Source organism: Serinus canaria (assembly GCF_022539315.1).
Source record: "Serinus canaria isolate serCan28SL12 chromosome 7 unlocalized genomic scaffold, serCan2020 HiC_scaffold_29, whole genome shotgun sequence".
NCBI lineage: Eukaryota > Metazoa > Chordata > Aves > Passeriformes > Fringillidae > Serinus > Serinus canaria.
In genome coordinates this window covers 3,506,939-4,080,289 of record NW_026108147.1, presented here as the reverse complement: position 1 = coordinate 4,080,289, position 573,351 = coordinate 3,506,939, and the positions used below count along the sequence as shown (strand labels likewise).

At 46.8% G+C, this 573,351-nt stretch overlaps 5 protein-coding genes across 12 annotated transcripts in view; 1 reads left to right on the top strand and 4 right to left on the bottom strand.

Moving 5' to 3' along the window:
* Positions 1 to 34,954: 34,954 nt before the first annotated feature.
* Positions 34,955 to 68,620, bottom strand: TRPM8 (transient receptor potential cation channel subfamily M member 8). Of its 2 annotated transcripts, none has more exons than XM_050987589.1 (24): positions 68,531 to 68,620; positions 67,379 to 67,452; positions 65,805 to 65,961; positions 62,242 to 62,419; positions 61,092 to 61,264; positions 59,388 to 59,562; positions 58,360 to 58,427; positions 54,902 to 55,099; positions 54,006 to 54,108; positions 52,932 to 53,050; positions 51,661 to 51,951; positions 51,239 to 51,328; positions 50,530 to 50,659; positions 49,391 to 49,536; positions 48,796 to 48,908; positions 47,954 to 48,170; positions 45,459 to 45,550; positions 44,594 to 44,732; positions 43,674 to 43,845; positions 42,655 to 42,832; positions 39,272 to 39,462; positions 37,456 to 37,555; positions 36,280 to 36,313; positions 34,955 to 35,005 (listed from the first exon to the last, which is right to left on the bottom strand). In XM_050987589.1, the coding sequence occupies exons 1-24, from the start codon at positions 68,618 to 68,620 to the stop codon at positions 34,955 to 34,957; spliced, it is 3,279 nt and encodes a 1,092-aa protein (XP_050843546.1). The 2 variants fall into 2 exon arrangements, with proteins under 2 accessions (XP_050843546.1, XP_050843547.1); XM_050987590.1 differs by having other exon boundaries at positions 51,239 to 51,331; positions 68,531 to 68,608.
* A 96,541-nt stretch (positions 68,621 to 165,161) lies between these two features.
* Positions 165,162 to 488,870, top strand: AGAP1 (ArfGAP with GTPase domain, ankyrin repeat and PH domain 1). Of its 7 annotated transcripts, none has more exons than XM_030231113.2 (19): positions 165,162 to 165,622; positions 267,265 to 267,323; positions 272,754 to 272,841; positions 287,514 to 287,599; positions 291,133 to 291,274; positions 295,505 to 295,639; positions 312,957 to 313,084; positions 319,336 to 319,491; positions 325,353 to 325,445; positions 368,956 to 369,060; positions 380,451 to 380,619; positions 393,525 to 393,686; positions 412,254 to 412,415; positions 435,067 to 435,144; positions 446,066 to 446,220; positions 448,268 to 448,358; positions 453,416 to 453,638; positions 485,851 to 486,106; positions 487,573 to 488,870. In XM_030231113.2, the coding sequence occupies exons 1-19, from the start codon at positions 165,460 to 165,462 to the stop codon at positions 487,774 to 487,776; spliced, it is 2,655 nt and encodes an 884-aa protein (XP_030086973.2). In that variant the 5' UTR covers positions 165,162 to 165,459; the 3' UTR covers positions 487,777 to 488,870. The 7 variants fall into 7 exon arrangements, with proteins under 7 accessions (XP_030086973.2, XP_050843545.1, XP_050843544.1 ...); XM_050987582.1 differs by lacking the exon at positions 165,162 to 165,622 and adding an exon at positions 233,528 to 235,036; XM_050987587.1 differs by lacking the exon at positions 435,067 to 435,144 and having other exon boundaries at positions 165,368 to 165,622.
* A 22,384-nt stretch (positions 488,871 to 511,254) lies between these two features.
* GBX2 (gastrulation brain homeobox 2) lies at positions 511,255 to 513,253 on the bottom strand. The gene is made up of 2 exons (XM_018911962.3): positions 512,758 to 513,253; positions 511,255 to 512,480 (listed from the first exon to the last, which is right to left on the bottom strand). The coding sequence occupies exons 1-2, from the start codon at positions 513,251 to 513,253 to the stop codon at positions 511,957 to 511,959; spliced, it is 1,020 nt and encodes a 339-aa protein (XP_018767507.3). The 3' UTR covers positions 511,255 to 511,956.
* A 9,394-nt stretch (positions 513,254 to 522,647) lies between these two features.
* ASB18 (ankyrin repeat and SOCS box containing 18) lies at positions 522,648 to 525,451 on the bottom strand. The gene is given in 5 exon segments (XM_050987542.1): positions 522,648 to 522,689; positions 522,791 to 522,898; positions 524,525 to 524,872; positions 524,875 to 524,974; positions 525,408 to 525,451. Coding segments are annotated over 5 exon segments (642 nt in total).
* Positions 525,452 to 545,511: 20,060 nt separating this feature from the next.
* The window catches only part of IQCA1 (IQ motif containing with AAA domain 1), a 145,644-nt gene continuing 117,804 nt past the window's right edge, over positions 545,512 to 573,351 (bottom strand). The window contains exons 13-20 of the mRNA XM_050987541.1: positions 569,745 to 569,806; positions 567,390 to 567,472; positions 564,458 to 564,565; positions 561,914 to 562,110; positions 556,421 to 556,507; positions 553,673 to 553,850; positions 550,455 to 550,693; positions 545,512 to 546,017 (exon numbers count right to left, since the gene is read on the bottom strand). Of these exons, the coding sequence (XP_050843498.1) occupies positions 545,895 to 546,017; positions 550,455 to 550,693; positions 553,673 to 553,850; positions 556,421 to 556,507; positions 561,914 to 562,110; positions 564,458 to 564,565; positions 567,390 to 567,472; positions 569,745 to 569,806 (1,077 nt within the window). The 3' untranslated portion in view covers positions 545,512 to 545,894. The remainder of the gene's footprint in view (positions 546,018 to 550,454; positions 550,694 to 553,672; positions 553,851 to 556,420; positions 556,508 to 561,913; positions 562,111 to 564,457; positions 564,566 to 567,389; positions 567,473 to 569,744; positions 569,807 to 573,351) is intronic.

Below are 573,351 nucleotides of genomic sequence, written 5' to 3'. Positions count from 1 at the left end.
CAGAAACAGACTCACTAAAAGAAGTAGTCTTTCAAAACCTCAGGGTGTTAGATATGGTAACAGCCAAGTGGGAGGAGTTTGTATTCTAATTAACAACAGTTGCTGCACTTATATAGATCAATCAGGGCAAATAGCAATGGATATTCTTGCCATTTGGCAACAGCCAAAAGTATTCCCTGAAGTAACCCAAGGCATGACATCTTGGCTATCTAATCTGAACTGTCCTGCACAACTTTTTGTAGAAATTTTAAGAATTGGAATTCCAATCTTAGGAACCTGCATGATGAGCTAATGTTTCATATGGTATTGTAAAAAAAACTGCCACCACATATAACGAATGGAAGCAAAATAAAATGAGATACAGGATCGAAGCAGGTAAACATTTTGAGACCACAACAAGACTATATTGCCAAAGAATTTGCAAAGGATAAAAGAAAGGGCGGACTTGATGCCCATGCAATGAGATAATGCTTGAGCTACAAAAAGCGTTTGCTGATGCTCTGAGCCCTTCCTAACGATCCTGTTGGGCTGGCTTAGACACCTGGGGCCAGGGATTCCTTCCAGCCTGGGACACTTTGGGTGGGCTGGGGGTGGGCCCAGGGCAGGTGGCAGTGTGTGCAAGGGCCTTTGTGACACAGTGCAGCACAGTCACCGTGTCATGGAACGGGACAGGGTGTCCTTTGTGACACGTGGTGACCTAGGAGCTGGCAGTGACCAGAGCAGGCCACAGTGCTCGGAGCAGGCGACGGGACAGGACAGGACAGAGCAGTGCCGTGAGGAGCCCCCACACAGCGCGCTCGTTCGTGTCCCACCCGGAGCTTTTCCAAGGCGTTGTTCCTACAGGTGACCTCGTGGAAAGACTGTGGGCCTTGGTGGCCTGTGGCCTTCCCGAGACTTCTCTTCTGCAGGTGCCCTTGAGGCCAGACTGAGGGACTTGGTGACTCAGAACTTTTCTGAGGCATCGCCCATCCTTCTGGCCTGTGCACTCGAGGCGACACCCTGGAACTTAGTGACCAAAACCATTTACGTGGTGTCTCCTGACCTTGTGGCAGGAGCCCTCGAGATCAAAGTGCAGGACTTGCTGTCCTGCAGTCTTCCTGAGGCTTGTCTGTCTCAGGTGCCTTCAAGGCATAACAAAAGGACTTACTGACTCAGAACTTTCAGAAGGCATCTCTCTTTAAGTTGCCCTCAAGGACAGACTCTGGCATGGCAGGCAGATTTCTCAGCCTGTTTAAAGTCTTCAAGAGGAAAAAAGAGAAAAGCCCTGGAGCTGCCCCAGGAAAGCAGCCTGAAGAGCCCAAGCACTTACAGCCACTGCAGGAGGGTGGGTGGCAGAGCTGGGCCACAGAACTGATGGTGGCAGCAAGCTTGTCCCCATCCCATCCCATCCCGTCCCGTCCCGTCCCGTCCCGTCCCGTCCCATCCCATCCCATCCTATACCATCCCATCCCTGGGGCCATGCCCATGGTCAGGATGGAAGAGGGGCCGGGCGGACACCCCGCAGTGGCCGTGCTCCATCCTCTGGGGCATCCCGGGGCTCTCCCTGCCTGGGGAGCGCAGGGCTGGCCTCTGTTCTCCAGCCCTTCCTGCAGCCTCTCAGCTCTGGCTGTCCTCGCTTTTTACCAGATCCAGCTCTGGACAAGACACAGGAGCAGGAACCCGGCCGTGGACGCTTCCGCAAAACCCTGAAGGTACCTGCAGCCATCCCCACCTGGGCTGGGCCTGCTGTCCCTGCTCAGCCAAGCACCACACTTGGAGCATGCCATGGAGCATCCCTTGCTTCCCTGTCCTTTTTTCTCCTGCAGATGTTCACGAAATTCCTGCACATTCAACATAGGAAGACCGGCACCACAGCAGCTGAGGGCCCAGCCCAGCCTGACTCAGGGCTGACCCTGTTCCAGGCAGAGCCTCAAGCCAGCCCGAAATCAACAGCTCACTCAGAAAACAATGCAATGAATTATCAAAGGTTGAAGGCTGTTCACATGGCAATGACTGAGAGCATGCCCATCAGAAACACTGACACCAGAATGACTCAGGGCATCACAAATACTGGCACCACACCCATGCCCACTGTGATTCAAGCTCCCACTATGGATGTTTTCAAGGAGAGTGCTGTTCCCTCTCAGCAGCAGGTAAGCAGCCTGGGGCCAGGCCTGGAGGACTCCCAGGATGGTGTGTCCCCTTTGAGCCATAATCACTGGGCCCCCTCAGCCTTTGAGGCCAGCACAGAGTGGAAGGAAGGGAAGCACTTCTTGGGGGAAGCTGGGGAACTTTCTGCCTTGGACAGTGCTCCAAGTCTCCTGCATGCATCCACCAGGTGCCAGCTATTGTTAGGAGCATTCACCAGAGTCTACTGTCCCAAGCCACCTTGGATGCCAGGCTGCAAAGTGACATTGTGCAGCTGGCTGAAGAACACCCTGCTGACGTGGTGCTGACCCTCCTGCGCTGTGCCCCAACGTGTGACAGGTACGGGGCCCACGTGCCTGGAGAGCTCAGGGCTCACCAGCCTTTAGGGCCCATGGCCCTGCACAGCCTGTCCAATGGGCTCTGCCAGACAGGCAGAGAGGTCCAAGACCCTCGGGCCCCTCTGTTTCCCGAGCCTGCTGCCAATGCTCCCTCCCTGGCCCTTAGGGCACCATGGCTCTGTCACCTGGGCCCCCACAGCTGCACAGGGCATGGTAATGTGACTGAGACACCCCTGACACAGAGCTCTGATCCCACAGAGCTGCTAAAATGATATGGAGAGCCATAGGATCATCAGGACCAGCAGTGGAGAAAGTGCTGGCAACACTGCTCTGCGTGATGCAGGATTGGCCACTGAGCAGAATGTTCACCTCCGATGGGGACAATCAGGATGTTTTTGCTCTGGCTGTGAGTTTCTGGGCCTCTGCTTGTCCCTCGGTCACGTTTCCAGCAGCTCTCCATCCACTCTATGCCTCAGTCTCTGGGCTGAAACCTGGGCTAGGGGAAGGCTCAGGGGGCACCAGGCCTGCTGCTCCTCCTGCATCTGCCCTTGGGCCCTGCCCCATGGACACCTCAGCTCTGAGCGCTGCCTTGGGCTGGTTCTTTTGCAGGCAACTCTGGTGATCTGGGTGATTGTCCAAGTGCCTGAGTGCAACGAGGCAATACTGCTTTATTCCTCCCGCCTGTTTGTGGCTCTGCTCTTCCATGTTGTCATCACCACACAGCAGATGCCACCAGTGGAAGCTAGTAACTTCTGGAAAGCATGCCGGGAGGAACACCATGTTCCCAGCAAGCCCAAAAGGTCCCAGTCCTCCTGTCCTTCCCATGCCCTTGTGGCCTGAGCCAGCGCTCCCAGTGTGACCTGGGCTTTGCTCTGCACACAGGTTTGCAGTGCAGGCCATGAAGGCTCTGCTCTGCCGACTGCGGTGTGACAATGAGGTGATGGCTATGGAGCGCAAGCGTGGCTGGGACACACTGCTGTGTGCTCAAACCCAGCACTATGCCGTGGGTCAGCTGGCCAGGTGAGAACCCCTTCGCCCCACTGGCCCAGCCATTTGTGCCCTGTGCCCCACACTGTCCTGTGCTCATGGGCCAGAGGGCCTTGTCACTGAGGGATGGCCAAGGAGACTGGAGAAGGCTGGGAGAGGAGGGTTCCCAGAGGGGGCCGCATTGCAGAGCACCCACATCCCCTCCAGGGATGCTGGAGAAAGACCAGACCTCTGTGAGTCAGTCCTGGGAGAGGTTCGCCCCTCCACCACAGGGTCTTGGTGCCTTTTTTCCCCTGCTAGGGAGATGCGCCGTGTATTGATCCCTCTGTGTTCTCGCATCGCACTCCACTTGCTCCGGCTGCTCAGCAGGGAAGAACCACAATGGGATCTGCCCTTCCTGGCATTCCTTGTGGAGGTGAGCCTGGTGGCCAGCACTGCCTGGCTGAGCTGCCTCCCAGCTCTCTGCCCTCTCACAGCCACAGATGCCAGGACGGTGCCCACGCTCTGTGCTGTGCTGCTGCCTGGGCCCGGCCCTGTGCGGTTCTGGGCTCCTGCCAGCCAGGTCCCCTGTCACTGCCCTGTGCCTTTCAGGTCCTCGAGTGCCTGGACTTGACTAAATGCAGTGGCAGCACCCTGAAGATCATGTCAAGGTACCTGCAGAGTGAATGCAGGCAGAGGCGTCGCCTGGCACTCAGAGGCCTCATGATGCTCAGCAAGGATCTCTTGATGGTGAGAAGGGGGCAGTGGCTGAAGCGGTGCTGTGGAATGCAGCCCCTTGGGCTGGCAGGGCTTCAGGAGCTGAGGCAGCTGCTCCCAGCTCTCCTGCCTCACGTGCCCAAGTGCTCTGGCTCAGGCCTTTGGCCTGCGGGCCCTGCAGCAGCAGGGTGAGCTTGCAGTGCCAGGGCGGTTTTGGCGGTGCAGCCGTCCATGGCTTCCCAGCACAGCCTTGTGTTCCACACAGGCCAGAAGAATGTGCTGTCTGTCTCCAAGCCTTCTGGAACTGTTGGATGATGCAGATGGAGAGGTGGTTGGAATGACGCTCTCTGTGTTCACAAATGTGCTCCTGCACAAAGACATCCTGGTATCCAGCACCACTGCCCCAAAGCTGGCTGAGGCACTCCTGCTGCTCTTTGACCATGTAAGGTTCTGCATTCTTAGCCACAGGCATCGGGTGCTTCCCCAACACTTGGTGCCCTGTGGATTTTTAGGCTTTTATCCAGGTGGGCCTGGAGTAGTTGATTAAAGTCTTTTTCTTTCCTCTAGGACAACAGCCATGTACAGGTGCTCTCCATTCAACTCTTCTGTAAGGTGATGGAATTGGTAGTGGATGAGGGAAAAGAGCTCCTGAAGACATTTGTGAATGACAGCCTGTACCCACTTTCAATCTACTGTCATGATGTGAACTGCCACGTGGCAGAGGTGAGGTTTTGTGTGATGCTGCTGGATCTCTGAGAGAGGGCTCAGCTGCCTCCTGCTCTGTAGCCTTGGAGGCTGCAGCCTCCTCCTGGCCTTGGCACAGGGATGTAGGTCCCGTGCCCTCGGCTGTTGGGCCATCTCTGGGTCTCTGCTGCTCTCCAGGCCTCTCGGGAAACACTGCATTGTGCGGCCGAGTTCCTGAAGAGGAGGCAGCTCGAACAGCTGCTGAGGAAGGAGCCGCCGTTGGAGGTTGATGAGTGCCTGGTAAGGAGGGCCTGGAAGCCCCAGGCTCAGCCTGGAGAAGCCCCTGAGGGCGGTGCTCAGTGTGCGGGGCTGGCAGCTGTTCCTCTGCCCGCTGCTGCACGCAGAGGCCCTGCGGGCTCTTCTCCAGGCTCCCGTGGGCCCGAGCCGGGTGCCGGCTCCCCGGGCAGCAGCCGGCCCTCTGCCCCTCCCCTCAGGAGCCCGGCCCCAGCGGCTGCTGGCCGCGCCTCAGGGCTGTGCGGGCAGGGGAGGCCGGGGCCGGGCGCAGGCAGCGTCCGGCCGAGGGGCTGAGCCCCCACCAACCCTTCCTTCCCCCCTGCTGCTCTCTCCAGCTGGCAGAAGACAGGAGCAGAGCGGCCAAGTGGCACTGCCCTACCTGCAGAGCCCACAGGAGCTCCTGCGAGAGGCGGCCAGCAGGTTCATGGGTGAGCCACGAGCCCGGGCTCCCTCCCCGGCCCGCCGCAGCTCGGCCCCAGCCCCGCCTGATGGCCCGGCAGCGCCAGCAGGGCCCGGCACTGTGGAGCCCGGCCTGGCCTCCGCGCCGCTGCCACCCTCTGGCAGCCGTGCCCTTGGGCGGCAGCGTACGGCCAGGGCTGGGCTGAGCCCTGCTGGGCCAGCGGGCCGTGTGGGCACAGCACCGGCAGCGCCACTGGCAGGGAACTGTGCCGCTGGGGCCAAGGTGAACTCTTTGTTCTCAGAGATGGCCGGCTTTCCCATCATGAAAAGGCAGCAGGAAGAGCTCCAGGCCCTCAGTGTGGGTGAGTGAGGGCAGTGGCCTGGCCGGGCAAGCTGCAATTCCTGCAGGAGCTGCCATCCCTGTCCTGGCTCCACTGTCTTCGCTCCCTGTGTTGATGAGTGGTGGCGTGGGCAGAGCACACAGAGATTTCAGGGACATGGGTGGAATTCGTGGCCAGCATCTTGCTACTGATCCTGTTGGCAACACCTCTCTCTTGGCCATGGCAAGAGTTGGGTGGGTGGCCCTGGCAGGACAGTCTCCTCAGGTCACTGCAGATCCAGGCTCTGACCATGGCTCTCTTGCTGTCTGTTTCAGGCCTTGAATCACCAAAGAACAATTTCAAACCATCCTGCTCTAACATTGAAACTCAAGCTGTTAGCCAGAAGAGCTGAAAAATAGGGCCCTTTTCTGGATCTGGTGAACCTGTGTCCCAAGAACAGCACCAGGAGACACTGAAGTGGACACTATCTGCCATTGCCACTGCAGCTTTAGGCACAGTTGAAGACTGGCACAGCTGAGCCTGTGGGAAGCTTGCATGGCTTCAGCCCTCCCTGCCTGTAGATAGCTCCCTCCCTCCAGCCCTCAGACACTGTCCATCTACTTTTTTCCTGCTGTTTTCCCTCGCTTTTGAAAGCTCCAACACACCAGCCCTCAGACCATGCCCCTTCCTGTGTTTTCCTTCCACTCTTCCTCTTGACAGCTCCATATCTCAACCCCTCAGACCCTGCCCATTCCCCTTTTCCCTCTCATATCACCCCGGTTTTTTGCCCTATATTAATAAAGAGTTTGGCTTCTTCATTGTGCCTGCATCTCTGTGGAGCTGAAGCAAATCCCAGGCCCTGGGACACACGGGCCCCTGCTGCCGTTCTCTTCCACGCCATGTTTTGTGCACAGACACAGAGGAACGAGGGCAGGTCAGGCTGGGAAGGTCCCTGTGCTGAAGGTGCAGTTGCACAGCACTGTGCAGTTCCAGATCTCGCTGAGCACACGGAAGGCCAGCAGTGGCACAAGGAGCCTGTGTGTCAGCACCAAAGTCCTGTCTAAGGCCCTGCCATATTTGGTCCCCTGTTGAGCACGTCAACCAGATAATGGAGAGCAGACAATGAAGGAAACCTTCTGGTTTAAGTGGTGGGAATTTGATCTTTATGAGAAACAATGGATTGGTCAATAAATGGGAAGTGAACCTGTGAAAGACGAACAATGCCCGATGGAGCTGTGGCTGGCATGGAGGCGGTATCACAGGTCCTTGCAGCCTCATCTCACACGCTGGCCAAGCGTGAGATGACGTTGAAAGTGGAAAACCTCCACTCCAGAGGAGGGGATGGCAGGCCTGGTTCTGGGGTGGATGGATGTAAAGAACAAAATGCACACCCTTTTGATGCCAGGGTTGCCCTGAATGTGGGTGGCCTGCCTGCCCGTCCCACTGGAGCACCATGCTGAGATACCCTGAGAGCAGCCCAGTGCTCCTTGCTCCTCTCTGCTGACACGTGAGCGTTTGTCTGGTTTTGGGATGGCCCTGGCTGTGTCAGGGGTGCCAGGTGGACACGAGGCAGCCGGTCCTGTCCCGCTGGGTCCCAGCAGTGCCTCGCAGCATCCCTGCATCCACATCAGCATGCTGACCAAGAGAGGCCCTGGAAGCCGAGGCAGCTGATTTTAAGTTTTGCAGGTGCCTACAGGTCAAGGCCAAGGGTGTTCCCTCCGGATACAGCAGTCCTGAGGGGCCTCTCTAATTCAAAGAAATACACATACAAATGCATTGTCCACCAAAAGCCCTTCTATTGAGCTGCTGGGAGTGCAGCTTCTCTAAAATGCTTCTCTGCCACGTGTAAATTTCCATGGGTTGATGTAGGAATTGTATCAAAAATAACATCCATCTTTACCCTGCTGAGGCAAGGGGTAGAAATACATTGCCTCCTGTACTTGAAGCTAATGTCCAGGCACTGGCCAGGAGAGGTCTTGATACCCTAAAGCAGCACTTCTTCCCCCTTGCTTCACTGTACAGGGCTGAATCTGTTATTGCCCTTATTTTTTCTGGTAGCCTATGGCTAAAGCTTTTTGTCAAGTCATTCTCATGTCAAGTTAGGCCAGACAGGTTTTCCTTAGACTCACTGTGCAAAGTGCTTATGTATGTCTGTGCTAAGTACCTGTTTACTTATGCGAATTGCTTGTGCTTATATCAAACAAAGGCCGTGTTTCATTGCAAAATGTGCCTGAGGTTGTGGCACCAGCCTCTTTCCTCTGGAATGTTCTACCTACCAGGGAGTGAAGAGGGAGCTGGAGAAGGAGCTTGCCAGGCTGCTGTGGATCCTTTTCCAGCAGTCCTGGTTGAGTGGAGAAGTCCGAGCTGAGCGCAGATGTGCCAATGGAACAGCCGTGCACGGGAAGGCTCGCTGGAAGGGATGATCCAGGAACCACAGGCCTGGTGGCCTGAGCTTGCTGCTGGGGAAGGCCTGGGAGCAGATCCTCCTGAGTGTCCCTGCACGGCCCGTGCAGGAAACCAGGGGGTCTGCTGGAGGGTGGGAAAGCTCTGCAGAGGGATGGGAACAGCTGGGGGTCCTGGCAGGGTGTTGAGGGCTTCTGGGCAAAAGTTTGGGGGGGGGTTGGTGTTGGGGAAGGAGTTATCTGGAGGGTGAGAGGTCTAGGCTGGAATTTAAATCAGTTGGAAGACAGCATCTGTGCTTTGGCACAGCTTTGGTTATGGAGGATAGAAAGAAATCTGTGACTTTTCCTCTTTGTGGTCCAGATTCTCCTGTAGGGAACCAGAGGGGGGAGGTGTACTTTATTGGCCTCCTACATATCTTCAGCAAGGGAAGCCCTTTTGCCATCTACACATTCGTTTGGGGTACTTTTGTAACAGTGAGTGGACTTTCATTCCTTTAGAGCTTTTATTCCTTAAGAGAATTAGGATAATATCATCCTTTCAGTGAAAACTGTTTGAAAATCAAAGAATGGCCTTCCTTTTGCCTCTGTGTAATGTTATGTTTTGTAAAGTGACACTCAGTTGATGACGTTAAGGCAAATTAATTGCTGCTGTGAGATGGGAAGCAAATGTCTAACACTCACGTTCTCAGGCCATCCCATTACTTTATGAAGTTTGGAAATTTTGGAACAATTTGAGTTGAGCAATGGGAGGTAAAGCTTTCCTGAAGTGAGGATTCTTTAATACCAGATACATCTCTGCCTTCCCAGTAAAGATGCTTTTGTGCTGAAGGAAATCACTTCAATGAGAAAAAAATTCCAGCATGGAGTAAGAGCTTCTGACGGAGACCAAGTGTTGCTGCAGGTGCTCCAGCCACCAGCCCCTGCAGGAAGGAGCACAGCCCCCAATGCATGTGGGCTTTGGCTCCCTCTGGCACAGAAGCCCCTCGGGGCACAGGTCTCTGGGGCAGGAGAAGAGCACCAGCGCTGCCAGGGCTCAGGGCGTGGCAGGTCTGCTTGGGCAGGGACTCTGCCACACCTGCTGATGTCAGCGATCCCCGGGCCCCAGGGCTCAGAGCAGCATTCGTGCCCAGGCCCACCCGTTCCTTGTGCGTGTCACACCCACGGGTTTAGGATGGCCACCAGCGGGACATGTCCCAAGGAGGCCGTGCCACCTTCCCTAGAAGGCCCCAGGGCTGGGTCTTTCCCAGCATGGCTGCGTCTGCAGCCCTGGGGGCTCCTTCTGCTGCCCTGAGCCTGCAGAGCAGGGCAGCGTTTGCTGATGCTCTGAGCCCTTCCTAAAGATCCTGTTGGGCTGGCTTAGACACCTGGGGCCAGGGATTCCTTCCAGCCTGGGCCGCTTTGGGTGGGCTGGGGGCGGGCCCAGGGCAGGTGGCAGTGTGTGCAAGGGCCTTTGTGACACAGTGCAGCACAGTCACCGTGTCATTGGACAGGACAGGGTGTCTTTTGTGACATGTGGTGACATAGGAGCTGGTGGTGACAAGAGCAGGCCACAGTGCTTTGAGCAGGCGACGGGACAGGACGGGACAGAGCGGTGCCGTGAGGAGCCCCCGCACAGCACGCTTGTTCGTGTCCCACCAAGAGCTTTTCCTTTTCCGGAGGCATTGTTCCTACAGTTGACCTGAAGGCCAGAGCACAGGACTTGCTGACCTGTGGTCTCCCTTAGGGCTTCTCTTCTGTAGGTGCCCTTGAAGGCAGCGAGTGGGACATGGTGTCCCAGAGCTTTTCTGAGGCATCCCTGCTGCTGGTGCCCTCAAGGCTACACCACAATCCGTGACAGGAGTCTCCTGTCCTTGTGGCAGGAGCCCTTGGGGTCGAGTGCAGGACTTGCAGTCCTGTAGCCTTCCTAAGGCTTCTTTCTTGAAGGTGCCTACCAGGCACAACTACAGGACTTGGTGAATTGGAGGTTTTCCAAGGCATCTCTCCTGCAAATAGCCACAAATCCCGTCAGAGACATAGAGCAGAGACCACCAAGAGTGCCCAAGATGGACTTGGTGGAGGAGGAGGAAGAAGGCCCTGTTGCTGCCCCAGCACAGGAGACTGAAGAGGTGGTGCTGTTCCAGCCACCAAAGGAGGGTGAGTGACAGAGCTTCGCTGCAGAACGGGTGCCTGCATCTGGCTTGACCCCATGCTATGCCATGCCATGCCATGCCATGCCATGCCATGCCATGCCATGCCATGCCATGCCATGCCATGCCATGCCATGCCATGCCATGCCATGCCATGGTATGCCATGCCATGCCATGCCATGCCATCCCCTGGGGACATGCCCACGGACAGGACAGAAGAGGGGCCGAGCAGACACCCCGCAGTGGCCATGCTCCATCCCCTGGGGCATCCCGGGGCTCTCCCTGCCTGGGGAGCGCAGGGCTGGGCCCTGTTCTCCGGCCTCTCCCACAGTCCCTAAGCTCTGGCTGTGCTCCCTCTTTGCCAGGTCCAGCCCTGGACAAGACACAAGAGCAGGAACCCGGCCGTGGACGCTTCTTCAGCACAGCGCAGGTACCTGCAGCCATCCCCACCTGGGCTGGGCCTGCTGTCCCTGCTCAGCTGAGCAGCATGCGTGGAGCAGTCCATGCAACATCCCTGGCTTCTTAGCCTTCTCCTACAATTTGTCTGCAAATTAATCAAGAGAACTCGGGAGGAAGAGACCTGGGCCATGGGCACTGTGATTAGAGCACACTCAGAGCTCTTCAAACATAAGACCAGTGCCACGCTGCTGAATTTGCTCATGGAGAGAGGTGGTTCCAGGCCAGAAAAATAAGCAGCCTGTGGCCAGGCTTTAATTCCCCCATGAGTCACCTGGCTTCCCATGCCACATCTGCTGGTCCCTGTGAGCCTTTGACCCTATGGCAGCGTGCTGAGAAGGAGAGCACTTCTCTGGGAATGCTGGGGAAATCGCTGCCTTGGGCAGCTTTCCAAGTATCCCCATGCCTTCTCCAGGTGCACTGCCTCACTGAGATGCCTCCCAGCTCTCTGCCCTTTCACAGCCACAGCTGCCAGGACGGTGCCCGTGCCATGTGCTGCTGCCTGGGCCCAGCCCTGTGCGGTTCCTGTGGGCTCCTGCCGGCCGGCTCCCCTTTCACTGCCCTGTGCCTTTCAGGTCCTCCAGTGCCTAGACTTGAGGGAATGCAGTGACAGTGTTCTGGAGATCATGTCGCAGAACCTGCAGAGCGAGCACAGGGCGAGGCGTTACTTGGCACTCAGAGGCCTCGTAGTGCTGGGCAAGAATCCCATGATGGTGAGAAGGGGGCTGTGCCTGAAGCCGTGCAGGCAGCGTGGGGCTGGGCAACGCAGTCGCTTGGCCTCGCCTGGGCTTCGGGCCCTGGGGCAGCTGCTCCCAGCTCTCCTGCCTCCCGCTTCAGCTGCCCGAGTGCTTTGGGACAGGCCTTTGGCCTCTGGGCCCTGCAGCAGCAGGGTGGTGTTTCACAAATTTGTGATCCACACACAGGCTGAAAAAATGTGGAGCCTGACTGAGAGTCTTGTGGAGCTCCTGGAGGAAAATGATAGCAACGTGATCAGGATGACCATTCTTCTACTCAGATATTTGTTCCTTGATAATGGTGCCCCCATACCCACCCCCATCGCCCTGCAGCTGGCTGAGGCGCTCCTACCACTCTTTGACTGCGTAAGGCTCTGTGCCCACAGCCACGGCCACTGGGTGCTGCCCGGACACTTGGTGCCCTCTGGAGATGCAGCCCTGTGCCCTGGGGGGCCTGAAGCAGCTGATTCTGAGGTGTTTTGTCCTTCCTTTCACACAGGATGACAGCCAGGTGCAGCTGAGCTCCATGTGTGTCTTTCAAGAGATGCTGGAGTTATTAACAGAAGAGGGAAGAAAGGCCCTGAAGTCCCACGTGCGCCAGAGCCTGCTTCCACTCTACTTCCACTGCCATGATGAGAATCAGCTTGTTGCTGAGGTGAGGACTTGTGGCCGGCTGCTGTCCCCCTGGGAGTGGGCTGCACTGCCTCCTGCCATGGTTACCTCTCAAGCTGCAGCTTCTTCAACGCTGTGGCACTGGGGTGTTCCTGTGCCCTGGGCTATCTGTGCATCTCTGGGATTATCTGTGCATCTCTGCTGCTCTCCAGGCCTCCCGGGAAACGTTGCATTCTTTGACCAGATTCCTGAAGAGGGGGGATATCGAACAAATGCTACAGGTGGATCAGACATGGAGGTTCGGCGAAGGCCTAGTAAGAGCAATCCTCAGCCTGGAGAAACCCCTGAGCGTGGTGCTCAGTGTGTGGGGCTGGCATCTGTGCCCCTGCCCGCTGCTGCACGCAGAGGCCGCACGGGCTCTTCTCCTGCGAGCTGGGTGCTCATGGAGCCTGGGCCCGGTAGGGCTGCGAAGCCGAGCAGCACCGCGGCTCCCTAGGTAGCAGCTGGCCCTATGCCCCCTGGAGCGCCTGGCCGGGGGCTGAGCCCGCACGAACCCTTCCTTCCCTCCTGCTGATCTCTCTTCCGCTGGCAGAGGACAAGAGCAGAGCGGCCGAGCACCTGTGCCGGGCCCTGCCCTACCTGCAGAGCCCACAGGAGCCCCTGCGAGAGGCGGCCATCAGGTTCATGGGTGAGCCACAAGCCCGGGTTCCCTCCCTGGCCCCGCCCTGCCTGCTGGCCCTTAACGCCAGCCGGGCGGTGTCGTGGAGCCCCGGCTGGGCTCGGCACCGCTGCCGCCCTCTGGCAGCCGTGCCCTTGTGTGGCACCGTTCTGCCAGGGCCGGGCTGAGCCCTGCCGGGCCAGCAGGCCGTGTGGGCACAGCGCCGCTGGCAGGGAGCTGTGCCTCTGGGGCCCTGACAGGCTCTGTGTTCTCAGGGATCGCCGGGGTGCTCCTGAGGGGGCAGCCAGGAGAGCTGCAGGTCATCTGTGAGGGTGAGTGATGGGAATGGAAAGACAACGGGCTCTGGAGGGCGGAGCTGCAAGCCCTGCACTGACTGTGGCGGCCTCTGCTCCCTGTGTTGACAGGGGTGGCGTGGGCAGAGCACACAGATATTTCAGGGCCACTTGTGCCATTTGTGGCCAGCAGGTTCAGGCTGATCCCCTTGGTCCCTGCTCCGTCCTGGCCATGGCAAGCACCAGCGGGGATGGCCCTGGCCAGGGGCTCTCCTGTGCTCCCCACAGATCTGGCATCTAACCTTGGCTTTGTTCCTCTCTCTTGCAGCCCTTGAGGAGATGGCATTTGACAGCAGTCCTGACATCAGAAAGCTGGCAATTGAAACTGGGTTTGTTCTCGGGGCCATACAGAGAGCTCCTTACTCCACATGGCGTAAACTGCGAGATCGATTCCGCAGTGCATGGAAGAAACGGCCACGTCCCTGCAGCACTGCCTTGCTGTGCTGCTGGACCTCTGTGGGGAGCTGATCTGGAAGGCTCTCTCTCCTGAGGCCATTTGAGCCAGCAGGGATTTTTATTTTTAACAAGATTTTTGTTTTCGTATTACCTTTTTTTTTTTTTTTGTACGTAAATAAAGAATATGTTATAATAGACAGACTCCCAGAATCTTTCTTTTCCTTCCAAGGATCAGCAGGGCTTAGGGAAGGAGGGTGAAAAGGGTGCCTGTGCTCAGCCAGCTGCCCGGGCATGAAGAGAAAATGGCAGGGAAAATGACGAAAATCCCCTTGGCCTTTGGTGGTTCTGCTGAAGCCTTGGTGCAGCTGAAAGAGCGGCCAGGCAGGGGCTGGAGCTGCAGGGATCTCAGGCATGAGAGCAGTGCCTGGAGATGGCCACAAGCCCTGTGCCAGGCAGGAAGCGCCATCCGTGTCCTCCTGCCCGTGTGCTGCTGGCTGTATTGCTGGGGGCTCCGAGGTGCCTCTGGCTGGGGCTGCTCTGGAGCTGCTGTGGGGCTGCAGCGCTGCTGCCAGGCAGCTCGGCCGGGCTGGGGGAGACCTTGAAGGGCTGGGGCACCGGGAAACCCTGAGCAATTGGGTGTCAGAGGCCATAAGCAGCCCCCTGGCAGCCTCCTTGTTCCTGACAGCCAGCTGCTCTGGCGCTTACTCAGTGGGCAGCTGGAGGGAACCCCTGGAATCAGGCGTGGAACCCTGGTCCTGGCCTTTCCTTTCAGAGCTGTGATGTTCAATGCTCCAGTTGCTGTCCTTCTGTCTGTGTCATAGCTGATGCAAGGAAGGTATTTCCTCCAGACCCAAAGAGTTGTGCCTGAAACGTCACAGGGCTACATCTCTTTTTGATTTTATTTTTGTTTTCCAGAGCCTGCTGATCATGTTCAAGGTTTTCTCCCTATCCCTAGGACACATTCTCCAGAAGTTCTGCTGTTACATCCTTTTTGCACTTAGTGAAAGCTACTTGCAATGTCCGGTCAATGAAAGCCCTGGGAAAACCTGAACTCCTGGGTGAAGCTGGGCAAAACTTTTCTCTCCCAGATCTGAATCCATTAAGTGCCAAGGACTGTCCCCCGTGTCATGCCTTGTCCCCCATAAGTGTGCTGATGCCATTCAAAGTGGTTGGCAAAGAAAACAACTTTGAACAGTTTTGTAATTGCTGCATTAGCATTCAATCTTTGACCTGAAGAATCACATGTCAACATTTCTGGCTGCTGGCGCTGCCATTTCTGGGATTCTTAAATAGCAAAGCTGTCATTTCCACCCTGGATTTCAGAGTCTCTGAACCATCACACAAAGGTGTAGTTTTGAACACTACAGAAAAAGTCCCTGGTGTTTAGCTGTACATTTACAATCGGCATATACTACTAATGATTACTTTAGGCAGGAGCAGCAAACCCAAGAATGAGCCAAAGAGGTGATTCCTGTGTTCTCAGGTGACCTGCTCAGCACAAAGTGGGAATTCAAGAATGGGTTCAGGAGCCTCAGGGCGCACAGGAGCCACAAAGACTTTGAGATGCTGCAATGGACCAGCCTGCTGCCTGTGCCTGGGCTGCACAGGGCTGAGCTCCATCTGGATGGTCTAACAAAGGCCGAATGTGCATACCATGGCCACTGGAGACTCCTATTCCAAGTCCTGTGAGCTACACAATTCAGCTGTAACCAGCTGCATTTTTCATGTTAGCTTGAAATCCAGGAGAGGAAAAGGCAAATGTGGAAGTGTTCTTCCACTTCTAGTGACAGCTGTGCCTGCACAGCACCTGTGCCCATGGCACGGTGGTGGGAACCAGATGATCTTTACGCTACTTTGCAATGAAAGTGTTCTGGAATTCTAGGATTTCCCAAGCTGAGAAGAAAACTTGAATTGTCTTCATGTTGTCATCTGCTGAGCAAATATGACATTATCAGACGAGGTAAGGGATTCTAATGTGCCCTTCCACTGCCACCATTCACACTGCACAATCCCTACTGCCACTGCAGGCCTTGGAATTGGGGAAAGTTCCTGGTCCAAGCATTATTAGACAGTGCAAAGAGAGCAAAACAAGCTCTGACAGAGCCAGAGGAGCTCTTCCTTGCTAAAGGAAACCACATATTTAAACTGAAAGAGCCTATATTTAGGTATGAGGCTCTTGCCAGCACCTTCCAGGACTCTCTGCTGCACACACAGCGCTTTTCTTGCCCGCTCCCAACAGACTTTGGAAAGCAGAGCACAACCTGGCTGACTCTGCCACCAGCACACCCCAAGCACAGGCAGAGGAAGCAGCAGCAGGGGCTGTTTTGCGGCCATGCCCACGAGACACTGGAAGGCTGCCCTCCCTCTGGTCTCCCTTGGTTGGCTTTCTGACAGGCTCTGAGCCTGGGGCTGCCATTCCTCACTTGTGGGGACCAGAAGCACAGCTGGGATCCTGGCACTGCCTGACAGCGCTCCGGGCCCCGGCACAGTCCCGTGTCCGAGTCTCGGGCACTGTGCTGCTGCTTCATTTGCCCTTAGGCACAGCCAAAGCTCCCTGCTAAGCCCAGATGGTCTCTGGTTCTGCCCTCTTTCTCATCCTGTGCAGGGATGGAGCACTGATGTGCTTTCAGGAAGCTATTCTTGAAAACTTGCAGCATTCCTTTGCCCTCCGTGGATGCCATGGAATCCCTGTCAGCTGGGTTCAGAGCATAGTCAGGTTGGCTCTTCCAAAGTCCAGGGTCTCCGGGGTGCTCAGAAAGATCTGGAACTGCACAGTGCTGTGGAACTGCACCTTCAGCACAGGGACCTTCCCAGCCTGACCTGCCCTTGTTCCTCTGTGTCTATGCACAAAACACAGCGTGGAACAGAACAGCAGTAGGGGCCTGTGTGTCCTAAGGCACCGGATTTGCTTCAGCTCCACAGAGATGCAAGCAAAGTGAAAAAGCCAAACTCTTTATTAATATAAGGCAAAGCAAAGGGATGTGCTTTCAGGGAAAAAAGGGGATTGGAAGGATCTGAGGGCTAGAGGGAAAGAGTTGTCAAAAGGGAGGGAGAGCGGAGGGAAAAAGAAGGGCTGGGAAGAGGCTGAGGGCTGGAGGGAAGGAGCTATCTATAAGCAGGGAAAAAAGGGGATTGGAAGGATCTGAGGGCTAGAGGGAAAGAGTTGTCAAAAGGGAGGGAGAGCGGAGGGAAAAAGAAGGGCTGGGCAGAGGCTGAGGGCTGGAGGGAAGGAGCTATCTATAAGCAGGGAGAGGGCTGAAGCCATGCAAGTTGGCCATAGGCGCAGGCGTGCCAATCATCAGGTGTGTCCTTTGGTCTCAAGGCAGTCTCATTATCCATGGCATTTGGAGGTCTTAAACAAACACTGGTTCTTCTGAGCCAGTTCTGCAGCTCTTTCACTGAATATCTGTTGAACAACTATCTTGGTCTGGGAAGGGCTGTCAACTCTCCTCAGGGCTTGAAGGGCTGGAAGAGAGAGGAACAGAGCCACAGTAAGAGCCTGGATCTGTGGGAATCCTAGGACACCTTCCTGCCAGGGGCCATCGAACCCAGCTCTTGCCACGGCCACAAGGAAGGGGGTGTCAGCGGGATCCGCTGGCCACGAATCTGCTCCCCTGCATCCCTGAAATCTGTGTTCTGCCCACACCACCCTTCATCGACACGAGGAGTGAAGACCGCCACAGCCGGGACACAAGGATTGCAGCTCCATGCCCAGGCATTGCAGCTCTCAAAGCCAGCCCCCGCTCAGCCCAGTGTCCTCACTCACCCTCACAGAGGACCTGGAGCTCTCCTGGCTGCCCCCTCAGGAGCACCCCGGCGATCCCTGAGAACACAGAGCCTGTCAGGGCCCCAGAGGCACAGCTCCCTGCCAGCGGCGCTGTGCCCACACGGCCCACTGGCCCGGCAGGGCTCAGCCCGGTCCTGGCCGCACGCTGCTGCCCAAGGGCACGGCTGCCAGAGGGCGGCAGCGGTGCCGAGCCCAGCCGGGGCTCCACGGCGCCGGGCCCGGCTGATGCTGCCGGGCCAGCAGGCAGGGATGGGGCCGGGGAGGGAGCCCGGGCTCGTGGCTCACCAATGAACCTGATGGCCGCCTCTCGCAGGGGCTCCTGTGGGCTCTGCAGGTAGGGCAGGGCCCGGCGCAGGTGCTCGGCCGCTCTGCTCCTGTCCTCTGCCAGCTGGAGAGAGCGCCAGGAGGGAAGGAAGGGTTGGCGCGGGCTCAGCCCCTCGGCCGGACGCTGCCTGTGCCCGGCCCCGGCCTCCCCTGCCCGCGCAGCCCTGAGGCGCGGCCAGCAGCCGCTGGGGCCGGGCTCCCGAGGGGAGGGGCAGAGGGCCGGCTGCTGCCCGGGGAGCCGCGGTGCCGCCCCGCCCCGCAGCCCCGCCGGGCCGGGGCTCCATGGGCACCCGGCTCGGGCCCACGGGAGCCTGGAGAAGAGCCCTCAGGGCCTCTGCGCGCAGCACCGGCAGGGGAACAGCTGCCAGCCTCGCACACTGAGCACCGTGCTCAGGAGCTTCTCCAGGCTGAAGCTGGGATTTGCAGGCCATCCATACCAGGACCTCAGAAAACGTCAACAGCTTCTCTGTTTCCACCAGCTGCTTGAGTTGCCTTCTCTTCAGGAACCCGGCCGCACAATGTAGCGTTTTCCGAGAGGCCTGGAGAGCAGCAGAGACGCGGAGATATCCCCACAGCCCAGGGCACAGGACCTCCGTCTCAGTGCTGCAGCCCTGGAGGTTGCCAGGGCAGGAGGCAGCCCGGCCCGCTCCCAGGGGAACAGCAGCAGCCCATGATTCCTCACCTCTGCCACGTGCTGATTCTCATCATGGCAGTGGAAGAGGAGTGGAGGTAGGCTCTGGCACACGATTGACTTTAGGGGTGTTTTTCCCTCATCTACTACCAAATCCATCACCTTGAAGAAGAGGTCAAGGGAGAGCAGCTGCACGTGGCTGTTGTCCTAGAGGAAAGGAAAAAAGCTCAGCACCAACTACTCCAGGCTCACATGAACAGTACAAATATCCACAGGGCACAAAGTTTCTGGGCAGCAACCAGTGCCTGAGACTGGGGATACAAAGCCTTACGTGGTCAAAGAGCGGCAGGAGTGCCTCAGCCAGCTTTGGGGCAGAGATGCTGGATACCAGGGCATCTTTGTTCTTGAGCAAATTAGTGAACACAGAGAGTGTCATTCTGACCACCTCTCCATCTGCATCACTGAGCAGCTCCAGAAGGCTTTGAAAAACGCTGCATGTACGCCTGGCCTGTGTGGAACACAAGGCTGTGCTGGGAAGCCATGGACAGCTGCACTGCCACCACCGCCCTGGCACTGCAAGCCCACCCTGCTGCTGCAGGGCCCGTGAGCCAAAGGCCTGTCCCAGAGCACTGGGGCATGTGAGGCAGGATGTTGGGAGCAAGTGCCTCAGCTCCTGAAGCCCTGCCAGCCCAAGGGGCTGCTTTTCCCAGTACAGCTTCAGCCACTGCCCCCTTCTCACCATTGAGGGAACCTTGCTGAGCACCATGAGGCCTCTGAGTGCAAGACGACGGTGCTCCTTGCACTCGTTCTGCAGGTGCCTTGACATGGTCTCCAGTATACTGTCAGCACCTTCACTCAAGTCCAGGCAATCGAGGACCTGAAAGGCACAGGGCAGTGACAGGGGACCCCGCCGGCCAGCAGCAGCCCGGAACCACACAGGCTGGGCCCAGGCAGCAGCACAGGGCTCGGGCACCGTCCTGGCAGCTGTGGCTGTGAGAGGGCAGAGAGCTGGGAGGCAGCTCAGCCAGGCAGTGCTGGCCACCAGGCTCACCTCCACAAGGAACGCCAGGGCGGGCAGATCCAAGTGTGGCTCCTCCCTGCTGAGAAGCCCAAGCAGGCGGAGAGCAATCCCAGAACACAAGGAGAGGGAGACACGGCGCATCTGCCTGGAAGGGCAAAAAAGGCACCAAGACCCTGAGGTGGAGGGGTAAACCTCTCCCAGGACTGACTCACAGAGGTCTGGTCTTTCTCCAGCATCCCTGGAGGGGATGTGAGTGCTATGGGAGGTCTCCCCTTCCGGATACCCCCTCTCCCAGCCTTTTCCACTCTGTACGGCTGTCCCTCTGGCCCATGACCACAGGGAATGTGTGGGCACAGGGCACAAATGCCAGGGCCAGTGGGGCGAAGGGGTCTCACCTGGCCAGCTGACCCACGGCATAGTGCTGGGTTTGAGCGCACAGCAGCGTGTCCCAGCCACGCTTGCGCTCCATAGCCATCACCTCATTGTCACACCGCAGTCGGCAGAGCAGAGCCTTCATGGCCTGCACTGCAAACCTGTGTGCAGAGCAAAGCCCAGGTCACACTGGGAGCGCTGGCACTGGCCACAAGGGCATGGGAAGGACAGGAGGACTGGGACCTGTTGGGCTTGCTGGGAAGGCGGTGTTCCTCCTGGCATGCTCTCCAGAAGTTATCAACTTCCTCTGGTGGCATCTGCTGTGTGGTGATGACAACATGGAAGAGCAGAGCCACAAACAGGCGGGAGGAATAAAGCAGTATTGCCTCATTGCACTCAGGCATGATAACCCAGATCACCAGAGTTGCCTGCAAAAGAAGCAGCCCAAGGCAGCGCTCAGTGCTGAGGTGTCCATGGGGCAGGGCCCAAGGACAGATGCAGGAGCAGCAGCAGGCCTGGTGCTCCCTGAACCGGCCCTTAGCCCAGGTTTCAGCCTAGAGACTGAGGCATAGAGTAGATGGAGAGCTGCTGGAAACGTGATTGAGGGACAAGCAGAGGCCCAGAAACTCACAGCCAGAGCAAAAATATCCTGATTTTCCCCATCAGAGGTGCATGTGCTGTGCAGTGGCCAATCCTCCATCACGCAGAGCAGTGTTGCCAGCACTTTCTCCACTGCTGGTCCTGATGATCCTATGGCTCTCCATATCATTTTAGCAGCTCTGTGGGATCAGAGCTCTGTGTCAGGGGTGTCTCAGTCACATTACCATGCCCTGTGCAGCTGTGGGGGCCCAGGTGACAGAGCCATGGTGCCCTAAGGTCCAGGGAGGGAGCATTGGCAGCAGGCTCGGGAAACAGAGGGGCCCGAGGGTCTTGGACCTCTCTGCCTGTCTGGCAGAGCCCATTGGACAGGCTGTGCAGGGCCATGGGCCCTAAAGGCTGGTGAGCCCTGAGCTCTCCAGGCACGTGGGCCCCGTACCTGTCACACGTTGGGGCACAGCGCAGGAGGGTCAGCACCACGTCAGCAGGGTGTTCTTCAGCCAGCCGCACAATGTCACTTTGCAGCCTGGCATCCAAGGTGACTTGGGACAGTAGACTCTGGTGAATGTTCCTAACAATAGCTGGCACCTGGTGGATGCATGCAGGAAACTTGGAGCACTGTCCAAGGCAGAAAGTTCCCCAGCTTCCCCCAAGAAGTGCTTCCCTTCCTTCCACTCTGTGCTGGCCTCAAAGGCTGAGGGGGCCCAGTGATTATGGCTCAAGGGGACACACCATCCTGGGAGTCCTCCAGCCCTGGCCCCAGGCTGCTTACCTGCTGCTGAGAGGGAACTGCACTCTCTTCAAAAGTATCCTTAGTGGGGTCTTGAATCACAGTGGGAGTGGGCATGGTGTCAGTATTTCTGATTCCCTGAGTCTCTCCAGTGTTGGCGGTTGTGATGGCTACGTCCTCAGTCACTGCCATGTCAGCCTTTGCCCTGTGATCACTGGCATTCATTGCAGTCTCAGAGTCTTCTGAGCACTCAGCCAAACCTGGTTTGGTGTCAGTTTTTGTGATGCTGTGAGTCTCTCCAGTGTTGGCCGCGTCCTCAGTCAGTGCCATGTCAGCTTTTGTCCTGTCCTCATTCATTGCAGCCTCAGAGTCTTCTGAGCACTCATCCAAATCTGGTTTGGTGTCAGTGTTTGTGATGCCCTGAGTCTCTCCATGGTCAGTGTATGTGATGGCCACATCCTCGGTCATTGATGTGAGAAGAGCCTTCACCCTGATTTCAGTCACTGAGGTGTGATAGTCTTGTGAGGGCTGAGCCGAGTCTGGGCTGACATCAGGATCTGCCTGGAGCTCGGTCAGACCCGAGTCAGGCTCGGCTGGGCCCTCAGCTGCCATGGTGCCGGTCTTCCTACGGCGAATGAGCAGGAACTTCCGGAAACTCTGCAGGGGAGCAAAGGACAGGGAAGGCAGGGTCACTGCATGGCATGCTCCATGCATGGCATGCTCCAAGCATGGTGCTCGGCTGAGCAGGGACAGCAGGCCCAGCCCAGGTGGGGATGGCTGCAGGTACCTTCAGGGTTTTGCGGAAGCGTCCACGGCCGGGTTCCTGCTCTTGTGTCTTGTCCCGGGCTGGATCTGGCAAAGAGCGAGGACAGCCAGAGCTGAGGGTCTGCAGTAGAGGCTGGAGAACAGAGGCCAGCCCTGTGCTCCCCAGGCAGGGAGAGCCCCGGGATGCCCCAGAGGATGGAGCATGGCCACTGCGGGGTGTCCGCCCAGCCCCTCTTCCAGCCTGACTGTGGGCATGGCCCCAGGGATGGGATGGTATGGCTTGGCATGGCATGGCATGGCATGGCATAGGAGGGATGGGGCTGAGCTTGCTGCCACCATCAGTTCTGTGGCCCAGCTCTGCCACTCACCCTCCTGCAGTGGCTGTAAGTGCTTGGGCTCTTCAGGCTGCTTTCCTGGGGCAGCTCCAGGGCTTTTCTCTTTTTTCCTCTTGAAGACTTTAAACAGGCTGAGAAATCTGCCTGCCATGCCAGAGTCTGTCCTTGAGGGCACCTTAAAGAGAGATGCCTTCTGAAAGTTCTGAGTCAGTAAGTCCTTTTGTTATGCCTTGAAGGCACCTGAGACAGAGAAGCCTCAGGAAGACTGCAGGACAGCAAGTCCTGCACTTTGATCTCGAGGGCTCCTGCCACAAGGTCAGGAGACACCACGTAAATGGTTTTGGTCACTAAGTTCCAGGGTGTCGCCTCGAGTGCACAGGCCAGAAGGATGGGCGATGCCTCAGAAAAGTTCTGAGTCACCAAGTCCCTCAGTCTGGCCTCGAGGGCACCTGCAGAAGAGAAGTCTCAGGAAGGCCACGAGCCACCAAGACCCACGGTCTTTCCACGAGGTCACCTGTAAGAACAACGCCTCGGAAAAGCTCCGGGTGGGACACGAATGAGCGTGCTGTGTGGGGGCTCCTCACGGCACTGCTCTGTTCTGTCCTGTCCCGTCGCCTGCTCCGAGCACTGTGGCCTGCTCTTGTCAGCGCCAGCTTATATGTCACCACGTGTCACAAAGGACACCCTGTCCTGTTCCATGACACGGTGACTGTGCTGCACTGTGTCACAAAGGCCCTTGCACACACTGCAACCTGCCCTGGGCCCGCCCCCAGCCCACCCAAAGCGGCCCAGGCTGGAAGGAATCCCTGACCCCAGGTGTCTAAGCCAGCCCAACAGGATCTTTAGGAAGGGCTCAGAGCATCAGCAAACGCTGCCCTGCTCTGCAGGCTCAGGGCAGCAGAAGGAGCCCCCAGGGCTGCAGATGCAGCCGTGCTGGGAAGACCCAGCCCTGGGGCCTTCTAGGCAAGGTGGCACGGCCTCCTTGGGACACGTCCCGACTGGTGGCCATCCTAAACCCGTGGGTGTGACACGCACAAGGAACGGGTGGGCCTGGGCACTAATGCTGCTCTGAGCCCTGGGGCCCGGGGATCGCTGACATCAGCAGGTGTGGCAGAGTCCCTGCCCAAGCAGACCTGCCACGCCCTGAGCCCTGGCAGCGCTGGTGCCCGTCTCCTGCCCCAGAGACCTGTGCCCCCGAGGGGCTTCTGTGCCAGAGGGAGCCAAAGCCCACATGCATTGGGGGCTGTGCTCCTTCCTGCAGGGGCTGGTGGCTGGAGCACCTGCAGCAACTGGTGGCAACACTTGGTCTCTGTCCATTGATGTTGCTCCTTCCTGGAATGACTTTTTCCATAGCAGGGATTAGCACCAGCACAAAAGCACCAATAGCTAGTGCATTTCACTGGACTGAAAACTCTAAAGTGACACAATCATGCCTCCATGGACTTTCTGTGGGTTTTTCATGTATTCTGGAATAAAAAACCAGTTGAGTTTAAAATTTAGTGCAGCATTGTGTGTCTGAGGCCAGCAGCTAATATCCAGGGCATTGGCAAAGTACAGAAAACAGGGAGAACTCTCAGAGGAGACAGAGAATGTGTTCTCTACTCTTCTCTGAGTATGGTGTGAGCACCCTAAAGGAGCAGCCCCTGCACATGCTGAAAGTAGACTTGCTGTTTTTGCGTTCTTTCCTGAGCCCGCTCTGGTGCTGTTTCTGCGGGGTCCAGAGCTGCCGGGGCAGCAGCGACTCCGCAGCCCTGCTGGAGGAGACATGGCCATCCTCCCCATGGTGGCAGCAGCTCTGCGGGCCCAGAGCTCTGGGTCAGGGGGTCACAGTGCCGTGGCCTGGGCAGCCACCAGGGCCTGGGCTGGCCGCCAGCCGTGCCTCTGCCCCTGCCCCTTATTGCCAGCACCCAGTGGCCGTGCCCGGGCAGCAGCCCCCTGCCCTCCCTGTCCCCAGCCAGCCCAGCCTGGGCACCTCCTGGATGTCCACACCCTCCTGCTGGGGTGGTGTCCCAGCCTCGAGGGCTTCTGCCAAAGGCCTGGGAGACGCTTTGGGAAAGTGCCAGAGTAGCCGGGTGCCAGGAACAAGGCAGCTGCCTGGGGCTGCTTGTGGCCTCTGACACCCAATTGCTCAGGGCTTCCCAGCACCCTGGCTCCTCAGGGGCCTCCTGTCCCCTCCCCTTGTAGCCTCCTGCCAACCACTCCCTCACACATCGCCCTTCTTCCTTCCCACTGCCTCGTCCCGTCAGGGCCTCCACAGCAGCTCATCCCTTCATGGCCCTGTCTCCTCAGGGTCTCCCCCAGCCTGGCCGAGCTGTCCGGCAGCAGGCGTGCAGTGCTGCAGGGAAAATGGCCAGAAGCCCCTTGGCTTTTGGTGGTTCCACTGAAGCCTTGGTGCAGCTGAAAGAGCGGCCGGGCAGGGGCCGGAGCTGCACGGATCTCAGGCATGAGAGCGGTGCCTGGAGATGGCCACAAGCCCTGTGCCAGGCAGGAAGCACCATCCGTGTCCTCCTGCCCATGTGCTGCTGGCTGTATTTCTGAGGGCTGCGAGGTGCCTCTGGATAGGGCTGCTCTAGAACTGCTGTGGGGCTGGGGCGCTTCTACAAGCACCCTTTTCCCTGCTTCCCCCATGCCCTACAGACCCTGGGCAGCAAAGAAAAGGTCCTGAGAATCTGCATATTGTAACACATTCTATATTTACGTAGGATGAAAAATGCAGGGGGAGGAAAAGAAAAAATTTAAAGAAAAAGAAAATCCCTGCTGGCTCAGAAAAGAGAGCCTCCCGGATCAGTTCTCTACAGAGCCCCAGCAGTGCAGCCAGCCGAGCCGTGATAGACGAGGCCGAGTCATCCATGCCCTGCGCAGCTGATCTTGCAGCCTCTGGAAGATGGAATATTGCCCACTCGCTGTTGCTTGGAGGACATGAAGTGTTTCAAATGCCAGCTCTGACACAGCACTGCTCATGTCCTCCGTCAGGCGTTCCAGGGCTGCAAGAGAGAGGAACAGAGCCACGGTTCAGATGCCGGATCTGTGGGGAGCTGAGGAGAGCTCCCTGCCAGGGCCATCCCGGCCGGCTCTTGCCATGGCCAGGAGGGAGGAGGGACCCAGGGGATCAGCCCGAAGCTGCTGATGGCACACGTGGCCCTGAAATCTCAGTATGCTCTGCCGATGGGAGCAGAGGCCTCCGCAGCCGGGGCATGGCTTGCAGCTCTCCCCGCACTGTCAGCCCCCGCGCTCAGCCCGCTGCCCTCACTCACCACTGCAGATCAGCTGGAGCTCTTGCTGCTGCCCCCTCAGGTGCCGCCCGCCGATCCCTGAGAACACAGAGCCTGTCAGGGCCCCAGCGGCACAGCTCCCTGCCAGCGGCGCTGTGCCCACACGGCCCACTGGCCCGGCAGGGCTCAGCCCGGTCCTGGCCGCACGCTGCCGCCCCAAGGGCACGGCTGCCAGAGGGCGGCAGCGGTGCCGAGGCCAGCCGGGGCTCCACGGCGCCGGGCCCGGCTGATGCTGCCGGGCCAGCAGGCAGGGATGGGGCCGGGGAGGGAGCCCGGGCTCGTGGCTCACCGATGAACCTGATGGCCGCCTCTCGCAGGGGCTCCTGTGGGCTCTGCAGGTAGGGCAGGGCCTGGAGCAGGTGCTCGGCCGCTCTGCTCCTGTCCTCTGCCAGCTGGAGAGAGCGCCAGGAGGGAAGGAAGGGTTGGCGCGGGCTCAGCCCCTCGGCCGGACGTTGCCTGCGCCCGGTCCCGGCCTCCCCTGCCCGCGCAGCCCTGAGGCGCGGCCAGCAGCCGCTGGGGCCGGGCTCCCGAGGGGAGGGGCAGAGGACCGGCTGCTGCCCGGGAGCCGCGGTGCCGCCCCGCCCCGCAGCCCCGCCGGGCCGGGGCTCCATGGGCACCCGGCTCGGGCCCACGGGAGCCTGGAGAAGAGCCCGCGCGGCCTCTGCGTGCAGCACCGGCAGGGGAACAGCTGCCAGCCCCGCACACTGAGCACCGTCCTCGGGGGCTTCTCCAGGCTGAGGCTGGGGATTCTCGGCTGTCCTTACCAGGCACTTGCCGAACCTCCATGTCTGATCCACCTGTAGCATTTGTTCGAGATCCCTCCTCTTCAGGAATCTGGCTGATGAATGCAGTGTTTCCCGGGAGGCCTGGAGAGCAGCAGAGATGCACAGATAGCCCAGGGCACAGGAACACCCCAGTGCCACAGCGTGGAGGAAGCTGCAGCCTGAGAGGTAACCAGGGCAGGAGGCAGCCCAGCCCACTCCCAGTGGGACAGCAGCCGGCCACAAGTCCTCACCTCAGCAACAAGCTGATTCTCATCATGGCAGTGGAAGTAGAGTGGAAGCAGGCTCTGGCGCACGTGGGACTTCAGGGCCTTTCTTCCCTCTTCTGTTAGTAAGTCCAGCATCTCTTGAAAGACACACATGGAGCTCAGCTGCACCTGGCTGTCATCCTGTGTGAAAGGAAGGACAAAACACCTCAGAATCAGCTGCTTCTTGCCCCCCAGGGCACAGGGCTGCATCTCCACAGAGCACCAAGTGTCCGGGCAGCACCCAGTGGCCGTGACTGTGGGCACAGAGCCTTACGCATTCAAAGAGTGGTAGGAGCGCCTCAGCCAGCTGCAGGGCGATGGGGGCGGGTATGGGGCCACCACTATCCAGGAGAGTGTATCTGAGTAGAAGAATGGTCATCCTGACCATGTCGCTATCATTTTCCTCCAGGAGATCCACAAGACTTTCATTCAGGCTCCACATTTTTTCAGCCTGTGTGTGGATCACAAGTTTTGAAACACCACCCTGCTGCTGCAGGGCCCAGAGGCCAAAGGCCTGTCCCAAAGCACTCGGGCAGCTGAAGCGGGAGGCAGGAGAGCTGGGAGCAGCTGCCCCAGGGCCCGAAGCCCAGGCGAGGCCAAGCGACTGCGTTGCCCAGCCCCACGCTGCCTGCACGGCTTCAGGCACAGCCCCCTTCTCACCATCATGGGATTCTTGCCCAGCACTACGAGGCCTCTGAGTGCCAAGTAACGCCTCGCCCTGTGCTCGCTCTGCAGGTTCTGCGACATGATCTCCAGAACACTGTCACTGCATTCCCTCAAGTCCAGGCACTGGAGGACCTGAAAGGCACAGGGCAGTGAAAGGGGAGCCGGCCAGCAGGAGCCCACAGGAACCGCACAGGGCTGGGCCCAGGCAGCAGCACAAGGCACGGGCACCGTCCTGGCAGCTGTGGCTGTAAGAGGGCAGAGAGCTGAGAGGCAGCTCAGCCAGGCAGTGCTGGCCTTGAGGCTCACCTCCACAAGGAACGCCAGGGCAGGAAAATCCCAATATGGCATCTCTTTGCCAAGGAGGCTGAGCATGTAGATTGCAATCCCAGAACAAAAGCGTAGAGATGAACGGCAAATTTCTCTGATGAGAGGAAAAAGGAAACAAGACCCTGAGCCAGTGGGGCCAAGCTCTCCCAGGAGTGACTCACACAGTTCTCATCTTTCTCCACCACCCTTCCAGCAAGGGGATCTGGGCCACTTGAGAGTTGGTTGCTCATGGGCATCCTTCTCTCCCTTCCGTTTCCAGTCTGCTTGGCTGTCCCTCAGTGACAGGGCCCTCTGGCCCATGACCACGGGGACTGTGCGGGGCACCTGGGCACAGAGCACAAATGTCAGAGGCAGTGGGGAGAAGGGGGTCTCACCTGGCCAGCAGAGCCACGGCAAAGTGGTGGGTGTCAACCGAGAGCAGCGTGTCCCAGGCACACCTGCGTTCCATTGCCAGCACCACATCCTCACACCGCAGAAGGCAGAGCAGGGACTTCAGGGTCCGCACCGCAAACCTGCGTGCAGAGCAAAGCCCAGCAGGTCACACTGGCAGCACTGGCTCCTTCGCAGGCCACGGGGCAGGGACAGGAGGACTGGGATGGAGCACCTGTTGGGGCTGGTGGCAAGGCCGTGCTCTTCCTGGCACTCCATCCAGAAGATATCGACCTCCTCTGGCACATGCAGGGTGCTGAAGAACACTTGGAAGAGCAGGTGCACAAAGAGCCGGGGGAAATACACCTTCAATATACGTGGGATACAGGGCTCCTGGAGGATCTTCCACATCACCACGGTGGCCTGCAAAAGACAAAGCCCCCCGAGACAGCGCTCAGTGCTGAGGTGTCCGTGGGGCAGGGCCCGAGCTTGGCAGGGAGAGGCCCCGAGAGACACAGGGGGAGCACGGGGCCTGGCGGGCCTGAAGCTGCCCCTGGGCCAGGTTTCAGGCCAGGGCCTGAGGCAGGGAGATGCAGTGGGGCAAGGAGGGTGGGAGAGCTGCTGGAGAGGCGGCCTTGGGGCCAGCAAAGGCCAGTTGCAGAAACTCACAGCCAGGGCAAAGACACCCGTTTCGTCCCCATCGGAGGTGCACGTGCTGTGCTCTGGCCAGCTGCCCAGCACGTCCAGGAGGATCAGCTGTGCCAGCTCCGCAGTCCTGGCTGAGCCCATGATGGCCTTCCACATGGCCATGGCAGCTCTGTGGGGTTAGAGCTCTGTCTCAGGGGGTCTCAGACACAGCACTGGGGGGAGCTGAGCTGGCTGCCAGTTCTGCCTCTGCTGATTGCCCCTCACCAGCAGCGCCCAGGCAGCCCAGCCCTGTGGGGACAGAGCCCTGAGGGGCAGGGAGGGAGCATGGCAGCAGGCTCAGGGGCTGACATGCCAGGGCTGAGAAAGGCAGCAGCCAGAGGGCCCTGGAAGTCTCTGCTGGTCAGACACCTGGGACAGGCTGTCCAGGGTGATGGGCTGGGGAGCCCTGAGCCCTCTGGGCAGGTGGGCCCCGTACCTGTCACAGGATGGGGCCACACGCAGGAGCGCCATGACTGCATCCTTTGGCTCTGCTTCGGTGAGATCCAGCAGGGGCTTGTCCAGCCTGTGCTCATCAGAATCATTGGCCAGGAGCCACTGGTGGATGTACCTCACCATGGCGGGCACCTGGAGAAGGCACAGGGAGATTTGGAAAGCTGCCAGAGGGAGCAATGTTCCCAGCTTCCCCAGAGAAGTGCTTCCCTTCCCACCACACTGCCTTGTGGCCTCAAAGGCTCCCAGGGACCAGCATGCGTGGCTTGGGAGGGCAAGCAATTCCTGGGAGGATCAAACCCTGCCCACAGGCTGCTTACTTGCTTTGGGCTGTAAAAATCTTCCTCCACCAGCATACACAGGAGGGCAGCACTGGTCTTGGTTTGGAAGATGGGCGAGAACGGTCTAAGCCCAGTGCCCATGGCCATGGTCTCCTCCTCCTGAATCCTCTTTATGAATTTGCAGACAAACTGTAGGAGAAGGGCAGGAAGCCAGGGATGTTGCATGCAGTGCTGCCCACAAGGTGCTCGGCTGAGCAGGGACAGCAGGCCCAGCCCAGCTGTGGGTGGCTGCAGGTACCTGTGCTGTGCTGCGGAAACGGCCATGGCTGGATTCCCGCTCTTGTGCGCACTCCAGGGCTGGATCTGGCAAAGAGCACAGCCAGAGCTGAGGGGCTGCGGGAGAGGCTGGAGAATAGAGGCCAGCCCTGCGCTCCCCAGGCAGGGAGAGCCCCGGGATGCCCCAGGGGATGGAGCACGGCCACTGTGGGATGTCTGCCCGGCCCCTCTTCTGTCCTGTCCGTAGGCATGTCCCCAGGAGGTGGCATGGCATGGCATGGCATGGCATGGCATGGCATGGCATGGCATGGCATGGCATGGCATGGCATGGCATGGCATGGCATGGCATGGCATGGCATGGCATGGCACGGCATGGGGACAAGTCAGGCACAGGCCCCAGTCCTGCGGCCCAGCTCTGCCACTCACCCTCCTGCGGTGGCTGGAACGGCACCACCTCTTCAGTCTCCTGTGCTGGGACAGCAACAGGGCCTTCTTCCTCCTCCTCCACCCAGGCCATCTTTGGCACTCTTGGTGGTCTCTGCTCCATGTTTCTTATGGGATTTGTCGGTGTTTGCAGGAGAGATGCCTTGGAAAACTCCAAGTCACCCAAACCTGCAGTTGTGCCTGAAAGGCACCTTCAAGAGAGAAGCCTCAGGAAGGCCACAGGACTGCAAGTCCTGCACTCGACCTCAAGGGCTCCTGCCACAAGGACAGGAGACTGCTGTCAATGACTGTGGTTTGGCCTTGAGGGCACCTGCAGAAAAGAAGCCTCAGGAAGACCACAGGTCAGCAAGTCCCGTGCTCTGGCCTCGAGGTCTGCTGCAGGAACAATGCCTCAGAAAATCTCCGGGTGGGACACGAACAAGCGTGCTGTGCGGGGGCTCCTCACGGCACTGCTCTGTCCCGTCCTGTCCCGTCGCCTGCTCAAAGCACTGTGGTGTGCTCTTGTCACCTCCAGCTTATATGTCACCACGTGTCACAAAGGACACCCTGTCTCGTTCCATGACACGGTGACTGTGCTGCACTGTGTCACAAAGGCCCTTGCACACACTGCAACCTGCCCTGGGGCCGCCCCCATCCCACCCAAAGCGGCCCAGGCTGGAAGGAATCCCTGACCCCAGGTGTCTAACCTATGTGAAGGTTCTGACACCAAACACTCGGTACTGGGTGGGAGCGGGTCAGGGCTCTTCGGCGCCGGGCCCGGCTGGAGCTGCTGGGCCAGCAGGCGGGGCTGGGGCCTTGCTGCAGTGGGCCGGGGAGGGAGCCCGGGCTCGTGGCTCACCGATGAACCTGATGGCCGCCTCTCGCAGGGGCTCCTGTGGGCTCTGCAGGTAGGGCAGGGCCCGGCGCAGGTGCTCGGCCGCTCTGCTCCTGTCCTCTGCCAGCTGGAGAGAGCAGCAGGGGGGAAGGAAGGGTTGGTGCGGGCTCAGCCCCTCGGCCGGACGCTGCCTGCACCCGGGCCCAGGCCTCCCCTGCCCGCACAGCCCTGAGGCGCGGCCAGCAGCCGCTGGGGCCGGGCTCCCGAGGGGAGGGGCAGAGGGCCGGCTGCTGCCCGGGGAGCGGCGGTCCCTCCCCGCCCCACAGCCCCGCCGGGCCGGGGCTCCATGGGCACCCGGCTCGGGCCCACGGGAGCCTGGAGAAGAGCCCGCGCGGCCTCTGGGAAGGGAGCGGCCTGTGGGGCACAGAGTGGCACCTCTGGGTGCAGCACTGGACCTGCACTGACTCCAGAATTCAGACCTTACAGAAAATGGCTTCACAGTTACATTCACACAACAGATCTCTAGAGCTTTGGGCAATCATATAGCAGCTTTTTTTTTCCACGTGGCAGAGTGGTAGAAATGCTGCAGCCTTCTTCGAAGCATCTCCTTCAGAAGCCGCTTGGAGTAAGGGCACAAGAGCAGCCATTTCAAGTCCATGGACACACACACACACACACACACCACTGATAGCTCGGCGGAGGAAAGACAGGGAGGGTCTTTTTATGATGTATTCCAGCAAAGGTTTATTGCATCCACCATGCCAAAGGGATCAGGGACAAAGACCTGGCCATGTGCTCTGCACAAGGTTTAGTAGGGGTCAGTGGGCAAATGGGGGCAGCACGAAGGGCAGTGCAGAGGGGATTGGCTTTCAGGGAAGGCAGGGTACCACAACCAATGAGGAAACAGGGAAAGGAGAAACTATGAAAATTTGGGACATATGGGGGAAGGAACGGGGTGGATGATAGTGTTGCAAGGCTCCATGGCAGAAGTCTTCTCTTTCAGCCTAGGTGGATACTCTGTAGTGTATTCTTCCAAGGCAAGGCCCTTGGGATTTCCCTGTAGGGTTTAAAGGGTTCCACAGGTTTTTTACAGGAAGGGAGTGAACAAAAAGCACAATTTTCAGATTCAAGGCAGACAAATGATATGGGAAAAATAATTTCCAGAAAGGAACCTTATCTCAAGAATTTATGATGCAAACTAACTGCCATGTGAATCAGTGAAAGCCTGGCTCCTTTACTTTTCAGCAGGAAGGATTTCCCCATGTAAACAGGTGCCACTGCTATTGTTAGTGCTGGATCCCCCAGGATGGTGTCATGCACAGCATACAGCACAGCTGGGTCATGAGATGCAGGGAGAGAAGAGCAGCGACCTCTCTGAATGTATCATAAGGATATAAAGCTAGCAGAGAGTATCCAAAGAGGGGCTTGAAGATGATGAGGGGACAGGAGGGGAAGCTGTATGAGGAACAGGTGAGGTCAATTGGTTTGTTCAGCTTGGGGAGGAGGAGGAGGAGAGAGAGGGAGATCTCATTATGGCTAGCAGCTTCCTCCTGAGGGACAGCTCCAATCTCTGCTCTCTGTGACAGGGACAGCACCTGAGGGAATGGCTGGAGCTGTGTCAGGGCAGGGTCAGGTGGGAGATCAGGAAAAGGTTCTTCCCCCAGAGGGTGCTGGGCACTGCCCATGCTCCCCAGGGAATGGGCACAGCCCCAGGCTGATAAAGCCCAAGGAACATTTGGATAACACTCTCAGGGATGCACAGGGTGGGGTTGTTGGGGTGTCTTGGCAGGGCCAGGGGTTGGACTCTGTGATCCTTGCCTCTGGTGAGTCTCTGATTTCATGATTCCTAGACATTGGGAAGGAAGATTGATACGTTGCTTTGCCATGTAAATAAATGCTATTTGCAGTGCTATTTGAGTGCACAGTTGGCTGTGCTCTCAGTTATACCGAACAAATGTGACAGAATTCAGCTGCTATTTTAGACAGAAAACACAAAGCGCCACCTCACCATATTGACCATTGCTCTATTTAAAGGTTCCAACAATCTCTTCTCCATTTCCGGATGCAAACATCAGCAAACACGTTGGAAAAGTCAAATGAGTTCCAACATTCCCAGGATACAAATTTTCACTAATTAAACCAAGCAAGGATTGCCCACAAAGCCTTTGGAAACACTTCCTAGATGAATTAATGTCTCTCCCATGCAGGGCTGTAATAGCTGGACTTCTGCAGTGCTGAAGGGTTTCAGGTAGAGTGGTAACAAGTCCACAATGTTCCTGTACAGTCTGAAATAGGGATGCAGGGTTGGACCAAAGGCTTTCCTCAGGGGGATGATGCCAAAATCCATTGCATTCTGGTACACCAGCATTCCAGACCCCAGCAGGTCTGACAGACAGCCCGTGCAAGGAACAAGCAAGATCCAGCTACTACAGGACGGAATGGAAGGGAGATGCATTCATTCAGACAAGCATGAAGGAAACCCGGGCACAGGTCCCTTTGAGTGAAATGGAAAAGCAAAGGGATTTTGGCAACAGTAGCAGAACTCTTGAAAATAGGAGTGCTTTGCCACAGCAGCTTACAAGGACTAATTGCTGCCACTGGAGATTAGGGCAGATGAGAAGAGTTTGGGTAATGCAGGAATCATGTCAGGAGATAAGCAGTCATCTCCTGTTTCCCCACAACCTTGCAACAAGCAGAAAGGGCTGTTTGATCAACAAAAATAAAAACAGCAAGAAAATCCTGCTGACTCCTGCTGAGACATTGATAGTCTGGTGCCTCCATTGTCATCTGCTTGGGGGTTACTGCCAGCTCCGAGCAATTATTCTTCATGAATTGGTACCTGTGTGAGCAACAAAAACAATTGGGGAGTAGAGCTCCCAGCCCACCTCAAGGCTTTGCTTTCATCCTCTCAACATCAGGTGACTGGATGCCTTGTCCAGGGGAGGGTGTCCCTGCCCATGGCAGAGGGTGGAACTGGAAGAGCTTTAAGGTCTCTTCCAACCCACACCATTCTGGGATTCTAGGATTCTTCTGAAAGCACTATCATCTGTAATGAGAGTCCCCTTCCCACAAGCTCCATCATAAACTGCTGTCCCTTGTCCCAGGCTGCCCCACTGTATCTAATTACAACCTGTTTTCCAGCCACACTGCAGCTCCCTTTGATCTGGGGGCTGGCCTAAATGGCCTCCAGAGTTCCACTATTCTACAGCCTGGTTTTTAGGCAACTTGGCATCCAGCACGTCCCAGAACCAGCCCAGGAACTGGTGATCCTTGTAGATTTTATTAGGTGGTGGCAAGTCATTCATGACTAAATGGAACTTAGGTCAAGTGAGTATTCAGTTCTCCCAGGAAAACGGTGAGCTGACTGGGGAATGTTTGGCACAGGTTTAAGTTCTCTTGGACAAAACCACTCTTGAACAAGGAGCTAGGCCCTAATGTCCAGGCTGATCAAGTTGTTCCAGATTACCCCATTCAAGTTACACTTCTTAACTTGCTGTCTCTAAAGATGAAAGTGTTTTCTGCATCCATCAGTGTTCTGTCTGCCTTTCACATCCCACCGTGGGATCCAAACCAATTCTTCCTTAAAACTGGAGGTGAAAGTACACAAGGCTGATGACCAGACACTCACCTGGACCAGAGGCTTTGGATCAGCTCCTCACACTGCAGCTTATTGTACAGGACACAGGAAGGCTACAGTGATCCAGCCTAATGCTGCCCCACTTTGACAGTGTTAAAATAAACCTTACTCCTGCCCTCACTTCTGTCTTTTCTATTTGGGTTGCCTGCTCTTCAGAGTTAAAAGGTACCAAGGGTAAAGGATCCAGCACAGCAGCCCTGCATTTTCTAGAGGCCCACCAACACAAAGACAACTAAAATAACCTTGGGTTAGTCACAGTTTTTCAAAGGCAAGTGAACAAAACAAGGTATTTTAAACAGTGCCAAAATTTGAAAGGAACCCCAGATAGAAAACTATATTTTTCAGAAAGAAAAACACAAATGAGGAAGAGAAATCAGGTTTCCTTTCTTTCCCAGTATCAGACAATATGAATACAAGCATCAACAATTAATAGTAGCTCTCCTTCCAAAGACACACCAATTGAACACCAGAAATGCTGGTAAACTTTTTCAAGGCAGAGAATGGATTTAAAGAGGGCTTACCCTGCTCCAGTAGCTGCTCTTGGATTTCAGCTGCACTCATTTAATTTTACTGGAAATCTCTTTCAGAAGGCCTTTCAAATCAGAGAGCTTTAAAAAAAAGAAGAAGGGGATTATTTTGGTGAAGTCCATCTAGCTGAAGGAAAGCAATGCTAATGAGAAATGGAAGTAACGAGTAATTGCCTATTCAAGTATTGCACCAAATGCAAGCGTGCTCCAGAGGACACCCCCAATGACAGTGTTCATCAGGGCAATTAATGCAGCCAGCCCTGATGCCTCTGTATTTCAGTGAGTTAACCAGCAGTTACCAGAAGAGAGAAGCAAGAAATGGGTATTTCTTTTCAGGAGAAAATTAGGGTTAGGAGGATCTCCTTTCAGTTTCAAGAGCAGCATCACTAGCCACAGACTCACCCATGACTTCCCTTTCAGTCTGGGAAGCAAGCTATCATTTTGTAGTCGAAATTATTTGACAGCAACCAAAATAGGTACTCTGAAGTATACGTGGCTCTTTTCACCTGTGAGCTTCTCAAAAGTATGTGCTTCATACCAAAGCCACTCCCCACTTCAGAGGCCCAATAGATAATTCAATCAAGCCTCAAAAAACACCCATTGTGAAGGTCTTTTTAGCATCACAGTCTTAAAAAGATTATTTGTATGGCAATTCTCATAATGTGCTCTCTGGTATATTGGTAGCTTTCTGTTGTTTAATTACCTCGTGCCAACAGGACCAGAAGCTAAACTTGACAGACACCTTTGGGAAGGGCACATGTCAGGTGTGTGACACCCCTTCTTCCCACTGGTGTTTCATGAGCTCAGTGTCGCAGTTTAAGGTGGAAATTGCTTCTATTTTATTCCATCCCACAAGGAATACTCAGAAACACTCCTCCAGTGCTAAGCAACTGTCTTTCTGTTTCATTTTCCTGCACAACATGAAGCTCTTGTGGCTTGTAAGGGACCTGACAGCTCATTGTGTTCCACCCCTGCTGTGGGCAGGGACACAGACTGCTCCAACCCCATCAAACCTGGCCTTGGGCACTTCCAGGGATCCAGGGGCAGCCACAGCTTCTCTGAGCACCTTGTGCCAGGGCCTGCCCACCCTCACAGCCAAGAATTTCTTCCCATTATCCCATCTAACCCTGCTCTATGTTTAAAACCATTCCCTCTTCTCCTAATCACTACACTCCCTACACATTCCTTTCCATGGAATCAAAACAGCATGGTAAAAAAGCCCAGATAAAATGAGGTCCTGGTGACAGTGACAAAGACTGCATACGACTCTGGGAGGCTCATTTTCCTTGCCATGGCACACACCCTGCTTTACCAGAGAGAATCACATTCCCCTGAGCAGTCTGGGACAGAAGTACCTTTGCATCCAGTTGTCTAAATCGATGCACCATCCTAGAAGCAGAAGGAGAACACAGAGCAAAGGGATCAGTCTGGATACCAAGGAAAACTTGGCTAATTACCACACCCCACCTCCCCCCAGGGCTCCATCCTCCCAGGAAGGCAGGGCTGCACATGACTGGCATCATTTTTAGTGCAAGTGAACTAACATGCAAATTACTAGGATGCTATTCTATTTTCCTTCTCAAAACACTTTTTCTTTCAGTACCAAGGAGATGGTTTTGGTATTTGGCTTCTTATCCAACGCTGCTGTCTCTGGGTAGTCTTAACCAAAACATTTATTTGTGGACAACAATGTTCATGCCCACAGATATGGAAGGGTCTGATTTTTCTTGCCCATTCCTATCAGCTCTCTCTGATTAAGGGAAATATTCAGGCTGCCAGAAGTTAGCAAATTTAAGCAATCATACAGAGTGGGTTTTGTTCTCTAGCTGTGCTCTGTTTTCTTGTTTTCTTTCTGTTTCTTTTTTCTCTTATACTATTACTCTGAAAACAGTGGGACAGATCCCAAAGAAAATGTTTCCAAGAGCTGGCAGTCAAAGAAACATCCAAGTCTAAGTGTCCAAGCTCCAAATACCACGATTCTAAAGATCATCTTCCCTACTCATGCTACAAAGTACACACCTCCATCTGGATTACTGCTGCAGGAATGACTGAGATTCCACATCTAATGGTAAACATTCTCTGCTAAATGTATACCCATAGAATTATCTGGGTTGGAAAACCCAACCAATTCCACCACCAACTCGTGTCCCCAAGTGCCACATGCACACAGCTTTTAAATCCCCAGCCCGAGGTGGGAGTGCCACCACTGCCTTGGGAAGTCTGCTCCAGGGCTGGACAACCCTTTCCATAAAGAACTTTTTCCTTATATCCAACCTAAACTAATGCTAGAGCAAGAGCCAGCTGTGGCACTGCTTCCCATGATGACATCTCAAAACACCATGGGAAAGCATTTTCTTGTCTTCAGCAGACAAAAAAAGCACCATGTCACTTTAGAAATAAAAAGCATCTTTATGCTGAGTTTGCTTACTTACTCATTAGTTTGTAAACATTTAGAGCTGCTGAAAACTTGCCTTCATTAGAAATGTTCAAGAGAAAATAAAGAGAATGAAGACAAAGATGGGCAGGCTTACTCTTCTGAGGAATCATTTGCTTTTGTATTGATTTTGACGAGATAATTTTCCTTCATGACAGCTTCCCATGCCAGGATTTCATTGTCCTCATTTCTTGAGCCTGGGAAATGTATTTGAAGAAAAAACACTTAATTTGTCTTTCCAAAGCCAGGGTGCAAAAAGGCTGGGGGTCAGTGTGTCAGTGTGTGCATTCTGAGGTTAATGATTCCCTTCCCCACAACCTGAGCACTCGCAGCCCCACTGCCCACCCCAACTCAGCTCTGACAGATGTGACACTACCACCTTGCACTGAATGCTCCTGGCAACAACAGTCACTTAAAAATACAAAATATGAGCAAAGATAAAACCTCAAACCAGCGAAACAAACACCCCCCCCCCAACCTTACAAGCTCCAAAAGTCTTTCTGAACTTCTTTGAGTCTTGGTTAACACAGGTGCCTCTGCTTCAACAAGTACAGGTCATTCTAGCAAGTTCCCATCTGGGTTTGAGCTTTCCATTTATTTCTACATAATCCCATACTGGCTCATTAAGAGTAACACTTCTAAGCACCACCATGTGTGATTTTTCATTGAACTGAAGCCCACTAGAATGATGAAGTATTGTCTTCTCTAAGAAGCATTTTGTGGTGGTGCTGTAAATTCAAGAATTAATACAGAGGAGCCCACTTTGAGGCATAAAAGCCCTCCAGGGGAATACTTCAGCATTTTATCCTGTTTCAGGAGGATAGCATAAACCATAGAGGTTTAAAGAAAACAATAAAATTAACTGAGAAAAAAGAAGCCCAGAGCTGGAGAATGGCTGAAGTTCTTTTCTTCCACCCAGTGCTTCTCTGAGCTCACACACCCCTCAACTGTTCTCCCACATTCCATCAAGCATTTAAGCACCCAAATCCCAACCATTTCCATAAGAGTTAAATGAGGAAGGCAGGATTTTACAACAGTCAATACATCAATGTGCTTCCTCCACACAGTTCTGAGTTCCTATCATCAGCAAAACCCCAATCATTTTCTGGCTCTAATTAACTCTCCCATTCTATCAGAGCTGCAACATCCACCTTGCATCATTTTAGCAGGAATTTCTGCCATCCAACAGCTTCCCCAGCAAGGAATCCACACAGCAATCTGGACAGTCAAAATGATTTAGTGCTAAGCAATTTTATACCCCAAAGCAGGCTCTTCCTCCTAACTGGCAACAAATCCAGTTTCTGCTGCAGGGCAACAGTCAGGTTGCTGATAGATGGGAACAAGCCTGTCAATTAACTCAACTTATGCTCTCTCAGCTGAGAAAACACTGCATTTGCTGGAGAGGCAGAGGGAAAGCTTGTTAAAACAATTCCTATCTGTGTCCTCTGACAGAGAAATTAAAGGAGAAACAGCTCAAGAACTGACTTGCCACATTTTTGAGGTGGTTTGCTCATTTGGCTTCATGGAAACTGTTTATTCTCTTTCAGTCACCCTAGCAAGCAAAATGAATTACAAAAAAGCCAAACCCACAACCTTGCAAAGCTGGGAAACAGCACAGGCAGCCCTAAAGAGTTAGGATTAATCTAAAGTCTTAATGATTTACACACACAAGAGAATCCTACATCGAAATGGCTTGGACAAGAGAGCACTGACTAATTCTCACTTGAAAACTTGAGTCTTACTGAAGAGATTTCCAGCAGCACAGTGGATTTACATGACAGAGGTCTACATGGCCCTTGGAAATTTCCCAGCACAGCAGAAAATGCCTGGAATAAGCACAGGATGCCATGGAGGAACTGCAGTGCACCTGCTGCAGAGGTGACTTTTGGGCAACAAGGAAAAATCCAACTCACAACAAATGGATGGCTCTTTGCTTTCCTTGTTACAGCAGCACTTGAAGCATTTCCTCAGCACCATGAGTATGTAGGCAAAGATGACAAAAGGGAAGGGGATGGTCAGGCGACTGCAGTATTCCTGCACCAGGAAAAAACGCTGGAACTTCCACACCTGGTCATTGTTCTCCTGCACTGACCCAACTGTGTAGCTGATGGGGAAGAGAGAACACACCCAGCATTAGTTATTCACCAAAAAGCTGCAGCAGAGCCAAGAACAGAGCATTCTTCCACTGTACCAGGGCATGGTTTTATAGTCACAGAATCCCAGAGTGGTTTCACTTGGGAGTGACTTTAAAGCTCATCCCAGTCCATCCCTGCCATGGCAGGGACACCTTCCACTGTCCCAGATTGCTCCAAGCCCCAGTGTCCAACCTGGCCTGGGACACTGCCAGGGGCAGCCACAGCTGCTCTGGGCACTGCCAGGGCCTGCCCACCTTCCCAGGGAACAATTCCTTCCCAATATCCCATCCAGTCCTGCCCTCTGGCAGTGGGAGCCATTCCCTCTGTCCTGTCCCTCCATCCCTTGTCCCCAGTCCCTCTCCAGCTCTCCTGGAGCCCCTTCAGGCCCTGCAAGGAGCTCTGAGCTCTCCCTGGAGCCTTCTCCTCTCCAGGTGAGCATCCCCAGCCTTCCCAGGCTGGCTCCAGAACAGAAGGGCTCCAGCCCTTGGAAAATTTCCTCTGGACTCATTCCAGCAGCTCCATGTCCTTCTGATGTTAGGGGCCCCAATCATTCATTTATTGACTAGGAGGTTATTTAGCTTGCTCTCCTTCTTAGTCACTAATTTGCAAATGGGTGGAACTAAGACAGTAGGGGAAAAAAAAGCCCTTGAATTTATAAATAAACTGGAAAAAATCTGAATAGGAAGAAAATGCTCGAGGTACTTTTACTACCTCAGCTCTAAGCAATCTTCTTCCAGCCTAGACACATGAGAACAGGATGCTTCTTCACAAGATATTGTGTCCTATTAACTGAGTAGATAACTCCTTTCTTAGGGAAAAAAGAAACCCAAACAAATCTAAAACTAGAACACTTACAAGAAATTTAACAGCTCCTGAGATTTGTAGTAGAGGTATTAAGGACACTCCAGGCATGGATCAAACCCATGGCACAAAGCACTGTATGAACCCAGCAAAGCAACAACCACAGCAGCAAGCTCAGGTTAATAAAACCACAGTGTCCTGGAGAGTGAGAATAACTCATTTACTCACTCTAGCAGCTCATAATAACTCATTTACACCTGGGCAGCAGCTCACGCTTGGTAAGGCCCTGACCCAGCCCCTAGGCTGCCTGACCTTTTAATGTGGCATTAAGGGACAGATGGATGCTCCCAAAATGCCTCTGCTGAGAGCCTACTGCACCTTTACATGAGATAAATGCAAACCTTCACCTGGTGGAGATTCTCTTTCTGCTTAAAATATAACTACAACTGGCAAAAACTAGGGGTTTTTTTACTGGCATAACAGCATAAACTCGAGTATTTACCATCAGGTGTTGTTAAAGTAAGTGTTCTAGCAAATATTGAAGGTTTTTAGGGTAGGGCTGGCTTGCTGCTACACTTCCCTTCATTGTTGAGAGGTACTTGCACCCTTTTCTAGGCAGCATGAGCATGCCTATCTGTCCCCAGGCACAGACATGCTCTACCCATCCTGGCTGCCTTGCCAAAAATAACATTTCTGACTGTCTTCAGAGTCCAGGTCAGCCTGGGGAGAAAAGGTCAGAGCAAAACCTGAATGTGAGGCATTCTCAACTTATCACACTCCAACATCTCATCTCAGGCCAGTGTCATTCAGCTGAGAGATCCTCTTGAGCAGCACCAGGAGTCCTGTCAACACTCTTGTTGCCAAAGCAACTTCCTGCCAAGGTACCATCAAAAGACAAAAATAAAACTGGAAAGGGTGGCCAGAGGTCTTGAGTACTCTTGTTATGTTGTGAGTATAAAGCAGAAAAGGAGCAGGGCTGGGAATGGGAACAGAGCCACAGCACCAATCCAGCTGCATTCCCAAGAGAGACACAAAGGCAACACACCCCCAAAGTCTGATATGAGGAACTTCCCAGGATTAAATCAACTCCATCTCACAGCTTGCAGTGGCTGCAACAACGATTTCTGGGAGAAGCTGAGGGGGATGTTCCCTGCCCTTGCTGGTCTAGAGGTGATGGCACTTCTCAAGACAAAGTCCTTTTGCATGTCCCAAGGGGATGTGGCCCACTGCCTGTGGTCTAAGTCAGAACAATAAATAGCAGGTCCATCAAAGCAGTGCCAGACCCATCCTCACCACACAGCAGCTCAGGTTAATCAGAGTGTCCTGAAGAGAATAAGGCATTTGCTCACTCTAGTATCACTGTCATATGTTCTGGAAAAATCCCTTCACCAGGATTTCTTCTCCTGGGAAGCTGAAAAGCCTCAGAGGAAAAGGAAAACTATATTATCTGATTGCTTCTCCTGTGTTTGCTGCTTTGGAATGTGGTTGGAGATTGTTTATCCAACAGGGGAATTGTTTTTACTTAATGACCAATCACAGTCCAGCTGTGTTGGGACTCTGGAAGCAGTCACAAGTTTTTAGTTAGTATCTTATTAAGCCTACTGTAACTATCCTTTCTCTATTCTTTAGTATAGTTTTAGTAAAGTATTCTTTAATATAATATAATACCATAAAATAATAAATTAGCCTTCTAAGAACATGGAGTCAGATTCACAATTCCTCCTTTGTCCTGGAGACCCCAAAAATACCACACTCTAGCAAGGTCACTTGGCAGCAGCTCACACTTGACAAGGCCCTGACCCAGCATCCCTCCCTGTGTGACCCACAGGGTTTCACACCACACCCACAGCTCAGAGGATGCTTGTTAGAATGTTGAAAGACACGAGACAGATGACAGACTTTAGACTTAATTAACATAAGAAATTTGAAAACAGACCTTTGAAAATTAGACTTAGACTGCAAGAAGATGAAATCAAACGGGTTTAACCAAAAAAGAAAATCCCATTAAACTCTGCAAGCAAGAGATGTTGTTACATGCATAAGGTTGTGTATGTGATTTTAACCTGATCATTGTAGTACACATTACTAGTCTCCCTGAAATAGTATAGAAGTGTTTCTATCCCACAATAAACCAGATTCTGATCACAGAGTCAGTCTCCCCATCTCTCTCCATCAGAAGCTCAGAGATGGAGGCCAAGGACAGGCAGCAATCCCTCCCCAGGACACTGCACCAGCTTCCCCCAGGCTGCAGTGACAGATGCAGAGGGAGGGGTGGCTTCCTGCAGTTTTCCAGCAGTGCACTCCTTTTCCCAGAGAAATGCCAGGGTGGGGATGCCCAGGAAGGCTCCTGGGGTACGCACCCGAACATGGCCACGAGCAGGTTGACCAGGAGGATGTTGGTGGAGAGCATGTAAATGCACACCAGGGGAATGGTGATCCACTCGGGGAAGCGGGGCTGGTTGTTGGCATCCAGCTCCACACACAGGGGCTTGGACTCGTTCCCAGAAAACGTGCAGTGGTCAAAGTTGTAGGTGGTACCTCAGAGAGAGAGGGGAGAGCAAACAGTGAGCTCCTGTTCTGCTGGGCTCTCCTGGACTGCCAGGCAAACTGTGCTCTATTTGCCATCTGTGTGGCAGATGTTGTCTTCTGTTAAGTGGGCAGTTTTCTTTATCTCTTCCACAACTGGGGAGACACCTGCTGATAACAGGCTATTGAATGTGCTGCATGGCTGATAAGAACTGCAGCATCCCAGAGATGTGAGATGCTCCACCCAGAGGGGAGAGCCAAGCATTCCTAATTAGATATAATGTGGAGATTCTGGAATACCAGCGGGGCTTTTCTCTGCTGGATTTCCCAGAGGAACAGCAGCTGCCTCTTCCACTAGATCTTAAGGGATCCTGCACCTTTCTACAGGATCCCTGCCCCAGCAGAACCACCCCTGACACTCCAGGAGGGCTGCAGCCACATCTCCAACTGGACTGCTACCACCACCCTGACCAACAGGGTGTCAGGTTGAGTTCTGACTCAGTGTTGTTTTAGTTTACTGCATTGTTTATATTTTTATTTTCTTCCCTATTAAAGAACTGTTATTTCCTGCTCCCATATTTTTTGCCTGAGAACCCCTTAATTTAAAATTTATAGCAATTCAGAAAAGGGGGGGGAGGGTTTACATTTTCCATTTCAGGGGAGGCTCCTGCCTTCCTCAGCAGACACCTGGCTTTCCAAACCAAGACATGGGCCCAGCCCCAGCTCCTGCCCTCATCCCTCCATCCCTGCTCCCCTTTAGACTTGGAGGCAAGGGGTCAGCACAGGGCTGGACAACCTTTAGGAGGAGAGAACCTTTGACCCAGCCAGGAGAGAGCCCCCAGAAGGTAACTACCATCAATGTCATCAGGGTACTGGCCAAACATGGCCAGGTAGGGCTCGTAGATGACCGAGCGGAAGATCCACTCCCAGCGGTGCTCGTTCTTCCTCAGGATGCCTTGTCTGGCCACACCAAAGGCCACCATCCACACAGCAAAGAGGAAGAGGAAGAAGAAGACATCTATCATCTGAAAAAGGACAACAGGCATCAGTCAGTGCCCCACTGCAGGTCTGTTGCAAGCCACACATGGGTGGCTTTTTGCTCCTCGTTTCACCAACACATGGTAATAACTGACCACTCCCATTCAGAGAACTTCAAAAATATTTATGCAATCTTCAAAGCAAGGCATGTTTTGGAATACAGGATATCCCCCTGGCATCAGACAGGCTCCACAAAAGCCAGAACCAGGTAAAAAGGACTGTGGATCTCCTCACCCCTGTGAGATGAAAGCTTCTGGAAATGCCACTCTGGATGGCTTCCAACCAGCATTTACAGCCCAGACACTCTGGCCAATGGTCTCATGAATTTCTAGCATTGTATAAGAGGATCCTCACGACCCTCTTCCTCAGGTACTCATGTGATGGATGCAGTGGAGGACCAAAATCCTCCTCCTGTACCCTCTATCATCACTGTCTTGTTTGGGGAATACTCATGGGAGCAACAGAAATATCACTGAAATGTTTGAGGTATGGAAGACAAAAGCTACCAGGAAGCAAATTTCCTCTTCTGTTCTTCAGCCTGATTCTTATTCTCTCCTGACACAGAAAAATGCCCCACTCTTAATTAGATCCCATTTAAATCTTAATTCATCCTGTTTAGCAGATTTAACTTGCTGCCATCATCAGAACGTGGTGATTTTGCTCTTAAGAGGGAAGGGAGAAAAAAAGTGTCACATCATTTACTTAGACTCTCTTGAATAGCTGCCAGAATCTTACCATCCTCTGCAGCATAATAATTTTGGGTCCTAGATTCCTGCTAACTGTGAAAATATGGATGAGCCTCAGGGTAAAAACTATGTAGTCCAAACAGAAAATTACTCTCCCGGAATACCAAGAGCTTTCATCAGAGTGAAGCCTGATGGAGACAGCAGAAGAAAACAAAGAGAAGCCTTGGGTGAATCATGCAGAAATCAGGTAAAACCACACTAAAACATTGAAATGGAGAGTGGAAGGTGAGTAATTGGAAAGCAGAGCACAGCTATCCAGGGCCCCATGGCCTCCCCCACTAATGACAGGTGACAGAGATGGTTAATGCACACTCTGTTTACACCCTTCCTTCCTGACATGCATCATATCCCTGCTCATTTTTTCTCTTTCCCTTAAAGCTATTAACAGCAAGGAAATTTGTACCTGGAGCTATTCCCACAGCCCTCTGAAACCACCACAGTGCAACAACTGCTCCACTGCCCTGAGGCAACAAGGACCAAGTTACAGCTGGCTGAACAATTGCTTTGGAAAATGTGTTTCCATCATTTCTTTGCCATGGTTTTTAACTGACCCCATCATGTAGAACAGCTACTGGGAGATAATGACATTGTTAGGCTGCTGTAGGGACAATCACAGTCCTCTTAAATATAACACAAGGCCCAGGTGGTCATACTAAATAGCCAATAACAGGAGCCACAGAAAATCCTAAAGATCCCCTGACTTTTTTTTTTTTTTGGTCAGTATTTGGGGCCTTCATAAAGAGAATTTCATGAACACACTGCTCCCCAAAATGTCATTACAGGTTGTAGTCAAAACCCACCTTAAGGGAGGGAAGCAAAGCTGTAACATGGACACAAGAGGAGGCACTACTCACCTGAACACAATCCCTGCTATGAAGTAGAAGATTGCAAGGGTATCCATAACATTCCACAGGTCTGAGAAATACTTGCTGCCATTCATGTACCACTGGGAAGGAAAAAGAACAGAAAGTAACCCCCACACAGCACAGTTTCCTTCCCCCATTGGCTTTTTGTCACACAATAGATAACACCAGAGTTCACTTTCCCCATAAAGAGGGGTTTAGTGCATCCAGCAATGCCACAAGTTACTGGCAAGCTGGTTTTTGGGTCTTGCTGTGACTCAGGAGGCACTGGGGGGGTCACAGTTTAGGGGTAGCTGATGCATCCTGACTTCTCTCCCTTCACAGAGCTCATTCACTAATCTGCCCCCAGCTACATGCACACACTTTGGAGCCAAGATGCAGATTTAATTTATTCTTTCCATTACAGAGCTCTGTATTTCTGAATTGCAAGTCTAGTGAGAATCCCTGCTCATTCCCAGACTGTCTGGCACAGCAGCCTGGATCCCAAGTCTGTGCAAGAACCAACCTCTGGAGTCAATTCAGAGGTGGCTCAAGAGGACAAGAAGCTTCACCAGGACAAACCTCTGCCAGGCCTGGAGAAATAAACTGCATCCCCAATCATAATGCTTTTGAATTTCAATTTTCACTGAAATAATCAAAGTTTTGGAGAATACTGCTCAGTGAATCTCTAACTGGCATATCCAAGGAAGGCAATCCTGCTCTTAGTGCTTCTATGGGAAATAAACAGAAATCAAAGGGAGTTTTCTCCTAGGTGCTGTCTCTGCCCAGTAGCTTCCTAAATCAAACAAAACATCTGGGACTGAGGGGCACTTCTCCAAATTCCAAGCAGTTCCTACTGCTGAGAGGTGAAGTGCACAGAGGTTCTGCCCAGATTTCTCCTCCACTGGAATAAACAGGGCTCTCCTTCACACCCCACCAGCCCACCCACTCACCTGGCTGGAGGCTACCTCCATGTGGCTAAGGAGACAGCAGGGAAAAGCCTCTCCAATTTCCCTAGGGCTCTAAACAGGACTGGGAGAGCTCCAGCTACTTACAAATCCCTGGGACCACCAGAAGTGAAAGCAGGGCTGAGCCAGTGCCTTGGAGCTCAGAGACTGCCCCAGACCAAGGGCTGATTTCTCTCCAGAACTGGTTATCTGACTGCAGCAGCTACATGGGACCCCAGGCAAGATGCTCTTACTTTGCCTTGGATGTGAAAACACAATCTGAGGTACCCCTCTCTTTTATTTCTTTAAATACAAAGGTCACAGACACAATTTTGATGCAGAGTTAGAGCAATGCACACATGGTCTGTCTCAGGGGAAGCCAGGGAGGAATTTCCCCAAGAAGTTTAGAGGACTGGGACACTGCTCTGCTTTTCTGCTCCATTCCTCCTCCTCAGGAAAACAGCTTTGCAGCCAGAACACTGCTGCAGATAGCTTGAAATCTTCAAATTTAGCTGCCTCCACTGCCAAATTGGTACAGTCTGACTGCCAGTTACTAAAGGGAATTGCAGCAGTTCTACCTGCTAAGTGCAGTAAGAAAAAGGGACATTGATAGGAAAAGAAGGTTTCTATCCCTAAGGTTTTCCCCAGGACTTTTGCTGGGTACACACAGGATGTGCAAGGACAGGTCCAGAGACACCAGAACCTAAATCAGCAGAAACAAACACTCCATTAGTGTTTTCATGGCAAAAAAAAAGTATTTTACTTTTCCCCCATTTTCTTAGCAAGTAAAGTTGCCACAAACAGGGTTCCACCTTGACTATTAAAAAGGGAAAACACCACAGTAACAGCAGCATCAGAAATGTCATCTGAGCTCAAGTAAAAAACGTTATTGCAGGGTGGGATGATCCAGCAGATCACCCACAAACACTCATGAGGTGACTCAGGCCTTACAGCAGTCAGAAAGCAGCACCAAACCCACACACCCACTGCTCTTCTGACTGCCCCAGCATCCCCCACTGCTCTGGCCACAGCCTGGCAGAGACCAGCTTGCCCAAAACCCACCAGATTCCATGTGAAGGGAGGAGCAGACACCAGCTAAGTGGCTGGCTATAAAGGCAGTCCCACATGCTGTTCCCACAGCTGGTCCCTGAGTCTACCCTGAACCACCAAAAACTGTACAGATGATTAAAAGCTAAATAGATAAAGGTATGCAGCTTACTGGTAAAATAAAAAATAGATGGGGGTGGAATGTAGGGAGAAGAGGCAGGAATGACTTAATCTAAAGCTTTGCACCAAGATAAATGTGGTAAATTTAACCCTTTATTACCAACTACCTTGGCAAGCCAGGCATTCCTGGGAAACATCTGCACTGGCAAGAGCTTATCCTCTTGGTGCACAGACACTGCAGGAATTAAACACCACAGAAAAAAACCCCTCCCTGAGCCCTGAGCAGCTCTGCTAGGAAATGGCTCCCCTGAGCACCTGCACTGCCTTGGAGGGGAAAAGCCACAAGGCTGTGGCTCTAACACTGAACTTTCTGGGGTTGCAAGAGCTGCCTACTTGTCTCACTTCATCACAAAGCAGAATGAAGACCAGCACGTAGAGGATGATCTCCAGGGCCGTGGGTTCCTTCTGGAAATCCATCAGCAACACGTAGGCAAAGAGCAACAGGAAAGCAATGTAGAAGATGACGTTCCAGGAGAAGACCACAAAGGGGGAGGTGAAGAAAGACACATAATATAAGAAGAGTTTCTTACTCTTCTCCACAGGCTTTTTCCTGAGGAATTAAAAGAGGGAAAAGGTCTCAAAGCATAGCTTTTAATGCCTGGAAACATCTGTGTTCCTAAAAGTGAAAGAGCAAAGGGTGCAAAGTCTAGCTCAGGATGTTACAAAGGGTGCAAAGTCTAGCTCAGGATGTTACTTCAGAGGTAAAGACATCCTGCATCCACTGCCCTCAGGCACTCCAGCAAACTGGGAAATCTTCCAGCTTGGATGGGGCTTGGAGACACCTGGGATAGTGGAAGGTGTCCCTGCTCATGACAGGGGACATTCCAGCCCAGGTCCCTTCCCACCCAAACCAGCCTGTGATTCTGTGATCTTAAATCCAAGATCAGAGTGAAACACAAACAGCCAAAAGCTCATTTGGCTCTTCAATACCTTTACCTAAGACTGACTGAACACTAGAACAGCTGCCCCAGTCTCCACCCTTGGAGATATCCAAAACTGGGCACAGTCCTGGGCAACCTGCCCCAACTGACCCTGATCTCATGGTGGAGATCATCCAGTCCACAGGGTTGGACTGGATGATCTCCACCCAGCCTGACTTGCCCCAAGATTCTACAATTAATTAACTTGCTTTCCCTCTGAAAATTTTTCCCACTAATGCAAAGTCAGTTGATTACCTGAATGAGATGAAACCACAGCCTATTAAAGGGAAAAAGAACAGGCACAGTATAATCTTCCAGTTCTTAGTGTCTCTTGAAATCTCTCCATACCACTGCTTGGAGAGGAAATTCTGCAGGGAAGAAGGAGGAAACACCCTCATTTGTGCTAACAGCAACAAAATAACCTAGGAATGCTATTTAGAACATTAGATTTGGTTAAAATAAACCCCAAACTTTGAGATTTCAATCAAAATACTAGAGATTTTCTATTGCAACAAAACAGAAAGGTGTTAGCATGCTGGCTCCTTAGGGCAGCCATGCTCCATCTCCGTGATGAGGAGTTAAAAATGAGGCTGAGCAGGACTTGACCTGATTGATAAAACACTTACAAACCACTGCATTACATGCAATGCTGGGCATCACATCCACACTGTGCAAGCCCAGAGCAGAAATCACTTCAGGCAGTTTCATTACCCAGCTCAATAGGATTTATAGCCCCAAGCCAAGATTTTTTTGCCCCTCCTGATTTACATTTGTGGGTAGAGGAGCCAACACCCCCTGTTAGAGCACAAGAGCTACAGTGACCTGCCCACCTTTCCCTCACTGCCATTACCTGCACACCTGGCTGGGCAATAAACTGCTGGTCTCTGGCCTCCACTGCCAGCTCCAGACAGTTGCTCCCTCCCCAGGCTTCACAGGAATAAGTCAGCAGCTGCTCAGCCAGTTCTTCATCGTTGCTGTAGCACTCAGTGAACAGCTCTGGAAGGAAGAAGCAGCTCCAACTTCAATTTCCCACCAACTTGGGTGCAAATATCTTTAGTGTTAATAGTTGTAGTATCAAAGCATGTAGACAAGAACCCTTTTCACATTTTCAGCACTGCAGAATGACTCTGCATCCCTTTACAACCCCACTCGTACATCTTCAACTTTTGATACAGAGTTTGAGCCTGGATGGAAAACTGTAACATTAAATCACACAGAGCATTTAGCTCTGCACTAAAAATTTGAGTTTTTCCTTAAATGACTCAGTAAATCTACTTGCTTCGTCCTCTTTTCTTAAATTCTGTTTGGCACTGATCTAAAGAATTATAGTCAGTCCAAAATTAACAGTAGGGTTGAAATAGTCAGAATCTGATGCTTTTTCACTGGGAAAGGCACTGTTCACTCCTTAGTGTCTTGCTAAATCATCAGGCCTGAGGGATGTAGATACCTCTAAAAAAGTCTGTTTAAGCAGTTTTTGCTTTGTGGAATAGGAGATACTCTCTGCAAACAAGCAAGATATTTCCAGCATAGCCTTGAGCTGGTCCTTATAAAGTCACAGAACCATCAATCTACTCTTTACCTGCAACTTGTTCTCACTCCCCAGAAGTACTCCCACAAACCTGAAGGGTGCTTTTTCCCAACCCTGAATGCTACCAGTGCTCATTAGGAAAGTTTCCCCTTTTCCATATTCTCCTTCCTGCTTGTGGGCACCCTTCTTGAGCCTTGCCAGTGGAGCTAAGTAGCTTTTCTTCCCCATGAAAGAAATTCTCCACCCCCAAAAAACCCACTTCACAACACCCCCCTTTTGAAGCCAAGCTCTTAAGGCAGGACACAAAATTTCTACTGGGAACAAATGGTGTGAAGGAATTTCCAAGCAGTAAAATCACATGTTGACATAAAAGAAAAATGTATTCAATGTGAGATATCTAATTCCCTGGTCTCTGACCCTTCCCACTACATTTCTAAAGGACTCACAGAGCAGGCACTTACCTACTGCTCTTGTCTCATACTCGTTAGCCAGTTCCTCTGACTCACCAGCAGCATTTATATCATTCTTCACCTTGGCCATGCTTTTCAGGAGCTTACTGGCCCCCAGGGCTGCCAAAGTGCAGCCTCTGGTCTGTGGAGAGAGAATAAAGTCATGCAAATCCCTCTGAGAAGGGAACATGATCATAGAACCCTGAGACCATGTTGATTTGGGTTGGAAAGGGCCTTAAAGACCATCTCATCCCAACCCCCTGCCACAGGCAGGGACACCTTCCACTACACCAGGTGGAATCCTTTAAAAATTATTCTCCATTTTGCATCTTCTCAGTTCCCAGTCCATGATCTGTTTGATTCTACAATAATTAAATTACAGTCTAATCCAAATTAGAAGCTGGATTTCAATCAAACACCTGGAATCAGAACCCATCCATGCTGTGGAATGGGTGGGAACTCTGCATCCCAGCTTAGGCACAGGTGACAACATACAGTGGATGTGGACTGCAGACTCACACACAGCCTTAGGAAATGAAAGTATCAAGGCCACACCCAGACACAACATGGGCAACATAAAACCCACTGAGAATCATCTAGCAATCATCTCTTGTGGTGTTGTGTTTGAAGCTGGATGTGGAGCCTTCAAAGGCCAAGAAACCAAAGACACAGAACGCCAGTGCACTGCCTGCAAAGAGAAATAAAGGAGAACTCAACTTACTTGCTCCCAAATGACTTTGGACAACTCCTTCTTGTTCTGAAGAACTGACCAAATAAACAGAGCTTGCAATGGGTGCCTTGTGATAGGGCACTCCTCCTGAAAGAGAGAGCAAGGACTCAGACCTAAGCTCACCAAATGTTTTCAACTGGAACAAATCTGAGCACAGACTCTCCTGGTTTTGTATTTTCTGTTTCACAGCCACCTCACCAAACGCTTCTCTCAGCTCTCTGCCACTTGTCCCACACTACTGTGAGTTAGGTTACATTTGCTATTTCTGTTAAAGCCTTCTATTTGACAAGGAACAATCAGCCTCCCTGCTTCTCCTGAAGCTGGTACTAAAGAATGTTTGTGAAAAAGGCACTTCCTGCTTTAACCACTGAGATAACCTCACTCAGAGCAGGATCCAACTGCCCATCACTCACTGAGAGCTGTATCTCCATCTCATCCTTGCTGCTCTTGTAATATCTTTTGAAACCTCGCCGGAAATCCTCCACCATCTTCCACACGAAGGTGAGGAGGGCATCATTGTAGGAGTTCTTGGCAATCTGCAGGTTCTTGAACACCAGGCTGCTGAAGTTGTTGGTGTAGAGCTCCCTCAGGACCTCTGTGGTCAGGAACTTGCGCAGATCCAAGCCGTTCTCCAGGAAGAGCCGGACAAACTTGGGCCTGTCTTTCACCAGGGCTGTGAACATCACATCCTGCAGGTCAGCAGACTAGGGAGAAATGGAAAAGCAAATGTTGGGGATCATGTGAGACATGTACACCTTATCTAAGGCCTGACACACGGTCCCTGTCACCTTTTCATCACCATCAGGTTTTTTTCTGTACACAGTTGCCTTGGCTGGATGGCCCAGAGCATTTCTGGCATGGGCAGATCACCTTTGCAACCACTGATGGTTCAATGGAATGATGGATTGTCACTACAGGACATGAAACAGCACAACACAGGCTCGCTGCTCTTTCCAAGGTAAAAAGGACTTTTTAATTTCTGACTCCAACATTTATAGATTTCCAAAAGTGACAGTGGATTGGAGGGTGACAGTGCCTCCAATGACACTGGACAAACCAACAGTCCATCAAATTTCTCCTCCTCCATAAAAGAATGCAAAACAGTAAGTTATTTTCAGAAAGTGTGTGAGAAGGTTTGTTACTAGAATGTAAACATCAGAAGGCTTAGAAAATCTTTAAAAATCAGGGTGACAATGGATCATTTTGGAATGATCCAAAACGATCATTTCTGGATATGGAATAGCCCGAGTTGGAAAGGACCTGCAAGGATCATCAAGTCTGACACCCCTGGCCCTGCAGACAGCCCAACAATCCCAGCCTGGGGCATTGTTCAAATGCTCCATGGGCTCTGGCAGCCTTGGGGCTCTGCCCATTCCCTGGGGGGTCTGGGCAGTGCCCAGCACCCTCTGGGGGAAGAATATCCAGCCTGATCTCCAGCCTGAGCCTCCCCTGACACAGCACCAGCAGCCCCCTGGGTCCTGCCCCTGTCCCAGCAGAGATGGGAGCTGTCCCTCGTGAGGACGCAGCAGCTTCCAAGGAGGTCTGACCTCCTCTTCTCCAGGCTGAATGGAATGTGTCAGTGCAGGAGCAGGAAGCACTCTGAACAAAGAGGTGCTGGGACAGGGTTCCTGCTGGGCTGTGTCCCTCCCCAGAGCTCCCTGCACTCCCTCAGAGGGGGCTGTACCTCCCAGTTTCGGTCGTTGGTGAAGATCTCGTCGCTGGCCAGGTCCAGCTGGTTCCACTCCAGCAGCAGCTTCAGCTGCCCATTCCAGTTGTCCCTGTCGTGCTCGTTGGTGCTGAAAGCTGCAGAGCAGGAACAACCTCTGGGTCAAGGCCAGGCATATTTATCATCTCTGCTTCTCACACTACTACTGCGTTTGCAGGTTTCCCAGTGAAGGCAGGAATGATGCATCCGACTCCACGTTCTCAGAAGGCTGATTTATTACTTTATTAACTATATTATATTAAAGAATGCTATACTGTACTAAAGAATACAGAAAGGACACTTACAGAAGGCTAAAAAGATAATAATGAAAACTCCTGACTCTCTCCAGAGCCCTGGCACAGCCTGGCCCTGGTTGGCCAAAGAGCCAAAACAACTCCCACAGAATGCAATGGAACAATCACCTGTGGGTGAACAATCTCCAAACACATTCCACATGGGCACAGCACAGCAGAAGCCTCAGAGATAAGAACTGCTTTCCTTTCTCTCTGAGGCTTCTCAGCTTCCCAGGAGAAAAACCCTGGGTGAAGGGATTTTATCAGAGACTGTGACTGTGGCACACTGCCAGGACATGACTCCTTCCAAAGGGCTTTCCCCAGACTCAGGCACATCTTCCCAGCTGGGGCTGGAGGTTCAGGGATGTTTTTGTGGTCCACGACAGGCTACAAAGGAGCTGCCAGGAGCACCTCATGACCAAGATCAGCACAACACTTCCTTCAGGCTCCTCATAGTCCTGCACCCTCTGCACAGGAGAGATCCTGCAGGATTCCCAGTGGGGCCCTGTCAGCATCCCCAGGGCTCTCCAAAATGCCTTCCCAATTACCTGGTTTGGACCTTTCCCACCCTGAGAGATCCCATACTGCTGCTGTAGCCTGCCCACACCCCTTCAGAGGAAGGCAGGCTCCACACTGTGGCAGGAGCTTAGCTCTAGAGAGATGGCTCTGCTCTAAGGAAACCCCTTCTAGAGAATAAACAACCATTCTTTTTCCATTTATTTTTAAATCCCCAAACAAAACCAGAAAAACAATTACTTGCCTTTGTACAGGGCAAAGGAAATGGCATTGCTCACAATTTCATCTCCAGCTTCTTCTATTTTGATCACTGTCAGTAAATGAGGGCTCTCAAGGACTTCTTTGATCTAAAAAAAAAAAAATAAATAAAATAAAAGTTGTTTTCAAAGCTATCAAGGCTGTTAAGTAGCAGATCTCCTATTAAAAAGAAATTTGCCACCACATCATAGCAAAGCTGCTTCTCATCAGTCCTGGGTTTTTACAAATTTAAACAAACCCAAATAGAAGTAGATAATGAGCTTGATTTTAAAGTCACCAAAGGACAACATTAATTATCCTCTGAACATACAGCAAATAACTGTGATTCCCCTATGCAGATCATCTTTAACAAGAAGATATAATCTCAGTAATTAGAAATGACTTAAAGTAGAAAGGATTGTGACAGCACAAGCTTCAACTTATGTCAAGCAGTTTGTTAGAGAACAGTCTCTGGCTCCTTGTGCTATGTCAAAACCAGATAATTTCTCCTGTAATGAAGCTTTGTAGAGTTCATTTCATTTTAGCACACAGAAGACAAATAATCTGGGCCATTTCTGATGCAGGAGGAGGTACACCCCAAAGCTGTGAGGAGTGAGGCCAGACAGGGAACACTGCCTTCAGCAGCTCCACACTCCACAGGGAGGAGATCCTTCTGGAACCTTCGTAGCTTTCCTGTGACCAGACACCTGCTGACTTGATCTCAGCCCCCCCAATGCCTTTGTTCCAATCCCTGTGGATGGAGAATTGTCCTTTTTTTTTAAATCTGCACAGATGTAACCTGGCCAGGAGCCCTGCACACCCACAGGCATCCCCAGACAGCAACCCCCTGCCTTGGAGGGCAGCAGCTGCTCCCTCCAGCCTCTCCCACAGCACCCAACTCACCCACTTGATCCAGCTCTCAGTCTCCTCTTCTGAGAGCCTGGAGATGGTGCGGGGCAGGAACCTGAGCAAGCTCTCCTTGACACAGGAGGAGGCCAGAGTGCCTTCAGCCTCCAGCAGGCTGGCAATGACATCAGCAATGCGCCCCGAGCCCTCCACCACCACACAGGGGATCTTGCTCTTGATGGCCACGTTGATGGACTGAGGGGACACAGGGAGAGGAGAGCACTTGAAGCATGGCTGCTACTGGAGCCTGCTGTGGAGTAAGGAAGCCTAGAGAATGACAGAAACCCACGGTCCACAGCAGGATTTTCATTATTATCCACTGATACATAACCAGTGACAACTCTTTAAAGCATCATCATCTACTGAGAGAGGCTGTGAAGAGCCCCAGAGAGACTGAGGGTCAGAAATCACCATCTGCCAAATTTTCACAGAGCCACAGAACAATTTGGGTTGGGAGGGACCTCAAAGCACATCTTGTTCCACTCCCTGCCATGGGCAGGAACACCTTCCCCTAGGCCAGGCTGCTCAGCTTTAGAGTGGATCAGCAGATCAGGACACTTGCCAAGTGGAAATGGCATTCAGGTCACACAGCAGTGCTGGCCAGCTGCAGTCACTGCTGCTTTATGGCACAGCATTGCTCAGCTGAGACCAAGGGCTCTGGATGTATTTGCTGGAGGCAGCAGCAGCAGTGTTTTACAGGGAGATCACTTCTGTAGCATCACAAGAACATCAAACTCTGATGTTACTGAAAGTCTCCAAGCAGCCACTTCCATGATTTCTCACACAGCAACATTGTACAAAGATTAACAGCAAGACAAAAAGCTGCTGAAATCATGCTGGAAGGACCATTAACCCTTCTGGTGCCAAGACCATGGGAGACACTGATTTAATTTGCATCACTACACTGAGAACAGAGTCACAGCATCAGCTGGCTGCCAGCTAATTGTACAAAGGGAGTCAATGCAAGTTATCACCAAGCACTGGAAAGACAGAACACCTTTAGTTAAGAGAGGTTCTTGAGAACAAAAAAAAACAACAACAACAACAAAAAAAATCAACTCAGTCATCAAAACCATGCACACATTCCTCCTGTCAACTGGAGAGCAGGTCTCTGACAAAGGCAAGGAGGCTTTTCTTATCAGCTAGATGAAAGGGGTTTTCTAAAGAAGGGTTCAGCTAAAGTGCATGTTTTACATCACAGGGAAATTTCAAACAGAAGCTTGGAGCAGTTTTACCTCTCCCTCGCTAATGCTGATTCTTGTCATCATGCACCAGGCACAGAAGCTGAGGAGGAGGAGGGAGCCTTTCCTGGCCAGCACTGCTGGGACCAAGGCATGGCAGGGACAGACATCCACAGCATGGACTCTGCTGAGTCATCTGGGCTGGTCACAGACTCAATTTACTCCTTGAAAAAGGCTTCACCTCAGAATATCTCAGTGCACTTCCAACACTGAGAAATAAAAACTCAGCATGACATAAACCAGCCTCAAGTTGCACCAGGAGAGTTTTAGGTTGGATATCACAGAAAATTCTTCACTGAAAGGGTTGTCAAGGCTGCTTAAGGAAATCACCATCCCTGAAGTGTCCAAAAAATGTGTGGATATAGCACCTGAGAACATGGTTTGGTGGTGAACATGATAATGGTGCTAGACAGACCATGGGATCTTAGAGGTCTTTTCGAACCCCAGTGTTATCATGATTCTATGAAATAGCCAAGAGAGTGACATGAACCCTGAACTGAGCCATCATCCAGGTACTTCCCAGAGGAAACTCTTGCCAGGAGTTATGCATTTGATTTAACAAGGCTTTTACTCATTCTGGTTAGGCAGCTACTTAGTCTGTGTTATGTATCACTGCTGAACAGTGGGTTTGATGTTTCTCCAAAAAATGTGAAATCATAAGTCTGCACAGCTACAGCACCTGGCAGTCAGGCAGCTCCTTCAGTGATGGCCAAATCCTTTCTCAAACATCAGCAATTTGGAGCTAAAAAGAAATGGACATATTCAACACAACCCTTTGAGCACAGCTTTCCTCTGAAACCTGACTGGATGCTTCACTTCATCCCAGGACCTCTGATTAACACTGCATCTGCTTTTATCTACAACTGAGCAAAGACAAGATTCAGCATGTGAATGGAACCAAACTCCCAGGAAACATACAGGGAGGCTAGGATAACAATCTGGAATTTCACACACGGATTCAGACAAACTGATGAAGACCAGAAACAAAGTGGCAGCAGAGATCATGCTCTGAAATCACATTGTTTATCCTCCTGACAAGCCAAGTTTGATCAACTTTGACAGTAACAGCACAGCTCTGGTGAGAACAGGAAGTACCAAGATAACACCTACAAAAACAAAATCACAAACATAATGCTGCTTCAATTTATTTTTGCTGCATCCTACTCTCTTGCAACATCCAGCCCCTTTCCCAGCTTTTTGTACAGGCTAAACCAGCTCTGCCTGCAGTTGGTCAGAGCTTGTCCTCCCTGTTCCTGTTCCCTTCCCACACAGCCTGACTCCACATCCCCTCACTCTGAACACTCTGGGTCAGGTCCCTTTGCCCCCTCAGGCCACTCACCCTCACTCTGGCAAGGTGAATGGGCAAGAACCAACCCTGGGTTTGAACCCTGAGAGAGACTTAGGAGGGATCTCCCTTTCCCCCTCCCCTCAGTCACTCAGACATTCTGTTCCAAAGAACTCCTTTGCTCTGTTCAGCCTCCTCCTGTCTCTCATCTGTTTGAAGGTGATGCCTGCTCCTTCTCCATGTCTAACCCTTCCAGAGGGTCCTTCTCCATGTCAGCCTGGAAGGGTCAGAGTCAGCAGAGCCCTCCTGCCCTGCTCAGCTGCCAGGACTTATACCAGGTCTAGATCTAACCTAGACTTCAAATGTGGCCTTTGAGTACTTTAAGGGACTTATAAGAAACAGGGAGAGAAATGTTTTACATGGGTAGATAGTGATAGGACAAGAGGGTATGGTTTTAAACTACAAGGGGAGAAATTTATATTTACATTAGGAGGAAATGATTGACTGTGAGGGTGCTGAGGCCCTGGCACAGGGTGCCCAGAGAAGCTGTGGCTGCTCCTGGATCCCTGGCAGTGCCCAAGGCTGGGCTGGATGGGGACTGGAGCAAGCTGGGATAGTGGAAGGTGCCCTTGCCCATGGCAGGGGGTGGAACTGAGTGGTCTTTAATGTCCCTTCACATTCTGTGGTGTGGAACAGCTGAACTGTCCCAGCCAATCCTTTTCCAGGATGTCAGCCCGAGGCAGAAACTTTGCAGAGAGTTTTAAACTTCATAAGCTTGAATTGCAAACAAAGTCCTTCTGTAGCAAGTTCGAGACAAGCTTCTGTAAACAACAGCACTTCATCAATTTCTTTTTGGAGCAATCAGTCTTCAACATCAGAGCAATGCCCCTATTGTTATTCCTGGAAATAAATATAAGAAATCAACTCACTTTTAAAGTTTCCTTCCCACCACCTTGAGCAAAGCACACAATTGGGATCTTCCCACCATAATTAGACTCTGTGAAATATGAAAAAAGAGAAAAGAAGGAAAAAGATTAAATCAATGAATGCAGTTTGAACAACTTATTTTTCCTGAGTACCATGAGAGAATTTGTAAGCCATTCATGCAAATACTAGTTTGCTGTTGATTTTGCCAGTTACTAACAGCTGTTTTTTAACAAAAACTCAGTTTTGCCTAATATTCAGACACCTTTCTCCAACAGAAGCTTTTCCCTTCTAAAAAGCCTAATTCTTGCTATCTCTGAAGGCCTTAAAATGGAATTTTATTGTATTTATCTGCTCCTTTCACTCAGAGAGTCAAAGGACCAGAAAAATACAATAAAATTTTGAGTCTCAGAGAAAGGTTCTTATCACAATCTCAAGATACAGAACCTCTGAGTTCACATTTCTGTCATAAAAGAAAGGTAAGAATTCTGTAACTGTAGGAGCTAGTGTTTGAGAGACATTCCAAAAAAAAAAAAAAAAACCTAACCCAAAACAACCAAACCAAACACTCCCAAAAGCTTTTTAATAATTTCCTGCTCAGGCCTTTGATTTCTCTTTTTTTTTTTTTTTTTTTTTTTTGTCTGGTAAAGAAGTGGGCTACAGAGAAATTTTTCAGCAGCAGGTTACAGGCAGCTCAATCACCCTAATAAATAAATATTTTGGGAAAAGCCTAACTTCAGCTCCTGTGTAATTGTGCTCCATCTACCTGGAATTCAGTGCCAGGTGGGATGGATCTAGAAGGGCCAGCTTTTAGGAGGAAGGGAGGGAAGGGCTGTGTGGCTGAAATGAAGCATTTGCTGTGACACACAGGACACACAGAAGGGAAGATGAGGGAAGGTGCTGCTCCTGAAAGAGCTGCAGATGCCTTGCAGTTCACACACAGGTGCCTACTTCCTTATTCCAGGAAAATCACTGTGGCTCAGCCCCAAAGCATGCACAGCCAGGAGGAGCAGGAGGAGGAGGAGGAGGATACCTGGGATAACCCTCTCTGAAATGTACTTCTCCAGCTGGGTCCTCACTTTGGCCTCTGTGGTGGGGTGCCCGTGGGTGCCATTGTCAACCAGCAGGAGATGGGTGTGGTTGTTGTCCAGGCAGTACAGGGGGTCTCTCTTCAGGTCATCCATGATGTAGTGGGCCAGGTAGCTCCCCTGGGGGCACACACAGTGTTTGACATAGAAATTCAAGGACATGCCCACCTTATTTATGTGGTGGGACAATTTTTTAGAGGTGCTCTCTGATGTTTGGTGGACAGGAGGCAAGGGGGGCTACCCCAAAGCTTCTGACAGGAAGGATGGCAGTGTCAGTGAGGACACAGTGTCCAGCTACAACAGGGAAGGTGGAGGTTGGATATTAGGAAGAAATTTTTCACCAAAAGAATAATAAAGTACTGGAATGCTCTTCCCAGGGAGGCAGTAGAATCACCATCTCTGGACGTGTTTAAAAAGCCACTGGCCATGGCCCTTGGTGCTATAGTCTAGCTGAGGTGTCAGGGCACAGGCTGGACTCGATGATCTTAGAGGTCTCTTCCAACCCCATCATTCTGGGATTCTGTAATGAAGATCCTAAACAGCAGCAGCAGCAGCAGGTGCCTACCATGTGCCTTAGCTCATGGGAGCCCCTGCTGTGGGGAAGTGCATGGGATTTCAGAGCTAGAGTTTCCATGGGAGTGGGTTATTCCCTAAAGTAATGCCAGACTCAGAGTTAGAGCAGCTGAGCTCCCACACAGACATGCCAAAATCTGGCACAGCTGAAATCCTCCTCACCAGGCCTGATGTGTGGGACTAACTTGGGCATGAGAACATTTTACTTTGCTCCTGTTCTGGGAAGAACTGCTGACCTTTTGAGGCTGAGCCTCCTCTTTCTTTCCCCATTGACCCATCCATGCAGAACTTGAGGATGTGGTGTCACTGTGAATGTGGTGGCAGCACTGGGCTGACTGCTGGACTCTACCTTAGAAGTCCCAGTTTGTCAAAACTTAATTTTAAGGTCATTAATAACCCCATTGTAAGAGCCTAAATGAGGGATGTGGGACTCCAGGCAGCTCTCCAAAATGCAGTTTATTGTATCCAAGGTGTCACAGCAGCCCAGGGCCGTGGGTGACAGAGCTGTGCCCACAGCTGTCAGCTCCAGCTGCAGGCAGGCCTGGAGACCCTTTGCTTTTGGTTACAATGCATTATTTACTTTTCTTTGCTGAGCATCTTAATAGCTAAGGTATAGATAGGCTATAGATAATAGAGTAGAACCAATCATAACTCCTCTAATTACCATATTCATGGCACTGCTCTCCAGTCACTCACAGTCAGTACATCACAGTTTCAGCTAGAAGTTGTTTTTCAGTTTTCTTGCAGTGGAAAATTCTGAGAGCTTTTTTCTGCTTGCCACATTTGCTGCCTTGTTTGCCTGTGTTCTCTTCCTGCTTGATAAAAACATCTTCTTGTTTGGGGTGGGTTTATCCTTTGCTCTAAGCCATAAAACCCCTTCTAACTCACACACCCTTTGCTCCTTGGTTATCCAGTCAGGCTGGCTCAGCAATTCTTTCCTTCTCTATCAAAACTTGCTTCCAGCTCTCTTCCTTCCTCAGATTCTACATGTAAAAATCTTTCTGCCAAGCACACACATCTGTGAGACTTCCTTGTACACCTTTGATCCTTCCCAGCAGCCCATGCCCACTCCTTACGTCGCTGTCGGCCGTGCGGATCAGCGATTCCCGGTTGGAGATCATGCCCCAGGCGGCGATGCCGATGGCCACCACGTTCTCCTCGGAGCTGCGGCTGATGGTGTTGTCCCTGACCACCTCCCCAATGTACTTCATCAGCCCGTAGTGCGTGCCCCCGGTGAAAATCCAGGCTCCTGGAACGACAGCCGCTCACCTGGGGGAGCACAGCCAAACACCCACCCTCCCAGGGCATCAAAGACAGAACCCAAACTCCTTTTGTGACCTTGGGGCTGGTTCTTCAGCTAAGCACAAAAGAGATGCTACACTACTCACCTTATGTTATCACAGGCACCCCTGAGTCCACTGCCCTAAATCCCACTCCTCTTACTTCCACACCATTAATGCCACACATGTCCCAAGTCAGACAAACTTTGAGGAATTTAGGGATTTTAGAGGAGCTGAGGTTTTAGTTAGAGATAAGCTTTATTGGAGCTAATCAAAATAAACGGGTAGGCCTTGATGAAGTTAAGAGTTAGTTAACTAATAATTGATTGTGTATCACCATAATGTTTAGTTAGCTGGGTTCCTAATGAAGACTATAGAAACTGATAAATGGCTTTTAGGAACATAAGACAATTGTGGGCCTCCTCTGTTCTGAGACCAATTGAAGGCAGGGAATGGGAGTTCTACCAAGGGTTCATTTGTCATATTTGCATTGAAAAGGTAGAAAGGTCACAATGAGGAAGACTTCATTTGCTTCCTCATTTTGGGACCCCTCCCCATGAAAGGGACCACCGACCCATTTCGAGGAACAAACTGCGCATGCTTAATGGATCTTGAACTAATTACCATACCAAAGTTATGAATGTGCATTTGTATTTTGGGTATTCAATACTTGAATAGATAAAAGGACTCTGTAATCCCCTGTAAATTACAGTGTGTATTTGGGAGTTATCCCACAATAAACACACACTTTCTAACTTTAAGCTGCTGGAGAGTCTGTGCCCGTCACAGTTGGATATCAGTACTAGATCAATATCCTTAATTTTAATAAATCACAAGTGCAGCAGCCAAATGAACACTCTGTTCCCCCACAGACCCTTGGAGCTGCTGCCCCTGCAGCCCTGCTGTGCAGCAGTGAAGTGGCAGAGGCCCAGCAGCAGGTGCTCACCCTTGGACTGGGCGATGTAGATCAGCCTGCTGAAGATCTTGCGCATGCGGGGCTTGAGCGCGAAGTTCTTGGCGCCGCCGGTGACGGAGATGACGAGGTTGGGGGTCTTCAGGTGCCAGTGCTGGGTCATGAGGTCGTAGAGGGTCTCCGAGTCTGTGTCACATGACAGGCGGATGTACTTGGGGAGAGAGAACAGGAGAACAAACACAGCAAGAGATAAACTGAGGTGGCTGGGAACAACCCAGGGATTGCATTGCTTCTCTGCTGCTCAGCCTCCTTCCAACAGCCAGGAGATGAAAGGCAAGGTGATGATGAAATCCTTGTTTCTTCCCCTGAAGCACCTTTATCCTTCCCAGCCATCAAACTCAGCCTCCTCTAGAGAAGGCAAGAGCAGTTGTGGCATTCACAGTCTCTGATAAAATCCCTTCACCCAGGGTTGTTCTCCTGGGAAGCTGAGAAGCCTCAGAGAAAAAGAAAACAATTCTTATCTCATTTGCTTCTCCTGTGCTGTGCTCATGTGGTATGTGTTTGGAGATTGTTCACCCACAGGTGATTGTTCCATTGCATTCTGTGGGAGTTGTTTTGGCTCTTTGGCCAACCAGGGCCAGGCTGTGTCAGGGCTCTGGAGAGAGTCAGGAGTTTCATCATTATCATTTTAGCATTTTAGTAAGTGTCCTTTCTGTATTCTTTAATATGGCACGACATTCTTTAATATAATACAGTATGATAAAGTAATAAATTAGCCTTCTGAGAGCATGGAGTCAGATTCATCATTCCTGCCTTCATTGGGCAGGAATGGGCATTTCCCAGCAAACACAATAAGCAGTGACCTTGGGCTTCAGAGGAACTCCACAAGGATGAACCCACCACCACTACAGCACCTAACTCCAGTGGTGCTATTTAAAGCTTGGATAATGAATCACAGGCAGCATTGCTGCAATTGAACTAATAATGATGACAGTTGCCTTTTGATTACACTATTCAAATAAATTCCAGGCTCTGTGTGAGAGGTGTCCCTATCACAACACTTACCCACTCCAGTGCTTCAAGTACAAGACGAAACAAATAGATCAAGTTTGTAGTAGAGCTTGAATGCTCTACAGAGATGCCAAAAAGCACCTAAGAGAGATAATCTGGCTTCAGGTGGACTTAACACATCTCCATTTATGTAAAAGCCTCTCTGGCCTTGTCTTGCTTTGCTATTCAAAAGCCCCTTCACAGTTTCATCACTTTTGGAAGACATTCATGGCTGCACAAGCCAAATCAGGAGAGGAAAAGGAGGAGCTTGGACCTGAACCATAGAGGATTTAATATTGATTGCCCAGTACTTGCAGAGAGCAAAATTAAAGGATTACTTTGAGAAGGAAATATCTTCACCTAAGAGACACTGGACTTGAATAAAAATATTCATGTGCTCCAAGACAGGTTCTCAGAAGGAGTTAAAGCATCACAGAGGATGCTGAGCAGGCTCCAGCAGCTACACAGGAGAGCTAAGGGACTCCCACAGCTTCTGCCCTAAGAAGCCTCAGTCTGATGAAGCTTTGGGTGTTTTTCTGGAGAGGATCCCCTACAGGAGAGGGGGGAGCTACCAGGGAAATGCCCTGGGGCCAGCCCTGCCCACAGCAAACGTGTCAGCTCCAGTGCAGCCGGTGAACTCCCGGGCTCAGCATCTCTCTCCTCCGAAGTGCAAGGATGCCATCTCGTGGAACTGCTGCATGCTGCTCCCAGACCAGGGCTGGGATTCGGGAAGCCTCTCTGGGGTTTGGGCTCCCAGAACAGTAAATGCAGTGACTGAGATGCTCGTGGATGTTACAGGGTCTGAGCAGCAGAGCAGAAATGAAGAGCTCAAAAGCTGGACTTAGAGAGGGTGAGATTTTATAGAATTCCAGAGTGGTTTGGGCTGGAAGGGAGCTTAAAGCTTCAGTCTCATCCCTGCCATGGGCATCTTCCACTGTCCCAGGCTGCTCCAAGCCCCATCCAGCCTGGCCTTGAACACTTCCAGGGAGTCAGGGGCAGCCACAGCTTCTCTGGGCACCCTGTGCCAGGGCCTCATTGCCCTCACAGTGAGGAATTCCTTCCCAATATTCCATCTATCCCTGCCCTCTGGCAGTGGGAGCCATTCCCTGCGTTCTATCCCTCCATCCCTTGTCCCAAGTCACTCTCCAGCTCTCCTGGAGCCCCTTCAGGCCCTGGAAGGGCTCTGAGGTCTCCCTGGATCCTTCTCTTCTCCAGGCTGAAGCACCCCCAGCTCTCCCTGCCTGTCCTCAAACCTCTTTATGGGTTTGTTCACATCCCATTTCTGCTCAGAACTTTTTAGGGCTCATGTGTCCTAAAAAGCACAATGCAAGGTATAAAATTTCCCATCCCTCTGATAATTGACAGCAATTCTCAGGTCACCCTGAGTTTGATATCCTCCCTACTGTGCATCAACAGAAAATATCTGGCAATCTTCAGGAGCAGCAGGTGCCTTGCTGTGCAGGGAATTAGAACAGGGAATTAAGATGTGACTCCAGCCAACATTCCAAGGGGATGGACAAGGAGACCTACGTGCAGTGTTTGAACAAAGAATGCTCTGAAATGTGCACAGTGGCCTTGAGAGTCCCCATGAAACAACTGAGGGTGCATGATTTGAGGGTTCTTTCCTTAGGTTGTACCTTCCCCACTTCCAACTGATTCCCAGAGTTGGAAGTGGGGAAGGTACAACCTAAGGAAAGAACATTTAACCTTTGAAAGGTCTGAAATATTGCAACAGAGCAAAGCACTTTTTGTTCCAGCACAGTCACACTGCAGCTTACAACAAAGCAGAACAAAGCTAAAACCTGCACATCAAAAAATACGTGAAGTACATGGATCTGCTTAAGCCTGATTTGACACTCTCAGTCTCATTTCCCCCACAATTTCTGCTACTTTGCATAAAACAAAACCAAATTCATTGATGTAGCAGGCTCTGATTTTGCTCATTTATTTTGATTGTCCCAAGCTACCTGCACTGGTGTTAAATATCAGCCACTTAGAGGCAGCAGATGAGCTCAGCCACATGTGACTCCTCACAAGCATCAGTATAAATCACAGAAACAGCAACAGCAGCTATTTTCTTCTTCCCACACCTCCACTGTCCACACTCAGAGCAAAGACACAAGGAAAGAAAAAAACAACAAATAGAATAAAACTTTTGAAGTTCCACAGACATCTTACATCTCTCCAGAACTCTCCATCCTAGAAAAATTCAATATTCAATTGTTTATAGGCCTGAGCAAGCTGGACCATGAGGATATAAAATAATTCAGGGATTATTTTATATCCAGTCACTCTCATTCACCCATTCTCCTGCCATGCCTGGAAAGAGAAAATCTCTTTTCACTCCCATGACCAGCCTAACCAAGAGGTAACACAGAAGGAATTATCCTTTGGCACCTATTTTCAGGGCTTGAAAAACAAGCTTGTGTCCCTTGTAGTTTATCTCCTGCCATCAGAATAAAATCCATTTCACCTTCCTTGCTTTTGAGGAGCTCCCACTGGTACTCCCCAAGGGCCTAATGAATATCCTTCATATTTCCACTTACCTTTCCTCTTTTTCCCAAGTTTTCAAACTGAATGTCCCCGAAGGCATCAGTAGGAAGCTCCTTGGTGTGCTTCTTGTAGTTCCATTTCTCAGTGGTGTTAACCTGGGTGCCCTCTATGTGCTGATTCTCAGGGTATCCACATTTACATAAGTTACCCCTGAAAGAAGAGGGAAGAGACATCCCTGAGGAATCCTGAGCACAGAGAAGTGAGCTCTGCCAGCAAGGAAAGCAGCAGGTGGAGCTACAGAACCAGTTGTGTGTGGGACTCTACTGGGATTTAGCACCTGACCCTGCTTCCTCCCCCCAAACCTGCTTCTGCCCAGCACTAGGAAATGGAACACAGCTCAGGAACCAGGCTGTGCTGAGGGCTTTCTTCCCCTTTTTGTGCTCTTAAATACACAGGATGAGCTCGCTGCATCTCCTCTCCCAGGTGACAAGGACAAGAGGAAAAAGCCTCAAGTTGTGCCAGGGGAGGTTCAGATTGGGTATCAGGAAAAAAAAAAATGCATGGAAAGGGCTGTCAGGCATTGGTACAGGCTGCCCAGGGTTATGGTGGAGCCACCATCCCTAGAAATATTCCAAAATCCTGTGGATGTGGCACTTGAGGACATGCTCGAGTGGTGGTGCTGGGCTGGCTTGATTTTAAAGGTCCTCTGCACAGCCCATGTTCCTGCTTCCTCAGAAGACATGGAGAAAGGGGAATTGTCTCCTTTAGAAAGGTTCCTTTTACTCTGCTGTACCTTGAAAATGAAACCTGCTTACCTTAAAAATATCTAGACAAAAATAACCCAGCAAGTTCTGCAGTCCTCTCCCAGAGGGCTTGCAGGAAGAGAAGCTGATGAGAACCAGCTCCTCCATCCATTGTTGGTGCCTTGCCAGACATCCCATTTTTGGTGGCAGAGGAGGACCCTGAGTGAGACTTTCTGAAATGAGACTAATTTCCCTCCCTCTCTGAGGCATTTTTCCTCCCAGCTTCAGAGAAGAGTGGTGTCAGAGAGCCCTCAGAGCTCAATATTAGGATTTCTGCAGCTGTATTAGTTTCATCACTTTTCTCCTGAGGCAAAAAGAACAGCCCAAAACCACAAAGCAACATTATGGTGCTCAAACCAGCACTGCACTGGTACCTGTGCCTGAAAATGGAGCAAGTTTAATACCCTGTCTTAAGAGAACATCAGCCTGAGCAAAATCTAGTGCCTGGGTAAGGTTTGTGCATGAAATCTGTGATTTGGGTTTAAAAGGAAAATTTAAATTATGCAAACCTCTGATGCACACACCTTGTCATACACCAATAATAGTGCTGCATCCTTCAAGCATCCTATTGCCCCAGTTATGCTTCAAATAGGAAATTTGATATTAAACCCTGTGACAGAGCTGCTGGAAGATGAGATCCCTAGTTTTGCATCAAGTTACTTGTGGAGTAACTCAGACAAGGAAACTGAGGTGAGATTGCACTGCTAGATCCAGGCTCTGAACAAAAAACCCCAAAACTTTCCTCCCTGCCTTTGCAGACAGAAATACCCTCATGTACCAGCCCCCCATTCTTGAAGAACAAGAGAAAAGTATCTCTTCCTTACATGGACTTGGTGTCTTTTGTAAAAAAGACACATTCTCTCTTCTTAAAGTTTTCCTGGATGAAGTTGGCCAAATCCTGGAAGAGAAATTTTAGAAGTTTATTTCTGATAACTCACAAAACAGAAGAGACCTCAGTAACAGCACGGTCAGTGTGAACACAAGACACTGCTTAAAACACTATGGCAAACATTCTTCCCAATGGTAAAAAAAATAAAGATAAAACAGGGAAGACTGGAATGTTCTTTAGGGTAGGGGCTGTTCTAATTCAACAGACAGACCCGAGCAGGAGTCCAGAAGAACTTCAAGTCCTCCTTTATATGGGAGCTCAGTGGAATGAGAAGTCTCTCCAGCTTGTTTAACCATTAACTCTGCTATTAACCTTGAAACTCCCTGGAGAAGCTTTCCCACTTGGGGGATGCAAATCCATCCCTCATCTGCCTCTGGCAGCTAAGAAAGCAAAGAGAAATTCTCACGTGCTGATGAAGTGATGGGGGTTTTTTGTTTGCTTTTAAGTACAGCAGGGCAAGATCTCACCTGGGACACAAAGGGAAGACAGGCAGCCACAGTTTAGTTTACACAACACTTTTGTTTAGTTTGTCACAACACTTGTGGTTAAACAGCAGGTAAAGAAGTTATTCCAAGCAGAAAAAACCATTATATCCAAAACAAGGAAAATGGAAGGGAACGCATTGAACCAGTAAAAGTCACAACCAGCAAGACCAAAAACATAAAAGGAGGGGGAAGCACTCTCTGAAGTCCTAAGAATCGGCCATTAAGGCCTTCTGCAAACCCACCAGGAGCAGGGAATCTGCCACACACTGGCTGGGATCAGCAATCTTTCAGGCATGGAAGGATTTTAACAGAACCATCTGTTGGCTGCCTTGGCCAGAGAGCTGGGGTGGTTTTTCCACAGACAAATTTGTCTCTTGCTGCAACGTGGGAAAGGGTTTAAAAGCAGAAGTGATGGAGAAAGCACCATAAAGAGCTAGAGGGCTCAAAAGGAAGGCAACACACCCTTAGGGTTTGAAGGTCCCCGGTTTGGAAAGTGTCTCCCCAAAGGGGAAAGTGACAAATCCATCACATCCTGCTCCTGACCCGAGGGAATTCACCACCGTGAGCCCCTCCCAAGGCACCAGCATGCACCAGGTACTCACAGCATCGCTGCAAGCCACGTCTATGCTGCGGGACATGCTGGAGTAGAGGAGCCTGGAACTCTCAAAATTGCCATTTCTTCGGTGTCTCATGCTGCCCATGGAAACCTGGAAAAGCACGGTAGGGGGAGATGGAGGAGAACCAGACAACAGCAAGGGCACTTTGTGTCCTAGCAAGGCAAGGAAGAGGTTATGTGAATCCAGCAAAAAGAATTAGGAAGGAGATTATTCATAAAGTGTGAAACAAATAGAAAATATTTTTTCTAAATTTTTGTTTCACACCATAAAGAGACTTTCTTTTATCTTTCCCATCTCCAAAATAACTCCAGGTCAACATCTTTTGAGAAAGGAACATACCTTAAGTGCCATCCCCTTCAGTTCATTCCCATATTTTAACTCTTTTGTCCCTGATAAGCAAGCTCAGGCTTATATATATATGAACAGTCCTTAATCCAATGTATTTGCAAATTAAAGGGGATATTAAGAAGAAACCCTTCAGGCACAGAGGAAAAACTGCAATGTTAAATCAGTTGGCACAGCAGGGGAGCTCAGAGGAGCAGCACCCACTACTGATCCCACTCCTGGAACAAGGACAGTCAACATGCAAACCAAAGAGCAAGTGGATTTAAAGGATATTGGATCCAAAATTTAGGAAGTGACCTGTAGAAGCAAACACATTTCAATTGCCCTCCAAAGCAGATCCCAGTGTTGAAGTCACTGTCTTTAAAGGAGCATCACTGCACTTGCAGCAAAGCACAGAATAAAATCATCTTTATTCTAATACAAATATTTCAATTCCCTTTGTGCTGCTCTGTGAATAATATTGGAAAAGGCCTTTTCCTGAAAGAAAAAGGCTGCCAGCCAGTGAACGTGGGGAGCTCAGAGCCTACTTGTGCTTCCAGCACTGTTTTCCCTCCTGCCTGCATGCTCTGGGTTTGCCTCTGGGGTAACACTGCCACTGCATGGCACACACAGCACCTCTCCCAGGCACAGCCTCGCTGAAGCATCACCCTGTAAATACAGAACTCCTGAGAGCCAAGAACCAGCAAGTGTGAAAACTTCCTTGGGGCACTCAACACAGAAGGAATGGCACAGGCAGTGGGAAGCTGCAGCTTCAGTAAACAGAATTGATGGGATGTGATGTGAGCAAGCCCCCAAAGCAGTAAGAAAAGGCAGCTTTCCACAAAGACACACATATTTATGTGCCACAGTTATTTTAAAAATCCTTTGAAAAACACTTTGTGTTGAGGGGGAGCACGAGTGACTCAGTGTTGTTCACTGTGCATGGCAGAAACCCTCAGCTACTTCCCCCAAATTCTGCAGCATGCCTGGGGATCTGTGCCACTTTGTCACTGATAAGTGATGGAAGAGCACAGGAAAAAATGCCCTCTTCCCCCCTCCCAACTCCTGCACAGAACAGGAATGATTTCAACCCAAGAAATGGAAAAAAAAAAAAGGCTGGAAAGTGAATGGCTGGAAGGCTGGGAAAGGAGGGAACAGAATTAAATCCAGCTGGTGGCCAGTCACCAGTGGGATTCCCCATGTTAGGAAAATTAACCCATAAACACCAGAGGTTTACGTCCAAAAAGGAGACAGAGGAGTCCTGTAATTTATCAAAATAAAGGGAGAGGCCATGGGGCATTCCCCTGGGGTCTCTCCAATTTTTGGAGGATACTGCCTCCTTTTTATCCCAATTCCCAGCCTCATTTCCCTTTTCTCTTTCCCCATTTCTGAGGTACTTGAGAGGTTCAGACTTCCCAAAACACCTGATACCAGAGATTCCCCTCTAATGTACAACCCTCCCTTTAATTGTTAATTCTTACAGTATTATGGGGTTTTTCTTCCCCATTGTTTCTTTCATCTTTCGATGTCTAATTTTGTTTATCAGCAAACCTAAAGTTTATTTGTAAAAGCAAATATCTTTTCCCATTCATCAATCAGTGGAATCCTTCCTGTTGTTTCTTTTCTCTCCCAGTGCTGGTTTCATCTCCCAGCAGACCCACAGCTGGTTTGGAAAGACAAATTACAAACCTGCTGTTCCTCTCACCCAGGGCTCAGTACTGTGCCCAGCTCTGTTTAGTGTTTTTATCTTTATCAGGGACCTGGCTGAGGGGATGGAGGGCACCCCCAGGAAGCTGCAGACACAGAGCTGGTGGGATGTGGATCTGCTGGGGGCAGGAAGGCTCTGCAGAGGGATCCACGGGCCCAGGGTCAGCGAGGCCAAGGGCTCCTTGTGACCCCATGGGACACTGCAGGCTCAGGGAAGAGCAGCTGGGAAGCTGGAAAAGGCCCTGGCAGTGTTGGTGACAGGGCTGGACACGAGGCTGATGGCCCCCAGGCTGTGCCAGCCCTGGTGTGACAGCCCCAGGGCAGGATTGTCCCCAGGGCAGGGATTGTCCCCAGGGCTGGCCCTGCTGAGGGGCCGTGTCCAGCCCTGGGCACTCCCAGCCAGAGGGACTGGAGAGTGTCCAAGGCAGGGAATGGAGCCCCAGGAGGGGCTGAGGGAGCTGGGAAGGGGCTCAGGAGGGGCCCTTGTGGCTCTGCACAGCTCCTGCCAGGAGGGGACAGCCAGGGGGTCGGGCTGTGCTCCAGGGAACAGGGACAGGAGGAGAGGGAACGGCCTCAGGGTGGGCCAGGGCAGGCTCAGGGTGGGTATTGGGATGAATTTAATCCCTGAAAGGGTCAGCAAGCAGCAGAACCAGTGGAAGAATCACCTTCCACAGAGCCCCATCACAGCAATTTGGGATTCTCAGCTCAGAGGAACAATAACTACTGCTAAAAATAGGTTACAAACTGTTGTAAAACAGTTGATAGTTTTTAAGCATGTACTGTTGGTTTAGTTATTATATTGTAAAAGGGGTTAAAAGGGTAGTTATAAGAAATAGGGTACTCAAGGGGCCATAACACCCCTCAGTAAAGTGCAGCAAGGGAAACGAGCCAGCCTGGACAGAACTGTGATGGGCCAAGCAAGGCCTAAAACCTTCATGCAAATGAAGGATCCAGAAACAAACTGACCCAAAGGGACAAAAAACAGGATCAAAAGGGGCTTCTGACCCACTGAATTTGTGCCACTCCTCCTGGACCATCAGGGACATCGCTGCTGAAGAAGACCCAGCCCCATCCTTGATGGGAAGGCTCCTGCTCAGCCCAGGCCCCCTTGCTTTAGGCCTTTTCTTATTTTAATAAATGCTGAAATCACTTTTAGCACCAGGAGTCTGGTCCTGTTTTTAACAGCCACCACCCCTTTACTCTGAGCTCCTTTGTTGTGTGATCTCTTCATCCATGATCCAAAAGTGACCGAGGGGGGAAACCCGACTGGCAGAGAATAAGGGACCCAAACCTGACCCAAAGCTGCTCAGCAGCAGTAATTGATAATGTGGAATGTTTATTCCAAAAATGTTATCTCTGACAGGGCAGGCTTGTCAAATAGGATAGTAAGGCAAAAGGGGAAGCTGTACACAAAATACAGAGGGGCTCAGGGCTGGCACACAGCACAGAGACATGAAAAAACACCTTGACAGCCACAGGCATCCAGCAACTCCATGGAACTGCCACTTGGCTTAAGGACACAGGCAACTCTGCACTGGGAGATGTATTTTCTAATAACCCAGAAAGCCATTCTTAATATTTCATATGATTAATGTTCAGTGTAGAGATGGTTTTAAATCTGTAATTCAAGATAAAAGCTCCACAGAGGAAAATAACATTTAGGTCTGGATCTACGCAACTTATTTATTGACAGCTTTACTTTCATTGTTGATTTGCTTAATAAAATTTAACACCAGAAAAGTGACTATGGACATAACTGCACAGCAAGGAGATTAAAAGGAAACAAGGGCATTAAATTATTAATTCCAAACACTACAGGATTTCAAGTTTCCCTTGCTGCTTTCGATAATAATTTATAAGAACGAACAAACAAACTGAAGAAAGTTAGTGAGAGTGCAAAGAGCCCCCCTGAAAACCTGGTATTTAATTTTAAATTCTGAAAAGCCTCATTGATAGCACAGTGTTTAGCTGATACCAGTGAGTGATGCTCATTAACTCTGTGTTGGAGATAACACAGCAATTACACGTTTTTAAATATGCGACACAGCTGCAGTCCATGGAAACAGGCAAACTATTCTTTTGCTAACACATTTCCAACCCATTAAATTAAATATATAAGATACTCAATGCATTGAAGCATAACTTTCTTAAAGCAACATATATTGAGAACAATAAGCATTGGATAAACTCCAAAATAATCCTCTTAAGTGTAAGACTATAACTTCCATGGTAATTCAAGGAGCACATCCAAGGAAATCTTCAGCCTGAGGTGACTTTAAAAAAGAGAAAAAATAGACAAAAAAATCTCTGGTTCTAAGAGACAAATTAAGAGGCTTTTAGAAACTTGCTTGCAATTAAAAAAGCAGGATCAGCTCCATTCCCAGGAAGCTCCCAGATACACTTAGCCACTATTTGCATTAAAAATTCCCAAAATTGGCTTGATGTGAAACCTCTCCAGCAGCAGAGGATGCTGCCCAACTTCAGCTACACCTGCTCACACAACTTCAGCAAATTCAGAGTTTATTCACCTAAGGACAGACAGCCCAACATTTAATCAGCAGCACAGACTTACCACAGTGTCCAGGACGTGCCCCAGGACTCCTTCTGCAATCATGGCTCCGAGAGGATGCTCTGAAATACTCGGGCAGACAAAGCCCCACCTTTATCTGTGTCATGCCTTCCTTTTAAGGGAGGGAGGGATGGTGGCCAGGAGCAGCAGAGTTCTTCACCAGTTCCTAATGAAGCTTTAATTGCAGCAGGGTGCAGGGATGGCAGCTGCAGGTTATTTGTGACAGAGATGTTTGCTGTCCCACCTGCTGCTGCCCAGGGGCTGCAGGAACAGATAACACCACAGCTCCTTTGCACCAGTAAAAAGCCAGGAGTAGAAGAAAACTCTTGTGGGAATAAATAATTAGATTTTAATGTAGCAGATGATAATGAAGCAGCTGTAAAATCAACACCTATTAATCTAATTTACTACAGGGTTGTTGAAGAGCTGTTGAGTGCAATAGAGGGTTTTAGAAGGGTTTTTACTCAACAAAAGTCAGACTCAGTTCCTTAAGTTTTTGACACTCAGCATGGAGTAATCTGGTTTTCTCCTGCCTTTGACTTAAAGCTTTTCACTCAGGTAAAAGCAATTTCTATTGCTGTGATATTCAGTGACTCCATGGAGAGATGGATTGCTCCCAGGCCACCTTCCTTGCAGAAAGCAGTGCTACCCCATTTGCTGCTGGAGAACCTTCTGCTGCCTTTTCATCACCCAGTTTGGAGCAGTTTAGGCCAGGCTGGATGGGGCTTGCAGCAACCTGGTCTAGTGAAAGGGTCCTGCCCATGGAAGGAGGTGGAAAATTTGAGCTTTGAGGTCCCTTCAAACCTAAATAATTTCAGGATTTTAAGTTTCACAGTCATCTTTCCTTCTGTGATGGAAGGTAGGTTTATTTGTCTTAAATCTCACATTACCTTGGCATGTGCACATCTTCATGTGCATGAATTATCACTTAGGGGCTTCACCCCACATGGCAGCATCTAACAGCCCCCTAAAACCTGTGTGTTGAGAAAGACAGAACACATCCAGTGATCCACTGCTCCTAAGGAACACAAAGGAAACAGATTTCAAGGACTTGCAGCTAAACCTGAGGAGGAGATAAATAGTTCCTGTGCATTTTTTGGCACCCTGTTCCCCTAAAGCAGAGTTTTCATGGACAGCAGCACCATGGTCACACAGCAACATTCCTGAAGTACTGAACACAGATCTGTGGTTCATACCTGCAGAGAGTCTCTTAATCACTGCCCTGTGAAACTTGCCTGGCTGGCAACTCTCAAGAAAAATAACAGCTTAGTTCATAAATGGAGAGCTCTGTTATTCCTTTAAAAATGTTAATGCACAGTCGAGGAACAAACCCTTCTGCCTGGTCCTCTTGGGCAGAGCAAAGCTGGAAAGGAGAGTTTGGGGCCACTTTACTGTTCTCAAGTATGAAATTTGGTATCCCAAACATAAATCAAAAATGCTCTCTGAAAGTTTTTAGAGTAAAGATAATCAGTATTTCCCAAAGACAAGATCACCTCTGTGGGCAATAATTCACACTTCCCAGCATTCCTGCATTCTTGTTTTGAGAATCCACATACAGGTATTCCAAATCTACAGGAATATGTTAATATTTACTGCATTCCAGCAAAATCAGAGCTGACTCCAGCAGAGATTTCAGTGAGAATTTGCCAAACTGCACAGCATGTCCTGTCTCTCCCAATTCACACAAGTTTTGTAACTCTGGGTTTGGATCAGACAGAGCTATTTGTGAACAACCAAAGGTGTTGTTATGGATCCTGGCCAAAAAGCTCTGTGTCTTTCTGGTGAACAAGGAGAAGCTTTCATCCTCAGGATCAGAATCCTTGTCCTCTATGCTGGAATCAAAATGCAGCAAGCACTTGTATTATTGAGAAGTGGGAATTCACACAGATACAAAAATATTTTCCATTGTATTGAGAGCAGTGAAGAGGCTGTGGAGAAAAAAGCTTCTTCTGCCTCTGAATAAGCCTTGTGATTGTTTAAAATGAAGTATAAAGGCAGAGAGCAGCTTTAAGGAAAATGGTGCCTAAAGAGCTGCAGGGATTTGAGCCCTGCGGCCCCCACTGTGCACAAAACCAGGTACAATGGGATTTAATTCAGTGCCTGGCAGGAAATCACTTTCTCTCCCAGAACCTGTGAAAGCTTGAGAGGGGCTTTTTGTGGGTGAAGGCAGAATTGACTGTGAAATCAAGTGACATCACAGAATCCCAGAATGGTTTGGGTAGAAAGGGACCTAAGAGCCCATCCCATTTCACCCCTGCCATGGGCAGGGACACCTTCCACTAACCCAGGTTGCCCAAGCCCCCTGGGACACTTGCAGGGATCCAGGGGCAGCCACAGCTTCTCTGGGCACCCTGTGCCAGGGCCTCAGCACCCTCACAGGGAAGAATTTCTTGCAATCATCTCATCTAAATCTCTCTTCTCTCATTTTAAAACCACTTCCCCTTGTCCTATCACTATATCCCTGTGTGATATACATTAGCCCTCCAGTAGAGTTTATTTTGATGGGGGGGGGGGGGGGGGCTTGTGTGTCTTTTTAAAATTAAGTTAGTCTCAGTTCACCACACCAAGTAACATTTTTAATGCCAGGGAGACCATCACTGGCTGACAGCACTGAGATCACCATTGCTGGCCATGAAATCCCTTTGTAGGAGCAAGGGTTTTTTGGCAAAGCTTTGAGCACACCTTGTAACAACCTGGGCTAGTGGAAGGTGGCCCTGCCCATGGCAGAGGGTGGAAGAGATGGGCTATAAGGTCCCTTCCAACCCACACCATCCTGTGATTCTATAATTATTATCCCACTGCTGCAAGGCAATGTCTTACTGGAGGAATGTATGTGGGGTTTCAAAGCTTAGGCTCCACAGAATCCAATAGTTAAAAGTATGATGGCTCAAAAAGGGAAAAAAAACTAATACTTACTCTGTGGAGTGCTAATCATGACCATTCCCTCATCTCAGCTCTCCCCATGGACTGCCAGAGAGAACAAAATGTCAAACACTGTCGTAGAACAGCCAGGGTACTTACTAATTACAGCAGCTCAAACAAAGCTTTACATGGAGATTCACAAAGAACATTTCTATCCCCAAAATCCCTCTGGATTTCTCTTGCAAGCTGTTAACACTGCTCCTGTTTCTGAGCAGGAAACTGGCACTGATGCAGCTGCACACAGAATTTCATTTGCTGTGCATGACCTGCCTTCTGCACCCCTTTATTGCTTGAACAAAAATCCACTTCTCCCCTTTTTATCCAAGCTGCAGAAGCCCACCTTGAACAGGGATAATGGCTGCTGTGTGGCTCCTCCCTCTCTTCATGTTGGGATTTCGGATTCATAGCCTAAATGGGAACTGTAAGATAACATTTGAGCACTCCTCATCCCCTGAAGCATCTGGAACATAACGAGCATGAGCACAACAAACCTGAGGAGAAATACAGAGAATTATCTGCCATAATTATACAGGCAATTAATTTGTTGTCCTAACTTTGGGTTATATGGAGGCACAGTAGAATGAGGAGCCACAGAAGGTTTTCTTCAGTGCAAGAAAGGTCAATGAAACTCCTCAAACTAGACCAGAGTCCTACCCAAAGCAGAGGTGGGATAACTCCTGTTACACACAGATTTGGCAACAAAAGCACAGGAGGAAGAGCTTTTACAGTGACTTCTGTGAGCCAGGGAGAAGTTTGAGGAGAGGATCCATGTTTGATAAGGGGATCCATGTTTGATAAGAGGATCCATGTTTGATAAGGGGATCCATGTTTGATAAGGGGATCCATGTTTGATAAGAGGATCCATGTTTGATAAGAGGATCCATGTTTGATAAGGGGCTCCATGTTTGATAGGAGGATCCATGTTTGATAAGAGGATCCATGTTTGATAAGGGGATCCATGTTTGATAAGGGATCCATGTTTGATAAGGGGATCCATGTTTGATAAGGAGGATCCATGTTTGATAAGGGATCCATGTTTGATAAGGGGATCCATGTTTGATAAGGGGATCCATGTTTGATAAGAGGATCCATGTTTGATAAGAAGATCCATGTTTGATAAGGGGATCCATGTTTGATAAGGAGGATCCATGTTTGATAAGGGGATCCATGTTTGATAAGAGGATCCATGTTTGATAGGAGGATCCATGTTTGATAAGGGGATCCATGTTTGATAGGAGGATCCATGTTTGATAAGGGGATGCATGTTTTATAAGAGGATCCATGTTTGATAAGGGCATCCATGTTTGATAAGGGGATCCATGTTTGATAAGAGGATCCATGTTTGATAAGGAGGATCCATGTTTGATAAGAGGATCCATGTTTGATAAGGGGATCCATGTTTGATAAGAGGATCCATGTTTGATAGGAGGATCCATGTTTGATAGGAGGATCCATGTTTGATAAGGGGATCCATGTTTGATAGGAGGATCCATGTTTACCCCTGAAAAAATTTCCTACCAAGGTCACTGACACAGAAACCAAGAAAGAAAGAAGAATAAATAAGAGAATAAATAAGAGAAACTTGCAGCTGCCTATTCCAATAAGCACTTTGTCTCTTCTAACTAATGAGTAACCTTATGAGCTTTATAAGAATGTATAGGAAGGATGCATACTAAAATAAAAGAGGGGTCTGAAGCCTTCTGAAAATGGAGTGTGTTGTTTTGTATTGTCTCAACTACAACAAGCACAGACATCACAACTTCTGTGGGGTTTGGGTCTTTAAAAATCTTGGCAAAGCCTACAGAGCACTTTTGTGTGGTGACAGCTGCTCAGGTTCTGTGTGCAGGCAACACTTCCTGGTTCCTCCTTTCTGCTGCATTCCGGAAGGAAGGTGCACTGCTGGGCACAAACCAAGTTTCAGAGATCCCAGCTCCAGTGACTCTTGCTCCTTTTGAATGGCAGATATTGTGGAATGGCATATTTCCATCTGGCTGCTCAAGCCACAGGGATTTTAAATTTAATTATTAATTACTGAAAGCAGTTTTTAGCCATTTACCTAAGGATGTAGCAGAGCATTCCATCAAGCCTGCAATGACACACTGAAGGACACACCAGAGAGAAAAGAGAACACATGCTGGTGCAAAATGGCAATATTTTGGCAATTAGTCATGTTGGAACTGTTCAAAAAGGGATTTTTAATGGAATTTAAATCTATTAGAAGCACTTCTGACTAGTCTAAGTGTCAAACTAGTGTAGCTAAAAGACAAAAGTCTCCTGGAAAATTTAAGTATGACCCTGCAGAGATAAGACCTAATGCTGTGCAATGTTGGAAATGGGGATACAACAGAGCAGAGAGCTGTGGTCCTGCCCTCCCTCATCACCCATCCTGCTGTCCACAAGCATTTAAAACCCTTTTTCACAATTTACATTCCTAAATGCAGACACTTGTATTTCCTTTCAGTGTGAGAGTGCATTGCATTTGAAGAACAATGAAATCATTCCGATGTGCGTGTCAGCCCAGAAAGCTCTGAAAGTGCATTTTGGTGTGAAATATTAATAGGTAGGAACAGAACACTGGCAGATTCTTTCTGTAAAAGCCCTAAAAATAAGGGGAAAAAAAATAAACCCACCAGAAAGAATTATGTAATTTTCAGCTTATCAGTGTTGAGTGACTAGAAATTGTGTACCTCGGGCTTTTATGCACTTTATTTGATGGAAATGTTCTGAGAAAGTGTTCATCAAGCTTTAAAAATGAGGAGAGGTGAGGAGAGGAGATGAATGCTTGAGATGAGCTAAAAAAGCACCCAAAACCCAAAGAAAAAGCAATAAGGAGGCTCTAACCAACACAGTAGTCAACTGGAGACTCATTTCCACCAGTCTCAATGCAGTGGGCTCACATCTTAGCTACAGCTCCATGGATTTCTTAGAATTTAGCCAGGATTGAAATAAAAATCTGCATTAATCCACAATATTCCAATTGATGACAATCACAGGGAAGTCTCAGCAACAAAAACTTTAAGAACTAAAAAACCTTCAAATTAAAAGCAATAAATAAATGAAATTCTTCTTACTCTTGCATCAAAACTTCATGAAAACCACCTTCTTGAAAAGGAAGGACACATTTCAATAATCAAGAATACTTGAATATGGCTAGACTATTTAAGGAAAATACCAAGTTCATTAAGTTTTCAAGGCTCATGGTAATATTGTTGCAAGATTTGGAGTATTATCCTTAGTAATAACTGCTGTCACTCACTGTTGTAAAGTTCAGAATTCAACCAAACTATATAATCTTTCTGTTTTGAGAGTTTATGCATAATTTCCTGTGCCTATTTTGCGTGCACTGAGATCACATGCAGAAATCAAAGTCATACAGAAGCACAAAGACAAGTGATAACACCAAAGAAAAAGCTCTCAAATGTTCATTTAATCCACAGAAACTGCTCCAATGAAGAAGTACATCTGTTTCCACAGAGCCATATGACTAAAACACGCTGTCAGATTCATCTAATATTCAGTGAAAATTAACATATGCTTGGGACTATTTCAGTCTCCATTCTCTGGGAGCTGGGTGTAACATGCAAACCTTGCACATCCCCTCCAATCTCCCACCACTGTGTGGCTAATGGTGTGTGTCAGCAGCAGGCAGTAGATTATCCCACCCCAAAAAGCTACACTTAATCAGATATCCAAAGACACCTTGGGTAAAATGCCTTTAATCCATGGAAATCAGAGTTTTCAGAGTAAGTGGGAAGGTACCTCTAGAGGTCCAAATAAGTCAGAACTAAATTACACGTGGCTCAAGAGCTCAAGGAACAGAAATCCCACAGTCTCTCCAGAGTCTTTTCTAGTGCTTGAATGTGGCATTCACATTCTCTGATAAAATCCCTTCACCCAGGGTTGTTCTCCTGGGAAGCTGAGAAGCCTCAGAGAAAAAGAAAACAATTCTTATCTAATTTGCTTCTCCTGTGCTGTGCTCATGTGGAATGTGTTTGGAGATTGTTCACCCACAGGTGATTGTTCCATTGCATTCTGTGGGAGTTGTTTTGGCTCTTTGGCCAACCAGGGCCAGGCTGTGCCAGGGCTCTGGAGAGAGTCACCAGTTTTCATTGTTATCTTTTAGCATTCAGTAAGTGTCCTTTCTATATTCTTTAGTTAGTTTAGTACAATATTCTTTAATATAATATAGTTAATAAAGTAATAAATGAGTCTTCTGAGAAGATGGAGTCAGATTCATCATTCCTGCCTACGTCGAGACATTCCCAACAAATACAATACTTGAACATCCTCAGGGGGATTTTTTTTCTACTACAAGAAAATCCCAGAATGGTTTAGGTTGGAAAGGACCTCAAAGTTGATCTCATTCCAAGCCCCTGCCCTGAGCAGGGACACCTTTCACTCTCATGTTTCTTTCTTCTTTCTCTGCCTGGCTTAGGGTAGGATTGAAAGCTCTCCAGATGCTATTTTGTGTTTGGACTCTTTGTGTTTATTAATTCTTATCTATGTTACAGTCTTACAAATTGTGAGTTCCACAAACTAGCAAGCTACAAAATGTCCCAGTATCTCTCTCTACAAGGTCTTTTAAGGAAAAAGTGTCCAATTAAGAAATGACACCTAAATTATTTTCACTTTTAACCCAATAACCAATCACCCATGTCCCACAATGGGCACTTTTAATCCAATTAAATAAATCACCCAAACCCATGGAGAAGAAGGTGGAGACGAAGAAGAAGGTGAAGAAAAAGGACCAGCCTCCACCCTAAAACCTCCATCTTAGCTTTATCTATATTACTGTATTCTAAACTGTGATATTACACACATTTATTCAAACTCCACACCCACAATCCCAGTTCTGTCACTCAATTTTGGAAGCCTTCTCCATGCCCTCAGGTCAAATGCAGTGTTCTTTTGAGGGTCTGTGCCTGTCAGCACAGAAAGTCTAAAATTCTCAGCATCCAGGGTTCCAACATTGCTCTATCCCAGGATGCTCTCCTACTTATTCCTTTGCTCCAGCTTGTGTCCAGTGCCCCATTCCTGCACCCCTCAGGCACTCCTGGATCCATTTTCTCTCCACATTCCCACATCAGGAAGTTGTAGATACAATGAAGATCCCACAGCATGTTTCCATCTCACGCTCTCCTTGGGCATTGGGGTTGGAACTAGATGATATTTAAGGTACTTTCCAACCAGGAAGATTCCAGGACATTTTATTCACCCAGGACAGGATTTACTTGGGAGGGCACCAAAAATATGCAGTCAGGCATTAGCAAACCTCTAGCTAGGCTATGGAAAAACCCTTCAGCTTCCAGGAATATGCTGCCTGTTCCCAATCCCTGACCAGGCTGAGAGATAACCCATACAAGTCCTGTTGGTTTCTGTTTTCCTGCTGCCACAGAAGAAATAGGGACAGAAATTGTGAATCACCAATCCCATGGAGATAGTACTAAGACAGTGCCAGGAGAAATGTTCAGCTGGAAAATGTAGCTGGAAATCGAGTGAGCTGTGACATTCACCCCAGATCACTCTGAATAAGTTGCTTTCTAAAAACAACAAAGGAATGGGAGGCCAAGGACACCTTGGAGTTTTGAAATGAAAAAGCTGGAATCAGTTGAACTTGCTGAAATACGAAGCAATGAAAAACAGTGTCAGAGAATTCAGAGATGAAAACAAGACAAGAACCCTTGCCAAATTCACAGGCAAAAACTAAAACAGCCACACTCCAGGTTTGAGGTAGGAAACCCCAGCTGAATCATCCATTTTGAGTGGTCTTCACACAGAAGACCCCACTCCTTGAAGGCTCTAGAATGTTTTGCATTGCTTAATAATTTGTCCTCAGCACAGCTGCTGCTGGAAAATCAGTTTGAGAAAAGTAGGAGCATGGGAGGAAATTGCTTCCAAGAAATTTAGCTCAGGTCACAGTCAGGAAGAACTGGCTGTGCCCCCTCCACCCCAAGATGGGAATGTGCAGGAAAAGTTTTGAGCTCAAGAGTCTTTAAAAAGGAAGCACTAAAGGTAACAGACTTAGCAGCTCTGACAAGAATTTCAGCACACAGGGAGAGGCAAGGAGGAAGAGATAGAGTCAATGGAAAAAAATCCCCTGGAGGCTGAGGTCAGACTGATTAAGATGCTGTTTCAGTCAATATCCGCTGAAAACCATAGCTGAAAGCAAACAAACACTAAATATACTTTTTCAGAGTCTTACAAGGAAAAGACTCTCATGGAAAATGTATGAAGAAGCTTCCAAGTAATTATAGATTGGCAAAGTTGTATTTCTTTCCCTGACCATTATTTTAATTAATTATTAATCAGCTGCTGCTGTCAGGCCTGTGTGCTTAAAAACACCGAGCGGTGTGTTCTTTATAAGGGGTAGTTTATCAACTTGATTTTATGTCCATCACACAGCATTAAAATGAAAGATAAGTGATTTAGAGTAAACCATGAATTTGATCCACTCACTTACACATTTCATTGCTTTTCCAAGCCCACACAGAGCTTGGTGTCTGGGGAGGCTTTGATTGACTTTGAGGGTAAGAACAGCACGAGCCCAAGGTCAGGCACAAAGGGGAAGTGCATGACTTGTCTGGAGTTCAACTTCTGGAGAGTTTCTGCTTCTGGAAGACCCCCCAGATTTCACATGCAGCAGTGGAGGACACAGAGCATCACTTTCACCCAACCAGAGTCTCCCTGGAGTCACAGCCAGCTGCACAAAGGGCACCACAAACACCTGTCTCACTCTCCCTGCCTAGACAGGTACCATTGACTCATCAATGTCTCCAGAACCCTTTAGTCCTGCTTCTAGAATATCCAGTTCTGTAAGGCTTGGGCTTTTCCCACTGAAAGTCTCTCATGTTTTGATCCTCTGCTTGCCTTTTTTCCAGTATTCTCAGCACAAGAGCAATGCAAAGCATTCACTCATTCTGTGCCCAAAACATTTTGTTCACAAGGGTGGAGACCACTCAAAATCCCAGGAGCAGAAGTTTCCTCCTGAGGACAGCAAGGATGTTTGAGTGTACTTTATTTATTCTGTGCTGTAGCTGTCCTGGCTGGATCAGCTCACTGTGCTGACACCAGCCTTAGTCCCAGCTGGAAGCACAGCCTGGAAAAAGCAGTGGGAAAAATTATCAGGTGGAAAATGTGACCAAGATGGGGGCTGAAATAAAAGCAAATATCTTCATCTCCACAGTAGTCACATCAATTGATGAGGGCAGGTGAGAGCGTGAGAATATTTACTCCAGCAAGGTTATCTCACTTGGGACTCTGTCAGCTGAGAATTCCAAGGGAAAAAGGGAGAAACCACAAAGAAATGTAGTCACAGACCTGACAGACCACCATGGAGACACTGACCAGGAACAGACCCTGCCAGTCCTGCTGGTGGATGGGCTGCTCAGACACCTCAGGCACCACTTCCAGCAAGATCAGCATGAGGCAGGAATGCTAGGTGTCCTTAAAAACCAGCTACTGGGGGAGACTGATGGGAATGAGGAGCCTTGGAAAGTGGTGGAGAGGAACAGGCTATAAATAAACCCTCCAAAAGATGAACTACCAGGATTAACCACCCTATTTGCAATACCAAGGGTCAAGGCCTTTAGGCTTGGCCTTGGTTGGCCTGAGGGTGGACTTTGCCTAGAGAGAAATAAGATTTAAAGTTACCTTCCAGGATGTCAAACCCCACAGCAAGCTTGTGAACTCAAAAATGCTTTAAAATGTAGATAAGGCAAGGCTGAAGCTGTCTGAGCTTTTTAAGGCAGAGAGAGATTTTAAACAGGGGTTTGCTAAGGTTAAAAAAGCCTTCTAAGTCATTCAAGTCCAACCATCAACTCAGCACCAAATGGTGTCTTTAAGCACCAAGACTGCATTGTTTTGAACACTTCTAGGGATGGTGACTCCAACACTTCCCTGGGCAACCTGTTCCAATGCCTGACCAACCTTTCAGGAAGAAATCTTTTCTAATATCCAACCTGAACCTTCCCTGGGGCAACCTGAGGGCATTTTCACTGGTCCTGCTGCTTGTTACCTGGGAGAGGAGAGACATTTACCAGCTCTAGAGTAATTTTAGACAGCTATTTCTGAATCAGAGCAATGCTAACACAATGGGCCTTTCTTTACAATTGCAAATCTTTCAAAGATGGCCAAATTTTCCAAGGTTTCACTTGTGTTTCTCTGCAGACATCTGAAGCCAAATCTCCTCTTTACTGTTTCACTGCACTTACCACCAAACACCCCAGGTCTGGGATTTTCTCACCCTCACTAGACAAATTTTGCACATCCACTTCTATGTTGATTAGAGTTTGAGGACCCCAAAGAGGCTGTGGAATCTTTAGTTTATGGCAAGAGCTGTGTGCTGTGAAGACTTTAATGAAAATATTGGGGATTATGGGTTCTTTGGGAAAGCCTAGACCTGACAGCCATTGCAGACACATCCTACAGCAAGCAGAGCTTTGCAGCCACTCTCTGCAAAACGCTGAATTAAGGACAAAACATCCTGATCTATTGCAGGAAGTCCTGCCCAGTCTCAAAAAGAGCCTCCAGAGGAGTGAAGAACCACCCAGCTGCAGCAGTGAGTGTCTGTCACCTCTCCATGTGCTCCATTCATCCCCCTGCTTGCTGCTGATGCTCTGGGCTCCACAGGGAATGGGATAATTGTGCCAGTTCCTTCTTCCTCCCCGTTGGAGAGTGGAAGGTGCAGTGGATGTTGAGGTGAAGTCAAACCTGCCCCTGAACCAAAGTCTTGCACCAAAGTCTTGGAGAGAGCAACAACAGCAGTAACTCTCCAAAGATTTGCAAAGTCTGCAAGTTATTGGCACTGGGAACCTTCTTTGGTCTCAGGCTCTCACCAGGACACACACCCCACAAAGACATGGCCCTGAACTTGATGAATAACTGCAATTATTGCTAATTAACAGGCCTTTAAGAGTCAGAAGGAGGAAGGCTGTGAGTACACTGACAGAGGAGGACCAGAGACATTCCAGCCAGAGCTGTGGAAGGAAATGAGAAGGGTATGGAATACTGTTAAAATATGAAAAGGATATTAAAGCCAGCTTCAATTACCTAGACTATAATTGCATATACCATCTGCTAGCAATTTTTTGCATCTCAAAAAGGAGTCTCAATCGAGTCAGCACCATTCAGCTTTTCACACACTGCAAGTGGCAGTATTAGAAAGATCCATTCTGAGCCTCCCCATCATCCCCACCTCTTCAGCTTCCCCAGCCTCCCAGATGGCTGAAACCACAAAAGTAAAGAATGTCTTTGAAACCGCCGCTCCCTGATTTAGGAGGGAACACATTCTTGATCAAATGAAAAAAAAAAAAAGAATGAGAACATTTATGATTTCCAGCTTCTCTGAAGCTGCAGAGAAAGGTTTTCACTCTGACAACTTGTATTACTGGCCTGGAATCTGCAGGCAGCAACATTTAAGAAGTAATTGGAAACTGAAAGAGTACTTTTGGGGGAAGTGTCTCAAATGTCAGACAGATCTATTAAGACAGCTCTTGACAGACTAATCTTTAAGCCTTTCTTTTTTAGTGTGAGATTTGTATCGATTTTTAAAATAGCAATCCCATTACTACACATTAACAGCATGGATAAACATCTCTCCGAGTATTTAGGATTACAGCAGGACAAAGGGAGAATGTGAGGGCAGTAATTTTCCATCACACAGTAGGTGAGTTTAACGCTGTATCTACAAATCAAGTCCACCTCTAAAGCAAATTTTCAGCACAGCAGGAACTCTGATGACCCTTTTTGTTACCCAAATCCACGCTGTACTCTGCCACTCTGCTCCCTTCCCAGCAGTCAGCTGAACATCTGAACATCCTGTTACTCACCTTACTGCCTTCCCACTGCCAGAGCTGGAAATTCCCTTTCGAATGTGTCCCATGGTCACAATTTCAGGAATGACAGAGGAAAACCAGTAGCAAGTGTACCTGTGCATGAGAGTCAGTTAGCAGGAATGCAGGAGATGGACTCCATCTCAGAGGTCTTTTCCAACCTAAGTGATTCTGTGAAAAGAAGCATCCCAACAGAAAAGGAGAGGCAGGCAGCTCCCTTGACAGCAGTCTGGATTTCCAGGGCCAGAAAGATCAGACAGGACCCTCCCCGAGCCCAAAGGCTGCTCATGGGCTTGTCCATGATCAGACCTGTAAGACTGACCAGACTCCCAGCATCACCAGTCACAGCCAAAATAAATAAATAAACAAATGCTATTGCAGTAAATGCTGCTGTTCTCTGTCCCAGAGAGTCCTTGAGCTCAGCAGGCTGGTGCATGCATCAGCCTCAGAGTAGATCACAAAATCCCAGAATGGTTTGGGTTGGAATGGTTCTTAAAGCTCATCTCATCCCAATCCCTTCCACCAAGGTCAAGGACAGCTTCCATTATCCCAGGGTGCTCAAAGCCCCATCCAGCCTGGCCTTGGACACTGCCAGGGATCCAGGGGCAACCACACTTCTCTGGGCACCCTGTGCCAGGGCCTGCCCACCCTCTCAGGGAAGAATTCCTTCCCAATATCCCATCCATCCCTGCCCTCTGGCAGTGGGAAGCCATTCCCCTGTCCCGTCACTCCAACCCCTTGTAAAAAGTCTCTCTCCATCTTTCCTGCAGGTTCCCTTCAGGCCCTGGAAGGGTCAGTTTTGTTACCCTGGAGCCTTCTCCTCTCCAAGCTGAACAATCCCAATTCTCTCAGCCTTTCCTTTTGTCTCCACCAGTTGCCAGAGTTTTGTAACAATAACTGACCTGATTCACTGCTGATTCCAGGTACAGAACAAACTACTGTCATTTCAAGATTTCTCTCAAAATCCAGTGTTTATGCCACTCATTCACTTTCCCCTAAACACACACACAGATTCAAGGAGCTCATTTTCAAATAATGCTTCGCAACCATGATTTGGATGATTTTAAAGCTCACCTTGCAGATTTACAGGTGCTCCTGGCTGTCAGGACACTGGACAACACAAGGATTGCTCAGAGGGGCACAGCAGTAAAGACTGGAGCCCAAAAATGCCCAGCTGTGTAAAACCTGTGACAATGTGGCTGAACCTGGGTCAGGTCAGTGGCCAGACCATTGGATGTGGAAGAATTAAGTCAGAAATCCACGGTGGGGCTGCCACCATGTTCTCTGGTTTAAGAATTGGATTATTCCAAAACATTCAGAGAGATTTTAAATGAGAAAAAATAGATGTTTTCAAAGTGTGGTCTGCAAGTGCTACCTGATCAATGAGGAGGCAGGGAAAATGGGAATAGAGTTAGCAGGGAAGTCTCTCTCCTGGCCTGCAGAGGAGGGTACCCCCTCTCCAACCCCAGCATTCCTAGGGATAACAGATTCCACATGCTGAGTCAGATAACAGGTCTGATAACAGATTCTTCAGCATTCTGAGTTCCTCCAAAATGTCTTGGAGTGTTGGAGGCCTAGCTGGGTGCTTTTAAAGCCACTGGACTTCACTCCTGAAGCCTTCCTGGCCCATGGAAGGAAGCTCCAAGTAAGCCTGCCCATCTCTTTTCCAAGTGCTGTTCCCTCTGTTCCACCTCAGACAACCTCTGCTCATGCCCTGCAATTGCTTTTTCCAAGTCCCCTCTTAGAGAACTGGAAGAGAGCCACAAGAATAGACCTGACTGCTGCTCCAGCTTCTTTTGGGTGGCAAATAGCCTTGAATGGCAGTGGGGAAGGCTTCTCACAGGGGCACAGCTCCAGACCCTCCCAGCTGGTTCCTGCATACTTCAGCAACCAGTGCTAGTGGTGGACTGTGGTATTCACATTCTCTGAACAGAGAGAGACATAATTCTCTCTCCCAGGATTTTTCCTGGAGAAGGCAGTGAGAAACCTCAGAGAAAGAAGAAGGAAAACAATTCTTATCTCTACTTGCTGCTCCTGCTCTTTGGCACACGTGGAATGTGTAATGGAGATTGTTTACTGAAAGTGATTTTGTTAATTGGACTCTGCTGATGGTTTTTTGGACTGATTGACCAGTTGGGCCAAAGCTGTGTCCTGGCTGTCTGGAAAGGGTCATGGGTTTTTCTTTAGTATAGTTTTAGTGTTAGTATTTAGTATTTAATATAGTTTTAGTATTTAGCATTTCTTTAGTATATTTTAGTATAGTTTTTGTGTTATTATTTAGTATTTAATATAGTTTTAGTATTTAGCATTTCTTTAGTATAGTTTTAGTATTAGTATTTAATATAGTTTTAGTATTTAGCATTTCTTTAGTATAATTTTAGTATTAGTGTCATAGCAGTAATATAATGTAATATAGTATAGCTTAAGGCATTTGTTCAGCCTTTGAATCATGGAGTCAGAGCATGTTCCTCCTGTGTTGAGGGCACCTAGCATCAATAGTGGACTTTGGACCACCTCCACCTGGTGCTGGATCACCTCAGAGCCAGCACAGCTGACCAAAGGGATAGCCCACACCATGCAGCACCATGCTCAGCCCAGAAAAAGAAAATCTTTGGGGTCTTTATTGAGTTCCCCATTCTGCTGAGGGGGGCAGGGAATGAGGGTGGAGCTTGTGGGGTTGTGTCACAAGAGAGCATTGCTGGGTTCCCAGGTGTCCCACTCTCTCTGAACATGTCACCCAGCATCTCAGATCTCAGGTGTTACCTGGCTGATTGCAAGGGGCAGAGCCATGACCTTCTTCAGACTCTCAAGTGCAGAAATGTACTGAGAGAGCTCAGGAATTTCAGCTAATCTTTCCATTAGGGCCCCGCTACACAAACTCCCAAAACTGAGGGTCAGAGGAGAATCAGTTTGCTTTCTGAGTGGATTCTGTGCCCTTAGAGCTACAGACCATAATGGGAAAAAACAAAAAAAGCCCTCAAACAGGCCAAGTACTTGAAAGGTGATAAACCCCACACCATTAAAGCAAGAGATTTAAAGGCAGGTACATATTCTACCTGATCTGATTCTGCTGTGAAATACCCAAGGCTGTTACAGAAGTTCACATTAGTTCTTCTAGCTCTATCAAGAAAGAATGTTTGCATGGGCTTTACTAAGAAGAGGGGAAAGTTCAGAGAATAAAATAAAAGAGAAAAAGGAAGAACATTCCACAGTTTGCACAATTGTTCTTACAGAGCCAGTGGAGTGGGACAGCAGAGCAACACCCAGGAAACCTCTTGTAGTGCAAGCTCACTGCCAGCCTGAGCCCAGGGCTGCTGCCTTTTAGAAAGCTGCTCTTGCATCCATTATTTGGGCTGTGCTGCACCTCTCCCTGGCCTGGAAGGAGGAACACAGAAGGGAAAAGGGAGCTGTTCCATTCCAGGCCATACCCATTAAAAGCCTGAGCTTCTTCCTCCAAAATATTTCTAGCAGAATACATTGAATATCCTGCAGGTGTAGCAAGGTTTGAGCACAACACTTCTTTTACCTGCCCCTCACCTCTCTACTCTGCTGTATTTCCAAATTCTGACAGCCAGGCCGAGTTCTGCTCTGTCTGCTGAAGAACCCCACACCTGTACAGTACAGTGCAACAGTGGGATATGCCAGACAGAGAAACCACCAAGGGGAAATAAAATGTATAAACAGCTTCTGGAAGGAGCAGCTGGGTGTCTAAATGAGACTTGGGGAAGATGGAACAGAGAGAGGTGAGCTGGAACAGGGATCAGTCTTGATCAGGGAAAGCTTTCCTTGAAGCTATTTCCCAACAGAGCAGCACTAAGGAAAGCAAGTTGCAGTTTGTCCCTGCTGCTCCCACACAAACTGCTTTTGTGACCAAAAGCCAAACCTGTTTTTAAACATCAGTACTAAAAACCCACACAATTCTTTCAGCCTCCAACTATAGTGAAGAAGAAGGTTTCAGTGTCCTTTTTAAAAGCAAGAATCACATTTTTAAATATAATTTTGACTGCCAAGATCCAGTCTCCTTTCTGCCACTAGATGTCCCACAAGTAAGGGGAGAATCCAGATGGGAGCACTATAGCTAATTGCAATTTGGATTTATTTTCATTTGAGCTGCTTTAAACTCTTAATGTGTTATTCAACTCAGTGGAAGCTTTCTCAAACGTGTAAATACAACAAAAGACTCTTGCTGGATTGATATATTCATTTAACAGTAATTTGATAGTATAATATTAGATGTTAATCCCATATTCAGGTTGTTTCTATGCTTTAGTTCTCTAACTTTTACATATAATGCAATTCTAGCAGGGAAGAATTATAGTGAAGCTATTACCAAATGGGAACAGTTTTTGTTGATGTTTATTTCAGCATTAAAATAAACATCAGAGCAAGAACTGTGAAGTATCACTGGAAAAGGAGAATATGCTGTGTCCCATCAGCCAGGTAATTAATGAAAATCAATATAATCAATCCCCTGGGTACCTTAGCAGCACCTACTGTGCTGCTGGACTTTGTGTCACTGTTCAGCACCCTCTGGCCATTTGGCCACTTTTCATTTTGCCCCACTGGCCACTTCCTTGAGCTGCCCTTTGTCAGCCCCTCTGTCAGGATGGTGTAGGAGACAGCACCAAAGGCTTCAGGAAAGCTGAGGCAGGCACTGGTCCTCCTTCATCACCACTGAGTAAGTGCATCATGGAAAGCTGCCACACAATTAAACACAATTAATTCTGCCTGCAGTGAAGGTGTTTTCCTTAGTGGGGAGTGGCAATATCCCTAGCCATGCAAGAATCTCACCCCTGCCTGGATATAATATCCCAGGGGCTTCTGTGTGTTTTCCAGGAGGGAAACAGGCAAGAAAAGATAGAAAATAACTCCAGAGACAGCAGAAAACTCAACCCCTGAAGCTTGACTTTCATAAGGCAACAGGATTTCATCCCACAGCTGGCACAGCCCTGTGTGCAACAGAGATTTTCTGCTACAAGGGGTGGATCATTTCAGCCCAGTGTGGACACCAAACATTTGACAGCCACATAAATAAACCCTATTTTTATTTCACAGAACAGTTTCCTGATTTCCTGCCACCACTCATGCCTCAGCACACAAAACCCCTAAGCAAACCAAGAAAGGAGATATTTTATTCATGAGTACAAAGCCCAGCTGAGTTCTGAGAAACCTGAGGAGTCCCCTCTGCAGGCATGGAGCTGTGCAGTGCATCACATGGAAAGTGTCACAAGTCCCAGCAGAACAAACTTGGCAGAAGATGCACAGGGAATGGCCAGTGAGTGAGAAGAGGCTTCTGTCATCCATTGCCAGGCTGGAATTTGGCCCCAGCTCTATTTTGGGTATTCTAGCTGCTTAATCCAACAACAAGAAGTGACCAGCTAAGGCTTGGGTGAGAAGGAAGCCAAGGAAGTGACTTTGGCCCAGGACTCAGCTGACAGATGCCAACTTACACAATACAATTCCCTTGGTAAACCTGGATTTATTTCTGCAGCACTTCTCTTCAGCCATTGCAAATAAACAACTCAACAGCATCTCCAGCTCAGGAACTTTGCCCTCAAGACTGTCAGAACACAGCTAAGCTCAGACCTACCTCCTGCCTCATTAAATTGGGCTGCTGACCTATGTAAGCCACAGAAAATCTGCTCTTGAATTTGTCCTTGCTGGTGCTGGGAACTCTGCTTGATTGTGCGAAGTCAGAAGCATGGATTCAATGTTTACCTGTGAAACATTCCCCATTCTCACAAGTGTGAGGAACAGCAAATGTTCCAACAGTATCAGCACACGGAGAATTCACTGAAGATGGAGCTGGAGGCAGCAGGCTGGCTGAGTGCAGAGCCACAAGAACCAGCACCCTGATGGCACCAACAGTCCCTAACTGCCCTGAGCAGCCTCTGCCTGCACTCCTGTAGATGCCTTAAGGAGCTGGAACAGAGGCTGGATGGGGTTAAGAGGAATAAAGGGGATTTTTATTGAAGTGCCTTCCAATGCCACACACTGGCAGTACTGTGGCTCTGCCCAGATGGCTCCAAGATGGAAGCAAAAGAGGGCTTGGTTGTGAGAGCTCACATTTTTATAAGTTTTAGTCCTTTTGCATATAGGGCCCAACTGCCCAATTAACAGCTTCAAATGATGAAGTTTCATCCTCCTTGCTTGTTTGCCTGCCTTCCTCTTCTCACATTGTTTATGCTTTGGGCCTGAAGTTTGAAGAGCTTGTCCTTGAGTGTCCAGCTAGAATAGGATTGTTTTGTCTTTAGCACCCTGTGAAAAGATCCTAGTGACACTTAATAGAAAGCTAAAAGCTGCACACCAAAAGAGAACAGAAAAACTTAAGGTGTCACTGTCCAGAGGGTGCTGTTCAGCTCCATGCCTGGCAGCCAGTCCTGCCCTGAGCTGGAAGGCAGGTGACCCCTTGGAGCCATCTGCAGCCTTGCCTACAGCCCCAATTCCTGCTGCTCCTGTCTGGAGCCCTGGCTGGATCCTGCTCCCTCCTCTCACTCGGGCTGGGGCTTTCCACAGACCCTTTCAGCAGCTCCCAGCTCTGCTGCTGCATCCCCAGGGCCTGAGGAGAAGGTTTCAAATGGCAAAGCCCAGCCCTGGCTGTGATTCTGGTGCTGTTGGAGGCCTTTGTTGCTGTCCCAGTGGATGGATTGCAGGGGACACTGGCAGCTGTACTGACCAGCCTGAAGTGCTCACAGGTTTCACAGACAGTTCACAGCCACACCACCACTGGAGACAGCCTTCAAGGAAGTTAGGCTTCCAAAGGACAGGAAAGAGGTTTCACTTGGCTCTCAAAACTAGGAAGCCCCTGTTAAGCTCTTCTGAGCCCCTCAAATTTTAATTTTATTGTACAATCCCTCTAGCCGCTTTTGGTTTCCCCCTGCCTCCTTTTCCTGATCCTCCTGGCTCTTAGTGAGCCACAACATTCCTCTCACTGGGATGCAGCTGGATGCAGGATTTGGCCCCATTTTCCCCACACACACCCCTGCCAGCTCCCCGAGGCACAGGTGAGGGCAGCAGCTTCCTGCTGAGATGCAAACCTGTTCACTGCCCAGCACCCAGACACTCCTGTGCAGGTGTCACCACCCTGCAAACACCCTGGCTCATGGTCTCAAGGGTCACTTGGTATTTGCTGTCCCAAAGCCAATGGAACTGGGGCAGCTGGACACAAACCCAGCTCTGGGAACACCCTGTGGATCCAAATTCCCCCTGGGACCATGTAAGAGCAAGGGACAGGGGACAGGCCAACATCTGGAGCTCCAACATCAGGCTGCAGGACAGCTCCTTGGTGTCACTGTCATATTTTCTGAAAAATGCCTTCGCCAGGATTTCTTCTCCTGGGAAGATGAGAAACCTCAGAGAAAAACCAATATTATCTCATTTGCTTCTCCCTGCTTTGCTGCTTTGGAATGTGGCTGGAGATTGTTTACCAACTGGTCAATGTTTGATTGGTTTCATGTGAATTGTTTTTAATTAATGACCAATCACCATCAGCTGTGTCAGACTGAGGAGTCAGTCACAGGTTTTTCATCATCATTCTTGCTAAGCCTTCTGATGTATCCTTCTCTTTCTTTAGTATAGTTTCAGTATAGCATTCTTTAATATAATATCATAAAATAATAAATCAGCCTTCTGAGAACATGGAGTCAGATTCTCATCTCTTCACCTCGTCCTGGGGACCTCACAAACTCAACACCTTGGGAACTGGATTTGTCTGAATTGCACATGGGATTGTCTGTAAGCACTAGATCAATGCCTTGCAGACAGAATAAACCCAATGCTTTGGTAATAAGGAGGTTGAGCACATATTTCAGTCTCTTGCCTAGATATATGCCACCTCTGCAAGCTGAAAGGAGAAGCAGGCAATGAATATTTTGACAAATATTCTGAAGGTTGCACCAACACAAGCTGATGGAACACACAAATAGGGAAAACCCCACATACTTTGCATTATTACTTTCTTGTGAATTAGCCCAAGAGGCCCACAGATTGCTAGCTGAACTTTTTTGGAATAGTGTTACTTAATTTAAGTGCTCTAGTCCCAGTTCTGGTTTACATATATTTAACTCTCCCTTCCCACACAAACTTTGTATTTTGACAAATAACTGATTTCCTCAATAGATTATTCTCCATTTAAAGGTAGCACTGTTGGGGCGGGTCACTGCTTTGGCAATCTTTAAGCTTTAACCCATTTAACCCACCAGCCTCAACCTTATTTTCCTGATCTGGCTGCAGGTGGAGCTGTCTGGATGCATGAGCTGACCGGCCTGGGAAAGCAGATGGCATTTTCCTTCCCCAGCTGATACAAAGGCATTCCCAGAGCAATTCAAACCCTTCCACACTGCCATCCTCTGGCAAAATTCACATACAATATTAATGACAGTTATTTCTGTCCTGTAGCAATTTCAGTCCTAGAAGAAGAGCAGGAATCTTTTCCTAGTTCTTAAGAATCTTTACTGGAAAAGATCCAGTAAGTCTGATCAAAATTGAAAGTAGAGGGGTGTTTCTCCCCCATCCAAGTGCATCTTTCTTGTATTACTTCTGTAAAGATGAATATATAGTTATCCACAAAGGTAGCACACTATAGAAGGGTATCTAAGGACAATATTATCAGAATGAATGTTTTTCAAGCTCAGAAGCTACAGGAAAAAAAGAAAAAGATCAAAGCAGACTTAATAGAGAAAGTTTGCTGTTGGAATGTTTGCCTAGTCAGGTGCTGGATCCTGTCTGGGGGGTGTCCAGCACAAGAATGGCAAAACTCAGCCAGGGCCTGCTGAATTTGCACTCGACTTTGGCACTGGCATGGTAAAAGGACCTGGACTCAAACAAGATCCTGGCCCTGCTGGCTGAATTTCCCACCCCTAAATCAGGCTGCCAGCAGGAAAACTACCAGGTGGCAAACAAGGAAAGCAATTCCTCAATCACAGACAACAAGGCACCAGAGTTTTGTGTCAATCCAGCTACAGCAAACATTCTTGAACTCTTCCAGAGATGGGGTAGGCACAGCTTCTCTGGGCAACCTGTGCCAGGGCCTTCCCACCCTCAGAGTCAACAATTTCTTCATAATACAAATCTAAATCTGATGTAGATATCTCTGCAGAGCTCTCATGTTAAGAATTCCCACTTTCTGTAATGAAGATGAATTTATCCCAGGACTGTGTCCAGGCAATTCTCTCTGCTATGGACCTCAGCCATGAAATAAAAACAGAGCCTACAACAGCAAAAAACATAAAACTGACCAGTGCCATGACTGTGTGCAGTGAGAATTGTAAAAGTGGCTCCCTTAAATAACCCTTGACAGAAAGCAGCAAGCACTCACTGAGACCTCACCTAGAATTCAAAGCTGCAGCAGCTGCTGGGCTGGAAGGAGCACACAGAAGGTACCAGCCCAGGTGTTACAGAACAACAGGGCATGAACTGGAGAGGATGTGCTCCAAAAGGCTCCTGCAGAAGTGTTGAGCAGTGCTTGCTTTCTCCTTAACTCCGGGCTCTGAGTGCCAGAATTCAGGAGCAGGCTGTTGGCACTCCCCTCCTGCAGTAAGCTGCAGGAACAGGCTGACAAGGAGCCACCCCAGGAGCCTGGAACAGGTGTTGAAGCCATGAGATGGACAGCTGACAACACCAGAGTCACACTGACAGCAGTGTCACCCAGCTCTGTGCAGGCCTGGAGCAGCAGCAGCAATTCACCTTCCCCCTGGGAGAGAACAGAACTGTTCCACCAAACCTCAGTGCAGACCCTGGGGATTCCCCTGGCTCCCACCTGCAAACACAGCTCTAACCCTGGGATGCCTGCACTGGAGAGAGCTTGGGAACCACTCAGGGAAGCACAGACCCTCACACTTTCTGTGCACAGCATCCACTTGCACACTGAGCTGCAATCAAGAGCTGAGACCTTAATTTGGCATTTCAGACTGCTGCATTTGCTTTGGTAGTTTTCCTATTACTGTTGTGAATAGTGTCTGGGCTCCTACATAATTAACAGCAGCATAATGCCTATGAAGTGCTTCTAATTTGCTAGGCTGCCTTTTCATGCAAGTGAAAAAAATTTAAGCAGACATTAGCAAGCAAGAGGCAGAACCCCACACATGCTGCTGGTGGATGAATCTCGAGTTCCTGCCTTGAGCAAAATCCTGAGATGATGAAACTATCCATCAAAAAAAATCTAAAAAGTAAAAACCAACAGACAGCAGGTGATTCCTCTGCACTGAAAGGGGCAGTCCATCCTCCTGTGGTGTGAGACCATGACTGTGGTCCAGCCTCCAGTTTTGAGACTGAGATACAGAGATGTGCCATTTCCTACAGAGTGACCTACAGACACATGTCCTGTTGTTTTCTGCCCCACACAGGTCTCTCTGCATCTGTCCAGTGTCTAACACTGATCCAGGCACTGTAGCAAATCCTGTTTTCCCAAATTAAAGAAAAAAACCTAACAGATTCAACCTCCCAGCCCTGGGGCAGTTCTCTCCCCAGGGCTCCCAAAATCTCCCATGAGACAATCTCTTCTTACTCTCCTTCCTCCTAAACCCCTTTAAGAAGCCATTCCCTTTTATCGGAATCCTTTCTATCTTTGCTCTTTTTTTTTTTTTTTTGGACCATCTCTTCACCCTTCTCCCACCCCTCTCCTTTTTTTAACTGCCAGAAAAAGAAGTTCTCACAGAGTGCAGCTGCATTTAACTAAGGATTTGGAATTCTGCAAGATGCCCTGGGTTGCTGTGGACAGCATACCAACCAAGCCTTTAAAAAAGCCAGAGGAAGAACCACACACAGCCCCTACATCTCAAGTAATTCCCACGTCCCTGTCAATGCAGCTGATGTTTGGTGCTGCAGTGATTTTCCCTCAGCCTAGGAATGGGAAGCAGGCACGGCTGGGTGTTTATCTTTTGGCAAGTGCTCCTTCCCTTCAGTATCCAACAAGCCTCTTTTTAACTTCCCTGATAACAAGTACATTGTTTACAGCAAACATTCTCACAGAAGAATGTAGCTTGCACCCCAGGTCAGGCTCAGGGAGATGTTTATTAGCACAGCTGGAGGGATGTGCAGCAGGTAACTCTGCCTCTTTTTCTCCAGTACCAAAGAAGCAATATGGAAGTGTGTGGATTTTTAGATGCAAGGTTTAATGTCCTGTCACAGACATATTTTCTGAAAAATCCTTTTGCTAGGATTTTTCTCTTGAGAAGCTGAGAAGCCTCAGAATGAAATGTAAACAGTGATTATCTACTGCTGTAGAACGTGGCAGGTGCATCTTTGGTTGGTCTCATGAAGTTGTTTTTAATTAATGACCAATCACAAGTCCAGCTGTATCAAGACTCTAAACAATCACAAGATTTTATTATCATTCCTTTCCTTTCTAGCTTTCTGATGTCTCCTGTCTCTTTCTTTAGTATAGTTTTTACATATAATTTTCTTTTAATATAATATCATAAAATAATAAATCAGCCTTCTGAAACATGGAGTCAAGATTCTCATCTCTTCCCTCATCCTGAGGACCCTGCAAAGACCACCACAATGTCCCTATGAAAATAGGTTTTACCTGCACACCCCCCCTTCCTCCTATTTTCCATTAGCTCCCACTGCTAAGCACAACATCCTAGAATCCCAGAATGGTTTGGGTTGGAAGGGACTTTAAAGCTCCTCTCATCCCACCCCCTGCTGTGGGCAGGGACACCTTTCACCATCCCAGGGTGCTCCAAGCTCTGTCCAACCTGGCCTGGAACACTTCCAGGGATGGGGCAGCCACAGCTCCTCTGAGCACCCTGATGTAATCCTCATGCAGCATGGACTGTCCCTTTGGTGGGTACAGGGCAGGTGTCCTGGTTGGGCCCTCTCCCTGCTCCTCACTGAACCCCAGCACAGCTCAGCAACAGCCAGAACACCCCAGTCTTACCAACACTGCACCAGTCACAAATCCAACCCATCAGACAGGCTGCTGTGAGGAAAACTGACTCCATCCCATCCATACTAGAACAGCAAGACAGACATCATTACCATCATTCCCTTCCTGTTAATTCCTCTAAAGAAACACAGTCTGTTCCCACCATTATGTTTAGATTTAATCCCTGAGCTTTCCAAATGAATGTTGGTACGACAATCCGAATAAATTCCAGTTCAGAATAAATTTTTTTTAAAAAAATCACTAATAATTTTTAGCACATATTTTTCAAGCTTGTTGCCCTGCAGCAGGGATTCCCCTGCATGGCAGTGCTTTTGTGCTGCCCCTTGGGGAATGAGACTGCTCCTAAAGAACTGAGCAGCAGCAGGGACCAGCAACCCCTTCCTCACCTGGGGGAGGTTGGTAACCAGAACAGAATGAGCATTTAGTGCCCTGAGCAGGGAATGAGACTGCTCCCAAAGACCTGAGCAGCAGCAGGGACCGCAAACCCTTCCTCACCTGGGGGAGGTTGGTAACCAGAACAGAATGAGCATTTAGTGCCCTGAGCAGCCCCACCTGGGACCTCCACCCACAGAGCAGGATCTCCACTCCAACCAGGACTGTCACCATCATATTTTCTGAAAAATCCTCTTTGCCCAGGATTTCTTCTCCTCAGAGAAAAAGGAAAACAATATAATCTCATTTGCTTCTCCTGTGTTTTGCTGCTTTGGAATGTGGTCTGGAGATTGTTTATGCTACACAGAGGTTCAGGTCATTGTTTCATTGGTTTCATGTGAATTGTTTTAACTTAATGACCATTAACTGTCCAGCTGTGTTGGACTCTGAGGAGAGAGTCATGAGCTTTTCATCATCTTTTAGCCTTCTGTCTGTATCCTTTCTCTATTCTTTAGTATAGTTTAATATTGCAATTTTTAATATAATATCATAAAATAATAAATTAGCCTTCTAAGAAGATGGAGTCAGGTTCATCCTTCCTCCCTTTGTCTGGGAGACCCTGAAAATACCACACCAGGACAGTCCTGGCCTGAGTTAGGACAAAGGAGTGTCCCAGGAGTGTCCCAGGAGTGCAGCACACCTGCATGAACCTCTTGGACTCACAGTGAGTCTCCACCTCCAGCCCTCTGGTGCAGCAAGCCAGCTAAATCCCTGGAGCAGTGCTCCTGGTGGCTGGGATCAGCTGCCAGCCTAGCAGGGTTTCCCTCCCTGTCTTCCCATCCTGGCAATGCAAGGGCTGTGCCAGGAATGCCCCCAACAGGTTCAGCACCAAGCTTCTCAAACTTTGGCAGCAGGCAACAAAGGAAGGGCTTTCACATTTTTGTGTGATTCCTCTTGTGGCCCAAGGCTGAGCCTGTTGAAAACAATGGCTAAACTCTAACAGAGGCAGAAGGCTTGAAGGGAATGAGACATAAAAATGAAAACAAGGTTCCTAACTCCAGTCTCGAAGATTTAGTGCATAATTGCTTTAAATATTTCAAATAGAGTTTAATCCTGGATTACTGATCCTTGATAATGTTCATCATTACGCTGCATTTTGATTACCAGTCAATTAAAAATATTTATTTAATACTTTGTGGCTGCTGAGCTTCTCTTAAATTTAGTTTTGATTTTAATGTAAAGATAATCCTCCATCCCCCTGATGATCTTAGAGGTCTCTTCCAACCTCATTATTTTGTGATTCTGTGATATCTAAATAAGACACCTTAGTAAAAAGTTACCTAAAAGTGGTTTTGACAAAATCTAAATATACAGAAATATATCATTTTTTCACCTATCTTTCAGGGCCCTGAAGGCCCAATTGGCCCCAGAGGAGTAAGAGGGATACAGGTAAAAGAAAAAAAAATAAAAACAAACTATGAAAACAACACTACCTGGTTCCCTGGGATTCAAAGATCTGAAATAACATCATACAAAGGCTGTGCACATTTGAAGCAAGGCCACTGCTCAGCACTCACTCATTCCTGGGAAGAGGATGGAAAAGACAAACAGCATGTGACAGATATTTCTCAATCACCTCACACATTGCTGGGATGGTGCTGGGATACTGCAGCAGCAACACAGCCCAGGAATGCAGGAAACAAGCATTCTTCATTTCCTTTCCAAGGAATGCTTGCTGCAGAAGAGACATCAGGATCTCCAGCACTGCTCTGTGTCCCTGCAGCAGAACCTCACACCAAGCAGAGCAATGTGAAAAACGCCAATCACTTGTTTTTTTAAATTTTAAAAGTTTAATGATAATAAAAGGGTTATAAAAATAGCAATATAATTAGAGTAATAATAATTTGGACAATTAGGATTTAGGAGAACATGAGACAATAAAAACGAAGAGTTAAGGACAGTCTGGGTACCTTTTCTGGGCAAAATAAGCCCCAAAAAGGACCCACATTAACTGAGGATTAACCCTTAAAAGCCACAGCCTGTTGCACATTCATACACCTCATCCATGATGCATCAATTCCATTCACACACAGGATTCTGTCTGGGCAGTGTCAGCTTCTGCCTCTGAATCCTCTTCAGGGCTGAGTGAGGTGGGAAGAAGTTCATTTCTTCTGATAATGGAACAATAAATTCTTTTTCTCTGAAAGATTTAAGTGCCCTGTGGCTGCTATCTGGTACAAGTACCTCATTCCTCTCTTTTAAAATGTATCTTATATAGCACAGTTTCAATTTAGACATTATGTTATAACCTAAAACTCTATTGAACACACTACTTAGGAAAATTAACACAGCATCACTTTCTAACACAACACATATCATATTCATTTGAATATTTGCCAAAAGCCAACCATACAATAGGCATTTTTCACAAGCAATTACAGCGAGCCCCCCAAAGTGAGAACGCATCTTCAGCCGCTGCACCCATCACCCACCGTGCATGACACCAAACAGGCAGGTAATTAATTAGGGCACAATCTTGGAGGTGGCAGGGAAAACAAGCCTGTCCCCTGCCAAGCTCACAGGCTCCATCAGCCAAACCCTCCCGAACTCTCAATTACGGTTTCAGAGCGCTGAGGGCACAGGTCTGGCTGCTCCCCCCAGGCTGGGAAGCGCTGGCATACCTTTCTTCACCATTAAGTGGCTACATTTGCAAACAAATCCCGGGCAGAGCTCCGGCGCCTGCTGTTTGATGGCTTTCACTGCATCAGGAGGATGGACCGGAGGGAATTAGAGCCCTGGTTTAACAAAGCCCAGCTCCAAAGCAGCTGACACGGGGCTGTCAGCACGCTCGGCAGCTTTCCGAGGGAGGGAAAGAAGTTATTCCTGCATTCTGCAGCCTCCTGCGGACAGGCTTGAGTGAGGCTGGAGATAACAAGAGGATTACAGCTCAAGGGAAGCTGGCACCCCAGCTAGGGAGCAGCCTGACCCTTCCAGCCATGCTGCATCCCAGCCCAGCATCCCTGGTGGATCTGTGTCCATGATCTTGTGCCTGTAGAATCCCAGAATGGTTTGAGTTGGATGGGACTTTAAAGCTCATCTTGTTCCACCCCCTGCCATGGGCAGGGACACCTTCCACTATCTCAGGTTGCTCCAGGCCCCATCCAACCTGCCTTGGACACTTCCAGGGATCCAGGGGCAGCCACAGCTGCTCTGGGCACCCTGTGCCAGGGCCTCCCACCCTCTCAGGGAACATTTCCTTCCAAACTGTGGAAACGCAGAGCATTGGGAATATTTCTGTGTCTGCTCTGGGGTGCCCTGAGCTCCAGGGGAGCACTGACTTTGACCCTCATCCATGGAGAAAGTTTCCTAGAGCTCAAGACAGACTGGAATCCACCAAAGTGTGAAATAGATTATAGAGAGCAGTGTGGGTGTATCACTGGGTGAGAAATTGAGGGTTTGGGGTTTTTAATATCTTGTGGATGGAAGCAAGTTGGTTGACACAGGGTGTTGTCCTGGGTTTCTTCTTCATCTTCTTCTTCCTCCTTCTCCATGGGTTTGGGTGGCATTTTGTAATTGGGCGGAAAAGTCCACACTGCAACTCTGTGGGATCAGTTATTGGGTTTAAAGGGAAAATAATCCAGGTGTCCGCTCTTAATTGGATGGTTTAACTTTAAAAGCCCTTGTAACGAGATTGCTGGCCATTTTGTGCCTTGCTAATGAAAAGCTGCCGAACTCACAGTAGTGAGGCTGTTTTACTGATAAGAAATAACAAACACCTGAGTCTGAACATGAATTACTGCCTCAAGTGCCTTCAATCCAGACCCAGAGAAACCAACAACTGCTATCCCCACACCTAACATCTGATCTAACTCTGCCCTCTGTCACTTTAAAACCATCGTCTCTTGTGCTGTCACTATCTGCCCACCTCCTGTGAAAACATTAAAAGTTGAAACCTCCTGTTTACATTCCAAGCTTGCAAAGTAGATGATGCTTTCAAGCCCAGATCTGGTGCCTTTGTGCATCTGTAGAAATGAGAATTTAAAACCTGTACTGTTCTGCCATCCAGAGCAGGACTCAGCAGCTCAGAAATCCAAGCCCCTCCAGGTACTACAGATGTGCTCTTTCATTTTCTGCTAATTGACTTTGTGCTCACTTCCCACTACCTGACAGCTCACTGGCAACCCAGAAGGGCCCATGACTCTGGAGTATTTGAGACCATCAAGCTTCCAGTGTCATCTGCCCCACCAAAGCTGAGAGGCAGAGGACATTCCCAGCCGAACAGGGGTCTCAGTCTGGAAAGAAGAGCTGTGTCTCTCTCTCTTAGGCTGTAACAGAGCCGAGCACATTCTGAGCAGTTGTTTGCTCACACACCATCCCATCCTAGAGCCAGCTTAAATTCCTTGTCCAGATCAGTCTGTGCTTGTTCTTTCTTTGTTTACTTCACAGTTGCCATTGTTTGTTTTCCTTCCCCTGGTCCCTGCTGTTTCAGCCAGTCTTTTCAGGGCTTTTGGTAAATGCTGTCACAGAATTCTTGAATCACTGAGGCTGAAAAGGAGCCCCAAGATTGTCAAGTCCATGCCTTGAGGAGCAGCAAGTCATCACCTGTGCCAAGGTGTTTACTGCTTGAGTTCAGAAGCACTGCCAGAAGCCACTCTACCAAGTCCTTCACTTGACAAAGATGTTTTCTTCTCCTCTGAGATCAGCCGGAGTTTTCTGATCCAGAACATAACACCCACCTAGAAGGAGTCTTTACTTTCCAAGTACCAAATCCTGAATCAGCCCTGAAGGAGAGCCAGCCCTTTTATGTCTCCACCTGCCCTGCCTCCAGCGTGCCCTTGTAACACCAGAGCAGATTCTCCGAGGCCTCCTTAGCTTCCCTTACCCTCTGCCTTCCTTGGAAATCCAATTCCATTTTTCTTTGCATATCCCAGTGTTATTATAGGACACAAAATAACTCAGGCTCGCTGCTCTTTCCAAGGTAAAAAGGACTTTTTAATTTCTGACTCCAACATTTATAGATTTCCAAAAGTGACAGTGGATTGGAGGGTGACAGTGCCACCTCTCCAATGACACTGGACAAACCAACAGTCCATCAAATTTCTCCTCCTCCATAAAAGAATGCAAATCAATGAGTTATTTACAAAAAGTGTGAGAAAATTCATTACTAGAATGTAAACATCAGAAGGCTTAGAAAATCTTTAAAAAATCAGGGTGACATCCCAGGAACCCCAAATGAAACCCACAACAAATCTGTATGAGCAGCTCTCTGGATTTCTTCCTGTTCTTTGTTTTATTCTCAGGCTTTTGGAGGACATGCCCACAGATGTGCCACCAGGTGCACACCACTGCCCAAACAGCTTATCCAGCTGGGGCTCCCTTCTCACAGCTCCCCAAGAGCTGAAGAGCAAAAACATTTCATATTCCTTCCACCACAGCACTCACTGCTCTAATGCTAAGCTTTTACATTTGATAAGAGATGGGAATCCTCCTCAAATGCAGGGCAGGGAGCTCCCCAGCACTTCAGCTGTGAGCTCAAAAAGCAGCTTACCTGGAGGAGCAAGAGGCAGAGCCTGAACTGGAGGCAAATTCTCATTTTTTCATTGTCATGGCCACTAAAACCCAGTGCCCCAGCTCCTCCAGAATGCCACTGGCTCGAGTTACTCCATCAAAAGCAGTTATTTGTGCTTAGGCACCCTACTAGAGAGTGCCAAAACACACAAAGATTTGGTAGAGGTGTTATGTCCACATGCTCTGGCAGAAGTGAGGAGTTAAACTCAATTTATTTTTCTACAGGACACGAGACTAAGACTGACAGTTCATTCCTTCTTACAGAAAAGGGATCCAGCTTAAATCCTAGGACCTGAATTAATCAACAGAGGCTGCAAGAGATCCAGCTATTGCCTGTGCTGAAGCACAAAGTGCATTGGGAATGATCACTGCTAAGCACAGGATAGCCAGGCAGTGCTAAACAGGGCTTGGGTTCCCCTTTTTCCCTTCTCTTTCTACCTTTTTGTTTTCCTTTAGCCACACATCAAAGTCCCAGTGGCCACTCTCCTCCTTAGCTGCAGGCTAAGGGATTGAGACCAGTGCATGCCAGGGAAAGGCCTTCATGTCTAAGAGGAGATAAAAAGTCTCTTCTCTCTGGTTTGGGCACAGCACTAGTCAGAGCTCACTCTCCCCACCTCCTTTATCACCCATGAGTGCATGTAGAACAAATGTCCACTTTGGTCACCATTATTTATGAGAGTTTGGGCCCATAAAAGTCAAAAAAGAGGATTTATGCCTGCCTGAGTGAAGAGGTTAAGTGATACAGTACTGAGCCCTGCTCAAAATACATCTGACACAGGGCTTAAAGTATTTTAGTCCTGAACTTCAAATCTGAGCTGTGCCAGTGCTGTCCAAATCCTCCTAAGCCAGTTGGAGGTCAGTCTCTACATTTAGGAGTGGGTTGGGAAGGGTTCACAAAATAGTGGGTGCAAGTTCAATGAAACAACAGATATGGACTTAAAATATATATATATAAATAAAAAGGAAAAGCACAAGATCAGATAATTACATCCCAACAGGGAGACCTGATAGAGTTTAATACTGTTTGTGCTGTTGAAAAGTGAGAGCTTCATCCTTTTTTGTTGATCTGATGATTCTGATTTAAAATCCACTTAATGAATACAATTGATGAGACTGCTGGGCAGACTGGATGTGGTTTGGTCAATACTTGCAAGTTATATTTAAATAAAGTGCTCACATCCAGTTCTACAAACAGCTTGTTGGAGCCAGTTTGGGGTCATGCCTGTTAGCACACTGTCAGCCACAGAAACTTATTTAATATTTAAACAAAAATCCTAAGAGCTGGCAGATTGGCTGGGGTGCAGTGCAATGGAGCAGCTTCTCTTGCTGGATTCATCTGCTCATGGACACTTGTCACCAGCTGTGTCACCTGCTCAGAGCCAAAGCAATCACACCCCTGAGGTGGCTCTGCTTCAGGAGGGCTCTCCTCAAATCCCTGACCTGGTCCAGCACCACAGGCTGGGAGAGCTGGAGGAGTGGGGAATGGAAGGTTCTGGGGAGAGCTCAGAGCCCCTTCCAGGGCTTAGAGGGGCTCCAGGGGAGCTGGAGGGGACTGGGGACAAGGGATGGAGGGACAGGACACAGGGAATGGCTCCCACTGCCAGGGGGCAGAGATGGATGGGAGATTGGGAAGGAATTGTTCCCCCAGAGCAGCTGTGGCTGCCCCTGGATCCCTGGCAGTGCCCAAGGCCAGGCTGGACAGAGCTTGGAGCACCCTGGGATAATGGAAGGTGCCCTTGCCCATGGCAGGGAGTGGAACAAGATGAGCTTTAAGGTTCTTTCCAACCCAAACCATTCTGGGATTCTGTATGCACAGCATGCAGTTACTGGACTATGTGATGAAAGTGCAGCTACTTTTGCTGACAAATCCTGCACATCAGCTCATAAATTCTGCCTATTTCTTATTTTTCTAAATCTCTTGTCTAGATATATAGCTTAAGGGTAATGCTTTTTGTGGGAGAGATGAGCTCAAAAGAAATCCATTCATTCTCAGTTAAAGAAAAAATATTTCCATAATTCTAATTGAGCTGCATTAACCTCAAATTTTAAACTGCTTCAGATCACTGTTCTTCCACAGGCATCTCATTGACACAGTTATCACTAGACTTCTCCATAGGATCACAGAATCACAGAATGGTTTGCATTGGAAGGGATCTTACAAACCATTAGTTCCAACCCCTGCACAGGAGGGACACCTTCCCCTTTTGTTTCCTGCCAGCCTGGAAAAATCCCTGCTTAGTTAAATTATACTGGTAATGTTTCCCCAAAAGGTTTTAACTAATTATTTTCAAGGGCAAGAGGAAACAAATAACAAAACTACTCTATTTTAGTGTCAAACACACACAACTCCTGCTTCAAAACCAACTCACCTCCAGGGAGCAAAGCCCTGGGAATGGAACAAGACCTAGTTTTCAAATTCACTCCATCAGCAGCTTGTGTTCTGAGCTCATAAAACAGAAACCGTTTTGGAGCAAAATAGATACTCCAGCTCTTTTTTAATGTTTCAATGATTTCTGAGTAACACTTGCAGACTCATCACCCGGGTGCCACATGAATTGCAAATGACAGGAGGAAGGTGAGGGGGAAGGAATATAAATCCCAACTGTTCCAAAGGTGTTCAGCCTCAATTCCCATTGAAGGCTCATAAAAATCTTTTGCTTCAGCTGCACGTGACCTATTTGGCATATTTTGATATTTGGGAGCAGAATGGAGGTTTAAATTGAACACCAACACCTGAAAGAACACTGCAGGAACTTTTAGATATTAAGCAGATCCAACTGCATCAGTCCCATGTGGAAGGCAGCCAGGAATGATTTCCCAAGGTCAGGAAGGTGCAATCCTGCAGCTGCATACTATTACACTGATATAAACTACTGCAACATGCCATTTAGAGGAGCAGAAGTAAAAGAAAGCTCTGTTGTAGTGGGTTTACACCAATATTATTTACAGAGGAAGTGGAAGGTTTATTCTAATAACCTGTGTAAGAGAATTTGGGAAAGCTTGATCCTTGCAGTGGAGGCAGGAGGTGGAATCAACCAGCAGGATGCAAAGATCTGAATGAGCAGGACTGCAAAGCCAGCAGCTGCTCCTTGCTTGCTCCTCTCCTCTTTATTTTTCTTCCCAGGGCAGAAGATGGAGCTGGCACTGGAAAGAGAAGATGCTGAGTGCCAGCAAGGAGCACTCCAGGCTGGAGCCTTGCTGAAGGACAGCTGATCAGAGCAGACAGGTCCCTGCAGTCACTCCAGCATTCCCAAGCCCCTCTGAAGGCACTGCTGGGCACAGCACAGCACTTACTACAGCAAAGGTCTTGTGGGAGGGCTGCTGTGAAATGAGGCCTTCAGTGCTTGGGGAGAACAGACAAACGATTGTTTGGGAAAAGCTATCTGCCCCCCTCTTCCCACCAGCTTCATCCCCGGGTGGAATCTCCCTTTTTCCATCAGCTTGAGCCCGCCCTTAAGAGTCTGGACACTGCAGCTGAATGGATCATCTCCTGTTAAATAGGTGCTGGATCTTGCCACCCCTACACAAACTGACATAATCACAGCACAAAAAGCAGTCAGGAGAGCCTGTGACCATCCCACCACTGGCAGAACATCCTGTCCACAAAGAGATGAATAGGGAAGAGATGATCCTTTCCCAGATTAAAGGACATAGAACTCCAGGTGCAGGGGGCTCCAGCCGGCTCAAAGTGCTCTTCACCTGAAAAATGCCGCTTTAAAGTCACTTCTGGCAATGGCTGTAATTAATTGTTGCCAATACAACCCCGGAGAGTGTAAATGAGCCCTCTTAGCAGCATTTCACACTTCACATTTCTAGCTTAGCAACAGGACTAGAAGAGGAGTGAAAAATTGGAGATTATTGGTTTATTTTCAGGTATTGGGGAAGAGGCTCATGTGTCCAGGTTGTTACTAAGGAGAAAACAGAAAGGCAATAAACCTTTTCCTCATAGTTTCTGAATGGGAAGCGGGGGCAAAAATTTAGTTCCAGTTTGTTTCTATGCTGCTCTATTTTTAATTAGCAATAAATTAAACTTCCCCAAGCCGAGTCTGTTTTGCCCATGACTGATTGGTGAAGGATCTCCTTGCCCTTATCTGAACCGACAAGATTTTTTCACCTCGTTTTCTCCCCTGCCCTGCTGCAAAGGTTCATCCCTGCCAGATGAAAAGGAAGCTCTAGCAGATCAGATTTCAGCAATCAGATATTTTGCTTGATGATCAGCTTGGAGAAAACTGGCTGGTACATTGGCTTAGCAGGGAAGAGGGCAGAGCTCCTACATCTGTAAGGGATTAACCTGCTCATCCTCAGAGGGCAGCACATTGCACAAGAGAAGAGTTTGGCTCAGTATGAAAAAGCAGCTGCTCCCCCAGCCTTGGGGGAGTCCTTGGCTGTTTTGGCAGCTCAGCATCCTATAAAGCTGAGTTCATGTCTCCTGCAAGCCTGGTACCAGAGATGCTGGGTGAGCAAACTGCAGGGGCTGTGCTGTGCCAGTGACAACAGACCTGCTGTGCCTGTGTGTGGTGGGGCAGAATCCCACAGACCTGGAAACACACAAGCTTAGAAGGAAAAAAAAGTTATAAAAGGATAAAATTACTCAAGCACTGCTGTCATTTCCAGGGTGGAAGGGAAGATGTAAAACAATGAGTAACCAGCCTGACAAGGGTAAGGTGTGGACTTTTTCTTCACTCAGGTCACCAAATGTGATGGTGTTCACAGGGGTCCCAGGAGGAGGGAGGAGATGAGAATCTTGACTCCATGTTTCAGAAGGCTGATTTATTATTTTATGATATATATAATATTAAAAGAAAATGATATATTAAAACTTACTAAAAGAATAGAGGAAAGGATTTCATCAGAAGGCTGGCAAGGAATAGAAAGGAATGGAATGATAATAAAATCTTGTGACTGACCAGAGAGTCTGAGACAGCTGGACTGGGATTGGCCATTAATTAAAAACAACCACATGAGACCAATCAAAAATGCACCTGTTGCATCCCACAGCAGCAGATAAGAATTGTTTACATTTTGTTCCTGAGACCTCTCAGCTTCTCAGGAGAAAAGATCCTAAGGAAAGGATTTGTCATAAAATATGTCTGTGACAGTAAGGAGCAGGAAAAGAGTGACCATTGTTATCATCTACCTCCAAACATGGCTCTGTGCAGCCACCAGGACACTGAAATGGGACTTGCATGGCATCATCTGCCTGCTGCCTGAGCTGGGACTAAAAACTTGTCTAGGCTGCTCTTGCAGGTCTGCAGCAAACCCAAGCTCAGCAGAGCCACTGTGCAGCGTGTCAGAGCAATTCTGTGTGCTCCTGATGAGCTCTTTGTCCTCTTCACAGCCAGTTTCACCCTTTGTGCAGAGCAGTGAGCCAGAGCCCGCAGACAAATTTAATTCAGGATAAAAACGTGTTTGCCAGCATGGTTTAGTCATACTTCACTGCCTCATGCTTGCTTCCATTGCAAACAGGCAGATGCACTTGAGTTCTGTCCAGTCACTTTGGTTCTGCTAAATTTGGGAATATAACACAGGAGTAGCATTTGTGCATTGGCACAAAACTGAAGATTTATTTTTCCTGATACAGCTTTCATTTGCACAATATGTGCCACAAATCCAGGATGAAAATGGTAATTCCAGGAACTACAGCATGGTCAGAAAGCCTTTCCCAGGCAACTTACAGTCACCCACCATAAAGCACTCACTGTCCAAGGTCTTGTCAAGAGAGTGCTTCTCCCCTTGGCAGTTTATTTCACCAGCCAGGAATCTCTGGGACTGATTTCTTCTGCTACCATCAGGGCAGCAAGGGTTTCACTGCTGCTTCAGGGACCAGCATTTAAACATAGCCCACATAGCCCCCTTTTGTTGTCCCTTCAACACAGCCCAAAACTTCTGAAAATGCCTTAAAAAGAAAGGCAGATCCTGTGATAGACCAGAAGTTCTGTCACAAAGCACATTGCAGCAGGGGGCTCACAGAGTAAGTTATGAAGAAACATCCTGCAGCAAAAAAAAAAAAAAAAAACACCACAAGCACATTTAAATTGTGATTGAAGGTTGATGATACACTAATTAGTGTGCTCCCAAATTTCCACCTGCTACTGGATGCTGCAGTGCTCAGCACACTCAGCCATCAGTAACTTCACCACATCAGCTCTGTGCTCAGGTTTCAGTGCTGCAACCCCTCATGGAATCTTCTGGAGTCAGGGATTCAAAACCTTTTCTGTCATCTCTTTGGGGTCATGACCTGCTGATGGCAGTAGTTAATACAAGGGTAGCATCACAGAATCATGGAATGGTTTGGGGTGGAAAGGACCTTCAAGACCATCTTGTCCCACCCATGACATGGCAGGGACACCTTCCACTCTCCCAGGCTGCTCCAAGCCCCATCCAGTCTGGTCCTAGACACCTCAGGGATCCAGGGACAGCCACAGCTGCTCTGGGCACCCTGTGCCAGGGCCTGCCCACCCTCCCAGGGATGATTTTTTCCAAATATCACATCTAAATCAACTCTTTCAGCTTAAAGCCATTCCCCCTTGTCCTCTCATTATGCCCAGTTTATTTCTGCACTAGCAAATTTTGCAAGCATGGTGAGGACCATCAAATACCTCACCACAAGCAAGTGCTGTAATTCCCATGGTATTGACAGGATGATGAGTAGCATTATTAGAGGAGACCTTCAACACTGGGAAATTAAAACACTGCATGGCTGTGAGAGACTCCTGTCATTAAAGGGCTGTGTGGAGAACATCTATGACACTTTAAAAAAATGCTTACATGCCATAAATCACTGCCCCTCAATAATACATGCACTTACATTCATAACAGCATAATTACATGACAATTACCATACAGCAGTAATTAAAGGGAAACCCTGTGTGCCATCCAAGGGAGCTTCTTCGAAACAGACTAAATATACAAGGAAAATATAATTAAGCAACAGAAGGTGAGCTGTTTCCTGATGATAATTACATTACTGGCTGGATTTTCAATTAGGTCACATCTAAAACATCAGACTTGTTCAGGGTTTTGATGTCCATAGGAATCCTGCTGCACAAGAGCCCAGGTGGTCGTGGACTTACCTACCAATCTCATTTGTTAAAAGCTTTACTGGCAAGTAGGTTTTGCCCCTTGGCAGACTTTTGGGCAGCTGCCTAATTTCTATAATGGCCTAACACAGACTTCAGCCAAAAGCAGGAGTCATTCTGTATTACTGAAGGAAACATTCAGCCCAGGAGAGTTGAACAATAAATGCAGGGTTTTTTAGCTGAGGCAAGACCTTGCAGAGGTGAGAAGCAGCTTCATTTCTATGCATTTTGGTAAAGCTCTGACAAATAAAAGAGCTTGAGGAATAAGCCAGATGGGAGGGGAAGGCTAGGAAAGAATGTGCAGTGCTCACAGAGGGGTTTACACCCAGCTCAGGCTGGGAGGATCTGCTGCTGGGGACACAAGAGCAGCCCGGGAAGCACAGCTGAGCTCTCCAACACTGGCATCAGAGGCACTGAAGAATTTAAGGACTTCATTTGACACAACTCATTTAAATGTCTCAGACTCCCAGCAGCAGCCTAGAGGTGGGGGAATGCAATAATGAACCCGGGTGCTCAGGTCATTTCCATTACAGAAGCATTTCAGCCTCTTTGGAGAAGCTGCAGCAACTGGTGAATTTCAAAGCTGAGCCTACAGACATATGCTCCATGGCTCGAGAGGGCTGGCTGCTATTTTTGTATGTGCTTTCCTGGGAAAAGCCAGCATTTCACAAACAAGTTCAGCTAGAGGAATCATTGTATATTCATTCCTCGCTCCCTCAAAGGATCCAACTTCCAGGATCCTCCCCAAGAGCAGCTCCAGCAAAGCACAGATGGATGACTCTGGGTTTACCCTTCCTAGGTTGTCTGAGGCAGAGAGTTACTGAACATAAGTTTTTCTCATCATGATCATCATTTAATAGGTCACAGATGGCACAGAACATTATGGCATCCTGACTTTTGTGCCCATTCATGCTGTTGTTTGTTCAAAAAAATTAATCTCAAAGGCTGCCAACCCCTGTCTTGCTCAGAATCACCTTTTTACCTTCTCACCATCTGCTCTGAGCCCTCGAGGGTGAGTCAGTGAGTCCAGCCTGAGCTGCAACTCACTGGGTTGCATCAAATTTGAAACCATCCAGCACAAAATGTACCTCATTGCTACTGATCCCTGCAGGACAGGCAGCACTTCCCTGCCCAGGCCAGCAGTACCAGGACCACTGCAAAGAGAAAATGTTTTGGAGGTTTGTACCCACAGCCTGAGTCCAGCTACCACGCAGCCCCATCCATCAAAATCCTTCTTTAAAATCAGCCAGGCCTGATGATGGATAACATCCAAATCCACACTTACCTGGTCCACTGTCTCCTGAAACCTCAGCAGAGCAGACAAACTGAATTATTCCCTATTTCTCATCTGGCACCCCTTTGCTAGCATGGATACTTTGCCTTAAAAAAAATCCACCTCATTTATTTTGAGCCTATTTTGGGCCTTTGCAACTTGAAGAGTCACTTCATATTCTCCTCTGGCCTCCAATACTTTTTTTTCCATGCCAGTTAGGCCAAAAGGAGACTTTTTTTTTCAGCTAAAGAAACAGAAAATGGGATGAAAATAGGAGATCACAGTCCAGATTTCAGCACTGAACATGACATACATGGCCTTTTCTGTACAAAAAGCCCAAAATCTGATTATGTAGATTATTCTCTCACGTCACACTTTGATACTCTTATGCAGTTCAAGGCTTCTAATGTGTCTTTCAGAGAGAAGGGCTTGCATGAGGCCCTCAACAGAGAGCCAGGAAGGAGGGGAAAAAAAAGTGGATTTATCCTGTCATTCAGCCAGCCACCAGAGCCCCAGCAGGAAGGTGGGGGAGCCTGGCACTCTGCCACCAGAGAAAACCCAAGGAAAGCTGCTCTCTTTTGAGCCAGCCATATGGAGATGAAGCCTTGAGCTGCAGCATGGTGAAAGCTGCTCCTTCAGAGTAGATCTGCTACTCACAGGCAAGAAGGGAGTGGGGTGTGTGGGCTCATTGAGGAATCAGGATAAACAGCAAGCTCCTCTGGAAACAGAGCTGGTGATCCAGAAGGGGGAAATGTAAAGCTGCAGATAAAGCATGCAGCAGCTTCAGCTCCCTTGGAGCGTGCAGAGCTCACCAAGGTGAGGGGCAGGGACACACCTGAAGGGTGGGGTCATCCAGAGGGACCTGGGCAAGCTCCAGCACTGGGTCCATGGGAAGCCCACCAGGTTTAACAGGACCAAGTGCTGGTGCTGCACTTGTGTTGCAGTAAGGGAGAAAAATTATAAAGAAAGGCCTCATAAAATCAAGGCTGCTCTCCCAAATTCAATGGCTGGCCTTGTCAAGCTGGCCCTTTGCAAGTTCCCATGTGAAGGCAGTCCTGGTGTGAGCAGGTCATTAGCATAGCAATCTATTCCTGGGTGAAAAACAACCAGCCCCTGTATGAACTGCCTTTACACCCTTAAAAAATGAAAACTATCTCTCACAAACAGCTTTTCCTGCATGTACACACCAGTTTGGGTTTGATTGGTTTGAGTGACCAATCAATACAGAATAACAACTTGTTACTAAAGAAAGTAATTGGCAAGAAAGTTGCTGCCCAATTGGAGTCACACATGAGGTCTGTAAAGCTGTATAAAAACCAGTTCTGTGAATAAAGAAAGAGCTTTTTTCCACCATGAAGCAAATGGAGGCCTGTGTGATTTATTCCCATACACTTGGGTCCAGGTAAGGCCCAGAATTAGGATTAATCCAGGCTGGGATGGAGCAGCCCTGGGAGAAGGACTTGGGGGTGCTGGTGGGTGAGAGCTGGACCTGCCCCAGCCCTGAACCCCCCAGTGGGGGGGGCAGGGGAGGGGGATTCTGCCCCTCTGCCCCTGTGCTCAGGTGAGACCCCACCTGCAGAGCTGCCCCAGCCCTGGGGAACAACAGCAGACGGTGTGGAACTGCTGGAGTGAGTCCAGGGATGATCAGAGGTCTGGAGCACCTCTGCTATGGGGAAAGGCTGGGAGAATTGGGATAGCTCAGCCTGGAAAAGGCTTTGGGTAACCTAATTGTGGCCTTCCACTAGCCAAAGGGAGCCTACAAGAAAGATTTAGCATTTTATTGGCTGGCAGAATGAAGCTCAGAGTCACATTAAATTCTGAAAATCTCTGGAAGAAAAGTTTTGTGTCTTTTCTAGTGAGTGACATTAAATTCTGAAAATCTTTGGAGGAAAGTTTTCTGTCTTTTCTAGTGAGTCACTGGTCTGTTCCCACTGCCAAAGGAAAGAAAGGAAAGCAAAGCACTGCTGTTACCCAGGACTACCTAAATAGCTGTGGGTTTGGTAACCAAGGGGAGGTACAGCTGCACTGGAGGGGCTGCACTACAGCCCAGTCCCAGTGGCCACCCTGTTTGCACAAGCACTCAGCCCAACCCTGCTGCCAGCCCCATAAATCTCAGATAAAAGAGATGTCTCTGTGGTGAGATGCTGGCTGAGGCACAGGGCCCCACACTGAGGGTCTGCTTCAAGCACCATGGAAAAGCTGAGCCAGCCACTTCTGTGCTCCACCTTCTGCTTCAAAGGGAGCAAGAAATACTCCCTCACTGAGAGGTGAGAGCCATTAGCAGCTGCAGGGATAATTGCACCTGCAGTGGTCTGGCAAAATGGGACTGCAGAGTAGATATTGCATACCCTAGAAGATATAAACAAAGTTTTACCCCAGTTTTGTTTCATTCTGTACATACTTTCCACTCCCTCCAAGCCTTCAAAACTGCAGTCAAGTCATTTTTAGCAGATCAAAGAGACCTAAGCCTGATAGTTTTTCTGAGTACATTTAAAAACTGATTTATTTACCAAAAGCTGCCTAAAATATGTGGAGTTCAACTTGAACATGTTAGACTTGGCTAAAAGCCATCCTGTCCTCTACTGAAGGCAGGAGTGCTATAGAAAGTAAATACCATCCTATTGTCTCCAGGTTTCTGCTAATCCCTTAGGAAAAAAATAGGTAAATTAAAAAAATTGTATTTGACAGTCAAAAAATTGTATTTAACAGACTTTCATGCCATGAAATACAGTAACACTTGAGCTGCACTAAGGATTAAAACATGTATTGCCAGGGACAGCTTAGAGCACACTTACACAACCAAAATAAGAATACAATGAAATGAGAGTATCATGCCTGCAGGATTCTCACAAGCCTGTTTAGTATTCTTTTCTTCCTTCTGCATGACACCAAAGACATTTCCAAGTGGCTTTCAGCTATCACAACCCCTTGTTTATTAAAGGCTCGTGTTTGAAGCAGAATTTGGCCCTGATTTCACTCACTTCCTCTTTGTACCCCTCACCTTTTCCCTTGGATTGTTACTCCATGTGAAAAATGCCCACTTTATGATTGGCTTTTTGCAAATATTAAAATGAATATGATATGTGTTATGTTAGAAAGTGATGCTGTATTAATTTGCTTAGGTAGTTAAATAGAGTTTTAGGTTATAACATAATGTCTAAATAGAAACCATGCTATGTAGGATACTCTTTTTAAGAGAGGAATGAGGTACTTGTACCAGATAGCAGCCACAGGACATCTCAATCTTTCAGAAAAAGAGAATTTGTTGCTCCATTATCAGAAGAAACAAACTTCTTCCTGCCTCATTCAGCCCTGAAGACGCCGTCAGGATTCAGAGGCAGGAGCTGACACTGCCCAGCCAGAATCCTGTGTGTGAATGGAATTGATGCATCATGGATGAGGTGTATGAATATGCAACAGGCTGTGGCTTTTAAGGGTTAATCCTCTGTTAAGGTGGGTCCTTTTTGGGCTTATTTTGCCCAGAAAAGGCACCCAGACTGTCCTTAACTCTTTGTTTTTATTGTCTCGTATTGTCCTAAATCCTAATTGTCCAAATTTTTATTATTATATACCTATTATATATCTATGTACAGATATACTATATAGATATTTAATACATATAATTATATTACTATAAAATTATGGTAATAAAATTTAAAAATTTAAATTTTTTTAAAATTTTAAAAATTATGTAAAATTTATGGTAATATAAAATTATGGTAATATAATTATATGTAATATATGTATTAATGTCTATATAATATATAGATATGTAATATCTATATATTATATAAAGAGATATATAACCATTTTATTTCTATTTTTATAACCATTTTATTACTATTAAATAGTAATAAAATGGTTATAAACTGCTAAAATTCTAAAAACAAATGACTGGCGTTTTTCACACTCCAGGAAGAAACAGGAGGCTCATCCTTGCCTTTCCTCTGAGCGTGCTCACTCTTTAAACTCCTTGGTCCTCCCCTCCACTCAGCCCTTGCTCCGCAGAGCTCAGCCAGCAGTGCCTTTGCTGCTGCCTTCTCATCTTCCCACGCTGCGGGCTGCTATTGCATTTCCCCGGCTGGCTCCACCTCTCCTCTTCCCACTCTCTTTCCTCTTTAGATTCACTTCAAGGCCAGCTTCCCTTCCTTGCTGCTGGGCTCACACAGCTGGGAGTGTGGTAAAGCAGGGGGAGGGGAGCAGAGCAGGGAGCTTTTATTCAGCAACGCTTCCTTAACCAAGCAGCTGCTTTGAAGCCCCAAGGTCCAATTTCAACTGCTGAAGTTGCCAGTAATAAAAAACAGCTAAATATAACAGTGCTTTCAAAAGGCAGGTTTGAGATGGGGGACTGGTAAAGCTCTCCAGCTGAAACACAACCGAATCTGGAAATACACAGCTTAGGTGTCATAGCCAGTAAACACCTGCTGGAGTGAATATTTGGGCTCTCAGAATGGCTTGGGTTGGAAAGGACCTTAGAGCTGATCTCATTCCATGGGCAGGAACATCTTCCACTGTTCCAGGGTGCTCCAAGCCCTGTCAAACCTGGAACACTCCCAGGGATCCAGGGGCAGCCACAGCTTCTCTGGGCACCCTGTGCCAAGGCCTGCCCACCCTCACAGGGAAGAATTCTGTTGCATCCATGATAGCAGCTAAATAGAAATTAAGGCCTTGAGGAAGGCAAATTTACATCAGTGCTGTGGAGACCTGGCAAAGGAAGCAGGAACCAAGAGCCTTGACAAACAAAACTGCCATTCTCTGCATTAAAAAAAAAAAAAAAAGTTCCATTCTCTGCATAAAAAAATAAATTATCTTGGTAGTCTGTTTGCATGTGTAAAACTTGCCCAGAGCAAAGTCTCTAAGGTGCTGGTAAGAAAGCTGTTAAGGGATAGGATGAGTGGCACAGAAAATCACACCAAAGACCAGATTCTGCTCTGCAAAGTTTGACTGCCATATCTGAAGCATCTACAAAATCACACCTCCAGGTCACTAGAGCCAAAATAACCAACTGAGGGGAAAAAAACCCAACCCCAAACAGGAATAACAAGTCTAAAAATAGCAATGTTTAAGTTTACATTTTTGGACAATAGTACTTTCCACCCATTCATTTAGCCAGAACAAATTCTCACCCTTTCCAGTGTCTGAATCTGCAATTCCTCCTGGCCATTTATTCCTGTAGAACTCCTCTTCCCCTGCTGCCCTTTCCCTAGTTATTTCCTCATAAAACAAATGCATTTTGCCTCACTAGAACCCATCACTGCAGTGCACACCACTCACAAAATCTATATTCAGCAGTTTCCACTTTCTCCCTCTCCCTGTATTTTTCTGATACAAGAAGTCTTTGCATGAAAATATTCTTAAACCATATCGCAGCTGCATTGGAAATAATACTTTTTATACAACTGGTTTGGGGTTTTTTTTTTGTTGTTGTTGTTATTCCTAATGATTACCATGGTTGTAAATTAAAGGCACAATTCCATTCCTTTTCTGAGGAGCCTGAAGGATGGGGAGGGAGGTGATCCTGCCTCTCCACCCAATGCTAGGGAAGCTACACCTGGAGGAGGGCTGTTAAATGTGTGCTCCCTCTGTACAAGACATGGATTTACAGGAGAAAATCCAGCAAAGGCCCAAAAGAGGATGAAGGGACTGGAGCATCTTTCATGTGAGGACAGTTTGAGAGAGCAGGAGCTGCTCAGCCTGGAGAAAAGGCTCAGGGATGATCATATCAGTGATGTGAGGGGAAGGAATGAGGCAAAAACAAACAAGAAATTCCATCTGAGCAAAAGAAAACCCTTTTTGACCTTGAGGCTGGTGACACACTGGGACAGCAGAGAGGTTGTGGAATCTTCAGCTGTGGGGATGTTCAGATCCCAGCTGGACAGTCCTGGACAGGCTGCTCTCAGTGACCCCACTGCAGCTGCAGGTTTGGGCTGGGTGATCCCTTCCAGCCCAAACAACACAAGTTCAGGGTGAGAATATCTGAGAGATTAGCTAAAACCTGTCACCATGATATTTCCTGAAAAATCCTTTTTGCCCAGGATTTTCTCCTGGGAAGCTGAGAAGCCTCGGAGAGGAATGAAAATAATAATTATCTGATTGCTTCTCCTGTGTTTTTTGCTTTGGAATGGGGCTTGGACATTGTTTACCAGCAGGTGAATGTTTGATTGGTTCCATGTTAATTGTTATTAATTAATGGCCAATCATGGTCCAGCTGTGTCAAGGCTCTGAGGAGTCACAAGTTTTTATTATTCTTTTATTTTCTAGCCTTCTGATGTATTCTTTCTCTTTCTTTAGTATAGTTTTAGTATAACATTCTTTTAATATAATATAATAAAATAATAAATCAGCCTTCTGAGAACATGGAGTCAGATTCTTATCTCTCACCTTGTCCTGGGGACCCTCACAAACACCACAAAAACCCAGATAGTGACACTGCCCCACCAGTTCCAGCCATGGCTGTGAGGCAGGACCAGGGCTGGAATCCAGTTCATGCAGGAAACAGTCCTGCAGCCTCCTTCATTCCCTGTCCAGCTGGCAAGCTTCACCCAAACCCTCACCCAAGCCCTTTCTGGGACTTGTGGAAATGCCAATACCATGGAGTTTATCTTCTCCTCACTGGAGGGGAATGTTGATTATCTGCAGCTTTTGATGTGCATTTCTCAGAGCTCAGCTACATCCCTCCCCAAAGAAATGGATAAGTCAGCTTGCCTTGAGCAGCATCTGGATCAGCTTTGGACATGTGTGTGTGTGTGGGCAACAGAGATGATGTTGCACTCTGGCTCAGTTCATAAAAAACGTGATTAAATGTCCACAAAAGATGCTGGCCACTTCCACACCCTTGGTTGAAGAGTGAAGATTTTATGCATCTGCAGGACAAATCCTTTTTCACCCCATTTGTTTCCCAAAGCTGCCTGTGGCTGGCTCAGCTCTCCAGCTCAGCAATGATGGATCCATGCCAGATGCCACAGCAAGTTCAGCACCTGACTTAACTGCAGCTTCCTTGATGCAGGGATCTAGTTTTATTTCTTTCTAGACTTCCAGGGAGTCTAGTTTTATTTCATGAGTCTTATCTTAGATGTCCTGCCCAATAGCTTTGACCACAGCTGCATTCTGACACAAGTCACTGCACACCTTGAGTCAGGAGAGCTCACTGAGCTCCTTTTTTAAAGCTGAACAGAGACAGCACAAAAATATCCCCTTTTACTCAGAGTTGAAATGAAGGCCTTTGTATGCAGTCACAAAGTGCACTCGACTGACTCACAGTTGAAAGAAGAAATAAAACCAATTTGGTTTTAAATCACACTTTAAACCCACTTTTCCCCTAGGAAAGGTTTAAGAACAAAAATTGGACTAATAATACCTCAGGAAACCTCAAGGTAAACAAAAACCTAATTGTGAGGAAGAGAACAAAAGTGGGGTTTGCTGCTGCCAGATGCCTCCTTTCCTAGTGTGTGACTCAGCCAAAGGCCTGACAACACTAAACTGCCAACAAAGACAACTCCTCTTCACAATTACATAAACACCATCAATCCAAATCATTAATTCCACCCAGAAGATCACACTGAGGTCTGTAAAGCATTGGAACAGGCTGCCCAGGACAGGGATGGAGTAACCATCCCTGGAAGTGCTCAGAAACCATGTGGATGTGGCCCTTGAGGACATGGGTTAGTGGTGAACATGGTGCTGGGTTGATGGCTGGACTTGGGTGAGCTGAAAGGTCTTTTCCAGCCTTCAGAAATCTGTGATTCCGTGGCCATCAGGTGGAGCAGAGGAACCTGCACAGAAGTGCTCATGCTTCTCATCTCCTCACGAGCTTCAGTTCACCTGTCAGGAGCCCACAAGCTCAGCTCGAAGCCCTTGAAGATGTGATGGAATAAAAACACATCCCTTTCCAGGCAGAGGGTGATGGATGGCTTTGGAGCAGCCCCAGCCACAGGCTTGGCTTCATGCAAAGCTTCTGCAGCAAACCCTGGCAAGAGGCAAAGTAAGGGGAGCTCTATTACAGCAAATCACAGAATCCCAGCCTGGGCTGGGTTGAAAAGGATCTTAAAGCTCATCTCATTGCACCCCCTGCCATGGGCAGGGACACCTTCCCCTAGACCAGTTTGCTCCAAGCCCTGTCCAATCTTGAACACCTGAAGGGATGGGGAGCCCCCAACTTTCTGGGCAACAGCAGAATGGCTGAAGTGCCCAGGGAATGCCCCAAGAAGGATGTGTTAACCAGCAAGGACCCAGTTAAACCTCGAGGCACAGACTCCCACTCAAATACTTTGGAGCTCCAACAGTCCCCTTAGGGACAGGGCAATGTCACCTTGCTGGGGAAGGCTGGAAGGGCCACCTTTCCTCACACTGTGAGCAGCAGCCACTCTTAAAGCCTTGATATGCTGCTGAGTCTAGAAATAGGAGAGTCAGCTTGTCTTCTGTTCTGCCCATTTCTGTGCAGAGCTTGAAAGATTTATTCTGTGCAATAATGAGCGCAACCACAGCCCTTACTTCTTTCTTGGCAGCTTTATTAAAACATTGCATTGCTTGATTAGGTTAAACCATTTCATGTCAAGATTTACACCAACCCTAAAATAAGTAATTTTGTTATGTATGACTTTTTCTTTACTAAGCTTAAGGGAAATGCTCCCTAACCTCTAAACAAACCTGCAGTTCAGAGCTGAGTGCTCACAGCCTCTAAAAAACAGAAGCTTGGCACCTCCAAGAGATGGCTCTATCTAGAGGTTTGGAAAAGCCATTCATAACAGATTTACTTCTGAAAAGATTATCTGACAAACACTGACAGCTTCTCAGCTTGGCTGTCCCACTGAGCCCTGCTCTACTCCTTCCTGCCCACCTCCACGACAGGCAGCAGGAAGAGCAGGACAATCCCACAGCCCCACTCTGCATTCTTGCCTCAAAAGTATCCCAGCCACAGAAATCCAAATCCAACCAAGTGTTTGCCTTCAGCATGATCATGGAATTCTTGGCTAGACAAACTTGAGCCTAGCTCCTGAGGCAAGTGCTGATGGGACATTCCAGGTGCCCAGAAGTCAAGCATTGCCAGCTGGCACTTGGCTCTTCTCTGCATCAAAGGGACCAGCAAAGTGAAACACTGATGGCCAAAGCAAAAACAACTTGTTATTGTTACTTGTTGGATGATTGCACTGCCAGTCCCTTGAGTTCCCTTGTGATTATTTTACAAGCTATAACACCCAGGCAGCAATAATTCTCCTAAAACAAACAGAGAGGCCTAGACTCAGCATGAGGAAATGACTTGTTTTCTTAGGCAGTTTTTAAAGGTACAGTCCACCTCCTGCAGGGATCTTTTCTCCAACCCCCTCACTGTGCACAGCTCCCTGCAGTTCTGAAGCTCAAGCTGTACTTGTGGATATCTCTGCTCAAGATGTTTCAGGATACTTTACACTGGCAAGACTTTGCTCCTGCCACAAACAAGGAAACAAAGCTTTGAAGTTACAGTTGAAAGGCACAGTTTGAGGACACACCTAAAGCTTTACTGAGCAAAGAACCTTCCAATAAGGAAAGGAAAAACCACAAATATTAGTTAGTGATTAACTTATTCAGGAGACAAAGGAACCTTGTTTGTGTGTGGAGTATCTTACAGAGCAAGAAACATAATGAGATTGTGTTGGTCCATTCTCACTGCAGAATTCCGGCAGAATTCACACAAATGAGGCTGAAGCACTTCTCACCATCGTTTCTAAGTTGCAAAGCAATGGATAATTATTTAATTTACTTTCAGAAGAAGGAAGTCCACCGTGACACCTATATCCAACTCTTTCCCTCAGTACACTGATTAAATAGCTGCAACTTGTTTGCATCAGGTGTTTTATCATTTCAGCAATGCCATACTCACAGCACACAGAGAGGTGGAACAGCTGGAGGATCACAGGAGAAGGAAATCACAGCTCCTGGTGGCCAATTTCCTCAGGTTCCAACGCTGCAGGAGATGCCTCTCCCAGGAGTGCATTCCTGAGGAAAGCAGGCAAAAACAAACCACAGACTTCAATAAAACAGCCTAAAACCCCTACAAGGCATTGTGTAATCTTACAGCACTCAGGCTTAGAGCAGGATGTGTACCTGCCTTCCTGCCTGCACATTTAGGGCAGAATCAGAAGCACTGAAACATCTCCTGTCAGGGTCAGTGGCTCATGACAAAACCCTGCAGCACAGAGAACCACAGGGAGCCTGGCATAGGACCAAGGGAGCCTCCAGCAGCATCCTCATCCTAGGGCAGCAGGCACACCAAGCCCACCCTGGGAGCCTTGTGGAGCACAGGAGGCAAGGCAAGCCTCTGGGAAACCAGATCTAGGTTGAGGACTTGCAGCTTCTCTCTTTTTCTTCTTCTCCCTACCCAAATTATAGCCCCACACTGCATTTCAGCCTCATTTATAGCCTTGTGAGGAATGAGCACAGCTGGGGCAGAGCCTGTGCCCTCACAGCTGCCTTCACCCAAACAGCTGCACCTGAAGGAGCTCTCCAGCAGCACAAAGAGCCATCACATCACCATGGCTCCTGCAGGGAAGTGCTGAGAGATAAGGGGAGATTGATAAACAGAGAACCCACCACAGCCATGGCAAGGGGGGCTATGGCAACTTTGGGTGGGTTATTTTGTTTGAGCCTCTACCCCACAGCTGGAGAACAGCCTGGCAGCAGTCCAGGGCCTGAGGAAATGGCTGGAGCTGGGTCAGGGGATGTTTAGGTTGGATTTTAGAGAAAGGTTCTTCTCCCAGAGGGTGCTGAGCGCTGCTCAGGTTCCCCAGGGAATGGGCACAGCCCCAAGGCTGCCAGAGCTCCAGGAGGGTTTGGAAGCACTGCCAGGGATGCCCAGGGTGAGATTGTTGGGCTGTCTGTGCAGGGCCAGGGGTCAGGCTCCATGATCCCTGTGGGTCCCTTCCAGCTCAGCATATTCTGTGATTCTATGATTTTTTCAAGTTTTAGCTTTGTGAGCACAAAACTGATCAGTGCTCAGCAGCCAAATTCCTCCATATGAATAGAGAATTCTGCTTTTCAGACATACTCTGCTCTTGACAACAACCTCCCATCTTAAGTTTTTGATAGCTTGGATTCCAAGAAGAGCTCATGAAGAGCTGTCTTTGGGATTACAGTGAGCTATGATATTAACTTTTATTTATTAGATTCCCAATGAGCAGCCCTACTGCAAGTTTCTTTTTATAGCTGCTCAAATTAAACATGTATGACCTGTCACCCTGTAGTCAGTCTCAGTGTTATCTCCTTGCTGAGAAACACAATGGAGAACAACAACATTCCCTCTTCCACAGCCAAATAATTTTTAATCACCTCAGCCACAGAACTCCTATTGGTAATCTGTCCTCTGGGCCCTCCTTGTTCTTAAAGCAGAGGCTGCTAGAGAATTCAATTAATGTGTCCCCCAAGGATAACACATTCAATCACAATAAAAAAAAGCATGCTCAGATGGAAAAGAAACTCCAGCTCCAAACTTTTGTGTCCCAGTGGGCAGAACACCATTAGCCTCATGAAATAAGGAAGGCTTTGGGTTTCTGCCTTGGCAACAAAATCTTTGTTGCCTCTGAATTTCTCCCCTTTTAGGATGATCTGCCATCTTAATCCAGGGAAGCCCAAAGGAGTTCTTGGGGTCAAACCTTCAGAAGAACAGTGTTGGGTCTGTTGTGCTCATTTGGCTTTCCCCATCTGTTGAAGAATATGTAAATCCTATATGCCACCACTTCCACTGCTCAGGTGCCTAAAACATTATCCAGTTTGCAGAGAAAAAAGCATGGATTATATCCCAACCCTTTTTGAAGGGCAAAATTCTCAAAGGAAAGCTGTATTCTGTCTAAGGCTTTGCCCAGTTGGAACTTTCTGCTGTAGTATTTATCACTGAGTCACAGAATCACAGAACAGCCTGGAGCTGGAGGGGACCCTCAAGGATCATTGAATCCAACATCTGGCCCTGCACAGGACACCCCACAATCCCACCCTCTGCATCCCTGGGAGCATTGTCCAAATACTTCTTGGGCTCTGACATGCTTGGGACCATCACCACTGCCTGACTATCAGGCCAGAACTTCATGTGGGGAAAGAACTTTTCCTAAAATCCTGCCTAAACCTGCCCTGACACAGCTCCAGCCGCTTAGCTCAGCTTCCCCACATCATCTTCAAACAGAATCTTGTGTCCCAGTCACACAGACCTTGAACAAAACCAACCATTGTCTTGCTCAAGCAGGGTAAAGTGTGAAGAATTTCAAGCTCCCTACACATGGCCAAAAATGGTCCAAACCAGCTGAAGCACAGAACAAGCCTGCAGCTCTTAGTGGATTTGCTCTCCATGTCATGGGTTGGAACTGTAGGATCTTTAAGGTCTCTTCCAGCCCAAACCATTCCATAATCAATTTGTTTCCACTGGACCTGGGGGCATGCTACAACTCCAGAGGACTAGAGCTTCAAAAACATACATTTAAAATAAATTTTCCACACATCCTGTCCCACCAACCTAAAATATGCAGGCACTGGGTAGAAACCCAGCTTCCCAAACCATCCTGTTGTCAGCAGCTGCAATGCTGCATAAACATACCCAGGGACAACTGCTGAGTCACAGCAGCAGCACGAGATTATCCAAGGTTTGAAAAATCTGGATTTCAGAACAGAAACCGCTGTGTGGCTGTCAGTTAGCAGCGAAACAAAACACAGCATTGAGGGGAGGGGAAAAAAGAAAACAAAGCCAAACTGTTGGCTATGTTGGGTAACTTTTCCAGTCTTCTCAGCTTGTGATAGTGGCAGATGGCCCAGTCTGTAAATTAGCAGTTACCAGATGGGCCCCCTAAGTAGCTTTACTGCAGTAAATTGATTTGTTCGTGGATTTGGTATTAAAATGTCCTTTGCTGTCTGGGCAGTGTTTGGCCACAGAGCTGCAAATTCCACTTGATTGCAGGGAAGGCCAAAACCCCAAACATGCCTGTTGGGAAGCTACTTCCATGTGTGGTGGTTACTGGTGAGTCCCAGTCAGCAGCCAGGTGGGCATACTGGAGGTACCTGGCTCTGCCAGAGCAGACTCAGGAGACTGAGGATCCCTTCAAACTCAGGGTATTCTATGACTCTATCCTTTAGTTCTGGCCATGGATGATAAGTACAGACAACTTAGCAGTGAGAAGCTGGGATAGGACACCCTGACCTAGGGAAATATCTGTTGGGTTGATACAGCAATTTCAGGACACAATTCTCATTGTGGGAAGGAATTCAGCTTATCAGATACTTCAGTGCCATCCATCTGTCTCTCCTTCTTCCCTCTGTACCCTTTGCCTCTCCTCCAACCAATTTCACAGAACCCCAGAATTCCTCTGGAAGTCATCCAGTCCAGCCCCCTGGGTCACCTAGAGCTGGTGACACAGGAGTACATCCAGGTGGGTTTGGGATGCCTCCAGGAAGGGAGACTCCCTGGGCAGCTGTTCCAGGCCTCTGCCACCCTCAGTGAGCAGAGGCTCTTCCTCATGTTGAGGTGGAACTTCTTGTGGTTTAGATTGTGGCCACTGCTCTTCATCCTGCTGCTGAAAAGATTCCAGCACTGCCCTCTTGGCACCCACCCTGGACAGATTTGTATGGACTGATGAGATCCCTCTTGGCACCGACCCTGGACAGATTTGTATGGACTGATGAGATCCCTCTTGGCACCCACCCTGGAGAGATTTGTATGGACTGATGAGATCCCTCTTGGCACCGACCCTGGAGAGATTTGTATGGACTGATGAGGTCCCTCTTGGCACCCACCTTGGAGAGATTTGTATGGACTGATGAGATCCCTCTTGGCACCCACCTTGGACAGATTTGTATGGACTGATGAGATCCCTCTTGGCACCCACCTTGGAGAGATTTGTATGGACTGATGAGATCCCTCTTGGCACTCACCCTGGACAGATTTGTATGGACTGATGAGATCCCTCTTGGCACTCACCCTGGACAGATTTGTATGGACTGATGAGAGCCACTCTCAGTCTTCTCTTCTCCAGACTAAACAGGCCCAGCTCATGAAGTTTCTCCTCATCAGAGAAGTGCTCAAGACCCCTCATCATCGTTGTGGCCTCTGCTGAACCCTCTCCAGCAGCTCCTTGTCTTTTCTGAACTGTGGAGACCAGAACTGAACATAAAGCTCCTGAAGTTGCCCCAACAATTTTGCTGGAGGTGCTGATGAACCACAAGTGCAGATTCTGGCCCTCCTCTGTCTGTTCTGCTGCTCAGCTGTGCAGTGAGCTCCCTGTAGCAGTATGTGCTGCCTTGGTATCCAGGCTGAACTTTGGGTGCTGAAAGGCACCTTTATTTTGTACTGCTAACCAGAATTTCTGCTCCTGTGTCAGTATCTCAAAGAGGATGGAATTACTGGAAAGAAAAGAAGGTCAGTATGTGATTTGCCTCCATTTCATGGCAGAGGCTGATAGCCAACATTCTCTAGCTTTGGTTGTTATCCTTCCAGAGCTCTGCTCAAGTAAGAGGAAATTGTCTCAGCAGTAGTGAGCCGGAAGCTAGAGATTGACATTTATTGAAGTGAAATACTCCACATTCCTTAGATTTCTTAATAAACCCACAAGTGTTTCCATCTTCCTAGAGCTTCTTTGGCATGTCCTGGCATGATATCCCCTAAGACTCAGTCCCAAAAGCCTTTGCATACATTTTAGTTCGTGTCAAAGGCTGGAAGCCATGACTTAATGCTCCCAGTGGTCCTCTGCAGCTGCAAGGCCTATAAAGTCACCAGGGAAGAGTGACAAACAAAAAGAAATTGCTCAAATTTCTGCAAGAGTACTGTCACATGATGGTTTATAGTTCTAATATCTGGATATTAGATATATAGCTGGCAAAACAAATCAAAGAGTTTTCCTCCTCAAGCCTGGAGAATTAATTCATTTGTCAACTTGAAAGTTTGTATTTCCTCAATTTCTGTTGCTGACAACAAAAAAATGGGCAATGGAGCATTGTTCCACCTCCCTTTTTTCCTCCATGTCCATTTCTCCCATTGTTTCAGAACTCCAAGTTAGATCTCCAACCACAGGTATAAGTACATACTATTGTTCCTAATTATTATTAACTTGACTCATACATCTCCACATGCCCACTTGGTCCTTAATCCAACACTAAATGACCAAAACCTGATCCTGAAAATGGAAAGAGCACCAGTGGCTGAACACCAATGGCTGTGATTAAGATATTTTCTGCCTCACTACTTAGTGAATGTATCCAGCATTGAGACAGGCAGCATCCAAACCCAAACTGCTGTGCTACAAACCATTACTGCTGAATGTTGTGTTTTTCTGCTGGAAAAGAAGCAGCAAGGCATTTCTAAAGCAAGTTTTTGCAGGGGAATGTGTGATTTAAAGGACTTTGCACTCCAGCTGATGAGATTGTTCAAATTCAGCGAGCTGTAACTACTACACATAAGCTAACACACAATTATTATTCTCCAAAAGAGCTTGGTTTCAGCAATATCAGTCCAAGGAAATCATGGGGTGCAAAGCCTGCTGCATTCAGAGCTGGAGGAAGTAAACCCTGGGCTCAAGGGAGTGCTGGGAATGACAAGCAGCTCTCTCCCTCTTCTCCTTCAGCACTTCACCCAGTGTCTGGATATCTGGCACGTCACATTTTCCCCAGAGAACTACTTGTTTGCTTTACTATCCCACCAAGCAGCATCCTACCCTGAGAACCAAGGCAGATATTCCTACTGGAATGCAAAACAATCTGGCATTTTTCAGGATAAGGTTTATTGTTGGAGCTTCATTTCCTGTTGGTCATTCTTCCTTCTCCAACTGTCCTCCACTCAGTCTCAGTTTGTCTTCAGATTTTACCCATGACCTGGGCTGGCCTGCCTTTTAACCTCTGTCTCTCAAGCTGCTTGATAGTCCTGTCCTCCTGTTCACAAAACTCACGTCTCTTGGCAGTGAAGCACACAAATTTGCATTGAACAATTTAAAAAGGAGCACAGAAGTCCATGTACCAGGAAACCTGTCTCTGCTGCTTGGGGCCCTGTCCCCATCCTCATACAGATGAGACTGCCTGCACTGCTCCTCCAGCTGCCCCTCAGATCTCTGCTGCCTTCCAAACCATCAGTGTCTTTTCCATGGAAGCCTGAACTGATTTTTCTAGATACTTTTGCCAGTCAAGTGGCTTAGTTGTGTGCTTTTATCAACCTGCCCTGGAGCTGGGGAGGGCAAGCAATGAGGGGACATGTTCCAGTCCCTCCTAATTGAAATCAAGCTCTGTTTATCAATAAATAACTGATATGAGGTGAAAATCAATTACTGTTGAAAAAGGAAAGGCTTTAGAACTGATCTGCTCACTGCAGTGCGAGTTATTTCACCTCACTACTAGCAATTGCTTTTTGTTTCCTCCCTCTTCCCAGACACCAATATCCCAGTATGCCCTTTCTAGCTGTCTTCAGTCACTAATTCCTTCCAGTTCAAGTCCTTCCAGAAGAGGCTGAAGCAAAAACCTACTGATAAGTTTGCAATCCAACCCGAGTACTTGGCTTATTCTCATTTTGGTGTCTTCCCTTCATTTACCATCCATTCCACTTTTTTACTGGCTTCACCCTTGCACCTCCCATTCCTGGCCCATGTTTGAGATTGTGGCTTGCCTGTCTTGAGAGCAAGGACAACACATTTATCCTGCTGTTCCCTGTTTTGTTCTTGGCAAAACCCTTTCTCTCTGCATACTGCACCATAGAGTACTGTGGGACTTTAGTTCTTAGAAGCATTTTCACTGCAAATCCACAAAGGCAATCCCTTAGACACATTCCCAGGATGCACAGACTCACACTGGAAAGCTGTACTTCACCATTTCTTGCACTTTAAGTGTGAGTACCAAAAGGTAGGCAGGGAAATGCTGTCTTCTTCATCCTCATCCTCCTGCAGTGGCTATGAAGAATTGAAAAGCAGGCTCCAGCTTTTGCCAGGTTTTGTGAATTTTCTTTCTTTATCCTTCTCATTGCCAGGCAGATCAAGCAGCTGGGCAGCTGCTGGGCTGTTATTTGTGCCAGGAGTGAGGGCTGTACAGACTCAAGCACTTCACACACTTGACTGCTAAAGTGCATCACCAGAGCAGGTTACACAAGCCCTCCTGGAAAGCCACACATTGTGCACAGCTGGGTAAGGAGATAAAAATAGCTGAACACTGGGACTAGGAACTGCATCAGTAGGGTCACCCTAACCTGAATTGTTCATGGTTCAGCAGCTTCTCTGAAGCCCATCCAGAGAGCCTGGGCTGGAACAAACCCCTTGTGTGATGCAGCAGCAGGCAGCAGTACTGGGAGTGCACTGAGAGCTTCCCTGCAGGGCAGAACAGGATGGTCTGATAGGTCACTGGAGAATCACACAATGGTTTGGGTTGGAAGGGACCTCAAAGCTCATCTCATCCCACCCCTGCCATGGCAAGGACACCTTCCACTATCCCAGGCTGCTCCAAGCCCTGTCCAACCTGGCCTTGGACACTTGGCACCAGACAGCCACAGCTTCTCTGGGCAGCTTTACCTCCTGTCTGTTTTTACAGGTATTGTATGTAATCTGAGCTGACTATAAAAGCCTTTTCCCCTCTTCCCAGGCCACCAGCTCAAACTACTTCAAGCTTGGGACAAACATTTTTATTTTCTCATACTTTATGGAATCACAGAATCATTTAGGTTGGAAAAAGCCTCCAAGATCACTGAGTCCAACCTGTGATTGATCCCCACCCTGTCACCCAGACCAGAGCTCTGAGTGCCACATCCAGGCCTTCCCTGAACACCTCCAGGGATGGGCACTCCACACTGCCCTGGGCAGCCTCTGCCAAGGCCTGAGCACCCTCTCTGTGAAGAAATTTCTCTTGATATCCAACCTGAACACAGCCTGAGGCTGTTCTCTCTCCTCCTGTCCCTGTCTCTGGGAACAGAGCCCAGCCTTCCCCCAGCTGTCCCCCTGTCAGGAGTTGTGCAGAGCCAGAAGGTCCCCCCTGAGCTCCTTTTCTCCAGGCTTCCTGTCCTCCTGGTTGGAGCCAGCAATGCCTGGGAGGCTGGAAGCTGGCCAGCCACAGGCAGTCCCTCTGCACACCATGTCCCAGCCTTTGGCACAGCTTTGTCCTGCATGGCATCAGTGTCACTTGCACTAGTGAGAACGCTGGAGATTATGCAAATTATCCCCAAGCTAATGCAGAATTGATCCCATTTAAATATTCATCAACTCAGAGTATTTAGGAGTTAAAAAAAAAAAAAGAGTAAAATAAAATAACTTACTGTTTTTCCTACACAGCCTACAAAGTGCTTGATTCTTTTCTCTTAATGACAAAAAAATGAGTAAATGTAAATCAGTGCATTTCATCTCTGTAGAGGGAAGGGACAAAACATAAGTTATGAAAGCTATTATGAAGTTTGTAGTGTACTAAGAACTCCAGCTAAATAGCTCAGCTGTTCAGAGCACATTTCAACCCTTTTTAGTGCACTTTTTTCCCTTTTTTTTTTTTTTGAACAGTGAAGCAATCCAGGCTTGAATAAAGCCTGGTCTGACACTGAACTGTTTCCCAGAGCCCAAGGACTGACTTCACTCCCAGGTCAGGCACAGATTTGGCTCTGTGCTGTGGCAGGGCACTGGGAGCTGTGTCTCAGCCCCCAAGGGCAGATGTTTAAGCACTCTCCACCAGTGATGTACACACACCAGTGCAAAAAGAGAACTGTCCAGGGAAAAGGAATAAGAGCTGCTGTGGAAGGATGAGGAAAGAGCAAGGACAAGCCCACACAGAGAGGTGGTGGTCATGAATCATCATATAAGCAGAACAGAGTATGGTTCTGTCATGTTGGAAAACTGATTCTTGTTACATTTTCCAGCTGCAGATCACTTGGAGACTTTTGAGTACAGAAGCCTCAGTCATTCAGCTTTGCACTTCAAAGCTTATCACTGATCATTGAGAAGCACTTACTTAAAACTCTTATTCTATTCACCAAAGTGCCATTTGCATGTCAGCTTTCCCTTTGGAGAATGAAGTTTTCCACAGTGGCCTTCCCTCAGCCTGCAAATCTGCAACTAAAAGTTGAAATGTTGAGTTGAGAGTGGAGTAAGTGCTACTGCTAAGCCATGAACACACAGCAAGTCCTGTTCAGAGCTGGGCAAAAGGGTTTGCATTACAATTACTTACAAGCTTCCCATTTTTTTTCCAAGGACCAGCTCAGCCAGACAGGGCAAAGCTGCACAGCCAGGATTACACAGGGGCACTAAAGGTTTACTCTGCTAAGTCCAAGTAGGGGAAACTTATTACAACAGCTCACATGTTCCAGAAAAAGTGCTGCAAAACTCCCACTGGCTTCAACCAGCAACCTCTGCCACAGAGGCAGAGGGAGGCTCTTGACTCTGATGATTTAGCCAGAATCAAACAAGGAGACTTCAGTTAGTGACTGGTTTTATTGGCACCCATTATTCAGTTTTTATTCATATTTATTCACTGTAACTTCTGTACATGCTTAGATTGAAACCCTGACTCCATCCCCTTCCAGCAGAAAATATTCTTTCCATGCTGTTTTCTTACAGCCTACAAATAGTTAAGAGCCAATTTTATTAGGCTGCCCTTATCACCTGAAGTGCTACTTTGGCTCCTGGAGAGCCCAGCTAAGCAAACAACTACTTCTCTCCCTCAGAATATTGGGGCAGGCTTCAGGCAGTGCTCTGTTGCAGCACACACCATCTTCTTCCATAGCATTTGAAAGCTGAACAACTTCTGCAGGGAAAAAAGGGACAAACATCTGACTGAACTTCCAGTTCCAACTAAAAAAAAAGGAGCAAAAGCACACACAAATGTGGCATTGTAGAGAAGAATCAAAAAGAAGCATCAAAAGCAGCATGGGCAGCAGGGGAGGGGCAGAGTCTGTAAACCCCCCCTGCCTCAAGCCCTGTGGTCCCAGCACATGGAGGACGTGGAGCTGTTGGAGCCAGGCCAGAGGAGACCACAAAGATGATGAGGAAGGTGGAGCAGCTCTGCTGAGAGAAAGGTTGGGATTCTTCAGCTCAGAGGAGAGAAGTTTCAGGGTGATTTAATTGTGGCCTTCCAGTGCCTGAGGGGAGCTCCAAGCAAGATAGAGAGGGATTATTAACAAGGGCCTGGAGCACCAGGACAAGGGGAAATTGCTTCACAGTGACAGAGGGCAGGGTTAGATGGGATATTGGGAAGGAATTCTTCCCTGTGAGGGTGGGCAGGCCCGGCAGGGGTTGCCCAGAGAAGCCGTGGCTGCCCCTGGATGCCTGGAAGTTTTGCAGGTTAAACAGAGCTTGGAGCAACCTGGGCTAGTGGAAGGTGTCCCTGCCCATGCTGGGGTTTAGAATGAAGTGGGCTTTAAGGTCCCTTCCAGCCTAAGCCATTCAGTGATTCTGGGACTTTCAGAGGCACAGGATTGTCTGTTCTATCAAACATTACTCAGGGCCATACAAAGCCAACTAGTTACCCAAGCTGCCAGGCTTTTATCAGCAGATTTTTCATCCCTGCTGGGTACTGGTTACAAACCATCAGCTGTCAGTGCAAGCCTGCTCCCTCAGATTGACTGATAACCAAGGAGTTGCCCTTCAGCCATGTGGATATTCCTCTGCTGACAAGCAGCAGCAGGCAAGAGAGGAGCACTTGACATTTGTGCCCTGACTCCTCCTGCTTTGCACAACTCCTCCTGCTTTGCATGAAGTTGTGCAGCACCCTGGGAGCTCTGACAGGACAGGTCTCAGAATGTGCTCTACATCCACTCAAAGCTTGAACTTCTCAGGGCAAATCATGGTCACTCTGGAGGTTACCCTGAGATGTTTCTCTCCTGCAGAAGACGGCTAAAGTGTGGATTTATATTTAGTCACACTCTGTTTTTCATTAAAACCCAAATGAGTCTTAGTTTTCTTCTGTCAGATTGAGTAAGAAATATTCCCTGCTTCTTCCAGGCAAATAGTCATGCTGCCAGATTTAAGCTTTTCTTAATCTTCTCTGGGAATGAATTATACTGAGGAACCACTTGAACTCCTCTGAAACTACAATTTCCTTGAGTGGCAAGCAGCCCAATTCTATAAAAAGTATCTGTATAAAGACAAATGTATTTGATGAAGGCTCCTGCTGATGTCAACATGAGACACCAGCAAGGATGATGGGTAAAAACCTGTCTGTGCAAAAGAAATAAAGCCAGTTCTGTGTGGGATGAGTGTAAAAAACCATGAAATGCTGCCAGCTCCAGAGTGCTGTTTGCATCAGTTTGGTTTTCCACATAAGGCATTGACATGCTTCATTGCAAAGTGATTTATAGCAGCATTAAAAATTCTTTCACTGCTTTGTTTTGTTTGGAGCTTTTCATTATCAGGGTTGGCACAACAAGCTTTTTTTGGGGCTGACAGACATCTCCCTGGATTTAGGAGCTGGAGATGTTTGGGAACACCTGGTAGCAAGTTTCCTTTAGTCTTGAGAGAAAGAAGAACCATTGGGAGTGATATTAAGCAGATAAATGAAGCTTTGGAGCTTTATTTCTCAGGCTGAGCATCAGAGCATGTTCTGTCTGGAGTCAGGGAGCCATCAGGGCAGCAATGACACCAGGGCCTGGCTGTGACACGGGCTGCTGGTGGCAGGCTGTGCTTCCAGCTGCCCTGGAAAATCCTCTGCAGCTCCAGCTCCCCCCTCTGTAACATCAGACTGAGGGCTGTTCATGCTCACACACACTGAAGGTAGCACATAGCCTTCAGTCTGCATCAAACCCAAAATAGCTCTGATGAAAAATGGATGCTTTACAGCCTAGAAGTCTGGGGTTTCAGACTTTGGTCAGCATTCCAGTGAATCCCATTGCAAATGGAGATATCTCAGGTTCCTGAACCACATTTTGAGAGGTTTGCTGGCATAAAACTCAGGCACTGCAGGGCAGGGTTTAGCTGAACTGCTGTGGTTTCATGAATCATGGTGCTGCCTCATCAACCAAGAAGTCAAGCCAGCCTCAGCTTCCCAAAAGGTTACTAAAATGCTGTTTAGCATTTTTAATAAAGGCAATATACACCCTCAAGGGCCCTGAGCAACATTAGTAACACCCAGTGACAATAAATGAGTAACATTAGAGAGTTTTTGGTAAAGGAACTCAACCAATGGCTTTAGCCACAGTAAAGAGAGGCTGCTGGGAGCTGGATTTGATGGGAGCCTGCTACTGGAATTGTCAGTGATTCTGCAACTGCTAAGGCAGCCTAAGCACTAAGTGATAAACTCTGTGAACTGAGTCAGCATTTACAGCTCCTGTACGAGAGGGAAAAGGGCACACAGTAAATCACCCATCTTTTGACAATAATGAATGATGCAAGGACGTTTTCAACCTTGTAAGTCCAATGTGTTTCTTAACTTCAGCTTCAGGCAGTTTTGTACCTGAGGGTGCCAGTACATTTGTTTGAAACCCTCTTGGCATGACCTCCAGTGACCATCAAATAATAAATGGTGATGTTGCATCTTGTGAAAAGATCAAGTAGCTTCTACTACTCAATAAAACAACAATTAACATTACTCAAAATGAAAGCTCAACATTTGTTCATATACTGGCACTGAAAGTTGCTCTAGAAGGGCAGCATGTCACAGAACCAGCGTGACTGTCATATCTTCTGAAAAATCCCTTTGCCAGGATTTCTTCTCCTGGGAAGCTGAGAAGCCTCAGGAAAAAATGGAAACATTATTATCTCATTTGCTTCTCCTGAGTTTTGCTGCTTTGGAATGTGGTTGGAGATTGTTTATCCAACAGGTGAGTTGTTTTTATTTAATGACCAATCCCAGCCAGCTGTGTCAGACTCCGAGGAGAAAGTCACGAGTTTTTTCATTAGTATTTTGTTAAACCTTCTGTTTGTATCCTTTCTCTATTCTTTAGTATAGTTTAGTATACCATTCTTTAATATAATATAGATCATAAAATAATAAATTAGCCTTCTAAGAACATGGAGTCAGATGCATCATTTCCTTCCTCCTCCATCCAGGGACGCCAAAAATATTACAAGCCAGTGCTTGATCTTGAGGCCTTTCTCAGAGTCAAACCCCACAGATAAACCTAAAGCCAGCCTCCAGCAGGCACAGACATACACAGACACATTCAAGCAGGGTGCTAAATCCAGAATTTAGATGAAAGAGTCAAGGTTTGCTTATTCACAAACGCTCCCTAGGCTCAATCCTTCCTGTTCCTCATTTCTCACTGTGCCTGCTCTCTCCCCCTTTGCCATTCCCTGAAGGGCTTTACCAGCCTCAGAACAGCAGAACAACATCATCTGAGCTGCAGCTGCCACTGGTGGCTGCGTGGGAGCATTCCAGCAGCAGCAAGGCAGCCACGTCCACACCAAGAGCTCTGACTGTGGGAAGGAGCTCCAGAGGATTCTTCACACTCAACTTTGTGCTCAGAGATCCTTGCTACAGCAGCCTGGAGATTCACATCCCAGCCCCTGGCATTGGCAGGAAGCAGGGAGGCTCTGCATGGCCATAAACCAAATAAAATCCATCTGGGCATAAGTTCATATTTATTAGCATTTCCAGTGCACAGTGCTACTTTAATTCCCCCACGGCTCCCAGGCTGCTGCATCTCACTGATGCATAAGCAGCCTTTCTGCTGCTATTATAAAACAAATTACCTCATGCATGAGTGGCCTTAATATCAGTTCATGCTCCAAGCTGTTCTCCTGTGCTGACATATGTACCCTCTGTTCACCCTGTGCTGCTGAAGGCAGATTGGCTTCCCAAACCACCCAGCAGATAGAGCAGGAAATGGATGATCAAATACTGGGTACAGCATTAGCTCCAATGCATTGCCCATATTCTGCTGCCTTTGCTGTGGTTTGCTGCTCAGTGTAAAAGGGGTTACTGGGTGAGCAAGAGGGTTTCAACCCTTCCCTTTGTCCTTTGCCATCCCAGCCTCATATGGCAGGTGTTTCTGTGCCTGTCAAGGCTGCAGAGCTCTCTCCCCATTAAGGCAGTGGTATCTGCAGTGATAAATTTCAGCCTGAGCAGCACTGGACACCTCAGTGAGTAAATAACCATGTCATAGAAGCACCAGTCACTGAAATGAGAATATTATAAATAGAAATATTCCCCATAAGCGGCTTGTGACTAAGCTCACTTTTGAGCTAATAACTTCCCATGGAGATGAACTCTGCAGGAAAGCTCACAGAGCTATAAATACTCAGAATTCATTAACAGATCTTTTTAGTTGCAAACATTCTTTTCTGGCTGTGCATCATGACACTGGTGCTCCCGACCCATTCTCCTTTCAAAAGCTGCAATTGTTTAACCCCCAGATCCAGCCACTCTCACAAATCCTCAGGAAGAAAACATTGGGGCACTTCTGAATATTAAGACCTTATTCCAGTGCCAAAGAAAGAAGATAAAAAAGAAAAACATGACAAGGAACAGATGCTATGTCATGAGCAAGTCTAGAGTTTCATACTCTGTCACCATGATATTTTCTGAAAAATCCCTTGGCCAGAATTTCTTCTCCTGGGAAGCTGGGAAGCTTCAGCTTCTCCATGTTTTGCTGCTTTGGAATATGATTTGGAAAATTGTTTACCCAGCATGTGAATTGCTTTTAATTAATGGCCAATCACAGCCAGCTGTGTCAGACTCTCTGAGTCTGTCAGGGGTTTATATTATTCATTCTTTTCTAGCCTTCTATCTGTATTCTTTCTCTATAGTTTTAGTATATCATTGAATAGAATAGAATAGAATAGAATAGAATAGAATAGAATAGAATAGAATAGAATAGAATAGAATAGAATAGAATAGAATAGTAAATCAGCCTTCTAAGAACTTGGAGTCAGATTCTCATCTCTCACCTCATCCTGGGGACCCAACACCACAACAATACTCTTCGTAAGTTTTAACATTTTGCTAATCTGTGAAGGAAAAAAGTATATTTTAAGGGCCTATGCTTGTATTCCGTGGGTTCTGAGGTAATGAGAATCGTGGATTTGTACTCAGTTCCAGTACTTACTGCCTGCCCAGCTGCATTTCCCAACACTGCTCTGCTGAGCAGTATGAACACTGACTGCCCGGGCTCACTGGAGCGGCAGATCCTCCATGGAGAGGTTTTTGTTCCCATGTGGTTGCCCAGCCCCCACATCAACCATGGACTTCTGAAAAGGCACTTGTGAATTGCAGCATTATTTGCATCCAAATAGTCTCTCAGGTGCAGATGTTCTCTTGCAACCATGCAGTGATGCTCCCTTGAGCAAGAGTTTAGCTTAAATCCTTTCAATTTCATTGCATAGACATGACCCACAAGAGCCCAAGATTTATTTTCTTATGTTGCAAGCTAAAAGCAGAGCAGGCCAATATCTTTTCACCTGGAAAGTCACAGAACAGGATTTTTTGTTGCTGCTTTTTTCTTTAATTCATTCACTGAAGGCTGGCACTGAGACCCAGACCTCCTGTTGCCATGTAGGTGTTTGGCAACAGCCTCCACGCAGGGATTGTGGTACAATATTAATGAGCTCTTTCTCATTGAACTATTAAATCAGGAGCTTTATGGATGCTTGACAGCAGGGCAAATCCATAGAATCCAGAATCCCAGAATGGTTTGGGAAAGGCTCTTAAAGCCCTAATTCCCCCTGCCATGGGCAGGAATACCTTTCACTAGACCAGGTTGCTCCAAATCCTGCTCTTGCTTCAGCCCCTAAGAATAATTCTGGTACAAAAGGAGGGCAGGAGTTCAGCTATGCAAGCCAAACTCTACAGGAGTCTCATGGCATCCTAGTATTTGCCCTTTTGTTGCACAGCAAAATGTTTTCTACAGCTGTCTGCTCCAGACAAGACCAGCAGCTGTGGCTTGGCCATTTTCTCAGCTCAGGACAACAACCTTGACTCTGTCTTGTCCTAGACTCTGCTCCTAGTCAGCTGGGCTTTTTCCAGCCAGCTCCATTTCTGGCTTCTAAATTTTATCCCAGAAAGGCCAGTGCCCCAGAACTTTAACTTGATCCCTTCAGTTTGATCAGGCAGCATGCTGGCACCTAAAGATAAGGACAAACTCCCAGATATCAGGCTGATTTTCAGGCATCTTCACTCCAATTAAACAGGACCCTGTGCTGTAACAGGATCTCTACATGTAAATGCATCAGCCAGTCCCAAGGCTGACAACCAGGAGCATCCTGGACTGCTGCAGGAAGGGAAATCACAGCGAGGAGAGCGAGCAGCATGCTCCAAGCTGCTGCTTTGTTGAGCTATTACTCACCAAGGAAAGAGCATAATTATTTTTCCATGCTTTCACGAAGTGAAGAGAGGATTCTTCAGCCTTATCTAATGGCTCATGCCTGCAGTGAGCTCAGACACAGGGACTAGCAGGCCTCTGTTCCCTGTAAGACCTTTTCCTTTCATACAGGCAAGTTATTTTAGGATTGTAGGTGTTGAGTGATGCCCATGTTTGCCTGTCACTGTGTATGTCAGCACACCAGGTAGCACTTACCCTGTACTCTCACTTTGCTTTGCAGAGGACTAGCTACTCATTTAGTTTCCAATTTTAATTTAATTTCAAGCTCCTGGCACTGTTTGCACTCCCAAGCCACTGCCCAGGCTTGCAGCACTGATGCACAGGGCAGGTACCTTGGCAGATGTGTTGCTGCAATTGGCCACAGCTTCTCCTCCAGCCTCTAACTTGCCCTATCATCTTTGAATTCAACCAGCTTTTCCTCCTCCTGGAAAGAAAAAAAAAGGTCTGTGAAAACAATCTGCTGTTGGAACAGCTAATTTTCAACACTAATGTGGACAGGCTCTACAAAATTACCTCAGCCTCATGTGCCTCTTTGTGCCAACTGCAATTATATTGATATTTCTTTTGTATCCTCCCCTCACCAGCAGCCAATTGGTGGTACAACACACAGGATTATCCTGATGTTTTCTGGTGATCCTTTCAGCAAATGTGTCTAAAGTAAACTCTGTCAGTTTGGAGGTGCTGTAATCTGATTTAGACTGCACAATCACTCCTCACATGAGGTACTGTTCTGTTTGCATTATTCTACCTGCTCAGCACACAAACTGCAGTTCAAAAGCCATTGGGGATGGAGATGAGTTGATTGTTCCAGCTTCTAAAGATGGGGATTTTCCTAAAATTTGACTGCTGTTGGCTTTGAGTAAATCTGGCTAAATTCCTGCTCAAGTAGTTAAGGACTCCAAGGGTAGAGAGTTAGCCCAGCTGACTTGTACTTAACTTCCACCAACGCACTTTATTCCCCATTCTTTTTGGCCCTTGGCTGAAGTTATTAAATTGTCACTACTTGAATACTGGTTTTACTAAAAATTATTCCCAGTTTCAATAGCCTTCAGCTCACAGCCAGTGCCTCACTGCAGCTATTGGCAACCTCTCTGTGCTAAATTCAATTTGTCTGTGCCTTTCAGATATTCAAGATTTCACTTCTTAAATCCTGCTCGGCACCGAGGAGAAGAGGATGTTACAGACATTTCTCACTGAAGGTTTAGTTTCAACAAAAGCTCCAATTCTATGAGTCTCTAATCAGGTTTTTGAAAACTATCTCTCAGAAGTGAGAAGCAGCTCTTTGAATTATCTCTTTCTTACAGTGTGAAGTTAATGAAAGTCCAAAATGTTCCCACTCATTTCATTATAGGAGCCTTCATTTACATTCCACTGAGCTGAATCATAACCAAGCCTTACCCCCACACTGGGAATGCAGCCTGCACAGTTTACATGTGTGTTGGTAAAAGGTGAAGAAAGCTTTTTTTTCAGACAAATTTCCTAATCAATTTCTCACAATCTCTTCCCCAAGTGTCCAGTTTTTACTGTGCCAGGCTAAAGGTAAAGGCTAATTTAGAATTACAGCTCACAGAGACTTGGGTTTAATGCAGTCAAACGTGGCTTTTAAACTATTATTAGATTTTATGGGAAAATAGGCATAACTACCCACTACAATTTTTCAACTAATCATGGAAACGCTTTGCAAAAGTGGATGTCTAACTCTGCATGATTTATAACTTTAATTTTCCCCCAGCAATAATCACAGAGTCCTAGTCACAGTCTGGTTTGGGTCAGGAGGGACCCTAAATCCCATCTTGTCCCTGGGCAGGGACACCTTCCACTGTCCCAGGTTGCTCCAAGTCCTGTCCAACCTGGCCTTGGACACTTCCAGGGATCCAGGGGCAGCCACAGCTGCTCTGGACACCCTGTGCTAGGCCTGCCCACCCTCATAGGGAGGTATTTCTTCCTAATATCCCATCTAATAAGGCCCATTTAATCTCAAACCTATTCCAATAGGGCAGTGATTGCTCAGCTCCAGGTTTCCTACCCAGTTTGAGGACCTGAAATGGTTTGCTGTGGTTCCCAGCTCTGCAGATAACATTTCAGCCCCAATATTAAAGAGATAATCATTGTCCCCAGATCTTATAAATATATAGGATAGCTATATATAAAAATATCCATGGACAGCAGCCAGCTGGATTGTCACATGAACAACCTTGATAGTAATCAAGGTGAGCCAGTTTTGAAATGTCCCAGTCCTCTTCCCTAGAGGAATCTTTAAAGATCTTTCTGGAGCTGTTACTCATATTGAAGCATCCCAGAAACAGGGGTGCCAATTTGTACAGCTGGAGCATCCCATACTTGGTTTGGAAAATGAAAATAATTGAAAATATGTATCAGGGAAGGACTTCAACCTTTCAATTTTGAGCTCAGCCAAGCAAAGCAGATCTATAGAGAAATTTGTCAGGAAACAGGCTGGATTTGTGGGCACTCTCAAGGACCTATTTATGGATATGGATTAGAAACAGGTACTTGTTACATCCAGTACTTAAATCTCAACAGGTCAAAGTTCCCTTTTCCCTTACAAGTTTTGCAATATTGCTTCCCCAAGGAAAGAGAAGCATGGCCCACACCAAGGGCAGGATATCTCTGCATCTCACCAAATGGGAAAATGAAGCAACTTATGGTTTATGGCTCCTGGAAGTATTCCCTATCTTCCCAAGTTAGCCATGACTGCACTAAATAGCTGCAGGAGTCAGCTCTCAACTATGGTTTAAAACTGAAAACAAATTTATCTTCTACAGTGGCTTTCACTCTTTACTCTTAATTATCAGCCTTTATTATCCCTTTCTTCCCTCCAATAATATAGGTCTGGAAAGCCCTTCCAGTCAGGGCTGGCTCACTGGACCACGCATTATTTACAAGCTGCTGATGCCTCATGGAGAGGTTACTAAAGGCCATCTGCCTAAAGAATTCCTGTTTATATTCCTCTTGCTTTATCCTTAGGAAAAACAGTTGCATACAGGCAGAGGTATTTAAAGCTTGACCCATCCTCCCTGGTCCTGCTGGGAGCTGTAATCTGTCTGTGCTATCTCGACTGATATTTGTGTAGCTGATTATGTTGTCCAAACAAGGGATTAGGATCCTGATTTGGGGAGGGAGCAGCACGAACAGAGGGTGTCTGAAGGGACAAGCTTTTTTTTGTTCCCAGTCAGATTCCCTGAACAAAAGGGAGAGAGAAGAAATGCATCTTGTATAAAGGGCAATTGTTTCCCAATGGAACATTTAATGTTTTTCCATTAAGCATGAGCTGCTCTGGTTGTTATGGAATATTTTATGAACAGGTCTGCTAATGCGATGCCCAGCTCCGGCTCTGTCTGCACCAGGAAAACAAAGCCAGCACAGGCCATCCTTTTGTGTTTTGATTTCCTCCTTTCACCCACACAGGGGATGAATCAGAATATTATCTTGGAGCTTTTATGGCTACTGGATGAATATTCCCATGTCTCTTGCCTAAACAACAATTCCTCGTATTAAACTTCTTCATGCAAATAAAGGCTGGGATGTGCCAGGCCTGGCTTCCTGGGCACTGATCCAAGGAATACACTTTGGTCCATGACACAACCTTTGTCACACAACTTTACAGTCTTTGGAAGACCAGACAGATTCAGGGAAACCATTATCTGTAGCTATGGAGTAGGAAAAATAGGGAACATCTATGAAATCCCATGTGATATTCATTTTGTTTCCCAACAAGGGAGGCAGAAGGCACCCCAGGAAACAAGAAGCTTCCACGAAAGCTGAAGGTGGCAGCTGGCAGCACACACAGGCTGTAGAACATTTTGCTCCAAAATGATGGGAGGCAGAAGTCTTCATGTTCCAAAAAAACCCCATGGACAAATTCATAGAAGGGAATGAAGACATGAAGGGCTACTAAATGCAGCCCTGTAGAGCTGGTTCAGGAAGCCCCACCTGCCACAGGAGGTTTGGAATGGGACAATCACAGGTTACTGCAGGGCAGGAGGGACTTTGGAGGGACCTGGGCCAAGGGCCCTCACTCCCTGCCCAAGACCAGGCTAATTTCAATGTTTGATCAGATTGTTCAGGACTTGATCTGCTTTGAATTCAGATCATCTCCAAGGATGGGAATTTCACAGCCTCTCTCAGGAACATCTTTGAGGCTTTCATTGCTCTCTTCAGGAAGAACTTGTTTCTTTTTCCTATCCTGATGCTCTTCATCATCTCCAGCTGGCCCATGTCCTGTGGAACTGTACCTCTCTTGATTTCACCAGCTGGCCATCCCAATGGCTCTAACTATGGGAATTTCTAAGGAATTTTAGTCAGGCACCTCTGTTTCCCTCCAGGAAGGAGATCATATGGGCTGTGGTTAATTCAGACTTGTCTTATGTAATAATGCCAGAAGATTTCAGGCTGGAGTCTTTTAATGCCCTGTATATACTGGCAAATTATACCAAATACTTGTGACAGGAATCAGTGAAACAAGAGATTTTTGACTCTAAATGTGTTCAGTAAGTTCAGTGGTGCAAGTCTGCCTGACAAGCTAAAGTGGAATTCTTACTTACAAAGCATTTCTCTTGAGGTTCACATTACATGATAGTTGATACCAGAAGTATTAGAGAATAAAAGCTGTGTTTTAGAAGTAATGATTTTTTGCCTTGAATGCTAATTAGTGCTATTGTAGACACTGTAGCTCCAAGCTAACAGCAGTCTATCTCCAGCAGAATCCAATGCAAACTCAAAATTCCTCTCTAGAGTCAGCTGCTGGAATTGCTACCCCAGTGCTTGGGGCATTATCACAACCCCCAAAGTATCAGCTATGACTACAAAACCTATTTTTCATGGCTTTTCAGTTTACCACTCTGGGTCAGAAGGGAGAGAAGCCAAGAGACCATTTCTCAGCTCTGCAAATGGACTCATTTATGTCTGTTTAAAAGCCTTCTCTGATTTTAAGAGGGACCAGCCCCATTTCAGGTTTAACCTCACTGAAGCTAAAGTACTTTTGGTCCAGAGTAGAGCTGCTAAAGGGGATTATGCCTCATTTCTCTGAGAAGTCAGACTGGCACATTTCATTGTGCTGGTGACTGAGTCTGTCCATGCACAACCTGAGGGGTTCACAGACATTCTGCAGGACAGAAGTGCCCAAATGGCTTATAGAGTGTGAGAGGGAAGGAAACTTTGCAATGAGGGATATTTTGAAGTGAGAAAGAAGCATAACCACTACAGAAAACTAATCAGACTGCTCTGCTGAGGCAGCTAAGAAGGAAAATGAACAAAGCTCTTTGGTTAGATATATTTTCATTCCTTCTGAGTCCAAAACTATGCAGCTGAAATGCAAGAAAATAATTTGAAAGAATGAAAATTTCCAGGCCAGGCTGCATGAGGCTGGGAGCAGCCTGGTTTAGTGGAAAGTGTCCCTAGACACTTGGAATTGGATGGGCTTTAAGGTCCCTTTCAACCGAAACCATTCTCTGATCCCATGGTTCTAATGTTTGATCTCAGTTTTAGAAGGCAACAGCCTGCTGAGAGAGGTTGGATTCCTTCTATTTTTTCTGGAAGGAGGATCCCATCATCTCTAGCTCAGGATGGAGGTGGTATTTAACAGGACCATGCCCCGCTGCTCTTATCAAGGACAAAAGCAGAACATGAGTAAGCAGCACAAGGTGAGTGAGGCATCATCAATGGAGTAAATCTGTACACAGTCTGCAGATATTTATTAAAACATCTACTTTCCACCAGGGAATGATAAAGTTCTTTTTTACAATACTGGGCTGCAACCAATTTAAGGCTCACCATAACAAGCTTGAATAATTAATTTCTTGTATGCATTGCTAATAGGATGTTGCTAGTCTCAGACACACTGCATTACATCCCAGTTAGAAGGATGAACCATGAAAGTCATGGCAAGCTCTTGCCCAAATCCCTTGCATTAGTCACTCCTGATACCTAAATTTATATAATTAGAGTGGAACCAGTGATGCTGGTACTGTCAGCCCCCTCTGGCTTGATCTGCTCTTGTTTTCTTCCTGGTTTTTAATCAATCAGTAGCACAACAATCTGAAAGAAGCTGCACAATTTTGTGTTGCCTTCAGCTAGATACACTCTTCATGAGCTGTGCATCCTCAGAGCTGAGCTGACAGTGTCTCTGCTTCTGAGAAACCACTTGCAATCCTGAGCTTCCTGTGCTAATGCAACAGGCATGGTCCTGTAATTAAAAGGACATGCTGTCCCCAAACCAAAACCAGTATGTTTGAACTATTAGAAAACCGAGCAAGCCATTTGCACTGGGGATTAAAAACACTGCAGTTGTGGAAAAGAAATCATTCCTGAGTGTATGTTTGCCCAGAGATCTGAGATTTGCCTTGTGCAGAATACCCAGCATCAGCATAATCCCCATAAACACAGCTCAGTGGCTGAGGTCTCCCCTGGAAGTATCAACTCTCCACCACATGGTATTAACCCAGTGCCTGAAAATCTTATCAAATGAATCATGAATCCGCTGCTACATCCCTGAATTTCCTCTTTTCTTAGATTTTCCCGTGTTCTTCATTTCACAGGATCTGTCTAATACCCTTGTGTCATGCTTCAGTCTCACAGAATTGCAACAGAATAAATTCCTTGTCAGCCAGACCCAACGTTCCAGCTACAGCCAATGCCAAGGAAACATAAAGACTCCTTTAGCAAAGGCTTTCTGGAGAAGGGTCTTGGCTCAAATCAGTTGTTCTTGCTTTTTAAGAGCAACTTCATTTCAGTCTAGAACAAATGTTTCCTTCATCTTTGAGCTCCAACAGCCATGTGACAGAGAGGAACCAGTGGAGCAGAGCTGCCACTGGTGAAGATAATTTGGGAAGCACAGCTGATCATAATATTAAAAATACAGTAATAAGTTCAACAAAGTGCAGTGAAATTAAAGGTATCCACCCATTTCATGCAGGCATTAGGCTGCCCCCATGGCCACTGGGCCACAGCTTCCGAGCATGTTTGACAAAGCCCATTTCAGGGGGAAAAGCAATGCTTTAACAATGAATCTAATGAGCTGGGAAAGAGGAACGCAAAACTTATGCCTGCCAAGGTGGGAGAGAAGACTGCAGGGAACACCAAGAGACAGGTTGGCAAAGCACAGACTGAGACTTGTTTGGCCTTGTGCTGCACCATATGCTCAGCCTCCCAGAATAACCAAAAATCAGCTGCTCCTTTTTAGCCAGCAGTGTTCCCTCAGGTCACATTTCAGACGTCACCTCGAGCACCTCTCCTACAGGAAAATGATGCTGTCATGGAACAGCAGATAGCAGGCTGGCATTGTGCAACTTTATTAGAAATCTCAAGGGCTGGCTATGATAAACCAAGCACTTAAGCTATCACAAGATTCAATTTAGCAGTTACAAGAGATGCAGCTGAAAAGATGTGAGCAGATATGATTGTTCTTTTACACTCCAAATATCACAGTCAGGAATACAGGGGAAGTCTTTAGTGAATGCTCAGCACTGAAAAATTGTAGTTCTGCTCCCAGGGCAAACCTGCTCCAGCTCCATGGGCTTGAAATTGGAAGTTAAGACTGAACTTTCAGAAGCATAATCATCCCAAATAGCAGCAAATTAGAAAACAAGTTGTTTATACTGATTAGCAGAATGCAACAACAGGCATCTTATAAAAATGAGCAGCCTTTTCAGCAACAGAAATAGTCACTAATTTGTTGCTGAGCTGGCCTTGATGCATCACTAACACATATGTGCCAGCTATACATTGAACAGTTACTGTAGAAGAAATATGAAAAGCTATGGCTTTCTTGCAGGCAAGTGAAAGCTTTACTCACTAAGGAGATACCACACTTGTACTGAACCTAATACTGTCCTTCAAATACATTTCAGTCAAAGTTAAAGCCCTTTTTTGTTCATTTCATTGCAATTCCATCCCATCTGCCCTTAGCTTTATCAGCTTATTTACCTTCATTACTCTAAGGCCACAGAGGGTTCAAACTCCTTGGTGTGAAAGTCATGGAACAGACTTGTCAGGTGCTGGCACTGAAAGTTTTCAGCCTGCACAGCCACAGCAGGACAGCAGGAATGAGAGAAGCATCCTGCCTGTGTCCCCCAGGCAGGGCTGAAGCTCAACCCCCTCTTGCACCAAGCTCCCCAGTCCTCACATGTTCTGCTCTGCATGCTTTACTCTACATGAAATCATATTTTCTCCCTCACTTACTTCTCCTGCTTGTTGCTCCCTTAATTTTAACACACATAATTTCTGGATTTTCCCTACTCACACTTGGGCCTTCTTGAAGGTTGCCCAGAGCAGCTGTGGCTTCCCCGTTCCTGGAAGTGTCCAAGGCCAGGTTGGACAGGCTGTGGACCAACCTGGGCTAGTGGAAGGTATCCCTGCCCATGGCAGGGGGTGGAATGAGATGGGATTTAAGTCCCTTCCAACCCAAACCATTCTGGGATTCTCTAAGTCCCAAGCTTTACTCTTCTCAAGAAAGATCTGTGTGTGGATAGCACGTTGCATCCTGGAACCACTTCCATGACTGGGTAGTGCTGAGGATGAAGGGAAGAGGGATGGCAAATCCCTCATCCTCCTCCTAAGACACACTTTGCAAAGCCAGCAGCATCCTCACTTTGGAGGGAAATTTCCACCTGGGCCCCAGTTTTGAATTTTGCTTGGTGCCAAGGTGTGTGTTTATGATTGCACTGCAGCAGGAGCTCAGGGGAAGGGGAAACCTCAGCCTTGCCATGAGGAGCTGACAGCAACCTCCCACAAGCTCCCAGGATCATCTCCCATCCAGAAGGCAGCAGGAAGGAGTGGGCAGAGGAATTTCTTTGTGATGATGGATGACACTGAACAACTTGTTTTGGGGATGTTGTCTTTGCAACCAAGGCTGCACCTCCTGCAGCTTCCCAGGGCCAAACTGCTGGCCCTCAGGAGTTATCAGAAAGCAGCAGTATTTATGATAATCAGCCATATAACACAAAAATATGGCACCTGGGTCCATCTGCTTTTTAAGCACCAATCACTAAGATCAAAGTGAGCAGATGTTTCTAGAATGCCAGTATTTCCATATGGAGATGGACAGTATATTCCTTTTAATTAAGCCTCAGGAGAAGAGCTGGTAAGCAGCTCTAAGCCCAGCTGAAGAGCAGCACTGCTATTTCACTTCTAAAAATCATCATCCATCACGCTGCTGCTCCCTGTAAAAGCATTATGCTTAGCCATAGCTAAACTCATAAAATCCTTAATGGAATCAGCACAAAATGCCTTGTGCCTCTGAGAGAATTCCTTTTCCAGGCTGGTTTGCTTATTCTTTCATTCAAATTTCAACAACACATTTAAAATATTGTGCTTTAGGTGTTTGAATCTAGCATGTTTGAAGCTCAGTGACATCAAGCACTGAGAAAACCTTATTATATAGAAACAAATTAATGTTACTTTTTTCTAAGTAATACCAGCTTGTGGGGGGAGTAGCTGCTGGTAACAGTTCAGTCTCATATTTACAGAGCTCTGAGAAGATATAGAAGGTACAACACACCTACTATGAGATGTATTCTTAGAAACCTCCTGCTGCCACCACAGCTACCACTGTGAAAATATTCCTTTCATGTACACACAGCACATAACACTGACAGTCTGAGCCTGACCCCAAAACCTGCACACAAAGATGAATATTAAGGGGAGTTGGTGTGAAAGACTAAATGAAAATATGGGCTGAGTAAACTTAAAAAATTCATTGAGCTTTGGCATAATGGCACTTCCCCACATCAGCCCTAAACTCATCAGTCAAGGTGGGATAATGCAAATTTGGGAGAAGGGCTCTCCCAGTGTGAGAGTCTCATAACAAACGTATGCCTGATGAGATAAAAATATTAAGTGACTTATCTCTGCCTCGAGCCTCTGAAAGGATGGCTACAGAGCCCAGAGCAGTGTTATAGTACAGCCTTTTGAAAATGAGATGCAGCCATAAGAAACTAAGCAGCAATGGACCCAGGGAATTACAATGCACTTCCCTTCCTACATTTGGACCTTCATTACCAAAATTTTCGGGTAGTTTCCATCATTTGTACAGACAAGAATCTCCCTGCTTGTGTCAGGGGCTCATTTCAGCTCTCTTCTTCCTCATGTTGTATCCTTTTAGTGACTGGATTTCTCAGAAAGGAGCTTGCATCTTTTCTGGTGCTGTTACAAATCCGTGCTGTTGTATTTGCTGGGAAAGCACAGGGCAGCTTCTCTGCTGCTCATGGAAGTGAAAGCCCCTCTGAGAATAGAGGTTAAATCCTCATGACAACCATATGGTTGTGGGAAATGACTTAGAAGTATCTGAAGAGCAGGGGAGAGATTTCACAGGCAGGGCTGTCAGCTGTGACCATCCCATTCACAGAGGAGTCGCTGATTCCCAGACAATTAAACAGACAGCACTCAGGATTTCAGGGGAGAATGGATCAAAAAGACACAATTTTGTGCTTCCTCAGTCCATTTCATTCAAAAGGTGTCTTCTTACCATGTTCAAGAGTGTCTGAGTGAGGTTGTGAGTACATAACTGGCTTCTAAGAATGGCTGTTCCGGGGCACAGCTAGCCTGAAGCTGGCAGGCCCATCCCCTGTTAGAAGTGGGTATTGCCAACACCCAGAATAAAAAGGCAACTGCAGTTGGAAAGACAGGCTCATGAATGGGGATAACAGATGTGCTCTTGAAACAGGATCACTTCTCAGACAGTTTAGAGTGTTTGAATATATGAGTAGTTTAACTGTCTAATCTGGTTTAACATGGGAAAGAAACTAGTTCTGGTTAGGACAGGCCTGGCAGCCGGGCTTAAGCTACACTGACCACCACCACAGCATTCCCATACAGCAGATCAGCCTCACACCTCTCCAGTATCTTTGCAGAAGATAATTCTGTTTCCTGACTCCCAAGAACAAACATTCCTCCACTGAAAGGAATAAATTCCTGGCTCCCATTGCAGCCAGGGCAGATTTCTACTTGGGATGTTCCCTATGCATTGATTATTTGGAAATTAATTTCTGAGGTCCTCCCAACCAAAAATGTCTCCTGATGAAAAAGCACAGCTGCACTACCCATCAGCTCTTCCAGGAAACACAACAGCACTGGAAACTCAAGCTAAAATCCAAACTTGGAAGGGAATGGAAGCAAGGAACAGCATCAGAGGCTGAAGGAAAAGGTTTTCTTCTTGTGTAGGAGCAGTGGAGTGGACCGTGAAAACAAATTTCAAGTCCAGCATGAAAGCCCATCAGCTAATTATTTCCAGCTCCTAGTATCCCATCCTGTCTTCCAGCCTGATGCCTTAACAAACCATAACTGGTGCTCTCTGTCACACCCAACCTTGGTGCTGTTTGTCTGAGCCTGACATTTCTGCTAAGATGCAGCATGCCTAGGTTTTCCTCATGAATTCTGCAAAGGGGACAGGCAGAGAATAGTCTGGGACACACAGGAGCATCCCTGCCCATGGCAGGGGGTTGGAACAAGATGATCTTTGAGGTCCCTTCCCAGCCAAAGCATTCTCTGACGATTCCATGACCTTTCCTGCACCTGCAGCAGGCCATGCAGCACTTTCAGCTGTGGCACCCCAAGGCTGGGCACAACAAACCCCTGGCAGAGCACATTTAAATGTTGCTTTGTGGACTCAGTGGGGGTAACAATCCCAGCTACATCAAAGGAATGTCATAGCCAGGTTTCCATCAGCTGCCCTGCAGGCCATGCCCCACATTAGGGACCAGGATGCAGCTCCATTGTGCTCCCTCAGTGTGGCAGATGGCTTCTTATGAAGGGCTGGGCAGCAAGTTCTCTGTGAGAGCCATCATTACAGACCATTATCAGCTTTCCTTGCCTCTTTGTGAACAGCTTTTTGAGATTCTGCTTCATAGCAAGTGTTAAATCACACACTATGAATCTCCATAGGTCTGATGTGAGCAACTGCTCTGAGCCACAAGCTTGTTATCCATCATATGTCTGCAGTGCTACTGCCTCCTGCTCCATCATATTGTGCCAAATGCTGGTGCTCAATCCAAACACAACTCTTCAAGCAGAACAGTGTGAATTACACTCAGTTTCTGTCCTGGAAAGGCTTTCCCCAGCAGCCATCTTTGAGTTTCAAATACTACAACTCCAATCAGGGCTTGGTAGAGTCTGTCAGAAGCAGAAACGAAGCCCTGAGCAAGACTGCAACAGACACATGGCACAGAGCAACATATTGGGGAAGTCTGGTGTTTGCTCTCACACCTAAAAAACACTTCTTCATGCACCAGATTGGGGAAGATTGACATTGACAGCAGAAATGGGGTGGGGGGGGGGAAAGAAGGGTGAGACAGAGAGCTGCACAGCTCTGAGGGTATTCCCATTTCTCCAGACTCTCATTTCCAGTGTAGGATGAGTACTGAGTAAAGCTGAATCTTACCATTTTCCTGAACCCTCCTTCTGATTTCTTCCAAGGCCGAGAGCTCATCTATCAGTACAAGGAGATCAGTGCTTACACCTGGCATTCACATTAATCTGCTCAAGTGTTTCCTTGCTCCAACACTACTTTCACAACCTCAGCCACCTTTATATTTTGTTCATCAGCTTAGAAGCACACCAAACTCACTATCATCATGGTCAGGGGTACTTTTACTTTTTTCAAGGGATTGGAAAACCTCCAAGTCTGTTAGCTGTACGATCAATAACTACCAGACAATCTGGGCAGATTGCACTCAAGATAAAGGATGAAATGTTAAAATATCTTGCAGTCAGGGTCTTGAGAAATGAACCTGGCATTTGTCTAGCTGTCTAGACAGTTGGGTCAAAAAGGAAAAAAAAGGCAAAGATTATCCCTTTGCATATGGTCAATCCTCTGTCTCCTTCTTTTGCATTTAGCAGTTCTATGCAAGCTGATAATGGCCGAGGTGCTGGCTAAGTTGTACTTTATTGCTGCCCTCTTTCTCACTTTGGGGGTTCAACTTTCATAGCTGTGAGCATAATGAGGCCTCTAAGAGCACTGGAGTGCAGTTCAGGCTGCTGAGAGGCAGCTCTAAGGGCTCAGAGGCTCAATCCGGGCTGCGGATCCGAGACAGAGCGGTGACAGGGACGTGCAACTGTATCTATCAATTACTGATTAGGTTTCTGCTCACTTGATGTCATGCTCATTTAGAAATCACTTACAGCTTCAGCTGGAACATGGAGGACTTATATCCTCTTCCAAGGTAGAGCTGACTCGATTAATTCCCAGGCAAACTTGTGCAAACATTCTACATTTTATATTCCCATTTCTCTCTTGCAAGGCTTGGTTATTACATTATCACACTTTTTGTCAGAGCAATGGGTGGCTGATTGCCTTTAAGAACATCAACATTCATTCACCCAGCCTGGATCATAATTATTTAGCTGTCCCAGTCAAAAGAACAAGATAATTAGGAACCAGAGGCCCGGCTCTAAAAGTCTTGAGAAAAAAAAAAGTGCATTTCTCAAAGGACAGCACCTAATTAAACTCCTGTGGAGATCTTCATGTACAGTGCACTGTTTCCTCAGGGCCCTGTTTTTAGAAGCAGGTTATGAAGCTGAGGCACCTCTCAGTGAGGCAGGAAGAGCTAAGTGCTGCCTCTTCTCAGAGTTTGCTGTAACCTGGGCAGCACCAGACTCATGCTGAGCCCGCTGCTTTCTTCAAGCCAGTCTCAGTAAATGACATGTGGGGTCTGGTTCAGCACAAAAGCCACATCCAGTGTTACTTAGATCAGGAGCAAGCTAGGGAAGAACCTTCCAGAAGCAGCTCCATGATCTGGATGGCAGGATCCAGGCTGGTACCCCCTGAAGCTGCAGTGGCCCACGGCACATTAAGGAATGCAGTCAGCTCCTGGCCTTGTGGCATGGGGGAATCCTGGCTCCAATACTGGCACTAAATCACACTTAGAGAGCCCTGGTACAGGGGTGGCAGCTTTACAGAACCTGGTATCAGTTTAGACAGGGCACCTGTGGAGGATTCAAGTCCCACAAAGCATTCCATCTCTGGAAGGATTTGACAGAAGCACAGATTTTTCTCTGCAAATCCCAGGCCATGCAGCAAACGGAAAGGATGAGTCATACTGACCTCCTACCCAGCATATTAAATATGTTCAGCCAGAGACTGAAAGCTCATTTCTTTTATCCATTCACCCCTCCAGCTGACAAGGTCAGTCAAATGTCACTGTATGCTTCATCAGACAGAATTAGTTTAGCAGAGTGCTGGAGTCTAAGTGTATAGTTTTTATACAGTGCATGCTTTTCTCTCTGGATGTGGTTAGAGTTCTGTTTCCAGCAAATTAATACATCCTCCTAATTAGTGAGATGGCAAGCTGCATGTTGGGAAGTTTTAAACTGGCATGGCTGTCTGTTCCCTTGACCAACCCAAGTTAATCAGCACCCAGCTTAACACTGTGACTGAGAAACTGTCATTGTGCTACAGCAGCTCAGAAGTGCTCAGCAGGATTTCACTGCAGCATGAACCAGAAAAGGTGAGTTCAGTCTGACAGCCCACTTTGGTATGGCCAGAAGAAGTTGTCTAGCTAAGGACATGGAAAGACTCACACCATGACTCCCCCAGGCACACGCAGCTTCAGCTTAGGTACAGTTTTTGGTATTTAGTAGCTTACCTAAGAAATCTCTGCTCAAAACAACAACAAAAATAGAAGCAGGTCTCCACCTTTCTTTTCCTTCTGAGCTCTTCCCATTCCTGCCATTAGACAGATGTGCAATATTCAAATGCACATGGACTATTGACTTAGGAAAAGTAGCATAATATTCTGTTCAACTCCCTTTTTATGTTTGGTTATCACAGAACTCATGTTTCCACACAACTACCCAACAGCTCATTTCAGAATGCTAAATGGTCTGAAGAGAGCTCATTACAGGTGCAAATGCAGAGCAGGTAAACACAGGAGGGGACCACACTGACAGATTGATCATGAATAGTGTAGGCTCATATTTCCTCAGCCTAGTGCCTAAATGAACCAACTGCACCTTGTCATTTCTAACAAAAAAGAAAAAAGTGGATTCTTCAGTTGCTTTGCAGAAAATGTGCAACTGGGCTGCAGCAATGAGGCTGCCAGTGCTAAGCAGATGAAATGTGACACCTGGTTAAAACCAACAAGAACTTTCACTGAGTAAGTTTAGGTGTGTTTACAGAAAACTTTCTCTGGCAAAGTTTCAGCAGTCTCCAGATTGATTGCTTTCAGGCTTGAAATTGTGTCCTCCCGACAGACTTCCTTGCAAGAAAATCTACTGGTAAAAAAACACCTAAGAATGTGAAACTCTCAAATACTTCCCCAGTTATTTTATTTCCCTTTTTTATCTTTGCAAGGATATTGTACAACCTGCAAGCAGTTTGCATGAGATGAGAAACTATTTGTCCCAGAGCAAGAGCTCATGAAATACTGGGATGTTTTCTTTCTTTCAGCTGAGAGAATTGAAGTCTAAAGTGTAATTCACAGAGAAAACTATTTGCTTGTAAGAGTTCATCATTAGCTTGGTTAGACCTGATCCAGTCAACTTTTAACACATTTTTATGGTTTATTCTGAGCAGAGAAATAGTGAATATCACCCCCAGGACTCTTCAGAAGGCAGCCTGAAGACAGACACTGGGACTGGTCATATCCACTGCCACTAAGAATTCCAGGCTCCTTACTTCAAACAGCAGCTTAGAATGATGGAAAGAGGCTGGCAGGACACAAAAGCTGCTCCTCCATCATGTCCATGATGCCAAGTTATAACAATTATTCAGATGATTTATAAAGCCTGAGATCTGTGACAAACTCATCATTCTGTTACATCTTATTGCATCATGGATAGACACAGGACTAAAAGCATCAGCCAGCATCAGTCACAAGCTCCCTCAATAACTCTGTTAACCTCAAATGCCAAATGACCTCTTCTTGGAGAATTAAGCTCCAATTTTGGGGCAAAAAGTTCTGTTCAACCACATGCATAGTGAATTGTTCCCCTCCTTGTACCTCTTTGTCAATTTTTTTGTGTTAAATTCCTTGCAGAGCACACTTTGGCCATTGCTGGGATGATTTTGTGGTAGTAATGCCCTGTTTCTGTTACACAGGTACTTTGGGGCAGCTGAGGTGTCACTGACATGTTTTATGAAAAATCCTTTCCTTAGGATTTTTCCTCCTGAGAGGCTGAGAGGCCTCAGGAACAAACTGCAAAAAATGATTATCTGCTGCTGTGGGATGCAGCAGGTGGATCTGGGATTGGTCTCTGTGGTTGTTTCTAATTAATGGCCAATCCTAGCCCAGCTGTCCAGACTGTCTCAGTCAGACACAAACCTTTGTTATTGATTCCTTTTCTATTCTTAGCCAGCCTTCTGCTGAAATCCTTTCTTCTATTCTTTTAACATAGTTTTTAATATAATATATATCATAAAATAATAAATCAGACTTCTGAAACATGGAGTCAAGATTCTCTTCTCTTCCCTCATCCTGGGATCCCTGTGAACACTGTCACATTGAGGGAAGCTTAGAGCACTTTTAGCAGGTTCAGCACAGTTCAGCAAACAGACAGATGCACTTCCATCCTGACAGACATTTCAAATTTGGCTCTCCTTATATTTTGGAAGACTTTGTAGTGTTTGCCCTTTTTACACAGGAAGAACCCTGGTGTTACCCAGCTGCCCAGCAGAAGAAGGCAACTCCTTTTTCAACAGCAAATGTTTGCCCAGTGCTCTGTGCCAGTGGCCACAACAGGCCAGACCCCTTTCCCAGAGCATTAGTGTGCCAGGTGGTCCATGAGGTGGGCAGTGGAGGATCATAAACACTGGAATGCTGCAAGCTCATGTATGCTATGTTTTGTCCTTACAAGCCCCAAACTGACCAATTTATGGAATAGCTTTTATGCCTGTTTTGCTCTGAACACTTCCCAGAAATATCTGAAATCCCTTTGAAAGGTCTCTAGGTGGATTGTTGAGAGGAACCAACAACTTTACTACATGTTAGTTTGGGTTACTGCAATAATGGAAGCTCCAAGTCACTCTAAGAATACTCTCTGTTTCAGAGGGAAATTTTTCTGGGAAGTGACTCCTCACTTCCCTGTATGTCTTTGCAATGCTCTAATGCTGTTTTGGGTATGGAGTTACTTCACTTAATTAGTCCTTCCCAGTGGTTTCCCCATTTTCACTTAGAGGCTCACTTCCTCCTGGCATTGTTTTCACAAATTTTAAGATGCAGAGTTACCACATGATGTGTTGTTCTTCAGAAGAACCTAGAAAAGAACAGGCTGCCATAAGAACTGTAACTTTCAAGAGACTCCAACCACTATCCTAGAGAAAAGATTGGATCTTTCCCTCTGCTTGGGAACAGCCAGTTTACTCCCAGAAAGCAGAACTCAATGCAACTGTAACCTCCTGAGGCTACTGGTGTACCCAGCCCAGGTAGAACTTTGACTCCTGTCCCCCAAAGGTGGGGTCTGGGGCCAAGAAATCAATTTTTTCCATCCATGTAAGTATTCAGAATGGCATCAGATAACCAGGTTTAGAGGCAGGACTGGTCCATCCTTGGAGTACCTTCTTAACTGAACTCACAAGTTTATTTGGATGTGAGAGCCGTGAAGGGAAGCACTCAATATGTGCAATTTAGCTTGGCATTGAGAACTGGCATCCTGGAGCCCTTTTGCTTGAGATCTTAACTCTGTTAATTCCAACTGACCACAGCCTGCACCCACAGGATTTATACCACTCCTAAAAACCAGCAACATTTATATCCTCTAGAGTATACTTCTAACAAAAGTATTAGCTTCCAATTAAACCTGTTTCCCTTAAAGAACAAAGCATAAAGATGAAATTAGCTTTTGAGACTTCTGCCAAGTATTTCATGTTAGGTAACTATTCACCATCCAGATTTCATGTTTTGCAAGGCAACAGCAGTTCCAGGTCTGTTTGGCATGCGTAGCTCCAGCAGATGTGCACATGTGTTTGTCAGCTGCACAAGGAATGATATTTCTATCCTGTTTTCCAGGCTCAGACACAGAACCACTGCTGCAGTAGTTTATCTCAGCTTTCAGAGTACTCTACCCCAGGTTCCATATATCTTAACACTACAGGACTCCCAAGATTCTCCAGGGAACATTTAAAAGTCTGCTACACCTTTTTAAAATCAAGTAGCGAAGAGATAAAACACAAATAAGCATTTATAGTTCTCAAGACAGTACACCTGCAGTGCTGCTACTGGAGACTGCAGCAGAATTTTTTCCAGCGGCTTTATTAAATTTTACGATGGTTGATTTGACTTTAAACATTTCTGGTGCAACCAAGACTCTTCAGCCTTGTCTGAGCAGTGAGGAGTCTGCAGTGGTAGCTTTAAACACTCTCCACACAGGTCATCAAAATTCAGCTGAGGGCCCAAGGATAAGGAGGCAGTCAGACTCGTGACAGCTTGGGTGATTGAACAGGAGCGAGTAAGAATCCATGCTATACTTTCATCTTACTCCATCCAGCCCACTCTTGGGAAAACTAGTGCCAAACTCCCCTGGTTTTGACCCTTGAGACCTGAGTCAATAGCAGGCTCATGCATTCTGTATTGAACTGAGGCCAAAGGGCAGGAACATGCCTCCATCCCAGTTCCCTGCCTGCAAAATGCAGCTCCATCCTGCCTGTACTTTCCTCAAGTCGCTTGAGTTCAAGGAGACCTAAGTCTACATTTTATCTTGCATTTCAAAGTAGTGACACACACTGAAACTGTAGACAAAGCTGAGGCTAAGCTTTGAGGCGTTTCAGCTTGCAGGCTTTGAAAGCAAAGCATTCCTCACTGCAGATCCGAGGTGCTTCCGCTGCCTCGGGAACACTTTCAGGGACACTGGAGCTGTCCTAAAAGTAAGAACTTCTCTTTCTTTGAAGAGTGTTGCAACTCAGTCTTTTGACTTTAAATGAAATGTTGTGCTTGAAATACCCAAGGCCTCTTTTGAAAGCTACTGAACCATGTTTGACCTTTCTTTTTAACACTGTCCACCTTCAGATGAGGGCCAAGGGACCGGCTTGTCCCACTCCAGGTGTCAGGAAAGCTGCAACAAATAACTCAAGGGCAGCAGAAGGGATCTAAGCAGCCTCTACAAAGCAGAGGAAATGTTTTTCCATCAGACAAAATACATCTGAGCCCATACATCTGAGTCCTGGCGCCGATCTGCAGCTGATTATTTTGGGGGGAAAAAAAAACTATATTAATCTTTGGTAACAAAAGGCTTTAAAAATCTCATCCTCCAGCTTGCTTCAATGGCAGCACATGAGCTAATGAGCCTCAAGAATGCTGCTGAGGGGCTAGAACTGCATGTAAAGAGAAATTATGTGGTGAGTACTGAAGAAGGGGATATAAATTATGCAGGGGAAGATTCACTGTTACTTCCAGTCACTTGCATCCTTGTGAAGAAGAGCTCTTTACACAAAGGATTTCTGGCCTTGGCTGGAAATTGTATAGATTGAATTGGTCTGCAGTGGTATCAGATGTAAACCTCAGGCTGAGCACCTTGGGCAGGAGCAGCCTACCTTCCCACAGGTGCAGCACTCCAGAAAACCTTTCCCCACTGGCCAGGGCAGGTACCCAGCAGCTGCCAGGCTGAGCTCTGGGCCAGCTCCTGGCCTTAGCTCCACATTTCTCAGCAAGCTGGAAGCAAGTGCAGCCGACACAGTTCAGGGCCAGGAAATCCCAAAGGAACCATCACAGGAACTGCAATGCCAAAATGAGGTTCCTCTACAATTCACACAGTCAGGAGCTAAGCACATGAATATTTGCTCAAACATCTTTTTTTTTTCTTTTTTTTTTTTCAATAAAGTAGTGACATCAATAGGTTTTGCAGCAGTCTCCTGCTCTCTCTGCTGAAGATGTGTTATTTAGGTACCCTTAGCTCAACCAAAAATTGTCTCTTTGTTAGGCAGTTAGAGCTAAAACTTCTCCCTGTCTTTAATAATTGCTGAACACTCTCCAGGAGCCTCATGGTGTTAAAATTATTATTGGGCATCGAGTTTCAGCTCATTATACTTGCTCTCAAATTCTATTTTTTTTTTTTTTTTTTTGCAAGTGGATGGAAAGTTCGACTGGAATGAAAAATCACACCCAGCTTAATAAAAACAATTCCAAGCTTCCAATTTTATGCTGTGATAATGGGTCTGCAATGGGTACACAGGAAAGAGATTTTCCAGTTCAGTCTGTACTTAGAAGCAAGCAATTGATGAGCAGGGTCCCAGGGTGCTCTCGTGCTATGGAATATAAGTCTGGGCACCATAAGAAGATTGTTCAAAGCTTAGAATCCCAGAGAACATGTTTTTTTATGTTAATGTTATGATACATAGCTGGTGCAGGGCTTTTGAACTGCAATTAATTACTGCAGAGGGAATAGCCAGGCTTTAGCAGCTGGGAACATTTCCAGGACTCCACCATTAAGCCCAGTTTATGAACAGAACTAGGTCAGACAAACCTGGTCAAACCATAAGCAAAATGGGATGGTGGAAATGTGCCAGGAGCCCTTCCTTGTCTCTAGACAAAGAGCCCATGGGGTTTTATTACACTTTTATGAGGAAGCTGCAGCTACAGGAAGGGGGCATACAAGGTGATGCACACAAGGCATGAGTAGGAGAGCCTTTCCAGGGAATTCTTGCCAGGATCTGCAGTGCAGCCCTGTGTGTGCCACACTCCCTGAATTGTGTGAGTGTGAGTTGCTCCCTGAGCTGTGTGAGTGTGAGTTGTTATCAGCGAGCTGTTAAGCAGCTCAAAGAACTGACACAGTCACAGCAAATCCCCCCAGTTTCTATGGTGACCGTGTCCTAGATGCCAGCCCTTTGGAGACCCCCTTGTGACACCACAGTGCTCAGGAATACTGTCCACTGGGGTGAGGGGCTGCCTGGGCTGCAAGCCATCCCTGGGGGAAACTCTTTACATGGGAAAGCTGAAAGGCTGGGCTTCCTACACCAGCCTAATCTCATTGATTTTGAACTTAAAAGTTCCAAGGAAAGGCAAACTCAGGTGATGCTGATGTCAAATACAGACCCAAATAAACACATTGAGTAGGAAACTCAGACCTGTGTGTAACAAGCAGCAGGGAGTGACTGTACTCCAAGTGCTGCTGCAGGGAGCCCGTAACCATTCTGACAGGCACTGAAGTCAACAATTCTACACAGCCACAGAATGGGGTGTTGGTGACAGCACTCTTCTTCTTGGACAGGCTGCCTGTTGCACAGCTGTAGCAGAGTGCCTGTTACTCTTTTCTCCATGGCCAGCAGGACCAGGGTGGTGCCCATCCCTTGGGCTGGCACTGCTGAGGCCCCTCCACGGCTGGGGCCAGTTCTGGGCACCCACAGCCAGAGGGACCCTGAGGGGCTGGAGAGTGTGCAGGGCAGGGAATGGAGCCCCAGGAGGGGCTGAGGGAGCTGGGCAGGGGCTCAGCCTGGAGCAAAGGAGGCTCAGGGGGGACCTTGTGGCTCTGCACAGCTCCTGCCAGGAGGGGACAGCCGGAGGGGAGGTCGGGCTGTGCTCCAGGGAACAGGGACAGGAGGAGAGGGAACAGCCTCAGGCTGGGCCAGGGCAGGCTCAGGGTGGACATCAGCAGGAATTTCTGCAGGGAAAGGGTGCTCAGGGATTGAAGGGGCTGCCCAGGGCAGTCAGGAGTCCCCACCACTGGAGGTGTTCAAGGAATGCCTGGATGTGGCACTCAGTGCCCTGGGCTTGTGACAGTCAAAGGTTGGACTTGATGATCTTGGAGGTCTTTTCCCACTGAAATGATTCTGGGATTCAAAGAAGCTACAGTCTACTGCTGGCTGGTTTTGTGATGTCTGCACTCACATGCACAAGTCTCAAAGGCAAAAAGAACTGGATTTCTCACCCAAAATGTAGGGAAGTACCATGACCAGCCCTGACTACTACCATTCTCAGCTTTGTTTTCATGCTCTTTTGCATCTCTTCACTGATCAGTAACAGCTCACACTCCTCTTAACACCTAAAAAAATGCTTTATTTTCTTACCAGATGAATGATTTCAAGTTGCTATTTAAACTGTGCAATCTGTCACCAAAAATCTGCATTTCAGGGAGTGCTGTGTTAGCCAGTTGGCCAATGTCATGCTCTTAAAATAAGTCACATGGGACCTTCACCAGCAAGGGTTTTGCCAACCTACTTGTTTTGACTTTACTGTATCAATTTCTTGTCCTGTTTCTTCATTCCTTACCACTGGATGTCACAGCATTATGCATAGAACATGTTATTAACCATTAGGGCAATTGTTCTAAAAGATGAGCTTGAACTAATCTAGAGTGACTTCTCCCATGGTTTTCCTGCATTAAATCAATAGCCTGTGTCTGAAAGTTCCAAGGTAACAATTGAGCCCACAATATTCCATAACTTTTCAAGCCCTGTCAGCATGCCACAGCTGAAGTGAGACCTGAGCTTAACATGGAATTATGTGGCGAATCAAATATTGATTCTCTGTCAAGGAAGTGACAACAGCAACAAGCTTAGAGACACTTTCAGTGTAATCATATTTAGCCATGATAAGAGCTCAATAAAGTGCTGAGTATCTTGGAGCTGGCATATGAAGCTGTCACTGGATTTGCTCTGCTATAAAATTCAGGATGTTAGCTGAGCTCTGACTCAGGGGTACCAATTGAACCATTTTTTTTTATTGTATGTGAGTTGAGTCTTTGCTGCAATGAAGCTGTCTAAGCTTTGGGTAGCTCAGGTAGAACTTAAGACCTAAAATCTGCCTTGTGTGAAGCAGCCATTTGTTTTCACTGAAAACACCTTAAAGCTGGAGCACAGACCATCACCAGCCTGATCAAAGCCACAGCACAACTCCAGATCTGAGCAATGACTTTGGTTTAATGAAGATAGTAGTTGTGCAAATCTGCAAATGCTGTAAATGGTTTTACAGTGAAACTTCGATCAACAAGGAGCCAAAACTCGGGCAGTTTAAAAGATGGTTCATTTTGACATTTCAGAAAGCTTCAGGTTAGTGGAAATCCAAGTCCCTGGGGCTAGAATTGAGAAGTGACTCTCAGATTCCTTTCCCCATATGGTGAACACACAGAGTTATTGCTAGTTCCCTGTTCTGCAGCTCCGTGCTGGTATGTGGCTCACTTCTGATTAGAAGACCCCTTAAGCAGGATAATTTGACCTTGCAGCAGGGATTTGATCTGTACTCCCACCACCAGAAATGCAGTTTGCTTTTGCCATGCCACCTTTTTTCAGGCAGGTTGGGTAGAGAACAGCATTTTCCCAGGTCTGACAGGAGCACTGGGGAATGAGCTACAGCTCCGACAGCCGCTTGTTGTTGCTGCTCCATAATTAGTATTGTTTGAACTAGTTGGCATTTCTCCTGGAACAGATTTCACACTCCCTGAATGAGGTTAATTCATTAGTTACATTTGTTTCAAAGCCTCTTGAGCAATCTAATCACTCTGTAATAGTAACTGACTGACCCAAATATTTACCCAGTAAAATAACAGAATTTCATCCCAATTTGTTAGGAGAGGAAGCTTAACCTATTTAAATTTTTATATTCACTGAAAAGTATGGTGAAGATCATTCAGGAAAAAACTTGATGTTTCCATATCTGTTTTTCATATGGGTTTGACTTCAATCTCTATAGCAATATCAGCAGCAGTAGGCACAAAGATGCATCTCTAACACTCTGTCTCCTGTGTTTTTCCAGACACTCCCTGCCTATTAAACAAAACCCTGCTCACACCAACAGCAATCCCAGGAACAGCCAGGCTTTAAGATTGTGAGCAGACACAGAAAGAGTCCCAGTCAAGTGAAATGTTGCTTGACAACCATCAGCTAAAATTTCTCTTATAACTTCTCCTGAATGGTACAGGAGTCCTTATGCTCTGTTTTTTCAGTTAATCCCTTTCCTGTTAGGTCTACAATGGAGTCCCAGTGTCAAGCTGTCTGTGATGTTTAATTTATGTTAAATTCAGGCACAGATCAGGATAGGATGCTTGAACACCTTTTAGACATTTTTTTCCCTCCAATCAACATTTCAGCTACCGGATTAGTAACTAAAAGCTAGTGCTGCCTAATTCCCATTTCAGCAGCCAGGAAAGCTCCTCCACATCCCAACAAAGCATTAGGGGAAGGTACAGGCAGGGTTTAAATGAAATTCCACCAGAGTTCTCCATTTCCAAGATCTGTGCTTAAGCATCACCTTAGTGGCTTGTGAACCTTGCCTGCAACTTCTCTGTGGAACTTTTGTGCAGTGGTGTTTCCATTAAGGTGGACATGTCAGGCTCAGTTAGAAAGCAAAATGTCATTGTCCCTGTGCCTTGAGTCCAAGTGCATCAATTGTGACTCCCCAAAATTCTTTCCTCCGCTCTCTGTAGGGTTTGGTGGACAGACTGGGAACAGCAGGAAGTGATAAGCCCTGTCATGTGATGGGAGGTAGAAGTGCTTGAGCCAGTGATTCAGTGCTGCTTTCCAGTTCCTGGTACCTCCAGGAATAAGGCGCCAAGAGCAGAAGGAAACCATCCAGGCTGGCTTTCTGTAGGCAGGGCAGTGAGTGGATCTGCCAGATGGGGAGGAGGAGGAGGAAGCCAGCACAGATGGAACTTTGTTCCAGCTCAGAACCAGCTGCGTGGGAGAGCAGTGGGAAGCTTCACCCCTGGCAAGCTTTCACCCTCAGAAAGGAAAACCAGTGCCAGAAGGGTAACCCACACTGGGACCACTCTGTCTGCTTCACTTACAGCCCCTCCATACTTGTGAAACTGCCTGAGCTTCATCACCTCCCCAGATGAACACGCTCATCTTGCCTTTGACAAAACCAGACCCCAAAATGCTGTGAAGTGCCCACGCTAGCCCTGCTCCCAGACCAAAGAAAAACAAACCTGGATTCCTTACTGCTCTCAGCAGACCTGCCCAAGTCATTCCCTGCCAGCTCACATTAAAGGCTGGTGGAACACTTTGGAAGCCAGACCCTCCAGAGCAGAGTTTGAGAGCAAAGACAGGGATCCAGCATCTCCCTGTGCACCGCTAGCAGCATTTCAGGCCAATCTCAGCTGCAAGCAAAAGCAAAATACTTATTGTTGAGGCCTCCCTCCTCAAGAAATCTATGTAAGCTGCAAGAGTAGCTTATATTTTGCTGTGATTTTACAAAGCTTACACAAAAGCTATTATGTAGTAAAAAAAAATCAGGGTAGCAAAGGCTTCACGGGAGGACTACAGATGAAAATATTACAAAAAGGCTTTCTATTAACACAGGGTTTTAATGCTTCAGTTATTTGTGTGCAGTAGCTGCATTCATTTACAGCTGAGACTACTCTGGGAGTTGTTTTCCATGAATTTTAGTGCTGGAAGAACACAAAGCATATGGCAGCAGTGGAAACAATCAGCCCCACATACAGCAGAGGCTGTTGCCTGACTCTTGGCTCTGCTGCTTGTTTTGGCATTTTCTGAGACACAATGTGAGGTAGTGCCTCTGCTCCAGATCAGGCTAGAGGGAGGAAAAGGAGAGAATTACAGCTTTCATCCAGATTTCTACATACATTCAGCTTGTTCAAACAGTTTAAGGTAAATGAAAGCAAAAATCCTCTTGTTTCACAAGTTTTCATCAGCATCATTAATGCCCTGAGTGGCACTCACTAGTGGAAAGGGGACTGTATTCTTCCTGCCTTTAAAATGTATTTCTTTATCCACTCAAGAATTTCCTCCTAGGATTAGAAAATAAAAATGAGAAAGGTGATAAAAATGATACCAATTTCTGCTGAGAAGGAGGAGGGAAGAAGACATTTGTGGTGGTATGCCCCTGAACTGTTCAAATGAGCAGAAGACAACTCTTGCAGCAGACATCAACCACTGCTGAGGAAGCTCCAGTCCCGGCAGCACCCAAAAACTCAATCTCATATCACAGCTTGATTTGTCACCTCTATAGTTCTTTCTTTTTTGGTGTAAACCATCACATCAAGAGCGGTTTGGGTTGGAAGGGACTTAAAGCTCATGTCATTCCACCCCCAGGCCAGAGCTCTATACCCAAATAAAGATATTTTTGGGGGGAAGTTATCGAAATGACTCTCTTCCTTCCTGTGGTATATGTCAGTAGAAGGGATGGATACAGTTTTCCTGAAGCTATCCTATACCAAGTCATCCTTATGCTGTTTCCTAAGGAAAGTTTGCTCCATGTTTCACAGCTTTGGAGCTTAAATCTATAGAATATCGATCCCAAAAATGGATTAATCGAGGTCAGTGGCTGACAGTGCACAGCTGGCTTGCAGCTGATATTGCAAATAACCCTGTTTGTGTAATGCCAACAGTGCTTCATTACTCCACAAGTATTTCTGACAAGTCATAGAATTATAGGGCAGTTTTAGCTGGAAGGAACCTTAAGGATCATCCCATTCCCACACCTTCCACGATCCCAGGGAGCTCCAACCCCCAATGTCCAACCTGGCCTGGAGCCCTTCCAGGGCTGGGGCTGCCATTCCAGGCGTGAATGGCGGACTTTGGGCGCAAACCTCCTACTTTCATCACTTTCAGGGTTCCGGCGGCCGCGGGGCCGGACTCACATTGAGGGGCTCCATCCTTCCCTGCGGGGTGAGAGCAGCCGGGTGTTCCTGGGGGCGGGACCCGAGTCCCCCGAACAGGGCGGGACCGGGCCGGCTCCGGTGTCCCTAAGGGGACGCGGAGCGGCGCGACCCCAACCTTCCCTCAGCCCCTCACTCCGGGACTACATTTCCCAGCGTGCCCGAGGGTGGAGCAGTGCGGGGCCTGCGCAGTGACGTCACCGGGAGGGGCGTGGCCTGCGCCAGCGTGAAGCGGGGCAAGCGGGGAAGGACGCGGGGCGAGCGCGCGGGAGGGCGCGAGGCCGCGGCGGGGCCCCGACCATTGGCTACCGCGGGGGCGCGCGCCTGCGGGAGGGGGCCCAGCCATTGGCTGGGGGGGGGGGCGCGCACGCCGGGGGCGGCGGCGGCAGGACTGGGACCGGGAGCCGTGAGAGGCTGAGGCGGCGGCTGGACCGCGACCGGGGGAGCAGGACCGCGACCGGGAGCGGGTCCTTCCTCCCTCCCTCCATGGGGCCGGGGGCGGCCCTGCCCCGCCCCGCCGCCGCCGTCGTGAAGTGACAGCGCGCTGCGAGGCCAAGGCGCTGCTGCCGGCCCGGCACGGGGCGGGGGGTGTCCGGTGAGTGAGGCGGCGGCGGCGGCCTGGGCTCGCCCCCGCCGCCGCCCGGGGGTCTCAGCGTGAAGGGGCCGGAGCGGAGCGGCCGCGCCATGAACTACCAGCAGCAGCTGGCGAACTCGGCAGCCATCCGGGCCGAGATCCAGCGCTTCGAGTCGGTGCACCCCAACATCTACTCCATCTACGAGCTGCTGGAGCGGGTGGAGGAGCCCGTGCTGCAGAACCAGATCCGCGAGCATGTCATCGCCATCGAAGGTGAGACGGTGGCCCCGGCACCGCGGGGAGAGGGAGCGAGCGGCGGAGGGTGCCCCAAAACCTCCCCCAGCCCGTGACCCTGCAGCCCCCAAAACCTCTTCCAGCCCATGGCCCGGTGCTCCCCCCAAAGCCTCCCCAGCCCATGGCCCGGTGCTCCCCCCAAAGCCTCCCTGGCCCATGGCCCTGCGCCCCGAAAACCTCCCCCAGCCGACTGCTCTGCTCCCCCGCACCAAGCGTCTGCCAGTCCTGTTCTCCCTCTCAAACCTCCCCCAGCGCATGGCTCAGTTTATCCACTGCCCCCCACCTTCCCCAAGACCATGGCTCTGTTTATCCATCCTCCCCCAGCCCATGGCTCTGTTTCTTAGTCCTCCCTCCTGGTCCCCTTCTTCCCCCACATTGCCACCTTGTAAATAGCCCTGTGCCCGCCGCCCCGCCTCCTCCATGGCCCTACTCCCCCTCATCTCCCAAGCCCGTGGTCCTGCTCTCCACTTCCTTCCATCTCCCTCGCCCCTTGCACTGCACCCCCCGTGCCCCCCAGCCCATGCCCGCAGGTCCTGGGGAGCAGCCGCCTCCCCGCTCCGGGCTGCCTGCCCTTCCTCCACCCCTCGTGGCTGGCGTTTTCAGGGAGCCGGAGATGTTCCCCCTTGGTCCCCATAATTTCCTCGGCGCTGCATGCCCCGGGTGGCCCCTCTGTTGGGATTTGTGGGGTTTAGAAGTTGTTGTGTTACTCGTCCGCTGCCGCTGTGCGGGAGAGCAGCGGGCTCCTTCGGGCTGGGGTTCGGTGGGAAGGGTGATGCTCGCTTTGCCTGCAGAAGGGCTCGGGAAAAGGAAATTTTCTCCGGCGCTCCCTGCAGCATGTGATGGAGACGGTGTGGGGCTGTGGTTTGATGGTGTGAAGTGGGTAAACAAGACGTGCAGCTGGGTTACAGAGCGGTGTCGGTCTGTGCAGTAGTGTAAAAACAGGTCGAGAGGCAAGATGGAGATAAGAGCCCTCTAAGCTTAGATTTATGTGCATCTATCCCCGCAGGAGCACTACAGAGGCTTGAACTGCTTAGGATGCACAAAATAAGGAAAGAAATCACCAGCGTAAGGAAGTCTGCAGATATTTTTTTCTTAACTGTCGGTGGAGTTAAAAAGAGCAATCGGTATTGGCTAGGAATATGTATTTTGTGGAGAAATTTATGACTTATTTTGCATGATAACTTGCTGAGCTTCACATCGTGTGCTTTTCCAACTGGAGTATCCTGTCGCTGTTTTGGAAGGGATTCAAGGTAGCAGAGTTTGATGTACAGCAGCTGAGATAGAGCTGCCTAAAACCGTCTTGTGTTGATGGCCTAGCTGGTCTTTAAATGATATGTAATCAAAAAGTCCCGATGGAAAAGCTGCTATTGAGGTTGTTGCCTGAAAGATTTATTTGTGTGCCTCTTGAGCAGTAGAGCTTGAATAGACAGACATCCTGGTTCTTGCAGTGAACATTTTGGGTTTAGTGTGTGGTGTGGCACGGCAGGGAGGCTGGCAGTGCCTGTCACTTATTACAGAGCAGTCTCCAACTCAGATCTACATCTGACCAAGTGTGTGCTAGAGATTTGTGCATATTCTCTGTTTTATTATTCACTACTGAGATTATGGTGTGGGGCTGTCCTCTCCTGAGGGTGCTTTGCCTTTTCTTTCCTCTCCTGAGGAGTTTAAAACTTATTAATACATCTGGTAGGAAAACTAGCACAAGCACTGTCCCCTTCTCGTGCTGCTTGTGTTTGGATTTCTGTGCGATGGATGATGCCTGAAGCAGAGCGTTTTTTCAAGTGGTAATTCATCCATGTTTCCGTGGTATAAATGTGTTTGTGAATAAGATGCTCGGGCTCCAGTGATGTGCCAAGCTTGTGTGGAAGTGGGAGGAGGATGTGGAGCACTGGATGTAGTTATCTCCTTAGCATGTGACTCGTGATAGTCTTTTCATGTATTAATGATTTCTGTTACTTAACTGTGGCTCAGCTCATTTGTCAATCACAAAGACTTGAAAACCAAAATAGCAGTCTAAAAACATGTTTCAAGAGGAGAGGATGAGTAAAACCTTCACAGATCATTTGCTGTCTAACTTTTATTGGACACTGAGTCATGAGAGCAGTAGCTCTGATAGCTGGGAACGATTTATCTGGAAAATGAGTGTATTGTATGTCTTCTGAGGGCTCTTCAACTAGCTCTGAAATAGTTAAAAATGGAATAGTTACAGAGTTAGAGGTAAAACAACAACTCCTCACCCCTTTGGATTACAACTCCACCAGGCTGTATTTTTTGGTAAACCTCCTTTACCTAACTCTCTCACTGATAGCAGCTTTTAAATCCGTGTGGCAGTGCCATGTGTTGAATGTAGGAAAAGCAGACATTTGGGTTGTGGTGCTTGCCTTCCAATTTTGCTGCAAAGAGTTTAGTGTTTTACTGATAACTCCCCAAATCACAAAATCTTTTAACCTCAGGGTACTTGAGGTTTGCTGACAGGAATTGTGGTGTGGTTGGCATGTGGCTGCTGTGAGAAAATGTGAAGTAACTTCCTGGAAGAGTTCCTTCCACTGCAAGGAGAACTGTACCCCATAAAGAGAAGAGTATAGACTTGTTAGTTCAGGCTGCTTTAAACCTCAACTCCAACCTACATGTGCTCCTTGAACTGCTCATTTAATACTCTCCTGCTCAAGAGAGGTTTGACAGCTCTGGAGAAGAACATGCTTGGAATTTTAAGCAATTTGGGATTTTCAGTGAAGTAGAGTTCCTGTTACTGATCCCTTGAGTTCTCTTTCCTATGTAGAGTGGCACTGTCTTTCCAGCACTTTAGGTTTTATTGGCAATGTCAACCCTCTTCCTTTTTACATTTGGAGTTCATAGGAGTGTCTGGGCATACTTGGTGGACAAAAGACTGTTGAAGTAATCTGAAATTCAAACTCCCCCTTCAGCAGCATTGTTTATATTCAAGTGCAAGAGTGCTATCTTATATGAAGAGAGCAAGTGTTAAACTGGGTCCTGAATTGATTTGTCCTTACTTTTTTGCACAGAGATTTCTTGCCTTGTGTTATTCTGAGTTACATGTGATACTGGTTAAACAGTTCTGGGGGATATTGCTTCATTAGTTTTTCCTCACTGGATAAAGGTGCTGAAATAAAAGTGGGCTGCTTCCAGGTTCTTGCGTGTCTCAGAGTTGCAGAGCCAACAGTTCAAAAGCATTTGTTCTGTGTTTTTGGTAGGATGTTCATGCTAAGTAGCCAATCAGTTTTACAGTAACTTAGACTGTTAGATTAGCTTGATGACAGTGTAATTAATATTATTAGATTGTTACACAGGCTTTACCATAGTAAAATCTGCCTTCCCATGTTGTGTAGTTCACAGCACCACTGCTTGGTCAGCATTAAACATTCCTTATACCAACTATGTTGTTTGCTTAGAAACGGGGAGAAAAAATATGAATTGCCTTCAGTGGTCTTTGGGGTACTGAAAATATCCTGAGGTTCCACGGTGTGGTGATCTGCAAGGGTAGGTAACAGCTGAATCTGTCAGTTCCAGTTTCTCACCATCCAGACTCAGACTAGCACTTTATTTTTATAAACTTTAGCAAGATGGAAAACCAAGGAAAGATGGTGAAAAACCTAATTTTTAATGTTTCATGAAAGGACTTTAAAACACTTTAGCCAAGATGATGTGCATATTATTAATAGTCTGTAAAAATACTAATATACCTAGTACTGACATGCTGATGCAGCAGGTGTTGAGCATCTCAAATAGTTTTTATTTATTTATTTATTTATTTAAGGGGAAATTATTGCTTGAATTGGTAAGAATGCCATACCAGACATCACGTGGTTAGGAATTGCTATGTTCCAGAGCATTTTGTGATCTTTATTCTAGTTTTTCTGTTAAAAGTAAATTTTAAAAAGATATGTTGTAAATGCTAGTTTTAATTTTGAAATTATGATTATTAAGTGATTATGAAGAAATAATCTGTCTTAAGGGAAATGAGATTGTACATTTGGAAATAACTTGCTCAAGGCACTGCAAAAATAACACTGGCAAATGTGTGGGTGGGACAGAATGGGAGAAGGTACAAACCTGGCTTTATTCTTTTCTTTCAGGTCACTTTTAAAAGTACTGTTTCCTGAAAATAAAGTAATTCAGGGTGGAGCTAAAACTCTTGAAGTACCTGAGCCTTAGATTGTTGTAGCTCTCCAACTTTGCAACCCCTTGGATGCTGGCATTTAGTATGTTGAGAACAATGTTACAGCAGAAGTTATACTCAGTGTTGGAGTTGAGGCAGCAGTTGTGTCTTAACACTTCTGCTGCTATTGAAGGCTGAGACAGATTACTTGAAAAATGCATGTGCTGCAAAAGCATTGTTTTCTCCAGGGAAATACAAGACTGCAACTGTTCCAGGCCAGCTTAGACAGGACTTGGAGCAACCTGGGCTAGTGGAAGGCGTCCCTGCCTGCTGGCAGGGGGTGGAATGGGATGGGCTTTAAGGTCCCTTCCAGCCCAAAGCGTTCTGGGATTCTCTGGGTACTTGTTACATTGTTTGAGTACATCAAAGGAATGGTGGCATAGTTCAGCTATTTAGGCTTCACTGACCAAAGCTGAAGAAACCTCCAGATATCACATAAAACAATTGCATCTAGAAACCATAATAGCAGTTGTCCTCTTTGAGCTTTTGTTATGTTTGCATCTTGGAACTGTGACTCAAACTGTGGAGAATCAGACTGATCTGTCAAATTGCAAACAGCCATCTTGTTTCAGATTGCTGGCTGAGCACAACAGAGCATGGGAATGTGCTGTTTTTGTTGGTTTGCTGGGGGATTAAATCCAGGTGATTCAGGTGTGGGGAATCTGCCCACAGAGCTGGTGAGTAAGTGTATCCAGGTAGATTCTGAGCTTGCACAAACACAGTAAGCATCAACTTGGGTGAGGATTGTTTCCTGTCACAGCCAGGGCAACTTGTTGGGGATGAGTCTCTTAATGCCCTCTTCTGCTGATTGTGCACTTGCAACTCCATGCCCTGAGCTGTTAACCTGGCTCAAAGGTAACATTCAGAGGGTGCTTAGCACTGAGGGTGCTGAGGCTGTGGCACAGGGTGCCCAGAGAAGCTGTGGCTGCTCCATCCCTGCAAGCATTCAAAGCCAGGCTGGACATGGCTTGGAGCAGCCTGGGCTAGTGGGATGGTCCCTGCCCATGGCGGGGGTGGAATTGGATGATGTTGAAGGTCCCTTCCAAACCATTCTGTGATCTGCTTTTGTTGTCTGTAGACCTCCAGTGTGAAGAAGTTGGTGAGATGCAGCACATGTTTTGCTGTTTGTGTGGCTCATGTGCAAATGGAAAGATATTTCTTTTTAATGCCAAAGATGTCAGACTCCAGCATGTGGGTAAACAAGATTCAAATGTGTGATATTAACTGTACTTGTAAACTAAAAACTAGGTTTGATAGTTGTGTCTGAAGTTCCTGGAATGTCTTATTCTGGCTTTAAATTATATGCTTCGCTGCTGTTCTCTGCAAAAGCTGCATGATTAAATATCAGATCCTTTTGAGCAAGCGCAGAAGATCAAGAGGAAAGCCTTAAACCATTAACTTGTGAGGATAACTTCTTTCCCCGGGGCACAAAAGGAGACCTGCTGTGGATCAGCTGATGTTGATGGAGCAAATGTGTGGTGAGGCTTTAGAGTTTTCAGGGAGTGTGCCGGCCTTCTCCCACCATTTGCTCTGGGGGATTAGTTGAAAGCAGCAGGCAGTAATGCTGATACAAGGGTTCGTGCTGCTGTGTATACATACCACTGTTTTTATTTCTATTTAAATTGGCAAATGAGTCCTGCTCCCTAAGAGGAGCGCTCGGCAGTGCAGATAGGACATTGGATTTGCTTTGTTCAGCTCGGGCACTTGGGAAAAGGAAACACTTTGGAAGCTGGGTTGCTGTGTTTGTGTTCTGCATTGTACTGAGTACTAACAAATGGCAGTTGTGGTTTCCGGGAGGTGACATCGGTGCTCAAGCTAAGTGTCTTCACAGGACATATCTTCCAATTAGGAGAAGTGATTCTTTTCCAGCACTTGAAGCAGCCACAAGCTTAGCCTTAACTGTGCCACCTGAAGGAATAGGTGATCATGCTGTGAAACCTCGTATTCCCACCTCAGTTATGTCATTAATTGCTAATATTTAAGAGATGCACTTATGACTGTAAGGCTGCAGTGTGTTTGTAAGTGAAATTAAAAAATCCCACATTCTTTTTGGCTAATGAGAGAGGCTTGGAGTAGTGCCAGGCAGTTGAACAACTCCCCAGACTTCAGGAATACTCTGTTCTCTACTGTGTCACCACTGGGGTTGGTTTTGTCCTTACCAATGAGCAAGGTGAATGGTAGTGTTGATATTTTTATCCAATCTTTGAAGAAAAGGTATGTAAGCTCCAGAAAAATCTCAGAACTCAGTTGCATCTCAACTGTGTGACCTTTTGCTGACAGTGCATTTCAAACATCCCTTTCTGCAATTGTTAGTTTTTATGTGAGGGGTTTTCTGTGTGACCTTCGTACACACGGCTTTATAGCAGTGGAACAAATCCAAAATGATTGCTTAGTAATCTACAGTGGATAAAGTTTTCTGTTCTGAGACAGCAAGTGGTATATTCAATAGTTTTGATAATCCTGATGTCTGTGGGAGTAAGAGATTTGTCTTCTGTTATATTAGTTTTTGTCCTTGACTGCCTTCAAGCACTGTTTGTACTTTGAGTCACCTGTACTGAGGGAGAGCTGTGGCTCAGCTTCTCTTTTGTGTTCCTGCCTGTCCTCACACCATGAAACAGAGCCAAGACAGTGCCAGATGCAGACAAGTTGGGATGCTGCTGATTTTTGATGTTTGACTTTTGTGATTTCTGTACCAATGGAGACTGAGAAAGAGGGTGATTTTAACCTAGTGTCTGTAAGGAAAGACTTTTCAACTACTTTCTAGTAGGTTTTGAAGTTGTTTGCAGTTAATTTGTGCTTCTCTTGTAATTGTGCTAAGGTTATAAATGCAGCATAAATCTTCTGATCCATGTTAGAAATAAGGTAATGTCTCACTTATTTGTATTTTGGCTACCAGGAATCTAGGATTTTTTAAAAAGTTTGTTTTAAATTTTAGTCCCAAGGTGGAAATGGTGAGGATGTCAGGTTTCCTTGGGGGTGGTGAGTCCATTGTGGGCAGCTGGCAATTCCAAAGCCCTCTGGAAGTATTTAATTATTTTTTTTCTTAAGTGGGTAGAAGCAGATGTGTTACTTAATCAGTATGTGCACATTCAGCCTCATTAATGCAATTTCAGGATCCTGACTAATCTATTTGGAGCCTGCATAGTGGTACAGATGACAGGGTGTTAAGATAGTGGTGCATTTCTACACCAGAGAATGACTTGTTCTTTCACTTTTCTTTCTTTCTGCTTAAATAAGCTTCAGTTAACCACTTCAGGAAGCCAGAGCTAAAACCACAGGGTTGATCTGTGTGAAAGATGTAATTTCAGTGTTTCCTTTGTAGCTTTACTAGTTTACATAGTTGGATAATGAATGTAAACGCAATGATGAGACAGTTATTTTGTTTGGTAATTTTCCCTTTTATCCCAAAGAAAGATATAGGCAAGCAAAGGGACTCTGGGGAGCACTGGAATTGAATCTATAGCTTTGGGTGTATTGCTTTGTGGTTGTCTGTGAGAAGCTTAAATTTTTCAATTTTTTTTCATTGTTTTAAAGGGATTGAGGAACTGTTTATAGCTTAGACCAAATCAGTGCTCAACACGACTTAACTCAAAACCTCGACTTGGTAGTGCTTACATTTTCTATTAAACTAAAACCACAGCTGTTGTTCCTTTTAGTAAATGTCTTATTAATTCTACCACTGTCTCCATAATTTACAACTGTCTTCTGCAGTACCATAACCAGAGGCAGGAATGACACAGCCAGTCAGGCAGTCTCTGTTGCAGTGTTTTGTGGCATCAGGACTGGGTTATACAGATACAGTAGGTTCGAATGTGAGAGATCCTGATCCTTATCTTTGTTTGGGCTTCTCATGCTCAGGACAGCAGCCAGGACGCCTGTCTTTTTGGTATCACAGCAACTGTGCTCTCCAGAGGAAATATGCTAAAAGCATGGCACTGGAATGCCCAGACAGCAATCATTTAAATGGATCCTATTTAACCTGCCAAGTGCTGGTGTGTCTGAGTTAACCCCTTGTGTGCCAGGAGCTGTTTGCATCACTTGGGCAACATCCCAACTCAGGTGCCTGGCATGTGAATTTGGAGATGGCCAGTGTGTGGACAAATGAGGAATTTTGTGCTGGTTGGAATAATTTGGACTTGAAAGTTTAGTGTTGAAGAGGTGTTACTTCTCCTATTTTTCTTTTTCATTCCCCTAAATTCTCCTCCAGTATCTGTGGAACCCTTGTTAAAGCATCTCTAACAGCACGAAGCTGCACTGGGGATGTTTAGGTTGGATTTTAGGAAAAGGTTCTTTCCCCGGAGGGTTCTGAGCACTGCCCAGGCTCTCCAGGGAATGGGCACAGCCCCGGGGCTGCCAGAGCTCCAGGAGGGTTTGGACAATGCTGCCAGGGATGCCCAGGGTGGGATTGCTGGGGGGTCTGTGCAGGGTGGGAGTTGGATCCATAGTCCTTGTGGATCAGGATTATTCCAGCTCAGGAGATTCTGTGGTTCTGGAGGGTGACAGTATTTGGACAGCTGCTGTTTTTCATCCAGCAGTGAATTTCCTCAAAGATACACCAGCCAAACTCAGGGAAATGCTCCATAACTAGGGAGGTGAGGAAGGAGATGGAAATGTCTAAGGCTGTGAATGGATTGATAAACATGAAATTGAAATACATGTCCAGGTCCAGGAAACAATCTGAAGTAGGCTTGCCTAGAAATTTAGGGAGGGTAGTTTTAGAGCTATGTAAATGCATTGTAGAAAGGATCTAGGAGTGTTCTCAAAGCATAAAAATGATTGTGGCTCTGCAGTTTAAATCTGCTGCTTTGAACTAGGTTAGCAGGTGCAAATTGATGGAATGGTCCTTTTCCCACCTGCATTCTATACTGTTACAGTCAGAATTATTCATTCAGTGAAATTCCTTGAGGTGGCTTGAACATTTATAGTAATTTTCATGTCTCCAAGGCAAAAATCAGGTCATCCCTTAGCCCTCCTGTGGCAGCTGTAGCACACGAATGCAGCCAAGAAATCCATAAAGCCAATTTATGGCAGGAACCAATGGCATTTCTTCTCATAAACTTGGCCTGAGAAATTACCTATACTGCTTTCAAAGAGTTCATCTGACTGCAGGGTGAAAAGGATCTCTTGGCAACTTATTTCATCCATTTAGTAATGCTGGAATAGTGAGAAGGAGTAATTGAGCTGCCACTGGATTCTTAGGTTATAATATTGGTGTCTTTTCTTTTGTAAATTTTATGCAATGGTCTGAGTTAGGCTTCAGTGACTGAGTTGTTCCTGATGTGGAAAGAGAAAACATTAATTAATATTAGGTCATAGTAAACTGTTACAGCCATGGTACAGCTCATGGAGAGGCCTGGTAGGTGTTTATATTTAGCTAAGCTGGTGCGACATGACAAATTTGGCCTGTTAAGAAATAATCAAAAGTCAGAGATAGGCACTTACTATCACTGAAGTGACGTACAGCTTAATATCTGCTGCTGTGGGAGGCAGGTTATGGAGCAGGTATGGAGAGAGAGAAAGATGGGCTGTAAATCTCTGATTTGGATCACTGTTGAGCACTAAAACTAGAATGATAGCTTGGAAAGTCTTAAGAGATGTGAGTATTTGATTGTGAGGATTCTGATAATAAAAATCACTTTGTCATGAATTGCACTATCTCTGTTTCTGGCCAGAAGGTGTTATTGGTTGTGCTGCCAAGGGTACAACTGTCAACTATCAAATCTAATAAATAATGACAGTGAAGGAAAATAAAGTACCATTGCTGTCATGAACATAAAATCAATGATGTAGCAGAGTTTAAAGTGCTTTTGTAGTAAAGCTTTGTTCATTTTTCCAATACATGCTAAAGAATTAATAGGATTATTTTCTTTCCACTGTGAATAAAGCTGAGTAATAGTTTTCCTTCCTAAAATGAGTTTTGGATTGCTGTTCAAGCTTGGGGTTGAACGATCTCTGGGAGTCCCTGGGCCAGCTTCTGAGCCCCTGCACAGGGTGATGACATAAATGATGGATGATGAGACTGTAAGAATTGACAATTGTGCTGGTATGTTCTGAATACAGCAAAATCTATAGCTGCAGCCTGAGTGCAGGTGGGACCTTGCTGGAATGGTTTATCATTTTTCTATGGCAGTTCTGCTACTGGAACGGCAATCTGTAGTTCCACCCTTGGAGCTGAGTAAATGAAAGCAGGGAGGAGCAGAAACAAGCTGGGGAAAACGATTCCTATACCCTGAGGCAACTCATCCATTTAGTTCCCTTTCATTATTTTTCTCATGCAAAATAAGAGTCTAATTTTAACTCACATTAATTAAGCTTCAAAAATGCCTCACCGCTATGAGGCTGTGGCATTTAAGAGCATCTGGATGTCCAACAGTACATGAGTTTATAGATGGAAGGATCTGGCTATTGACTTATTGAAAATGAACTTTAGGTAGGGTGGGGCACAGCTTGCTGCGGGCAAAAGCTGGGCTGAATACCAGGGTGTGTGACCCTGGAGCTGGAGGGGGAGATGAGTGTCGGGACCTGGGTGCCAGGTGATCAGTACCTACAGCAGACACCTGCCTTGAGAGCTGCCTAATAGCTGATAAAAGTAGGATTTGAGCTGAGCTCAGGAGCCCTAGGTGGCTTCCAGGAAGACATCACTTCTCTGGGAATATTTTGCTTACTGGAACATTTTGCTTCCCGCATAATAGGATTCAGTCAGAGGGTTGCTGCTTTGATTTATGATGCTAATTGGCGTCGTAGATGATGTGAACTGCATGTACTAATTGCTCACTTGCTAATCCTCTCCAAATTATCTGACTGAAAGCTTTTAGGATGGAGCATTACACGTGTTTTAAAACTGGTCTGCAGACGAATGTAAACAATTGGGGGCCCTTGTTTTGCTTTAAATGCCGAATTCAAGTGCTGGTCAATTTTAGTCGCTGTAATGTTAAAGGGGAAATTCAGTGGCTTTCATGTAGTCTCGTTGTTGCTCTTTGTGGGATTTAAACAACAGCTGAAAAAATATTCCAGAACATGCTTCCCCTCCCCTTAAAGCTGGAAAATTGCCATCATCTATATGGTAATAGTTTTTATGTGCTATCTATATGGTGAAGGCAGAGTATGTCTGTCTGTGCAGCTTTATGTAATGGAAAGCACCGTGTGCCTTTTGAGTTGGTGGTGGTGATGTCAGTGCAGCAGAAAATGCAGTGGGAAAACATAAGGAAAATAAAAAGGAGATATTCATGCAGTGTTGGGATAATGAAGGTATTTTGGCTGTGATTCTGGTAGAGGATATGTGCTTTGACTATTTTACTGTGCAAACCAATGAAGTTTAATATAAACCAGAGCGATTTTGTATTTCCAGGTTGATAGGGAAAATCCTGATGTTAGATTATGGAATGCAGTAGTCTAAAGAGATGAGTTTTACCTTTTCTTAACTAAGGCAAGAGCTGTTTCAGGAGGGAGCTGATTCTTCAGATTGAGAATTGTATAGGCTGCTCTCTGTGTGAATGGGGAGGATTGCTTTGCTTCTGTAACATATTGGCTTAAAGTGGGTGTTTGACAAAATGAACATTAATCTATCTCAAACTTAATATTTCAAGGTGATTTAGACACTTTAATCATACCAAATTTTCTAATTTGAGCCTGACTGGCTTGCTCTCACAGCAAGCACTGAAATGAGATTACAGACAGCTGAAAGAAATTAGTCAATTTGGAAGCAAAATGCATTTAAATACAGGTGTTTGGCTGTGATTTGAATATAGCCTGTCAACAGCAAGAGGCAAAATACCTCAGTGACCTAAAAAGTGCAAATATGTCCCTTTAGGGATTACTTGTTGTTAGGTAATGACATGTTATTAAAATTAAAGCTCACATTTATATCCCTTGATTTGCTAAGTAGGCCAATAGCTTTTTAAAATCCTGGTTGATAAATTGGGAAAATGAATTTTGTCAGAATTTTAGGGACGCAGGTAGCTACTGCTGGTGTTTTGGATGATTATTTTTTAAATTAATGTGTAAATAAGGTGGTGTACTCAGGCTGAACCAGCTACCTGCTAGAAGCTTGAATACAAATACCATCATCTTGGAAGAAAGCAGCACTGGAGTGTTTTAGAAGTGGTCTGGTATTCCTGAATTCCACTGAAAGGTGCTGTCAGAGGAACCTGTGTTACCATGCAACGTGGAGACATTTCTCCTCCTTGCCTGACATTCTGCAGCTGGTTTTGTGTAGTTCTCATACTGTTTTTCTACTCAGCAGGTGGAAATATTGCCTGCTAGGTAAGTGGTGATATTTGATAAAAACTGGTGAGTGATGCCACATTAGGGAAATGAAATGAGGATAAATTACGATTACAAATGGGATTAGATCTTTTTCAAACAAGATCATTGAGGCTGTAAGTAAAAAAAAAAATAAATCCAAACCAACAACCTGCTACAAACGGAGATGAACACAGTTGTGTAAATCTGTGTTCTTCTGAGTATGAACTGTGTCTGTTCTTTCAGCATCTGTCTCTTTGTCTCTGTGAACTGATGCCATCAATAAAAAGGCTGTTCCTAGCTAGGTATGTCAGCAGAGACTGGACATTTGTTGTTCTCAGGGTAATATATTCTCTGGATAGGGATTAAGGTACAGGTTTCACTGGGAATAGTGTGTGCAGAACACTACAGAGTGCCAGAAAAACCCTCTCCTACCCTGTGACTCTTTGTTTGGGTTGGTTTTTGTTGTAATCACTCTTTGTCCTTGGGTTGTGTGATGGGTCTCCAGGATCATCTCTGCGTTGAGGAAAATTGTTACCTGTGGGTATAACAGGCACTTCTTACACATTCAGGAGTTAAAAACTAAAATCAAGAACAACTGGGCATGAACTTGAAGATACCTGATTGAAATTTACATAAAGTTCTAGAAAAACAGCAGTGATGGCAGCAGGCTAATACTGATTATGAACTGGCCTCCAGATTTTGTATTGCCAAATTGTTGTTTTATTACCATCCTATACAGACTCAAATAATAAAAAAGCAAAGAATTAGGCAAGACTGATTTTAGTCCAGTTTTTAAAGCAGAATGTAAAACCTGAGTCTTAGGAGACAGTACAGTAAGCATCTTGAAAATGTTGCCTCTGTAGTAGTGACAGTGGCTCATCTGTTGGCTTCCATGGTGGGTTTTGTGTTTTGGATGCTGTGGCCAAGCTACTGCAGGAGCAATTCCTCACTGAGCAGAGGGGAACTCAAAGCCCAGTGTGGTTTCTGCTGGCCCTGGAGCTTGAATCAGTTGCTAAAAATTTACATGGAGATGTGTCTGTCTGCAACCTGAAACACCTGAGTGAAGAGCAATGGACTTGGAAAGCCTGGGAGCTCTGTATGGGGAACTCTGTTAGGTTTGATGTCCTTGGGGATGTGGACAAGTGGAAGCTTTGATGCTGATGGGGGATGTGACCATCATGGGGGGAGAGAGTGTGAGATTAGTTTTCTAGCTGTAATAGCTTGTAAGTAATTCCTATGGAGCTGTAAAAATGGATTTTAATGGTCAAAATAGCTGCATATGCTTGAGTTATGGGATAGTGAGTGGTTTCCTCACTTGCAAGAGCATTTTTTGCTCAGTTTGCCTCCAAGCAGGACAAACAGGCCATTGAAACATAGGTGATGGCTGGAATGCAGCAGCTTCAGTGTACATTGCTTTTACTCTCACAAACTTCTTGAGTGCTTGCAGGCTGTTGGCTTTTGGAAGCAAAAAGAAGCCAAATTCTTGTAATAGTCAAGGACAAACAGCTGTTCTGGGAGACTTGGAGATAGGAACTAAAATGACATAACGAGAGAATTTTGAAGGCTTCTGGATTATCACTTTATTGTGCCTGAATGTTGTGAAGGAATTTGCTGGATCTGGTTCTGATTCTGGTCCCAACTTTCAGACCAATTTCTATATTTATATGACATTTATATGTGCTATGTAATAATGAGCAGCTGATGTAAAAGCAAATATTTTTAACTGCTTGGCACTTGTTTAATTTGCATCCTACATCTGCTTGTCAGGGAATGTATGAATTTGCAGTTAACTTCTACCTGTTTAAAATAAAACCTGGTGTGCTAATTCCTTCAAAAGAACAGTAAATCAAATTACTTGTATTTATGTTGCATTCAAGTGGGAGGTGATGGGGACTATTCCTAAGAAGGAATAGACAAGGGCTAATGACAAACTGTGGTACAAGATGGAAATAACTGAGGTTGAAAATCAGTTCTGTTTTCTGTAACATGTTTTTTATCCAGGGGCTGACTGCATAAAGGCAACAAACTGTTTTAGCTTCTGCTCTTTGTTTACTCTTGAGGAGGTGGAAGCTTTATGTTCAGGAAAGGACTCAGAATTTCTTGTCTTCTTATAACATGTGGCTGATTGCTAATCTTATGGAAATGATGTATTGAGCAGATGAGACCTGATTAATAATAAATAAAGATGCTGAGAGTGATTTGGGGGGGGAATTAAGCTTTTATTTTAATTCTTTTTAAACCCCCACAGAGTAAAGCCTCTTTAAGCTAGTCAGGTAAGCATAGTCTGTAACCTGAGGATTATATTACTCTGCTCCTTTGTGCCTTAGAATTACTACAGCCTCCATTCAACTTGAATTCAAAATGAGGTGATGTGCTGCTTGATTCCCAGGTTGGGTTTAGCTGAAAATAATACTAGCAATGTGCAAGACTTGTGGTAAAGTTGAGCAGCAGAATATAAACTTGCTAAAAACAGAGGCAGATCTTCACGGCCTTCTGGGAGCGTAGCTGAAGAGTGGGTGAGCCTGTGATATTGAATTTGCTGCTGCAGAGCTGACAGGCTGCTGGAGGGCTCTGGGCTCTGTTTGGTGAATTGCTGTCTTACACCTAAATGTGCTTTTCCTCAAGGAGCAGAGCAGGGTAGGATGCTGCACAGAAACTCCTGCTGCTGAACACCTCTGTGGGCTGTAAAGTAACTCCAGGCCCTAACAAACCTGAACCTGTTTCTCTGGGAGAGAAGGTCCTTCTATCCCAAACCATGTTAAGGAAAAGAAATCTAGTCTTCATTCCAAATGTTTGATTAACCTTGACTATGCAGAGTTGTTCTTTTTTTGGAGTATGGTTAGGTTGTCGGTGAGTCTCGAGTGAAAGAGACAGTTTGTTACCATCTCAACACCCCCTGTAGTGGATAACAAAGGATTTTATCTAACTTGGAAAATCTGTATCCTAGGCTCGAGTGAAATCAGGAGCACGTTGTTCCTGAAGTCAAGTAGTTGTCCTATGCTAATGCTGCTCGGTGTTGGCTACTTTGTGTGGTGTAATCTAAGTAATTTTGTAATTAATGAGTGACTGTGGTAATCCCTTAATGGTGAGATAATTGCAGCACTTAGAGGAGGAACTGTTGGCCAAAACACACAATTAAGTTTTGCATTGGGTAGCTTGAATTTTGTGGGAAAATGACTATTTATCCCCAAGTTCATGAGTGCTTGAGTCCCAAGTACATTTGACTCACTCTGTCTCTCCTCCGTGTCTGTCTCCACTACCAAATCAGAGGGCTCTGTAGCTGATTCCCTGTGTCAGTGACTCTGGGAACCCATGGAGTGCTGTGGAGATGAGAATTCTGCCAATATAAACTTTCCATGGAAACATTTATCAGGAAATTTAATTGAATGAAAAAATAAGCTAACAGGCCAGCCTAGATCAGCCTTCTCGTGTTGTCCTAATGCTTCCTTTTCCCTGGCTAACCTGATACTGAGGTGTTTGAGTAGTCTGATAATGGATGAGTGCAGCTAGAGCCCAGTCAGAGCAGTAACCCTGCTCAGAGCATACATCACCAGCTTTTCAGAAATGTCATCCTGTATTGCAGTGAAAAACACAGGGTTTGTGTCTTCAGGTTTTTAGTACACGTTAAATTTGCATTGCAGCTTACAAAGCTTTAATGAATGATTCTCTGCATTGCTGAACAATCACCCATATAATTTTCACCTTTTATGTTTAAGATATGATACCAGGGGTTAGGAACTTGAAGCATTAAGTGCTTGTGAGCAGAATGAACAGTTCACAGGATTTCAGGGTAAATCAATGAGTTTTCTTTGCTGTTGTACTTCCATAAAGCTAGGAGTGTTGGAAGTTTCATTTACATTGTTTTTTAAATACTCAGGGTTCAGATCATGTGTTGAGAATTTTTTTTTTTTTAATTGTAGAAGTGCTGAGTGGAGATAAATGGTCTCACTAACTCTAATAATGGTCTCACTAACTGCTACAAGTACTGTGCTGCATTTCTGTGCAATGTCTTTCCCTCTACCTGTTCTAAAACCTTTCCTAAAACCTGTGATTCTCATATTGATACTCTCAAATTCTAAAATCTAAACTTGCAGAAAAATATTGCAGTGATGGAAGAGTTGCAAATTTTGAACAGTGTTGCCAAATCCTAGGCAATCTGATTTCTAATGTGTTACTCTTGAATATTCAGAGTATGCAAAGAGGAGGAAGTTTTCTCTTACAAAGTTTGTGTCCTTTGGAGAGTGACAGACATCTGAGACAAATCTGTTGATACAATGTTATTGAATTTCTGCTGGATAGCTGTTAGTTAAACTGTATAGCTTTTTTTGTGAGGACCACTCTGGTTTAAAAACAGATTTCAAGTTGTTAATTCATATTTTCTACTTTATATTGTTATTTTTTTGCCTGGAGATGGAAGAATGGCTTGGAGGTGTGAGTAAACACCACATCTAGTGCTGTGGCAGTGGCAGGGAGATGTGACTGCAGAGGTAGCTTTGTCAGTCAGTGTGAATCTTTACTGATGAGTATTGTTAGACCCCTCAGCATTCAGTGAAGAATACTCATCCCAATTAAAACTGAAGCACCTTCCAGATGACTGGGATCGTAATTTCTAGGTGAGGTTTAATGAAAACACTTTGACTTACTGCTAGGAGCTTGGCCTTTTTAAAATGCGTGCTGCTAGCAGCACTGCTAATTTTAGCTCGTGTGTTCTTGAAATGCCACTGGTAGCTACATACTTAATAACACTGAAAATAAAGGGACTTTTCACTCCCTGGAAGATGTGTGAGAAGCCATGGTGGTATGCAGAAGTTTTGTGCTGAATTCCATCGTGGTTGAAGCTTATGAGTTCTCAACTGACTTGCCCTGGGGTTTCTGTTCAGCTTCAAGTAATTGCCAAGGCTGTGCAAACTTCAGGCACTGTAGCTGTGCCAGAATGTGTATTAAATGCAAGTCCTGATCCTGTGGGACATGGGTCAGCATGTTGGAAGTGACCCCTGTGTTGCATCAAGATGAAAACGTAGCAGGAATTCATCTAACAAGTGTATTTCTCCTGGAAGTTGAACCACTTCATTGAAAGCTTTTTTCAGTTTGCAATAATTCACTGTTTGCCTAAGAGAATTAGAACTTTCATTTGTCATGAACCAAGTGAAGAATTATATAGCAGGTTGCTACTGGTTTATGTCTGAAAATAATTTTGAATAATTCCTGCTTGGGCTCTGGCACTGTTAGTGTGAAACCTGGCTGAAAACAACCATTGCCTGTGCTACTGCAGTAGCAGAGCCTCACAGCTTTGTGGGGGGAGTGTTTGCCAGCACCTGGTGATAATCCCCAGTTGTCCTAGACTGAGAGGAATAAAAGCTTTGGAAATGACATTCCTAATGGCAGGAGCTGAGGTGCCAGTGTTTGTCCTGGTTTAAATGTGGTCTGGATGAGCAGAGGGCTGGGTGCTGCTCCTAAGGGCCTTTGATAATTAAAATTATTTGCTGTACAATTCAAGATAACGTTTTCCTCTAGTTACCTAGAAAGAAACAGTCACTATTCAGAACTGGTTTTTATTCCTCTCTGTCTAGGACAACATGGGATTATCACCAGGTGTTTGTAAATAGACAGACAGTGTGTATTGAACACTTAAATCTGATCAAGAGCTTGATCCTGTAATCGCTCACAGTGATTATCTTGACAAACAAATCTGCAAAATACTGCTTTATTTCCTAGAAATACATAGCAAGTGAGTAGGGCTGATGCTTTGTTTGTCAACAGGAAGTGTTTTCTGGTGGAAATGTTTCATTTGGCACTGGAAATGTGGCTCGTTTTGGTTTGTTTGTGGGCTTAGCCAGATGGACAGGGCCAGGCATTGAACAGTGAGAGTTGTTTCTTTCCTGGCTGAGCTTTAACACTGCAGAAGTCCCCAGTCTCTGTCATTTCATCCCATAACTGAGTTGGACACCTTCAGTTTGTGCAGAAAGCAGAGCTGTGATCTGTGTGCTGATCAGGGGCAGCAATCGATTTTCCTGGGCTGCTGGCTGCTACTCAGAGCTAATTTTTATTTCACTGGGTTTTGTGGATCTGCAGAATTCCTTCACTCTTGAGTCATGTCTCAGATCGATTGGGACTGAGGCACTTGGAGAAGGTTTTAACAAAACAATGGTACTTTTTAGGACTTGGTCAGATGCTTACTTGGCTGTAGCTGTTGCAAGATGATAACTGCAATAATAAATATTGCAAAGAAATTGGATCTTATTGCATTCTCTGAGCAGTTATGAGAAGGACTTAATTAGAGTTCTGGGAAAGAGATGAAGATCAGTCTGTTGTGGCTGAACTGGGAGAAAAGCATTTTGACTTTGGCCTAATAACTGTGCAGTGAAAAGAATTTATATTGACTTTGACCAACTAAAGTGAAATATAAAAAGTCACAAAACCAGGGTACTCCTGTACTACTGTAATGAATTGGGGCTTCGCTGGGTTTATTTGTTTGGTTGGTTTTTTTTTAAGAAATGACAGAATCAGGCTAATAATTTTTAAACTTTTCCCTAGAAGCAGTGAAATTGCTATGGAAGGATCTCAGATGCTTCTTTTTAAACAGGAGTAAATACAGGATAAGAACCAAGCCAAGGGGCTGATACTCAACTCTGAATTAATGTTTTCAGCTGATGCTTATAACTGAAAAAAGAGTACACATGCATGTTAAAAGGTCAGTACAAATTTGATTGCTTGCTTTAAGACTCAGCTATAAGAGCTTTTTACCTTTTGCTTTGTTAGAAATATTGAGTTGGTGATGTTAAAGTCATTTGCTTGAAAAATAACTTTGCTTATTGGTTTACAGATCAGCTTTTTGATTTTTGATCTGAAATTCAGGCAGTGGCTGAAATGGAAACAAGTGAAGGGACCCCGGCTTGCTGCCCCTGTGATGGAACAGGGAGAATCCCAGGCAGGAAGGAAAGAGGAGTGTAAGTGTTAAATAACTGAGTGCCACTGCCTTGATGATTACCCTCTACTTCTTGGAAGAACCTTCTAATGAGGATCCTTGTGAGATGCCTCCTTTGTGCTAACAGCTAATGATGGAGATGGGCTGTGATTCTCCTCAAGATCTTTAGGAGGTTTCAGGTTTTATGAGTGTTTATTTGCATGGGAGGGCAGATGATAAGCAGGGAGCTGAAAAGGGAGGTGGGCGGCTGTCCAAGGTAATAAACACACTCAGAGAAGTAATTAGGGCTTGTATGGAAGGGGAAAAGTGAGGAGCATCTGCAGCCACTGGCTCAGGAGTTTATTAGTGTGAGAGATGAATTATTGAAGGCAGATGTTCCCAGAGCGTGCTCCAGCTCTGTGCTAATGGAAAAGGTGATGATTAGCCTGAGTTGGTTGATGGCTGAGGAGGAAATGTAAGAAACATCCTAAACTACCAGGAATTGCTGCTCTTTAGAGTAGGTTCCAGTGAGGGGTGACTTCAGTTCAACCTCAGCTTACCTTAAATCAAACTACCTGGTTGAATTCAGGCTTTCCTTGAATTCTTGTCCCTTTCATGTCTTTTTTCTTTTTTTTAATTGGCAAATTTGTCATTCCAAAATAAAGATGCCATGAAATGAATCCCATGTCTTCTCCATAAATGAACTCTGTTACAGGGAAATTCCCCATGTTAGGATGAGGTAAGGATTGTGGGGTGTGGGTTATGAGCTGGCTGTGCCAAATGTGATATGGATCAATTAAATAAAATAATGAATTTCAAAATCATTTTTCTGGCAGATTCCTGAATTTCAGTAGGCCTTGCAAATAGCTTAATTTACTATGTTTCATAATAATCTAGATCTGTCTCACTGACTTGTTCTCATATTGAAAAAAATAAAATGACATCAACTACTTTTTCAATCTCTCTTTGTTCATCTTGGGGGTGAATTTCTTTGACAGGCTGCTTTGAGTGAGACATGCTCTGGCAGACAACTTCAAAAACAGAGCTCTGCTAACACCTAGGTTTTAGCATAACAATGGCTGACAATGAAAACTGTTGAAATATTGATGTGAAGTGTAGACCAGGACGGTGAGAAAAGGATCTATAGAAAGTATAGATACAAAGCAAAAAAGTATGTAAAATGTAAAGCAAAATCATTCCATTTTGGAATAACACACAAAGAATATCTGTCTGCCACTCCTGTTAAGTAGGATATCAGAAACTTTTAAAAGGTCAGGTTGGAGCTTTGTAATCAGAAGATAAATACACAGAATGGATTGTGCTGACCATTTGCCCAAGATTTGCTGCTGCTAGGGGCTCATTTTTGCCCACGTAGTTGGTTTGGGTCACTCTGAAAGGCTGTAGTATTTTGAGGATAAGCTGCTCAGTTCATGAGTGTGCATTCTGTGGTTTGCCTCACATCCAAGGCATCTGTGGGAAGTGCTGGTTGGATGTGGTGGCTACAAATGCACTTGGAAAGCAGATCTCCAAACAAACCCGTGGTTTAGTTCTGCCTGACCTCTGGGGCTAAAGCAGCCAAGTGCAGCTGCCTGTTCTCTGGAACTCTGTGTTGAGTATCAGGAGCACAGCTGATGTGTAGAAGCAAAATAATTTAAGACTTGAAATAGCTGGTCCAGAATTCTTCCCTGTGAGGGTGGGGAGGCCCTGGCACAGGGTGCCCAGAGAAGCTGTGGCTGCCCCTTCATCCCTGGAAGTGTCCAAGGCCAGGTTGGACACTGGGGCTTGGAGCACTCTGGGATAGTGGGAGGTGTCCTTACCCATGGCAGGGGATGGAACAAGGTGGATTTTAATGTCCCTTCCAGCCCAGAGTATTCCATGATAAATTCTTTGTCGTGTCTTGTGTATGGAAAACAGAAAAGCAAATTTTGCTGTGAGCATGGGGCCATGTGCAAAAGCTGAAGTTGTTGCTCAAGGATTAACCTTGCAGGTGTTTTCCTGTAGCTTAATCCAAGCCTCTGCTGCATCAACAAAGGGCAGCAAAACAGCCAAAGCAGTGAATAAACAGTTCTGTGTAATGGCTGAATTACATTTATCAGGTGATAATAAGGGAAGGCCTTTTAAAGAATGCTGAGGAGTTAATGCCGTTGGCTTGGCTGATGCTGTAACGTTCTGATGATCAGCTATAAAATAATCCCAGCAAGGAGGAATCAGCTTCCTTAACTGATAACTCATAAATAATGCTAGAGGAAATCACTGCCTCCTACCTGGGAAGGTTTACTGAAGTAACAGATGTAACTGAAAAAGTGTGTAGAGTGTTTAGCCCTAGATAATTATCTATAATTGTAAAACTGAATAAAATCTTCTGTGGTTGGTCAGGACTGCTTTGAAGACATTAAGCAACACTCTCATGATGTAACACTTGCTAAAGGGCTCAAAATTAACCAAATGGTGATAATTGAAGAGTAAAGTGAAAAGACAGCATTGTGAACACGTTTTCAGCCTGAAATAAGTAGCAGCTCTGAATCAATAAATCTCCTTACATGGCTCTTATACCACAGAAACTAAAAAACCAGACTTGATGAACCAATAACACCTGGATATGTAGAAACTGAATAGAGGAACAAGGCTGAAGAACTGATTGAACTCACTTTCCTCTGTAAGTTGGTATATTAAGTTTCATGTAATTTAATTTAACAAATGTTAAGCCATTATGGGTGTCTTGTACAAAGGATGGAGGGTAATAAGAGTACTTGTTGGCTTGTATATTTTTAAAAAATACTGTAAATGGAGATTACAATCAGAGTTCTATTGAATATGGTTACATTGAAAAGAATCTGTGGGGCATTCGTAATCTGAGGAGTGAATAGACAGAAGGCAAAGTTCTGTGGGATCCTTTTATTAATTTTCCTCACTTAAACAGCTAGGTATCTTATAGCCTATGTGCTGTTGTAAATAACTGGGGTCCAGTTTTACTTCCTTGCTGGGTATTATGGGACTAGTTATGGTACAATGCATACATACACTTTATTTCAGCTGAAATCTGCATGAGCACCATTCTGAGAGTAGAGGGAGAAGGGAATAAAAGAAGGGACCTACACAAGGGATTTTTGTAAGGAGTAAGAAAATGTGGTTTCTGTTTTTGTATTGTGCCTCTCCAATGTGTGGCAATTTGGGTTTCTGATCCTCTCTGTTCCACTTTAAACCATCTGAGGTGTGCATTGGTTAAAACCAGAAAGATGGAATGTGCAGTGATCAAATTCTCTCTGTCAAGGAAGGTACAGCTGGCACAAGTGGAGAAACTTGTGAATCATGACAAGATTCAGCTTGATCTGCATTTTATAGCCAGACCAGTTAGTGGTGGATGCTAATGGAGTATCCCTGCTGCAGCTGGGATAGACTGGCTGGTCCTTAGCAAGCCTCAGTGATCCTGACTTCATGTCCCTCCTTCAGTTTGCTGTTCGTAAAACTGGAAGTGCCAAGCTTGGCTTGCCATTCAGTGCTTTGGAAATTTGAGGCTTTGCAAATATCAGTAGCTGTTTCCAGTGAGAAAGAGGCTGTAATTACTTGAACAAAACTTGACTGACATATGAACAAGATGTATCTGCTGAGGGCTTACTGCCAGGCGTGGATTTGTACTTAAGCGGATGTAATTGCAAGGACTTTGTACTGGATTGTTTGACAGATTAAATTTCTATGATAGTGTGAGATAACAGGAGGTCGCAGTCCAAGAATAAGGTTCTGAAGTGTATGTATTCACAGCTGGGGTGCTAATCTGATTAATTGAAAGCTGATTGAATTAATAATAAATTCATGTTGTTGGATCCAAGAGTGTCAGTGCCAGTTGTCAGTGCCAGTTATGTGTGAGGTCTGTGCATTGAGAATGGTCTTTTGCACTTGTGCTGGGAAAATCTGAGCAGGGTCTCCACTTGGTAGCATCTAAAGCCTGAAGTAACCACAGCTGGCATGCAAGGTTATGCTAAATAAAGGTTTGTTTGGGTTTTTTTACCCTGATTATCAGGCTGAGAACCACATTGATATCGGGCAGCCTTTCACTGTCAGATGCAGAGTGCAATATAAATCTGTCTGGCTGTGGCATTAAGGAAATAGGAGGTCTTAGATGTGGTCAGTGGTGCTGGGTATCAGCACACAGGCTCTGATAGCAGCTGGTGTTCTATTTTTAGAACCCCTGAGGAGCAGTGATCCCAAAGTGTTGATTTGCTGCCTCTTAGGTTGGTGCACAGGAGAGCTGGGCCTGGCACGGGGCAACTGCAGCCTCTTCCTGCAGTGCCAGCCCCGTGCTGCAAACAGGGGCACCTGGGAGCTCTGCCTCTTATGTAAGAGGAGGAAATGATTGCCTGGGATGATGCAAAAGGAGCTGGGGAGCTCTGGGTGGCTGAAGGTGGCACCTCAGAGAGCTCTGTCCTTCCCTGACCGAAGCCTTGGTGATGTGTTTGAATCAGCATAGGGGCATCTAAGCGGTGCACAAGCTGATTTCTGCAATTGCTGCTTTGGAAAGGATGTTATTTGCTGCAAAGGAACTGGAAGAAGATGGCATTTCTAATATAGGTAAGATGTTTTTCAGCTTTCAGTCCAGTTTCTGTTCTGGAATAATGTATTTGAGCAGGTTTCCTATTTAGAAACAGACTGATTTTTAAGTAATTGGCTAATGAAGGATTGCTTGGAACACAAACAAGTTAATCTTGCCAGAATTACTCAGGCAGGTACCTTGCTGCTGGATCTGATGAAAATTCAGTACTCTCTGTAGGTATTCAGCTCGTGTCATGTGACAGGGAGATGTGTTTGGTGGAGAGAAATTTAATTTAAGAAACCCCATTAAGTGGATTGTGGGGTAGATGCAGTAATTCAATAAGCTGAAGTGATTCATATGCATTCCTGATAATTTTCAAGAGGCTCTTTTTGCATTGCAGGTAATTTCATATTTGTACTTAATGGTAACCTGGAGATGTGGCTGATAGCAGAGGCTGTCTGAAAATCAGGGAGATGTAACTATTCCTTTAGGTTGTGCAGAAAGCAGTAAGGTTCTGTGGAGTCTTCTGAAAGCCTGGATAAACAAACAGTGTTACATTTAGAGAGAAGCTCTGCAATGAAAACCCTGGAGGAACAGACTAGTTTTGTATTAAAAACATCTGAAGAAAGGTAATGATCTGTACAAGTGGAATGTTTGGAAACAGTTAATTTAATTAATTAATGTGTCCTCTTTGCCCACCTGAAAAAAGCTTTTAGAAAGGACTGCAGACATCTGCAGTGCTTTTTAATATTTGATGGGCTTCTACGATTCTCCTTACAGAAAATTCATGACCTGCTCTATTTCTGTGAGCCTACTTCAGTGAGAGCATGATGGAGATAAGTCAGAGGGATTCTTTGTCTTCCTGTTGAGACACCAGATCTTCTGCTGCAGACTTACTTAGTTTTCTTCTCATGTTTGTGAGCTCTTCACCAATAGGTAATTTTTAGGGATCTGAAACTGAATTACTTGCCCTGGATGCTGCTTCAGCACTCTGGAATGAGTGCTTTGGGCAGGCAGAGCTTCACTGCCTGCTGCTGTTGGGATTCTTATTGCAAAGAAGAGAATTGTGGGGGTTTAGCACAAACCTGAGTAGCAGCTCAGCATGAGTTGTGTCCAGAGAGAATGCAGTGCAATAGATGCAACAAAATGAATGCTGAATGTAACAGGCTTCAAGGTATGATGCTTTGTCTGAGAAAGCCATGGAAACCTGAACTCCTGTCAGTCTGTGGGGCCTGTCATCCTCCTTGGTGATGTGCTTCCCTTGGCTTTCCTTACTCTCTGGCACAGGAAACCTCACTGACATTTGATTTCTCCTCCTCACATGTAAAACTTCCATAGAAGCCCCCTGAAGGCATTTTTTTGTGATGATGTTTGGTTAAAGGAAAAGATACACTATTTCTGAAATGTTTGAAAAGAGCTGCTTATTCATAGATTATTATTTTGAAAAATAAGAAGTTTACACAGTAAAACCCCCACTTCTCAAAGCTGTTTACTTTTTTTCAAAGCTTTCTTAGAGGTATCTTGTGTACACTATAGCCACAAGATGGAGTCAAGTTTTAGTTGTGGGGAATGTGAAGTTTTGGCATTTCACATAACTCTGATAGTCACAATTTTAGACTGTCCAGAATCTTGCTAGCCTGAATTCTGTAGCTGATGAAGTCAGTTTTCCAGTGCTTAACCATAGTCTGTTATGGAGAAGATTAAAAATTGGTTGTTTCTCATCAGGCCAAAGTTTGGAAATGTCAGTTGAGTGTTACTGGAGTGGTTCAGGTGAAGGCATTTATGGAATCATTGCAGAGCCCTTCACTGGTTTGGGATGGAAGGGGCCTTTGAATGTCATCTGGTTCCAGCCCTGCCATGGCAGGGACACCTTCCACTGTCCCAGGCTGCTCCAAGCCCCATCCAGCCTGGCCTTGGGCACTTCCAGGGATCCAGGGGCAGCCACAGCTGCTCTGGGCACTGCCAGGGCCTGCCCACCCTGCCAGGGAACAATCCCTTCCCAATCTCCCATCCATCCCTGCCCTCTGGCAGTGGGAGCCATTCCCTGGGTCCTGTCCCTCCATCCCTTGTCCCCAGTCCCTCTCCAGCTCTCCTGGAGCCCCTTCAGGCCCTGCCAGGGTCTCTGAGCTCTCCCTGGAGCCTTCTCTTCCTCAGGCCTAAGACACCCATTCTAAAAGGAATCCTTGAAATCTGTGTGTGTGGATTCCTGGCGCAGCTGTAATGGTAGCAGGCTCTTCCCCTGGTAGAGCCAAATTGAATACATGGAGCATATCACAATCTGGGAAATGTATTTTTTTAGGGGGGGTGGGAGTTTGGGAGGGTTTAACAGGTTAAATACAAATCATTAAACAATAGTTTTTAGCAGAGTTTCAGTATTTGCACTGAAGAGTTCAAGTGCCTGATGTTACTTGTGTGCTGTAAGCAACTCAGAGTTACTTTAATATCCTTATATTTTGTCTTCAGGTAGTTTAAAAATAGCAAAATGAAACTTTTGGCTGGCAGAACTCAGAGTGCTGTGGTGTCACTGTTCCTGAGCATGGAATCATTGGGGTTGGAAAAGGCCTCCAGGATCATCAAGTTCAGCCTTTGGCCAGTCACCACCTTGTCAAGCAGACCAGAACCTGAGTGCCCCATCCAGAGCCAATCCTACAGTGACATTAATTTCAGCTTCTTTTCAGAAACATTTTCTGTGGAGAACATCTGAAAGCATAGTGGCAGCAGTTAAGACTCAGTCAATGTCTGCAGATGGATTTGAATGTTAAATTAGGGGATGTTAATAATGAAAATGTGATGTGACAAAAAGTTTGTCATTAATGATGAATAAACTTCATATGTATAACACAAAAACTGATGCCTGTGCTTTTAAGGATCTTAACTTCAGTTTTTTTCCTTTAGGAAGTATCCACATTAAGAAATGCCTTTTTTGGGGAGCTCAGATGTGTTGGAAGCCTCAGGCATATTGTTGCTATCCCAGGAGCAACAGGTACAAGTAAATGCAAAGGTGGTGATAATGAGCAGTGCTCCTTGTCTGCTGAGGGAGCTGATAATTCACAGAATTCATCACTTTGCTTCAAGCAGTCTCTTTGGGAAGACAAAAACATGGAAACCTCTTAGAAATCCTCAATATAGTAGCAACAACAGCAGCAAAAAACCTGCTACATAAATCCCACCCCCAAACTGTTCCATTTTCTGCTTTTGGAATCAAACACTAATTAACTTCTGCCCAATATGAACTCATCTGAGCTTGGTGCCTGTCAAAGGAACATGCTAATTGTGTAATGTTAATAACACACAAAAAAATTTGGCTCTTGGTAAATATAAATAAATGCTGGTGGTATTTACTGTATTCGGAACTGCAGCTAATACAATCCAGTGTCAGCTTTTATTAAAAATAAGAAATGAGGCTCTGTAGGATTTTCCTGATGCTCATCAGCCTCTTGTCAAATGAACTCTTGGCACCATCAGGGCCTGCTTGGATCTTGCATCCTGGAGATCCTGGTGGTGACCAAGTTCAGCCACATGGTTTGAACAATGGACAGCAGGGAATTCTCTTAACTTTCAGAATTTTAGGTGAAAGGAAATAATTTTTTAGTGTGGCTTTTTAAAAATTTGTCCTTTCATATATAGTGATAAGTCCTTTTCAAGCTAGGATTTAACAGAGGCAGACTTACCATGAGGTCCTAAATTGTGGCTGCCCCATCTCTGAAAGTGTTCCAGGCCAGATTGGATGGGGCTTGGAATAAACTGGGATAATGGAAAGAGGTGGAACTGGATGAACTTTAAGTGCCTTCCAACCCAAAGCAGTCTGAGATTCTGTAAGTAGCAGTTACAAATGAATTTGAGGTTCTTATCAAGTCTTCTGTACCAAAGCAATATTGTCAAGCTGCTAAAAGCATCCTGACTCTGGAAATGAGAAATTTGGATAAGTTTCTGAGGTCCAGGCTATGCAGAATAAATGGAGCATTTCAGTTTTGCAGGGACTTCAGTGATTAATTGAAAGTGCTCAGATGCTGGGAACTGCAGTGAACTGAAGAAAGAGGAGGGGCTCTGCAATCAGGCAATGAACCTTCCAGTTCATCAGGGTGTTTTTAATAAGTGGGCCTGATCTCTAAAAAAAATAATTAAAATTCTCATTGTTTGTGTGAGTAGAGATGAAACATTGCACTAAGGACAGAGCAAAATTGTTTCACTGTGATTAGCACTATTCATAATCTTAAACTATTGGAAAGTAATTGTTGGATTGATGGATGCTTTTTTTTAACCAGACAATATTTATGAGTCTATTGGAGAACAGAGCAGCAAGATAAATACTGTGGGCAGATCATTCTTGATCAGTGGGTTGTACCTGTGCAGAGGAGAAAATGCAGATGTTGCTCATGATCTCTGAAGGTGAAATATTGCTTCCCATCCTGAATCCTCTCCTCCATGAGGAAGCACTGTGTTAGTTTCAGTAGCTTTGCCTAAGCATATTTACCACTGCCTCCATCAAGACCTCTTCTGATAACCTGGTAAAAAAGGGAACACTTGGGCTTATTCTGGGTTTATTTTCAGTTATTTTGTGGAGTTTTGCTGTTCCAGTATCCTCAACTATGACCATCTATAAATTGGGATATGGCAAAGTAATTAACATTCATAATTGGTATATTAATAAAAGCAGAATTGGTTGGTACATGAGGATCTCAAATGCCAGTAATTCAGGTGACTTCTGGAAGCAGAAGGTTTTTGAGGTGAGAGTTTGCTCTGATGTCAGTCCAGTGACATTCCAAAGATTACTGGCAAGTGAGGCTAAAATCTTCTTCCAGGAACCTGAAGGTATTGAAGACTCATTTGCTAATGAGTATCCAGGGGTTTGGAATCCCAGAACCCTTTAATACTGGCTCTAGGCTTGGCAGGTCTTGGTTTGAGTGGAAATACAATATTCTGCTTTAAATGTAGTCAGTTTTCTCTAGCTGTAATAGGAGGTATAATATGCAGAAGGGAAACAGTATAAATATGTGCTGTGTGTGTACAATCTGAATTATGATCATGTTAAAAGAGTGCTTTTTTGAGGAAATGGCAGTGTTGGTACTTGAGTAGATGGATAAATGAAAAACAGCATACAGTCCTGGCAGAGGAGTAAGAATACAAATGACTTTCAGCTAATAAAAAGCCTCTATCAATATTGATGTCTGACTCAGGATAATACTCTCAGGATTTCCAGATCTGGTTATTTGATTATTGACAGGGATGAGTGCAGGAGAAACCTGAAGAGGGATGAGGGTGGTGTGTGCCCTGTTTTCATGAAATATGTGACTGCAGAACTAATTACATTTTTTTTCACAATAAGATAAATTAAAAGCTTTTTTTATTAACAAACACTTGTCCTACCTTCTAAATTTTAAGTCTCTGTGAATATTTTGCTTAAAACATCTTCTGCACAGGAAGTGCAGTTCTGGGAAAACATCTGAGGGGGATCATGCACACACAAACCAGAGCTGTTGGATCTTGGCTCAGGAGCTTTTTGGTTCATGATCTTTCATTCCCTTAAACAGCTGCCTAATTAGTCAGCCTTAAGGGCTGGTTTATCTGGACATAGTGGAAAAAAATGTGACATTTCTTGTCCCAAACTCTTGGTATTCAGGAGTTAGTACAAAAGGGCAGTTTGGGTTCCTTTTCCTCCTAGATTACTGGGAAAAGATCAGCCTGGGACTGGATATTTAAACCAGTATTAGTAAATCAGTGTGGCCTTTCCCTTTCTTCTGTGACAATTTTTACTCCTTTTTTTGCTTACTTTCCTGTTACAAAATTTTGATTTTTTTTTTCCCATGAGTGAAGCTTAGTTATGAAGTGAAATTTGATTGTTTTAAAATTTCTTTATGTCATAGCTTGAAAATATTTTATTGTATTTTAAAACTCAACACATCTGTAAAACCATGGGGAGTTTAAATTACATCAGCCTGACTTGAACAGTAAGTACTTAGTTCTCATGGAAACTGGGCTGAAATCTTGAAGGATTCTGCTACAGAATGCCAAGCATCTTCATCCTTACCCCCAAATCAATCCAAGTTGGGAATATTCTGTTTTCAGGCAGGGATTAGTCCTGGATGCCTTCAGGTGCTGGTTCCTTGTGGGGTTCCTCACAGCCAGCACCCACCTGGGCCAGGTAAAGTTAGAGCAGGTTTGATCAAGCACAATATGAACAAACTCATAGACACAGGTTCATTCCCAAGTGTAAACTATGCCAGGCATTGAGGAACAGCTAAAAATCAGATTTAACAGCAATACACTTTTTAAGATTAAATGAATGCAGCCTGTTGGCATCCATGTAAGGAAAACCAAACCTCTCTGGTGAATCCCAGGTTTAACTTTCATCAAGGGCATTCACATTCTTTCTTGAAACTGTTTTTCCATGGTAACATTTCTCTCTCACTCCCCAAATTGAAATTTACTATTTAAAACCCAAAGGAGTTTTTTTGTCATGTTTCTGCACGGTGTTTTTGTGGATGTTGCTCACTCTTGAAGAGGCATCACCATAGCAGCAGTCTCTTAGAGAATTTTGTGCCTCTGCTTGTGGATCAGTGAGCAGCACTGTCTTGGATGGATCAGAGCATGTTTTGCTCACTGAATTTCAAAGAATAACTGAATCTGTGTTATTTATCATGAGATGAAAAGGTTTTGCATATCCCTTGGCTTAAGTGGATCACCGTTCTGACTTTATTGTGAAAGTGAAGTAAGTTGCATGAAAAAAATGCACTGTGCACACTGAGTGTATTTTAGGAACACAGGGTGGTAAATAAAGAGTCTGAAATGCTTCAGAAAAGGTCTCATTTTAAAATTTGCTGCATAAAATAATGCAGGTTAACAGCAGTGTGCCTACAGAACAGTTTTGCTTGGGTTGAAGCATCATGATAATGCAGTGCTGGTAGGAAAGAACTTCATTCACTGCTTACAAAAATCTGATCAAATCACTCAGTGGAGATCTTGGATCTGTAGAAAGAGGAAATGGAAATTTTATATTATGTAACAGTGATAAGTGAGGAGCTTTGGGACAGCCTGGTGGTTTTTGGTAAGACTAAACGTGTCCCAGTGCTCTGCAGCTGATGGAATTGGTAGTGGTTTTACATAATATTTCAAATGTTGCCCTCTTCTGGTTGCTGACAGCTGTGAGAGTTTGGGATGAGGAGCAGTACCATAAATAACATAAAAAGGTCTGAGAAAAAGGAAAGCATGCATTTTATTTTGCATTAGGACAAATAGTTTTGATGTCTCAATCTAATACTTCACAAAGAACAGCTGAATATAAGGAAAAAATCCAGGCACATTTGAGGATGCCACTTAATAAGGGTTAGGGTAGGTGAATCAAGATTGTGGAGACCACCAGCCTCCATTAGTGTCAAAGATATGTTTTGATGTGCCTGAATTGTAGTGTGTCATTTGTTTTGTTGTTAACTTGTTTTGAAGAACTGGTTTGCAGAGGAGCTATGGCTTTGTGTAGGAATAGAGGCTGGGATGTGATTGCCTTGGGGTGTTTGTGCTAGTCCAGGAATTCTTTTAAATAGGAGCTGTTCTTGCTTCTGTTACTCTTCTGGCCCACCCCTGGAAGTGCCCAAGGCCAGGCTGGACAGGGCTTGGAGCAGCCTGGGGTAGGGGAAGGTGTCCCTGCCATGGCAGGGGTGGGATGAGTTGGGCTTTGAGGTCCCTTCCAGGCCAAACCATTCCAGGATTTTCTGATTTTATGTCTGATGTGTTACCAGTAAAGGCTGGGAAGTTTAATGGGAAATCACATTAATATTTTAAATGGACTCTTAGGCTTTGGCTCCTGTGTTGATTTTCAACCCAAATATAAATTTTGTAAGCTGGTAAGGAGGATTAAATTCTAGAAAACAGAAAAAAAAGTGGTGTGAGGTCTACAAGTTGGCATGTACCTTCATGTGGTTTGGAATTGAATTGTTTGTGTTCTTCCTTCTCACTTATTTCCTTATCAGTATTTCTGAAGTTAGGGTTTTTTAGAAAGAATGAAGTATGAGCTGGGTCTGGAGGGGGTTTATAAACCAGGAGCAGCTCTTGCCAGTAGATGGAGGTAATGAGATACAGAAGTCAAACTGGATTCTCTGCTCCTTTGAAGATGGGATAAAAGCCAATTGATATGTAGGAAAAAGGAGAACCTGTAGTTTGTTTTTGCATTTCCTAGGACTTGCAGAAGAAATTAAGAAAGCCAGTTTAAAACAGGACTGGAACTCAAAATGCTGCTGTACAAGTGTTCCTGCATCAGGGGATTTTCCTGTTTTTTCTCCATTTTCTGCACTGTTTATGCAAGTAATTAGTATTCTTTCTGTAAGAGTGTTTTGGGGCTCTTCTAACAGTATGAGTCACAATGAGAATTGATTCTCTCCCAGCAGTTTTCTAGTTTGCCTTTTGGTTTATAACATTTCACCCTGTTTTTTTAAAATTAGATGAAGGAAGGAAGCTGCTTTAGCTGAATGCAGGCTCTGAGGGTGAGCGTCCGAGTTCTGTGAGGGTTTATCTTGTGGGACAAGACCCAGAGACTTTACAGTATAAAATCCTCCTGTTAACCTCAGAACCTACAAGTCAAATCCCCTTTGTGATAGTTACATGTATTTAACCTCACAGAGGGTAGCAGTTGCAGCAGCACAGTGCTGCCTTTGCCTAAAGAGTAGCAGGACAGTTTTTAAAGTCAGTTGTGAGGATGCCTCTATAAATTGTTTGTATGTTGTCATTCCCACCTGCTCTGTATCTAAAGAAATACTTGCAGTCAGTCCTCTAAATGAAGAATTTTAAATTGCATCATTTTGAGAGGGCCTTCACAGGACAGTACAACAACTTCCATGTGCTGCACTGGTACCTTTGGGTTGGAAACCCTGAGATTATTCCACTCTCACCTTATCTTGCTTCTTCACAGGATGAAACTGAACCTTTCAGCTACTCACTTTCATTAGAAAATTGCCCAGGGGTGTCAGGAGTAATGGTATTAAACACGTACCTGTTGTGGGACTGGTGCTTCATGCTCAGCTCTTGCTTTGGAGAGAGAGCTCAGATCCCTGTGCTTCAACTTTTAAATCTCTTTCCACGGGAAGAGTTATGGGAGGTGTGGCTGACACTGAGAGTTCACAGGCCAAGGTTAAACAAAACTAAAACAGAAACTCAGAGTTGAGAGATTTCAGGCAGCACGAGAGCAGTTTGAACATTCCCAGCATGTTTTTGCTTAGTGAGATATGTATGACTGTGAGTTCAGAGGTTCTTTTTTTAAAGGAAAAGTGCCTAAGGAGATGTAATTTTTCTTAGCACTGTCACAAATTTTATAGGTGTTGGCACTAACTCTTTTCCCCTCCTATGCAAAAGGAGAACTCTCCATAAATTGGCTGTCACCTTTGTGGAAAGTTACCACTCATGGTGAACTGGTTTATGACAATTATGCACTGTCCATAGAATAAGTGAACTTAATATAAGCAATTTATGGGTCTGTATTTTTCCTTTCCTCCTGTTTTACAGCAGTGGGAATAACTGTGAGCTTTCTAGAATCTTGTTTGTGCAAGACCATATGGAAAACAATGCCCTGGAAGGAGTGCTTGCTGATATGGAAATAGCAGCTGGAGTCATTAGTTTGTGTGAGTAACCTTCCCCAAAGAGGTAATTCAGGCTTTAGGATGTACTTCTGTGTGTGTCAGGGTGCTGGTCATGCACAAGTGCTGTGGGTGTCTGGGGATGCTGTACAAAGATTTCTAGAGCAAATAAATGTCCTGGGAGTTGAGAATGAGAATGTCTCCCAGGCTGGGTTAAGGCTGAAAGGAATATTTAAATGTCCAGGGTTCACACCTAGGGAGAGCAGAGAAAGGAGTGTGTTAAAGAAGGGATTAAGGATTTGGTGTGTGGAATTCTGATTGTGGATGTCTCAAGGATCTTCCCTGCTTAAAGGTTTGTGAGTTGGCACGGAGGCAGCTGAATAATGCAAGGCTGGAGGGTGGTGGGGCACTGCCCAGGCTCCCCAGGGATGATCCCAGTCCCAAGGGTGCCAGAGCTCCAGCACAACTCTGTCAGGCCCAGAGTGGGATTGTTGGGGTGTCCATGCAGGGCCAGCAGTTGGACTGATGATTCCTAGGGGTCCCTTCCCACTTAGGATATTCTGTCCTTCTGTGAAATAACAGAGCTAAAACAAGTCACAAAACACAGTGCCAAGGCTTTCCTCTCCTAGTGTTGTATCAGCCTGTGCACACGGGAGTAGAGCTCAATCCATGGAAGATTCCGAAATCTCCTAATTCAGTGTTAGTGTGTAAGGCATGGCATAGAAATTCTGATTGCAAGGTATCTGATTGCATAGTGTGTAAGGCATGGCATAGAAATTCTGATTGCTTTATTTGATTTGGGCAGCTTTTCCTGGGTTTTCTCAGTTCAGGTCTTATGTGTAGGGTGGTGGGTTTACTGCTGCTAGGAAAAAACTAGCTCCTGACTGTGGCAAAGGGAGACCTGGAATTTCAGGTAATTCTGGGCTGTTGATGTGATGATAATATTGGTGCTCTAAAACCTGACATTTTGGGGCACCTTTGGTGACTGTACCTGTTTCTGAGCTCCTGCCAGTTCATTTCAAGGGGTGAATCTGTGTCCAGCTTGCCTCTTTACATCAAAACCCACAGCTGAAATCTATAATCAAAATAACTTCAGCTTTCATATTTTGTACTTGCTCCATGTTAAAATATTCTAGGATCAGTAATTTATCTATTACACTTGTGTGTTTATACTACTTATTGAATCTACTTGTAAATTTGCAGTGATAAATTAGGAATGTGGGGCATGTTAGCCATTAATCTGGGGCTAAGCTTGGTAGCAAACTGTATTTCTCAGTGCTGCTAAATAAAGCTGAGAAGCTCATTGAAATGGCAGCTTGCATTTTAAACCCCCACTCTGTGATTCAGACAAGGCCAGCAGTGAGCTGTAAAGATGCAGCTCTGTACAGATGCAGGAGCTGAGCTCAATAGTTCCCTTCTCCTGCCTGCAGAGCCAGCAGAGGGATGGGCAGTGCCTGCCATGGGAACAGTTGTGCCGATGAAGCCTCCAAATCCAGGGCTCCCAGAGCCTGCTGTGTGTGGGGATTGTTCCCTGCATGTGCAGGCTCCTTTCTGCTTCCAGCTGGGGGGGAAGCCCGGGGAACACAACTGGGGACTGTTGCAAGAGAGGATGTAACAGGAGAATCTGGAGGGCAAGGTCTTTGGCACTGTGCTGGTAGAGGAAAGCTGGTGTTTTGGGGAGGGGCTGGAGGATGAGTGGTGGGAATGAGAAGATGTGGAAGACAGAAGGCAAAAGGAGGAAGGATTTGGAGGGGTCACTAGCGTTGGTCTCAAGTGCAACTACCAGTTTTAGATGTATTTGGTAGAAGAGCAAAGACCTTGGTTTATTTTGACCAGATAGAAAACGTTATTTCACTTATGTTTGCAATCTCACTTTTTTTTTTTGTATTTCTTTGGCATGTGAATGTAGCTTTGCATGCTTTAGGAGAAAACAAATCTTACCCCTGAACACTGGGAAGTGATCTGGCAGGGGTCAGTGCTGCTTTGCTTTCAGGTGCTAGCCCTGTTCCCTGCCCTCAGCACGGGCAGGAGGTAACCTGAGGTGGTGTTCCCTGGCTGGATCCTGTTTCTCTCTGGCTGATACTCTCAGCCTGTGGGGAGCTTTCCAGAAGGGCTTGTGGACATCCCACGGCTTTTAAAAGTTCCCCTTTGAGATATCTGGTTTGGTGGTTAGAATGAAGAGTGTAGGATGCTTACAGATCCCCAGAGGAAAAGTTTCTGTGCCTTGTTGGCTTGGTAATTGCTCCGTGCTTTGTTCTGCTTGTCAGTATCTCCAAACTGATAAGGGAAAGCTGCTGTAAACAGATGTTCCTCCTTGACCAGGGTTAAACCACAGCAAGACCAATCCCTTTTACTTTTCTCTCTAAGATCAAAGTCCAGCTAGTTGCTGTAAAGAGCAGTGGGAACAAATTTAAATGCATGCACTGAATGTATCTAAGTGTTCAGGGGTGGAGTTGTGCTTTAAAAGAGGTGTTGGGAGCTGAGCTGTTTTTTTGTGTACATTACACCTGTGATTTCTGCATTCAGGTCAGGGTCTGGTTGGTTAAACAAGGGGAATAAAGCCTTGGAGCACAGGGAAGAAGAGTTCCCTGTATAGGAGCAAGGGCTTTATGTTATATATATGAAAGCTGTCTTAAATCAGCCTAATGAAGTGCTGGGAATGAGCCCCCCAATATTGATGTGATAATTGCTGTCTGTTTTCCATCAGCAATGCCTGTTGTATTCATACATGCTTGGGCTGTTTTTTCAGACTAGTGTTACAAATATTCTGAATCCTGTTATATGAAAATAATGATTCTGCATAAAGGTAGGACTAGATTTAATACTGCAATGGAAGATACCATTCTACCTGCTCTGCAGGCACCTTCATGGCTGTCAGAGGCATCAGTGTGAGAACACCTGTTGAGTTGGATGTTAATGAAATGGAAGGAGGAAATGAATGTGTTGTGGTATGGTCTAAAAAAGAAGCAAGTGAGGCTTCACTCCATTTCTATGAAACTGTGGTCAGGCAGCCCTCTTAGGGCTGCTTTCTGGGAGAAGGAGAAGAAATGGGGAAACCCCATGGTCAGAGCTTGGATGCTGCAGTCCACAAGCTGTTGGTTTCTGGGATGAGTAATAGATTTCCTTCTGAAATTGCACTGTAGAGGATAGAACCGGGTCTGAAACAGATGAGGGAGATGGGAAGGAGTGTGTTCTGATGTGTCTGTGTCTCCCTGTGTGCTGTCACTCAGATAACTGAAATGGATCACCTTGTGCTTTGGGTACAGGTGATTAAGACCAAGAATTTCCTTTTCTGTCAGGGTGTCAAAAAGAAAAGGAAGAAAAATGCCTGTATTCTCCAGGCTACTATAATTTACCTTTGGGTTGCATTGCAAACATCTGTGTACTATCACTTGTGATGGGTAAACTTACCAGCCAAGAGCATCACCTTGTTCTGTGGAATGAATGTTAGATTTGAGCTGTTTCTGGCTTTGTCTCCACGTGGTGGTTTAAAACTGGGGCACAGATGTACCTTCAGCATAAAATGCATATGCATAATCAAAAACACTGGTTTGCAGTAAATAATTCATGTCAGCTGGGGCACTTGGTTCTGATAATGAGATCTCAGGGGCTTGGCTCTTTCCAGATGATATATGAAATATTTGCTGTTAGTCATTCACACTGACAACTACTTAGTTGCTAATAGGGTTTGTGTGTTGAGGGGAAGGAAATTCCTGAAGTTTTTTGGTTGTTTCTATCCTTTCTTGATATCTCTTTTCCCTGTCTGCCTGGGCTTTGAGCAGCACTGACTGATAAGACTTGGAAGGACAAATGACTACCACCCCTGAGTGCAAACCTCTAGGAATTGACATAGGTAGGGATATAAATCTCTATTATGCTGTTATTGACAACCTGCTCTGTACAAAATCCATATGGAAATTGCCTCTGAAAAGGTGGGAAATTGATAGGCAGAGATGTGCTGGTATTTCTCTACTTTGAGGGTCATGAAAATATTGATGGAAATAAAACCATCTATTTACATACCCATTAAACTTTTAGGGAATATGGAGATTTGGGTAGGTTTATATCCCTCCTTTAGGCAAACTTCAGCAGGACAAAGTCATTTGTGTTCTGTCCCACAACTTATGGGATGCTGAGGTAAGAAATGGTGAGCTCAGCTTTTATTTTCACCTGCTGGCATTTTTCTTACCAACTTACATGTGAGAAAAGTGATGAGTGACAGCATTTGCTCAAAATCTGGTGATGCTCTTGAGCTTTCAAGTCAGCAGTTCAAAACTTGGGTAAAGGTGGCTGATAAAAGGAACTATTATTTGGGAGCAGGATGCAGTAAATGTTCCCCCATGGCAATGGGGGATGGAATGAAATGATCTTTAATGTCTCTTCCAACCCAAACCAGTCTGGGATTCCACCCTAAACCAGTTAGGATTTGGTTTAGCACTGGTGCTGATGCCTTGCACATGGAATGTCAGATTTTGCGTGTATAATAGCAAACACAATGACTGGATGTCATTCACCCTTAAGTCACTAGAAATGCTGTATTTTTATCAAAAACTTTATTAATCAAAAATCTTCCTTAAGGGCTGTGTTTGCTGGCACCCTTCCTCAGTGCTCAGTGCTGCAGTAATCATGACAGCTTCTGTAATTAATAGCAAATTAGCATATGACAGTGGCTCCTGCTAAACCTTGAACCATCTGCTCATGGCACTCAGCTTGTCAGTCTTCTGTGCAGGGATCTGCTGAGGATACTGAAGAGGGGTTCTTGGTTCTTCCCTTCCAGAAGGCTTAAAATCCACATCTCATAATTGGGTAAGGAAGAGGTGGGGTTTTTGTAACTTTAAAATAATTATCACCTGCTTTGTACACTTGGGTGTGCTCCCTCCATAACAGAAAGGGAAAAGGGATCTGCTGGGAAGCCTTATGCTTCTCCTCTGCTGTTAGTCCTGCTAATGTCTGCCAGCCTTTTGTTTCATGCCATCCCTGTTAGGAACACAGCTGGAGTGTGTGTGGAAGGGCAGTTCTCCAGGATCAGAGCTGGAGTGTGAGTGGAAGGGCAGTTCTCCAGGGTCAGAGCTGGAGTGTGTGTGGAAGGGCAGTTCTCCAGGGTCAGAGCTGGAGTGTGAGTGGAAGGGCAGTTCTCCAGGATCAGAGCTGGAGTGTGTGTGGAAGGGCAGTTCTCCAGGATCAGAGCTGGAGTGTGAGTGGAAGGGCAGTTCTCCAGGATCAGAGCTGGAGTGTGTGTGGAAGGGCAGTTCTCCAGGATCAGAGCTGGAGTGTGAGTGGAAGGGCAGTTCTCCAGGATCAGAGCTGGAGTGTGAGTGGAAGGGCAGTTCTCCAGGATCAGAGCTGGAGTGTGTGTGGAAGGGCAGTTCTCCAGGAACAGAGCTGGAGTGTGTGTGGAAGGGCAGTTCTCCAGGCACAGAGCTGGAGTGTGAGTGGTGTGCAGTTCTCCACAGCCCTTGGGTGCAGGTTGTTACAGTGCTTGCAGTGACTCTTGGTGCTGGTGTTGTCCTTTCCCCCTTTCTGGGCTGTCTAACTCTTGGCAGGGCACTTCCAGGACAGTGGTGTTTGTACATATGTAGTGAAATCACAGAGTCATGGGCTGCTTTGGGTTGGAAAGGACCTTCAAGTCCATCCTGTTCCACAGAAGAAGAGCTGGACCCAGGAGGGTAATTTGGTTGTTGTTGTAGATCAGGTGTCTGTGACTGCTGGGCCTTCAAGTCAGCTGAGGTCAGCCTGGGGAAAGCAGCTCTGGTGTTTGACCTCAGAGAAAGGGTGAGGCTCTCAAGGCTTCTAAGACAGAAGAGGACAAGAATGGATTTGTTACAGATGCCCAGAGAAGCTGGGGCTGCCCCTGGATCCCTGGGAGTGTCCAAGGCAAGGTTGGATAGAGCTTGGAGCAGCCTGTAGCAGTAGAAAGTGTCCCTGTCCATGGCAGGGGGTGGCACTGGATGATCTTTAAGGTCCCTTCCAACCCAGGGCATTCTTCGCAGTGTCTGGAACTTGAAGGAGAAAAATTGGAAATATGCTTGATCTGTCCAAGTCACCTGTGCTGTAAAAAGGCATTGCTCTTTCTGAATCTGGAAATAGTTGATGAGCAAGTCTGCTTGTAGGCAGTGTCTGTTTGGTGTTGCCCTTATAATGCCAAAAAATCAGCTGGAAGATGGGTTGCCTTAGGGATAAAGACAAAGCAGGATGGGAAGGGATAGCTCAATATATGTAAATAACTGGCCTTTATTCTTGTAATTCTGGTATCCTGATGAGCTTCTGTATTCTGCAAAGCCTTTATCAGTATTCCATGTGTATGCTGATGATTATTCACTGTAAGTGTTGCTTTTGCAGCAGAGTAAGCCTGGTGGGAATGATACAGGCACTGCTGCTAGGTGAGGATTTTATCTAAGCTTCTTGCTTGAAAAATTCCTGATTTCCTTTTTTTTTTAAATTCCACTCCCTCCCAGAAAGACCATCTATGGTACTTGCCTGAAAATAATAATATTTTAAAATAAAAGTGATTTTTTCCCTAGGGTGAGCTCTGGTGAGCGTGTATGGCAAGTGAAGCGAGTTCAAAATCCCTTTGGTTCAGCTGTTTTCTGCAGAGAATAAATTACCACAACAGGAGTGTGGTCTGCCTTCGTGTGAGCTTAACACAGAGTGGTCATATGGGCTCCTGCAGAAGTGGGTCAAAGCTATTTTTGCTCTTTGCCTCCAGCCATTAAGAGGAAAAATTGGACACCTGGCTCTGCACTATGCCAGGCGTTTTATGTCTATTTTAGCATGCCTTCACCACAAGAAAATAAAAGCCCTCTCAGCTACTGTTCTCTCCCTTGGAGGAAGCACAGCTTTAAAAATGGATGGACACGTGCTCAGTTAATAATGAAAATAAATGTTACTCCTAAGAGGGAAGTGCTAATTGAATACATGGGCATTGTAGCTGAGGCTAGAAAAGCATTCTGGGGATTTGGAAGTGGTATTTAAATTTCACATACAGCTGTGCTTACAGAGCAGGCACCCTATGGAATACACACACAACCTGAAAGCAGAGCTAGGAGGACCTAAGTGAAATCATGTCAAGACTGAGATAAGAGCTGGTGAATTTTGCTAGTGGAGCTTGAAATCCAGCCCAAGACACTTGACTTTTGGCCATTCACATTGAGACCAAATTCATCACCATTGTGGTCAGCTGTGGTTTGGAAGGGTGGTGAGGGGTAACAGCACTTCAGAAGAAAATGAAAATGAAAGATAGCAGGCATGTGTGATAATATCCTGAAAGATTCCTGCTTGTTACTATAAGACAAAATAACACGATGTGTACACACAGCTCTCTTAAGGTAAAAAAGAGAATATTTAATTTCTGATTCTAACATTTATAGATTTCCAAAAGTGACAGTGGATTGGAGGGTGGCAGTGCCACCTCTCCAATGACACTGGACAAACCAACAGTCTATCAAATTTCTCCTCCTCCATAAAAGAACGCAAAACAATGAATTATTTACAGAAAGTGTGTGAGAAAGTTCATTACTAGAATGTAAACATCAGAAGGCTTAGAAAATCCTAAAAAATCAGGGCAACACCTACTAGATTCCTGTTTTATTGTGTTCCCCTCTGCTTTTGGAGCGATCTCAGAGCTCTGCATGGTTACCTGGTTCATGTGCTGCAGCACTGCAGAGTCATGGAGTCATTAAGGCTGGGAAAAGCCTCTCAGATTGAGTCCAAGCATCCCCCAGCACTGACCTTGGGCTCCTCTCAGCCTGGGGCTGTGACCAGTTCCTGGGGAGCTGTTCAGTGCCCAGCCACCCTGTGGGAGAAGAACCCTTTCCTTTTAGCGCCCTGAGCCTGCCCTAGCAGAGCTGCAGCCGTTCCCTGGGTCCTGTCCCTGGCTGCAGAGATGGGAGCTGCAGCCCTCCATGGGGTCTGACCCCATCCTCCTGCAGGAGAACAAGCCTCAGCTGTTCCTCACTCAGCTCCCCCTCTGGGCCCTTTGGCATCTCTGTGTCCCTCCTTTGGATGCTGTCCAGCAGCTTTAGATCCTTCTGATGCTGTGGTGCCCAAAACTGTCCTGAGTGCAGAGCAGAGAGGGACAATGCCCTCCCTGGCCTGGCTGCAGCCTCAACATGAATCTGCTTCTCTGCCTCTGTAGTAAAAGGACTTGGGTTTTCCAGGTCTGCTTTATCAGTTGATGTTTATCTCCCTTGAAAGCCTCCTTCCTTTTGATAAGGTCATACACAGTGATAATTCAAAAGGAAAAATAGTTCTGTGGTGGTTCAGGTCTGTTCTATTTGTGAGGTACCTGTAGTTGGCTTCACTGACCTTCCAGACCACAAGGTACTCCTGACTTCTTTTTTGTGTCAAGTTGTAAGACTTGGAGCAAGCAGACAGGGAGATCTTGGCTCTGAGGGAAAGCTTTTGACCTTTGCAAGGTTGTGGTGATTTTTATTCCACTGAGCAGATAGGACTGGAGTTCTGGAGGGTCCCTGAAGTCTCCCCAGTTTGAAGCTGGTGATAGCAAACTGCTTGGACCATGCCAGGGAAAGTTCCTTTGTGTTCAGACCCCTTGCATGCCCGTGGGAAGAATATATATATTTTATATTTTAAATAAAAAGTGTGTTGGTGCTGCCTGTGCAGTTTTAATTCCACAGCTTTTATCACTGTTCAAATGAAGAAGGGATTTTGGTTTTCCCTGTTTTTCATGGAGCAACTCTATCATCTGTTGTTTTCTGTGTGACCATTTCAAATAATTTCAGGAAGGAATTGGTCTGGACCACAATTCCTTTGTTCTGTAGCAGGTACTAATTCCTGCATTTTCCACAGCGGGAAATGCTTTAGTAGTATTAGGATGGGGTATGTGTATTTAAATCCCATCTGGTGCTGAGCTGAGAGTCCTGAGGAAGGTCATCCTAGGTAACCCCACACATGCATCCTATGATGTAGGATAAATGGTGCTGCTGACATGTTTTTTCCCTGTTGATGGTCCTGTATCCTGGAAAGATGAGGGTCATTTTTATCTGGAAAGTGAAAGCACGTAAATGGCTGAGCTCCAAGGACAATTACAGCTGCAGAGGCATCTTGTTTTGCCAGCAGAATGAAATATTAGGAAGTCCCATTTCTTTTGTGAGTTGACCTCAGTTTGTTGGTTTTTAAGGAGTCTCTGCTCCAAGTGTGCTGTGCTGTGGAGGCTGGGAGGGGGAGAGGGACTCCAAGGGGAGCCGTGGCGCACTGCGGAATTACTGCAGGTACAGAGATAAGGTTTGATGGGCTGGCTTTTATAATTGATGGGGGTTTAGCTCTCCAGTGTAGGATGGCTGGCTGGAAACAGTGCTTTGCCACAGTGCTGGCAGAAAATTGACAGCAGTGTGTGAAGGCTGGATCTTTCAAATGCTGTTGGTATCCCAGAAGAGTTAGTGGGTATCAGCTGAAGCTAATGAGGGGCTGGCAGAATGTCTTGAGGTTTGGAAGTAATTGGCTTTTTCTTGCCTAGAAAACACCAAAAAGTCCCAAATACAACCTTTTCTAATCAGCTCAGTGTCCACTTTCCAAACCAGGAGGCCAAATTCTCCTGGAGCACGTGTGGATGATTTGTGTCACAGGCTTTCGACAGCCGTAGTTCACTGAACCAAGGCTGTGCCTAAATTTTACATGAACTGCTGTCGCTTCAGTGCAAGAAAAGTGGCTTTTTGGAGTCAGGATCTGTTATTTGAGAGTTATCTATGATTTGACAGTGAGTGCTGGAGTGTTTTCTCTCCCCTCTCTGGGTGCACGTGCTCGCTGTGCCCGTAGTGCCCCCACGTTAATGCTGGCTGTGTTTGCAGGGTTGTTTGGGGATTGTAAATAATTTGGAAGCAGCAGGAGTGACCTAATTCTTAGAAGCATTTGCCTTCTGGCTGTTTCGTGGGTTCTGTGGATTCCCAGATCCCTTCCATGGAAAGGCAATTTTCTTGCAGGTTTAATGCCATACAAATGTGAAGAGAAGCATAAATTTGGAATGTTATGCTAGTAGAATACAGCTTGTTTGTACAGTTAGTGTTGTATTTCCTGAAAGGCGTTCAGCATTCAGCACAGAAGCATAACAACTGTGTGAATACTTTCTGGAGTACAGGGAATAATTATGAGCAAAATCTTCTTTCATTAAGTTTTTTTTTTTTGACTGATGTTTTAGGTCACTCCCAATTCTCTTTAAGAACAGTGAGTTTTTGTTCTTTGCTTATTTGATTTCAACTTTGCCAAGACTGGATTTCATGAAGCAGATTTATGACTTACCTGGGCTTGGTGGTCATAAAAGACAGTTTTGGGTAATGTGTGATTCCCTTTTGTGTCTTAGCTCTTCTCCTCTCACCCTCCTGTAGTTCTTCATGGTTTATCACCTCTTCCTGAGTTCATGTCATTATTTCTGGGGACATTGTGCTCTGTGTCATGTTTTAATTTGAATTTAGATGCATTCTTCCTAGGGTTTAAGGGCATAACAAAATCCTGGTGGGGTCACTCTTCTCTTCCACAGCATTTTTGTCTGACAGTGTGGATATTTGTTGAGTTGGAGAAGTTTGTATTTTAAGAAGAACAACATTTTTTGCTAAGGATGTCATTTACCAGGTTAAACCAGTGTAAGGAATGGAATGAGGACAGAGTGAAGTGTGTTGACAAATGTAAAGCAGAGGGGTTGAGGCAGAAATTCATGGCATACTAAAGGTTTAATTATACAGTAAGGAAATGGAAAATGTTCAGTAGCCCTCGGGGGACTGAGGTACATGACTGAAATTGTGAAGTTATCCTAAACAAGTCTCAAAGGGATAATTGTTTTTACTTAAGGATTGCTGCAAAATGTTGGATTAAACCTCAAACCATCACCTGGAAGCAGAAGACAAGGGAAGACCTGGCTTTGTTATCAAACCAGCTAAATCAGGAGCAAGTCTGTGCCTTGGTTGTGGTTAGAATGGTTTTCCAAACTGTTGGCCATTAGAAAACATCTGCTTCCAGACTGCAGTGGGAATGCTGCCTTTGGAAGAGCTGTGGATGTCTTCAGGAGAGGGAAGGCCCTTGGTTTGGGTTTGCTGCAGCCATCACTGCCATCTCTTTGGTTTCCTGGGACCATGGGGGCTCTGTTTTGCACAGCCCTGTGACACTCCCAGTGCCCCAGAGAGGGACAGGAGCAGCTCTCCTGCTGGAGGAGTCCCATCCTTTCACCAGGAGGATGGAATCCTTCCAGACAGGGAAGCTCCCTGGATTTCAGTGATGATTCTGATTTCTGAAATCATCTGTTCCTGTACTTTCCATGGGTTTGAAGTGGGTCTCTTTACTCAGATCGCTTCCAAAAATTGAATCCCAATCTCACCTTGTTCCCCTGGGTGGGGGAACAAGGACATGAATTTTCTCTCCTTTCAGGAGGGGAGTTTGAGGCAGGTTTTGTAGCTTGGCCTCTGGGCTGAACCTCTCTCTGTAGATGTTTTAAAGATGTTCCTTATTAGGCTGAAAGCTGGAGTGGCTTCAGCTTCTGGGGGCAGGAGGCTGATCTTATCAGGCCTGTTGTGCTTCCTTCCCTCCCATCCCATCCCATCCCCTCGGGGCTGGCTGGGCCCAGGCCTTCCCTGGCAGCTCCTCCTTGTTTGTAATTCAGTGGCTGAGGCACAATTTGTGTTGCTCTGCTTTGCAATTCCTCCAGTGGCTTCCTCCTCTCCTTCCTCACCAGGCTGGCATTTTCTCCAGTCAGCAGGATGCAAATCCCTTTCTCCAGTTTTTGGTGGGTGCTGTAGCCTGGTGGCTCAGTCCTGCCCTTGGAAGTGATCTGGTTTGTGTTTTGTCATGTATTTTTAACACTCTGATCTTTGCTGGGCAGAACAGCTCAAATCCTGGAATGTAACCAGTATTGAATTTGCTGGGACCCTCGGTGGCAGGAAGGAATGATGAATCTGACTCCACGTTCTCAGAAGGCTGATTTATTACTTTATTAACTATATTATATTAAAGAATGCTATCCTATACTAAAGAATACAGAAAGGACACTTACAGAATGCTAAAAGATAACAATGGAAACTCCTGACTCTCTCCAGAGCCCTGACACAGCCTGGCCCTGGTTGGCCAAAGAGCCAAAACAACTCCCACAGAATGCAATGGAACAATCACCTGTGGGTGAACAATCTCCAAACACATTCCACATGGGCACAGCACAGGAGAAGCAAAGGAGATAAGAATTGTTTTCCTTTTCTCTGAGGCTTCTCAGCTTCCCAGGAGAACAACCCTGGGTGAAGGGATTTTATCAGAGAATGTGAGTGCCACATAACCAGAGCTAAGGAGTGGTTCTCTCACTGCTGTAGGAATATCTGGGGCTCTTTTCCATTGTTCAGCACCTGATCTTGCCCTCTGTGTGTGGCCATGGGCACTGTTACTCTGTATTTTGGCCAACAGATCCTCAGGTTTGCCTTCTAGCCAGTGCATGGCTTCTGCAAGCTTTTTATTCCTGTTCAGTGTTTATCATCAGACATCAAATTCCATTGGCTTGCCTGTGGACAATGGAAATGTCACTTTTGTCCCTTGTGACTGGAAAAGGAGCTTTTTATAGGCTACTGGAGTGAATTAAAAAACCTCACACAATGTTATTTTTGGTTTTTTTTTTTTTTTTTTCCATTTGAACATTTAGATCTTTTTATATGTCTAAAAATGAATGATTGAAAAAGGTTTTTTTCCTGCAGTTTGTTTTCTTCCTCTGAAATTGCTTTGGAAAAGTTGGGATAGCAGCCATGTAGGCCTTGGGAAAAACCTAATTGTTGTGTTAGGTGTCCATTTGTCTTCTGTCAGGGTATTGTGAACAAAATGGGAAGCCATTCCATTAAACTTCTCTAAGATAATTGAATTAATTTAGTTTTAAGGAAGGGAACCTACAAACGTTCCCTGCAGAAATTCAGTGTAGCAGAAGAGGCATGTGAAGAGCTGGCAGGAAGGACAGGGGAAAAAAAATGAATTTAGCAGAAAATTCTTAAAATACCTGAAAATGAAATGAATGCTCCTGGACTGGGAAGCAGATGAGGAAGTGAGGAATTGGTTTCTGTTTGAGTGATGGGCAAGGAACTGAGAAATTAATTTTAAGTAGCTGATACATTCACCTGAGCTGTGGAATAATCACACAAGAGACTTGTAAAGCAGCTTTGGGTGGGAAGGTCACAGCACTCTTTGGTATTCCAGCAGGCACATCAGTGCCATCTTCCCTGTCCCTCATGTTGGCTGTAGCAGTGTTGGAACTGGAGGAGAATCGCAATTACCTGCAGTGTTCTCCTATTGCTGAAACCTGCCTTGAAGGGCTGATGGTAAAAAAACCCATAAAATATAAATGGCTTTTCTTGTCTGGTTTAAAAAAATCATGTAAGACTGGAAATATTCCACTGTAGCTGTAACTGAGTGCATGGATTTGAACAGAGTCCTCAGGATGCTGGGTAAAATCATGGAATGTTGCAAAAGAAATGAGGGTCAGGTGGCAGCACGTGGCTTTAGGAGCCTGAGGAGGGATGGCTGAAGTGAATATTAGAGGAAAATACAGGGGTGGGAGTTGCCTTGGTGAGGCAGTTGGTGAACCAGCTGGGAAATGGACTTTTACCAACTGGCCATATTTTGTCCCAGAGATTGCCTGGGAAAGCAGGAGGCAGTGGTTGGACCTCTGGGATCAGTTGCTCCCAATCCTTGCTGCTGTGAAACTCCTGATGCCTGCATTGGAAAATACAAAATAGAGGCATTTTTGCCTTGGCAGGTGTGCTTCCAGTGTGAAGGAAATCGGTGCTTTGGTTGAAGCAGATCCTTACAAAAGGCTTTCTCAGTCTGTATCAAACAGTGGAAACATTTCCTGCAGTGGATTTGCTGGTGGATGAGCACATCCCATGGTAGTTTGATGTTGCTGTGCCTGTAAATCCAATATTTGTAGATGTGCAGATCTGCTCTGGGGCTGGGTTAATGGCTGGGACTCAGTCTTGGACTCAGTCTTTTCCAGCCTTAATGATTCAATAATTATCTCATGTAAGGCTTGGAAAGGGCTGTGGATTTTCAGGTGACACCTAAAATATGTTGGTGTGCTTTTCCAAATGAAATATTTGTCAGTTTTATTTCGTTAAGGTTGGAGCATTTCAGAAAGGTCAAGGCATGAGATTTACACTCTAGGTTGTGGCTTGGTTGATATATTTTCCTGTCTCAATCAATAATTGTATTATTAGCAACCTTAAGCTACTCAGGAGGCTGTTGAAAAATACTTGTCAGGTGAGTAAAATCATCATTCCTTGGTATGATAATACAGCTTCCCTGTATCTTATTTATTAGGTGCTTGTTGAAATGTTTGAGCCCAGACATGTCCTGATCTGGTGGATTTATACAGCTTGGAGCTGCCATGCTCTGCCTAAAAACAGCCCAGGAAAAACCCAAAATGCAGCAGAAGCTTTTGGGTAGAATTCTCCTGGTGCCCATAAAGCCATTGGCAGGGTTAATAATTTGTGTTCAAAGCCTGTGCAAGGCTTGTGGTTGTCCCCAAAATGCATTGTTTGAGCAGAAAAGTCTTAGGAAGATTTGGTCAAAGCTGTCATAAGAGTAGTGTGGGTACAAAGGGTTGGTTTTTTTAGCCAATAAAAATGATATTTTCAGGTTTCTTAACACCTTTCTTTTCTGTTTTAAATTATTCTGCAAATAATTTCTGTTTTTAAGGAACTTTGCAATGGGATCCTGGCTAGTGGAAGGGGCAGGAGGTGAGCACAGATTGTTTCATTAGCCATAACCTTTCCTTTGTGCTGTTTGTGTTCTGCCCTCTTCACTCACAGAGGCTTGGGAAGGGGCTTTTCTGTCCTGCTGGGCTGGAGACTAGCTTAAAGATATCCTAGGACATGTTGGGGCCACAGGGGGATTTAGGATCGCTTTAGAGGGCATCCCATCGTTAGCAGGATCTGGATTTAATATGCAAACCCCTAAATGAATATCTAATCCTTTTCTTTCTGGGGATAGATGTTTTATCCTCATTTTGAAACACAGCCTTGCGCTGTTGCAAGTAACTGAAAATCTCTGAGCATCTGCAGCTGGGAGCTTGCCAGGCCAGACACAGGGATACACCTGGATACACATTGCATTTGGGCAACTGGGGAATGCTGAGCTCCAGCCAGGGGGGCTTGGTGGTGTTTGGGAGTCAGCAGTGTGTGCTGTGATAATGGCTTGTTCCTGTGGGTTTGCCTAGGTGGGTGTCTGGGTTTGGAAAGCCAGGAGTCTGCTGAGGATGGCAGGAGCCTCCCCTGAAATGGAAAATGTGAACACCCTCCCTTTGAATTGTTATAAATTTGAAATTGAGGGGCTCTCAGGCAAAAAAATATTGGAGCAGTTCTTTACTAGGGAATAAAATAAAAGGATAAAATAAACAATGCAGTAAACCAAAACAGCACTGACAGAGCCAGAGCACAGCCTGACACCCTGTGGGTCAGGGGGCTGGCAGCAGTGCCACTGGAATTGTGGCTGAGCTGTCCTGCAGTGCCAGGGCTGGTTCTGCTGGAGCAGGGATCCTGGAGCAGTCCCATTCCCATTGGAATTGTGGCTGAGCCCTCCTGCAGTGCCAGGGCTGGTTCTGCTGGAGCAGGGATCCTGGAGCAGTCCCATTCCCATTGGAATTGTGGCTCAGCCCTCCTGCAGTGCCAGGGCTGGTTCTGCTGGAGCAGGGATCCTGGAGCAGTCCCATTGCCACTGGAATTGTGGCTCAGCCCTCCTGCAGTGCCAGGGCTGGTTCTGCTGGAGCAGGGATCCTGGAGAAAGGTGCACTCTGCCTCTGGAGATCCAGGGGAAGAGGCAGCTGCTGTTCCTCTGGAAAATCCAGTGCAGAAGCCGTGCTGGTGTTCCAGAATCTCCAGATCATATCCAGGTAGGAATGCTTGGCTCCTCCCCCTGGGCTCACATCTCCCAGTGGGATGCTGCAGTTCTTATCAGCCATGCAGGGACATTCCATGGCTGTTATCAGCAGGTGTCTCCCCAGTTGTGGAAGAGATAAGGAAAACTTCCCACTGAACAGAAGACAACATCTGCCACACAGATGGCAAATAGAGCACAGTTTGCCTGGCAGTCCAGGACAAGGGGGTTTTTGGTTTGTTTCTCATGCTGAGGGAAACAAGATCTGCTGAGTACCAGAGGTTAAATTCAGCAGGAACTAAAATTATCCTGGATACCAGAAGTGTGTGTGGCAGCCCATGCTAAGCCTGGCCTCAGCCCTGGATTCCCCATTCCTAATCATTCCCATGGCTTTAAGGAGTGGAAGGCACAATTTTGTTGCTGCCAGAGGGCAGAGTTGGGTGGGGTATTGGGAATTAGGAATTGTTCCTGTTAGGTGGGCAGGCCCTGGCACAGGGTGCCCCTGGATGCCTGGCAGTGCCCAAGGCCAGGTTGGATGGGGCTTGGAGCAGCCTGGGATGGTGGAGAGGAGTGGAATGGGATGGTGTTTGATGTCCCTTCCCATCCCAACCAGACTGTGATAGGATTCCTTTTCTGAAGGAAGGCTGAAGGACAGAGAGGGAGCTGATCCTTCCTCTGGACTCCTACTGTTAATTGTGGGCTGCTCTGTAAAAGCAAGAAATGGATTTACTGGAGCAAATCTGGTGAGGGGCTGAAAGATGATGAAGGGATGGAGTGAGGAGAGGCTGAGGGAGGGACTGCTCATCCTGGAGCAGACTCAGCCAGCTCATCCACTGGTGTTAAACTGACCTGTAGATGTTGTTCTGCTGGTGAGAATCCAGAGCAGAGCTCTGGTTATCATTTAAAAGAACCCCAGGGCTCAGATTTTAGAGAATTGAGAGTTCCTGAGGCTTGTAACAAAAATCATCTTGTTGACAGCTGCTGTGTGTGCTTGGTGTGATGCTCACCTAAATGCTTCAGAGCTTCATGAGTGCTCCATGTGCTTTCCAGGGGCTGTGCTGGAGCTCTCAGAGTTGCTGTTTCTGCTCTGTACATGGTTAACTCGGAGGCTGAGTCACAGTTTTTCCCAGTTGGATCAATGTGGTGGGAAATTCTGTGGGCTGGAGCAGATTGGAGAGACAGACTTCCTGGGTATCTCCTCTTGAGAAAAACTTCCTTCTGACTGAACATCTGGTCCCTGTCTCAAGATTAACCTTTAGCATTAGATTTGCTGAACAGTTAAGAAAGGAATACATGCAAAACTGTGTGAGGTTTTTATTTTTATTCTTTCCATTGTGGATACAAATACTTAAAGCAGTAAAAGAGCAGGGTTATAATTTGCTGTAAAGTAGGAATATACATTTTCAGTAACATTTGGAGCCCTAACTGTATGTCTTGGGAAAGACAAGAGCTCTTGAAGTGAGTGATGAACCCTTCACGAGGTGTTTTTCAGCACCTGCATTAAACCCCTCATGAGTTAAGTTTTTCATACACATGAATCAGCATTCCCAGCTTGTGAAAATGCCAGTTGTGAGCAGCACCTTTCACTCTGTCAGTGGCTCACTGAGGCCTGGGTGAGGAACAAACTCTGTGTGTTAAACAGAAAGTTCAGTTTTTAGGAGCAACTCTTGAGTTTCTCCCAGAAGTTGTCTTTGAATCTTGTTCTGAGTGGACTAAGTGCTAGAAAATCCTCATCTCATCTGGGTTTTTAAAATGAAAATGTCTTGTGACATCCTTACAAAACAATGGTGTACAGGAGGAATGACCTGAAAGTGCTGGTGGTTGTATGAAGAAGGTTTTTATTGTGTGTTTTTGATTCAACTGCAATTCACAGTTTGTGTTTTACTTGGAAAGCACTTGAAGTGTCAGCTATTTAAAGAAAGCTGGAACTTATGCAGAGAAAAAAACTTGGCAGTCCCTGCAGTGGGAGTTTTGGTGATCCATACATTAAGGTAACTCATTTTGCTAATGGATAAGTTATGGCTTGGAATTTCATCTTGTCTGATAGGACTGAACCTGCTTTTTATGGAAGGATGAACCTTTTAATGCTCCTATTACCTGGTGTTTAAACAAGCCAGTTTAAACATCTTGTGGGAGTGTTCAGATGTTTTTGCAGAAAATGGTGCAGCTGAGTAATGAGGCTTTTTTATGTGCAAATAAAAAGGAGGGATTAGAAGAGGGATGGGTACCTGTGCTCCATGTTAAATCAAAGCCAGGCTTTGCTGCCCCTGCTCCAGAGCTGCTGGGGGGGAAAAAAAAAGACAAAAAAAACCAAACCCACTTTTGGGGTTTTCAGGGTGGAAATGGAGAGAGGGCAGTGCCTGCAGTGATAGGAAGAGAACTGGAAACTGGAAAGGTTTTGGGGAAAGTGTTTTTCTTGAAAGAATGTTGTTTTGGACGTGTCTCTTCTCTTCTGTTAGTGATATTCCAGTCTAAAATACGATTTAGGGTTATTAAAATGTGATTACTTGTGTCAGGAGGCATTGTTGCCATATTGCTATGGCTTTAATGAGATTTTTTTTCATGTAACATTAATATGTTATGATTAGGGGTTTTTTTTGTTTTCTTAAGCTTGAACCTTCATCATTTGTGTGTGCTTGTTCTGAGGGGGAAAATCCCTCCAATTGCTTTATTCTCCCACTTTGTTATACCACACAGAATGTTATGAAAGGGATAGATATGAGAAATAGTCAATTTCTTGAAGTGTTTTCATTTGATATGAAACTTAATCTAGCAAAATCATGTTTGAGCAGTTTAGAAGCCTTGATGTGTGTAGGAAAATTCAGGCTGGGGAGACCCAGGGGTCATGTATCTCACCTCCTGCACAAGGCAAGGTCAGGCCAAAACCTGGGTAAAACCTGCCTGCTGTGTGACCTGGGGAAAAACAAAAACAAACCAAACCATTCCTCATGTTTGGGAAATACTTCCAGAAAGTTCTGTCATTCTCCAGCTCTCCTCTGCTCTCCCCCCAACCCCAGGTAATAGGAGCATGTAAAACACCCAACTCTGGGGTTTTGAGCCTGTTTCAGGTAGGTTTCTGTGCTGTTGCTTTCCCTCCCGTGTGTAGACAAAGATATCCATGAAAACTGAGGCTGGAGGAGGGTGAAACCCACATCAGGGTTATCTGCAGGGTTAGACCATAGTGTGCACCAGCCAGCCTGCTTCTGTGTGTTAGCAAAGCCTCAGAACTCATCAGGACTACTGGAACAGAAATGGTGCCAAACTGAGGAAGAGGAGGCTGAGAAACCAAATCCCAATTCAGCCAGAAGAAGGTAAGAGAGGGCTGTGGAACAGCTGGAGTGTGAGCAGCCACACTCTGAGCAATGCAGGCAGAAAAGGGATCAACAAGGCAAAGGCCCCAAACAAGAAGTGAGTCCTTAGCAGTTGGTAGAACCCATAAATGTGTGTCAGGTAAACCATAAATGGCTTCTGCTCAATCCTGTTGAGCTGTCCTGGGGTCCCCCATCAGCTCCAGCTGGCCCAGGGAGGAGCTGAGCTCTAGGATTGCCAAGGTGCCTGGCTGGGTGTGTTTCCTGACTGCTTTGAATGCCATCCTGATCTCCTGGGGCAGGCACACCAAGATTGCTGCTGGTTGTCCAGCCCTGTCTGGCCCAGCTTCCCAGGAGCTCCAGGAAAAGCCACCTGTGCCTGGTGGAGGGTGACAGGGACAGGGTGACAGCAGTGCTCCAAGCCAGCACATCCAGCCCAATGCTGTGCCTTCAGAATCTGCTGAGGCTGTTTGCAGCTCAGACTGCCACATCAGGGAAAATTCAGTGCAGAAGCTGCAGCCTGTTTTCCCCAAATGCCCCAAAACTGGCTGGCTGAAGGGCCAGAGATTTGTCCCTGGGTGATTTCTGAGGCCAGGCTTTGCACTGCCCTGTCCTTTACTGAATCCTGATAATTCACTCCCTGGTTTTGTGTCCTTTGGGGCCCTTCAGAGGTTTGGGTGGTCTCCTGTGGTATTTTTGGGGTGCCCCGTGGCAGGAAGGAAATGATGGATCTGGCTCCATGTTCTTAGGAGGCTAATTTATTACTTTATGATATTATATTATATTAAAGAATGCTGTACTAAACTATATTAAAGAATAGAGAAAGGACACAGACAGAATGTTTAACAAGACACTAATTAAAAACCTGTGACTCTCCAGAGTCCTGACACAGCTGGCTGGGATTGGTCATTAAGTAAAAGCAATTCACATGTTGGATAAACAATCTCCAACCACATTCCAAAGCAGCAAAACACAGGAGAAGCAATCAGATAATTGTTGTTTTCATTTTTTCTCTGAGGCTTCTCAGCATCCCAAGAGAAGAAATCCTGGCCAAGGGATTTTTCCAGAAAATATGACAGTGACAGTCTCCACTCAGAGGAACTGCAGTCACCAACCTGGGGGTAAAATCCAAATTTTAGATCAGCCAGTTCCTCTTGGCACTCACCCTCTTGTGATCACATAATGATTTTAATTGCAAGGACAGCTTTACTTCACTTTTTTGCCTGGTGAAGAAAGACCAGAGAAAATGTCAGGTGGGCAAAGAATTTTGCACTGAAATCCTTCTTACTAAGGTGCAGCTGGCAGCCATCTGTGACCTCTCTCCTTCCTCCTGGACAGAAGGACATCATTCAGTTAGGTTTCTTATTACTGCATAAACCTGGATTGTTGTAACTTGTGAAAAATCCCAGCCCCAGTTGGAACTCTTCACCTGGCACTTTTCTCCTTGAGGTGGAACAACAAATCTCAGCCTTTCTCTGCTGAGAATATTCCTTCTGCTGTGAGCACCTCAATTTCAGTGAACCAGGGAAAGGGACAGGTCAGAATTATTTATGGTAATTGCTCAGCAAGCTCTGTGTTCTGGGATTCAGTGTTTCTTCAGAAGATCTGTGCCTTCTACTTTAATAATAATTCCCCCCAGTTCACTGAATTTCAAATCACAGCTTGAATCAAGATGAGCTTTCCCAGGTAAAACATGCTTTTAAATACACCTCTGATAACCTTTGTTGTGACATTTGGGTCCTAATTAAACATTATTCAAGAGTGTTCTGATTGTACAATTCATAATGTTGCCAGTTAATTGAAGTACCAAACACCTTCAAAGTGCCTAAATCTTCATATGAATAAAAGAAATCTTCATATGAATTTACTCAATTGATGTCTCTTTGTCACTGCAGTAAGGTATAATTCTGGGAACTTGAGCTGTATAATAAAAAATGGGAATCGTGGTGCAAGCAGTTGTGTGGGATTTAACATTTCTACAGAGTTGTTGTTAGAATCAAGAGGGTGTAATTCATCCAATTAAGAATTTCCTTTTGCAGTCAATAACTGTCAGTTTTTAGTTTCACATGTGCCAAGAGCAAACTACTTGACTTGGACATAAAAGCCATAATAAAAGCTGAAGGAGCAGACTTGAAAATCCATTCCTGATAAGAAGGGAAGAGACAATAAAGACATTCATTGTTCTTCAAGGTGGACAGGACCTGAGTTCTTGAATGAATTTTTGACATAGCACATTCTCTCTGCTCAGGAAAGCAAATACAGTATCTGCTCAGCTTTCATGTCTTATAAATAATCTTAATTTTAGAGCAGCCTTTTAGTCTTCAGCTTCAAAACCTGTGTTCTCTTTATTTCCTTGTGTTTGCCAGGATCCTCAGGACTCTTGTTCACAAAGCTGATTCCACACTGAGGTCATTAATTCCAGAGATTCTAAGACAAAACTTAATTTCTGCTAAGTAATCCAGGCCATTAGCAATTGCCTTGGAGCTGAAAGAACAGTTCAAATTAGGAGCAGCAGGGGGCTTAAGTTTTCTGTAATTATTTGCTTTTATAAGAAATTTACTCAAGCCCCCTGTCTGGGGTATAAAAGGAAGGATGCAGAGCATCATCCTCGTGCAACAATTGATTTATTCAAATACACACTGGGGGCAGTGTTTTGAGGTGCCAGAAATGGATAAGAGTGGTTTGTTAATGTGGTTTTCTGTTCATGGTGGAGCCACAGAGTTATGAAGGTTGGATCTTCTTTGTATCTTGGGGATGTTGGGGTGAGGAGGGAAGAGAGGAGGTGCTTGAGGGTATTTTTTTGTTTTATGTACACTGTACCTTGAGGTTTAGTTGTTCAGTTTTCATGATTTTTCATTTTCTATTTCCTGTGGAGGTACAGGGTTTTTTGTTTTTTTTTTAATGAAGTACCCCCTTTTCTGGGAACATGTCAGTAACTAAAGATACTAAAGAAACAAAGAGCTTCAGCTACTCTCAAATGGAATATCCCAGAGCTAAATTCCATGAGATGATAATGCATTATGGTCAGAAAAAATTAGAATAACCCAGCAAAAATGGGTTATTTCAGCTTAGTGATGGAGGAATGTAGAGTTTGCAAGAGCAGCCTCAGTTCCCAGTGTCCTCCTGTGTGTGCTGCAAGATCTGAACTGTCACGTGGTGAAGGCCACCAAAAGGTTCTTCAAAGGAAACAAGGAAGGCTCCAAATGATTTGCTTGGAAAAGGAGCTGAACAGGCAGCTACAATCCATCTGGTGATGCAAGGAAGAGCAGACTTGCTGCAGATATTTACTTCAGAGTGGCACAGCATTATGGAAAGGCAGGGAAAAAAACCCCCAAACCCATAACCAAACCAATCTGTTGCACCAGGACATGTGAAACCTGCTATAAAACCCCAGAATGGTTGGAGTTGGATGGGACTTCAAAGCTCACCCAGTTCCACCCCCTGCCGTGGGCAGGGACACCTTCCACTACCCCAGGGTGCTCCTCCAAGCCCTGAAATTTCCTCCTTGTGGCTGTAGGAGAGCCCTGAGCATCTCTGGCATGGCCAAAGTGTTCATCAGTGCCAGGTGATGGAGAGAAACCTCTGTGGGGTTCAAATACTCCCAGCAAAACAGGCTGAGGTTGTCCTTTGAAAGAGTCAGTGTTCTTTGTGTGGTGTCAGTGAAAAGGATCCAGGATGAAATCAGTCACAAAATGAGGAGGCTTTGCTGTTTGGAAAGAAGGAATCTTGAGCTACAACTTCTTTTTTTCCCCCCCTCTTCATTTGATCTGGAATGAATGCAATACCTAGAGAACACTCATATTATGTCAGGTGTTAATAACAAAAAATAGCTCCTGGCTTCCTGGTGAAATTCCTCTAATTCAATTATTTTTTCTGTGATTTCTATTTTTTCTTTTTTCCCCTTTTTTTTTTTTTTTTTTGGAAGTGATTTTGATAGTGTGCCTGAGTTTTGAGGGATGAAGTTGTTGAACATGGCTGAGAAGTATTTCGTAAGGGCCTTTGATTGCTGGCCTGCTTGCAGCATGTGAAATTTTTGACAGCAATCTCGATTGATTCTCCCATGTTCAATCATGTGTTCATTCCAATGGTATTTCCTGAGCAGCTGGGCTTGCTTAGCTTTGGAGCTAAAACAGCAAAAGCAAGGAAGTGAATTTTCCAGCCCCCTCCCCACCCCCCTTTATTTTTATTTTTTTTTTATTATTATTTTTTGGCATGTTAGAAAATTATGTTAATTTTTTTTTTTATCCTGTTAATGAAATGGCATGGAAACCATTGGAATAACAGGGGGGAGGGCAGGAGCAGGAGTGGAGAACCAGGAGGAAATGGCACATTTTATAGCCCTGTGCATGGTGGAAGGGCTGGCTTCAGGAATTAGCTTCTCCTTTCAGAGCCAGTCTAATCAAAATTCATATAGAGCTGTGTTTCCTGCTGGTCTCTGCCTTAATGAGTGCTTCTGTTTCAGGCAGATCTTCTGAAGTGCTCAAGGATGAGTTTTGTGCATTAGGACTAATGGTGGGGCTGCAGATAACAGGCAGATTGTCCATGGAAATGCTGCTGGGCAGGAATGGGATGTACAAAGTGGGGAAGGGAGAATTTGTGTGCTCCTGTAGTGCATTGAGGCAAATCTGTGTATTCAGAGTGACTGCTAAGAAATGGAAAATGCTCTCCTTCAGGTTTTAATCTTTTCTTCAAGTGGTATCTTTGTCTGTTGATTAGAGACAGGCTGGACATCGAGGAATTTGGAATACAGAAGGAATTCCTCCCTGGGGAGGGTGGGACACAGGGTGCCCACAGCAGCTGGGGCTGCCCCTGGATCCCTGGCAGTGTCCAAGGCCAGGCTGGATGGGGCTTGGAGCAGCCTGGGATGGTGGGAGGTGTCCCTGGAATGGCAGGGGTGGGATGGGCTGAGCTTTGAGTTCCCTCCCAGCCCAAACCCCTCTGCTTTTACAATTCTAAATCTGTTGGAAGCCCTGCAGTGCTGGTGTTTAGTAGCACTTCCCAGCTGATCCAAGCTGGTGTTTTGGATCTCTGCCTCCTGCCACTGTTGAACATTCCTGCAGAGCTGGAGGGAACCAGCCCAGCCCCTCCAGCTTCCCTGGCTGCTCTCTCACATTGCACCTCCCTGAGTTTGCTTGTACACCCCAACAACCACAGCCCCTCACTGGGGGATTTCCTAAGGATAATTTGGGGTGTAAATGGAGCCTCCCCTTCTCCCCCCTGTGCCCAGTAGTACCTCCATCCCCAGGGAAGGTGTGCAGGGGAGGTCTTGGAAGTTCACTGGGCTCTGTGATCCTGGGATGTGTTAAAAGTCTCTGCCTCAGCCTGTGTGTTCAAAGGAGGAGTCAAAGCTCCTCAGATTTCAGTCTCAGAATTGTTCATTGTATCTTATCTATAAAATCTTCTCCCTGCCCAGCCCAGCTCTGCTCAGCAGGACAGCCAGAGGCACTCTGCCTCCCCCAGGGCAGTGCTATCTTTATATACTAAAATCTACATGTACAATATTTACAGTTATTTTCCAATACCCATCACCTGTGTGAGACACTGAGCTTCTACTCTAAACCAATCCAAAAGTGCCAACACCACCAGTGAAGGTGGAGGTAGAGAAGGAGAAGAAGAAAGGCCAGACACACCCAAATCCCTCCATCTTGTCCCCAAACCCCTGTACTAACAATCCCCAAACCTACATTTGCACCCTGTGATAACTTTATTCTTACACTGTTGAACCTGCTGTGGCTTTTATCTCTTCATGTGAAGGTGGCAGTTTGCTCCAGGGTTCAGAATGGAGCCCACTGCTGTTCTGGGCTGTGTGCCAGGGTCTCTGAGCCCCCTGGCAGGGTCCTGGCATCTCCAGACTCCCAGAGGGATGTCCTGAGTTCCGACAGGGAGGCTGCTGGGCTGGGACAGACTCGAGCAAGCTGTGCAGGAGTTGAGCCTGTTTGGGTTTGCTGCTCTGCATGGTTCATTTTAGCAGCCTGTCTGTGTCCTTCAGTGCCCCTTGGGTCAGTGCATGCTTTGCAGAAAGTGCCTTACCCAGACCCACTCTTTGTGTTTTTTAGAACCTTTTTGGCTTCTCAGCTCGAGGCAGGATTGAAAACACGGCCACTCAAGCTGATTTCACATCAGATTTTCTTTGCTGCTCTTGGTTTATAAAGAGAGAAGCTTTTGAAAGAGTTTGGGTGATTGTTGGAAGCTTTTACAGACGTCATGGTTTGTTCAGTGGCAGAAAGGCATCGAGCAGACTCAAGGCAGGGCTTGCATAACATGGGGTGGCTGCACTGAGGGCAGCACCTGCAGGGCCAGGGCTGGTAGCAGCTGCCATCTGCTCTGTCCTCAGCCAGAAGGTCACCCTTGTGCAACCCCACACAAAGCTGTGTGCCCACAAAACACCCTGGAGAGACACAGGAGTGGTGCTGTGGAACCACAGAGTGGTTTGGGTTGGAAGGAACCTCAGGGGCCATGGAAGGTGCACATCCCTCTATCCCAGATTGCTCCAAGCCCAATGTCCAACCTGGCCTTGGGCACTGCCAGGGATCCAGGGGCAGCCACAGCTGCTCTGGGCAGTGCCAGGGCCTGCCCACCCTCACAGGGAACAATTCCTAATTCCCAATATCCCATCCAGCCCTGCCCTCCTTTGGTTCACAGCCATTCTCCCTTGTGCTGTCCCCTCCCAGCCCTTGTGAAGTGTTGCCCTGCAGCCTTGGTGTGAGCCCCCTTTGTGTGCCCTCAGGTGTCCCTGAAGCCCATGGGGAAAGCCACACTCCATTTCTGAGGCTGCAAAAGGGAGTGTGGAGTTGTGACTGCACCCCAAGGCTCTGTTCCCTGAGGTAGGTCCAGTCTGAGCCTGTGGAATGGATCCAGAGCTGAGAGTCCTCTGCCAGCTCCTTGTAGATGAGCCCAGAGTGCCCTCCCCACCCCACTCCTGCTCCTCACTTCGTTTTCTTGCCTGGAGTTCAAACCAATCCAGAGTCAGTCTGTGCTGAGTGTTGTGACTCTTGGCTTTGCAGAGGGATGAGGAGTGGTGGCAGCAGTTGGATCAGGCTCCCAGAAGAGTGGCACAGCTCAGGCTGTGGCAGGAGCAGGTGTCACAGCACATCCTCCTCCTTCCTTACACCCATGGATGTCACTGCAATATTTTCTAAAATCCCTTTGACAGGATTTTTTCTCCTGGGAAGAGGAGAAGCCTCAGCTTCTCCATGTTTTACTCCTCTAGAATGCAGTCTGGAGATTGTTTATCCAAACATATTAATTGCTTTTAATTAATAGCCAATCACAGCCAGCTGTGTTGGACTCTGAGTCAGTCATGAGTTCTTATTATTCATTCTTTTGTAACCTTCTGATGTATCCTTTCTCTTTCTTTAGCATAGTTTTAGTATTAATTTCTTTTCATGTAATATCATGAAGTAATAAATCAGCCTTCTAAAAACATAAAGTCAAATTCTCATTTCTCACCTTGTCCTGAAAACCTCACAGCACCACTGATGGATCCAAGCTTTTGGAATAATCCTTGTCCATGAACACACAACCCTGTGTCTGCATGGCCCTTCAGAGCCTGCCCAGGCTTTGTGCACATCATCCTGTGCCTGAGTGCCCACCCAGATCCTTGGTAGTGACAAATTCACCTGCTTCCAGTATCTGGGAGCTGAAAGTTTAGCCAAAAGTGTTTTCTTGAGTTCTCTTTGCCTTGCTGCAGTGCAGTTGGAGTGTCTGGGTGATTGGAGGTGAAAAACAACCTGCCTAACAATGAGGAGCACTGGAGAGCTGGCAGGCATCTGGAAATCTCCCTGCTTGTGTGAGAGGGGCTGAAACACCACAAGCAATGAGCAAAAGGTGCAGTCCTGAGTTACAGCTGATGCTGCCTGTCTCAGTATTTTACTGTGCCAGAGAGGGGATTAAAGGAAATGTATGATGGCCTGAGTTAAAAAGCATTTAGCTTGTGAAAAAATAAGACATGAGATCCAAAATGAGGTGAGAGAGTTGAGATTTGCACTGTGTCTTGTGGAGAGAAACATGGCTTTACATGAATGCATTGGCTGTTAATAAATACCTGTATTTTAGGAGATCCCAAAGCAGCAGCCCCTCAGGGAAGGCTGGCTGTGCAGGGAGAGGAGGTTTCTCACAGTTCATTCTTGGAATCTTTGCCTGCCAGTGTGCTGGTCCTTTTCCTCAGTCAGGGTCACCAAGTGATGCATTGTCACAGGGGTCCCAGGGTGAGGGAAGAGAGGAGAAAGTTGACTCCATGTTCAGAAGGCTGATTTATTATTTTATGATATAAATTATGTTAAAAAAGAACACTAAAAGAATAGAAGAAAGGATTTCATCAGAAGGCTGGCTAGGAATAGAAAAGGAATCAATAACAAAGGTTTGTGTCTGACTGAGACAGTCTGGACAGCTGGGCTGGGATTGGCCATTAATTAGAAACAACCACAGAGACCAATCCCAGATCCACCTGCTGCATCCCACAGCAGCAGGTAAGAATTGTTTGCAGTTTGTTCCTGAGGCCTCTCAGCTTCTCAGGAGGGAAAAAATCCTAAGGAAAGGATTTTCCATAAAACATGTTGGTGACATGCCAGCAGCTGGGAGGGCAGGCAGGTGCCAGGAGCAGCCCTTTGGAGCTGGATCAGCTGATGCTATCCCGAGCATCCCTGGGATGGCAGAGGTGCCCTGCTGTCTGTCTGGCTGGCTGTCTGGCTGGCTGGCTCAGGAGCAGCAAGCAGGGCTCCTGGCTGGCACTGGCAGCCTGCTTAGAAGCAAATTAAACTCACAGAATTCTCCTTTCTACAGTCACCCCTGTGAATAAAACCAGACCTGTGCTGGCAGCTGGGATTGAAGGGGAAGCAGAGTCTTGGGATCACCTGTGGGAATGGCTTTGGCCTTGGGGGATTGGCAGAATGATAAACCACATTTACAGAAGTACAAATCAGGTTTTGTGTCTATAATTCAGTGGTGTAGCTCTCAGGGCAAGCTACACAAGCTTTAGTGTCTTAGCTTGAAGTGTTTCCATGAGGTTTCTATGATCTCTTTCATTTTTCCTGGTTTGTTTTTGCCTGTTCTGCTTCAATTCCATACAACAGAAGGATACAACTCCTCTGTCAGATGATGTGATGTCAAAAAAATCTTTATTTAAAATGGGCAAGTGAATCTCACACTTAATTCTCTGGATGCCTCTTTGTTCAGTGAGAAGCTACCCTTTTGTTCAGTGAAAATCCAGCTGCAGTCAGGTGTGTTGTTTTGTTTTTAAGCTGATGGATGGGCACAATATATTAATTTTAGCAGCTCCATCAGCTTGGGGGCAGAAATCAAAAGGATGATCTCAGTCATGCAGAAGAATTCAAGAGGTTTTGTGCTCTTTCCCTTTTAAAAAAGGGGTTTATTCTGCTCTTTTAAGTAAATTGCAGGGATCAAACCTGCTATGCCTGGGCACCAGCAATTATATGGAATTTGGAATTTGCTTGAAGATCATTTTTAAAAAATAATAATGCTAGCATGTGTCAGGCTTTAAAAAAATCATAACTGATTTAACTTCATTTTTTTCCATTTCACATAAAGATGAGTGATTCCTACCCTCATCTTTAATGAATGAATATGAGTCAAAGGTATTTCATTTTTCTGTTTATAAAATAATGTTGTCTTCTGAAGCAAGAGCCTTTTAGAGTATGCAGTACATAAGAGGCATAATTGATGTGAAAGGAAGCACCATCATCCACTCTGAGACATGAAAATGAAAATTATTGTGGCTTTCATTATCCCATGTGGTGGAATATCCCTGGCAATAAGGAGTGGCCTTCCTGGAGAAGCAATGCCAAACATTTTACCTCTCTCCTGCTGAGACAAACAACTGAGCTGCGTTTTTACTGTGCATCCCATGTGCCTGTCACATTTTCTGAAAAACCCTTTTTGCCCAGGATTTTCTCCTGGGAAGCTGAGAAGCCTCAGAGAGAAATGAAAACAACAATTATCTGATTGCTTCTCCTGTGTTTACTGCTTTGGGATGTGGTCTGGACATTGTTTACCAGCAGGTGAATGTTTGATTGGTTCCATGGGAATTGTTATTAATTAATGGCCAATCCCAGCCAGCTGGGTCAGACTCTGAGGAGTCAGTCAGGAGTTTTTATGATTCATTCTTGTTAAGCCTTCTGTCTGTATCCTTTCTCTTTCTTTGGTATAGTTTTAGTATAGCATAATATACTATAATATACTATAATATAATGTAAGGTAATAATGTAATGTAATGTGATATATAATAATATAATATAATGTAATGTGATATAATGTGATGTGATGTAATGTAATGTAATGTAATATAATATAATATAATATTTCATAATATATAATATTATACATAATTATATATAATACATATTACATTATATTATGAATAAATTATAATATATGATATTATATTATATTCATAATATAGAATACTAGATATAATATATATGATATTATATTATATTATATTATATCTATTAATTATATTATATTATATTATTATATTATATTATATTATATTATATTATCTTCTATTATATTATATTATATTAAACTCTCACCTCGCCTTGGGGACCTCACAAACTCCACACCCATGGCCCTTTTTCCCTTCCCTGCTCAGCATCCAGTGGTTTTAGGACAGGAATGTGCTTTCCTCGTGCTGGCAGTAGGTCATCATTGGTGCCAAATGCTGCCCCTGTTCTCTGCTTTGGTGGGAGATGTGTGTGTCCTTCACGTGAGCACAGAACTGCCTGCGGTGACCTCGGGCCCATTTAATGGACAAGTGCAGAGTGACAGGAGAGCACAGCTCAGTGCCCTAATGCAAAGCCCCTGAGCCTGGCTCTGTGCTGCTGCTCCCCTGCAGCACAGTGTTGTTCTGGTCCAGATGCCTTCCCCTGTGTGCTGCTGGGGCACTGATCTGTGCTGGCAGACAGCAGCTGGAGCAGGGCCTCTCCCGAGACAGGCGTGGAATCGTGTCCAAATCACCCCTCAGAATTGCTCAGGTGACCCAGTTTTGCCTTCCACAATCAGTTTGTCACAGGAACCACTGCTTGGAGTGATGCTGTGTGTCTGGAGTTGAACCTGCAGTCTGCTAAAATGGTAACATTTAGGGCTGCTTTTCTTACCAAAAAAAACCACTGATGGCAGTGGAGTGTCCAATAAAATTCAAAACATGGGCACACAAACCAGCAGCATCACAGGAGTTGTGTCCCTGGAAGGTTTTGACAAACCTGTCCAGTCTGTCTCAGCATGGAAATGTTCATTCTGAGATGGTGCTGGTGCATATGAGGCATTTCACAGAATCCCAGAATTGTTCAGGTTGGAAAAGACCTTTAAGATCCTTGAGTCCAACTGTTCTTTCTCAATGTCTGGGCTTTTACCTTTGTAAATTAGCAGGTTGTGTTTGATCTGCTGGCAGAATGTGAAACACCTGTAAGGAATTAAGAACAAGGAATCAAAGAATTATGATTATAATTATTTTTGCAAAGAGCTCTTGGGAGAAGAGAAAACGCAGCACCTATTTTACATCACTTGGAGGGACACAAGAAGTGTTGGCTTTATAAAGTCAGTAGCAGCAGTGCTTGCTGCTCACAGTGACCTTGCTGTGCAGCTGTTGGAGAGCAGGAATGTTTCTCCTGCCAGCAGGGTCATCTCTGCAGTTGTTGATGGAGAGCAGGAAGGGAGTGCTGAGTGCTGGGGATGTGAAACTCAGCTGCAGAACATCACCACTGGGTGGGCATCAGTGGATGGAGTGTTCAGAGAGCTCCCTCTGCACTCTGAGCACACCAGCTCTGCTGGAGGTGTTCTGAAGATGTGTTTGACACCTGTGTTTCACTGAGTAAAAATAAATTCTCATTGCTGAGAGCTGTGAAACTCTACATTCTGGTAGAGAGCTCATCCTAGGTGGGAAGTGGCAGAGGTGGCCTTTTCCTGGCTGCATGGGATGGAGAGTTTCCATGGTTCTACCTTCCAGTGTGACCACACTGGAGGGACAGCAGGACTTGGTCAATCAGAATCCTCTGGGGGTGTTTTGTGATCTTGGCAGAAGGTCACAGAGCAGAACGATGTGGGACGAATGGAGGGTGTAACCCCCAGTTTCCCAGCCCCCGGAGAGGGCCGGCACCTTGCAGTGCCCGGTGTTTGTGGAGCCTGTGCATCCTGCTCTGCTCCTGAATAATGAAAGGTGAGCGGGAGCGGCTGCCGAGGGCCCTTCAGGACACACGGCGCAGGCTGCGAGCCAAGTGCCTTGTTTGGCTTGGCTGCCGTGCCTCCTGGCTGCTCTTGTCCCGGGGCCCGAGGGATTTCTCCCGTTCTGGGAGCGGATCTGTGCTAATTGCGGGCCGGGAGGAGCGGCGGGGGCCGGGCTCGGGATGCCGCGCTCCGGGCAGCATCCCCCGGCTCGGGCAGCTCGGAGCCCGTCCGGAATATTCAACATGGCATCCCTTGAGCTGTGAATTAGCTCCCTGCTCTGAGATAACCCGCTGTTAAAGCAGATTCCTGTAGTTCATCTGGCTGGGGTGAAGGGGGATGGCAGGACCACCAGGTGATGGTGGGCTTTGCACCAGCGGCTGCAAAACGGCTCTTCCTATTTACAGGAAGCCTTACAAGAAGTTGCAGGGTGGTAAGTTGTGCTGAGTAGCAGCAGAGCAACCTTGGAGTACCACTTAGTGCCCGTAGGAAGAGCTGCTGCAGCAGCATCCCTACGGATGATGGATACCCGCGTTCCCAGCGCGGTGCGAGCGGAGCGCAGCCCCGAGCGGGGCGGGATGCGGGGAGCAGGGAGGTGCGGGATGCTCCGGAGAGGGCTGCAAGAATGTGCCGGCTATTTGTCTGTGCTTAAAAGTGGTTCCTCTGGAGGGGTCTGTCATGCCGGGAGGATGAAAAATGGTTGATCCCGCTCCGGGTGAGGAGGCTGCGCTGCCTGCGCGGCGCGCTGGAAAGCGCGGCCTGGATCGGGAGGCGGGACGAGCCCTGGCAGCCCTGCACTCTCCTGCTCTGCTGGATTTACAGATTTGGATCTTGAGGAAAACATGAACAATTTTTCACTCTTAGGTTCGTATTTTTCAACAGGTCTTTCCTTCCCCCGTCTCTTCCCTTTGTTTTGTTTTTGTTCTTTGGAAATACCCATTGGAAGTGGCATTTTGGCTGTCGGAGAAATGGAGAAATGTGCTGGCATTCTATGGCAGCAAACAACACCTAGAAGGAACTGGAAATCTGTTTTCAAGCTGGCCAAGGGAGACCTCTTAGAATCCCGTGGACATTAAATATCACCTTGTTCCAGCTCTCCTGTGGTGTGCCTTGTTCCAGCTCTCCACCACGGGCAGGGACACCTCCCACTAGAGCAGGCTGCTGCAAGCCCCTGGTCTTGAATCCACGTCTGCTGAAGATACACATGCAGCTCTACTCCACGGTGAATAGAGCTAAGAGCAATAATCAGTGTTAATTAGTCAGCGTTAAAGACAGCGGTGATACCTGGAGAAATGAGCTAAGTCAGGAATTCTCTGTGTTAGCAGAGCAGCAGTGTGTGCTGTGGGAGCAGAGCATCCCTGATTGCTGTGTGAGAGCCCAGCCTCCCCCTGGAGCTGCTGCTGGGGCTGTGCCCTCCCCAGCTGTGCCCCCAGGTCTGCTCCTCACTGAAAGGGAGGTCGGGCCCTGGCACAGCTGCCCAGGGTGTGGGGGAGCCCCCATCCCTGGGGGATTCCAAATCCTGTGGATGTGGCTTTTGGGGCTTAGTGGTGGAAGTGGCAGTGCTTTCCTTCCTTTTCACACCGGCTTTTTTATTGCTTTTGACCCTCACTGGCATTGGTGAGGGATGTTCTGCTTGTAGGTGTGGGAGGGAGGTGCAAGGCAGCTGCAGGTGGTTTTCCAAGCCTGACTTTTTATGGGATCCTAGGCACGGAACCTAAAAACATTTTTCCTAATGTTGTGTAACTTTTTTTTTTTTTTTTTTCCTGCCATCCTGGTTTGTGAGTGACTAAGAGCGGGCATTTACTGTTGTTAATTACCTCAGCATCCCTGCAAAAGCCCTGGCAAGTGGGTGTGGAAGGGGGCGTGTGTGCCACGCCCTGCTCCAGCTGTGCACCAGGGCCAGGTTCTGATGAAACCGCTGCTTGGGAAGGGTTTTGCATGACTAACCACTCCAGTAATGGGGCTTGGTAATCGTGCAGAGCGGGGCCGTGAACAAACATTTATTAACGAGGGTCACAGATAGAAAAATGAATCGCTTCTGGGTAGATTTGACTGGTTTTGAGGAGGAAGTGTTGTCTCAGATGCAGAATGAGCTCAGATGTGAGCTCACGGTGTGCTCCAAGCTGGTGAGCACCACACACCTTGCCCATGAAACATGGGTCTGGATAAATCCTGGGTCCCATTAACAGGTATAATTATCCCAAAAGGCAGGTGGTGGCAGCAGTGGTGTCCAGTGCCAGGAGGAGGAGCAACAGCCATAATCTAAACCACGAGAAGGAAATTCAGGATATTGAGGATGGGAACAGGCTGCTCACATCAACACGAGAAGAACTTCAATATATTGAGGATGGGAACAGGCTGCTCAGGGAGGCTGGGGAGTCTCCCTCTCTGGAGCCATTCCAGCCTCACCTGGATGTGTTCCTGTGTCACCTGCTCTAGGTAACCCTGCCTGGGCAGGGGCTTGGACTGGCCGACTTCCAGAGGACAATTCCGTGCTTCTGGCTAGCTGGTGCTGCTGGCAGGGAAGCGTGATGTGTATCCCTTTCCCAAAAGGAGCTGGCCGAGGGAATCCTGGTGCTGCTGGAAGGGAAGCTGATGTGTATCCCTTTCCCAAAAGGAGCTGGCCGAGGGAATCCTGGTGCTGCTGGCAGGGAGCTGATGTGTATCCCTTTCCCAAGAGGAGCTGGCCGAGGGAACCCTGGTGCTGCTGGCAGGGAGGCTGATGTGTATCCCTTTCCCAAGAGGAGCTGGCCGAGGGAACCCTGGTGCTGCTGGCAGGGAAGCTGATGTGTATCCCTTTCCCAAGAGGAGCTGGCCGAGGGAACCCTGGTGCTGCTGGCAGGGAAGCTGATGTGTATCCCTTTCCCAAGAGGAGCTGGCCGAGGGAATCCTGGTGCTGCTGGCAGGGAAGCTGATGTGCATCCCTTTCCCAAGAGGAGCTGGCCGAGGGAATCCTGGTGCTGCTGGCAGGGAAGCTGATGTGTATCCCTTTCCCAAGAGGAGCTGGCCGAAGGAATCCTGGTGCTCTCTGCTGCCGCTCCGGGCCGGGCGGGACTCCATGCCGGCTCTTTGTGGCTGCCGGTGCCGCGGCCGGGCCCCGCCGCTCGCTGCGCTCTGCCCGCCCCGGGGCGTGCGCCGGGCTCCGGCACCGCCGGCTCCGCTCCCGCCGGCCCTTCCCGCGCCCGCCGGACCCGCCGCGGATGCTAATCGGATTTACCCGGCCGAGAGGGCAGGGAGAAACCCGGCTGGGTCCGCAAGCCGTGCGGCCGCGCTGTAAACAATGAGCTCGGAAGCGGCTGCTGCGGCTCCCGTGCCGTGAAGAGCGGAGCGGGGCTCCGCGGGAGGAGGATGCGTGCGTGGATGTGAGCCGTGCCTCGGCGTCTCTCCGGGATGCCGCTGCCATGGACGCCGGCCGCCGGCGGGGAGCGCGGCCGGAGCCCAGCCTGACCCCGCCGCAGAGCGGGGTGTGACACCGGAGCTTTTTTTTTTTTTTTTTTTTTTTAATTACTATTTATTTATTTCATTTTTTAACCGGGTTGCAGTGGATTGTGGCTCTGCGTTTCCAGCGTCTCTCCATCTGTCCATTCATCCATCCATCCATCCATCCGTCCATCTCGGCGCCGATGCCCGCCTGAAGGGCAGAGCCATCATGTACCTCCTGGACAGCAGCGAGCCGCCGGCCGCCGCCTCCTCCCCCGAGAGGATGCAGCGGGGCACCCCGCAGAGGAAGACCGTGTACCGCATCTCCGTGACCATGGTGAAGAAGGAGCTGCTGGGGCCGGAGAGCGGCCGCGCCGGCCCCGAGCTGCCCCGGCGCGGGCGGAGCCGCCCGCCGGGCTCCTCCAGCCTCACCAGGGCCGGGCTGCTGCTGCTGGAGGAGGAGGAGGGCGAGGAGGAAGGCGAGGAGCGGGACAGGGTGCCCAGCCCCTGCGGCTTCCGCACCTTCAGGACGCTGAGCACGGGGCAGCTGGAGCTGGGCCGCCTCAAGGTGCCCCGGAGAGCGGGGCCGCCCCCGCCCGGGGCGCCGCGGGGCAGCGCCGGACCCGAAGCGGTCGCGGCCGCCGCATCCCCGCCCGGGCAGGAGGGGGACGAGGACGGGGGGCCCGGGGAGCCGGCGCCGGCGGAGCGGGGCCAAAGCCCGAGGCGGCACTCGGGGCTGCTGCGGCGCAGCTTCAGCTTCAGGCACTGGAGCGGCGGCGGCGGCGCGGAGCCGGCCCGGGTGCGGCGGCACAGCAGCTCCGGCTGCCTGCCCGGGCCGCCGCCGCCCTCGCCGCCCGCCGCGCTGCCCGCCGAGCCCCCCGAGAAGCGCAACACGCTGGATGTGGGCGAGGTGCTGAGCCAGGCGGAGCCGCTGTCCCGGCTGGAGCGCTGGGAGCGCAGCAAGAGCAAGAACCGGACCCTGGATAACAGCGACCTGCAGCGGCTCTCGGAGCGGCTGGGCCGGGAGGGCCCCGCCGCCGGCAGCGAGCACCGGCTCCTGCGCTTCTTCAGCGGCATCTTTGCCCGCAGGGACGGCCCCGCCGCCCTCTTCGGCAGCCCCCACGGGCGCTCCCCCCGCAGCAGCTTCTCCAGGTCCAGGGCTTATTTCAGCAGCCTCAGGAGAGCCGCCGTGGACATGCAGTCCAGCTCCGAGAGCATCAACGGGTCCCCCCAGAAAGGTGCCCGTCCTTGTCTCCTCTGGGTGCTCGGTGTCGGTGCTGGGGGATGGACGGTGGGGTCAAGGGGCTGCTGGGTGGGAGGAGAGGGAGATGCTGCCCTGGGGTACATCAGGGTGGTGAGGCATGCACAGAGAAGCTCTGGCTGCCCCTGGATCCCTGGAAGTGTCCAAGGCCAGGCTGGATGGAGCTTGGAGCAGCCTGGGCTAGTGGAAGGTGTCCCTGCCCGTGGCAAGGGACATGGAATGATTTGATGTTTAAGGTCCCTTCCAGTCCAAACCGTTCCTAATTCTATGGCTGCAGCGTGCTTTGGAGCACATGGTAGTGCAGCTCTGCAGAGTGCAGGTCAGGCTGTGTGTCCTCCTGAACCAAAAATCCCTCTCTGGGGTGACTGGCTGTGCATTCTAGGACAGATGAGTGAGGCGAGTGTCGCTTGTTTAATTATGGAATAGAAGCTGGTCTGGAGTGCTGCTGTATATAGGTCACTGGGTGGCCCAGTGCTGCACAGCAGTGGCACTTTCTCCTTTTGGAAAGGCTTCTGGAATCTGAAGGATGGGTTGTGTTGGTTAGAAATGGGCACTGCTGGAGAAGTGAGTGAATACTGGTGCAAATGTCTCATAAATCCAAAACGTTCATTGTAATAAAAGAGCTTGAACTGAGTTAGATGTTTTTGAAAAACACAGTACAGACTCAGAAGCCACATTCTTTGAATTATTTTATTATTTGAGTCATTTTATATAGCTGTGTACAAATTAGCCAGAGCGTTTCTAGTCTAGGTGGAAATCAGATAGGGAATTCTGGGGGTTTGTGAATACCTCAGATGCAAGAAAAACTTGAACAAGAACCTTGCTGTGGGATGGAGGTACCTTGCTGTGGGGTGGCAGGGAAGAGCTGACAAGCTGCTTTCTGTGAGGACCTGCAAGCATCCCAGTATCACTGGCTGGGACGTGTCAAACCAGAAATGCTGGTTGTGGAGCTTCACTGTGAGCCAGTGCTTTCTTCCAGCTGTGCTTTCAGATCTTTAATAACTATCTGTGATGAAACATTTAACCAGCAATTACAGTCCCCTTTAAGCACCAAGTGCTTATCAGGTGGCAGATGATCTCTGAGTTGCTGCTTTTCTGAAAATACAATTCTCAATTAGACTAAGCTTTCAGAAAGGCCCAGGTACAGCAGAGGATGGTGTGGAGCTGGGCCCAGGTGCTTTACTGGGGAAAGCAATAACCAGCTGCCAGCTCTTTCCCTATCCAGAGCTCCTGCTGCGAGTGGAGCGTGCCCAGAGTTTGAGGCACAAGGAGCAGAGCCAAATATTCAACCTGGTAGCTGAGGACTGTGAGGTTTTATTGATGTGGAGGCATTCATGTGGGCTTAGAATAATCCTGACGGAAATTGTGGCCTGACCTTGGTTAAAGTTCAAGGTAACCACAGCAGGGAATTACTTCATTGGGCTCTTGGTGCCTGTCCTGGAACTCCTGCTCTCCTCATGCTCTGGGAGCACAGTGCTCCCAGCCTGGGAGGAGCCCTCAGTTAATCAATAACTCCTGGTGCACAGCCCTGAGATGCTCCAGAGAGCTTCTTCCTGTGTGTGCCAAAATCTGTCTGGGGCAACGAAGCCTCGAGGCTTGTTCTGCCCAAAATGAGTGCCAGCAGTGAGGCTGCAGTGGGCAGCAGTGTGGCAGCCTTGTGTAAGGGTTAGCAGGCCTGCTCTGCTCTATTTCCTTCCCTTTTCCCATCAGATTGCAGCTTGGGAAAAAAGCTTCTGCACAGCTCCAGCTGTTGCTCACTGGTGACTGTTAGAAAGCTGAACTTGAACTAATTTGTCTTTGATTTCTCCTATTGTATGTTAAGAAATAGATTTAATTAGTTATTACTAATTAGCATGCCAAATACATTTGAATATTTTAAGGTTGGAACAAGCTGCTGTTTGGCCAGAACTTGTTTTTTTGCCTTTTTCAGTTGATGTGGAGTTGGTGTGCTCCTGACAGCCCTGTGCACAGACAGCCCAGGTGGAACCTTCATTTCAGTGTGGGTTTTATTCCCAGCAACTTGAAGAAATTCTTGGCTGGGAGAGTGGGCAGGCCCTGGCACAGGGTGCCCAGAGCAGCTGTGGCTGTCCCTTGGAAGTGTCCCAGGCCAGGCTGGGTGAGGCTTGGAGCAGCCTGGGACAGTGGGAGGTGTCCCTGCCCATGGCAGGGGGTGGGATGAGATGGGCTTTGAGGTCCCTCCCAATTTTATGATTTTATGGTTCTACACTTGTTTCCCTCATGGCCTTGGTATTCTCTGTGTTTGGTGCTGTGCATGAGTTGTTTGATTTTTTTGTTGCCACAAAAAGCCTGCCCAGGGTTTTAAGAGAAAGTAGAAGTTTTAAGAAAGGTAGCTTGTTGGCATTTTTAGCTTCAAATATTCACCTGGGTGCTGCAATATCTGCTTGGATGATATTTCCTGAAAAGAAATACCTCACTTTACCTACCACAGTCAGGTGTAACATAGTTTTGGACAAGTTTTTAAGCAGAAGAGTCAAGAACTTTTAAACCTCCATGTTTTTGGTGTTACTGAGTCTGACTTAGGCTGTGGAGTCAGTAAAGGTTGATTTTTGGCTGGGATCAGCCTAGAGTCTCTCAGAAGTTATTCAGGCTGTCACTAAAGAGCCCTTGAGCATCTCAAGCCTTTTCCTTTCCTGCCTGCAAACCCCATTTGCTCTGATATTGTTGGCCTCGAATCCTCTGCAAGTAACAATTCCCAGAACTCTTGCAGGGGATCCATTTGTTTGAAGGAAGAAAGGTTTTGAGGCAGAAACTCCCATAAACTTCAAGCCAGAGGAGTTATTTTTGCCTTAAACCATTTAGAAGAAGTCCTTAAGGGGAATCTCATTCCTCATCTAAATTTTTTTTCTCCTTGAGGTTTTCATTATTTTTTCCTGGTGAGAGGAACCCTCTCTGCTCTGGAGGAAGAGGAGGAGGATGGCTCTGAGGCTGAGGCCATGGGGGATGGTGTTAAAATCGCTCCTTTTTCACTGCTTCTCACTTGTTGCTTTTGGTTTGAGATAAGTTTGTTTGAATAACCCCTCTTTGGGATACTCTAAGCAGATTTGGGTATCAAAATTGTTGACTATCAAAGAGAGTATCATTAGAATATAATAAACTGCTCTTTTGAGGTTTTGTTTCCCCCTGAGGTTTTAGAGGAGTTAGTTTTAAGCTCTTATCTCAAATTCTCTGCAGCTTAGAGTCGTGGGAAGCAGGGGGAAGCTGCTGAGTGATCTCTGTTGGAGGCCTCCAGCCTTGAGATAATTCCTGTTAGTTCTGTGTCCTCTCCTTGCTGCCCTGGTCCCTGTTGTGCTGCTGGCATTCCCAGGGCAGCCTGGTGGGCATGGCTGGCTGGGCACAGACCTGGGCCATGTGGCATTTCAGCAGGGGCATGCAGATGCACTGGAGCTGCTCCTCTGTGCCTCCCTGGGATGGAGCTGCAGGTTTTTGGGGCTGTGCTGGCATCAGCAGAATCTTTTTCAGCACTGATTTCATGAAGTAAAAGCACTCCTAGCACTCTTTCAGCTGTTTCAGTTCTTGTGAGTGTTGTCTAGAGGTTGTTATGAAAATAAAACCCAGCAGATAAATGGATTGTGGTTGGGGTCAGGCGTTTTCAAGCATTGTCTAAGAGGGGTTTTTTAAATTATTATTTATTGGTAGGTCCTGTGTCAAGCACAATGAATGCCAGCTGCACTGATAGAGCCAGGTGATTAAGAACTGAACTGGTATTAAGGTCACTGGCTGAATTAGAGAATGAGATGGATTAATGTGGGCACAATATTGAAGGATGTGCCAGCTGCTATCAGCCATGGTCTTTGTTTTCCTCTTAAAATTGAAAAGAAATGTAGAATTTTGATGCCTGTGCTATAAAGGTGACAGTTAAATGCCTTATGGCACTAATGGGTGACTGTGTTGGGGCAGATCACTGAATATTTCTGCAAAGTGTTGTGCAGGCATTCCTGTCCATTCCCTCCCAAAGCTCTGTAAATTGAATTAGTGCTCTGTTCTTCTGCCAGAGATCTGCCTGCTCCTGGTTCACCACCCCAGGTAACCATGTGCTTATCTAACAAAGCTCATGCAGATGACCAAAGCACAACCTGCACGAGGAAAAGCAACATTCAGAACACGACATTCCTTCTCCTTTCCTCATCATTCCTTGCCTTGAGCCCGAAGTTGATCAGTGGGAGGAGAAGCCAAGTGCCAGCTCCTGCCCCTGCTCAGGGAGGGGTGGCTGGAAGGGTTCCTTGAGGAAAGGACCTGGAGCTGCTGCTCAGCAGCACCTGAAAGTGGGGCCAGGTGGGCAAAAGGCTGTGCCAGCCCTGGCGTGACAGCCCCAGGGCAGGGATTGTCCCCAGGGCAGGGACTGTCCCCAGGGCTGGCCCTGCTGAGGGGCCGTGTCCAGCCCTGGGCACTCCCATCCAGAGGGACTGGAGAGTGTCCAGGGCAGGGAATGGAGCCCCAGGAGGGGCTGAGGGAGCTGGGAAGGGGCTCAGCCTGGAGCAAAGGAGGCTCAGGGGGGACCTTGTGGCTCTGCACAGCTCCTGCCAGGAGGGGACAGCTGGGGGGGGTCGGGCTGTGCTCCAGGGAACAGGGACAGGAGGAGAGGGAACGGCCTCAGGCTGGGCCAGGGCAGGCTCAGGGTGGGCACAGCAGGAATTTCTGCAGGGAAAGGGTGCTCAGGGATTGGAATGAGCTGCCCAGGGAGGTCTGGAGTCCCCATCCCAGGAGGTGTCCAAGGAAGACCTGGATGTGGCACTCAGAGCTCTGGGCTGGTGACAAGGTGGGCATCACTCACAGGTTGGACTCCATGGCCTTGGAGTGCTCTTCCAACCTGAAGGATTCTGTGATCCTGAGGAGCACAGGGCTCCTCTGGAACTCTGCTCCTCCTGGTGAGTCTGTAGTTTCTGGCTTTTCAGAGGTGCACTCTGTATGTGAGGTGGCAGATGAGCTTTTCCTCAGAGCATGGGGAGGTTTTTCGTTGCTCCTGGCTGCTGCATGACCTGGCTGCAGTTCTTTGCTGGATGTGATGGCCATTCTGCCCTGCAAAATGAAATCACTGGTGCCAGATGCTGAACCCTTCCTCTAGTGAAGCAGCCAGGACCTGCCATCACTCCCATTTCACCAGACACAATTTCAAAGCAGTGTCAGATCATCAGCAGGGCTGCATCCAGGTCTTGGATTCCTCGAGCACCACTCAAGAACCACTGGGGTGTGTTTGAAGGAGCAGTCTGGCTCTCTGCTGCTGAGCAGAGCTAATTTGGATCCCACAGAGCTGATGACCAGCAGTAGTTGAGCACTGATTGCCCAAGTTCAACTCTAATGAGTGTAAAACCATGGCAGGTGTGGGGTTTTCTTTGGCATGGCCATAACCTCAGGAACCAGGGTTTGGAAAGCAGAGAGAGAACGTTTCAAATGCCTGAATATTCCTTTGCACTTCGGGCTGCCTGGGATGTAACAAGAAATCATCATTAATGCAGCCTGTTCATGTGCTGGTGTTACTTTTGATAAGTGCTGTTGGGATTTCCTCCCCATGGCAACTGCAGTAAACACAGAGCCAGGGGCTCTTTCTGCCAAAAAACCACAGAATGGCTTTTTTCATGTGTGAGGAGAAGGAAATGTCACTATCTTGAACCCTATCATCTCTTCTGCTCATGAAAAGCATCCAGCATAAAGCTATTATCTTGACAGCAGTTGAAAAAGGGGTGTTGGATGAGTTTGGATGGTTCAGGCTGCTACATAATGACAGTGTGTGACAGATACTTGTGCTTTATTGACAAAATAGCACCAAATGTTGCTCCAAAGCAAAGCAGGCGGGGAAATGCCAGCCAGAGAATTAGCAAACAGCGTGCTGCAGCTTTCTGCAGGGTTTATTTTGATCATCACAGGCAGCATTAATGGTTGGCCTTGTCATTTGTTGAGGTTTCCTTTGGGAACAAGAAGGGAAGCGAGGCAGGGAGAGCTGCAGTGCAGCTGTGGAAGGAGGAGCTGGAAGGGCTTTGGGACAGGCAGGGACTGGTGTTTGCCATCAGGAGGTCTCCTTTGGGGGGGAGTTTGTGGGGTGGGTTCCCTTCAGCCCTCATTTCACTTGGGCTGTGCCCAGATGAAGATGTAAAGGTCACTTGTGTGCAGTGATAACCCAGAGCAATCTCTCCATGAGCTGGGATGGTACAGCCAGGCCTTTGTGAGGAGGATCTGGCTGTAATGCCAGTCCAGCCCCCTGGGATTTCCAAGGCAGGTGTTTCCTGGCTGTAAATGTTCCACGTGGGTGGTGCTCAAAGTCTGTCTCCTTGCTTGGAGAAACGTTCCCTCTGTATTGCCTGACACCCTTATTTGTTCCTTTATTTCCACTAGCCCTAGACAGAGCTATTGGATTAAAGATTCAGCAGTGGTTATATCAAGCAACTTTGATTTTTAAGTGAACTGATGGTGTGTCTCAACTGCTGAGCTCGGGGAAGTTCATTGCAGCCTTCAAGGTACTTAATAAGAAATAAATTCAAAGTTTCTTGGGAAAATCCCAGTGTTAGTAGAGGGTTCTTGTTCTTCCCAGCTCCCATTTTGTGAATGGAGCCTCCCAGCAGATCTTTCCTGCTTGGAAGGATTAGCTGCTGGTGTTTTGCTACTTAGATGCGAAGGGGAGCTCAAACACTGTGCTGAGTGCTGCCAGCTCCTGGTGTTCCAAGTGATTTATAATCCCTCTTTGTTTGCATGTGTTTGTCAGTCAGGTTGTCTGGCTCCTCTGACAGGGAATCTGGATTCCTGCAAATGCTGCTTCAGGATTGGTGTGTGTACACAAACACAGATACAACTGGGGGGTTTGAGAAGAGGCTTCTGCACCACTGATGCAATGGGGTTTTTTTTTTTCCCCTCTTATTCCTTTGCTTAGCAGCAGTGCCAATGTATTAAACATAAGGGAAAACTGTTCCAAAAGTGCCTGCTGAGCCACTCAGTGGGTTTGATTTGTAGGGATGGGTGAGGCATTTATGGAGCTGCCCCCCTCCTCAGTTTCTCTGCTGCTCCTGGGGGTGCTGGTGTTGTTTGGGTGTTAAAAACACAATATTTCACCTTAATGAGTTGCTGTTTGTCCTCTCTGCTCAGTGGCACTGCTTTCCTTAGGCTGGGCCCTGAGAAATCAGTAGTGGCCCTTAACCCTGCTAGTTATTTATTATTTATTTGTTTATTAATGATGATGGTTAGTTAGAATGCTCTTCTGAGCATTCCTGCAGAGCTGATGCTCCCCCTGCTCCCAAACCAGGGCTCCCAAAACCTTCTTTGGGGTGAGTGTCACAATGACAGAGTGCCTGAGACATCCCCTGCTCTCCAGGGCTCCTGTTGAGTTCCTGGCTGGGGTTAAATGCCTGGGAAACTGGGATGTTGTCCCAACTGGTCCTTATGCAACATCCTAATTCAGAAGCTCCTCTGGTCACAGATACAGAAATATTTATGTTGGCAAGGCAACAGCTTTTGTGCCTCGACCTCTGTGTCCTGTAGGGAAAAATCTGATTTTGTGCTCATGGAGGGGACAAGGTTTAACTTTTCTCCAGTTAAAATTGACCATGTGTTGCTCTTCACAGCTTGCAGGGGCCTGGGAGAGAAATTAAAATATTGTCTTCTCTACCCTGACTGGAATTGAAAATTCACCTGTTTTGCCTCATCCCTGGCTGCAGGTTGTTGCTTGCCTTGCTCCCAGGGTGGCGGATCCTTGGGCCCTGTCACTGTGTGTGTCCCCTTGTCCCCTGCTCATGCAGAGCCCACCCAGTGCCACCCCAGCCATGGCAGGGACACCTCCCACTGTCCCAGGCTGCTCCCAGCCCTGCCCAGCCTGGCCTTGGGCACTGCCAGGGATCCAGGGGCAGCCACAGCTGCTCTGGGCACCTGGGCCAGGGCCTGTCCACCCTCTGATTCAAGAATTGATCCCCAATATCTCACATAAATATTTTTTTTACAGTTCTCCCTTGTCCTGTCTGCCCATGTGTAAAGCCCCTTTAGGTACCCCAAGTCCACAGAGAGTTTTCCCCAGAGCCTTCTTCCACCCTGACTTGTTAACTTCATCAATCAAGAGTTTGTTTTAATCAAAAGAGGTTAATTTCTGCCCTCAGGAGAAGGTGGTACTGGCCAGGAATTCCCTGAGATTTCCAGCAGGGTGTTGGGCAGCCTTGTGCTAGTCAAGAGTTAACCAGAGATGTTTTTAATTCCATGTAGATTTGTGCATAGCAGGGTTGTTTCCCAAGGGTCAGAGGAAGAAGAGGGCAACACTAAAGGGCTCTTTCTGAGAAAAAAGATGTTTTAAAAGCAGTGTTCAGAAGTCCCTGGGAGTGAGGGGCCTCTTTCAGCTCCCCCTTGCAGGGCACTGTCTCTGTGGGGTCACCTGGGTGCTGGGGAATGTGAGCAGCTCTGGCCAAAAGAAGTTATTTTTGTATCTGATTGTAATCTCCCAAAAATATCTTAGCATGTCTTAAGTCTTCAGAATCCCTGGCTCTTTCTGAGTTAGCTGCAGAGTCACTGCTCAGGGCAGGTGAGGGGAATTCAGTATTGCAGGTGAGGAGCTTGCTGTGAATGAGGAGCTGAACTGCAGCTCCATGGGGCATTCAAGGAGGGGTCTCAGGAAAAACAAAAAAACAACTTTATTTTCAGTTCAGGTGACTCAGGGTGAGGTTGTTGGAGAATGCAGGCAGCTCAAAGCTGTTGGTGCTCTGCCTGCCCTCTCTCTTCTCCAGGAAACACTGCTGGGATGGCAGAACTGGTTCTGAAAAGCACTGGGAGGGACGCCCCAGTTAAAAGAAATAAATAGATGTATGGATATAAACTGTAGAAATAAAAATCATGTATTTTAATAGACAAACTTTTAAAGCCTTCAGGTTTTTTAAGGGTATATTTTAAGTGTTTGATATATAGCATACTTATATTATATTATATTATATTATATTATATTATATTATATTATATTATATTATATTATATTATATTATATTATATTATATTATATTATATTATATATTATATTCTATTATATTATATTATATTATATTATATTATATTATATATATATTATATTATATCTATCATATCATATCATATCATCATATCATATCATTATACTATTTATATTTATCATATTATATCCTATTACTATTATTATATCTATCGTATATATCATATACTATATCATATATCCATTATTATACTATATATATATATACTATAGATAATAAATATAACTAATTATATAATATATATTACATGTGATATATTGCATATGATATATATTATACTGTATATATTATATTGAGTATATTATCTTGTATATAATATATAGTATAATATATTTTATATATAATATATAAAATAAAACTTAAACGAAAAATGTAAATAATCTGTATTATATATAAATATAAAAATAATTGCATAAAATATAAAGAAATATGCATAATATAGAATATATTATTTTAAAATATAAAATTATATTATATATTATAATTTTATATTTTTATAATTATATAATATATCTATTTCTATATATTTATTTTTATATTTATATATAGAATACAGATACTTTATATTTTTATACCCAATATATAAAATATTATATATTATATTGTAATATATAATATATATTATAAATATATATTATATATTACAATATATAATATATAATATATATTATAAACTTATTTAGAATAATAAGTAAAACATAAATAAAATTACATATAGACTACATATTTATATTTTGAATCTATATTTTCATATATAAATGAAATTACATATATTATAGACTATATATTTATTTTTTTGAATCTATATTTTCATTTATAGTTTAGCCATGGAATCTGAAAGTTTCTGGTGTTCAGTTGTGCCTGTGAAATAGAAGCATCATGGCTGCTGTTTTCTCTGAAGGCTGCAGAGCTCTGGTTCCTGGCTGGGCAGATGGTTTCACTCAGTTTAGCTGTGATTGAGATGTCCCAGTCCCAGGCAGATGTGCTGTTTCTGTCCTCAGGTGGGTGTGCAGGGCTGCCTTGCCCTGCTTCTGTGCAGCTCTGCCCCAGTGCCAGGGCACAGAGCCATGGGGAAGCCCAAAGGCAGGAGCAGACCTTCCAGGAGCTCTGCCAGGCTGGGCCAGAGCAGCTCCTGCCCCAGGTGCCCATCCTGGGGAGCTGCCCTGCCCCAGGTGCCCATCCTGGGGAGCTGCCCTGCCCCAGGTGCCCATCCTGGAGGAGCTGCCCTGCCCCAGGTGTCCATCCTGGGGAGCTGCCCTGCCCCAGGTGCCCATCCTGGGGAGGTGCCCTGCCCCAGGTGCCCATCCTGGGGAGCTGCCCTGCCCCAGGTGTCCATCCTGGAGGAGCTGCCCTGCCCCAGGTGTCCATCCTGGAGGAGCTGCCCTGCCCCAGGTGTCCATCCTGGGGAGCTGCCCTGCCCCAGGTGCCCATCCTGGGGAGCTGCCCTGCCCCAGGTGCCCATCCTGGGGAGCTGCCCTGCCCCAGGTGCCCATCCTGGAGGAGCTGCCCTGCCCCAGGTGCCCATCCTGGGGAGCTGCCCTGCCCCAGGTGCCCATCCTGCAGGAGCTGCCCTGCCCCAGGTGCCCATCCTGGGGAGCTGCCCTGCCCCAGGTGCCCATCCTGCAGGAGCTGCCCTGCCCCAGGTGCCCATCCTGGGGAGCTGCCCTGCCCCAGGTGTCCATCCTGGGGAGCTGCCCTGCCCCAGGTGCCCATCCTGGATGAGCTGCCCTGCCCCAGGTGCCCATCCTGGGGAGCTGCCCTGCCCCAGGTGCCCATCCTGGATGAGCTGCCCTGCCCCAGGTGCCCATCCTGCAGGAGCTGCCCTGCCCCAGGTGCCCATCCTGGGGGAGCTGCCCTGCCCCAGGTGCCCATCCTGGGAGCTGCCCTCCCCAGGTGCCCATCCTGGAGGAGCTGCCCTGCCCCAGGTGCCCATCCTGGGGAGCTGCCCTGCCCCAGGTGCCCATCCTGGGGGGAGCTGCCCTGCCCCAGGTGCCCATCCTGGGGGAGCTGCCCTGCCCCAGGTGTCCATCCTGGGGAGCTGCCCTGCCCCAGGTGCCCATCCTGGAGGATGGTTTGTTCCTGCCCAGTGTGGCAGGACCAAATCCTCCTCCCCTGGAGCAGGGGGGTTGCAGTGCAGGGCAGAGCCTGTCCCTGGGCATTCCCTGCTCCTGGATCTTCACTCTGCAGCATTCCCAAGCCAGCTCCTCCTGCAGGGGCTGTCAGGAGCACTCAGCTCTTGTTCCCAGCTCTTGTTCCCAGCTCAGCCCCAGCCAGGGCAGCAGCAGGGTTTGGATTGTGCTTGGTGTTCAACAGGGAACCTTCCTGCTGGGTGGCTTTTGCTGGCAGTTCTCCTCTGATCCCTTTGGAACCCTGATTTGGGGGGGTGAAATAGCAGTGCTTGATTTTGGGAGATCTTTGTGTCCCTTCTGAATGAAGTGTGATGTCACCATCAGATTTTCTGGAAAAATCCCTTGGCCAGGATTCTTCTCTTGGGAAGCTGAGAAGCTTCAGAGAAAAAGGAAAACAATATTTTCTCATTTGCTTCTCCTGTGTTTTGGTGCTTTGGAATGTGGTTGGAGATTGTTTATCCAGCAGGTGAATGTTTGGTTGGTTCCATGGGAATTGTTTTGACTTGATGACCAATCCTGGTCAGGCTGTGTCAGGACTCTGGAGAGTCATGGTTTTCATTATTATCTTTTGAGCCTTCTGTCTGCATCCTTTAGTATAATTTATTACAGCATTCTTTGATAGAATACAGCATCATGAAATAACAAATTAACCTTCTAAGAACATGGAGTCAGGTTCATTCCTTCCTGCCACGAGAAAACCCAGAAAATCCCCCAGTGTGAGGCTCTGAAGCAGAACTTTGCTGGGGTTGCTTTTTTTGCAACAGAAAGCTGCATTTAAAATAAAGGACTGCAGAACAAAGTGGGATTTATTTGCTGTGTTAGTCCCAGCTTAGTTCCAGGTCACTGTTAAATGATGCTGCTGATGATTAGATGTCTTTTTGCCATGAAAATGGGAGCTCTGGTTTCCTTGTGGATGATGGATGGCAGTCCCAGATGTTTAATTTCACACTGAACCACTGGAATTCTGCAGGCCCTGAAGGTGTGTCTGGGCACCTTGTGGGCTCCCACCTGGGAATCCTGGCTTGGGAAAGAAATGAGCACACTGCAGGGAATTGTTCTGGGAGTTTCTGTGGCAGGATGAGCCCAGGAGGGTGCTGCAGTAAGCAGGCAGAGGTGTGAAGGTGCAGCTCCTCTTCCTCACCCTCACAGGGAATATTCCTGTCACAGCTTGCCTCAACCTCTACCCCTGCAAAGAATGCCAGGAATTGACTGATAACCAATCCCTTTCCATCCCCAGATAAAGAAGACATGGAGTGTGATCTGAGCTTGCCTGCTCTGTATTTTTAGGGTTGACAATCAGCTGTATCAGTGAGGTGTTGCCCATAAATAGTGGGGTGAGGTATGGAGACAGGTTGCTTTTGTGTGGAAAACCAGTTTGGATGGAAAACCAGTTTGGTTGGGGGGGGGCTGGCAGCATTGAGTGGCTGATGGAGCTGCTTATGTATCACTGTCACATTTTCTGAAAAATCCCTTGGCCAGGATTTCCTCTCCTGGGAAGCTGAGAAGCCTCAGAGAGAAATGAAAACAACAATTATCTGATTGCTGCTCCTGTGTTTGCTGCTTTGGGATGTGGTCTGGACATTGTTTACCAGCAGGTGAATGTTTGATTGGTTCCATGGGAATTGTTATTAATTAATGGCCAATCCCAGCCAGCTGGGTCAGACTCTGAGTCAGTCAGGAGATTTTATGATTCATTCTTGTTAAGCCTTCTGTCTGTATCCTTTCTCTTTCTTTAGTATAGTTTTAGTATAGCATAATACACTATAATATAATATACTATAATATAATGTAGTGTAATGTAATGATATATACTATAATATACTATAATATACCATACTGTAATATTATATACTATAATATTCTATACTAAATATAATATAATATAATATAATATAATATAATATAATATAATATAATATAATATAATATAATATAATATAATATAATATATAATATATAATATTATATAATATAATATAGAATATATTATATAATAGAATATATGCCATAATTTAATATGATACAATGCCATAAATTAATATAATACCACAAAATAATCAATTAGCCTTCTGAGAACGTGGTGTCAGATTCCCAATTCCTCCTTCATCCTGGGGACCCAGCAAATATCACATTTATGGTGTAGTGATGATTTATGAAATGGGTCTGACCCTGTTCCCACAAGCACAGGACTTCACACAGCATTCCTGCATTGCAGCTGGCTGCCAGCTCAGTGCCCTGTCCCCAAACAGCCACTGCAGGTGGCTTCTGGTGCCTTCTGAGGTGGCCCTGCTGGCTGTTCCAGCGCCCTTGCCCAGCCCCGAGGTTGGAGCTGAGTTCCCCAGCCCAGCTGCAGGGAGCTCTGCACATTTGGGATGCAGGATTCCTGCTCCCTCTGTGCATCCCACTGCTGCAGCAGGCTTGTGTGGCTCACCCTCCCAAGGGAAAAGCTGATTTCTTTCTGGGTCCAAGCTGAGTTCCTTTCCTGCAGGATAATCCCAGGAATGTGTCAGTGCAGTGACACAAGCACTGCTGGCCTTTGCTGCTCACATCTGCTGTCCCTGTCCCCCAGCAGCTCCTCAGGGAGGAGGAAGGAAGGATTTTGTGCAGCAAAAACTGAACAAAAACCACAGCAAAAACATAAATCTGTTTTTTCCCCCTGCTAAGATGGATAAAATTGGATTTCTGTGCATTTTTTCAGCCATTCAGATGATGAGCTTTGGTAAACACTGGACCAACAAGCCGTGGGTGCTGGATGAGAGCCCAGGGAGCCCCATGGAACCTCCACAAAGGCTTCCCAGATAAACCAAGGCTAAATTTGGGCTCCCACCACTGGAGTCCAGCTTATCTTCTCAGCTCTCGTGCCCTTTTCAGCCAGAGGAAATTTTTTTTTTTTTTCTTAATTCCCTTTTTCAATGGCATGGCATTTTTGGGATGATTTATTCACATAAATAAACACATAGATGTAACACACATATATATATGTATATATACACATATATATAATTTTTATGTAATGCATAAATCCATGTCCAGTAATTTAATAATTACTGGACATGGATTTATGCATTAAATAAAAAGGATTTATGCATTAAATAACATGGATTTAAATTTTATAATTTAAATAAACACATAGATGTAACACACATATATATATGTATATATACACATATATATAATTTTTATTTAATGCATAAATCCATGTCCAGTGGAGTTTGCTTGCAGTGCCTTTATTTCAGGCACATTTCTGTGCATATTTAATAATTTTATGGCTGTGGCTAAGCTGGTGAGCTGTGAGAGGAGTCTGGAGTCAGGCTGTGTCCTTGCTCTCTGGGCTGGGAATTTTTGAGTAATAAAGGCACTTGTGTTCAACTCCAACTCATGAAATCACTCCAAGTGAATTTGACCACCTTTATTTCTTCATGTTTGTTTAGTGGAATATGCACCCAGCAGGCCAAACCTAGGAAAAAGTGATGGCAGGACCCATAAAATCAGCTGGGTGTTGAAAGAATCAGTTCTGCAGCATTCTCACTTGTATTTTTTTCCTTCATTTCAATGTCATGTTTTTTTCCAGTGGATGACTTGTGCTTAAAACCTTGGGCCTCAAAGTGGTTGGGAGGCTTTTTGTGGTTTTTTTTTTGTTTGTTTGTTTGTGGGGGTTTTGGTTTGGTTTGGTGTTTTTTTTTTTTTTTGTTTTTTTTTTTTTTTTTTGTGGGTTTTTTTTTTGTTTTGTTTTGTTTTGTTTTGTTTTGTTGGGGGTTTTAAGGGCATTTTTGCTGCTTCTGTCCCAGATTTTGGCAGCATTTCTGAGGAGCATTTCCAGGACACTAATTGGTACCTGGAGTGGGAGCCAGTTTGTGGAAATGCAGCTGGAATTACAGCACAGCTTTTGAAGCTGTCTTGGGTCTTTGAGGTCCTGGCCACCTGAATTTTCAGGAAGGAGCGTGGCCTTTAATTCCTGTAGCAGATTTTTGAGCTGGAAACTCTGTGGCTGTTGATATTAAAGTGAGATTTCAGCACAGGAATTTTTTGGGAATTACCAATAAAGGCTGGTGGGGCATCAATGCAAAACCCCCCAGGTCAAGTTTTCAGTGGTGCTGTTGGCAGCTTTGGTCCCTGGGCATGTTATAAACCACTCCTGGGAATAATTTGGGAATTCCTGAGAATTTCCCAGCCTTGAAATGGCTGTGAGGAGGAAACAGCCTGGCAAGGAGGGCATCACATTTCTCCTTTACTGCTGGTGCTTTGGGTGTTGCTCTCTTGATACAGGAGCTGCCTTCAGCTCCAGGGGCTCTGCATCTCTGTGGGCTGAGATTTATTCACTCATAATTGAGATTTATTCACTCAAAATTGAGATTTATTCACTCATAATTGTGTATTTGGGTGTGGCATGGTTAAGGTGGGTGCTTTATAACAAAATGTCATGGTTTGGGGACAGTCAGTGACTTCCTGAGGGTCTGATGTCAAATGCTCAGTGCTCACTGTGTGTGTGTGTTGGGGGAGACACTGGGTACAGGCTGGCAAATGCAGTCTCAAAGTATTGTAAATTTATATGGCTTATTCTTTGGTTTCTGTAGAAAATCTCCTTGTTCCTCATGGACATTTCACTCCCCAATATCAGCTGGGGGAATGGCAGCTTTCCATTTTTTCCATTTCTCCTGCTGTGATTTCCAACTTTTGAAATTCAGCATATTCCCCCCTTTTTTTTAAACAAGAAGGATTGTGGTGACATCTCTGTTTAATTGAGAAGATAAATGCCTGACTCTGGGGAGTTCAGCTGTCTGAAAACACCTTTAAAATCTCGTGAGGATTTTCCCTTCCAGGTGCAAATGCTCCTTCCTTTGCTGGAAGTGGCAGTGAGGGAGGCAGGCTGGGAATTCTGGGGAAGGATGGAGGCACAGCCTTTGTGCTCCCAGTGGCAGAGCAAAGCCTTGGGAACAGGCAGCCCATGGATATTTTAAGGTGATGAGAGCAGCCAGAGGTTTTCATTTCTTGGTGCCAGGTGCAATCCTGAGCAAGGGTTTCACTCAGAGTTTCACAATTTTCAGCCTGGGATCCACAGTGGGTTTTTTACTGCATTTATCTCAGGCTTTTCCTTCCTGTGGAGATTGGTCTGTGCAGAGATTTCTTAATGGGGAAAAACTCATGTAAAGCTTCCCCAGCTCATTTTGTTCATTCTTCTCGTGTCTTGCAGTGCCTAAAGCAATTTAACAGGTAACACTGTTTGAGATTTTTCTCTTTTTTCTGCTGTAGCCTGGGTATAATTCACCCTGAGGATTGCTTTAGAGCTTTACAGGTGACAAACAGGTCTGGTTCTGAGCACACACCTGGCTCAGCTACTTGGACTTGATCTTGGAGGTCTTTTCCATCCTGAATTTCCTGTGATTTTAACAGGGATGCTGCCACTTGATGTGTCCCTGGTGCTTGGGCTAGAGCAGGGCCTGTGGATGATGCTCAGCTGTGATGCTGGGCATCACAGTGAATTTTTCATGAAAATCCCCTCACAAGAAGCACCTGGGCAGCATTTCCTCCAAGGGAGGCAGCATTTCAGAGCCTGGAGGCACCTCTGGAAGCAGGGATGCAAAGGTTTCATTGGAGAGGGCACTTTGAGCCCATCCAAGGTAACATTTTCAGTTTGCATTGTCAGCTTTGCCATCAGAACTGTTGTTTTTTTCTGCTCTAAAAGCAGCTGGTTTGTGTGCAGCCTTTAATTTTGTCATGCAGCCTGGTAAGGTGATGCTGCTTAAAACTGCTCTGAGATTTTCTGAGCCTCCTGTGGGTCCTGCCAGAGGGAAGGGCAGCAGGATGGGATCCTCCCACTCTTTTAAGGCCCTTTCCAAGCCAAATTATTCTGTGATTTTTAATAACTGGAAGTATTTTTTTACATAAATAAGCAGCAGCTGCTAGAACTGTTCACCCTGCTTTTATTGAGTGGGGATATTTGATGGAATAGGGAATATTCTGCTTTTATTGAATGGAATATTCTGCTTTTATTGAATGGGGATATTTGATGGAGTGGGGAATATTCTGCTTTTATTGAATGGGGATATTTGATGGAATGGGGAATGTTCTGCTTTTATTGAATGGAATATTCTGCTTTTATTGAATGGGGATATTTGATGGAATGGGGAATATTCTGCTTTTATTGAATGGAATATTCTGCTTTTATTGAATGGGGATATTTGATGGAATGGGGAATATTCTGCTTTTATTGAATGGAATATTCTGCTTTTATTGAATGGGGATATTTGATGGAATGGGGAATATTCTGCTTTTATGAATGGGATATTGATGGATGGGGAATATTCTGCTTTTATTGAATGGGGATATTTGATGGAATGGGGAATATTCTGCTTTTATTGAGTGGGGATATTTGATGGAGTGGGGAATATTCTGCTTTTATTGAATGGGGAATATTTATGAATGGAATATTCTGCTTTTATTGAATGGGGATATTTGATGGAATGGGGAATATTCTGCTTTTATTGAATGGAATATTCTGCTTTTATTGAATGGGGATATTTGATGGAGTGGGGAATGTTCTGCTGCACATCCAGGTGGATCTTGTCAGCTCCCTCACTGTGCTCTCCTCACCTCCCTGAGCTGGTTGGAGTTTGCTGGTGGTAGAGCAGCACCTTGAAAGGCTGATGAATGTTTGTGTGAGTCAGCAGGGATGTGAATGGTGGGTGGTTCTCAGCCCACCAGGAAATGTTCCAGAGCTGATAAAGGTGAGCTGTTTAATTGGGGCCAGCTGGTACAGCTGGCATTACCTTTGCCTTCTATTAAAATGGGGTGGGGACTTGGATTTCAGGTGTTGGGAGCCACCCAGACCACTGTTATGAAATGATTTGGGTTTTAGTGTTGGTGTTGAGGATAAAATTGTTTATTCTTGAACGTGGAAAAACCTCAGAGTTCTGTGGAATGAAGGGATTTCACTGCTGGGAATTTTTTACCCCATACATAAAGACTTGGCCCCTCATTTTCTTGCATATATGGATAATAAGCACATCCACTGAATCTGAATTAATTGTTCAGATTTCTGTATTAAACCAGCTTTAATTTCCAGTTGATTTAATTAAACCAATTTCCCTAAGCAGAACACTCAGAGCAGGAGGCACCTCACTTTTCCAGCTCTGATTCCATCAGCTACAGCTTGGTGCCATTTTTCTAATCCTGGGGTTAGATGTCTTGAGCAGTCAAGAGAAAAAAACCTGGAATGTGGTTGGAACCACCCTACAGCCATCATTTGGGAGCAAGTTACAAGTGGAAACTTGTTGGCTTGTTCAAAAACCTGAACTGGGACTTGGACTTGTGCAGGGAAAGTGAGATTTTCATCTGTCATGCCTTTGGGAACAGTTTCCTAGAGCTAGGTGCAGACAGTAAATTTGGAAATGCTTGTTTTGCCTTGGCTTTCAAACCCATGCCTGTCACTGGTAAGTTCAGGCTTTTATCTTCTAAATAATGGGATTTGTTGGCAGTGTGACCTGCAGCATGGTAAGGCCCCATCTCTGCTGTGAATGAAGTGGAAAGGGCAGCAAAGGCAATTAAAAATTATTAATTAAGAATTATTAAATAAGATACATTTTGAAATTGCTGCATCCCTGAAAGTGTTCCAGGCCAGGCTGGACAGGGTTTGGAGCAGCCTGGGATAGGGGAAGGTGTCCCTGCCATGGCAGGGGTGAAAGGAGATGGGTTTGGGTTGGAAGGGACCCACAAACCCTTCTGGGATTCTCTGGAATTCACTGGATCCTCGACAGGGAATGAAAATGGGGATGCTGGAGAGGGAATTCCAGTATTGTTGGGATTGAGCTCATGCAAATGTCTTGTGGCATTTCAAACACATTTAAGGGGGAGGAAAAAAAAACCCTTTCCTAGGCAGAGCTTTTGGTGATGCTGCAGGGGCAGTCAGGCTCTGCTTTCCCTGCACAGCCTCCAGAAAAATGCTGGAAGGACTGAGTGCTATAAATACATCCTTAACCCCACTGCAGTGGTTTGTCTTGGCCTTCCTGGAGGAAAGAATCCCTTTAATTAGTAAGAGAGTCAAGTTTATTTTGGGGTTTGCTTTGTTTTCATTCTGGGACCTGAACTCTGATGGCACTGCAGCTTCAAAACCAAAAATCCAGAATGCTGGAGCTGTGCTGGGGTCTGCTCCAGCTGCTCTCCTCATCCTCCCCCTGCCTCTGCCTGGGAAAAAACAAATCCTTGCAGCGGGGAGGAGGAGCCAGAGGTGGTTTTGATGTGCCTGGATGTGCTGAGCACATGTTGGTGAGAGAGAGCCCAAGGACAGAGCTCCTGGCTCTGGGAGCTGTGCAGAGGGCAGGGCTGGTCCCTCTGGGCTCTGCACTCAGTGTCTCACCTTCTCTGCTGCTTTTGGGCCATATCTGGAGGGTTGGAGACTCTTTCCCCAAGTGGCTGCCCTTTATGAAGGATTTAAGGCTGCACTTGATGGTGGTAATTGTTTTCTGAGCAGTGAGTGCTGGTGGTGGTGCTGGAGTAGAGGCTGACACCCTCCTTGTTGGCTTTGAACTGCTTTTGGATCTTTAGGTGGGGTTTTCTGGCACCTTTTTTTCCTCCCCTAAACATGAAAAGAATTTTTTTATAATGAATTTCAGTGGCTGGTGGGGTGGAGTTAACCTGAGGAAGTGGCACAGAGGTGACAAAGAATAAAAACTGGCCCCCAGCTCTCCTTTCTCAGCTGATGTAAAGGAAATTGGAGGTTATAGGATTAGTAGGGAACAGGATTTGAAGGGAGAATTTCAAGTGTTTGGGTGCAGGGCTTGAGCAAGGACTCAGTTTTCAGCGTGGTTTGCTGGAGCACATTGTAGGTCAGGATGCAGCAAGAGGCCTTGTGCAGAAATAACTCATTTTTTCCAAATTATCCTTTAATAGGCCTCATTTGCATGCTGTGAAATAACAAGTGTGAAAAGCGTCAGGGCCAGGTCTTTAAGGATGGAGGGGTTTGGTCTCTTAGGTGAACAAAATTGCTTTCTGATAACTGAGCTCAGCACAGGCTCCTTTAAAAATCTCATTTTAGTGCAGGGCTTTGGGTTCCAGGGGTGTGCCTGAGGTGGTGGGAGCCTGCTGGAACTTGGAAAACACACTTGAGCCTTTTGCTTCACCCAGGAAACACAAATAAGAGCACAGCCAGAGGGCAGGGTTTTTGCAGAGACCCACAGCACTCTGATTCCTGGATGAGTGTTGTATTTTTTTTTCTTTTTAAATATGTCATATTACCAGTTCTGGCACAAGTCAAGATTCAGCTTTATAAAGCTCAAATGGAGGGGGATTAACAAGTGGATATTTGCAGTGTTGATTTAGATCTCAGGCATTGCAAGAATTCCCCAGGTGCTGTGTGGAGGAAGAGGAGCCCCAGGAATGGCAGGGGATGGACCTTTGGCATCCTGGTGCTTTTTCCTTCCTCCATCCCTGCAGCTTTATCTGCAGGAGAGCTGCAGGAGCCTTTGTGCTGCAGCTCTGGCTCTGAAGTTCATGTGAGCAATGCTTTGGGTTTCCAAAATGAATCCTTGGGACTTGCATGGCTCCTGTGCTGTCCAGAATAAATCCTTGGGACTTGCATGGCTCCTGTGCTGTCCAGAATAAATCCTTGGGACTTGCATGGCTCCTGTGCTTTCCAAATGAATCCTTTGGACCTGCATGGCTCCTGTGCTTTCCAGAATAAATCCTTGGGACTTGCATGGCTCCTGTGCTGTCCAAAATGAATCCTTAGGACTTGCATGGCTCCTGTGCTGTCCAGAATGCCTGGTGCTAGCAGGTGCTTTTTAAATAGGCAGCTGTGGAAGGAAACTCTTCCCTAATGGAGCTTTTGGGCACAGATGATCTTTTCTGACTCTTGTGAACTGTTTTGAAGCACTTTTCAGGCTGGCTGGCTGAGCCCTTCCCTGCTTGCTTGGCTTTGTGCTGGCTCCAGGGTGCAGCCCTGGCTCAGCTGTGCCAAGTGCCAGGATTTTAGTGCTGGTTTCATGGAATGGAGTCAGTGGGATCAGCCTTGCTGCAGGAAGGTAAAAACCAACAGTGCAGCTGAAGCACCTGGGGTGAGGGTGCTGCCAGGGGAGGGAGACAGGGCAGGGAGAGCACCCAGGGCACCTGATGGGAACCTCTGTGGGGCCATCTCCTGTCCCCATCAGCTCAGGGAGATGCTCTCATGCACACAGGGTAGGTAAATCAGCCTTTTTCTCCTGGTGGATCTCTGTGCAAGTGAAGGAGAGTGGGGGCCCCCTTGCACTGTTTCCCTGTTGCTGTAACCAAGGCTGTTCCAGATCAGCATTAATTCCCTTTGAGACCCTGCCTTGGATTGCATTAACTTTATTCTTTTTTTTTCTTTTGACATTTGACAAAAGCTTTGTTTAAACAAAGTGAGATGTGCATCAGGCTAATAAATATAAACCCAGTCAGATTCTCCCTGCTGGGCTGTTCTCTGGAGAACAGTGTCTCATTTGTGTGTTTTCCACTAATCATCTCCAAACCTTGCATGGGTGATATCAAGTCAGGGAAAGTGGATTTAGGATTACATATGGTGCAGTCAGGGAAAAAGAGGCTCTGTTTTGACAACCAGCATAGCAATCTGGGAGACATGACTGCAGTTTTAAAAAATGTTTTCAGAAATGTGTTGCATAAACAAGTCATCATTTCCCTGGTGGAGAGGGGAAGTGTTTTTCTAGATGAACTTCTGCACAAACCTTCTGCAGCCCCAGCTAAAGGCACTGGGAAAGGTCAGGTGATGGCAGAGCACGGCTCTGGGTGGACAGGCAAGGAAGTTGGGCTGGACTGGGATTGAATTTGTGTTCCAAGCCCTGTCCAACAAGGCCTTGGGCACTGCCAGGGATCCAGGGGCAGCCACAGCTTCTCTGGGCACCCTGTGCCAGGGCCTGCCCACCCTCCCAGGGAGGAATTCCCTTCCCAATATCCCATCCAGCCCTGCCTTCCCTTTGTTTCAAGCCATTCCCCCTTGTCCTGGCACCCCAGGCCCCTGCCAAGTTTTAGTCTGGGCTTTGCTGTTAGACACTCTCAGGTGTTTGCCCTTCTGTTTCATTAAGCCTGCCTTGATATCCCCATTCTCTCCTCCCTCCCAGACCTTTTTCCCCCCAAGGCTGCTGTGGGTTTGCTCATTTACTGCCACCTGCTTCATGTTCTGCTGCATCAATGTTGGTGATGCTCAGGTGTTAGCCCAGAGCCAGCTCCTGTCTGAGTGCCAGGGCTGGGCATCCTGGCATGGGTTTTACTCACTATTGCTTCTAGAGCTGTGCTGGGGATCTTCAGGCTGGATTTTAGGAGAAGGTTCTGCCCACAGAGGGTGCTGGGCACTGCCCCAAGGCTGCCAGAGCTCCAGGAGGGTTTGGGCAGCTCTGCCAGGGGTGCCCAGGGTGGGGTTGTTGGGGTGTCTGTGCAGGGTGAGGGTTGGACTGGATGATCCTTGTGGGTCCCTTCCAGCTCTGGATATTCCATTTTCCTCTCTATCAAGTAGTCACCAAGTTCCCCTTGCATTTTTTTTTCCTGTTTTTTTTGGAGTTGCAGCCATTCTTACCCATCTGAAAAGCTCAAAGTCTTTGCAGCCTGCCCTTTTTTCTTTTTTTTTTTTTTTTTGTGACTTTCTTCTTGCCAGATAAATCTGCTCCTATATTCTTTCAAAATGCTCTTTCCCCCCACTTCATCTTTTTTAATTTCTCCTTTCATGTCGATTTTTCTTGTGCCAACTGCAGAAGCTGCCCCTTTTCATCTTTGATGCTTCTCAGGGAGGTTCCTCATTAATATTCAGATCTGAATAAGAAAGGCTGATGCCTGGTTTGTGTTTTAGTCAGCAGAGGCAGCCCAGGCTGTGGCTTTTGAAGGGTGCTTTGGACATCCTTGGGGACATGGATTTAGTTGTGGATTTTCCCTCCTGCCTGTCTCAAGTCAAAACTTGAGGCTGAGTTCCCTGTGGGATCCTCTTTGCTGTGCTGGCACTGCCCTTCCCTTGAGGCAGGAGATGGGAGCAGCCAGATCCCCCCTGTCCCCACTCAGATCCCCCCTGTCCCCAGCCAGATCCCCCCTGTCCCCAATCAGATCTCCCCTGTCCCCAGCCAGATCTCCCCTGTCCCCATCCAAATCCCCCCTGTCCCCAGCCAGATCCCCCCTGTCCCCAATCAGATCCCCCCTGTCCCCAATCAGATCCCCCCTGTCCCCAATCAGATCCCCCTGTCCCCCAATCAGATCCCCCCTGTCCCCAATCAGATCCCCCCTTGTCCCCAATCAATCCCCCTTGTCCCCAATCAGTTCCCCCTTGTCCCAAATCAGATCCCCCCTGTCCCCAATCAGATCCCCCCTGTCCCCAATCAGATCTCCCCTGTCCCCAATCAGATCCCCCCTGTCCCCAAATCAGATCCCCCCCTGTCCCCAATCAGATCCCCCCTGTCCCCAAATCAGATCCCCCCCCTGTCCCCAAGTCAGATCGCCCCTGTCCCCACCAATCCCCCCTGTCCCCAATCAGATCCCCCCCTGTCCCCAATCAGATCCCCCTGTCCCCAATCAGATCCCCCCTGTCCCCAATCAGATCCCCCCTGTCCCCAATCAGATCCCCCCTGTCCCCAATCAGATCCCCCCTGTCCCCAATCAGATCCCCCCTGTCCCCAATCAGCTCCCCCTGTCCCCAATCAGATCCCCCTGTCCCCAATCAGATCCCCCTGTCCCCAAATCAGATCCTCCCCCTGTCCCCAATCAGATCCCCCCTGTCCCCAATCAGATCCCCCTGTCCCCAATCAGATCCCCCCTGTCCCCAATCAGATCCCCCTGTCCCCAATCAGATCCCCCTGTCCCCCAATCAGATCCCCCTGTCCCCAATCAGATCCCCCCTGTCCCCATCAGATCTCCCCTGTCCCCAATCAGATCCCCCCTGTCCCCAATCAGATCTCCCCCTGTCCCCAATCAGATCCCCCCTGTCCCCAAATCAGATCCCCCCCTGTCCCCAAATCAGATCCCCCCTGTCCCCAACAGATCCCCCTGTCCCCAATCAGATCTCCCCTGTCCCCAATCAGATCCCCCCTGTCCCCATCAGATCCCCCCTGTCCCCAATCAGATCCCCCTGTCCCCATCAGATCCCCCCTGTCCCCAATCAGATCCCCCTGTCCCCAATCAGATCCCCCCTGTCCCCAATCAGATCCCCCTGTCCCCAATCAGATCCCCCTGTCCCCAATCAGATCCCCCCTGTCCCCAATCAGATCCCCCTGTCCCCAATCAGATCCCCCCTGTCCCCAATCAGATCTCCCCTGTCCCCAATCAGATCCCCCCTGTCCCCCAATCAGATCCCCCCTGTCCCCAATCAGATCCCCCTGTCCCCAATCAGATCCCCCTGTCCCCAATCAGATCCCCCCTGTCCCCATCAGATCCCCCCTGTCCCCATCAGATCCCCCCTGTCCCCAATCAGATCCCCCCTGTCCCCAATCAGATCTCCCCTGTCCCCAATCAGATCCCCCTGTCCCCAATCAGATCTCCCCTGTCCCCAATCAATCTCCCCCTGTCCCCAATCAGATCCCCCCTGTCCCCAATCAGATCCCCCCTGTCCCCAATCAGATCCCCCCTGTCCCCAATCAGATCCCCCTGTCCCCAATCAGATCCCCCCTGTCCCCAATCAGATCCCCCCCCTGTCCCCAATCAGATCCCCCTGTCCCCAATCAGATCCCCCCTGTCCCCAATCAGATCCCCCCTGTCCCCAATCAGATCCCCCCTGTCCCCAATCAGATCTCCCCTGTCCCCAATCAGATCCCCCTGTCCCCAATCAGATCCCCCCCGTCCCAATCAGATCCCCCTGTCCCCAATCAGATCCCCCCTGTCCCCAATCAGATCCCCCTGTCCCCAATCAGATCCCCCCTGTCCCCAATCAGATCCCCCCTGTCCCCCAATCAGATCCCCGTCCCCATCGATCCCCGTCCCCAATCAGATCCCCCTGTCCCCAATCAGATCCCCCCTGTCCCCAATCAGATCCCCCCTGTCCCCAATCAGATCCCCCCTGTCCCCAAATCAGATCTCCCCTGTCCCCAATCAGATCCCGTCCCAATCAGATCCCCCTGTCCCCAATCAGATCCCCCCTGTCCCCAATCAGATCCCCCTGTCCCCAATCAGATCTCCCCTGTCCCCAAATCAGATCCCCCCTGTCCCCAATCAGATCTCCCCTGTCCCCAATCAGATCCCCGTCCCACGATCCCCCTGCCCCATCAATCCCCCTGTCCCCAGCTCAGATCCCCCTGTCCCCAATCAGATCTCCCCTGTCCCCAACAGCTCAGATCCCCCCTGTCCCCAATCAGATCTCCCCTCTCACCCTTGCCCTGCTTTTGGGCAGACACACCAATACAAAGCATTTACCAACCATCCCCTCTCCTCTCCTTCCCTTTCCTCCTGCTTTTCCCTGCTCCTGGGGTTCTGTGTTTAGCTGAATTTCTGTGTGGTTTGGCCCTTAGGAAATGTTGTTTATTGCCTGAAATCAGAGATATTCCTCCAGAGATGATCATTTCCCTGCCCAGGTTTCCTGGAGCAGGGAGCAGTTGTGCTGCTTTCATTTTCTCTTTGTCTGCTCTCTGTGTTCCTCTCAGCCTCTTGCTGGGGTTGTCACTGCCTGTTGGAAAAGGGGCTGGCCCAGCATTCCAGTGCCACATTTCTGAGAGGGATGTGCTGGGAATGTGCCTGTGGTTGGAGCTGAGTGATGTTTCAGTGTTTTTCACTGTTCCTGACACTCCTCACCCACAACATGCCCTGCTCTGTGCTTCTCCCCCAGGAGAAAACTCTGGGTTCATCTCTGGGATTTAAATTTCTCTTGCACTGACCGTGTGTGTCAGCTCCAGGACCCAACCCCCTGGGGAAATACAGGCAATGGGAAGTTTTCCTTTGTTAAGGATGTCATTCATTTTGCCTTGTGAAAAGCCTGCAGCCAAAATATCTGCTCTGTTTGCTTTTGGGATTTGTTTTGTGGGGTGGGGAGGCTTAGGATGAGTAGTCAGGCTTGGAGCTGCGTTGTATTTAAGGGCAAAATAAATAATTTGGTGGTGTTGGATGTAAAACTTTGTGCATGGGATTGGTTTTGGGAAGATACTGGGGTCCATTATTGATCATTCCTTTTGTAGGAAGCACCTTAAGGAGGTGACACACCTGGAAGCTGTGAGGAGTGAGAGAGGGGGAATATCACCAGCAGCAAAACCCCTTTTGATTGGAACAATTAGAAAACTGAAGCCAAACCCCAAATACTGTGCAGAGAGCCAAGTGCTGTCCAAGCCCAAAATCAGATTTTGGGAAAGGCTGGGCTGGGGAGCTCGTGCAGGATTTTGCATCCCTGGTCCTCCTTTTGTTTCCATGGCAGCACAAAGGATAACAGTGCTGCTGCTGCAGCTGCCAGCTGCTGCTGGAGGAGAGATTACAGCTTTGACCTAAATCTCTCTTTAATGCAGTTCTCAGTTACTGGGAGAGGCTTTTCAGATGTCAGAGATAAGGGAGGCTCTGATGAGCACGGCCTGGGATTCCTGCTCAAAGCTCAGCCTCCTTCTCCTGCTTGTAATTAGGAATTGGGCATGGCCAGAGATAAATCTGCCCAATATCAAACATTTCTCTGGGAGCTGGAGGGGTTTTATCCACCCTGGCAGGGGATGGGAGGAGCCCTGAACTGCCAGCTCCTGAAATCCCCCTGGTTTTAGGGCTGGCATTGAATTCTCTGTGGCACTGGTGCTGTTGGTGAGGTGCAAATGCAGCTTTGGGATGGCATTCCCAGAGCCTGGCTGCAGCAGGGCAGGGAGCTGCAATGCTGCTTTTTACCTAAACTGCCTGAGAATTAGAAATTACCCATCTGCAGCTCAGGGAGGAAAAAAGGGCCAGCTTGGGGCTGGGTGGCTGCAGCAGTAATTCCTAACTGGCATCCAGTGGGAAGCCATGGAATCCCTGATTCTGTCACACTGAGCAGGGAGGAAATAAAACCTTAAATCATCCTGGTGCTGCTGCTGCTGGTGGATTTCTAAAGGTTTTATTTGTTACTGCTTGGTAGTTATTGTTTGGTGTAATGGGACAGAGTGAATGAGCAGAGAGGACTGGTATAAAAAAGTGATTTGAAAATCCCAATCACAACAGGTATAAAAATTCATAGAATTCCAGGGTGATTTGTGTTGGAAGGGACCTTAAAGCCCAACCAGTTCCACCCCCTGCCATGGGCAGGAACACCTCCCACCCATCAAGGGTGCTCAGAGCCCCATAAAATACAGAAAAAGAACCTTTTGAAACATGACACGATCTTCCAAGTGATTTTTTATGCAAAGCTCAGAAATCAACAGGTCAGGATGGTTTTTTGGCTATTTGCTGTTGGAACTGACTCAAGGCTTTAAGTGCTGGGGGCTGTGTTGGAGAGGATGTGCTGGGAGATTACCCCCCCTGAAAAATGTGAAAAATGCATGTTTTAGGGGGATCACAAGTCTGAACCCAAAAGCTGCACATTTCCCTCTTTGCTCAGAAAATCAGCCCAGGAGCTTTGGGAACTACATCCTGAAAGTGCTGCTTTGATACAGCTCCAGGAGAGACATGTGTGGCCTCATCTGCATCCCTGTGGGCAAGTGGGAGCTTGTAGGAATATTTCCTGTACCAGTTCACTCTCAGCTTTTTATTTCAAAGCAGAAGAAACTCTAAATATTGCTTGTAATGCAGAAATTATTGAAGGGGGAGAGCAGCAGGGGACGTGGCTGTTGGTGCTTTTAACTTCACCCCCGAGTTGGGGAGAGCTCCTGTTCTCAGCAAAAAGGATCTTTAGCTGAGAAACCCCTTGGCTTTTCTATATTTAATTTATTTACAGCTTTTCCTCATTTAGAGGGACAGCAAAGTAACTTTGGGATTGCCTGAGGGAAGCTCTTGCTGAGTTTTCTAAGAATTATGAAAGATTTAAGTCCTTTTCATGGTTTTCATGACTTCCCTCCCCTCTTCTGAGCCATGGATGCTGGGATTGCCCTTGACCCTGTGTTCTCACATTAACACTGTTTTCATGATATTTATTTAGGTTTTAGTGGCCATTCCTGGATTTGAAGAAGTGGATTTTATTTTTTTTTTTTCCTGTTGGGAAATTCTAAGCAGGGCTTTTAAATGTGGAATATTGGCACAGTCAGACCTTGGAGTCAGCTGCTCTCCTGTGCCATGGAGGGCATGGACAGGGCAAGAATGGCCCCCAAACCCCAGGATTTCACCCCAGGAGGTGTTGGCTCATCCCTGGGAGTGTCCAGGGCCAGTTTGGACAGGGCTGCTGGGACAGTGGAGGTGCCCCTGCCCATGGTGCAATGGATGAGCTTTAGGGCTGCTTCCAACCCCAAACTACACAGTGACCCTAAAACCCTTCAAGTGACACCAAGACAGCAAGGCCAAACCCTAAACTGACCCTAAACCCCACATGGGGGTCCCAAAGTGACCCCAAAACACCAAATCCGAACCCCAAAGTGACCCCAAAACACCAAATCCAAACCCCTAAGTGACCCCAAAACACCAAATCCAAACCCCAAAGTGACCCCAAACCCCACATGGGGGTCCCAAAGTGACCCCAAAACACCAAATCCAAACCCCAAAGTGACCCCAAAACACCAAACCCCAAAGTGACCCCAAAACACCAAATCCAAACCCCAAAGTGACCCCAAACCCCTCATGGGGGTCTGAGGGGTTTGGGGTCAGTTTGGGGTACTGGTTAATTCCAGTATTAACATCTCATTGTTAATACTGGAATTAAGCAAGCTCCTCTGGGTGGGGCTGAGTTACCAAAGTGAGGTTTTAAAATAGGTGAGGATCCTCTTGGGAGTTCATCTTTAGTGCAGTGGGAGAAATCAAAACAGAAGAATTGAGGAAAAAGAAAATGAAGATTTCTGTTGTGACAGTGTTGTGAAGGAAATGCAGCTCCCAGAGTCTTGGGGCAGGTTTTAAAGAGTGCCACCATCAATGTTTGAGGCTTTTGATCAGTGATGCAGCAATGAAAGGAGCCTGAGCTGCAACTGTGATTAATTATTGACAGAAGCCATCTCTTGCATGTGGTGGGATGGGGAGGTTGAGTTCCCTGGGATTCCAGGGCAGTAATGGGATTCCATCAGCCCCATCCATGTGGTTCTGCTCATGGTGCAAATCTCTTCCAGTGGGTTTGGATCAACATGTGGTGCTGGGGGTGAAGCTGCAGCTTCAGGGGGGGTTTTGTGAGCTCTGTGTGCTCCACTCTGCTGGATCCACTGGTTCGTGCTGTAGCTGGAAGTCAGTTTTCTTTATTTAGGAAAATCAAACCTGTTTGTCACGTTCTACCTGTGAGTGTTTCCTTTTCTCCCAACATCTGTGGATCTTGGAATAAATCAGTTTTTCCTGAGATATTCCTGGAAGGAATTGGGTAGAGGCTGCCTCCATGTCCATGCCAATGGTGGCACACAAACTTCACAGTGCAGAACAGACCAAATGCTGGTTCATGCCATGTTCTGTGTTCAGCTGTGGTGATTCCCTCCAAACATGCCACTGGGGAGGAATCTCATGGATCTCCCCACAGAAATAAGTTGGTTTTATTTTTATAGAGGGCACTGGAAGACTTGATGTGAATTAATTGCAAATTGGGGATAATAGAAGTGGGAGATGGAAGTTTAAATCTAAATTAGTTGGGTTGAGGTCAAGGTGTTTTGGTGTTTTGGTGGTTTTTAAAAGGCATATTTGGTTGAAATTCCATTTTATTGCCAATTCTCAAGCATTTTGGACACTCAAAGCCTGTGTGGGGGCAGGACCCAAGGGCTTTGGTAAAAAAGGGGAAGGGAGCTTTGGCAAGAAGTCCAGCACCTTGTCAGGTGAATTTTATTTTATTTCTTGTATTGCTGATTGGGACTAAAATGCACAAACTGCCCCTATGGAGGGTCCTTGAGATCTGATGCAGTTTTGGAAGGTCCTGCTGTGGGGTTTTGGTGCATTTTGATGAAGGAAGGACCAAGCAGGAGGAATAAATCCACATCCTTGGATTTATTTATCCTTCCTTTCTGCAGCTGCCCACCTTCTGCTTTGTCTTTTGGCCTCTGAGCTTTTTGGGATTTCAGCTTTCACTGCCTCCCTGATTTGTCCTTTTGGAAAGCACAGGTGTTCCAAAATAACATTTTAAGGTTTTTACAGGGTTTGTGATGTTCTTTTACCCCTGTGCAGCTCCCCTTTGGCTTGGCAGGTTTTTATTTTGCACTTCTCCAAGTCAGCAGCAGTGATTTGCTCACTCATCTTTTTCTTTAATCTTCCATGGTGATAAAATCCAGTGGTTCTCCTTCATGGAAGCTTGTTGACATTTACCAGGGAGCTCTCCCACTTTGTTTCACACACCTAAACCCCCACAAGTCAGGGATAAGAGACTGATGGTTTTCCTTGACTCCTGAGAGTCTGGAGCTGAGCTGGAACCTCCCCATCCCCTTCAGCCTTCCCAAATCCACAGAGAGCTGCTGCTTTCCTGTCAGGGCAGTGACATTTTCCCCCCAAAGCTCCCCATCCCATTGCTCCCTGTCTGGGAAGACATTCCTCCCCCAGGAAGGCAGGAGAACATCCCAGAGCAAGCTTTGGTCCCTTTGGAATGCCTCCACCATTTCCATTTCCCAGATGGAAACTGCTGCTGGTTCTGTCCCCAGCTCAAGTCCTTGTCACCTGGGTGTGGCACAGAAAGGTTTTCCTGAATTCCAGTGGGGATTCAGGCCATGGAGCAGGAGCTGCAGGAGCACAGGGAATTCTCTTGCACCTGGAATGCCAAAGGTTGACCCAGTTTCTCTCGGAGTCTTTGGTTTTCCTTCCCCTGCCAGTGAGGGTGTGGGAGGCAGCTCACACCTGTACCAAACACTGATTATTTCCTGTGTTCCCATACACACAGGGATTATTCCCAGCTGGAATGCAAAGGGTTGGGTTAGGTAAACCTGGAGGAGGTTTCCCAATTCCTGGCTAAGAGGTCTTTGTGGGCTGTTGAGGAAAAAGCAATATATTCACTGGAGAGAGTGGGAACACAGGTTTGCTTGGTGATTGTTTGTAGGTGGGTGCTGGGAGAGCTTGGATGGTTCCTGCAGTCAGTGAGGGTCACACCTGGAGTAGGAAATTATCTCCAATTTCTTTCCTCTCCAGATAAAAACATCAAATGTAAAAACCTTCTCCTGCTCTGCTGCTGGTGCAGGACCCTGAGAGGTTTGTTTAAAACCAGCAGGGTCAGGTGTGACCTGGCAGCTCTCATCTCCTGAGGCTTCAGGGGCTGCTTGGAGCACCAGGAATCTCAGTGCTGCTCCATCTCTGTGGGCTTGGAGCTGAGCTGCTCAGCAGGAGCATCCTGAAAGGGTTAAATCAGCACTGGGGACACAGACATCACTCTCTGTTTGCTGACCAGGCCTTTATGGAAGCAACAAAACGAGAAATGTTTTTAAATACAGGAAAGTGGAGCCTTATTTCTGTTCTTTGGTGTGGTGAGGTGAGGGGCAGCCCAAAGAGCTGAATTTCTGTGATAAACCTGCCTTTCTTCAAGGAAACAACCCCTGCCCCAAGCAGTTTTTAATTAATTTCATAGTAAATGGCTCTGGGGTTTATTTCTAGATTATGCTGCTGAAAAAATGGTGTGTTTGGGGAATAAAGAGATTTTCCCCTGCCTGAGCAGGGCTGTTCCCACTGACTGTGGTTGCTGCCATGAAGTGTGATGTGCAGCAGAAAAGAACATGGTTCAGAGCCTGCAGCTTTCCTTGTTTCCCTGCTGGAGAAGTGGCTGCAGCTGCAGTGGGTGACATGGGTGTGACAAACCCAGGGCTTTTCCTGTCACAGGGGAAGGAAAATTCTGCTGTGGGTGGGAAATGGCTCAAGCAGGAACACACTGGGAGAGCCTTTGCTCCTAACTGGAGTTAGTTTGAGCTCTGGGATGATGTGGGAGCACCTGCTGCTGGGAGCAGATCTGTGCAGAATGGGAATTTTGGGGATTTTTTCTACAATTTCCCTGGTTTTTGTCATGTTGGACCATCAGCCTCCCAGGAATCAGACCTTTGGTCTCACATTCCCAGAGCTGTGGCATGAAATTGTGTACAGCAGAGCATGAAATGGCATTATCCTGACCTTGGGAATGTTCTCCTCTTCCACAGATGCCTTTGTGAACAGCCAGGAATGGACCCTGAGCCGCTCTGTGCCCGAGCTGAAAGTGGTGAGTTCCTGTTTGCTCCTGCCTTGGGACATCCTGGGAATGTCCCACCCCCCTGGGGACCTCCAGCTGCTGCTGGGGGAAATGTGCAAAGCAGTTTGTGACAAGGATCACAGGGGTCCCAGGAGGAGGGAAGAGAGGAGAATCCTGACTCCATGTTCAGAAGGCTGAGTTATTATTTTATGATCTATATTATATTAAAACTATACTAAAAGAACAGAAGAAAGGATTTCAGCAGAAGGCTGGCTAAGAATAGGAAAGGAATCAATAACAAAGGTTTGTGTCTGGACAGCTGGACTGGGATTGGCCATTAATTAGAAACAATTAAATAAAACCAATCCCAGCTCCACCTGCTGCATCCCACAGCAGCAGATAAGAATTGTTTGCAGTTTGTTCCTGAGGCCTCTCAACTTCTCAGGAGGGAAAAAATCCTAAGGAAAGGATTTTTCATAGAACAGCAGTTTTAATAAGTGAAGAATTTTCCCTTTAAATATCTGTTATAGACTCCCAGAAGGGTTTGGACTGGGAGGGACCTCAAATTTCATCTCATTCCAGGGAGACCTTCCACTATCCCAGGCTGCTCCAAGCCCCCTCCAGCCTGACCCTGAACACTCCCAGGCCTGAGGCTGCCTCTGTGAATCTGATGTCTATTCAATTTTCATTTTGCTCCTCCTTCAAGGATCTCTCAGTGTTTTATTGCTGCTGGAATTTGTTCTGCTCCATGAAGCAGCTTCCAGGGGGGATCTTCTCAGCAGGGAAGTCTTAGGAGGGCAGTGGAAGTTAGCAGCTGACATGTAAAGCTCATTTTATCTCCCCATAATCACTTTCCATGATTTCAAGGGCCAAATGTCCCTTCTGCCTCTCTTTAAAGAACTTAAAGCTTTTCCAAAATCTGAGTTGACAGTGGTGTTTGGTGGAGAGAGCCTGCAAGGCCACACTTAGCAGGATAAATGCACTCAGAGAGGCATTTGAAGGGCAGCAGAACCCTCACAGCTGCAGTTCTGTGGCTGCTTTGATTTTAGCAGGGCTCAAGGTGAGTGCAAGAAAAATCTGGCAGTCAGTGGGTGTAATTCCCCAATTCAGGAAGGGTCTCCAGGTTTTGTTAAACAGGTGGTGTCATGTGGAAGACCCCAAACACCTCACACAATGAAAAACCAGGAATTCAGGCCTGGAGGGTGTTGTTGGACAGGATTCCAGCACTGCTAGCTGCCTTATCCTGGGAATCCTTGCACATCCCTTCCCCTCCTCTGAGCCCTGCTGATTCCCAAGAAAATTGGGAATTGCAGGTGAGAGCAGAGCTGCAGGCTGGGATTCAGGGCACAAACCATTGCTGCTGCTCTCAGGGTCCATTTTTCCCTTGTGCCAGGCTGGCTGCACCCTGTCAGTGCCTTCCTTGGCTGTCCTGGCCCTGACTTGTCTGAAGCAGGGCTGGGAAAACAGACTGCAGCTTTGTGCCTGCTGCAGAGAATGGATTTGCAGCCACCAGAGCTGTCCAAGGGGAAAAGCACAACTCCTGCTGCTACAAAAAAGAATAATTTGATTACAGCCCTGCACATGATGGAAGCCAGCAGCAGCAGCTGTGAGCTTGTGCTCCAAGAGGAAGGGGGAATAAGGAAATCTGAATAAGCTGAAATCTGCCTTTCCTGCACATCTGCCCCTGGGGAGGGCTCAGGGCTGTGAGTTCCCCCCATCATTCCCTTACTTCAGCCTCATCCTGGCTGCTCCTGGGGCTGAGGAGCATCAGGGCCATGCTAAAGGGAGAGCTTGTCCCCCTGTAGGGGCTGGGAGGTCCTTCCATGGATCATTGGTGTTGTTTATTATGGGGTTGGGCTGTTTGTCTCTGCTCCCACACACCCTTAGGATGGTTCTGGCAGGCCGGGTCACGAAAGATGAGTCTGGACTCTGGGTTTTTTGGTCTTCAGAATTGTTTATTGTTTCTTATCTACAAAGTCCCTTCTCTGCCAGACCTGGATCTGACCAGCAGGGCAGCCAAAGGCACTCTGACCTTCCCCCAAGGCGGGCACATCTTTTATAACAAAAACTGCGTATATCAGATTTACTTTTTATCCCCAATACCTGTCACCCTCGTCACCCAGTGCACCCTCACCCCAGACCAACCCACAAGTGCCAACACCACAGCAGAAGATGGATGACAAGAAGAAGAAAGAAGAGCCTTGTGACACGCCCTGATTGCTCCATCTTGTCTCCACAACCCCCCTGTACCCAAACCCCAAAATCTGTGATTTACCCTATAATTGTGTCTTCCCTTCACCATTCCCACCCCAGTGATTCCCACAGGTTCCATCTCCTCATACACAGGTGGCACATCCCTAGATGGATCAAAATCCATCCACCAAGTGCTTCTGGCAACATTCCAAGGCTCCCGAGCCCCCCAGGGGTTCTCTCATAGCTCTGGACATCAGGAGGGATGGGCTGAGCTCCCACAGTTTATTGTTGATTTAGTTTTGTTGTTGTACCCTTTGGGCTCTGCAGAATTTTAAAGGGAACAGAAACTGGCTCTGGGAGAGCAGAGAGAGCCCCCAGGGCTGCAGGGAAGGAAGGAGGCATTTCTCAGTGTGCCTTGGAGGGAAGAACACCACTCTGTGCCTCCTTCCTTCAGCTTGCTTTCTTTGCAGTGCTCAGAGGGACATTCAGGGCCACCTTGGAGGGGTTGGAGCAAGCTGGGATGGTTGGGGAGGTGTGGGGAGGAATGGGGTGGGCTTTGAGGCCCCTTCCAACCCAAACCAGTCTGGGATTCTGTAACTGCTTCTGCTGATCCAGGACTTGGGTTTCATGTGGATTTTGATGTTTTTCTTGTGGACAAGAGCGTGGTGAGACCACTGCCTTTGGTGTTCCTGGGTGCTGTTTGCTCAGATGTTAAATGAGGATGTGTTAGGCAGGATAAACACGAGAGATTGCTGCATAAAATCACCAAATCTCTTGCAAAAAAGATCTGCCAAGTGCAGGCAGGCTCCTCTCCTGGACAGCTTTAAAATGCCAAGTGCCATCAATACAGTTTGTGATTTTCCCCAGCAGGCTTTAGGAGGCTTGGGTTTGTTTTACAGCACGTCTGGCACATGGAAATAAATGATTCAGTGTTGCACAAGTCAAAACTGAAAAGAGCAGCGAGTTGGAGCTGAATTTTCTCCTCCTGAGCTGGGTTAGGGTGGTATTTTTGTTCCCTAACATGCTTGTCATAACTCGGTGCATTTCAGACATAGCCATAAATAAATGGAGATGACTGGGATTGTTTGTGTACAAAGCAGGGCAGAGAGGAATATGACTGCTGTGAAAACAGCCTGGCATTTTTGTCATGCTGTGGGGGATCAGCCTTAAAGCAAATATTATTGCTGACAAAGAGAGAAACTGTATCAGAAGTCAATTTCTTTTTCCCCCCAGTGTGGAATTTATTGCTCTTACTTTGTAGGAATGAGTCAGAGAACCTGAAGTGCTGTCAAATGGTGTAACCTGGTATGTCCTTTGGGATAGTAAAACAAATTAATACATAAAATTGTGTTCTTGAAGCTTTTGATGTCTTTCAAATTTTGGGGGTCTCTGGATAGAACAGGACATCCCAGCCATGGGATGGTGCCTCTGACTGGGCCCCCAGGTTGATGCTTTTCTGTTCTCCCTGGCAGTTACAAGTGTAATAGAAAATAAAATTAATTTCCATCCACACAAGGCCAATCACTTGTAAGTGAAGGTTTCACTGGAAAATTGTCTGGGCCACATGTGTGGACCATTAGAAACACAGTTCAGCTTTCACACACTAAAATAAATATTTTTCAGTGATGAATCCTCAATGGGGGGGGGACTTTGTGCATTGTTGTAGGCAAAAATAAGAGTGGGAAGGAGCTTCTCCTTGGGAAGCTTTGTGTGGAAGGGGAGATGGTGTCCCTCTGGTGATGAGAGGAGGTGCCAAGGCCGAGCTGTTCACTCAGGGCTCCCTCAGCTCTCGGTGGGTTTGTGCTGTGAGTGGGAGTGGACAGATGTGCTGCAGCTCCTGGGCATGGAGTGGAGGGAGAAGGCAGGAACTGCAGAGCTTGCTTCATGTCCTGGGCTGAGGGACACGTGCTGGAGATGTCATTTTCTTCCCGTGACTCATCCCAGCATCCCTCCCTCCCTCGCTCCCCTGCTGCCCACGCTGTGGGATCAGCCCCAGGCAGGGGGAATTTGGGGTGCCAGCACACGTGGCTGGGTCCCACCAAGCCAGTTTGGATCAGCAGGGTGGTGTCCTGCCAGCTGGGGTGAGGAGGTGGGATGGGATGGGGAGATGAGGTGCAGCTCGTGGCTGCTGCCTCGGCCCCTTTGGCAGTCAGGGCAGATCAGCAGAGCTCATCTTCTCTCCAGGGACCTTCTGTTCTGGACCTCTGGTGAGGGTCAAGTAAACAGGAGAGAGCAGAGCAGGCTGGGCTTGTTTCAAAGGGGGAGAGGAGCTTCCATCCCCTCCCTGCCCCGAGAAGGGAGCACAGTGGCGCCTTTAAAGCCACGAACCCCAAATCTCCTCAAGCCCTTGGGCATTTGGGCACCTCCAGGAACAAAACTCTGGGGTTGGGCTGAAATATTTCCCTGGGAGGGTGGGGAGGCCCTGGCACAGGGTGCCCCATCCCTGGCAGTGTCCAAGGCCAGCTTGGGCAGGGCTTGGAGCAGCCTGGGATGGTGGAACAAGAAGATCTCTCAGGTCCTCCCCACCCCAACCCCCCCTGCTGTTTATTTTATCTCTTGGCACGTTTTGCTCCATATTGGAATAAAACCCCAATATTGCAGGGTGGAACGTGCCTGGGCTCCTCTGGCCCTGCTCTGGACCAGAGGCAGCAGCTCTGTGGTGTTTCACCTCACAGACACCTTGGGCTGGCTGAAGTTGCAGTTGGGCACTCAGAATGAGTCCAGGCATGGCAGAAACTCAGTTTACCTCTGGTGGAAAAGGTTCAGGACAGGGAAGAGGAAAGGGAGAGGATCCTGCCAGAGGGTTAAATCCAGAGTTTATTCCAGGGGGACAGAGCTCTGAACCTTGGGAACAGCTCCAACAGAATCCTGACCCCATGGTCTCTGTGTCTTTTAAACCCACAGGGAGGGAGAGGACAGGTGAGCCACCAACCAGGTGGGAGGGGGAGGGTCTCAGGGGACAGTGACACCTGGACAGGCCAATGACCCCAGGTCTGAGAAGCATCTTTGGAACTGCTGCCAATCACAGGATGCCCTTGCTGGAATGTGGAACTTGATTGAAGAGCAGTTAGGAAAGGGGGCAAGAGGGAGGGGAAGAAGTTGGCACTGAGAGGAACTGGCACAGGACATTGCTTCACCCCACACCAGCTCCCTGTCTGTTCCTTGGGGTGTTATTCCATGGGAGGATTTTCCTTGAAGACACTGCAATGTACAGGCATGGCTTGCAGCTGAGTTTTTTTGTTGCTTTCTTTCCATGTTGTGTGCCAGGGCATCGTGGGCAACCTGGCCAGTGGGAAGTCAGCGCTGGTGCACCGCTACCTGACCGGCACCTATGTCCAGGAGGAGTCCCCTGAAGGTAGGTGCCTCCCCAGCTCCCACTCTTCCCTCCCCCCCACAAACCACATCCCTGCTCATTTTTGGTCATGCAGAAATGAATTAGCAAAAAAAAATAAAATAAAATCCCATGTGCTGCTTCAGAATGCGTGGGGATTTTTGCTTTAATGTTCTCCAGGCTGGGCTAAGTATGTACAATCAAATTGTGGATTTTCCATCCTTTGAATTGCTTTGCTTTGCATCCCTTCAATACTTTGGCCCCCAGTGTGTGTCCATATAGGAATTAGTCCTGATGGAGAGGAGCTGGCTGCTCTCAGTAGTGCTGCAGCTTTCCCTTGGGCTGTAGGAAGCCACAGTTACTGGGTTTCTTGTTAGCAGAATAAAAATCTTCACCTAAAAATGTGTAACTTACTTATTGTTTAACATATTAAATATTTGTGGGTTTTTTTTTAAATGTTCTTATGGCATAGAAAATTAATTTGTACACTGTAGTGTTGAACATTAATCCCAGTTTATAGCTTGAAATCAAAAATTATCACAGTACCTTATCAAGGTTTATCTCACAGTAAATACTTTTTTTGATTATTTTTCTTTATCTGTTCTCCTTATGAACTTTTAAATCCAACTCTGAGACACTGAATTTCTGGTTCCTTCTTTCCCTTACTGGCTGTTCCCTTCTTTGCAGATATGGATGCAGGTAACTATACATTGTCTTCATGGCAGCTCTGGTTTGGAAGGGCCAGATGGTGGTTTCTGTCCTAGAGTGTTTTTCCCCCCTTGTTTTGTGTATCATTTTGAGTTGTTCCCTTTTGATTTCGAGTCTTTAGTGCATCTCACTGTTGTTGTCTCTTGCTGTAGTTGTCTCTCCAGCAGTAGTTTGTAGTTTCATGCATCTCTGATAACATTTGTTCCTAATTAACTCTTACCACAGGAAGCTGGTTCAGCTTGGTGGTTGACATTTTAACAGCCTGGGGTTGGAGTTAAGATGGGAGGAGAGGGGAAGGGAGGGATGGAGAAGGAATTTTGCACTAACACTGAGCTCCTGCAGTTGGTGAGTTTGCCCTGAATGCTTTTGCTGGTTTGTGGCTAGGGCTGACAGCAATAAGTGATGGTGGCATGGAGCAATGGGCACAGGAGTGTGTGTGGATCTGCTTCTGCCTGCTGGGGGGGAGAAATGCTGACAGAGCCTGCAGTGGCTCTGAGAGCAGCAAAAATCACTGGCTTGACACATCTCTTCCTCCACTTCATCAACAGAGGATATTTGGGTTTGGTTTTGGGTTTGATTTTTTTTCCCTTGGAAGATTCAAATCTCCTGTTGCCCTGCTCTCCTCCTAAAAGATGAATATTTTATATTTTAGGTGATATTCCTTGGGACTGTTGCCATCTGTCCTCTTTGTCTTGAAGGATTTTTGTTGTACAGTGCTGGAGTGACGTTGGGACTGTTTTCCCTGCTAGGATTAGATGACAAAAGCAGTGTCAAATCATTTCTCTGCACATAAGTGTGGCTGACAAGCCTCACTAATGACACCGTTGCATTTCATTAGCAGGAGGAAAACTGGAATAATTAAGAGCTCTGATTTGCCTGGTGAGGGATCAGGTCAAGGTTTCCAATCAAGTCAGCATGAAAGGAAATCCAACCCCTATAAATTACCCCCAGTAAACATCTGCAGTGGGGGTTTGGTAGAGAATCACAGAAGCACAGAGAGCTTTGGGTTGGAATGGCCTTTAAAGCTCATTTTCCACCATCCCAGGCTTCTCCAAGCCCCCTCCAAGCTGCTCCTGAGCACTTTTAGGTCCTTCAAACAAGTCCCTGGAAAATCCTTCATGTTGGAGACCCTCGTGGATCCTCCCCCCTCCCTTTTCCTGAGGGACTGTAAATGTGTCACCTTGTTAAATTGGATAAAGATGAGGGTGAATGTCAGATGTGAAGGTGTCAGCTGCTTGATCACTTCAGGAAAACCTGACTTTACTGCCTTGGGATGGTTTCCTAACAGCTAAATTTAACAGGCATCATAAAATCAGTGCCTAATGGGAGAGGTGATGGATATTTGCTTCCCCTGGAAGGGGTGATGAGGGCCAGGGGCTGCTCCTTCTGCTCTCCTCTGCCTCTCCATTGCTGCAGTTACCAGGAAAGCTGCCCTGCATCAGCCAAGGGCCACATCTCCTGCAGGCCTCCAGCATCCCAGGAAATGAATTTGAGCTGTGTAAAGATGGTTTCAGGTTTCCTTCAGCCCTCCCAGTGAGAGATTCCTGTGTGCCCATCACCACCTCCCCACCAGGAGGAGGAACCCTGCGCTTCACCCTGCCCTTCTCTCTCACTGCCTGCCCCAGGTTTTACTTCTGCTCTGAACTTTTCAGTCCCTGCTGTGTTTGCAACTTGCAGAGCTTTGTTTTCTCAAAGAATGAGTTTTTATTAGGAGGAAAAAAGGCCCTGAGAGTTTTCCTTTGCATGTTTAACATTTTAGCATGTGCTGCTGAGTGACACATTTAAAATCAGATGTAAGAAAAGCAGCAATGTGTTACCCTGCTCTAATTATAGGGGGGAATTTCAGCACTCTGGGACTTTTCAGATTTTTTCTGTGATGGTGCAAGGAAATTGTTATAGATACATATTTTAATATGTATTTTAATTAATGTTAATACATATTTTAATATTGGCTTTTCTGCAAATATCAAAATGGATTTTATATGTGTGATGGTTTGAAGATACAGTTTTTATTTCTGTTGTTAATTAAGCTCAGCCATAGTTGTGAAATAGCTAATTACCAGTATGCTTGTGTTAAAATACCTCCTTAGATAACATCTAATAAAGATATAAAGAGACACCTAGTACAAATACTCCAGCTATCAACACTCACTGGCTGAGGACAGTGTAGAGCAAAGCCCAGAACCTGGAGGGGATAAGAACAGACTAAAATAATAACCAAAGAATGCACATCCTCTGAAAAAACACCCCCAAGAAGATTTTCCAAACAGTTCTTAAAACATCTGAACTGATTTGATGAAATTTTACTGTGCAAAGGGGTCTGTGAATATACAACAAGCTGATATAAAAGAAGAATTTAAGAGTCCCCCCAAAGATAACAGTGTGCTCTTAGCTGTAATTACCTTTACTCTAGAATCTTTATCTCCTGTTATCCTTTATTAAACTTCTTAAATTTTCACCAGAGAGGAAATGGCTTTTTCACAGGAATGGTGGGAGATGAGGAATCCTAGGGATTTGTGATCTTCTAAGGACCTTCTGAGCAATTGGGATCAAACCTGGGTGCTTTCCCTGCTGGAACAACAAGGGAGCTGGGGGAAATGTTGTGGCTTTGTTTCCCCCCATCTAAAAGTTGATTCTGCCTGCAGAATTAACTTCAGGGAGATGTGTGCTGTACTTTGAGGCTGGACTGTGGGCTGGAATTGGAGACTGAGTTCTTTGCAGACCAAGGGGAGCTGCAGTTTGCAGGAGTAGTGAGGGGCAGGAGGATTCTGTTACTTGGTTGGGTTTTGTTTCCAAAAAGCCACAGAGGTGTGAAACGTGACTTAAAGGCTTTTCCACATCTCTGGCATGCCTGTGAATATTTTAAGTCACGTCATGATTATTTCAGTACTTTGTTTTCCAGTGGGTCTAATAAAACAACAACAACAAAAAAGACAAACTGTGGCCCAGGCTGGGATGACAAAAAAGGAATTTTTTTTCTTTGCATACTACTCTGGGATATATTTAAGAGTTATTTATTCATTTCATGTGCAGTAATTATTTTTAGTGTTTTAACAAGCATAAAAGCCAGCCACCATCCCAGCTTGAGGCAGCAAGTAGCTGTTGCACTCAGGGGAGGTTTCCTCTCTCTTTGTGAAGGAACTTACACTAAAAATCAAATTTCCCCCAGTAAAAGATACAGAGTAAAGCCTTTAATGTGTTTTTCAGAAAGCTGTGATCATTTACTCTCTTTCCAAATGTGACCTAGAAGTATGTTTGTAACTTTTCTCAGTGCCACAGTGAGCAGTGTGTCACTTGAGTGGCAGCCATGGTCATGTTTAATATCCAAATACCAAATGAAGTGTCACCCTCAGCCTTCCCTTTGAAGCATGGCATGAAAATAAGTTGCCAGCCTGTAACAAAAGCATGCATTGATGACATTCAGGCCTTCCCCAACCTCGAGGATTCTGATTCTGTGTAGAAATGACATCCTGAGGGATGCATGGCCATGTTTTTCAGTTTATCTCCAGTATTCCTGCCTGCTGCTTCCTCAGCAAAGGGAAATTATGCAAGGAGGATTGAGGAAGAGTGCTTTAAAATCTCAGCTGCTTTTGTTCCCATCCTCTTAAGGGATTTCCTCCTGGTCCCAGAGCCTTACACAATGTGTGTGCAGAAAGTTCAGGTATAATCTGTGAGCTGGGATGACCTGCCAGGTGTCTTCATTCAGGTCTGAGCCTGGCCTGCACCCAAGAGTGTGGACCTGCTTCACCTGGGGGAAAAAAGGGATTAAAAAAAGGGATAAAAACTCTGTCCCATGCCTGGATGTGTTTAAAACCAGGCTGGGAGCAGCCTGGGGTAGTGGGAGGTGGAATGGGATGGGTTTAAAGGCCCTTCCAGCCCTAAACACTCTGGGATCTTTCTTTGCTTGCTGGGGTTGTGCTGGGAGATTTAACCTGGGCTGGGGTCAGGGGTTGAGGTTGGGTTGAACAGAGCATGGGGGCTCAGCAGGGCTGGACACTTTGTCCCCTCTGCAGCTCTGGGCTCCCTGTCCCCTTCTGCTCCTGGGTCAGGCAGTTCTGCCTGCTGAGAACAATCAGGTTCCTGGGGCTGCCAGGCTCTCTGCTATTTTTATCCAGTTCATATTTCTCAGATATGAAGGAAGGCCATATTTACTGAATATTTACTGACCACCCAAATCTGATCTTTGATGAATAAAGGGAGGATGTGTCCCAGACTAATCTGTGAGCTCTGTTCTCAGTGAGCAGCTGGCTGAAGTGGAAATGAAGAGCAGAGCAATGTCTCCTGTCAGGATGTCCTTGGTGCTTTCCCTGCAATCTCTCTTTTCCTCCAGCATTTTTTGGAATGCCAGAAAATCACCATCATACATGTAAGGATTTACACAGGGAGGCTTTGCAAGAATCCCAACATGAGTTTATAAAAGCCACATTAACCTCAAACCATTTTGTGGTTCTTGGACTGCAGAGCCCTCTGAGGAAGCTGAAATTTTCTGGGTTGGTTCCAATTCCTTGGTGCAGTTTTCACGAGCCCCCTCAGCACTTTGGGGCAGATCAAGGTTTTTTTTTGGGCCTGCAAACCCACAGGCAGACTCTGTCTCGTGTTCAGAGGACACTGATGACTTGGGACATGTGTTTCACAATTACCTCTTTCCAGTTCTTTGTCTTTTTGCTGTAATAGCAGGGAGTGATTATTTTTATTTGGCATTTCACGCTGACACCCAGATATAAACCAACACTTGTCTCTTTTTTGATCCCTGCTGCAGAGGGTTCTCTTGGGCTTTTGGAGCCTTTCAGGCTCAGCATAAAAGAGGGTGTTTATGCATTCTGCCCTCTCCCCTCTGGAGCCCTTCCCTCTCCTCACCCTCCTGGGACTGCCTGTGTGGGTTAGAGGAAAAAAAAATCCCTTTGAAAACCTCTCTGTTCCAGCTGTCAGCTTGGGGACTGCTTCAAGTGTCACACAAATAAGGAGCTCTGGTAATTAAAGGGAAAAACTCAAGTATTTGCTCTTGAGGAGGTGCTGAGGAAGCAGATTGCCAGAAAAGCTTCTCTTTTAGCTTGTGTTCCCTGAGGGTCCTTAAGGTGTTCTCTTTAACACCTTGAATGGGCAGGGATTTTTGGGGAATAAAATGTGCTTCCCATAACAGGCTCCTCTGAAGGGTGTGTCTCAGGGAGAAAACTGTAAAGCAGATTTATAGAACTTCTCTTACCACTTTAGGCTCTTCACAGGAGGGAAAGTGACTTCTCCCAACAGTGGGTGATGCTGCAGGAGGAAACAGCCTCGAGTTGTGTCCAGGGGAGGTTTAGGTTGGCTGTGAAGGAAAAGTTTTTCACCAAAAGGGTTGTCAAGGATTGGAACAGGCTCTTCAGGGCAGGGGGGGAATCACTGGGAGAGTTCAAAAAAGCCATGTGGGTGTGGCACTGGGGACAGGGGTTGGTGTGGCCCTGGCTGTTGGGGTCTCTAGCTGGTCAGAGTGATCCAGAGAAGAGTTGGAAAGTCTCTTTTCCCAGCCTGGTGCCTGAAGAAGGAGCCAGAGCTCTTCATTTCTTGGTCTCAGAATTGTTTATTGTATCTCATCTATAAAATTTTCCCCCTGCCCAGCCCAGCTCTGCTCAGCAGGACAGCCAGAGGCACTCTGCCTCCCCCAGGGCAGTGCTATCTTTATATACTAAAATCTACATGTACAATATTTACAGTTATTTTCCAATACCCATCACCTGTGTGAGACACTGAGCTTCTGCTCTAAACCAATCCAAAAGTGCCACCACCACCAGTGAAGGTGGAGGTAGAGAAGGAGAAGAAGAAAGGCCAGACACGCCCAAATCCCTCCATCTTGTCCCCAAACCCCTGTACTAACAATCCCAAACCTACATTTGCACCCTGTGATAACTTTATTCTTACACTGTTGAACCTGCTGTGGCTTTTATCCCTTCATGTAAAGGTGGCAGTTTGCTCCAGGGTTCAGAATGGAGCCCACTGCTGTTCTGGGCTGTGTGCCAGGGTCTCTGAGCCCCCTGGCAGGGTCCTGGCATCTCCAGACTCCCAGAGGGATATCCTGAGTTCCGACAGCTGGCAGTGCTGCCTGGGGTCACACTGGTGCTGTGACAGGGCTTTTCCAGCCCAAACTCCTCTGGCATTCCGTGGCTTTGAGTCTCCAGTGCTCCCTGCTTGCTGCTGCTGCTTTTGAAGCCACTTTGGGGTGGCTCCTGCTGGACCTGCCTTTTCCTTTATTTCTCTTCTGGATGGATTTCTAAATCAATGTTTCACTCTTGATCTCAAAGTCAGGTTTAGAGTGTGTTCCTTGTTCAGCTTGTATTTCATTTCTTATTGTGAGGTTTTTTTCCCCCCCCCCCACTTCACTGAATCTGTTGTTGTTATGGGAAGTTGTATCAAAAAGAAATACTCAGAGTATTTTGAATTCTCACAGACCCCTCAGTTTGCTGCCACAGCAGGCTGTTCCCATTTCAGGAAGGGTAAAATTATGATTATGGTTTAATCACTGCTAAGTCCACTTTTAGGTGTAGTTGCTATTTGTGATGTAAAGCTGCAGTGAAAGGACAGGTATAGAGAAGCTGGCTGGGTATAAAAAGCAGAGAGGTGTTTGAAAATGCCTGAGATGTGTGCATCAGTGCTCACATTTTGGGCTGTCTTTGTGAGCTCTTAAGGGTTTGTTAGTGCTCACATTTTGGGCTGTCTTTGTGAGCTCTTTAGGGTTTGTTAGTGCTCACATTTTGGGCTGTCTTTGTGAGCTCTTTAGGGTTTGTTAGTGCACATTAGGATATTGCAGTTATGTTGGATGCTTGTGAGGTCAAGCAGAAATTTTGAGCAGTTGAATTTCGTGCTGGATTGAAAGCTGGGATGGGTTTGCCTGGAAGATGAAATGCCTGAGAAGCCAACTTAGAAGGAGCTGCAGCAAAAAAAAAAAAAAAGGGTGATATTTTGATTTTTTTAAATCATGGGGCTGACTTTGTGAGGAGCTCTGTTTGGAAAGTGCTGTTTTGGGCTGTAAATGTTTAAAACTGGAAAAGACTGGTGGTGGAAAAGGTAGGAGTGTGCTAAAGTGGTAGCACATCCTGCCTGAAGGAGCTGACTTGCTGGGGTTTTTTTTGTCTCCAACTGCTTTGATAAAAATAAGCTCTTAAAATTAGACTTGTGTGTATACAATTAGTGGGTGTGAGGTGTAAGCAACCCTCTGCACCTGCTGTCAGTAAAATAAACCAAGAGAAGGAAATTTAAAAAAAAAAAAAAAGATGAAAAAGGAGCTGTTGGTAGAAATGGGAGCAGTGACTGAATTGTGGGTCCTTGTCAGCTTGTGGCTGACAACATCCCCTGATGTTGGGGAGGCTGGGAGGGTGTGAGGGCTCTGGGTGGGTTTCAGGCTCCCCCACAGGTTCCTGGGGGTTGTTTTTCCTGCCCTTCAGTCTGTCAGAAATGCTTCTGAACGAGGAGAACACACAGCATGCTCAGCTCTTACTTGCTCAGTGCCACAGGTGTTGTGTGTTGATGTGCACTGGGTGTCTGATAAAGGTGGGTTCCTGCTTCAGCTTGGACTCAGGGGTGTCTGAACCCCAGCTTTATCCCTGGAGTTGGGGTTTAGTGCTCTGCTGCCACTTGATAGCCTTGCCTGTTTAACTGGGACCATAATAATTAATGGCTGGAAAGATGGGAAAAGTATTTCCCTTGCCCAGAAATGGGATCAGCAGTTTATTTCTCAGTGAGAACTCACACCTCTTCTCCCTCCCTAGTCTGATCTCCTGAATAACCAGGGTCCACATGTTTCTGTTTGTGCCTGGGTGTTTTGTAGGCAGATTTTGGTCCTTACCTGCCATGGGATGCCCTGTCCAGATCAGCCCAGGCTGAGGCTGGCTGGGTGACACAGTCTAGGACAAGCTGTCCCCTTCTCTGCACTCTGCAGGAATTCCCAGCTGCTTTTCTCTCTCCTGCCAGAGGTTTTTGCCATCCTGCCCCAGCTTCCCACAGCTGCTTTGTCCCCACTTCTGTCCCTGTGATGCTGATTTTATTTTTCCCCTCTGTTTCTCGAGCTTGTTATGGTCATGTTGAAGTACAATCCAATTTTCTACCATAATTGCAGTCCCTCCTGCTTCATTATCTAGAAACTAAATAGCCTGTTACTTCCATCTTCGAGGTTATTAATAAAGTGGGTGCAGGAGGGTTGAAACTGCTGCAGAAACTTGGATTACTATCGTGCTGCTTCTTTCAGATGAGTCATTTGGTGGGGACAGAGTGTGCTCTACCTCTCCATCTACACTCACATTACAGTGATTTTTTAGATTGGCCCTCTCTAATTGGCTCAGCACAGTCTGCACTGGCTGTCAGGAGCTTTGCAGTGAAAGTAGAACATGCTCTGCTCTGCTCCTGAGCCCTCTCCCTGGGTAATGAGGGAAACTGAATTGTTCCCATTTATCTTGGTGGTTAATCAATCACCTTCCTCTCCTTCTGCTGCAGATAAAACACTGGATCGAGCTCAGCCTGTTTATCACGGAATCCCAGCATGGTTTGGCTTGGGAGGAGCCTTGAGCTCATCCCATTCCACCCCTGCCATGGCAGGGACACCTCCCACTGTCCCAGGCTGCTCCAAGCCCTGTCCTTAAACACTTCCAGGGATCCAGGGCAGCCCCAGCTGCTCTGGGCACCCTATGCCAGGACCTGCCCACCCTCAGAGTTTCCTCCCACTGTCCCATCCAACCCTGGAGATTCTATGCAGCTTGAGGTAATTTTTAATATATTTTTGAAGTGTGAGCTTTTTTCCCTAAAATTCCACTGATCTCCCTTCAAATCACTGCCAGGTTTTGGGAACCCATTGCACCTGCCCTTCTGGAGAGGCACTGCAAATCAATCTGAGAGTGCATCTCAGAATTCAGTTGTTAAATGTCATTGCAGCTGGCCCTGAGATTCCAGCAGTGACCCCTCTTTCCATGGAGTTGTAAGATCATGTCTTAGTGCTTCCTTGCCAGTTTTTAGGTAAAGATCAGATTGTAAGATGTAATACTGCATTTATATGTGGTGCCTTGCTGTGATTGGGTATGGCTTGATACTTCCAGGAGACCTCTCCATGGATTTCCTGGACTATATCCTAAACCTACAGAGAGAAGCAATGGTGGGGGTTGAAAAGCTCAGTCTAGGCTGCTTTGGTTGGCTTTTGGGATTGGTTTTACCCAGGTGGTTTGTTGGGAAGGGGGTCCAGAGTTCCTTTTGCAGCTTCAGTCTCATGTGGCAGCGATGGTTTCTCGGTCTTTGACTCTCCACCCAGCTCAGCTGCTCACAGTTTCTAAATTGCTGTTTAGCACAGTGGTTATATTCAGGAAATACCCAAATTCACAGAATTGTGGAATATCCTGAGCTGGAAGGATCACTGATCCAACACAGACCCCCCAACAATCCCACCCTGTGCATCCCTGGGAGCTTTGTCCAAACACTCCTGGAGCTTTGGCAGGATTGAGGCTGTGCCCATTCCCTGGGCAGCCTGGGCATTGCCCAGCACCCTCTGGGGGAAGAACCTTTTCCTTTTTTAAAATTTATTTTTATTTTCTTTTATGGAAATGCTGCAAAAACCATTTTAAAATCCGTTTATTTCAATAAAAACCATGAGAAGCAAACCAGCAGACCACTATCTGGCCATCTGTTTGAACAGAGAATTCTTGAACGTGTTTCCCTGAAGAGGAGCCAGGTTCTTGGCACTGAGGGAGGAAAAAAAAGGGAGAGAACGTGCATGTGTGAGACAACTGGCTGCTGTTGTCAAAATGCACATGTCACTGGGAATATGAAATACAGGAGCTGCCTGAGTCCTTTAGAGCTGCCTCAGTCCTCCCTCCTGCCTTGCCCTGCCACAGCAGACGTTCAGCTGCTGCCTGTGGCTGTCGTGTGGCCAGCCCCCCGAATTTATCCTTCTCACATGGCTAAATAACTTCATCCCCGTGGCAATTTGCTTGAATAAAGAGCCTGGTGAGCAGAGTGGAGCCTGGGGATGCAGCAGCAAAATCAGCGGCTGCTCCGCTGAGCAATTACGCGCTGGAAGGGCTCTCGGCGAGAGGAGGGGGTGGCCAGGCTGGCAGAGCCTGGATTAAAGCCTCCATCCTCAGAATTCCCCATGGAATACCCAGCTTTTGTTACAGAGAGCACCTCTGCTTACAAATGGGTGCAGTGTTTGGATTTAATTCCAATTTTCACTGGGTAATTTCTGCGCTGCCGCCGATTCCGCGCTCCCCTTACGGAGGGACGTGCATGACAATGAGATCAGGAAGCTCTGCTTGATCCCCCCCCATTCCAATTTCTGCTGGGTCTTCAGCCAGGGTTGTAAGTTGCTGATGCACAGAATTGATTTAGCTTTGTGTTGATCAAAGCTGTGTGTTTACGTGGGGCATTTTACAGCAGGAGCGTGGCCAGATGCCCCTGGGAGAGCTGGGGTGGTCTGGGGGCTGCTTCACGAGTTTAGAGCAGTATTTGTCACCTCTAAAAATTCTGTGCACCTCTGACAATGAGCCTGTGGGAATGGGTACTGTTCTAGCCCTGGAAAACTGCCTGAAGTGCCTGTGGTGCCCCATCCTTTGGCCACCATCGTCCCCTCCCCATGGCCTCCCCGGGCAGGTACATCTGGGAGCTGAGCAGCTCCCTCATTAAAAAGCTGCGTGTGTCATAATCCTGATGGGACCAGAGCAAAGCCAGCCAGCTCCCCTGGGAGTGGTGCTGGGGGTTTTGAGCTCCTTCTTTATACTGTGAAGGTCATTTCTTTGTTCTCAGTGCTGTTGGTTTAGACAGTAGTTCCTGGCTCTGTCACACAGGCAGATATTTAGGAAAATAGGGGGTGTTTTGTAGCCCTGGGAGAGTGTTTGACTCCCTCACAGGCTGCTGTAGTCCAGTATTTGACCTGGCTGATCTCTCTAATTCCTCTTTGCCTGTGGTGCTTTACAAACCCCTGGATGTATTTTTTAAAAAATAATGAACGTGCTGCTGTCCAAGCTGAAGCACCCCAAAATCACTGCCCTTGCCCAGGCTGCTCGTGGGTCTCATCAAGGCTCATCAAATCAAAGGCAGAAGCAGTTTATTGTTTGCCTTAATCCTACAGCCACAGATACCTGCAGGGTACAGCCTTGCTCTTTCTATTCTTCACTCTTTATGCTTTTGTTTGTGTAAATTCTTGATATTGAGGTAGTTTTTCTTAATTTCTGTCCTGTGCAGCCCCTAATTTTGTGCTGTGCTCATGATAAGGGCTCCTTAATGGTGCAGAAGCACAAGTTATTAGGGATGAGTCCTGCTGTGAGCTGAGATTTGCATAAAATAATTCTTACTCCAGGGATGAGCGTGAGTTTGCTGCTCCATTTCTGAGCCTTCAGATTTGTTGTGAAATATTTAGTACAGCTTGGAAATGCAGGGCATTCTTTGAAACAGCTTGGTTGGAGGGGTGTTCAATTCAAGCTGTTTGTCATGAAATACTTCAATCCAAACAAAAATCAAGGATTGTGAGGATGTGCCTGTTCCAGCTAATGAGCACATCCTGCTTTTAAGGGTGAAGAAGGCACTTGAGCAGATTTGAGCTGGCTGTGGCTGTTGGCTGCAGCAGGGTGACAGCCCTTGGTGAAGTGGGACAGCACAACATGATCTGAATTTAATACTGGAAATAACCATAATTGCACTGAGCTCCACGCCCAGTGTTTTTGGGGAAGGCAAGGAGCAGGTCCCCAAGGTGATCATTTAGTGTGGATTCACATGGGAAAAGAGCTGCTGGCTAACTTGCACTGTATTTATTAAATTTAAAATCCTTTTCCAAGCTGCTCTCAACAGTCAAATCGTGCAGAGCAAATCTCGTAGGGCTCACATTTGTGAGCTGGGTATGTACACTCAATTTTTTTTTTTTAATTTTCAATTCTCTGCTTTTTAATCCACCCTGTCTGTACCTTCTTTGTGCCTCTGAGGACTGTTTGAAGGTACAGTGAGACTGGCAAGGCATCCTGTTGACCATGGGAATAATGAGTTGGCTCCTAAACACATTTGGTGTGTGGTATTTTGTAATTAGCTGGGGGAACTTGCAGTGTTTTAAAAAAAAAAAAGGAAATAGGAAATGGCAATTAGGCAGAACTTTCCCTCTCTGATCAGGCATGGAGTGTATTTCCATTGTTACTTAGAGCTTTAAAACCCCTCTCTGGAGGGCTCTGTATTGAGTAATTCATCTTAGTTAACACTTCATTGGGAAGCACATTTAATTGACAGCTTATAGAAATAATGGCCTGATTAATAGAAATCCAGTTCCTGAGAGCTGAGACTGCTTCCTTTACAAGTTCTACACTTGTTTGGGATTGTTCTTTTCAGGTTCAGTAATGACAGATATCTATCTGCCACTTGATCTGTGAGGGCAGGATTGAAATCCACTTTGTGAGCGAGAGAATGAAAATCCATTCGTGGCTCTGCTGCTCCTTCTGTGCCATGAACCAACCAGAAATGGGATAGTCTTCATTGCTGCATGTTTAATTCTGCTAATAGGATAAGTTTATAAAGAAAAGATTAAAAAAAACCCAAACAAAAAACCCCAGCACAAACCCACAAAACCTCTAATTCTTACATCTTTTATTAAACACACAAATGTGTTTAAACACGCTCAAATGTTGCACAGAGCTGAGCTGTGGAGTAATCTTGGTTTGAAGGCTGCTCTTGTGGTTGGGCTGGGGGGGGAATGGTGGGTCTAAGCCAGCGTGGGGTTCCCCTAAGGCAGCAATTTCTGTGCAGATTGTTGTGTTTGAGGATCAGCATTAGCCTGGCAGTGCTGATTTTTTTGCTTAGGGAGCTTGTTTGGTTAGCAGGGCAGAGCTGTTGGCTCTCTACCGTTGGTTTTTGTGGAATGACACATTTTGGAGCTGGGAAATTGGGCTCAAATGGGAACTGAGTCCAGTTTTTAAAAAGAGGACAAAGAGAGAAGTTTGGGGTGTGTTAATGGATGTGTTTTATCTCAGCATGGTAAGCTCAGCTTTGAGGGTGGGTGATGCTAAGCTGGAGGCCTTGGGGGCTTTGGGGCTTGGGTGGGGAGGTAAGAGTGGGTTTGCTCAGGGAGAGGAGCCTAAATGCCTCCCTAGTGCTTAGACCAAGCTTGCTAATCCTGGCTTAGGCTCTGTCACAGCAGAAGCCCTAAATGGGATTTGTCATTTCTGAGAGAGGCAGCAGAGTGCCCAAAATGCACTTTTAGCCCCAAAAGAAGCAATCCCAGCCCTGCCCTGTGTGGTGGCTGAGTCCCTGTGAGCCAGGGGACAGGAGGGGACAGAGCAGCTGCTGGGCTTGGAGCCTCCTTGGTGGTCCCAGGCACCCCTTGGTCTGCATTCCCTGGAAATCCAGGATCAGGAGTAGGATGTGGTTGGGGGCTGTGGCTGCCCTCTCTTTATCCAGGTGTCCAAAGCAGGTGTGGGATTCATCCCAAGCCAGCAGCCCAGGCTTCTCTGCTAGCTTAGCCCATCTCTCCAGAGGTAGCACCATTGTAGCTTTTTTGTCTAACATGTGTGTGGTACCTTCCCCTAACTGTGGTGTGTGAGTGTAGAGCTCTCATTCCCATAACATCCCACTCTCGTGTGCTCTGAGAACTGGGCTTCCCTTGGGGAAATGCTGGATGCCACAAGAAACTGCTTTTGGTGACGAGACATGACATTTGTGCACAGCTTTGCCTTTCTTAGGGACACTTCTCACAATTATTTAAAGCAGAGGTGACACATACAGGGTTTTAACTGTATGTATCAACCCAAGGACACCTAACGTGGGTTGTAATGCAATTCCTGGCTTTTTCCCACTATATATATATATATATATAAATATATATATATAAATAAGGCAAGTACATGCCTTAACTTTAAGTAATTCCCATGTATGGGGATATAAACTTCAGTAACATTCCAGTTGTTGGTTAATTTGCAAAGAGCTTTTTTTTTCCACAAGCGAAGCCTTTTTCTGTGTTGTGTTTTGTCCCTTTGCTGTCTGTAACCAGCTGCTTTGTGTGGCAGGTGGGAGATTCAAGAAGGAGATAGTGGTTGATGGACAGAGCTACCTGCTGCTGATCAGAGATGAAGGAGGCCCTCCAGAGGCACAGGTGAGCCCAAAGCCTGGCTTCCCTTGTTTTCCAAAACTTCCTTTCAGAGAACTGGCTCTGCTTTGTTCTGTCCTGGCTCCTTCTCATCTTCCTGCCAGAAGAATTCCAGCATCAGCCTCAGGTGAAAAAGATTTTGTCCAGCAAATGGTTGGGGTTTCAGTTACAATGGATGGATGAGTGTGTGCAGCAAATATTTGGGATTCTGACTGAGACTGTGCAAGTCAGGATATACAGCTCCTTTATTCTGAATTCCCAGGCATGATGCTTCCCCTGGTCACACAGCAGGATTTCATAGAAGCACAGAATGGTTTTGGTGGGAAGGGACCTTAAAGCTCATCTCAGTCCCACCCCTGCCATGGGCAGAGACACCTTCCACTATCCCAGGTTGCTCCAAGCCCCATCCAACCTGGCTGTGGACACTTCCAGGGATCTGGGCACCCTGTGCCAGGGCCTCCCCACCCTGACAGGGAGGAATTCCTTCCACCATCCCATTTAACCCTGCCCTGTGGGATAATCCCACATTCCCTGTGTCCTGCCCTGCTCCAGGCCCTTGTCCAACTCTCTCTCCAGCCCTCTGGAAGGTGCTCTGAGGTCTCCCTGGAGCCTTCTCTTCTCCAGGTTGAACACCCCCAGCTGTCCAAGCCACTGGCTGTGGAAGAAGACACGTGAGGGTTTGTGTGCTTGACCCTTACTCTGTTTTGAGCAAGAGTTTGCTCACGTGCAGCTTAAACCACCTCAGTCCCACCTGTGCTGTCTGCAGGCAGCATCCTTGTCTTGGGCATCCTCCTCCACCTCTCCTCACCTGGGCACTGGCAGCATTTCCTGAGTGTTGGCTGCTGCTGCCTTGCTTTGCCCGGCTCTTCCGGGAGGGATCAGCTTCCAAACAAGCAATAATTCAGCACCAGGAGCTGCCAAACAGCTGAGGGGGAGCTATGCCAGCAGCAGCAGCTTGGGTTTCAATGCAGCAGCACAGCTCCAGGAGGGTGAGAGCGTGGGGGAAGGTGCCAGGACAAAGGGGAAGAGAAAGGACGTGGAGGAAATGGAGGCTGAGAGAGACATCCTGGAAGGAAGTCACAGGGCAGAATAAAGCCCTGGCACATCTGCAGCCCTGGCAGCAGGAGCAACAAGGCCAGCTCTGTCTGGGGCTGGGAGGGATTTGGCTGAAGCAGCCCCTGGTTTCTGATGCTTAGAGAACATTCACTCATCTAAAAAAGTAAAGAGGGGAGGTGTGAAGGTACAGGGAGCAATCTGAGATGGTTTGGTGCCTGGGTTTGCAGAGCTCGCAGGAGCTGGTGCAGACTGATGAACAGCACAGGGTGTGCTCCTGGGATGTGCCAGGTAAATCTGGGGCTTGGACTGCTGCTGTCCCATGGAAGGTGTCCCTGCCCATGGCAGGGGGCTGGGATGAGATGAGCTTTAAGGTCCCTTCCAACCCAAACCATTCTGTGCTGGCTGAGATTTGTTCTCCATCCTCATGGTTTGCTGAAGAGCACCTCACTCTCACTGCACTGAGGTGTCAGTGCTGTCTCACCTTTCAGCACGAGGCTTTCCTGTAAATTCCCTTTGGAGTTTTTGGGTGTAATTTCAAGTTACATGTCTATTAAAAATCTTTAATCTGTTCATTAATTCCTGCAATGAAAAGTTGGCCTGTGTGTTCATGAATAATTGGGATTGAATTCCAACTGCAGTAAGTGAGGAGCTGACATGTGGAGTTCTGGCACTGGGTCATGGGTATTCCCCAGGTTAGTGTCCCCTTCTTTTTGGCAGGAAGGGAGAAAACCAAACTTCCCTCAAGACTCTTTTTGTGGGTCTATGATCTTTCCTTTCTTTGCCTAAAATAAAATGGTTCAAACATGAAAATAATTCAATTTCCAACTGTAAAACCAAATTAACCTGGTGACTGACCTACAATGAGCTGCTGCATGTAACTTTTTTTTAAATTTAAAACTTTTTTTACAATTTGGTTTTGGGCTTGCCTTGAACTAACAGCTCTGCTCATTCACAGTAATAAGTCAGAAAATGGATTTCTATACCAGCAGCTGATTTGTCCTTGTTTCAAGCCATTCCCTACACAGTACTCTGGATGAGACATCCAGGTTTTCCAGACCTTGTGTTTCCCAAAATTCCTTTGGTTTTCTGTACCACAGGTTTGATATCCACAAAGATTAAGCTGCATTTCAATATGAAAAGAGAAATAAGGAATTGCTGGAAATGTTTTGTGTCTGCAGGAACTGCACTGTGTAAATCTGTGGAGTAAAATAATCTTTATTAGAAGGCTGCTGTACACACTGCTCAAACTGTCAGAGGGTTTAGAGAGACTGTTGGCTTCCAAATGGATGCCTTAAGGACATTCCCAGTTGTTGGGAAGAGTCCTTGGCATGATGCTGCTGAGTCCAGTCAACAAAAAAGAGACCCAAGCCCACATCTCCCAAATAATGATGTTGCCTCCAGTTCCTGTGGTTTCATCTTCTGGTTTGAACAGTTTAGCAGTGTGGTGGTGACCTTATTCTGGCAGTGACTGCTGTGTGTTAACCAGTCCTGTCCTTCCCTTTTGGAAGATTGTCCTGACTGTCTCAAAAACCTCAAAACAATTTTTTGGTCTATTTTTACACCATAACAGCCTAAGCAGTGTTTGGTTTCAATACAATCATCATGAATATGCAGAGCCTTTCCCCAGTGAATCTCTGTGTTCAGTGTGTCCCCTGGCACGTTGTAGTAATAATATAACAAAGCATGAAGATCCCCTTGGCTGAAGCTTGTTTCCATTGCTCTAAATTTGGGTAGGAATGGAGTCACTTAGGGAAAAATAAAGGCAGTGAGGTAAGGTGGAATTTTTCTTGATGTCCTGTTCATGTTCACTGTTGAGTTAAATGTCTTAATTCACTTGTGAGATGAAAGCTTCTCACTTGCATGGTCACTGAGGAGCCCCTTGGCTCGGCCTGTGCACCTGCATGTCTCTCAGCAGGTTCCTGATGCCAAGGGAGAGCAGTTTGCTCTTCCACTGAAGGCACAATGAGGCACTTGGTGCTGCTGGCTCAGCTGAGAGTGTCTGCATGGTGAAGAATTGCAAGCCTCAAATTAATGGGATTGAGATGTGAGAATTCCTAGCAATGCCTGTCCTGGCATTAGCAGCAGCCTCAGCCTGCAAATGGCAGCATGGGGGCTCAGTCAGCACTGCAGATGAGTGCTGCTCCTTTCAAATGCACAGAGCCAGCAACCTCAGCCTTGCTGTGTTTTCTGGGAATCAAACCCAGTGTGCACTGAGAGTAGTTGGTTACACACCCCAGTGAAGAAGGGGTGATCCTGTGGGGAAATCCCTTGTGTGTCCCAGATCCCCATGGCTTGCAGGGTGATGAGATTCATCATTTTAGCAGATTATCCTAACCTTGCTCAGGCCTTGGTTGTGTGTGAGCTTTTCTGGGGTGTATTTCCCTTGCAGGAAGGTGAGAACGTTTCTCTCTTGGTTTTCCTTCCTTCCTTCTCCCTCCTCTCTGCTCTTCTCACAGTTGGCCTTTCCCATTTTTATCCTGCAGTTTGCCATGTGGGTGGATGCTGTTATCTTTGTGTTCAGCTTGGAGGATGAAGTCAGCTTCCAGACCGTTTACCACTACTACAGCCGCATGGCCAACTACCGCAACACCAGCGAGATCCCCATGGTCCTGGTGGGCACCCAGGGTAAGTGCAGCCCTGATTCCCAGCTGGAATGCTCTCAGCTGGGCCTTTGAGACCATTTGGGCTCCTCCAAGCTGGCAGAGCCATGTCCTGTCCTTTCCCCTTTGCTACAGGGCTGTGGCATTGCAAGGACAGTGATTGAGGTGAGAGGAAAATGTCCTGGCAGCTGATTTGGAAGGGAGTGTAGGACTTCAGCAGTGAAGAAAGAGGGGATGTTTAGGTTAGATATGCACAAGAAATTCTTCCCTCTGAGGGTGGGGAGGCCCTGCAGAGGTTGCCCAGAGAAGCTGTGGCTGCCCCTGGATCTCTGGAAGTGTCCAAGGCCAGGCTGGACAGGGCCTGGAGCAACCTGAGATAGTGGAAGGTGTCCCTGCCCATGGCAGGGGGTGGAACTCAATGAGCTTTAAGGTCCTTTCCAATTCAGACCATTCCAGGATTCTGTGACTTGCAAGGAAATTTTAAATAATACCTTCAGTGTGGGCTGATTGTGGTGATTTTCTTGCCCAGCAGGGAGATGCCCTTGTTGAATTTGGGCAGGAAAATCAGTAGTATAGAGAAGTTCTGCAGCCAGACCAGTTTCCATGTGCTGGGCAGTCTGGAAAGGTTTAACACCCTGGCATGGGTGAGAGGTGGGAAACCTCCAGCAGCAGAGTAGGAGGCAGAGGTGAACCCTGGCCTCAGGCTGTGCCTCTGGGAGACCTCTGTAAATCAAGAAAAAAATGCAGCTTTTTGCCACCTGAGCCAAACTCTCCCCCCAGTTTTTCCTTCTGAAATAGGAGCTGTCCCAAAGGGAAATATGGCAAGGGAAAGGTACCCAAAATATTTCAGTTTCTTTGGCATTTGAGTGTTTTTTTGAATATTCTCTGCCTTGTTGTGCCAGCATTGCCCAGTAATATTTCACCAGTTTCCCATCCTGTGATTGGTTTGCTGCATTGGTGGAGCTGAGGCTGTTCTGTTCCTGACCATGGAATCATGAAGGTTGGGGAAAACCCTTTTAAATCACCAAATCCAGCTGTTCCCTCAGCACTGCCAACACCAGCATTAAACCACGTCCCCAGGTGCCACACCACACAACCTTTACATCCTTCCAGGGATGGTGACTCCAGCACAGCCCTGGGCAGCTGTGCCAGGGCTGGACAACCCTTTGGGCACAATTTGAGGCCATTTCTCCTCATCCTGTCCCTTGTTCCTTGGGTACAGAGCCCACCTGGATGCACCCTCCTGTCAGGAGCTGTGCAGAGCCACAAGGTCCCCCCTGAGCCTCCTTTTCTCCAGGCTGAGCCCCCCCAGCTGCTCCCCACTCCTTTTGAGCTCCTTCCCACTGAGGCATCTCTTTCCAAGAGCATCACCAGGTTGCTGTTGTGTGTTAGAGGCAGAACACAGGTTTTGGGAATTGTTCTTGGTTCAATTTTGGGCATCCTCCTTGGTGGTGTTGAAGCTTTTTGGTGTTTTTTCAGCCACGTGGTCAGGGAGCAGTTGGCCTTCCCCTGCCTCCTGCCCAGGGGTGACAGCACAGAGGGGATGTGTGGGCAGAAGGGAAGGAGGAATCACAGCCCAGCTGGAGGGAGGAAACAGATGATAAGAAGGAAAAGGGGAAGTAGGAACAGAAAAAGTCTTAGGACAGCAGAAACTCCACCAAAAAGCAGAAAGGAGCTGCTTTGAAGGGCCACGTTTTGGGCTTGAAGCTGGAGTTAAAAAGGTGAAGGGAAAACATTTCTCCATTTTTTTTTTCTTTGTGCCCTTCTGACCCCCTTCTGGGGTATGGTTTGGGGTATGGTTTTCCATCTCCCTGTTACTTCCACAAAAAGAAAAGTTCATTTTCTGTTGCAGCACTGATGCAAAGGGGATTTTTTGAAAAGACAGAAATTCTAGGAATAAGCATCAAGAAAAATCACAGCTTTTTGTCTGTGTTTGATAGTGAAATAAAATATGTGAAATATATAAATACACTTGTTAAAATACATATTTGAAATCTACCTTTCCTATCACAGAATCCCAGAATGGTTTGGGATGGAGAGCACCTTAAAGCTCATTTAATTCCAACCCTGTTCCATGGGCATGGGCATCTTCTACTGGCCCTGCTTGCTCCAAGCCCTGTCCAACCTGGCCTTCTTGGTTGTGTCAGGTGTTCCTGAAATGAGATGTGAAATGAAATCTTTCCCACAACATTAACACTTCCAGATATTCTGGCCTGGCTTCCAAAGCCAGCCCAGTGCCCCAGCCTGACCCAGCCCGGGACAGGGAGGGAAACTCCGGGGAGCTGAGGTGCTCTGGCCAGCCCAGTGCCCCAGCCTGACCCAGCCCGGGACAGGGAGGCAAACTCCGGGGAGCTGAGGTGCTCTGGCCAGCCCAGTGCCCCAGCCTGACCCAGCCCGGGACAGGGAGGCAAACTCCGGGGAGCTGAGGTGCTCTGGCCAGCCCAGTGCCCCAGCCTGACCCAGCCCGGGACAGGGAGGCAAACTCCGGGGAGCTGAGGTGCTCTGGCCAGCCCAGTGCCCCAGCCTGACCCAGCCCGGGACAGGGAGGCAAACTCCGGGGAGCTGAGGTGCTCTGGAACTGACCCCTCTCGGTTCCTTTCTGGGTACATGTTACCAGCGCCCTCTGCTGATTAATCACGGGCTCCTGCTTTTCCTAATTGCTGCTTTATTTTTGTTAATTGGGTCTGATGAGGAGGTAATGACAGCATCAGTTGAGGTCTGGTCCTGTCGTGCCCTGGGCAGAGCCTCACACACAGCATTGCAGGAGGCACTGATTCCAAGTTTGGCTTCAGGTGATGATTTTTTCCCAGAGAACAAATCTCTTTTGCTGCTGTGGGTGGCTGCAGATTTTAAGGAAGGCTTTCTGGGCAGCTGTAAATGCTGAAATTAGTGCCTGTTGTAGAATCCCAGAATGGTTTGGGCTGAAAGGGACCTTGAAAATCATCCAGTGCCACCCCCTGCCATGGGATGGGACACCTCCCACTCACTATGCCAGGCTGTTCCAAGCCCCATCCAACCTGGCCTGGAACACTTCTAGGGATGGGGCAGAAAAGGAACTCAATACTCCTGGGAAAAACCCTTCATTTTCAAGATCTGTTAATGAGATTATCACTTCAGATAGAGCCACCTTTGGATCCAGAGTTCATCACTATGATGGAGTAGAAAGGAAGAAGCTTCTCCTTCATCTATTCTGGTGTAAGGCTTTTTCAGCTCCTCTGGATAAGCTCTGGAAACTGAAATTTCTGATTTTCAGCTTTCATGAGAAGAAGCTCTTGGAGGGAATTACCAATTATGATTGTTTAGAAAAATACAATTTTTATCAGCTTTGCAGTATGTTCCCACAACATCTCTGGGAGCCTTTAGGGCAGTTTGAGAAAGTAATTTACAATTCAGTTCTATTTCTTTAATATACTTAATAATACTTAAAATACTGTTTAATAATGAAATAATGTTTAATACTTCACACTCTATAGTCACTGATACTTACAGAGATGTAAAAACCATTTGACATGTTTGTACTAATCACCCACTTATTTCCCTAAGTTTATTTTACATCAGAGCTCATGCTCTTTCATGTGATTGTGTATTTCTTTTTGGTTTTTTTGGCAACAACTGAGCTCAATATATGTATTTAAGGAAAGCAAAAAGCCTTGGAGGTTTTTCCCCTGGCTTTTAGAATCAGTGTACTGGTAATTTTAATAAGGAAATGTAAATTAGAGTGATGCACACCCTGTTTCATGGTTTGTATTTAAACTCACTGCTTGGTATTGGTCAATATCAGAGGAGCTGGCCTCAAGTTGCACCAGGGGAGGTTCAGGTTGGATATTGGGGAAAATTTCCTCATGGAAAGGGTTGTCATACATTGGAACCATCCCTGGAAGTGCTCAAAAACCTCATGGATGTGGCACTGGAGGGCACAGGTCAGTGGTGACCATGGGTTGCCACTCGGTGATCTCGGAGGTCTTTCCCGACTTCCACACCCCTCTGTGACTCTGTGAGTCCCAAGCTGGTGTTTCAGATATTGGGGAAAATTTCCTCATGGAAAGGGTTGTCACGCATGGGAACCATCCCTGGAAGTGCTCCAAAACCATGTGGATGTGGCACTGGAGGGTACAGGTCAGTGGTGACAGTAGGTTGCCACTCGGTGATCTCGGAGGTCTTTCCCAGCTTCCACGCCCCTCCTGTGACTCTGTGAGTCCCAAGCTGGTGTTTCCAAGTGACCATTAATGGGTGTTTTCCCCCTGTGGCTCTGCAGATGCCATCAGCTCCACCAACCCCCGTGTCATCGACGATGCCAGAGCCAGGAAGTTGTCCAATGACCTCAAGAGATGCACGTACTACGAGACCTGTGCGACCTACGGGCTCAACGTGGAGAGAGTCTTCCATGACGGTACAGCTGCCCTGTTGCATCCAGCACATCACCCCACCCTCTAGCTGGCCTTTCTGAGTCATGACCCATTGGCACAGCTCAGATATTTGCCTGCTCAGTTAAAGAAAACACTGATTTTTGGGCATTTTTGTTGTGTTTTTTAAGACAGCTCCTTAACTTTCTAAGATGACTCCTTAACAAATTGTATGTGCACTGATGTGTTCTCCACCAGCACCTTTAGTCTTAAGCATCCTAAGGTATTTTTAGTCCTTATTTAATTTTCAGTTTTCTTCGGTGATTGCTTTATTTTAGCAAAGTTTTCTTTGCTTTGGTTTTAGTGCTCGTGGAGAGGCTGAGGGGCTGTCGGTGCAGAGTACTGAAAGTGCTGTGTTCAAGCACCGTAATGTTCATGGGGTGTTAAAAATTGACAGCTAGGTTGGATATTGGGAAGGAATTGTTCCTTGTGAGGGTGGGAAGGCCCAGCATAGGGTGCCCAGAGAAGATGTGGCTGCTCCTGGATCCCTGGAAGTGTCCAAGGCCAGGTTGAACAGGGCTTGGAGCAGCCTGGGATAGTGGAAGGTTTCCCTGCCCATGGCAGGGGTGGGACAGGGTGAGCTTGAAGCTCCATTCCAACCAAACCGTTCTGGGACTCACTGAGAGTTTTGTGTAGGGGTTTTTGATCCATGTGGGTTCCTCCCAGATCCGGATGTTCTATAATTCCGTGATCCTGGAGTTGTATGAGATGGGATCTGTGCCCCCTCTAGTGGAATTTCAGTCAAGTGTCCTGGGGCTTGGCTGGCTCCTCTAGTGGCTGAACGTGTCAGCCCCTCAGCACAGCAGTTTTCTGTGTCTAAAAACCTCCTTCATTAATTAAGTTTTAATGCTTCTCAGAGCCCCTTAGTTCTGGGGGCTTTGGTTGCCAGCTTCTCATTGCAAAATCCTGCTCTGCCTGTGCTTACACGAGGCAGTGTCACATCAACACCTTGCAGCGGGGTGTGAAAAGACAGTTCAAAATAATTTTAAAAAGAGGCAAAAATACCAAATTTTTACACGGAATCAAAAGGTGATACATTCTAATGTTTACATTGGAGGGGAAAAAAAAGCTGTAATTTTTACATGGGGAAAAAAGAGGCAAAACATTTGTACATTTTATGTGGGAAATACTGACGTGCACCCGTTTTTTACCCATGCTGTTGGTCAGATTTCAGAGAAGAGCATTTGAAACTTCATCTTCTTTCTTTGCTCCCTGTTTTCTGTTGAACTAGTCGCAAAAATTACTGTTTTGACTGCCTAGATTTTCTATATTGGTTAGGAATTTCAAAGAGCCATTAGGGGGTTTTGTTTAGCACATTTATTTTGGAGTGCTGGCTATAGTTAGATTGTTAATTATATATTCCAAGTCCTGGTGTTTGTGGCTCTGTCTGCAGCCTCCTTCTTGGCTTTTTTTCCCCTTTTCTCAGAGATTTGGAAAGAAGTCTCTTGGCACAAAGCTAGTGTGATAAACTTGTAAGCTTTCAGGGGGTTCATTTGTCTCTCTTTGGTTGTAAGAAAGAATTGACAGGGCTCATGTGTTTTAAGAAATATCAGGGTGTTGTTTTGCCCCTGTGGCAGCCAACCAACTCTTTAATATTTGCCAGCTAATAGGATTAGAAATGCTTCTGTATGAATGGCTTACACTTGCCAGACACGTCTGGGACCGACTCCAATTCCTGATAATTTTTGCTGTTTATTTCAGCAGGAAACAAAGCAACTTCTTAACCCCATTAAATGTGGGGGTGTGAATGAGCAGTGCAAGCTGTTAATAGGGAACACTTAATTCGATGTCCCTCGGTTTGTGCTGCTCTGGGGTGTTCAGGTTCAGCATAGCTTTAATGGTTTTTTGTGGCTTCTTCAGAGGGTTCACTTTAGTGGGGTAGTGGAAAGTGTCCCTGCCCTGGCAGGGGGTGGAACAAGATGAGTTTTAGGGTCCCTTCCAACCCAAACCCTTCTGGGATTCTCTGATAAAAAAAGAAATCAAATTCACCTGAGGATGTTCCAGCCCACAGACTTTTCTTCCACACACACTTGGTGGGTTTTGGCACCAGTTCCTGGTTTGGGCTGCTTTGTTTGCAAGCTTATTTTAAAATCTCTTTTCTTGTTTCTGTGTTGTGCCTTGCTGTGATGTAGACCTACCTTTAGGAGGAAGAAATTGGAAATGGCGTTGAAGAGCTTTTTACTCCTTCACTGCACACACTTTAGAAATTAAATTTCTAATTTGTCCCCTGCAAGCAGCTACTGAGCTTAGTGGTCATCTGTTAGGATTCTTCTGTGATAACTCATTTCCCATTTTCTCCACAGCTGAGTGGTAAAATAATTTAACTTGAATGATTATTGTTATTATGAAAATGCTACTTTATTCTCGAGTTAAATCCAAATACCTCGTTTCCAACGCTTCATTACAGCTGATAAGCTCACTATTGATTGTAGCAGAGATGGAATCATGGAATCACTTGGGCTGGAAAAGACTCTTAAGATCATCAAGTCCATTGGCTCCTATATTGTGAGAGGAAAGCTGAGTAAAGTGGAAGCCAAAATCCTTCTTCACATTCTGCTGTTTTAGATAATGTTTTTTAACCTTCAGCCATGTTCCACTGAGGTTTAATCTCTCATACTGTTGGGAGTTAAAACCTGAGTTTCAGGCTGAAATAAAAAAGAGGAGTTCCATGTTTCGAGGCTATAGTTTAGTAATGTGCCCAACAATGGCAGATAATAAATTCTTTCTTATTTTTTGGTGTTTTAAATAGTACAACAAAATTGCATTTTAAGAATTAGATAAATGCTAATAAGCTCCATTTTGTTTCATATTCCCAATTAGGAATTAGAGATTTTTCCCCCTGCTTATCAGAACGAATTCTATCAATGACATTGAAAATGATTATTTTAATACTTCTTGTCAGCACAGTATTGTAATGACTGTGTACTGCCCCAGGATGCCTTTTTAATGGTTTTAGCCTTCTTGAATTAACTTGATGTACCATTAATGCATGAGAATTGCTTTTATTTCTGTTCACGGTGTATTCACAGCCACACATCTTGCCCTGCTTTATGTTCAGATTTTCCCTGACCCATTTTGCTGTGGGCCATGCGAGTCTCTGACACCACAAAGAAGCAAATGTTCAAATATTTAGAGGATAAAATTTTGCTATCTCAGGGTGTGAGACAAAAGGATTTTGAGTCTAACTTGGGTTCAGAGTTGAATCTGTAGCTTAGCAATTCAACCAAGGGGGTTTTACCTCATCTAGATGGCTGTAACACCCAGATTTTGATCTAATATTGCCCAAAATAACAACAACCCTGTGAGTATTCAGGTAGAAGTTGAAGGTATGTGGTGTCAGAGGCCACTGCTGCCTCACAATTTGCACTTTGCTCTGGTGCTGGCAGTATTTTTGCATGCTTTATTTGCAAATTAACTACAGTCTTTTATTACAGTCCACTCTATGCAAAAAATCTACCAGGAGTATTTTATTTCCAGATCCAAATAGTATTTCCCACGTGGTGTTGAACAAAGGTGTCTTAAAAGGAGAACTTCAAGGCACCATTTCTCTGTTAAGGGATGGGAGATGACAAATTAATCCTTCTGCAGTGACATCGAGGGGAAGGGCTGTCACTTGCCATCAGCATTATCAAGTCAGCTTTTATAGATGTGTTTTCATTAGGAAATGTTAATCAGCCTAATGGGAAGTAAATAAAAAGGAAATAAATGGGTCCCAACCCGACAGCTGTTTTGGGAAGATCAACGTTCACTTTGGCACTGAGGGATTCTCTGCTTGGGGAGCTGGGCTGGTGGGGACCCAGTGCAGGGCAGGATGAGGCAGTGGTTCCTTTGGCTTGGGAATTGCTTGGATTTCCTTGGAATTCCTTGAGTTTCCTTGGAATTCTTTGGGTTTCCTTGGAATTCCTTGGGTTTCCTTGGATTTCCTTGGAATTCCTTGGGTTTCCTTGGAATTCCTTGGGTTTCCTTGGAATTCCTTGGAATTCCTTGGGTTTCCTTGGGTTTCCTTGGGTTTCCTTGGGTTTCCTTGGAGTTGGGACTGAGGCCTCTGGTAACGTGGCACCTGCAGTGATGAGCTTCAGCATGGTCACACATGGCCTGGGTCAGCCTGCTGACTCTTCCATGCTTCAAAACCGCTGGGAAATCGATGTTTTGGCTGCTTGGATATTTATATCTTCCTGGTTTGTTCGTTTCGGGTTTTTCTAATGAGAAAGTGACATGAGGGCGTCAGTTTCTTTTCTTCGGTATCATGGCTTAGCCTGCAGCAACAAACCCTCAAGCCGCGTTCGTTTTAATGCACCGTTCATTTTTGCAGTCCTTTCAGTTTTAAGTTCGTTTTAAGGCGTTTGTTTTAACCTAAAATTAATTTTATGAATCCACGTTTTGATTTTATTAATCTCCGGGAAGAACGGAGCGCGGCGGGAGCGGCCGCCAGGGGGCGCCGGAGCCGCGGCGTGAGGGGCCCGTGAGGGGCCCGTGATGGCGGCGGCGCCGCCGAGCCCCGCCGGCCTTTGTGCCTCCGCTTCGGGACATTCTAACGCTCCGGCCGCCAAAGTCGGCTGGAAAAAAAATATTTTAACGCAAAAAATCTGGTTACCCTCGTCTTGTTAGGTGTTTCTGTTTGTGTTTTATTCTGAACTTGCTTCAGCTTCACCCTTGCTCATGCTTTGCCTTTACACTTAACTTTATCCTCCCTGCCTGCCTGTAACTCTTACACGCTGTTAATAAATGAGGAGATTTCTTTTGGAAACAAGCATTTCACTCCACCTGTAACTCTTACATGCCGTTAATAAATGAAGAGATTTCTTTTGGAAACAAGCATTTCACTCCACCGTTCTTTGGGGTTTTTTTTGTGGCTGTTTTTGTTTGCAGAGACGTTTCTTCAGGTTTCCAGGTAATCCCTCAGCCCCATTCCCGCAGATGACAAGTTCTGGTGCCATAAATCAGACTGCACATTGCTGTAGGAAGGCCCAGTGTGAACTAGCAGGGTATTAACCAATATCCAGATATTAACCAATATCCAGATATTAACCAATATCCAAAATTTATATAACACAGACTTGAAACTGCTCGATTTGCACAGGCTGTGCAAATCGAGCAGTGCCTGGTGAGACAGGTGGGAAGAAGCCTTCATCCTGGGGAGCAGGTTGGCATCAGTAGGATTGGGCTGGAAAATGGATCCAAATCCTTGGATTTATATTTTCTGAGTGATTACCAAATTTCACACTTTACACATTACTGTTCAAAATTCTTTTTCTGTTGTCCCTGAGAGCTTTGGGGGTCTCTGTGCAGCTCCCCTCGTGCTTGGTGCTGTCCACTGTTGCTGCCATGCTGTTTGGTGGACACAGACTTCACCTTTTTTGCCAGTTTTTGGGTGAAAATTGCAGCAATTTTGCAGGCTTTGGGGACTCTGAGACTGGCACTGCTCTGTCAGGTTTTTCAACACCTCACCTGGATCCACAAATGTGTGAAGGAAAGAAAAGAGATCTTCCAGTGACTTGTCTGCATCCATTTTCTCATGCTTGGAATCAAATAATGGGATGAGGAGCTGTAGTCCAGGGTATGGAATTTAAAAAGTGCTACAGTGAGCACAGAGGAACTGAATGATGTAATGCCAGTAAAAGTTCCAGGGAGGTTTTGATTTTAGCTCTGATGTGTCATTCAGCAGGTGACTCGTAGAAAACCATAAATGTCTTGCAGAACTTTTTATGTGGCTTTTAATTTTATACTGGTTATTTCATGGCACTTCCTTTAAGTCTTAATTTGAAATGTATGCAATAAGTCAGCTTACTCAAAACCTAGAGCAGAGCTGCTGGTTCTGTGCAATAGGTGACAGCTGTTAGATTTTTTGGAGAGCATAATAAATGCAAGACCTAGTTGAACATTGATGAATTCTTCATTAAATGGCAGCAAGAATGTTGATCAGCATCTCTTCAAAATGCAGAAGAATTCATGTTTTCAGTAGTGGAGATTCAGAATTAGTCCAGTAAAGTGATAATCTGTAATGCAAAATCTAATTAAAATCTTGGGGCATGAAACAAGGTGGTTGTTTTTGGGTAAATTGCCTTTTTTTTTTAAATTTTGCAGTGGAGTTGAGAGTAAGAGGCAGAATCAGTGTGTTTTATGGTTTGTGTTGTGCTTGGCAGATAAAGTGTTACAAACACATTTGTGGAGTGTCTGGCAAGCAAGTAGGAATTGTTTCCCCTTAGAAGGGAAAAATTCTGGAAGAAGGAGGGAGTTTGAAAATTCCTTATTTTTCAAACCCCTGCTTTTCTCAGGAAAGGCAGAGCAGAAATAAGCCATAAATAAATGTTGTCAGGCCGCAGTTCCTGGCGGAGCTGAAAGCAGCAGTGACAATTCCTGCCATTCTTTTTGAGCCAAGCGAGCTGAACAGCAAACTGACAGCACAGCAGAGCTGCTGGCAGGGCTCAGTCACGGGCTGTGTGCAGAGGGGAGGCTTTAAAAACAAATAAAATGAAATACTGCTTGGTGCTACCTGTTAGAGTGAGGATGCTTTGGCTGCTGCAGGGGAAGTGACCACAAGGTTAGGTGAGGGCCAGGAAGGGCTTCAGCAGAGCGTGACCTCCTCTAAGTGCCAGTTTATATTTGCTTTATCACAGCCAGAACCTTTTTGTTCCTCCGTCTGCTTTATTTCTGAGTGTTCTGTGTAAACTGTGCCTCATTTGCTGCGTTTTGGGGGATGCTCTGCCTTGCCCAGCGTATCTTTGCCTCTCTTCCTATTGCTGTGCTCTTTGTTACACTTCTGTGATTGTGGTTTGATCATTTAATCTGACATTTTCTTCTTCATTTTTTTTTTTATTGACAAACCTTAAAACCCATACACCTCATCTGCCACTTTGTTTCCTACAGCAAGCCTTCACACACAGAGGGCAACATGAAATATCTAAAGCTTGATTTTCCAATTTGTTTTTTAGTTATCTTCAATATGTCTTCCTTGGCCAGTGGTTTTAACTGTCCTTTGTGGATTTCTCTTTAAATTTGCTCGCAAAAAAAAAAAAAAAATTACGCTGGCTTAATATTGATGAATGGGAGATTAAGAGCTAACCCACGAGATGTGTTGTCTGAAGACAGAAAGGGAAGGCAGAATGCCCTTTCTGTAACTTCATTCTGTTCTCCATGTGTTTAGCAGCATTTATTAAAGAGAAGATCCCGCTTTGCCCCCTTACAATAAAGAGATGCTTTTGTCTGAGCTATCAAACGTTTAAAACTGGTGTAATAAACATAATCCTTTTGTAACCTCCTCTGTTGTGTAACAAACACATTTTAAACATCAAAGTTGATTATTAGCATAGCTGTTCCTCCAAAGCCACTTCCGAGCCGCATTGCAAATCGCTGCCTTTCAGCTAATCCGTATGCATATGCAAATCCCATTGAGCTGTTTGCTCGGCCGGGATTAGCAGCGTGTGTTCGGCCTTTAAAAGCCTCCCTGGATGCGGGGGGTGGAGAGTGGAGCAGGGCACAGTGCTGGCATTCCCCTCGGAATTCCTGCACCAGCAAACTTCCAGCGCTGCTGCTGCTGCTGCCGAGCTTCGGAGATCCGTGTTTCCTTCTCTGTAGAGTACAGAATCTTTAATTGTGCATCATGAACTCGGAAATTGAGGGTTAGGTCTGATGAGGTGGTGCTGCACAAGGCAACTTGTGCCCACCAAAGCTGGAGCTTCTGCCTCTCCCTCTAGAAGAAAAGCATTTGCACTGATGGTGTTGTGTGATTTTGGTCGAATGTCAGTGCAACTTTATCTGTAAACTCCTCCTTTCACTTCAGTTTCTGTTCATGGAAGGTTTTAAACATCGAGACTCCTGTTCTCTGCATCCTTCCTTTTTACTCTTCCTTCTCTTGTACTCTTTACTCTTCCTTTCCTCTTTCCTGGAGTTCTGTGTGAGCCAGACACAGCAAGGTCAGGTCATGCCTGCTGCAGGATCTGGTCAATACTTTGTGGAAAAGAGAGAATCCAGCACAACATCATTTTGTACAAGTCAAGAGATGAATCTGGAGCACACAGAGCTGGTTTTGAACAGCCTCTCTCTGTAGATTTTTGGTTATTTCTTTAGCTTGGTCTCTGCAGGGGTACCAGTCTGGGATCCCTGTGGACTTGTTCCTGCATTTTGGTTAGGAAGGAAGCTCAGTTCAGGAAGGAAAATTAATTGGCAGATGGATGGGACTGTATGGACTGCCTCAGTTATGAAAATGATCCCAAATATTAAATGTGAACACAGGGGCTCAACATGTTTTATTAAAGAGTCAGGAAACTGGGGGACTCTTCTTGATGTGGCACTTGGAGATGGGGTTAGTAGTGGCCTTGGCAGTGCTGGGGTAATGCTTGGACTTGATTTTGGAGAGCTTTTCCAGCCTGAAGGGTCCTGTGATTCCTGTGATCCCTGACAGTCTCTGCATGTGACTTCATTATTTCCTGCAACTTTCAAAACTTCAAATTAAATTTTTGAATAAATTCCAACTCTGATAAAAAGCATTTTTTGGAACATATTTGTCATCTATGACAAGTCCATTCCCTCAACAACCTCTGTGGAGGGCTGCCTTATCACCTTTAGTTCAAGAATTATTATAAAGCTGGTACATGACTAAAAATTGCATAGTTTTGTTAATAAATGTGTGAATGTTTGTTCCTTTTAGTTTCAGCACAAGATTAGTTCTGCACTGCCTCAACTTTGAAAAGGCTGATGGTGGCTTTCAGAGCCCCAGAACCAATTTTAAATTAAGGCAGAGGTTTGTTTTTCTTCAAGCTCTATCTGCATTTAATGAAAGAACGTTATCGGCAGATGCTGAAGAAATATTTTTTTCCATAGAAAATTGGATTTGGGGCATAAAACTTGTTAATGTTAATAAAGACAGGTCATTACTGGTCTCAAGTCAGATATGCAAACTGCAGGAGATGGAGTGCTGCTGGTGGCACTTCTGCTGCTGCTCCTTGGGTGTGAAAAAAGCCCTGGTGAGGAGTAAATCAGCCGGAGTTGAGTGCACACACAATCGCCTCACTCCCATCATTTATGCCCTCCCTGATGCCTGATGCACTCACTTGTGTCTTAGGCCTGGTAATTTACAGTCTCCCAGAAAGGTATGTTTAGATTTAAGCTGTGCAATAGTGTAACTAATGAGAAATTGAGGGGAATTTATAGCACTTGGTGATTGATTGGCCAAGTACCTCGACATTAATTGAAATCTGAGGACTCCCAGCTGTCTTTCAGTTAAAAAAAAAAATTAAATGGGGGAAAAAAAAAAGTGGTTTTGGAATAGTGAAACTATTGCTTTGTAGCATTTATGGAGAATGTGGCTGGGGTGAAAAGGTGGGATTCCCTAAAGAATGGAAGGGCTGTGGCTGATCTGCACCCCGGCAGTATCACTCAGCTTTTAACAATCCCACTGTGACTTCAGTTGTCTTTCCCTGGGAGTTTGGCCCCAGTTCCATCTGGGAACTCGGCTGTGGAGTCAGCACTTTGTGCTGCTGTCTGTGCCCTGTTCAGAGAGGCACTCAGGCCTAACTGTTGTGTGACAAATTATCAGGATAAATAGGTGATGTTAATCTCTGGCTTAATAACGCCGCTGTTTAACCAGAGCACACAGCTCTCTCCTCTGCTGTCATCCTCTAAATGCACCATTCTTGCTGGAGCTTAGTCTTGTGAAAATGTCTAAATTTTCCCATTAAGTGCTTAAAAAGTAATAAAACTAAAGCCATTAGCCTTCACTCGTCAGATCTGTATCAAGAGAAATATTCTTGGGCACCATAAATCTGATCAAGTGTTCGACATTTATATCATTCGACTTCATTCTCTGGAAATGGACCTTTGAAGGTAAATTGCATTAAGTAGGGCAGTTTAAATTTTTAATACAATCTTATTGTAACTGTTAGCAAATGATTAAAGTGCAAAGGGGGGGCTTATGTGTTTTGGGAGATTTATGTGAAATGCTCCATGATGCTTCTGCTCTGGCTTTTGTGACAGCTGGATGTGCATAAACCCCCACACCCAGAGGATTTTTAGCTTGTAGTGGTGGAGGAGCTGACTTCCTGTGTGCTGCTGGATTTCTGGAGGGTGTTTTGGGAACAGGATTTATTCCACCTGCACTCTGGTGTTGGTAACACAAAGCTTAACTCTTTTTCCAGCAGGCCTCTGTGTGCCTGAGAGGTGGATTGTGATGGCTCAGTGGGCAACGAGCTCATGGGCTGAGGTGGTTTATTTAATCTTATTGAGGTGCTTGGTGGTTTGTTTAGAGGCAGGTTTTTGTTTGAAGTACAAGAACATTCTGTGGCTTGAGTTTGGTGAACAGCACAGATAAGTTGTGCTTCAGAAGCAGTGATGTGTTTATGCACCTTTTTTTTGGTGTTGCTGTAGTAAACCTGATTGCTCTTTTCTGAGGAGAATACTCACATCTTGAGGAATAATATCTCTGAATATTTAATGTGAAAAAAGTGATATTTGTTCAAAGTGTTAGGTGACTGTAACTTTTTTCTTGGATACCCCAGCAATCATGGCCCTTGTTTTGGAAGCAGCTGTGCCCTGTCTGGATGTAGCTGTGTGATCTCATGGTGTGCTTACACCCCTGACTTCAGACTTTGGGTTGCTAGGTGACAATTTTGTGTCATTTTGGCAGTTGAAAAAAGAAAACCATTGATTATTCTCATTTTTTGGAGAGCTTTTTCTCTAAGTTGAGTTAATAAAACTGCCTGGATGAGGCATGAGTTAAGTTGAATTTGATTTAGTAAATGTGATTAGTTAATTTCTTTCTAAAGGGTTGATTCCATCTGAGGTGCACTCCCACAACCAGCAGCTCTCTGTCACTGTGTGTCCTGCTCTGTGCTCTGTTAGTGAGCTCATTGGGTGTGCATGGCTCTTTGAAAGCAGAAATGTTCTCTGTGAAAGCAGTCTTTGGTGGTGTGTGCCCCAAAGTGGGCTCCTAATAAAGCTGCTTCAAAATGGGAGTAGGAAATGACTCACTAAGGTGGTAAAATCCTGAAGCATCATGTAATTTTCTGTTGCTTGAATTTATGTTTTGATATGATTAAAAAGCAATTTTATGTTTTGATACAGAATTAAATACACACAATGATGTTATCCTTAAGAATGTTATTCTTAAAGGTTCATTAACAACTCAGTTGTTTCCTTTATGGACATTTTACAAAACACATCCATTTGACAACATTTTCTTTGAGCCTTTTCAGTTGGACTTTTTTTTTTTCTTGTTTCAACATTTTTTTATCTTTGCATTTAAACTCACAACTCTTTGTGGGATAGAACAGGGCTTATGACTTTATTCTGCCCTCATGGAAAGGTCAGCAGAGCTCCAGGAGGTGCTGGTGAGGTGAATCCATGTGCAGGAGACTTTACCTGTGTGTCTGGCACAAAGTTCCCCTTAAATCCTCGAGTCATGTGCTTCTTCTTGCAGCACACCTTCAAGCAGTGAGGAAAAAACAGGTTTATTTTTTAAATTGTTTCAGATGCCAGATTGTTTCCAGTGGATTTATTGGCATATTTGCTTACCTAGGCTTGGAAGGCAGTGATTTGCATGGAAGTTGGGGATAAGTGATGTGCAGTGTTAATTAGAGTTACCTGTGGAGGAAAAAATATGTGTTGGCATTGATGAAAGATATTTAATACTGAGCCTGATTTACTGCTGTATTTTCATATCTTGTAAGACAAGGTTTAAGAAGCAAAGATTTGTTAACCAAGCACTTTGTCCTGTAAAACTTCCTAATGCTTTTGGGGCCTTGCACTACAGATTTATATCTTTTTGGTCAATTTGACTGTTCTTTTTTGGTCATTGAGGTTTCTCCCAGCAAGTCCCACCACAGGCTGTCAGAGCATGGAGGAGGTTTGTGCTCAGTGCAGAGCAGGAGCTCCTTTCCCTGGTGTGACTTCACAGTGGCTCCACTTCTTCAGGCCAAAGTGACTTCAGCCATCTCTGGCTGCACATGGCCAGGAATTAGCTGGATAAATTGCCATTTCCAAACCCCAGCTGTAGAATTGTGCAGCACTCATTTCTCTGTTACACCTGACACGTGGGATGCCAAGCTCTCCTTTTAAACAGGAGAACATAAAGGTTGTTTAGCCTAGAAATTGATTGAATTTAAAATAACAGGCACAATGGCCTTAATAGTGGCTACTTACATTAATGTTTCCCATTTGGAAGCATTTGTGGTTAAGGCTTGCTCTGGTAGTTATTACTGCCTCTCCTGCAATATGTAATTGTGGAATAAATTTACTTTTATTGAACCCTTACTTATCCTGTAAACATGGAATATTAAGCTAAAAGGCAGCTGCTGTAAAAGTGTAAGCTGCTATATATCTTAACATCTTCCACTTGTGCTTTTTAAGGTAAAAGCAAATACTTGCTCACACAAAAATCCCAATTTTGCATTGTTTTCCCCCAAGTAGTTAAAACAGGTATTTATTTAAACAAGTGTTTATCCCTGCTGATGTTTTTCACTCAGCTGTCAGCATTCCAGCTTCAACTGAAGGCCATTTTCTGTCTGTCCATTGGTGAAGGAAAATTTCCTGCATTCCCATCTTTTGCACAAGTGGCAGGTTTTAACTGAACCTGCTGTTTACTCCTTCTTGGACGTGCAGAGGAGATGGATGGTCTCACACAGGTTTTTATGAGAAACCAGTTTTGATTTAAATTAGTGGCAATTGGAGAAGAGTGTTTGCATCTCCTAAAACATGCAGCACCCCTGTACTGTGATCACCAAGAAGAGAAATGGCACCAGGTGTTATGGGTCTTGTATGCCTGGAGTCTTCCCTTTTAATATTCCAAGCTTTCCTTGGTTGAGCAATTTAAATGTATTAAAAAGAGCCCGGGAAGAGCTGTATTCCCTGCCTTTTGGGAATGAAAAGTGATCAGGCTGCTGGTACCTTTGGGTGTTTTCCAGGATCCATCTTAGGAGCAGGGAGAGGTCTGGTCTCAGCCTAGATGAGGTTTCCCTCAGCTCATCTCTGGGCTGCTGCAGAGTGTTCTCAGTTTTCCGAGATGTGGGGCTGGAGCAGACTCTCACCTTGTGCCTTGAACTCCTCCTAGGGAGGAGGGATTTCCCCCTGAGGTCTCTGCCTTTCTCACCCTTGTCCTTGCATGCAGCTGTGCTGATGAGGATGCCTCAGGTTTGAGCTTTTCTATTTTTCACATTCTGTGTGGGTCTGAGCTTCCTGTTAGGGGATGGTGAGCTCTCCTCACAGAGCAGGGAGACAAAACAATTCCTGCTCTAGCTGGGGACCAAGGACAAATGATCCAAATCTCAGCCCAAGAGCACAAACACCATGGGCTGGAGAGAGAAAAACAAGCAGGGTGGGACTGGCTGGGCTAAAGCTGGGATGGGACAATGAACTGCAAGGTGCAAATGGAGCAGAACTTATAAAAGTGTGAGACTGTGACTGGTCATCCATTTTGTGACCATTTTGGTTCATCTTGGTTCAAGAGCCTGGCTGGGCTCTTGTGCTGCCCAGGGTGGATCCATTGAGGAAATTCTTTTAATAAATCCCTACTTTATTCTTTAACTGTGTCCAGTCTCTCTTCTAGGTCAGCCTTCACAAGGCATCAAGGTCCAGGAGGAGCTGACGTGTGAGCAGCCCTTTGAACCAGGGCAGCCCCTCTGGCACCAGCATTCCCAAAGGGAATGAGCACCCAAACAGAGCACCAAGAGGAGGCAGAGTTCCTAATGGAGGCACTGCCCTGCTCCTCAATCCCAGGGAATTCAGTCCTCTGTTCCTCATCCCTGAGAGAATTCAGTCCTCTGCTCCTCATCCCCAAGGGAATTCAGTCCTCTGCTCCTCAGCCCCGAGGGAATTCAGTCCTCTGCTCCTCATCCCCAAGGGAATTCAGTCCTCTGCTCCTCATCCCTGAGGGAATTCAGTCCTCTGCTCCTCATCCCTGAGGGAATTCAGTCCTCTGCTCCTCATCCCTAAGGGAATTCAGTCCTCTGCTCCTCATCCCTGAGGAAATTCAGTCCCCTGCTCCTCGTTCCCGAGTGCAGAGCCAGGAGGGTTTTGCTTGGGGAAATGAGTTGTGTTCACTTGTATCCATTAGAAAATCCATGGGATCACAGAGTTGGATGTGCAGCTCCAAGCTCTCCAGCTCAGGGCTCCCTGAAAACCACGTGGGCAGGCAGGGAGCAGGAGATGCTGAGGAATGAGTGGGTTTTGACTAACAAAAAGCAGCGTTGGAGATGGAAGTGGCAGGGGGTGGGAAGGTTAATTTTGTTGTGGTGCGCTAGGTCAGGCATGGAAGGAGAGGCATTCAAGCCAAGAGCTTTCCCTCCCAACTCGGAGTGGGAATTTCACATGCTTTTAATTATCAATGCCTTCAAGCAGAATACAGCTCCCAGTCATTCTGGCTCGTGGAATTAAATGTAAATGTATAAAAAATAAGTGTCAGTCCCCCTCCAAGGCCAAATATTTGCTAAATATCAGTTCTCCTTGTTTACAACTCTAAGTATCCATGGCATGTCCCTGTTTATTTGCAGAAGAATTCTTGACTTTGCACATAAATTTTGTTTAGCTTTTCATACTACTGATGTATTACAATAAAACCTGTCCCAAACTGATAGATTGAGTATATAAAACCACAGACAATTCAACTGATTTTTAAAAAGAGTTGAAATGCTTCTCACCCTCTGGATTATTTTTGATACCTGCCATAGATTAAGTTGGTATTCATCTGTTTTAGAAATATTTTTTAGAGAGTATTAAATTCATATATTGTGTTCAGAAGCAGCTTGGGACAAAAATATTTCTGCTTTCTTGAATTTTTTATTCTCTTTATAGAACATCATTGTTCTGATGGAGTGAGGAGCTAAGAAATTTGGGGTGAAGAATGGTCTGTTTAAACCCCACCTGTGTCCAGTTTGGGGCCCCCAGCATAATTATGTGGAATTGCTGGAGTGAGTCCAGAGGGATGCTCCAAGGGCTGGGGCCCCTCTGCTCTTCTGCTCTGGAGCCAGGCTGGCAGAGCTGGGGGTGCTCACCTGGAGAGGAGAAGCTCCAGGGAGAGCTCAGAGCCCCCTTCCAGGGCCTGAAGGGGCTCCAGGAGAGCTGGAGAGGGACTGGGGACAAGGATGGAGGGACAGGACACAGGGAATGGCTCCCACTGCCACAGGCAGGGATGGATGGGATACTGGGAATGAGGAATTTGTCCCATGAGGAATTTGTTGGCAGGCCCTGGCACTGCCCAGGGGAGCTGTGGCTGCCCCTGGATCCCTGGCAGTGCCCAAGGCCAGGTTGGACAGGGCTTGGAGCACCCTGGTGCCTTGCTCGTGTGTTTGAGTCACTGAGTTCAGCCTGTCCTGGGCTTCTTCCCCTGTTCCTTCCCCTTCCTTGCCAGACTGTGCTGTGTGTGTCAGTGCTACCAACAGCCCTGTACCCACATTGCAGGGAAGAGGTAAATATATTCCTTGGCTGCTTATCTCTCCCATCTGAGAGCAGGAGCTTTTGCAGATGAGGTAGTTTTCATTCATGTATGGTTTTTGTTCAGTTTTGGTCTTAATTTAGTTCTGTACCACATAGGATGAAGACAAATCCATGTGCAAATGTTAAAATCTGACCTTTGGTTTGCTCTCTTCACTCACTAATGTGTTTTAAAATATTTTAATATATAGCTTCCCAGGCCCCAGATCAATAACCCAATGGGTCTGAAATGACAGAGTGCTACGATATTCCCCTTTAATTTAAACATGATTAGCTGATGAAGGTTATGATCAATATGCTAGGGGAAGATAAATTAATTGATATCATCCTTTCAGGATGATAAGAGGCCTATTGGAGGTGGGATGTAACTAATGAAGCTGCTTCTTCATATATATGAGCCATTCTTTATACAATGTATTCTCACTAAATCATGGTTATGCCATCATTCATTTACATGAAAAACATAAGCCACAGACCAGTTTGTTATTAAAATTGCATTCATTTGAGAAGAAACTATTCTTACACTGTCCCTGCCTGTGCTGTAATGTAGTGAGGGAAAATAATCTTGGAATTTACATAATTGTCTTTGTGTGTTTGCTGAAGGAGACAGACTGGGTTCTGTTGGCTTAATCCCAAGGAGTTTCTGGGGGACTTCTTAAGGAGAGGCCAGTAAATGTCACTGGTTTTGGTGGAGGTGCTGCAAGTGACTGCAGACTCCTTGGCACAAGTTTTGGGAAGTGCTTCCCTTCATGAAGAAAACTGCCTGCAAGGAAGCTAAATTTAGTCAGTGGCATTTTTGATTGGCCACTACACAAGAACCTGTTACCAAAGACTGAAATTTTGATTAGTTTTTAATTTGTGACTCAAAAGGTAGCAAGAAGTTTTATTTTTATGTATTTATGACATAAAAAGAGCTCTTTGCAAAGGCTTTAGCTGAATTAGCAGCATGAGCTCAAGCTGCAGTGTGTGATGAGGTGAATTTCTGAAATAGTTTGACTTGTTTAAATTGAAAGATTGTAGGAGAGGTTTGGAAGTTGCTGCATTCCACATCAGTTCTGTTTGATCTTTTTTATTATGGGTCTGCCAAGCTGTGTATAGAGATGTTAATGGCTCTGATCCCTGTATCCATTTGATAAATGCTGCTTTTCCTTCCATGCTGAAGAGAATGTCTTAATAAACTTAAAAAAAAAAAAAAAAAGGCATTTTTCCAGCTGTGCTGCTGCTGTGAAGGAATAAAAGCTAAAATTAGAAATAATGATACAGCTTCTGTCCATAAAGAATTTCACTGGGATTTGTGATATCACCAATCCAGGTATTTATTTGCTGTCATGAACCCTTTATCAGTTCTAATATTCCAGTTCTCTTTGGTTTGGGTTCCACAGTGGATTGCCCTGATACAATGGCTGATAAAAAAAAGGGAAATCCATTTTATTCCTTAGCAGCAGAAACCAGGTATCTCCTGTCTGCCAGGAGAGTATCCCAAGGAAGAATGGGAAATGTTTGCTACCATGAGCTTTTATGAAAAACATAAACCTCAGATGAGTCTCTCTCATCTGAGACTGATGAGCTTTGGTACTGTGGGGTCATAAACACAGAGAGGACTTGGGACAGAATTCCTGCTGTTGTTTTTTTGTTATTTTTTCCCCGATTCCTCTGTGCTCACCTGGTGGAATGAGACTTCTGGAGTCACATTTTCCATGTGGAGAGCCCAGCTGGAGTCTCCCGTAGAGCACTGTGGAAAACCAGCACCCTTCCCCTTCCCTGTCACCCATCAATTTTTGGAGCAGGTTTTGGTGGTGTCCCCCAGTTTGTGTGTTGCTCACTGTGTGTTCTCCCACACTGTGTGCCCTGCCTGACCTGCCTGGCTGTTTTGTTTCCCCTCAGTTGCCCAGAAGATCGTTTCTACCAAGAAGAAGCAGCAGCTCTCAATCGGACCCTGCAAATCTCTGCCCAACTCTCCGAGCCACTCCTCCGTGTGTTCTGCCCAGGTGTCTGCCGTACATATCAGCCAGGTACAGACAAAATCAATGCTTGGGAAAGGAGCTGAAAAGCTGCTTTTCATCTCTGATGTGTTTCCTGCCATTTCAAGGGCTCTCCTTGCTGCTGGAGAGGTAGTTGCCATTTTATTAATGCTGCCAGTGCTCTGTCGTTTTGAAGTGATATTTGAATTTTTTTTTAAGATTGGCTTGAGTTCAAGAAACAAAGTGGCAAAGCAGAATAATTTGGCTTTAAAGCCTGCTTAGATAGATAAGCCTGCTTTGATCATTCTCATTGATACCCAGCAGCCTGCAGGTCTGGGTAGGCCGACCATTACAGCTGCAGGATTTGCTGTGGTTCAACATCCCCTTGCTGTGTTTTTGGTGGTTACTCTCACTCAGCTGTGCTGAGCTGGTATATCCCAGTGGTTGGAATGCTGGAATTTTACACTTGATGGTGTTTTGAGAAACATGTGGTTAATACCAACGTTTTCTGACTTGCACAACTTTTACCCAGGTGTATTGCATGCTCCCCTGTGTTTCCCTGACAATGCCCTTCCTCAGTGTCTTTGTTTTCTAGTGTCAACTGATCATCTCTGGGCTTGTCCCCAGCTGGGATGGATATAAACTGATGGACATAAACTATGTCACATACCCACAGCCATTCTGGTGTGGGTTTCAGTCTAAACTCAGTAGTCCACAGGTTATTTTGCAGTCCTGAGCCACCCACCTGAGGATTTGTTTTGGCTGTGGACCTTTATCCCACACAGTGCCTGCTTTGTGGCAGAAGGGAGTAACTTCTCCCACTGGGTTATAACCCTAAAGATGCAGGTGCCAGTTTAATCTTCAGAGTTCTCTGCTGTCACTTACTGAGTCCTGATACGACCTCAGGCTGTGACTGTGGCTTTTGCTGATGAGCCCAAGGAGAATGCTGGAGTTCAGACCCCCCTTTCTGAAGCAGGTGCTGAGTGAGGTGTGTTGTTCCTCCCAAGAGCCCTGGCACCTTATGGTGAAGAACAAGTTCTCACATGGGAGAGGTTCTCCCCTTCCAGCTTTCCTCTGCCAGTCTGTCTCTGACCAGTTCATGGCCACAGGCCCTTGGAACTTGCCCTCTCTGGGGCATTTTTTGTTAAAGAAGCTTTTTTTGATGAAGGACATCAGATATCTGGGGATTCACTGGTTTCCTACCCAAGTCTAGGTTGAAGGTCAACAGCAAACACCAATTTCTAGACCAGTGCCATCACCTATGCAGCAAACTTCTTGCCAGTGATAAGAACTGTTTGGGAAAATCAAGGCAAGGCAGCTTTTGTGATAAGGCTCCCTAGATTCTGTTTCAACAAAAGTGAAATAATGTTCTTTACTGCCTTTGCCAGGTGTCATAATTACCTGAAGGGGCAATTGCATCACCAGTCAAAGATGTCTCTCTTCTGAGACTGATGTCATGCCTAAAAGTAGAGGCCAGAAATCTGTTTCATGTCGTCTCTCCTTTGTGCTACACTTAAAGGCAGTGTGACCTTGTTTAAGGGAAGGAAGCTGAATCCTTATCCCAGACTTAAAAGAACTTTGCAACTGCAATTCCAAGTTTAAGATGATCTGGGGCAAGATTTGCCATCTCTGATCTTGGCTGGAAGACTGGCTGGTGTCCTGCCCTTTGGAACATCTCTCTTGGCGTAATGATGTTCCTCTGAAGATTTCCTTCATGAATCAAACCCGTTAGTGGTGCAGTGCCCTGCCACTTGCATTCTCCACAGGAGCAGAGGCCTTCAGAGGCAGTGCTTGCACACAGCACTTCAGCTAAAGTCCAATATTGTTCCATCTCTGGTTGGATCAGCCCGGGGATTGAACTCCTGCAAACTCTCCAGATGACTCTGCAGTCAAAAGCTTAGGCTTTAGAGAGAGGAAGAAAAAGAGGTATTGAGTGTCACCTTACCCAGAGGAGTCCTTAGCATACCTTGGGGGGAGTTGTAAGGCTCAGCACCATCCAGGGCTTCTGTGGTTCCAGTCTGCCACATTGGACAGGGCTTGGAGCAGTCTGGTCTGGTGGAAAGTGTCCCTGCCCATGGCAGAGTGTTGGAATGAGATCAGCCTTGATGTCCCTCCCAATCCAAACCACTCTGGGATTCTGTGACAGACTTGTCTGTGTGTGGGGGTGCTTCTCCATCTGCATGTGCAGGACTCTCAGGTGGTGCCTGCCTCAGTAAGATCCCTTCCAGAAAATGCTCTCAGGAGTAGCTGTTGTTATGTGTTTCCAGAGGCCAGTCCCACAGTAAGATGCTTCCTATTCCAAAGGCAAAATCCACTTTTCTTTGTAGTAGATGCTGCTTAATTCTCCTTCTGACTTAGTTTTTAGTGTCTATGTCAGTCAAGGGCAAGGTTTTCCTTGAAAACCTTTTTAAGTACCTCAGGTACCTCTGTTGGCTTTCAGGGCAGCACAGAACATATGGAAAGAATTTTATTCTCAAATCCAAGGATTATCATTCATGAGGATGATGGACAGAGCTGCTGTATTCTCTGTCAACAAGAGGGATGGTGCAACATCACTTTCATTCTGTCTGCTGCATTCAGGTGTTCCAGTCACAGCCCACTGTCTGGCTTTCTGGAACACTTTGAGAGGCAGACTGAGCTGTTTAGAGGAGAAGTGTTGTGCAGTGGATTGGGGGCCTCTTATTGACCACAGGGCATCTTGGAATAAGTCTTTAATTTACTTTTTACAAGTACAGACCACTCACTTCTGTATCTCTGTGCTCTGCATGTCTATCCCACTCTTCATTCCCACGTTTCCCTGGGCCTTGACAATCTTCCTAGGCATGATGTGCTTGTATACCATGCTAAGTCTAATTTCAAACAAGAATTGAGTTCCCTTTTCCCTCATAATACCCCACAGAACCATTCCTTTTCCCTGAATTCATCCAGGTGCTGGAGAAGTTGCTTGTCCTTTACACCTGACATATCAGGTGTAAGACATTAAGACATTGCCTTAGCAGAATAGTGCCAATAAAAACATTTCCAAAGGGCTGTTTCCTCTGCCCAGCCCCTGGAAGTGGAGACCATCTGGTTCCCAAACCCATGAGGCTGCTCAGCCCCACCTGTGCTCCTCAGTGCCTCTGTGTGGGGGCTGGATAACCTGCTGAGGAGTTACCTGTTGTAAAAACAGCTGGAAAAGCCTTTGGCACAACAGCTGCTGTTGTTTGTGTGAAAGGCTCCAGGCCCCTCTCCAGAGAAACTGATGTGCAGATTCCAGCCAGGAATCCCCAGCAGTGAGCTGCAGGTTTGAAGGTAGAGATGGAAAGATTGTTTTCCCAGTGACTGCAATTCCTAGGAATCTGCAGGCTGTGTATGTTTTCACACTGGCTGGCTTTCCTGCAATTCCCTGTTCTGCTGTGAGAGGAGATTGGAAATGGCACCATGTTTCCATGTCTGCCTGCTCTCTGTGCGTTCCTCTAGGACAGAGGGACCTTACTCACCCTTTGCTGAAGGAATTTTCCTTGATATCCAATCTAACCCTCAGTTCCCTCTCCTCCTGTCCCTGTTCCCTGGAGCACAGCCCGACCCCCCCCGGCTGTCCCCTCCTGGCAGGAGCTGTGCAGAGCCACAAGGTCCCCCCTGAGCCTCCTTTGCTCCAGGCTGAGCCCCTGCCCAGCTCCCTCAGCCCCTCCTGGGGCTCCATTCCCTGCCCTGGACTCTCTCCAGCCCCTCAGGGTCCCTCCTGCAGTGCCAAGAGTTGTGTTTCCTGGTCAGCAGTATCATTCTCCAAGGAGATCTGCATTATTCCTGGGAAGGTGTGGGGCTTAACATCCACTACAAAGCTGCAGCTCAGGTGTGGCTGCCACACAAACTCTCTCCTTACTACCTGTTGTAAATCTGTAGTGATGCATTATTCATTGCACAATGCCTCCAGACAGTTTTTACCACAACATGATGGTCCAGAAATGTAAATTAAACTACTAAAAGCAAAGTGCAGTCAGTCTGGTCATCCATTATTCCATTCTATGTGAGACCTGATTATTGGTTAGTGTTTTGGAAATCTTCTGGAATGTCAAAACTAAAACTAAAAGAGGAATGATAATGTATTTGATGCCACATAGATCACAATCCTTTTGTATTTACAGGGTTGTTTCTAAGTAACCTAATATTTATCTAGAACAAGCATTTTAGAAAACTCCCTGTGAGGGTGGGCAGGGCCTGGCACAGGGTGCCCAGAGCAGCTGTGGCTGCCCCTGGATCCCTGCCAGTGCCCAAGGCCAGGCTGGACAAGGCTTGGAGCACCCTGGGATAGTGGCAGATGTCCCTGCCCATGGCAAGAAATTGGAATTAGATGATCCTTGGGGTCCCTTTCAGCCCAAACATTCTGTGGTTTTTGCAAGCTATTCTCTCTGGTTGTGTTTTTCATTGTTCCAGCCAGTGGCTTAGTTTGAAATCACCTCAGAGTTTTATTTACAAAGTTGGAAATCCACTGGGCTTGGTGTGTGAGAAGAGAAACATTGCCTGCAGGACTTCTTTTATAGAAACTCTCTGTGTCTCTGGGAATAGAATATCCAACAGGTTTGTGTTGTCCTTTAGGAGTTACTTATAAATCACTTAGAAATCCTGGAGACAGCTGCAAAAATATAAAATGATGCTATAAAATGATGAAGGATTTAAGAGGTATAATTTTAGGACTCCTTCATGGTCTCCATCTGGGAAGTAGGCTCTTAGGGTATGAATCTGTTAATTTCAGTTAAAAAAGAATTAGATTTCCTTGCCACCCTTCTCATCTCCACCACATCCAGTGGTTTGGGAACAAGCTGCTACAGAGACAGGAAAAGCAGATGTGGGGTAATTGAGGCCACTTCTTCCCAGCTTGTCCTGCTCATGTGTCCCTGGTACATTCTCCAGTAGGACACTAAAAATGATCATTCCAGCTACGTTCTTTCATCTCCTTTGTTTTGTACACATCTCCCAGTTCTGCTGCTGCTTCCTCTGGCACTTGAGAGTGCTGTAAGAAATGTCTCTGCCCCCCCCCCAGTGCCTTCACCTCTGCTCCCTGCTTTGGGAAAGCTGCAAGAATCAGAAGAGAACTTGGAACATGCAGAGATTTCAGCTGGGGGCTGTGAGGGGTTGGCTCCTGCTTTTCCATCCTGACTGCTTACAGCTCGAGATCCCCATCCCCGAGGAGCATGGGGGAAGTGCCATGAGGAATCTTTCTCCTTAGGAATCTGGAAATAGCCTCTTACCACCTTGCCTCGCTTCCTCCAGGGATCTTGAGTGCTTTAAAGATGGTTTTCCCCCCGTCTCTGTGCATCCCAGGCATTTCTTTTCCCTCCAGAATTACATGTGAGTTATTGTCCAGCCCCTTCTTCCACTTCTGCTCCTCTGCTGAGTTTTCCATCCCCAGCAGGCAGAATTTTCCATGTTGTCCTGCCCCAGTCCCCCATGAGCACAGAGAGCATCTCCTCCTTCAGTGGTGGTTTTAGTACTTGTTTATGTCATGTCTAGTAAGTCCTTTTAAAGAAAAAAAATAATAATACTTTTTTCTTAATTACCTTTTGGTCCTTTCCATTCTGTCTGGTTTCCTCACCTTCCTCCTTTCAGGAATTTGTTACCTCTGTTCATTTATGGTATTATAGGCTCAAAGCTTGATTTCTTTCAGGACTAGGATGTAACATCACAGTTTTGGCTGCTTCAAATAAATTGGGATATCTTACTCAGAAGTTTTGTATCTTTGCACCAGTGGCTTCAGCAAATCCTGTGCAAGGCCAGGAGTTGGACTTGACTGTCCTTGTGGGAGAGTCTGTGATGTTTGGAATATGTTGGGATTTATCCAACCCCTTGATAGCCATTTCACAACCCTGAATTATTTTCATTTTCTTGATCAGCTCTCAGTGATCTGGTGTCTCCAGAGAAGTTTAACTCCAGCTATGCAGCTCCATGGCATTGGGTATTTAGAATTTAGTTTAGTAGAAATCCAGATTTGGAAGGCTTTCCCCAATGTTTTGCTTACTCATACACTAGAAAACAAAGGAAACTGTTGCTACCCAGTTAAGGTTATACTGTGCAGAATGAAAATGTGCCTGCTGTGTAAACAGAGCTATCTGAGTATTCAAAAAATAATGGTGGGGGAAATGTTCAAAGGCCTGGAATAGAAATGTGTGGAAAAGTGGCAGCAGGGCAGCCCTGCTGAGCCCCTGAGCCCTGGCTGCACTAATGCATAAATTTGGAGTAAATCAGGAGTAAATAAGATACAGCTGTGGATTGTCATTTCTTGAAAGCAGCGTACCACTGTTTAAAACTCCCTTTAATCCTTGCAGACCAGTAATGGAGGAGGGAGTTTAAGTGATTATTCCTCCTCTGTCCCATCAACTCCAAGCACCAGCCAGAAGGAGCTGCGGATTGATGTTCCTCCCACTGCCAACACACCAACTCCTGTCCGTAAACAGTCCAAGCGCCGCTCCAACCTCTTCACGGTGAGTCAGCCAGGGACCCTGCTGGGCCTTGGGGACACTCAGCCCCCTGCTGGGCCTTGGGGACACTGAGCCCCCTGCTGCCCTGGGGACACTGAGCCCTCTGCTGCCCTGGGGACACTGAGCCCTCTGCTGGGCTCTGGGGACACTGAGCCCTCTGCTGCCCTGGGGACACTGAGCCCTCTGCTGCCCTGGGGACACTGAGCCCCCTGCTGCCCTGGGGACACTGAGCCCTCTGCTGCCCTGGGGACACTGAGCCCTCTGCTGCCCTGGGGACACTGAGCCCCCTGCTGGGCTCTGGGGACACTGAGCCCTCTGCTGCCCTGGGGACACTGAGCCCCCTGCTGGGCCCTGGGGACACTGAGCCCCCTGCTGCCCTGGGGACACTGAGCCCCCTGCTGGGCCCTGGGGACACTGAGCCCCCTGCTGCCCTGGGGACACTGAGCCCCCTGCTGCCCTGGGGACACTGAGCCCTCTGCTGGGCCTTGGGGACACTGAGCCCCCTGCTGCCCTGGGGACACTGAGCCCCCTGCTGCCCTGGGGACACTGAGCCCCTTCTGCCCTGGGGACACTGAGCCCTCTGCTGCCCTGGGGACACTGAGCCCTCTGCTGGGCCTTGGGGACACTGAGCCCCTGCTGGGCCTTGGGGACACTGAGCCCTCTGCTGCCCTGGGGACACTGAGCCCTCTGCTGCCCTGGGGACACTGAGCCTCCTGCTGCCCTGGGGACACTGAGCCCCCTGCTGGGCCCTGGGGACACTGAGCCCCCTGCTGCCCTGGGGACATTGAGCCCCCTGCTGCCCTGGGGACACTGAGCCCTCTGCTGCCCTGGGGACACTGAGCCCCCTGCTGGGCCCTGGGGACACTGAGCCCCCTGCTGGGCCCTGGGGACACTGAGCCCCCTGCTGCCCTGGGGACACTGAGTCCCCTGCTGCCCTGGGGACACTGAGCCCTCTGAAGGGCCCTGGGGACACTGAGCCCTCTGAAGGGCCCTGGGGACACTGAGCCCCCTTCTGCCCTGGGGACACTGAGCCCTCTGCTGCCCTGGGGACACTGAGCCCTCTGCTGCCCTGGGGACACTGAGTCCCCTGCTGCCCTGGGGACACTGAGCCCCCTGCTGCCCTGGGGACACTGAGCCCTCTGCTGCCCTGGGGACACTGAGCCCTCTGCTGGGCCCTGGGGACACTGAGCCTCAGCCCCTGCAGCTGAGCTGCTCTGATGGCACAGGAATGCTGAGACAGAGCTGTGGACTCAGAAACAAGAACATTCTGGAATTGTTGTTGGGTGGTTCTGTTTGAGACTTAAACAGGAGTGCTTCTCCTGGGAAGAGAGGGTGAGAGGCTTGAGGGTGTTCAGCCTGGGGAAGAGGAGGCTCCAGGGAGACCTTAGAGCCCTTTTCAGTGCCTGGAGGGGCTCCTGGAGGGCTGGAGAGGGACTGGGGACAAGGGCCTGGAGTGATGGGACTCCACTGGCAGGGCAGGGCTGGATGGGATATTGGGAATTAGGAATTGTTCCCTGTGAGGGTGGGCAGGCCCTGGCACTGCCCAGAGCAGCTGTGGCTGTCCCTGCATCCCTGGCAGTGCCCAAGGCCAGGTTGGATGGGGTCTTGAGCAGCCTGGGACAGTGGAAGGTGTCCCTGTCTATGGCAGGGGTGGCACTGGGATCGTGTTGCAGGCTTCAAGCTCCTTCCCAAACCAAACTATTCCATAACTATTCCACCCCATTCTGCTTTTCCCACTATATAGAATCAGTTCACTCTTTTCTTCTCCAGGACTAAAAAAAGATGATGGAGATTAAAGTAACTTTTTTTTCTTTCCAAGCCTCCTGTTTTTTGCTTCCTCGAGAGGCCAAAAAAACCCCAAATTAAACATAAATAATGGAATAGAAAGCTGCCTGGTGCAGTATGGTTTCTGTTTTCCAGAAGTAGTTAGGGAGATGCTAGTGAAGCCCTGAGTAAAGGTTTCCTTGCTTTAAGCCCTCTTGCTGACAGCTCTGGGATCGTGTTGCAGGTGTAACTGGGCTTTGTAAGCAGCTTTTTGACAGGTCACACATGTCACAGCAAACTCAGAATGGCTGTGGGCTCTCGTGTAACTCCCCTGGGGGTTGTAGCTACTTGTTAGTTGTGTTTAGGAGCCCACAACTTTCCTGTCAGCATGGAGAATTTATATATTTTTATTTTAAAGGTGCTCACTTCTCCCATACGAACCCGAAAAAAACATTTCCTCAGACTCTGAGGGAAATCTGAGCTCTCCACCTTCAGCAAGTGGAATGTTTTATCACCCTTTTGGAGCTCTGGGTGACAGCACAGAGCCCCAGCGACCCTGTGTCCATCCCAACAGAGGTATTTTGATTTAAACCCACATCTCCCACTCTTACGAAGGAGAGGAGGTCATGCATTTGTGTTTGGGTGCAGATGTGTAGGTGCAAAACAACAGGGAAGAAGTGCCTCAGCTTTGAGTCTGGTATTTGATAAGAGCTGTGCAGATTTCCTCCCATTGGTGGGAATAACCTGGAGTTGGGTGGGAGAATTCCAGAGTTGCCAGCCCCACTAGATGTCAGTGTCAGCCCAGGAACCAGCAGCAGGCAGAGCTCGGGAAGCAGAGCTGGGATGCTGCTGCATCCCTGAAAACATCACTGTCCATCCATGGCTGGGCTGAAGGATGTGTGAGGGGCTGCCAGGGCTCTGCAGGTGCTCTTGGCACTGGGGAAGCCGGGAATGCTTCAGTTTGGAGCAGCTGTAAATTTGGGAAAGGGAGGAGAGAAAACCAGACCCATCTACAGTCACAGGAAAGGTTTGGGAAGAATGTTAAGTCAGCTGTAAACAGACTAAAGCTCTGTTTTGTGATAATTAGTGAGAGCCATATTTACTAACGTGAGAGGGTGTTGATAGTTGTCTTATTGTCTGATAACTGGGAAAAATAATAATAATTTGCCTTTGCAGATTTAGTTGTGTCTTTTAAGGTGGGTGTAGTGAGATTGTTTAATGAGTTGCCCTGTAATCTATGTCGTGAAGTACTTAACACCCACTCTGCTGTAACCCAGCTCTGTGCCAAGTTACAACCTGGAATTATTTAATTGAGTAAATAGATAACTGCACAGAAAATGCTGGTTGTGAACAGAGTGTGTAATTAAATTATTTTACTGTTTAGCTCTGGGTTTCTTGCTGTGCTTCTCTTCCCAGTCACTTATGCCTTTATCTCTTACAGAATCAGATATATTTCTGTTTAATAATTGCAAATTACTCCTTGTTATCTAGCACAGGTAATCTCTTTAGTTATCTTTAGATCTTCTGTTGTTGGGAGAGGACTGGGCTAAGTAGAAAATATTTGATTCTTGTTAATTACAGTTTTTGAATTGGAATAGGGATGAGAATTTTAAACATATTCAGTGCATCAAATGCAGCATCTCATCTTTTTGACATTGAGTATTAATGTTTGTTGTAAAGCTGTTGTTGCAGCAGCTGATTTTCCCCTTGAGTGATAAGATAGATGAAATATTAGAAGAGTTTATATCCTTTGTTTTGGACAGTGTGATAACAGGGACCACCAAATAATCTTGTGTAGGGCAGGTGAGGATTTAAAATGCATTTATGAGGTTCACTGAGCAAGAAGCTGGTTCTGACCATGTCTGATCCCACTTTGGGTGAGGGAATTTCTGGCACAGAAAGGTGCATCACCTTTCCCACATTCAGTGTTAGCTGTCTTACATATTTACAGAATTCCAAGGGAGTTTTTCAGACTTAAAATGAGCCTTCTGTCCCAGATCTACTGTGAGAGATGAGTATTTTACTTTTGGGGTGCTCAGCACTGCTGATCTGGGTCTGGTTGTGCCCAAACTCAGCTGTGACATCTTGGGCCAGGTTTTATGTGGATTAAGTCTGTGAGTCACTTCCAGTGCAATGGGGAAATCACTCCAGTGATATTTGTGCAGGTGCTTTAATTTTTCCAGACTTTTTTTTGGTTTTCTGGCACCAAGTTTTAAATAGAACCGTTTATTGTGTGGATGTGCCATCAGGAAAAAGTCCTGGGAAGTGTTGCTCCAGCGTGGTTTGGAGTGGATTTTTTTCTGCTAGGATATAAGACATATTGTGTGTGTCATAGGTACAAAAGCATAAAAGATCAGATTTCTGTTTCACTGCACAATTTATCTTTATAAATAGCGGAGCGTGCGAAGATTCTCCCCTGGAAAACGTCAGGGATTCTGTGAGAACGAGCAGGTAGGAGGGAATCTGCAGCCAGAAGGGAATCTGCCCAGCAGAAATCCCTACATTTCTGTACTTTTGGCATTTACCAGTGTTTTGCACACAGACATTTCCCTTCCACATGCAGCCTGTGATTTCCAGCTGCAGTAACTTTTTAGGGAATGGCGATGATTTAAAGCCAGAAATGAAAAACAGCGCGTAGATATTCAGCCCGCATTTCAGAGGCAGGCTTCTTTCTCTCTCAAAAAAGTCAGATAAAAAAGAAACATTCAAGTTGACAACTCCCCTCCCAAGGATTTGGGCACCTTCACTGAGTTTCTTTACAATGTCACTTACGGGCGCCTTGCGCCATTGAAGCTTTGTTTGGCCTTGTATTCTTGGGAAGTGGCACTTTCAGAGGCAGAAATCTGTCTTGAAGGACGAGGAACAATAGTTATCCTGCACGCTGGATTTCATCCCTCCCACTTGTTTTGCTTGCTTTCATTTGTTCTTTGTTTAATTCCCCGGCACGCCATTCCATTGCCCCGATCCATAGTAACTGGCCAGCGGAGCCCGTTCCTGGCGGCAGCGCGGCATCCCCGCTGGGCGAATGCGCTGCTCAAAATGCTCTCACTCCAGTCCTCCCTCCCCTCACGCCCGAGGGCAGCTGCTCCTGGGTTTTATTCTTCCTCCCACCCCTTTGTGGCATGGAGGAAAGGGGCATTAGTGATCCACTCCTGATTCTCCTCCTGATTTCGGCGGCGTCTCTTCCCGGACACCGCCAATGGGCTCCTTTCATACATCAGCGCCGAGTCGAAAAGCACGCGAAAATGTTTTCCCATTTCCGATGTTGTGTGAGTAATGTTCCCATTGGAAAGTAATGGAGTGAAGTTGTCACTTGTCAGCGCAGTTATTAAGGAGGATGACTCTCAGGTCTTCTTTTTGTAATAAAATAAATCCGTCAAAATCACCGCGCCCCGTGCGTTCTGTCGCAATAACGGGCTGCGATCTGAATAACTTCTTCACATTCCCACAGAACTTGATAAAGTCATGAAGGGAGCGCTGTGACCTCACTCCTTCCAGCCTTGGAGGAAGCCAGGATAAAGCAACTCGGGTTTTAGACATTGGTGAAATTCTCCTCGTGCTAATTTTTCCACACTGTGCTCAGATAACTTTTTCCAGTCGCTGGCTTTTCTTGCAGTTCCAACTTTCTAACTGTCCTGAATCAGAAAAAAATAATAAGCTGAAGTCCATATGGTCAAATCCAGCATTATAAAATCATATTTCTAAATAGTTGCTGACATTTCTAAGGGCCACACAGGTGTGAATTAAATGTATGCATGGCTGTATTAAATTTTTTTAATGAGGAGATGGCACATTGATTCTCCTTTGGAGCTGCTGTTGGATACTTCAGAAACGTGTCCTCTGATTGTGGGTCTTCAGGCAGCGAAGCTGTAACACTTTAAACCCAAATGCATTTCAAACTAGTGGATGGTTGAAATTTATGGCTGGTGGGTGGGAAATTTATTCCTTTTTAGGATGGTTGTATACTTGTGTAGATTCAATTCTGAGCCTATATTTACCTGCCAAAGTATTTTTTAATTGCCCCGAAAGAATGAAAAGGCAAATAAAAGCATCCTCTGTGTGCATTTAATGGAGCACAAACTTTTCTTTTCGCTCTGCAGTCTCGGAAAGGGAGTGACCCAGACAAAGAGAAGAAGGTCCTGGAGAGCAGAACAGACAGCATTGGAAGCGGCCGTGCAATCCCAATTAAACAGGTAATGCCGAAATAGTTGTATTTTTTTTTTTTTTCCTCTTCCCTGCTTTCCATAGTTGGGAGACAAGACACACCTCGGGTCCAGGCATGGGCGAGCGCCCCAGCGGCGTTTGATGTGCGCCGGTGATGAATGTGGAAGTCACTCACTTGACATCAATTAGGAGAGGTTCCTATGTGTATTAAAATAGGATCATTAGAATAAGAAGAGGGAAAATGTGACAACAGGCCTAATGAAGTGCAGTCTGCCGGCCTGCATATGGAGCGGGTTTCTAGGCTGTGCTGGCTTCAAAGCTGCCTTTGTAGAGGGGGCTTTGATTGGGCCGAGTGCTGCCAGGCGCAGGGTAAATCAGATCGCTCGACAAGAGCCCCTTGTGATGGCAGGAATAGCCTGATGTGGCCCTAATTTGCTACCACAGACGGACATCTGAACACAGTTTCAGGCTGCTCCCTAACAACGAGGCAATTAGTTGTGATAATCATGGCCGGTGTGTCAGCTGCGCGCTCTTGTTTGTAATTTGCTAATGAAGGAATTGTAACTTTGATTAGGTTCAGTTTCATTTAGACCTTATTATATAAGAGAACGTTTACAGCTGTAATGTGTGGCCTTAATTAAACTTTCTCATTACACAACAGGACTTGAAGCCGAGGATTTGTTTTGGTCTGTTTTTGCTAGCCGAGATGCACTTTCATTAGCCTGGAAACTCGATGCTAAATTGTAGCTGGGAACGCTCTTTGAAAGGCAAAAGCAGTGCCAGCGTTGGATGGGAAGTATTTGGGCAATGAGATGATTTACTGCTCAAATGAAATGGCACTGGATCCATGTGGTTGAGATCTCCACATTCCCATGGAATGCTTCTCACACAGTTTCTCTGTCAGTGTTTGCAAGTGTTTACTCACGTGTTAGAGTTGCCTTGCTAGAGATAAGCTCCCTTGCTTTTCCACTTCTTTTCTTTCCAGTTGTTTTGGTGCCTTTCCTGCCCTCCAGAGGCTCACTGGCCTCTCCTGATCTTCCCTCAGCCCGTGCCTTATCTGCCAGGTAGCCCTGGATGTCCTGTGTGGAGCTGGGTTTACATATTTTGGGGTGTTTCATGTTTTTCCTCGTTTTCTGGATGCCAGAAGGAGTTGATTTTGTACCCTTAACTATTAGCTGTGATTCTTCTTCCTAAAGTCATTTTAAAAGACCTTTTGGGACTATCAGGCAGCAAAAATGCTGTCGTGTGTGAATCTCTAGTAGGCAAATTTTAATCAAGCACGCTGCAATCCAGAAGAGCAGTTTGAAAGCAGAGGAGTTCAGTATTTGGCTCTGCATTCAGGGGAGGAGATTCCAGGCATTTAAAGCAAGCTGCAATTTTATTTTCCTACAGCTTTTGTATGGTACAGGATGGGTCAGACCGGCTGCAATCCTTCTGGGTAATGCTGATTAAACAAAAGTGCAGCTGAGGATGTAAAACTGAGGAAGAGATGTGCCAGTGTTTATTCCAGGCATACATACTGTTCTTTCCTGAAATGCTGTTGTATGGAATTAATTGGATTAAAAATGCACTCGTAGGAAGAGTGTTGTAAGGTAAACATTGTGAGTGTGATTGTGCCACAGTGTGTTGTAAAGAAATAGCCCTTACAATATCTGGAATTTCTGTGTGGAAAAACTCTCCTTGCAGCCCTGCTTGTGTACCAAATGCGATCAATCTTTTGGGAACGTGTCCTCCTTGTTACTAATCCCAATTATGGTAATTTCATTTTGCCACATACCCACAAACCCTTGATGTGCATCCTCAGCAGGTCCATCCTCTGCTTTGGGCTTTGGGCTGGGAGCTTGGGAGGGTTTTGCAGTGCTGCAGAGTGGCTGCTCCCAGTGGGATTTCACATCACTCTCAGATGTCAGGAGGGGAGATTCTGGAGGTCTGCTCAGCAGGGCTGGCTCCAGGTTCAGTTGCTGATACAGCCACGTTTTTGGGGGCTCAACAGGTGCCAGGTCCTTGGAGCTTGTTGAGTTTGTGAGGTCCCCAGGATGGGGTGAGAGATCAGAAATCTGACTCCATGTTCTCAGAAGGCTGATTTATTGTTTTATTATATTAGATTATATTAAAGCATGCTATACTAAAACTATACCAAAGAAAGAGAAAGGATACAAACAGAAGGCTTAACAAGAATGAATGATAAAAACTCCTGACTGACTCCTCAGAGTCTGACCCAGCTGGCTGGGATTGGCCATTAATTAATAACAATTCACATGGAACCAATCAAACATTCACCTGCTGGTAAACAATGTCCAGACCACATCCCAAAGCAGCAAACACAGGAGCAGCAATCAGATAATTATTGTTTTCATTTCTCTCTGAGGCTTCCAGGAGAGGAAATCCTGGCCAAGGGATTTTTCCCAAAATATGACAGTGACAGGAGCTCTCTGAGGCAGCAGAAATTCCTGCTGGGAAAGTTGGTGCCTTTTATTTCATGCCTTAACTGGGAATAAGACAGATGTGGAAGGGAACTTCTCCACCTAAAAACCTTCATGCTGCTGTTCTTCTTAAGTTGAGAAGCCCCTTCCATCATGATGTTTTCTGTGCAAATGGAGTCACAGAGCATTCAGGTTGGAAAAGCCCTCTAAGATCACCAAGTTCAGGGTTGAAACAAGCACTGCCCAGGCCACCACTGCCCCATGTCCCCAAGCAGCACATCCTCATGGATTTTAGATCCCTCCAGGCATGGGGACTCCACCACTGCCCTGGGCAGCTGTGCCAATGCCTGACCACCCTTTCTGTGAAGAAATTTTTCCCAACAGCCAACCTGAACCTTCCCTAGTGCAACTTGAGGCTGTTTCTTCTTGTCCTGTCTCTTGTTGCTTGGGCTACTTGGGAATAGAAGGAGAAATCTGGTTTCAGGCTGCAGCATTCCCAGGATTGCTGGGAGAACAAAACTCAACAGCAAAAAAGTTTCACCCAAAAAACCAACAACAAAACCAAACCAAACAACACCCCACAAACAAATGATAAATCCTCCAGCCAAAACAAGTTCCTTGGAGGCTGGAAATGTTCTGGTTTTGAGGAAAAAAATGGAATCTGTCCCAGCATTGTGAAAGAGTTGCTGCTCATTTTGGGCCCCAGGGATGGACCTGCCCAGCTGCCAGTGGGTTTTGGTCAAAAGAAGGCAGGAGTTGCAACCTGCTCCTGCATTCCTGTTCTTGGTGCCTGAATCCCTGGGGGTTTAAGGGAAATCCCTGAGAGTTTGGGAGAGTTTGGATGGAGCAACCTGGTCTTGGGGGAGGTGTTCCTGCCCGTGGCAGGGTGTTGGAATGAGATGGGCTGTAAGGGCCATTCCAGCCCAAACCATTCCAGGTTCCATGAAGGAGGTGAAATTGTGAATAGCCTGTTTCCCACCTCATTCCTTCAGGATTTTATCCTTAACTCACAGCAGCCTGGTCAAAAAGAGTTAATGTTCTTATTCTCTGTGTCCTTTCTACATGGTAAAGCTGATTTTTCACTGCAGTGCTAAATTTGGTTTTATTGGGCTAAGCCATATAAAACCGTCCTGATGACCCTTCCTGCTCCCAGCAGAAACCCAAAATGTAGGCAATGAAAACCAGGCTTGTTTTTAAAGGGTGGCTGCTTGCTCCTGCCAAAGTACTCTTAAAGTGAGTGAAATTTTGGGAAGGCAGGTTTCCTGGGAAGGTGCCAACACCTTGTGCATGCACAGCCACATCAGCAGGTCTTAAATCCTGGATTTTACCAGCTGCTGAGAACTGGGAATGGCAGAAATTTTAAAAAATTATAGAAAATTTCACTTGTGTGCTATTTAAAAATCTTGTGCAAATCAGAGTTAGAAAAAGTCTGGAGCAATATTGGCTTCAAGTTAAAATCCACAGGAAGTTCTGTACTTCTGGGAAGGAGGTGCTTAAACTAAGAATATTTAAACTATTTTCTGTAGCATTGCTAATAATACTCTTAAATTGGAGACTCCTCCTTCCAAACCCATTTATTCTGGAAAAGAAATCTTGTTCCTGGTAGCCTGAGTGAATATTTTGAAGAATATTTTGAAGCACACATTGGGCTGCCCACTTTTGGGGAATTGACTTTCTAGGATGGGAGGTTTTGTAGCGTTTTGGGAAAATTACTTTGGTTTTGGTGGGTTTGGGAAATCTTTATCAGTAGGGCATATTCAAATTAAAAAAAAAAATGCACACAACAAGAAAAATAAAAGCAAGAAGCTCAGCTCAGCGGTGAGGGGGCTTGTCATGTATTAATTTTTCATTGCTGTGGAGAATTGTACATACATAATCACTTGATTGCAGTGGGAGTTAGCGAGCTCCTATGGTGTCATTTGCATAAATCTTGTTAAGTCAATGGCAGTTAATGAAGTACAAATGAGCCTGGAGAAGGTGACATGCAAATCGTGGGTGGCAGATGGGAGGTCTGGTTTTGGGATGGCAGCTGTGTGCTCTTTCTTTTTTTTTTTTTTTTTTTTTTTTTTTTTTTTTTTTTTTTTTTTTTAAATTTTTATTATTTTTTTCCCTCTGTCCTGCCCCCATCCCCCCTCCCCAAACTGGAGTGTAAATAAATACATAAGAGCTGGCCTTGACTTTCTGCTCCCAGCCCTTCTTCTCTTTGCCCTTTGCACTTAATCACAGATGCTCACATCATTACATACTCCAGCCACATAACCTTGACTGTTCTTTTACCAAAAACTGGCCAAAATCAGTCTTGGACACGTTGCCTCCACCCTTGGCTTACCCTGGGAGGTGCTGCCCCTCTCGTGCCCCCAAACTGCTGCATCATTTAGGGATGGCAAACTCGAAGCCTGGATTAGAAAGAAATGTTCTAATGGTTAGTGCTGTATTGATGACACAGTGAAAAATTTGCCATCCATGACTTGCAAAGGTGAACTTCAGAATCCATTCCCTTCCCTCAGTTTGCAAATGGCTGGATTAATGGAGAAAGTGGAATATCTTATTCAGGCTTTACTTTTAGGTGATATTTCAAATGACCTTCTTTGCCTGCCAGCTTGGCATATTTAAGTACATTAAAGTAATCTTAATGAAATTAGATATTTTGTCTTTTTTTTTTTTTTCCCTTTACTCTGACCTAAAAAATGGCAAATATTTTTTATGTCAAGGCACAGGAGTGGCATCACTGATTTGCTGTTCATGAAGAAGAGTTTGGTTCCTTGATGTACAAAAGTTTCAGTTTTTCCTTAAGATGGGCATAAACAAAACTGCCACTTCCCAATGTACATCTGAATTTTATTTTAAAAATCATTAAACTCAGCAAAGGTAACTTTGAAGATGCTTTCATCAAATGTCAAACTTGGCATAAAAAACCTGTCACCTCTCCTCAGCTCCTTGCAGGTGTAGGTCAGTGTTGCCTCTGTTTCAGTAGTGATTTTCTACTTCCTCTGCTTCACTACTGATATCCTAACCTCATTTTTTATTAGGTTTCTCCCTAACCTCATTTCTGTTCATTTTTAGTCCTAGCTGGGGTGTTCAAACACCAGTTACACAAATCTAGCATGGAGTAGCACACAACACTCCTGTTATCCTGCTCCTTCAGTGAGATCATCCCACCTAAAACCTGTTTTCCCTTAAAATACAAAGAGCTGTCTGTCCAGCTGTGGGAGCATTCCAGCAGGCATGGCAGTGTCTGGGAAACAGCTTCTGAGAAGGGATCATCTGCCACATCTGCACCTTCCTCTGCCTCACTACTGATATCCTAACCTCATTTTTGAGTAGGCTTCTCCCTAACCTCATTTCTGTTCATTTTTAGTCCTAGCTGGGATGTTCAAACACCATTTACACAAATCTAGCATGGAATAGCACACAACACTCCTGCTATCCTGCTCCTTCAGTGAGATCATCCCACCTGAAACCTGTTTTCCCTTACAATACCCACAGCTGTCTGTCCAGCTGTGGGAGCATTCCAGCAGGCACGGCAGTGTCTGGGAAACAGCTTCTGAGAAGGGATCATCTGCCACATCTGCACCTTCCTCTGCCTCACTACTGATATCCTAACCTCATTTCTGTTCATTTTTAGCCCTAGCTGGGATGTTCAAACACCAGTTACATAAATCTAGCATGGAATAGCACACAACACTCCTGTTATCCTGCTCCTTCCACTGCAGCAGTGAGCTCATCCTACCTGGAGCCTCTTTTCCCTTACAATACCCACAGCTGTCTGTCCAGCTGTGGGAGCATTCCAGCAGGCACAGCAGTGTCTGGGAAACAGCTTCTGAGAAGGGATCATCTGCCACATCTGCTCAGTCACAGTGGTGTCCTTAGTCATCCTCACTCCCACAAGAGCACCCCAGTGCTCCAGGCAAGTGTCACATCCAAGACTCGCTGTCCTCACAAGCAGCAAATGCTCTTTGCTCTTTCCTGGCTGCAAATGTTTACTTGGAGCCCACCAGAGGAGAGAACAAACAAGCAGTGATCTTAGCAGCTCTTCCTGCTTAATTCATCTGACTTGACAGGGTGAATAAAACCATCTAGAGGAGCAGACAGACAGATGATGCCACAGCCACGGGTGCCAGGGCTTATCTGATGGCTTCTCTCCTCTGTCTGAGTTCAACATCAGGTTGTGTTTTGAAACAAAAGTGGCTCATGCAGGTAAGGGCCAAAGGCATTTCAGAAGGAGGGTGGCAGCAAATGGAGGGACACAGAGCCCAGGATTTGCTTCCATTCCTTACAGCTGTGAGTTTGTGCACTGAACCCCCTGTGTCACTGCACACAGACCCAGCCCCCTGGGCTGCTGCACAGAATCCCAGAATGGTTTGGTTTGGGAGGGCCTTAAAGCCCATCCAGTCCCATCCAGTCCCACCCACATTCCCACTGTCCCAGGGTGCTCCAAGCCCCATCCAGCCTCGCCTTGGACACTTCCAGGGATCCAGGGGCAGCCACAGCTTCTCTGGGGATCCCATGCCAGCATCTCCCCACCCTCCCAGGGAACAATTCCTTCTCACTATCCCATCCATCCCTGCCCTCTGCCAATGTGAATCCACTCCCCCTTGTCCTGGCACTCCAGCCCCTTGGGAAAAGTCTCTCTCCAGCTTTCTCAGAGGCTCCCCTGAGCTCCTGGAAGGAGCCTTCTCCAGAACTCCTGTTTGTGTGTTTCCTTCCTGCTGCTCAGGTAGGTTTGTGCACTGTTGTTTGCAAGCCAGGCTTGGGAGTCTCCAAGGAGCAGCTTTGCCAAAGTCAGAGCTGGTGTGATTTTCAAGGAACTGGCAGATGACATGGTTTGATTTATTTATCTCCAGCGTGAGGTGTAATTTCCTCTGTCACACGTCTGTCTAATCACAGTAATCAGTCTCCAGATCAGCTTGTACAAACACCAGGGTATGGTTGTGAGCCAAATACTCTTAGTCCTGAAATCTTCTGTGTAATTCCTCTGCAATTGTTTATAATCAGAACATACACATTTTGCTGGCTTTTTTTTTTTTTTTAATTAGCTGATTACCAGTTATAAAATGTTTTGTACTCACTGTGGTTCTGTAAATTGTTAACTGGTTGCTACCAGTATAATTAAATATTTCAGAGCACTTGGCTGTGGTTGCATTGAACTGTGAAGAAATAATGTTATATAGCCAATCAAAAAGAGATACTTGTAAACTCATTTAAAGCGTCAGAGTGTGTTAGGACTATCATGGTGATGCTTATTGCAGGAGAAATTAAAGATACAGTTTTGTGCTAAGAGGCAATACAGAAATTAGTTCCTGAATTAGTTGTTAATTGATTTGGTAATTCCCTGGGGTCTGCATGCTCTTTTTTCCTCTTTCGTTTTTGCATTCAGTTAACAGTGACTATTCCCAGTGCACTTGAAATATTTTTTCCAATTAGATCAAATGTGCCCTTACATCAGAAGAATGGCTTCAGCTCCATGTACCTGCCTGGAATAATGTTTCATTTGACTGTGAAAGCCAGGTTTGTGGGTTTTTCCAGTTGATGAGTTGCAGATACCATCCCAAGAAAAGCTGTAGTCCTCAGAATTTGCAATAAAATAGCAGTAAAAAGCTCTCTTGGACATCTGGAGCTGGGAGCTCCTGGTGCTAAACCCTTCCCTTGCCCAAGGATGTGGTTTCCAGTCCAAGGGCAGGGCCCCTTCTGCCCCTTGGCCACAGCAGGCAGAGCTGGGTACGAGCCTCAGCCTCTCTGATTGAGGTCATTCCTCTTTTTCCCCATGCATCCATTTGTCCTGCTGGATCCTCCCATCTGCCCCCTCCTGCTCTCTGCAGTTCACTGCTTTCCCTTCCTGGGGTGTCTGAGGGTTGCAGGAAGGAGCTGGAGTTTGGTCCTTTGCCTTATCAAGATTGAGTTTTTAATATGTTTCTTTTAATTAGTCTCCTAATTTTTCAGAGTCCCTAAAACGTGAGTTTTCTGTTTCACATCTTATCTTATAAAATGTTATTATTTTATCTCTAAATGCTTTAAATACCCAGGACTGTCATACAGTGATAGCCCCACCCAGCTGTAGAGGTGAGTTCTCTGCAGCTGTTCCACTGGTGCACTGAAGGATCAATAAATGAAATATCATCAATGAACTTCTCAGAGAAATTAACTTTCTGTCATGTTTTTTTTTACTTCCCATGGCTGTGACCTGGAGCCAGGTGTGCATTTAAATGTTTATCAGTGTTGATTTGGGCAGGGGCCACACCATTTCAAACACAATATTCCATTTATTTGTGTGACCCAGCCTTCAAAGTGAGCACAGGAGAGCAGTACCCTTGTAGGGCAATGATGGAAAGGAGCCAGATCACCAACTTTAAAAACAGAGGGAAATTTTGTGTTTCATAAATGAGTTTCCTAAATGTTTTATATGTTAATGCCATAAGGGGTCATAATTGCTTATGGCTGCCAATAAGGAGTGTTCAACTCCATTCTCCTTGTCTATCTGTCTGTCTATCTATCTATATATCTATCTATCTATCTATATCTATCTATCTATCTATCTATCTATCTATCTATCTATCTATCTATCTATCTATCTATCTATCTGTCTATCTATCTATCTATCTATCTGCCTGTCTGTCTGTCTGTCTATCTATCTATCTATCTATCTGTCTGTTTATCTATCTATCTGCCTGTCTGTCTGTCTATCTATCTATTTATCTATCTATCTATCATCTATCTATCTATCTATCTATCTATCTATCTATCTATCTATCTATCTATCTATCTATCTAATCTATCTATTTCTTTATTTACTTTAAATCCTGTCCAGATGTAATGCTCTTGATGTTCTGTGAGAGAGACAGGGACAAACCCGTGGGTTTGAGTAGCAGCTGATGATTTCCTAGCTGGCACATCAGGTGTGATTGTAGCTCTTGCTCATCCTTAAGATTTGAGAAGAGACATTCCAGCTTTTGTTTGGAGTAGTGTTGATCAGGCTGGGCATCCTTGGAGAGGCTGTGGAAGGAGAATGGGAGCAGGCAGGAGGAGAGTGCCAGGAGATCATCAGCCTCTGCAGAAATAGTAGGGAAAGAGCTTCCCTTACCTAAAATATCATGTTTTAAAGGGGGGGAAGATCCCTATTGTGTAAAAGGAGCAGGTGCTGCTCTTTAGCATAAACCAGTCAAGGATCTGTTTTCCACTGTTCATAAGAGAAGGGAGAGAGTATTTGTGATTTTCTGAGCTTCTACCATGAATATGCTCCCCTTGTGCCTGGTGCTGCATTCCAGCAGAGAACAGGCTCCCCCAAATTCCAGGATTTTGGATCCACTACCAATGCAGTGAGTGGGGCTGGAGCCTGCAGGAAGCAAGCCAAGCAGTCCCTCTGGTGAGACTCAGGAGGATTTAATACATTTGGGATGTTCTCATCCTGCTCTGGATATTGCAAATCCAGGAGTGTCCATGGGCCAGAACGTGGGGAAGAGGTGTCAGAGGAGGAGGGGGTGGGCAAAAGCAATGGAGGTGTAAAAGAGAACATCAGTAAAAAAAGCTTTAATACGACTTTAAAAAATTTATTGGAATTTCCAGTGCTGAAATGGTGTAATATGTCAGTGTGACATGCAGAGTGACAGCAGTGAGGGCACTGAGGGATCTTCACTGTTGCCCTGAGGGTGTGAGCTGGCCAGAAGCCTGTGACTGGAGGTGGTGCATCTAGAAAATGCTTTACAAGATGCAGTCTCTTTATTTGAGCCACCTTCATCTACCCAGGCAGTCAAAAAACCCTCACTAAACAATGGGATCAGTGCTGAGGGCATGAGTTTATAACCACAGAATCAGAATATCCAGAGCTGGAAGGGATAGGGATCATGGATCCAAGCCCTGGCTGTGCACAGAGACCCCAACAACCCCACCCTGGGCATCCCTGGCAGTGCTTCCAAATGCTCCTGGAGCTCTGGGGAGCCTGGGCAGTGCCCAGCACCCTCTGGGGGAGGAACCTTTCCCTGATCTCCAACCTAAAGCCCTTCTGAGCTGCCAGAATTCCCTGCAGCAGCCCAGCACTGGCATGGGGGGACATCCCCAAATTAGCCAGGAGAGCAGGAAGACCCCCTGGCTGTGCACAGAGACCCCAACAACCCCACCCTGGGCATCCCTGGCAGTGCTTCCAAATGCTCCTGGAGCTCTGGCAGTGCCCAGCACCCTCTGGAGGAAGGACCTTTCTCTGATCTCCAACCTAAAGCCCTTCTGAGGTGCCAGGACTCCCTGCAGCAGCCCAGCACTGGCATGGAGGGACATCCCCAAATTAGCCAGGAGAGCAGGAAGAGCTGGCCTTTCTTATTTTCAGTGGGTGAGATCTGGAATCAGAATGGGTTGGGTTGGAAGGGACCTTTAAGGCTGACCTGGAGCAAAACCCCAAATGAGCAGGGTGCCCATGCCCTGGGCCAGGTGCCATCCAGCACCATGGGCTTGCTCAGGGAGGCAGTGGGAAAACACCTTTGTTCCCAGGTGAATCCATGCACACCTGGGCTGGCTTTGGTGGCTGCAGCTCTTCCTCCCAAGGCGTGGAATTAGTGGAATTAGTCCTGGGAAGTGACACCAGAAGATGAAGTAGGAAGCTGATGACAGTTAGCAAGTGAGGCTGCCCGATGGACTGGGGTTGACACAAGGATTATTAATATGTTGTAAAGATGTTTTGGGGATTCCACCATACTTGTATGGTTGCCAGCAAAACGTTGACAGTTGCATTGTGGTTAATAAATTCATTTAGATTTATAAGCATTGTTTACAGAACCTGTTCGCCTGCTGAAACTCTAACAGCATCTGTTCCTTGGTACTAATTAACTGCTAATTACGAATGAGCTTTGTGTGTTTGTCAGTATAACTGGCTCATGCATTTTGTAAGGAACATTAACAAATTGATTTACATAGTGGTAAAGCAATCAAAAGAGTAAACTGAACAGCACGCAGTTAAAGCCCTTTAGCCTAATTTTTTGAACAAAGCAAACTTTGGGCATTCTGAGTATTTTCATCATTCTTTTGCTCCTATTGAATTGTGTGGTAATTGGGTGTGAATCTGGATTGGGGATGTTGGCCCAGCATCCCTAATTTCCTGCTTTATTTTGTGGGTTTGTGTTTGTTTTTTATTTTAAAGCGCTGGCATTTCAGTGTGTGTAACGTGTGAGGAAATATTTTCCCAGAGCATAGTGAAGAATGGCAAATTAAAACCAGTAAATGGCATGAAAAAGGAATATTGCTTGGAGGAGAACAGGGAGTGTTTGAAACATGGGTACTCTGACTATAGCTGCTTTGGATATTTGAAATATGTATGGAAGTCCTTGCTCTTGGGTTTAAATCCTGTTTTCTCTAAGCCTGCTTTTATTCAAAAAAAATCCTCTGACTGCAGTTATTATCAGCACATCTTTAGAACAGTCTCAGCAGCCAGGCCAAATGTTGGTACTTAAATATTTTGAATTTTAAGGGAATGATTGGCACAGGTTGCCCAGAGAAGCTGTGGATGCCCCATCCCTGGAGATGTTCCAGGCCAGGTGTGAGGGGGCTTGAAGCAACCTGGGATTGTGGAAGGTGTCCCTGCCCATGGCAGGGGGTGGAATTTCTGTGGTCTTTAAGGTCCCTTCCAACCCAAAACTCTCAAGGATTCTATAATTGAAGTGCAATTCTTACAAATAAAATCTCAGTTTATTTTGCATGAGTTAAAACAGGGAAAAAAACTCTTATAATTGTAAAGGATCCTTCACGTGGTGATAAATTGGGAATGAGTGTCATGATCAGATGTGCTGGATATATTTCCCTTACAGACTTCATAAAGCTGTAAAGCTTGAAATGAACTTCGTTACTGCTGTTAGGGAGAAGACAAAAATAATGCAAACACCACTTTGGGGTTTAGTTTTCCTGACCAGAAGCTATCCCAGTGAGGAACAGACAGAGTGGTTTTATACAGACTAAAAGCTGCCAGGAAAACTCAATTGGTTTTTTGATGGAATTTCCAGCTAAGTGCATGAAGCAAACATAGCAGATGTAAAATATTTTGATACAGCCTCACTACATCTTAATTGAGAGTTTATCCAAATGTGTGTGGCTAAGAGCTGCCATGTGGGCTGGATCTGGTCTCTGGGGGTGTAAACAAGCCCTAAAGCCAGAGTGTGGGCTGGGCTGGCTGGAAGGGGACTAAACTTTGCCCAGCTCTGGGGACAGTGCCATGTGTCTGCTTGAAAAGTGAATTTTCATCCTTGTTTAAAAGAACCAGGAAAACAAGGGCAGTGTGGGGAAAATGGCCTGGAATGGAACCTGGACTAAAACCCACCCAAACTGCTGCTGCTTTAGCCCAGATTTGGAAAGCTGGATGGAGGGGGACCTGCAGTTTGGGACAGTGTTGGACCTGCAGGTTGGGACAGTGTTGGATGTGCAGAAGGTGGAGAAGGAGCTGGAGGCTGAGCTGGTGTCAGACCTGTGGGTTAGATGGACAGGGACCTGTGTGTAGCTTTTGCTTTTGTGTGCTTGGTTACCTCACCAAAACACCTCTCCAGTGACCCCAGGGACAGACTCCTGTCCCTGGAATCAAGGCCAGGACCTGCCATTGATAGTGGGAAAATGTTAAAATAAACTCTGAAATGTCAGGCTTTGTGTTGCACCTGCGTAAGCAGGGTGATAAATGATACAATTGTTAGATGTGATGATTGTTCAGTAATTAAATGTAATTATTGTATAATCATAAGAAGAATCATGAGAAACTATGTTGGAAATCTAAGGGAGGCTATGCTTGGCTGAAATCTGTGTATGCAATAGAACAATACAAGTTTAATAATTAACATGAAAGTTATATAATGGTAGAATATAAAAGCATGTTCATCCCAAACCCATGTTGGAGTCAGATTTGGGTTTGTAGCCCTGACACCCAGAGCTCTTCAATAAAAGCACCTGCAAATAATCATTTTTTGTGATTCTGTGTTCCTGAATGCTGACAACAGGAGGCCTCAAACACACTGTAATGCCCAGGGCCAGGCTGGACAGGGCTTGGAGCCACCTGGGACAGTGAAAAGTGTCCCTGCCCAGGCAGGGGTGGGACTGTAGGGTCCCTTCTAACCCAAACCAGCCTGGGATTGTGTGGTTTCAGGATTAATACCATAGGAGGAAGCTGCTGAACTCTGGGGGCTGTCAGACCACAGAACGTTCTCTACCAGGAAAAATAAAAGCTTTAGTGATTTTGGTTTGCTCTAAGGAAGAGGGTGTGGATTTTCTTTTAAAGAAGGGGAGAGGCTGTTGAGCAGTGAGATTATGTAGGTAGATCTGAGCTGTTGAGTCCATTTCTTTCCCCTTTATAACTAATCTGAGTCTTTGTCACAAAAGAAAAATACCAAGACATACCATTTGCAAAAGGGTTTATAGTACAGTATATCACCCTATTATGAATGACAGCATTTAAATGGTTGGGTAGAGAAGTGCAGAACTGCTACAAATCAAGGAGCCAGATTAACATCTAATGCTCTCCTCTCTGTGAGTATTTTGGGGGGGAGGGAAATTAAAGTCTTCAAGTGCGGGAGGTATTGGAAAGTAAAATCAACTGAAATTACCAAAGTGGTTGAATTGTTTAGAAATTCTGCTGTCTGAAGTCAGCAATACATTGGAATGGAGGAGAATTGAAGAGCAGGGATTGTTTAAGGTGGCAGGTATCATCACTGGAGGAATCAAAACCGTACAGGCTGTTCCATGGCCAAGTTAAAAACAAAACAATTTTATGTGGAGGGGGAGATGCACTGGAAATCCTTGACTAAAAGCTGAGCTTTGAGCAAACTGGGTGAAAACTCTTCTTCAGGCTGCAAACTGAGTAAATGCAGAGATATGTATGGTTGGTGTGTTTAATTTTAAATAAATACTCAAGTCTGAGTCTGAAGGTCTGGAATTATATGTGTATATTGACTTTTTGTGTGAGCCAGATCTCCTGAGGGATACAGATTTTCAGATTTCCTGTGCTGTGTCAGGCAGGTGAGCTGCACAGCCCCTTCCTGCTGTGACAGGACAGATGTGCATCCCTCCAGTGCTGAAGTGTGCCCAGCATTCTGAGAATTGACATTTTGTGTTTGTTTAAGCTGATGCAAGGCAAGGAACTACTTGGGAACATATTATGAATTTGCCCTTTGCACAGCAAATGCTGCTGTGAGTTGGGAATTCATGGCAATACTGTATTTGTAGCTGAGAAATAATATGTGCACAATCACTGCTGTTGGTGCTCCAATCTTGCAGCACGGTGATTGCTCTGAGAAATTCCTGATACAGATTTAGTAGCTCCAATTAAGTGACAATTTTTAATGTTGATGTGGTGTTTTGAAGCAAGAGGTTTCTCACCTGTTTGTGCAGCACAAGGATTCCAAGCTCCCTTTTTTTCTGCAGCAGATAAGGCACAAGGGGCTTTGGAGGTAAGAGAAGAGGGGAAAGAGTGACAGTGGGAGGGAAAACAGGACTGGAGGGACAGAGCTCAAATGGAAACTTGTGCTGCTGTGAGAAGCAAAATCTGCACTAAACATGTGAGAGGGAGGAGGGAAAATATTGACCAAAGACTCTGAAGGAGACAGGAAGTGAGAATAAGAACCAGGGGATGCTCTCAGTAACATCAGGACTCTTGAGGGTCTCTGAGAAGGTGACCCAGCAGCCCCCAGAGGTGTTGGCTCTGGAGGTGCTGGTGTCTCCAAGCAGGAAGCACCATGATTGATTCCTGGCTGGAAGCTACACTTGGGTGCCTCTGGAGCTCCTTCTTGGAGCTGCTTCCAGCTGATCACTCCTGCAGAGCTCAGGAGCACCCTGGAGCTGATGCATTCATGCTGTCACTGCTGAGCTTCCCTCAGCTGGAGGCAAGGCATCAGTGGTGCTCCAGAGTAGGTCTGGAGGTCTTAAAAAGTTTGCCTGAAATATAGGTGGAATTTGAAAGAGTAAAGAAAGGAAAGGAAGGAAATGAGGAGAGGCAGCATCTCTCTGCCTGGAGGGTGGAAGGAGCTGCAGGGCAGGAGCAGTTCTCAGATGTGCTGGGAGCAGGGCTCTGCTGAGCTGGGTGATGCTGGACAGGGAGCAGCACATCTTTCCTGGGTAACACATGTGTGTTCTTGGAGAGCCTGGTTGCCAGGGAAACCCCATTCCAGAGCTCTCAGCATGGACTGGAACTTCTAAAATCAGGTTTGCTCTTTGGCCAAAAAATGCTTTTTTGCATAGGTAATTTCTCCTCCTGAATGAAATTCCTCCTGAATTTCTCTTCTCCTGCTGTGCTGTTCTGCCCCAAAGAGCTCTGGAGTGGCATCAGCAGTGGTGGCACAGGAATTTTGCTGTTCTACCACTCTGCAGTGTTCAGTGCCTGCTTGGCTTCCCTGGGCTCCTGCTCTCTCCTTTTCCCACTCCAGCACGGAGACAAGGATGGAGGTAAAGCTTCAGCATGGAGGTGAAGGATGGCTGAGGCTTGGAGCAGCCCCTCCAGTGGAAGGGGGTCACAAATTCTGCTGTGTGGTTCTTCTTTTGTTTGCTTTCGGTTGTCCTAGGTAGGGTTTGTGGATTTACATTTGGAGTTTTAAATGTAAATTCATTGGTTTTTTGGAAGGTCAGTGAGCATCTCAGGTTTTTCTGTTAAAAACAGAACTCAAATGTTGAGTCACAGAATGGATTGGGCTGGAAGAGACCTTAAAGCTCATCTCATTCCACCCCCTGGAACACTAGAAGGACAAATTGCTGGAGTTTTTTTACCCTGTGAGATAGAAACAATGTGTGCTATGCTGCTACCAAGAGCAGGTGGGCTCCTGCTCCATCCTCCAGCAGAATATTCCAGCTGCAGCCTGTTTAAAATGGGGATTTTCAGTCTTGCAGGCACAAATGAAACCTCACACAACCTGCCAGAACACCCCCTTGGTGTTCCTGCCCCTCCATCAAACTTGGTTGGTGTTGAGCTCTAAAAGGCTGCAAAGGTGACCTGAGGTGCTGTCTCTTAGAAACCTGTTGAGAATGCAAGCAGGAGCACCATTTTCAAACCCTTTCTGTTGGTGTAGGACTGATGAGGGATCTGAAATGTTTGCTAAAAGGAGGAAATAATCAGCCCTCTTAATAGCAGGGGCTTTCTCTCTCCCTGCACCTTTTCCCTGCTGACCCCTCATGTACCTTGACTCTTCCCTGGAGATGGATAAACATGCTGTAGGAAGAACAATCCTTGGGTTATGTGCAGAAAAGGGAGATCAGAACTTTAAATAAAGCTTTATTTACATTTCCCTTTGGGTTGATTTGGTTTATTCAGCCAGGGCTGTGGGACTCTTTCTGCTGTCCAGGCACTCAGGGATCTCCCTTTTTTTGAGTGGGGATGAGCACTTTGCCATTCTTCTCCTCAGCCTCCCTTTCCACATAACAAAATCTCCATGCAGGTGCAGAGAACGGGTTTGTTCCTTTTACAACTAAAATGAAATAAAATTCCAAAATAAAAATAATGTAAGACAATTAAAAAAAAAAAGGTGCTGGAGGGGTGAGACACCAACCTACACAGAGCAAATCTCTCTTCCTCAGCCCCAAAAATCTGTGTGTGTCCAACAGCCTGACAGGCTTCAGGAGTGTGTTGGGAAGAGTCCTGGATTGTGGGAGCTCCTGGGCAGAGCTCAGAGGGGCATCCATCCTTCCCTCCAGGCAGGGAGGGTGGCCTGGGGTCCTGTGCCCTGTGCCAGAGGTTTGGAAGGACAGGAGTAGGAGATGGAAGTGGCTGCTGGCACCTGCTTTCCGTTTCCTTTAATTATCTCCCCCCAGTGTGTCTGTCCCTCATTAATGGGGATTGTGTCTCGTGCTGCCTGGGAAGAGCTGGTCCCATTAAACCAGTTATAATAGCAACAAATTAATGCTCCCCTGCCCTTTTTCCTGGGCTGGCTAAAGGATAATCCATCAGCACAAACTACTTGGAGATACCACAATTTAAATATTTTAGCGATGCCTTTCTGTACATATCTGACCAATTTTCTCCCAACTTCTTGGCAGTGTTGGTTTTTTAACATTGCTGCCCAAGAAACGTGGCTTTGCTGGTTATTTGGATTTGAGGTTGGTTCCCTTTCAGCTGAAAGGGATCCCAGCAGTGGTGGCTCCAAGTAAAAATGACTTTGTTCTCTGCTATGTTAAATTGGCTGGTTAATTCTGGTGTTATTTACCCTGTAATTCATTAGTTTTACTCTACCATTGGCAGCTGACAGGCTGTAATTTCATGCCTTGCAATAAAAGATGTCTCATAATCTGCTTCATTTAGCAGCAAGAGAATTTAATGAAATTAACTGCAGTCCTAATTATGCCAGTGAATACTAAAGACTGCTATCAAGTTTCCTCAGAAAAGGACAAGGTCCACCTTATGAAGGATTTAGAAGATAATTTCCTGGGAAAAGTTGCAAATGTCTCCTTCTATTGGCCAACAAGGGCCAATTACAAGTGCTGATACGACTTTAATGAACTAGTTTGTTCTGAGGATATCTCACAAGGAATAATAATTTTTTATTTTCGAGCGAGTTTTTAGAGGTTTCTCTCCTTAAAGCGGCTGATCTCGGAGAATTTGGTGTTTTGCTTCTGTTTTGAAGCCTTTTGCCCTGTCCTTTGTGAGGGTTAGGAAGTGAGGAGGGGGCAGCTCATGTGTGGGGGGAGGGGTTTGGAGAACCTAACCCAGAGGACATCAGGGAATTTGTCCTCACACCCTGTGATTCCCTGGAAGTTCATATCTCAGTTGTACAAACACCACCATTTTCTGGGGGGAGAAAACTCAGGAGGGAACGCAGGAAGGCTGGCTTGGAGCAGCCTGGTCTGGTGGGAGGTGCCCCAGATGAACTCTGGGTTCCTTTCCAATCCAGAGCATTCCAGGAGTTAGTTCTGACACTGCCTGAAAGGAGAGGGATTGATCTGAGGAGCATTCCAAGGGCTGAGACACCTCTCTGTGATTTTCTCCAGGCTTTCTACCAATCCACCTTTTATTTTACTGTTTTTTTGTGGTGCACATTCCTGCTTTTTCTGCCCTGAAAAAGTCTTTCTCTGTTAGCTGGCAGGCTTTCCTTGACTGCCATCCCAAAGTGTTGGTGGATGTCTTTGCCAAATGTGCTCTGCCTGCCTCCCGAGCGCCGCCACACTCCGACAACAACGGGGGGAAATGGAACCGCCAGTTTATGGCTTCAGTGGTGTTAAATGTAGTTAATTGGAAAAACTTTTAACTGCAGAGAATTTCCCTGTGAATAGCCTTCATAATAACCATCTCACTATAAAAGGCAAAATGCTTTGCTCACAAGGACAACGGGACTATAAAGGTGAAGTGTATTGATCAAATTACCTGAGATAATAAACTTCGGATGAATAACTCCTCTATTGATGAATGGGACAAGTCTTCCTTTTTTTCCCCTAATCCTCGTGGTGTGATGGGAAGGCAGTTGAGAGGACAGTGTTTGCAGAGTGTGGGGTTGTTTCAAGCCTAGTTTATATTTTTAAGTTAAGGAGCTGTGTGGAATTGTTGATGGGAAACGGCATTGGGTTTTTTTAATGTTTCTGTTTCTTTCTTTCAGGCTGTAATTTGTTGAAAGTACAATCGTCTTCCTTTAGATAAAAAGTTATAGGAGTACATAAAAGTGAATATGTACAGGGGAAGAGACTCAGAATGGTCCCTATTTGCAGCAAAGCTGGATAAAGAGGGAGCACTGAACTCCTCCATAGATGTTCTGAAGAGGGAGGTCAGAGCCCAGCTGGACTCGTGCTCCTGCCAAAACAGGGAAGAGTTCCAGCCCCAGAAAAGAGGGAGAAGTGTGGTGGAAGGGAGCTTGCAAGCAAATGAGACCTTCTGGGTTTTGTTGCTTGGTGCACTCTCATTCCTTTGCTGTAGGGATTTCATGGGATTGTTACAATTATGGGAAACAGAGGGAAGGGGATGGGTGCATCTGCCTGTCCCAGCAGCTTGAGTTTGGGATTTGACCAGAGGTGTCAGCCACCTTGGCAACCTCAGATAAATAACTCCAAATAATGCCAGTGCAGACCTTCTTCTTAATATTGCAGAATGCAATCAGAAAGCTTCATTTTTCTTCAAGGTATTCTAATCACCTGGAATTGCATTTATTGGGTGAAAGATTAAGTCAGAGCTGCAGGGAATGGGACTGATGTAAAAACTTTGTTAATGGAGCAGGGGAGTGGGAAGGAGATGATCTTTAAGATCCCTTTGAACCCAAACCATTCTGTGATTTTGGAATATGTTCAGCATTGTTGGTCAGAGGGGGTAGAGACAGCACAGGGTGATTTTGCAGTGTGGTGTGTGCTGCCAGGTAAAAAGGACTGGAAGTTCAAAAGATCACAGGGATCTGATCAGGACATTTCAGTCTGGCATAAGCCTTCCAACTTAATGGAAAAGGGGAGCAAGGAAATGAATCTGAATTGGATTTGGAATTGCTTCTGGTGAGGGAAGGTATGGAGTTGATATTCAGAACAGCACAGGAGCTCGTGGTAGGTTGTATTATTATTTGTTGTGTTACCTAGAAGAGAAACAAAGTTGAGTTGGCTGCTCCATGGGGTTTTGGTATGAGAGAATTTTTATTTTCAGATTTTGAAAGGTTCCATCAAAGCAGACAGCTTTAGTTACAGCTGAATTTGTCTTTGTGATACCCTTTAATATCATGAGACAACAATCTGAAGTTGTTAAATTACTGAGTGAAAGAGTCTCTCTGTGAAGTTTGTATAAGAACATATTTTTATCTTCTTTGGGAAGTCTTGAAAGATGGAGCTGAGCAAGGTGGGATGTAAGGAAGGCCTGGGGGTATCAGCAGGAAGGAACCAAATGCTGGAACAGGTTTCAGAAGAGCACTGCCACCCCTAAGCATCGCAGGAGTGAGGTGAACCACTGGGCCACATCATTCAAGTCCAAAACCATGAGTGTTAGTGAAATAAATCCTGTTTACAAGGTAATAACCAAGACCATATACCAAGATTGAATAACAATAATAACCATCATCATCAAGGCCAAAATATTAGTGTAATAATAATAATAATAATAATGGTGATGGTGATGTCTTTGCAGTGAAGGGCTTAAATAATGTGTGTCACCCAGCCTGATTTTTTGACTGTGTTGTCTTATTTCTTTGGTGCATATAAATGATGGAAAAGTGACCTAAAAGGCCATACACCATGAATGAACCAAAATCTTTGTGTCATTAATCCACTTTACAGGGATTTGAAACAGGACTAAGTGTGAGAGACAAACCCAGAGCTGGGATCCTTTGTTCTATAGAGTGGAAGAAATTGTTCTTTAAAATGTTCTGAAGTGAAGCATCATGTGAGTGCCATCACCTTTTTGTTTCATATAAATATGGATGAGTTTGGATACACACACAAACACACAGAGATGAGACCTCTCTCTTTAAAAGGTGTGAGTAAAGAACATTATCCTGTAGAAATGGAAAAGCCAGAGCAAAGGGCAGCCGAAGCCAAACGTGGATTTGAGAATATCCGTGGATTCAAAAGGTGGGAGCGAGACAGGTCTGCAGCTTTGGAAAGAGATTAAGAGGAGCCTTCCTTTAATGGGCAGGATTGATTCCACAGGGATGTTTGAGCCTGTGTCAGGCACGAGGCATGGGGGCAAGAACTCGAGCTGGAGGAGAGGCCAAGCACGGCAGGAAGGCGGCTGGAATCTGAGCAGTGATGAAACAGACATTTCTGTTACCTTACATGCAAAATTCAGCTCATGTTATTAGCAAGCCTCAGCTTGGCCGAGGGCTTTTAGAGTTCATGGTTCTCAATTTCGTGGCTACCTTCAAACTTTGGAAGAATAATGTTCAGTTTACGTTGCTGAGCTGCACCACCAAGCCTCTAGCACCCAAAATTAAAAGCTCACTTGGAAATGTGAAGCAGATCAGAAGCCAGGGGAGGCAGCAGGGAGTTGGTGTGAAAAGGGGGCTTTGATGTCCCTGATGCCCATTGTTTAATGCCAGGGCTTTGCTTTTAAATGCCAATGCACAGCATGGAGGCCTGGCCCTCCCATGGCGCCACAGAGGGTGCGTTGGGTGGCAGGGGGAGAGAAAGAGAAAGAGAAAGAGAGCAAGAGGAAGAGGGAAAGAGCAAAAGAGAACAGAGAAGGAAAGAGGAAAGAGAAAGAGAAGAGGAGAAGAGGAAGAGGGGAAGAGAAAGAGAAGAGAGAAAGAGAAGAGTAGAAAGAGACAGAGAAAGAAAAGAGAAAAAGAGAAAGAAGAAGAAGAGAAGAGAGAACAGAGAAGAGAGAAGAGAAGAGAAGAGAAGAGAAGAGAAGAGAAGAGAAGAGAAGCGAAGAGAAGAGAGAGAGAAAGAAGAGAAGAGAAGAGACAGAGAATAGAAGAGAAGCGAAGAGAAGAGAAGAGAAGGAGGAGAGGGAACGGGGGGGAAGGGAAGGAAGGGAAGGGAAGGGAAGGGAAGGGAAGGGAAGGGAAGGGAAGGAAGGGCGAAGGGCAGGCAGGAAGGGAAGGAAGGGAAGGGAAGGGAGGGAAGGGAAGGGAACGGGAAGGGAAGGGAAGAGGGAAAGGAAGGAAAGGACAAAGGAAGGAAAGGAAAAAGAAAAAGGAAAGGAAAGGAAAGGAAAGGAAAAGGAAAGGAAATAAGGAAAGGAAAGGAAAAGAAAGGAAAGGAAAAGGAAAGGAAAGGAAAAAGGAAAAAAAGGAAAAGGAAAGGAAAAAGGAAAAAGGAAAAAGGAAAAAGGAAAGGAATCTTCCATCATGCCAGCACAAAGTTGACAGGGACAAGGTTTTGCAGATCTTTTTTAAGGAATGGTGGGGCAAAGTGTGCAAGCCCGAATCGGGCGTGCTGTGCACGCGGGTGTGCAAGGGAAAGTTAGCAGTCAGTCAGGTTTTATCTCTTAATGAATAGAGACTGCTGAAGTAAGGGTTAGGTAATTGAGTTTATAATTAATTAGCCATAACCCTCATCAGATAAAGCAGTTGTCGAGGGTTTTTTTTATCTCCTTTCTCTCCCCAGGGCCTGCCCTTCTTTGTCCTTGCGCTGACAGCCAGCACTTATCTCAGGCCTTCTCCACGCCGTGCCCATCAGCCCCTCCTCCCTTGGGCTGGGCTTTGGTGGTCAGCCTGGGCCTGTATTGTCCTGCCAGGATCCCAATCAGCCGGGCTGTCGTGGTGGGATGATGAATTAGCAGTAGGAGTTAACGTGGAGGTGAGCTCCAGATCGGAGCCCCGATAGCTCCCGCCCGGCTTCTGTGCGCTCGTCACCCTGCCCGGCGCTGATCCGCCACTGACACTTCCCAACAAAGAGGTTACAGAGGTGGATTTAGCCAGAGGAATGGGGCATTTCTCCAGAAAGTTGGGATGCTGACAAAGGGCCCTTAATTTCTTCTGCCGTGTAATTCGCCTCGACAATACCGGGAAGATAAATTAGGTTTGGCTCTGTTTGCTTTTGGTGGCCTTATCACCTTTATGTTGTGGGTTGAGCTGGGTGGCTTGCAGCAGGGGAGAAACTTTACCCATGTATCTTAAAAGCATCAGGATTGTAAAAGGTGTCGACTTCCTGCCCCTCGAGGTGGATAAAGGGTATCAGAACCTGGGACATTGCTCTGGCTGCCCTGGAGGACTCCAGACCTTGGCATGAAGTCAAAACCACCTGTGCCTTCAATTTTAGCCCATGGAAACAATCACCAACTTTGTGTGAGGAGTTACAAACCACAAGAGTTTGAGTAGAATGTTGGTGAATTTATCACAGGGTGAAAAAGTAGAATTTTGGGGATTTAGAATGGGGGTTCAAGAGGCAAGATGGAGGAATCTGGGCATGTCCTGTCCTCCTTCTTCTCCTTCTTGTCCTCCATCTTCTGCTGTGATGGTGACACCTCTGGATTGGTTTAGGGTACAGACAGACTGTCTAACACAGGTGATAGGGATTGGAAAATTATTGTAAATAAAGCACAGGTAGTTCTTAGTATAAAAAGCCAACACCACCCCAAGGTGGTCAGTGTGCCACAACCCGACCTGCTGGACAGATCTCAGCAGGGAGAGAAAGAATTTTATAGATAACAGAAAATAAACAACCTTGAGAATGAGAGCCAAGGAATCCTGTCTTCTTCAGTCTCAGGGCTGGGAAAAAGAGACTTTCTAACACCTCGGGGTCATCTCGACCCCAGAGTCCCTGTCAGAAGGGGACTGGGATGTCAAATTTATCCTCCATCAAAGCTGTGTCCTTCTGTAGATGCAGTGGGGAGAGGAGCTTTCTTGCTGTGTTTGCAGTAGGCTCCTGGCACTGGAGTGGGTTTGCAGACAGGTTTGCCTGCTGGAGGAGAACAAGGTTCCCCAGCAAGTCTTTGTGTTTTCCCTTCATCTGGAGTTTTTGAGTTGGAGATGAAGACTCCTGTGTCTGACAGCATCGACTCCGGGCTTCGAATGAGCTCTGGCTCTCCTTAATCTCAGTGTCAGCACTAGGAGATGTAGCTCAGGTCTCTCAGTGCCAGAAAGGCTTGATGCTTTTTGAAAGTACATCAAGCATTATCCTTCTGTGATCTCTTTAATAGACTGGTAAAGTTTTCCTTTTTCTTTGGCATTTCAGCAGCAATGTACATTTTTAGTTTGGCTGCAGTTCTTTTGGGATTCAAGCTTCTGTGTGCACACCTACCCCATTCTAGGATCTTCCTGGAGGTTGAATTAGTAACATGTGAGTTAAGATGGCCCAGTGTGACTGCATAAAAGACATTGCTGGTGGCAGAATGAAGCTGTTCCAGTTTGGAATAACAGCTTGATGGCAGAATGAAACTCTTCTAGTTTGGGAATATCTTCCAGTTGTCCAAGTGGGTCGTAGAGCCCTGCAGCTGCTGTGCTGCGATGGCTGTGGTTTGTGAAGCCCCTCAGTCGTGCAGGATGTGCACCTCATCCCAGCACAGGAAGGCAAATTCTTGTGTACCTCCCTGCTAATTGATAGGAAGGGTGGAGGAAGTGAGTCTGTGACACGTTTGGGACAGGAGAAATTCCAGTTAGAGACCCAGAAAAGTGTTATTTCCCACCAGGTTCCAATACTGGAGCAAACACCTGAAGGGGCTGTGAAATCTCCACCTTTGGAGGTGGCTCCAGGGGGACACGGAGCTCCTCAGGGTTCTGGGTTTGCATCTTGCCACTGGAGGTGAACCAGAGGGAGCAAAGATCCTTCTCATCCCCCCAGGAGACACTCAGCTGTGTGTTCTGTGAGAGAGAGAAGCCAAGCATGAGTACAGTGGAAGGAAAGAAGATAATTATCATCCCTGATGTAAGAACCGTGCCAAAATGTTTTCCAGGTTGAGGATTTATATTGCAAATGAACATCAACCTTGGATGGTGGTACCTCATGCAGAAGGGTAACTAAATGCACATTATTTTTATTCTAGGAAACAGTGGAGGGAAAAAGCTTTTGCTCTGAATTTGCCTCTGAAATGTAAGAGATGAAGAAATTCTATCCCTGATTTTTTTTTGTTTTTAAAGCAAAGCTGTGTTCTGGAAAACATGTGTGGATTAATGGGATGGATTCAGCTGGGTTGGTCTTGTGTTTACATGTTTGATTTTCTGATAGAAGAAAATTCTTCTTGTTTAAATGTTGCTGGATTTTTCATTTGATCAACAGCACATTGCAAATAGAGATAAAACCCCTATCATTTATATAGAGACTAATAAGTATATGTTAATGTAGTTGTAGTTTCAAGGTTTTCTTTTAAAAATGCACTTTTTTTTTAAATGCCCATTTTGCTATAGGTATTAGAGAAAACTTGGTATAGTAGATGAACTCAGTTTCAGGCTTTTTAATTGCTTTTGGTAAAGGAAATTATGTGCTTTGTACCTAAAGGAATGTTTAAATCAGGTTTTAGCTGTGATCTTCAAGTGTTCAGATCTTCAGAAGCAAGTGGAGTATGTTAGAGGACAAGTTAAAGAATATCCAGATTTAAATCAATACCAAGATTTACTGATGCTAAATAGAAAAAATTAAGGAGAGAGGTAAATAGTATTTTGTAGCCTTTTAAATGTTAGGAAATAGGCCCATAGATTGGGATAAGGGTAGGGAGAGATCCTTCACCATCTGGTCCCTTTTCCATGGGGTCAGTCCTGTAGGATCTCTCCAGGGTGGGTCCCTTTATCCATGGGGTCAGTCCTGTAGGATCTGACCAAGGTGGGTCCCTTTATCCCTGGGGTCAGTCCTGTAGGATCTCTCCAGGGTGGGTCCCTTTATCCCTGGGATCAGTCCTGTAGGATCTCTCCAGGGTGGGTCCCTTTATCCCTGGGGTCAGTCCTGTAGGATCTCTCCAGGGTGGGTCCCTTTATCCTTGGGATCAGTCCTTCAGGATCTCTCCAGGGTGGGTCCCTTTATCCCTGGGGTCAGTCCTGTAGGATCTCTCCAGGGTGGGTCCCTTATCCTGGGTCAGTCCTGTAGGATCTCTCCAGGGTGGGTCCCTTTATCCCTGGGGTCAGTCCTGTAGGATCTCTCCAGGGTGGGTCCCTTTATCCCTGGGGTCAGTCCTGTAGGATCTGACCAGGGTGGGTCCCTTTATCCATGGGGTCAGTCCTGTAGGATCTGACCAAGGTGGGTCCCTTTATCCCTGGGGTCAGTCCTGTAGGATCTCTCCAGGTGGGTCCCTTATCCTGGGTCAGTCCTGTAGATCTCTCCGGTGGGTCCCTTTATCCATGGGGTCAGTCCTGTAGGATCTCTCCAGGGTGGGTCCCTTTATCCATGGGGTCAGTCCTGTAGGATCTCTCCAGGGTGGGTCCCTTTATCCATGGGGTCAGTCCTGTAGGATCTCTCCAGGGTGGGTCCCTTTATCCATGGGGTCAGTCCTGTAGGATCTCTCCAGGGTGGGTCCCTTTATCCATGGGGTCAGTGCTGCAGGATCTCTCCAGGGTGGGTCCCTTTATCCTTGGGGTCAGTCCTGTAGGATCTCTCCAGGGTGGGTCCCTTTATCCCTGGGGTCAGTCCTGCAGGATCTCTCCAGTGTGGGTCCCTTTATCCCTGGGGTCAGTCCTGTAGGATCTCTCCAGGGTGGGTCCCTTTATCCATGGGGTCAGTCCTGTAGGATCTCTCCAGGGTGGGTCCCTTTATCCATGGGGTCAGTCCTGTAGGATCTCTCCAGGGTGGGTCCCTTTATCCATGGGGTCAGTCATTCAGGATCTCTCCAGGGTGATCTCCTCTCTCCATGGGTCCTGCCAGGACCCTGCTCCAGCAGGAGCTTCCCATGGGCCCAGAGGTTCCTTTGGGCATCTCCCTGCTCTGCTTTGGGGTTTTCTGTGGGGTTCAGGTAGATCTCAGCCCCACCACGGCCCCCATGGGCTGCAGGGCACAGCTGCTTCACCCTGGGCTCCACCATGGGTGGTGGCAGCAGGAAAGGCTTGAGATGGGTGGTGTAACCTCATTTTCTTTGCTGTTTTAACCCTGGGGTTTTCCCAGGATGTTTTGCATCATCATTTGTAGTCTGTGAAGGTGGGAAGCAGGAGAATAGGGGAAGAGTTATGAGTGCAAATAAAGCTGGAATGAAAGAGCTGGACTCTGATCCTTGTGGGTCCCTTCCAGCTCAGAATATTTCTGGGACTCCCTGCATTTAGGAATTTGAGGGTGTTTCAGGGTTCAGACTTGCAGGGAAGCAGTTTAAGGGCAGTGAGAAGAGAGTAAAATCTTCCTTTTCTGGGTAAATTTGCAGGGTTAATTTCAATGATGGAGTATTTGAAAATTTGTAGGGAACAAAGAGATTGGCTTTTTCCCTGGAAGGTGGCCTGGAAAGCTGTGATTCCCCAGGCCACAGCAGAGCTTTTTTTCCCCCACTCCAGTGATTCCAGAGCAGGGATTGATGGGCCCCTCTTACTTAACGAGTTTGCTGAATTGATTTTATCATTGCTTTTTGTCACTTTCTTAGAACTAACATGGAAATGGCAAAAAAAGAAAATTAAAAAAGGTCTGGCTGACACCACCCAGGCACGGGGTGTTAAAGTTGGTGGGACCCAGGATCATCAGCAGCCATAATTGACAAATAATACCCCTCATAAATACTGCCAGTCTTTTCAATTAGTTTTCATCTCAAATTCGGGATGCAAAATGATGGCCTGTCAAGTGACAATGGATGACAAAAATTAATAAATTGTCTTCTAAATAGTATGGACACTTAAGAAAAATTGGGCAGCCAATTTAGCACAGCATGAACCAGGGGGAACCTTTTGTACTGTTGCCGTGCCACTAATGTTGTCTGGGTCTTTATTAATGGTGCTTGGCTGCTGCTGACAGTTTTGTTGCTACTGGCAACTTTCTTCATTAAAATTAAAGCCAGCGTCAAATCCCATTAGCTGCACTCTGGGTACCTTGCATTTTTATTTTTATATATATATATATATATATATATATTTATTTTGTCTTTACAAACACGTTTTTTATCTATAGGAAGTTGAGAAAGGTGGTTAAAAATTAGTCTTTCGTCTGGTGCACGGCTGATCACTTAATAAATAATGGATTATATTGGTTTTTTTTTTTTTTTTGAGGGAGATTGTCTCCAACATTTTACAGCTTGCAGAGTCCACAGCCAAGTAACTGCAGAGAGAAATCCATAAATGAGCTTTATAAATTACCTTTTCTGAGTGTGTGTTTGTCTGTGTTGCCTGCAAGCCACTTGGATCTGGGATACTGTGTCGTAAAACAATCGTAGCCTCTGGAGCAGCTTCTGCTCTTCTTGTCTCTCCCTCTGAAATATTAATGAGGGTAAAACTGAGGGGATCAACATGTGTGTGAGACCACTCTTTAAGGGAAATAAAGTGTGCATCTTCACGTGGTTTTGGGAAGGAACAAATATCTTTGTTTGTGGAAACATCTTTTAAGTTTCTGCTTTAACAATTTATGGATTGATTCTTTAAGCTGGAGGAGGGCAGGGATAGGTGGGATATTGGGAAGGAATTGTTCCCTGGGAAGGTGGGCAGGCCCTGGCACAGGGTGCCCAGAGCAGCTGTGGCTGCCCCTGGATCCCTGGCAGTGCCCAAGGCCAGGTTGGATGGAGCTTGGAGCACCCTGGGACAGTGGCAGGTGTCCCTGCCCATGGGACAGGGTGAGCTTTAATCCCATTCTGTGACTCCTTTTAATAAGTCTTAATAAACAGAGGAATAAATCTTAATAAACAGCACATAATAAGCCTTAATAAATAGCTGAATAAGGCTTAATAAACAGCACATAATAACAGCTGCTGTCACTGCTGAGTGTTCTAAAACATTAAAAAGCTGAGGGACCAGTGCATTGAATTTCCAGGGCAACCTGTGTGCTGCCTTACAGATCACACATGAAGAAATTCAAGGCTTTGCAGGGAGAAATGTGGGGAAATCAGGGGAAAAATTTCTTCCAGAAACATCTCCCAGGTGTCCTTCCAGGAATGCTCAGAGTGGAACGTGGTCTGTCACTCCTTGTGGGGCATCACCCAGGTATTTCCAAGAGGGTTCAGTTGTTAAAACATCTTGTTAATTGTTCTGCTCTGACCCTGGGGCCAGACCTCCCTGGCTGGTGTCACACTGTGTTCCTGACATCATTTGGGGACAAGCCAGTGATCCAAAAACGTGTCTCAAGGCTTCTGAGAGATGGAAATGCCTCATGAAGTGCAAAATACGGCCTGGGTTCACATCTCTTGGAAGGGCTGGGAGTAGATGGTGTTTAAGGACCCTTCCAAGCCAAAGCATTCCAGGATTCTGCATCCCTCTGATGGGGATTGGACAGAGAGAGGTGAAGTCCTCTGCTGACAGCTTGGTTTTGCTGTTGTCACCATGGAAATGCCTTTTGATTCAGGAACTGGGATGGTTTGGCTTCTGTCCCAGGGTAGCACCACGAGACTGCAGGTGGAGCCAGGGGGGTCCTTGCAGAAAACCACAAGTGCTGAATCCCAAACCCCATCTGAACCCCAATGGTCTCCTGTGTTAAAGTGATCAACAATGAACAGTTCAAATGGTCTTTTAAACTGGTGCAGCAATTTTTGGGCTGAAAGATGTGCTCAAATCTGGGTTTCAGTTCATCTGAAATGTGGGTTGAGTGACCCTATCATTCACCAGAATGGAGACTTGATAGAAATGAAATAAACTGTGACATCAAATTAGCATCCATCCAATAAATCCAAGCTGTGCTTTTAGCTCTTCTGCTAAATCTTCTTGGTTTAAAAAAATAAATAAATAAAGGTGTCAGTAGTTAATTGTTGACTGAAGCTTAATATCTGTTGAAGCAAATGAGCCATGAAATGCACTACACAGGAAGTATTGTATCTGGAGTGATTTTAACATTAAAACAATATTACAATTTTTAACTTGCTGACACAATATGCAGAATCCTTTATTTTGAAATTGCCCTGATTAATGCTGAGCTCGGGAAGTGGGGGAGAGGAGGAGTGAGTGCTGTATATAAAGCAAGGCAGGCCAGGACAAAACCTTTTCTTCTCAGAAGAATATTAGATAACAAAAAACAAATTTTGGGGTGTCTCAGGTTATTACTTTAGGAATCCTAATAATAACCTTGTCAAAAGCATTGATTTGTAATTCCTCTGAAAAGTTCTTGCAGTTGACTGGCACTGGCAATGTCTCATGTTTTATTAACTCTAATTTCTATAACAACTCCAGTGGTAAAAATGGCTGAGTTCTGTTTCTCACAGCAGTCACTTTGCCTTTTTGCTGTAGCAATTTAAGGACATGGGGTGAAAAACCTGTACTTGAAAATTGTCTTTAGGCTGTACCCTTAAATCCTGGGAAATGGCCTTGGATAAGTTTTCCCTGGGTCCAGGGAGGTGTTGGAGTTGTGGAGATTGATGTAAAAGAAGCATCAAATCCCAGAATATTCTGAGCTGGAAGGGATCCCTGAGGATCATTCAGTCCAAATCCTGACCCTGCACAGAAACCCCAACCAGCTGAGTGGTGTGGGGGTGGTTTGGAGCCAAATTTTATATCCTGTCAAAGGTCTTCTCCCAGTGGGACTCAGGTCCTGCTCCTTGGCTGAGACCAGAGGGTGTTTGAGTGAATGAGCTGCACATTTTTATGTATTCCCAGCTGAAGCCAAAATGATTTTGTTTTCAGATGATAAAGTACAGACTGATTCATGAGAAGAGAGAGCAGAGAGCTGTGTATGTTGTGAAAAGGGTTATTTAAAAAGCTGTGTCTCTGCTGCACCAGCAGGGAAATCATCATTTTTCTGAGCTCTTGAGCTCCATGACTGCTCACACACTCAGCAAGCAGCAGAGGGATGTGGTTGTAGCTTTCTCTTTATGCAGTTGTCCTGTGTGTCTTGGCATGTTCTGCATTTCCTAAAGTATTTCCCCCACGCTGAAGATGGAATTTACATTTTCTGCAGCTTTTTCTGAGAATGTGAAAGGTGATTTTATGAACTCCAGGAAGCAGGATCCAGTAGGGAAAGCATTTTTCCTGGCTAGGTTCCTGATTTATTTTCTGCTGTAACGATGAGAGGACAGTGCCCAGCACACATTGAGTGCATCTCTGAGGGACCATCACCACCTTCATCCCTCTGGGCATCTCAGCATCACCACCTTCATCCCTCTGGGCATCTCTGAGGGACCATCACCACCTTCATCCCTCTGGGCATCTCTGAGGGACCATCACCACCTTCATCCCTCTGGGCATCTCAGCATCACCATCTTCATTCCTCTGGGCATCTCTGAGGGACCATCACCACCTTCATTCCTCTGGGCATCTCTGAGGGACCATCACCACCTTCATCCCTCCGGGCATCTCTGAGGGACCATCACCACCTTCATTCCTCTGGGCATCTCTGAGGGACCATCACCACCTTCATCCCTCTGGGCATCTCTGAAGGACCATCACCACCTTCATCCTCTGAGCATCTCTGAAGGACCATCACCACCTTCATCCCTCTGGGCATCTCTGAGGGACCATCACCACCTTCATCCCTCTGGGCATCTCTGAAGAACCATCACCACCTTCATCCCTCTGGGCATCTCTGAAGGACCATCACCACCTTCATTCTTCTGGGCATCTCTGAGGGACTATCACCACCTTCATCTTCTGGGCATCTCTGAAGGACCATCACCACCTTCATCCCTCTGAGCATCTCTGAGGGACCATCACCACTTCATCCTGCATCTGAGGACCACCCCTCACCTCTGGGCATCTCTGAGGGACCATCACCACCTTCATCCCTCTGGGCATCTCTGAGGCCATCACCACCTCATCCTCTGGCATCTCGGGGACCATCACCACCTTCATCCTCTGGCATCTCTGAGGACCATCACCACCTTCATCCCTCTGGGCATCTCTGAGGACCATCACCACCTTCATCCCTCTGGGCATCTCTGAAGGACCATCACCACCTCATCCTCTGGCATCTCTGAGGACCATCACCACCTTCATCCCTCTGGGCATCTCTGAGGACCATCACCACCTTCATCCTCTGGCTCTCTGAGGACCATCACCACCATCCCTGGCACCGAGGACCATCACCACCTTCATCCCTCTGGGCATCTCTGAAGGACCATCACCACCTTCATCCCTCTGGGCATCTCTGAGGGACCATCACCACCTTCATCCCTCTGGGCATCTCTGAGGACCATCACCACCTTCATCCCTCTGGGCATCTCTGAGGACCATCACCACCTTCATCCCTCTGGGCATCTCTGAGGACCATCACCACCTTCATCCTCTGGCATCTCTGAGGACCATCACCACCTTCACCTCTGGCCTCTGAGGCACCCCCTCTCTGGCACTCGAGGACCATCACCACCTTCATCCCTCTGGGCATCTCTGAGGACCATCACCACCTTCATCCCTCTGGGCATCTCTGAGGACCATCACCACCTTCATCCCTCTGGGCATCTCTGAGGACCATCACCACCTTCATCCCTCTGGGCATCTCTGAGGACCATCACCACCTTCATCCCTCTGGGCATCTCTGAGGACCATCACCACCTTCATCCCTCTGGGCATCTCTGAGGGACCATCACCACCTTCATCCCTCTGGGCATCTCTGAGGGACCATCACCACCTTCATCCCTCTGGGCATCTCTGAGGACCATCACCACCTTCATCCCTCTGGGCATCTCTGAGGACCATCACCACCTTCATCCCTCTGGGCATCTCTGAGGGACCATCACCACCTTCATCCCTCTGGGCATCTCTGAAGGACCATCACCACCTTCATCCCTCTGGGCATCTCTGAGGGACCATCACCACCTTCATCCCTCTGGGCATCTCTGAGGGACCATCACCACCTTCATCCCTCTGGGCATCTCTGAAGGACCATCACCACCTTCATCCCTCTGGGCATCTCTGAGGGACCATCACCACCTTCATCCCTCTGGGCATCTCTGAGGGACCATCACCACCTTCATCCCTCTGGGCATCTCTGAAGGACCATCACCACCTTCATCCCTCTGGGCATCTCTGAGGGACCATCACCACCTTCATCCCTCTGGGCATCTCTGAGGGACCATCACCACCTTCATCCCTCTGGGCATCTCTGAAGGACCATCACCACCTTCATCCCTCTGGGCATCTCTGAAGGACCATCACCACCTTCATCCCTCTGGGCATCTCTGAGGGACCATCACCACCTTCATCCCTCTGGGCATCTCTGAGGGACCATCACCACCTTCATCCCTCTGGGCATCTCTGAGGGACCATCACCACCTTCATCCCTCTGGGCATCTCTGAGGGACCATCACCACCTTCATCCCTCTGGGCATCTCTGAGGGACCATCACCACCTTCATCCCTCTGGGCATCTCTGAGGGACCATCACCACCTTCATCCCTCTGGGTCATCCCTCTGAGAGGACCATCACCACCTTCATCCCTCTGGGCATCTCTGAGGACCATCACCACCTTCATCCCGGCATCTGAGGACCATCACCATCCCTCTGGGCATCTCTGAAGGACCATCACCACCTTCATCCCTCTGGGCATCTCTGAAGGACCATCACCACCTTCATCCCTCTGGGCATCTCTGAAGGACCATCACCACCTTCATCCCTCTGGGCATCTCTGAAGGACCATCACCACCTTCATCCCTCTGGGCATCTCTGAAGGACCATCACCACCTTCATCCCTCTGGGCATCTCAGCAACACCACCAGGGATGCCTGTTTCATCTCTTTTCCTTATTTCCCTTGGTCTTAGGAGAGACTGGAGGAAAGGGAGCAGGGTGTGTGGATGGAAGAGTGCTGGAGCATCCTGATGGGCCCTGCTCACCCACCCTGGTCAAGTGCAAGGTGTCACTGCCCATGGCAGGCACAAGATGAGGTTGAAGGTCCCTTCCAGCCCAAACCATTCTGGGATTGTGTGATCTTTGCAGTGTTGAACCTGTTCAGTGTGTCCTGGCAGAGCCTTCTGTAGTGGGGTCATGGATGCTGATGGTCCTTGACCACAGGACCAGGTGTCAAAGTAGAAAAATGGAGCAAAAGTAGAAAAATGGAGCAAACAGGAAATCTTGCTATTTAGAATTATGAAGAAGGTGGCCTTCTACTGCAAAATTTTGTTTTTTTAAAAAAGGATATTTGTTCTCCTACCCCTACAAAAGTTTGAGGACCAGAGGTGTAACTGTTCAGCAAAATTTATTTTTCGAGGAGGACGCTCCGTTTTGATTTTAAAAAAATGAAACTAAATTTTAAAATCCCATTATGGAGCAGAGTTTCTGAGCTTGGTTGTCGAAGGCCTTTTTGGTCCCAGAATTTCTTGGCATGAAGTGTGAATCCTTTCTGTACAATAACATGGAACACAGTTTCAGGAAAAAAAGGAACACACAGGCACACACTTTTTTTTTTTTTTTTTTTCTGTCAGCATTCTTGGGTTTGTTATTCAGCCGATGCTGTATTAAATTGGATTTTGTGTCCATCATTATTAAAATGTGAAGTGTGTCGGTCACAAAGCATACATTTCAGGGCAGTTAGCTGAATAATTCTTTTCTTTATTATCCCAAATTACTGCTGAGCTCTGGAGAGGTGAGCAGTTTAGCCAATTATTGCCATTTGAGCTGGATTTGTGGGTGATTAGCTCCTGGTCGAATTCAGTCCTGGCAAGGGCTTTGAAGCCTTTCCTTGTGTGATTTTCACAGCGGTGAGGTAGGAATAGACGAGGCTAATGACAGGAAGGTCGCCTGGGTGAGGTGACCTGTGGGGGGGGGAGCCCGGGTTTAGCAAATAGGGCATCCACAATAACAAGTGTGTCACTAACCCCGCCGTGCATAATCGGAGTTTTATAGGATTGTTGGAGATGCTGACAGCTCAATTAAAGTGTAACCCTTTGTACCATACAGCCCCGGCAGAACGACAGAAATATTACCAACAAAAAAGGGAGGGGACCACAAGGGAACTGGTTAAAGATCCAGGGTTCTTTTTCTTTCCCCCACCACCCCTTCCCTCGGAGCCTGCACTGCAGAAAGCATCCATTTGTGAAATAATAGGTTGTCCAGGGGAGGGGTATGGTGCCAAACATGGCTACAAAAAAAAAAAAAAAAAAAAAAAAAAAAAAAGAGAAAAAAAAAAAGCTGCTCTTAAGTGGTCTTCCTGATGTTTCTATGGAAACACTATAGTGTCAGGAGAGAAAGTTAAAATTGGGTTTTAAGCTTTTCATGGCTTTTCTCCCTTTTCCGTTCCCCCAGCTAAATCCCTACTTTATATAAAATATGATAAAGAGAATTTCGGGGAGGGCTCCAGTGAGGAAAAGCAGCTCCTCTGCCTAGGAGTGGCCATGCCTGCACGAGGAGTCCTTATTTCCCACCACCCAGCCAAGGCTGTTTGTTTCTGGAGAGAAGTCAGTGTTTGGGGCTCCCTTTTCATGCCTGCCCCTTCAGCCATTCCCAGAGCCTTTCCCACAGCTGGCTTTGCTCTCCTCCCAGCGCTGCTTTTCCTTTGCCCAGGGTAATGATTTGCATCGAAGTGCATTTCACTGGTGTCAGGGAAACCACAGCTGCCAGTGCCAAGGGGTTAATAAACCAGCTACTGGAGATTATTAAGGGCTGGGATTCTTTTTTTTTCCTATTTTTTAGCAGTCCAGAGTAAGCAGAATAAGTCTTGGAAGACAACAGAGGCAGAAACTACTGCAAGGCAGGAAAATAATGTGATTTTCTCATGCTGTGTCCTGTTCAGAAAGGTAAACTGGGGTTAGAGGGAAAGATGTGTGTAGCACTCACATTCTCTGATAAAATCCCTTCACCCAGGGTTGTTCTCCTGGGAAGCTGAGAAGCCTCAGAGAAAAGGGAAAACAATTCTTATCTCATTTGCTTCTCCTGTGCTGTGCTCATGTGGAATGTGTTTGGAGATTGTTCACCCACAGGTGATTGTTCCATTGCATTCTGTGGGAGTTGTTTTGGCTCTTTGGCCAACCAGGGCCAGGCTGTGTCAGGGCTCTGGAGAGAGTCAGGAGTTTCATTATTTAGCATTCAGTATCTTTTCTGTCTTCTTTAGTATAGTTAGTATAGTATTCTTTAATATAATATACTATAATAAAGTAATAAATGAGCCTTCTGAGAAGATGGAGCCAGATTCATCATTCCTGCCTTCACTGGGACATTCTCAGCAAATACAACAGATGTGCCAGTGCCTGAAATACCTGATTGCATTTGGTAGCACACTGTGGTTTCAGCTCCTCAGGAAGGACTGTGGTGGCTGTAGCAGTGGAGTTTGCAATGTGCTGGTGACTTCAGTCCCATTTCAGAAATAGTCATCAAGCAGGGCTAAGGAAAGAGCTGCCAGCTGAGGGAGAACTCCAGAGGAGCTGGAGGAACTTGTGCATCACCTGTGTTGGCAAGATGCAGAGGCTGAAATAGTGGAGCAGTCAGTAATGAAGGCCAGGCTGGATGGAGCTTGGAGCAGCCTGGGATTATGGAGGGTGTCCCTGCCCATGGCAGGGGGTGGAATGAGATGTTCTTTCAGCTCCCTTCCAACCATTCTGGGATTAAAAATAAAGCTGCAGGTTTGTTCTTCCCATTGAGCTTGTCCTTAGCTGCTGTTCCTTGCAGGAATTTGGGGGCTGTCCTTTGGTGGCAGTCTCAGTGTCTGGAGCTGTGATAAACTCTAAGAGTTGCTTAATCAGCACTGTTTTTTTTTTTTTTTTTTCAGTACATCTTTCTAATTTTCTTTGGTAGCTTGTGTGCAGAGAGCTTGGAAAATAACGAGTTGCAGGTTGATTGTCCTTCAAGTTTAAGCAAAGCCATTATCTTCTGCTCCCCAAGTCAGGTGATAGATCCTCTCTGCTCTTTGTCTTCAAATGGAAATCGTGGCTGATGAGCCCCAGCATTAGGTAACCATTCATGGAGTAATTACCTGCTGTGCAGGCACTGCCTGGTGTTTAGGGAATGTTAGAAGAGAATTGGGTGCAATGTTCTGATTTCATTTTCTCCTAAAGGCGCAGAACATAAATTTGAATAGTTTCTGCAGTGTGGGAGCATCTTTGTAGCAAAACTCTGCTGCTGCTGCTGTGCCAGTTTGGAAGGGAGGTGGGAGGGGTTTTGCTTGTGCAAAACTAAGAACATACAAGGTTTTGGTTTTTTTTTTTTTTTTTTTTTGCAATGTTATTGTTGGATACTGAAGCTGGAGAATGTTTGAGCTCTCCTGTTTTCAGAACTCTTCAGAGCCACTCCAGACTCTTGTAACCTTTTTTTTTTTTTTTTTTTTTTTTTTTGTGGTTCAGTTGGTCCCCAGTTGTGTTCTGCTACTGTAAGAGGTCATAGAATCCCAAAATAGTTTGGGGTGAAAGGGACCTCAAAGCTCACCCCATCCCACCCCCTGCCATGGCAGGAACACCTTCCATTATCCCAGATTGCTCCAGTCCCCATCCAGCCTGGCCTTGGGCACTGCCAGGGATCCAGGGGCAGCCACAGCTTCTCTGGGCACCTGTGCCAGGGCCTCCCCACCCTCCCAGGGAACAATTCCTTCCCAATATCCCATTTATCCCAATTTCCCTCTGGCACTGTGATTCCATTCCCCTTGCCCTGTCTCTCCAGGCCCTTATCCAAAGTCCCTCTCCCTCTTTTTTATAAGCCCCCTTTAAGTATCAGAAGGGAGAGAGAAGTTGGCTACAGGTTTCCAAGTATAAAAACCTCAAGCAGCTTCATGTCTCATTGACCAAAAGACCAAGCAGCATTCCCTTAAATTCCTGGGGTAAAGAAGATTTAAGTTTGGGAAACTGAGAAAAAAAAGTTACATTTTTATGGAAGGATTCCCCATACATTGGCAATCTTCAACAGTTTATTCCCTAGAGGATTTTAGGGTTAAAGACAGAACACCCTGGTCTAGTGGAAGGTGTCCCTGCCCATGATAGGGGATGGAATGAGCTGAGCCTTAAGGTCTCTTCCAGCCCAAACCATTCTGGAATTCTCTGACCCTCTATGGATCAATGATTCAGTCATTACCAAAATGTTCCTTTGGCATGCAGGTATTGTTTGGAGGTGAAACAGTTTGAGCTGCTGAAGAATGGACATGAACACCAGAAACCTGTTACATCTAAATCTTCAGGAGGCAAAAAAAAAATATCACTGAAAAATGAATGCCTTGTTTATTATCAGGTGGCCCCAGTGCTGTTGGACAGACTGTGCAGAGCTGGGATTAAAAATAAAGATGGATCCTGGGGGTTTCACCAGCATTTGTTCTCCATGCTGACAGATTCACAGGAGTGGGGGTTTTATTGACCAGGATTTGTTTGTAACAATTCGTTTGTGAGCCTGATCCAGTGTCTGCCTTCAGAGTTATTTGAAGGAGGTGTGTGATGATGTTCACAGGGGTCCCAGGATGAGGGAAGAGAAGAGAAAGTTGACTCCATGCTCAGAAGGCTGATTTATTATTTTATTATATATATATTATATTAAAAACTACACTAAAAGAATAGAAGAAAGGATTTCATCAGAAGGCTGGCTAAGAATAGAAAAGGAATCAATAACAAAGGTTTGTGTCTGACTGAGACAGTCTGGACAGCTGGGCTGGGATTGGCCATTAATTAGAAACAACCACAGAGACCAATCCCAGATCCACCTGTTGCATCCCACAGCAGCAGATAAGAATTGTTTGCAGTTTGTTCCTGAGGCCTCTCAGCTTCTCAGGAGGGAAAATCCTAAGGAAAGGATTTTCCATAAAACATGTGTCAGTGACAGAGGTGCTTTTTCATGGCTTTTCTTTTCTGAGAGTTTTTCTTTTCTGAGCAGGATGCACAGGAGCTGTAGAAAATTCCTAGCAGTGCTAGCTGCTAATCATGGCTGTGAGAGCTACAGACCTGAGTGGAAAACTGGGAATTTCTATTGTTAATGATGAAGTGTGAGATTACCTGGTTCATTCTGTCAGAACAGCATCAGGGAGACAATGTGGGGTCAGCTAAAAATTAGGGAGGGGATGAAACAAAAGGCTGGCAGAAGTTTGCACCTCAGCCATGGCAGTGGGGTAAATTTCTGAAAGAAAATAGCAACCAGAGTGGAATCATGGAATGGTTTGGCTTGGATGGGATCCTGAAGCTCATCTAGCTCCAAGCCCTGCCTTGTAGGTACCATAGTTCCTTTTCCAGAAGGTCCAATCTTGGCTCTGCTGACTTCAAAGACCATTTTTAAAGCTTCTCACCTGCCAGCAACTTTAATGCAGCATTGAGCAACTTCAAGGGGTCACTTTCTGAAGTGCTGATAATTTGCTGTTTAAAACCTCAAATATTTCTGTAGAACAAATTGCTGATTGTTTCTCCACTGAGTCACTACTGAAGCAGGCAAGGTTTGGAGCTCACAGAGGGCACCCAGAGCAGCCAGATTTTGCTGGTTGCTGTGTATTCAGGTGAGCTGGGTGTTCCACAAGCCCTGGTCCCTTCACCAGTGCTGGGTGTGTTGTTTTCTTTCCACCTTGGCTCCAATCAATCCGGGGCTGGAGGCTTTTCATTAGCTGCTCCTGCTCCCACGGTAATGTTGGGATTGCAGAGCCTGCTGGCACTCTGTAACTTCCCCAGGTGCCCTGGAGCTCAGCAGCCTAAGCTGATTGACTCAGTTAGGGCCCCAGTCCCTAACAGCAAATGCAATCAATAAATCTTTGTTGGTAAATAATTGCTATCGAACAGAGTTTTAATATAAATTTATGAGTGGTGTTTTATCACAGCTTGAGGCTACAGCAAGCCACTGAGTGATGGATTTCAGATCACACTTGCATTCATTACATTAACTTTGTAAGTTATTTAAAGCTTGTACACTTAACATTGCTTTTGGCTTGCAATGACCTCCTGGGAGTAGATGGAGCACACACATTACTGATGGAGAGTCGGCTCCAGCAAAACCCAGGGACTGAGCTCCCTGCACTCCACTTGGAGCCTTTTTCCTCCAGCTCCTTCAAACCACAAGCTGGAGGACTCATCATTCCTCCTTTAAACACAGAGTTGCAGTTTTGGAAGGAAGGTGGTAAAAAAAACCAAAAAACAAAAAAAAGCTGTTGGAGGTGTGAAGTTCTTCTGGGTTTGTGTGGAAATCAGAGGTGTTAAATTCTTGGTGTTGAGTCTGGAGGCTCTGGAGCTGCACCCAACTGCCCACAGAGGGCTGTGAGAAATTAAAGATTTCATAGAAATTAGGGAAAATAGCATCATCCAATTAATAATAATTTGAGGCAGGGATTATTTAGACCAAAATAATTGGTATTTGGAGGAGAAGATTTGTGTAGGCTCTTCCTGCATAGCTTGGGACTGAAATGGGATTTTTCCAGTGTGCTGGGTGTACATGGGGACCTGTTTGGCAGTGACTGGGGACGTGCCCAAGCTGCCTCTGCATTGCCCTGGAGGTACCAGGGGTCAGCAGGAACCCCTGGGTCTCATTTCCTCAGCACAGCATCTGATGTGACTCAAATGTAGCCATGATGTGACTGAAGCAAGGAGCTTTATTTTTTTTTTTTTCCTTTTAAATAACATTTCCTGTCATGTGGGCCGTTTTATTTTTAAGTGTAGCTAATGTTAAAGTGCATTTATAACTGATCTAAACTCTGATTCTAAAACCATTCTATAAAATTACCACAAAGTGGTGGCCTTGGGGATAAAAACTGTGGTTTATATGGGCTGCTTTGCTTTATAGCACTTTAAGTTAGCTCCTTGTATTCACAGCAGTCTGCTCTCCAGGTACTTCAAGATACTTTTAATTAGCACATAATGTGAAAATGATTCTGTTTGCCAAAGGAATGCCTGAAGAAAATGGATTGGGAAGTCTGGTTTGTTAGCTAGGCACAAATAGGTCCATCATCCCTATTCAGTTCTGAGCTGGACAGGTTGGTTTTTGTTTAGTTTTTTTTTTTTTGTACATCAAAGCACAGAGTTCTGCTTTGGTAAAACCTCATTTTGAATAATTTTCTTCATTTAGATCCAAAACTAGAATGTCATAATTCATACTTAGCAGGAAAACTTTAAGTAGTAAAAAATCATGATGGTCATAGATTTTTTTTTACTTTTTATTGAGATTATAATTGACACAAATTAAAAATTATATAAGTAATGGCATGTTTTCTCTATAGCAAAGGGGCAGTTAAAAGGTGATGAAATATGTACATTTTACTGGCTTCAAAACTTGAGAAAAGAAGGCAAAGGGAAAAAAAAAAAATCCCCATTGTGCTCCTTACTGCCTTTTCCCCATTAGAAGGTCTGAAGAACAAACCAGTGCAGGGAAGCAGTAATTTTTGATCCCCACGGCACAGCACTAACTAGAATTGGGTCCCCCTAAACACCAGTGCTGTGCTGCAGGTGAGGTATGAAAGATGGGAAAGGTGAAGAGACAGATCACCTCCTATAGACAAACAGGAGAGTCAAAGGCAGAAATAAGCTTTCATTTTTTAATAGAAGAAAACAACGTCTCCAAGTGCTGGCTGGCGGTAATTGGGATGAGCAGGAGCTTTTGTCAGGAGGTGTTTCAGAAGCCCCGTTCTCCTTGAAAAAGTTTGAGTTCTAGCAAGGAGCAGAACAAAAATAAAATAAAAATTAAAAAAATACAGACATGTGACCCACAGGCAGGCAGAAAGTTGGAGTTTGGATCACTGTGCTGGTCAGTGTCCAGCAGGAGCTTTTCTTATGGTCCCAACGTGGAGTGAGTGGGGAAGGGTGTCACCGACATGTTCTGTGAAAAATCCTTTCCTTAGGATTTTCCCTCCTGAGAAGCTGAGAGGCCTCAGGAACAAACTGCAAACAATTCTTATCTGCTGCTGTGGGATGCAGCAGGTGGAGCTGGGATTGGTCTCTGTGGTTGTTTCCAATCAATGGCCAATCCCAGCCCAGCTGTCCAGACACAAACCTTTGTTATTGATTCCTTTTCTATCCTTAGCCAGCCTTCTGCTGAAATCCTTTCTTCTGTTCTCTTAGTGTAGTTTTTAATATAATATATATCATAAAATAATAAATCAGCCTTCTGAACATGGAGTCAAGATTCTCATCTCTTCCCTCATCCTAAAACCCCTGTAGAAGGGTGTAGTACTGTCCACAAGGATCCCAGGATGAGGGAGGAGATGAGAAAGTTGACTCCATGTATCAGAAAGCTTGATTTATTATTTTATGATAGATAATATATTAAAACTATACTAAAAGAATAGAAGAAAGGATTTCACTAGAAGGCTTAGCAGGTGATCTGTGATTGGCCCTTAATTGGAAACAACCAGATGAGGCCAATCACAGATTCCCCCTGCTGCATCCCACAGCAGCAGATAAGAATTGTTTGCAGTTTGTTCCTGAGACCTCTCAGCTTCTCAGGAGGGAAAAATCCTAAGGAAAGGATTTTTCATAGAACATGTCAGTGACAGAAGGGCTCTCCTCTGAAGCCCAGCTGTGTGGCCAGGAGCAGGGCTTCTGCTTGAGTGCAGCTGAGCTGTGTCCCCTCCTGCCTTTGGGATAGGGTGTGCAGAGGGATCACTTCATAAAGCTGTGAGTTTAATGGCAAAACAAACAGTAGAACTTGTTTTCAAGGCTTAAAGCACTTTTAAGGACTCCATGGGAATTGGAAGCACCGTGCTTGGTAGGGCATCTTTCTGTGTTCTGTTTTCCCTTTTTAATTGCCTTGTACAATGAGAAGGGAAAAACTTGTTTTATAGGGGTTAGGGAGCTGAAGTTTGTGTTGGGTGGATTCCTGGCTGGGGTTTATTGAAATGGGTATGTGTCTGCTTTGCTCAGAGCTTGATCTGTGACACCAATGTGTCCCTGTGGTGGGCACTGAGCAGGGGAACTCCCCTGGACATTCCAGGAAGGCTTTGCACAACCATCACACTGTCTGGATCCAGTAGGAACTGCCTTCTGGCTTGGGTTTGGAAATCAACATTTCCTAAGGAAGTGCATTCTCCATTTACCATCTGGAGTGTTCTACAGCACGTGGCATTTTATTTTTCAAAGTGAATTTTGGTTTTGCAGCTGAGAATAGGTCGATGTACAGTAGCAGTTCCTGTCTGTCTGTCTGCTGGAGGAACTTTTTAATCTTTGCTGTTGGTGTGAAGTTGTGGCTGCCCCATCCCTGGAAGTGTTCCAGGACAGGTTGGACAGGGCTTGGAGCCACCTGGTCCAGTGGAAGGTGTCCCTGCCCATGCTGGGGGTTGGAACTGGATTTTAATGTCCCTTCCAACCTGAACTATCCTGGGATTCTGTGACTGTTGCCATTCATCCTTGATTGAATATTGTGGAAAGGTGATTCACTTGCCCACCTCCTTTCTTCTCCTGTCACACCTCTGACATTAAATTATCCAGGATTTACTTGAAACACTTTCTATTTGCTCTGGTTTGGTTTTGCTGCTCTTGCCTGGGTTTGGGGTTTCTTTTGCTGGAATGAGGGTTTCCCTTTGTGCAGAGGGAATGAGGACACAGATGTGTGCTCTTCTGTGGGCAAGGAATCCCCAGGAGATGCTGGAGGCAGAGGCCACACAGCAGGATCCTCCCTCAACCTGGGCTCATCATTTATTTTAGAGGATAAGGAAATGCAGAGCATGGTGTCTTCATCAGCTGGGAACCCACGTGGGTCACACTAAAATGTGCTTTCCTGAGGCATGGAATTCAAGGAGAAAGAGGGTTTTTCTACCCACTGGCCAAAGCCAGTGGAGGGGATGTGCATTGTGGGAGAGGCAGGGGAAAGAGTGTCACTTGCAGGAGAAAGCCTGTCTGAAAATGCTCATCTGGAAAGGCATTCAGCATTTTCTCTCTCTCTGTCTGTCTCTTAGGCACTTGTGTGTTGTTGGTGTGGTCATTTCACCTTTTCCCCCTCTCTGCCCCCCCAGGGGATGCTGCTGAAGCGGAGTGGCAAGTCCCTGAACAAGGAGTGGAAGAAGAAGTACGTGACACTGTGTGACAACGGCGTGCTGACCTACCACCCCAGCCTGCACGTGAGTACTGCCTGCCCTGGGAGCCCCAGCCCTGACTGCAGGGTCAGCCAGGCCTCTGGTGGGACCTCTGTGCTGGGGGAGCCTCCTCCTCTCTCCTCAGTGCCCTCCCTCCCAGGAATCATCCCCTGAGGTCTGAGTGCACTCCAGTTCCTCTGACTCCACTGGCACTGGGGCTTCCTTGCATCCCAAGAGCCTGCTGGAACTCTTTAAAGCCTTTATTTCCTTGTTGTTCATCCCAGGGTTAAAAAAAAAAAGTGTTTCACAAGGCAAAGTTTCCTAGGGGTAGTAAAGAGTGAGGAGAGGTCTTTGTCAGTGTGCAGGGCTTGTGGTTCATTCAGCAGTAATTCTTTTTGCACATGGCATAGCCATTAAAACATGTTCCATACAATTTTTCCATGTTGAGGCATCTATCCCTGTCCCAAGGATGCTGTCTGTCCCTCAGAGTGTGTGGCACAACTCCTAGTAGGGATTTGGGGGTGGAAGGAGCACAGAGATCCCACTCAGGACTAGCCCACCCCAGAAATGATGGTGTGACCCTCACCAAGGCAAAATAGATATATACATATATATCAATAGAGAGAGAGATGTGAGATATATGGATATTAGATATATAGAAATATCTACCTACATATATAAATACAAGTATATAAATATATATAAATATATACATATGTGTGGTTTTATATAATATCTGATCTTGTGTTTTATCATCATCCCACACATGCAAATCAGAGAGTTGCCACTTGGAATGTTTTTAGGGCCAGTTGTTTCTAAACCTATTGGTGGCATCTTGAGCTCTCGGGCACTTTTGCATTAAGGAGTGAAAATCAAGGTTTTGATGCATTTTCTATAAATTCTGGAGTTTACAGACCTGCACCTGGAACTGGCAGGAAACTTCTGCTTTTGATGGGTGGTGTCTGAGGAGCATGGAGCCCTAGAATCATTAAGGTTGGAAAGCACTCTAAGATCATCCAGCCCAGCTATAGCCCAGCACTAAGCCACATCCATGTCTGGCCACACTCATGCCATGTTTGCCCCCACTTGCTGTTCCCTGTCTGTGGAATATTAGCCCTTTTCCCCTGCCTTGACACGAGATTTGATGGTCTCAGGTCCTGCCATAATGATGCTTTGCTCTGGTTTTTGATGTGATGTCCATGCCTCTTACACATTATGTGGTAAATGAGATGACAAGTAGCTTCCAGGCATTGCTGCTTCCCATCAGAAACCTTGTCCCTCAGCCCTGCTGTTCTGGAGCAGGGTTTTCACTGCTCCTTTGTGTGATGGAGTTCATGTCTTTCTGCCCAATTTTAGTGCCTCTCAATGTGACTAATTCTGCTGTGAAGTAGCCCTGGAACACCCAAATTTGTGTGTTGGCATTGCTGCCAGAAGGGAAGCACGGATTGTGCGTGCCCATGGAGCTGCCACCTGAGTGTGCCCTGGCTTGTGCTGCTCATCCAGCGAGGAGGAGGCTGCTGTGTGTGCCCTGGCCCCTTCCTGGCTGCTGGAAAAGGCTCTATTGTTCCTGGCAGGGCTGTGCACGTGGGAGTTTTCCATTGCTCTGGCAGACAATGGAGAAACTTCTCCTCTGCAGGCTCCCCCCGAGCCGCGGCGTCGCCCCCAGAGTGAGAATCCACTGAGGTTACACGTAATTACTTTGAGATTAGAGGTAAATCCAACGGAGATTAGAGGGAATCCATTTAAAGAAGAAGTAATTACCAGCCTGTAATTGTTTCCCTCTGTCCTCCACCGTGCCCCCCCACCCCAAGAAGAAGGTGCTGGGCTCGGTGTTGCTGTTCCCTCCTTGAGTGGATCAGAAGGGTTTGTGAGGGAACCACAGATATTTTCAGTCAGTCACACTCCCAGTACACTTTGTAATAAACTTTGTTGGCAGGAGTGTCACAATTTCTTCTTGGGGATTGCCAGGTGAGAGGGCATTCCCCCAACCAGAGCTCTGATACTGTGTCTGGCTTGGTTTTGCTGGTTTTTGTTTGTCGGTAATTTTTTGTTCCTTTTTTTCACAAGAAAGCGATGAATTTTTAATGCTGTGCTTGCATTGCTGTCTGGGATAATTTCTTACATTGTTTTGAAAAATCAGGGCTTTATTTCTACTATTTCTTCACTGCTGCTTATTTATTTCTATTTAGAAATAATTAAGCAGCAGTGAAGAAAAGAGCTTTTGTTAGCTGTCTAAAGTCAGTTTCCTAAACTTGTGCAAAGCCAAGCTCTAATCAGATTTGGGTTGTTTCAAATGTGCAGATCATTTTAGTTCATCAAAATGTTACCCTTTTAATTCTGGAGTGAATTTTTAATTGCAGTGAAAGGCGGGCTGGCCTCTAGTGGTGACAGAAAAAGGAAATATAGAGGATCATTTGGTCTGTCCTGCCTGTGGTTTGAGTCAGAGCCTAACACCTGGTGTTTGAAGGGCCCATTACAATGTTTAGTGGCTGATAGTGAGCCCTGTGTTAAATATTGCTCCAGGTTTGGCCACAGGTGGCTCAGTTGTCTCTGCCAGATGCATTCGGTGCCTTGGGCTCAGGCACGCAGCAGTGGTTTAAACACAGAAAACAGGTGCTGCAGAATCCAGCCCTGACATCCTCCTTGAAAGCATCGCCTGCACAATGAAAGGTTTTGGGGTGGGGAGGGAAAAATCAAATTAGGCCCTTTCTTGCAGAGGAGGTGTCCCTGGGAGGGTCAGGCCTGTTTGGCAGGGCAGCGCGCTGAAATGAGCGCGGCATTGTGCCAGCCACGCCAGCGACTCCTGGTGCCACCAGGTTGATGTTTGACACAATAGCAAAATCCCTCTCGTTTCTTTTCAAGGAAGTGGGGGGAGAGGAAAATGGGGGAAGAAAAATATGTGTACATAAGCACCCTACTGTTTCCTGACTTGGTCGTGTCAGGTTTTTTCAAGAGCCTCAAACCTTCCCGTCCCTTGGGACGCCGAGGAGCTCCGCCGATAGAAAATGGTTGGGGATAATGAGAGAGAACTTTGACCCTCAGGCTTCAAAGTTCACCAGAGCTCCCTATTCATCTTGGGCTTCTGGAGCAGAGCTGTGGAGTGGATCACTAAAATTCTGGCCGGCAAATTCCGTGTCAGCCTCCCCAAAGGGCCCCGGGGGAATTTGCCGAGGCATCTCCTGGCTTTTTAATGGCGGGATGCTCCCGGAATGCATTCACCAGGATACCTGCTGGGCAGCACTGCTTTATCTGAGCCTGCTCCTGATGAATAGCTGATGATGGCTCACCACTGGCTGCCTGCCACAGGGCTGCCAGCGTGCCACAGGTCAGCACGTGACAAAGCTTTAGCTGTGGATGTCCCTTCTCTGCTCTTGTATCTTCACCATCGCGGAGCCTCGGGTATGAAAAGAAGGAAAAAGGGAAAAAAGGTTGAAAACAGCTATTTTTTGGTAAGGGCAGTTTTCCCCTTTTATGTTTAGTTGGTTTAGATTTGATTTCAAATAAAAGCACAGTGCTGGGGCAGCTTATGGAGGAAGAAGAGCTTCTTAAATACGTGAGAAGGAAGGTGGTGTGATGCCCATTAGAACACAGTGGGTACCCAAACCCCATGTGCCCAGCAAGGTTGGTGTTGGCTGGCTGCAGCCTTTAACCTTCATCTTCACTGGTCTAGTGTGATGACCTGGGGATTGTAAACATGATTGAGGGGGTGAAATCTGGCTTTATCTCCAGGAGGGAGGTGTGGATTCACCTATTTGCTCAATTCATCTGACAGTAGCCACAGTTCCAAATTCTCCCTTAAATACAGTGCTGGCAGGCTGAGCAGCCCATGTGAGTGTTAGCAGTGTTGTTCTATCCTCAGATACGTTGGATGGTTGATTTTTTTTTTTTTTTTTTAAGGGCAACATTTCAGCCTGATAAGGAGTCAGATCCAACACTAGGCTAAACTTGGCAGAAGAGCTTCAGAAATAGGGACACATTCTCTGGGAAGACCCTACAAACACTGAAAAATTCCTTAAGGCTTGAGGTGTTGTTTGAGCTTTCTCTGCCAGGCTGTTTCCTCCAGAAAAAGCAGATGGTGAGAAGCAGGAGGATTTAGAGAATGTCCTCTGTGTTGGTGTCTGGAAGTGTTGTAGCTCCATGCACTTTTCTCAGGTCACAGCATTTCTCTCAGAGCTGCAGTTGGAATTTTTGTTATAGCTCTTGTGATTTTCCTGAACTATTTGGAAACAGAAAGCCTGCTTGCAAATGCAGGATCCCATCTTCCCTCATCCTTGAGAGCAGTGTGCTGTCCTGTGTGGCCAGTCAGCCCCTGCTGCTGCTCCAGCCAAGGAACTGTGCTCCCTTTTCCATTAGGAGCATCCCCCACAGCCATTGTTGCAGCTCAGCCTTATTTCCAGGCTGGTGCCTCAGGCAGTTCAATAGCTCTGAAGTGTGTTGTTTGTGTTGCTTTCATAAAAATATTCATGCTCATATATTTCTAAAATGCCATCGTGTGTGTCCATTTCCCCCCCTTGTTTTTTCCCCTTTACATTTTCCCCCCTTTACATTTCCTGAAGGAATATAAAGCTGGATATTGGCTGGTTCTGAAGGGCCTTTTAACTGGCATTGCCTATCAACAACTAATCCTCAAATCAGCCTTTGGTAAAGAGACTTGGAGTGACAAAAGGCCCCTGGAAGTGCTCAAGGCCAGGCTGGAGAGGTTTTGGAGCAACCTGGGCTAGTAGAAGGTCCCTGTCCATGGCAGGGGGTGGAACAGGGTGGGCTTTAAGGTCTGTTCCAGCCCAAACCATTCTGGGATTCTGTGGTGCTTTTCACATGTGATGTGGCTCTCTCCCTCCTGAGAGAGCAGTGATCAAAACACATCCTGCAGCTTCAGTATTGATGAAGATAAATCTGAAGCTTTATTGTAGTTACTATTGCATCCACTAGCATGCCTAAAACATTGGTCAGGATAGAAGAAAATGAATGATAGGAACAGTTAAATATGATTCTAGGAATTCCTGATTTTTATAAAGTGCTGTAGCTTTACAGATCACTCAGTCACTTTTGAGCTTCTTGGGAAACTTCTTTATTATCTTAGTCTGAAAGATGTAATGGAGTGAAGATAAATTTGGGAGAAAACTAATAAAACTGAAGATCATGGAAGCACAGAATATCCTGAGTGGGAAGTGACCCACAAGGATCTGTCCAGGCCTCTGTGCCCTGGAGGGAGTTGACACTCAGTGGTGTGGCAAACACAGCTGTGCTTTGGCAGAGCTGCACAGGCTGGAGCAGACACACATTTCAGTGTGGAATCTGCCTGCTCCCTCTTCAGAAAGCCAAGGGAAATTCCGAGGATCAGAAGGAGTTGCAATTTGAGAGGCAAAAGCCAAGCTAATAATTAATCAGGGGGGTTTATAAAATTAGAGCTTCCTGTCCAGCCGAGCTAACTGCTGTGGGTATAAATGCTTCATAAATGACTCAGGATGGTAAAACTCTGGTTTGTCTTTTACAGCAGCTGTCATTACAAAGGCTGAATGAGGAGTGAAGTGCAAGGGGAAGAGTCTTCTTAAAATTTTATGCAAATAAGGGATCCATTTACAGAAGGACCAACATTTTGTCACTGTTGTGTTCCAAGTCTTGCCCTGACTTCCTCCCCTGCTCCTGCAACACTGATGGAGCTGATTAACACCACACTATGGAAATAGCCAGTGCTTTTTATCACTGAAATTTAATGTTCTTGATTCCCAACGTGAAGCAGATTCATGATGACCTTCCTTTTGTCAGGACAGGGCGCTTTGGGGCCATCAGTGCTTTCCAGAACGCGTCCCCATTCCTCTGTTCTCCTCAGAAAATAACATTTCACGGCTCTCCTTCAGATTAACTGTGTATTATGGAGCTGAATGACATTATGGCTGTGTTTATATGCAAGAGGGGGGGACAGCTAATTCCCCAGGACCATTTGATGAATATATTCCACTGTGGCTCAGATCCCAACTCTCCATCCACAGCTCAGCCCCTTCCTGGGAAAAGCATCGAGGCCCAGGACTTGGGGAGACTTGTGGGGTATTTTTTAAATTTTCTTGTTCTCCCTTCTTAGGTGTGCCCGTGGCCCCAATCAAGGGGCGATTTATGTTCATTAAGGGCTTGTCAAAACTGAAAAATTTTCTAATCAGCGGCGATGTGGCGGCGGCCCCTCCATGGCTGGGAGTGTCGCCTCGGCGGCAGCGGCTCCGTGCCTCTTACAACTCTAGGCTAGGAATCTGCTGATGATTACATTAGGCTAAGCTGCGAAGTAAATGAACCATGGCTTATTTAGGTGCAACTAGCTCCAGTGTAGTCCTGCCCCGCAGGGCACTTTAGAGCGTTTTATGGCTTTAAAATTAGTGTAGCTTCCCATTTGCTGCAGGGTGCTGCATGTTATGCCTTTGAACTCAATAAGCAAAGGGAAGGGGGCCTTTTGTTTTTTTTCTCCTTCTCCCCCCACCCACTCCCTCCTTTTCTTCTTTTTTTGCAGTTTAGCAATTTTGTTTTGCATCTTTTCCAGACGGCGTTTTGCAATAAAAATGTCTGACTGCCACGGAGAGGCACAAAAGTCAGGGCTCCATCCAATTTCCCGGGCTGCTCTTGGTTTGGGGGGAAGAGGATTTGGTTGTTGCTGAGGGTGAACAATAGGTTTTGTGCCTCCAATAGGTCAGCTCACAAAATTGGAATTGTCTTTCAAAAAATACGCTGCACACAGTCTTTAAAATGTCATCCAGAGGTGCAACCATAAACTTCCTTTTCCATAATAATTTTTATTACGCCTCAGATCAGGAAACACTATTTCAACCTCAGTTAGTGGAGCCTTAGGAGTGTTACATCTGATTGAACAGTGGGGGAAACTGCCACAAAATGAAGGTGCTTTTTACAGAATCACAGAACAGTTTGGGTTGGCAGGGACCTTGAAGCTCATCTCGTTCCACATCCTTGCCATGCCTTCCACTATCCCAGGCTGTTCACAGCCCCATCCAACCTGGTCCTTGGACACCACCAGGGGTAGGTTAGAAGCTGATCATCTCTCAGTGGAAGCCAGGCACAGATCTGGGGAGGATTTTTAGCCTGGACTTGTTCCTAGTGGAGGAAAAACAGGCTTTTGAGAGATTGGAATAGCTGAAAAGGACAAAAAAAGTGTGATATTCGTACCTGTGTTCCATTATAGCCTTGGAAAGTCAGTGCTCTCAGAGAGTCTCTCATTTCATATGAGGTACATTGGAAAAGGGTGGCAGTGGGACAGGTGGAAGAAAGCCAGGGAGACCTCTAGGAAGGAGCAGATATTATTTTCCATTTTAGTGTTGTGACACATGGCATATCCCAAGGTGAGTGATTTCAGTGTGAGCTTGGAAACCCCTTTGCCCAATGTAGAACTACAACCCCATGGAAGGGCTTTCTCCCTCTCCACCACTCTTGTGTTATTTGAAAACCCTCAAACTCTGTTCTGTTTTTCACATCCATGTTTTTGATAATCTGAGCTATGTCTTTAACTTAAGGGTGGCTCTGGAGCACAAGGACAAGGGGGAATGGCTTTAAGCTGAAGGAGCATGGATTCAGATTGGATATTGGGAAGGAATATCCCCTCTGTGAGGGTGGGGAGGCCCTTGCCCAGAAACGTTGTGGCTGCTCCATCCCTGGAAGTGCTCCTGGCCAGGCTGGACGTAGGCATCAAGCTGGAGCCACACATGGCCTGGGTTCAGCTTGTGGCCTTTGGTGGAGTGTCTTAGAAATCATTGTGATGTTCAGCTGTAAATTCAACAACTGCTGGCATTCAAAATCCAAAGAGACCCCCCCAAAACGGGGGTGTTGCTTTTAGGGTAGGCCTGTTTAGAAAACACGATCATACCCATTTGCTCAATTTGCATGTCTGAAAGGCTCCTGCTCAGTTAATTGGTTAAATTAATTTCTGCTGCTGTAAACAGAGAGCCTGCTGTATGAAGAGCAGAACTAAAGTAATTTTACTTTACATTATTCTGTGTCGTGGCGCATCGTTCCTTTCTTACTCAAGGCAACTCATTTTGTGGGGCTGTCAAGGAATATCTGGCGTCATCTTCAGTCAATGCAGCTTTTTTGATTTTCCCCTGATATTTTAACAGTTTATTTAGTCCTGTAGATAATGGTCAATGGCCTTGAGTAGTCAAATTACCACCTCGGTGGCGCCGTAGCGGAGCGGTAACCCGGGGAGGAGAAGGGATGAGAATCGACGCGGGGAGCGCGTTTTGGGGGATTACGGATTGATGGATGCGGAGGCAGCATCGCCCTGCTCTGACTAAGATGGAGCTGCCAGTTAGTGCTGACTGCAGGCCATGGCCTGCCTGGTGTCTCAGCAGCTCTGAGCCAGGATGGAGACCTCGGGTAGCCCTCGGATCCCGGGATCAGCGGAACGTTCCGCCAGCCGCCAGAACCTGAAGGAACGGCGTCCGTTGGATCCAATGGAACGGTGCCCATTGGATTCCATCCTGTGATTGCTGCTTTCAATGCTGTGATTCCTGCAATCAGCCCTGTAGGGATCTCTCTGGGACCTGGCTGGTGTCCCCCCTGCCCTGGGAGGAGGGGGAGCTCTGTTAAGCCGTGCTGCTGCCAGCGAGCTGCGAGCCCGGGGTCCCCCCTGCCACAACTCTCAATTGCTAGCAGGTTTCTCTCACTGCACCTCATTTGCATCTGGGACATCAATTAGCATGTTTGTTGAGGCTAATTGAATGAAACTCAATCATAGCTCTTAATTGCTTGACTATGTGAAAAGAAATCACATTAATGCAGCTAATTAAGTGTATGGCAATAGATGCAACATAATTAGGAGCGAAATGTAAAAAACAAGCGGCGGCGGAGGTGCGAGCGCAGGGTGTGGGGGATCGGGGCGCCCGCGTCTCCTCTGTGCCACGTGTTTGGGGAGGGGTCCCTCTGCTTTGCTGCTGGCAAAGCTTTGGTTTTTATTTTTTTATTATTTTTTTTCCCCCTGCCTTGCCGAATGATGAACGCGGACAAGTTGAGAAGAAAAATGCAAATGCATTCGCAATTACTACTTTTTCAAGCTGTTGAGGGGCAGAAGATGGCACGTCTGGGGTGGCCCACTGTTGAGTGGGCTCTAGGGACTTGTTAAGTGCTGTTTAAAAGTACTTGGCTTTGAATTACCCTCATGCCTTGTTAAAGGGTTTTTTTTTCCCCCTTTTTTCTCGGATCAGCATTTTCTACAACTAACATCTTGGGGAGTTATCCCTGTACCATTTGCATATCAAAATCCAGCTTGCTGTCTTCTCTTTAACACAGCATATTCCAGATGACAGCAAGACCCTCATCTGTTCTAATCTGATCAAACCCTCCATTGCTCTTCTGAAGCCCCGGCATCATTTTGTAGTTTGAACTTTCATTCCCCGAGCGAGCGAGCGAGCGGGGATCTGAGGGGGCTGGGAAGGCTCTCCCTGCCCTCCCCTCCTCTGGGAGACCCGCAGATAATCGTCCTGCACCCTGCCCACGATAAAAGGGCCTTTATTATTTACATTTGATATATCCCCATAAATATTTAAGCTGACATTAATACCTACCCAGCATCTGTTGTGGTTCGGGCGCGTGGCGACTCATTTGGTTTTGTGTTTGCCAACACTCCCCAGCTTCCTCAAGTGGTTTTGTGGCTCACCTCAGCCTGCTTTGCACCCAGCTAAAAACACCCTTAATAACACCCTGCCACATCTCAAGTTGGGAAATCACACCCCCCCTTCATCTGAACTGGATCCAAAACCCCCTTCTCCAGTCGAAGTTGGTTGTATGTTAAATAAAACTGTTGGGAAAGGGCTCGTGCTGAGGTTTAGACACTCTCTGATTAAACCAAACTTTACAGCCCACAAGCAATAAATGCTCAATTATCTTCTGCTTATTGTATTTTAATTTGTGAAGAAGTGACACCCGAAGAAGAAAGTTCATGATGTAGGGATGAAAGGTGTTTGTTCTCCAGCAGCTAGTAAAGGAATTTTCCTGAGTGGATTGCCTTTGTTTTTCTCTTGGCAGCAGAGCTCTGTGTCCTCTCCCCACTAATTGTTCAGACCCCACCTTTTCATGTTAATAATTCTCAGCTAGGGAAATATAAGTTGCTGTGATGGCTTAGTTTGAGGGTTTTATCACTGATTTCTGTTAGCTGTGAAGAAATTATTGCTGCTCCAGATTTTTGATGATTTTTGAGCAGAATAAATAATTTGTGTTGTGGAAACTGCCAAAGGTGAAAGAATCTTGATGAGGGAGCAATCAGCTCCCTGGATGGTGGCAGCAGGACACAGATTTTGGGTAAATTCAGGAAATCTCTCGTGAAGTGGGAGCCCAGATCTTCTCCCAGCCACCTCAAATCACAGTTTTTCTCTCGGGGTCCTTAATCCCAGAGTCCTGGAGTGGTTTGGGTTGGAAGGGACCCCAAAGCTCATCTCATTCCATCCCCTGCCATGGGCAGGGACACCTTCCACTATCCCAATGCCAATGTCCAACCTGTCCTTGGACACTTCCAGGGATCCAGGGGCAGCCACAGCTTCTCTGGGCAGCCCGGATATCTTTTTGTGCAGTGCTCTTGCCCCTCTTCACCCCTGATTTTACTCTCCTGTGTAAGACAGAGTGTCTCTTTTGTTGCTTTTCATGTCCTCTTAGTTGTTCCAGTTGCAATTATTTTCTTCTGGACTGTGAGTGACCACAGCCAGGAGCTGAGAACTCTGGTGTCTTGTGTGCTGGCTTTGACACTCACCATCTCTCCTGGAAATAGCTGTGCTGGTGTATCCCAGGATCAATTTGCCCTCTGATAAAAACACCCATGTCCATTTGCTTTTCTGTTTATTTCCCCTTTGTGGGCTTTCCAAGCAAGAATTAGCAAAATCCTTTTTCCACTTCTGGCTCCCAGTGTTTGCTGTAATCAGATGTAATTTGCATGATTTTTTCCCCTTTTGATGATGTTTTGTGTAGGTGCAGGAAGGGTCATATTCTGAGGAAACAATGCTGGAATTGCTGAAACCTTCCCTGCTGGTGCCCTTTTGTAACTTTGGTGCCTGCTAACCCATTCCAGCTAAATCTGAGGGAGAAAGAGATGAGGGCATAAGACCCTGGCAGGGAGGAGACACAAGTGAATGTGCTCAGGAGGGGCACTCAGCCTGCTCTTCTCTTCATGTTTGGGACCTTTAGCTGGTAAATTCCCACCCATGGCTGTGTTGTGATCACCTCTTATCCAGCTGGAAGTTGGAGGATCTGTGGGAAAGCTCCAGACTTTTGGGGTTAATGGTGAGAAGTGTGGAAGGGATAATCAGGAGCATGGAAGGAAGGGGAAAACCATATGGTGGGTGTGGGCAGAGGATGTAGGGCCAAAGCCTTGTGAGACCAGGTTTGTTAATTCTGTTCATTCCTACAGAACTCCCTGTCTGATGCTGTGTTCTGGGATTTTTCCCCTCTCTCTGCAGGATTACATGCAGAACGTTCATGGCAAAGAGATTGACTTGCTGAGAACCACTGTGAAGGTCCCTGGCAAGAGGCCACCCCGAGCCACCTCAGCCTGTGCCCCCATCTCCAGCCCCAAAACCAACGGCCTCTCCAAAGACATGAGCAGTTTACACATCTCGCCAAATTCAGGTAAGGGGGGAAAAAATTGGGAGAAAATCTGCATTTCCAGTGTCTGTAGGGAATTACCATCAACAGCTGGGATAGGGATGGATGTCTGTCCATAACTGGAGGGGTTCCAGGCCAGGCTGGTGGTGCTCAGAGCAGCCTGGTGTTGTGGAAGGTCTCCCTGCCCGTGGTTGGGGGTGGAGTTGGTTGAACTGTAGGATCACCTCCAACTCAAACCATTCTGGGATTTACAAACCCCACTGATGTAGAAGTTTTTAAGCCCTGACTGCTGATCTGTGCCCCACAAGAGATTCTGAGTTCCTGGGTAGCCTTCAGTGTCTGTCTTTGTTACCCTGTACTTGCCAAAGCCCTGCATAATTTCCCATATGTCATTAACATATGGGAGGAATCTATGATCTCTTATCTAATACTTAGGAAAAGCAAATGCTGTAGGATCTGAAAGGGCTTTTTATGGCTTCCTGGTGAGCTCCACAACCCTTCTTTCCACTTTTGGAAAGTTCAGTATTATGCATTCTTCTAACAGCAAGATTCTCCTGTGGAAAGCTTTTTAATTTATTGGTGGAAGTGGTTTATAGCTCCTTCTGAGCTCTAAACAAAGATGTTTATGGTTTGCTGAAGTACTTGTCCATACAGCTAAGTGGATTTTAAAAAATTGCATTAAGGGAAAACATTTGAGACAATTTGTCTTGTAAAATGCACAGCTTGTACAAAGCTCATAATGGGCTGGTGGAAGTTCTGTCAGCATGTTTGGGATGACATCCATAAAGTGCCAAGTGCCTTCTGCATTTATGGGCAATGTAGACACCTCCTGCATGTGCCAGCAAAACCATCCCCACGCTCCTGTCCCTGTGCAAAACCCACTGGGATGAGCAGCCCTGGGATTCCTGGATATTCAAGGGTCTTCTCTTGGATAATAATGAGAATTATCTGTCTCATGCTTCATAGAATCAGGCTGGTTTGGGTTAGAATGGACCTTAAACATCATCTAATTCCAACCCTACCCCCAGTCCTTCAAGCCAAGGTGGAATTCCCTGCATTTTTGAGGACATTCCCCTTTATTAGGAGAAAACTCAGAAGTTTTTCCCCTTCCAGCTCTGCATGGTGCTGTTTGAGATGGGTTTTTAACGTGGTGCCACTGAGCAGAAACTCCTGGAGATCCCAGGCTGGGACCTGAGGTGTCTGAAGCCATGATTTCATCAAACCCTTCTTCAGCTTTTGGCAGAGTTCATAGGAAAAAATTATTCATGGTTGGGTTGTTTTTTTCCAGTTTACTGTATAAATTCGATGACCAGGTGTGGGAGTGCTTTGGTTTTCACTGTACTTCCCAATTTAGGGAAGAAAAGTGCTGGACTGAGTCAATAAACTGCAGGAGGGATGTTTAAATAAAGAGATTTCAGCTTTTAACACATTTGAGCACAGTCAAAAATCACTTGAGAGCTTCAGAAAAGCGAGTTTCTGGAAACATATTTAGAGATATGTAAGAATTTAAGGTTTGTAGCGTGGAATTTACATGTCTTGGCATCTACTTGGATTGCCAGGTCAGAGGGAAACTTCCCCTGAGAGTTTGCAGCAGGCAGCTCTCACTGTGTGAGATGTGATCACACGAGTCAGTCATGCCAGAAATTCCAAATGCTGGGAAGTTCAGAGAGTGAATTTCAAATAACACGGTGGGAATAGCTGGAGCTTCTCTCCTCCCTCTTGGCTTCCTCATCCTCTTGCTTAGAAAACCTGAAAGATTTTGCTGTTGTTGATGTCTGGTCAGCAGCTGCTGCTTGTTACTGGCTTGAAAGCAAACATGAAAAAGAGCTGCTGATCTGCTAAGAATTACTAAAAAGAAAGAAAATAAAGGAAAGAAGGGCACTGTCCCAGCTGTGCCTGCCTTTTTCATCTGAGGTACTTGGGGCTGAGCTCTGGAGTGGCAGGAGGACCCTGGAATATCTGCAGTGATCTGCCCCACAGCTCACAACACCTGGAAATCATCCCTTGCTGCCCCAGAGCTTCCCCTCACTTGGTATTCCTGGGAAAAGTGGTGTCTTGAGCCTGGGTGGTGCCTCCAAATGGATCACAGGGCTGAACTTGTCACTTGCTGCTCAGCACTGGGAGGTTTTTGTACATGGCTCTGCCTCGTGGAGGAGGTTTGGACCAAACAGGAAGAATCTGCACTTCTTATTTTAATTTTTAGGCCTGTAAATTCACTTTATTTTCTCTGCTTCACATTACCCAAAAGTTAAATACTGCTTGGCTTGCTTGGTGCCTTCATGTGACACTTAAGCACTGCTTGGAAGATGCCCCCTAAGGATGGATGTCCATCCAACTTTTCTTGCCAACTTTGCCAAGAAATCTGTGGGTTAAATGCCCATTTGATTGCCTGTCACTGATATTTTAAGCTCATATTTCAGCAGTTTTGTCTGAGTGTAATTTCATCTGATCCCACCAGGGTCTGTGAGGCAGCAGAGCAGCTCAAGCTCCTCCTTCTCCTCATCCCTTCCCTCTGTGAAGCCTTTTTGGACCTCAGTGATGGATCAGACACTTTAAATTTCCTCCCACATGGGCAAGGTCTTTCCCAAGGTGCTTCCCATGGCAGTGCTGTGAGCAGAACAGAGGGAATGAGGCTGATCAGGGCAATGTTGGGAATTCTGGAAGGACAAACTCAGTTCTAGTCCTTGAGAGTTTCCATTTCAGAGATGTAAAAAAAAAAAAAAATAAAAAAAAAAAAAAAATAAACCCCACCTTTATGAAAATATATGAGTTAAAAAAACCTCTGGATTACTCTTCCCTGCTGGGTTTCCACTGGCACAAGGGCTTGGGAAAACCACTTTTCCCTTAACAGCAAGTCCCAGTCCTGGTGGGACAGTGAGCAAACTGGAAGTGAAACAGCAGCAGGAGAAAGGAATATTTTCTGTGCTCTGTCAGAAAGCAGGGAAAGGAGGAGAGGGTTGGGCTGCTCCTGCTGCTGCAAGGCCAATCACCTTGCCTGGAAAAAGGTTGATTTTGGTTTGAAAACTGGCTTCTTCTTGGGTTCTTGGAGGTGCAGTGTGGGGTTTATTGGGAGAACTGGGATTCTTTGTGAATCTGTTGTGTAAGAACTGGGATTCAGCTTCTCCCAGAAAATACAGAGGGGTGCAGGGTTGTTATTTATGTTGTATAGATTTTAAATAACAGGTTGTTAACTGGCCTCAGGGAAGGTGCTCACACTTGTAAGCTAACTTGGTAGGAAACTGTGAGTTGGGGAAAATGGATGTTTATTCTCTTCAATCTAAAATTATGTCACTTCTGTGGTATTTTCAATCCAAGCTGACAAACAATGCTGAAGCAACTGAAATTTAAATTAAATTTACATGGCACTGAGCAAAATTCTGTTGATGCAGCTCAGCTGGAAGTCCTTCAGAAAAGGGTAATTCTTGGACTTGCTCAGTTCCAGCTTTCTCTAAGAGCTGGGAGCAGGGCCAGAGTCCAGTCCTGTCCATCCCACTGGCCTTTAGGAGCTGGCTCAGCCTGGCTTTGGAGCCAGGAGTGGGTCCAGGTTTCATTCACTCCTGAATTGGGCTGGATTTGAGCTGCTTGACCTGAAGGTGAACTTATTCCTGAAATCTCTCCCAGGAGTCATTTATTTCTTCTCCTCTCCAAACAACCCAAAGCCTGAGCTGTAGCAAGAGCCACTGGAGTAGAAAGTTCACGACTAAAAATAGCTTATGGTGTAGAGATAAATTGTTTCCTGATTAACACTTCATTCCAATAATTTGGTGCTATTAAATTCCCTTCAAATGGTGACTGTACAGTATGTGAAGTATCCCAAAATGTGTTGGATCCAGGGCCATCGTTAAGTGAGCTGAAGGTTGTTATCTGCTAACTGCTTGTGACATTTCAGATGCTGCAGGAATGGCAGCTCCACGTTCTTATCTGTCATTAATTGTGATCGTCTATCAAATCCTTGGTGGTTTTTTACAGATCATGTAATGATCTTTTTTAATTGGGGGGGGTCACTGTGAGGATTCAGATGTTACAGTCAGGCTGGTGATGAATAAAAATATTTATCCAGCCAAGAAGCATGGGCAGTTTTCCCAAAGCCTTGGGTGGATCTTTGCAAATAAGTGCTGGACTGAGCCCTAAATTCTGGGAGCTTGGAGGTGGCAGAGGGTGGCCTGGTGTGGTTGTTGGGAGCTGCCTGTCACCAGCCCTGCAGTCAGGCACCAGTGGGAGTTCTGTGCCTTTGCCACAGATCACAAATGCAAGTTTGGGACTTACTTTTGTCATCAATCACCCCAGTCAATTTTCCATCTGGGTGGCTCTGCTGCTGGCTGGGTGATATACAGCTGCAGCAGCGGGAAGGAGAAGTTGGCAGTTTGCTGGTTTCAAAGGAAAAAAGCCCAATTTCAAGTGCATCCAAGATTTCCCTTTCATCCCACTAGAGGGGGATCCCTCAAGGTCATTTTCTCTGCTTCCTCTGGACTAGGATTTGCCCTTTCCACAACTAGAGAAATACAAACTTTCTCTGTTAGCACCCTCTATCCCTCAGTAATGGGAGAAAAGGAGCAGGGCACGTATTAGCAATAAGGAAACAAATATTGGATAAAATAACTGCGTTAGTTAAATATTGAGAAAGATGAATTTGCTGAGATTTTCCTCTTCAGGGGAAAAAAAAAGGGAAAAACGAGCTGTGTGAGGGTCCTTTCTGAAGGTGGGCAAACCCCTGATGCTGATGAGGTGGATGAAGGGTGGGGATGTGTCACAGAGCTTCAGGCAGGTGACTGGAGCCTGCAGTCCGTGCCTGTTTCCCTCTGGATGATTTTCATGGATGAAATCCCAGATCTGCCCTGTCCATCCCGGTGACATCCCGGTGTCTGGAGGGTCACAGGGCACAGCACGAGCTGCTTGGATGTTCAGACCTCGGCAGGGCTGGCTGTGCTTTTCCCCCCTGTGATTTGAAGGTATTAAAGCCGTCGGGAGGGTTGAAGCTGATTTACCAAACCGGGGAGGAAAAAAAAATAAAAAATAAAAAAAAAATTCACAAATGTGTTTGGAGTATTGAACTGCCGTTGACATCTAAAGTCCCAACCATGCTGTTTTCCTCCACACTCCAGCAATCAGGACATCCAGCAAACCCATAAAAAACCAAACTAATAGCATGAATATTCAGTGACCTAGAATACTAATTATTGTCATGAATATTAATGCGATCGGACTTGCTTTTTCCTCTTCTCTTTCTCTCTGGCTCGGGTTTGTTGTATTTTTTTTTCTCCCCTCTATTTTTTTTTTTTTTTTTTAATTTTTTTTTTTATTTTCCCCCCACTCAGCCAGCTCTAAAGATGGACCATAATGAGAGCATTTAAGAGAGAGAGCGCTCTCCGGCGTGACAGGGACCGGGGTAATAAGGAGAGCTTGATTAACGTGGTGCACTTGGGGGAGAGATGAGAAGATTCACGTGGGTCTGTTGTGGGGGAGGCAATGAGGCACCGGCGGCTGTGTTGCTGCTCCCTCAGATTAATGAGGCCTAAGAGTGCATTAGGAACAGTGACAAAGGTTTGATCTAATGGGCTCAGTCATTTTTCCTTTGAGTGACAGACGCACAGAAGTAATTGGCTGTGCAGAATGGCAGCTCATTGGCAGTACTTAAGGATACATTATCCCCGTTGTGTGGCCCGCAGAGGCTGTTTATCAAAACTGCTCACACTGCAGACATGCATTCACTTAGCTGCTGTTACAGTGGCAATAGCTATTAAAAAGAGGGGGGGGGATAAAAAGGAAAAAAAAGGGAAAAAGTCATCTCGCTTTGGTATCTATTGTCTCTTTTGCGAAAATAAAGTTTCTTTGTTCTGTTTCATGAATGCCAGCAGTGGTCCCTGCCTGCCCCAGGAGGCTCTGGCAGGGTTTGGGAAGCTCCCAGAGTTAGCCCAGCTCATCTCAGCAGTCGGGATCCGGCGCAGGTAGGACCTGCCAGCCCTCTCCAGTTCCATCATTGATAATTTCCACAGACAGCCGAAGGGATTAGGAAACATTTGACATCCTTTGCCTCAGGGCCTGCACATGCTCTGCTGTACCTGCCTGGGAGTGGGTTGGATCTCCGCTGGGATTTTTCCCAGAGTTAAACCTGTCGTGGTTCACAGCCAGATGAGAGCAACACAAAGCAGAGTTTTTGCCAGCAAAACACTCACCTCTGGGTCTTAAAGCTGCAGCCCCTGAGCAAGCAGGCAATCTCAATCAGGGCTTGCCCAGAAAGCCAAGGATATCTTATTTATTACTGCTATTTGTTAAAAGTACAGAAAAATAATAATAATAATCTGCCTGCCAGGGAAGGGAAGCAGGCTTTGATCCCAGCAGAATAAATAGTCGGGGATCTCGAGCAGAAGCCCGCGGTGAAGATCTTGGGTTTAACTTTCTTTTAGAAGAGATGTCTCCTCTGATGACTTAATTTTCCTCCACACTTGCTGTGTTGCTTTGGCATGCTCTGAGAATAATAGCTTTCCTCGTTATACTCCCAGCACCACGTCCTTCACTGCCAGGATATTTCTTGGCACTGCCTTGTTTGTTCATTAGCGCTGACCCCGCTCGCTCTGCGCGCTGCTGGCCGAGCCCAGTCCGGCAGGGATGGAGGTGGAAGGGCTTCCTCTAGGAACAGCTGCTTGTCCTCAGGAATTTTCTCCAGTAAATAAATGCTTCTGGAAGAGAGAAGTCTTAAAAACTAAGTTACACTCACTTTGCTGCTGCAGTGCTGAAAGTGGTTGTCAGTGCGTTGGGGGAGAGTGGCAGCGCTGGAACCGGCGTGGTGTGGAAAGATTTTTGTCACAGAGTCACAGGGGTTTGGGTTGGAAGGGACCTGAAAGATCAGCTGTGTCCAGCCCTGCCCCTTCTTGTTTCATGTGTGAGGAGCCTCAGGTAATTTCAGGTGCCTGATGAAGCCAGGGCAGGGACCTTGTGCTGCTTGCACACTGCCATCGGGATGGAACAGAATCCATGGCAATACTTGAGGGGATTTCACCCCCCTGAAGAACCTGGCTATGAAATGTGGAGCTCTTCAGGTCCCACAGGCTCCTCAGAACACAGCCAGACCCCTGGGCAATGCCTCCCTTCCCAGCATGGGGCTCTCCAGAGTGGGCACAGCATGCACCTGGAAAAGATGGATGCTGAGGCAGCAAACCAGTGGAACCCAGGAGAGCCATCCCCAAATGTTCCTGGGAGGTGAGGGAGAGGCAGGAAGCACAACTGGGATGGTCAGACACTGCTCAGGAAAGGTTTGTCCACTGGAAAGGGTTCTGCTCAGCTCTGGGAATTCATCCTGGGTGTGTGCAGAGCTGAGGATGGGAAGGGAATGCTGGGATGGTCAGACACTGCTCTGGAAAGGTTTGTCCTCTGGAAAGGGTTCTGCTCAGCTCTGGGAATTCATGCTGGGTGTGTGCAGAGCTGAGGATGGGAAGGGAATGCTTCCCATCTTTCTGCAGCCAGCAGTGGGGCTTCTCCCCTTCCACCCTGAGGAGACTCCAGGGAGCAGTGTGGGTTTGGAAGGGGCATCCACAGCCAATCTAACCTACTTGACAGTGCCTGGTGCTGAATTAGAGGGCATTTCAAGAATAGGCAGAATTCCTGCAACACAAATTGACCCAACATGATTTGAAACAATTAACCCTCTGATATCAAGAGTCAGGATTTCCTGACCCACAACTCTAATGTATTTTTCATTAGTTCTAACAGCTGGTGAGCACAGCCCTCTGGCCTTAAGAGGTTTATTTCCTTTTCTTTCTCTTTTTTTTTCTGGGAGAGAAACTCATCATGAGCACGAGGAGCTTGGCACAAATGAAACATGGTGAAAGCAGAGCAGTAGGGCTGCAGTTTATCTGATTCAGTCTCTCTGTGCAGCCCCCTGTGAGTCTCACACGCTGCTGCTTCATGGAAAAATACAGTTCTGCTTCACAACTCCTGCTCTGGCTGCTCAGCTCATAAATCCAGGAGTGTGTTAGTTGCACTTGTGAATGTAACTTCTGGTAGCTGATTTGTTTGGAGGAAATCACAGACGTGTCTGCAGCGGGGAATGGAAATCATTTGTGCCCAGCATCGTTTGTGGCACTTGTGTCTCACTGCTCAGGGTCTGCTTGTGGCTTGTATTCCCTCTGCATTTGGAATTAGTGGGTGGTGTAGCTGGTGAAGGCTGGAACTGAGGTGTCTGTTCCACTAACCTGTGATGATTCACAGGATTCTGAAGTTAAAAACCAGCAAAAGAGGGATTGCAGACGTGCTGTCCCTCATACTGTTCCACTGCAGGAGCAAACAAGACCAAACCCATGAGGGGTTTATTTTTTGTTGGACAAGTCACTCCATAGATGTAACCCAGCATTTATATTAACCTTAATTGCATATTTTAATACCATTTTTACAATAGACCTTTTGGCTTTTACCTGTTGGACTCACACTGTTCACATCGTGCCAAGCCCCCTGTTTGGGTGGATCCTGATTATTTTCATTTCATTTCTAATTCTTGCATTTCTGCAAAGAATTCGATTTCCAAAACAATCTGAAGGGCTCTGTGTGAGGAGCCAGAGTGAGTCCCTTGTTCTCCTTCTGCCCCCGTGTGTGTTTCCCCTGGCTTAATTCCTCGTGCTCTTTGCAGAATTTTACACTGAATAAATGGGTATTTAAATGGCATTTCGTGTGAGCACGCTCACTTTTCTTAGGGGCTGCTCTGCTGAGCAGTGGCCAAACCTGGAAATTACCTTGAATCTTAATTTGGATGGGTTTTGTGGGGCTTAATTGTTTGAACGTTTTGTAAGCGCGGCCGTAACGGGGTGTTTTATAACATCAGAAAAGATAGTTTTAATAAAGCTGTCTAGAGCTAGAAAGAGGAACTCTTTCTTTGATGCTCCTTTGGTAGATGAAAACATTTTTGTTCAATAGGAGACCAGCATCTTTTTTTTTTTGCTCATTTGAGACAAGTTCTGGCAACATACTGATATTCATTCAAATATAAATGCCATATTCCCTTTGAAATGCAAATTGTTTAAAGAAAAATAGCATATGGTAGAGGTAAGTACCTTTTCAAATCAGCTCCCACACTTTAGGGATGTGAGTACAGCTAAAATTATTCTTTGGAAAGAATCTGGAGCCTTTGACACATTGAAGCTTGAACTAATCAAGGCTTCCCAGTAAGCATATACACATATCCATATCAAGGAAACAGTGCTGAGAATACATGGATTAGCATAGTAATTTAACTGCCCCCTGCTAATCAACTTAAGCAACCAGCTGATGCATGCAGGATGCATTTGAAGAGGCAACTCTTTCACAGCTCCAGCCTGGGCCAGGTAGCAGAGCAGAGCAGGGTTGGTGTGAGGATGGGAATCTGAGCTTGCCTGGGGGGACGAGGGCTGCAGGGTGGAAAGCCTGACCCAACATCCAGGCTTTGCTGTTCATGGATCAGGGAACCACAGAATGGTTTGGGCTGGAAGGAGCCTCAAACCTCATCTGGTCCAACCCCCCTGCCCTGGGTGGGGACATCTGCAGCTTTTTCATCACTCAGTACTGCTGGCCTCCTCTTCCTCACTGTCTCCTGCTTGCCTGCTGACAGGCTGAGCTGGTTTCTGCTGCCCAGGCTTTATCCCTGAGGAAAATTAAAGGACTTTTGCCAGGTCTGCTTTGGGGTTTGCCCCTTGTGGATGGGAAGAACTGTGGGACTGTGTGGGAGAAGCTCTGGCCAGAGCAGCAGGCCTTGTTTTGGGGTGGCAGCTTTGGTGCCTGGTGTGGGAGTCATGTCCTGAGAAGTGGAAAAATCAGAGCTGGATTGGGAAATAATGATTTTAAAATGAGCTTTGAAGTAACAAGTTTGTGCTAGAGCTGAACATATCAGGGGAAGGGAAAAGGGAAAAGGGAAAGGGAAAGGAAGGGAAGGGAAGGAGGGGAAAGAAGGAACTGAAAGTGACGGCAAGGGAAAATAAGAAGGAAAATGTCAGGAAGGGAAGGGAAGGTGAAAGGAAGAAGCCTCAATGGAAGTTGGAAAGGGAACGCGAAGACCGGAAGGCTCCACGTCAGGAATAGTGAATTCAAAGTCGCTATCACTTACCGGAAAGACAGCAATACTAACCTGCCTGCACGTCTTAAGTTGAAAGGAAAAGGTAAAGGAAAGGAAAGAAGGAACATGGCATCACACAGTTTTCTGTAGTCTGGCCCTTCTGATGTCTGCTCATGGATGCTGGCTTGATGGTCTGATATTCCATGAAAATACACACCTTGCAGCACCAGGAGAAAGTGGGATTGAACCCTGAGTAAATACAGTGATAGAAGTTGCAGGATAAAGGTTACCAGGCTGTGGCAGTAGGAAAGAGGGAGCTGGGCTGGGTTCATCACAGTTCAGTCAAGTGTCACATGAATGCACTTGGCACCCGTTCTGTGCTAGCAGCTCATACCTTGGAGAGAGGTGCAGTGGAAGAAAAATTCTGCTTTGGATCCCAGAAAAAGTCACTTCTCCACAGGTTCATGTCACAGTGTGGGGCTGGAGCTTCCTCAGAGGGCATGAAGGTGAGAGGAGAGCTTTTGGTGCTGACATGCTGGCACAGAAATCTTGATGGTCTCTTCTCAAGGTGTTGCTTTTGCACCATGGTCAGAAGGTGATGGGACACTTGTGTTCAGAATCTTGTGGGCTAGGTAGAAGATGTCAGCAGAAAAATGTCACTGCTTGTGTTGTGTCTGTGCTGGCCTAAATCTCCAGTTTGTAGAACCCAGTCTGTCTCAGACTCCTGTCTCTCACATCAGCCATTCCCTTTAACTTGGTGGATCATCAAAAGAATTAATTCATATTCATTGTTTTTCTGGGTTGTGAAAAGCAGAGGAAAAGGGGATTTCAAAGCAGGCATCACAGAAGCTGATTTGGAAGCAGAGATTTCTTTTAAGGCAGTTCAAAATACAACTTTTGTCAGCTCATGTTTTCACTTTCTGTTGTGGTTTCAAAATTCTGAATTGCAATTCAGTCCTCTGCCCTGCAGTCTCATGCCTTGGGAGGGCCCAACGTGGTTCCAAAACCCACCTTAGACTTTGCATCATGAAACAAATGAGTTTTTCAGTCTATATATTTCATGTCTGCAAAGCAGGGATTGCCAGGCAGAACTTCTGGAGGGCTGAGTGAGTGCATTAAAGACACTGATCCTGTGATGGATCTGTGCTAAGGACTGAAGAGGAGATTTTTGTCTTGGGAAAGGGGAGGAGAGAAAGGGACAATTATGCCAACTCTAATAAACACAAAGTAGTTCACTAAGCTCTGCTGTCTTCCCAAAGGCTGCTCTGGGAAAAGACATAATGATAGAACTGGGAGTCAGGAGATCTGGGTTTTATTTTCAAGTCTGCCACAATCTTCCTTTGTGGCCCTGGGTCATTTAACCTCTGAAAAATGGGGGAAATGATAGCAGATAATTAACAACCTCACAGGAGCATTGAAAATTAATTCATTAATTTTTCTGAACTCATCAGTAGAAGGTGCAATGGAAATGCAAAGTGTGAGGGTGCGTTGGAACACTGCAATGTCTGTTCCTTTCCCTTTGCATGTGTTTTTTAAGAGTGTTCTTCAATCCAGAGAGGACCTGTGGGGCACCTTTAGAGAGCCTGCCACGAGAAATGAAACTGTAAATTCTTTGTGGTTTTATGATATGCAAGGCCTGTTGCTAGGGATGGAGTAAAATGTGCTCAGAACCCAAAACCACGGAGCAGGTTTTGGCCCATAGCAAGTTGTAAGACCATCAGAAACCTGAGTTTCTGGAAAGGTTTTAATTGTTTCTGCTCTAAAATGTATTCAACCAGATCCCACTCGTCCTGTTTTATGGTGAGAAACCTGTCCCTGTCACTCCCCCTTGCACACAGCATTTTAATGTCCTGGGCCTCAGTGACTGTGAAAATACAGAAGTGTTTACTGGCTAAAGGCTGCTCTTTGTGTGTCCCCTTTGTGTCACATTCCTGGGAGCAGCCCCAGGAACGACACTTGCAGTCACTCCAGTGTCTGCTTTGTGGCACAACGTTGGTTTAAGATTAAAAGTCCCAGAAAGTTGTTTTTTTTCCCCCTTGGTCTCTCAGTGCTGGCAGTCCTTTGCTCCCCATCCATGTGTTCTTGGGGACATACCTGTGTCAGGTATTGTTTCGAGGTGCATTGTTCTAAACTCTTGGAGTTGGCTCTGTTGTATAAACAGTGGCTTTTAGGAATAAATTGATGCAACATTCACAGTCTCTGATAAAATCCCTTCACCCAGGGTTGTTCTCCTGGGAAGCTGAGAAGCCTCAGAGAAAAGGAAAACAATTCTTATCTCCTTTGCTTCTGCTGTGCTGTGCCCATGTGGAATGTGTTTGGAGATTGTTCACCCACAGGTGATTGTTCCATTGCATTCTGTGGGAGTTGTTTTGGCTCTTTGGCCAACCAGGGCCAGGCTGTGCCAGGGCTCTGGAGAGAGTCAGGAGTTTTCATTGTTATCTTTTAGCATTCTGTAAGTGTCCTTTCTGTGTTCTTTAGTACAGTATAGCATTTTTTAATATAATATAGTTAATAAAGTAATAAATGAGCCTTCTGAGAACGTGGAGTCAGATTCCTCATTCCTGCCTTCACTGGGACATTTCCCAGCAAATACAATAAAACTGATTTTCTGTGCCCAGTCTAACAAGCAGAGAAGCTCCAGAGAGTGTGCCTGGTAGCAGAGTGGTGGAAGACCATGTTTCCCAGAAGGTGAATGAACAGAATGATGTGATACCATCACCAATTTGGCTTTTTTTGTCTCCTTAGCTGGATTTGAGCTGGTCTCAGGACCGTCAGCTCCAGCACTTCAGGGAGGGTCACTGTGTGGGTGAAGTAACCCCTTCTTTCTGCTCATTTAGCTCTCCCCCCATCCACCCTGACACAAAATCCCTTCTGTGCTCTCTATTGACACGATTTGTTTTCCCTTTGTGCCTAGGGAACGTGACTACTAGCACATCTGTGTCTCAGATGGCCAGTGGGATCAGTCTGGTGTCCTTCAACAGCCGCCCGGACGGTTTGCACCAGCGCTCCTACTCGGTCTCCAGTGCAGATCAGTGGAGTGAGGCCACAGTCATTGCCAACTCTGGCATTAGCAGTGGTAAGAAACCTGCAGCTCTGGGGGGTCACGTGCCTTGGGGTGAAGGGGGACTGTGGTGCTCTTGGTTTTTTCCAAAAAAAAGGAATTTAAATGGTGCCCGCCACGTTGGGTGTTGAACTTTCAGAGGAAAAATTGTAATTACAACAAAGGGAATGGATTGACTTTAAGCTTTGACTGTTTTTGTGTGACAGGGCAAGGGGGAATGGCTTTAAACTGCAACAGAGGAGGTTTAGCTTGGACATTAGGGAGAAATCCTTGAGAGGATGGAGGCATTAGCAGTGGTAAGAAACCTGGAGCTCTGGGGGGCCACGTGCCTTGGGGTGAAGGGGGACTTTGGTGCTCTTGGTTTCTTCCAAAAGGGAAAAAAAAGGAAATTAAATGGTGCCTGCCCTGTTGTGGTGTTGGGTGGTGAACTTTCAGAGGGAAAATTGGAATTACAACAAAGGGAATGGATTGACTTTAAGCATTGACTGTTTTTGTGTGACAGGGCTAGGGGGAATGGCTTTAAACTGAAAGAGAGGAGGTTTAGCTTGGACATTAGGGAGAAATCCTTCCCTGAGAGGATGGAGGCATTAGCAGTGGTAAGAAACCTGCAGCTCTGGGGGGCCTCGTGCCTTGGGGTGAAGGGGGACTTTGGTGCTCTTGGTTTTTTCCAAAAAAAAGGAATTTAAATGGTGCCCGCCACGTTGGGTGCTGAACTTTCAGAGGGAAAAGTTGGAATTAGAAGAAAAGGAATGGATGAACTTTAAGCATTGACTGTTTTTGTGTGACAGGGCTAGGGGGAATGGCTTTAAACTGAAAGAGAGGAGGTTTAGCTTGGACATTAGGGAGAAATCCTTCCCTGCAGAGGTTGCCCAAAGGAGCTGTGGCTACCCTGGAAGTGTCCAAGGCCAGGCTGGATGGGATTTGGAGCAGCCTGAGGGAATTCTGGGATACTTTTTTCAACATGAAGAGCTAATGTAGTTGCAATACTGCTTAATTTTAATTTCAGGTACATCATCATAGGATCCCAGAATGGTCTGGGTTGGAAGGGACCTTCAAGCCTATCTTTCCCTACCCCTTCCACTATCCCAAGCTGCTCCAAGCCCCATCCAGCCTGGCCCTGGGCACTCCCAGGGCTGGAGCAGCCACATGGTGTGTGTTGTTTGCTTGGTACTCAGGTTCCTTGCCCTGTGGGATGGATATCAGCAGTCAGTGACCCTCCAGATCTTCTCCTCAGCGTGTCCTTTCTCTGCTGTGCTCTTGCTCCAGTGCCTGCACACTCCTGGCACACTCTCAGGTTTCCTCTGTGGAGCATTTAGCAGCATTAAAAGGAGCAGGCACTATTCCTGGTGGTGATTGGGAATTATTAGATGGCAGCAATCATTGTTTTTAAGGGGTAGGTGTGATCTTTGCTACCAGACCAGGGTGAATAGGTCAGGACAAAGGGGAGGAATGGTGTTTCTGATGGCTGCCCCTAAAATGGGAACAGTTTGGGGAACATGGGAACTATTTCACGTGTCCCACATATATCTCTGTGTCTGTAGAAGCTCTGAAGCTGAGTATAGCCCTGAGAGCATCTCTGGACAGGTTTTTAGTGCCACCTTAGGAGAGCAGAGGGTTTAAAATCATGATCACAGTGTTTCAGAGTGACATTAACTGTCAGAGTCACACTCAGCAAAGCACAGACCTTTTCCTGCAGCTGTAAACATGGGGGCAGCACCTGCAGGAGAATTTACATTAAAATGGCCCAGAATTTTCTGGTTGAGCCTTGCAGGAAGGCAGGGATGGTGTGAAGCAGCACAGGGAAACAAATGCTTCAACCCTGCTCTCTGTGTGCACCCAGCTCACCCACTCCTGGTCAAGCATCCTGCATGGATGCTGAGCTGGTTTCCCACTTAAAATCATCTATTTTCTGCCTCTTTTTCCTGAGCTGCTTGGTCATTTGAATCCAGCCCAGCTCCACCTCCCTTCTGAAAGGTTAGACCAAAATTTGGGGGTTTTTTGTGCCTTTTATCCTGTAGCTTTCCTAAGGCAAGATGGAGAATGTTGAGTGCTGGCTGCAGTCCTGTGCCCCCTGACACACCTGCAGGCAGGTGAGCAGGTGCCATCCCCGTGCCAGATGGCCCAAAACCTCCAAAATTCAGTGAACTCCTACAAGTGGCATGTTAAAAAGTAAAAATACCCCCTGAATTTCTGCCTCTGCCATCCCCTTGACTTCAGAATGCTGGGTTTGATGGACTTGCTTTTTGCTCCTTCTGCTGGTTTGCAATTCCTGGTGAAGGGAACCTTTTCTCCCACCCCAGCCCTGCACTCTCCCATATGGGCAGTTCCTGTTTCTGACTTGGCATTCATGTGGGATGAGTTCTGGCTCCAAAGAGATGGCAGCCAGAATTACCTGTGAAATACTTATTTTGCAATTGCAGCTGACTGGTGGGTGCTTGTGAAGAAGCCCACCTTGAATAATTTCTTGCAGAGGTTCTAACATTTAAAGAAAAATTTTTGAGGGGTTGTTTTTTTAATAAAAATGGAGGGAAAACTGGATTAAAACCAGGTTTTAGGCAACTAAGGGTCAGCAGACTCAGAAGTATTGCTCTAAAACTCCTACAAAACCTCAAGAATAATTGATTGCTCTGAGTGTATCATCTTTGGGTAAGCTCAGAGATGTGTCCTTTATGTTGGCAAGTTGACGCATGAAAAACCCTTTTTAATTTCTGGGGGTTTTTTCTCCATTAAAAGAATTTTGATATTTTAGTCATAAAAAGCTAATACTGTGAAAGCAGCAGGTATGGCAAGAAGCTAAGCATCTTTTGGAATTCAAATGCCAATGTACTGGAGAATATGCCTGCTTATTGTCACGTGGTTTTATTGTAGACAAAATAACATATTGGGATTCAATTTTTCTCTGCACCTTTTTTTCACATTAAATTAATACTTTGTGTGGCTCCAGAGAACTTTTCAAAGTCTTCCAAACCAGACCTTTGGTTTCCTGGGGCTTCTGTCTTTCAAGCAGCTGTGAACATCTCCTAATTAGATAAATTACTTTGTAGTGGGCAGAGCCACAAAACAGGAGGTGCTGGTTAAATTAAAGGGGAAAAAATAGAAAAATCCATTCTCTGAAATGGAATGCCCCACTGCTTTATGACTATTACTGTTGTAAGGTTTTACATTTAAGTACCTGAGGTTTAAAATTAAATGTCTAATATAATTTGGTGCTGGTAACATGAAGCCTGTGCCTGCCCTGGGAGAAAATCTCGACAGCTTAGTTTGGTGTTTCAAATTGCTGCGTGCTGGATGGTGAGCAGCTCGTGCTGCTGGCTCACTATTTAGCTCAGTCCCACCTGCTGTTCAGCATCATTTCCAATGCAGGAACACATTTGCCTTAAAAACTCCCCAAATTTCAAAAGGCTGTTCCGGCAGCACAGGAAAAATTAATTCTTTTTTGCCTTTTTTCCTCTTTTTTATTTTATTTTTTTTTGTTTCCTCCCCCTTCTCCTCCGTGCTCTTGTAAGTGCTTGACAGAAGTAATTTTAGCAGCAAGAGAGAATAAAAACTGGGGGCAGTAAATCCCTGTCCAGGAACCTCTTGTGTGGATTCTTTATGGACCCAGAATTGATCTGTGTGTCAGATCCTGATGTAGTTTCCACTGTTTATCACCCTAATGGTGGTAGAGAGACCATGAACATCAACTTATAATCCCCCATGAAAGAAATTGGTGTTTGCAGTCAATGAAGGAGCAGCTCAGCTTTATTGATAGATTTGGAACAATTACTGCTGCTCCAGCTATTGGCCCAGAGCTTTTCCTGGATCCCACTGGAAGCCTGAGATGTTTTTTCCTCTGATGAATCTCCTCCTTGATGTTTTGTTTTGGTTTTTTTTTTTCTTTTATCACCCAGAATTATCTGTAGTTGCTCATTGCTGGGGAGCAGGAGGGTTTCTGGTCTCAGGGGAGCCATTTGGGGGTTAAAATTCTGCTCTGGATTGTGCATCCCCCAATTCCTCCTCTGTAAATCCAGCTGTCATTTTCATAAAATCACAACATTTTTACAGCTACAAAAGCCCTCAAATATCACCAAGTCCAACCCTTACCCCAGCACTGCCAAGCCCACCACTAATCCCTGTTCCTAAGTGCCAAATCCAAATATTTTTGGACAATTCCAGGGATGATGGAAGTTCCACCCTTTCCCTGGGCACCCTGGGCCAGTGAGGAAATTTTCCTGCCAGGAGGGGAGAGCCAGGGAGGTCAGGCTGTGCTCCAGGGAACAGGGACAGGAGGAGAGGGAACAGCCTCAGGCTGGGCTCAGCTTGGACATCAGCAGGAATTTCCGCATGGAAAGGGTGCTCAGGGATTGGAATGAGCTGCCCAGGGAGGTTTGGAGTGCCCATCCATCCCTGGAGGTGTCCAGGGAACGCCTGGACGTGGCACTCAGAGCTCTGGGGACAGTGACAGGTTGGACTCAGTGGTCTTGGAGGGCGTTTCCAATTCCATGATTTTAGAGATGCTGATGTCCCTGAAGAGCTGGCTCTGTCTGCTCTCCAGTCTTCACAGTTTGTGCATCTCTGAAGAACCTGACAGACAGACAGACAGACAGACCCCCCAGTTTGCCAGCAGAATATTTTTGGTGCCTTGCAGAGATGAGATTTGTGAGCCATCACTCTGAGGAGACCAAGGGTGCCATTTCCTACCTGGGGATGAACAGCAGCCTGGTTCACTCTCTTTTTCAAGGTCCTGTTTTATCCTTTGGCTTCTGAGACCATCAGAGGGAAGGATCCAGTATTCAGCTCTTCTGTCAGAGCACTGCAAACACCACTTGGCATGGGACAGGGATTTCTGGTCTCTGCACTTGTAAATTGTCATTTGAATTCCAGCATGATGTAAAATCCTGCAGTAAATCAAATATCTGTTTAAATATCATCCACTTAGGCTTTATCACTGTACAATTGCTGGCACGGGCCATTGGAGCTGGGCTGTAATTTATGGAAGTTGTAATACCTGCTGGCTTCTGAGTTTCTAACAGTTTGGTCTTAGGGGTTATTAATGTAAAATTGAGTTCTCACTGTGCCATGGGGTGTGAGAGGTCGCTGGAGTGTTGATATTAATGCAGACCTTGCAACTTGCCTTCCTTGTCTGATCCTAAGTGCTGGGAATGATTAAATGATGGAACCTCCTGCTCTGCCTTGGGAGAGGAAATGGTTCAGCCTGACATCAGAAAACACCATTTAGAGCTGTTGGAATTCCATAGGCTACTTCTTGGCCAGGATCAATTATATCATTTCAAATAGATTTGCAGAGTTTTGGAATTGTTTTTGGTCGCTGTATACAGATGGTTTAGGTCAGAAGAGCTTTTTCCTCCTTTTTAAATATGGAAATTGTTATTGAAAAGCAAATATAGATTTATTTTCTCCTTTTTTTCAGCTGCTTTAGAGCTACTCTGGGATTTCCTGTAGTTCTTACTACTTAATATAATAAAATTCACTATCTATAATATGTGCACATAGTTTACATTATTTTACACAGGACAGGAAAGGGAACATTCTTTTCCTTTACATCCCTTTTTGTGATCCACAAATTGCTTTTGGCAAAATACTTCCAGAGGGAAACTATTGCACTTCAGCAGGGTGAACTCTGCTAGCAACAACTTATTATTGCCTTACCTCGAGGAAACTTGGGTTATAAAGCACCATTTTCTAGCAATTTATGCAAAGCCATCCCCTTTCAGCATGAGGCTGTGTGCTGAGAAACTTATTTAAATTTACCTGGCATTCTTGGCAGGCTCTCCCCTGAAATAGCCCAGTCAACCAGAAATATTAAAAAATCTCTGTGTAGCAGTGTCCTAGGAAAACTGGTAAATTTTTTTGGATTTGCTGATCCTGCAGGACTGGAGGTTTCAAAGTGGTTTGAATTCAGGCAGGGGAAGATGGGGATTTGCAGCCTGTGGTTCCCCAAAGTAATGTAAGGTCAGGGGGGCAGTGTGAAAAGCAGGCTCTGTAAAAGGGGTTGGAAAGGTGGTTTGAAGGGGTATTGAAAGGGTTTGGCGAGAAAAGGGGTTGAAAGGTTGGAAGTGTTTTGGCCCGGGTTGGCGGACCGGGGGTTTGGAAAGGGAGTATGGCAGGGGGAGGTTGGGCCAGGGGTTGTCCCCGCTTCTTATCTCTGGCCTCCCGGGGTTGCCCGGGGGGCCATTGGCAACCGGTGGCGTCTTAGGCCAGGCTGTTGGCCCCGAACCCGTGCGGCCCTTCTCTGCACGTGTTTTGGCCCCACGGGTTTTGTCCCGGGCTAGGTCCGGGGTGCTTGTCCCGGGGGGTTGCCCCGGGGTTTGGCCCTGGGGGTTTGCCCGGTTTTTTGTCCAGCTCCGGCCCGCCGGGTTGCTACCGGGGGTGTCCCGGGCACGTTATGGAAAAGTGGTGGAAAGGGTTTGGAAAGGGGTTGAAAAGGGCTCTGGAAAGGGGTTGCAAAGGGGTTTGGAAAGGGTTGGAAAGGGGGTTGGAAGGGGTTTGGGAAAAGGGATTCTGGAAACGGGTCTGGAACAATGGGGTTTGGAAAGGGGGTTGGAAAGGGGGTTGGAACGGGTTGGACGGGGTTGAAAGGGATTGGAAAGGGTTTGGAAAGGGGTTGGAAAGCCGGATTGGGAAGGGTTTGGAAAAGGTTTTAAAGGGGGTTGGAAAGGGGTTGGAACGGTGGTTGGAACGGGATTGGAAAGGGTTTGTAAAGGGATTGGCAACATGGGGTTTTGGAAAGGGGGTGGAAGGGGTTGAAAGGGTTGAAGGGATTGGCAATGGGGGTTTTGCAAAGGGGTTTGGAAGGGTTGGAAAGTTGTTGGGAAAGGGATTGGACAGGGTTGGGAACGTGGGTTTGGAAATTGGTTTTGGAATTGAGAAAGGGTGGGTCAACGTGGGTTTGAAAGGGTTTGGAAAGGGGGTATGGACCTGAGGCTGCCAATGGGTTTGCCCCGGGGTTGGCCCGGGGTTGGCCCGGGGTTTGCCCTGGGTTGGCACCGGGTTGGGACACGGGATTTGGGAAAGGGTTTGAAAGGGGTGCCCAAGGGGTTTGCAACTGGGTTTGCAAAGGGCTTTTTGGAAGAGGGTTGGCCACGGGTGGTTGCCCGTGAATTTGGAAGGGTTGGGAACGGTTTGGCAAGGGGTTGGCAGGGTTTGGAACGGGGTTTGTAAAAAGCTCGGAAAAGGGTTGGCCAAAAGGGTTTGGAAAGGGTGAAAGGGGTTTGAAGTGTTTGGCGAAGGGCTCTGGAAAGGGGTTGGAAAGGGGTTTGGAGCAATAATCCTGCTGGTGCTGTCTGCCTGGGTTTTTTGGGACTGTGGCAGCCTCTGGAAGCAGCAGGAGCCAGTGCTTACCCCTCCTGCTCTGCAGACCATGGCCAATCTCAGCTCAGTGGGAATCCCTGGGGTCACTTAGGAAATGTGCTGGGTTAGGGGCTGGACCCCAGGGTCTCAGAGGGCTTTTCCAACCTCAGTCATGCTGTGGGTCTGTGCCTTTCTCCTTGCTGCCCATCCAGGCCCTGGGTGGCAGCTCAGTGACACCAAGCTGGAGATGAGCTGCTGCCATCTGGGCCTGGTGTCCAGCAGAGAAGGGACATCAAAGGTCTGACAGCAGCTCTTTGTGTCTCTGGGGGCACCAAGAGCCCTCTGAGGTCTGAACTCTGCCATGATGTTGGTTTAGGGGGGACATTGGCTGAGTTTCAGCTGCTCCTCTGTTTATCCAGTGCTGCTGCTTGAATCCTGAGCTGCGTTTTTGCAGTTCTCCATCTGCTTTTCTTGTTAAAGAGCTTCTTCTTTCTGCTCTCCCCCCAATTAAAACACAAAGAATTGTTGCATTCAGCAATTAAATCCTGCTCTTGATTCCAAGAAACAGGAGTTTGCATCCTCAGGTAATTTGACATTGGCAGCCTGATGCTGATCTTAATGTTGCTCACAGCCTGGAGTGCCAAATGTCTGTCAGTGAATTGTTCATGGGACTGAATTAACTTCTTGGCTGAACTGTAAAAGCTCTGGGCTTTCCCAGCATTTATTTATGGATGTTTAAATACAGGTTTTGCATTTAGTTTGGCTTAGGATTTACACTGAAGTAAAATGCAAGTAGCACGTTCTTTATATCAGGGGGAAAAGGTGATTTATTCCTGGTTACTGATGTTGATTAATCTGATTTGATTGTCTGGCAGTGCTCAGTAAATCAGGGCTTTTTCTGCCTGTAGCTGGGCTTGGTTGTCACACCTTCTCTGTTATCCCCACTCAGGAGAAAAAAAGAGGGAAAAGCCCTCAAGACAAAGCACTTTACTTTTATTCCTGGAGTTTAGGCTTCAGCTGACAGAATAGTGAGGAGAGGGAATGTTGTCTTCATCAGCTCTTCAAGCTGTCCAAGAAACACTTTCCAAAAGTCAGGGCTCCTGCAGGAGGCAGCTGGATACCCAGCATGGTTCTGTGTAGCTCAGACATTTGTCAGATACAGCCCTTAAAGTCTGCAAAATTCTGGTTTTATGTTAGAACCATTCTTTTGGATCATTGCATAAAAACATTTTAATGTCAGGTATAATACTGGAGATGGTCACACCTCTGCACAAGGGAATTCTTCATCAGGGAGGCTGTCCTGTTATCTCATTTGGATTTAGAAGAGTGTAAGTTTTAAAGGTTTTTATTTGTAGTTTAAGGCTGCTTTAATCTGAAATGCTTGCAGTAATTGCAGGGAATTAAATACATGAGCTGGATTCACACAATATCCTGCAGGAGGTTATGGGCTTTGAAAATAAAATCACGTTTGCAGAGAGCATTATAAATCCAGAGACACACTCTCAAGTAAACATAGAGCAAAGACATAATGCTGCAAGAGCAGAATGTGACATTTTAGAAACTCTTTGATTCAAGCAGTGTGCCTCACAAATTTCATAAGCCCACTGAATTCTGTATTTAGGGACTATATAAGGAAGACTTGAGGGAAATAAATAAGCTTCCCAAATCAGGGAGCTTTTATTTCTCCTTAATCTTTTTATCTTAGTGTAAACAAGCTAAGTTTATCTAATAATGTAAATTCTAAATTTATTTTGAATTTTGTGAAGGTTTAAATGCAAAGTTGAGAAAGCAAAATGCTCAGGTGTAGCTCCCATAGGAGCAATTCCTGATTTGAGGATTTCTTCTTTGCACATCCACACTTGAGAAGTTCCAGTGTGCTTCTAACAGTTCCATCCTTGTTTAATGTTTAATGTTTAATATTTAATGTTACATTCTGTTCAATGTGCAGCCAGGAGTGCAGTGCTTTGTTTTGTAGGGTCTGGAGGAAGGGTCTGCAAGAAACACAACAAAGCTTGGGTTTTTTAGGGATGTTGTCTGTTCCTTACCTATGGAACCCAACCCTTCAAAGCTTGGTTTTTTTAGGGATGTTGTTTATTCCTTACCTATGGAATCAAACACTTCAAATCTTGGGTTTTTAGGGATGTTGTGTATTCCTTACCTATGGAACCCAACCATTCAAAGCTGGGGTTTTTAGGGATGTTGTCTGTTCCTTACCTATGGAACCCAACCCTTCAAAGCTTGGGTTTTTAGGGATGTTGTGCATTCCTTACCTATGGAACCCAACAAAGTTTGGGTTTTTAGGGATGTTGTCTGTTCCTTACCTATGGAACCCAACCCTTCAAAGCCACCTCACAGCGCTTGCTGCTCAGGGAGTGAAAGAAGCCTCTGTGCAGGGCCCTGGCCACAACCTGGGGATTGTTGGGGGCCAGCTGGAGCTCAGAGCTTCCCTTCCTGCAGGTGGGAGAGCTTCCCCTTTCAAGTGCCCTCATTTGTCACAGTTGATCTCATCCCTTCATGCAGCCGGGCCCTGAGCAGTATCCATTGCACCGGGGGCTTCTCTGAGCAAGGGCCCCCACTTGTTTATCCCAGAGCTACAAAATGGCCTTGATTAAAACTGGAAATTAAAAAAGAAAAGTTTGTGGATGGCAGTCAGGCCACCTGACACCTGTGAAAGACAGAGCTTTGTGTTTTAAGAGCTTTGCTTTTCAGCTCTGGGTGTCTGCGATAGGAAAATGTTTGATTTTGCCTTTGATTAAGAGCAGGCTTGGTGTTGCTGCCATTATTTCTCTTCCTTTCTGACAGTGCTGCTCATGGCATACATTACCAGGAAAGCCTTAGCTTTTTCCTGCCTAGCATGATGCAATTAACAGCCAATTTGCTCTACAGCAATTATTCAGCTTTAATTGGAAAATGTTAATAGTGAAAGTCTCTTGATTTTTTTTCCCCCCCTCCTCCAAAACACTGATATTAGGGCTTGTCACTGAAGTCTCGTGGACTGACAGTGGAGAGTTTCCTAACCTCTTCTCAATTACCAGAGAGTGGGTTTGAAGCTTGGAGTTATCCACAGGTTATACAGACGGAAGGTTAAAGTACAGGAGTAGAGACGAGACATCTTTCTGCCTCTGAGCAGCCTTTGAAGAGAGTCAGTTCTTCCTCTCTGTCTTACTTTGCCTATCTTGAAACACAAGGTAAATATTTTAGTAGGAAGTGATTCAGTAAGCCATGGATTCATTATTTTCCAAGTGCCTGCTGACCTGCAGGCTCTGTTTCAAAGCAGAATGTTGTTAAATGAGGATTTTTTTTTTTTAAGCAGTGTGAAGACAGCGCTGATGGTTAGCTCAGGGTGGAGCTCTGCCCCCCTCTGTGTAATTAGGGTGAATTTATTATGCATCTCATTTTGATCTAAAATAGCATTTGTATGTACCTGACCACGATGGAGCTTGTTCACCCAAGATGTGTTCTTTTAGTGTGCTCCAAGGTTTGGTCCCCATCACCATTCCTGGGGGTGGTCCTGGTGGGTTTGCCACACCCTGGGTGCTGCAGTTGGCAGCTGTTCTTGAGGTGCCTGGCTTCAGAAAGGGGAGATAGAAACCAGCATGAATCACAGGATCACAGAATGGTTTGGGTTGGAAGGGCTCCAACACCCTCCTGTCCAACTTCCCACTTGGACAGGCTGCTCCAAGCCCCATCCAGACTGGCCCAGACAGACCAAGACATGAGCTGGAATTGAACCAGGAGGTGTGTCTTCAAAAGGACCACCCATCTCCTTTCTCCCTCGTGAAAACTCCCTGAAAAGAGGAAGTTACCTGCAGTGAACCCCCAGAATTTCTGCCTTCCCTGCTGTTTCCCCCTCTCTGTTCCACGTCCCAGCTGATGGCCAGGGGAAGCAGTGACACCCCCAGCCTTGTGCACCCACTTGGCAGCAATTCAGGGTGACACCACACAGGGCTCTCAGGGCTGCTGCTGCCCAGTGAAAACCTTCTGCCAGAAGAATTAGGGATGTTCCACTGCAGGTCTGTTCAGCAGGAGCCACCAAGTCACTTTGCCTTGGGATGTGGTGGCATCCTGCAGCATCCCAGGCTGGCTTCTCTCTCCTGGTTTGTTGTCCTTGTGTGTTCAAACAACTTGTCAGGCTTGATCTTTCCACAGGGCATCCAGAGCAGAGGAGGGCAGTGCAGGGATGTGTCTGTGTGATGGGGAATGAGATAAATTAACAAACCCTGCTCGCTCAGGGAGGGGTTTGCATCATCCCTGCCCCTGCCCTGAACCTGCTGCAGGCAAGATGTGTGGAGGAAGATTAGGATCTCATCCCCAGCTCACATTCTCAGGTTGCAGGTCCTCTAAAATGCAGTCTTTGCTTTGCTTGTCACCATCCTGGCAGCACAGGAGAGAATTGTGCAGGAATAGTTGTGTGCTCTCCTTGTGGGAGCTGGTGAATTCCTCCTGGAAACGAGGAGCTTCCTTTGAAAGGGAGCTTCTTTTCTTCCTAGCCATCCTTCAAGTTCCAGGGAGCAGGATGCTGTTTTGCCAGCACTGTAATGTGTTGCTCCTTAGGAGGGAAAATGTACTTTTGTGGGGTTTTTTTTAAGCTCTATTGTTGCATTCCTGCTCTCATGCTTCCTTTATGCTGGCCCAACATTGTGCATTGCTAGGGAATGAGCTAGAGGTGACGTGTCTTCCCTTGAGGGAAGGGAGATGGTAATGAGGGTCTTTCCAAAATTACTGAAGCTTTCCAGTACCTGTCCCTGAGCATCTTGAGGCTGATTGTCTCTCCCAAGGCTGTGGATGCTGTCCCTCCCTCGGCACAGAGTGGAAGGGGTGCTCCTGCCCTGGGGTCTGGAGGTGCTGCCACACAACCAGACCCTCCAAAAGCAGGCAGGTCCCTCTTCTGCTGCCTAGAAGGAAGCTTTGTTTTCCTGGTTTAATTGAGATTGCTCTTAGAGGAAAGGAGTTGTTCAGTGGGGCTTCTTGAGGATGATGAAGAACAGTTTTGAGATTTGCAGGCTCTGGGCACAAGGCTGCAGAAATGGGAGACGCTGTGGAAAGGGAAGGTTCCCAAGGCTCTTTGATGTCCATCCAGAGCCTCCTTTAATGCCCTTCAGTGCAGCAGCTTCATTTAAGCCCTCCATAGCTTCAGTGCCTGAGCTGAGCTCAGCTCAGCAATGACCAGATGCACCTAGTTCCTCCAAAGGTGTGAGCTCTCTGTACCTGACAAATATTTGCCTTTTCTTTTTCATCCTGGAGGCTGCAATCTCGTGCCACCCCTTCTCCCCCACTCCCAAGTGTTGATTCCATCCAGGGACTTGTGCCAAGCTGCAGTTCTGACAGGATTTTAATGTCAGTCCTGTACATCTGCCCGGTGAGATTGCAGCATCCCTTTCACTTCATTCTGAGGCAGAGGAGGAAGATAAAGAACTTGATAGAACATTTATGGTAATAGCTGTAAAGGGAAGCTGGAGAGCAGTGGATTTCACAGCCAGAAAAATCTCAGCTCAGGGAAATGGGTCTGAAATACAAACTACAGATAGTTATAGTCCCTTGCTTCCCCCGTTTAAATAAAAGGATTGCTTTTCTCACCTTTATTTAAAACACATGTGTGGAAGATGAAAGTGTCCAGCTATTTTTTTATTATTCAGTCCACCAGCTACCGACATCTTTGCCTTATTTCATTTCAGCACTAATGGCACAGTGCAAGTTCTGAAACACCCTCTTTGGATTCAGCCTTCCTTGGGTCTCAGCAAAGATTCCTGCTGCAGGCAGAGCTGTTGCTGTTGTTTTCGTCATCAGTGCTTTCTCTCTGCTCCTGAACCCGGTGCTATTAATTGTGTTGCTGCTTCTGCTCTTTAATTGATCCCATTCACCGCTCCCGCTTTTGTAATGTCTGACTCCTTGTCACTTCGGCAAATCAAAAACCCAAATTAATCAATCTCCAGCCACTTGAGAATAAGGCCGTGTTGGGGAGCTGGGCTTGACAAAAAAGTCTAATTTCACTTTGAAAGCCTGTTGGAAAATTTTAACAAGAAGATGCAAGAAAAATGTAAACCAGATCAAGCTGGACTTTGGTCTGCGGAGAATAGCGTCACCTGTTGAGTTTGTTTCAAGTTTTTGTAAATAGGTGATTTGACAAAAATATGAAATAAATCAAAAGGCACGGAGATAGAAGGGGTCAGAATATGCTTGGTTCTGCTGCAGATGGTTCCACAGGAGAGAGGGGTGTGTGTGTGACACAGAGAATAGGAGCCGAGGGCCAACGACGAAGCTCCGCTCTTGGACTTTTGTGTCCCAGCCTTTGTGCTGTGCTATTCCCGTCCCTCACACGTTGCCTCTTTTCCTGCTTTTCCCACCCCCAACTCCTTTACCCTGGCCTGGGCTGCTCATCCTGGCTTATTGTCCCTCATTTCCTTGGCCTCCTTGGTTCCTGTGCTGGCATCTCCTGCGCCTCTGCTGCAGGTGCTGAAGGAGTCGTGTCTCGGACGGGTTTGGGGAGGGGCCTTGGGAATTTGGGATGCAAGGAAGTTGTTTTTCTGTTCTAGGGGCACCAGGAAGCACAGTCTGGGTTTGGATTGAGTTTCAGACAGCTCAGAGTTTGGGGTGTTCATCTGGTGAGGAGAAGGCTCCAGGCAGAGTTCAGAGCCCCTGGCAGGGCCTGAAGGGGCTCCAGGAGAGCTGGAGAGGGACTGGGGACAAGGGATGGAGGGACAGGACACAGGGAATGGCTCCCACTGCCAGAGGGCAGGGATGGATGGGATATTGGGAATTGGGAATTGTTCCCTGGGAGAGTGGGCAGGCCCTGGCAGTGCCCAGAGCAGCTGTGGCTGCCCCTGGATCCTGGAAGTGCCCAAGGCCAGGCTGGACAGGGCTTGGAGCACCCTGGGACAGTGGGAATTATCCCTGCCCATGGCAGGGGTGGGATGGGATGATCTGTTGAGTCACTTCCAGTCCTGTGATTCAGTGATGATTCTGTTAATTTTCCACCCTTTCCAAATCCAGGAGGACACTCACAAAGTCCTTAGGGGACACAAATGGAGTTGTCTTTGAGATCCATTTGTCAAGCACATGCAGCTTCCAAATAGCAAAATAATAGAAAAGATAGGAAGTGGGAATTGTTACCTTTTACAAAATATGTGTAACACTGGGAGAGGATATGAAATTGTGTCAAGCAGCAAATGAAGCCCAGTACAACAGCACAGCTCTTGAGACTCTTCTGAGGATTGGTTTTCATTTCATGTTCTGTCTCTTGACTCTGGGTTGTAGTTGTAGACAAAGTGTTTCTTCTGTTCCACCCCTCCTTTCTTCTACAACAGTTTGTCATCCTTGAAAGGAACTTCTCTCATGACCATAATTGCAAAATGGATCTTGGAGAGAGGCAGACATGGCCCTTGCCTTGTGGAGTAAAAGCTGCATTGGCTTTTTTTGTTTTGTTTGGTAAATTCTCACAAATGAGGGTTGGACTTGGACAAGCAGAACAGTCTCTGTCTTAATCCATGTGTCCTGCACCTGCAGAGAAAAATCACCCTGTGAAGAGCAGAGAGGTGGGGTTTTTATGTCCCATCTCTGCATAACTCAGGGGGTGTTTGGTCACCAAGGGTCACTTGTCGCTTTTGGGCGTGGAGTGAGGTACTGCACGTACTTACACAGGGCTGCCACGAGCCTGGAAGTGTCCAAGGCCAGGCTGGGCAGGGCTTGGAGCAGCCTGGGACAGGGCAAGGTGTCCCATGGCAGGAGTTGGGCTGTAAGGTCCTTTCCAAGCCAAGTGGCTGTGTCAGCTCTCCCTTCCAGCTGAAGGAGTTAATGATGGCACTGGGGAGGGATGGAGGGCATGAGGAAGGCTCCTGGCAGCTGGGACACAGCGTGGGCATCTCTGGCACACTCCTGGAGGCTGCAGCAGCAGCAGCAGGCGTGGGCTGAAACACGAGGATGCTCTGTTTGGGGATAGAAGGCATTTTCCAGCAGGGCTTTGCTGCTCATCACTTCAAAACAGTCACAAAAAAACGAGGCTGTGCCGGTCAGGACAACCCCAGCTCCGTGGCAAGGGGAGAGTTTTGTCCTCGGCGTGGTGTCATGGAGCTCTGCACCCTGCAAATGATGGCCATCATCAAGGGAAGCTGTGCCCCTGCAGTCCATCAAGAGCTGCAGAGCTAATGATGGGCTGGGCAGATAATCGGGGGAGAGTTAATTGTAAGGTTCGATATGGCATCTTGTCAGCAGAGATAAGTTGTCACGTTTTCCACTTGAGCTGAAACTAAATGATTGTAAAATAAGTTATGAGTGTCCTTGGGCCTGTCTGCCAGAATGATGGCTAAGAATACATTCCTGGCCCATCAGTCTCAAGCAGCCCGCTTGATATTTATGCGAACTGAATGTTATTTTATTCCCCCTCTAGTCATGCTTGTCAGCTCCCCGAGTGAAAAGTGAAACTGCTGCTTTGACTCATACTTCAAGTATTGAAGCTCGGAGAGGCTGCAGATTGTTATTATTATTACCAGTATTATATATTTTTTCGGGTGTGTGTTGAACATTGATGCCCGATTGGGAAGAACTAATGGCTGACATTGAGCGTGCGGGATGGCTGGAAAACAGCCCATCCCAGCCCAGTGGAACGCAGCTTATGGCTTCCAGTGCCTCTGTCAAAGCTGCTTCAGATGGGGAGTAATGAGGCACTGGCTTTTTTAATTTGCCATGCCTTTATCCTTGCCTTTTCCCCCCCCCCCCTTCCCTTTTTTTTTTTTTTTTTTTTTTTAAATATATATTTAATAGTGCCGGCAGTGGTCGTCTGTTCTCAGGCGTGGTAATTGATACCAAATAAAATGCATTATTTGTATTCAGTCAGGAGGATGAAATTGCATTCAGCGGGCTGAAGCCTGAACTCATTTACAGTTTCCCCAAGCCCGAGCTTTCAGGAGCCCTCTTTTCAATTTGAAGAATACCTTGTCAGGCAAGAGAAGGAGTGGGAAATGGGAGAGCACAGCGTGGAAGCCCGGTGCCTTTTGATTGCTCATATTTTAAACCAGGGCAATGTTAAATAACTCCCATCTTCAAAGGGTGGGCTCGGGAACCGGGGATCCGGGGCAGCGATACCAACTCTGCTCCCTTTATCAGGCACCAACCTTCCCTTGCTGCCTGAGGGGGAGGGAGAGCTCCAGGCTCCCACTTGAGAGCAGTTTGACCCAAGGACAGCAGGTTATTACCTGGAAGGGGCTGGGGATGACGAGGATTTACCACGGGAGGTTAATTCTTCAGCTCACCGACGCCAGGCGTCAACCCCGTACGTCCCTCATTTTTCAGAGCTCTCCAGCAGGTTTTGTTGGGGGGATTTACAGCCTGGAAATTAGACAGAGCTGCCACCAGTGTGTGGATCCAGGCTGATGGGTTTTAACAGGATGTATTCCGTGGTGCTGCCTCGGGATTGGGGGGATTTTTCACCGTTGGATGGGTGCAGGGCACGGTGGTTGATGCTGCGGGGGCAGGAGGGGAGGAACTCGGATGGGTTTGATTGTTTCTAAAGTGAAAGCTGGGAATGTGTCGTGGAGGGAAGGGAAGCATTTTGAATCATAGAATCCCAGAAAGGTTTTGGGTTGGAAGGAACATTAAACATCACCTGGTTCTAACACCTCTGGGAGGGACACCTCCACTAGCCCAGGCTGCTCCAAGCCCTGTCCAGCCGGGCTTTGGGCACTCCCAGGGATGGGGCAGCCACAGTTTCTCTGGACAACCTGGGGGTTTTCTCCTTCTTTTGAAGTATCACCATTGGAAACTTCCAGAGTCAAGCTGGAGGTCCCTCCTTGGCACTGGCAGTACCCCAGTGCACCTGTGCTCCTGCCTTTGTGTTTCTGGCACCCTCTTCTGCACCTTCTCTCCGTGCCATGGATCCAAAGGGATCTCTGTCCTCTTGGCTGAGAGAATTCCCACCAGGATTTTCACCTGGGTTTGCCTCCCTCCTCTCCTGGAGAGACAGGAGACTCTGCCAGGAGAGCCACTTGCACCAGTTGTGGGTCAAATCCTTAAAATCTCCAACACTACAGAGTAAACACATTCCCATGGTTCCCTTTTGGGGTTAAATTCTTGGGAACTGGTTTCAAGCTAGTGGATGTAAGGAAAAGAACAGAAATCCTTAATATAAAGATTAATGTTTGGTTTGGTCTCTCTTGCCAGGCAATTAGCTACATAATTTATCCCCCACTAATAACTTAGAGCACAACTGTGCTTAGGGGGTAATTAGTAAATAAACTTTATCAGGAGGAAAAAGAAACCAAAATAAGTTGGCTTTTGTCAAATAGGCAGTTCTGTGGGAATTTAACTCTGCAAAAAGAATCAAAAGCAATTTTTTTCATCATCTTTGGTTTGCTATTTTTCTGACATATTAAGTTAAATGCACTCCTGTTATTACACTTCAGCTTTATAATAAGGATTTTTATTCTTTTTCCCCGTGTCTGCTGTTCTGAAACCAATCATCAGGTATTTAACCCCAAAAGACAATCATGGGAATGTGTTTGCTGAATATCTGTCTGGGAGATTTTAAGGATATGGCACATAAATGCAGCCCTGATACTGCACTAAGGTGCAATATGGTATTTAAGCAAGTTCTGGAATGGCTTCACTTTCCATAATAGCAAGCACTTTCCTTTAAGTGTAGGTTTTATGTGGAATTTTATAATTAAAATCCAAACCAAGCCAGTAATTAAACAAAAATCATATTACCAACCTTGGGGGGAAATCCTGGATTAAGGTTACTTGAATATTTACTACGTGGAAGGACCCAAGTTCTTAAAATTGTTGGAGTTAATAAAGCAGGAAACTGAACAGAGTAAGGTGGGATGATTTATTTTCCTTGGGAGCAGGTAGGAAGTGACCCTTTCTCACAGAATTATTACCTGTACCAGGTGCACATTACTTACCTTATTGCCATCACCACCTTTTCAGTGGGTGTCTGTCTGACATTAATGACAGCAGAGAAACATCCTGAGGATCCAGGGATATCTCTGTTCATAAAATGCCCAAGTGTTACACAAATTAATTTGAGGCTAGGGAAGATCTTGGGAGGAACTGGAAGCAATAAAGTGCTTTCCCTTTGTTTTTGTGCATTCCAGCTGGCCTGCCCCTAAAATTGCTGCTGAGTGCTGTTAATCTAAGAGGACTTGAATGAGTTTTTTTGGAAAAAACAAAGGATATTGTTTGGAGAATCTCCTGAAGGAGCTCAGGAGCGGATCTGCCGACAGCCAGGGGCTTGTAAGCTTGGATTCTAACAATCACCTCCTTTCAATCTCACAGCATTTTTGATCTTTTCTGCTGCAGACACGGGCCTGGGAGATTCAGTGTGCTCCAGCCCCAGCATATCCAGCACCACCAGCCCCAAGCTGGACCCCCCTCCTTCCCCCCACGCCAACAGAAAGAAGCACCGCCGGAAGAAAAGCACAAGCAACTTCAAAGCCGATGGCATCTCGGGCACGGCTGAGGGTAGGTGCCACATCACAACCCCAGGCTGAATGTTGAGAGTTCTGCCATTCCCAGGAGTGTTGTTAGCTCAGCACCTGGCACTGAATAACACCATGTGGACACGCAGCTCTTCCCAGGAGAAAAGTGAATTTTTTTAAATTTCTGATTCTATTTATAGATTTCCAAAAGTGACAGTGGGTTGGAGGGTGGCAGTGCCACCTCTCCAGTGACACTGGACAAACCAACAGTCCATCAAATTTCTCCTCCTCCATAAAGAATGCAAAGCAATGAGTTATTTACAGAAAGTGTGAGAAAATTCATTACAAGAATATAAACATCAGAATGCTTAGAAAAATCTTAAAAAACCAGGGGACAAGCACCAGCCTCAGCTCTGAATGCACAGGGGAAAGGGGATTGTGAGAAATTAAAGTGTGAGCTTGTGAGGATGGAGCTGAAGCAGCTGAGGCATCACTGGTGAATTCAACTCCCTTTTTTATTTAAATAAATCAGAGCCCCCAAGTTAATGTGGAGCATCATTAGGTGTTGAGGTAAGGAAGGGGCACACTTGGATGGTGAACAAGGAGGAAAAATTCAGCCCACAGCTCACGTCAGAACTTGTGTATTTTTTTCAGGATTATTAAATCTTGTGTTACCACATCTCCTCAGGCACATCCTGGGCTCTAGAATGGCCATCACTTCTGATGCCTCTCACTGTTTGAATATTCAGCTGCTTGTGGAAAGCTTGTGTTATTTGAGGATAAAAGGGAAAAGGGGAGAGTTTAAATGTTTGGGTTCTTTTTTTTTTTTTTACGAGCCAGAAAGCAAAAGCCAAAAAGAACTTCTTCTTTTTCTCCCTTAGTTTAGCTGACTATTTCCACACTGCTGTAGCTGTTCAATGCCCTTCTGAAGGGGTAACAATGTGTACAGGAGCCAGGTATGATATAAAACATGCTTGCAGCTTTAGAAAAGAAGAAAAGAAACATGCTAGGATTCAACCAAAAGAGCTCCAGAAAAAGAAAGAGGAACAAGGGTGGTTGGAGGGCTCAGAAACTGGGGAGTCAACACACAAGGAGAGATGAAAAAGGGAGACAATGGAATAACATTGTGGGAAAAGGGGAGTGTTGAGTAAGAAAAAGATGTGGTTGTAAGCATGGGAGAGTAAAAAACAGCTAATTCAGTATCAAAGGATGCTGGAACAAGTTCTGAAAAAAGGATGACAATTGCAGACAGCTGAAGAGACATTAAAAATAGATGTGATAATAGTATACAACTGAGAAGGGGCATGCTAACTACTACTTAGTCATCCTTATTTTCCATTTATTTAATTTCTCAATTGCACTTCTATCACATCCGGAATTTATTTCCCCAGCTATCTATACAAATCCTTTTTTAAAAAGCCATCAGCTCTTTTTCATAACAGCTCCTGTTGTGTTCTCTTTCCAGTCATTTAACTATCTTTGCTGTTAGTTTCCCCCTAGTTTATGGCCCCAAGCCAAATTTTAGTTCAACCTTTCATTTTTAATTTGTCCCTTTTTTTTTTTTTTTTTAGTTTTCTTTTAAAGAAACCCTTTTACACCACTTATTTTCAAACCTCAATGGCAAATTACAGAGGGGATTTTTCAGAGCTTTCACCATTGGCCCAAGAATATTTTGTTGAAGTCAATATGAATCAAGACCAGCTGGATATCGAGAGCCTTTGAAAAAAAAATCTCTTTCTGAGCAGTTAATAGGTGAATGTTTTCTTTCTCCTGGGGAGATTGTTTTCACAAGGCACTGGAGCTGGAGCCTGTGTGCTCCTGGGCTGCAGGCACAGACCCAGAGGGAGCAGTTTGCACTTGGCTCTCATGTCCTTCTGATTGCAGAGTCCATCCTTCATCCTCCTCTGTTTCCTCTTCCTCTCCTCCTCATCCTCCAGCATCACACTGTGAAATCCTCTGGCAAGAACTCAAAGCTGTCCCCTCTGATGGAATGGGATCAGTGTGCTCCCAGCAAGGCAGGAGTTCTTGGTGATCAGCAGCTCAGTGACACCCAGGGAGCTCAGAGGGAGTGGAGTCATTCAGGGAGGGGAAAACCCTCTGAGATCATCCAGTCCAAACATTCCCCCAGCACTCATCCCTGTCCCCAGGTGCCACATCCACACATCTTCTAAACCCTCCTGGGATGGGGACTCCACCCTGTGCCAGGGCTGGACAGCCCTTTCTGGGAAGAAATATTCCCCACTTTCCAGCCTGAGGCCGTTCCCTCTCCTCCTGTCCCTGTTCCCTGGAGCACAGCCCGACCCCCCTGGCTGTCCCCTCCTGGCAGGAGCTGTGCAGAGCCACAAGGTCCCCCCTGAGCCTCCTTTGCTCCAGGCTCAGCCCCTTCCCAGCTCCATCCCATCCTCTGGACACTCTCCAACAGTGCCAGCCCCTCCTTTTGCAGTGTTTGTACCTCAGCCTCCTTTCACCTGCCTCTTCTCACATGTCTTCTGAACTGGGCACCCTGTTCTGAAATGTGAACTACTGCACAGAAATCAGAATTATTGTTACACCTCCCATTTTGCTCACCTTTAATCCACATCATCCACCCCAGTGCAGAAGGGAAGTTCCCACCAGGTAAATGTTGGATTTGCAGGGAATGCCCTGACAAAGGCAGGGATGATGAATCTGGCTCCATCTTCTCAGAAGGCTGATTTATTACTTTATTTTAGTATATTATATTAAAGAATGCTATACAAACTATACTAGAGAAGACAGAAAAGATACTGAATGCTAAATGATGATAACTCCTGACTCTTTCCTGACACAGCTTGGCCCTGGTTGGCCAAAGAGCCAAAACAACTCCCACAGAATGCAATGGAACAATCACCTGTGGGTGAACAATCTCCAAACACATTCCACATGGGCACAGCACAGGAGAAGCAAATGAGATAAGAATTGTTTTCCTTTTCTCTGAGGCTTCTCAGCTTCCCAGGAGAACAACCCTGGGTGAAGGGATTTTATCAGAGACTGTGAATGCCACACAGGAGGCCCTCAGGGGTGGTTAAATTCTTTAATTTCACCCCCCACCTCCTTCAAGCCCAGCCCTGCTGCTGAAAAGCCACGAGAGCAGAGTGAGGAGTTTCCTCTGGGCATGCCAGGGCTCTGGGCATCCTTCAGCAGACAGCTCATCTGGCTGGTCCTTGGATGCTGGGAGGGGATGGCTGACAGCGAGGCCAGGCAGCCTCGTCCGTCAGCGGGAGCTGAAGGAGAAGCAATGAGCCGTGCTCCCTGTCCCTGTCCTCCTAGGAGAAGGGCACACCAAGAGTGATAGTGCCTGGAGGTTGTCACTGAGGATGTCCTAGCCAGACTCAGAAAGGCTGGGGGGCTGCTCTGCCCAAATCCTGGCAGCCTTTGGGTTTTTCTGGGGCTTGGGTTGGTGCCAGGCAGAGCCAGCGAATCACTGAGGTGGGGAAGGGTCTCAAGGATCCTCGAGTCCAGGCAGGTTCAGGCTGTTCTGGGGGTTTTCTCCAAGCAGTTCAGTGTCAGAGGAGTTTAGGTTGCACCCTCTTTCCCTCAGAGGGTGCAGGGAATGGGCACAGCCCCACGGCTGCCAGAGCTCCAGGAGGGTTTGGGTACCACTCCCAGGGTGAGATTGCTGGAGTGTCTGTGCAGGGCCAGGAGTTGGATCCTTGTGGGTGCTTTCCAACTCTGGATACCCCATGATTCCATGATTTCCACATCTGTCTTGCACTTCAAAGCAGTTTGCAGCTCCAGTTATTTCCCTGTTCTCCAGGGCTTGGCTACAAATCTGTCCAGAGACCTAAAAAATTCCCTTGGGGATTTTTCTTCCCCCACGATAACTCAGATTTGCACCCTCAGAGGATTTTTGAAGACCACAAATCCAAAACAGGCCATCAAAGGAGTTCTGGGAGATGCAGACACTTGGATCAAAGTGTTTGAGGTGCTGCAAATGGGCTGTGGTGGTAATTGTGGGAGAACCATGGTCTTCTTTCCTTCCTTCTGGAAATCCTGGGCTCCTTGTGCAGAGGAGGAGGAGGAGGAGGATCCTCCTGCAGTCGATGCTCTCAGGCAGGTACAATGGATCAGAGTTAAATGCTGGGGGTAATTCTGGATTTTGTGTTGCCTTCCTTTGGCTCCAGGCACGTTTCAAGTGTCAGCTTTCAAACAGCAATTCTGAGTTCCTTCATTTTCGTCTGCACCAAAGCTGAAGCGTTCAATGAGGTTTAAATCTGGTCTTCAGCAAGCTGGAGCATTTTTTCCTGCACTTTGCAGGGCTTTTTTCCCCTCCTTGAACGTGCCTGCTTTGATCATTGACCTCTGCCCAAGTATTCAGATGTCTCGATGATGGACACTGAGCTCGGGGTGCTTCACCAATCCCAAGGCCTGATGCTCATCCCTTTTATGCCCTTCCATAAAGGTCATGCTGATTCTTCTCTCTCCACACTATCTGCACATGCACAGCCCTCTCTTTCTGGGATGGCTTCTTTCATCTCACTTGGTTTATCTCCCTGCAGCTTTTCTGAGACAATGCTCACAGCAACGCAAATGCTGAAGCACCTGCGCTGCACTCGCAGCACTAAAATTGAAATTAAAATCAAAATTAAAATCAAAATTAAAATTAAAATTAAAATTAAAATTCCATTCCTAGCTCAGAAAATCAGATTCTTGTGATTTATTTTTTTTTTCCAGGGAGAAGTTTTTCAGTTCTCAGTGCAGAACTTGTCACTGAAAAAAAAAACCCCTTGGTGTTTTTGAGGGTAGCAGCAGGAATGCTTACATTAGGCAAGGTGCCAGCAAGCAGCAGTTTTTTTTCCCCCACCATGCTGCCTGAAGTTGCTCAGAGCAGGATTAGACAGAGCTGTGTTTCAAAGAGGGATGGCTGCTCAGAGCCTCATCTGGTTGGGTCCCCTTGTGCTGCTGCACTTCCTGCAACAGCCAGGGATAATAGGAAAGCTTTTCAGCTGGAAAACAAGCAGGAAAATTAAAAAGCTTTCTTGGAAATACTCTCCACAGAAAGATCTTTCCTATTGTTTATTTTTCTAACTCTTGATAGTTTAAAAGCTTGGTGGCTGTGCCAGCTTGAGCCTCCCTCTCTCCATCTCTGGGATTTTAGGAAAGCCCCAGGCTGCCTTTCAGCCCTGGCTCCATCCCTGCTCTCCAAGTGTTTCATTACCAGGAGATGCAGGCAGTGCCTGCTGCAGGGCCTGCCCCAGCACATCCCAGTGGGATGGCTGCATCACTCCTTCCCTTGGGGAGCCCCTGGATCCTGGGCTGGGCTGGAAGGGAGCTCAGAGCCCATCCAGTGCCACCCCCTGGGGTGGGACATGGCAGGGACACCTCCCACCATCCCAGGCTGCTCCAAGCCCCGTCCAGCCTGGCCTTGGGCACTGCCAGGGATCCAGGGGCAGCCCCAGCTGCTCTGGCACCCTGTGCCAGCCTCTACCCACCCTGCCAGGGAGGAGAATCCATGCTGGGGCAGACCCCCAGCCCTGCCCCGTGCCAGGGGTGCAGCTGGGAATCCTGAGGAGCAGCAAGGCTGAGCAGCAGCTGCAGGAGGACTTTCCAAACTCTCTGCAAGCCCTGTTCTTCTTCATCATTCGCTTCTAAAGAGGTTTTGAAGGACAAAGAAGGACCTTTTATGTTTCTTCTCAGAACAGTTTTCTTAACACAAAGGTGTTTGTTCTCTGCCCCTTGTGCAGCAATTGCTTTTCCTGGTGCTTTGCTGCTCTGTGCAGTCCAGACCCAACTCCTGGTTTACACTTTCTGACTCTCACCTAAAGGATGAACCGCACTTTACTGAGAAATCCTCTTTTTTTTTAATTTTTCCTGGGGTAAACTGGTAAAGATATTTTAAAACTCCTTGTTTTTTTTTAAAAACACACATGTTTTGTGTCACCATGTGTTGAAAATGAGCCCTGATTAAGAAGGAAATTAAAATATATTCTTTTGTTTCCTGTGGGTGGAAGAACAAGGTTTGGTTTTAGCAAGAAGCAAAACCATCAGTGCTTTCAGCTGGTGTCTGCCTGTGTCCCTTTCAGCCACCCCAAAGAAGGTGAGCTAGAGAAATGCAGTTCTCTGTAGAACACCTGAAATTTTGCTTTTTTTAAAAAACTCAGAAGCAATAGAGGGGGGTCATCTCCCCTGCAGCCTCCCATCCTGAGCTTTCCTGAGCATCCTGGTGATTTACCTGCTGGCATCACACCCTGAGGTGATTTGAATGTTTTTGGGACCAGATTGTGGTGTCCTCCCACCAATTTTAACAAATATTTCCTTTAGGAAGTGTGGTGGCCACACTGGACTAAAAAATTCTATCTCTCCAAGCATGTTAAAAAAAAAAAAGTCATTTGGTATTTTTGGAAGTTTAGTGGAAACAACTCAAGAAGCAAAAGTGGGAGAGCAAATTCTTCCTTTGACAGATGAACTTGACATTTTTAATGCTAATATTGACTCACCATACCCTGAATTAAGCACCGTGATGAAGGAGGGTGTTTTTCCTTGCTGCTCTTAGATAGATATTTAATTTTTTTTTTGCTTTTTTATGGTCTGGAAGAAACCTGACATTGTCAGAGGACAGCATGTTCACAAACCTTTGCAGCTCAAAAAGCCACAGCCTTGTCACTGCCTTTTCTCTGAAATGTAATATCTTGACCTGCAGCTGCAGCAAGGGCAAAACCACTCACCTGTTAAAGGTTTGTAACCTTTGGAATTCCATCCATTGGATGGGGAGGTGCTTGGATGGATTGTGTGGCTTGAAGTGATGCCCAGAACTGAGCTGCCACCAAAAGTCCTTCAAGGAAAGAGTTTGCAGTCAGTCCACTGGAGGATAATTAAGTGTGCAGCCCACCAAGGAATGCCACAAAAGTTATTCCTGGTGATGCTGCCATCCTAATTATTTTAGCTGGTCCCTATAAATCAGCTGTCAATAATTACAGCCTGCTGTGTGATGGTATTGGGGTACAGCAACAACATCTGGGCATGAATCAGGAGGGGAAACCAGTAATTCCTTAAAAACACCCTGCTTGTTCTTTTTTTCAGTTATACTCTCCTTAAAATGATAAGAGGTATCTTAAGCTTTTCCTCTCTACAAAATAAAGCCATAAATGTAAAAATTAAAATCCCAAATGCAGCCCCAGATCACACAGAAGAGGAGTGTGTTCCCATCCTGTCGTGCAGTATTTCTGATAAAGGGTTTAGTGACAGCAGCTTTTGCTTCTATTTCTGGCCTCTCTAAGTGCCTGAAGTTTTAGGAAGTAAATGTTCATAGTTTTCAAAAATACTCAGGGCTTAAGGGGAGAGGGATACAAAAGTGGAATTTTGCCTGCAATGCTGAATAAAGGAAAGAAGCATTTATTTGGAGCTGGGGGGGGTGGCAGGATGAGCAGATTCCTAGGAAGGTTGGGGGGTTTAAATGGGTTTGTAATTTAGGGTTACTGCTGAATTCTCTTGGTGTTGTTTGTTGTGGTCTTCCTGTACATGAAACATTTCAGGAACTGCAGCAAATGACATTTTGCTGCATTTCATACTGGACACGAAACAACCCAACTTCCTAAACCTGGAGTTTAATGAGTTTGTTTTCAGTGAGATTTTAGGAGTGTGTTCAGTTAAGCATTCTTATTTTATAGATTATCTCAAAAGAGTTGTAAGCCTCCCTGACCAACTATTCTCTGCTCTATCTGCTTTTTAGGAAACAATTCCTTTAAAAACCTCCCAAAAACAAAGCAGGTCTTAGGGTTTAGTTGGCATTAAAAGTGAGCAAAATGCCTAGCTGTGTTTTTCCTGCCTGCAAGAGAACTTCAAGAAGAAACCCCAGCAGTGTGTGATGCCAGCTGCTCGTTTGGGCATCTGTGAGTTTATCAAAACACTCCTGGGCTCTAATTCCACTCATCAGCTGGGACTTCATCCACAGGAAGCTCAGTCCTGGCAGAGGGCTGTGCAAAGAGGAGGCAGGAGGGCAGAAATTAAAAAATCCAGCCCCAATCTTCAGAGCCTGGCTTTCAACCAAAGGTCAGTGGTTGGGAATCCTCGAGCCTCGGCTGCCCCAGCCTCCCTGACATGAAAGGGCTGCTGCTGCTGCAAGACACTTATGTTGATGCTGAGGAGTGAAAGACAAGGGAGGTGAAGCTGATCTATTGTTTTAACCTGCTTCCTTGCAGGCTAAACACAAAGTTGAAAGATTCCTGCTTCCCTTCAGAAGCCGGGCTCGGTGGAGGCGGCCGGTTCCGCCCACCTGGTTGAAAGGAAAAGTGTCACAGTGGTGGTCAGCAGGAAAAGGGATTCTGGAGAGGATGAGGCCTGGGATGAATTGGTGGTGGTTGCACAGACTGGCACATCTGGAGAAAGAGACAGAGAATGATAGAATTTTATTTTTATTTCTGATGTTTCCCTAAAAATTAGTCCCGTTTTGAGCACTGCGACAGCAGAAGGACCCGCTGGGTGTCCAGTGCCACGCTGGGATTTGGCCTGATTTTTTGGGGGGAAGGAGGAAGTTTTGAGCAGCTTTGTAACTAAAACAAGGGACACCTTAGCATTTCACTGGCTTTGGGTAATTATCATCCTCAGCAACGTGCTGGCAGCTTGAGACAGAGCCCTTGGTTGTGAAGAGGGCTCCTGATGTGTGCAGAGGTGGCAGTGAGTGTCTGTGAAATGTTCATCCTGCTAGAGGGGTGGGAGTTCAGTTCCTTAAATAAGAGTGACTGGTCCACAAGTGCCTTCCAGTTTTTCTGGAGTGTAGGGCAATTTCATTCCATTAGGAACCTAGATACCTAAATTCAAATATCATCAATTTAGGTGATTATGCATGACAAAGCTACAGCCAGTGGAAAGGATAAAATCAGTATAACTTTGTCCTCCTGTTCACCTCTCAAGGCAGAGTGCCACAATTTCAATAAACAGGGGATTTTGGTCTAGAAGGAGGATGGAGTTCTTGAAGGATGCCTGTTGGAACTGACCCAGCTGTGGGAACAGCTTTCTTTAAAGGGTGCAAGTCCTAAATAACTCCCTGCAGAAGCCCTGCTTGGGGAGGTTTGATGACAATGTTCACAGGGGTCCCAGGATGAGGGAAGAGAGGAGAAGGTTGACTCCATGCTCAGAAGGCTGATTTATTATTTTATGATCTATATTATATTAAAAACTATATTAAAAGAATAGAAGAAAGGATTTCAGCAGAAGGCTGGCTAAGAATAGAAAAGGAATCAATAACAAAGGTTTGTCTCTGGACAGCTGGGCTGGGATTGGCCATTGATCAGAAACAACCACAGAGACCAATCCCAGCTCCACCTGCTGCATCCCACAGCAGCAGAGAAGAATTGTTTGCAGTTTGTTCCTGAGGCCTCTCAGCTTCTCAAGAGGGAAAAATCCTAAGGAAAGGATTTTTCATAGAACATGTCAGTGACAGAGGTTTGCCGTGGATAGCTCTGTCCTGGAATTCCAGGGGGATTGTGTCAGGCCTGATCTACCCAAGGCTTATTAAACATATCAGCTCTTGGCTGATAAGAGCTCATAATCAAGATTTACACGCAGAACAGGAACAGATCATTAATTCCTTTTTAGTTGCAAACCCCTGCATTTTAGTCAATTTTGGATGTTACAGCAAACTGTAGATCAAGAAATGTTTACCTGTAAATCAAGAAATATTTGTGCCCCTTTTGTTTTGATTCTTTGTCAAAGTGTTTGTGACATCTTTTAAAGAACACGTCCAAAACTGAGGAGAGTGGTGATAAATAGGAACAATTTTATTAAATTTGTGGCTGGATATGCATATATTGGCTGCAGACTGAATAAGTTCAGGTCAGATGTTGGGAAGGAATTCTCCCCTCTGAAGGGAGAAGGGTGCCCATGGAAGCTGGGGCTGCCCCTGCATCCCTGGCAGTGCCCAAGGCCAGGCTGGATAGGGATTGGAGCACCCTGGGATGGTGGGAGGTGTCCCTGCCATGGCAGGGGGTGGATGGGATGAGCTTTGAGCTCCCTTCCAACCCAAACCATGCTGGGATTCTGTGGAAATGGAGTCTGTCCATGCAGTGAACAGACATTTGGCTCGTGCTCCCAAAGTGTTTTATGTCCCACTTGTCTGGCCTCAGTGCTGGCTCCTGCCTCAGTTTCCCTGGTGTGGCAGTTGCTTTCAGGTGCTCTTTAAAGGGGCTGTGGTGCAGTTGGTAGGTCACCAAGCAGATGAAGTGTCTCAGCTATATCTGCTTAGGCTGCTCAGCTGCCTGTTAAACATGGATCAGGCTCCCAGGGCATAAGAAGGTATCAAAAACTCTCCAGAGCAGCTGGGGCTGCCCCTGCATCCCTGGCAGTGCCCAAGGCCAGGTTGGATGGGGCTTGGAGCACCCTGGGATGGTGGGAGGTGTCCCTGCCATGGCAGGGGATGGATGGGATGGGCTTTGAGTTCCCTTCCAACCCAAACCATGCTGGGATTCTGTGGAAATGGAGTCTGTCCATGCAGTGCTGATGTTCCAGGGGTGGGTGTGAGGGGCAGTGTCCCAGGGGAATGTGTTTGAGAGGGAACAATGAGGATGGGGTTCTCCATAGGAACAGCAAGTGGAGAGTGCTGTGGTGTGGGATTTGAGCTGCTGGAGATTGTGGGAGCTGCCAGGCCTGGAGGAGGTGGTGGAGGTGCTCTAGGTGGGACTTGCTGGAGATGTGGGCAGGGTGGACTTTCCCTTCCCCTTAAGCAATTGTCCCACCCTTGGAGCCTTCTCCAGTTCAAAGGCACGACTGGAGCCGTTCCAGTTCCCCTCCTTTGTGCTACTGATGTCATCCCTGCAGCAGGAATGCTGAGCTCTTTATTTCCAGCCCCTGGCCTGTCAGTCATTTCAAACCCAGCTGTTTTGTCAAGTTTCAAGCCTTCCATCAGCTGAAGTCCCCGCTGCAGATCTGTGTGCCCTGTGTGAGGTTTCAGTGCTGAGCTTGCTGTCATGTTTATTTTATACCCTGTGCTTTAATCTCCTGTTTTCTGTCCCTCCACCTTTCTCTTTACAGACCAGTTACTTGTGATAGATGTTATGCATCATATGTGGTGTGGAACTCCAGGAAGCAGTAGGTAAAAAGGGAAACTTGAACAGGCCTCATCATTGACATTTTCCACCAGTTCTCCCCCCACCCCGACTCTAAAAAAGAAAAAAAAAAAAATTAATAAAGGTTTCTTTTGTGAGCGTGAGCTGGAGAAAATTGGCCATTTGTCTGTGAGGTAATAGGCTTTGGGATAATATGAAAATCTATCAAATGATTAAATTCAATGACATTAAATCACAATTCATGAAAGGAGAATACTGCACGGTTTAATTCTATTTAATTTTTGAGGGGGGAAAAGAAAAAGCCCTTATAAAAAAAAAAAAAAAAAATTTGTTTGAGTTTCTCTTAAGCTGATTTCTCTGTGCTCTTTCTTAAAAGTGCCTTTCTAGTTGCCACACAGTGATGTGATCATTATCTGTCACCTCGTCGCCTTGCTGCCTCAACACGCAGTAAAATACAAAAAAAAAAAAAAAAAAAAAAAAAGAGAGAGAGAGAGGGAGAGGGGGAGAAAAAAAAAATAATAAAAAAAAAAAAAAAAAAGAAGACCAGAGGAGCTTGTGAAGTATGACTTCCTATCCCAAGACTCATTGGTAGCGCTTGACAGTAATGATCTTATTACAGTACTCTGGACCTTGAAGAGATTTCATGAGGAGAGCGGCCGAGGCTGCTCCGTGTAATCAAGTGGCGCTGAATATTCCACACAGCTCTGATCACACACTGATTGGGCACAGTTTTAGCCCATCTTCCAGTCAATTATGCATGGCCCCTCGTGCTCCTGTGATAGTCAGGAGCATTGATGGCTGTTGTCTGGGTTGGGGGGGGGAGGCTGGCAGCCAGCCAGGGGTTTGAAGTGCAGTCATTGCGGGAGAAGTGCTTTTTAGTTGGAATTGATTACCTTTCTTTGGGGTTTTGCTTAATGGCAAAACTGGATTGGAGAGGGCTTCAGGTGAAAAATGGCCGTATTAGCCATTTAGAGGAGCTGAACTCCTAGTCAATTTTTAGCCTTCCCCTGTTTCCATCTAATTTATATTTAATGATGTAGCGTTTGATAATATTTAAGATATTTCATTTCCAGTCGCTGCTGAGCACACATGTTGAGCACATGTTAAATGACAGCAGATCAGCGTTCAGATTTTAGGAATTCATGCAGTTTAACCTCCAGGCTGCCAGAACTGTCTCAGTTTTGGTGCCTCAGTTTTGTGTCTCAGTTTTAGTGCCTCTGTTTTGGTGTCTCAGTTTTGGTGCCTCTGTTTTGGTGCCTCTCTTTTATTTCTCTGTTTTGGTGTCTCTCTTTTATTTCTCTGTTTTGATGTCTCTGTTTTGGTGTCTCAGTTTTGGTGTCTCTCTTTTGGTGTCTTTGTTTTGGTGCCTCTGTTTTGTGTCTCTGTTTTGGTGCCTCTGTTTTGGTGCCTCTGTTTGGTGTCTCTGTTTTGGTGTCTCTGTTTTGGTGCCTCTGTTTTGGTGTCTCTGTTTTGGTGTCTCTCTTTTGGTGTCTCAGTTTTGGTGTCTCTGTTTTGTGTCTCAGTTTTGGTGTCTCTGTTTTGGTGCCTCTGTTTTGGTGCCTCTGTTTTGTGTCTCAGTTTTGTGTCTCTGTTTTTGTATCTCTGTTTTGTGTCTCAGTTTTGGTGCCTCTGTTTTGGTGCCTCTCTTTTATTTCTCTGTTTTGTGCCTCTGTTTTGGTGCCTCTGTTTTGGTGCCTCTCTTTTGGTATCTCTGTTTTGGTGTCTCTCTTTTATTTCTCTGTTTTGGTGTCTCTGTTTTGGTGTCTCAGTTTTGGTGCCTCTGTTTTGGTGTCTCTGTTTTGGTGCCTCTGTTTTGTGTCTCAGTTTTGGGTCTCTGTTTTTGTATCTCTGTTTTGGTGTCTCAGTTTTGGTGCCTCTGTTTTGGTGCCTCTTTTATTCTCTGTTTTGTGCCTCTGTTTTGGTGCCTCTGTTTGGTGCTCTCTTTGGTATCTCTGTTTTGGTGTCTCTCTTTTATTTCTCTGTTTTGGTGTCTCTGTTTTGGTGTCTCAGTTTTGGTGCCTCTGTTTTGGTGTCTCTGTTTTTGTATCTCTCTTTTGTATCTCTGTTTTGTGTCTCTGTTTTGGTGTCTCAGTTTTGGTGTCTCTGTTTTGTGTCTCAGTTTTGTGTCTCTCTTTTGGTGTCTCTGTTTTGGTGTCTCTCTTTTGGTGTCTCTCTTTTGGTGTCTCAGTTTTGGTGTCTCTCTTTTGGTGTCTCTGTTTTGGTGTCTCTGTTTTGTGTCTCTGTTTTGGTGTCTCTCTTTTGGTGTCTCAGTTCTGGCACCCATTCCAGGAGAGGTGCAAAGCCGACCTTCCTGAGCTGGGTTTATCTGGAATGAGGATAAATCCCTGGGCTTTAAACCAGGCAGAGGATCACTGGCCAGCTCCTTCATGCAGATCCTCGTGTCTCAGAGCCTGATCAGGCTGCTGTTTATTTCTCCCCTATGAAAATGTCACCTTTTCCTTCATTCAGACCCCTTCAAATGGAAATAAAATCATTTAAGCCGTGCCTGTGGAACTCCAGGTGCCAGAGGAGAAAATCTTTAATTGTCAGTGATGCTCCTTGCTCAGTGCCACCACTCTGCTTTCTCACATTTGAACATCCTGCAATTCCTAATTTCTGGATGCAAGTGTGGCTCAGAGATGAGCTTTACAGCTTTTTGCTTTATAGTAGGAAGTATAGTGGTACAATGCTGTATTATCCATGCATCAAATGAAGAGTTTATGTTTGGAATGTGCCAGGGGATGGAAAAATGCAATTAAAACTCTGCTCTGGTGTCACCCCAAATTTTTATTGCCGTTAATCAGTACAATTTTTCTCCACCTGCCTAAAATTCCTGCAGTTCTGTAAATTCCCAGCCTTTCCTGAAGGAGTTTCTGCCACTAAATGCCCCCCTCATGGTACTGCCCCTCTTCTGCTGCTTCCCTTTTACTTGGTTGGGTTTTTTCCCTAAAACTAAGCTCAAATTGCCCAGTCCCACCCCTAAAAAGGCAGCTTTAATTTGTTTTTTTTAATTTTTTGTCTTCTTTAAGTCACTTTTCACATAGGGGCCAGACCAGAAATCAGGGAAAAAAAATTATCTTGGTGGGTTTTCTCTCTTTGAAACAGAGCTGTTGGGAGTTGTTCCAATGAATTTGGGTTCAGCTATTGTCTGAAATTCCAGATCCAGGTTTTGGGGGGATTTGGGCCTATTTTGAGGTATTTGCTGAGCTGTGTGTGCTCATCCCTGTGTCACAGAACACCAGGATCTGCTCCCACAGAATTCCATATACACAAGGCTTAAGTGCAGCCCTGTCATTTATTACTAACTAGAGAGCACAGGATATGCCCAGAGCTGTTATGACATGTAAAAATAACTGTGGAGGAGGTTGGAAATAGGTCTTTGCTTTCCTCCTAAACATATTGATGATTGCCTGCTGCCTTTAGTAATAAAAATCTCAATCCAGCTCATCATTCTTTCTCCAAGTTGGGGATATTATTGAAAAGCTATCCCAGGGGAACAGCTGGAAATACTTGTAAATAATCCATTAATAAGGAACTCCTCAATCATGGATAATCTGCCCACAATGAACCTTGCTGCTTCTGGGGTGGGGTTTTTATTTTTTTATTTTTGCCAGGAATATTTCTTTCAGTCTTTTTGGTTTCCTGCACAGCCTCTGAGTGGAGGAGCTGTTCCTTTTCTCCTTTTCCATCTCATCAGGCCCCATAATTTGTCATAATGCTGCTCAATAGCTGATGTGAGAAATGTGAGGCACAAAGTTGAACCTGCAACACTTGTGGTGGAGAAAGGGAAAAAAAAAAAAAGAAACCAAGAAGGAAAGATTGACATCAGCTGTCCCCCAGAGCCAGAATAAAATCCAGACTGTTTTTTGGGGCAGCAAAGTTGGATCTCTTTGGGAATTGTGCTGGGCTTGGGTCCTGCTTGGAGGAGGGTGTTGAACACCCAAGGAACATTCAGAGGAGTCTTGTCCATTCCACTTCTCCTTGCAGAGAGAAGTGGATCCTGGAGACCCTGGGAAATACAAAGGGCTTTGTCATTTCAGGGCAGTGCCACACTCAAGCATGCAGGAATTGTCACCTCCTAGCTCCTAGTCCCTCCTGGGTGCTCATTTTTGGTGGGTCTGTCCTAACAACTCCAGTTTGATGGACAAATTCAACATGAATATTTTTTTTTTTATCATCTCCTTTTTTTTTTCCTCCTAAAGAGCTTTGTGGAAAGGCATGATTGAGATGTTAATCTGCAAGTAAAAGGTACTGCCAGACACCTCCATGCTGCTAATTTCAGTCAGAAAATTATCATTTCAGCCTAGTCCATTCTGCAGGGGATGGACTAGGCTGAAATGAGAGCTGTGGGAATGCTGAGAGATGAAGAAATTCCCTCCAAGTGCCTGTTTCTATCCCAGCTGGACATCCCTGGGCACAGCTTTCATGATTTCCCCTCCATTTTTGGGGTGAATTTGCTTCCCTGTGCTGCACCAAGCAATGAGCTGAGGCTCTCCTCTTTAGCACTCACAGGAACTTCAGAGCAGAAATTGATTGCTCTCACTTTTCCAGCACATCCAGCTTCTTCCCATCCCAAGCAGGAAGGGCTGACTGGATTTGGCCCAGCATTTTAAGGGGTTTTTATATCATTACATTACATCGCCTTACATTATATTAATTATATTATATTATATTATATATATATTATATTATTTATATTATATTAATTATATTATTATTTATATTATATTATATGATATTATATTACTATTATATTATATTATATTATCTTATATTATATTATATATATTATCTTATATTATATTATATCTATATATTCATTATATTACTTTTATATTATATTCTATTATATTATATACTTATATTACATTATATTACATTATATTACATTATATCGTATTGTATTACATTATATTGTATTATATTACATTATATTGTATAATATATTATATATTATGTAATATACCTATATGTATATATATATTATATAAATATATTATATAATATATAATATATTATATAAATTATATGAATATAATATATATCTATAATCTAAATATAGATTATATTAATATTATATAAGATTGATAGTAAGTATTATATAATGTAGAGATATTAGATAGATATTATGAGTATTAGATTACATTACACTATAGTAAGATATATAAAATAAGTATATAGGATATAAGATAGAATAAATATAGAGATATAATATAATATAATAGATCATAATAGAAGATAAAGAATATAATATAATATATATAATTATAATATAAGTAATATAGAGAATATAATATATATAATATAATATAAATCCACCTTCTAAAAACATCAAATCCAATTCATCCTTCCTGCCTTGTTGGAACATTCCCAACAAATGCACTGGGCTTTGGTGTCCCATCAAGCAGGCTTTGTTGTCACAGGTGCCCCAGGTGTGGTGTCCCTGGGTGTCCCCTTTGATGCTGGAGTGCCCCAGGGTGCAGAGCTGGGAGGGGCAGCTCCCCCTCCGGGTCTGGTTTCCAGTGCCACCCCAGTGCTGGTGTCACCTGAGCTCTCCCCTGATGCTGGTGACAAAGGTGACACTGAGGCCAGGATCCAGATAATTGGGTAGCAATGTGAATATCTTTGAGATTCCAGAGGCTCCAGTGTCTTGGATCAGGTGGAAGAGGCTGCCCAGGGAGGTGCTGGGGTCACCATCCCTGGGAGTGCTCAGAAATGAATATTTGTGGCACTTGGCTGCCGGGCTTGGTGACATTTGGTCAAGAGTTGATCATCTTGGAGGGCTTTCCCAACCTTGGTGAGTCTCTGAAGTCTAATTGTGTAGCCAGAAACAAAAAGGAATTTGGTACAGCAGGAAAAGTACAACAGAAGTTCAGAACAGAGCCTCAGTCTTTAGGGTTGAGCTCAGATCAGGCACAAACTGAAATGGCACAAACTGCTCTGTTCTCAATCACAAATAAGCCCAGCTGCACTCCTGGGTAGCTCTGGTAATTAATGCCTGATGGTTGCATCTTGCTCCAGTCATCTTTCCAGCTGTAAAAGACATGGGAAAAGCAATGGGATGGGGTCAGAAGCTCTGCTTGCCCACTGCTTCACTCACCTGGAGGAAATGAGTAAAGATTCCTTTCAGTAAAAGTATTGAAATGCATTTAAGGCAGATTTTCAATAAGCACATTTTGGGAAGGAGGTGTTTAACATTGGAATTGCTGGAGTGGGCTTTACAGAAAACTGCCATGCAGCATTAAAAGTGAAAGGGAAAAAAATCAATTATGATCTTGACAAATCCCATTTTGTCAGGGAAATATTTTCCTTTTCCTCTGCAGGAAAACCTCTTAGGGTCGTTTTGTGGGTTGGGTTTTTTTTTTTTTGGTTTTTTTAGTCCAGATGTGTACAAAAAAAAGCAGTGACAAACTGATTCCCTTAATTCCATAATAGCTCAGCTGGCCTGGGGAAGTCACCCAAAATTGGAGGAGCCTCCCTTGGGAAGGGGTGGCTGGAATGTTCCAGAGCTGGAGCTGGGTCTGCTGATCACAGCCAAGCCATGGCAGCCGTGGTCCATAGCAGGAGTCAGAGTCATTAAATAATTACACCTTTGATTAGCTGCTTGAACTGTTCATTGCCTTTGAAATATGATAGTATAATTGAAAGCTTTTATTAAAAGACAATTTTTCTAGGTGGTTGAAAAGGATTTTTGTGTGTCTGTGTGTGTGTGTAGAAAAGAGCCATAATTTTCTGCTTCAGATAATGAAAACCTGAGAAAAATGTTTCCAATTACCATTTCCTTTTTGTCAATTGGAATTTGTATGTTTGTAGGGTATTGGAAAGGCACTGAAATCATTTAGTGGGTCCTAAGTTTGGATGGAGAAATATTGCAAGGGGAAGGGGGGGAAAAAAAAAAAGAACTAAAAGCATTTTTTCAAAATGTTTAATTAAAGTAGCTTTTCTCCCCTGTCAGCAGCAGAAGTATGAATGTGTTTTCATTTTTTTCCCCCTTCATTTGAAATGTTCAAAGCTGAAGAGAAGGCAAACGTAATTAACTATTCATGGGCTTTGAAGTATCACTTTGAGAGTGTTTGGTGGGTTTGAAATAGAGCATGGGAAAGGATTTCAGTTCCAGGGTTGGGGTTTTTTTGTGCCATACAGTTTGAGTTGAATTTGGGGAAATTCCTGTAACTCAGCACTTTTATTAATTTACTTTACATCAGTTTTTTCTGGGTGTTCTGGAGTCCAAAAAAGGCTTTTTCAGGGCTGTTGCCATATGAAATATCTTCTGTCTCCCCCTTTTTATTTTTATTTTTGGTCTTTTATTCATCCTGATAATCCCTCCTGCTCCAAACAGAAATGTTGGGAAACCTCAGAGTCACGTTCAGGTGTTGAAAGATGGTTCATTGGGGAAATCTGGTTGAATAAATGGAAAAATAGTGAATTTTAGAAATATAAACATATTTCAATAATATAATAATATTTATAATAATGATATTTCAAAATAGGGGTTGGAACCAGATCTTTAAGGATGGATCTTTAAGGATGGGTCTTTAAGGATGGGTCTTTAAGGTCCCATCCAACCCAAACCTTTTTATGGGTCTGTTTTGTACAAGATCCATGCACTTTGTGGCATTTTTTTCATTTTAAATTGTAGTGTTGGACAGATCTTGTAGTGCAATGTGTCCAGTTCATTTTACTTGGATATTCACATTTATGTACAGATCTATATTAGATAGGCCTGGGGGTTGTTTTGTGGGGGGTTTTTTTAACCCTTTTTTGAGGAATTTTTGTCATTTCTGCTTTCACATAGGATAAGGAAATGTCCAGCCCCTTGCCAGAGACAAATTTGCATCTGAGAATTTGCAAATTGGCAAAATTGGCAAAATTGGCAAATTTGCATTTACAAATCTGCTGAGCTGCCTCTCAATCATATATATAAGAAACATATCCAAATATATATCCATATTATATAATATATAATATATTAAAACATATATATATATTATTTTCTAAATTATATATATAAATATACATTTTCTATGCATATGATATAGAAAATATATTTGGATATTAGATAGATATCTATATATAGATATAATACGGGTTATACAGATATAGGGATAGATAGATATAGTTATAATATTTATATATATTTTACATATATAGAAAATATACTGGTTTCCAACCCCAATCATATATATATTATATAGGAAATAGATTTGGATAGTAGACATAGATATGTATATATAGAGATTATATGGATTATATAGATGTAGATTATATGGATGATACAGATACAGATATAGATTAGATATAGATAGATATATAGATATAGATAAAATATAGATTATAGGGATTATATAGATAAAGGGATATAGATATAGATTATATGGATGATCTAGATATAGGGATAGCTATAGATTAGATTAGATATAGATAGATAGATAGATATAGATTATGGGGATGATATAGATATAGGGATATATATAGATTATATATATAGATATAGATAAAATATAGATTATGTGGATGACAGATATAGGGATATAGATATAGATTATATGGATGATATAGGGATAGAGATAGATATATAGACATACATAGATATATAGACATATATATAGATATAGATAAAATATAGATTATGGGGATGATATAGATATAGGGATAGATATAGATTATATATAGATATAGATAAAATATAGATTACATGGATGATATAGGGATATAGATATAGATTATATGGATGATATAGAGATAGAAATAGATATATAGAGATAGATAGATATACTGAGCTGTAGAGAGATATATATAGATATAGATAAAAAATAGATTATGGGGATGATATAGGTATAGAGATAGATATAGATTATATACAGATAGATTGATATAGATAAAATATAGATTATATGGATTATATAGATATAGGGACAGATATAGATGCAGATTAGATATAAATATATGATATAATATAGATTATATGGATTATATAGATGATAGAGATATAGATACAGATTTAGATTAGATATAACAGATATATAGATATAATATAGATTATATGGATGATATAGATGATATAGATATAGATATATAGATATAGATGGATGTATAGATATAATAGATTATATGGTTTATATAGATGATAGAGATTATAGATATAGATATGGATGATATAGATACAGATATAGATGTAGATATAGGTGATATAGATACAGATAGAGATATAGATATAGATAGATACAGATACAGATACAGATATAGATATAGATACAGATATAGATATAGATATAGATATAGATATAGATATAGATATAGATATAGATACAGATATAGATATAGATGATATAGATTAGATATAGATATAGATGTAGATGTAGATATAGATACAGATATAGATACAGATATAGATACAGATATCTCTGGAGCTGGCCACAAGAGCTGTTGCTGGCTGTGCTTTGTGGCCCAGGAGGTGAAGGCAGAGCAGACAAGCTGCATGTCCTGGAGATAACCTAAAGCCAAAGCAGGCAGGTCATGCCCTGCAGGGCCTGGCTCTGGTGACTGCAGGGGGCAATTCCAGTGGCAGGGCAGCATGGCTCTGCTCTGCTGGCACATCCATCACCCTGCAGAGGCTTTGCTTGGCACTGTCCAAAGCCTTCTTGGGCCCTTCAAGGCAGGAGAGCACCTGGAGGAAGCAGGCAGGAGCCCAGTGGGTGCCAAAGGATGCCTGTGGATGTGTCAGGACCTCAGCATCTCAGTGGGAAAAGTCCATTTGTTGGGAGGGAAGGGAAAGGCCTGACACTTCCCACATTAAAATGGATTATTTCATCAATAGGTTAATAGAAAAGCAGGCTGCAGGTTCAGTCCTGCACACATTAGGGTGTGAAAAATGGGAAAGGGTCTCTGTGCACTGGAGAGCATCTTCCCTTTCAGAGGGGTGCCAAACCTCGGTTTTCCCTATTTATATGTAAATGTTTCCGAGGGAAAACAAGTTTTCTGCAGGGCAATTGTGCCTCTTAGTGCAGAGACTTCTTAAACAGGTCTCTAAATGAAAGGGCTTTTCCAGCTTGAAGGATGCAGCCCATGGAAGCACTTTGAGATGTGGTGATGCCACTCAGAATGTGCCCTCCTGTCCTTCAGCATAAACCTGATGGCTTTATTCAGATCATACCTGATGGCTTTATTCAGATCATACCTGATGGCTTTATTCAGATCATACCTGATGGCTTTATTCAGATCATACCTGGCTCAGCACTCAGGGGGTTCAGGCAGTGCTCTTCAGCTTTAATTCTTCAGCTGAAAATGGAGCTGGCTGTTCAAGCCTGGGGTGACTCTGTGTCCTGTTCCTTCTCCCTGGCAGCAGCTGTTTGGTCTGAGCTCTGTGGGGCATTACAGAAATTCCCCCCTAAATATTGAAGGGAAATGTTTTTAATTATTGTGTGCTGGTACTGGCTGTGCTGGGGGTGTGGGTGACATCCTGAGGAGTGAGGGTGGCAGGGAGAAGGCTCTGAGGTCCCTTAGAAGACTTCTTGAGTCCAACCACCAGTTCAGCACCATCATGTTCTCCACTAAACCCTGTCCCACATCCAAATGCCATTTACACACTTCCAGACAGGGCAACTCCAGCAGTTCCCTGCTCTTCCAGTGCCTCTCAGGTGTCCTGGTCTACTCAGATGTTTCATCTGGTTCCTTGTGGGAGGAAACCCAGCCTATCTCAAAGCTTCTGAAGAGGGTGACAATGTGCTCTCCCCTGGGAGCAGGGTGCTTTTGAACCAGATTTTTCAGCAGCTCAGAGGATCTCAAAGTTTGGGTCAATTCTAATAAAACAATGGTGTGGCTGTTCTGTGTAAAAAATAGACTTTTTTCCCCTCTCCTTTCCAAATTTTGCGGTGGGGGAGGAGTTTTGGAGCAGCCTAGGATAATGAAAAGCATTCCTGCCCGTGGCAGGGGGTGGGACAGGATGGGTTTGAGGTCCCTTCCACCCAAACCATTCTGGGATTTTCTGATTCTGCTTCCTCTGAGCTCAGTGCTACAAGGAACATTTGCTGGGATGAGGATTTAAGGTCATGACATCATCACCTCAGTTTCTAAAGGTGGTGATGTAAAAAGGAGGTTTAAGGGGAACTCTGGGCACCAAGTGATCCCCACAGGCTTTTGGAGGAAAAGGAGCTCTTGTCTGGCTGTGTTTTGTCCTGAAGTAAATCACATTTTACAGCAGCTGTTTTGTCCAGTCCTGTATCTTCTGCACAAATACTTCCTGCCTCTTTTTTTTTTGCTTTTTTTTTTGTTTATTTTTTCCACTTCTACTGGTCTGGTTTTGTCTGTTCCAATAGCAGATCCATTTAATCTTGTCAAATCGTGTCGTGTGGTGGTGACTGAAAGAAGAATCACTCTGAATTTGAGGTTTTCCACACTGGCCATGGATTGCAGGGGCTGAGTGGTCCTTGTGTGCATTTTCTGTGTGTAGCTCTTCACGTGTGACCAGGCTCGTGCTTGTATTTTACTTCACATGCTTTTTGATGTTTCTTTTCTCCCCTTTTTTCATTGGAAAAAAAAAAAAAAAAAACAAACAAAAAACCAACAACTTTTTTTTTTCTTCTTTCCCCTTCTTTTTTTGCTTTATTTTTATTCTCTTTTTATTTTATATATATTTTTTTTTTTTCTCTCTCTTCCCCTCCTGCTCTCTGGACGCAGCCAAACGCAAAGCTTGGAAACTAAACCGTGTTGGTAGCCTGCGAAATATTTACAGCAGCAGCAGCACCAACACCGAAGGTAACAACCCCACCTGTCCCAGACACACACCTCCTCTCTCTCCCCTCCTTTTTTTAACCCACCTCTCCAGAATTTCGCCCTCCTTGCCCCTCTCCCCCTGGAAATGAGATTTGCCCCAAGCATGCGTGTTTGTTTCCACCCCGTGGTTGCAGAGTCATTCCACTTGGTCTTTTCATCTTTCTGTTCATGCCTTTTGTTTTGCCATTCATGTTCCTTTCAGCTTACTTAAATTTTGACCTTTCCCTCTAGTCGTGGAGTGGTGATGTTTAAATTACTTCAGGAACCCATTTTCTCCTTTTATTTTTTATTTTTTTTTAAGAGATACATATATATATATATTTTTTCCCTTTCTCCATGTGGGCACTCAATGTAATATTTCCCAAGTTATTACGGTTTTTAAAAGTGTTAGTATCAGGTGTAATGATCTGTAGCCAAACACAATAGTGTGCCATGACATTTAAGTAACAATCTTAATTTGTTTTGTGCAAGCCTTCTCCATAATGCTCTTTGCAGCTCTAATCCAGAGGCCAGACAGTGCCGGGTCATTTGCATGTGCTGCTCTTGCTTGTAAATTCTGGATATTGTTGTATTTCTAAAGGTCACCCAGTGCCAAAGTTCACAAATTGACTCACATTGCTTTTTTTTTTCCCCCCCCCCACCCAAGGCACCCATCATGCCTTTTGTATAACAGCACATGGAATTTTATGTATTTATTTCCCCCCCTCCTCCCCTCTCCACCTTCAAACAACACAATTATAAACTTTTTTTTTTTTTAATATATCTATTTTTTTTATTATGATTACAAATGTCAGAGGTCAGAACGACTCTCAAAGCGAGCAAGGAGGAGGTGGGGAGGAAAAAAACCCACCAGCAGCATGGGAGAGGGATGGTGTGAGGAACAGGGAATGCAAAATAGGTCACAACTCAGTAATCTCGCTGTAAGGGAGGGGGATTTTTTCCTTTCTCTTCACTTAAGTGCAAACCAAATGGGTCAAGTAATCGCCAGCTCATGCCCTAACACTAATTGACTTATTTTGGAATGATTAGAACTGTAATATTTTTCTTAATGTCACTGTTTTCTGGGCTGTTGATTTTAGTGATTGCCAAGCGGTGGCATTAAATCTCTTGTAAATTTTAAATTGCATGCTATTTCTGTAAACAAGTCCCTCTGTTCACATCCTGATCATTAACCTTTGCTGATTTATATCACCAGCCTTTTTTTTTTTTTGCACAATTACAGCCCAGGCTGCTGCTGGGGGCCTGGCTCTCCCTGCCAAAGTGTGCACAGGAAACAGAATTGGGGTTTTATTCCAGCTTGTTAAGGCAGCTTTTCCTTTTATTTTTTAATTTTTTTTATCTATAATTTTATTTCATTTCTCAGCCTAAGTGTAAAATTGCCTTTCAGAGCTGCTAAACTGGCTGGTTTGATCCTTTCATTGTCTTTTCAAATAAATATGAAAAGACAGAGAGTGACTGTCAGATATTCATAAGTCTTGGGGTTGTCTTTTTCCCACAAAGACACTTTAATAATTTTCAATTTTCTATTTGTTGTTTACACCTCCCAGCCCCATTTTTCCACTGATCAGGTGGGTTTGTTGCTGCAGGTTTAGTGCTTGAGAAGCTTGTGAGTTTTTATTTACCTGCTCATAAACTGCAGCAGGGGAACAAATCCATGGAATTGCCTCCTGTTTTATAAATCAAGTTTTTGTAGGGCCTAATTTGAGGAATCTTTTATTTTACTGATCAAACTAGGTACTGAAGGCACCTTGGTGTGGAAACACAGTCCTGCTGGCCGTGGCCCAGAATGTTTTGAGAAACACAGCATCAAAACGAAATTCTAAAATTGGGCAAATCTATCATTTTTTGGATGTTTTTATCCCCCCCCAAAAGCTGGAGGTTCAATGTTCTTAGCTGTGAGCTGGCACTGTGAGGTGAGACATGCAAATGTGGAGTTAATGAGCATTGTAAGTATTAAAAACCACATGTTTGGATAATTGTGCCTTCAGAAAAGAGAACATTGATGGGAGATGACAGTCCAGAATAACAAATCTGCTTTGGTCCTTGGCACACGCTTGCTCAGTGGCACTCACACCTATCCACACACCAAAAAAACAAATTCCCTCAGCTTCAGCCCTGCTTTGGAAAGCTCTCCAATCATTTTTAACTCCCTGCTGGTGTTTTGGGGTGCTCTGGGTGTGCTGCCAGGTGGGCAGATCTCAGCTGGAGCTGGGGGAAGGTGCAGCCCAGGTGTGCTCTGGTGATGCCTTTTTGGGCCACCTAAAGGTCAGGCAGAATTTAGGGAATTAAAAGCAGTTTTATTTATTGAAGGGTCTTCAGGGGCTACACTCAAAGAATGGCCAATGGGTCACAGGTTTTTATCAGTTTGGGGCATTTGCACTTTGGGGGTTCATCTCCCAGTTACAGCTGCAGGCAGTGAAATCTGTTTCAGTTTGTTCCCCCAAATTTCAGTTTGTTCCCCCAACTCACTTTTGATTCCATTTAGGGAATTAAAAGCAGTTTTATTTATTGAAGGGCCTTCAGGGGCTACACCCAAAGAATGGACAATGGGTCACAGGTTTTTATCAGTTTGGGGCATTTGCACTTTGGGGGTTCATCTCCCAATTACAGCTGCAGGCAGTGAAATCATTTCAGTTTGTTCCCTTAACTCACTTTTGATTCCATCTCTCAAGGTGCCCTGGATTCCCATGCCTAGAGAGGAATTGTTGTGTCTGACCAGAGTGGGAAAGCAGCAGCTCACCCTGGATGTGGAGCTCAGAGTTGTGCAGGATTACAAATGCAGGAAGAGCAGAAAAGCTGAAATCCTCAGGGCTCAGTGGGGCACTCTGTGCTTGGCCTTCCCCATCAGAGGGGCTGCTCTTTCCTGGCTCTCCCACACCAAAAATAAAGGTTTGGGATCCCAGCTGAAGGACTCAGCCTTCTGAGGGTGTTACAGAATCACTGAGGCTGGAAAAGCCCTCCCAGCCCCTGGAGCCCAAGCTGTGCCTGATGCCCACCCTGTCCCCAGCCCTGAGTGCCACCTCCAGGCCTGCCTTGGACACCTGCAGGGATGGGCACTGCACTCCAACCCCTGAGCTCCCTTTCCATGGGGAAATTCCTGCTGTGCCCACCCTGAGGCTGTTCCTCTGCTCCTGTCCCTGTCCCCTGGAGCACAGCCTGACCCCTGCCTTGCCCCAAAATTGCAGAGTCACCTCCTCCATCAGAGCTCTCACTACGAGAAATCTTTACTTTCATTTCTGTTAGACTTTGCCCAACCCTCCAGCTGTCAGATTTTGGGTGCTTTTCCATAGGAGGCCAAATGAGAAAGTCCCACGTGCTCCCTGTTGCAGGCAGCCAGGCTTGAAGCAACCCTTTGCTTCTTTAGGAGGAAAAATAGGTACAATTATAGAAATAGCAGTGAGATTATAATATCATATACTAGTACACAGTATATCTTAGTATAGTATATAAATAGCAGTGAGTATATAATAGCAAATAGTATATAATATTTCTATAGAATATAAATAGCAGTGAGTTTATAATATCATATACTAGTGCACAGTATATCAAAGTCTATTATATAAATAGCAGTGAGTATAAATAGCAATTAGTATATAATATTTATATAGAATATAAATAGCAGTGAGTACATAATATTTTATAGAATATAAAGAGCAGTGAGTTTATAATATTATATACTAGTATACAATACATTATAGTATTATCTAATAGCATTTAGTTATATTATATACTAGTATCCAGTATATCATAGTACATTATATAAATAGCAGTGAGTATAAATAGCAATTAGTATATAATTTTTATATAGAATATAAATAGTAGTGAGTATATAATATTATATACTAGTATACAGTATATCATAGTATATAATATAAATAGCAGTGAGTATAAATAGCAGTGAGTATGTAATATTTATATAGTATATAAGCAGCAGTGAGTATATAATATTATATACTAGTATACAGTATATCATAATAGATTATATAAATAGCAGTGAGTATAAATAGCAATGAGTATGTAATATTTATATAGAATATAAATAGCAGTGAGTACATAATATTTTTATAGAATATAAAGAGCAGTGAGTTTATAATATTATATACTAGTATACAATACATTATAGTATATTATCTAAATAGCATTTAGTTTAATATTATATACTAGTATCCAGTATATCATAGTACATTATATAAATAGCAGTGAGTATAAATAGCAATTAGTATATAATATTTACATAGAATATAAATAGCAGTGAGTTTATAATATTATATACTAATATACACTATCATAGTATATTATATAAATAGCAGTGAGTATAAATAGCAATGAAGATATAATATAAATTACATAAATAGCAGTGAGTATATAATATTATATACTAGTATACAATATATAATAGTATATTATATAAATAGCAGTGAGTTTATAATATCATATACTGGTATACGGTATATCATAGTATATTATATAAATAGCAGTGATTATATAATATTTATATAGAATATAAATAGTAGTGAGTTTATAATATTTATATACTAGTACACAGTATATCATAGTATATTATATAAATAGCAGTGAGTATATAATATTATATACTAGTACACAATATATAATAGTATATAAATAGCAGTGAGTATAAATAGCAGTGAGTATATAATATTATATACTGGTATACAGTATACCATAGTACATTATATAAATAGCAGTGAGTATAAATAGCAATTAATATATAATATTTATATAGTATATAAATAGCAGTGAGATTATAATATTATATACTAGTATACAATATATAATAGTATATTATATAAATAGCAGTGAATATATAATAATTATATAGTATAAAAATAGCAGTGAGTTTATAATATAAATACTAGTATACACTATATCATAGTATATTATATAAATAGCAGTGAGTATATAATATTTATATAGTATATAAATAGCAGTGAGTATATAATATCATATACTAGTGCACAGTATATCAAAGTATATTATATAAATAGCAGTAAATAGCAATTAGTATATAATATTTATATAGCATATAAATAGCAGTGAGTATATAATATTTATATAGCATATAAATAGCAGTGAGTAATATTTATATAGCATATAAATAGCAGTGAGTATATAATATTTATATAGCATATAAATAGCCGTGGGTATATAATATTTATATAGCATATAAATAGCAGTGAGTATATAATATTTATATAGCATATAAATAGCCGTGGGTATATAATATTTATATAGCATATAAATAGCAGTGAGTATATAATATTTATATAGCATATAAATAGCCGTGGGTATATAATATTTATATAGCATATAAATAGCAGTGAGTATATAATATTTATATAGCATATAAATAGCAGTGAGTTCTTTAACCAATCCCCACTCTGGCTTTAAGGGTACCTTGTGCCTGTTAGCATGGCAGTGTTATTAAAATGCAGGGTGATTTCTGCTGTGCTAACAGATTTCAGGCCAGGCTGGACAGGGCTTGGAGCAGCCTGGGGTGCTGGAAGGTGTCCTGTGGCAGGAGCTGGATGAGCTTTATGGTCCCTTCCAGCCCAAACCAATCTGTGATTCTGTGATTTTTGCAGCACAGCAGGAAGGGTTATCTTTAAGGAATTAAAAACCTGTGCTCTGCTTGCATAGCAATATGAAATGCTGATTTTCCCCCTCCTCACTGTGGTATGTGTGATTTTGGTTGGATCTGCTGGGCACTGAGGGAAAACTTTTGTTTGGATACTCACACTTGGCAGTCCCAAGCTATCTTTGGTTTAAAGTGATGCTGTTGCTGCCATGCAGGAAGTTACATCTAAACTGGATTTTTAAGAATTTTTCTGTCTAAACTGAATTTAGGAATATTTTTTCAGCTTGGGTTGTCTTGGCACCCAAATAAAACAGGGCTTCAGTGCCTTCAGCCTTTCTCCACCACTCAGAGAAATGTGCTATAAACCAGAATAAAACTCTTCCACTGGAACACAACCTTTACCAAGAGCCACAGCAGAGCTCCCTTGTCCTGATGGGGTTGATTTTCAAAACTAATTAGATTTAGACACTGGGTTTGGAAAGGGGAGAGAAGTATTAGCATAGCCATGCCCAGTGGGACATGGCACAAATATTTCCTTAATTGAGGCTGCTAATAAACATACTTATCTGCCAAGTGAGGGGGGTGACTCTCACCCAGTGGCAGAGGTACCTGACCTGACATACGTGGGACATAAATAACACCACTGTTGTAAACAAATGGTGCTTGTAAACAACTCCTGCTCCTTCCCAGGGCACCCAGGCAGCTCTTCCCTCTCCTCTTTTTGAGAGGATCAAGGGTTGTGGTGCTCGAACAGAAGAGATTTTCAGGAGAGGTGAAAAAGGAGCTGAAATAGGTCTGGGTGTTACTTGAGGCTGGAGCCTCAGCCCTTGAAGGTGCTTCAGGAGCATTTGAAACCCTCCAGGGGGTTTTGGTGCTGCACTTGACTTCTTCTTCCTGGGAAGTGTTTCCTGTGTGAGTGGCACCACCCTCCAGATGTGCATGATGAGTTGCTGTTAATTAGCAGCAGCAGCAGCATCCTCTGTGTTGGGCAGAGATACAAATGCACAGCCTGGCTGGCCTGGAACCCAGGAAATCCAGTCTCATTCTGGCAAAATACTCCTAAATACCTTCCTATTGATTTAGCTTTCAGGGTGGGTGTGATTTCTGCCCAGCAGAAAGGAGCCCTTGCCTCCTGTTGACTTGTGATCCTGGAGGTCCCTCCCAGCCTGATCTTCTAGGAATTTGTGACTTGGAATTGTGCCCCTCACTGCTGCAAGGTGTTATTTATGCAGTGAGAGTTATTTATGATTTGTGCACATTATTCAGAGCCACTCCTGAGAGGGACCAGGGGCTGTGAGTGCTCCTGGACATGTGTTTTCCCTGCATTCCATAGACTAAAAGTGGAGTTCTCTGGAACAGGTTATGGACTAATTGTATCCTGTGGTAATTTTCAGTGTGGGTTTCTAAACCTGATCCCAGTCCCACATCACAAACACATGGGCAGGGCAAGGCAGGGGGGGGCCAGGCCCTGAACGTTTGTTTTTCCTTCCACAAGCCATTGCTCCTGAGAAATTTTATCTCTTTGCTCTCCAGAAGTGGGTGGGCTGTGGCAGTGTCTGGTTTTTTTTGGCAGAGCAAAATAAAATTGTGAGCTTGGGTTAAATGCAGTTGAGTGTGGAAAGATGATGGTGAGAAGTGTCCCTGGCATCCCAGAATGATTTGTGTTGGGAGGGACCTTAAATCCCATCTCATTCCACCCCTGCCATGGGCAGGGCCACCTCCCACTGTCCCAAGCCCTGTCCAGGAACACTTCCAAGGATGGAGCAGCCTTAAATTCACTGGGCTTCCACTAAAATGTGCTTTTCCCTCCACATCATCACAACCTCACAGTTTTGGCTCATTTCCCATGCCAGCCACCCTTCCCTCTTCAAAAACAAAACAAAAAAAGGCAAAACAAACAACAACAGCATTTCAGACATCTCCTGTTGATAATAACTTCCAAATGGAAGTCAGTGGCAGCTGGTTCTTCACACTTTAACCCTTCCTCTGCTGCCCTTCCAGGAAATAATTGATGACTGATTGGCCCATTAACCTTTTTTTCTTTTAGGGGAAAAAAAAAAAAAAAAAAAGTTTGACAGCCTGGACTTGTGTAATGAGGAGGGATTCCTGGTGAAATCAGGCTGATGGCTGAGTTGCTTGCCCCTGAGGATGCAAAATTAGCCCCGTGGGACCTCGTCTGCATAGAAACTGGACACAATTAGTGTAATATCCGGTGTTATTAATGTAGTTTGGAGTAATTGGGCAGGTTGATTTCGACAGGTTGATGGTGCTAAAATACTATTATAGTGGACCTTTCCATGAATAACTGTTAAACATGGAAAACTGTTTAATAAAATTTTGTGATTGGGCTCACAGGGATTTAAATAGCACAAGCTGTAATTTGGCTGAAGAGTAAAAAGGGAACAACTTCATCCTCCTGCCTGGATTTTCCTGTTCCTGTGTGCTGTGCTTAAGGACATACAGGAACAGGTTTGTTCTTTGTCTTCTGCAGGAATTGCCCTGGGGCTGATGTGGAGCAGGCACTGCTGCTTTGTTTCACAGCTGAACTTGGGGGGGAAAAAAATATTGGTGTGTTGAAGCAGAAAAAAATTAAGGAGGATGCCTTCAACCAGCACAGCTTTTTGGGGAGTAAATCTGAGGCTTCAGTGGCTATAGAATCATGGAGTTATTAAGGTTAGAAAAGACCTACAAGATCATCAAGTGCAGGAGTTAATCCAGCACTGCCACATTCACCACTAATCCAGGTGACACATTTACAAATCTTTTAAAGCCCTCCAGGGATGGAGACTCCAGACCTCCCTGGGCAGCTCATTCCAATCCCTGAGCCCCCTTTCCATGCAGAAATTCATTCCACCCTGAGCCTGCCCTGGCCCAGCCTGAGGCCGTTCCCTCTCCTCCTGTCCCTGTTCCCTGGAGCACAGCCCGACCCCCCCCCGGCTGTCCCCTCCTGTCAGGAGCTGTGCAGAGCCACAAGGTCCCCCCTGAGCCTCCTTTGCTCCAGGCTGAGCCCCTTCCCAGCTCCCTCAGCCCCTCCTGGTTCTCCAGACCCTTCCCAGCTCCCTCAGCCCCTCCTGGTTCTCCATTCCCTTCCCAGCTCCCTCAGCCCCTCCAGGTTCTCCATTCCCTTCCCAGCTCCCTCAGCCCCTCCTGGTTCTCCAGACCCTTCCCAGCTCCCTCAGCCCCTCCTGGTTCTCCAGACCCTTCCCAGCTCCCACAGCTCCTCCTGGTTCTCCATTCCCTTCCCAGCTCCCTCAGCCCCTCCTGGGGCTCTGTTTTCTTCTCTGGACCTCAGAATGTCCTTCCAGCCCCACCTGAAAAGGTGTTGCAGCTCTCCTGGGCTTATTCCTGCTGGGCAAAGCAGCTCCAAGTGTGTGATCAGCATTATGAAAGGGGAGATCAGAGGAGCCAGTGGTGCTGCAGAGACCTTGACTCTGTTGTCCCGCAGGAGACAGTGCAAGGGCTGAATGTCACTTCATTTTTTGGGGAGTTGTTCCTCTTGGACCTTCCTGAGGAAACCCTGAAAGCTCTGCTTGACAAACGAGGCTTTGGCCATGATTGATTGATGGCATTTTGGGCAATGTCTCTCCCTGCTTGGCTGGAACACTCTGTTGCTGCAGTGGAACGCTTGTAGCTGTGCATCATTCATCTTGGACCCAGGTGAAGGACATGGAGCTGTGCCAGGGGGGGTTAGGTTGGATTTTAGGGAAAGGTTCTTCCCCCCAGAGGGTGCTGGGCACTGCCCAGGCTCTCCAGGGTTTGGGCACAGTCCCAGGGCTGCCAGTGCTCCAGGGTGGGATTGTTGGGGGCTCTGATCCTTCTGGATCCCCTCCAACTCTGAATATTCCAGGATTTCTTTTCCCACTTACCCCAAGCACTGTTTTCCAGTAAAACTGCTGCCTCAGGTGCCTCCCTGCACCTGAAAATGACATTCAGCTCTGTGTTTATCCCCACCTGGAGGTGCCAAGTCACCTCCTGCTGCTTTTGAGGCATCCTTAGAGCAGTGCAGGCACTGGCCCTGCTGACATGGAGAAGAGAAGCTTCTTGTCCCCCAGCTTGGGAACACAGCTGCCAGCAGTGCTGCCCTTAAATCTGCTGCTGGATTCGTCCCTGATCTTTGCATGTTTATGGATGATGAGGGAACACAGCAGTGTCGTGGCTCTGAATATATAATCAGTCATTACCAGGCAAAATGTTCTCTCTGAAGCTCGTTATGGCTGATGCTCACCAGAATTTTGTGCTCTATTATTCTTTTCCTTTCATGCTTCGTGCCAGCCCATCCCAATTGCACTTCCTCTGTTTGATTTTTTTTTTTTTTAATTTTAATTTGCCTTTGGTGTCCCATGTGTAGGTGGGGTGTGTGGCCATTTATTTCAGGGCTGCTGGTATTTCCATGTGCTGCTCCTCTGGCCTGAATACTTGTCCTCCTCCTCCTGCAGCCCTAAGGATATTTCACTGACCCTCTCTCCTGGCTTCTCAGATCATTTTCTCATCTCCCATGTCAGATGTGGATGTTGAATAGCTTGAACTGATTTTAATCCTGTATTATAGCCCAGTAATTATTATTATTATTATTATCCCAGTATTTATGCTGCAGAGGAGAAAATGTCCACATCTGCTTTAATATATCTGTGCTTGTAAAAACTGCTTGGAAGAAGAGGGTAAATTGTTACATTTCCTGTACTGTCAGCTCTTTGTGGTCCATTCATCTTTTATTTTGATTTTTTACATTAGGCAGCTTTTAGCACCTCAGGTTTAAATCTGAATGATGCTTGTGGCCACGTTATGTTTGATCCAGGCACAGACTCAATTCCAAGCTCACAAACACAGGGACTGAGTGTTTCCCCAAAGCACTGCACAGCATTTGGAGAGAGAGAGTGGAGCCTGGGTGTTTCCTGGTGCACTCTGCAGGGCAGGACCCAGACCTGCAGTTACAGGATTTGCACAATCCCAGAATTTGGATTGGAAGGGACCTGAGAGCCCATCCAGTGCCACCCCTGCCATGGCAGGGACACCTCCCACTGTCCCAGGGGGCTCCAAGCCCGATCCAGCCTGGCCTTGGGCACTGCCAGGGATCCAGGGGCAGCCCCAGCTGCTCTGGGCACCCTGTGCCAGGGCCTGCCCACCCTGCCAGGGAACAATTTCTCCCCAGTATCTCATCCAAATCTCCCCTCCTTCAGCTTAAACCACTGAGTATCAGAAGTTCTTACCAACCAAGGTTGTTTCAGCTGCTTTTCACTATCCTTAACTTAACCTTTCCTTCCTATTGCATTTATTTTTCCTTTTTTTTTTTTTGTTTTTTTTTTCCAGAACAAGAAGAGAACTTTGAGTTTATCATCGTCTCTCTCACGGGCCAGACTTGGCACTTTGAAGCAACCACCTATGAAGAGAGGGATGCATGGGTCCAAGCCATAGAGAGCCAGATCCTGGCCAGTTTACAGTCCTGTGAGAGCAGCAAGAACAAGGTATGGGGCACACAGCAGTGCTGGCCATTCACCATGGCTCAGGGGATCATGGGGATGACAGCAAATTCTGGATTTTAAGCCCTTACCCCTCGAGGTGTGTGTGTTCCCCCCAGAGCTGAGCAGGGTTGGAGCTCTCTGAGGGAAGAACGTGGCCTGGGAGGAGCAGCTTTCCCCCTTGGAATGCTTCCCTTTGTTGACAGAAGGAATCTGCTCACCTTTCCTGTCAAGACAGATCTTTAGAATCTGAGATGTCTTCAGCCAGTGCTCATTTTGGGAGAACTACTGTGTCTGGGGGGCAGGTGTCTGTAAACACTTCACAGGAGAGAGCAAGGTGCTGAGTGGTGACTGAGGGACAGAAATGGCCAAGAATTGTCCAGACCTGCAGATCCTTTAATATTACCCACCTAAGAGTTGTCTTTCATGATTTTATACTGCAAGGAAGAGACTCAGATTTTTAAATGAATGCCTGCCTTCATTGCCCTGGTGTGCCAGACTAGATCCAGCACCAGTAATTACCATCATCATAACACAATTCACTTCCCATTTTGTGTTAAAAAATGGGATTTTTCCCAACAGATATTCCTGAGATGGAGGAAGATCACAGCTTCCATGTCTCTGGCTTAGCATGGGTTCCCACACTCTGAAATGAATGTGTTATTAGAGCACAGAAGGGGAAGTTTGTACATTAACAAAATGTACATAAACTACCTAAAAAGCTGAATACAAAAGGATAAAGAGGGGCTGGGCAATGGCTCAGAGAGGTTTTTCTCACTGGGTTGGAACAGCAAAGGGCAGTTGGCTGGACAGGTTTAGCAGGTGTGTCTCCAGGTGGACATCCACAAGTCCTACTTAAATCCCACCCTCAGGCAGCCCTCCAGGCAGTTTGGTTGGTGTCTGGGATTGAAAAGCCAGGTGTGTGCTAAGGAAGGCAGGAGCCTCCCCTGAGATGAAAAATGTGAATCCCCTCCCTCTGAATTGTTATAAATTTGAAATTAAGGGGCTCTCAGGCAAAGATATGGGAGCAGGAATAACAGTTCTTTAGTAGGAAAAATAAGAATACAAATGTAATAGTACAAACAACAAAACCAACAGTGACAGAGTCAGGATATGGCCTGAGTCCCTGTGTGCCAGGCTGTTGGTAGCAGTCCCATTAAATGGTGGCTGCAGCCCTCCTGCAGAGACAGGGGTGGCTCTGCTGGAGCAGTGATCCTGTAGAAGGATGGAGTTCTCCTCTGAAGATCCAGTGGTGGTGTAGGCTGGTCTGCTCTCCCTTTGGGAATGCAGTGGGAAAGGTGCTGTGGTGCTCCGCCTGTCCGATTATATCCAGGAAGGAATGCTTGGCTCCTCCCCCTGGGCGGAGCTTCTCCCAGTGGGATGATGGAATTTTATCACTCAATGGCCCATGAACAGAAGATATTTCCCCCAGGGAGGGCTGGTTTGTGGGAGAGATAAAGAAAACTGCCCATTGAACAGCAGAGAACTGCCCCAGCTCTGACAGATGGGGATAGAACACACACCCCCTGCCAAATTTTGCATTTCCAGCCTGGGACAGGCTTGGAAATTCAAGCTTGGCTTCCTGTACATCAGGAGAGTCTCCCCCAGCAGAGGTCATGGGCAGGTCATTGTGGGGAGCATTTAAAGGGGAGCCACCGGGTGAAATCTGACCTTTGGATGATGAAAAAGTTCCAGCCTCTCCTGCAAACCCTCCCTCAGTCTTCATTAGCACGAGCACACACATCAATGAAGGAAATTGATCTTGTAAAATAATCTTCTTGTCTCATTTATCTCAAGAAGCAAGCCTGCAGTGGGGCTGCTGCTCTTGGGAGGAGCAGGGCTGGTTCTCAAGCTCCATTTCCCTCTGTTTGGAGACCCCAAAATCTGGGAGGTGCCAAGGGACCGCTGTTCCTTGAGAGGCAAAGCAAGACCTGAGGTTCCTTGACTGTATCCATTCAACCTTGGTCTGACTTTGGGGTCAGCTGTTTGACAGTGGTGTCATTTGGGGATTTTGGGGTTCCTGCTGCTCACGGGTGTCTCTGGCTCCCCGCAGTCACGCCTGACCAGCCAGAACGAGGCCATGGCCCTGCAGTCCATCAGGAACATCAGAGGCAACTCCCACTGCGTGGACTGCGAGGCACAGAGTGAGTACAGCCCCTCTGAGCCCTTCTCCTTGGCCAGGCCCTGGGGAGCACCCAGCCCTGCCCCTGGGGGGGTTCAGTTGTTGGTTTCTCTTTGGATTGAAGGCACTTGAGGCAGTAATTCATGTTCAGACTCAGGTGTTTATTTCTTATCAGTGAAACAGCCCCACAGCCATGAGTTCTGCAGCATTTCACCAGCAAGGCACCAGCAATCTCTTGGTACAAGGTCTGCCTTGCCAGGGTACCTGTTGGCAATTCCCTGATTTCTGGGGCTCAGGCTGGGCCCTCCCAGGGGGCTCCCCTGTCTGGGGAGACCCTCCTGGAGCAGTCTTGGGTCAGGAAAGAGATGCACTGGATTTTTTCAGTCTTCAGGTTCTTGTTTATTGTTATCTTATCTAAAGTTTTGCACACTGTCCACACCAGGCTCAGCACGCCGTAAAAATGGCCAACAAGTTTTTGTTATAAAGTCTTTTAAAGCTAAACCATCCAATTAAGAGCTGATTTTCCCTTTTAACCCAATAACTGATCCCACAGAACTCACAATGTGGCTTTTTCCACCCAATTACAAAATGCCACCCAAACCCATGGAGAAGGAGGAGGAAGAAGAAGATGAAGAAGAAACCCAGGACGACACCCTGTGCCCTCCATCTTGCTTCCATCCATGAGATACTAAAAACCCCAAACCCTCAATTTCTCACCCAGTGACACACCTACACTGCTCTCTATAATCTATTTCACACTTTGGTGGGTTCCAGTCTGTCTTGAGCTCTAGGAAACTTTCTCCATGGATGAGGGTCAGAGTCAGTGCTCCCCTGGGGGTCAGGGCACCCCAGAGCAGGCAGAGAAATATTCCCAATGCTCTGGGTTCCCACATCTCCCTGCTGTGACCTCCCCTCCCTTGTTTGCCCATCTCTGCTCCGTGAAGGATTTGCTCAACCAGACTGGTTTGATATTAATTTATGCTCAAAATCTGCCACATCAAGTCCACCCTGGTTTTTCCCCCTCGTTGTTTCACGTTGAGTGGCAGCATTTCTGTGCCTCCCTTCAAAGAAAAGGCAGAAAGTTTGCTGTTTGACATCAGTCCCTTCCATTTCCCTCCTGGTTTGTGTGGTGAGAGCACTCGTGCCCTGGTAATATTTTCAAAGAGGTAGAGCTTGATTGCTGGTTTTTTTTTTTTGGTTTGGTTTTTCAGGCTTGCTTGTCAGAAGAAACCAAACTCATTGCTCATTATATCTGGATACTAGAAAACTGATTTTGGATTTTTTTTTTCTTCCCCTTTGTGTTTCTTTCCCCCTTTTTTTTAAGTTTTTTTTATTTTTTGAACCATGTGCTCAGTGCTCAGAAGAGTGTTCTCAGGAATACTTTGAGCTGTGCTTCACCTCACTAACCCCGACTGAGGCCATTATTCTGGTGCTCTTTAGTTCCAGGGGCTTGCAACAAAGCCACAGAAAGGAAGTTCTCTTGCTCTAAAGCAATTAGTTGCAGGAGCTAAAGGACTGAGAACTTGTGCATTTTTATTTCTTTGATATTTGGAAGTCAGAACTTTCCTTGTGGTTTCGACACTTGCTTAAAATGGAAAAATATTCTCTTACTTTCCTTCAGGTGTGAGTTTTATTTTTAAGGATTGGCTGCTTGGGATTCTGACTCCTGCTCTGAGCCATCCTGACCCCCCTGTGTGTAAAAAGAACATTTGTACACAAGTGCAGGTGCTTTTGCACCAATGATTTGGTCTCTGCTTTCACTCTAAGTGATCCAGCACGTGCCAAACCAGGGAAAAGCTTGGTTTGAGTGGAGTTTTAGCACCTGGAGCCCAAAGCAAGTCTTATTTATTGGTGTGCTTTCACAGGGACCTGGCAGGCATTGGGATTTCCCCCAGAGCTGATGCAGCTCAGGAGGAAGGCAGGGAGGGTGAGGAGGAGGGCTCTGGGAGTGACCTGCATGGATATTTAGCTCATTTGGAGTGCTCACTGCTGCCTCTGGGCAGCCCATGGTGGGACTGGTGCTGAGTCCTGCTCCTCTGTGGGTGCCATTTTCCTAGCCTTGATAACTAGATATACATTTATAAAATATAAAAAAATATATTCTATTTTTTCTAATTTATTTATTTATTTATGGGAGGTTATATTATATATCCATAAGATTCAATCCCTTCATTGCAGACAACTATTCTATGTATATTCATTTCTAAAATAGACAGTTATATTTTTAAATATATATATATATAATTATTTTTTTATATTTTGTATCTATAAGATGCAGCCCCTTCAGTGCAGACAACTTCCACAACATCCTTGTGATCCACCTCAGCCCTTCCCAGTCTCCACACTCCTAGCCTTGCTAACTGCATATTTACTTATAAAATATGCAAATATATTCTATTATAATATATATTTATATTTTTATTTATTTATTTTATGTATTTATATTTATATATGGCAGGTTATATTATATATCCATAAGATGCAATCCCTTCAGTGCAGACAACTTCCACACCCACAACATCCTTGTGATCCACCTCAGCCCTATGCAGACTCCACACTCCTTGCCTTGCTACCCAGATATTTATTTATAAAATATACTAATATATTTTTATAATATATTTATGGGAAGTTATATTTTGTATCCATAAGATGCAGCCCCTTCATTGCAGACAACTTCCCCAACATCCTTCTGACCCGCCTCAGCTCTCCCCAGAGTGTCCCCAAGGCTGCTGTTTCTGTCCCCATCCGTGCACATGTCCCAGGATTTATGCAGCCAGGATGGATGCTTCATCAGGAAAATCCTTGTGCAAGAGAACAACGCTCTTTTTTTATCTTTTTTGGGTTTTTTTCTCCCCCAACCAATCTGGTTCTCAGCCAGATTGCTCCTGGGTCAAGCTGGCCCCCGTGCCTGGTGCCAGCAGCAGGGATGTGCCAGGAGCTCCTTGCTGGGGGAGGGCAGAGGGGGACAGCCCATTTTGGCACCTCTGTCATGTGGCTTTTATGGGGGGATGATTTTGGAATCTCAGCTGGTCTTGTTGGTATTCTCACAGATGATTTAGACCCCCTTTGACTCCTCTTGCTGTTTGACCTTCCTGATTTCAAGGCCGCTGTCGTTCCTTTGGAAAAATGTGAGACATTTCCAAAGCTGTGGATCTTAAAGTATAAACACACACTCAGGGGAGGTGAAGCTCAGCCTGCTGCTCTTTCTGCAGGGCTTTGCTTTCTTCCCTTGCCTCCCTTGCAGGTCCTTACCCCCAGAGCACTCAGCATCACAAACCTGTTTGCATCTCCACAGAGCCAGATGTTTGGGAGCACAGGAGTGTGAGATGCTGCCATCCCTCAGCTCTGTTCAGGAGCCATCAATCTCCCACTTCAGAGGTCTCATTCTCCCTCTTTCTGGAGCTCTTTGCCTTTGGAGCACTTGATGCAGCACTTGGTTTCACCAGGGAATTCTGCCTTGTTGGATGTTCATCCAGCAGCTGCCAGCATCCCGGCCCTTTGGCAGCCTCCAGCTGCAGTTATTCAACATTCTCCTGCCCACATTGCCATCCCAGAGCAAGAGGAAAGGCAAAATGCTCTTTGGGAGCTGGACTCTGTGCCCAGGATCTGATTCCATGTTTCAGAAGGAAGCTGGTGTTGCCTTTTCCCAATCAGCAGAGTCCCAGTGCTGGCTCTGTCTGGAGACACCACCCAGGGTGATCCAACAGTTCAGGCAAACCCTGAATCCAGCTGAATTCTGGATTTTGGCTCACCAGAGGATAAACAGAAGTCACCTCTTCCAAGATACCTGGGGAACATGGAACATCAGGTCTTTGCTGTTGTAGAAGGAAATGGGCAGAGTTTAAAAACATGGGTTCTCACCATGAGTTTTCCATTCCAGCAGTCTGATCACATGCTCTGGTGTATTTTGTATTTGAAAGCCAAACACTGAGATAATAATGTGGACAATCTTGTCCTGCCCATCACAAAATTCAGTTTTTCATGCAGAATAGGAAAAAAAAAATAAAAAGAAAGAATAGGAGAGCTGCAAACTTTTCTCCCCCTTCTGCTGCAGCTGCAGATGCCTTCACCCCTGCTTCTTCTTTCCCTGGCTCTTCTACTCCTCCTTCCAGCAACTCCTTCTGCTGATATTCCAGGGATCTCTCACAGCTGCTGAGCTCAGGAAGGTTCAGCCTTTCATCAGGATCCAAAGGGATGAAGGAGACAGTGGGCAGGGGTTATTCTCCTAAGAGAGTGTTCACCTCCAAATGCTGAAGCTGGTTGAGGTGAGAGTCAGAGTGGGGAAGAGTTCTGCAGGGAAGGAATGAGCTGAGGCTATGAACAGCTGAAAATTGTGATCTGGATGTATTCAGTGGTGCTAAAAAGCTGATTTTTTGTTTGACCAGTTCTAAGTAAAGCTTTTGTTAGGGTGAATGTTTGTTGGGGAGAAGGCAATCCATACAAATCTAGGTTCAAATCACACAGGACAGTGGCAAAAGAGCTTTGGGCCACGTTGGGAAATGGAATTTCCCATCCTGTGTCAGGTTTGTCCCAGTGTCACTTTTGTGGGGTTGTTCTGGGGGGGTGCAATCCTTCTGGCTCAGGCCCTGGCTCCAGGGCTGTTCCAGGTGGGACATTTCCACCTTGGGGTTTGTCTCCCTGATGCTGGAGGTGGAAGAAGAGTCAGATGGAAGAGGCACATGTAGCTGCTGGTGTGTGTGGTTATTGAGGGAGTTAGCATGAGATAATTGTTTCTAGGCTCTGGTGTTTCTCCTTTTTCTTTCAGCTGACTACGAGCAGCTCTGGGTTCCCAGGGAGGGACTTTCTCCATCATCCTTTACCCATCACCATGGTTCTATTGCCTCTGTTTCTCCTTTCCCCTCTGATTTGGCTGGAGGTGGAGTGCTGCATCCTTGCAGACACCACATTTCATTTTTCTGTACTCCTTGAAGGCTTGCCATCTCCACTGACCCTGGAAGACCTCCCAGCTGCATTTTAGGACAAGACACCCCCAGAACCAAAACCTTCCTGCACAAACACCAGCTGGGGAGTTCTGTGGGGTGTTCCCTTGTCCTAACTGCTGTGTCCCTTGCCCTGCAGACCCCGACTGGGCCAGCCTCAACCTGGGAGCCCTCATCTGCATCGAATGCTCAGGTATCCACCGCAACCTCGGCACGCACCTGTCCCGGGTGCGCTCCCTGGACCTGGACGACTGGCCCATCGAGCTCATCAAGGTGATGTCAGCCATTGGCAACGAGCTGGCCAACAGTGTGTGGGAGGAGAACAGCCAAGGCCACGTGAAGCCTTCCCCAGACTCCACCAGGTGGGTTCGTGCTCGCCGCGCCTCGCCCGGCGCCGCCGCCGCGCAGTCCTGGCTTGTGGGGAAGCCATGATTTATAACCTCTCATTGTTTGTAACCTCTCATTGGTTATAACCTCTCATTGTTTATAACCTCTCATTGTCTGTAACCTCCCTCTGGGCCCAGGGAGAACCTGTGTCAAAGTGGGAGGTGGCAGAAGTTGAGTGACCTCGTTGATTTCTCGCTCTTGTGAAGGTTTGCTCTCATGGGAGATGGAAACCTCCCACCTGCTTCGTCCTCCATCCAAGTTATCCTGTCATGGGCTCCTTTGTCTCTCTCCTCTGCCTCTTGGATTGTCAGTTTGTCATTAACCATCTCCCTTCAGAGTTTCAGGGGGTTTGTAGCTGGCTGTCAGGTCTTTGGTTCTGCTCAGGGCTGTTCAAAGTCCTGCTCGCCGTGTCTGGTGTTTCCAGGGTCTCCCGTGGCAAGAAAGAATGAATCTGGCTCCATGCTCTTAGCAGGCTAATTTATTATTTTATGATATTATATTATATTAAAGAATGCTGTACTAAACTATATTAAAGAATAGAGAAAGGACACAGACAGAAGGTTTAACAAGATGCTAATGAAAAACTCGGGACTCTCCAGAGTCTGACACAGCCTGACCCTGACTGGTCATGAAATAAAAACAACTCACCTGTTGGATAAACAATCTCCAACCACATTCCAAAACACAGGAGAAGCAATCACATAATTATGGTTTTCATTTTTCTCTGAGGCTTCTCAGCTTCCCAGAAGGAGAAATCCTGGCAAGGGGATTTTTCCAGAACAAATGACAGTGACAGCCATGGACTTGTTGACTTTTTGTGTGTGTGATTTCTGTGAAGCCATGAGCTGCTGGGGAAGTGTCTCCTCTGAGAACAGCTCCTTACCTGCCTCTCACAGCTCCACACAGTGCAAATCTTCCTGTGAGGTGTTGTCCTACCTAAAACTGGGGGGGTTTTATGCTGAATTAATCAGATTGGTGTCAAAAGACTGATGTTTTGAGAATACTTGATCCAGTTTTGGATCAGGTGGAAGGATCCCTGTGCCTGGGCCAGCTCCTGCAGCAGAGGGCTGGGTTTGTGCTGTGCTGTGTAATAAAGTCAACTGTTCCTTCTTGCATTATTTCGTTAGCCCTGAAAAATGAATTTGTGGTGCCACCTTTGGTTCATCTTCGAGAATGAAGCCACTGCATTAATCAGGCTGCTGAGAGGAATGGCTGTGCATCTAAAAGTGCTCAGGGAGCCCCAAAGAGAGGTTTTGCTCAGGCAGAAACGGCCTGGCTGCCCTGTGCCTGTGTACTGGTAGGCACAATGATTTCATCAAGCAGATGGAAATGAACTTTCAGTCCTTGCTGTCACTTCAGCACAGAGGTTTTATCTCCTTGCACCTCCCAAAGATGTGTTGCTCCTTACTGCTGAGGTGAGTGGTTCTAAACAGCTGGAAGGAAAATGCTTGCACTCAATTGGAATTCTATTAAAAAAAAAAAAGGAAAAACCACATTATTTCAGTAGTCATATAATAATCATCTTGAAAAATCTGAAATCCGTGTGACTGATGAAAGGAGCACCATCTATTTCAATTCATAATTGGCTGAGGATTGAATTTTACTTCTAGGAAATCAACTTTTTTTCTCTTAGTATTTCATACACAGGACTTGTTTTAATTCCCCCACTTTGTTTCTGTGCACCTTCGTGGTTATATTCAGCTGATTCTGATTGTCACTGATATCACTGCACTTTCTCTCCTGCACTGCAACATTTTTGGACAAAAAGATTCATTTTATAGATGGGATTTTCTAGCTCTGTGTCCAGGTTCACGCTTCTGTGATAGAAGAGGTGCTAGAAAAAGCAGAATTAGGATGATGTGGAAATATTCCCACCAAGCAATTGCATTCTTGCTTTGCTGCTCCCATTCCTCTGCTGTTTGCAGCAGGGACTGAAATGCCATTTTTTACATAAATACCAGAGAGTTCTGCTTTTTCCAAGTGTGTGCCTGCTTTTGTGCTTCCCTTTGCTCTCTGCCAGCATCACCATCCTTCTGTCCAAGCTGTGGTGAGAAAATAAATTTCAGGTTCTTCAGGTCGAGCTCCCCATGTTCCCACTGCTGCTCTTGGAGTTTTGCATGAGGAATTCTGTTGGAAGCAGCTGAAATGGCCCTGAAAGGGGGGTTAAACAAACCTTCCTGTTGTTGTGGAGGGACTGGGGGGGGAAGGGGCAACTCCAGGAGAGCTGGAGAGGGACTGGGGATAAGGGATGGGGGTATAGGACCCAGGGAATGGCTCCCACTGCCAGGGGGCAGGGCTGGATGGGAGATTGGGAATTGGGAATTGTTCCCTGGCAGAGTGGGCAGGCCCTGGCACTGCCCAGGGGAGCTGTGGCTGCCCCTGGATCCCTGGCAGTGCCCAAGGCCAGGCTGGATGGGGTTTGGAGCAGCCTGGGACAGTGGGAGGTGTCCCTGCCATGGCAGGGGTGGAACAGGATGAGCTTTAAGGTCCCTTCCACCCCAAACCATTCTGGGATGCTGGGATGAGCCCTCAATAGACCCTTTTAGAGGGGTCAGGTGGGTTTCACCTTTTCATGCTGTGTCTTTCTATTGGGGATGAAGCCATCAGTGGAAACCCACAGATTTCTAGGGACACACAAATAAAAATAAATAAAAGGGATGAGCTGCTCCACAAATACTGAGTTGTTGGGCTGGGAGGCTCAAGGAGGGTTCACAGGCTGGGCTGAAAGGAACCTGACAGTCTTGATGTGGCTTTCTCCTTCAGCCTGGGAGAGGCTGGCACTGATCACTGCGTGCTTGCAGTGGCATCCTGTGTGTTTCTGTGGAGTGGAGGGAAGGGTGCAGGGATCCCTGGAGATGGTTTTGGACAGGAGGAATTGCCAGATGGCTGCTCTAGGTCATGGCATTCAAATAGAAGAGACCAAGTTCAAGACCTTGTCATGGCCTGCACCTTCCTCCCGAGGGACAACTCCAACCTCTGCTCCCTGTGACAGGGACAGCACCCAGGGAATGGCTGGAGCTGGGTCAGGGCATCTTTAGGTTGGATTTTAGGAAAAAGTTCTTTCCACAGAGGGTGCTGAGGCTCCCCAGGGAATGGGCACAGCCCCAAGGCTGCCAGAGCTCCAGGAACATTTGAGCAGTGCCCCAGGGTGGGATTGCTGGGGGGTCTGTGCAGGGCCTGGGGTTGGACTCTGATCCTTGGGGGTCCCTTCCAGCTCAGGATATTCTGTGATTAAACCAGATTAAACACTGCTGTCCTTTTCTAGCCCACTCAAATGCACTTTAAATTCTTCATCCAAGCAAATCATGGGGAAAGCTAAACCTGGGCACTCCCTTTGAGGGCCAGAAGGGTTCTGAGAGGGGAGGGTGTGTGAGAGCAAAGCCTGGGAGCTCCTCAGCAGAAGGCATTATCCCTCCTGCACTGATCAGCAATATTGCCCAGCCATATCCTCTAATGTTGATATTTCCCAGGTCACATCCGCCTGGAGAGTCAAGCAGCCTGGTCCAGAGGAAGGTGTCCCCTGGCAGGGGTGGGATGAGATGGGCTGGAGGGCCCATTCCAGCCCAAACCATCCTGCAATTCTTCAGGCAGATCCCCAGGAATATTTTCATGGAAAGGATGGGTTTTTAGTTTCCATTTTGCTATTTTTCACCCAAGTCACTCCCAGTGACCAGGGAGCTCTCCTTGGAGCAGCACAAGCCAGGCTTTTGTTCAGTGCCCCTGTCAGTGAAAAGCAGCACCCAGGATGGGCTCTGGCTCTGAGCTGGAAGGCTTTGGGGACACAGCTGTGCTGGGATCCCCAAGGAGGTGGCACAAGGCAGGGCTGAGGGTGTTCCTGGATTTTGGGAGGAAGGAGGAACAAACACGAGCTCTGCTGAGCACGGAAAGTTGGGGGAATGGTGGAAAACCCAAACACTGGAGTGTGAAAGGGAGCAGGGAGCAGCTGGCCCGAGCTGTGGTGTCTGTGGGTCCCTGATTAGGTCAGTAATTGGTTCCAGCAATTACCAGCAGCCCTGAGAAGGCAGCTCCAACTTGGGGAGGCCTGTGACAAATTGAAGCTGACTGCTGCTGAAGGAGTATCGACTTCCCATTCCTAAACAGGGGCATCATTAGTCAAGAAAAGCATCTTTTAATTACTCCCAGGAAGAAAACAAAAAAAAAAGAAAGAAAAAGAGCAAAAAAAGGAAAAAGATCTTTGGGTATGGATCCTGCAACAACTGCCAGGTTTTTTTTCCAAGTGTACTCAATATGAAATTTATTGTCTCTGAGGGGAGGGGGTGAGCAGGGGGAGCTTGCCTGCAGTCCCTCCTTGGGTAATGCGGGTTTAATTTGGAGTGAGAAGTCAAATTAGAGTAAATCAATGTTGCAACAATTAACTGGGGCTGGGGATGGGATCAGGACTTTCCCTCTAATTGCTATTGATACTGTTTAAGCACACTCACAGTGCTGCTTTGGAGTGCTGCAGCCCTGGAGGAGCCCTGTGGGGCTGAGCAGCTCCATGGAGGAATGTTGGAGATGTGGGGAAGAATTTCCAGCTTGGGAATTCTTTACCTATTGCACTGCTGTGTCCATCCCCAGATATTTCCCTTTTTCTGGACATGCCTCACTTGTTTTACTTTATCCTCGTGCTCCTGTGGCTTCTGGCAGACTCATTTGACTTCCCAAGGTGGTGTTGGCCTTCTCCAAAGGAGGCAAGCTGCCCCCATCCCTCTGCCCACTCCAGGAGTGGTTATCTGCTCCCTCACCCTCCCTCCCTGAGCTCCAGCTCTGTCTCCCTGGGACTGCTGGGATGGATGTGCCACCTCCACCAGCTGGAGCTTGCCAGGCAAGGCACCATCCCAGCCATGCTTCTTTTTCTGCTGCTCAGACAATGCCAAAAATCTGCATTGGACACACACACAGACAGGGCTCCACCATTCCAGAACCTTCCTGAGACTATTCACCAGCAGGTGGAATGTCCAGCTCCATTAAAACTCTGGTTTTGAGTTGAGGGGTGAGTGGGTTGCAGAGTTTCAAGCTCTGGAGCTGTAGCTTGGAGCATGAGCAGCAGTTGAGCTCCAGCTCTGTCTCCCTGGGTCTGTTGGCATGGATGTGCCACCTCCACCAGCTGGAACTTGCCAGGCAAGCTGAGGCAAGGCAGGCTCAGGTCCAGGCACCATCCCAGCCATGCTTCTTCTGCTCAGAGAATGCCAAAAATCTGCATTGGACGCACACAGACAGGGCTCCACCATTCCAGAACCTTCCTGAGAGTGCTCACCAGCAGGTGGAATGTCCAGCTCCATTAAAACTCTGAGGGGTGAGTGGGTTGCAGAGTTTCAAGCTCTGGAGCTGGGGCTTGGGGCAGCAGTTGTGCTCAGCTCAGTTTGCTCAGCACTCTGTTTATCCTGGGTACCAAGGCTTACAGGGGAATCCAGCTCTGGCTGAGCTGGGAGCCAGCAGTGCTGGGAATTGACTCCCACCTTCCAAGGAAGATCCAGTTTGATCCTTGCTCATATGAACTCGCTTTAATGGTGTCAGGGACAGCATTTGCAGCTGCTGAGTTTTACAGTCCTGCACCAAAGCCTGGCCTGTGCTGCTGCAGGCAGAGCAGCCCTGACACTGAGCTGGTCACTGGGAGTGACTTGGATGAAAAACACCAAAATGGGAACTAAAAACCCATCCCTTCCATGAAAATATTCATCCTTTTCTTGGTAAAAATAATGAATGCTTCATCACAGCTGAAGGGTGAGCCCAGGGAAACGGAGCACTTCAGATCCCTCTCACATCTGGCTCTTGCAGGGCTGCTGTGTTCCAGCCCTGCCCCTGCTCCTCTTGGCCAGCAGTTTGTGGTGCTGCTGCTCCTGATTCCTGGCAGAGGGAATGGATGGAGCACAGGTACCTCTCTCCCCGTGATCATCAGCTCTGGCTCCGTGGCAGATCTTGGCCTGATGAGGTCAGTGTTTTGTGCCTTTTCAGTGCTCCTCCACGCCTGACACCTTTCCAGTTCCAGGGCTGGGGGAAGGGGGGTTTTAAAAATAAATTTAAAAAAAAAAAAAAAAAAAAGAAAGAAGAAGAAAAAAAAAGAAAAAGATTTTATTGTGAAGGGCTGACCAGAACCCATCTGCAGTTGGGTGGCATCTGCTCCCCACATGTCACTTCCCTCATTAACAAGCAATTGAATTAATTAAATGCTACTCAGAACACGCATAACAAGCTACCGGCAGTGTCCAAATTAGCACTGATAATCAAGGATGATTTCCTTTATTATCCTGCTAAGTGGTGTGCAGGCTCTGATCTCCCTGTCTGCCCTCATCTATTTACATACCCCCAGCTTCTGCCTTTAGAAGCTGAGGTTATCTTACCTAGTTAATTTGCCACGATCACCAAGCATGGCGGATTGATATTCCTGCCTCTGCTGAAGCAAACCCCCTCCTTTCTCCCCCTTTTCCTTCCTCCCCAAGCCTGGTCCTTTGTATCTCAAGCTCACTGATAAATTAAAAGCCACCCCTGTGGTCTCTCAAGTGAGTAATAGAGGCAGAAATTTCATTTTGCAACTGGCTGATTTAATGATCCAAAGGGTAATTAATGGCCTGATTATCTTAATGTTAAATATGTCCGGCAGCAATTACTGTGACCTCCCGCTTGTCAAGGTCCAGGCTATGCTCTTCTTTCAATTAAGTTCTCTGGGGCTTAATGGTATGAATAAACTCCTCTGATTCTATCATTCCGGACTCGGAGATTTAAGCGAGCTGGGGGCTCGTTTGGAGTTTTAATCAGCCCGTCTTCTACTTGAGCGATCAGAGTTAACAATTATAACAAGGACAGTTTAACTTTCTTTCTTTCTATCCCCCCCCCTCCCTTTTCCACTTCTTTATATATATTTTTTTTTTCATTATATTTTTTTTTACCCCCCCCCCCCCCGAAGCGCTCGGAGGGGATTTTGTTGGCAAAGCCGGGCCAGTCTCTCCCGATATAAATTATCATGTGAATGCTGCTGTTTTTCCATTTGACAGGCTTAATTAATTGGCAGGAGAGCCCGAAAATGACAGTGCCACTAATTGCAACTCCAAGCCCATCTCTGTCAGGCGTGCTGTGCTTGTCAGCGGCCGTGCCCCGCTCCGGACTCTGTTGACGTTTCCCATTCCGGTTTTCACATCTCGTCTGGAGGGGAACGTGATGGGATGTGATAGCCCAAGATGTGCCTTTGGCTCTCCCAGGCAGGCAGCCCCTGTGTGCAAGGATGACATTTGCTGCCAATAAAGTTTAGACAGCTGGGCTGCTGCCGGCCCAACAGCTGCTCGGGGAGCCTGGGTTAAGCTTAAGCTTTGGCTTAAAGTTTGGCTTAAGGTTTGGTTTCCAGCTTGGGGATCAGTAAAAACTCCCTCCTGCTCTTCCTCAACTCCACAGAGCAGCACAACTCCCACTGAGCTGCAGTTCTGTTAGCTGTGTTTTGGACAGCAGATCTTTCAGGGAGATAATGAGGAAAAGGGATAAATTATTGGTTGTGGTGGCATCGCCTCCTCAAAGGCAGACATAGCTACAGAGACTGATTCACTGCTGCCAGGAAACTCTGGGATACAGCTGGAGGAGTGAACCCTTGGTGTGCTTCCACGTTGGGCTGGTTTGCAATTAAATTTAAACTAAAAAAAAAAAGAAATTGTCACTCAGCAGCAGCTTCCAGGAAAGGCAGCAAGAGCTAAGTGAGGTGAGTGACCATCAGCTTGGGTGGCTGCTGCTCAGCCTTCAGCCTTCACCCTTGGAAGCTCAAATGCAATCCTCCAAAGATGAAAGGTGGGAGCAGGAGTAGTAATCTTGTGTTTTATTGTCCTTGCAGCTGCCTGGCAGCCCTTGTCACCCAGGAGCTGATCCGGTGAAACACCGGTGCCTCCACGGCAGCCTGGGAGATGCCTGGATGATTAAAAATCAAAACAAAACAACCACAACACCCTCGACCCTGCTTGTCCAAGTTAATGAGAGTGCTTTAGATGAAATGCTGCCTGGCTCAGCTGCACCTTTCCTGTGTGCAGAGCTGCCTCTGATAAAGGCTCAGCCTCTGGGTAAACAGGAGCCTGGTTTGCAATAATTATTACAATTGTTATTTTCCTCCTTGGTGGTGGGGAAAGGGAAACCTGAAAAGGAAGTGCTGCTGTCTCCTTGGGCAGGTTAGGAAAGCATTTATTACAGAGCCACAGTGCTGTTCTTCTTTTCAAGCATCAGCAGCACTCCACTGAGTCCCTGGAAGTGTCAAAGACCAGCCTGGACAGGGCTTGGAGCCACTCTCAGCTCCAGGTGCCTTCATTCTGGTGAGATCCTTGACAAATTTGGATTCTCCTCCTTTGTGGATTTGCCTGCCATGCTGAAAAATGCCAAGTTAAGCTGAAATTCCCTAGGAAAAGAAGCTGTTAAACTTGGAGAAATCTAGGATTTGAGTTCAGGACTCATACAAGGGGGATTTTTGGGGGGGAAAAGAGTGTCAATTGATAACTAGCAATAGGAAAAGGTTTATTTGTTTGGTTTTGTTTTGTTTTTTTTGTTTTGATTTGGGTTTTTTTGTTTGTGATTTGTTTTTTTTTGTTTGCTGGAATAAGAACCCATCAGGTGGGTGGGTGAGTGCCTGTCCTGTAGGTCCCAAAACCGTGTAGAATCTTGGCTGTGAGATTAATTTTCTGTTTAGATACAGACTGATTATTTCTCTTTCTGTGTTAGTTCTCTCCCAAACACCTACCAGACCAGAGAGATTTGAAGACCAGTGTGTTTTCAGTGGACTTCACATCTGCTTGGCCAAAAGCCACTTGAAAAGGTCAACTCAGAGCTCAGTGACAGAGGGAAAACCACATCCCTGTGTTTGCTAGAAACTGCTCAGGCCAGTGTGGAACTACAGCAGAGGAATGGAGGGGCTAATCAGAACAAAACTTTCATTTCAGGTGGGGAAAAATGGGTGGTGGGTTTATAACTTGAGGGGAAACGTGGCTTCCATCAGGCTGATGGCCAGGGTCACTGAGAAGGAATCAGCTGGAAACCACTGGGGGATGGTTTTTCCTCAGAAAATTCCTTGGTGTCACTAACACTGGAATTAAATTGCACACCACACGTGTGGATGCACATATCTGCTACTCCACAGCACCTGAGGAATACACAGGGGGAGTTTCATCTTAAATATGGCAAGCTGAAAGCAGCTGGAAAATGAAGTTTGCTGTCTAAAGCATTGGGCAGAGGTTCTTTTGCACCAGTTACTCATCAGTTACTTCTTAAAGGAAAAGCATTGGACACTTGCTTGTTCTGGAAATTCAGCTCTTTGCAAGGCTGAAACTTGTAATAACAGTAAAACTTGTAATAACAGTAAAACATTTAATAATAGAAAACATGTAATAATAAAAAACAAGTTATAATAGTAAAGCCATTGAGTTAAAAACCATGTTAATAAAAAACATGTCATAGTAGTAAAGCCATTGAATTAAAGAATGCCCAATGCCAGGCATCAGCTATTATGGGGTGCCAGGTCAGGTCCAAAGGCTCACCTGTGAGTATTCTGGGAAGTACTGGGAGTCAAGCACTTGGGGAAACCAGAGTGGAAAATACCTATTCTGTTAGAAAGAAATCTTATGCCAAATATTTTCTTTTTATTTGCAGCTTTTCTGTGTGGTTGAGGTTTAACCTGTTCCTTTCATTCCCCCTGCCCTGAGGTCCCATTGCCTCTGTGCACACGAGGGCACTTGGACCAAACAGAATTCAAATTCCTTCCTGAGCTAAAGCCAGTTTTTGCTCCTGGTTTGCTGTGTAAATTCCTTCTGCTCTTTCTGCATTTCTGCTGTTGGAGGGATAGCTAAGCTGGCTGTGGTTCAGCCTGAGGAGAGGGAGGCTGGGAGGTGCTCCCCAGGATTCTCTCCCACGTCACAGGAAGGTCGTGCCCCAAGCTCTCGGCACATCACCGGTGGGTGATGGTGGTTGTGTTCCTCCTGTGCTTCCTGCCTCTTGCAGCCATTGGGATGGATCTGTTCCAGCTCCTGGGCCAGCAGAGCGTGCCTGAAGGCAGTGCTGGGATGCTTTGAAGGCAGGCAGTGCCTGTGTGTGCTCCTGGTGGCTTTGCTGGCCGGTGACACGAGGCACAGAGGCAGCAGCATCCCCTCGCTTTGGTCCTGCCTACAGAACCCGCAGGGCTCCCTCACAGTAACTGTGACCAACTTTCTTTTGTGCTTTTTTCCCTTTTTTCCCCCCTTTGTTTAAGACTGAGCTTTGTTTCTGGCTCTGCAGGAAGCTGGTAGCCTATGGCAAGGGACTGGGGAGATAAGACTTCAGTAAGATAACTAAATGAAAAGGGCAGCAGTGAAAAGATGGTGCTGGCTTTTGACTGGACTGAAACTTGATATACACAGCAGCCCAAATGCAGGTTCCCCACAGCTCTCAGATATTCTCTGTTCATCTGGGCTCATGCTCTTCCAGCTGCATTTTTCCACGTGTGGGTGCTGGAGTGGGGGCAGCAGCAAAGCCCCGGCAGAAATGAGTGACCAGGAGAAACCAGAGCAGCTCTGGAGTAATTAAAGAGCAGGTGGAAATGTGCTGAGGGGAGCACAGGTGAGGAGTTAGAGGGAGATGAAATCCCTCCCTGTGCCTATTAAGGAGATTGTGCAGACAGAGCAAAGTCCTGTGGCTGAGGCATTTTTTGTATGAGGGTTTGGGGAGCGAGGAGAAGCCGTGTCCTGGTAATTGGGGAGCCTCAAAGGTGTGCATGGGCCCAGCTTCAAAAACCCTTCATGCTGCACAGATGATTATGTCATGGCCTAGAAATCTTCCTGCTAACTTTGCTTTTCCTCCAAAAGATTTCCATTTGCCTGGTTTCATCCGGGTCAGAATTTCCAGAGGGATGTTTTGATTTTATTTTCACTGGGCTGTGCAGCAGCAGCCAGGCTTGGGAAGCTGAATTAAATCACAAGCCCAGGAATGCTTCTGAGGCTCCTCTGCAAGTGGAAAGAGCAGGATTTGTCACTGTGTGCTAAAACTGAAGGCTCTTATGAAAAGTTGATATTCAGAAATTGACTTTTTTTACTTGTTCATCTCAAGAAGTCAAAATTTGCAGCTTTGATCCTGTGCTAGTGAGGTGTGTGTGCTCCTGCCTGAGCCTTTCCAGACCACATCTGCTTTGGCCACTTGTCCTCCCACAGCTCAGACCAGTCCTAAATGGATTCCTGACTTTCCTGTTGCATTCAGACAAAAAAGGTGGAAAATAAAAAAAAAAAAAAAAAAAAACAGCTACAGAAAAGAATCAGGATTACTTGTTCAGGCTTTTGGGCAAGGAGAAAAGTTAAAATATCATTCTTTAAAATGATATTGTTATTTAAAATAGTGTTTAAAGTAAATGTTGTTATTTGAAATGCTGCTGCAATTGCAATTTTGGTGGAACTCCAGTTTGGGTTGGTGTTGGTGCTCCCAGCTCTGCTCCCAGCTGTGGGCACCATCACCCAAAATTTCTTTAGAGGCTGGATAAACCCAGCAGCCCCAGGACCCTTTGAAATGCAGAGGGTTTTTTGTTAAAAATCAGTCACTAACCCTTGGAATGGGTTTTTTAAGGTGATTCACAAGGGGTGTTTGGGAGGTGTGGAAGAGCAGACAAGGTTTAGGCATGGTGGGAGTGCTCCAAGTGAAATCCGAGATGAGAATGGCTCTTGTGACAGAGTTTTGGGACTCCTGAAATTAAGACATGTCCAAAGCTGATTTTTGCTGCCACATTTGCATTTTTGTGGAGTCCCAGAGCGTGTTTGATACCAATGTGAGTGTTGAGATGTGGAGAAAGAGGCAGAGGAGAGCATGGGATGCCTCAGAAGTAGCAGGGCAATAGCCTCCACCATCAGATGTGGGGGTTGGTGAGAGCAAAGTGCATTTGACATCCTGGGGGGAGAGGTTTGGTTTGCATTCTTTACAGCCACACCAAGAATGGGAGCTGCAGGAGCCAGCCCACCTCCCAGGGCACCCCAAGAAGTTGTGTTGGCAGCCAGGATGGATAAAGTACATTAAAAATGAGCTGGTTTTGTGATTCCTCACATTTTCAGAAAGAAATGGTGAAGCAGAGCAGGACTTGTGTGTTCCCAATTAAATATTGTGCTGTTGGTTTTTTGTGGAATTGTAAATTTTTTTTTTTGTACTGGGGTGCCCTGGTGAGGAGGGTTTGATGGCCAAGTAGGTGCCAATATCCGCAGGAGTGGTTTGGAGCAGGAGAAGCCAGAAATTTGGTTCAGGGGATGCCTCTGGTCACCCAGAGAAACATATTTATCAGGTAAATATAATATGGTCAAGCATATCTTTTATATTCATCAAAAATTTATCAAGCATAAGTATCATATCCTTGATAAATTCAAGAAAATGTATAAAAATATAAATAAAATCCACAAAATATGAAATGCTATTATGTATGTATATACAGTGCACTTTACTCAACCCTTGGGAAAATTGGTTTCACTGCTTTAAAAAAAAATGAAAATGAAATATTTCCTGGACCATGCAGTTTTTGTGCAAGAGTACATTGGACAGCAGTTTGAGAAGCATGGAAATAAATCTTGGCTCATTTTGGGGATTTGAGGGGTTGCATTTCAGGCCACAGTTTAGAAATCTGAGCTTTCTTTAAGGCAGAACTCAGCTGCAGTGGGAGAGGGATGAGACTCCCAGCAATCCAACGTGATGCAGGATTGAGGTGGGTTCAAAATAGAGAATTTTGGAGAAGAATGGTGAGAAAATGTCAAGTCCTCAGTGAGTGGCAGGAGATGCTGAAGGGGTTAATGGAATGTTGATGATTTGGAGGGGTTTGGAGGTGATCTCCTTGGAAAAATGGGGTCTTGTAGTTCAACAGAGTGCTCCTAAGAGAGGAGCAGGAAGGAGGTGTTTTGGTTTGGACTGGGTGTTTCTTCAGCTGAGCAGTCTTTTCCCAAGGAAAGCAGTGATTCCCAGCACTAGGAAACCCAGGAGCATGGAATGATCTCAGTGCCTTTTGCTTTCTGCACTCACCAAAGCTCTGCTAAGGAATCTCACAGCATTCCAATTTTAAAATATTCCTTCCTGTTTCACCTTGAGTCCTCTTAGCAGTGCAGAAATCAGCTGAGCTCAGGGTCTCATTCCAGTGCTCTCTCCTCCCTGTCCCCTGCTCCCCTCCTGCATTGCTGGATGTCCATTTCTGTAAGTTTTCCCTTCAGAACAAACCTATCATTTTTCACCACAGGATATTTACAGCTTCAATCAGTGCCAAATTCAATTGGCTTCTGATCTCATGGCTGGAAGTTAGAGATGCAGATATTATTTGCACTGTGGTTAATTATGGAGCAATCAAACTTTGGCTTTTCCACTGTAATTTCCTCTGCCAGCTAATTTAATTAATCACCCCCAGCTCAGCTCTTCCAGCTGCGACCGGCAGGGTCATTAATTAGACATGTGGTGGTAGCTCACAGACCAGTTCCTCTGAAGGGGCTGCTGCCCACTTGCTCTCTGAGGGAGCTGCAGCTTTTTTTCCAAGCATCCAGGCAGGATTGGAGGTAGCTGCCAGGTTGTTGGATCCTTCAGAAGCCATTCCCAAAAGACAGACCCTAAGCAAACATCAGGATTGCTGGGACTGCTGGCACTCAGCTCACAGGGATTGGGATCAGATCCCCACCAAGGTGTAATTTAGGGTCTCACCCAGCAGTTCTCATTCAGGAGCTAAAAAACAAATGCTCAGGAATTCTACAGAGCTCCTTCTGACTGTTGGTGTTTGTCAGATGGAGAATATTTTAATTGCCAGATCACATCAGCAATAGCAATATTTTTTTTTCCCACTATAAAAGCTGTGCAAAAAAACCCAGCTAAGTCTGTCCTGTTGTTTAGATCTCAGAATAATCATTCATTCCTTTTCCTTCAGGGTGGAAGAATATTTTGCAGTAAACAAAATGAGTTGATACAGCTGAGGAGTCTCATCCTAAGCATGATCAGCAGAGGGCAAATGATTTGGGATGTGGGATGGCCCTGGGAAGTCCAAGCATTTTGCAGGGAAGGCAGCAGGTCCTTGGTGTTTGCTCTGGCAGGATCTGTTTGGATAGCTGGGAATACACACCCTGCCTTTGGGTTGTGCTTTGCATCTAAAACATCATGGATTGATGGAATGGGTAAAGTTGGGAAAGCCCTCCAAGATCATGGAGTGCAGCCCCTGACCCAGCACTGCCTGCTCCCTAAATACCCCCTCAAAGAACCCTCCAAATCCACCATCTTCTCACCCTGGGAGCTTTCAGCACCCTTTGTTTTACCACCAGGATCTTCTTTATCCTCCTTGGAGTGGCCACTGGTGTTCCCATGCTGGCTCTTGGAGTTGGAACAGCTGAAAATCTTCAGGAAGCTTGTAGCAAACACACACAGACAGGCAGGGTGGGTTTGCTGCACTTGGGTTCCAAACCTGTTGCAAAGCTGTCGTGTCTGATCAGTGCCTGTGTCTGCCAGCAGTGCATTGCTGATGGATTGGTTGGAGTCTCCCCCACTTCTTTTCACAATGGGCAAACTCAGCTCGAGACAACTGTTTTAATCATGCTGGCTCACAAAGCCTCCTTTCAGCCTCTCCTGTCCAAAACATCCATCAACCCCGCCCAGAAACAGTCACTGAAAATAAAAAGGAATCTGTTCTCCTCACTGCTGAACTGCAGGTGCCTTTTTCAAATAGCAGAGCAGCACTGTGGGCTCAGGTGAGCTCCCCTCTCTGAAGGAGGAGGTGCTGCTGATCCAGCCCTCCATTCAATGCATCATGCTCTTCTCTGGTGGCTTTTTTTCCTCCCTGGTCTCTCTCAGAAGGTTCCCTCGGTCTGAACTGTTTTGGGGAAGATGCTTTTAGTACAAAGTCCCTTCACACTCAGGGAGAGCTTTAGGGATTCCCAGAGAGGCACAGCTCAGCAGAGTTCCAGAGTGAAGGGTCACATCTGCCTCTGCCAGCACAGGGAGATTGTTGACAATGACAGTGCTGGGGGAGCCCTGGACCAGAGAGATTTCTTCCCTTCCCAGGAGCTCTCTCTACACCTTGTGTGGAGGACTGTGCCAGGGATGCTCCTTTGGGAATTCCTCAGTCTCACAGCTGGAAAAGCTGCTGCTGGAAGGGAGTGGGGCCCAGGGAATGTGTGCATGTAGAGAGAGAGAGAGAAAATCACAGAAGCATTAAGGTTGGGAAGAACCTCCAAGATAATCAAGTCACACCTTAAATATTGTGTATGTATTACAGCCTTATGGGATAGATAATAGATAGATAGATAGATAGATAGATAGATAGATAGATAGATAGATAGATAGATAGATAGATAGATAGATAGATAATAGATAGATGATAGATATATGATTGATAGATAATAGATAAATAGATAGATAGATAGATAGATAATAGATAGATAATAGATAGATGATAGATAGATATATGATTGATAGATAATAGATAGATAGATAGATAGATAGATAGATAGATAGATAGATAGATGATGATAGGTAGATAGATAGATAATACTAGATATGATAGATAGATAGATAGATAGATAGATAGATAGATAGATAGATAGATAGATAGATGATGATCGATGATAGATAGGTAGATAGATAGATATAATAGATCATAGATAGATAGATCGATAGATAGATAGATAGATAGATAGATAGATAGATAGATAGACAGATAGATATTATCACTTTATCTTAAGAAGGTACTGCTAAATAATTTGACACCCAGAAGCAGAGCAACTGCCAGCATTAACTGGATGATAATCCACCCTAAAGACCTGGCAGTGAAACAATCCCATTGCTCATTGAGGAAAGCCAGCTTCCAAAATTCCCCAAATAACCATCAGTGTTCTGTAGGCAAGCTGGAGAATTAGTTTGTTTTTTTGCTCCGCAAAAAAAAAAAAAAAAAAAATTGGAATTGCACTTGGTCTTGATCAGCAGATTGTAATCACCCGGTGCTACTTCACCTACTCGTGTCACTTGGTTTTGTTTTATTTGAGCAATAAATACCTTAAATCTCCTCAGAGTTATTGCATGTCTTCTGTGGGGACTCATCACAGTCCTGCCAGGCATTCATCAAGGCTCCCAGTGAGCCACCACATGAAGTATTCCTCTGCTCCTTATCAATCAGTTTGCTTAGAACTTTACTTTTTCCTCCTGAAATAATCAAACTTTGATATTCCGCAGATTGCAGAAAATTGTCTCTGCTGTATCCTGTGCTAATCCATCACGGGAAACAGGCATAATTTGGGCATCAGAAGAGCATTAGATGTTTAAATAAGCAAGAGAGTCCATTTATTGCTCCAGATGACAGGGCAGAAAAATGTTTGGATCCCAGGTAGGTTGGGAATCGCACGCAGAGCTCATGGAGCAGTGGGGCACCCACCCTCTGCAGCAGGCACCAGGTTTGCTCTGTTCCTCATGGATATCTCTCAAATAGTCAAAAGAAATGCTGGAGCCCAGAGAGTGAAATGGATTTTTTCAGTTTAAGCTCTGTTGTGAAGTTCTTTCAGCTCTTTGTAAAAGATACCTGGTTCAGGTATCCATCACTTTCTTGTAGGCTTGTTTTTCTCTGTACTAGCAATGAGACAGGGGGAAATGTCACTTTGTGCTGTAGGCTTGAGCGCAAGAATGTGCACCTTTGCCATCTTCAGCTCTTGCAGTAACTGCTCTGCTGGTAAATGGGATCATCAGACCATCCCTGTGTGTGGGAGCTGTTCCACAGGGCTCTGAGCACCCCGGGATGGTGGAAGGTGTCCCTGCCATGGCAGAGGGGTTGGAATGAGATGGTCTGGAAGGTCCCTTCCAACCCAAGGGCTCTTGTTTCTTTATGAAACAGCAATTCCAGTGGACTGGGGAGAAAATTCTCCACAGAGAGGGTGGGAAGTGCCTTTATTCTACAGCAAGGAGCCAATCCCTGACTCTCCTTGGTGGAGCAGTGATGGTTTTCTGGCAGCCTTCATGGTCCTGTTGTGGTTTGACAGCATCAGCAGAGCAGATGAGGCTGGATCATGGTTTCATCCCAGTTTTGTCCCTCCTTTTTGAGTCCAGTGGTGCTTTAAACCAGTTGCCCCTTCTAGCAGTAGTTCTGTCTGTCCCATTTCTCTTTGCACAGTGCCATAAAGCAGCACCTTGGCTTTCCAAGGGAATAAATGCCAGGAGCAATCCATGGAGCTGGGCAGCACCAGGGGCACATCTTCCCTTCCCAGTAACCAAACACCCCTTGGCATTGGTGAACCTTCTTCCCAAGGGTGAGCCTTCCTTTTGAAGAGTGGCTGGCCAGGGAAATCACCCAGACTGGAGACACTCATTGTGAGCCAGTGCAAAGGGCAGATCAAGTCCTTACAAGGTTCCTTTGCAATGAGTCTTATCTGTTTTGATGAGATAATAAAAAAACATTTTATTTAAAAATATGACTCCTTTTTGAGTCCACTGGTGTTTTAAACCAGTTGCCCCTTCTGGCAGTGGTTCTGTCTGTCCCATTTCTCTTTGCACAATGCCATAAAGCAGCACCTTGGCTTTCCAAGGGAATAAATGCCAGGAGCAATCCATGGAGCTGGGCAGCACCAAGGGCACATCGTCCCTTCCCAGTAACCAAACACCCCTTCCATTAGAGGGTGAGCCTTCCTTTTGAAGGGTGGCTGGCCAGGGGAATCACCCAGACTGGAGACACTCATTGTGAGCCAGTGCAAAGGGCAGATCAAATCCTTATGAGGTTCATTTGCAATGAGTCTGTCTGTTTTGATGAGATAATAAATGCATTTTATTTAAAAATATGACTCCTTTTTGAGTCAAGTGGTGTTTTAAATCCATGGAGCTGGGCAGCACCAGGGTGTTGTGCACCAGCCAGGGGCACATCTTCCCTTCCCAGTAACCAAACACCCCTTGGCATTGGTGAACCTTCTTCCCAAGGGTGAACCTTCCTTTTGAAGAGTGGCTGGCCAGGGAAATCACCCAGACTGGAGACACTCATTGTGAGCCAGTGCAAAGGGCAGATGGAGCTGTCCCTGCCAATATCCCAGAGGAAGGTGCCCCAGGAGCCAGGGAAGGTGCTGATTGCTGCTTTCAGCCCTCCTGCTACAAACACAGCCCAGCCACCCTGGCCTTGAAAGGATCCTCAAGCTTTCCCTTTCTCCCCCTCCACAGCTTCAAAAACACAGCGGCTGACAGTCCAAATGTTTGAAATAATTGGATTCTGCATTCTAATTCATCTGTAAAGTATTCGTTGATTAAATTAGCCTAATAGATATTATTTCTTACATGACTGCATAATTTCATCCTGATTGGATCACTATGGCACTAACGAGTCCCCCCATTTACTATTGACTCGAGAATCACAGAAGGCTGGAGATAACTATCATCTTGTTTCCATTTTTTTTCCCTTTCCCAGGCTAAAAGTTAAACTGATTTATACTAAAAAGGCACACAGCCAATGCCCAGGTACATCTGTATTTTAGTCTTTGAGACCAGTGTTAGAATAGGAAAAAAAAATGTGGTTTATATAATCTTGAGCCCTCTTTTATTTACTCAGTGGGTTGTTTCTGAAGCAGAAAGATTAACTGACCATTTAAATTCCTTTGGGGGGGCAGGGGGGTGGAAATGGAGATATTTTTAAATAAAATGAATTTTATTATCTCATCAAAACAGATAGACTCATTGCAAATGAACCTCGTAAGGACTGCACACACTTAGGGAAATGGAAATTCTCCTCTCGAGATAATGTTCCAACCAAAGTGGTTTTAGCCTCTATTAGGAAGATTTTTTTCCTTTGAGCTGCAATTTGAGTTTGTAACCAAGAGAGGGGAAGAGGAAAACAAAATTGCCTTTAGTTTCATGCTAAACGAGAGCAGATCCTGCTGTTTAAGGGAGAGGGAGCTACGGGCTCCAGGTCCCTGGGCTTTTGTTGGGAAGGGGTTAACAGCAGGATTGGCTTCTCCCCCTGCCCCAGTGGCTGGAAACAGCTGGTGGGTTTTGTGTTGGGCCGCTGAACTGAGCAGCCCAAAGAAGTTTTTGGCAAACCCTGGGCCTGGGCAGGACAAGGAGAGGTGGGTCAGCTCAGGAAGCCCTTTCCATGAGCCACAATGGGGGGAACAATGCCCTGCTCAGCAGGGACACAAGGGACACCCGCTCCCAATGAATAGCTCCCCAAAAAAACCCAAAGGGCTCAAAAGGAGCCAGGCCCGTTCGCTGCTGGGAATGCAATAAATTGTTTCAGGAAGTGGGAGTCTGTCCCGGCTAATGGAGCTGTGATTGACAGGAGGTTCTCATTACAGGGCCCATCAGGGGACAAAGTGAATTCCAATGTTATTTAAGAGGTTAAGTAGAAATAAGATGCAGGTGACAGCCCAAGGCTTGGGGCATCAGGCGCTGCTCTTCCTACGCTGAGGTTTTTTTGTGAAGAGACTCCGTAAAAATTTAGAATGACTGGGGCAGGGGCAGTTTAGGAAGTAAAATTTGGTCCTGCCATGACTTGCCTGGCTGAGAAGCAGGGAAGTGAAGGTTGCTTTGGGAATTCTGGCATTGGGAGCTCCTTGTTCTTGAAGTCCACCCAACATGGATGTTACATCTGTGACCCCACCTAGGCTCGGGTCAGGTTGGGTTGGTCACGGCCCCAAGCCTGCAGGAGCTCAAGGAACATTTGGATATCAGACTCAGGGCCAGGGGTTGGACTGGCTGATGCTTGTGGGTCCCTTCCAACTCTGGATATTCTCTGGTAGTTTTCTGTGCTTCTCCAAGGTCTGTAGCCAGCTTGAGAAGCCAAAGAAAAGGAAAATGCATTTCTGCTGACTCAGGCTGCCCTGTGCTGCCATAGGTTACAAAGCTAAAACTAAAGGCTGTTTCTGGCCTTGTTCAGCAAAAATGAAGCAAAGAAGAGCATCCCAAATGCAATGTTGGTAAAGCTGTGATTCAAGCTGTGACCAGAGGTTTAAAGCAGATGCTAAACCTTACAGAGTATTTACTGGCGCATTTCTCCTTTCTCTGAATTCCCAAGTGACACTTGTGGATGTCACAGGGTGGGAAGCTGAGGGAGCTGCTGATTGCTGGTATTGACAGAGCCTTGCATGGTGCATGGTCAGGTACAAGGATGTAATTTAAGCACGGGGTTCACGGCTGGCTTGCGAGTGACGGCGAAACTCCCGCGTGTGACGCGTGTAATAAATCTGCTCCGGCGCAGGATTAATGTGCTATTCAAAGTGATTATTTACCATTTGAAGTTGAGACGTGGCTGTGCACGAGGAGGAGCAAAATAGCCGAGCTCAAGGCATCAGGGAAGGGTGCTCTGAGGGGAGAAGGAGAATACCTGCCTGCATTGTTTCACCAGTGCGGTCCCGGGTAACGCTAATGAAAATTGCACTTGAAACGCAGGATTGATTTGTGATGAGCTCAGCCCTAAAGAGTACATTTGTGGAATGATCACCTGATTGGTGGTGCTGCCTCTTGAAGGGCTGAGGGGGTCTAATTGGCATATAACGCACTATAAATTTATTAGCAGCCTCTGCTTCCCCATTGGTGGGCCTTCTCCTGCTAACCACCAGGAAATTACCAATTTTCAGGAGTTACTCACTCAAGTCGTGCTGTGTCTGGGTTTTACAAAGAAATCTCCACTGCTGCTCTCTCATAAATCCTGGCTCAGAGCTCCTGCAGCTGGAAGGGGTCACTTGTGCAGTGGACAGCTTGGACACCTTGTGTTGGCCGCTCAGCTTGGGCCTCCCTGGCTCGTCCTGACTCGCCACAAGCCCGAGGTGCACAAAGACCATTAGGAGGGAACGAGTCTGTTTGGCAACCCTTGAGCTGGGAGCAGAAATTACAGTTTTTTGGCAGTCCACATCCAGGGCTTTGATGGTTCTTATTGAAACATTCAGCCCCAGGGCATCTGGGGCAGTAGAGGATATACCCACTGTTCATTTTTGGATTATTTTTTTTTCCAGGAGCACAATAGGAATATTCAGGAGCCAGTGTAATTATTTCAGTGAGCTCACTTTTAAGATTGAGTCACAAATTAGAAAATAATATTCACATGTTTCTTCTAATTGGTAACAGATTAGGGATATTTTATCTTTTTTTAATAATTTCCAAATGTGGCCTGAAGAGGGATTTGCAGGGAAGTGGCTGGGAGAGAGAGAGACAGAGAGAGAGAGAGAGAGAGAGCACTTATGCACCAGGAACACTTGGGCAAGAGGCTTTAATTCCTCAATTCTGGCTTTAATTCAGCTTTTAGATCCCTGCACAGCTCTCTCTGAGTTGCTCTCCAAGTGGGACTTGCTGTCACTTTTGGCAGGTGTTCCTGGTGCAGATTCTCTTTGCTGTCAGGTTTTCTGTGGGTTTCCCACTGTCAAACATCCACCTTATGGCTTGTAAATCATAAAAGCCCAAAGCTTTGCAAGTGATTAATAGGCAGAGGTGCATTGGAAAAGCTTCAGCAGGACCTGAGCACTTCCATGTCTTCTGAAAGCCACTTCCATCTCTAGTCTCACCTTTTTGGGACACATTTGGGCAACCACAGTTACACATCTCATTGTTGGGAATGCACAAACAAACAAAAAAATCATTGAGATTTCAGTTTTTCAGTCAGAGGAACCTCATGGATTTCTCTGGGGGTTAACTGCTGAGGATTCTCAAGTCTTCATCCCTTTTTATTCTAAAGAAATTCTTCATCCACTTGGCTTTTCCAGACACATGAGCAGGTCTACCAACAGTCTTTTTTAAATTAATTCTGATTTATGGTTTGAGAAGGGCATCAGACACCTGCAACCCACTAAAACAGAGGTGGAGGGAAGTCCTATCACTTGCTGAACAGAGGGAACACTTTGGGATGCCAAAAAAGGCATCGTTTCTAATAAATAAAAACAGCCATTAATAAATGAGACTGATTTAAGGCTCTGATGACATCAACAATTTCTGTCGAGTCCTTGCATCAGTGAGATGGTTCAGGTTGGATATTAGGGAAATTTCTTCACTGAGAGAGTGGCTAAGCATTGGAAGGGCTGCCCAGGGAGGTGGAGGAGCCACCATCCCTGGAAGTGTTCAAGGAATGAGTGAACACACAAATAAGTGCTGTGGGCACCGTGGTGTTTGGTTGAAGGTTGGACTCGATCTTGGAGGTCTTTTCCAAACTTCAGGATTCTGTGGTACTTGGGATGCAAATGAGGAGACATCAGAAGGTGAGGGGAGCAGAAGGGAGAGCTCCAAGTCGCTTGGGAAGAGTTGGACAGCACAGAGGTCCCTGCAGCATCTCTGGAATGTGGATCCCAGAAATGCTGCCCATGAGGATTGTCCAGCTACTTCCAGCCCCTGAATCTTTCCCTCCAAGCTTGCCTCCCACTGCTGACTTGTGCAGAGCTAGCAGTTGGGTTTATTTGTTTGCTGCTCCAAATGTGTTTTTCTTCAGAGTCTGTGCTCAAATACCACATTTATTACTTGTATTTTCTCTTTTATGTCTTACATAAATTCACTGTAATGGTTGGAGGGTGTTCTCCTTTCCCAAATACTCAGAGAGCATCATCTTCCTGCTTCTACTGGAATTAAGATGCCATTAAAGCCCCATGAAAGGATTTTTGTTTCTCCTTGCAAACCAAACTGTAGGAGTTACTGTTAACAAAGGATCAAGAAACATTTCTGAAGGTCTTTGTGAGGTGCTGCAAGTAGACCATCCTCTTCCAGTTTTTGATCCTCAGGTAAAGATCAGGTTCTCCTGGAGCCCACAGCATGTTTTTTACCATTTTGGATCAGTTGGACTCTGATCCTAGAGGTCTTTTCCTACCTTATTGATTGTGTGATGGAAGCCTCAAGCAAACTTTAATTTGAGATCTCCTTCTACTCATTTGAGATCTCTTTCTAGCGCTGCCTGGGGGTCTCTGAACAAATCACCAACAGGACAGGACTGCTGAGGAACGTGCTTTGAGCTGTTTATCTTCCAGCATCACTCTCACTCCATGGTTATGACAGTGGGAAGATGCCAGCAGCTCACATCCCAGGCAGCAGACCAAGAACTTCATGTCACAACTTAATTTAAAAGTTTTTTGACCAATCACACAAAGCAAAAGCATCCTGGCAGTGCTTCTATCCAACCACTGTAAGCACACACACCTTCGGTCAAACAATGCTTGCTTATTTTGGATGCAATACCTGCTTATAAACATTAAAATACAATGCACAGAGCTCCATTATTAAGCTTAAAACTTCCTAATATCTCAGTAGATAATCTTTTCTGTAGCTTAGGGAGTTATCCTAGCCAAACACTAATACAAACCATTGTTGTATTTGTCCTTACTTTTCTACTTTTTGCATAATTTTTCTGCTGACAAATTTATGGCTACTGCTTAATTCTAATCATCTCTGAGTCCTGCCTTTTGTAGCTTTCCCAAAATCCTCTGATTTTAAGGATTCTCACATCTTTCTGCTCTGGCAGTCTGTCAGCCTCCTCCAAGTGGTTTTTTCCCCCCTTCCCTCATTATTTATAAGGCACTCTCAGTTCTGCTGCTCCTCCACTTTCCAGCAGGCCGAGCAGAGGAGAAGCTCCGTTTCTATTCCTCTCCGTGTTTGCCGCGGGATGCGTTCCGGAGCCACTCACATCGGGCACTGCTGTGGTGTCCCTAGTGCTGTGTGACGGGAGGAGCACAGCCCTGCTGCACACACTGCTCAGCCATGGGGTCACTCACAGCCACCCCAATCCATCTCCCACCTGGCATTTAGATTATTTATTTAAATTATTTAGATTTATGCCTTGTGATATTTGTATGTCACTCCCCGCCCGCCACCTCGGAGAAGTGTCACTGTCATATTTTCTGGAAAAATCCTCTTTGCCCAGGATTCCTCTCCTGGGACGCTGAGAAGCCTCTGAGAAAAAGGAAAACAATATTATCTCATTTGCTTCTCTTGTGTTTTGCTACTTTGGAATGTGTTTGGACATTGTTTACCAACAGGTGGTTGTTGTTTCATTGGTTTCTTGTGAATTGTTTTTACTCATTGGCCAATTATGGCCAAGCTGTGTCAGCCTCTGAGGAGAGAGTCACGAGTTTTTTATTAGTCTCTTTTTAGCCTTCTCTCTGTATCCTTTCTGTATTCTTTAGTATAGTTTTAGTATAGCATTCTTTAATATAATATTGATCATAAAGTAATAAATTAGCCTTCTAAAAACATGGAGTCAGAGCACCCCGAAAATACAAGAGAGAAAGGAATTTCCTTTTTTTTTTTTTTTTTTTAAATAAGTAATGGTTTCCTGAGCTCCACTTTAAACACTGCTGCATTAAACAAGGCCTTGCTGTAGGAGAAAATTAGTGCTAACAAATTGGAGATTAATGGAATCTTCTGACCTGAGTGACTGTTTATCAAACGGCAAATTGAAATTTCCAGTCTGTGTTTAGGTACTGGCACAATGCAGTTTGATTTATACACTTAAGACATCAGGTTAAGTGTGGTTACACACGAGTAATGAAATGCATTAGGTACGTGTTTCCAATTACTATTCCCTGCATATATATATATATATATTTATTTGTTACTGAAAACAGGCAAGAAGCAAATATACTCCTTGGTTTTAGCAACTCTGTGCAACTGTTGCAGCTTTTGGCTTCTTTTAGGTGATATTTGTGGTGTGCCCAAGTGTTGAGGTTGACCACCCAAGAAGTGGAAGCAGTTCACTTGTGTGTCTAGAGCCACACAGTGATAACTCATTTATCAGCCTTTTTTTTCAGGTAGGCAGCACAGTGATATGGTTTGGGTTAAATTTTGTGTGGATGTTTACCTTGATACTGATGTGCCAGCCTGTAAAAGGAATCTGATCCTGAACTCAGGAGCTTTCCTCAGGAGCAGAGGGTGGCTGTGAGGGAGCTGTTGTTCCTGGGTTTTGCATTCCAGACTCTTGTAAAGTCTCTCCTTAGACACCTTAGGAGAAATCCATCTTCCTCCATCTTCACGGTGCTTTTTAAATTATTTTCACTGACTTGTGTGTTTAAAATCACAGTCACAGAATGGTTTGGGTTGGAAAAGATCTTAAAGCTCATCCAGTTCCACCCCGTGCCATGGGCAGGGACACCTTCCACTATCCCAGGCTGCTCCAACCCCATCCAGCCTGGCCTTGGGCACTGCCAGGGATCCAGGGGCAGCCACAGCTGCTCTGGGCACCTGTGCCAGGGCCTGCCCACCCTCCCAGGGAGGAATCCCTTCCCAATATCCCTCCTAAACCCACTCTCTGTCAGTTTAAACCCATTCCCCTTGTCCTGTCACTCCTTGTAAACAGCTCTCCCCATTTTTGTTGTTGACTCCTTTCAGGAATTGGAAGGTCACAATTAGGTCTCCCCTGGGCCTTCTCTTTTCCAGGCTGAACATTCCCAATCCTCTCAGCCGTTCCTCATAGCAGAGGTTCTCCAGCCCTCTGATTGTCTTTGTGGTGTCCTCAGGACTGTGGTGAGCTCTAAATCCTTAGGGTTTACCATTGTTAGGGTTTTTCCCTCTGAAATGTCACTGGCAATGCTGTTTCAAAAAATTCTGGGGCTTTTGGGGTTAGAGGAAAAGGACAACTTGCAGCTTCTTCAAGGTTTTTATTAAATCTCTAGGGACTGTTTTCATTTCACATAATGGTACAGAATAAAGAAAAAAACCTGGATTTTTATTGAGAAAAGATTTAAACAACTTGCAGGGCTTCGAGTTGTCACCCTTAGGATCTTTATTCTCAACTTAATAAGCCTTATCTTAGTACCCACAGTATCCCCTGCTGTTGTATGTCACAGTTTCTGCTCAACTTTACACGGAGTAAACCTCAGCTGTGATATATTTTATCGAGTAAACCTTAAAAATTATTAGATGGAGTGTTGTGCAATGAAAACAGAAGTTGGCTGCAATTTTCTGTGATAAATCAGAGCCCACAATTGAAGGGTATTTATCTGAAAGGCCTGAAGTCAGTAAACCTTGATGTCTTGGCCAGGCTGGTGGTTAATGTTGGGCAGCAATAAATCCTGTGGGTGTATTAATGCTTCAAGGAGTGCTGCTGCTTACTCCACGGAGGGGTAACCCTCAAATGCAGAAATAGCAGCTGGTTTGGAGCCCTGTGTAGGGGAATGCTCTCAGGAGAGAGGGAAAAAGGTGGAGGAGCTCCACCAACTGCGAATAATGATGATACTGGTAAGTGTCAGGCAAGCCATGATTAATTTGAGAAGCACGTTGAGCTCTGCACAAATGAGTGATCTCTGTCCCTCACACACAGCAGGGCTTTTTTTTTTTCCCCTGAAGCACGCAGCTATGAAAGGAAAACTGAAAAATTGAATAGGAGAGTTAATGGTGGAGAAGGTCCAGAGCTGGATGCTTCAGGAAATGAGTCCCTGACAGTGCGAGGTGCTGCTGGTGGGAAACTGCCTTCATTTCATAGAATCCTGGAATGGTGCAGGTTGGAAAGGACCAAGATCGTCTTCTTCCAACCTCCTGGCATGGACAGGGACACCTTCCAGCATCCCAGGGTGCTCAGATCCTGGCCTTGAACTCTTCCAGGGATTCGTGCCATTTGGTTTGGTTGAAAAGGACCGAGAGTAGAAGTAACAGGAATTTGGCATGATTTTGCAGCACTGAATTGTCTGTCTCCTGGACCAGAATTTGAAGAGTGGGTTGAACACAGTCCTCAGACAGAGAAGTTGCCCATCAGACAGCAATTAAATCATTTCCAGGCTAGGTTACCCCACTGCTCACTTGGACCAGAGTCCAAGGCAAGACACGGGTTGGCTGATCCACGCTTTCCTATGGGGCTGCCCTTCGTCCGTCAGGGATGTTTAACTTGTAAGAAGTAATAAGCTTAATAGATAGACTTTATTTAATTATTAATGATCCCTCTCTGTCCTTACAGCTCATAAAACACCCTGTAGGTTGGCAAAACACTCATAATATTGATCAGGAGCCAGAGAGATATTTATTTCCTCTTTGCCCCGGCGCGCATAAATCGCGGTCAGGTCCCTCGGCGCGGCGGGCGGGATTTACAGTGGGCCCGTTTCTTCAAAGCTCTCAGTAATTAAGGGATAAATACCCATCGGTCTTTGTTTGCTGTCTGGAGCCCTCTTGTTTGCCAGGGACCTGGATATTCCCGGTGGGCTCGTGCCTTCCCCCTTAGCAACGCGGCCGGGCGGGGAGGCATGCGGGGCGCGGAGCCGCTCAGCTGCTCAGCGCTGCCTTTGCAATGCAGCCGAGGGGTCTTCTCCTGCAGAGAGAGAGGAAGCCCCTGTGTTTTCTCAGCATATTGTTCCCAGCTCCTCTTCCATGCCTCTCCTCCCAGTTCCTGCTTTGCTCAGGGCAGGAAGGCACTTTGGAAATTCCTTGCTGCTAGCCCCTTTCTTCTCAACCTCTCTTCTTCTCCCCGCTTTTGCTGTTGCAATTAAAAGCATCGTGAACCTTTCTCCAACATTTCAATCCTGCCCCACCCTCAGTGTTTTCCTTTTACCCATCCCAACCCTGCATCACCAGCCCTGTCCAAAGCAGTGCCATTTTTTGGGATCATGACAGAGGGGGATGTTTAATGGGGAAGCCCCAGCACATGCAGCTGCCTGGTGCCGGTCATTAGGTGATATGAGCTCCTTGCGTGCTGGACCACGAAGCTAATGACACATCCTGGGGCTCTTCCAGGAGTTTGGGAGGTGCAGTGGGTTAGATTTACTTCATTTTCTTGGAAGAGACACATTAACCTTGTCAGCTGGCCAACAGGAGAGGAAATTTGGCAGAGCTCTTGCTGAGCTGGCCAGGTTACCACGGCGTTAAAGGGTTGTACTTCAGTGAGCAACCAGAAATGGCAACACACAGGCACAGCACCTGCACAGCCACCGTGGAGACACCACTGAGAGGCCTCCCCTCTTACAGAATTAGTTCCTGTAGCAGGAGAGAAGAAAGGATGAAAAAAAAAATCAGGAGAGAAGAAAGGATGAAAAAAAATCAGGAGCTTTTCAGTGTTGTCAGAGGTGTGGAGGATAAAACTTCACTTCAAAGTGCCTGTAAGGAGCCTGCTCTCATTTCTGGTGGTGGGAAATCAATGCTGTGCCTTGGTAAATACCTGCTGTCCACTGTCTTTCCAATTCAACCTTCAGAATTCGTTCCAGCTTTTTTAACAAGTGGTGAGTAACTCTGGATAACAACATGACATTTTAGTCATCCTTTCAGTCATGCTTTGGGAAGAGCAAGGCTGCTCTTGCTCTGGAGCTGTGGAATTCTGATGGCAAGTTCCCAGGCTCTCCAGCCACGTGCTTTTGCCTACTCAGGCAGTTCTGGGTCACTGCATGAGCACCACTTTTTTTCCCACCCTGCACATCCTCTCCTTGTTTGCCTGCTGATGTGACTCCACCAAATATCTGTGAGGGACAAGTGGAGGTGAAGGCAGAGGTGAATGGGAACAAGGAGGAGTCAGGATGGAGAGTGGATTCCAACAGGATGAGGCTTCTGATGGCATTTGTAGGGTGGAGAACCCAGTGCAGCACATGATGGGGCTGGGCTGTGTGGGATGTGGGCTCCTCAAAGAGCATCTCCAGTGCAAACCCACACAGGGCAGCTCCTGGAGTGAGGCTGTGCTGGAAGCAAATCTGCTTTTTCTCTTCTCTGATGCTCCCTGCTTACCCTCCCCCCTTCCAGTGCCCAGTATTTATGTTTCCACATAATAATGATGTGATGTGGCTGGCAGAGTAATTTAAATAATTGGACATTATCTTGAGAAGCAAGCACCTAATTAGATCAAAATAAACGGAGAACTGAAATTTTCATCTGTTTCTAATAACCTTTTACCTGTGTACAGTGTTGCTGCTGCAGCAGGGATTTCGTTATTCACACCACTGTGTGTTCTCAGGGTTCCTGAGTGATGGAGGCTCCTGCAGGAGCAGAGAGCTTGGTGGCACTTTCTGGACAAGATTTGTGACTCACTCCTGGTTCTGTGGAGTGTTTTGCAGTGATCCTCTGCTGTATGTGCCCCTTGTGAGAGGCAGACACAGTCAGGTTTGGAGTCTGTACCAGCAGATACAGATCAGGGTTTGAAGGCAGATATTTAGAGAGAAAAAGCTCAAAGAACTTCTGACCTTAGGGCTCTGTTGTTCATTTCTCTAAGTTTATCTAAGAACTTACAATCTATTCGTTTTGCTGCATATGAGGAAGAGGCAGCTCACACCTTCTCCACTGTTTGGTGTCATTGGGACCATCAGAGCACTTGAAGATGTTCCTTCTACAGCACAGCAGCTTTGATTTGCTGCTGGGACAAGGACTCCACTGCTGAAAGTTCACTGAAACAGTCTTGGTTTGGCTTTGACAGCTACAGCTGGAAGTGTCCTGTATGGAGAGGGTCATATAGAATTGCCAAGCTTGCAGTCAAGGGAGGAAAAGAGGGCAATATTTACTAGCCTTTATTTTAGGGACTGGTTCAGTGTCTTTCTCCTGATGAGTTGCTCTCCCTCACACTTCCTCGTGCTCCTCTTCAGTTGATTTATTTAAAGGTATGTCAGTGCTGGCTGAAATGAAACACTGTGCCTCCTCTTCCTGCTTATTGCTGACCGCTCCAATAATTCATTTTTTAGCTCATTAACTAACAGGGATGTGAGCAGTGGTCCTCCAGGGAACTGCAATGAGGTTAAGTGATCTACTGCTGACAACTCTGCTCTTGGACTGGCCTTCCTTGGGGGAAATGAAACCTCAACCAAGACAAGCTGTGGATCCCAGAAGTGAAATGGGGGCATCAGAGCAACAATTGCAGTATTTATGTCTTGTTGTCAGGGTTTCTGAGATGAATGCGAGCTGCAGCTGTCTCCCAGGAAAGTCCCCAGGCCTTCCCATGCCAATGAAATGGTTTGTGCCAGAGATGGAGGCAGGATGTTTGTGGGCATTGCCTGTCTAGATGCTCAGTGGAAAGCAATCCCTGGGTGTTGTGGCTGTCCATGAGGTGTAGTCTAGTGTGCTTTTCCTCCTACCTCTGATGAGGCTTTGTTTTCATCCCTAACATCCAAATCTTCCTTGTGCCCAGTCTGTACTGCTGACAAAGACCTGAATCTCACTCCATACTGATGTCAGTGACGTGCTGCCCCAAACATCTGAGGCCTCTCAAACGCTTTTATTGTGATTTATAGTTCCACCACAACCCTTGCTGTGACTCCAGAGGTGGAATTGTACCTGAGTGAATTCATTTGGTGCCCAGCACTGAGGCAGGTGGCAGCACATTGCCCTTCCTGTGACACTGGCTTCTAAAGAGTTTCCTCTTCTTTCCCCAGCCTTTTGAGGCAGTAGGACAGACCTGAGCAGGACTGGGGCATCCCTATCTCTCTTTCTTGCATCCTTCCAGGAGCATCAGGGCTGCCCACACAATGCACAGCAAATGTGAAACTGGTGCTGATAGATTTGTGAACCTGCCAGCCTCTGCCTGAACTAAGCAGTTATTCTCTCCTTTTAGCCTCACTATTACAGTTTAGGCTGAATGGTGATTTGAAGTGGGAGACTTGTGTCAAACAGCTTTATTTCTCAATAGAAAGGGACTTTTTCTTGAGCCACCAGTGCTCTGATAGGAGTCAAAAGTTTCTCTCACTCCAAAAATGGTCTGGGGGAGAGGGAGATTAATTTTCAGACTCTTGACTAAGCTAAAAAAATATTACTTACACATCTGAGGAATATTTTGCCTTTAGGATGTGTGGACATATGAAAAATAAATTCCCAGAGCCCTGGTGTGTGTTGCTGTGGGTGAACAGCACAGGTTGAATCACCTCATTTTCCAGCCTGGCATGTTTTAAATGTGTGGTGGATGTGTTGGTTATACTCTCAATACCTCTGTGTGAGTTTAAAAATCATGTGAGATCTTTGCTCACATCCTTGAAGATAATCTAGCTGGATACTGGGAGTAGAGCTGTTGCAAGAATGCCCATTTTATTGTAGACAAGTATTTGTTACTTTATCCTTTTCGTGGCACTGGTTTTAGTCTGGCTTTTTACCCTAAAAAAATGTAATTAGAAAAGCCATGAATTAAAGATTCTGATAACAGAACTCCTTTTCTTCCTCCTCTCCATCTGGAATACCTGCAGCCATATTCCATTTATCAGATCCTGCCATCAAAGGTTAATTTGCAACTGCCCAAATGGGTTGTAGAGGGGTTTTTTTTGGTGTGTCTTTTAGCTTGCAGGAGCCATTCAGAGGCTTGAGGTAAAAGAAGCACTCTCTGTGTAAATTTTCTGTTTGCACTTTTGCTCTGAAGAAAAGCCCTGGCCCTGTTTGAGGGGCAAACTGTGGCCAGGGCAGGGAAGCTGTGGCTGCTTTGGGAAGCTGTGCCTGAAAGCATCCAGGCAGGTCACAGCAAGGTCACTCCACATGTCCCAGGAAATGATGCAAAACTAATCCAGATTTGCTGGTGGAAGGAGATGTTTACATAAGTATTTAAAAACAGATTAGGGCTAACCTGACACTAGATTACTGGGAGCAGTGTAAACACGGCTGAAAGGCGTAAACAGAGCTTGGCCTTTTGTACTGCAGAGGAGAGAATCTGTCACCAGGACCCAGTTGCCTGGCTCAGGTGATGTTTGTGGTTTTCTCAGGCTGAGCAGATTACCTGAGGGACCTCTAAATGGGACTTTTTTTGTCTGGGGCTGCCCCTCTCAGATCATGTAATTGTATGGTAATTTTTGAAACAGGGCGAGTGCAGGGCCTTGTTTGTAGTCCTTGTTCTGCTGTAACCTGATAGCACCAGAAAGCTTCTGATGGTTCTTTGATATATCAGGAGGAAAAGGTGCTTCAAAGAGCTGGTTTGAATTTTGGCAAAACAAGAGGAAATCATCCTTGTGCCTTTGGGAGCATTACTCAGCTTGCAGGGGGACAAAGCCCCCATTTGGTTACTTCTGGTCAGGGTGACAGAAATGGGGTGCATTTTTTTGCAGTGTGTTTTCCAGCCTTGAAGTGGAACCTGGCTGCTTGTTGTGTCTTTGGTCTTTGTGACTTAAGCCAGGGCTCTTGCCCTGACCTCTTGCTCACCCAGGGCTTTTTAAGACCTCCTGGCTGTTGTAATCCTACAACCCCGTGGGCACAGCATCCATCAAGGAGGGTCCTGAGCACTGGAACAGTAAGGTGGACAACACAAAAATTGCTAAAAATACAAGGTTTGGGCGAACTGCTCCTAAGGTTTGGCTGAACTGTTCCTGTGAGGGCTTTCTTGACATAAATTTGAAAGGGGAAATGACCTCCTTGTTGCTTGAGCACTGTGGGCTATGACACCAGCTGAGAGTGACCTGTCCCCTCTGGCTTCCCTAGGGAAGAAAAAGAGCTCTGGATACGCGCCAAGTACGAGCAGAAGCTCTTCCTCGCCCCTCTGCAGTGCCTGGAGCTCTCTCTGGGCCAGCACCTCCTGAGGGCCACGGCCGAGGAGGACTTGAGGACGGTGATCCTGCTGCTGGCCCACGGCACGCGGGACGAGGTGAACGAGACCTGCGGCGATGGCGACGGGCGCACGGCCCTGCACCTGGCCTGCCGCAAGGGCAACGTGGTGCTGCTGCAGCTCCTCATCTGGGTAAGGATCCTGCCAGGGCTGGGCTGTGTCCCTCAGCACAATGGGCCAGGGCTGCTCCTGGAGGGCTTCATGGCCTCCTCATCTGGGTAAGGACTCTCTGCCAGGCTGGCTTGTCCTCAGACGATGGGCCAGGCTGCTCCTGGAGGGCTTCATGGCCTCCTCATCTGGGTAAGGATCCTGCCAGGCTGGCTGTGTCCTCAGCACATGGGCCAGGCTGCTCCTGGAGGGCTTCATGGCCTCCTCATCTGGGTAAGGATCCTGCCAGGGCTGGCCCTCAGCACATGGCCGGCTGCTCCTGGAGGGCTTCATGGCCTCCTCATGTGGGTAGGGGCTTGCTGCCCTCCCTCTGGAGGATGGGCCAGAGCTGCTCCTGGAGGGCTTCATGGCCTCCCCATCTGGGTAAGGACTCTCTGCCCTCCCTCATCAGGATGGGCCAGAGCTGCTCCTGTAGGGCTTCATGGCCTCCTCATGTGGGTAGGACTTTCTGCCCTCCCTCATCTGGATGCGCCAGAGCTGCTCCTGTAGGGCTTCAATGCACCATGGCCTCAGGGTGCTGCTGCAGCTCCTCATCTGGGTAAGGATCCTGCTAGGGCTGGGCTGTGTCCCTCAGCACAATGGGCCAGGGCTGCTCCTGGAGGGCTGCATGGCCTCCTCATGTGGGTAAGGACTCTCTGCCCTCCCTCAGAATGGGCCAGAGCTGCTCCTGGAGGGCTTCACGGCTTCCTCATGTGGGTAGGGACTCTGCCCTCCCTCAGCAGGATGGGCCCGAGCTGCTCCTGGAGGGCTTCATGGCCTCCTCATGTGGGTAAGGACTCGGTGCCCTCACTCAGGAGGATGGGCCAGAGCTGCTCCTGGAGGGCTTTGGGCACCATGGCCTCAGGGTGCTGCTGCAGCTCCTCATCTGGGTAAGGACTTGCTGCCCTTATCCTGCAGGATGGGCCAGAGCTTCTCCTGGAGGGCATCATGGCCTCCTCATGTGGGTAAGAACTCTCTGCTCTCCCTCAGCAGGATGGGCCCGAGCTGCTCCTGGAGGGCTTCATGGCCTCCTCATGTGGGTAAGGACTCTCTGCCCTCCCTCAGGAGGATGGGCCAGAGCTGCTCCTGGAGGGCTTTGGGCACCATGGCCTCAGGGTGTGTGTTCCTCACTGCACGCTTTCAGAGGGTGGTGGAAAAGCACATTTCTGCCTCTCTGCTGCTTGTGGGAAAGCGAAGGAGAGCATGGGAAAGGAGGAAGGAGAGATTCCCTTGGCTTTGAATCTGCTGGGGCAGATTTTGTCCCACACCCGAGGCTCCCTCCCTCAGAAACATCTTTTCCGTACGTGGCTCAGCACTGCCGCGCTCGTGTTGCCGGGCTGCTCCCTCACCCTCCCTTCCCTCCAATCCCAAACCCCCTCCCAAAATTTTCACAGCGTGGCTCCCAGGTGACATTTGTGGGTTATGATCCTCCCCTGTTGTCACCCCCGCAGTACGGCGTGGACGTGATGGCGCGCGACGCCCACGGGAACACGGCGCTGGCCTACGCCCGCCAGGCCTCCAGCCAGGAGTGCATCGACGTGCTGCTGCAGTACGGCTGCCCCGACGAGCGCTTTGCCCTCATGGCCACCCCAAACCTGTCCAGGAAGAACAACAACCGCAACAACAGCGGCGGGAGGATGCCCACCATCATCTGAGGGGAGCGCCTTGGCCGAGCCGAGCGGCATCCGCAGCCTCACATTCCTCCATCGCCATCGCAGCTCCGCTCTGTGAGTCCGCTACCTCTCCTCCTCCTCCTCCCTTTTCCCTCCGGTCCATCCCGAGTGCCAGCGGGGCGTGGGGAGCGCGGGGGGCCCGGGAGGAGCGCGGGGGCTGCGGGCAGGCCCTTGGTTTGGGGGCCGCGCCGGGCGGGCCGCGCGTGGCGCCGGCACCGCGGGGGAGAGGCGAGCCGGAGCGGAAGGAAGGAAGGAAAGAAGGAAAGAAGGAGAGACGGTGACTTTCCCTAAGTGACAGTGAAGCACATCAGAACATTTCACCTCTGCGGCGCCTGGATTTCCATTCTCTTCTCCCGAAGAGCTTGACGGCATAAATCAGAAGCGAGCACAGAGTTTGTCAGGTTTGAAGCTCCTATGATGGTATGTGTCAAATCAGTTGTAGCTAATCTGTCCGGGGAGAATACTGGCTTCATTACACTTGTATAGTTGAGTTCTTCCAGCATTACTGCTGTTTAATAGAACATGATTAGTCATCACGGAGAAAAAAGCATATTAGCTGAGGAGGTAGTTACATGGCACGCTTCGGTGATTGCTTGGATGTGATTGCAATATTCTTAGAAGCATCATATTATCTCAGACATGTTCTTTCGAGCCCTTGGAGCCCTCCTTTCTAAATTCACTGTCATAATTTAGTATCTGTTTAATTTTTCAGTCCAAAGAGAGGAAATGAGTTGCTGAGTGTTATTTGACTGCAGTCTCCTTGGTGTAAAAACAAAATGGAAAAAATAAATAAGAGTAAGCCTGAAACACAAAAAGGAATAATGAATACCGCTGTGGAAAACAACATTTCAAGTACATTTGGTGAAATTAATAAATGCATTAAAGGCTATTTTTTTTTTAATTTTTTTTTTTATGTTTTCAGCCAGCAGAAATAGGTTCTGTCATTTTGCCAAGGTAAATTGTGTTGAGTTTTTGGTCACTCCTGTGATGCATTGCCTAACTTATACAGATTTTTGTATTGTGTCTCTAGATTCTATGTATTTAAAATCTATTTGAATAAAAAAAAGGACCGTAAATATACATTGATTTTTTTTTTGTACAGAAAATGAACATCTCTGTTAATTTATAAACTGTAATGGATGTGAACTAAATAATGTGCAACTAGTTAGGATCTGTGGGTTACAGATCATTATTGTACATTGATAATATTCCCAGCAGTGAACTCTTCTTTCCAAAGCCTGTGAGGAACAACATATCAGAAGGAGATCAGGGAAGGAAAAAAAAACCTTTTAGAAAGGAGAAAAGAGGCTGTTCCTCAGCGCTGTAAATATATTTTACTCCAGAAGTCAGGAAGCTTTCACAAGCCAAGACAAAAAGGCCCATTCTGGCTGGGGGAAGATCAGATTTGATTAAGTTCAGAATTGATAGCCTTCACCACAGCAGGCAGGGCTCCCTCCCAGCCTGGCTGCTTTCTGCTAGAAAAATGGCTTGTGCAAGTGGCCTGGACAGTTCCTTGCAATTCCAAGTTTTAATACCTGATTGGGTTCTTTTGGTCTTGCAGGATTCTGGCCTGGGGAAGCAGAGGTTTTGGCAGGCAGAAAAGTGATTTTATTTTTGGTGTTTTTCTTTTTTTCTTTAGAAGTGGCATATGGCAATGTGGGGATGGGGCTGTGGTTTATCATGGAGAAAGTTGGGAACTCAGCTGAATTGGATGGCAAAGGAGCAATGATGTGAAGGCAGTGAGGTGCACACAGCAATTTGCAGGTCTACCTGCTCCTGTGTATTTCCCAAGCCTTTGGTGGGGCTCTTCCTTGGGGCTCTGGGTTTCACTCAGCACACAAATGGCAGGAGCAGTTGCTAAATAAACTGAATGTGGACAAAATGCAAAGGAAGAAATGCCATGTGTTTATCCTAGGAAAACCAAACAAAAAAGAAAAATTATGGATTTGAGGCAAAATTGTGGCTGAAAAACGAGCCTCAAGTTGGGAGCACAGGAATATTGACCAGCTTCTCCTCTTTGGTGGTGTTGTCCTTTTGTACTTTGTTGTTTTCTAGACCTTTGAGTACCTGGGGGAGGGAATCTTTCTCCAGCCAGCCTAGGCTGACTGCACCAGACACAGCCAATTCCCTTCCCACTAGGATACTTCTAAATATTTGAATTTCTTTTATTTTTTTAAACTCAGAAAAGGTGTCTGAACTGCCATTTCTCCACCATTGCTGACATTTGGTACTTAGAGGTGGTCCCTCAGGGAGGGGACAGCCCAGCTGAGGTGCAGCTGAAGGGGATGCTGTGAAACCCCCTCTGTGTGCTGGTGCTCAGGAGCTTTGCCACAGCAGGGATTCAGGAATGGCAATCCCAGAGGTGCTAGAGCTGCCTCCTGTTCCCCCCAGGAGCATCCAGGGCATTTGTATCCCAAAAACCAAGTCCAGTGTTTCAAACCCAGGGTTCAAAGTGCACATTCCTTTTCAGAGCTGGGTTTTGGGGTTTTTTTTTCCTTAATTGAGATTATTTTCTGTACATTGTTTAATGTTCTCTTTGGGCCACCTTCCTCTGACAAGGCTGAGGGTGATGTTTGAGAAACAAGGGCAGGCAGATTGCAGGTAGACAAATTTCGTGGTCCTTTCCTAAAAATCTTTGAGGGCAACTCTTGAAAAAGCACAGAATATTTTTAGGAGAGGAAATTCCAATGTATTACAGGAAAAATTATGCATCCAGGCAAACCAAGTGGTACTTTAATAATTAAGTGGTAGCACGGTTGCTTTTATCCTAAATGTGGTTTTCCCCTAAGTGTTGGCATAACTGTGTTGAAGCAGTGTGGATGTGGGGTCTGTGGGGAGAATTCCCAGCCCTTGGAAGGTCAGGAGATCCCAGAATATCCTGAGCTGGAAGGGACCCTCTGGGTGAGGTCACCCAGGGCCATTGTCACCAAGTCACTCCGTGCAGGGTGGAGGACAGGGGGGAAAGGCAGGGGGTGGAGGGAGCTGTCCTTGGCTGGATCCTGGTGGGGCTTGGCTTGGAGAGCTCCACAGGCTCCTCAGGGGATTTGTTTGCTCTTTGCAGAGGCTGCTCCTGGAGCCATCCAGCTGCAGAATCAGGCAAGGTCTCCTGGCACTTGGAGATGCCACAGGAATCGTGGTTCCTGTTGCTGTCACTCCATTCTCCCACCCCTTTCCCGCTCCTTGGCTCGTGTTTAGCCACTCTTGTTGCTTTTTTTTGGAACCCTCACACCTTTGGAGCATGTTGGGAACACAACAAGCCCGAGCTGTGACCCAGTCCATGAGAAATCCCAGCAGAAACCCGGCAGCCAAAGCTGTTTTTTCTGGAAATGGGGTCTGCTGCAGTGGCTGGCATTGCACCCCCCCTTAAACCTTCTTCCCCTCATCCCAGATACCTTGAAATCCCCCTTCCTCTGCACTTTATCCATGACTAAAACACTAGGAGCAGCTCAGCCATGGGTGTTCCCATATCTCCTCCTCCCTTTGGCTGATTGTGTGGAGCTCAGTCTGTTGTGTCACAGCTGGACCTGGATATTGCCAGGGACAGCTCCCTTCTCCTTGCTCTTCATAAAAACACCCAACCTTGGGAAAATTCAGGGTCCTGCCCTGAATGCAGAGATTTGGCCAAGGGCTCCCATTACCAGATTTCCAATTTTGGTGGTTAAAAAAAAAAAAAAGCTTGGAGAACTTTGGTGCTGCTGGGAAAGCCGGGTGAGCTCCTGGAAGGTGGAGAGGATTTTGAAGCATTCGGGTGCAGTGTAAAATAACTGTGTAAACATTAAACATTGTTTAATTCACTGTCTTGTCCCCCCTTTCCCTTAAATTATGTGTGTTAGTGCAACAAAAAGAAAAAGCTTTAGCTGCACTTGGAGATTTCCCTGGGCCAGAGAAGGCCGAGTCATGTAGGGAGAGGAGTCGAGGTGGGAATGCAGATCCAGGTTTGGAAGTGATCTCTGGCACTGTAATGTAGAAAAATTAGATTCTATGGGGTTGGAATAGCTTCAGCTTTTATATTTGTATGGAGATCGGGAGAAATGAAGTAATTTGTAGTTTCTAGTACAAAGTAGTGGTAGTGGAGACAAGCACAGATTTCACAAGGGGGTCCCCAAGGGGCCCTTCCCAAACGTCTCGGGGAGCCGCCTTTGCACCTTAACAGGGATGGATTTTGGGGTTTGTTGTTGGTGAAATGGTCATTTCATGTTTGGTTACGTGGTTGTTGTCAGAGGGGGGACTCGAGGGGAGTGTTGGGGACCAAACTTTGGGGCAGCTTGGCTGGAGAGGAGACAATTTCCCCATCCTCATCTCCCTGGCAGGCATCTTCCTTCCCCCTCCAGGGGCTGCTGCAGCAATCCTTGCCTTAGGTGGGATCTCTGCCTGTGGGCCTGAATCCTCAGTTCCACACCTTCCATTCTTGGTGGTTTGTGGGTAAAATTTACTGCATAGAAAACCCAGGTTTGGGTGTTCTTGTGTTTGCTGCACAAGAGGGAAAAAAAAAAAAAAGCCAAAACTGCTCCAGAGTTTCAAGGTAAAAAAGAACTACCCCAAATTAAGAGGTTCTGCAATGAGTTTTGAGTTCTAAGCTATCAAATAAAAAAAAGGTTGGCTTGAATGGTTTTATTGGAAAATAATAATAGAGGTCATAGAGCAAAACATCCAGAGCTGTAGATGGGTGGATTTGTTGGTTTAGGATATTTGTAGGTTTTGCTTTGTTGTTTAGCATGGGCCAGTTTTTACAGTAAATATTGGGACAGTTTACCTTGAGTTGAGTGACTCTGTCCCACACTTTAAAGGAAGGTTTGAGGGGTTCTGGCCAGGATTGTCAGGAGCTGTGAATAGTTCACGTTTAGAGAGGGGAATTGCATGATTTCTGAAAAGTAAAAGGTTGGTTTGGGGTTTTTTTTAGGGCCATCTTCAGCCCCAAATTGCCAAGCATGTTTCTGGCCCCATGTTTTTCATTTCAGGGTGACAACAAGATGTGGGTGAACGAACTCCCATCGTTTACTATCACGTTCAGGGGAAAGAATTTTGCTTGTGGGTGGATAAAATAAAGATGTCTTTGTGCATTTCAGCAGTTTTAACCTCTTCATCTCCCCGTGCCTGCCTGCATCCCAAACCCCTGTGGCACACTGGTGGCAGGCAGAGCCTCAGCTTCTCCTCAGCCATGGGTTTTCTGGATGTGTTTATTTTAGCTTCCAGTGCTAAGGACTGGCTGGCTTGCAGTGCTTCAGAGCTAACTCATTGTTCCATCTGTGTGTTGTGTACAGAATGTGAAGGGGGGTGGGTGGGGGACACCTCAGAGGTCTCATGGCATGCCTTGGGGATGGTGGCCACCTTGCTTGCTGGCAGTGAATGCTCCCTACTCTTCCCCTCTTTCCAGAACTGATCCATGTGGGTTTTTTGTTCTTCCTGAAGTTGCTGAGAACACTTCCCTGGTCTTCAGGAATTGCAGGGTATGAGGAGGAAAACCCCTCCCAGAGAGAGCTCATCCACATCTCCTCTGTGCCCCACACCCCAGACTCCTCCTGCAGGACCCAAGAAGGGATTTGGTGCTGAATGTGGGGATTTTTGGCATCTGCATCCCAAGTGTAGGGGTTGAGCTGAGTTGAACTGGTGGGTGAAGTGCACCAGGGTGTCCTGAGCCCTCAGGTGTCACCTGGAGGTCACTTTGCACGTGCTGTGTGTGTGTGTGTGCTGGTGCCTGCTCCTCTCACTGCTGTCAGGGGTTGTGGGAATGCCCTGACCACCATCAGGAGCTGGGGCCAGCCTCTGGCTGGGTGTTTCTCCCAGCCACTTCCAGGGTGGAGGACACTGGCTTGAGGGATGGAGAGGTGCAGGGAGATGAGGTCCAGGCTTGCTGCAGCCTCAGGGGTTTTCTAAAAATCCATCTCCTTCAGGCAGCAACACTCAGCTTGAGAAAACCTTGAGCTTGGCCTCCAGGACTGGAGGGGAGACATCCCTCCCTTGCTGGAGAGGGGAAATCCCAGCTGGCCAGCCCTGGGGGTGGGAAGCTCCAGGGAAGGAGATTCTCAAGGTAGAAGGGACAGAGTCCTGCATTTCAGAGGCTCTTTTTAATACCAGTTTCCTTGAGACTCATCTTTCTGGCTGAACCTGGCTGTGGGACCAGTGAGCTGTCAGGGATTCAGTGGCCCTTGGGGTCCTGCTGCCTTTTGGGGCTGCTGGGGAGGTGTTTCCAAGTGAGATGACCTCAGAGCTGTCTCCAGCTGGGATCTTCCCCAAGGGCAGCTCCTCATCCCTCCCTCCAGGTGTCCTTGGCCACGACTGGCTGCAAAATTTTGCAGTGGGGGTGCCACAAACCTGGGGTGCTGCAGGCTGGGAAGGGCTGAGCCAGCCTTGCTGCCACCATCTGCACCCTGGCTTTGGTTTCCTGTCCTTGCAGGGACAATCCATGGGGAGAAGGCAGGAAGGAGCTGTGGGAGGGCCATGGCAGTGTGTGCAGGAACAATGGGAGGATCTTGCCTTTCCCACTCCTTCAATTCCTTGGAAGTGCTGTTGAAACCTCCCCCACAGTGTTTTTTCCTGAGGTGAGCAGGGACTCAGCTGGATTCTCCATGGAATCTGCTGAGGAGGAGGAGGATGTGCCCATCCTCTGCTAGTCCCAGGTGTCCAGGGTTTGGCCCATCTCCCTCTTACTGTGTCACTGTCCAGAGCACCTTTCACTGCTAGACTGCATGTGGCTGCACAGACTGAGGGGGATTGGGGCAGGAGAGTCCCCTAAAACACCAGGACTCCTTTTGTGACGTTCCTGACTCTTGGAATGGCCAAGGGCTTGGATCTGCAGCTCCTGCTGCCTCCAAACCCCTGGGCTTCATCAGGATTTGAGCATCTCCCAAATGCTTGGCCCAGCCCTGGGCAGCTCCAGCCTGCAGGGGTTGGATTTTGGGTTCAGCCCCCAAATCTTCCAGGTCTTTCTGCTTTGTGGTGTTTGTCTTTCCAGTTGAGTAGGGAGGGAGCCCAGGTGAGTAGGGGACACCTGCCTGGGGTAGAGGCAGGAGACACCTAGCACATGGCAGGCTTCATAGCAAGCTTTGGGTTGTTGGGGTTTGGGTTTATTTTTGTTTGTTTTCTGTTTCTGTAAATAATAATGTATAAATGATGATGAGACAGTGTGGAAATTCTAAAAAAAAAAAAAAATAGAAAAAAAAAAAAAGGTCTTTTGTTGTTGTTTTTATATTACCTCATCCAGCAAGTTTGTTTTACAATGACTCAATGATGCTTTATTTATATTGTTTGTACTGTAATTAAACCAATTGACAAACATTTCACTTTGCTTGTTGTTTCCTATTATTTGGGTTTGATTAAGTATGCCAGTTTGTATTATGTTCCCCTTTCCTCTCTCTCTCTCTCTCCACGTCGAGATTTTTTGTGTCAGCTGTACAGTATTCTGAATAATTAAAAATAAAAATAAAAAAACTTAAAAAAAAAGGAACAAAAAAGCTGTAAAGTATTGCAGAGAGAGGCTGCTATATTGTATAGGTCTCTTTCTAATAAAGACAAGAAAACTTGTTGGTTGCAGCTGGTTCTTTGCCTGAGTCTTCGTGGTTCCACTGAGCCCCACCTGCTTCCTCCTCCTGCTCAGCTCCTGTCACTCCTTGCCAGCCATAAAGATGAGGGATTGTCCAGGAGCTGGCATGGCACAAGAGCCAGTAATGGTGCAAATTGATAAATTAAAAAGCAGTAAGTCAGCCAGGCCATAATGGGTGTGTAGCTAAGAGTTCTGGGAGTGCACGTGGAGTGAGTGACAGATCTGCCAGCCAAAAATATGGCAGCTTCCATTAAAAACTGCTCTTCTCCCCCAGGAAGGGAGCTGTAAGTGTTGCACCTTGGCTTTAAGACTCTCTGGAGGGGATCCAAGGAATTAGGCTGGGAATGGTTACATCTGTATCTGCTCAATTGCTCCAAATGATCCTTTAAAGTAAGAATAATAAAACATCTCTAAGGTCAGCATGTGGCACGGCCTAATCACTTCTTTGGAGGGAACTGCTGGCTCTCCATGAGGCTTCTCTGAACCAGCTCAAATCTCTGAGCAGTGGGCAGCTGACTGACATTTATTTACAGTTTTAGAGGTCTTGTCCTGAGTACAACCCCGGGAGAAATCGGGAATCTGAGCAGGATCAAGGAGACAAACAGGAGGGGATGGAGAGGGAAGCAGGAGGGCATGGAGAGGGAAGCAGCAGGGGATGGAGAGGGAAGCAGGAGGGGATGGAGAGGGAAGCAGGAGGGGATGGAGAGGGAAGCACAGGGGATGGAGAGGGAAGCAGGAGGGGATGGAGAGGGAAGCAGGAGGGGATGGAGAGGGAAGCAGGAGGTGATGGATTTTCACCAGGGCAGACTGGGAACCCACTGGAAGGTTCCCTGCAGGAAAAAATACATCATGGTTGGAGAGCTGTGTGGTCCTTGTAAAGCAGCAGGTAGGATTCCATAAAAGTGCATGGAAAAGGGGGGAAATGATGATTTAAAGATGATTTAAACCACCCTGGAGTGAAGAATAGAATGAGACATTTAGGATCTACAAGGGCAGCACGGAGAGAGAACCAGTGCTGTGGTTTGCCCAGTCTGTGCTTGTCTCACAGAGAAATTAGGGGTGCTCAGAGATGGGGAAAGGTGGGAAAAGCGGGGGATTTCCCTCAAAAAGAGGGAGAAGCAGCAGATTGGGGTTGGCTCTTACAGTCCTGCTGACCTCAAAGCCACCAGGAGGGACAAGATGCCCCAGAGGGCATCAGTGCAGATCTTGCTCCAGAGAAAACCTGGCCAAGGCTGGAGAGGTGAAATGGTGTCTGAGTGGGGCTGCCACAGCCTGGGATTTGGGATTTGGGATTTATCTCCTCAGCCTGCTGTGCCCTGACCTAAACCTGCTCATTCTTCATTGCCCACCTCTCCTGTCCCACTGGGATTTGGGGGAATTTTCCTTTTTCCTTCCCTGCTCTTCCTTTCCAAGTGCTCCAGGGAGGCTCCAGCAGCACTGTGAGGGATGAAAAGCTGCAGGACTGCTGGTGGATGTTCCTTTTTCCCCCCTTTTTTGGGGTCACATGGCTGGTTTGTCAGGCAGCAGCTGCAGCCCTTTGTTCCTGGAAGGTTTCCCCACCCCACTGAACCCCCCAGCACCGAGGCAGGAGGTGCTGCTTTGTGTTCTCCCCTCCTGGATTTGAAATGTGAACTTCCAGCCTGGCAGAACTCTGCTTGGCTTCCCCCTGGGTGTAAAGCTGTAGTAGTGCTCCTTTTTTTAGGAGCCATCCGTCCCTCCCCTCCTTTGCTCTCCTGAAGGGATGTGGGTTTTGATTTCCTGATGCTCTCTCTCCCTGACAACCCTCCTAAGATCTGGCTTCTCCTGGAAGATCCAGGTGCTCAGGGATGGTGGAGCAGATTTAAGGATGCCTTTCATGCCCACGTTCCTCACCTTACCCCGAGCCCACCCCTGTGTACCCCTGAAACTCTCCCAGCTGGTGGCATCCACTGATGCCTGGGGAAAAAAGAAAACATCCTGCAGCAAAGCAACAGGGGGCAGGAGGAGGTTGGGAAGGAAAACTCTTGATTCCCAAAATGGGAGTGGGGGAAACATCCCCTTCTTTTTTTTTTTTCTTTTTTTTTTTTTTTCCTTCCTTTTTTAAAGAGAAAAAATAATTCCTAAAGAGCCCAAAGTGCTGCTGTGCCATGAGGGCCCTGCTGTGCTTTTCCACCCTTGCCTCCAAAGGATTCACTCTTTCACTCAAGGAAGCTCCTCCATGGCCCAGAAGATTCTCACTCTGTAGGTACCACCTGCTTTCAGCCCTCATCCAGAACATTCCCTGGGCTCTTCTGCTGGCTTTTATTTGGTTTTTTAATACAAATCCATTAAAAAATCAGTGGATTCCTGATTTCTGGCGAGGGGAGCGATGGGATCTGCACATTCTTCCAGTGGGTTCCCAGTCTGCCCTGGTGAAAACCCATCAGCTCCTTCTTCCCTCTCCATCCCCTCCTGATTGTCTTTTCCTTGAGCCTGCTCAGATTCCTGATTTCTGGCCAGGGGAGCGATGGGATGAGCACAGGAAGCTCAGAGCTGGTGGGATAGAGCTGACTCCTCCTGATAACCAGCTTTGTTTTCCAGAAGAGACCCAGATCCAACTGGTTTTTAAACAAAAACATTTCATGCTCCGTGGAGGTCCAGGTCTTTATTTCTCTGTAGAGAAATAAAGCCAAAAGCCAGAGCTGGAGGGGTCTGAAATCTGATTTTTGGGGGGTTTTGCTGTGGATTTCCCCAGCCTGGGACTTGAAATTCAGGGACTTCTGAGCCACCTGTTCCCAGTGAGTTCAGGAACCCTCAGTGGATTTCTCTTTCATCAGTTTCTCTTCATCAGTTCATCTCTTCCAGCAGTTTGGCTGTTGCCCTGGAAAGTTCTGAACCCCTGGAAAGATCTGAACCCCTGGAAAGTTCTGAACCCCTGGAAAGATCTGAACCCCTGGAAAATTCTGAACCCCTGGAAAGTTCTGAACACCTGGAAAGATCTGAACCCCTGGAAAGTTCTGAACCCCTGGAAAGTTCTGAACACCTGGAAAGTTCTGAACCCCTGGAAAGTTCTGAACCCCTGGAAAGATCTGAACCCCTGGAAAGATCTGGACCCCTGGAAAGATCTGAGCACCTGCAGCACCCCACATCCAGGCCATGGGATGGCTTGGCTTGGCTTGGAAGGCACCTGGAAGCTCCTCTTGCTCCAGGTCCCACTGGAATTTGGTGTTACCCTGGCAGGGAGAAGCCCAGGGGAACTTTGAGCTCTTCTGAGAGATTTGAGCTCATCCCTGCTCCCTTTCCCCTCTGTTTCTGGGATGGATCTCAGGAACTGAGCTTTTCCACACAATTCCCACCTGGGCAATGCCCAGAAGGTGACTCTGGAGAACCATTTAGGCTGGGAAAAACCTTTCAGGTGCTCAAATCCAACCCTAAAGGGAGAGCAGGAGGGAAACGTGGCCATTCCTGGTGGAACCACTCCAAGTGCAGAGGGAAAACCAGGCTGGGGATCCCACCAGGCAGTCATTGATCTCTCCTCATGCCCAGTAAAGCCTTTAATTGCCCAATAAATGCTCTGGCAGTGACCATTTGACACCCAGAGCCAGCAATTAGCACTCATTTATTATTGCACTTCTTTATTTGTGGCCTGCCCACACCGAGCTCCCGGCTCCCAGATGGGTTTGTTTGGAGATTCCCGGGGTTCAGGGGGAGCATGAGGAGCTCTGAAGCCGTGGGAGTGGAGAGGTGATGCTGTGAAAAACGCCAATCACTTGTTTTTTTGACATTTTAAAAGTTTAATAGCAATAAAATGGTTATAAAATAGCAATATAAGTAGAGTAATGATAATTTGGACAATTTGGATTAGGACAATACAAGACAATAAAAACAAAGAGTTAAGGATGGCCTGGGTGCTTTTTCTGGGCAAAATAAACCCGAAAAAGGACCCACATTAACAGAGGATTAACCCTTAAAAGCCACAGCCTGTTGCATATTCATACACCTCATCCATGGTGCATCAATTCCATTCACACACAGGATTCTGGCTGGGCAGTGTCAGCTTCTGCCTCTGAATCCTGACGGTGTCTTCAGGGCTGAGCAAGGAAGGAAGAAGTTCATTTCTTCTGATAATGGAGCAATAAATTCTCTTTCTCTGAAAGATTCAGGTGTCCTGTGGCTGCCATCTCACTGTGAGTCCTTTCTTTAAAAAAAGTATCTTACACAGCACAGTTTCTATTTTAACCTTATGTTATAACCTAAAACTCTATTTAACACACTACTTCAAATTAATACAGCATCACTTTCTAACACAACACATCTCACATTCATTTGAATATTTGTGAAAAGCCAGTCATAAAATAGGCATTTTTCACACTGCCATTCCACAGAGCTTTTCTGGTGTCCAGGGATTGACCTTGGGCTTCCAGGGAATGCACAAAAATCCCTGGAGCTGGCTCCAGCCTGTCAGGAATTGGTGCTGCTGCCACCAAGGGCTCCTTGCTTAGCTGAAGAAAATCTCCTGATCACCTCCTGCAGTAAAAAAAATTATTTATTTATGAATTTATTGCTGATTTGGTGCAGCAACGACTGGCATCATTTGGGAGGATGGGTGGGATTCCAAGGCTGGGAATGTGGATTTAAGGGAGGAAAGACTGGGACCTGCAGCAGCCCCGAGCTGCCAGGGCCAGGGAAAGGAGGAGAAGGAAAGAAAAGCTCCCTGCCTGATGCTCACTGGCAGCAGGAGGGACAAAAGGGGCTCCTGAATGCCAAATGTGAGAAATAGCTCCTCACTTTTCATGGGTCAGGAAGGTTTATTAAACCTTATCAAAAATACAACAGAAGGTGAAGAAAGAAAAAATGTTACAGTGGCAGGAGCAAAAGATTTCCCCTGCCATGTGCTCAGCCCCCTGACCATGGAGGTTTTTTCCTTTTTAACCCTTTAACCCCTCCCAAAGTTCTGTCCATGAACCCCTTCTTTGCTGTCCAGTGGTGGAGATCTCCTCAAACCCTGAGCGGAGCTCAGGTGTTCCCCAGCCCTCCCAGCTGTCCCTTGATGACCACACCAGGGGATGTAATGTCACCAGCATGTTTTATGGAAAATCCTTTCCTTAGGATTTTCCCTCCTGAGAAGCTGAGAGGCCTCAGGAACAAACTGCAAACAATTCTTATCTGCTGCTGTGGGATGCAGCAGGTGGAGCTGGGATTGGTCTCTGTGGTTGTTTCTAATTAATGGCCAATCCCAGCCCAGCTGTCCAGACTGTCTGGGTCACAGACAAACCTTTGTTATTGATTCCTTTTCTATTCTTAGCCAGCCTTCTGCTGAAATCCTTTCTTCTATTCTTTTAGTGTAGTTTTAATATAATATAGATCATCAAATAATAAATCAGCCTTCTGAACATGGAGTCAACTTTCTCCTCTCTTCCCTCATCCTGGGACCCCTGTGAACACCATCAGAGTACCACAGAACTATAAATCTATAAACTTCTCTTTACCTCTCTACACGATATTTGTCCATTAATTGTGAGAGTCAATCATCTCACTGCTCACCTGTCACACCACAACACCTCACCCTGCACTGCTGCCAGCTCTGGATGGACACCAGACTGGAAATCCCAGCTGGGCTTGGGGCCAGCCCGAGCAGGCTGGAGCTGCCTTGGAGGGAAATGAACCCAGGACATCCCTCTGGCTGCCCTGGATGGCTCCAGCCCCTGCCAGGGGGCTCAGGGACCTTGGCACAGAGCCCAAGACCCCTTTGACTTTGATTTTAACCCATGGAAAAAATCACCAACTTTCTATGAGGATTTACAAGCCAGGAAAGTTTAGGTGGAATGATGGTTAGTTTGTCACAGGGTGGAAAAACAGAATTTTGGGGTTTTAGAATGGGGGTTCAGAGGCCAAGATGGAGAAATTTGGGCATGTCCTGTCCTCCTTCTCCTTCTTGTCCTCCATCTCTTGGGTGATGGTGACACTTCTGGATTGGTTTAGAGCAGAGACAAACTAACATAGCTGATGGGCATTGGGAAATTATTGTAAATAAAATACATGTAGTTTTTAGTATAAAAAGCCAACTCTGCCCTGAAGGTGGGCAGTGTGCCTCTGTCTGACCTGCTGGACAGAGCTCAGCAGGGAGAGAAAGAATGTTACAGATAACAGCAAATAAACAACCTTGAAAAGCAGAACAGGAGAATCCTGACTCCTTCTGTGGTTGTGGGCTGGGAAAAAAGAGACTCTCACACATCTTGGGGTCATCCTGACCACAGAGCCCCCTGAGATGGAGGGACATGAACCCCCCAGAGGGGGATGGAGATGTCCCTGAGCATCCCCTGAGGCTCCCCAGCTGCTGCCTGGCAAGAGCCAGGAGCCAAGGGATGGGGCAGAGCTGCAAATTCCCATGGGGAACAGCCTTGTCCTGGCCAAAAAATCAACTACCCCCCCCCCCAGGCCTGTTTTACCCTTTTCTCTGGGGGCACCCTGCAGTTTTGGGGAGCTGTGGGGCATCCCCTGCTATCACTGGGCTCTGTACAAATCACCAACAGGAGAGGAAGGTGCCTTGAGCTGTTTATCTTCCAGCATCACTCTCACTCCATGGCTATGACAGTGGGAAGATGCCAGCAGCTCACATCCCTGGCAGCAGACCAAGAACTTCATGTTACAACTCACTTTAAAAGTTTTTTGGCCAATCACACAAAGCAAAAGCATCCTGGCAGTGCTTCTATCCAACCACTGTAAGCACACACACCTTTGGTTAAACAATGTTTGCATATTTTGGATGCAATACCTGCTTGAAAACACTAAAACACAATGCACAGAGCTCCATTATTAATCTTAAAACTTCCTAATATCTCAGTAGATAAACTTTTCTGTAGCTCAGGGAGTTATCCTAGCCAGGTGCTAATACACAGATCATGGTTCTATTTGTCCTTACTTTTCTGCTTTTTACATAATTTTTCTGCTGATCTATCTCATGGCTACTGCTTAGCTCTGATCACACTTCTGCTGTCTCTGTGGCCTCTTGTAGCTCTCCCAAAACCCTCTGATTTTATGGAATCCCACAGTTCCCCCTTCCCACCACCATCCCCTAGCATTGTCTCCAAAAGCAGGAGGGGTTTGTAGGAAGGCATTAAACCCACTCACATCTGTTTGTTACCTGGGAAGTTCTCTAAGGATGCTACAGCCAACAAAACCCTGCATTAACCCTTTCCAACCTGCTCCTGGGGGGGGTCTCTGAACAAATCACCAATGGATGATTTGTACAGGACTGCTGAGGAACGTGCCTTGAGCTGTTTATCATCCAGCATCACTCTCCCTCCATGGTTATGACAGTGGGAAGATGCCAGCAGCTCACATCCCAGGCAGCAGACCAAGAACTTCATGTTATAACTCACTTTAAAAGTTTTTTGGCCAATCACACAAAGCAAAAGCATCCTGGCAGTGCTTCTATCCAGCCACTGTAAGCACACACACCTTTGCTTGTTTTGGATGCAATACCTGCTTGAAAACACTAAAACACAATGCACAGAGCTCCATTATTAATCCTATAACTTCCTAATATCTTGCTAGATAAATTTTCTGTAGCTTAGGGAGTTATGCTAGCCAAACATTAATACACAGATCATGGTTCTATTTGTCCTTACTTTTCTACTTCTATAATTTTTCTGCTGACCTATCTCATGGCTACTGCTTAGCTCTGATGGCATTTCTGCTGTCTCTAAATTGTGCCTTTTGTAGCTTTCCCAAAACCCTCTGATTTTATGGATTCCCACACCCCGGATGGATGAGCCTCTCGGATTGGGCAGCACCTTCCTCCCCACCCCCAGCTCGCTCCCCTCCTCCTCCTCCTCCTCCTGCTCCTGCTCCTGCTCTCCCCAGCAGAGGAGCAGCATCCCCATCTCCCGCTCTGCGGATCCAACTGGTAATGGCCGGGCTGATTGACTGCAGATTTCCCCTTAACTGAGCTTAATTAGCAAGCTAATCAGCTCTGGAGATGGTTCCAATTTATTTATTGGCTGGTGGCTGCCACTTAATCGGCCTGGCCAGTTCGTGCTGGCAGCGCCAGAGCTTTTGTGCCAGGTGAGGAATAATTGGGGGATTCATCCTCCCAAGCAGGGCTGGGATGCAGAATCCCCTCCCTGCGAGGTGAGGGAGGGCTGAGCTCCGTGCCCGGCTCTGGATCGCCACGGGGATGGTTTGTGCAGGCAGGGAGAGAAAAGCAGCGAGTTCTTTGCACTCCAACACCCAAAATAGTCCTCGGAGCAGGGCCGAGGCGGCCAAAGGCAGTGTGGTCCCTGGGTCACCTCTTCTGAAGGTGACCCAGAGCAAGGCTCTTACAACTTGTGCTTCTCAGTTCCCTCCAGCAGTGCAGAAGGGATTTAAAAGAGAATTTTATTTTGGTTTTCCTTTTTTTTTTTTTTAGAGGTGATTTTTTTTCTGGATTTTTCCTTTTCCACTGGAATTACTGGGAAAGTGGCATTAGTGTTCCCTGGGGTGCAGGCAGAGGAGAAAGGGGAGCACTGGTGGTGGGGCAGACAGAACTCTGCCAAGTGTTGGGGAGCCAGGATTTGCAGCATGGGAGAAAAAATTCCCATCCTTGGCTCCAGATGTCCCACCAGCCTCTGGATGTGGGATGACAGCAAGAAAAGGAGGGAAGGGAATGGGATTTCCACACCCTCGTTCCCTGCTGCACAGAGGAAGCAGAGGGAAGAGAGGCAGGGTGGAAAGGGAGGAAAACAGCTGGAAAGGCACCTGCAAAGGCAGGAATCCACTCAGCAATCCCCTGAAGGCATCCAGTCTCCAGCTGAAGACCTGGAGAAGATGGAGAGACCCCCCCCCAGACCTTGTTAGCTGGCTCTGATCTGGGACAGATCCGTATTTTAAGGAAAAAAAAAATAAGGAAAAGAGGCTTTGCTGCTGATTGGAGCCTGCCAGGCTCCAGCTGCTGGATCCCTTCCCCTCCTGCTGATCCAAGGGCCCTGCAGTGCTGGTGCTTTCTCCTGTGAAGAGACTTTTGGGCAGCAATTGGTCATAACTGAGTCATTTCCCCTCTCTCTGACGAGCCAGGGGTGGGTGGGGGTCAGGGTGCTGTGACCCCCTCTGGACCTGGCACCCTGGGGACAAGGGGTGACAACACCAGGGGGGACTTCCCCATTCTCCCCTCTCCTCTGGGATGCCAGGCTCATCCCTGGAAGTGTCCCAGGCCAGGCTGGGCAGGGCCTGGAGCCACCTGGGCCAGTGGAATACTGGAATGAGATGAGCTTTGAGGTTTCTCCCCACCCAAAGCCTCCTGCAGGATTCTGCAGGACTGAGCTGAGCCACAGCAGGCAGGGAGGTGGGGAGTGGGAGCTGGATGGATCCAGGGAGATGGGGGACTGGGAGCTGGATGGATCCAGGGAGATGGGGGACTGGGAGCTGGATGTGAAGGATTGGGAGCTGGATAAATCCAGGGAGATGGGGGACTGGGAGCTGGATAAACCCAGGGAGGTGGGAAGTGGGAGCTGGATGGATCCAGGGAGATGGGGGATTGGGAGCTGGATAAACCCAGGGAATTAAAGGATTGGGAGCTGGATAAATCCAGGCAAATAGGGGATTGGGAACTGGAAGAATCCATGGAGGTGAAGACTAGGAGCTGGATGGATCCAGGGAGATGGGGGATTGAGAGCTGGAAGAATCCAGGGAAATGGGGGAATGGGAGCTGGATAAATCCAAGGAGAAAAGGGATTGGGATCTGGATAAACCCAGGGAAATGGGGGATTGGGAGCTGGATAAATCCGGGGAGGTAAGGGATTGGGAGCTGGATAAATCCATGGAAATGGGAGATTGGGAGCTGAATAAATCCAAGGAGAAAAAAGATTGGGAGCTGAATAAATCCAAGGAGAAAAAGGATTGGGAGCTGGATAAATCCAGGGAGGTGGGGGATTGGGAGCAGGATGGATCCAGGGAAATGGGGACTGGGAACTGGGTAGATCCAGGGAATTGAAGGATTGAAAGCTGGATAAATCCAGGGAAATGGGAGATTGGGAGCTGGATGTGAAAGATTGAGAGCTGGAAGAATCCAGGGAAATGAGGGATTGGGAGCTGGATGGATCCAGGGAGATGAGGGATTGGGAGTTTGATGTGAAGCATTGGGAGCTGGATGGATCCATGGAGGTGAAGGATTGGGATCTGGATAAACCCAGAAAAATGGGGGATTGGGAGCTGGAAGAACCCAGGGAGGTGGGGGATTGGGAGCTGGATAAATCCAGGGAAATGGGGGATTGGGAGCTGGAAGAACCCAGGGAGATGGGGGATTGGGAGCTGGAAGAACCCAGGGAGATGGGGGATTTGGAACTGGATAAATCCAGGGAAATGGGGGATTGGGAGCTGGATAAACCCAGGGAGATGGGGAATTGGGAGCTGGATAAATCCAGGGAAATGGGGGATTGGGAGCTGGATAAATCCAGGGAGGTGAGGGATTGGGATCAGGATGGATCCAGGGAAATGGGGGATTGGGAGCTGGAAGAACCCAGGGAGGTGAGGGATTGGGAGCTGGATGGATCCAGGGAAATGGGGGATTGGGAGCTGGGTGGATCCAGGGAAGTGAAGGATTGGGAGCTGGATGGATCCAGGGAAGTGAAGGATTGGGAGCTGGATGGATCCAGGGAAGTGGAGAATTGGGAGCTGGATAAATCCAAAGACTCCAGGAAGAAGCAGGGGATGCTCCTGGCACCAGGGGAGCAGAGGATTCCTGGCTGCAGCTCTGGAATCTCTCCTGGAGAGGGTCATTAGAGGGAGTAATTGGGATCACCTTACTTTACAAATGTTACTCTGCAGCAGGAGGCAGGAAGACAGATCGATCTCAACTATTATTCATTAAGGAAAGTCCTTTATAAATCCCAAATTAACAATTTCTCTGGGAGAGAGCCTTCCCATTACCCTCCTTTGGCGGGGACTTATTGCCTCTCTGGAAATGGGGAAATCTGAAAATAATTGGGGAGGGGGGAGAAATAGCAGCTGTGGGCTTAGGAGCCCAGCATCTGGCTGAAAAGAAAAATACAGATGTGTGCCTTAAAAATGACCATGAGCCCAGTTCAGAGGTAAAAACCCAGAGGTGCCTTCCATGGAATTCAGGCAGGAGGGGGAGCCTGGTGGTTTTTATCCCGGATTTATGGGGGAATTGTGGATTTGAGAAGGGGTCTTACCCCCAGCTGCCAGTTTTGGGGTGGTGGGAGATGCCCTGGGGACACCTCGGGGGTGCTGCAGGAGGGTTTGTGGTGAGGAGTTGTTGCTGTGGCCCAGAAGAGCTGACAAGGTTTCGAGTCAAGGCTGCCAGCAAAAAAATAAAACCCAATTTTTAAATTTGTATAACCCATTCCCAAGGCTTCTTTTGGCTGTTCTGGGAATGTCAGCAAGGGAGGCAAATGTTTTTTAAATGGCTTTTGGGGCCAAACCCACCTTTTCCCACATTTCCAAGTATGGATTCTTTTCCAGCAAAACCAAAAATCTTGATGAGGATCAAATCAGGCAGGAAAATAGTAAAAAATTCTTTTTATACTCAGGCAGTTGCAATTTTTATCACTTCAGGCAGCATCAAGACATGCTAACTTTAAAAAAAAAAATTAAAAATCACTGCAAACGGCCCTTTAGGGGTGGCCATTTTTGGGGTCTGTTGGGGAGCATTGGGAGCTCCAGGCACTTGGCACCACACAGGGTAAACGCTCTCCTGGAGAACGATAACCGGGAATCCCCGGCTTGTCTTTGGCTCGGTTAATTAACAGGATGTGAGCGCTAAAAGCCGGCGATGGGCCCTTTGCCACTCGGGGCTAAAACACCCCTGTCCCGAGTGGGTTCAGGGCTCTGACTCGATCCAGGCATCCTGGCAGGTCGGCATGAAACATCCCCGGGGTCACTGCCCGCTCATCCCCTGGGGATGAATTGCCGGTGCCCCGCAGATGCTGGCGCGGAGCATCCTCGGAGCATCCGCGGAGCATCCGCGGAGCATCCGCGGAGCATCCTCGGAGCATCCCCGGCCGCTCCTGCCGCACATCGGAGGGAGCCGGGACTCGCTCCATGCCCGGGGGATGCTCCGGGAGCTGCCCCAGGGATGCGGGCTGGGCATCCCCAGGGTTTCCTCCACGCTGGAAAAGGCGGAACGCGGTGCCCCCCCGGCACCCCCCTCAGGGGAGGGTTTTTCTCGGAGGGATTAAATCTGTCCGAATGCTGCGAGCATGGCGTAGGATGGTTTTGGTTATTGCTAAAATCGCCCTTGAGGGGTTTAGCTCCATCTCCTGCCGGAGCAAACAGTCGGGGCACGGAGGAAGCGCCGCCTTTTAGTTCGGAGCCCGAGATCCTGGGAGATGAAGCAGAGGTTTAAAATCCACGTGGCTCGGTTAGGGAAAAAAAAAAAAAAAAAAAAAAAAAAAAGGAGCAACAAGCCAAGAAAACAGAAGTAGCCTCCATCCCTTCATCCTTCCATCCTTCCTCCTCCAGGCCTGCTCGGCCTTTGGCTTCTCCCTCTCGCCCGGCTGAGCCCCGGGGAAAGTTGGGCGAGTAAAGTTGGCGGAGCCGGAGGGAGGGAGGGAGGGCGGCACAGATCGATGGGCGAGTTTAATAGGATCAGGTCAGTGTAATCCTGTTTTAGCCATTGTCATTCAGGCAGCCAAGGAGACCTCAAACTATAGGGGAAGGGGCTTTTAAAACCTCAGCGGTGCTGCCACAAAGCCAGAGGCTGGGGCCGGGACAAAAGCGGCAGAGAGGATGAAGTGGCTCGAAATAAATAGATTAAGGCTCTCTATGGTCCGGGCGTAGCGGGAGGGAGAAAAGAGCAAGCGAGGGGCGGACGAGCATCCCGCGGGATGGGGAGGGGACGGAAGGGACCCGGCACCCCGGGGGGACACGGGGGGACACGGGCCCGGCGTCCCCTCCCGGTGCCACCCCCTCGGCGCTGCCCAAGGCTTGGGATAAGCAATCAATTTTTATGGAGCGATTTAGAATTCACACAAGTTGTCTCCGGGCATATGGTGTTGCTTTTGTGCGTCGGGGTGCCGGCTGCTTTATGGCACCGGGATTCGCTCGCCGGCACCAGCGCTCTCCTCTGGAGCCGGCCCCGTGGGGAGGAGGGACACAGCTCCTGGGACACCCTGGGACACTGGGGGGACTGTCCCGAGGGACACGGGGAGGATGCTCGGTCCTTCGGGAGGGCATTCCCAAGGGAGCGCTGCCCGGTGTCCCCCGCGCCCCCGGCCGGGCACAGCAGGGACATCTCCGGGATAGGGAAAAGGCACGAAAAGCCCGAGCCGGCTGAGATAATGACAGCAAATAAGGCGGGACAGACAGAACCGAGGCAGCGCAGCCCCCTCCGAGCTCCAGAGCCGCGCTGGGTCCGGGGGGCTCCGGGCAGCGCCGGCTCACTGCGGCCGGGGGTGAACGGGGGGGATTTAAAAGCGCTGATGTCTTATTTAACAGCGAGGCAGCGCCATCCCAGCCCCGTTGCCGAGCCTTAAAAATCCCCATTTCTGGCTAAACCTAAAGCCGGGCTTTGCTGGGAAGAGCAGCAGAGCAGAGGAGCTCCCCGTCCCCTCCGAGTTCGGCTTTGCCGCCGCCGCGGCCGCGCTCCCCGAGCACCGCAATTATTTGATCTGCAGATGTAAGAGGAATTTATTGTAACAACAAATATAGTGATGTCAAAGCCCAGCCTTGGATTAAAGCCGGCAGCCAAAGGGGAAGTGTATTAATTTCAAACAGCATCAGAGGCCAGTGCCTATTAGGACGAGCTATTCTTCAGACCCCCCCATCAGAATTAATCATTGGGAGTTAATTTGAAGCTCAGACAAGTTGCTGTTAATTTAGTGCAGGGAGGACGGGATGGAATAAAAAGCTGAGGTGCTGGCCGGGCCTCCTGGGTCTCATTAATCAGCGAGCTGAGACGGCCTGGCTTGATTACAATTTGCAAAAAAATTCATTAGAGCCCGGGCGATTGACAATTTTTCTCTCTGCCTGTGATCTGACTCATTAGGCAGCCAAATGAAAGCCATGATGATGGTGATGATGACAGCTATCAACCCCCTCGCTTGTTTATCTCCTTCTCCTCCGGCCCCCGGCCCGGGGCTTCCCCCTCCAGCCCCGCTCCGGCTTAGGGGGGGCACGGGGGGGACCCAATGACTCCCAGTGCCCGCGGCTGGCACCGGGAGGGATCCCCGGCGGGGACGGGGCTGAGCAGCAGCTGCTCCTGCCCAAAATCCCGCACTGGCAGCCCCGGGATGGGGGCACGGCCAGCGGGAGGGGGGGGCACCCTGGTTTGGGAGGGCACAGCCAGATTTGGGGTGCATCTCCCAGTTTGGGGTGCATCTCCCAGTTTGGGGTGCATCTCCCAGTCTGGGGTGCATCTCCCAGTTTGGGGGGCACAGCCGGACGGGCTGAAGGCTCCGAGCTGGCCGGGCAGCCCCGAGATCCGCCCGGGATCAATCCCAGCAATTCCAGAGATATTATTTTTTTTTTTAGCAGCAGCGCAGGAGGTGGCGCGGGGGGTTTGTTGTCCCACGAGTGTCCCGCGGCTCCCGGCGTCTCCCCCCCAAAATATGATCGTCATTATAATGAATATTGCGGTTTTTAAAAAGCTTTTTAAAGCAGGCTGGAACTGCGCGTGTTTTCCCGCTGCTTCCCGCGTGTCCGCGGCTGCCCGTGGGGCGATGCTGGCCGCGGTTGTGTTTTTTTGGGGAGCGGTCGGTCCCCCCCTCCGGACACCCCCGGAGCCACGGGCAACCCCCTCGGACCCAAACAAAATCATTATAACGACATTAATTATAATAATTATAATAAATAAGTGATGAAGCGCGAGCGATGTGACGCGGCCAAGCCTGGGAGCCTGTCCCGGGACAGAACGACCCCCCCAGATTTAATAATTTCTTTTTAATAGACCCCCCCACCACCACCTCCAAACCCCCCGGCGCTCCGTTTTCCTGGGGAAAATTTCATTTTTAATTCCAAATCGCCACCGCCGCTGTCACGGTGGCACCGGCACGGATGGAGCCGGGATGCGGATAATGGGGAGGGGGGGAAAAAAAAAAAAGGGGATGAAAAGGATGCGGGAAGGGAGGGGAAGGGGGGGACGCGGGACCCTTCGGCCCCGACCCCTCCCAGCCCCCGATCCGGCCCCGCCGCAACGAAAACGGGCGCGGGGCTGGGGGGAGCGGCTGCACCCCCAAAAAAAAACCCCAAAAATGGGGCTGGGGGAGCCAGCGGAGCCCCAACCAGAGGGCTGGGGTGTGAGAGAGGCAGCACCCCCCAAAAAAAGGGGTAGGGGCAGCGGCTGCACCCCCGACCAGGGGTCAGAACCGGGAGGGTGCGGGGGTGCTCTGCCCCCCACCCGCGACCATCCCCGATCAGTCACAGCCAAACAGATTCCTTTTTTTTCTTTTTCTTTTTTTTTTTGCAGCTTTCTCATCCCTCAAAATAAGGGGAATAGGAAAAAAAAAAAAAAACCAAAAAAAAACCAAAAAAAAGAAAGTTTTTCCACCCGGCTCCCCCCCATCCCCGGCAATAAATGTGGCCTCGCAAAAGAGAAAAAAAATTAAAAACCATAAAAGCAGAAAAACAAAAACAGAGGCGAGAGCAGCATCGCTCCTCTCCGGCAGCGCGGGAGGGGAAAGGAAAATCAGCTCAACGCCAAATCCTGGACAGAGCACCCGGGGACTGGAGGGCTTTTTTTTTTTTTCTTTTAAAGTCTTTTTTGTTTCTTTGTCGGTTTTTATTCACAAGACTTAGTTTGCTTTTAAATTTCATAACTTATAAGGAAGGAAAGAAGCTACATTGAAATAAATTAAACACAATAGTGAAGATCGTGCTGGGTTGGTTTTTTTTTTTTCCTCTTTTTTTTTCTTTCTTTTTTTTTTTTTTTTTTTTTTTTGCCTTTGCCCACCCTCCCTCCCCTTCTCTCCTTTAAACATGGCTTGGTAGAATCGGCAAACCAAATCGACAGAAAGCCAGGCAAAAAAAAAAAAAAAAAAAGATAAAAAAAAGAAGAAAAGATTTTAAAAACTCATTCCCCAGTGCCTGCCACTCAGCCATCGGCAATAAAACCAAACAATAAAAAAGGCATGAAATGAAACTCTGAGTTTTCTTTCGGGTTTTTTCGTCTGTTTGTTCTCTCGTCTTTTTGTTGGTTTGTTGTTTTTTGTTTTTTTTTTTTTTTGTTCTTTACCTTTCGCCCCCGAATAAGAAAGAAAACCCCAAAGGTGGCAAAAGGCGCGGCGGGTTTCGCTGGGGATGCTCCGGCCAGGGGGATCCAGCGCCGGCTCCGCAGCCAAGGGCAGCCTCGCAATAAATATCTCTGTTTATGGGGGAGGGGGTGTCTGCGCGTCTCTTCCAGCCGGGATCTCCCTGCCCCGAACCCAAACACTTTCCAAGCCTCTTCCCCTCGCCGGGAGCGGAAAGTTTCGCTTCAAAGTTCGCTCGTGCTGGGGATTCGCCAGGCGCTCACGCGGGGTTCGTTCTTTTCGTGATGTTTCAGGGTTTTTTTTCGCGGTGCGTTTTTATTTTTTTTTTTTTGTTATTGTGGTTTGTTTTCTTGTTGGTTTTTCGGGTTTGTTTTTTTTTTTTTGCTTCTCTCGTTTTTGTTTTGATGCGGGTGGGTCGCCTTCAAACCCCGGGTTTGGAAACTTTTCCCGTGAAAAACTGAGCGCGGGAGGAGGGAGAGATCAGGGTCGGGCTTGCTCCAGCTGCTGGTGCTGACTCCTGATCGCGAACCTGCTGACGTGCACCGGGATGGGCACCACGATCTTGGGGTTCCGAGAGGGTTCTCCTGTCTTGGAGTTGGCGTTGCCCGCCTTGACCCGTTTCCATTTGGCCCGCCTGTTCTGGAACCAGATTTTCACCTGCACCTCGCTGAGTTTGAGGGCGTGAGCGATCTGGGACCTCTCGGTCAGGGACAGGTACTTTTTGCAGTGAAATTCCTTCTCCAGCTCCAGCAGCTGCTCGCTGGTGAAGGCTGTTCGCCTCCGCCGGTTTTTGCCCGTGGACGTGGTGCTGCTGGAGTTGGGGGGGTTCTGGGGGCTCTCCTCCAGCGCGTTGCCAGAGTCCTCTTCCTTGTGAGCCGCCTGCCCGGCGATGTTGTCGTCCGAGCTATAATCGAGATCGCTGTCCATGGAGAAACTTTCCTCCTTGCCTTTCGCGTCCTCCTCCGCCTTGGGGTCCTCCTTGCCCTGGCCTCGGAGAGCCCCGGCTGGAAGGGAGCAGAGGCCTCTCGTTAGCATCCCGCACCCTCCGTGCCGGGCCCCCCAGCACCCCAAAAATTATGCTTTCACCACCCTTTTTTTTTTTTTCCCTTATTTTTTTTCCTATCTACCGGCGCATCTTTCTTTCGCTCCGATGTTACCGAGAGCTGCCCGAGCGGCGGCGGGAGCTCAGCCCTCGCTGCTGCCCGGTCCCCCCCATCATCTCCCGGGGGTCCTCCCCATCCCGCTCCCCCCCGGCGCTCCCTCCCTCCCTCCCTCACTCACCGAGGGAAGCCTGGACGGCGTCGGCGGCGGGGAAGGGCAGGAGGGCTCCGTCCTTGCCCAGGAAGGCTTTGCCATCGTCGCCGCCGCCGTCCGGGGGGATGCCCTCGGCTTTCTCGAAGTTGCCCGGCGGCGCGAACTTCCTGGCGGCCTCCTGGTGCTGCGGCGAGGCGGGGAAGGTGCCGGGCAGCGTGGCCATGAGCGTGGAGGTGAGCGCCATGCCCTGGGCCAGGCTGGAGCAGAAGCCGGAGGGCAGGCTGGGCAGCTGGTGGTGGTGCGGGTGCGCGGGGGGCAGCGCGGGCGGCAGCGCGGGCGGCGGCGGCGGCGGAGGCGGCAGCACCACGGGCCGGTAGGGCATGAACATGGGGTAGCCGGTGTACACGAAGTGCCCGGGGGCGGGCGGCGGGGGGCTGCCGATCAGCGAGTCGATGCTGAAGGCCGTGCTGCTTCCCAGCGGGCGCTGCATCATCATCAGCGAGGGCTGGAAAGCCGCGCTCATGCCGGAGCGGCGGCGGGAGCGAGCGGGCGAGCCGGCACCTTCCTCCTCCTCCTCTTCCTCCTCCTCCTCCTCCTGCTGCTCGGCGGCGGCGGCGGCGGCGTCCTGGCTGTGCTGAGCGCGGGGCAGAGCCGGGGCGGAGCGGGGCCGCGGCCCGGCAGCTCCCGCACCTCGGGGCCGCCCCGCCCGCGCTGCGCCCCCGCGGAGCCGCCGCCGCCGCTCTGCCCGCCCGCGCTGCCCCGCGCCCATTCACATTTTGGCCGCCTGGGAACCCGGCCCGCCCCACGTGGCCGCCGCCGCAGCCGCCCATTGGTCAAGAGGAGGAGGGGGCGGGGCTTAGCGAAGAAGCCCCGCCCCCGCCCCGCCCCATTCACGGCGCCCCGGACGGCGCGGCCCACGCGTGACCGCCCGCGGAACCTCCGCGGGTCCCGGGCCGGGACACCCTGCACGGCCCTGTGCCGCCTCCCAAACCCTGCAGCACTCCTTCTTCCCCAAACCTCTTCCTTTTTCCTTTCTCTTTCCTTTTTTCCCCCTTTTTCCCCCCTTTTTTTTCCTTTTTTTTCCTTTTTTTCCCTTTTTTTTCTTTTTTCCTTTTTTTTTTTGTTTTTTAATTCACGCTCACCCCCTCTTTTTTTCCCCCTCCCTTCTTTTATTTTCCCCCTTTCTTTTTCCCCCCCCTTTTTTTTACCTCACTTTTTTTTTCTCTCTCTCTTTTTTTTTTCCCTCTCTTTTTTTTTTCTTTATTTTTCTCTTCTTTTTTTTTCTCTTTTTTTCTCTTCTTTTTTTTTTTTTTTTTTTTTTTTTGAAAAGCCCCCAAATAGGCTCCATGTGGTTCTGGGTAAAGTCAGCCCCTGGCTTGGCTTTGAAATTGCTTCTGCAATTATGTAAAAGAGCCATTCAGCAACACGGCGGAATTAAAAGCGATGGAGGGGCTGCTCCCTTTTCTCCGGCGAGCTTCTCATGTTGGCCGGCTCAAAGCCTTTTCCAACACGACGTCTTTGGCGAGGACAAAAGCTGGAACAAAAAAAAAAAAAAGGGGGAAAAAGGGAAAAAAAAAAAAGCCCCCAAACTTGTAAATTGAACGTCAAGGGAACTTTACACAATTTCAAAGGCCATAAATAATGATAAAGGGACCAGGCGAAGAGGCAAACCCAGGCAATTAATGGAGGTTCCCAAGCAAAGATCAAGTGGTTTGGAAAATAAAATTAAATGCGGGGTGGAAAAAAAAGAATAAAAGAAAGAGAGGGGCGAAAAAAAAAAAAAAGAGAGAAAGGAGGGGAGTTGCCTGGGGGTGGGTGGGATCCTTTGGGAAGTTGAAGATTTCCCGGGACAATGGTGCTGGCTGTGCCCCTGCGCTTGGCTTTGGGGGGTTCTGCGGCCAGGAGGGTCCCCAAAACCCCGGGATCAGCGGGAGATCCGGCTTGGGAAGCTCCTGCCACCTTGGGAAGCTCCTGCTGACCCTCTGATGCCAGGCTGTGCCAGCCAGGGTGGCGGATGTCGCACAGGACGGTGCCACCACCCCACTGCCAGCGCTGGGGACAACCAAAACTCGCCAGCATCACCCCAAACCCAACCCGTGCGGGATTGGGGTGCCAGGCTCCCTTTCCCTTCCCAAATCCCCTTTCCCGGCAGGTTCCCCCTCCCAAATCTCGGTGCCTCCCCCTGGCCCTGCCCGGATATCTGGGGCAGTTTATCCCCCAGCCACCATCTGAAAACGTTCTTTTCAATTAAAGAAGGTTATTCTGGGAAGGTCTCGGCGCAGTTTTTGCCGCATCCGGCTGCCTCAGCCTCAATTTTTGGGGTGCCGAGCCCCCGGAGCTCACCCCCAGCAGGATTTTGGGGGATTTTCCCCGGAGGGATGGCCGGGGGAGCAGCTGCGGCTGGGGATGGGTTTGTGTGATGTGCGTGCACAAACACTTTTGGGGCCCAGCTCCGACTTGAAGGGAGTGGGAAAAGTTGGATTTTCCAGCTCATTTCCATATGTCCTGGCTCCGTCTTGCGGAGGCCACCATATGTGCAGCAGCTCGGGAGCTTTCCCATTTTCCCCGTGGATGCTTCGTGGATTTTTCCTCTCCCATTTTTTCCCCCCTCTCCCCGTGCTCCACCCGGCATCGCATCCCTCTCCTCCCTCCCTCTCTTCCCAAAAGAAAAACCCCAAAACCCTGGGAATTCCAAAGCCAAGCGAGCCGAGAGGCGCAAAAAGAAGAAAAAAAAAATCCCTTTTTTATTTCAGGATTGCGGGAAGGACAGGGATAATTAGGAATGGCAATGTGTACCAACAGCCAGCTCCTGCAGCTGTTTTTATTGTCAGCCCCCTTCAAAATTTGCCCACAAACAAGTGCCTTTGCAGGACGGCAGCATTATTTCGGGCAAGAATGGGCTTTTTGTTCGGCACATAATTAGCTGATTTTTTTTTTTTCCCTCTCTCTCCCGGAGGAAAAAAAATAAAAAAAAACACCAAAAAAAATTTCAACTAAACTCGGCGATTGTGGAGCAGGAGCGAGGGGATCCCAACAGGTCAAAAAGGGGGTGAACCCCAAAGATTTGGTGGGAATGAGCGCTCCAGAGGGTCGGGCTTGGTTGGGGGAGCGCTTTTCCCCCCGGGCCGGGCCGTGGGGAGGGAACAGCCCCAGCCCCAGCTGGAAATGTGGTACCCAAAGGCTGCTCCGGGCATGGCTCATGGCTCAGGTGGCTTCTGGAGGGGTTTGTCCCCAAAAAAAACCTCCCAGGGGAGGAGCAGCAGCGATGTGACACCACCGCTGTGATCCCCTGCTGGAGTTTGAACCCCGATTGGAGGCAGGGAGGGGACGCAGTTTGGAGAGAAGGGATGGAGCCTCTCCAGGTGGGAATGCCCCGGGCACAGCATCCCCAGGCGGGCACAGGGATCGCTGCCCATCCTCCCTGGGCATCCCAGAGCTCTGATTTCCAGCGGCTGATCTTCCCCAAAGCAAAACCCGGAGCTTCCCCAGCCTCTCTCCAGCTGATTCTTGCATTTGCCGGGGAAATTTTAATTGCGTGGGAAACGTCACCAAAATCATCCAAACCGCATCACCCCGCCGGGCTTTGAAAGTGATTTTAAAATATTTTATTTCCCCTAGGAAAGGGAGGTGAGCAAGAGAAGAGACCTGAGCAGAATGAGCAGAATTGCCCCCCAAAAATCAGCGAGCTCTCGGTGCTGCAGGTGCGAGCCAAAATCAGGGATGCGGCCGCGGCTCGCACTCCTCCTCCCGCGGGGAAAGGAGGCAGATCCCGGGGTTATTCCACAATTTTGGGAGCATTTTGGGAGCTGCCAGCAATAGGGTAGGGCAGGATTTCAGGTTTTGCCCCCACGCGTGGAACCCCCTCCTCCCTCCCCCTTCCCCTGCATAGGGGTAAAATAAAAAGGCAAAACAACCCCCAAAACAATTCCCAAACCCCAAAACAATTCCCAAACCCCAAAACAATCCCCAACCGCCTCATTCGCCGCTTAATCCCATTAACTCCTTCGCGTGTTCCCCTTTGAACTCCTTCCAGCCCCTCCCGGGGGTTCCCCCACTTCCACTCCACGCTTCTTTTATTTTTTTTCCTGTTTTTATTTTTTTTCCCCTCCTTCCTCCCCCTTCCTTTTTTAACAACTTGGAGGCGTTCGGTATTTTCGCGTAAAGGAAAAAAAAAAGAGGTAAAATGGTAAAAAATAACACGGAGCAGGTTAAAAAAAGAAAAAAAAAAAAGAAAAAAAGAAATTTGACTTCCATAATCCCGGCTCTTATCCCGAAATTCGTTGGGATAATGGCAAATAGGCTGTTTCTAAAATTATTTAAAATGGATTCGTGTTTAAACAAGCGGAGTCCGAGTATTTGAAGAGCCTTTCAGGGCACCTTAATCAAACACATCGCCACGGAGAGTTCAGTGCTGGCAAACCCCACGCACCCTCTCCTTCCCGGCTTTTCGGGGGATCGAGTTGAGAAATCCGCCGGGTTAAAAAAAAAAAAAAAAATTAAAAAAAAAAAATCCGGAATAAAAGTCTAAAATATTCCCGGGTCAGAGGGGCACGGTCTCATTAAAACCAGCGCGGTCCTGAAACTGCAGTGCAGACATTAAAGTGCAGTATTTTTCAATTAGAGCTGACGAATTCAATCAAAATTCCATAGATTAGGATGAAATGAGGCATGGGTCATTTACAGGGGAATTTAATTGCAGAGCCATTAGACAAATAGTATATTTGCCATTCTCACATTATCCATCATTTCAGACATCAATAGAAGGAGCAGCATCTTTGCTAATACAGCAGCACTTCCCAATCTCTGCCTGTAAACACTCCCTGTCCCCATAGCTCCTGATTATATCTGATTTCATTTAAAGCCATGGGGGATTATAAATGTTCCTGCAATCAGGTTCATTAGGACTTCAAAAAAAAAAAAAAAAAAAAAAAAATCTCATTTCTGATTCGTATCTGCGCTCTGCGGATCACCCGGCGCAGCTCGAGCTTTAAATAAATAAATAAATAAATAAATTGAAATAAATAAATAAATAAATAAATAAAATCAAACGCTGTTTCATCACCGGGGCCACTTCGGGGTTTGATGATCGCCCCTGTTCAGATGGTGAGAGGCAAACTCGGCTTCCCACCGGGATCACCACCCCCCCTGCATCCCGGGGGGGGCTCGATCCTGCTCCAGAGGGTGGGGAAAAAACACCAGACGGGACGGCAAAACCCTTTTTTTATTTTAAATTATTTTAATTTATTTTATTTATTTTATTTTCCGGTGGGAGGGTGCTCATCCCTCCTTAATTCTCCCCCCAGCTCCTTGCAATCAGAGAGGTGTGTGCAGCAGGGCGGGGAATTCCCATTATTTGGAAATTGTTTTGCAGCTGGACCATCGGTGCTTTAATACCGCAGGGTGGGAAAACGAGCAGGAGCAGCCCAACCACACACACACAGAGAGAAAAAAAATAAAAATAAAAAAATTAAAAAAAAAATCCTCGAGGAGAGAGGAAGGTCCCTGACATTTTTTTGCCTTAATAGCAGCTTAATATTAAACGTCTTTCATAAAACACGCACATCCAGATCTACTTAAAAAGCAAAAAAAAAAAAAAAAAAGAGGAGAAAAAACACAGAAAGCCTTCATTTCCCCCAAATGTATGGCGTGTGCAGCGCTGTGTTAGCTGCCTCAGTAATTTAATTGGAATGAAACGTGAAAAATGTGTCATTTTTTGAAGAATTTATGCATCGCTTCCTGGAAATCTCATTGTCTTAACTAGCAGCCTACTGTGTTCTGTTTAGCAGGCATAATCGCATTTTTATGTGTCTCCGTATTAGAAGTTAATGTGACCTCCCGTCTTTAGCTGCTGGAAAATAATAATAATAATAGCCAAAAATGTAATAATAATAATAAAAACCTCCAAAAAAAAAAAAAAGAAAAAGAGAAAAAACGAGCCTTTTCCCAGAACATCTGCATCAAAACAAGGCTGCCAGGAAGGAAAAAAATTATTAATTTTTATTTAGGGTATATATATATATATATATATATATATATATATATAAACCCCGCCAAACTTATCAACCCCAGCCCAGAGCATCAACCCACTCGGAGCATCATCAATCATCATCATCATCATCTTCATCATCATCATCATCATCATCATCTCACCCGGAGCATCATCATCATCATCATCACCAGCACCAGCCCCACCATCCCGCCCGGATCATCCTCCCTCGGCCGCGCTCCCCCCGCCGGCGGCAGAACGGCTCGAACCGAAAGGAGAACTCCCCCTCCCCAGCCCAAAGGGCTCCGAGTCCATTTTTTTGAGGGTTTTTTTTGCCTTTAAATCTCATTTTTCGGCTGGTTTTTTTTTTGGGGGGGGGGGTGGTCCCGGCTGCCCCCGACGGCCGAGCAAAGCGCGCCCCCTGCCGGCCGCGGAGAGCCGCGCACCCACACCCCCACCCCACGCGTGTCCCCTGCTGTCCCCTTCTGTCCTCCCTGTCACTCCCTGTCCCCTCTGTCCTCCCCGTCCTCCCCTGTCTCCTCCTGTCCTCACCAGTCCTCTCTTGTGCCCCCCTGTCTCCTCGTGTCCCCTCTTCTTCTCCCTGTCCCCCTCCCCCGTCCCCTCCTGTCCTTCCTGTCCCACCCTGTCCTCCCCTGTCTCCTCCTGTCCCCACCCGTCCCCTCCTGTCCTTCCTGTCGCCTCGTGTCCCCCCTTTCCTCTCCTGTCCCCTCCTGTCACCCCCTATACCCCCAACCACCCCCTGTCCTCCCCGTCCCCCCCCTCGTCCCCTCTGTCCTACCTTCCTTCCTTTCCCCCTCCTGTTCCCCCGCTCCCCTTTTGTCGTCTCCCTGTCTCCCCTGTCCCCCCTGTCCCCCCCTGTCCCCTCTGAGGTACATTCCCGCCTCCCCCCCGGTGGATTCGGGGTTTTTGGGGATTCGGGGTTTTTGGGTGTCCTGGTGGCACTCTCTGTGTCCCCCCAGCGCACCCGGAGGTCAAAGGTGACAAAGGTGACAAAGATGAAAGGAGCAGCGACATTGAGCTTGGCTTGGTTCAGAGCAGGGTGACAGCTCGGCCAGGACGGGATTTGCCCGAATCCCCGACAATTCCCACCAAAACAAAGCCTGGACCCAACAGCCACGGCAGGGACACGCGGTTCGGGACGGGGCACAAAAGGTTGGGGACAAAAGGCGGGGCAGGGCTGGCAGCGCTCGGTGTCACCCACGGAGGGACCGGGAAACCGCGGAGGCAGCAGGTGGGAGATGGGAGAGGGGAAGGAGTTTGTAATTCCTCCTCATTTCCTCATTTCCATGCTCCAAAGAGGAAAAATGAGTTATCCATAGATATAAAAATAGAAATACTTTTAATATATATAAATACTTATATATTTATATATTTATATATAGATATGTGTGTGTGTGTTTATATGTGTATATATATAAAAATATAAATACTTTAAAATATATTTATATTTTAGTATATATTTTTATATATAGATATATATACTTATGCTTATATATATACTTATACTTTTATATATATAATTTTATTATATAAGAATATAAATAATTATAAATAATTTATATATAAACGATATATTTATATACAAATTACATAGAAAATACAAATAAAATTTATATGTAATTTATATATAAATAAATAGAAAATATTTATATATAAAATATATTTCTATATAAAATTATATAGAAAAATAGATATAATTATATATAAAGTGTATATATACTTTATATATTAAAAATACAAAAATACATTTAAATATATAAACTATATACAAAACACATATATTTTATAAATATATACATATATAAAATATAGAAAAATGTATATTTATATATAATATATAAAATAAATGCACATGTATGTGTATCTATACATATTATATAATTATATATATGTGTGTATATATATATATAATTATATATATGTGTTTATATATATAATTATATATATGTGTTATATATATGTACATGTATATATATGGGTATATATATTTATATTTATTTATATATATGTATATATAGACACAATGATATCAAATATGTATTTTTATATAAAAATATACCACATACAATTTTGTGTTTTTTTTTTTTTTTAAAAAAACCAAACCAAAGCCAAGTGTGATGCAGCACTGGCAGAATTTTGGGGAGCAGTGTGGCAGGAGGACAGCTGTTCTCCCAAGGGATGCACTGTGCACATCCTCTGGGTCTGCAGGAATTCCCCTGGGCAGTAAAGGGAAAATCCTTGCTCCTCCTGCTCCCTTTGGCCAGGTCACTGTGGGAAATAATGAAAACCCAAACTGCTCAATTTTGGGTTTTCCAGCCCCTTCCTGTGCCAGCCTGGGGACAGTGACAGCACGAGGGGTGTGGGAGAGGCTGGGAGATGCAGGGATTTGTGTCACCCTAATGCATGGAATAGCCACAACTTCTAGGTGGCTCCTACATTTAAAAAAATTGGATTTTAAATCTATTTTAGGGTCTTTATTAACGCTGCTCGGCGTTGCATCCTGCTGAAGGCTTCAACACAGCACCTCTGCTTGTGCCACTCCCAGGTGAGATCACCCCAGGGCATTTGATGCTCACCTGGGCTGGTTTGGGTCCCCTGGGCTGGTTTGGGTCCCCTGGCTGATTTGTGTCCCCAGGGCTGGTTTGGGTCCCCTGGGCTGATTTGGGTCCCCTGAGCTGATTTGGTCCCCTGAGCTGATTTGGGTCCCCTGAGCTGGTTTGGGTCCCCAGGGCTGATTTGGGTCCCCTGAGCTGGTTTGGGTCCCCTGAGCTGATTTGGGTCCCCTGAGTGATTTGGGTCCCCTGCCCTGTCCCTCCCTTCCCACACCTGAGCTGCTTTGCTGGGATCCTCTCCAATCACCATTATTCCCACCAGCTACTAATCATTTTATTACTCTTTACAATCTACTTAAAGCACAATTAGAAGGGGAAAAAATAACAAACCTATAAAAATTTCCAGCCAAAAGCACCTTTCAGTCCTGGGAAAACCAGGACAAAAATGGAGCCATCCATCCACCACGGCGAGCGGTGACCCCGACGGACACGGATGCTCCTGGATCTGCTCCTGGATCTCCTGAGGAATTGAGTCCTTGCATACTGGAATTCTCCTGTGGAACTGGGACCTTGTGGACTGGGATTCTCCTGTGAAACTGGGACCTTGTGGACTGGAATTCTCCTGTGGAACTGGGACCTCGTGGACAGGAATTCTCCTGTGGAATTGGGACCTTGTGGACTGGAATTCTCCTGTGGAACTGGGACCTTAGTGGACTGGGATTCTCCTGTGGAACTGGGACCTTGTGGACTGGAATTCTCCTGTGGAACTGGGACCTTGTGGACTGGAATTCTCCTGTGGAACTGGGACCTTGTGGACTGGGATTCTCCTGTGGAATTGGGACCTTGTGGACTGGGATTCTCCTGTGGAACTGGGACCTTGTGGACTGGGATTCTCCTGTGGGAGCACCTTGGGGGAAGCCAGCCTTGGGAGGGTGCAGCAGCATCCCAGAGAAAGCTGATGTAGAAGAGAGCCTGCCCCTGAGGGAACAGGGAAATGAAGCAGGATTGGGCTGGCAGCCTTGGCCTTTCCTTAATTTAGGGAAAAAAATCCTTTCTCCCATTCCTCAGAACACCCTGAAGGGTCTGTTTGCATTCCAGCCATCCCTCACAGCCTGTGGGGCCAGGAGCCATCCCAAATCACCCCAGAGAGGGCTGCCTGGACCTGCTGCACGTCCAAGGAGGAGCTTTTCCCAACCAAAACGAGGGATGTGGGCTCCTGCTGGGAAGTGCTCTGGCTCCAGGCTCACTTCCAGAGGCTGAGAGTGGATTTTATGGCAGGCTGGGACAGGGATGTGGGGTCTGAGGATGGTGGAGGTGAAGGGATGCAAACCTGGAGGGATCAGGTGTGGGGTGCTGCTCTAGGGAATATTCCTTTTGTTTTTCCTCCATCCAAGTGAAGTCTGGGTGGGAAGGGGGTAAAAACCACTCTGTGGGGAAAATAAACCCTAATTCTGTGGGGAAACCCCCCTCCTTGTGTGTCAAACCAGCAGAGCTGCCTCACCTGGAACACCTCCCGTGGCACGGCCTCTGCCCACTCCTGGGACACCGGGATTTGGGAGTTGAAGAGCACCTCGATGACCTCTGGCAAGGCTGCACAGGATTTCAGCACCTGTGCAGGGATGGTGGGAGCTCAGAGAGAGAGGCAGGGCCAGAGGGGACAACACCCACCTGCTGCAGCCAGGGTTTGTCCCACCCCACCCTGCTCCAGGCTGGGATAGCCCCGTGTTGGGATGGGGCAGGTGTGGGGTTTCTCCTGGAGCCTTTTGGAGCAGTGGGAAGTCCCACCCTGCTGAGGCACTTCTTCCTCTGGGTGCAGCCCCAGCTCCTTATTTACATTTTTGGCTTGTGCCTGACGAGGCAGGATAATATTTTCTTTATGGTTTGATGTAAAATCAATGGAAGGCAGAGCCACGAGGCTCTGTCTCTGATATTCCCTAGGGAAAAGCCCCTCTGAGCCCTGCTGGCTCCATCCTGCCCTTCTCCTGGGCCTTCACTTCCATCACTCCCCAGCCCCTGCCCAGACTGGGAAGCTCTCCCAAATTCTCACACCCTGCCACCTTCAGATGTCCCAAATCTCCCAACTGTCACTGTCACATTTTCTGAAAAATCCCCTGGCCAGGATTTCTCCTCCTGGGAAGCTGGGAAGCTTCAGCATCTCCATGTTTTGCTCCTTTGTACTGCAATACTTAAAGCACAATTAGAAGGGGGGGAAAACAAATAAACCTATACAAATTTCCAGCCAAAAGCACCTTTCAGTCCTGGGAAAACCAGGATTAAAATGGAGCCATCCATCCACCACGGTGAGCGGTGACCCCGACAAACACGGATGCTCCTGTGCTCCATGGATCTGCTCCATGGAGCAAATGTGATTTGGAGAATTGTTTACTCAGCATATTAATTGGTTTTTATTAATGACCAATCTCAGCCCAGCTGTGTCGGGACTCTGGTCAGTCATGGGTTTTTATTATTTGTTCTTGTTCAGCCTTCTCATGTCTCCTTTCTCTTTCTTTAGTGTAGTTTTAGTATATAATATAATGTAATGTAATATAATATGATATAGTATAAATATAATAATTTAATAAATAATATATAAAATTAATAATATAATAAAATATATAATATAATAATATAGCAAAATATATTAAATAAAATATATTATATAATAATATAATAAAATTATAATAGAATAACAATAATATAATATAAATTATATGATATAATATATTTATATTATATAATAAATATAATATAAATAGCATAATTTTAATAATATAATATATCATAATATAGTAGATCAGCCTTCTGAGAACTTGGAGTCAATTCTCATCTCCCACCTCACTCTGGGGACCCTCCCAACACCACAACAATTAATACCCACACCCAACCTTAACCCCACGTGTGCCAGGCCCTCTCTGGGCGCCATTTCAGGGCCTGCACCTTGAAGGCTGAGGGCCAAATTTTTTGGCCGCCCTTTTGAAGCCAGCCTTGCTGACGGCAAAGGGCCAAATCCTCTGGGTGCCATTTTGGGGCCAGCCTTGCTGAAGGCCAAGGGCCAAATCCTCTGGGCGCCATTTTGGGGCCAGCCTTGCTGAAGGCGAGGGCCAAATCCTCTGGGCGCCATTTTGGGGCCAGCCTTGCTGAAGGCCGAAGTCCACATCCTCTGGGCGCCATTTTGGGGCCAGCCTTGCTGAAGGCCGAGGACCAAATTTTCAGGGAGCCCTTTTGGGGCCGGTACCTTGCTGAAGGCCGAGGGCCAAATCCTCTGGGATCCGTGGTTGAGCAGCAGCTGCACGGTGAGGTGTGGCCGCAGCTCGGAGCGGGAGGCAGCGGCCTGAAGGGCCCAGCCCAGCGGGGACACGCCGTCGTTGGCTGCCCCGCAGGCCCGGTGCAAGGGCCGCCTCCAGCTCTCGTCCCGCGCCTCCACATCAGCGCCGTGATCCAGCAGTAGCTGGAAAAGCTGCAGGGAATGGTCGTCCTGGGCCGGGGCCTGCCCGCAGAGCACGCCCAGGGCCGTCTCCTGGCGCGCGTTGCGGGCGTCGACGCGGGCGCGGCGCCGCAGGTAGAGGTGGGCATGGTGGTGTGGTGGCAGAGACGGTGCCTGGCGGCCACGTGCAGGGCTGTGTCACCTCCCGCCTCGCTCGGCAGCTCCACGGCCGCCCCGTGTATCAGCAGGAGCTTGGCACACCTGCGGGAAGGGGTTTGGGGGTGGTGGGTGGTGTGGGGTGAGCCGTGAGGGATGGTGGGGTGGGAGGTGCTGTGGGGTGAGGTGTCGCAGGCATGTTTTATGAGAAATCCTTTCCTTAGGATTTTTTCTCTCCTGAGAAGCTGAGAGGCCTCAGGGTCCAAATGTAAACAATAATTATCTGCTGCTGTGGAATGTGACAGGTGAATCTTTGATTGGTCCATGTTGGTAGTTTTTATTTAATGGCCAATCACAGTCAGCTGGCTCGGACTCTCTGAGAGTTATGAGGTTTTCATTCCATTATCTTCCTTCTTTGCAAGCCTTCTGATGAAATCCTTTCTTCCATTCTTTTAGTATAGTTTTAGTATAATATATATAATAAAATAATAAATCAGCCTTCTGAAACATGGAGTCAGAGTCTTGTCTCTTCTCTCACCCTGGGACCCCTGTGAACACCACTACAGTGAGGGGGGAAGTCATGCTGGACTGGGATTTTGGGAGGGAGCAGCATGGGCTGGGCAGGGTGGCACTGTGCCCTGGTGTCCCCCACAGTGAGGGCAGCGGTGGTTTGGGCAATATCTCCCTCTGCCCTTGACCAGCGCCATGCATGGATGGTCATCCTTGACTATCCTTGACCATCCTTAAATACCTTGACCAACCTTGACCATCCCAGACTGCCCTTGGCCACCCTGACCATCCCAGACTGTCCTTAGCCATTCTTGACCATCCTGGACTGTCCTTGGTCACCCTGACCATCCCAGACTCTCCTTAGCCATCCTTGACCATCCTGGACTGTCCTTGGTCACCCTGACCATCCTGACCATCCTGGACTGTCCTTGGCCACCCTGACCATCCTTGACCATTCCAGACTGTCCTTGGCCATCCTTGACCATCCCAGACTGCCCCTGGCCACTCTGACCATCCCAGACTGTCCTTAGCCATCCTTGACCATCCTGGACTGTCCTTGGTCACCCTGACCATCCTTGACCATCCCAGACTGTCCTTGGCCATCCTTGACCATCCCAGACTGTCCTTGGCCATCCTTGACCATCCCAGACTGCCCTTGGCCATCCTTGACCATCCCAGACTGTCCTTGGCCATCCTTGACCATCCCAGACTGTCCTTGGCCACCCTGACCATCTTTGAACACCTTGACCATCCTTGACCATCCATGACCATCCTTGAACACCTTGACCATTCTCAACCATCCTTGACTGTCTTCAACTATCCTTGGCCACCCTGACCATCTTCAACCATCCTTGGCCACCTTGATCACCCTTGACCACCCTGAGTGTCCTTGACCATCCTCGACTCTCCTGACTGTCCTGGCCCATCCCTGACCATTCCTGAAGCCCCTGACCATCCTAGCCCCACTTGCTTGGATATAAAAATGGATTTTCCTCTCCCTTGGAGGGACCCCAACATGTGCTCCTGCTCCAGAGGATTGTGTTTTCACAGGATCACAGGATATCCCAAGCTGGGAGGAACCCACCAAGCTTTAACCCCCTCCTGTCTCTCTAATTTTCATCTTTTCTTTCAGCTCAGGTGTCACTGGAGCCCTGGGGGAGGGTCTGGGCTGACACAGAAGCAGCACGAGAAGTCTCAGCCTGATCCTTCCAGCAGCAGGGATGGGGAAGAAGAGGAACCTCAGGGAGGAAGGACAGCACCAGGAGATTGCTTGTTTTTCCTGGCCCAGGGGAATGCTAACATGTGTGGGGAAAATACCAATAATAAAACAAGGAGATAATGCTAATAATTCTAATAATAAACTTGACTTTTTGTGGACCTGTCTCATCTCCTCCCCAAGGATTTGTCCTTGACAGAACAGAATCTACAAACACCTCCCTGGGCTGCTTTGCCAGTGCACCTCAAGCCTGAGATACCAGGAAAAATCCCTCCAGGATCTTCTCCTGCACCTCCCAGAGGTGCCAGCCCTCACCAGAGGCTCCACCACAGATGTTCTCCTTGGGGTGTGGTTGTCTGAGAGTGGATTTAGGTGGGGTTGTGCCATTCCCAAAATCTTTGGGTCCCTACTTTCCAAATTCATTTTTTGCACGTTTTGAATCCCTTTCTTCAGGAGTGCTGTGTCTCCCTGAGGCTTTTCTGGGGCTTGCTGGCTGCTCTTGAAGGGGATCACTCAGACACTTGGTCTCTTTTACTGGTCTTGGCCATCCTTGTCAGCAGGGAATTTGTAGCCCTGATCATAATTATTCTCTTGGGACCTCTCCAGAGTAGCTCAATAATGATGTCACAGGTAGCTCTGCACCCCAAAATAACACATTCAGGGCAAACTAATGATGGTTCTGCAGGGAAAAAAGGGAAAAAAAAATATTGCTGACTTGGCTGCAAAAATGCAGCAGCCTAGCCTGAGAGAAAAATCACTTTTTGTTCTGTTTTTCTTCTTTTTTGGGGGGTAGATCATGCCTAAAGCATTCCCAGGCAAGGAGGCAGCTGTGCCTGGGCACAGACATTGCCCTGGTGTGGGTGAGAGTGCCCAGGCTGAGGATTTCCACCTGCACAGGCAGCACAGAGGGATTGTTCCTCAGCAGAGCCAGGGGCTGCACCCAGCCCGGAATCCCCACTGTGCCCTGGGCTTTTCCCTCACAGAGAATCCCACCCTGGCAGCTCAGTTCCTCTTCATCTCCTGCCAGACATCCCAAATATTCTCCTGTGGAAAGGCCATCCTTCCCAGAGGCTGCATCCCTGGAGAGCTTTTCTTTTTCTTTATCAAGTGCTGGAAGAAACCCAAGCTGCTTTACATTGGATTTTCCCCCTGGGTGCTCCTCCCTTGGCACAGAGGGAATGCTGGCAGGGAAGAGCTCTTCCAGTGAGTGGAAAAGGTGGGAGCTGGGAGGATCATTTGCCTCCTGTTTGGATATCTGGGTATCCTGTTTGGATATCAGCAGGTTCTGGGTAGATGCTCTGGTTAACCTCTAGAATCTCTGGTGATGAATTCACCAGCTCCAACACATCCCCAGCATTTCTGGCTTCCTGTATTTTCATTCACAGCCTGGCTGTTGCCACCAGACTGGACTAAAATCCCAGGAAATAAGGCCCAGCAATGGCTTGATGCTTTTTCAAAGACTCCTTTCCAATTTTCTGGGAATACTGAAAGAGCATACTGAGTTCAGCTTTCTGTTTATCTCAGCAGAAATTCGGTGGCAAAACAAAACAGTTTGTTTTCCACCCAGCCTGGTGCCTGATTTTGACTAATTTAAACTCCCTTCCAAGCCATTCCCAACTCATCTGCAGGTGATGGGTGACATCCCCTTGTTTGGGCAAGTCACTTTTTGAGGTAAAGGAAATTTGGGGTGAGTGGTGCTGGTGCTCCACCTTCTCCCTGCCCTGGGCTCCTGGATCAAAAGGAATGGGAAAAAATTATTTGGGATTGATTTTTTTTTTTGGTTTTTTCACCCATTAGAGAGTCAGGGCAGGATGTGCCCATTGCCCTCCTTATGGCTCCCACTGGCTGGGATGAAAACCACCCAGGCTGGGAAAGTGGGATTTGTTAGGAATGGGATGTGAAGAACAACCAGCAGGAGGAGCAGGAGCCTGGGGCAGCAAGGAAATTCCCAAAGTCCCAAAAACCCTCTCAGGCCTCAGTTTCCTTAAGGAAAAACCTCCTGTTTGTTTTCCCTGCCATCCCCGAGGTTTCTCTGTGACAACCCTCATTTTGTCACCTCTCAGAGGGCAGGGCCAGCCCTGGGGCTGCTTCTGGGCTCTCCATTTCTCTGTCAGGAGCTGTTCTTGCCCAGCTTCCCAAAGCCATGGCTCCAAACGCTCTGAGTGCTGTGTTTAGCAAGGCTGAACGGAGCAGAGGATGAGGTTTAGCACTAGATGATGCTAAATGCTGGCTTTTCACATCCCTGGGCTCTTTTCCCCTTGCAGTGCCACAGCCACAGGGCAGAGTGCCCAGGATGATGCTGGAACAGCCAGAGGGTGGCTCCTCTGGGTCAGTCCCCACCTCCCTGGCATTTGGGAGCCTTGTCTTGACCTTTTTAGGCTCCTGCCTTCCTGCTCAGCTCCTGTTTCCTGCTCATTCCTCCCATTCCTGTCCCTGGTGCTTGTTCCCCATCCCAGTGCTCCTCGCGCGGAGCCCCTGAGCTCCTGCACGGACTCATCCCACCTTTCATCCCCCACCCCTCACCTCTGGGGGCTTGGAGGAGCTGGAGAACTCTGCCTCCAGCTCCCAGGGTGGGGGAAAGGCTCAGAGAAGGGAATGGCTCAGCTGGAAGAGGGGGTGACACCTGCTTGTCCCATCCCTTGCCTTCCCAGAGCTCTTTCCTTACGTGCCAGGCTGGAGAAGGGAAATTCCTCTCCAGGCAGGCTCTCCCTGGCCACGAGGGGAGCCTGGGACGTCCAGGGAGATCTGGAGGAGGGCTCTGCAGATGTTCAGCATCCCTTCCTGCCCTGATGGGAGGCAGGAGCTGTGTCCTGCATCCCTGCCAGGCCCACGCCCGCTCTCCCCTCCCCTCCCCGCCGCCGAGGCTCTTCCTCTCCCCCTCAATTATTTTTATTTTATTTTTTTTTTTCGGGGTGCCAATAAAGGCAGGCTCCTTTAATCATCCCCAGCTTTAAGAGGGAAAAGGGAGAGCGCCAGGGAGAGAGTGCAGTGAATTTAGAGACTCATCTTACCCCACCATGTTAATTATCTCGGCTGTAAAAAAGAGGTCAAGGAGAGGAACTCTACTAAATAGGCCGACGTTGGCATGAACAGCTCCTAAAGTGAAGAAGGTAAGACTGAACTTTACTGGAACTTTTTTTTTTCCATCTCTTCAAAAAGCTCCTAGATTAAAGCTCTGATATCCTTTTTGTTGAAATCTCATGGATTCTGAAGCTCAAATGGCTGGAAGGAAGCCCAGATAATTTTTTTTTATCCCAGTCACTGAGAGGCTCAAAGGTTTTAAGTCCTGCCCCCATGGTGAATTGCCGAGTATATGGGAATACAGAAGAACCTGGCACATAGGTGTTCTGGCCATTGTTATCGAGAGGGAGAAAAATAAAATAGCTCTCTATGTAGGTCAATGACCTGCTCTTTGTTGTCAGTAAAAAATTAAGGATGACCTAAAATCTACTACTCGACGAAAAAAATAATAAAATAAAAAGAAAGGAGGCGAGGTAAAGTAGTCTCCCCCTAATCAAAGAGGAAATGTTTGTGTTACCCAAAGCTTGACCTCCTCAGTCTCTAACTTTAGCAAAGTCTTTGCTATTGAAAAAGCAGTGGTCGAAACCTCAAACCCTGTCTGAAATGTCTATTAATTTTTGATCTTTCAAGGGAGTTGGCTCAGTTATTGTAGAAGCCCCCGTAGCGCCGGGCGCCGTAGTTAAGGGGCTCGCAGCATTTCCATGATAAAGCCCCAATATTCCAGGCCTTACAACTCAGCTGTTGCCACCTCAGGGCTGTCTGATCCCCTTGGTGGCTGTGCTGGCTCTCCTGCCATCCCTCTCTGCCTTCCAAGGGAATGGAACACGCAAATCAGTGGGAGCAGATCCGTTTTTTAACGCATATATAGAAAACAGTATTTTTTTTCCCAAGCTTGGTAGCAAAGACCTCTGTGGTCCAGGAGATCCTCTGCACGCCCTGGGGTGGTTTGGTGGCTCCATCTCTTCAGGGGGAGAAGCCTAAAATCAGGGAAGCACTGGGGGTTGAGGATGAGGGTGATGGTGGAAAGGGAGCTCAGGTGAAGGAATTAAAGCCAGAGCTGCCTGCAACTCCCATCCCGCTCCTTCCAGCCCTCACGGCACCAAGGATGCCTTGGATTCATCCCTAGATTTTTTTTGGCTGAACCAGGAGTTGATTAATAGCTGATTTTTGGACATCTTGCAGAGACTCTTAGTGATGAGCAAGGATCACACCTTCCCTTCTCCAGAACCCTCTCCCTGTCCATGGTATGTTGGAACCTCGCTTTCACCACCTGCTTCCAGGTAATTTTGCCTGCCTGGAGGGCAGAGGATGGAAGCCAGGCTGGCTTTTCAGGGAAGCTGGCAGGTGATGGAATTCACTGTGGCCCTGAGCAGTTTCATCAGGATAATATCAAGTGGCTGAGCTCTTTATAAAAAAACAAAAGGAAAATATCCTGATTCCGTGTGTCTAGCTATCCAGGCACCTAAAGTCCTACAGAAACATATTTTTCTGTGTTTTTCCACATTTTTCCAGGCATTTTTTATGCTCATCTGTGTGATGCTGATGCAGGGTGGGATGTGGGTGCACATGGAGGAGCTCAGCCCTGCCTGTGACCCAAGGGTGATCCCTACGTGGCCTGTGTGGGATAAATCCATAAATCCCATAAATCCATCCTGAGCATCTCCTGGGGAAGTGTGTTGGCTCTGGGCTGCAGGACACGCTGATTTTGGGAGAAATAGTCAGGAAAGAGGGGGAGGGAAAGGCTGAGGCTGGGCTGTCCATAGGAAGAAGACTTAGGCTGTGCAATGTGCCTGGCACCAAAATGCCCTTTTTATTTTTGTCTCTGCCGTGGCAGTGGGGAGATGTGGGAGCGTGTGGGAAACCTCACCGTGGATCATGGCATCTTTTCTGCTTCATGGCATCTTTTCTGCTTCATGGCATCTTTTTTGCTTCCCACAGGCAGAGCTCCTGGGCTGTGTGCACAGGGGATGCATAGAGAGGTTATCAGGAAATGCCAGAACAGTTTGGGTTGGAAGGTTTGGGTGGAAGAGGTTTTACAGCGACTTCTGTGAGCCAGGGAGAAGTTTGAGAAGAGGATCCATGTTTGATAAGGGGATCCATGTTTGTTAAAGGGATCCATGTTTGATAAGGGGATCCATGTTTGATAAGAGGATCCATGTTTGATAAGGAGATCCATGTTTGATAAGGGGATCCATGTTTGATAAGGGGATCCATGTTTGATAGGAGGATCCATGTTTGATAGGAGGATCCATGTTTACCCCTGAAAGAATTTCCTACCAAGGTCATTGACATAAAAACCAAGAAAGAAAGAAGGATAAATAAGAGAATAAATAAGAGAAACCTGCAACTGTCTATTCCAATAATTGTGGCATTCACATTCTCTGATAAATCCCTTCATCCAGGGTTTTTCTCCTGGGAAGCTGAGAAGCCTCAGAGAAAAGGAAAACAATTCTTATCTCCTTTGCTTCTCCTGTGCTGTGCTCATGTGGAATGTGTTTGGAGATTGTTCACCCACAGGTGATTGTTCCATTGCATTCTGTGGGAGTTGTTTTGGCTCTTTGGCCAATCAGGGCTCTGTGGAGAGTCATGAGCTTCATTATTATCATTTTAGCATTCTGTAAGTGTCCTTTCTGTGTTCTTTAGTATAAGATATATTCTTTAATATAATATAGTATTATAAAGCAATAAATCAGCCTTCTGAGAGCATGGAGTCAGATTCATCATTCCTGCCTTTGTCGGGATAGTCCCCACAAACACAATAAATAATCACTTTGCTTGTCTCTTCTAACCCATGAGTAAAGTGTAAACTTCTGAGCTTTGTAAGAATGTATAAAAAGCATGCATGCTAAAATAAAACCAGTTTGGAGCCTTCTGGAAATGGAGCGTTGTAGCTGCATTTCTCTCCACAGAGAAAAGCAAGGCACAACTTCCCAAGGACATTGCTGGGATTCGCATTCTCTGAACCTCAGAGAAAGGAAAAAACTATTCTTATCTCATTGTTCACAAGTGGAGTGCATGGTGGAAGATTGTTTTCCTGAGGACAATTGGTGATTGGATTCTGGTGTGAGTGTTTTGATTCATTGGCCAATTGTGTGTGTCGGGACTGGGCTGACAGACACGAGATTTTGGGCAGTGGAGCTGAGTTGGGTGCTTGTGCAGATTCAGTTTAGATGCAATGGAATATAGTATAGCATGATACAGTCTAATAAAGTAATTAATTAGCCTTTTAATAATGAAATAATTAATTATCCTTCTGATATCAACCGAGTCAGATGCATCACTTCTCCCCCTCATTGGGGTTGCCTGCTTTACTACAGAGTGTCTCCACCTGTCTACATCTCAACTACGACAGGAGGGACCCCAAAGCCAAACCCATCCCACCCCATGCCAGGGCAGGGACACCTCCCAGCACCCCAGGCTGCTCCCAGCCCCATCCCAGCCCCATCCCAGCCCCATCCCAGCCCCATCCCATCCCCATCCCAGCCCCATCCCATCCCCATCCCAGCCCCACCCCAGCCCCATCCCAGCCCCATCCCATCCCCATCCCATCCCCATCCCAGCCCCACCCCAGCCCCATCCCATCCCCATCCCAGCCCCACCCCATCCCCATCCCATCCCCATCCCATCCCCATCCCAGCCCCACCCCAGCCCCATCCCATCCCCATCCCATCCCCATCCCATCCCCATCCCAGCCCCATCCCAGCCCCATCCCAGCCCCATCCCAGCCCCACCCCAGCCCCATCCCAGCCCCACCCCAGCCCCAGCCGCGGGTGCCCTCCTTACTGCAAACTTCAAAACCAAGTGATTTTTCTCCAGCAGGGATGCCCCTGCACACACCAGAGCCCCCAAAAGCTGAAGTGAGCCCCTGTAGCCTCACCCTCATGGATCTCCAGCACCTTCTCCCTGCAGAGCACTCCTGAACAAAACTGAACAAACCATTCAGCATTTCCCTTCCCCACATCAAGGGGGTCTGTTAATAACAGCTTTCATTCCTGCTCCAGCTCCCCATTCCTGGGAAAACTCATTCCTGGCACAGGGAGGGCACAGCACACGGCAGCAGCAGAAGGGTTTGCATTCCCAGGTGCTGCTGCCACGGAACTCAGCCCTCACTCTGGAGACACCTCCTGGCTCCACAGCCCCACGAGGCTGTGGTGAAACACCCAGATCTGCAGAGCCCCTGGCACCACCACCCAGATTTACAGCTGGCCCCTGGCAGCAGGCATGGCATCATTGTCATTATTATCATTATTATTATCATTATTATCATTATTGTCATTATTATTATCATTATTATTATCATTATTACTATCATTGTCATTATTATCATTATTATCATTATTATTCATGATTATCATCATTGTCATTATTATTATCATTATTAGTCATCATTGTCAGTATTATCATATTGTCATTATATCATTATATTATAATGTCATTATTATTATCATTATTATTATCATTGTCATTATTATCATCATTGTCATTATTATTATCATGTCATTATTATCATTGTCATTATTATTATCACTGTCATTATTATCATCATGTCATTATTATCATTATCATTAGTATTATCATTATTATCATAATTGTCATTATTATTATCATTATTATCATTATCATCATTGTCATTATTATTATCATTATTATTATCATCATTGTCATTATTATTATCACTGTCATTATTATCATCATTGTCATTATTATCATCATTATTATTATCACTATTATCATTATTATTATTATTTTTGCAGGGTCATTTCCAGCCTGGAGCAGGATCCTGCAGCACTGCCTCCTGCAGAGGGGCTGATTTAAACCCTGCACCCCCTCCCACCCCCCAGAGAGCTCAGACGCTGTCCCTGTGCTGGCCGTGTCCCCCCAGCCCCCCGTGGCTGTGGCAGGAGGGGTGTCCCTGTCCCCACTGCCCCAAACCTACCCTGGAGCCAGCTGAGGGGGCTCTCCTGCCTGGGGGTCCCTCCTCCCCCCTGGAGCACCATCCCTGTCTGGGCAGAGCGAGGTGTGAGCCTCAATGGCAGCCAGGTGCCACCGTGCCAAGGGCCACCCTGTCCCCAGCCTGTCCCCAGCCTGTCCCCAGCCTGTCCCCAGCCTGTCCCCAGCACGTTTATATTTGCAGCTCTCCGTGTGACAGCACTGCCCAGCTGTGTGGCTGTGCTCTGTCCCTGTCCTGTCCCTGTCATGCCTGTAACCCCCCCCCCCCCAAAATCCTTTTATAGCTGCTGCTGCTGCTGCTGCTGAGCTCCTCTTTGGAAGCTGCTGCCTGGTGAAATATCGACTTGTCCCCAGGCTGCATTGATTTTGTGCAGTTTTTATTGGAAATTGGATGATGTTTAAGCATTTCCCTTTAACAGCTCTATATAACACGGAAAGGGCTCGTGCTACAGTTGGTTTGTAGTGGCTCATCTTTGTCTGATGTAAATAATTCAATAAACCCCTCTCCAAACTCTTCCCAATTAGAACTGCACAGTTTTCCTTTCTTTCCCCCCCTTTCCCCCATCGATTACAGGAATAATAATTTTAAAAATTGCTCTTAGCTTAAGTAAAAATGCAATTTCTCCCCACCTCCCTGCTGAAGAGCTGGTAATTATCCCCTGGGAATTCAGTCCTGGGGCACATTCTCTTGGAAAGGAGGAGCCCTCCCAGTTATTTACCCCCTGAGTTATGTGCTCATGGAATGTCACCTGGGTGCCAGCCTGGAAATCCAGCTGGGGCTGACCCTCACCACGTGTCCCCCACCCAGTCTCAGGGTTAGAGGCTCCTTGTAGGGTCCATAATGCGGGATTTCCTGCTGGGATGGGAGACTCCAGATCTGTGATTGGTGTGGCAGCCCCCCCCCTCACAGACTGCCACCAGAAAGGGTTCTGGGGAGGGCTACAGGGTGAGGACACAGCGCTGGGCATTGCAGGACTCAGATCCCAGCTCTTCCCCCAACTCGTGGAACTGAAGCAGGTTCATCCATTCCCAGCTGGAATTCTGTCAGAACCCAGGACATTCCTCTGGAGGGCTCCAGACCCTGGCAGGGGGCTCAGAGACCTTGGCACAGAGTCAAAACCACCTGTGCCTTGGATTTTAGTCATGGAAACAATTCCCAACTTTGTGTGAGGAGTTACAAACCACAAGAGTTTGAGTAGAATGATGGTGAATTTGTCACAGGGTGAAAAAGTAGAATTTTGGGGATTTAGAATGGGGGTTCAAGAGATAAGATGGAGGGATCTGGGCATGTCCTGTCCTTCTCCTTCTCCTTCTTGTCCCCCATCTTCTGCTGTGATGGTGACACCTCTGGATTGGTTTAGGGTACAGACAGACTGTCTAACATAAGTAATAAGTATTAGAAAATTATTGTAAATAAAGCACAGGTAGTTCTTAGTATAAAAAGCCAACACCACCCCAAGGTGGTCAGTGTGCCTCACCCAGACCTGCTGGACAGAGCTCAGCAGGGAGAGAAAGAATGTCACAAATTAGAGAAAATAAACAACCTTGAGAAGCAGAACTGAGGAATCTCAGCTTCTTCGAGCGTGGGGCTGGGAAAAAAGAGACTTTAATACCTCTTTAATCCCATTTCAGCAACACCAAACCCGAGAGAATTCCAGCACTGCCACCGCTGTGGGAGGTGCAAAGCCACCACGAGCTCCAACAAGCCCCTCATGTCATCCCTGACCACAATCAGTGTTTGACACCTGGAAGTGCCAGGGAGCTGTGGGAGTTATTTATGGGCTGGAGGTTGTGTTTCCCAGGCACACCCTAAACAGAAAGTTCCTGAGATCGTTTCTTGCCCTCTGGGGTGCAGAAGAACAAACCCAGCCATCCATCCATCCATCCCCTGCTGCCCTCGCCCATTTCTGGGGGATTGATTTATCCCTTCCCACTGGACACACCAGACCTGGGCCTCTCAGGGTTAATTAGTGGGGCCTTGGCCAGGTTCATCAGAGCTCCCACCTCTCCTCGGAGCAGCTGCAGCTCCAGGAGGGGAGCACCTGGTTCCTGCTGGGCTCTGCCCCCATTCCCACCTCCTGCAAATTACAGGTTGTGCTGGGAGGAGCAGCTGCTCCTGGGCTCATCTGTCACAGCAGGGACAGACGAGTGTCCCCACTGCCAGCTCATTGTCCCCACTGCCACCCCTGCCCTCCCTGAGCTGACCCCGCTCTGGGTGTGGGGCAGAGAGGGAACAGGGCTGGGGGTGTCCCTGATGGCTGAAACGTGGTGTCACCAGCAGGGCAGGGACATCCCAGGGCTGGGGGATTGGAGGGAGCAGGGATGGGTTTGGGAACATCAGCTGGAACAGTGGCTCAGGGCAGGGCCTGCTTTAGGGTCAGGAATGACCCTGTGGGGACAGGGCAGGTTTTGGGGCCACGTGTGTCCCAAACCACCCCCAGGGAGAGGAGGGGCTTCCATGGGGCTTGGAGATGACACCAAACCCCCAAATTCCAGGCAGGCCTGATTCCTGTCAGCATTTCACAGAACCACGAGGTTGGAAGGGACCTCCAAGACCTTCAAGTCCAAGCCGTGCCCCATTTCTCCCTGCCCAGCACCCCCTCCCTCCCTGAGAAGCTTTTTGGTGCCATTTGGGATGGAGACTGAGTAATTAGGGTAATTATGGGTGTCACTTCCCAAACTTTGTGCTGAGAGGTGCCAATGGCTCGTTTGCACCATTCCCATCTCCTGCTGATCTCCCAGCCCTTCCACTGCTCCAGTTATTCCTCAAGAGAGGCCTCGACCTCTCCTCAAACCTTCACTGGGGCTCAGAGCCCACCATGCCCAGTCCCATCCATCAGCTGATACCTTCCCTCACTCTCCAAACAGAATCTCTTGGTGGATTTTTTCATCGTTTCACCCCATTCTCTTTCCCCTCTGGTTTTCTTTTTTTCTTTTTGTCTTTTTTTAAAATTTATTTTTGGGTTTTCTTTTTTGTTTTGTGGGTGTTCTTGTTTTTGTTTTTGGTTTTGTTTTTTTTGTTTGTTTTGTTTTGTTTTGTTTGTTTTGTTTTTGTTTTTTTTTTTATTCCTGGAGTTTGAGCTGGAGCCATTTTTATCCAGAAATCCAAAATCTCCCTCCGTGGGTGGGCAGGCACGGTGGCTTCTCCTTGCTCCCCAGAATCCCACAGACAATGCTGGGCCTGGGGTGGGAATGTGGGAATGTCTGTCCTGTGAGGGCAGCAGGAGATTTGGGATTCCCATTTGCTCCTGATCCATGGAGCCATTCCATAAAATGGAATGGTGGCTCAGGGCAGGATCCTGCTGCAGGGTCCTGGCTGGCTCAGAACCCCCTGTGAGAGGAGAGGACAGGTTTTGGGACCATGTGTGCCCACACCAGTGACCCCCAACCACCCTGAGGGAGAGGATAAAAGCTTTGGAGCCAGAATTCCTTGGGTTTTGTTGGATTCTGGTGGAAATCCTTTCCAGCCACAGCCCAGCTCTATCCATGGTGAGTTCCAGGACAAGATGAGCTCCTTGAGTGTTTTTTTCCATGTTTCTGAACCTGGCTGTCCTCTCCAGGCTCTCCTTGCTCCATTCCTTGCTGTTGTGCTGCTGTGGGTGCCTTCCCCCCTTCCCATGTTTCCATCAATCCTGGCTGCCTTTTCCCAGCTGGGAAAACTGATTTGGGGTCAATCCTAAAGCGAGGGAGCTGGAAAAGGCTGTTAGGGAATGCTGGTTTGGCCCTGTCCTCCTGTCACCATCACATTTTCTGGAAAAATCTCTTTGAGGAGAGAGGATTTTTCTCTTGGGAAGCTGAGAGGCCTCAGAGGAAAAGGAAAACAATATTCTCTCATTTGCTTCTCCTGTGTTTTGCTGCTTTGGAATGTGGTTGGAGATTGTTTATCCAGCAGGGGAATGTTTGGTTGGTTTCATGGGAATTGTTTTGATTTAATGACCAATCCCAGCCAGCTGTGTCAGGACTCTGGAGAGTCACGAGTTTTCCATTATTATCTTGTTAAAACTTCTGTCTGTATCCTTTCTCTAGTCTTTAGTTAATATAATATTTTTAATTAATATAATATAGATAATAAAATAATAAATGAGCCTGCTGAGAACACGGAGTCAGATTCATCATTCCTCCCTTCCACGGGGGTCTCAGAAAATCCCACACCCTCCTGGGAAGGGAACAGATTTATTTTGGGCTTCTCTCCCCCTTTGCTTTAGTTGTGTCATTAATGATGATTTTCTTGCTAATTGGGGCAACTTGAGGCACCAAACTTGTCAGGAGAGGAGATTCCAACCTTAGGAAGCTGCGTGGGTTTGTTTGAGGATGCTCAGAGGAGCTCAGGGATGGGATAAGTCATTTTCCAGAGGACTGGGGAAGCTGGACAGGATTTGGGGTTGGCATTTCCCTCCTTGGGCTTTAAGGTTTTGGGCAGGTGGGTGCAGAGCCTGGCAGTGCCCTGCCCCAGGGTGGCACCTGCTTGGGGGGCGGGTTGGGGTGGGATGGGGTTCTCTCCATGCTGTGCCAAGAAAAGGGATTCCAGCCCCTTTTCAGGGCTGTGGCAGCCCCACAGGCACTGTCCAAACCCTAACAAGAGCCCCAAACGATTTGGGGGTTTTTTTTGCAGCTTGTTATCTTAGGTGTAGGGGGTTTTTTTATTTTATTTTTTTATTAAATTTGAAATCCCAGCACGAAATAATCCTCTTTTTCTGGTCGGAATAGAAATGGCTTGATGCCACGAGGCAAAAAAAAAATTAAAAAAAAAATAAAAGGCAGCTCTTCCCAGTGCTGTGCTGATTTGCAAGGCTAGTGAGAGACTACAGAAGGTGTTTTCAAATAGACTCTGATATTTTCAGTGCTTGAAGAGGGCCCGACTACATGACACCTTTTTTGAAGCCCTGATTTACAATGGCCCCAGGCTGAGTGCATTATAATTTGCTGCCAGAAGTTCCAAAGTCGCAGTACTTTCAATAATGAGGAGAGAAACCCTAATACCAGAAGACTTTTCCCTTTCTTTCTTTATTTTTTTTTTTTTTTTTTTTTTTCGGGGGGCATTGTGTTTAATGAAAAGCTAAAAATGTGCTAATTTGTGAGTCCTGTTGTGGTAGTGGCATCGGAGGCTTTTGAAATGCGTTACTGACTCGGGGAGTATTAAGGAAAAATGACATTTTGCTACTAGCAGAAAAGTCAATTATAATGTTTCCACACTTTAGAAAATTGCTGATGCAGGATGGGAGTTAATAGAACAGTCAGCTTCACTTTGTGTTACCGGATTTGGGGGGTTTTGCTGAGAAACCTCAGCTTGTTTTTTAATTCTGCTGGCTCTGTGTGCCTGGCACCGGGCTGGGGCAGAGTGTGATGAGTTCCCTGGTTTGTTCCCACCTGGAGCTGCCAGCCGGGCGTGCTGCAGGAGCAACAGGAGCAAGGAAATGAGAGGGAACTGCAATTCCCAGGGACACCAGCTGATGGTCCACAAAGACCCCAAAGAAGGCAGAGACTGAAGACAACTTCTTCATCTCCAGATCCAAAACTTCCCTTACTCGTGAAACCTTGCAAAAGCATTCGCAGCTGACGCAGTTCATCCGTAACTTTATTTTCTTTGCTGCTTGTTGCCACTCTTTTTAACCCCCTGCTCCATAAACTCAGGCCTTTACCACTGTTGTGATAAGGCACAAAATGATGACACAGACACTGCTGCTCTCGAGGGGAACAAAAAAAGAGCACCTTTATTTTCTGACTCCAACATTTATAGTTTTCCAAAGGTGACAGTGGATTGGAGGGTGACAGTGCCACCTCTCCAATGCCACTGGACAGACCAAGGGTCCATCAATTCTCTCCACCTCCATGAAAGAATGCAAAACATAGGTTATTTACAGAATTGTGTGTGAGAAAGTTTGTTGAAAGAATGTAAACATCAGAAGGCTTTACAAAGTTTTACAAAATCAGGGCGACATACCACCCCTGTCTTTGTGAGTTTTGGAGGGTGGAGGGGAGATAGATTTTCAGGAGTGAGCACAAACTGTTGGAATTGTTGGGATTGAGGCAGAATGAAGCGCGCTCAGCCGTGGCCATGGAGCTCCTTCCGAGCCAGGATTAAAGGCAGTGCTGGGGAAGCTCGAGTTTTAATGGATAAATTGTTGCAGAATACACTCAGCCAAACATCTCTGATGAAGGGGACTCGGAGCACTGAATCAATGAAGATTCAGGGTTTTGCAGCCCCTTTGATCCGTGCCTGGTGGAGCAGGAGCTGTGAGCCTGCTGCACTCTGCAGAACAGACCCCAGCCCTTATTTCAAATATTTACAGCCAGAATCGGGGGAAAGGAGCTGTCCTAACCCACTGTGCTCTCAGTGCACCCTTTCCCCCTCTTCTCTCAGAGCAGAAAATTTTCTGTGAGCTCCTGGGGCAAGGAGGGTGGGAGCTCTGTGCTGCTGGTGAAACCCTGTCGTGGTGCTGTGAGGGTCCCTGGGACAGGGTGAGAAATGAGAATTTGACTCCAAGTTCTCAGAAGGTTGAGTTATTCTATGTCACTGACATGTTTTATGAGAAATCTTTTTTTTTAGGTTTTTTCCTTTTTGAGAAGCTGAGAGGCTTCAAGAACAAAATGCAAATAATTCTTATTTGCTGCTGTGGGATGTAACAGGTGGGTCTGGGATTGGTCTTGTTTAGTTGTTTTTAATTAATGGCCAATCCCAGTCCACGTGTCTAAACTGTCTCAGTCAGAGACAAACCTTTGTTATTCATTTTTTTTTTATTTTTAACTAAACTTTCTGATGAAATCCTTTCTTCTATTTTTTTAGTATAGTTTAAAACATAACATATATCATAAAATAATAAACCAAGCCTTCTAAACATAGAGTCAACTTTCTCATCTCTCCCCTCATCCTGGGACCCCTGTGAACAGTATAGTTTTAGTATATCATTTCTTTTAATTTAATATAACATCAATTATATTGACATTATATTAAATTAAAAGAAATGATATACTAAAACTACACAGAAGAAAGAGAAAGGAGACATCAGAAGGCTAGAAAGGAATGAATAATAATGAATAATAAAAACCTGTGACTGACCAGAGTCCCGACACAGCTGGACTGGGATTGGTCACCAAGTACAAACAATTCACATGGAACCAGTCAAAGCTGCAGCTGTTGGTGAGTAACTTCTAGACTGCATTCCAAACAACCAGATAATTATTGCTTACATTTCTTTTCGGGAGAAAACTCTCATGGAAGGGATTTTTCAGAAAATGTTCCAGTAACAAAACCCCAGGGTGGAGCTGCCAGGGGCAATCCCAGTAATTCCATCTCTGGGCTGGTACAGGTGAGGTGAGGAGGCAGAGCAGCTCCTGCCCATCCATTCCCAGCCCTTTCCATGGGCAGGGACACCTCCCACTGTCCCAGGGTGTTCCAAGCCCCAGGCTGGCCTTGGGCACTGCCAGAGGTGGGGCAGCCACAGCTGCTCTGGGAATTCCCTGCCAGGGAACAACTCCTTCCCAATATCCCACCTGACCCAGCCTGGGGCAGGGTGAAGCCATTCCCTGTGTCCTGTCCTACTCCAAGCACAGCCTCGGGGGCTGCATTTGAAGCACATTGAATTCCACAGGGCAGGGAAAGGCCAAGACTTTATTTCTCTCCTGCTGCCCCTTCCAGGTGTCCCAAAAAGGGGTCCCTGCTTGGTGGGGTTACAATTGGAGGGTGGGGGAGAGAGCAGGAAGACTTTTAGAAAAGTTCTCTCATATGGACTTCTCCTGGGTTAGCAGGAAGCAATTAAGGCAATTAATTTATTGGTAAATTATCAGATGATGAAGTACAAAATAACTGCAATGAAATGCTGACATTGACATTAATACCAAATTAGTTCCTGTGTTATGACTGCTCTTACAATGAATGCCCAGTAATTTAATAGTAATGGGACATTTAAATAATTTAGCTGATCATTCTCTAGATCACTTCCATATATAAATGAGCAGGACAGCTCCTTCTCCCAGCCCTGCTGCTGCTGCATTGCTGCCACCTCCTCACCAGCAGGCACAGCAGCCTGCTCCCCTCCCTGCTGTCCCCCAGAGCTCCCCTTTGGGGGGTTTTCTGGGGTTTCTCGTGGCAGGAAGGAATGAGTCTCTGTTCTTAGAAGGATATGATATTAAATAAAATTTATATGATAAAATTTATTTTTTTTTAATTTTAAAATTTATTTTTAATGTATTTATTTATTATTTATTTTACTTTTTATTTATATTATATTACATTATATTATATATTATACATTTTACAGTATATTATACATTATATTACATATTATACATTATACATTATATTATATATCATATTATTATTACATTATATAATATATAATATTATACTATATATTACATTATATATTGGGTGGGTTTTGTGGGGTTTTTTTAGTCTTGATTTTTTGTGGTTTTTTGGGATTTTATTTGTTTTGTTTTGTTTTGTTTTGGGGGAGTTTTTTGGGGGGGTTTGGGTTTTTATATGGCTTTTTTTTTCTTTATTTGGTTTGGTTTTGGGGAACTCTTTGGGATTTTTTTGGGGGTGGTTTTTGTTTTTTTTTGGGGGGGAGGGATTTTGGGGGGTTTTGGGGGAGTTTGGGTGGGTTTTCTGGTGTTTTTTTGGGGATTTTTTAGGGTTGATTTTTGTGGTTTTTTGTTTTTTTGTTTGGTTTTTTTTTTTGTTTTGTTTTGGGGGGTTTGGCTTTTTTTACTTTTTTTTTTCTTTATTTGGTTTGGTTTTGGGGAGTTTTTTGGGGGTGGTTTTTGTTTTGTTTTTTTGGGGGGAGGGATTTTGGGAGGGTTTGGGTGGGTTTTGTGGGGTTCTTTTAGGCTTGATTTTTTTGTGTTTTTTTGGGTTTTTATTTGTTTTTTTTTGTTTTGTTTTGGGGGAGTTTTTTGGGGGGGTTTGGGTTTTTTTATTTTTTTTTTTCTTTATTTGGTTTGGTTATGGGGAGTTTTTTGGGATTTTTTTGAAGGTGGTTTTTGTTTTTTTTTGGGGGGGGAGGGTTTTTGGGGGAGAGGTTTTGGGGGAGTTTGGGTGGGTTTTGTGGGGTTTTTTGGGGTTTTTTTAGGCTTGATTTTTTTGTGGATTTTTTTTGTTTTGTTTTGTTTTGGGGGAGTTTTTTTGGGGGGGGTTGGGGTTTTTTTAAGGTTTTTTTTTTCTTTATGGGGTTTGGGTTTGGGGAGTTTTTGGGGGGGGTTGGGGTGTTTTTATGGTTTTTTTTGGGGGGGAGAGTTTTTAGGGGATTTTTTGGGTTTTTTTGGGGGAGGGGTTTTGGGGGAGTTTGGGTGGGTTTTGTGGGTTTTTTTAGAGGTGACTTTTTGTGGGTTTTTTTTTTTTTGTTTTTTGTTTGGTTTTTTGCTTTGTTTTGGGGCAGTTTTTTGGTGTTTTTTTGTGGGTTTTTTTTGGTGGTTTCTTTTTGTTTTCTTGCTTGTTTTTATTTGTTTTTTATCAGTTTCCCCCACAAACCAGTGACTTTCAGGCAGACCCTGCAGGTCTGTGGAAGCCCAGCACCCTCCCTGCACCCTGCAGACGGATGCTGCTTTTCCTCTGCCCCAGAGATTGCACCAGGCTGCTGAAATATGAATTCCTGAGCTTGCTTCCATCCTCCTGCAGTGTGCTCCCTCCATCACCCCGGGCTGCTGTCAGCCCTGCTGTGCAGAGGAGGGCTCTGCTGTCGCCAAGATTGAGGGCAGAATTCCCCAAATTGCTTTCCTTGTGCACGAGAGCAGGGATGAGGGGGTTTGAAACACCAACCCTGGCAGCTCTTTGGAGCTTTCCTGCCCGAGGATGAAGTTGGAAATGCTTTGTTTGATAAATTTGGGGTGTGCTGCTGAGGCTGGGGCACCCACAAAGAATCAGGGATGGGAAGATGCTGCTGGCAGCCCCTAGTGCAGGTTATCCCACACTTTATCCCTCTTGGGGATATTCCAGCAGCTGGATTGCTGCTGGGAGAAGGGCTGCTGTCCATCAGGAATGTCCTGAGGGGTTGCACAGGGGAGATGGAAGAAGAATTCCCTCTGTTATCGCTTGGATCTCCTTGGTGGGGCAGCCTGGAGGTTGGAAGGGTGAAATCCTGGGGAGCCCAGACTGTGAAATACAGCTGGGAAGGAGCACAGAAATCCCAAACTGGGGTGGCTCTGTCCTGTGTCTGGGAAAGCCTACAGGGAGAAAATTCCCTTTTTTAACCAGGCCCATCCAGTGACACAACTGCTCCAATCCTTTTCTGTGCAGGAATCCCCCCAGGCCTTTTTTCCTCAGGCATTCCTGTTCCCAGGAGTGCCTTTTCCCATTTGGTTCCCTCTTAGGAGCAGGAGGGGCTCAACACCATCCCCCTCCCAGCAGCTTTCTCCAGCCCAGCTTGCACCTCCAGGCACTGAGAGGTTCCTCAGCCCCCTGGGGGTGGTGGGCTCTGGATTTCCAGGCACCTGTTGCCAAATCCACACAGGAATTCTGTGATCAGAGGGAAAAACAGGTGTTTGTGGCTCTGACTTACTTAAAGAAGATCTTGGTGAATGTGATCCTGGTGGTGCTGCCTCCAGCAGTGTCCTGCAGGGTGTCCCAAAGCTTTAGAGTCCCCTCAAATCTGCTGATTTCTGAGTAAACAAGGTGCATTACACAACAAACACGTTGCTGTTTGTGCAAACTAGCTAATTAGGCATTATTTCATATGGTAAAATAGATTAAAATCAGATTTTGGTGGCCATCCACCCAAATTGCCAGCTGGCTGCTTGGCTTTTTTCCTGCTGACACCCACACAGGTGAATTTGTCTGTGCTAAGGCCTCAAAAGGTGCAAGTGCTGCTCCTCCTGCAGCTGTGTAAATATTCAGCTTGTGGTGGATTGCACCAAGAGCCTCTGAATCCATCCCAATTAAAAAGCAGTCTTTAGAGCTGGAATGGTTTTATTGAGGACTGTAATGCTTTAGACCCACAGATATATAAAGCAGTTAGTTTTATAAAGCATATAGGATATTAAAGTAATGAAAGACATTAAAGTGACATCAATTTTTAAGGAGAGTTACTTGCTGAAATAAATGAGTATGGCCTAAAAGTTGATGGCATGTTACAGGCCTGAGTAATGAACCCTCCTGCCCCCTAAAATATCTCAGAATAAATAATGCTTGAGCAAGTCAGTGGTCATTAACTCTTTATCCTCTGAGAGCTACATGTTACATCTCATCTGATTTTTTTTTTTTTCTTTTTTAAACTTTTAAAAATTCATTCAGAGAGGAATTCTCTTCCCTGGAATGCCTATAACATTAATCTGCCATGCCTGCACAGAGAAACAGAGTTGTGGCTGGTATGGCCAGGTGAAAAATCCTCGAGGGAGTTACTTCTTCCCTTTCCCTTTCCCTTTTCTTTTCTTTCCTTTCCTTCTTTTTCCTTTTCCTCCTTCATCTGTTTCCCGTGCTGCATTCCACGCTTTCCCCAGCGGGGTCTTGGCATACCAGGCCTGCAGAACCAAAAAAGCATTTAATAAAATAATAAAAAAAAAAAAAACCCAAAACAGGGCAAGTCAGACTACTTAAACATTTTACTACTACAACAGAGCATTCCTTAAAAAACCCAAACCTCTTAAAATCCAGGCTGGCTGGTGGAGAAGCCAAAATGAGAACATGATTATCCCGAGAAGTGCAGCAGTGGATGGAGCTGAGTCTCATTAACAGCAATACTTAGCTGGGCCATTTGTGTTGCTATAGTTATGGAAATGTTCAATTCCATGATCAACCCCATTTCCAGAGAATATAGCTCTTGTCAGAGCTCCCTCTGCTCCAGACTTGGCAACAGACAAATCACCCCCTTCTCGTGCCTCTGCAAATCGATGCAGACAGCTCTGATTTCCAGGAGGGAGCTCAGGAAGCAAAACAAACCCCCGACATGAAGAACCTGTTTATTGCTTTCAGATGCCTGCTCACAGGCCTGTGACTTGTAAATGATTCTGCTGGAGCTGCTCTGCACACTTGCCCAGCTCCTGGGCTGTGGTGTCAGAGTGATGGGAAGTGAAGGAGAAGGGGAGGCTCTGAAGTCAGCCCTGGGTGGGAATTACTCCTTCCTTACTCCTACAAGAACCTCACTCAACAAAGTCCTGCCCAAACCAGAGATTCAGATTGTGCCAGGCATTGATAAAATGCCTTCCTTCCTGACCATGGGCTGCTTTTTAATGTCACATCTCTGCCCAGCTCATCTCCAACCTCCCTCTCAACATGGCATCCTGCTCCACCCCAAATCCTGCTCCCAGCTGGAGCCTGCTAAGGCATCCCTGAAGAATTTGCCTTCTCCAGTTGCCCAGTGTGAGTTACAGGAAGAGAAGCTGGAAGAAGAGGTGCTGGAAGGGAATAGGGCAGGAGAACTCATCTTGTCCCTCCCCTGACCCCAGATGGTCCTTCTTGGTGCCACCTTTTCAAGATGGGGTCAAACATCCAGCTGCCTGCTGGACACTGCACTTCTGCTTTCATTCTCTGCATTAGCTGAGCTCCTCTCCTTCCAAACCCCTGATGGAAACACCCTCCAGCCTCCTGGGTGCCCACATCTAGGCAGGGCATGGATGGTGGTGGGCAGGAACCCCACTGAAGCTGAATTTTCCCACCTCAGTCCCAGCCCAAACTATTCCTGGTTTTGGGAGAAGCACAGAGCTGGGATGTGTTGCTGTTCCTGGCCCTTCCCATGAGAGGGGTGAGATGGGGATTGGGAGTTTGGGCTCCAGCAGGAATTGCCTTGCCCTGGCAGTAGCTGAGGGAAGAGCCCAGGGATGTCTCTGGCCCTGCATGGGACTCCACGAGGCCACAGAGATTTTCTTTCCCCCTGGGTGTAACACCCTCCAGACCTTCTGTGGGAGGTGGAGAGGGTGGGAAAACCTTGCCAAGAGCTCTCTGGGAGCTTGGTGGGGTGGAAAGAGCTGTGTGATCATCTCCCTGCCAGCTCTGGGTCACTGGCAAAGGACTCGAGGTGTTTGGCAGGAGAAGCCAAGAGACCCGGGATGTCTTTTTGTTCTCTTCCCAATTCTTTGTGCAAATATTTCAGGGCACATCAGTAACTTTTTGTCTCTTTAACTGGTGTAGCTGTTGCATGAGATGAATGAAGCCAGCTCCTCAGACACAGCTAAAATTAAAGTCCATTTATCACCAGCAGCTGATGGAAGTTACTGGCAGCAGTGACTGATCGGTGTTAAAATATTTGGGTTTTGGAGGAATGATGTCCACAGGCTTTGGAATGGGTTTTCCCAGGTACTTCTGTGGCTGCCACGTCCCTGGAAGTGCTCAAGGCCAGGTTGGATGGGGTTTGGAGCAATCTGGCCCAGTGGAAAGTGTCCCTGCCCATGGAATGGAACAAGGTGAGATTAAAGGTCCCTTCCCACCCAAACCATTCCATGATTTTGGTCCAGTCACTACCAGGCAGAACTGGCTCTCCAGAAATCCTTTCTGTGTGAGGATTTGTATCAACCACCCTGGTGCACTAATTTATAATTTCAAAAATGTGGATGTGTAATTGGGGCAGAAACTTGAGTAAATGGAAGGCAGAAATCACACTGTCACCAAATTTTGCATTATTTATGTTCATTTTGGAACGCTGGCAGAATATAAATGTCAGCCTGGGAGATTCATGCTTTCAGGGAAGACAAATCCAAGATCCATCACAGGGCTAATCTTCACGTGGAGCACAGTGTTTCAGCTGCCCCACTTCCACAGGGGACACAGCAAAGCCAGGGAAAGGTACAGAAATGGCAGGGACTGGAGGCTTGGGAAGAGGGGCTTCTGTGTGAGGAGAGATGGGGATTGCTGCAGTTAATTAAAGCACAGGGCTATTTTCACAATCTTCCTCCCCTGTGCCATACCACAGGTGCTGCAGCAAGGCTCCATGACATTGAAGGGAAACAAAATTCCACCAGATAAAAGGAAACACTTCCTTAAGGGCTGTAATGAATGCAAGGAGATGATTGCCATGGGAGGCTGAGGACAGGATCATCTGAGCTGTGTTCCAAACGAAGGGCTGCCTGGGCACTTGGTGCTGTACCAAACAGGCCCATCTGGTAGTGACTGGGATAATATTTTCAAGTTCAACTCACACTAAACACTTGCTCTCACGTTTCAGGGTACAAATGGATTGCTACTTGGAGCTGGGAATGATGGAGTATTTTTTTTTCCCTTTTGCTGTAACACTGAACCATAAGCCTTTCCCTGAGGAGAGATATTGGTTTAGTGAGCAAGCATGAGGAAAAAAAAAAAAGAGTAATTTGCCAAATATCACAAATTCTGCCTGTGTTGAGTGAGCCAAATGACTCTAAATGGAAATTGTAGAGTACTCAGCAGGGCTGGGAGAAATATGCACTGGCATTAGGGCAGCAGTGGGGGAAGCCTTGGAGAGCACTGAGAATCAGCATCCTGATTGTGGTGGGAGCTGCTGGGGGGTTCAAGGAGCAGCACAGCAAGGAAACCTTCCAGCCAGGAAAGATTCCTGGATGAAATTAGCTCATAGGAATGGTTCTCAATAATTCCTAGAAGCAGTAGGAATTATCAGGAATGGAGAAAGCTCTTTTGGAGCTGCTGGAGCAGTACAGAGCTCTCCCCTCACTGGGAGCCCCTGGGGCACAGCAGGGCTCTCTCTGCTCTCTGTAGCATTTATCAGCCTGGAAGGTGATCCATGGGTATTTGAGGCATGGGTGGAATCACAGAATCCCAGACTGGTTTGGGCTGGGAGAGACCTTAAAGCTCATCCCATCCCACCCCTTCCATGGGCAGGGACACCTTCCACTGTCCCAGGCTGCTCCAAGCCTCATCCAACTTGGCCTTGGACAATTCCAGGCAGCAGCAACAGCTTTTCTGGGCACCCTGAGCCAGTGAAAATAATATACTTTCAGATTTTATAGCCCTGAGGGATGGAGCTTGAGGCAGAAACTAATTTATTTTAAAGTCTGGAAGGAAAACTTTAAAATAAATTGTTTTTGAAATGATTTAAGAGAAGGGCTTAGATCTTGGCCGTTGAATGGGCAGGTGTTTTGCCTTCTCAAGGTGATGTATCCAGGCTTGCTGAACACCTCAGCTCTGGAAGGAAAAGGACAAATGCATGGAATTGGTGGCCCCTGTGTGGTTTATCCATGCACATGGAGGCCACTGCTCATCATGAGCAGCAGCAGGTTCACTGAATGATCACACCCACTCCTCCATGGGGAGGGGACACCTGCTGATAACAGCCATGGAATGTCCCTGCATGGCTGATAAGAGCTGCAGCATCCCACTGGGAGATGTGAGCCCAGGGGGAGGAGCCAAGCATTCCTACCTGGATATAATCTGGAGGTTCTGGAACACCAGCACGGCTTCTGCACTGGATTTCCCAGAGGAGCAGCAGCTGCCTCTTCCCCTGGATCTTCAGAGGCAGAGTGCACCTTTCTCCAGGATCCTGCTCCAGCAGAACCAGCCCTGGCACTGCAGGAGGGCTCAGCCACAATTCCAGTGGGAATGGGACTGCTCCAGGATCCTGCTCCAGCAGAACCAGCCCTGGCACTGCAGGAGGGCTCAGCCACAATTCCAATGGGAATGGGACTGCTCCAGGATCCTGCTCCAGCAGAACCAGCCCTGGCACTGCAGGAGGGCTCAGCCACAATTCCAGTGGCACTGCTGCCAGCCCCCTGACCCACAGGGTGTCAGGCTGTGCTCTGGCTCTGTCAGTGCTGTTTTGGTTTACTGCATTGTTTATTTTATCTTTTTATTTTATTCCCTAGTAAAGAACTGCTCCAATATTTTTTTGCCTGAGAGCCCCTCAATTTCAAATTTATAACAATTCAAAGGGAGGGTGTTCACATTTTCCATTTCAGGGGAGGCTCCTGCCTTCCTTAGCAGACTCCTGGCTTTCCAAACCCAGACAAACGACAACAGACAGGAAACACAAAATTCACCTGGAACGTCTCTTCCTCCTCTCTGTACACTGGGTCGTGCCTGGCCAGAGAAGTGACAAACTCAGCAGTGCTCAGGGGCTTCCTGGCCATCTGCAGCAGCCTCAGCTCGGTCAGCACAGTGTGCACCACGTCCACAAAGTGGCCCTGGGTGAAGCCATCTGACACCTGGGCCAGGCAGTTGAGGTTCAGCAGCTTGGTGAGGACCCCACCACTCTGCAGGATGTAGTGCTTCCACAGGGCTGAGCATCAGGACATGCAAAACAGACAGAAGTTCGAGGAAAACAGGAGAAAGATATTTTATTATTATTTATTTTTATTATTATTTATTTTTATTATTTATACTGGAACCAGAAAATAAGGGCTATCGATCAGGAAAACCAAAAATTAAATTTTTTTTGGTGTGATCTCTTTCCTCTTCAGATTTGCTTCATAGGGGCCTTTAGGCATTTGTGCCTTTAAAACCTTACTGAGAATTTTTGGTTTGTGCCAGTGCCTTTCACTACTCAATTTATGGTCTAGTTATTCAAAGGGAGGCAGGAAACAATTAATTTAAAGAAGGAAATCCTTATTTCCAGAAGAAATCCTTATTTCCAGAAGAAATCCATATTTCCAGCTCAAATATAATAATATTATATGGAAATATGGATTTCTTATTACTATTTATTTTGATACTGGAACCAGAAAATAAGGAATATCAATCAGGAAAGCCAAAATTATTTTTTTTTTTGTTGGGTTTTTTTGGTGGTTTTTTTTTTTTTTTTTTTTTGGGTTTTTTTTTGTTTTTATGGTGTGCTCTTATTCCTCTTCAGATTTGCAGCATATGTGCTTTTAAACTCTTACTGAGAATTTTTGGTTTGTGCCAGTGCCTTTCACTACTCAATTTATTCAAAGGGAGGCAGGAAACAATTAATTTAAAGAAGGAAACCCTTATTTCCAGAAGAAATCCTTATTTCCATAAGAAATCCTTATTTCCAGAAGAAATCCATATTTCCAGCTCAAATATAATAATATTTTATTATTATTTATTTTGATACTGGAACATGAAAATAAGGACTATCAATCAGGAAAGCCAAAATTCAAATATTTTTTGTCAGGCACATGTTTAAAGGTGCAAATTTTCTGTGATTGGGCTTTTGCTGGTTACTTGAAAGGTGAACTTGGTAGTAGCTTTTAGCTGTGAACTTCTGTGACCCGATTGATTTCTTTGGGGTTGTGAAGTGGCTGAGATTTTGCTTCCAAAGAATAGGAATAATGCCAATTTTTTTCCTTTGTTTTATGTTAAGTAAGGCTCCATTTCAGAGAAATTTAGGAGAACTTTGATGTGGCCTCCTCAGGCTTTGCTTTAAAGAAATATTTGGAAAAGATTAGGAGGGTTATGGATAAGAGGTTAAAAAGTTTCTTGGATGAGACATTTGGAGTCTGCTGTGCCTGAATGCTCAGATGGAGCATGGAGATGTTGGTGCTGCTGGAAAAGCTGCCCTGTTCTCCCCTGGACATCAATCCCAGGGCCTGGAGCCCATAACTATTGACAGCTCTGCATTTCTCACTCCAGCCATTTGTGGTCTCCATAAATATTGGCTGAATCCCTAATTCATATAAGAGGAATTGATGCACACAGGCAGAGGTTGTGTGCTGCAGGTGTGTAACACCAGGCACTGCCTTGCTGGGTGATGAATGGCAAGAAATCAGGATGGGGTTGTGAATCTTGCAGTTTAATGATTTCCATTGTGTGTTTACTGCTCCCACTGAGCAGAGATTGGAGTGCTCTGGAAGCAGAGGGAGGGCTGCAGCACACAGGTAGCTGTGCACTGTGTGTTACAGGGATTTGTTATGCCATTATTTTCCTGCCAAAACAAGTTTCTTTCCTTCTCAGAGGGGGTGTCAGGCACTGAGCTGAAGATCCTATTTACATAGAATTCCAGGGAAGGCTGGGGCTGAAGAACAAGCCAGGCACTGTCTGAAACATCAAAGAATTAAAGCTGCACATTTATTCTGCTTTAAAATGCCACCAGTTTTTTGGGCATTCTGAAGTGGGCAGTTGAAATCCCTTGAGCTGGCCACTCCAAGTTAGAGGTGAGAGTCCCAGAATGTGACAGCTCAACCCCCAGAAGTGAGCACAGCTAAACTCAGCTGCTGTCACCTCCTTTCTCTGGGCTTTGCTCGTGTCCTCTCATCTCTCAGCAATTCCTCAGAGCTGTCACCTACCATGAAACACATGTTCCCTTGCTTGGGGACCCTCAGCAGGAAAATGATGGAGCTGGGAGGGGTTTACAATAGGCTAGGCAGCCCAACTCACCCAAGTGGGCATCACCTGGGTACCTGGGCTGCCCCTGAGGGATGCAGGATGAAACTGGAATGCACAATGTCAGAGTTTTGTAACCAGGTGACACTGGACAGAGCAAAGAGTGCCTGTGTGTGGCAAGGTCCCCGAGCCAAAGACATTTTATTTTATTTTATTTTATTTTATTTTATTTTATTTTATTTTATTTTATTTTATTTTATTTTATTTTATTTTATTTTATTTTATTTTATTTTATTTTATTTTATTTTATTTTAATTTTATTTTATTGCAGGCTTTATTTTATTGCTGTTTATTTTTCTAATAAAACAAACCTCAAAACATTGGAGGTTTGTTTTATCAGAAAAAAAATGTGTTTTCTTTACAAGTTTTGAGTCTCAGTACATGGAATATTCAATGATTTTGTCAGAATTTGGGAGGGACTGTCACTGTGAACATCTGACAGACCAGACATGCAAAATCATGGGTGCCTGTACAATTTCTCTCGTGATCTGTAAGCACAAAAAGTGGAATTTGTGAGAGAGAAAATTTAGTCCTCCTGACGTGTTTTGGTTTGTTTAGAGGAAATTCAGAACAGCAAACTGGAACCAGAAATTCAGAAGCAATATGTTAAAAAAAACCCCAAAATTAAAACAGAAAATGTGTGCTGAAGTGGGATCTTGTGCTGAAACAGGAGGGGGAAACCAGCTCAGCTTGGTGCTTACTGAACTCGTGGAAAAATGTGAATTGCTGGTGAAGAGTATTTTAAATTCTTCTCCCAGCTTCCACTTTTATTATTTGGAGTAGCCTGTATTGATTTCACCTCCATTTCCAGGACTTGAGACACACCAGGAGCATGACTTGAGCTGAAGGGCAGCTCTGAGGACCAGCAGGGATTTGGAACAGCAGGATTAACCCCGAGGAGGAGTGAGATACTTGCCAAATCTCGTCAGGTAGTCAGGCTTTGGGATGAGAATGATTTTCTGGTAAAGCTTGCAGAAAGGTCCCAGGTTGGCATCAAAGGGTCTCCTGGAGGTGCCCAGGAGCAGGATCCTGTCCTTGGGTTTCAGAACCCTCAGGAACTGGGGCAGGAGCCTGGCCAGGCGTTTGAAGTTCACCTGCAGCTCGTGGAAACAGGAGAAGGAAAGAGTTGTTAAGGGTGCTGACAGCTCAGAGTTAATGAGCTGGAGCTCTACCTGCTGCCTGCAAAGGGATTTTGGGGTTTTTTTAGTGCTCTGGTTGTATTTGGTAAGAGCTGGTGAGATATCAACACAAGCAGGAAGATTCTGCCTCCCCAAATTCAGGTAAACACTTGATTTCTGCTTCCACTTTTTTGGGTTTGTGCCAGTGCCTTTCACTACTGAATTCATGGTCTGGTTACTCAAAGGCAGGCAGGAAACAATTAATTTAAAGAAGGAAATTCTTATTTCCAGCTCAAGGAGAAATATTGCAGGGAGCTGCACACCTGATGAACCTCAACAGGTAGAAAATTGTAACCTAGTTTGGAACCCTCCCAGCTCTTGGAGGTTATGATTTTCTGACTTCTAAGTGTGAAAAATACACTCCCTATTTTTTTTTTGCTGTGCTTTCTAGCTTTGCTGTGGCTCTGAGAACAAAGGTTCTGGGAGCTCAGGGTTCATTTCTTCGCAATAATTTACTGCTTGACTTTGTAACACACATTTAACTGCTCCTTACAGAACAGATGAGCACTGAGCAGAGCCTTTTATTGGAGAGCCTTTTACACCAAATAGAAATGTTATTTATATTTGATAATCTCAAGTGAATATTGGCTGGAGGAGCCTAACCAGATTGTTGTGGTGTAATCAATATTCCTTCCCACAAGTTTTGGGGTAGAGTAGCACTTTTTTTTTTTCCCTAAAGAAGCTTGTCTTGACACAACACATCTGGTGGATCATTCCTTTTCTTCTCATGGTCATTTCTGGGATGAGCACAGTGACTGATACTTGCTTTGGCTTCTGGAGGCTGAGCTTAGCTCATCTTTCAGGTCTGGTGGAAGATGTCCCTGCCCTGCAGGAGGTGGAGCAAGGTGACCTTCAGGGCCCCTTTCAACCCAACCATTCCATGATTCTCCAAAATTCCAGCACTCCCAAGGGATCTCTGCCCCTCCTTCCAGGTTCATGCTCTCTCCTCTAAGTGTTGGGTGTGCTGTGAACAGTTTGGGCTGTTCACAATTCCAAGCATTAAATTTTGGGATTCCAAGCCTGGAGCCAACAGGCTCCCACCTAGGGAAGGTCTTGGGATGGGTACAAGGGCCAGAGGGGACACCCTGGACTCTGAAGTGGGCAGGACAAGAAAATTTTCCCCACAGATGGCAAAGCAAGCAAGGATCCTGGGTAATCCAGGTCATTTTGGGCTCCTGATCTCAATTTAAATCCCAATCTACATTTTCTGTCAGGGTTTGAGCCCAAGAGAAAGGTTCCCCTTCACTGTGGGGAGCACTGAGGGTCCCTCTGATGCTTTGGGAAGGCTGACCTGGAGCAGAGACTGGACAGAGTTAGAGAATAAAGCAGGGATTTATTGAAAGGCCTCAATGGATCCACCCTGGGCAGCACAAGAGCCCAGCCAGGGCTGCACCCAAGATGAACCAAAATGGTCACAAAAATGGATGATTGGTCATGGGAGCTCTCACTTTTATAACTTCTGCTCCATTTGCATATTGTAATTTATTGTCCAATTCCAGCTTTAGCCCAGGCAGTCCCATCCTGCTTGTTTTTCTCTCTCCAGCCCACGTTGTTTGTGCTCCTGGGCTGAGATTTGGATCATTTGTCCTTGGTGCCCAGCTGGAGCAGGAATTGTTCTGTCTCCCTGCTCTGTGCACAGAGCTCACCATCCCATATATGAAGCTCAGACCCACACACTAAAGCAGCACAGAGTGTGAAAAACAGAAAAGCTCAAACCTGAGGCATCACCTCTAAGATCAGTGCACTCCCATCACCTCAGCCCTGGCAGAAGGAACAGCCCCAGCCAAGGCTGGGTTGCCTTGTGCTGCCTTTCCAAAACACATTCTTGTGACCACCCACAGACACTCTAAGAAAAAAAGATTTAATTTTTCACATCAAGCTCTAAAAGCAAAATATTTTGCAGGCAACAGGAACTGGGGTGGTGATGTTGCTGTGAATGTGGGGCAGGATTTTAATTTGCTTTCCAATGGGGAAGCCACACAGGAGAGGAAGGAATGGAAGCAATGGCATTAGGGCTCCTGGGAGCCCAAAGAAAAGAATCTGTAATTGTAACTATTTAACACAGGCTCATTGTTTTTGCAGTGGAAATCTATCCTTGTTACTTTATTGTTCACTTTGGCTCCATTCAATTTCTCAAATTAATAGAGCTGAACAATTTAAGCTCATCTCAACTTTTAGCTTCTTGCCTCATATTTTGAAATTCTCCATTATTCCCTTTTACTTTCCAGTGCACTGATGAGCAGTGACTGGACTATTTTTAAATAAAGCAAGGATAGGTGGAAGAGAGAAATGTGACCTCTTGGGGGCTCTTAAGAAGTCACAAGACTCTCTTAAAAGCTAAAAAAAAAAAAAAAAAGTTAGTGAGACATGCTATTATCAAGCAAGCTTTGGCAGGTCTGGCCATAGTGGTATGTGCTTTGTGTGGGCTGTAGTGCAACAGGAGAAATTATCTGCAGTGAAATAAGGAAAAATAAAGAAGAATTCACCTCTTCTTCTCCCTTCAGTGCCCCTTTGGCATACAATCTCTCTGTGTCTCCAATCCACACGACTGAAGGCTGCAATTCCCTGCCCACCTAGGAGAAAATGGGGGAGAAAAGGCAAGGAGTTGATTAAAACAGCTGCAATTTCATACCTGGGAGCCTGGCACTGGGCTTTTGTATCCAGATTGCAGCAGCTCAATTAGCCTGGCTCATTTTTTATCCCTGGGAATGTTCAGCAGTCATGGATAGCACTGCTTGGCAAATCCAACTCTTTCTAGTTAGGAAGGGAGCATTAGGAGCCCACCCCAGACTGGATCATTTTGTCTGCTATGCTTATCTTTAATTTCTCAGCACCAATTCAATTGTGCTGCTGAAAGAGGAAGCCTGGATTTGGTGTTCAGTGGAAAATCAGGGTGCAAGGGCAGCTTTAGGCTGAGGCTGGGATCCCACCCTGCTTCCCTGGATGGGGAGGCAGGCAAGGCATGGCTGCTGCTCCAGAGGGAGGGCACTCATCATTAAACCAAGCAGTTTTTGGTTGAATTCAATTTGCAGTGAGCCCAAGAATTCAATCTGAAGGAGGGGGGGCATTGCCCAAAGCTGGGTTTTGCTGCTCCAAAGTCAGAGGCACGATACCCCTGGTTCACAGCAGGATGGCAGCAATGCTACAGGCTTTCTCCACACCCTGCACTCTTCCCCATTGCTATAGAAACGCCAGAGGTTGAGCCATTCCAGAGGTTCAGACACTCTGCTGCCAAATTTTAATCACTTTCCAGTGGCTCTCAGAGTTTGCTCAGCAACAAAAAGTGACGGCTCGAGGAGTCAGCGGTAACGAGAGAGAGAGAGAGACACAGGCACAGCTTCCTTCCATCCTGCCTTTTTCTTTTTCTATTTTTTTTTTTCCTTTAATTCCCCCTAGCTGAAGCTGCTGCTTCCAGGAAGGCAGCTTCCAAAGCCCACGGGCTGGGTACATCACAGGCTCCTGGCTGACTGGCAGCCAGGCAGGAGGAATTAAGCAGAGAGCAGCAGTGCAGCTGATTTCTGTGGCTGGGGGTCAAAGAGGGAGTGTGGGTGTGCAGGAGGGGATGGGCAAGAGCACAGCAAACAAGGGCTGGTCACTTTGTTTGCTGGGCTGCTGATGGGCTGAAGTGGAAGCAATTCAGTGTGTGACACTCTGATGGGTGGCACTTTGAAGATGTCAAGTGATACCTCCAAGTCCAGAACAGTTGGATTGTAGAACCCTGGGATGGCTGGGGCTGGAAGGGACCTTACAGCTCATCCCATTCCACCCCTGTGGCACTGTCCCAGGGTGCTCCAAGCCCCATCCAGCCTGGCCTTGGGTGCTTCCAGGGATCCAGGGGCAGCCACAGCTGCTCTGGGCACCCTGTGCCAGGGGCTCCCCACCCTCACAGGGAACAATTCCTTCCCAATATCCCAGCTAAACCCACTCTCTGTCAGTTCAAACCCATTCCCCCTGTCCTGTCCCTCCAGGCCCCTGGAGAGCCTCTCCCCATCCTGCTTGTAGCCCTTTCAGGCACTGGAAGTGATGCCTCAGGTTTGAGCTTTTCTATTTTTCACACTCTGTGCTGCTTTAGTGTGTGGGTCTGGGTTTCATATTATGGGATGGTGAGCTCTGTGCACAGAGCAGGGAGACAGAACAATTCCTGCTCTAGCTGGGGACCAAGGACAAATGATCCAAATCTCAGCCCAAGAGCACAAACACCATGGGCTGGAGAGAGAAAAACAAGCAGGGTGGGACTGCCTGGGCTAAAGCTGGGATGGGACAATGAACTGCAAGGTGCAAATGGAGCAGAGCTTATAGAAGTGAGAGACCCTGTGACCAGGTGTCCATTTTGTGACCATTTTGGGTCCACCTTGGGTGCAGCCCTGGCTGGGCTCTGGTGCTGCCCAAGGTGGATCCACTGAAGCCTCCTAATAAATCCCAGCTTTATTCTCTAACTCTGTCCAGTCTCTGTTCTAGGTCAGCCTTCACAAGGCATCAGGAGGGGCTCTAAGGTGACCCCAAAGCCTTTTCTTTTCTAGGCTGAACAATCCCAATTGTCTCAGCCTTTCCTTGTAGGAGAGGTGCTCCATCCCTCTCATCAGATTGGTGCCCTGCTTTGGGCTCACTCCAACAGGCCCATGTCCTTCCTGAGCTTTTTCCTTTGGTGGAACTCAAATATTTAATGTTAATAGTGAAGAAATCAACTTATTAGAAAAGATATCACCTCCCTGGAGAGCCTGTTCAGTGCCTGCTGCTGCAGTGGGAAATAAGGGTGGGGGAGGTTACAAAAGCTGTTGGCAGAGGTTGGACACTGCTGGTGTCTCTCTGTCCTTCTGGTGGGGTCACCACAGGCTGGGAGGTGCAGATATTCCCTGTTTGGCTTGGAGATGGCTTCTGTGCTGAGCAGCCTCCCTGAAATGCAGCCTGAGGTCTGAAATCAGATCACACCTTCCTTTAACTCTTACAGGACAAGGCTCACTGCGGTCCCACCTTTCATCTTTGCCCCCTTTGTTTCCCCACTAAGTGGAAACACAATGAATAACCTCACTTTTGGCCCCTAAAGAGAGAATTTTCTGCTTTGAGGCAAAGAGCTAAATGCAGAAAATGGCCTGCATGTGTTTGCTGCCCAGAAAAGCTGTGGATGTTCCATCCCTGCAGTGCCCAAGGCCAGGCTGGACATTGGGACTTGGAGCAGCCTGGGACAGTGGGAGGTGTCCCTGCCATGGCAGGGGTGGCACTGGCTGGGCTTTAAATCCCTTCCAACCCAAACCATTCCATGATTTTTCAGGTGTTTGAGCCTGGCTGTTTCTTCTTGGAAATCCAGATGAGACCCCCAGAATCCACTGACATCTAATTTAAGCTGCTGGCAGATCCATGGCTGCCTGCACATCCCCCTGTGAAAGTGCTCCATTTGAATTATCCACGGACAGTTTGAATCCATGGATAATTAAATGCACTGTACATAATTAATTTGTAATTGAAATTTTATTAGCTTTGCTGCAATTCCACAATTTGTTGGAGCTGCCAGCAGATGGCCCCTTAACCCTTCTAATACCACACTGAGCGAGATTTGCTCTTTGGGAAAATCATTATGGGGGAAAAAAAATAAATAAAAATCCCTCTCATCCTGCTGTCAAGAGTCACAAAGATCAAACAGCACTTTTGAAAGCCTTGGGTTCAACTTTTCAAACACGGGAGCCAGAGTTGAACAGTCAAATTGTTACACTTGAAAATGCAGGAATTTGATTCTTGCCCAGCACATGTTGCACAAGGCTCCTCCAAACTTGAAGGATTTGATGGATTTCTTCTTTTAAAAAGCCCAAGATTTTTTGGAAGCTCAAGTTATTGCTGAAAATCTTAGCGCTGTGTACTTTGTACACCCAGAAATGCTGCACTGAAACCTGAGATCAGACCTTATCAGGGGGAGCATCACCAGGTAAATATTCCTGTGCTACAGAGATGATGTCCCTGCATTCTGGTTTGTGAGGCAGAAAATGACTTGCAACAGGATAAATTTAATTTTTAACCTTAGGGTAACCCAAGTTCAAGCTGCTTTCTCACAGAAATAACTGCATATTTGAGCACTGTTGATACTTAACACTTCAAGGATCTAAGAATTCCAGCAGGCTGAGCTGCACCAAGAGCAGGATTGATTTGGAGGCTGGAAGAAAGACTCCCTGTACTGTTCCCAAATTTTAGCTGTGGTGGGAGAGTCTTGTGGCAGGGAAATGCTTAAGGCACACAGAATTCTGTCAGTGTACCAGGACAAGCTGATAGCATTTCCCATTGTCATAACCACATAATAAAACTGATGCTAAAGAATAAAACAACTCAAGACACACTCCTAGCAATCCCATCAATTTGTGATTTGTACATGACCCCCAACCAACAACCCATTCCCACTCTGCCTCCATGGCTACTCCAGGTAAATCCTGGGCTGTGACAAATATGATCCATCACACACCAGCCCTGGAGAGCCCTGGATCCATGAGATTGGGAGCAGCTCCATCCCAGGAACTCCCTGGGGCTCACTGAGGTGTCTGTCCTTGGCAGGAGTTTCACTAGAGAGGAATAAGCTTGGACTGCTCCCCATGATGTTGAGGAAGGAGTTGGAGAGTGTTTCCAGTTGTTTTTAATTAATGTGGAAAAATGAAAGGGTTTGGATGTACCTGTAGGCACACACATACATGATGTGTGTGTGTATTGTTATTAATGTGTCTAAATACACATTCTGTGCATGCTCCTCTTATTGTTCATATTATTTATAGGCAGGTAGACAAAAAAACCCTTTCTACCTTCAGCTGGAACCTTGTCCAGTAGTACCAAGGCTTCCCTCACTCCTCCTGTGCTCCCAGCCCTTGTGCTGAGCTCTGCAGGGACATGGAGTGCAGGAAGGTGACAAGTGCAGGCAAGAGGCACTGGTAGCTCAGGATAATGGCTCTGAATGGTGGCAGGGAGTGCCAGGCCCAGAGCCAGTGCCACAGCAGCACAGGTGTGTGATCACAGCTCTGCCACCCTTCCCTTGGCACCAGCTCCTCAGGGGTGCCTTTGCTCACCTGTCACAAAACCTGCTCCACCACTGCATTCCATAAAATACAGCTGATAAATCCCCAGCAAGGCCAAGTTTACTAAACCACTGGCACTGGAAAAATATTCCCTTTGGCTCTTTCCTACTTTTTTTTTTTGGTCTGGAAATGTTTACCAGCTCCCATCCAGAGCAGAAATGCTGAGGAATTAGAATCTGGAAGAAATCTTGCCAGGATAGTGTATTTTTAATTTAATTTATTTTTTTTTAAATTTTTTTGGAGAAGGGGGGTTTGGGCTGTGTTCTTCACAGTTCATATGCCTGCTTTCATTTCCAGACTTCTCCTGGATTTCTGTTCCTGTAAATCCTGAACCAGGATTCCTTCTTTTGAAGAACTTGCTGATAGGTAAACAGAGAGCAATAGAGGGGAGAGAGCTCTTGTCCAGCAACAGCCCCAGAGAGGAAATTTCTGGCCACCCCCAGCCTAGCATTTGATTAAAAGCTGCATGGCAAGCATTCCTGGCTGATGTGCACATAAACAGAGAACAGAATTCTCTTTATCTCTGCTGCTTTTCATATTCAAGGTAACACAAAGCTCCCATAAATCTTCCTGTGAAAAATATGGCTGCTCCCAGTGATTTCTCCTGGGGCATGAAATCCTCTGCAGAGCTGCACACCCTGGCTGTCAACAAGTGGTTTCACAGAATCACAGACCCATTTTGGTTGGAAAAGACCTCTAAGATCAAGTCCAACTTTTGACTTGTCACCACCTTTCAATTAGTCCAGAGCACTGAGTGCCACATCCAGCCCTGTCCACAAAGAAATTCCTCCTGAACACTTGAAGGCAGGGAAGGAACTCCAGATTGGGTGGAGCAGCTTTGCCCAAGCTGTCCATGTCCCTTGTTATGGAGGAACTACAATTCCCTGCTTGTCCCACAAAAGAACTGGGCCACCTTTGAGGAGAATTCCCCACCTTGAGGATCATGTGCAGCATCATGATGAGGCCCTCCTTGCCTGGATACTTCCTAGTGCTGGAAGGAGTGAGGCTGAAGAGGTTGGCTCCTGTTTCTGTGCAGATGGCATGCACCAACATTTTCTTCCCAACACCAGCAGGTCCTGCCAGCAGCAGGGATTTCACCAGAGGAGCATTCTCATGGACAGTTTGGGAACCTGTAAAAAGTCATAAGGAACTATTATTGCTTTCATTTAAATCTGCCATAAAGGTAATGGAATGATTCCTCCTTTTTTATTCACCATAAATAATTGATAACATGAATTAATTGTTTCCTTCCTATGGCAGGAGTGCTCTCGAGTTCAATTCTGTACAAGCAGAGCTCAGAGCCCAGCAGATTTAACATCTCTCTTTGCAACAAAGACTCACCCACCCTTATTTGTACCTCCTGATGGGAAAACCTCACTTTTAAACCCCTGTGAGCTAAAAGAATGATTTTGAGAGTAGAGGAAATGTGAGTGCCAGGGCTGCTGTGCCTGCTCAGCATTCCCACTCTGTCTCCATGGCTGCTCCAGGTAAATCCATCCTGGCTGTGACAAATATGATCCATCACCAGGGAAAGCCTCACCTTGGGAAAACACAAGCACAGATTTAAGTGGTTGATGGGGATGGAACTTGTCTTCCCTGCAGCTGCCCCCACATGAACTGGGGACAGGTGAACCTCCAGAGGTGGAAGTGGCAGGAAATGTCAAATGTTTTGCCTAGATGCCATAAATGTGCTGTGTCAACAGTGCTGCTGTTTAAATGTGTTTGGAAACCCTCTGTGAGCACCCACAGCATCTGGAGGTCTCTCAGCCTGGTGTCCCTCAGACTGTGGCAGTGAAAATGGCCCCAAAACCCATGGGCTGCAGAGGGAGCCTTTGCCTCAGCCTGGAGGAGCCCTCTGGCTTAATGGGGATGGCTGCTATTTAAAACAAATCCAAGCAGGGTGGTTAGCTGTGTCCCCATGGTTTAACATCCCAAATAAATGGCACACAGACAAATGCCATTATTCCAGCACGGTGCAGGCTGTAGGAAGTTGTCAGCCACCCAGGCTTTATTAATATTTGGTCATTCCACAGCAATCCATTACTATTGCACCAAGATTTATTAGGGGGGGAGCAGCAGACTCCTCTGTGTTAAAGATGAAGTATAGCTCCCACTATTCTCTCTCCTTTCAGCTGCTTGTAATTTTCTTAATGCCATTTAAGCTGGGGCTTTCCTTGCCATCAGGTGGCTATTTTGAGCAAAACTTTCACTTCTGTGATACACAATTATCTCATGATGAACTAGTTTGGAGACCAATTAAGTGAAATGTCATCCATAACAGATCACCCCATAGGTGAAACCATTCCTGTACCTTTTTATTTTTTTTTTTTTTTGGCTCATGTAATAGCTTTTGTTGCTCAAAGACATTTTTCAAACTGCTCTTGCAAGTACCTTTTGTTTGTTTAACTAGCCCAGGGTCTCCTCTCCCTAGAATTTTTGCCAATTGTATAAATGACAGAAAATTTATGGGTTCTCTTGATTAAGAGGTGTCTCAGGGCTTGATTTCCCAAGATCAGATGGTGTCAAAACACAGCTTTGGAGGAGCCTGGGGATATGTGAAATACATTGTGCAGGCAGGGATAGCTGCTGAGCTCTCTCAGCTGATTGCAGTCAGACCTTCAGCCTTACCCCAAACCAGCTGAGGGGTGGGAAGAGCCCCATCCAGGCTGAGGAGAGAAAAACCTGAGCACTTTGGAAAGAGGGGAAAACAGAAGTTGTGTTTGCTCTGTGTTCCAGGGTGGGAGGCAGGCAGATGTTGGGGATTTTGCCCTCTAAAGGGGATGAGTAGGCACTGACACAGCCTGGAGCAGTTAAAATCTCCCTGAGATCCACTCAGGAATGGCCAAGGATACCAGTGAAGTATTGAGGCTGGAAAACCCAATCAGGAGTGGAAAGGGGCTCAAAGGAGGTTTTGATAAAGGCCCCTGAGACAGGCACTTCTTGCAATCACTGGAGTGTGGCACAATGCCATTCCCAAGTGAAAAATGGGATAGGTTTTACATTAAAAGCAAACAACCTGACCCGGCAAAGCCTGGCTAGATATTGGCTAAGCCTGGCATTAAAACTGGCATTTACAACTGTTCTTTCTCTGTGATGGACAAAATGCATCCAGACCAATTCCTCCAACTGTGCAGCACCAGTAACATTAGCCAGCTTGTAAAAGGTAAATTGCAACCTTAACTCGATTAATTTTGATGACTGGAGCTTGTTTTAGCTGCTATCTTTCCCAAGTGGATTCCCTTGATGTGCTGCCACTCACAAACTGTTGCCATGCAAGCAGAGATGGGCTGGGGAGGGGATCCCTGCCCCTCTGCACTGCTCAGGTGCACAGCCCTCGTTCTGAAAGCTTCATTGAAAACCAATTAGACTGCAAAATGCTTCAGATTGCCACTAATCAACCCTGCCAAAGCCAGTAAAATGCAGTTTCTGGCAGCAAGCAAAGCCTCAAGAGTGTTTTGCTCTCTGGGGTGCTCTTACCCAAGGGCAGTATTCCATAGAGGGCAACGAGCTGTCTGACTTCTGGGATGGAGGGCACGGGCATGGCACCTGCCTCACGAAGGATGCTCATCAGACAGTCGTAGTAGCCTGTGAGGAGGAAGCAGGAGCTCAGCTATTGGAATAAAACCCCAATATTGCAGGGTGGAACGTGCCTGGGCTCCTCTGGCCCTGCTCTGGACCAGAGGCAGCAGCTCTGTGGTGTTTCACCTCACAGACACCTTTGGCTGGCTGAAGTTGCAGTTGGGCACTCAGAATGAGTCCAGGCATGGCAGAAACTCAGTTTACCTCTGGTGGAAAAGGTTCAGGACAGGGAAGAGGAAAGGGAGAGGATCCTGCCAGAGGGTTAAATCCAGAGTTTATTCCAGGGTGACAGAGCTCTGAACCTTGGGAACAGCTCCAACAGAATCCTGAGCCCATGGTCTCTGTGTCTTTTACACCCACAGGGAGGGGGGAGGGAGAGGACAGGTGAGCCACCAACCAGGTGGGAGGGGGAGGGTCTCAGGGGACAGTGACACCTGGACAGGCCAATGACCCCAGGTCTGAGAAGCATCTTTGGAACTGCTGCCAATCACAGGATGCCCTTGCTGGAATGTGGAGCTTGATGGAAGAGCAGTTAGGAAAGGGGGCAAGGGGGAGGGGAAGGAAGAAGTTGGCACAGCTGAGGGACAGGACATTGTTTCACACCACAACACCCAGCAAATGTGATGTAGAGAGCATCCCTGAGGGAATGAGGAGCTGCCACAGCTCGGGGCTGGAACACACACTCAGCAGAGCCAGGCTCAGGGACTCAAGCTGGGCAATCTGCTGGTGGAATGTGGCCCTGAGAAAGGTGAAGTGCAGAGGGAAATTGAAGCTGAACAGGCTGTGGAAGTTGTTCAGCACAGAGCAGACGGTTTCCAGCAAGCTTTGAAAGAAACTTTGTGCAGAAGAATCATTAGCAGCGCCATAAATCACGCTGCTGGCAAAGGATTCCTGGATTTGGGATTGTGCAGGGCTAGAATCCCAGTGAACCATGAGCTCTCAGAAGGATTTCAAAAAGGGGGAGAAGCAATTTTAACAAGCATTTCCCTGGCTGGGTCCCATCTCAGCTCCTCGCTGTGCAAGCGTGTCACCTCATTTGGTGGGGCCCTCTGCTTTGCTGTTCACCTCTTCTTTTTTTTCCCCCCTTTTTTTCAAAAAAAAAACTCCACAAAACAACCCAAGGAAACTGAAAATCCCTGACATGAGCTGAAATGATTTAATCTTGCCTTGGCTCTGGTTGCAGAGCTATAATCACATTGCTTGCCCTGTCAAAGTCCACATCCAAGCAATGTTGGAGAACAAAGATACAGCAGGATGGGCCACAAGCAGGAAAACCAGTTGTGATGCAGTCAGTGATTATTTTTAGCATAAATTACATGTCATTATGGTGATTATTATTGAAAAATAATAATATATAATGTTTTACTGGAGATAAAAAGGCAGAGGGCAAGAGGTCTCTGGAGCAGAGGCAAATTAGCAAAAGTGGAGGCATAATTTGGGGGCAAAAAGGCAGACAAGCCCTGGTGCAACTGCCCCCTCCCCTCTGAAGAATAAAATTAATTTCAGGTTTTATCTTTTATTTAAGGAGAAATCAAAAGAACGGGATAGGAATTAATCTTCACAGATTTAATTAGAAGGCATCAAAGGGTTTAATTGCAACTGCACATAAATCACAGTGGATATTCTCTGACTAATTTAGATAAGGTCACCAAGAAAATTAGTTCAGTGATGTCAGTTTGTCATAGAGGGGGGACATTTCAGTGCCTTTAGTGGCTGTGTAGCACAGTTCCACTCTTTGTCCTTTCCCCAGGAACTGGAAGTGACCTTCCTTAGGCTCCAGCCCTGGAAGGCTGAGCAGATGGAGGCTCCTTTCTCTGCAGGCTTTGACTGTGCCCTTGGAACCTTCAAGAGAGTTTTTCTGGATTTCAAAAAATGGTTGGAGATGTGCTGTTTGAAAAGCATTGGTGGTGGGGGAATGGTTGTTGGACAAAAGTGCCCTTGATAGGTTGGGAGAACAAAGGAAGAAGGAAAATCTTCCTGTACTTGGTGGTCTTTAATGAGCATGAAGTGGATGGGACACTTCATTGAGAGAATTAACAGCTCTTCAGAGGAATGGGCAGAGGCTCTAGAGGCTGAACTGGTGCTTCTAGGAGTTTATATAAACATGGCATGTGGGGGTGATAGAAGAGAATTTGTGTTCTCTGCCTTGGCCTTGTACTATCAGCCTGTAGCACTTCTGCTTCTGGAAGCTGCAAATTCAAACCAAGACCTTTGAAATACCTGAATCTTGGGGTTTTTTTGCTGTTAAGACGCTGGGATTTCACTGTGTGTCACCAAATGTTTGTGGGCATGGTGTTAGACCCCTCTGAAGTCTGCAAATGTGGGGTTTGGGGTTTTTTCACCCCTTTTTTCTAGATAAGCAGTTAGTTGCAGCTAACAGAAACCAGACAAGAGGAGTGTGAAATGCAGAACTAGGCAGAGACACTTCTTACTCACATGAAGGGCCAGACATGCCTCAAAGCACTGCTCAAGGTTCATGGGCAGTCAGGGAGGTGCAGGGAAGGGGCTGAGCCTTTCCAAAAGCCACCAAAACTGGAGGGACAGTTTTTGCTGCTCTCTGGGAAATATTCTGCATTGTGGGTTATGAGCCCTGCTCTGTTAGACTGGCACTGCCTTGTGACATCCACAACCCTTCCAGGCTGCTGGTGTTGCTGCCTGGAGTGAAACCCCAGCTCTGCAAAGGCTTCAGTAGCAGAAGTGAAAGCTCCTGAGCAGCCTTGATTTGCATTCCTGGCTTTAGATATTCAAAGTGCAGCGACCTGAGCTCAGTCCTGACTGAAAACAGGGGTCAGTGAAGGGGGAATGGCTGGAGGTTTGAGGGGTACTTTACCCATGTAGTCAGAGAGATTCACATTCTTGACTTGGATCAGCAATCTTTCTTCTGCAAGTTCCTGGTACAGGGAGTCAATGCTCCTACAGGCAAGAGACATCACTCAGAAATGGTCAGGAAAAGCTCAGTGCTCTCAGAACTGAGCCAGCCTGGGAGTTCTTTGTTTGCCCAGCTTTAGAGATGCCCTCTGTGGCTCATGATTAGTGCCATCAGTGGGAAATCAAGAAGCACAGTTTCTGTCTGGTGCTGAGCCATCTCTTCCCCTCCCTCACAGGCTGGGTCCCCCTCTCCTGCTGACTCCATTTACCCATTTCAGGTGATGCCAGATCAGTTATGACTTGTGTAATGGACTCATTCATTAATATCAATTACTGGGAAATTATTTCTAAATTACACAATAATGGCAAGCCTAACACTGCTATACCTGTTCACCCAGCTCTCCAATTAGTACTAATTCATTAATTCTTCTTGGAATTTATTGTGTTGGCAACAGACAGCCTCATCTCTGTGGGAACACACTGGGAATGCCTGACTCAGATCCACCCCCTGCAGGGCTGGGCTCAGAGGGGCACTGGGGGGAAAATGTCCAGTGGAAGTGTTGCCCCATCCCTGGAGGTGCCCAAGGCCAGGCTGGACAGGGCTTGGAGCAACCTGGGATAGAGGGAGGTGTCCCTGCCCCTGGCAGGGGGGGCACTGCATGGGCTTTGGGGACTCCTCCAACCCAAACCAATTTGGGATTCCATCAAAAGTGCAAAAATTCCCCAGTGGAAGTTTCTCCCCATCTCCACCAGTGGCTGGAAATAGATCCCAATAATGAAGGAGTTAAAACAATTAAATTTGAGTGTGGTTTTCTATTGATGTGGATCTTCTCTACGCTCTCTTTTGGAATTCCAAGTATTAATTTCAAGGACATTTCTGGCACTTGGTTTTATGGAGTAATACTGCTTCCAGGATGATGTAAACTGAATAAACCTGTCAGAAATTCTCAGTGTATTGACAGCATAAACAATATTGATTTTAGTCTTTTTAGATCTCTCAGTGTTTTTCCACACTTTTCACATTCTTTCCCCTCAATTATTCTGTCTTTCTCACCTACCTTAATTGGGATGTCCTGGTCTGGCTACAATAAATATATTTAATGGTGCCTCTCAGCTGGCTAATAAACCTCCAGGTATAATTTGAGGTCTGCAGCCTTTTTTCCATTTCAGCTGAGGAGTTTTATGTTTATGCAGTCTTAGTGGCACAATTAATGCAGGAGCAGCAATAAGCAAATCCAAAATTTAATGCACCTTCAACAAGGTTGATTTTGCTGCTCTGACTCTCTTGCTTTCATCCTCGGTGGTTTTATGTTGGGAATGCATCATAAAACTGGCAGAAGGTGGAATGGGACTAACCTGGCAGCTCTGGTGGGAGCAAGACTTCTACTTTTCCTGGTTGATTATTTTTACTGTGCCAGTTAAATGATGCATGTCCCCTGCAAGGGAGGGTGATGTGACCAGTCTGTGCTGACTGGAGCCCCCTGTGCCCCCTTCACTGGGTAAAAAGGGAGAGTTTGAATCTGTTATTCAGCCCCTCTCTGGGTTATTTCTGAAATGCTCAGCAGGGAAGAGAAAAGCAAAATGCCAGATAAAAAGCCAGCTACTAAAAAAGCTCCTGTTTTCAGCTGGCTGCATGGCAAGTTTATATCTAAAGAATCAGGTATGTGCAAGAGCAGTTTTAAAAGCAGGGAATATATCAGATTTTGGCACTGTTCTGTAGGAGAGGTCCTGCTCTGTTAGAATCCATGAGACATGGATTTTAAATATTTGCTTGGAGGTGGTTTTTATTTTTTTTAAATATATTTTAAAGCAGGTAAAGAGATGATTGGCTGATTGTGTGGTGCCAGCACCTGTCACTGACATGTTCTATGAAAAATCCTTTCTTTAGGATTTTTCCTCCTGAGAAGCTGAGAGGCCTCAGGAACAAACTGCAAACAATTCTTATCTGCTGCTGTGGGATGCAGCAGGTGGGTCTGGGATTGGTCTCTGTGGTTGTTTCCAATCAATGGCCAATCCCAGCCCAGCTGTCCAGACTGTCTGGGTCACAGACAAACCTTTGTTATTGATTCCTTTTCTATTCCTAGCCAGCCTTCTGCTGAAATCCTTTCTTCTATTCTTTTAGTAGAGTTTTAACATAATTTATATCATAAAATAATAAATCAGCCTTCTGAACATGGAGTCAACTTTCTCCTCTCTTCCCTCATCCTGGGACCCCTGTGACCAATACATCAAGTGGGGATTTGAATTTGTGTTTGGGGGTGAAGATGAGGAAAAGCAAGGTAGACATTGGAGATCTAATGCAGAGAGGTTCTCCTACCTGTGAGGAGTCAGATCTTTGTCCAGCTCCGAAATCTTTTTCTTGGCAGGTGTCCTGATTCCCTGAGGACCACACAAGCAAGCAGCAATTAGTGACTTTAGCACAGATAAATATTTGTGGATGTACTGGAGCAGAGTGAGGGCCAGAACAGCCAATATTTCAGTGTTTGACTGCAGCCCAAAGGGAAAAACCATATCCTTAACCAGCAGTGCCACTGCTACATTTACTCCAAGGGAAGAAGCTTCTCTCCTTCCTTTTGTTGGATATTCAACATTTTTTTTATTGGCAGAGGTGGAATCCCCAGCCCTGAAGGGATTGAAAAGCTGTGTGGATGTGGCACTTGGGGACATGGTTTAGTGGTGGCCTTGGCAGGGCAGGTTAAGGGCTGGACTCTGTGATCTCTCAGAGACATTTTCCACTTGTGTGATTCTTATTCCATGATTTTTCTGGAACCCACTTCTGTGGGTGAGGGGGGATATGGCCCTTGCTCAAGAAGGAAGCAGGAAGGAAAAGGGTGTGGGGTCCAAGCAGCTGCTCCAGAGACTGTTTATACCTTTTAAAAAATGGATTTATATTGAAGTAAAATATCTTCCCAGAGGGGAAAAGCTCCTGAGACTCTGGCTACCCTACTGGATATCTTTCTCCTAATCCCTCAGGGAAGAATCTGGAAGAGGTCAGAAAAACACAACCTGCTCTTTTCATCTTTTCACCACAGAAAGATTTTGACTCGTGTGCCTCATTTCTTTATACCTTACAAAAAAAAAACCCCAAAACCAACTCCTGGCAAACATAAATAAGGAAGATGTGACTCAGGCTTGTCAAACCCCTCCATTAATTACAGCTCAGGAGCCATAAATATGGTTAGGGATAATTAGGAGTGTGGAGAGGGCATCATTAATCCATGTTAGTGCCCAGCCCTGGTGGCTGAGCTCCTCCAAGCACCTCAGCATTGCTGCAGTGGAGCTGTTTACACAGAAACCTTGGTGCACCAGGGGATTTCTCCAACAGCTTAAATTTAAGCACGTGCTTAAATGCTTAGTTGAACAAGACAGCTTATTCTTTCCAAAAGTTTATGTTCACTTCCCTGGGAATTCAGTCATTTACTTTGCTTTTTTTACAAGAGTGAATACTTCTGCAGAGCTCTGGAGGCTGTGTTGTTGAGTTAAAAAAAAAATCCTATCCAATTATCTGGAAAATGCTGGGCTTTTTCACAGACTGGATCAGCAGCCCTCAGGAATACATCAATCTCAGGTTTTTCAAGGACAGACACAACGTGAGGAACCTGTGGTTCAATCACCTGCTCCTGTTTGTGATGCCACAAAGACAAAGCAGATGAAAATGCAGCCTAAACCCAGCACTACATGGATCAGCTACTGAGAAAAGGAGATGGTTTGGGTTAGGATAAAGCAAACAACTCTGTATTTGGAGAAATAAACCTCAGGTTTCTTTACATAAATAAGTTTGGCAGCAAATATTCACCCAAATGTGCCAGGGGGATTTTGTTTTGAAGAAAAGGAATGGGAAGAAGAAAGCACATGCCATGCTGTTTTAACAACTGTGGAAATATTGAGGCTGTCACTGGTTTATTTTTGCTGTTCCTCCTGTTTTGTCTTTTTAACTTCTCTTCCAACAAGCCAGAAATTACATGTATTTGTGTCTGACTGGGAAGAAAAGCTCGTTTCAACCTATGTAAAGACACTGAGCATATGTTGAATTTATTGGCCAACTGGTATTGTCCTCAAGGCAGCTTCACCCATAAAGTAACTCCAGAGCAAAACAAAAATGAACTGTGTGGAGGAAAAATGTGTTTTCCTAATTAACAACAGCACTTGTGGGGAATTTGGCACAGGCTGAGATGTGATAAGGGCAAATCTGAATTGTAGACAATGGCTTGTCTCCAAAATGTCTTACTGGGAACTGCTTTTATTTAGGAAATGATCATGTTTAATGGATGTGAGCACGCTGCTCATTTGGAATGGAAATCTCCTGGCTGCTCTGCCTGCAGTGCCAGCTGAGCTCCTGTGCAGCCATGCCCTGACTGGGTGAGCTCCTGGCAGGGACACTGGGCTGTGCCCAGGGGGTGGCTTCTCCCACCCAGCAAAATTGCTCCGAGGTTGGAGCAGACAAGAACCTGATTTCAGACCAAACTCCAGAGCAGCAGGAGGGAGAGGCTCTCCAAATGTCTCCCTGAGGGGAATGGTTGAAACTGGAGGATCTGTGGCACCTTTTGGCTGTGATCCCACAAGTCCTGGCTGCCACCACAGGAGTCATGGAAGAATGGCCAAATGTGACATCAGGAATTTCGGATGATGGCCCCGAGACACAAAATTCCACCTGTAAAAGTTCTCCTGAAGAAATTCCCCTTTCACTGCCCCTTGCCCACTGCCAGAGTGAGGGAAGGTCTGATTTCTCTGAAGAATGCTGAATTCTCCTGAGAATGCAGAATATCCCCTTTGTTTATTCACACTGAACTCAGACAAACTCCTGGCTACAAGGAGAACCTGAACCTGACAAGTTATTTCATGCTGCATGGGGACAGACATATGGGACCTCAGATTTTGCTGGAAAAACTAGAGATTTTTTTTTTTGCTGAACAATAAATTAATGAGCTATTTCCAAAACCTTCCAGCTCATATTATTCTTATTATCTAGAGCAGGTTATCCTGAAGCAGATCTGCAGTCTGTGTGCACAGGTATGCACTGGTTTGGTTTAGGGCTGAGATATTTATGTAAATACTCATTGGAAAAAGCCTTTGCCAATGCTGAATGGACATTTTCAATGGCTTTGCATAGGGAAGATGTGTTTTGACTAACACTGCACCTTTCCTTGGGTTCCCCACTCCTCAAATAGACCTGTTTTGGCTTGGGTGGGGGTTTTTTTTAAGATGAAATCTTTAAGGAATTTCCATTATCTAATTAGTGCTTCTTTCCCTGCCTCATTCTCTCAGGCTACTGGCACAACTTGGGAAGATAAAAGTTAAATAATCTCCCTCCACCCTAAGCTATTCCAACAGTGCATTGAAGGGAAATAAAAAAACCCAACCCAACCCTAAGATAAAGCTCTGTCATTCCAGTGTGACATTTTGCAGCAGGGCACTGAGCAGCTGATCTAAATGTGTCTGCCCATGAAAACTTGGGGGAGATTGTTGCAATATTTTGTCTGTCTGTTTTAAGCCCCCCCCCCTATTTTTGAAACAGATTTAGGAATCCAATTGGGATCAGCTTTCAGAGCTGCCCCAGTCTTTTCTTATTAGATTGTCCCTGGAGGTTTGTCAGGTGAAAGAGCATTTTTAAAGATAATTTGAGTAGAAGTAGAGCAACAGCAAGTATTTGCATGCTAAAAGGAATTACAGAAATGAAATACAGCATGAGATTAGGGCTGGCTATTTGCCCTGAGGGTTTTTAGTGGCTCTGCTGATTGAGTGGTGGGGTGTAAGCTCGGAGTTATTTTGCACTGCCATGATCTCCAATTTAAATGCTTTGGTAAGGAATTTTAGAGAACCACAAGCTGTGGAATTCTTCATATGATAATGCTGTACACCTAGATGTGAACATGACATTTGCTGTGTTTTAACCTATTTTTTATGCCTAAATAAACTTGGTTTAA

Coding starts and splice junctions, on each gene's coding strand:
- TRPM8 (XM_050987589.1), bottom strand. CDS start 68,620: ATGAGACACCGAAGAAATGGCAATTTTGAGAGTTCCAGGCTCCTCTAC. Junction 51,329..51,660: donor AGATGGAGATACAGCTCTCA/GTGAGTGATGGG, acceptor TTTCAGGAGGAG/TGCCCTATCACAAGGCACCC. Junction 37,556..39,271: donor CAAAGAGCCATCCATTTGTT/GTGAGTTGGATT, acceptor TACATTTCCCAG/GCTCAAGAAATGAGGACAAT.
- AGAP1 (XM_050987582.1), top strand. CDS start 234,028: ATGTACCTCCTGGACAGCAGCGAGCCGCCGGCCGCCGCCTCCTCCCCC. Junction 291,275..295,504: donor GGTCCTGGTGGGCACCCAGG/GTAAGTGCAGCC, acceptor GTGGCTCTGCAG/ATGCCATCAGCTCCACCAAC. Junction 319,492..325,352: donor GCCGCTCCAACCTCTTCACG/GTGAGTCAGCCA, acceptor TTCGCTCTGCAG/TCTCGGAAAGGGAGTGACCC.
- GBX2 (XM_018911962.3), bottom strand. CDS start 513,253: ATGAGCGCGGCTTTCCAGCCCTCGCTGATGATGATGCAGCGCCCGCTG. Junction 512,481..512,757: donor CGCCGTCCAGGCTTCCCTCG/GTGAGTGAGGGA, acceptor GCTCCCTTCCAG/CCGGGGCTCTCCGAGGCCAG.